At 42.9% G+C, this 511,768-nt stretch overlaps 1 protein-coding gene and 3 non-coding genes across 8 annotated transcripts; 2 read left to right on the forward strand and 2 right to left on the reverse strand.

Moving 5' to 3' along the window:
• Positions 1 to 58,542: 58,542 nt before the first annotated feature.
• LOC124795452 (nocturnin) lies at positions 58,543 to 443,301 on the forward strand. Of its 5 annotated transcripts, XM_047259475.1 has the most exons (7): positions 58,543 to 58,734; positions 268,823 to 269,150; positions 426,762 to 426,943; positions 430,664 to 430,729; positions 430,843 to 430,964; positions 438,098 to 438,304; positions 442,534 to 443,301. In XM_047259475.1, exons 2-7 carry the CDS (start codon positions 268,963 to 268,965, stop codon positions 443,044 to 443,046), a joined length of 1,278 nt encoding a protein of 425 aa, XP_047115431.1. In that variant the 5' UTR covers positions 58,543 to 58,734; positions 268,823 to 268,962; the 3' UTR covers positions 443,047 to 443,301. The 5 variants fall into 5 exon arrangements, with proteins under 5 accessions (XP_047115431.1, XP_047115434.1, XP_047115432.1 ...); XM_047259478.1 differs by lacking the exon at positions 268,823 to 269,150; XM_047259476.1 differs by lacking the exons at positions 58,543 to 58,734; positions 268,823 to 269,150 and adding an exon at positions 288,919 to 289,197.
• On the forward strand, positions 158,118 to 158,191 carry Trnat-cgu. The gene has a single exon. It is a non-coding gene; the product is annotated as a tRNA-Thr (tRNA).
• Positions 166,339 to 166,412, reverse strand: Trnat-ugu. Its single transcript has one exon. It is a non-coding gene; the product is annotated as a tRNA-Thr (tRNA).
• Trnaf-aaa lies at positions 235,604 to 235,675 on the reverse strand. Its single transcript has one exon. It is a non-coding gene; the product is annotated as a tRNA-Phe (tRNA).
• Positions 443,302 to 511,768: the final 68,467 nt, after the last annotated feature.

Consider the following 511,768-nt stretch of genomic DNA (forward strand, 5'->3'; position numbering starts at 1 on the left):
TTTGTAGGATGTAGGTCTGTTCCAATCTGAGTTTTCCCCTAGAGTTTTTACCGTCTACAGTTCCCTGTTGTCTCATCACGTGTCCTATCATCCTGTCCCTTCTTCTCGTCAGCGTTTTGCATACGATGCTCCATTCTTCGCCGCCGATTCTGCAAAGATCTTCTCATTCCTTACCTTATCAGTCGATCTAATTTTGAACATTCTGCTGTAGCTTTACCTCTCAAACGCTCCGATTCTCTTCTGTTCCAAGCGTGCATTCTCAAAGTGATTCCCACTTTTTTGGCCGAGGACACCCTCTTTGCATGTAGTAGTCGACCTTGTCTGTACCTCTTTCTTGGCCCATTCTGCTGTAGCTTTACCTCTCAAACGCTCCGATTCTCTTCTGTTCCAAGCGTGCATTCTCAAAGTGATTCCCACTTTTTTGGCCGAGGACACCCTCTTTGCATGTAGTAGTCGACCTTGTCTGTACCCCTTTCTTGGCCCGCCATGGTTTTTTCTCCTTCCAAGATAGCAGAATTCCTAACTTTACCTGCTCCGTGGTTATCATATTTGATGTTAAGTTTCTCGTTGTTCTCATTCCTGCTATTTTTATTACTTTTGTTTTTCTTCGGTTTTCTCAATCCATACCGTGTATTCCTTACACCGTTTATTCCATTCAACAGATTATGTGAATCTACTTCACCTTCACTGAGGATAGCAAATTTTAACACTGATATCCTTTCAACCGAAATTTTTAACCCACTCGTGAAGCTTTCTTTTATTTCCTCCCTTGCTTCTTCTGTGTGTACATTTCGGGACGTCTAGGCGCTCAGTCCGGAACCGCGCGACTGCTACGGTCGCAGGTTCGAATCCTGCCTCGGGCATGGATGTGTGTGATGTCCTTAGGTTAGTTAGGTTTAAGTAGTTCTAAGTTCTAGGGGACTGATGACTACACATGTTAAGTCCCATAGTGCTCAGAGCCATTTGAACCATTTCGGGACGGAAGACGTTTCACTCCGAGATTTGATTCTTGGTCAACCAGTATTATTGTCCTCTCTTCGCTCTTGTACATATTGTGTGCTATCAGTCGTCCCATGTAAGATAAATGAGCTTAAAAGTTGCTTGCAAGGATCACTGATCATCCAATGACGGAACTTTAAAGTTGTTGCAGATTCTGCGGAAATCATAAATTGCCTCACATCTTTATGTGGTAAGTAGTGGGTGTGACGCGGAGTAGACACCGAGCAGTCCTTGTACCTCATAGGAGCTGAATTTAGATCCATACACAACCGAATTTATATTTGCTGTTTTTTTCCCTTGATATATTCCTAGAGAATTGTGGTATGATACCTGACAGAAACAAGACCACTAGCCTTCACAGTAATTATGTGCTCTGATTGTAATTAATTTCATCCATTACAAACGATGGTTTTCGAATGCGTGTACCTGTACCAGTTTATTCCCATTTTAAAGTGCTGTGGGAATTTGGATTAGTATTTTGTGTCATGCCTGCGTTTCTGTTGTTCTGCTTGTCTTGTCCTGCAGTTATTTTATCGTTTTAAGGTACAGTGCTTACTTCATTACGCAGGTACAGTGGTTGCTTCATTACGCAGAAGTTGACTACCAAGCAAATAGTGAGAGAACTTCAAGAACATAAAATGACGACTGCAGGATATGAGAAGCAGAACAACACGGACGCAGACATTACATACAATACTAACCTAAACTTCCAGAGCACTTGAAAATGGGAATAAATTCCTGAAACGCGTAGTGCCACATACGAAAAAAACGTAAGTGATTACTTTAGTATTTGAATCACTCTGATTATCCACTGTGTCTTTGTGAGTTCGCCTTGAATGTTACTTTTATTTTGAGATTTTGGGTTCGAATTTCCACTACCGCTAACAGTAACCGGCTGCCCCTGGCATAATTTCGGAAACCTGAGCAAGCTTACCTTCAGACAATGTACGCACGCTGCTCTGGCTGTAAACAACTGGTGCCACGTCCTTGGGCGCGTTCGCGCTTCAGTACGATCCCAGGGCGCTGGCAGTAGAGCAGACCGGAAGCGGAAGTGAGTCGCCGGAGCCCGCGGCGCATGCGCAGCTGATTCCCACAAGGCGCTCTTGGTGAGACTGCGTTCCGCACCCAGAGGGAAGGCTGGCGGCAGTTGTGTCCCACTGTGATGTTTACGGAACACGGCGATCTCCGCCAAGGGCCGCTATCAAGGACTCCCGCGGCGGAACCTTTCAACTGCGACTGCCTTGTCTGAGCCAGTCTCGTGCTCCGATTACGTGTAAGTGTAACAACAAAGCTAAAACGAACTTTCAGGAAACATTTATCACACGTACGGGAAGATAGTGTATTACGAGGCGTGTTTCTTAAGAAAGTACCGTTTTGCCATATTGCGGCCGCAGCGCTGCGGTCGACGTTTTGCGCATGCGCACTGGGTACCTACATCTGTTGTCTACGCACTGACGCCATTACAGTCTGATTCTTCCTTGTTTACGTTGTGTACTGAGAGTTTAAGATGCCGACTGTGAAGTAAGGGCTGTTATAAGATTTCTTAGTGCTGAAGGCCTAAAAGCGATCGATATTCATCGTGAGATCTATGCAGATTATAGAGAAAACATTGTGAGTGATGGAATGGTAAGAAAGTGGGTGAGAGCATTTAAAGATGGCCGCACAAATGTGCGTGATGAACAATGGAGTGGGCGTCCTTCGGTCGTTAAGGAAGTGGACAATAAGGTGAGAGAAAATAGACGTTTTACGATTTCCTCCTTGCGGAATGACTTGCCTAATGTTTCTCGTAGTGTTTTGTGTGGCACTGTGACCGAGCACTTGAATTGCCGAAAATTGTGGGCACATTGGGTACTGAAAATGTTGACGGATGTGCACAAAACCAAACGTTTAGACATGGCATTGACTTTCCTTGAGTGGTACCACAACGACGGTGATGATTTCTTAAGCCAAATTGTTATGGGCGATGAACCATGGGTGGCCTACGTCACACCAGAATCTAAGCAACAGTCCATGGAATGGTGGCATTCAGATTCACCCAGAAAAATGAAGTTTAAGTAAACAATATCTGCCCAGAAAATCATGTGTACAGTTTTTTGGGACAGAAAAGGAGTATTGCTTCTGAAATTTCTGCCTTGTAATGAGACAATCAATGCAGCAGCATACTGTAAGACACTGCACAATCTGCGCCGTTCAATTCAGAACAAAAGACGTGGCAAGTTGAGCGAGGGCATCGTTTTGCTGCAAGTCAATGCCCGTCCGCATGTGGGGGATCAGACCAAAGATCTCATCACATTTTTTCGATGGGAAACTCTAGATCATCCTCTGTACAGCCCCGATCTTGCGCCCAGTGACTATCATCTGTTCCTGCACTTGAAAAAACACCTGAGTGGTCAGCGTCTTCAAGACGATGACGAAGTCAAAACAGTGGTGATGCAGTGGTTAACAAGTCAGGGGGCAGACTTCTATGAGGAGGGTATACAAAAGCTGGTACAACGTTATGACAAGTGCCTCAATATTGACGGAAATTATGTAGAAAAGTACATTAAGCTACAGGCTTTCATGTAAAAATAAAATTATTGAGATATTTTAGCAAGTCTTTTTTTAACTTCGAAACGGTAATTACTTAAAAAACACGCCTCGTATATGGAAATGGATTCGATAACGTTTTGTATCTATGTTAGAGTTCAGCTTTGAAACGAAGCCTCATCCATGAAGAGACTATTTGCACTAAAGTGAGGGATGACATGTTGTTATGAACGATTCACAAAAGTGTACTATATTGAGTCAAAAGGTTTTGCCGTACGAAAGTGGTTTACTTCTTGCCTCCACTTTTTACGTGAAGAAACAAAAATAACTAAAGGCATTCTTGTAATATACTGTTTCAATGGTTGTTTGAGCATTCGTATGTAACTTCGTTGTAGAAAACTTGTACGAGGATGGCTTCCTGTTGATAGCCACGCAGCAAAGCAGAGTGAGGGCGACGGCTACAATTAATTCCAAACATCAGCCACCAGCATCGCGACCTGACCGCAACATGGAGCTCCGACAGCCATCCCTTGCAATGACTTTATTATTGTAAAATTACAAAATCGCTACATGTTTGTCTCAATGTATGGTTCATTTAATGATTAACGTTGACAGATAGTCAGCCCCCTCTTGCCTACAGTACAAGGCAGATCGTCTTATTTGGAGGACCTTGGTCGGAAATTACTCGTCTCAGTGCGATAAGTCTAACTGCGCATAGAGACTACAGTCAGCACGTTGTGCGGGTGCACGCTGGATTCCAAGAAACGAAGTTCAGGGTGAAATCAACTGCTATACCCGTAGGACAGGAATACAGTTCAATTTGTGGAAAGGGGCCAAAATGAGTTGCTGTCAGTTTGCACTCGAACATACTATTTTATTCATTTGACAAACATTACAAGAGTAAAGAAAACATTAAAAACAGAGAAAGCCAAACATTAATTTTAGAACTTAATTCTCGGCTAAATGCGCCATTCAATCTCACGCCTTAAAGGCAAAAAAACTTTAATTTAAAACCGGCTGAAGACCAAGACTCAAAAACAAGAATTTGCATTTTAAAAGGCAGAAGGCCCCGTCTTAAAACATTTCTCTAAATTAGGCTGAAGGCCCGAACAATCTCACGCCTTAAGGGCAAAACAACTTTAATTTAAAATCGGCTAGAAGCCGTACATAAACAAACACCAAGGACAAATAAGAAAAGGTAGCACATCAAATGGCGCTCAGAAGTTTCCAAGGGTCGGCCTGGAATTCAAAAATTAACGCTCGTTTAGGTGAGACAGGCAGTAGGCCCAGCAATTTTCGAACCGTCGGCAACCCAACCGACAGACAGTCTACGAATCAAGCAACAGGATAACTTCTGTTCCACCCGACCAGCACATAACAGGGAGTTCAATGGAACAACGGAGAAGGTATCGGCGCCCACAACGAATTACACATTCGGCTGTCAAGCTACAAGCCATGCTGGACAGCCACAACACGACGAGGAAAATACGCTGCCTGAATTTACGTCAACGGCCAGGGCAGGTAACCGAAACGTTACCGGCCACAAGGCAGAAGATTCTGCTGGTGCACTTCAGTTCCAAAATAATCAAGTTAAGTTAAACTCCACAGGAGGGCGGCTAGAATTTCGCCAACTTGAAACACGTTGTTGCTCGCGGAAATGACCCAACAGCCCACAACGAAACTCAAACGACACAATGTGAACAGTTGGGGCTGGTTGGTAGATTAAGTAAAGACTCAACTTTCGTGTCCGAGATCGGTGAGCCTGGGATCTCGTAACAATGGGAACAGCCCCTCACACCATGGCAGCGCATGGACGCCGCCTGCGGCGCCGGCCAGACACTCGCCACGGAGACTTCCTCGCTGCTCCACGCCAACCGACCAACTGCCAGGTCCGGAAACGGTGAACGGACCAAATATACGTCTGCCGGTGAGACGACCAACCGAGCGAACAACCAACGGTCGTCCCGCTCCAATCTCCCTCCGTCGGACAGTTCATGTGTGTCGCCAGCGGTCGGCGAGCACTGGCTGTCCGCGACTCACCGGCGCTCCGCCCCCCTCGCCCCCTCCCCCCCTCCGACTTTACAGCTGCTGCGTCACGACTGTGCACTGTTGATCCGTCCCGAACTAGTTCTCTGACATACGACGATCCGGAAACTCTATCGGTCGCTCCAGAGATGGTACGACAGTGCACTTATCGATACGCGCTGTTGCTGCCGCTCACGGGCAAGTAAGGCAGGCCATGGCGGTGAGCTGTCATACAAAAACTGCCACAGCGTCTACAAAAATGCATCGACAGAAATGGTAATTATGTCGAAAAATAGCTAAATGTTCAAGCTGTAAAGTGATGTAAACCATTGTAGAAATAAACAGGTCTATGTACTTATCACAAAATAGGAGACCTTACTTTTGGGATTACCCTCGTAAATTAGTTACAAACTACGGCGTGGACACATTTTATTTCACATGTAACCGTCACTGAAGGTATTCGGATTTATGTTATGTTCGATACGCCTGCCATCCTTGGCGATGATGCGGCGCAGAGGAATAGCGAAATTCTGCATGACCCGCTTAAGCGTCGGAACATCGATGCTGTCGATGACCTCCTGAATGGCTATTTTCAGCTCATCAATGGTTTTGGGGTTATCGCTGTACATATTGTCTTTAATACTGCCCCCTCAAAAAGGAGTCGCATGTGTTCGGATCTGGAGAATATGGCGGCCAATCGAGTCCCATGCGTGGCCTCAGGGTACCCCAGAGCCGAAGTACAGTCCCCAAAGTGCTCCTCCAAGACATCAAACACTCTCCTGCTTCGATGCGGTCGAGCTCCGTCTTGCATGACCAACATCTTGTCAACATCAGGGTCACTTTGGATAATGGGAATGAAATCACCTTCCAAAGCCTTCACGTACCGTTCGGTAGTCACCGTGCCATCAAGGAATATGGCACCGATTATTCGTCACTGGGCATTCCACACCACACAGTCACTTGTTAGGGGTGAAGAGACTTGTCGATCGCGAAATGGGGATTCTCTGTCTCCCAGATGCGTCAATTTTGCTGTATCGTGACATTTTCACCTGCAAAATGCCGACAACAAGGGACATTCGCATGCCACCATTTCAATTGAGATTACCACCCTCTAAAAGGCATCAACAGTGCGTTGAAAACTTCGACCGTCGTTTTATTATTGTTGTCATCACTTCAGATCTCACCTGAAAACTGGCACTGATCAGTTACCTATTTTGCTTTCCATAATTAATATTTTACTTGTGTGTTTATGTACAACATTTGAATGTTAGTGTGAGTGATGGCAGTACCGATATTTGCAATACACGCCTTAGCTTCCTCTGGGTCGTTCAGTATTATGTCTAATGTTTATAACTAATTACCTCAGCTGGGTGCCTTTTATAACTATTGTTATTGTGATAATTTATGGAGTGCCAACCATAACTGAGTTTTAGTAGCATTAAACCATAACTACCTTTTACTTATATTCTCTTGTATACTTTCAAGTGTTCTCAGAGAATATCTGGCATATAAAAAGCCTTGCGTTATTTAATCGAGTATAATTGGCATCTCCCATTATTTTTATTGCTGTATCTTACTTGCTGTTTAAATTGCTGTTTTAACAACGTAAATGCTCATTTTTAAACTGCGTTTTTTTCTCTTGCTCTCTATTATAGTTTTGTATCATTTGTTATCCTAAATAAATGTTATTACGATTCCAAAGCTACAATTGGCTTGTTGTGCTAAAGTCTGTGAACCTAATTATTTTAGAAGTAAATGTGTAATAGTGCTGAAGTAATTTAATGAATTCAGCTAGTCATTCGAAGGAATTAATTGTTCATTAGTTTCACGAATATTTTATAACAAATGAAATGAGTGAATGTTCTCTTATTAAATACTAAGATCTGTTTTTCAGGAAATTTTATGTTGAGTAATTTTGCAATTTTTGCTGAAGGCCAGCCTAATAAATTTGTTCGAGCAAATTGTGCCTATTCAAGGTCTGGTGCCTTACCACTCAAATCTAGCTGCCAGCTCCCTATAATGACGTTTTCACAGAATTTAAACTTGAACTACGATTTCCGAATAAGAAACCTGTGGTGTAATCTTTCCTTATTAGCAGAACGTGGATGGCGTTCCTCCTACTTACTTGTTGCCGCTGCTCTGGAATATCTATCAATTGCATATCCAAGCATGTATTACACTTCATGCCAATTTTGTTACTTGCCTCCTTCGTGGTGTAGCAAATTTTGATGGCCAGCAGTGCATGCTATGTGTGTTGCAGTTCACCTCGCAGATCTGAAGACCCTAATGGCCAGCAGCGCGCTTTCTTTGATCGGACTTTCTTTATAACGACCCATTGTCGTCTACATTCGTTTTACGAATCCGAGGAGATGTACTGTACATCGTATGTGAGATAAGTAATAAGATTTCTGTTTTGTTCCACGTGTCTTTGAGGTGAATACAAGAAATAAATCTTGGTTTGTCGACTCACTGATCATTAGTTCCTGTGCAAATCTTACATCTTTCTAGTTTCTCTTGCATTCCATTTTATAATGTCTGATCTCGACCAAAGTAGGATTATTTATTTCCCTATGTTCAAAAGTCTGCTGGATCATCAAAAACAAGGCCATGTCGTGACAGTACTTGTCAAAAACTACAGTGTGTATCCAAAATGCACCTAATATTTAATAATTGGTACGACCCGCCAGGTTAGCCGAGGGCGCTAATGCACTGCTTCCTGGACTCGGGTAGGCGCGCTGGCCCCGAATCGAATCCTCCCGGTAGATTACCGACGAAGGCCTGTGTGCCGGCCAGCCTGGATGTGGTTTTTAGGCGGTTTTCCACACCCTACTAGATGAATACTGGACTGGTCCCCACGTCCCGCCTCAGTTACATGACTCGCAGACATCTGAACAATTTCGCACTATTCAAATGGTTCAAATGGCTCTGAGCACTATGGGACTCAACATCTTAGGTCATAAGTCCCCTAGAACTTAGAACTACTTAAACCTAACTAACCTAAGGACACCACACACACCCATGCCCGAGGCAGGATTCGAACCTGCGACCGTAGCAGTCCCGCGGTTCCGGACTGCAGCGCCAGAACCGCTAGACCACCGCGGCCGGCTCGCACTATTCCATGGATAAAACTAGACGCAGACTATTGGGGTGCACTAATTCCATCCCGCGGGGCACGGGGTGGCGGAAGGAAGGGCATATGGCCACCCCTTAAATTAACCTTGTCAGATCCTACCCTAACCAAGTCGACCCTGCGAAACCGCGGGACAAAAGCATAAGCAAAAAGAAAAAAAAGCTTAATAAATAGTTCAAAACATCGAAACAAAATTTTCCACGAATGACATTAGAAGCATATTCGACCTTTTTCTATCGCACATCTGTCACGAAGAGACCGAGGGTGAAATACATTAACAGAGCCAGTAGAGCCCAGCCTCCTATCAGAATGGAGATCAGCAGCGGTAGCAGCTGTATTGTTTATTGTACAGAGTTTGTATAAATTATTTAGTTCAGTAGTGTTCTTACTTCTAAGTAAACTAATGTTTAAGTAATTTAGTCTAAGTTTTTTGCGTAAATTTTAGTGTACATCTGTGTGTGGGGCAACTTTCTCAGGTAACTTTCTACTGCCAGAAGCGCCACATCACGTGACTCCATGCTAGTACACAGCGTATACTTTAGATCAGTGCTTTAGAGTTAGCGTATTTATTTCATGCAGTAGCTTTTGTGTAAGCAGAATTTGTAGTAAAAAGTAACAGTTGATGTATTTTCAGTACAGAAATTTATTTCTATTTTAAGAGTTCGTGGATCTTGCAAATCTTAGACTACAGTGAGAACTCCGGAAAGCAGATTTTACTGTTTATTCTCCTCGTTTACATTTTGTACATATACCAACCTCACCAGCGCCACAGCTGGGTAATTTTCTCTTTTGCAGCGTTTGTACATCCTCGATTACTCCAGACTGCTTTGATTTTATTTCTTGAAATCTTATTCACTTTTCTTATGCAGTGCAATATTGACTGTGCTTGTCGTGAGCGGACACAAAGAGAACTGGCTGCTGTCAAACAACTGGAATCTGCGTTGGCTATGATCGACGGGCTTCTGGCTGCCACTCAAAGCTGCGGCGACACGGGGAGCCAGTGACATGTGGTCCCTTTGGAATTCCATGATGAACTGGTTGTTGCTGCTTCAGTACTCAACATCTGGCCAGTCCATCTTCACTCGAATGTGAGTGGCGGACAGTGATTGGTTCGTGCGTCACCGGTCGGAAGTCGAAAGAGGGAACGGATCGCACGGCTGGCTCCATACGCCTTAGCAACAGGTACAAGGTGCTACCCAATGTTGATAATACTGCCGTACGGAGTGGCCGCGCGATTAGAGGCGCCATGTCACGGATTCCGTGTCCCTGCCACTGGAGGTTCGAGTACTCCCTCGGGCATGAGTGTGTGTGTGTGTGTGTGTGTGTGTGTGTTGTTCTTAGCATAAGTGTAAGTCTAGGGACCGAAGACCTCAGCAGTTTGGTCCCTTAGAGATTCACACACATTTGAACTTTTTTCCTTGTTGATTATACTTCTGAGCCATGGGCCTATTTTCCTGCCCAGTCCGGTCTGTTGCTCCAACGTTAGGCAAGTTATTGACTCCTCCAGGGGAATAGCTTGCAGGGTGGAAAAAAAGGTCAGTGTGCATTCTGTGTGTTTGCCGGGAGGGTCTCGTTCAAGACATGTAGGAGACCCTGGCGGTGGTTTTCGAGCACACTGGGTGTAACCGGCTGCAAACAGTGGCCCATGTCACCAAGAATGACGCAAGAAGTTCAGGTTCTGAGGCCATCCTCAGTTCCTTTCGGGGGATGGATGATTTAGTGAAGGCAACCAGCATCGCACGCGAGGTCCAGGCTAAGCTGACTACCACGTACCCAAACTCGATCGTGGTCTTCCGATTTGCAGCAGAGTGGAATGTCTTAACTAGAGGCTGAGACCACTGAATGACGGTATCGGATGCGTATTTCTCTGCCTCCGCTATCGGGTGGGAAATTCTAGGGTTCCCCTTAATAGGTCGGCGTGCACTACACGCAGTAAGTGGCTACTAGGGTAGAGCACTTGTCCACGAAAGGCAAACGTCGTGTGTTCGAGTTCCGGTCTGGCACACGGTTTTACTCTGCAAGTTGTTTTAATATAATGACATCTCGCAAAACGCTTTAACGATGTATCATGGTTAAGTTACTTAACGGAATGAAACAGGTCACGATACAAATACGATTTCTCAGGCTCAAAATGGCTCAAATGGCTCTGAGCACTATGGGACTTAACATCTATGGTCATCAGTCCCCTAGAACTTAGAACTACTTAAACCTAACTAACCTAAGGACAGCACACAACACCCAGTCATCACGAGGCAGAGAAAATCCCTGACCCCGCCGGGAATCGAACCCGGGAACCCGGGCGTGGGAAGCGAGAACGCTACCGCACGACCACGAGCTGCGGACACGATTTCTCAGGATGTAAAGTCACACGCATAGATTTTCTACTCTTTTAGCACCTAAGCGACGGCAGAAGTAATTTTTCTGTAACATCTAGATGTTGCGGCGATGGCGTGACGACGCAAAAAATAGCAAACAGATCCGAATTCCTTGGATGAAAACGAGAACCGGCAGTTGCCAAGTAGGCCGCGTAGAGTCCCCTTCCCTTTTTCCCATTTTTCCTCCTTGTTTTCAGCCCGCGACACCACTGGCGTCTTCACAGTTAACACCAACTCTGCACCTTGTTCAAGAATATTATGAAACCAGGCAAGCGTCACACAGTACGCAAATACAAGTTATTAACCTACTCTTATATGCGTTAGGAAATACTTTACTGTAATACTAAGCCATGATCAAATTTTTCATATGTGGAACATACCAGCAACAGTCGACGCTACAATAATTACTGCCTTTTAATACGAGTGTATTCGCTGCCGTCGGCTTATGCCGCTTCGCATCTGGTTAAGACGAAATCAATTAGATTACTGTTAAATTCCTGGAGGGGCCCCTAAGGATAAGAGTCTAATTCTCTGGGGTGTTGATCAAGCTTCAGTGTGTCTCCTTAGTGTACGCCTTTTTCAGTAGGATTCAAATTTGAGAAGCACGATCATTATGGCAATCAAGTAATATTCTAATGCCATCACACATCGTCCCCACGAAAGAGGAATAACCTGTAATGGCTGCTGCACACGTTGGAAGAAATGACAAATGTTCTTAACCTACTACGAGAGGGTACTAATAAGGCATTCGGTTTTCCTTCTTAAAATGAATATAGATTAACTATGATTTTTGGTTATAAACAGTGTCCTTTGCATTTTATGTGACAGTAATTGCGTGGTAGTAATAATGGCTTTTCATCTTCTGTGTAGACTTGAAGTGAACATGGTGCAAGAAAATGGAAAATTGATAGTGAAAGAGTCTGGCGAAGTGATAAAGTGTCCTTTTTATATAAAAAAGGAAAACGGTCGAACAAATTTATGATGATATGTCTGGTATATTGGGTGATTACTGCCTTTAGTACTGCCTGTCAACAATTGCGTTGCTGCATTTAAATCAAGGCATTTCAGAACCGAAGATGAAGAGCACCCTGAAAGATCAACTTAACTAGCACTTCCGGAAGCGGGGGATACTGTCTATTCCATGAGCCTGGATGATCGGAATAGAAGTGCTAAAAATATAGCAGAGGCCCTGGGCGTATCTCGAGAACCGTGTGGGTCATATTCTTGGGATTTTGGACATGAGAAAGCTCCCAGCCAAACGGGTTCGCAAATGTCTCAATGAAGACCAAACACATGAACGTGTGGTTGCTTCACAGTCCATTCTGGTCCAGTTTCGCCGGAATCCTGGGAGATTTTTGGATTATATCGTCACCATGGATGAAACATGGATATGAACAAGAGACCCAATAATGGCCCAAAGAATGAAGAGACAGTGGTTCTCCACATCCATAGAAGCTGAAAACTCAAAACTCAACATACTAGTTGGCATGAAGGTGGAAAACTACTTATTGACTATTTATAAACGGTAAAACCATCACTGAAAAGTGCTGTGTTAAACTTCTCGTCAGACTGAAGCAACAATTGCTCTCCAAACGTCGAGTACAGCTGAGAAATGGAATCTTGTCTCTGCAACACACTGCCCGCGTCACAATGCGACCATGACGCATCAAAAACTGGCAGATCTTTACTTTCAAATCATCAAACATCCTCCCTGTTCACCTGACTTGGCTCCCTCAGTCTACTACCTGCTCCCAAACCTCAAGAAACATTTCAAAGGAAAATGGTTTTTGAACCACGAAGAAGCCAGAAAGGCTGCAGACGAGTAGTTTACAGTACAATCGCTCTTTATTAATGGGTTAAAGAAGCTGGGCCGAAGATGTCATCAATGTGTTGAGCTGTGGCGCTAATATGTTGCGAAAGTGAATTTTTCAAACCCATAACGCCATTTTTTCTTTATAAAACAAAGGACGTATCAGCGCCGTCCGAGATGGCCTAGAGGTTCTAGGCGCTACAGTCTGGAACGGCGCGACCGCTACAGTCGCAGGTTCGAATCCTGCCTCGGGCACGGATGTGCGTGATGTCCTTAGGTTAGTTAGGTTTACGTAGTTCTAAGTTCTAGGGTACTGATGACCTTAGAAGTTATGTCCCATAGTGCTCAGAGCCATTTGATCCATTTGAACCACTTTATCAGCATCCTCCAATAAGATGTCATGCAATTTGACTTAGTAAAGTGTTTCTTGTATCTGAAACGGCAAATAAACTTTTTTTTAAGGGTAAAACCACAAAATAATGAGTATAATTCACTGAAAAACCTAGATAGAGTAGTTTTGAAATAAGATACCAGAAACATCGACAACAATGAAGTCTGAATACGATCATTAAAACAAGACAGAAAAAATCATTTATACTTCTGACTCAAGTAATTTTATATCATGCGCAAGAAATCAATTGATATTCGAAATAATGAAACAAATAGACCAGGTGTTCCGAGCAAATGCTTATGTTGCAAAGTGAAAGACATCAAAAATCTATTTCGAAGTTTGCGGATGTCCATCTCTATTCCCAGGGCTAATGTTGGTCTCTATCCATACTATAATTTCGTTTTCACTGTTGAGTGATGTTTCTTGAACAAATTAAGAGTTGGCATTACGGCTTATTTTAGAAGATAGATTTCAGAAAGGCAAATCTACATTTATAGACGTTTCAGATTAAGGAAAAGCTTCCGAAACCTTTGGCTGGAGTAAACTCTCTGAAATTCTGTAATTATCGAGTATAAAACAGAAAGCGAAACGCTACCTGCAACCCACTTCTTCAGCCTGCACCTAGAGCAAGCAGTAAAAGAAACGAAAGCGAGATTTGAAAAGGAAATTAAAGTTCAGGAAGAAGAAATGAAGTTTAAAAATTTTCTGATGACGCTCTATTTATTAAAATTACCAAATATGCAGCAACCAGTCACAAAATCATGTTTTATTTATTATAAAAATGGAAAATGGAAATGGCGTGTGGCTAGGGCCTCCCGTCGGGTAGACCGTTCGCCTGGTGCAGGTCTTTCGATTTGACGCCACTTCGGCGACCTGCGTGTCGATGGGGATGAAATGATGATGATTAGGACAACACAACACCCAGTCCCTGAGCGGAGAAAATTTCCGACCCAGCCGGGAATCGAACCCGGGCCCTTAGGATTGACAGTCTGTCACGCTGACCACTCAGCTACCGGGGCGGACATTATAAAAATAAAAATAAATAAAACATGATTTTGCGACTGGTTGCTGTATATTTGGTAATTTTATGGTTTACGGTCGCTGCACGACTTGGGAACCACATTGAGCCCACCTTTCACTCTATTTCTATCAGAGACAGCAAAACATTTGGAAATTCAGTTACACGGAACTGATAAAGTCTTGTAAAGTGCGTGTAAGATGAAAATCAACAATATTTAAAAAGGGGAAAGGAATGTAATCGAATTAAATGAGGCGATGCTTAGGGAATCGGATTACGAAATAAGACGCTAAAGAAGTAAATGAATTTTGCTGTCTGAGCAGAAAAAACACTTGACAACGGCTGTAGTAGAGAGATCCTATATGAAGACTACGAATAGCATGAAAAAAGTATTTTTGAAAGAGAGAAATATTTTAATGTTAGAAAATATTTTCTGAAAGTATTTATGTGAGTTGTGCCATTAAATGCCAGTGAAAAGTTGCCGATACACAGGAAAAACAAGAGAAGATCAGAAGCTTTTAAATATGGTGTTATGGAAGGGTGCTGAGATTAGATAGGTATCTGTATTAACTAATGAAGGGAAACTGCGCCGAATGTGATAGAAAATAGCTTTGTGGCACAACTTGATCAAGAGAAGGGTTAGGTGATAGGACACATCCAGAGGTTTCAACGCATTTTCAATTTGTCAGTGGAGGAAAGTGTGGTTGCGACTGCGAGGAAGGGTGGGGTTAAAAACTGCAGAGTTAGGCCAAAGCATGGACTAAAGTAAACATGTTCAGATGGATGTAGGTTGCGGTAGTCATGCAGAGATGGAAAGGCTTGCACATGATACAGTAGCACGGAGAGTTGCATAAGCCAACCGGAAGACTACAATGTCAAGCATTCCGCTTTATTCGAGAAGAAGAACGAACACTGATTGGGGTTTAGCGCACCGTAGAAGACGAAGAAAGTAAAAACGGAGCACAATCTATAATTGTAAGAGGATGGCGAATGACAACTGTCTTGAACTTTTGAAAGGAGCCATCCCCACATTCGCCGTACGACGATTTGAGAAATCAAGGAAATTGTAAATCCCGATGGTAGCATGGGGCTTCGAACCCCTTTGTACTTGGCTGATAGCTCAAGGGGTTAACTACTTTTTTTGTCTGTACTCTCTTATGTTACAAATTTTATCACGACTTTTCAGAGAAAGAAAACCTTCTTCCGTCGATGAGGCTCCCTGCACAACGAAAACTCGCATGGAGTCGACGGCCACAACTGAAATGTTGTTCATGCGACAAACACGAGCGATCGCGCATACAGCGCAGTTTCGCAAACTACATGTACATACATACGGTGCATGACGAAGGGTACCTTGTACCACTATTTATCATTCCCTTTCTTGTTCTACTCGCAAAATAGGCGAGGTAAAAAACAACTGCCTAGATGCTTCTGTACTAGCTCTGTTCTCTTACCTGGTCTTCACAATCCTTACGCTATATGTATGTTGGCGGCAACACGATAGTTCTGCACTCGGTCGAAAATGCCGGTTCCCTAAATTTTCTCAATAGTCATTGACAATTTCGTGAAAAGAACGTCTTCTTCCAGGGATTCCCGTTTGAGTCCACTGTGCATTTCCGTATATTCGTATGTTGATCGAACCTAACTAAAAAATCGAGCCCCCGCGATGATACCATTCCTTTCCAGATAATTAGTCCTTACCTAATTAGGACTGACCTGCGTTTCACCGTACGGCATCGGACTTTGCAACGCTAACGATCGCGTGCAGTAGTTAATCATTGAAACTTTTTACCACAGTGAACGTCGTTAAACGGCTGTTCACGCAAACTACCATAAATTTTAAAACACAGAAATTACAACCCAAGATGTATGATCCATGAAACAGGTGTTTGATGCACCACAGCCTCTTGCTGCCTACATGCACCCCTGAACAGTCATGTTCAGTTTGTGTAAGGAGTGCCAAAAATGACTAAATAAGCTGAACTTAAAGTAATATAGATACAACATAATAAAATTTAAAGTCCAAACTCATTGACAACTTAAGGCATTTTGCCAGATTTTGTAACTCACTGGAAGAGTCATTTAGCTGAACATTAAGAAAATCAATATATTGAAAAATATTACACTTTTAATTCAATTTAGAATCACAAATACGAGTCGCAGAGCTAAAATGTTAGAGGAAAATCGCTTACAGATCATTCTGTGCTCCTTTCACGTCTGTATAAACAAAATAAAATGAGATTCAAAGAAAAATTGCTCTACTGAATTAAATATTAATGTTCATGAAGTATGAAAACAATATTCCATTTGAGTCCATAGACGTATCACAGCACTGCACTGAACAGGTATTTGAATGTTTTGCAGAGGCAGTTGAGTTTAGATTCATTAAACTTCTAGTTGTTGTTGTTTATAGGTCCCCTAGCTCTGACTTCAGAGAACTTCTGCTCAAGCTAGAGAGGGTTCTTGGTTCACTTTATAGGAAGTACTAAAAATTAGTTACATATGATGACTTCAATATTAATTTTGTACATCATTGTGCAAGAAAAAGGTCTCCTAAACTCATATGATCTGTTGCAGGCTATGTTTTTTCCAACCAGGGTTCAGGGGAACAGCAGCACAGCCAAAGACAGTATTTATATTCATTCTTCATTACTAGATGGGCATTCTGTTGGTAAAAGGGTGAATGATCTTTCAGACCACGATGCACAAATTTTGACAGTAATAGGCCTTTGTACTCAAACAGATGTTACATATAATTACAGACTGTGTAGGAGAACCAATCCAATGGCAATAGAGAGTTTTTTAAACCTCATTTATGAATAAGAGTGGCTGGATGTTTATAGTGCCAGTAACATACATGACAAATATAACGCATTCCTTAACACATTTCTCATGCTCTTCGAGAGTTTCTTTCCATTAGAACGTTCTAAACGGGGTACTAGCAGTAAAAGGCAGCCTGGGTGGCTGACTAGTGGGACAAGGATATCATGTAAATCAAAGCGGGAATTGTATCAAAATGTTGGAAGTAGTCACAACCAAGTTACAGTAGCCCATTACAAACAGTATTGTAAGGTGCTAAAAATGTTATTAGGAAGGCGAAGAGTATGTGGTACGTGAACAGAATAGATCATTCACAGGATAAAATTAAAACCATATGGTCAGTTGTGAAAGAAGTGTGTGGTCAGCAGCACAAGCTCGACGATATAAAGTCAGTTTGTTGTAAAAATATTTCTGTTGCTGATAAGTCAGATATATGTACGGTATTTAAAAATCATTTGTGGCTGGCGAATTAAATAAAAATTTAGTTTTTACAGGGAATCATAACTCTCTTAGAAAATGCCTTTCCGAGACTGATGTCTGAAATACTGCTCTGTGATACAGACAAGAGGGAGATTGAGTAAATAATTAAATCACCGAAGACTAAGGACTCTCATGGTTATGATGGAGTGCCTAGCAGAATATTAAGGTGCTGTGCTGCACATGTTAGCCCTGTGTTTAGCCAAATTTGTTATTTTTCCTTTAAGAATTGGCAGTTTCTTGAACGATTACAGTACTCAGTAGTAAAGCCGCTTTATAAGAATGGAGAAAGGAATAACGTAGATAATTTTAGACCTATTTCTATGCCATCAGTGTTTGTTAAAGTTATTACAAAGGCTGTGTATGTAAGGATGATTTATCATTTTATAGCATACGATTTGCTATCAGATGTACAATTCGGCATTAGAAGTCGTTTACAACTGAAAATGCTATATTCTCTTTCCTATGTGAGGTGCTGGAGGGATTAAACAAAATGTTTCGAACGCTAGGAATCTTTTTCGATTTAACTAAGGCGTATAATAGTGTTGATCACACAATACTACTCCAGCAGCTGGACCATTAAGGAATATGAGGAGTACCTCACAATTGGTTCACCTCTCACTTTAACAACATACAGAAAAAGGTCGTTAGTCACAACCTTGAGAATGACTGTGATGCGGATTCTGAGTGGAGCATGGTCAAACATGGGGTGCCCCAGGGATCAGTTTTGGGGCCACTCCTGTTCCTTATTTATATAAATGATATGCCTTCTAGTATTACAGGTAGTTCTAAAATATTTCTGTTTGCTGATGACACTAGCTTGATAGTAAAGGATGTTGTGTGCAGTTCACGACGTAAGTTCATGGCTTGTAGAAAACAAACTATGAGCTACATTATTGTTATGCGGTGTAAACAGTGTTTGACCATACCACATTAAATACACTACTGGCCATTAAAATTGCTACAACAAGAAGATGACGTGCTACAGATGCGAAATTTAACTGACAGGAAGAAGATGTTGTGATATGCAAATGATGAGCTTTTCAGAGCATTCACACAAGGTTGGCGCCGGTGGCGACGCCTACAACGTGCTGACATGAGGAAAGTTTCCAACCGATTTCTCATACACAAACAGCAGTTGACCGGCGTTGCCTGGTGAAACGTTGTTGTGATGCCTTGTGTAAGGAGGAGAAATGCGTACCATCACGTTTCCGACTTTAATAAAGGTTGCACTGTAGCCTATCGCGATTGCAGTTTATCGTATCGCGACATTGCTGCTCGCGTTGGTCGAGATCCAATAACTGTTAGCAGAATATGGAATCGGTGGGTTCACGAGGGTTATACGGAACGCCGTGCTGGATCCCAACGGCCTCGTATTACTAGCAGTCGAGATGACAGGCATCTTATCCGCATGGCTGTAACGGATCGTGCAGCCATGTCTCCATCCATGAGTCAACAGATGGGGACGTTTGCAAGACAACAACCATCTGCACGAACAGTTCGACGACGTTTGCAACAGCATGGACTATCAGCTCGGAGACCATGGCTACGGTTACCCCTGACGCTGCATCACAGACAGGAGCTCCTGCGATGGTGTATTCAACGACGAACCTGGGTGCAGGAATGCCAAAACGGCTTTTCTTCGGATTAATCCAGGTTCTGTTTACAGCATCATGATGGTCGCATCTGTGTTTGGTGACATCGTGGTGAACGCACATTGGAAGCGTATATTCGTCATCGCCATACTGGTGTATCACCTGGTATGATGGTATGAGGTGCCATTGGTTACACATCTCGGTCAGCTCTTGTTCGCATTGACGGCACTTTGAACAGTGGACGTTACATTTCAGATGTGTTACGACCCGTGGCTCTACCCTTCATTCGATCCCTGAGAAACTCTACATTTCAGCACGATAATGCACGACCGCATGTTGCAGGTCCTGTACCGTCCTTTCTGGATGCAGAAAATGTTCAACTGCTGCCCTGGCCAGCACATTCTCCAGATATCTCACCAACTGAAAACGTCTGGTCAATGGTGGCCGAGCAACAGGCTCGTCACAATATGCCAGTCACTACTCTTGATGAACTGTGGTATCTTGTTGAAGCTGCATGGGCAGCTGTACCTGTACACGCCATCCAAGCTATGTTTGAGTAAATGCCCAGGCGTATAAGGTCGTTATTACTGCCAGAGGTGGTTGTTCTGGCTACTGATTTCTCAGGGTCTATGCACCCAAATTGCGTGAAAATGTAATCACACGTCAGTTCCAGTATAGTATATTTGTCCAGTGAATACCCCTTTATCATCTGCATTTCTGCTTGCTGTAGCAGTTTTAATGGCCAGTAGTGTATTGTTTTCCGACCATTGGTTCCCTATTTCAATATAATCGGTTGTGGACCCACTATCACCAGTTTCAATTTGACCCAAAAGGCCTGTGACATTCTGCCTATAGAAGGTCGAACAGGCAAGATAAAGGAAGGAAATGTGCCGCATCCATTTGAAAGGAAGCGTCCCTACATTCGCTTTAAGCGGTATGGGGATCAGCGATAAACCTAAAGCTCGGTGACGAGACGGGGATTTGAAGCTCGCCCCTTCCAGACATGTGCCCGATATCTCACCCGAGCGTAAGCTCGGTCAGACCGAGTTCAAGTTCCTTGTAGGCGGCAGCAGCTATCTGCCGGCTCGGTCAGTTCAGGGGCCGCCGGCGGGGGGTTATCAGCTTCACGCAAGCCCCTGATGTGCAAAAGTGTAAGCGATCCTTGAGTGGCAGCGTTCCCACGTGCTATTTGCAGCCAGCACATTACTTAGAAAGCAAGCCATACTTGTCGCCCTGCGCTAAGACCATTACGCAACGAGAGTAGAGTATTGTCAAAAGTCACCACCATTCCGCGTGCTCTGCAGACACATTTCTGCTGCGGTACTGATAACAGGTGCGTCACAGTGTGGGAATGAAACAGTGATCCCTGGATGTAGAAGTCTGGACCTTGAGACTAGAACTGCAGCTTGTCTGCAGATTCATGTGCTCTGCATCGTCTGTCACATTGTAATTTGGCAAACAAATTTCCATCTGTTTGTACGTGACAAAATATTGCATACTGATTTCTTGTTTTGAGCTTAATGTCGACATGTGATGTAATAGACTGATGTGGGAACGGAATTGAAAAGTATTTTCTTTTCATGTTGTAGAGATATTTTCTAGCAACCATGTTGTAGTTTGGCAAAAAACGAAATATGAGCATCTATGGCTGGCACAATTAGACAGCTGAAATTTGGAAATTTTCGGTAAGGTCTTATGGGACCACACTGGTGAGGTCATCGGTCCCTAAACCTACACACTACTTAATCTAACTTAAACTAACTTATGCTATGAACAACACACACACACACATGCCCGAGGGAGGACTCGAACCTCCGACGAGGGCAGCCGCCCGGACCGTGGCAAGGCGCCCTAGACCGCTCGGCTACTCCGCGCGGCAGACAGCTGAAGTTTAACACCAGGCAGTGTAGAGATCACTGGAGTGAAATGACCTGGCTATTGTAAATGTGCTCCAGAGATTAAGTACACGGGATAGTACGATTCTTGTGACCAAATGGTCTAAATTACACACAGAATTGACGTGAAACTCTGGCGTCCTTCTGTAGAGAAATGGCGCTGACAGCGTGACCAAAAGCGCACAGGCGTGGATGATCCTGATACACTATCCAGTCCACATCTTGCAGCATGCACCATCTGTTACGCAAGCGAGAGGTCTTCTAACGATGAATACTTTCATACAGCAGTTCTCGAATGGACCCATCACCAAGGAGTGTAGAACGTTCCAAGTGTTGTTTACAGAGGCTTGATCACTATGCCGAAAAATAGTGTCAAGACTCTGTGTCACTTTGGAGTGCAGTGCAGCATTCAATAAAAGTTACCTGACCTTTATTGATTATGTAGCATAACTTACTTTTTGACGTCCCCTCGCAACAGGAAATTTGGGTCGCACGCTCTGTTACTGACTCGTTCTCTCGGTCGACAAACGCTATCTCAGTGGGCTAAAAAAAACTAGGTTGCTTCGTGGCGATGAGCGTGGGGAGAGCAAGAAGGCTGATGTCTTTACTCTTATTGCCAAGTGTCTGGATTATTTCGTAATTCCAAATATATATTGCCGACGTGTGTACCATTTTCATTACATTCAATATGTTAAACAGCCAATAAATCGGAAATATCTTGAAAGTGCTCTTGTGGTTAATTGTTAACCATTTACAAAATTGTATTAGCTCTATGATTATGATATTCAACTTAATTATAGACATTACATATTTACACATTGTATAAAACATGAAAGAATTATTTAGTGGTGAAGAAAGAGTTGCCGATTAATAAAATTTTCGTCTGTTAGATACTCGAGCGCCGTATCACTGACCAAGTAGTAAAAGATTTTTGTGACCACACTTTTCTATGCGCAGACCTCAAGCTGTGCAATGGACAATGTATTTTATTCTTCCCCTCTGCATTTTTCTAGCTGTGACTGTTGCTTCAAAATAATCTTCAGAATAAAATAAACATATTCTCATGTTGTTACTAGTACAAGCTGCTGCCTAAACAGTTCTCTAGAGATGCGCTGACGACACAGTATCTTTTATCTTTTATCTGATTCTAATCAGTGTATACGTGATTCAGGGGTTACATAAAATATCAGTAACAGTGTCATAACAGTAATCAAAGACTACTTGTCGTACGCTTCGATACTTGGTGTTGGGGTGTCGCATCTTGCCTGCGAAAACTTACTGACTAGTAATGATAGCTGTCAGACCCAAAAGAAACATTAACATATTTCTCTATAGCTGATCTTTGAGATTTCCAAACGGGGCATGAGCTTTAAGGACTATGTTATCGGAGCCACAGTAACGTAAGTGGTCACCATTATTGGTTCGACTGTAGCGACAGCCGGCTTCAAACACGAGAAAAAACATCATCTGGCTAGCGCAACGAGTTAATTGAAAGGGGCAAAAGAGATTTACAAAAAACAAGATGACAGCATACCAAATAACATCTGAAATGAGCACCCATTTGCAGCAAAATATATCATCAGAAACTATCTGACACGAACCGCATACTACAAACATTCGTGGTATAACGATTATTTCAAAACCGTTAACTGCTTGACTGTTAAGACGCCATGGAATAACTTCCATGGTGCTAGAGGGAGCTCTAAGGGAAAAGACTGCAGAGGAAGACGTAGGTTGCAAGTGCTGCTTGTAACGGAGACATCGGTGTAATGAAAAAGTCTTCTGGCTACTAGAATTGTCGTTTACTTATTGAATACTTTTTTTTAATCATCAATCTTCTCACTGAACTGATGCGGCCCGCCACGAATTCCTTTCCTGCACCAACCTTTTCATCCCAGACATCCCAGAGTATCACTTGCAACCTACGTCCTCAATTATTTGGCCGATGTATTCAAATCTCTGTCTTCCTCTACAGTTTTTTTTTTCTCTTAGAACTCCCTCTAGTACCATGGAAGTTATTCCGTGTTGTCGCAATAGACGTCCTCCTATCCTGTCCCTTCTTATTGTCAGTGTTTTCGACGTATTCCGTTTCTCGCCCATTCTCCAGAGAACCCCCTTGATGCACACCTTATCAGTCCACCTAATGTTCATCATTCTTCTGTATCACCGTATCTCAGATGCTTCGATTCTCTTTTGTTTCGGTGTTCCCACAGTCCATGTTTCACTACCATACAATGCTGTGCTCCAAACTTACATTCTCAGATTTTTCTTCCTCAAATTAAGGCCTATGTTTTATACTAGTAGACTTCTCTTGGCCAGGAATACCCTTTTTAGCCAGTGCTAGTCTGCTTTTTATCTCCTTCTTGCTCGGTCCGTCACGGGCTATTTTTCTGCATAGATAGGAGAATTCTTTAACGCCATCCATTCCGTGATCAGCAATCCTGATGTCAAGTTTCTCGCTGTTCTCATTTCTGCTACTTCTCATTACTTTCTTCTTTCTTCGATTTACTCTCGTTCCATATTCTGTACACGTTAAACTGTTCATTCCATTCAGAAGATCCTGCAGTTCCTCTTAACTTTCACTGAGATCAGCAATATCATCAGCGAACCTTATCATTGAAATTATTTCTCCTTACATTTTTAATTCCACTCTTGAACCTTTGTTTTATTTCCCTCATTGTTTCCTCCGTGAACAGATTGAATAGTACTTCTGTACTGCCGATTTCCTCCTCCAAGAACATGACGAGTTTTTCCGTCCCACTTCGGCTAAAAGCTATAATTTATCAAAGAGACGGCCGAAAATCTGACAATAATTATTTCGGAAGTGCTCGGTTTATTTTTGTGCAATACCTATGTTAACTAAAGGAGAATGTCTCTGGGCCACCGGCCACAACTTATGCAAACGAATATCAAAAAGCAGCATAGTTTTGTTTTTTTCTTTTCACAGCTCTTCAGATTATGTTGTCCAATCATTGCACGAGAAATGTATGTAGACAACATCTTGCGTTTTATAGTATCATTTCATTTTTTGTTTTCAAAAATGGTTCAAATTGCTCTGAGCACTATGGGACTTAATGTCTGAGGACATCAGTGCCCTAGAACTTAGAACTACTTAAACCTAACTAACCAAAGGACATCACACACATCCATGCACGAGGCAGGATTCGAACCTGCGACCGTAGCGATAGCGCGGTTCCACACTGAAGCGCCTAAAACCGCTCGGCCACACCGGCCGGCTTTTTGTTTTCACTAAAGATTACTACGATAACTACTCAAGAACTAGAATTGTCACGTGCCAAATTTGTAAGTGCAATCCATTTCCTCCTTAAACCTGCTTCAGTACTGACATGTCCCAGTGTCTACCATATTCCGTGTTTGGAAGGCATTAGGTAAGGTTCTGAATAGTCATCTGCCGAATGAAACAGATGTGCACGGAATTTCAGGACAACTTTATGACTGGTTTGAAGAGTTCCTAGCAAACAGCACACAGCATGTCATTCGTACTATGAAACCGGCTTTGCTTTTATAGGAATCCACCCCAAACCTCGCTGAAGCTTCCTGACGTATTACACATGGTTACAGAGTGCGACTCGGTTGCGAAGATTAGCCTATCGTAAGGAAGACTCTGACATATGAGCCGAGAGGGCTCTCCTCACGTCACTATACAAATCTTTCATTTCTCAAGGCGTCTCTCCTACTTTCAAAGCGCCTTGGAATCCTGAAATTCTAAAAACCGCATCCAGTGCAGGGGGAAGGTTAACCATACTTCTCTCCCGTACTGACATATTTCAAAAAATTTCGTAAGGCGAAGATCAGCCTCGAGAGCACTCACCACTGAGGAAGATCTTGGCAATCTATCTTCGAAAAGAAACGAAACGCTATATTAAAAACCTAGAATTAGACCAGCTTGTGGCATATGACCAAGTAGAGGAGTATTTTTAACTCTCTGCACCTGCAAGCGAGAGTGTTACGCAGAAGTACACTAAAACGAGGAATCTTTTTTTCTTTTTAGGTACTACATTCACTGATAGCGGGGCAAGTGTCTCAGAGATTGTTATAAGACTAATGAAAGATAAAAAAAAGAAGGCGAGTATCTTGTTGTAAGTATAGTGTTATTGCAGGTGACAATGTGATTTTCTGTCTACTTCTTCCAAATAAGTTGCTATTCAAGGAGTGCCTGGAAACGCGGTTTTTCTATCATGGTTATAAAAGTTTTGTCGTCCTCGAAGGGAATGCCTTCTTCACGCTAAGAAGGGTGTAGAAAGGTGCAGTGGTCGTCTCTACGGCATTTCTAGAGACCGAAAATCTCCTCTGTAGGATTCAACATTGCTTCTGGAAACAACGAGCTTGCGAAACCTAGCTTGATCTGTTCGTCCTAGAGACCGGAACGTAGCGGCTCCCGGGGCGATCCCGTGTGTCTTGACTTTCTGAAGGTATTACCTGTCGTCCTGCACTGTCACCTAATGAATAAAATACGAGCGCATGGAATGTCAGGCCTGCTGTCTGACTAGATTAAAGAGTTCCTAGCAAACAGAACACAAAGTTCACACGTAACAGCAACTTCGGCCGTACTCCAAGGGAGATGGCCTGCAGAGTACAGATCTAGATGTGGATCATTGAGAAGTGATTTTGGAACAATGCTTATGTCGACTTGCATAAACATATAAAACAATCAATTCTATATTGAAATCCAACACTCAGTTCTTTCGATGTATGAAAGATCTCACCTACCCAGGAAGACGCGAGCGTAAGCAAGCCTCTTGCGGGATTCGGGGAGGCGCGCTGAGAGGGGGTGGTTACAGGCAGGGCATCAGACCATCATTTACCAGTAACACTGGCAAATCCATAATAGTATGCCGATCCCATAAGGACAAACAGTTGAGGACACCAAAAAGGGCATTCAAATGAAAGTGAGGAAAAAAAGTAAGCTGTTTATTATCTCAAAAGTAATCGCCATAACAGTTAATACATGCGAGACAAGACCGTCAATGCCGTCACGGAAAAATGATTGAACCCAGGCGTGCATCTCTTCGTCCGAAGCAATTCGATGGGCACGAATATCTTTCTTCATGGCTTCAAAAAACGTGGATATCGCGTGGGGAGAGGTCGGAACTGTATGGAAGATATGTAAGAGCTTCCCACCAGAACTTCAGCACCGTAGTAACCTTGGCAACGTGATGGACCGTCTACATGTTGCCAAGGTTGTTTTGACTACAGTGCAGTTTTTGCTGGGAAACTCTTACACACGATCCATACACTCGCTAACTCTCTCCACGCGATCTCCACGTTTTTGAAGCCCTGAAGAAATGCATTCGTGGCTGTCGAATTGCTTCGGACGAAGACATGCACGCCTCTGTACAGTCATGGTTCCATAGGCAACTGTAACCGTTTTGCCAGAAAGGCTTTGGCCATCTTGTCTCGCAGTAGGATAATTGTATTACCAGTTATGGCGATCACTTTTGAAATAATAAACGGGTCACTTACTTCGTTTCCATCTGCCTCGTTTTCATTTGACTGCCCCTTATTCATCTACATCTACATCTGTACGGATACTTTGCAAATTACATTTAAGTATCTGGCAGAGGGTTCATCGAACCATCTTCACAATTCTCAATCATTCCAATCTCGTATAATGCACGGAAAGAACGAACACATATATCTTTTCGTACGAGCTCTGATTTCCCTTATTTTATCATGGTGATCGTTGTTCCCTAAGTACGTCGGCGTCAACAAAATATTTTCGCATTCGGAGGAGAAAGTTGGTGACTGGAATTTCGTGAGAAGATTCATCCGCAATGAGAAACGCCTTTATTTTAACGATGGCCATCCCAAATCATGTATCATTTCAGTGACGCTCTCTTCCCTATTTCGCGATAATACAATACGTGCTGCTCTTCTTTGAACTTTCTCGCTGTACTCCGTCAGTCCTGTCTGGTAAAGATTCAGAATGGTTCAAATGGCTCTGAGCACTGTGGGACGTAACATCTGAGGTCATCAGTCCCCTAGAACTTAGAACTACGTAAACCTAACTAACCTAAGGATATCACACACATCCATGCCCGAGGCAGGATTCGAACCTACGGCCGTAGCGGTCGCGCGGTTCCAGACTGTAGCACCTCGCAGCAGTATTGTAAAAGAGGACGGACAAGCGTAGTGTTGGCAGTCTCCTTAGCTGATCTGTTACATTTCCTAGGGGTCCTGCCAATAAAACGCAGTCTTTGGTTAGCCTTCCCCACACATATTCTATGTGTTCCTTCCAATTTAAGTTGTTCGTAATTATAATTCCTAGATATTTCGTTGAAGAAGAAAAAGAAAAAGAAAAGCAGGAAAGAAGTTGCAGAGTAGAAAATATATGAAGGATGTAACGAAAACTTTGATTTTGAGAAGATGAAACAGAGTTATTGCTAAAATATGCAGCTGTCAAATATTCTCTGGAACTGAACGGCCGAAACCGTCTGTGAAGCTGATGTAAGAAAGCTCTCACAGGGAAACAGGTTAGGGAGACAGACCTTTTTCTTTTGGAAATGCACAAATCGAACTGCAGAAAAAAAAATTTAGTGTCAGATCTAAGTGCCGGTTTATGGTTACATTGCTTTTCCTTATGCTGTGCTGTCACCAGTCTTATGAGATGATATATTAAGGCGTTGTTCTATGTTTGGTGGTTTCTGTTTTCTTTTGCAAACTTCTATAAATAATTTGGAGGTAAAATAGTCCCCCATTCGGATCTCCGGGCGTGCACTACTCAAGAGGATGTCGTTATCAGGAGAAAGAAAACTGGCGTTCTACGGATCGTAGCGTGGAAAGTCAGAGCCCTTAATCGGGCAGGTAGGTTTGAAAATTTAAAAAGGGAAATGGATAGGTTAGAGTTAGATATAGTGGGAATTAATGAAGTTCGGTGGCAGGAGGAACAAGACTTCTGGTCAGGTGACTACAGGGTTATAAACACAAAGTCAAATAGGGGTAATGCAGGAGTAGGTTTAATAATGAATGGGAAAATAGGAATGCGGGTAAGCTACTACAAACAGCATAGTGAACGCATTATTGTGGCCAAGATAGATACGAAGCCCACACCTACTACAGTAGTACAAGTTTATATGCCAACTAGCTCTGCAGATGACGAAGAAATTGAAGAAATGTATGATGAAATAAAAGAAATTATTCAGATAGTGAAGGGAGACAAAAATTTAATAGTGATGGGTGACTGGAATTCGAGTGTAGGAAAAGGGAGAGAAGGAAACGTAGTAGGTGAATATGGATTGGGGCTATGAAATGAAAGAGGAAGCCGCCTGGTAGAATTTTGCACAGAGCACAACTTAATCATAGCTAACACTTGGTTTAAGAATCATGATAGAAGGTTGTATACATGGAAGAACCCTGGAGATACTAAAAGGTATCAGATAGATTATATAATGGTAAGACAGAGATTTAGGAACCAGGTTCTAAATTGTAAGACATTTCCAGGGGCAGATGTGGACTCTGACCACAATCTATTGGTTATGACCTGTAGATTGAAACTGAAGAAACTGCAAAAAGGTGGGAATTTAAGGAGATGGGACCTGGATAAACTGAAAGAAGCAGAGGTTGTACAGAGTTTCAGGGAGAGCATAAGGAAACAATTGACAGGAATGGGGGAAAGAAATACAGTAGAAGAAGAATGGGTAGCTTTGAGGGATGAAGTAGTGAAGGCAGCAAAGGATCAAGTAGGTAAAAAGACGAGGGCTAGTAGAAATCCTTGGGTAACAGAATAAATATTGAATTTAATTGATGAAACGAGAAAATATAAAAATGCAGTAAATGAAGCAGGCAAAAATGAATACAAACGTCTCAAAAATGAGATCGACAGGAAGTGGAAAATGACTAAGCAGGGATGGCTAGAGGACAAATGTAAGGATGTAGAGGCTTATCTCACTAGGGGTAAGATAGATACTGCCTACAGGAAAATTAAAGAGACCTTTGGAGATAGGAGAACCACTTGTATGAACATCAAGAGCTCAGATGCAAACCCAGTTCTAAGCAAAGAAGGGAAAGCAGAAAGGTGGAAGGAGTATATAGAGGGTCTATACAAGGGCGATGTACTTGAGGACAATATTATGGAAATGGAAGAAGATGTAGATGAAGATGAAATTGGAGATACGATAGTGCGTGGAGAGTTTGACAGAGCACTGAAAGACCTGAGTCGAAACAAGGTCCCCGGAGTAGACAACATTCCATTAGAACTACTGACAGCCGTGGGAGAGTCAGTCCTGACAAAATTCTACCATCTGGTGAGCAACATGTATGAGACAGGCTAAATTCCCTCAGATTTCAAAAAGAATGTAGTAATTCCAATCCCAAAGAAAGCAGGTGTTGACAGATGTGAAAATTACCGAACTATCAGTTTAATAAGTCACAGCTGCAAAATACTAAAGCGAATTCTTTACAGACGAATGGAAAAACTAGTAGAAGCCGACCTCGGGCAAGATCAGTTTGGATTCCGTAGAAATACTGGAACACGTGAGGCAATACTGACCTTACGACTTATCTTAGAAAATAGATTAAGGAAAGGCAAACCTACGTTTCTAGCATTTGTAGACTTAGAGAAAGCTTTTGACAGTGTTGACTGGAACACTCTCTTTCAAATTCTAAAGGTGGCAGGGGTAAAATACAGGGAGCGAAAGGCTATTTACAATTTGTACAGAAACCAGATGGCAGTTATAAGAGTCGAGGGACATGAAAGGGAAGCAGTGGTTGGGAAGGGAGTAAGACAGGGTTGTAGCCTCTCCCCGATGTTATTCAATCTGTATATTGAGCAAGCAGTAAAGGAAACAAAAGAAAAATTCGGAGTAGGTATTAAAATCCATGGAGAAGAAATAAAAACTTTGAGGTTCGCCGATGACATTGTAATTCTGTCAGAGACAGCAAAGGGCTTGGAAGAGCAGTTGAACGGAATGGATTATGTCTTGAAGGGAGAATATACGATGAACATCAACAAAAGCAAAACGAGGATAATGGAATGTAGTCGAATTAAGTCGGGTGATGTTGAGGGAATTAGATTAGGAAATGAGACACTTAAAGTAGTAAAGGACTTTTGCTATTTGGGGAGCAAAATAACTGATGATGGTCGAAGTAGAGAGGATACAAAATGTAGGCTGGCAATGGGAAGGAAAGCGTTTCTAAAGAAGAGAAATTTGTTAACATCGAGTATAGATTTAAGTGTCAGGAAGTCATTTCTGAAAGTATTTGTATGGAGTGTAGCCATGTATGGAAGTGAAACATGGACGATAAATAGTTCGGACAGGAAGAGAATAGAAGCTTTAGAAATGTGGTGCTACAGAAGAATGCTGAAGATTAGATGGGTAGATCACATAACTAATGAGGAGGTACTGAATAGGATTGGGGAGAAGAGGAGATTGTGGCACAACTTGACCAGAAGAAGGGGTCGGTTGGTAGGACATGTTCTGAGGCATCAAGGGATCACCAATTTAGAATTGGAGGGCAGCGTGGAGGGTAAAAATCTTAGGGGGAGACCAAGAGATGAATACACTAAACAGATTCAGAAGGATGTAGGTTGCAGTAGGTACTGGGAGATGAAGAAGCTTGCAGAGGATAGAGTAGCATGGAGAGCTACATCAAACCAGTCTCAGGACTGAAGACCACAACAACAACATAAATAATTTACAAAGTTCCGTTCGTACGACTTTTCCTCCAGCCTTAATCCTTTCTTTCAAACTCCGTGACCTCCTGCTGCCTCTCCCTTTTCTTTGTAAGTCAAGTGGCTTTTTACACCTTATGTGGGATTACGCCCGGTATGTCACTGTAAATAATCCTTATTTGATTACGCATTTCCTATAATAATTTTCACTTAGTTGCCTTGTACTATTGTGCTTGGAAGTCGAGCCGTGAAACAAGTACGTTCTCAGTAGCTGTAGATACACTTACCGGATTTGAGACTGTGGACAACAATGCACCGAATACGCGAGCGGCGATAATTGGCCCAGGTTCGAAGTTTATAATGTGCTATTTGTTGATGGTAAAGCAGAATAGTAACACAAGTATAGCAGACATATGGACTCAGGTGCGTTACATTATCAGGGGAAAACGAACTGTTTCACGACCGAGTAAGAGTTTGATTAAAAAAGGTTTCTGGAAATTAGATGTATGCGTATTCTGTATCAAACACTAAGGCCTGACTGGTATTGGAACAAAAGTTTCTTCTGAGTCACTTTAACAGTTATCCACCTTGCTTTGTGTTCTCCATCTTGCTACAATGAAGCAACCGTGGAAGCTTCTGAAAACGTGGCATCGTAGCTTACGAAAGTATAGGGCAAATGTTTGTCCTCTGCTGCAGAAATGGAACTCGCGGACAATGTGTGAGGCTGACTGAAAATTTTATGGTCTTTGCTGAAATAACTCTGCACGTGCCAAGGTTATCTTTCCATTAGGAACGCAGCCGACGGATTACACAGCTAAGGTTGAGTACCACTTGCATTGCACAGCTCCCGAACCCAGTGAAGTATCCAGCGAATAGTATCAGCGAAACTTTAATTGATTATTCATTGCCGGCTCAGTATTTTCTCCTGTCCGCCAGATATTTCAATCAGATACGGTTTCTGTTTTGTAGTTAATGTGTCTACCAGCAGTAACATATTATGGTGATCATTTAATACAACACAGAGAGATCAGCAACAAAACATCAGGCTAACTAAACTCTCGTTTCCACATACATTGTCCCAAAGCTACGTGCATCCAGCCTAATTCAGTGATGAATAAAACTCACCTTAAAAATGTTTGCTGTTATTAATGCGCAACGCATTTCGAACCGTGGAGGGTTGATGATCTTCAGATGCTGCTTATTGCCACACATATTTTGATGTTGGTTGTTTCTGCGCCAGCTCCGAAAGCTTTCTTGATGAGTTTTAATCTCACTTTTAAGATAGTTACTTTCATAGCTGGAAGTATAATAATACGTATAGTTCTGTTCTTATTTATTCACACATCGCTTAAATTATCACACACAGACTTGTTTAACCTAGCGGCTGATAAACACACATAAAATTAGAAAGATGTACAACACAATAAGACACCGCAAAGAGCTGCTGCCTATTTCAGAAACCATATTTTTTTGTTCGCTTGTTACAAGTAATTTTGTATACATCTTGCTGTGCCAAAATCCTTTTGTAAAACTGTTGGAAAATTAATGATTATGAAACACAATTGTTTTTCAGGAAATGTATTCGCGGTTGGAAATACGCACAACCATCAGCTCTTTAATGGAATGACGACAGTGAAAATTTGTGCCGGCACCGGGACACGAACCCGGATTTCCAGCTTTACGCGAGTGGTCACCTTAAACGTTTTTGCTATCCGTACACGGCTCACGGCGTGTAGCATCAGCTTGTCGTGGCATGAGCTCAACATGCCGTTGAAAATACCCTGCAGAAATAATGAGCCATGTTGCCTTTAGGGACGTCCATAAGTGCGAAAATTTTGCCATTGAAGGATGTTGTGCACGAACTGTCCTCTTGGTTACGTCTCACAAATGTTCAACGGCATTCATGGCGGGTCATCTAGATGGTCAAATCATTCGTTCGAATTTTCCAGAATATTCTTCACACCAATCGCGAACAATTCTAGTCCGGTACCATGAAATCGTTGTTAGGAAACCTGAAATCCATGAATGCTCTCCAATAGTAAACGTCACCTCGTTTAATTGTCTCCAAGTAGCTAGATATTACCATTTACAGTCAATGATCGGCTAAGTTGGACCAGAGGACCCAGTCCATTGGATGTAAGCACAGCCCACACCATTACGGAGCTACCTCCAGTTTGCACAGCGCCTTGTTGACAGCTTGGGTCCTTGGGTTCAAGGGATCTGAGCCACACTCGAACCCTACCAACAGCTCTTAGCAACCGAAACAGGCACTCATATAACCAAGCCACTACTTTCCAGTGGTGTAGGGTCCAAGCGATATAATGATTAGCCCAGAAGAGGCACTGCAGGCGATACCGTGTTGGCACTAGCGTCGTTCATCATGACCCACTAACACCAGATTTCGCCCCGCTGTCCTAACTGTTAGGTTCAGCATACGTCCCACATTGATTTCTGCGGTTACTTCACGCACTTTGCTTGTCTGTTAGCACTGACAACTCTACGTAAACGCCACTATTCTCGGTCCTAAATGAAGGCTGTCGGTCACTCCGTTGTCTGTGGTGAGAGGTAATGCTTGGAATCTGGTAGTCTCGTCACACTCTTGACACTGTGGTTTTCGAAATGTCGAATTACCTAACGATTTCCGAAATGGAATGTGCCATGTATCTAGCTCCAACTACTTGATTTCCGTCGTACGCCCGTAATCACGTTGGAAACTTTTTCACATGAATCACCTGAGTGCAAATGACAGCTCCACTAATGCACTGCCCTTTTAAACCTTCCGGACACCGTACTACTGCCATTTGTATATGTGCGTATGGCTGCCCCTTGAATTTGTCACCTCAGTGAACATTTCCGAAATTTTCCATCACAGTCTTGGAGTTAAAATGGTTCAAATGGCTCTGAGCACTACTATTACTACTGCTACTACTACTACTATGTGATCAGGCCCAGTGGACCGCACGCATCTGCAAGTTTCCTCCTCCACTGTATTCTGTCCATTGCTGCTATCCGCCATCCGTTCACATCTATTCACATTTGGTTTAAATCTTCATGGAGTCCATCCCTCCAACGCTTCTTGGGTCTCCCTGGCGGTCTCTTTCCCGTAGGCGTGAAATCCAGGAGCTTCCGAGGCCATCTGTGATCCTCCAACCGGGCCACATGGCCGGCCCACTGCATTCGTTTGGCTTTGACATTTCCTGCTATGTTGGGCTGCTGGTATAGTTCCTCAAGCTCTTGGTTGTATCTGATCCTCCATTCCCCTGTATCTGCATCCAGAACCGGACTGAAGATCTTCCGAAGCACTTTTCTCTCAAAAACAAGGAGCTTATGGAAGTCCTGTTTCCGGATACTCCATGTCTCACAGCCATATAGAACAACAGGCTGGATCAGGCTTTTGTGTAGTCGAATCTTGAACTGTCTGGAAAGATATCTGGACCGAAGCAGTTGTGCTAGGCTGTGGTAAGATCGGTTTCCCGAGGCAGGATTCGAACCTGCGACCGTAGCAGCCGTCGGTTCCGGACTGAAGCGCTTAGAGCCGTTCGGCCACAATGGCCGGCTTCTTGGAGTTAGTTTTATTTATTTTTCCATGCCGGAGCTATGGAAGATTGTAACTATTTAGTATAGATGTGCACAGAATATGGTAAAAATCTAATACTAGTTGCAAATTTCTTTCAGATTGTTCTTACGATTTTGAAAAGAAGTAAGTACATAATAAAAATTGTTTTATTCAGGAAGATGCACTGCATGAATTCTGAGGCTGAGCAGTTTCCGTGGCTTCAGCTGTGTCACTGACTACGTGCGACAGACAAAAGTCACTGCATATAATGCTTCCAGACAGCGAGATAGTGAAGATGTTTTATGGACTACGCGTGAAAGTGAGGGTCATGGCTGTTTAACCAGGAGAAAGGTGCGCAAAGAATAGAATCCGCACTATGTAAACTCTGCAGTAATTCTGTCATTCGTTTTACTGGCCTCATAAGGTTACGCAATGAGTTGCCAACGGCGTTTCTGTTACAGCATGTAGTCGTAATAAGATACAGTGCCTGTAGCAAACTTGTTAAATTATTCAATTAAAAAATACGATGTTATGTCGAGACTACTAGCAAACGTCTGTGCACCTTCCGTAACATGTTGGCTTGTTGACAGGGTCGCAACTAAACTGGGTAGCTATTTTCAAATGAAATCAAATCGCAGCGGTCGCCAGGAAATACTACATTAATTACAAATGAAGTTTAAAAATCAGTTTTTAATTAATCGAATAGTAGCTTCTTATCTGCGTTCGCCAGGGTTCGAGTATGTCACATATATTGGAAAAGTATATACTTGATTATCTGCTATTTTACACCACACGTTTCTAGGGAGTACGTTCGGTTTATCTGTGGTATTCAGCCGTGTGACTTATCTTAGGTCCAGAAACGCGGAGACAAAATAATAGAAGCCCCGCACTGCTCATTCTCGCGAGGTGGTTCGACACAATGACCAGCTCAAATAAGAGACAAATTTCACTTCATACTTTCGAAGTATTCCAAATTAACTAAATACAGGAAAGGAATACCAACAGGTAGTTTCAGAACATTTTTAAATACCACCTTCTCATCTCTTGTCAATCCCCATCCCTACGAGTAGTAAAAAGAAGAAAGAAGAGAAAACTTTCTACCGGATTGGAACTTTGTGCCGGACTGAGATTCAAACCCGGGACCTTTGCCTTTCGCTGGCAGGTGCTCTACCAATTGATCTACTCGCCTAACTTGCAGAACCCAGTTCGAGTCCTGACCTGTCAAACAGTTTTAATTTGTCAGGAATTTTCAAATGAGCGCACAGTCCCCTGCTGCACTGTCCAAGTCCGATACCTGCAACGTGTTGAGAACATTCGTGATCAAATACAACAGCACAAGCAGCAGGTTTGGCTACCATCTATGCTTATATAAAAAAAATGTTCAAATGTGTGTGAAATCTTATGGGAATTAACTGCTAAGGTCATCTGTTCCTACGTGTTTATATCCAAGCATGAATTTCTCGCGTTGTTTCCATATTTTTGGCCAACCCCTGTACGATCAGTATCGTTGATTCATGCAGGATGGGGCAAATAAAAGTGGCCCTGACGACTGGATGCGATTGGACGAGAATGTATGCACATAACCACACTCTGTGACGCCCACACCAAGTGTACACGCCCGCCACGTGATCCACACCGGTTCAAAGAATAGTGCGAGCTGAGTGTGAGTGGAGCATTGCAAAGTGGACGATGATACTCACAGTGGAGGAGCGGGTGTTCGTTGCGGAATGTTACGGAAACGGTGTGGCCAGTTGTTTACTGAGAAGTTTAATAGTGTCAAAGTGCTAGCAAAGAGCGCCCTGCAACGCTTAGTCCGAAAACGGCGTCAGACAGAATCTGATTTGAACAAGTCAAAATACGTTCCGAAACGTGCCCGCACACCGGAAGATGCGGCTGCAGTTCACCAGAAAAATGCTTCAGAGTCCTAGCAAGACAACCTGACGCCTGTTGCAAGACACTGACATATCATATCGATCATGCGGACGAATACCTCACCTGGAACTTCAGTCTGCTCCCGACCCTATCTGGCCATCCAGGTCACCTGATCTGTCAGTCTGCAATTACTTTGTGTGTGGAGCCCTCAGGTCTAAGGTGCATCGCAACAACGCTGACAGTGTTCAAGAAAAGCAGCAGAACATTTCGGTTGAGATTGCAGAAATTCCAGGAGTTCAGCTTCTATCCGCCTTCAGCAGCTTGTTGACCAGGGCCCAAAAGTGTTAGAGTCAGTTTAGTTCTGTATTTCCTCCCGTCGGCTGCATTTCTTTGTGCCCTGGAACTCTGTTCTCCAGGCCACTTTTGTTTGCCCATCCCTTGTGATCGAAGGTTTTTATGGCCATAATCCATTTCATTTACATTCATCTGGGTGTGTGACCCCGTCAGAATGTTCTAAAAGCTACTGACTTATCGCCTATTAGGCAGACGTCACCTGTGTGGCTAATTGCTAGCTTCTGGTTGCAGCGTTAGACAGAGGTATCTTGCTGAAGGGGAACAAAATGCAAGAAACGATCCCTGAGAGCATAAGGAACAAAAAAGTTCATATGCAGATGCATTTCAAGGGTGGTACACCCGCTCCAAAGAGGAGAAAAAAGACCTTTGACAGTGTAGGCTTCAGTGATAGAAAGCGCACATGAGAACATATCAGGCAAGTGGAGTGTTCTGTCTGTGCTATTGCTTTAGCTCCGTACTCAAGAAGGCAGTAAGCTGGAGCACCATCACGTAGTAGCCCAGTAGCCACATTATCCTTCGTACGACGAAAGGTACGTATTGGATCAGCGGAAGGAGAGTCACTCGAGGAAGTGCACATACGCCTCATCTGTTGAGGCACCACGTCACTCTCGACTGGCTGGATAGAGACACAGTATCAATCAAAACCCCCAAATATCACTCCGATGAAGTTTGCTGTGACAAAAGCTGAAATATCGACAGTTTGTATCACATGTGACGTCCACACACCCACAAGAATTGTATTTAAATTGTTACAATGGCTTTTACAGATCATAAGGAGAGTCACATAACTAGCTACTCATCTGTGAACGTGAAATGCACCCCGTCGATGTTCGGCGAACAAATGATATCTTGGTACCATTAGACCAAAGGTAAATATCTCAGCTGTCTTCTTTGGCACTCATAGCACTAACTGCCTATCTAGTTTCAAATAAGTTGTTGTCTGCTATATCAAGATGATGTAAGGTAATTTCAGGTCCTTTTGTTTCCACAGTTATTTCTATGTTACATAAACCATGACTTTTGTATTTTATGTGACATTTTAAAACACTGAAACTTCCTGGCTCATTGAAACTATGTGCTGAACTTGGGACTCGAATCCTGCCTTTCGTTGGTAATGCTTTTACCAACTGAGCTATCTAGATATGGGATTCGTTCTCGAACGCTGCATACATTTTTAACCTATGACAATGTTTAAAAAACAAGAGCACTCCGCTTCAGAATGAAAGATTCGTTGTGAATATTATTCCCTGTTTGTACACTGAAGGAAACATATATCGATGTATACATCCATCCACACTGCATAACTTATAATGGAAGCAGGAATCTGCAGTGGTGACTCTGTACCACCAGTACTGCTCGAAGCACCCCTGAAGAGATCTCCAAACTGAAAAAGAAGGATTACGTATTAACCGAACACACCCAAAACACTTTCGTCTTGCTGGCGGTATTATTCTGTTTGCCTCAATTGCAGATATAAATCAGCATCTAATCTAAAAATATATTAGATCATACAATCAGTACCATAAGTCTAAAATCGAGTGCAGGGAAGTCAAAACAAGTCCAGCCTGTAAAAAATTTAATGCTCCTTTAAGTGCTCAACCCAAACTACACAATCTGCCTTGTGTGCAAATGATGTAAATTGGTTTGCCTATCTTGAGGTGATAATATAAGTTGGGTTACCTCTAGGTGCTTGAAATATTTTCCAATCAAGTTTTATTTCCCAATGTATTCAAAAGGTCAAATAGAAAACTGTTTCACAAAACCAATTAAAGATCTTTATCTATTTAGAGCAACTGAAGACTAGTAGTGCTTCTCATATACTGAACAGACTTTTCAAAACTATTGATCTGTTCAGAAAGATATCATGGGCAACTGCAAAATTTTCTTAATGTTTCCTTCAGCCAGCATTAACCCAAGTTGGCCAGGCCAGCACACCAGTCAGAGAATGTTTTAAACATGTTTTATTTCTCCTACACACACAATAAGAAAATTTTAATTTTCTATTCTTACTGGTGTTGCAGTTTCCGCAGTCAGCAGTGTACTCTGATCGGCTCCAAGAGGTTAGGAGAGACACAGAAGATGAATGAATGGAAACACAACAACAGCAACAACTGATCTACATGATTCAAGAGCGTAAAGCAGGGAGGAGTCTGACGAAAATCTTTATCTAGCAGTGGACGTCGAAGGACGGACTATGATAACGTATTACGAAGATAAGAATTAAATAGGTTTCCAGAATCTGCCAGGAGGTTTCAGTTAAATAGGTTGTTTGCAGTATGGTAATATGTTTATGTAGACTTTGAAAACATGAGGCCCTTTAAGCTGTTAGATATACTCCGTATTGTCTTAAACTAAAGCAAGGCTGGTAGCATTAAGATTGCAATGGGAATTCCACTGCTAAATGCAGAAGAGAGAGACGTTAGGTGGAATGAGAACATTGAAGGCCTCTGCAAGGGGATCCAGTATTAGAATCAGAATTTAAAAGAGCTTTGGAGGTCTTAAGGTCAAATAAGGCAGAAGGAATGGATAACATGAAACAAGAATTTCTAAAATCATTGGGGGAAGTGGCAACCAAACAACTATTCATGTTGATGTGAAGAATATACAGGGTGTTTCAAAAATGACCGGTATATTTGAAACGGCAATACAAACTAAACGAGCAGCGATAGAAATACACCGTTTGTTGCAATATGCTTGGGACAACAGTACATTTTCAGGCAGACAAACTTTCGAAATTACAGTAGTTACAATTGTCAACAACAGATGGCGCTGCGGTCTGGGAAACTCTATAGCACGATATTTTCCACATATCCACCAAGCGTAGCAATAATATGGCGTAGTCTCTGAATGAAATTACCCGAAACCTTTGACAACGTGTCTGGCGGAATGGCTTCACATGCAGATGAGATGTACTGCTTCAGCTGTTCAATTGTTTCTGGATTCTGGGGGTACACCTGGTCTTTCAAGTGTCCCCACAGAAAGAAGTCACAGGGGTTCATGTCTGGCGAATAGGGAGGCCAATCCACGCCGCCTCCTGTATGTTTCGGATAGCCCAAAGTAATCACACGATCATTGAAATATTCATTCAGGAAATTAAAGACGTCGGCCGTGCGATGTGGCCGGGCACCATCTTGCATAAACCACGAGGTGTTCGCAGTGTCGTCTAAGGCAGTTTGTACCGCCACAAATTCACGAAGAATGTCCAGATAGCGTGATGCAGTAATCGTTTCGGATCTGAAAAATGGGCCAATGATTCCTTTTGAAGAAATGGCGGCCCAGACCAGTACTTTTTGAGGATGCAGGGACGATGGGACTGCAACATGGGGCTTTTCAGTTCCCCATATGTGCCAGTTCTGTTTATTGACGAAGCCGTCCAGGTAAAAATAAGCTTCGTCAGTAAACCAAATGCTGCCCACATGCATATCGCCGTCATCAGTCCTGTGCACTATATCGTTAGCGAATGTCTCTCGTGCAGCAATGGTAGCGGCGCTGAGGGGTTGCCGCGTTTGAATTTTGTATGGATAGAGGTGTAAACTCTGGCGCATGAGACGATACGTGGACGTTGGCGTCATTTGGACCGCAGCTGCAACACGGCGAACGGAAACCCGAGGCCGCTGTTGGATCACCTGCTGCACTAGCTGCCCGTTGCCCTCTGTGGTTGCCGTACGCGGTCGCCCTACCTTTCCAGCACGTTCATCCGTCACGTTCCCAGTCCGTTGAAATTTTTCAAACAGATCCTTTATTGTATCGCTTTTCGGTCCTTTGGTTACATTAAACCTCCGTTGAAAACTCCGTCTTGTTGCAACAACACTGTGTTCTAGGCGGTGGAATTCCAACACCAGAAAAATCCTCTGTTCTAAGGAATAAACCATGCTGTCCACAGCACACTTGCACGTTGTGAACAGCACACGCTTACAGCAGAAAGACGACATACAGAATGGCGCACCCACAGACTGCGTTGTCTTCTATATCTTTCACATCACTTGCAGCGCCATCTGTTGTTGAAAATTGTAACTACTGTAATTTCGAAAGTTTGTCCGCCTGAAAATGTACTGTTGTCCCAAGCACATTGCAACAAACGGTGTATTTCTATCGCTGCTCGTCTAGTTTTTATTGCCGTTTCAAAGATACCGGTCATTTTTGAAACACCCTGTATGTGTCTGGTGAGAAAGTACCTCACTTTTGGGAAAACATCACCCATGCTGATCTGAAGATAGCAAGAACTGACAAGTACGAGAATGACGCACAATCAGATTAACAGCTCATGCGTCCAAGTTGCTGACAAGAATAATATACAGGTGAACGGAAAATAAAACTGAGAATGTGTTAGATGACGATAGCTTTGACTTTAGGAAAGGTATAGGAACCAGAGAGGTAGTTCCGACGGTACTGGAAGCAAGACTAAAGAAAAAAGCAATACACATTCGTACAATTTGTCGACTTGGAAAAAGCGTTCGACAGTGCAAAATTGTGCAAGATGTTTGACATTCTGAGAAAAACAGGGGTAAGCTACAGGGAAAGAGGGATATTATTCAGTACGTACAAGAGGCAAGAGGGGACAATAAGAGTACAAGACCAAGATGGAAGTGCTCGGATTAAAAAGCGTGTAAGACAGGGATGCAGACTTTCGCACCTACTGTTCAATCTGTACACCGGAGAAGTAATGATGGAAATAAAACAAAGGTTCGACAGTGGCATTAAAATTCAAGATCAAAGGAGATGAGTGAAAAGATTCGCTAATGACACTTCTATCCTGAGTGGAAGTGAATAAGAAGTGCAGGATCTGCTAAATGGAATGAACAGTCTAATGAGCACAAAATAAGGATTGAGAGTAAATAGAAGAAAGACGAAAGTAATAAGAAGTAGCAGAAACGAGAACAACGAGGAACTTAACATCAGGATTCGTTATTACGAAGTGGATGAAGTTGAAGAATTCTGCTTCCAAGGCAGCAAAATAATCCATGACGGACGGAGCAAGGAGAACATCAAAAGCAGACTAGCACCGGAAAAACATAGGCCTTACTTTGAGGAAGTAATTTCTGAGAACGTACGTTTGTGGCATAGCATCGTATGGTACTGAAACATGGACTGTGGGAACACTTGAACAGAAGAGAATCGAAGCATTTGAGATGTGGTGCCACAGAAGAACTATGAAAATGAGATAGACTGATAAGCTAAGGAATGAGGAGGTTCTCAGAAGAATCGGCGAGGATAGGAATACCTGGAAAACACTGACAAGAAGAAGTGATAGGATGGCAGAACATCAACATTTACGTGGATTCTCCGCAAATCACACTTAAATGCCTGGGAGAGGGTTCATCGAACTACCTTCTCAATAATTCTCTATTATTCCAATCTCGACCAGCGCGCTCAAATAACCAACACCTGTATCTTTCGGTGCTAGCTCTGATTTCCCTTATTATAATATGATGATCGTTTCTCCCTATGTAGGTCGGTGTCAACAAAATATTTTCGCATTCGGAGGAGAAAGTTGGTGATTGAAATTTCGTGAGAAGATTCCGCCGCAATGAAAAACTCCTTTGTTTTAATTATGTCCATACTAAATCCTGTATCATGTCAGTGACACTCTCTCCCATATTTCGCGATAATACAAAACGTGCTGCTCTTCTTTGTACTCCGTTAATCCTATCTGGTAACCCAGACCACGCAGCAGTACTCCAAAAGAGGACGAGCAGGCACATTGTAGGCAGTCTCTTCAGTAGATCTGTTACATTTTCTAAGTGTTCTGCCCATAAAACGCACAACATTTTCCTTGTGTTCTTTCCAATTTAAGTTGTTCGTAATGATAATTCCTATGTATTTATTTGAATTTGTGGCCTTTAGAGTTGACTGATTTATCGTGTAACCGATTTCGTTTTAGCACTCATGTGGATGACCTCACGCTTTTCATTATTTAGGGTCAACGGCCAATTTTCGCAGCAAACAGATGTCTGTTCTAAATCGTTTTACAGTTTGTTTTGATCTTGTGATGACTTTACTAGACAATAAACACCGCGTAATAACTTCCACGTTGCTAGAGGGATCTGTGAAGTGAAAAAAAATTGTAGATGAAGACAGAGATGGGAATACATCGAGCAAATAATTGAGAACTTTTGTTGCAAGTGCTATTCTGAGGTGAAGAGTTTGGCACGGGAGAGAATTCGTGGCAGGCCGCATCAAACCAGTTAGAAAACTGACGACTCAAAAAACAGTTACTAGCTACACGCACGAGGGCGACCAATATAACTACTTCTTTGATATATGGGTTCGTGTCAGTGTAAAACTGTCGCAGTGCATGTCGCACTGTAAGTTACAGAGGCAACGTCCCTAACGCCAGCTTACTCTTTGCCAGCACCGTGGCAACTTGCATTTTTCGCCACGTCGTTTAGTCCTAGGTAATAACATAGTGCAACAAGACGTTCGAAATTGTTAGTTTGGGAGAACTATACAAAGTCAACAAAGTCAAGGTATGACTAAGAAAAGAGGATGCTTTGAAACATAACCTCATTTTAAAAGCTATGTAAGGGAGGGTATTTCGAAGAAGATATAGAGAAATAAAAGAAAATTTTGATAGAAGAATAAACCTTCATTGCTAAGGTTTGCGGGCAACATAGTCCTTATAGTATTCCTTTACTTCCTACCTCTAACGTGTTTACGAGACAAAACAGTAATTTTCATATAAATAAAACTATTAGCAATGAGTAGACACAACTTACGATTACGTAGGCCACAGATCATAACAACAATAACTCATGTGTAGATTCACATGTGTAGGTTTCTTTTATTTCGATTCCTTCTTTCTGAAAACGGAGAGAATGAAGAAAGCTAGACACTTCTAGTGCGCCATTCAAAGATTTAAGATGCTTTCCTCTACTCGTCCACCATTAACAGTAATTTAATTAATGGACGCTATAATTCGCCGTTTCGTGCACGATTACGTCTACAGCAGCATGTGTTAATATTAATATTTAGAAGAAATTATTAATACAGGGTCGTTTACCTCTGAGGGAAGAACCAAAACTAACAATTAAAATTTATTCATTGTCCTCTGTATATTATTAATCGATACTGAGGGTTTTATTCCCAACCTCTTATCCTCAATTATGTAGATTTGTTTATAATGTTCCTCTTCCCAAGCACGTGAAGGAAAATCTATTTGCTCATAAAAGAATAAAAATGTATTAAGACATAGAATTAAAAGAACACCATATAGCGAGAAACAAGGGAGAAACGTTATACCCTTCCAGTCGGATGTAAGGAAGACTCCGAAGACCTGTTAAAAGGGAAGGGCATTCATTACAAGTAATAACTAATACGGCTCGAGGATAAACACATCAAAGAGAAAGATGATGAAGTGCAGCCTAAAGGTGAATAACATCTTGCTGAACAACAAAATTGAAATTGATACAGAGTGAAAAAAGTGCACAAATTCTCGTATCTAGGAAGTAATATCACACAGGTTGGTGGAAACGAGGGAGGTATCAGAAGTAGGTTGATATCGATTAAAATCCCACAGACCCAAACACAATTAATCATATTCTCTCCACACAAAATCGCTCCAAAAAAGTTACAACAGTGGCACAAGACTGTGACGTGAACAGAAATGGTGACATAATCTACAGTCTTTTACGCTCATAACAGCTTAACAGCAAGAAAAACTAAACAGAAGTGCTGGAAAACTACTTGCAACATAATCATTTTATGCCATGGACGTGAATATTACCAGGTTCCTGATAAACGTTGAAATACGAGCAAACCTACATTTGCTGACAAATCTGTGATAAAAGGAGTGTTGGAGAATGAAAATCTCTCTGGTACAGGTGGGACGCAACGCAATCTCTTTTACGTGAAAGCAACATCAGCGATTTGCACCTGCGGTTGCTGACTGCCCCTTTTTAGAAGCTTATCTTAAACTTCGCGAAAAAAATCAGGGTGACAACAACTCAGTTACGAAAAATGCGTTTGGTGCAACAAAACTAAGGAAATGAAAATACAAATTTAATATCAATACATGTAGACTACAAGATACCTACAAAAGATGCTGAAAGTGGTTTCCATGCTGTTCTAAGCAAACATTACAGCTTTTCAACACTGATAGGCAACCAGTGTCGCAAATATTCCGGAATTGTAGGCTTTTAAATTCAGATTGGATTCATATCTTCAAATGAATCTTGACGGAATAAACTTCATTTTTTTAGAATACCCCTCATGAAAAATCCATGAATGTGATATCAATAATATTCCGTCTGCCAATTCCCTGATCAAAGTTTTCATCTAGGAAGTCGATCGCAATAAATCCACAATGCGGGGGTGCCCCACCTTGTTGCCAGGTCCCCTTTTCCTTACCCAGAGGCTGATGTTCAAGAAGTGGAGTATTTTCCAGTTCTAACAAAATTTCTTGAAGCACATCCAAGTAATTTACAGAACTGACAATACTGTTAAAAGAATTAGGCCTCATTAGGCCACCACTAAAAATCCTTGTGCAGCAGTCGCGCCAGAAGAACTTAAGTCTGTCTTCATCGCCATTTGGGCATTCGTAGAAACCCACTAGACAGATGCGTCTGTTCACTCTGCCATTCACCTTTAAAGTCGATTCGTCGCTCCAAAGAATGGTTTTGTAAGCCTTGGGATCGGCTTTTTTTCGGAATGTGTACAACTCTCAGAACACCATACGCCTAACCAGGTCATCTTCATTTAAGTCTTGAACTAAAGTAAGCCTACATGGTCTCAGTTCCATCTTTTTGTGAATCCCTTGTAGGCTTGTTCTCGCTATCCCATACTCCTTGGAGATTTAGCCGGTGACTAAACAAAACATTGACGACAACATTAAGATTCTCTTATGTATTAACAGACTTTGTGAATTGAAGGTTGAGGGGGTGGGGGGAGAAATGAAAGGAATGGGAAGCAACTAATGTAATAAGCTGCCTCAGAAAATTCTGCGGAACCAGCATTGATGAGTGAAAATGTGTGCCAAACGGGGACTCGAACTTGAGATCTCCTGCATACTAAGGCAGTTGCCTTAACCTCTGCGTCACCAGGACACAGTGCTTATCGCAACAGCGCGGACTGTCTCGGCACGCTCCCAGGTCGACTTACATTTTAACCTAGCGTCGTAACCTATCTTCAGTCCCCATTGATGTTCTCCATGATAATTTTAGGCTGGAGGCTGAACTTAAATGTGCACCCGCACTAAAGATGGTGGATTCATTGTCCATCAAGACAAATCAGTTATACGAATGCATGCCGTGAAAGTCCGTGTGGCGCAGTGGTTAATGGAACTGCCTGCTAAGCAGGAGATCCTGTGTTCGAGTTCGAATCCAGCACACACTTTTACTCGTCGCTGCTGGTTCAGCATGAAGTTCCGATGCAGCTGACATTACTCGTTTCTTTCCTTTCCTTTCCTTTCCTTTCCTTTCTTTCCTACCACTCCACCTTCAAGTTGCACAGTATGTATCACAGCTGCGGATTCCGAGTGCTGCCTGTCCTTTCTGGCACGTCATAGTTAACTTTCTCTCCATTGTTTCTCAGATAACAGCAAAAAACATAACCTCAAACTGCTAGTATCAACTGACACATGGGTACTACGCACCAGTCAGGTTCACAACCGACTACCACTAAGATAATAAAAACGAAGTCCAAGGATTGCAAGTGACAAAAGATGTCCGTACTTCCCTTATTTATATTTAACCTTAATTCTGAAGTTTAGCACTATTCCAGATACGGGATACCACTTCCGTCACATCTAATGGACATGGTGGAGCTATTGTACTTCCTGTAGAGAGCAGGCACTGCCTCTATTGGTAAATTCCACAGCGTGCACTGTTGTCTGAAGTCAGCAACAGAATGTAATGAGATTTGACCCTAAAAGATATCTAAAACGCGCAACGGAATCTAAAAAATGGTTCAAATGGCTCTGAGCACTATGGGACTTAACTTCTGAGGTCATCAGTCCCCTAGAACTTAGAACTACTTAAAGCTAACCACCCTAAGGACATCACACACATCAATGCCCGCGACAGGATTCGAACCTGCGACCGTAGTGGTCGCGCGGTTTCATACTGTAGAGCCTAGAACCGCTCGGTCATCCCGGGCGGCACGGAATCTCGCTAAACGCGTTCGGTACTGTGGATAAGGGAAAGAATTTCATTATCAGTCTGAAAATATTTCTCAGGCACGACAGTTATGTTCGTTGGTCAAAGGTGGTGGGGAAGAGTAGTGGCAAGCACGTATGCGAAAAGACTAGCGAACATACTCCATGAAAAAGGGCATTTCATAACACGAAGTATACTTTCATCGAGTTATAGCAATCGTTTATCAAGCAGAAGTCACCTTAATATTATGGCTCCTTACGGGGGTTGATTCTACGAACATTATTCTGTCAACACTGGTCGCGCGATAGGAAAGATGGGACATGGTTGCTCTTACGAACACACTCGGTACAGCACTGGAAAACGTTAGCAGGTAGTTTCAAAAATAATTTCTACGAAAAGCCTGGCTTGTGACCATTCATTGTGATATGAAGAAATTCCGTCTGAGGGTGACGAATGAATAAACAAGTCGTTCTTCTAAAAACTAGGTTGGATAGCCAACAAAATACACTCACAAGAGATTCAGTTTCAATACTCTCTTAACGACTGAATTACTGCGTGGATTAATTACATTATGAAGCGAAACAACTGATTGGATTCTCAACCAAAATGTTTTACCCAAAGTGCGCTCGAGAGTAGCACTTCAAGAGGTGACCTAATGCTCCCAAAAACTTTTTAGAACATTACAGACGCTGAACTTTGGTGCAACCTCCCTGCGCGACCCGCAGCGCTAAAGGCATCGCTTCATCGACACCGTGCTTAAAATACCAGCGCCCGTTGCTCAACCTCCTAACAATATATCGAACAAAAATTCGACAACAGTTCGGTGTAAAACTCCACAATTCGGTCGTTGGCCCGACTGACTAATCGCAAGACGAACTTTTAATAATAACGAGACAAACTGTTGTTTCCAGTCTGGTCACGTACAAGCCAGCTTCGAAAGCTAAAAATTTAATGCATGTTCCCACCCTTCTACAACGAGAATTAATTCTACACTACTCAAAACAATTAAGGGGCGACGCGCGGGGTAGCCGTGCGGTCTGTTGCGTCTTGTCACGGTTCGCGCTGCTCCCCCCGTCGGAAGTTCGAGGCCTCCCTCGGGCAGGGGTGTGTGTGTTGTCCTTAGTGTAAGTTAGTTTAAGTTACATTAAGTAGTGCGTAAGCCTAGGGACCTATGACCTCAGCAGTTTGGTCCCATAGTCATCACCGCAAATTTCCAATTTCCAACTAAGGGGTCACTTGTTCGAAACCGTGCGACGTGCAAGTTTGGAATTTGGCTCAAAGGTGCCTACAGCCTATCTCTGTAATGGTGCAAAAGCGTGACGCCCTGTGACGTCATCCTCGGGACCAAATTTCAACACAAATCTGCCAAACGCCATCTTGGACGTGTCATATGATAATAAGGTCGTCACACATCCTCTCTTTCTGACGCCTCTGCGATGTAGGTCAGACCCGCGACGCCCAGCGCTAAAATCACGTGGTTTACTTATGGGTGGCAGAGGATAATACACAGAGCTTGTTAGCACGTGGTTAGCACACTAGACTCACATTAGAGAGCACGACAACCAGCGTTCTCCCAGCCGTGGTTTCCTTAAATCGCTCAAGGCAAATGCTGGAATGGTTCTTTAGAAAGGGCACGACGTCCTTCTCCATCCTTTCTTAAGCCGAGCATGTGCTCCATCTATAGAGATCCCGTTGTAGACGAAGCGTTAAACACTAATCTGCTCCTCCCCCTCTTCCAGTGGAAGGCAATTACGGATTTCGAAAAAGTAACGCTTTAATTGCGTTGCGTAGAGTACTATCGCACATACAGTCTCAAGTAACCACACATTCATTCACCACAGAGCTAACCGTGATTAGGTTATGGGTAAAGGGTAATACTGAATGTTGATACGAGGTGAAAGGAAATAAGATCAGTCAAGTTGTTTCCCCATACAATCCTTTTCCCAGGTATGGTTACACGATAACCAAATAGCAACAACTCATTCTTCTGGACTAAGTGAAGCCTAGTTTTCCATTAGAAATAATACTTTCATATAATGAGGCTGATTTATGGGCTCCCCGTATTGCACTGAGAAACATTTAGAAATAACTGCGCCTATTCGCGTGATTTGGCACATGAGTAGCGAAATTTTTGCAAAAGTCAGACAAGACTCCAGTGTGGCTGACCCTCGTTAGTACTCGTACAGATTCAGATAAGGATGAAGGGTGTGTACTATAGAACTGGCGAAGTGAACATCGCCGGCCGCTGTGGTCGACCGGTTCTAGGCGCTTCAGTCCGGAACCACGCGGCTGCTACGGTCGCAGGTTCGAAACCTGCCTCGGGCATGGATGTGTGTGATCTCCTTAGGTTAGTTAGGTTTAAGTAGTTCTAAGTCTAGGGGACTGATGACCTCAGATGTTAAGCCCCGTAGTGCTTAGAGCTATTTGAACCATTTGAAGGGAACATCAAGTAAAATATTATGAACACGAAACTGAAAGGACATAAAAATTCCATGGTCTGAAACAGTTGAATTTGATGCTTTCTTTCATGACTAACACAACCAGGAGTCACCCAAAAAGCTTGGTGCCTGGCTGCATATCAGAAGAAAGAAAGACAGTTCTCTGTTCAACTACCTATAAGACTTTTGCTGTTGTATTCTTAGACTGAGGAGGGAAACCAGCCTCACACGAACACAGATAGAAGTTTGGCCTCCAGCGTAATCAAAATAACATCTCTCAGATCAGAACGATATATAAATGTCTAGGCTGAAACGTCTCGTTTCGTTGTGGAAGACATATAAAATTCTATTCAGATTTCATGAACTTATAAATTATCAGATAATTTAACTATAAAAGATGGCTCATCTTGATTTGTTGGCAAAAAAAGTAATGGTGCTTATGTGTCAAATGCCTGTTTTTGTTGTAGGTCTAGACATTGCGCATGAACACGAATAGACGATTGTGGGAAACTGGCTACAAATCATTCAGGTAACTCGTTATGGTTAATAGTTGCGGGATATCGAAAGTTTGTGCCGCTGTAGGGTCAAGAAAGTACTTAGAAAAATACCTAATTGACCATACTACAGTAGAGGATCTTGGTTTTAAATAGAGAATTGAAAATACACTTTTCTTCGATGTACTGTCTTTGAAGTGAATGTACTTTATCCTACGCTTTTCTGCTGAGTAGATTTCATCCCTGAAGTGGGATTCGGAAAGGTCTGAAAAATATCCATCTGCGGCTACCACAACGTCTTCATCCTACTCAAAATGTTTACCAACTGCGAATTTGATTGGATCTGGGAAAAATTGGAAGTGAGAGGGTTTAAATCTCTTAAACAGCGTGGATGGTACAATAATTCGCACATAAAATCACACAGTTCGTTTTTTATGACGAAAGTACCTTCCAGAGCTCGCATATTGTCTTGAAGGATGTTGTTTCGCCTTTTGCTTTCTCAGTCCACATTTCGTCATACGTTTTTATTTATCCATGTTGTCCTGAAAACAGCATTCACCAGTTACTGTCCTAAGCTTTTTATGCTACTCATAAGAGAAATCCACTTATAGTCCAATAACCATTGGTTATAACCTTTCCGGCAGATGAATTAGCCTAACTTTCTGTGTTGGGCCACTGTTGCCATCCCACTGGTAGGATTGCTGTTTCGCACCTCGAGTGAAATGGTGAACCAGTGAAGCATCAAAGATAACAATCATGCACAGTTTTTAAATACTCATACCAGCATTTGATTTTTGTCAATGTTCCATAAATACCCCACTCATCCTGCCCAAACGCTTTCCGTAGTAATGTCTTTCCTCTTATATAAGTGAGGAGGAAGTCGTTGCAAGTACTTTAAAACGGCGATGTTCTAGTGCCATATTGCGCTCTTTGTCGATGAATTTCTGCCTCTACATTTTCGTAACGCCTTTGATGTGGATTATTTACGAGACAAGTTCACTTTTCAATTCAGTCAATAATTTCTCCTCTGGTGAAATGTAGAAGCAGACTCGTTATATAGCTTCACCCCATTTTAGTGAATTTTCTTTAGAGTTAAACTGTCCAAAACCAAGATTTTTGTGAAAGTAGGATACTGCAGTTTATGATACGAAACAATACTACGAGTACATTAAAATTATCTGTAACGGAAATATTTAAAATAACAAAGTGACACTTGGCTTACGTAATTTCACTACACATACCAGCCTAGTAATAGTACAATATTAAAATTTGCCACACAAAATCATGATAAGATCACAAGTCACGCGGTGCGTTACGAGGGGTAAAACATATAAAAACCTTTATAAAGAAGAACGTTAATATTCAACAACGTCAGAAGTTATAACACCGTCGGAATAACGGTCAAGAATATTTATTTCTGTGAATGCAACATGAAGCGCACTTTTTACGCGTATATTCCACCAAACCTGTAGTTTTATCCTTTTTATGTTTTACACATATATAAAATTGGTTGTATGGGCACTGGTTACTTACAGTGACGTGGTATTCAATGTAGCGTAAAAATTACGTCTGTCTTCTGTTCTACAGTATACATAAGCAGCAGTCATTCAGTTCGGCATAGATTGGAACATCCTAGAGGAGCTCGAGACCTCCCCTTTTTAACGAACAAACCCAACAGTGAACAAAAACTATATTAACAACTTTGAGGAAGCTCTTCTCAGTACTTACAGAATTCAGAAAAAAAAGCCAGCCATAGGCTTAACATGCAATAAAAATCAAAATTCATCAAAGATAATAAAATCTGATCTTAGACAATATTCTGACGTAAAAAAAATATGAATGACAGAGCAAAAGAATATAATCGATCATAAATAACGTCATAAACGACGTAAATATATAAAACATATATAGTATAGCTAATATTTACTTATATATATATATATATATATATATATATATATGTGTGTGTGTGTGTGTGTGTGTGAAACTTAAAGACTAAAGTAACATTCCAATGATGTGTCACAGCCAAGTAACAGAACTCGATGGAACTTGGACCATAGAAAGAAATGCTACAGTTTAGTACAGAAGGTAACTGAAAGAAATACGCAATGAGGTGAAGAAAACTGATACTTTTATTGAAAGATGGTGTAAGAGGTCCGAGCAGACGTAATTTCGATGTATTGCTCATGCGCTGCCTGCGATATGCAAGGTCTCTGACCAGAGAGCAGTGTTTGACTGCAGTAGGAACTGTGTAGCTGTAGCAGTAAGTTGTTGCTAGTCTGGAGTCTGCTCTGGTCTGGTATGGTGTATCGTGTTGGCTGGCCCGGTCGCGGTGCAGCGATGTCGGGGCCTGAGTATTATTGTACAAGGTAAAAAGCAGCCTCGCGCATATGTAGTAATGTTATCTCAAGTCGCATGTAAATGTTTTAAAACTCTCATAATAATAATCTCCCTCATAAAAAGTAATTTTTAACAACCATTCATTTCAATTTAAAGAATTTACTAATTTCTCCCATCCATGATCATCCCGATTATTGCAATAGAAAAATCAGTTGCTTCCTTTCATAAATGACAGATAGGTCGGCCAGCATTGCACAGAGCTGTGCCGGAAAAATTTATTGTAGGAGCAGATATATCCGGCGACTTCATTGAGGTAAGAATTTTTCCTTTTTTTATTCAGAATGATCTTTCAGGGCCATGACGCAGCACTGCTGTCGTCCAAAATTTACCAGGTTAAATTCACAGTGAATTATTGAAAAAGTCATAAGTGAGTGACAATTTAATTGAGATGTTAGTTACATTGTTTTATTACCAGGTTACTGAATTTATTTTTTAATTGGGACATTACACTGAAAGTGAACGACATAATTATAATTTTTACTGCTGAGAAGTTTAGGAATTTTTCTGTTTTAAGGTTACGGTAAATGTGAATGAATTTTGAGCTTAGATTAAATGTAAATGAATTTTGTTTTTGAGGTTACACTAAATCAGAATCATTATCCATATTATTTATTTTTAATTTTGTGGGGAGGTTACAATGGTAATTACAGCCCAAGGCATCGCGATTGCTGATGGTCCACTGGACAGTGCAAACAACAGGTGTGTGATCACCACGGATGGATATTCATTCTCTGTAACGAGCTCCCATGCTTGCGACAAGGTTGGTCAGAACTTCTTTTGGTAGGGCGTTCCATTCCTTCACCATCGCAGTTGACAACTGCTGGATGGTCCTTGGTGCATGTTATCGTGCCACAACACGTCTGCCCAACGCATCCCACACGTGGTCGATGGGATTTAAGTCGGAGGGGGCGGGGGGGGGGGGGGAGGGGGGAAGGATGGGCAAGCCAGTGCGCTCTCCAACTTGGATTTCAAATTAAAGCCTCTCTCAGTAACGTGCTATCATTCCATTATTTCACAAGTATCAATAACCAGCGGAACGCTGCTAAACGAAAAGACAGACGAAGCACTTCAGAGATCTTCAGATCGCGCCTAAGTTGGATGGCGGGAGAAGTGGTTCGGCTATGAGATCAGAGCTGGATAAAAAGCCTTAGAGGACAGCCATGTTGTCTGCTGCGATCGGTTGTTAGTTAAGACTTTATTAGCAATGTATGGTTATTTGGAGCATATAGTAGAGAACAGCGTGACAGTAATTACAGAAATACCCAGTTCGTTATTTTGTTGAAGAATAGAAATTATTTGTGACTCAACAGTGGAATGTGATTGTGCAGTTTCTCGTGTTCTGCTAATAAAAAAAGCGAGTGGTATCCCGTATAAACAAACTGATTGGAAATTTAATTATTTCTGAAGTAAAAGTTCCTCGCTAAGAGTTTCTTGTAGCCTCGAGATAACGGATTCACAACCTACGCGCCGTTTTCTGTGCAGGGGACAACAACTGCTGAAGATTGCAGGTTGGTGAACATTTATTAGAACTTATTCATACCACTGGGGGCGGTGAAAGCAAATACGCACCTCGCGCATACTAAAACCTTAGTAAAAATGAGATCAGTGACACGCTATCTGTGGTAACACAGAGTGAAACCTTCCCGTCTATAAGAAATGAAATTTGACTTACTTTCCATCTAATGAAAGAAAGAAAGAGAATTGAACTTTCGGTTTCTTCCAGCTTTCCTGTCGGTACTTGCTTTTGAAAACGAGTCTGATCTGATAGTCTTTAGCGTGCGCAATGTTGTACGCCTTGTGCCTTTATTGATAGCAATTTTAATGTGACTTATCAAAAGGAGATTATTTCGACGTGAACACATAAGCTTGCGCCGTGGCCCTTAGGACTGGTTGTCTATGCAGTGAACCTGAAAACATACATATATATTTTTCTTGCCTTTTATTTTACTGGGTCGACTCTGGATAACGTCATCTGACTGCATGACTGAATATACTCACTCTGATCTATTGTTGACAATTATTTGGGTTGGCATTATTTACTGGGATTGCAAATATGTGAGCTAAAACTGTACTTACTACTCATTTGCTTCTTTTTTATTGTAGTTACTGGTGAAAAATTCAACGTGATTATTAAATAAAAAAATTGAGAAAACTCAACAAAAGTAAGATCTTGTGGTTACTGGGTTCAATGAAAAATAATACTATATTGATTGAGATAAACAGATCTATTCTGAAAATGACCTAATATAAATTTTTAGCTCTTTATAATGATTCAATTTATAAAAAAGTTTGGGGATCATTTACATAAAACAAATTAAAAATGTAGCAACGAACTTACAATATGCAGTTGGCACTTAAATACCTTTGATGTCTTCATGACGTCGATTTTTAATAATTCATAAATAATTACCAATTATATAATTATAGTATTTTTCAAGTAATATATAGCTATGGCGAAGAGGCACACCGCTCTGTCTATCCACAACTTCACTGCACAAAGGTTGACTCAAGAGTGTTCTGTCGACAATCTGCGGGCTTCTCGCCACGCTCCCTATGTATCAATGCGCAGGCTCTCCCGCCAACAAAGAGCTTCATGCCGATACTTCACTGTCACCATCGATATGCAAAGAACTTAAATGAATTTTACAAATCATTTTTCTTAACATTTTTCTTACACACCATAATTGTTATTTACCTATTTCTTAGCTTATAAAATTGTCCGTTGCCTGGTTGATTTTCTATTGACATATTTCAAGAAGAGGTATGAAAGAGAGAAATATTTTTGAGGGAAGAGATTTATTATACGTGCGAATATACGGGGTGATTCACGAAGATACGCAAATATTTTAATATATTATTCTACAAGTAAAACTAAAGAAAAAACTTCATATTAACATAGGCGTTGGCCACATATTAGCGAAGTTGCTAAATTTCAGGCAAAATCTTTTATTGGCTGTAACTCTGTAACTTAACATTTGCAAACTTACGTTTGTATGAAATGAATAAACTAAAGAAAAAACTTCATATTAACATAGGCGTTGGCCACATATTAGCGAAGTTGCTAAATTTCAGGCAAAATCTTTTATTGGCTGTAACTCTGTAACTTAACATTTGCAAACTTACGTTTGTATGAAATTTTTTTTTTAGTTTTACTTGTAGAATAACATATTAAAATACAGTAAAACTTCGTTAACACGAATCCGAAGGGACCGAAAAATCAGTTCGTGTTAAAAAAATTCGTATTAAGTGAAAAACACAGATTTCAATAAGTATACATGTGCAGCAGTACACTAATGTGTAATACACTATCAATCAAAATGATTCAAATGGCTCTGAGCACTATGGGACTTAACTTCTGAGGTCATCAGCCCCCTAGAACTTAGAACTACTTAAACCTTACTAACCTAAGGACATCACACATATCCATGCCCGAGGCAGTATTCGAACCTGCGACCGTAGCGGTCGCACGGTTCCGGACTGTAGCGTCTAGAACCGCTCGGCCACTCTTGTCGGCACTATCAATCACTTTATTGTAGACTTATAACACCATAAAGTGATTGTAAAATCTAAGTACTCAGAACTTATATACATTACTTTCTTGGAAAAAATTCGGTGATGGTTCGCTGACGTTCATGGGAACGATAATATATTGTTATTTCACAACCAATTGTAATGATAGCGTCCGTAAACCCAGCAGTGACGTCGGATGTTGAAGCGAACCGTTCTAAACAGTCCAAGGCTGTTAACATCTCCTGGCGGGTAGGTGGAATGGTACCTGTATTCTCTTCCTCTTCACTTTCTTTTGATGGCCCTTCTTGCGCCTCGTTCACAGTTTTTGGCACATCCGATTCCACAGAAGCACATACGGCAACATCGTCGTCTGCACCAATGAATTCTTCGAAAGTAATCCCAGGGTTCGCAACGTCCTGCAGAACTGTCCATTCATCAGGTGAAGTGGCATCTTCTAACTCGTGGACATCTTCAGTGTTTCTATGTCTCCAAGCTATGTTAAAGCACTTCCCTGTATGACGAGGCGATACTGAATTCCAGGCTGCTGCGATGGCTTTTATTGCGTCAAGCAGATTCCAATTTGGGGTTGCACTATTGCTTTCAGCAGCACGAATTGCAGCTCTTACAAGTCGCTTACAATAAGCTCTCTTTTTGAGAGAGCTTATGCCTTGGTCCAAAGGCTGAAGGCGGCTTGTGGCGTTGGGTGGAAAAAACTGAACCTTTATGTTGGATAGGTTCAGATCATGAACGTTATGGGCAGTACATCTGTCCAATGTAAGAAGAACATGTCTATTTTGAGCAACCATTCGACTGTTGAAACGAAGAAGACGCTTGCGAAATGATGTGCCATCGATCCAAGGTTTCTTGTGGTGAGAGTAGATGCAAGGTAAAGTGTCTATATTTATGTTTTTAAAACAACGTGGTTTCTCGGATTTGCCGATAACCCAGGGACAAAACTTCTCACTGCCGTCAGTATTACAGCACAATACGACAGTCAAAAGTTGTTTGCTTCGTGCTCCACCGTGACACTTATCACCTTTAATCCCCAAGATGTGATTTGGAAAAAGATTGTAGAAAAATCCAGTTTCATCCATGTTAAACACATCACACGAGGAATACTTTTCCCTCACTCGGTTAAATTCATGCAGCCAGCTGTTCGCACTTTCTTCATCAATTTTATTTGCTTCACCACAAATTTGTACAGATGAAATGGAATGTCTCTTTTGGAACCGATACAGCCAACCAGCAGAACAACGGAAGTCTTCGATGTCCATATCTTTAGCAATATCATTTGCTTTTGACTGAATCACAGGGCCAGTTAGAGGTATGTTAGATGCACGCACATGATTGAACCATTCTAGCAGTAACGTCTCGATGCCTTCATACTTGGCGGTACGAAGTCGTTTGGATTTGTTTCCAGAGCCTGATGCCGCAGCATTAATAATTATTTCTCGATTCTTAATAATCGTAGATAAAGTAGATTTAGGTATTCCAAACTGCTCTGCAATTGCTGTTTTCTTGGTACCACGCTCCACTTCATCTAGAATCTTAAGCTTTAACTGTACATTTAGAGCCGTCTATTTCCTCTTTGCCATTTTCGCGTGCTACGGTACTGGTTGTAACTGTAGTTTTTATTCAGTATTCCAACTCGATACGGCTACGACTAACAAAACACCTGTCAAATCTGGCAATGAGTACATTCCTAAATGCTGCTGCACACGTTATTGAATGTCTTACAATGTACAGCATACTCTGATTGTTGAGGTGATAATCGCGGCTACCGACTACAATACGTTAAAAACGAGTCAACAATAAGTATAATTAGCTTTGTAGCTACATTTCCTACATTCATTTCGTGAAAAAATTACGCTTTAGAATACTCTAAGGTCGGAAGTTTGTGTTACAGCGATATTTAATTACGCTAGGAAATGAAACAGAGTTCGTAATTCGCCTTAACCGAAATTCGTGTTAACCGATAAAACATACCATAATGTTTCCAGAATGAGATTTTCACTCTGTAGCGGAGTGTGCGCTGATATGAAACTTCCTGACAGATTAAAACTGTGTGCCGGACCGAGACTCGAACTCGGGACCATTGCCTTTCGCGGGCAAGTGCTCTACCAACTGAGCTACCCAAGCACGCCCAAGCACGCCCCGTCCTCACAGCCTTACTTCTGCCAGTACCTCATCTCCTACCTTACAAACTTTACAGAAGCTCTCCTGCGAGCCTTGCAGAACTAGCCGTCTGGAAAGAAAGGATTTTGCGGAGACATGGCTTAGCCACAGCCTGGGGGATGTTTCCAGAATGAGATTTTCACTCTGTAGCGGAGTGTGCGCTGATATGAAACTTCCTGACAGATTAAAACTGTGTGCCGTACCGAGACTCGAACTCGGGATCATTGCCTTTCGCGGGCAAGTGCTCTACCAACTGAGCTACCCAAGCACGACTCACGCCTCGCAGGAGAGCTTCTGTAAAGTTTGGAAGGTAGGAGACGAGGTACTGGCAGAAGTAAGGCTGTGAGGACGGGGCGTGAGTCGTGCTTGGGTAGCTCAGTTGGTCGCCGGCACGGTACTCAGCGTGTTCGGTCAGAGGGTTAACTGCCCTCTGTAATAAATGGATCAACGAGGAACTGAAACGGGTGTCTTGCAACGTCCGCCCCTAGCAAACAAAACGAACAAAATGAGATCAATTTAAAAAAAAAAAAAAAATTGGTAGAGCACTTGCCCGTGAAAGGCAATGGTCCCGAGTTCGAGTCTCGGTCCGGCACACAGTTTTAATCTGACAGGAAGTTTCATACCATGATGTATTCCTGGTGGGACCAATATTTTTTTTTCGCGCTAACCGCGAGTTCGTCTTATGCGAGTTCGCGCTAACGAGGCTATACTGTATTTGCATATCTTCGTGAACCACCCTGTGTATCACCCTCTCTCCCTCCCACTAACTCTCTTTTTCAACTTGCCGTTCTTCTACAGACTTTTGAAACTGCAACTTTAAATATGGACACCCTGTAGCACCGGCGCACTTAACCCATGCTGCGGAGTCAAAGAGGGCGCGTAAAGAGACGACCGAGACTGAGAGTCCCAAGTCCGCGGCTGTGGCCCGCGGCTTTTATCGCCGGTCGCGTGTCTGTCGCGCGGCGGCAGCAGTAGCGGCGGCAGCGGCTGTTGCTCCGCGCATGTGCGCCGCCGCTCCGGACCGCAGACTCCCCACGCCAGCCGAGCCCGCACTGTGCGACCAGCCGCCTGTCTGAGTGTTCTCCCGCAGGCCACACGACTACTCTGTTCACATCGCGCGTCCGTGTACCACCTGACTCTCGAGCTGCCATGGTGAGTACCTCTTAACTGCTACGCGCGCTGACGCACGCTGCACTGGTCGCTCGGAAGTGGTGGTCGTGTAGGGACCAGCGAAAATCGCTCGCGATGTTATCTACACCTGTACCGCGCAAAACGCTGCGAAGTGCATGGAGGTAGTACTTGGATTGCTTGCCGTTCCCCTACTGAATGGAGCGCGGGAAGAACAACTATTTAAATGTTTCTGCAGGCGCTGTAATTAGTAACAATCTTGTCTTCGTATTCTCTGCGGTAACAATGAATAAGGCATTTAGGGATTGTAGTACAATCCTAAATTCCTCGGGTGAAAACTGTTGTCTCGAAAGATTTGAAATTGCCTTTAGCAGGGCAGTACGCGTCTACTTTTAAGTGTTTGTCAGTCATTGTTTATCAATGTCTTGTGATGCTCTCTTGTAGGTCAAACAAACCTGTCAATAATGCCTCGCCATACGATAAAAAGAACACGTCGACGTTTCGACCTATTTTCAAATATCATCTTCGGGGCTTCTATATTTGCACGATCGTTTCGACACATCGACGATGACCATTGAAATTAGAAACGGTCTTAAAGTAGAGTAAGAGACACTGTTTCAACTTATTCTCAGTAGTATTCTTCGAACGTCAAAACGTGTTCGTCATTAATAAAGACCCGAAGAGAACCGTTAAAAGGTGATCGAAACATCAGCCTATACTCTACTTTTGCTTTACACCGCGTCGTAACACCCAAAAAGATCTTTAACCTGTTTTTTTATGAAAAGAAAAGTTATTTAGGCTAAACTGTAATGTCCTTCATTCTGAGACGTGACAGTATATTTTGATTAGTATTTGCCGTGCAATCGACAACACTGGTGTACCACTGTCTCACCCGAAGAAAAAAAGTGAGAAGGAATTTGCCCGTTATTTACTCACAGAATCGTCTTAGAGTTTGTCACAGAAGCATTGGCACAATTTGGAAATCATAAATCTGGTGTCTTAACTAGATTTCTCCTGACTGAGAGTTCGGTCGCCTTGACCACAGTGCCGGAGAGTCTGCTGAGTTACTTGTTTGCAACCAGCTTCCAGCTGAGGCGCACTGAGGAACCACGTGGTGTAGACCGTTACTACTGACGTTAGGCTCTGCTAAATTCGCCATATTATTACTCTTTAATTCTTGTGACGGACTCCTTACCTTTATCCTAGTGACTGTTTATATATTCCCATCATCCAAAAAAATTTTCAAATACTTTTCATTACTCTGCACCTCGCAAATGTCCTATTAACAAGATTTACTCCAGAGGTGCGGCAGATGTCTCATTTAAACAAAGAAATCCTGCTAGCACAAGACGTCAACGATTTAAACTGTCTACTAGTGTTTCATCGTCACAGTCTTCCAAGGTAAATGTGCAACAGTGTAAAGGACATGTGTGACAACCGTCATCAGCATAAATTGCTTTCCCCAAATATGCTTGCAACGTTCTAAACCCAGAGATATAGCCGGCCGCGGTGGTCTCGCGGTTCTAGGCGCGCAGTCCGGAACCGCGCGACTGGTGCGGTCGCAGGTTCGAATCCTTCCTCGGGCGTGGATTTGTGTGATGTCCTTAGGTTAGTTCGGTTGAAGTAGTTCTAAGTTCTAGGTGACTGATGACCACAGCTGTTAAGTCCCATAGTGCCATTTGAACCATTTTTTAACCAGAAATATACTTTCTTAACGGCGAAATGCAGTTGTTATGAAAAAGAGATACGTTTTCTAGAGATCTGTTTACGGTGCGTTGAGCATATGTCTGTTCACAATGAATCGTGAAGTCTATTTGGCATATTTAGTGCATAGCATACGTTATTCCAGGAGAATTACTGCTGCCGAAAACTTCGGCTGCATGACTACATGCTTATTATCTCTCTAGCGAGTGACTTTATTTCGGCTACCGATAAACCCTAATTCCTTCGACCGTGGAGCCGATCTTTCTTTATCTTCTTTATGGCCCCAGCTGTGCAATCGTTAAACAGCGTTGTAGTTTGTATTGTCTTCAGATTTTTTTCCTGCCCTCCTCAAAACTCTCACGGAAGTCGTAAATGTTGCAGTTAGTGCGTTACACATATCACTCTGTACATTAACGAACCAGCAAATAATCAGGACGATCTGCAAGGGCACTGAAAAGGAAGTTAGCGTTGTATCACTGCGATAACGTATTATCGGCGCTTGTTTAGGTGCAGCCAACTGGGGCTTGGACCAGAAAGATTATTAAGGAAGGAGGAGTTGGGGGGGGGGGGGGGGCAGCGGAGGAATACTGGTGAAAGAGAGGGGAGTGACTCGTGGTTAATTATCGTAACAGTCCCTAGTCCTTCAAAATGGTCAAATGACTCTAAGCACTCTGAGACTTAACATCTGAGATCATCAGTCCGCTAGACTCAGAACTACTTAAACCTAAGTAACCTAAGGACATCAAACACATCCATGCCCGAGGCAGGATTCGAACCTGCGACCTTAGCAGCAGCGCGGTCCCGAACTGAAGCGCCTAGAACCTCTCGGCCACAGCGGCCGGCTCCCTAGTCCTTGGTGTACATGAAGATCAAATGGCTGGGATTGAATAAACGGATCATGTATACTTTTGCAAATCAACGAGAATTTAATTTTAACCCGCCTTGGCTTGAACTACGATAGGTGTCGATCACTGAATTTTATGACGTATCTTTCTGCGGTGTTTGCACGGGAAGACAGACGCGAGGTGAAAGGGCCAGTGGCCGTGTCGGCGCGCGGCGCTCGAAACATCGCAGCTGGCAACCAGCTGTTGGCACGTGAGCGGCGCGTGCCAGCCGAAAAGCCGCCTACCTGCCGCCGCGTGCAACACAACTTCTTTGTTCCTCGCCCCAGTAACAGGATGTCACCGCACGGCCTTCGGCACAGACGCATCCTGCAAGTCAAACAGTGCTTACTAGAAGAGAGTGGCTTTCTTTAGTGCAGTCTGCAAAAAAGATATAGTACTGTGTGGCAGTGCTATAGAAATACAACGTATCCCAGAAATCTCTCCCTGATACAAACATGCGTAAGGCAGAAAATATGGAACATAGACACGTATCTTTTATCTTGCAGTTTTTGTGTACGCACACACACACACACACACACACACACACACACACACACACACACACACACCACAATTCGACGTGTGCTCCTTCCGTTACCCGAAGGATATCCAGATACACTCCAAATCCACCCATGTGTCGGCCATTTTGCGAGTGATAGATGTTATGACGTCAGTAATTCTGCTCTGTAATCATGCAGTATCATTCATTGGTGTTTGGTAAACCTAGTCCGTAACATAACCCGAAAGGAAGAGATCCAGTGGTTTTAATGTCCAGTGGTCGCAGAAGCCAGTTGAACGGACCACCACACCCGATCCATCTTCCCGGAGATTTTGTGTCCAAAGACGCAACATTATTTAACTCCCAATCAGATGACGGACCATTTTGTTGGAAAGTTAAGTCCGGAATGCAATTTTGTCATATGATGACATGGTTGGAGACCGTGGCTGTTATTTGAAGACAAATGTCGATGGTGTTGAGGCAGCAACCAGCCACAAATTTATTTTCAGTTGCTTTATTCAGAGGGTACCGTTACCGGTTTCGAATCGTTATGATTCATCTTCAGACGGTTCTTGCTTTCATTACAACGTTTTTTATACAGATTAATTGTCCTAAAGTATAAATAACAAATAATTATAAGCACGCCACACAGATGGTTGCGTTATAGATTTTCATTGGCTGTGACTTATGTGAAATGTCGGTTTGGAGTGTTTGTTTGAATTACATTCGTCCAAAAGATGTGAATACAGTCCCATTGCATTCTTATCGTTGCAAAGTATAAATAATAATAGTAATAATAGACAAAATCCATAGCAAAATACAGACAAAAAGCACAGATCCACTTCACAGCAATCCACACATCATGCATTCCAAGCCAAATCAGTGTGCCACAGAAGCCAAACTTAAATATGCTACTCTTCCATACATAGGCCCACTATCATACCAAATAGCTAACTTACTTAAATAGAAAAATATCACAATCAGCTTTTCCACAAATAATAAATTACAACAAAAAGCAATCCATGATGTAAATACCTCCAAGGGCCCCTACGGTAAATCAGAAATATACAACCTCAAATGCGATACATGCCCAAAATTCTACATTGGACAGACAGGCAAAAGTTTTGAAGTTAGATACAAAGGGCGCATTGATGCTTTAAGGCTTGGTAACTTGAACAAATCTGCATTTGCAGTTCATATTGCTGAAGAAAACCATTCAGTAAGAAACATTGAGAACAACTTAAAAGTTTTAAATGTAGTAGAAAAAGGACCCGCTGTGAATATACTACAAGAAATTGAAATACACACATACACAAACAGCACCCCAGACTATATCCTTAATGAACAAGCCGAGTTAGCTAACACCCCTTTCCTGAAAAATTTCCAAAAATTATTTTCCACCCTCCAAAGCAAATAATATTCCTACGCCTATCTGCAGATAAAGTAGCAAATTTATATGTTACTACAATTCTCATGATGCTAAATGTAAATAAATAATGTACTATCTTATTATACAGTACTCAAAAAATGGATCAATTTTGTAATTAATGTAACAGTATTCGCTCTAAAGCTCACAAAATCAATGTCTCTCTATACCAGTGTAAAAAGCGTTTCAGTTACATGAGTGAACTTATGATCTTTTTCCAAAGATCTTCATGATGTTACGATATATCATAGCGTCTTTGTCACTCATATGTTTGTAAGCACTTTGTATTGTATCAAAACATGTAGTGTGTGCTAGAAATCTTTTCTGTGACACACCTAAAGTGTTCAGCGCGAAAAATTTTCGTGTGCAACGATAAGAATGCAGTTGGAATGTATTCACATCTGTTGGACGAATGTAGTACAAACAAACACTCCAAACCGACATTTCACATAAGTCACAGCCAATGAAAATCTATAGCGCAACCATCTGTGTGGTGTGTTTATAATTATGTTTTCTTTATATTTTAGGACAATTAACCTGTAAAAAAGTTGTAATGAAAGTATGAACCGTCTGAAGATGAATCATAACAATTCGAAACCGGTAACGGTACCCTCTGAATAAAGGAACTGAAAATAAATTTGTGGCTGGTTGCTGACTCAACACCATCAACATAAGTCCGGAATGTCTTGAATCTATGGCACAACAAATAACTGCAACATATCAAAGTAGCTGTTGGCTGTGATTATCGTTTCACTGAAAAAAAGTGGTCCAATGATTTTATTGTGCATAAGACTACACCACACGTTCAGATTCCGGCTGTCTCTGTCTGTCCTTCTCAGACCACAAGATATTAACACTGTGTCAGCTGACAACACCAGTCAAATGAAATGTGGTGTCATCTGTGAAAAAGGCATGTTCCAGATAGTCATTGTCTTCCCCAACCTCAGCCAGTATGGCAACAGTGAATTCAAATGAACTCTGTATGCCGTTGGTTGGCGAGAGTCCACGATCTGGACTTGGTGTGCACGGAAAAAAGTTGTTTGTGTACGATGCGGTGCACAGATGTCTTCGGAATCTGCAACCCACGTGAGACTCTGTGGACTGACTTCGTGGCACTTCTCACGAAGACGTCTCTCACTGTCTGAGTTGTCTGCGCACTAGGTCCAAATCTGCCTGTTGGGACATCACAGACGCTCCCTGTTTCCTAAACTACGCATGCCACAGCTTGATGCTCATAACATCTGGTGGCTGTTTATGGTATACCGACTAGAATTTTCACTAGACTGTTTTTGGTCACTGTATCTCGTGATTCCAGAGGACTCATTGCCTCCTCCCCTGGTTTAAGTACACGTTGCTTGCAAATGGTGTCCGATTCCGCTGTTGCTACGTCACTATGCCATGTAACAAGTAAAATAACAGTAAGCATGCATGTACACAAAAACTTGATTATGTCACATGCTACACAAGATAAAAAGTATTTGTCTATGTGTCATATTTTTGCCTTACAAATGTTTGTAATGGGGAAAGACTACTGGGACACCCGGTAATGCTGTAAACACGATGTTCTTTGACTTCTGTAATAAAATCACTGTACAGCTTCATTGGAAACGACCTGATTACAATTTATCCTACCATTATATCGATTTCGTTGCATCCATATCCCCATATCTTCCAACTCACTACCAGTACCTCTAAGGCTGTTAAGCACCTCTGTTTACAATGCAGTCGGCCGGTGTGGCTGACCGGTTCTAGGCGCTTAAGTCTGGAACCGCGCGACCGCTACGGTAGCAGGTTCGAATCCTGCATCGGGCATGGATGTGTGTGATGTCTTTAGGTTAGTTAGGTTTAAGTAGGTCTAAGTTCTAAGGGACTGATACCTTAGAAGTTAAGCCCCATAGTGCTCAGAGCCATTTGAACCATGCCGTAAAATGTGTGGCACAATGGTCATTGTCAAGCTTAAAAGATTAAGAGCGACAGACGAATATCTTTACTAACAGAGTGTTAGTAGCAACACTTCTTTGGCCTTTTATCGTACTACTTCAATGTGATGGCTACCTACGTACAGGGTCCCCAAACTATGTATACACTCCTCGAAACTAAAGGTTTTGGTGCCGTATACACTGAAGTATAACTTAAGATGGTACATAGTGGTCTCGCGGTCGCGTTCTCGCTGTTCGAGCAAGAGGTCCGGCGTTCGATTCCCGACGGGGTCAGGGATTTTCACCTGCCTCGAGATGGCTGGGTGTTTGTGTTGTCCTTATCATTTCATCATCATTCATGAAAGTGGCGAGACTGGGCTGAGCAAAGGTCGGGATTTTCTTCGGGCGCTGATATCCGCGCAGTTGAGCGCCCCACAAACCAAACATCATCATCATCGAAATGACCACCTTCGTCCGCAGTGCGTTGTCGATAAAGGCTTGGAACATAGCGACATACTAATCGTATTTTTTCTAACATAACAGCGACGCGTGCTTGCTCTATTTGCTGTATTACATCATCCATTGTTTGCAGCATACCAGTACCCCAATACGAAAGTCTAAAGGTGACCAAGCCGAATTCTCCACAGCACTTCATCTTCATACTATCTGTATCGAAGGGAATATGTAACTGAGAAACTCCGTCACACCAAATAGAAAGCGAGGTAGTGCCACGTCCTGTTGAAAGAAATGATCTTCATTGTAAAATACGCCATTAAGACCTGGAGTTAGTATGTACAACAAACGTCTCTAGATAAGAATCACATGCAACCCTCGCTTTAAAGAAGCACGGTCCTGCTTATCCTCAAGACGAGAGACCTCACCAGGCTGATACTGCAGGTAGATTAAAATTCCTTTCTTTAGTTATGTTTGGATTTTCGTTAGTCCAATACACGCAGTTACGGTGGCTAATTTTTTCGTTAAGCTTAAGGGTGGCTTCATTCGACCAAAGAATTTTATCTTGGAAACGTTCATCTTCTTCATGCATGTTCATGAACCGCGCAGAAAATTCAAATTCTCCTATCGTGATCATCGTCTTTCAAAACGTGGAAAAGTGGAATATAAGGCTTCCAGCCGTAAGTAAGCAAAATTCTGTGAACAGTGTTTCTGCAGATCCCAGTGACGCGAGAGCACTGTCTCACAAACTTTCTCAGGTATTTTGTGTACGCCGGAATCACTGCATTAACATTTCCCTTATCTATCGAACATTTCTTTCTTGTGCTATATTCCTTCTCCACGTTATGGGGTATTCCATCTATTTCACACTGGTTTCGGGCTCCAAATTCAACTCTCCAACGACGCCTAACCGTATTCATATTCTCTCTTTCCAGCAACACTTTGGCATCCAGTTTCGTTCATGAAACGATAACGCCGTGCTTATTTCCAACCCTGCAACAAAAGGAAGCGTTGCCAAGCTTTTCCCTGGTTTTTGAAATATTACCCACAAAAGAATTCTTCGTATTTGCTTTAATTAAAGAGAAATCTACTTTCAATGGGTGTATGTATTATTGTGGGACACCCTGATATCTGTAGGTGAAATATAAACATCTTGAACGATGCTAAACTCAAGTTATTAACAACAAATTCAGGGAAATTGTAATGCCATATTTCCTTAATAGGGAATAACGTTACCGCGTACGAAGACAGTTGTTCAAAATGGTTCAAATAGCTCTGAGCACTATGGCACTTAACATCTGAAGTCATCGGTCCCCTAGACTTAACACTACTTAAACCTAACTAACCTAAGGACATCACACACATCTATGCCCGCGACAGGATTCGAACCTGCGACCGAAGCAGCAGCGCGATTCCAGACTGAAGCGCCTCTGAACGAAGTTCAAAATGGCTCTGAGCCCTATGGGACTTAACATCTATGGTCATCAGTCCCCTAGAACTTAGAACTACTTAAACCTAACTGACCTAAGGACATCACACAACACCCAGTCATCACGAGGCAGAGAAAAACCCTGACCCCGCCGGGAATCTCTGAACGAAGTCAATATTTTCACACCGAAGGCAGTGAGCAGTAAGAAAGTTGCCTATCTGAAAAAAAAGCTGTTCTCCCTAGTTTTCACATTAAATCTTAACTACCTTTTTGTCATTTCACTGTCAAAATATCGCGAAAGCAATGCTTTTCCCAAAAAAGGAACTTCCCATAGCGGACAATTACTCGAACTCAACAGCAGCCGTCTCAGATATTTCTGTATTGCCTAGACGGTGGCTATAATGGAAAGTTTTTAACACATCTGACACTGTTATCCAAATTTATAGTGGCAGTTTCTTTAGTGTAGCCTATACCTCAGCTGTAATTTAGTACAGTACTAGTTCCTGTTACCCCGTAGTACGAGTAAATGCAGTACCTTTCGATCGCTTAAGTACTCGAAGCATTCCAGGAAGTTATGTTCGTATGTCTCCCAATCACCTGCTTATTTCACGTTACCAGTACTTTCCATAGAAGCCGTTCAACGGGAATGATCTTTGCTTTATATATTTAGTGCAATTCTTGTTTACTTGAGGCCCCGTTCCATAAACATTACTTTACAAATGTGATTGACAGTTACACATTCACTAAGTAATAAACAGGCTCTACATGCTAAAGTTATTCCTCTTCGCGTTGATATTCTTTTCTGTTTTCCTCAATCCATTCACTTTTATTGATTCTTACGCTAACGTAACAAGTCATTCACATTCCGAGTCTGTCTTCCTTTTGTGATCATGGTACCTCCACTTCTTTTAAGAAGTAGCTCCGTGTACCTCTTATTAGCATTTCATGAGGAAATTTCACTTAGATTAGTTTTCTTTCTTTCATTTATTTCCTGAAATTTCAAAAAATTGCTTTATTTTGGCTGACAGTAATGCGAAAAATAATTCTTACATACAGATTGCTCTGTTTATACTAGTTAGAGATCAGCGGTCTGAGCATTATTATAACTCCGAAAAAATTTCTGTTTCTTCAATTATTCCTGGAATAGTAAATTATATCCTTAATCTGTTGTCTGCAGCTGTGACAGTAATGCCAACATTATAGCTTCAGTACTTGTACTACTTCGACATTGGCATTGTCAAAGGATCTCCGGCGCGTATCTCTATTCTTATATTCCTTCCTGCATTAAATCCTGACACTCTCGTCATGTGAATGACGATATCATCCTAAAACCAAAAAAGTCTGTCTCGTCACTTTATCATATTATGTACTTCATGTTATGTACATCCTAACGCCATTCTCCTTATTCTGTGTCTAACAATATTTTGCAACATCCGAACATAATAAATGCGATACCGTTTGTCTTGGTTCATTGCGAACCTTGTAGATAAATGCGCCTTGTCATTTTTTTCCGAAACGGCTTACAGATACACTCAAATTATTTTCAGAAAAACCAGAACATACGCTTGCACCGAATAATTGTAGTTTGCTATTTCCTTAACCATATTCTTTATTTTCCCACCTAGCTACTTCATAGTGCTTACAAGTGAAAGTATCCTATTAATTTCCGTCGTCGCTAAATTTGACCAGTTCGGTTATGAAGATTTGATATCACTGCTCACGAACATGCTCGCTGAATCCAACACATTGTAAGCCAGTTTTCCTTATTGTGCCAATCGGAGTAAGCGTTTTTCTTAAGTTATCGATGTCGGTGTAACGTCTGTCATTCATCGGTGACAGACTCTCGTGTCTGACAGGGAAAGTAACCACCACTTCCGGGCTTTAAACAACCAGGCAGTGTCGCTTCTCTGTCGCACGCCATGTTGCAAGTGTTGCTTCTGCTTATGCTATAAATACTCAATGTTTAATCACTGTGCTTCAGTGGGTGCCTATTCAAGGACACTTATTCAGTCAAATCAAAGACTTCACTTCTCTGCGCAATGTATTCTGTCTAAACTGCCCATTCGTTTCTGGACGACACACGCCGAAGGCACAATTGTTTGATTTCTACAAGAAACAATGGTATTCATTTTTCAATGCAATATTTATTTTTCAGTCTAGCGATTATTGAAAATTTAAATACGTAAGTGGGACTCGATATAGTGTTAAAGTATAAATGCAGCTGTTTCAAGCTACTGACTACTTTCATGTTCACGAAATCTTTCCGAAACACCATCGAAGTTTAATATGTTTATACGTTTCCTAATTGAAAGCTTCACTTCCTTTTTTAGACCAAGAAAAGCAGTTAAACGGAAATAGCATCAGATCAATAAATATTGTTGATCATGCATTTCACTTAGTTATCCGTGTTCTTGTTTTAAGTTTATGAGTTTTACGTATACAACGACTTAATCGTAGATCCTCTTACGGGTTTTCTCATTTAAATGAAACACAGAATTCTGGAAATGTAGGAAATGATTGGATTTAACGAATAAGTTTTATTATTAAATGTGGGAACTCTACAAATTTTAAATAAGAAAAACTTTCTTACCTTGTTTCCATTTTCAGTACATTATAGAATTTGTTTTTAAAAACGCATGAATAAATGAAAATGCCCTTACGCTGTGAACGGAATGGGCTATTGTGAAATCGTAAAGGTAACGTTGTGAAGATAGAAACATATGTTTTGCCACTGTTCTCGTACTGTTTTAGTAAAACTTTGTTGCGATGAAGCTACAGATAAGTAGACTGTAAGCAACTAATTGTTGAGTGAAAATATGCCGCAGTGTTCGAAGTCTTGCTCACATAAAGCATTAAAAGACAGCAGTGAGTCTTGTGGCCTAGTTTCGTCGCGGAGTGAGAACAAGAGCGTACCCAGGATCTAAACTAGGGGAGGGTGGGGGGAGGGGGGCGGGACGGAGAGGGAGAGAAGAGACACACCATTCCATCCAATGTAAATTTCCTCCGCCTGAGTATATTTTCTCCACCTGCCTGAATGGCGCCTTTAGCAAACAAGATGCATCACCTCGGGTAATTTTCGATTTACTGCTCCCTTGCCAGCAGCTTGTACCAACGCGTGCGGAGATTCCCCAGTCGACATGACCTCGTTAAATGGTTTGTGCTCCCAGTGGCTTTGTTGATGTATCCGTGCTAATGTGTGTGTTGTGTTACCTGCTCTAAGCAGAGGTTTGCGTCAACGGCTTCTGTAATTCTTAGTGGGAAGGCAAGTCTGAATGATGTGACTGTTGTCCGGTACAGAAATAGCGAACGAATTACTGCGCGGTAGCTCGCTCCCCGCAGTTACACCCCGCGATATTCGACAACGACTCCTGTCAGCAACAGGTTACTCCACACAACACAGCATGTCACTCTGGCAGTTGCGGTTTTCAACGAACGTTGACAGTCAGTAGTTGCCGAGGTATAAGAAAAAAATTTGCTGTTGATAGTAATAATTTGAGTAAGAATGAATATAGCCTGCGTTTAAATTACAGATTAAAGGCTACAATGCAGTAAACAAGTAATGAAATAAAAATGTATTAAGAAAACTCAGCAAGAAACTGGAAGAAGTCAAAAGTAATATCGATATATGAAACAGGAAAAAAAGTGTGAAAACTACAGAGGGAAAGCTCATTTGAGCAAGCACATAAAGTTTATGCAAGAACTTTGAACACAAGACTGAAAGCGATAGCAGAATGTTTACTGGTGGAAGAACAGCCCTGTTTTAGAAAGGAAAGATCAATTACTTAGGCAGCTTTTATTTTTCGACAGCTTGTGAGTTTAACAAAGAGACACAAATTGCTCTTTCAGATTTTGAGGAGGCTTTTCATAATGTGGCTAGAGAAGACTTACGGAGAATAATACAGCAGGAAAGTTAACCTTTACAGCTTAGACCACATCAGCTCTCGAAATTCTGTATAAAGAAACACAAGCAACCTTAGGCATAGAAGTATAAGAAAAAAAATTCCAGTTGATAGTAATAATTTGAGTAAGAATGACTACAACCTGCGTTTAAATTGCAGATAAAAGGCTACAATGTAGTAAACAAACGAAGAAATAAAAATGTATTGAGAAAACTCAGCAAGAAACCAGAAGAAGTCAAAAGTAAACCGATCACGAAAAATTAAATGGAGCGAGTCATGGCTGTAGTTTATGACCTACACCGTTCAGTGTATACACTGTCGATGCAATTCACAGATGTAATTCTAGCATAAACACTGTAGTATAACTAAAAAAGTCGGTAAAGCTAAAATAACTTGCTGATGACCTTACACTGAATTTTTCAAAAGAATATTATTTACAAAAAGTAATTATGAACTAAATAAAATACGTAAGAAACATAACATGAAAATGTCTGCTGAATTTAAGTCAATGACTTTTGTGGAAAACATTCTGTCAGAGCTGAGATCATTTTCAGTCAAACAATAATTGAACAGTTAACATACGATAACTATCGTGAATCTAAAATATGGTATGAATACAAAGAATACATCTGTGGAACAATTAATAAAACTTTACAGCATAAAACATGGAAAGAAACAATACTTAAATTTAATGACAGTTGGGTTGCTAACAGTATAATATGGAAGTGAATCGTAGGTACTGAATAAAATACAAAAACAAATACAAAGAACAGAAATGAGACTTCTTAGAGACATGAAACTATGTAAGAGAGTAAATAGAACACTGAATGATATTGAAAGGAATTGAAAATTTGGAAGGTGAAAACAAAAGGAATGAACATCTACAAACAATGATTGCTGAGCGACTACCATGCAGATAAACAATTTCGGATCAAACGGGAAAATAGTCCCTGCAAACAGAGAAAAAGATTGGAACAGTATCATGCTGCAATTGTCTTAATACGAAAAGTGCACAAGAAGACGAAAAAGAACTCATGGAATTGTCTTGCCGCAGTGACCACATATGCGTGCTCCGAATAATTGTAGTTTGGTATTTCCTTAACCAAAAGTCCTTGTACCTACAGGGGCTCTGAAATGAAGTGACCCATTCGTGGGGCAGACACGATAACAGCGAGATAACATGGCGCTGTTTCTGATCATCCTGCGCTCAGCAGCCGCGTCCCTAGTTAGCACATTGTCTGAGCACATCCCAGTCACGTGACACTCCACACTGCTCCATTCGTCGTAACCACAGAGGTTCTCACTCTGCGGCACGTCTAGAAGAGTAGCACCGGTACCCATTTCCTTGATGCAGTCTGACGTCATTTCTGTCGCAGCACACCGAACTATATTACACTAGGAGAGCACTCGCCATTGTAGAGCTTACTTTAAAGGGACACAAAAGTTGATTCGTTTCCAGGATACCTATTTCCTTTGTCAGCTTCTAACAACAATGTCTTCCCCCACATGTATAAAAACAAAATTACGTACGATATTCGGAAGGTTGAATTACAGGCGTAATCAAAATCGTTGACACATTCTTCACTTAGTATTAATACCAAATTTGGCAAAGTGTGACGTTCGTGCAGCTAAGGAGAGAAAAAAAAACTAAATCTCACATAGAAGAACCATGACAATTATGCTTTGAGGCAATATTTTTTTACACACATGTTTGGTTTGAACCTACATGCACATGTTTTAGCCGTGTTACTTCCCAATTAAACAACCACAGAACAAGTTTCAATTCACAAAAGCCGAGAGTGCGGCGTCGGCGTTAGCGAGTAAACCTAATGATGGAAGGATGACACCAAAACGTCCGTAAGTCATAGCAAAGCAGTCATCAGTAGGGGGCAGCTAGATTCCACTGGCGTGTTACGAGGAAGACGTGTATAGTCTTCATTCGGCGAACGACATGTCCGTGGAACTACGGCCGCTGCATATAATGGCATTCTGGCCTGTTAGTGGCAGAACTAGGTAATTCGCCGGGAGTAGCGAATGTTGTTATTTTCCGGCGCAGAATTAATGTAGTTATCTGCGCGAGATGCAGAAAATGTATTACCACTTTTCACCGTATTTTTAAGTTTATTCTGCTCATAATAACATCTTTGTTAATGTCTACTGCTCCACGTTATTTAAAACAAATGGAGGCAGATGACATTGTACGTAGCTTGCTTACTGCAGGGCTAAGAGTGGTCGCTTACTTCACGCTGCGCGAAGGAGGTATAGTGTCCTTCCAGTGTGGAGTTTTACCTCGCCGAAATTACATTCAAGATCTCCAGCAACTTTTCAGATTCTTTGGATATGAATAAAATTTTTGCAGACAGCAACGAAGTTGGAGGAGAACGTTAAGAATGACTGAAGGGACATGTGGAACTTACTATTTGTCTTAAACAAATACGTATTTGATACTAGTATTGGTTAAAAACAGTCTTGGTGGCCTTATTTAGGCATCTTCAGGTTGATCTTAATTTGGTATTTCTTAGACCGATCTAAAGGATCTAAAGGATCGGTCTAAGAAATACCAAATTAAGATCAACCTGAAGATGCCTAAATAAGGCGAAACGCGTATTTGAAAAATAAAAAACTAAAATTGCAACGAAGACTGTTTTTAACCAATACTGTTAAGCAATGGTTTGCTGTATGCACATATAGATTGGAAGAATTTTTGAATTGATACTTCAACAATTTATTCAGTGTTCTACGTCTTTACTTTTCACATAGGCCCTAACCTAAGTACCTCAGAACCCGTGTGATGGATTTTTTCACCACATATTGTGAAATTTGTTCTTAGCAAAAGGGTTGCTATCAGCTGAAGTTAACGAAGCAGGGCCCGTCAGTTTCATCGACGACTGTCATTGTGTAACTAATTCACACAACGCAATCCATTCCAAACAGCGTTCTCCACTACATCGGATAGAAAAAATTACTTCAGTCTAAAGAAAACTTCAATGGCACTGATCGTCATATATTTAAGGTGGTCATTTGGAGTTACTAGAATGACCTACATTTTTCTCCTGTGGGTGCTAATGAATGGAGTCAATACTTTAGAGCTAACTAATACTAGTTTACACGTTAGTAACAGGATAGTTGAGAGAGTAGAGCCAAAATAAGGCAGTCGCAGCGGTGGTCGACCTTGAAACACGGCCAACTGTGTCCGCTTCCATTGATGGTGCCACCAGCCAGCGAGGGCCGCGTATTTTCACATTCATCCCGTCTGCCTCTCAGAGAACGCCCTTCTAAGACACCCTTCATTATTGGGGAGTGAAGATAAGTCTGCTAAGAAATATATTTGTAGTAGTTCTTGTACATATACACTGACAGCTAATATAGAAGTCGAAGACTGTCCATGTGACCACACGTAGTTTAGTAGCTAACACTAATATTTTCGAGATAGTCCATTGAAAGAAAAGATTAAAATGATGTATGAATCTGAAAAATGAAATCGAAAATGAAATCCCATTCGTCAAATCTCTGTTTCAGGTATGTGTTAACTGTAAAACATATGTGTCATATATGAAAAATAAGTAAAGCTTCTAGCAAGTTTTAAAGAAAACTAAAGAGTAAAACCAAATTAGTTTCCCATTAGACAGTCCTGAAAACAGAACAGGTGGAAAGAAACTTCAGTTACTGGTCGACATTAGCTACTGTCTGGCGCAGTGTGTTATAAAATAAATCAAATTACATCAGAGAGAACCGCGCATCGTTGCTTGATTATCTTTTTAGTACCCAGAAGTGCCAAACGATCAGTTAAATTCAAAACGTAATGTATGAAATGTCGCCATATCCATTTCAGTAAACAATTAAAATGTTTGTAGCTGTAATAGATTGTGACTGTTTAAAAAATGTGAAAAGATTTTTCAGAGACCTAGTCATAAAATTTGTTGACTACTTAAATCATTTAATGAAGTAACTCTTTTTAATTTATTGGCTTTCGAGACGTGCCCGTGCAGCTGTCTCAAAACTGGAAATGTTATATTACAGATTACAGTTTGTTTGGACAATTCGAAGTAGACATTAGTTTAAGTCATAGCTTGATACGAAGTTACGTAGGTTAATAGAGGATTGTTTCTGACGTAAAACAAGTTTCACAACCGCGATACACTGAAATGAGTAAACAAGACGAAAATCGAACGCAGGACACGAAGGGATAGTGTGCTGTAATAATCCTACAGGTAACACAATAAGAAATGATAAATCGCCGTTGGTACACATTCGGGATATTCCCAATTAAGTCCGTGTTAATGACTGTATATCTAAATTAACAATAAAATGCTCTTTTGTATGTCCTGCAAGAACAGTTTCAAAAGCTGCAGATAAAGAGTTAAATATTTGTGCAGGTCTGTAAGTACCATCTGTACAAGGGGAGAACAGTTTACGGGAACCAGATTTGAGTAATATAGCTATACACATAGTTACACCATTATTCAGACACACACACACACACACACACACACACACACACACGTATATATATATATATATATATATATATATATATATATATATATATAGTGACATACATTTAAAGGCTGAGCGTTCCATATTCCGCTGAGTAGCACGCAGGAATGTAGTCAGTTAACTGAGCTTTGGTATTCCCCTGGCATTCTAATTACCAGGAGCATCAGATTAGCAGCCCAGGCAGCAATATTTGATGCTAGCACTGTTAACGAGCTCTTACAGTAGTTTTTTTTATACGTTGCCACATCGTTGGATGAATGAAGCAACATGTTTCGGGGTTTATACATCACAGATGGGACAGTAAGACGAGCAGCAGACATTGCAAGTGACTGACAACACTAGGATCCACACTTTGATAGTTAGGTGCAAGCAACATTTGTTTTGACCGCCATCTTGTTTCGGCTCCACAGTAAAGTTGATAGTGCTGCTGTATTTAAGTGTCCTTCGTAAGTATTAGAACTGTGGTCAATAACATACAAGGTACCATAGGAATTCTGGTAACTGAACACACTGCAAGAAGACACGCATTTCATATGAAAGTAGTGAGTGATCACCAAAAACATTTTATGTGAGCAGCAAACAAACGACGTGAATTTCACTTCATCCATCCCCGATAAGAGGGCTGATAGGACGACAGCCGATATATATTTATATATGTAGCCTACTTGGACCAAGTTTTTATTCTGAAAACACGGTGAGGCTGTGGACCACTTCAAAAATAAAATTTGAAAAATGTACTTACCTTGGTTTCCTTTTCAATACAAATTGGAAATCTTTTTGGAAGTAAGTAATCTGAGTTGTGCTCAGATTGCTTACGAGTGATTAGCTTTGTTAACGCACTCTGGTCCGGATACTGGTTCGCTTTTGCATAATATTTTGTCTGGAAATATAAACTCAACTACTACATTACCGTAGCGGGCTTGATGATGGCGTAATGGAATGCCGAAACCGGTATAAGCTGGAGTAAATCAGAGATAAAAATACGGCTGTCGGTTTATTTATTGCTGGTTATAACGAAGTGAATATTCGCTCATATTAGGTTGTCCTTATCTTTCCCCACAGGAGGCGCGCAGAACATTCCAAGACTGTGCAGAACAACTTTAATATCTATGCGTCCCTCCGTTACTTGGTTTTATATTGCCATTGTAGCCTGACGATGAGGTTTATTCATCTAAACGCGTTGCTTTATTAAATAATTTAAGTAGGCATCAAATTTTGTTACTGGTCGCAATCTCTGAAGAACCTTTAAAACTAATATTATATTTTGTGAGAATTAATTTGATGTGTTTGCACACGACTACGAAATGCCTTCAGAACTGTAAGTGATGTCCCAGTTTATTTTGCAAATATGGTTTCCTTTTTATAATAATTTGTGCCGTTTTTCACAGTCCGTCAATCGGCGGAGGGCTCTTCAACATTTAATTAAAGCAATTGAAATACACAAAATACATGTTGTTACGAATAAAAATTGTGTGTTATGAGTTCGATGAGTTGATGTGTGTGGTCCTCATGAGCTATCAGGGTAACAGATTCTGGGAGTCCTGGGAACATTTTCCATATGAGGAGTTTGCATAATGTTGAGATTGGAAAGGAAGCGTTACGAGAAACGATAAGGGACACGAAGGGTCAAGAGATGGTTATGCGGGTGATGGGCGGCGAGTGAAACTAATTTTGTCAGGAAAAGTGTGGTTTGGAGCTTTTATTTGGAATAAGAGGTAGGGTATGTTGCGCCTGAGAGGATGGGTGGATTTCGGAATATTTCGTGAGCTGGGAGGAAAAGGCGATTGAAATTATCCTGGGAAAGTACATGGATTTGGAAGGTAAGTAGAATACGGGCCTTGATTCTGAAGGATGAAGACATGGGGGTCAGTTTTGCTGCAGAACCGGCCAAATATTGTTCCATGTGCTAGGACATATGAGAAGTTTCATGAAACTTTCTTTACTTTCCACAAGCAGTTGTAAAGTCGTCGACTATTCAGCTAAATATCATGCAAGTTGGTACTGGGGCACAGGTAATCCCAATTAAAAATATTTCGGGTTGGATTTGTAGTTTGAACAGTTGTCTTACAATCGAGGGAAACGTCTTGAAAATCTTGGTCAGAACTAGGGGATAGCATATAATTTTAATTCATTTCTGGAACTGTATGTGCCAGAATAGAAGATGAAACTCTGGTGTATGTACAAGTGTAATTGTGTATGTGTATACACAGCAAAGTGGAAGACTTGTTCGACATGTGAAGCTTACCTACGCCTCTGCATATCGCAGGCAGTGCGATCGAAGCGATTTGTTTGACTCTGCTGTTTCACAAAGTTAGATTTTCACATACACTATTTTTACCAACGGCAATCGGCTGTGCCTCGGCCTCTGTCGTCCAGAAAGGCTCCGCTATTTGCAGTGTTATAAGTTTGCTGCATTTTAGTATAAGCTCTGCATTTTTTGTAATGACGTGAACATGTATAGGTGTCGCACGGGCAGCAGCAGCAGAATTTCTCTTCTGTCGCTGCTGCGATGCGACCTTTAGTGTGTTTGTTGCCGCCGTCCACAAGGTTCCCCATCCGCCCCAAGGTGTCAGTGCACCGGTACTACCACACGCGGCTTCCCTCGCCGCGCGCTCGCTGCGGTTCTCCACAGGTGCAGCCGCGACTCGGCGTGTTGACGGCGTATTTCGGTCGCGACGCGCCGCTCACGCTTGGCGTCGCGCACACCCGTCTGACGAAACACTTTGGCACGGGACGTCGCCCAGCAGCGACGGCTCACAACAACGCACCGCGCGAGGTTATTTCCGTAGTGACCTTAACCTTTCGCCCAACATGCGACTGATGACTCGTAGCTTTACCGCATGCCATTTCACCGCTTCGGGAAATGTCTGGTGATACACTATGCATACTCAGACGTTAGTATGAACCCATGTAAATTTTAGTTGCAACGGGATCCACGGCTGAAATAAATATGTTCGTTTTACTGGTTCTAAAATTTCAGTAGTGAATAAAACCATGTAGAAGAGTATTCCGACACAAGTTACGACTGGCAGTGCGGCAGATAATTTGGAGGAATATTCCGTCTTAATGCGAGACACTGTCATGTTCTAGTCATGTTCCAGCACCTTTTCCACGGCCTTCAGTCAGAAAATTGTTATAATATTTATTTATTTATTTAATCTGGTAAGATTAGGGCCATCAGGCCCTCTCTTTCATCTAACCAGGCATTCTACTTATTTTACATTCATACGCTTAAGTAGGCATGTTAAACTACATCTAGTACAAAAAGTGAAATAAACAATTACAAAGGCACACTTGGAAAAATACATACATATAGAGTCTATATTCGTAGATGATAAGTACTGTTATAATTAGACATTGTGAAAGAGACAGATTTTAGATAGGAGTGCTAGCAGCAGGGAGTATGAGGGAGACTGATGGTGAAGGGAAGAGAAGAGTAGAGACATGGTGAAACATAGTTAAGGAAATATAAAGGGAAAGAAGATTGCGTAGCTAATAGAGGTAGATGAAGAGGAACAAGAGAAAGGAGCAAGATAGGAGACACTAGTTTTGCTATTTGACAGAGGAGAGGATTGGTCTTGTACATTAACTTTGTGGAAAACGTTATGAGGATGCTTCAGCTTCTTCTTAAAAGCAGCAGGTGATTGAATTTTGAGCAAGGCAAGGGACAGTTTGTTCCAGAGGCGGACAGCGGCAACTGAGAAGGAGTTTGCAAAAGTTTTTGTTTTGTGAGTGGGCACAATTAGGATACCAAATAAGAGTGACCTCGTGTTTCGATTATGATGGCATGAAAGGTGTTTAATCTCTGAAGCAAGGTACTGGGGTGCTTGCGCGACGAGGAGTCGATGAAGTAGACATACAGTGTGATATTCACGCAATTTGTCCGGCCGCAGCCACCCTAGTTGGGAGTATGAACATGATAATATCGGCGAATGTTGCAGGTGTAACGCACACAGGCATTCATGGTCAGTTGTAACCGTCTTTTTTTTTCACTACTCATGCCTTGTTGAATTACATCACAATAGTGGATGTTCGAAGAACGAGTGCTTGCACGAGCTTGTATTTCAAGTCCTGTGGAAATACGTTGCGAAACTTTTTGAGAGCATAGAGACAAGCGGACGTCTTCCGGCACACTGCGACTGTATTCTCCGCCCATTTGAGATGCTCACCCAAAATTATACCCAAGTTCTTAACTGTTTTCTGATATGGTATTGGAATACCATCGAGCAGGATAGGAGGCAGTCATTTTCGGAAATCTTAACTTATTAATTTCTGGTGGGCTATTAATATTACTTGCGTCTTTTTTGCATTTCGTTAATATGGTTACTTTTGAATTTCAGCATAAAGATACTGATATACATACAACGGGGTGATAATCAGGCTTCAAATTTTTATATGTTAGATTTTGAATTACAGCTTAAAGTTTCTGATGTACATATAATGGGGCGACAATTAGGCGTCGTATTTTACGTTATTTATATATATAGTTGATGACGTGTGTTAACTAACTCACGTGCAAAATGCTGTATATTTCTTCAATGGTGAAAATTGGACCTAGAATACTAGTATGGAAAATAAATGCTTATATAGTGCTACACACGATTTACACGATGTTAATAAGTTTTGTTTATGCTGGTACCTTTAAAACCACCCACATTATTACAGCCTGTAATCTGCAAACAAACAAAACTGTTTCTACTTCTCCATCTGAAACAGTAGAAAAATGGTTCAAATGGCTCTGAGCACTATGGGACTCAACTGCTGAGGTCATTAGTCCCCTAGAACTTAGAACTAGTTAAACCTAACTAACCTAAGGACATCACAAACATCCATGCCCGAGGCAGGATTCGAACCTGCGACCGTAGCGGTCTTGCGGTTCCAGACTGCAGCGCCTTAACCGCACGGCCACTTCGGCCGGCGAAACAGTAGAAAAACAGATAGATAGGAAGGACTGACGCGCATGGGCTTTGTGCTGCACACTGCTTAGAAATATGTATGGCCGATGTGAGGTTTTCATTGTAGCCCAAATATATGAGTTTAATGGGTTATAGCATGAAAATGTGTACACAGCCGAAAGTATGCATTTGTGAAAAAGACAAAAATAAAAGCATATTCTCTTCAAATTTACGGCAAAGTATTGTCTTTCAGAACATTCACGTATGCGACCTGCACGTTTGACAGCTATAAAAGTCACGAGTAAGACAACTTCTTACCGTTTTCTGCAGACAGAAGAAAAACTGCATATCGCAAATCCTATGGCAGATACAAAAATCTTTGTAGCAAGAGGACAGTCACACTCGGAGAATTTTAAGTTTCTTTTAAAATCAGTATGATTTATAGCAGCAAGACGTCTTGAACGATTACTGTAGCTACTCAAGATTTGAAAAAGTGATGTTCTCAGGTTGCATACGTCATTAGTACAGTAGGGGGTTTGCAGGCTGGACTATACGAGTGTGTTGATTGATTTACCTCCCTACCAATAGTTGTTTACAGTTACTGAAAGTGGAACTGTACCGAAACTGGCTCCTAGATCTGCAGTGGTGGTAAAAGCCATGTTACCTTAAAGAACAGTCTCATGGGACGTAACGTTTTGTTAAATACGGAAAAAAACCTCACATAAAAGGCGCCTCTCCTCTCTTGCGGTAAGGAAAAGGTAACATTGCAGACGTCATACAGCACCAGCTTTGAGGGGGACTGGACTGACGTAACACGTTGCTATACCCTCGTCAGTGCCATTAGTAGAAAAATATTTTTATCACTCTAGTATTTCTGTTGCATGTAAATGACAACAAAGGCCGCTGGAACTTGTTGCAGTAGGTAACGACACTTTGCTGGAGGTGATCAAAGTACTGGCGCTCGTATCTTTGGCGTTACATGGGTCTTGTATCCGATAAAAGTCACCAGTTCCATGTGTCGTATACGGCACGAGGCAAGCGAAGAGCATGTGTAATAGTAAATCTGAGTGATACCCCTTATCTGAATAGTCTACGACAGAATTTTCCAATCCCTATTCAAAAAATTTTACTTTGAATGTTTTTCTTGGAATGTTGATTTGGTTTATAGCCACAGTCATCCTACGCTGAACTTGTAATATTCCACTTACGACAAGATACGAACAAGGCCACATATGTTGTGGGCATGAGGTAATAATTTCAGACCACTGTTTATTTATAAGAACTCCCACCTTCGCAATAGATGCCTGTCTGTGCGATGCTAGCACAGCGCTTACATCTCCTTGCTACTCGAGTTTATCTACCATTAGCAACTGCTACATATCGAAAATGGGTGTCTTTTTTGGTGGCTGTTTCGTATGTTCAGCCCTACTTTCCGTTCTACTTTCCGTTGACAACCCAAGTAACAAAAATAATACAAATAATGATGATCATAATAAAGACGATGATCAGTGACAGGTGTATTGCTGTCATCATTTTTCTGCCCTGATTTTCGAGAGCCGCTCTTAGCTTTGTGGTAACTTCATACACCGGGGCAAAAAAAGAGAGCAAAGATATTCCCCTAGGTTGTTACATCTCTGGTGATCTTAGTGTTAGTTTATTGTTATGTTCAGTGGATTATGAAACTGAGTTGAAACATAAACGTTTTCCCATCACAAGGTGTCGGAAAACGTAACGCAGTATGCGCTGCTTTCTCAGTCTAGGTGCGGTACATGAATTGCAACACTGAGCTGGAACTTTTTTACGTCCTTGGAGTTTATATCGCAGTCACGTGAGAAGCCGAACTATTCCATTCACAGTGACGACAGGAGCGATGTTTCCCCCACACAGCAGCGATGATTACGTAACTAAACTTTTCATGAGCTGACAGATCTCATTATTTACTTAACTGCGATCGATCACTAATCTAGGTGTCCATTTGAATTCAAATTCTAAGCTGAGAGGAGCAGAAATAATATAATCTGCACAAAAATATGACAACCAACTCCTTTCATCTGTAACAGTTCTTTACACCTGAATACCGTTTCCGTAGACTACTCTTGTAAGAGTGTCCCATGTGAGAAGGTAAGAAACTACAACTGCACTTATGCCAATACCATCACGATGTACAGGACGAGCTAGGCAGCAAAAAAAAAAACTGTTCTTTAGCATCGGTTGGCGCAAAATAAAAAACACTAAGAGTCAGTAATCCGCGTCAGTAGTAGGCGGTAACTGAACTCGTGTGGGACTACTTAGTGCTTTTCAGCGAAGAAGCTCATCTCGGATTTGAGAAGCTAAAATCACTTTTCACGGTAAATGTAATATTCAGATTTCTTCTAGAAGTAGTCCGCACCTATGCTGAAGCAAATACCTTCTTCTTTTGCTTTGGTATTACTCCCGTTCTTCTGGCGTCTCCTGTGTAGAGTGTTCGCTTTTGTTTAGGTTAACATTATTCTGCTTCTGCGGGATGGTGTTCACCATTTCTCTCTGTAAAGGCACCACAATCAAAGATCGGAAGAAATGTTTTGCACTACTTTAAGTGTGCTTCAATATGTGAACTGTTAACGTCTCATGTTAGTGTGATGGAGATCCAAAGTCAATACGAAATTTGTCTAGACATGCAGGGGAAATGCTCCTACCAGTCATATCTGGACTGGCCGATGAACGACATGAATGACTGCTATCCCTCTCTGACTCACCTACATCTGGCGACTTAGTGCTGTACGTGACGCGAATATTTGTAGGCTACCTGTCTGCAGGCACAGTAACAGCAGAATGTAACTGTTGTGTCTAGACAAGACAGCCTAGACACAATGAGAGGAAGCCGAAAGGCACGCGCTAAGCTCACGCAGGATGGTGTGAGGTCTGAAACAGGATACGTAATGAATGCTATAAAGAAAAGTACGTAGCTTCTGGAATTCTTAACTTTAATCCATCCTTATGGTAAATCGCTCTTGACGAGACAAGTGAGACTCTTTAGATACAAGCTATGTAAGGCTAATGGCGCCTTGCTAGGTCGTAGCCATTGACTTAGCTGAAGGCTATTCTAACTATCTGCTCTGCAAATGAGCGAGGCTTCGTCAGTGTGCATCGCTAGCTACGTCGTCCGTACAACTGGGCGAGTGCTAGTCAGTCTCTCTAGACCTGCCGTGTGGTGGCGCTCGGTCTGCTATCACTGAAAGTGGCGACACGCAGGTCCGACATGTACTAATGGACCGCGGCCGATTTAAAGCTACCACCTAGCAAGTGTGGTGTCTGGCGGTGACACCACAGTAACTTTTTATTCCTTTCAAGAATGCCAAGCAGAACTGTCCTCGTCGACTTTCAACACCACAGTACATTACTAGGCATGATGTTATTGGAGACGGTAACCTTCACCTGAGCTTTCAAGTTACTTGTTTACGTAGCTGTCGGGGGACCACAATCTGAGACTCAGAATCACGGTGCACCTCGGAATTTTTGACATACGCGAATCATTGACAGAGGTGAAAGGAGTCATAAGCAACAGGGCGGAGACAATATTCTCGTAATGCTAGCTGTATGAGATGAAACAGTCGAGATGTAGAATGACGTCAGTTATTTTGCTCCTGATTATGAGCAGGTGACGAAACGGGTTACTTTTAGGCGTACTTAACTTTGATAAAGGTTATAGTCTATGAATCGACGGTGTGCTGTCCCGTCTCGATAACAATTTCTTGTGGTATTTAACTCTTTATGACGCCACATCATTCATGAAGTGTATGTCTCCAGTTTCGCCTCATTTGAGGAAGAATATGGTAAGAGAGAAAAATTCTTTTCTGTAGTCACTTCTAGAAGACGGAAATCGTAATATTCAGTTGTTGATTTTTTCGTTAACCAGGTAACCAAAGATGATATTTAATCAGGAGCTCAACCAAAACTGGTGAACCTCTGTTTTGCACATTAGCAGGTATACGGTATGATTCAGCTTCCCCTACCGATGACGTTTTATGCAACCCTCAATGTTGTATCCGGCCTTCACAAACCATGTTCGAGATTTGCATTTTCTCTCGCTCGCTACACGCAAACTGTTTGTGCTACAGAAAAAACGAACAGGAGCTTTTGTGGCAAATTTAATGTTGTTAAATTTTTTGCTGGATACTTTTTCGCTAGGGGCCATAGTTTTCGAGTTATTCAAGACAAACGTACAAAAGTGACCTTCAAACGCACCCCCACTCTCATACTCAGCTCCTATCAGTCGGGATTCCTAGTATGTTATTCGCGGCATTCCCTCCTACCACTATACAAAAATTTGCGACTGCACCATTTATTCCCTACGTACGACATTTCTTGCTCTTCATTGATTGGCATTATTACGTCACCGGGTTAATCGAGTACTTATAAATTGTAAAATTGATGTTTTTATACATTTTACCCCACAAATTTGTGAATTTTAACATCACAAAATAAACAATCACATCATTGTATTCGTCAGGCCTCCTGGCTACGAAGCTGCTGCGCTTGTAAGGGTTAAATTTGAGTCGGATTGTCAACGTAATTACTTTTAGTCTAACGTTTAAAACAGCCGTTTTTCTTTCATTTCCATCACGGGCAAGTTTAAATTAATAATATTAACGAAATAGCCCACTATGCTGATGGCGTAATAGCCCAAACAATGGAGACCAAAAAAGGTCGGCCATCTAGAATAGTTTGTGTAGTCGAAACTTTTTATACAGGGTAGGAGGGAGTACCGCAAATAACATACTAGAAATCCTGACTAGCGGGGGAATAGTGTGGGGGTGGAGGTGCATCTGAAAGTCAGTTTTGTAAGATTTTCTTGAATAACTCGAAAACAGTGGTCCCTAGAGAAAACGTATCCCAGTACAAAATTTAATTGTATTAAATTTCCTACAAAAAAATCCTGTTCATTTTTTCTGTAGGACAAACAGTTTGCACATGGCGAGCGAGAGAATATGTTAATGTCGTGCGCGGTTTTTGAAAGCCAGACACAATATTGCAGGTTGCATAAAATGATATCGATAGGAGCAACTGGTATTTAAAATTGAAAGTTTCAAATGGTTCAAATGGCTCTGAGCACTATGGAACTTAACATCTATGGTCATCAGTCCCCTAGAACTTAGAACTACTTAAACCTAACTAACCTAAAGACATCACACAACACCCAGCCATCACGAGGCAGAGAAAATCCCTAACCACGCCAGGAATCGAACCCGGGGACCCGGGCGTGGGAAGCGAGAACGCAAAATTGAAAGTTTTCAACATTCATGTACCCTTTGATTGTTTTCAGGTAATCGGAATGTGTACTCATCATCCACATCGAATTTACAGCTCATGCCAACATTCAACATTTTAATCACGAAAATCATGTTTAAGAAACGCATCTCGGCGATGTATTATAAGGTCAGTGATACCATTTCTGATGTTGATGAACAGAACTTAATGACATTTCAGACGCGTGTTACCAGTTGATTAAAATTTCCACGATAGACACAAGTGAAATAAACTTCTTTGTAGATTCACCATGTGTTGGGTTGGTGCATAAGTTCGTAGCGTTTTCCCATAAGTTTAATAAACACAGCCGGTAGAGATAACAGAGATATCACCGAAGTTAAGCGCTGACGGGTGTGGCCGCACTTGGATGGATGACCATCCGGGCCGCCATGCGCTGTTGCCGTTTTTCGGGGTGCACTCAGCCTCGTGATGCCAATGGAGGAGCTACTCGACCGAATAGTAGCGGCTCCGGTCACAGAAAACCATCGTCATTTATAATATATTCTTCTTTACTGTTTGTAACAATCTGCCAACCCTAGGGTAACATTTAGATTCCGCGACTGTAGAAATCGCGTTATTTTAAGACGAAGAACTCGTCTAAACATGTTCGGGGCTAATTTTCATCCTGAAAGACAGTTGCTTGAAGGCTATTCGATAGAGGGCGGAAAAGGTGGAAATCTGAGGGCAAAACATCAGGTTAGAAAGGTTGGTGCCGAATGACTTCCCTATCCGTCTCTTGTATAGCGTTTTTTGTCAGTCTAGTAGAACATGAGCGGGCATCATCGTGTAGTAGCATCACTTCACTCCGTTTTCCTGGTCGTTGTTCTTGGATTACGTCTGCAAGGTGTCTCAAGTGTTGACTATAAGTTTCAGCAGTAACAGTTACACATCGGGGACGCAATTCGTAGTTCACCACACCGTCGCTGTTCCATCAGATGCACAACATTATCTCATGTGGTTGCGCGCAGGTGTTTGTACAGGTAGTTGCTGCTTCGTTTAGGCTCAACCATTCGTTTCTTTCGCGTATGTTAGTAATGGTACAGGATAGGAACGGTCGGTGTTGCTGATGAGCCAATTGATGGCGAGCAAGCAGAGATGCACACATGGCCACCCGCTGATTTTATGATTTTGGCTTAGAACATGCAATACCCATACATCCAATTTTTGAACCTTTTCCATTGCATGCAAATTCCGCACGATGGTGGAATAATCACAGTTCATGTAATTTGCCGATCAACGGCCTTGCCACAGTGGATACACCGGTTCCCGTCAGATCACCGAAGTTAAGGGCTGTCGGGAGTGGCCGGCACTTGGATGAGTGACCATCCGGGCCGCCATGCGCTGTTGCCGTTTCACGGGGTGCACTCACCCTCGTGATGCCAATGGAGGAGCTACTCGACCGAATAGTAGCGGCTCCGGTCACAGGAAACCATCGTAACGGCCGGGAGAGCAGTGCGCTGACCACACGCCCCTCCCATCAGCATCCTCAACTGAGGATGACACGGCGGTCGGATGGTCCAGATAGGCCACTTGTGGCCTGAAGACGGAGTGCTATATAATTTGCTAGTTCCGTAGTACACTGATATGGATCATCGTGGACTAACGCATTTAAAAGATTTTCATCAAACCCCAAAGTCACTACTGTCACGGTGATTCTCCTTAAAATGAGAAAACCATTTTCTTACCGTGCTCTGTCCCGTGGCATTATCCCCATACACGGCGCAAATGTTTCTGCGTGCCTCCACTGCCGTCACCCTTCTAATGAACTCCAACAGAAGAATAGATTGCAAGTGTTCTGATTTCTCCACGTGAGACTCCATTTTCTAGCTTCCACAGCTCCACACTCACTGTCTCCAAATGACAAAAAGACAATATGTACACTCAACAAGCAACAAAAAATGTTCAAATGTGTGTGAAATCTTGTGGGACTTAACTGCTAAGGTCATCAGTCACTAAGCTTACATACTACTTAACCTAAATTATTCTAAGGATAAACACACACACCCATGCCCGAGGGAGGACTCAAACCTCCGCCGGGATCAGCCGAACAAGCAACAGTGAACTACAAATAAACAATAACAATTGATAAATGAACCCATAACAAACTGAATACCAACATATAAAAGAAAACCTCTACGAATTTATGCAGCAACCTAACAGCAAGCATAACTCTCTGAACACTTCACACGGTATTATTTTCACCACAGACATACAGTGGAAAGCCACTTGATAAAACGTCTTCACTCGTTTCTTAAAAATTTTACTTGATTCTGGTATGGTCAAGAAGAAACTGAATACAATTTTAAAAACATTAATTATGATAAAGTGTGCCGAAGCGTGGAGCAGGGAGCGATGAAGTACTGGCTCCGGAAAAGTGAAGTTATTACACAACTATTTTCTTTTTATTTATAATATGCATTAACAAACAAAATCTGGCACAGTTCAGAAAAGAGCGTCTGCAAGACATCTTGACACAGGTTAACAAACACAACTTGCAAACAAGAATTAGTTAAACTTATCACAGTGAAAGTCAGCTTGAAGACAATTTATCATAGTAACAGACAACCGTCAATTAACCTGTTACCGTTACGAAAGCAGTCTTCAAGGAAATTCAACACAGTTAAAAATAAGGAAACACTGTTCAGTTGAAAGTTAGTTACCTTACCATTTGGAAGATGAATAGACAGAATAAAGTTTAAACGATTGAAAGTAGTAACAGAATTATAATCTGCTTCTCTGTAGCAAGGTCGCTGATTCAGCATGTCAATCAAGGTCGACTGCTTATAGTTGAGAGCGTACAATTTACACATTACGACGGCAACTTGCAGTAATCGGCCACTATGCTAAAAAAAATGCAGTTACATAAAGGTATACTACCAGTCTACGAGTAACTGAAAATGAAATTCGCGCCGAATATACACATGAGCAAGATGTTTCAGACTTACTGAATACCCTCATACTTCAAGAAGAATATGATAATTCCAATTCCAAAGAAAGCAGGTGTTGGCAGGTGTGAAAATTACCAGACTATCATTTTACTAAGTTATGGTTGCAAAGTGCTAACAAAGAGCCAGGTAGTGCAGTGGTTAGCATACTGGACTCACATTCGGGAGGACGACAGTTCAAACCCGCGTCTGGCCATCCTGATTTATGGTTTCCGTGATTTCCCTAAATCGCTTCAGTCAAATACTGGGATGGTTCCTATGAAACGGCACCTTCCCTAATCCAGTGGGACCAATGACGCCGCTGTTTGATCCCCTCTCCCTAATCAGCCAACCTACCAAAGTAATAACACGAATTCCTTACAGAAGAATGGAAACACTGATTGAAGCCGACCTCGGGAAAGATCAGTTTACATTCCGCAGAAATTTAGGAACACACGACACAATGCTGATCCCTCCACTTATCTTCCAAGATAGGTTAAGGAACGGTAAACCTACGTTTACAACATTTCTGGACTTAGAGAAAGCTTTTGACAATGTTGACTGGCATACTCTCCTTCAAATTCTAAAGGTGGCAGGGGTAAAATACATGGTTTCTACAGAAACCAGATGGCAGTTACAAGAGTCGAGGGGCATGAAGAAGAAGCAGTGGTTGAGAAAGCTCTGAGACACAGTCGTAGCCTATCCGCGATGTTATTCAATGTGTACAATGAGCAAACAGTAAAGAAACAAAAGAAAAAATTGGAGTAGTAATTAAAGCCCAGGGAGAAGAAATAAAAACCTGGAGATTTGTCGACGACATTGTAGTTCTGTCAAAGACAGCAAAGAACTTGGAAGGAGTGGGTAGTTGTCTTGAAAGGATGATATAAGATGAACATCAACAAAAGCAAAACTTCGATAATGGAATGTAGTGGAATTAAATCAGGTGACGCTGAGAAAATTAGATTAGGAATTGAGATATTTAAAGTAGTAGATGAGTTTTGCTATTTGGGAAACAAAATAACTGACGATGGTCGATGTAGAGAGGATATAAAATCTAGATTGGCAGTGGAAAGAAAAGCGTTTCCGAAGGAGAAAAATTTGTTAACATCGAGTATAGATTTAAGTGTGAGAAAGACTTTTTTGAAAGTATTCGTATATTTGTATGGAGTGTAGTTCTGTATGTAAGTGAAACATGGACGATAAGCTGTTTAGACATGAAGAGGATAGAAACTTTTGGAATGCAGTGCTACAGAAGAGTGTTGAAGATTCGGTGGGTAGATCACGTAACTAGGGAGGTACTGTATATAAGTAGGGAGAAAAGGAATTTGTGGCTCAGCGTGACTAGAAGAAGGGATCGGTTGGTAGAACATATTCTGTTACATCAAGAGATCACCAATTTATTACTCGATTGAGGCGTGGGTGGTAAAAATCGTACAGTAAGACCAGAAGATGCATACAGTAAGCAGATTCTGAAGGATGTAGGTTGCAGTAGTTTCTCCGAGATGAAGAGGCTTGCACAGGAGAGCATAGTATGAAGAGCTGCACCAAACCAGTCTTGGGACTGAAAACCCCAACAACAATGAATTAATAAATAACAAGAGAAGTTCATATAATACCAATGACGGTGCGTGGCATTAAAACTAATATGCTTCTGGAGAAGTAACCAACTACAAGATAGCTTCACCATATGAAAAATCCCTTATGAAACACGTTGATAGTTCACAGAATGAGATTTTCACTCTGCAGCGGAATGTGTGCTGATATGAAACTTCCTGGCAGATTAAAACTGTGTGCCGGACCGAGACTCGAACTCGACAGATTAAAACTGTGTTAAGTTTGGAAGGTAGGAGACGAGGTACTGGCATAAGTAAAGCTGTGGGGACGGGGCGTGAGTCGTGCTTGGGTAGCTGAGTTGACGCCGGCACGGTAGCTCAGCGTGTTCGGTCGGAGGTTTAGCTGCCCTCTGTAATAAAAAAACTGAGTTAATCGATCAACAACGAACCTAAACGGATGTCTTAACACGTCCGCCCCGAGCAGACGCAACGAACAAAAGCGAACAAAATGAGATTTTAAAAAAAAAGAAAAAAAAGAAAGAAAAAAAAAGTTGGTAGAGCACTTGCCCGCGAAAGGCAAAGGTCCCGAGTTCGAGTCGCGGTCCGGCACACAGTTTTAATCTGCCAGGAAGTCTCTATCACTGTTATTTTAGTTCACCAAAGCACAGCCAAGAACATTACAACAGAATGGGTCTCCAATTAATCAAAACTACTGGTACGGGTTTAACAAACGAAGGATCACCAGATTCAATGTAATCCAGTTACTTGGATGAAATTCCAGTAAAGACGCCTCAGTAATCTGCAGCACCAAAGGTTTTAGAGCCCGTCCTTGCGGGACGGGATGATTACTGGTAAAATGCCGCACTGCCTCATGGTCCTCTACACTCCATCCCACACGAGCAGGAACACTGGATATGATGCCCAGACGGCCGTCGACAATGTGGGCATTGAATCCGGCGGTGTGATAAACTCGTGTCGCACTTAGTACAGAAATTTAGCCTGCAACGCTCGCAAGATCTCCGCGACGTACCGCATTTTATGGGCAATAAGACGCACTTTTTTCATGGAAAAATTGCCTCCTAGATTCAGGTGCATCTTATACTCGAAATTAATATGAAAATGCTCAGCGCTTTATTTAAAATTCCCGCCAATCTTAACAATAGCCATACATTCGATACCGTGGGGAGCTTATCTCTAGCCGGCAATATTGGATTCAACTGGCAACAGCAGTGCACCAAGGAACGAACAAGAACTGCGGGGATTCCCAAGCTTGCTACCACTGTCTTCCTCCCGTCCCGCCATCACAAATCAGAACGCTCTGCAGCCTATGATGCGTCATTGCAGTCTACCGTGCCAGTGAACCTGAACTGAAAGTAGTCTGTGTTAGCTGTAACGTTAGAATATTTTTGTTAGTAGCTAGTTTCGTAGTGGAAAAAAATTAAAGTTATTCATAGGATTCGAGCTATAAATTGAATGGTTCAAACGGCTCTGACCACTATGGGACTTAACATCTGAGGTCATCGGTCCCGTAGAACTTAGAACTACTTAAACCTAACTAACCTAAGGACATCACACATATCCATGCCCGAGGCAGGATTCGAACATGCCACCGTAGCGGTGGCGCGGTTCCAGACTGAAGCGCCTAGAATCGCTTGTTCACAACGGCCGGCTATAAATTGAAAGTAACAGCAAATGCGAAAGAACATGTAAACAGAGCTGTCGAGCGTCATTTCAACCCTCCAGTGACAGAAGAAAACCATTCGCGATTGGCGGGCTAGTAAAGAAGCCCTGAAAACAATGAGGGAGACTACAACAGGGGACTGAATACAACGCGGCCAAAACTAGATGACGGTTTTCAGTTCGGTTTTAGAAACTAAGAAATTTTTAGTCTGGCTTTGCTGTCAGAATGAAAATGGTAAAAATGTTATTTTTTAAAAAAACTGCTTCAAAATTAAGGTGCATCTTATAGTCCGTAAAATACGGTACATGCAAAAAGATGTATGTTTCATGAAACACAATTTTTTTTAAAAAAAAACAACGTCTTTAAATTAATTATATACAGTATCACACATAATTTCGGTGGCAAAGTTCTCGGTGGTACAGCAAAGCATCTGCATCAACTACAAGGACAAAGGTAAACTGTGTTGTCCTCTTATCTACGGCGGATGTAATACCGAGAGAATTCTATTCTTGGATGCTCCCACAAATGACTTGGTTGCTACCACATCTTGATATTTTTGTCACATTATCAGATTTTATGGCATTCAGGAGATTCTGAATGTTTATTTACCGCCAGTATCGGACTGTACACACAACTAGGGCCGGTCTCAATGTTCTCCATTCTGTGAAGTACCATGAACTCTCGATTACATGTCAGACGTCATATAAGTTCTCCCGCTTCGATACCGTTTGGAAAGGCTTTCGTAATGGAACATTACCATTCTATGTTCATGTCAGTGAGCCACTTAATAATGGTAATATATTATGTGGAATCTAGTCCTCCAGTGCTTCCAATTTTACCTTATAGGTCTCTGCCTGCATCTTTCCCTTCACTATTCAAGGCAAGACCGCAACAAAAATGGTTCAAATGGCTCTGAGCTCTATGGGACTTAACTTCTGAGGTCATCAGTCCCCTAGAACTTAGAACTACTTAAACCTAACTAACCTAAGGACATCACACACATCCAAGCCCGAGGCAGGATTCGAACCTGTGATCGTAGCGGTCGCGCGGTTCCAGACTGTAGCGCCTAGAACCGCTCGGCCACCCCGGCCGGCAGACCGCAACAGGGTGACAACAAAATCCGTACTGCTATCTGTCATTACTGGAGGTTCCTTGTTATGAAACTAGAATATGTAGGAAGCAGATTAGACTCGGTAATCCGAAAAAGCGATGTTGTAGTTGTTCCTTCATATCTGTATGCACAAGAGTATTTCTGTAGCTAAAGGATTTATAAGGGGTAGTCAGATGAAAACGAGACACATGGAAAAAAGCAAATAACCTGTTTATTATTTCAAAAGCTATTGCAATACCTGTTAATGCGTTTATCAAACTGTGAAACAAGACGGTCAGTGTCTTCGTGGTAAAATGTTTGCGGTTGCCTAAGAAACCATGGAAACTGGAAATTTGAGGTAAGTTCTATGAGACCAAACTGCTGGGATCATCGGTCCCTAAGCTTACATATTACTTAATCTAACTTAAACTTACTTACGATAAGGACGACACGCAGACCCGTGCCCGAGGGAGGACTCGAACCTTCGACGGGGGGAGCCGCGCGAACCGCGACAAGACGCGGGACTGTATGGAGGATGTGCAAGTGCTTCAGAGCGAAACTTCTGCAGCGTGATTGAAATAACCTTGCCAACATGTGGGCCTGCCCCACTCGATTTCATATTTTTGGAGCCAGTTCATCGATTTGCTTCGGACGAAGAGGAGCACGCCTGAATGCAATCATGGTTCCGCTGGCAACCGCCAACATTTTTGCATGAGGGCACTGACCCTCTTGTCTCGCAGTGGGATAAATGTATTAACAGTTATGATGTTTACTTGGGAAGTAATAAGCTGTTTCCTTACAGTTTTTCCAGCTGTTTCGTTTTCATTTGACTTACCTTCAGGTAATGATTGATATACGTAAGGCAGATCAACAAGAAGAGATTACGAGGGCGAATATTGAAATTCATGACAAAATCAAGGACGTTATATGTAATAGGTGTAGGCATACATTGGAAATAGATAGAGCACGACATTGGACCGGTCGAAAGACTGGTGATTATTTAAAAACATGGTCATAGAAGTTGGAGGGTCGTGCGCTGAGCTGCACTAGTATTGTTTAGTATGCAAGGGACGAAGTGAACACCCATACACTGATTTAGGGGAAATGGAAAGTACGCAAAACATAAATCTGGATGGTCGGACGGGGATTTGAATCATCATCCTCCGGAATACGCGACCAGTTTCTTATCAATGCGCCACTTTGCGCCTCAGTAGCTACATACAATGCAAACTGTCCACAAAAACCGGCCTTAAAAATACACTGAAGAGTCAAAGAAACTGGTAGAGCTGCCTGAAATCGTATAGAGCCCCCACGAGCATGCAGAAGTGCCGCAACACGACGTGCAATGGACTCGACTAATTTCGAGGAAGTAGTTCTGGAGGTAAATAATGACACCATGAATCCTGCAGGGCTCTCCATAAATCCGTAAGAATAGGACTAGATGTAGATCTCTTTCAACAGCACTTTGCGAGGCATCCCAGATATGCTCAGTAATGTTCATGTCTGGGGAGATGGGTGGCCAGCGGAAGTGTTTAAACTCAGAAGAGTGTTCCTAGAGTCACTCTTCAGCAATTCTGGACGTGTGGGGTGTCGTATTGTCCTGCTGGAATTTCTCAAATCCGTTGGAATGCACAATGGACATGAGTGGATGCAGGTGATCGGACAAGATGCTTAGGTACGTGTCACCAGTGAGAGTCATGTCAGGCGTCCCGTATCACTCAAACTGTACACGCCGCACACTATCACAGAGATTCTACCAGCTTGAAGAGCTCTCTGCTGACGCACAGGGTCCATGGATTCATAAGGTTATCTCCGCATCGGTTCACGTCCATCCGCTCGACACAATTTGAGACGAGACTCGTTCGACCGGGCAGCATGTTTCCAGTCATCAACAGTCCAATATCAGTGTCGACGGACTCAGGCGAGGCGGAAAGTTTTGTGTCGTGCCATCATCAAGGGTCACGATGTTTCGCATGCTCAAACTTGTTGATGGTCCCGCATTGAAATATGCACCAATTTGCGGAAGGGTTGCACTTTTGTCACTCTGAACAATTCCCTTCAGTCGTCGTTGGTTCCGTTCTTGCAGGATCTTTTTCTGGCAGCAGCGATGTCCAAGATTTGATGTTTTACCGGATTTCTGATATTCACGGTACACTCGTGAAATGGTCGCACGGGAAAATACCCTCTTCATCGCTACCTCGGAGATGCTGTGTCCCATCGATTATTCGCCGACTATAACAGCACGTTCAGACTCACGTAAATATTGATAACCTACCGTTGTAGCAGTAACCAATCTAACAACTGCGCAGACACTTGTCCTATATAGGCGTTGCCGACGGCAGCGTCGTATTCCGGCTGTTTACATCTCTCTGTATTTGAATACACATGCTTATACTAATTCCTTTGGCGCTTCAGTGTTCATGCATACATGCCCGTGCATGTCAGCTATTGACTTTCCGGCTGAAGCGTTTGGGGAAAAAAGCGTGGAAAAATATAAGTTATTACTGTCGATCGTTTGCTTTCGCATAGAAGTCCAGTGCCCAAAGTGGAGCGTAACCTCTCCCGGTGATTTGAGATAACGTTAGGTGTGGAAAGGAAAGATGAATTATTTTTGTACTATGGCTTTTAGTTGATGGTCAACACCCTTGCCGCATTGGTAACGCCGGTTCCCGTCAGATCACCCGAAGTTAAGCCCTCTCGGGCTTGGCTAGCACTTGAATGGATCACCGTCCAGGTCTGCCGCGTACTGTTGGCAAGTGGGATGCGCTCAGCTCTTGTGAGGGCAATTGGGGAGCTACTTGATTGAGAAGTAGCGATTCCGATCACGAAAACTGACAAACCTCCGGGAGAGCGGCGTGCTGACCACTTGCCCCTTCGTATCTGCACCCGGTGACAGCTTAGGGAAGAGAATGCTACGGCGCCCGATCGTTAGCGTTGGTACTTCAGGGCCTGTTGAGACGATGTTTGTTTGCTTTTTTTTATTTAGTTGATCATCTGCACTTCTGTTTGTCTCCTCCTCCATCTGCACTTCAATGCTTAGGTGCCTATAACTCATCTCGCCGTTCAGCGTCCATAATAAATAAATAAATAAAACCTCCATCTCCTTCTTGGCCGACCTACATCTCTTCCTACTGTAGACTTGTACTTACTTACAGCGACTGGGATTCTGCCTTCATCCATACCCTGTTGTCTCCATTCTTCTTGAACTCCTCAATTTCCTCATTCAAATTATAAATCCTCATTCTCCCTGAATGTCGTCAGTTGTTATGTGGTCCCTACTTGAAGAGCCTTTGACATTTCTTAAAAATCTCATTTCTGCTTACTGTATGTCACTTTTATCTTTTTTGTCTCTCAATCCAGGATTCACTGCCGTAAGGCAGTAAGAGGACTGCCGTTGTTTCATACAGTTCCAATTTTGTGGTTTCGGTAAAATTACTTTTTAAAGTTTTGTTAATAGTTCCATATATATATGTATGCTGAAATTTGTTGCTTTTCTTTTCTATGTCTTTGTCTATCTGCAGATTTGTGTCACTACCTGAATAACTGAGACTGGAGACTTGCTGGAGTACTTTGTCTTCAGTAACAGTCTTAGAGCGAACTGGGAATTTTCTGTAGTGGTCCATAACTTTCCTTTTAGTAGAAGATGTTTTTAGACTGTAATGTTTCATTCGATCTCGTTTTGTTCCCAATTCATGTAACTTACACAGAGTATTCTCTAACACAGTTACATCATCTTCAAACAGCATAGCATTTAACTGGTAGTTTCTCTTCAGTTGCGTACCTTCATGGACTTCCTTCTTCAAGTTTCTTATAGGGTCTTCAGTACAGACGTTAAAAACATCCGTTTCTGTTATTGTTATTGTCTATTTTTGTTACTGTCGTATCTGCTCTTGCAGTTTCTGTAATTATGATTACTTTGGTATGTTCAGATAGGCTTGTCATTATCTGCTTAAGATGCATAGGGTATTCTCTCTTGTCCATTATTGCCAACAGTCTATTTATAATGTCCGTATCAAAGGCTTATTCCAAGTCAATTAAAACAAAATATGATTCTAAACTGACTTCTCTTCGTTCTCTTAAAATTCTCTTTATGCTAAAAGTATTATCTCGAGCGTCGTTTCGTAAACCGATTTTGCTCTTTTCCCAAACACGCATCTGTTACTACTTTCAAACGATTGTTTACTATTTTGGGTTGAATTCATCACCTGTATTCGTAAGAGTTATACGCTTGTAATTGCCACGTGCGTTTCTCTGGGCCTTTTTTAAAAGCAGGCATTACTTAGGGGGTTTTCCAGCCGTCAAGGATTTTGTAGTTTCGCTATAATTCATTAAATAATATTAAGTGTTAGTTCGCACGGCGTCCATCCATACATGATAAGTTCAGCTTTTATTCCATATGGGACAAAACTTTTGTGATTTTTCAAGCTTTGCAGAATCTGTTGAACCTCATCTAGGGTTACTGAATCAAGTGTCTTGTTATAATAGGGTGTTCGTTATCCCTTATGCATTGCAGCGGTTTCTGTTTGCACTGTTCTAATATAAGTTCTGTCAGAAGTTGCCGGCAGGAACCGTTTACGGCCGTTGCCTTGAGAAACTGGGTCGCTGGGTGTGTGGTGACAGCGGAGAGCTCTGCGCTTAGAGGTAGATGAGTCACCGACCGCCAGTTGCCGCTCGTCTGCCTAAAGGAGCAGCAGGTGGCCTCGACGACGTCTCCCAAGGTCCCGAGCGATTACCTTTTGAACCTGCTGGACCGGTCGCGGAAACCCCTGCATCATCCACACAAACAGCCCTAACGTGGGAAATGTGCAGCCGAAAGCGAACGCGCTCCAAGGACCCTTCTTCTCATCCGGTTACGGCTGACTGTCAGGTGCAGGATCAAGCGCGAAGCCGGTCAGGGTCGTTGGCAGGGGCACCGGCTTGCAAATTGTATACCGGCCCAAGCGGAATCCAGAGGAACCTTCCAGCTAGGAAGAGGTGGCGGAAATAGCGGTGGCACTGTGGCGTTTATGCCACATATCAGCCTGCGTTTCGTCATGTTTTATCGTACGAGATCTGAAGGCCCACACTGTTGTAGCTTAAGGCGCGTACACACTAGGCCAACGAAGGCCAGCGAACGACGGAGATTGTATTCGGCCGAACACTGGTCGCCAATGCACTGGCGTTTTGCTTCTCATTCATACCAGTCGAAGGGCCTCGTTCTAAGGCGTCCGGTCACGTGTAATCGCAACTGGCTCTGATAACTAGCCGACGTCGCTCTGGTTTTGTTATTATTAAAAAGTAGCGTTCTAATTACAATTTTACCGGCCGGTATTACGAGGGAAGAAGAGGATTTAGTAGTCGTCGCATGTAGAGCATTTATTTTACTGAAAGAAGTTGATCATCAGAAAAAGGAGAAGAATAAACGACGCATTTAAGAAGTAGGGAAGAGTGTGGTGGGGCGAAATTAATGTCTCACCTTAAAGCTGAATTTAAATGTGGGCTATTTCATAATTTTTCCCCTACATATTTCAAATTCTTATTTAATTATGTAGGCTCTAAAATTTCCAAAAGTAATACCTCTTTTACGAGAGGTGTAGCTACAGCAGAATCTTAATAGTCACTCCCAGTTTTGTTTATTTCTCGACAAAGACATTTGTTTCACATACTGCATATCACGTTCTGATAGCTGTGTTATTTACCTTCAAGCATCTAGTCTTTTGGGTTTGTTTTTATAATCGCAGTTCGTAGGAACCGTGAACACTCCCTTTCACGATAAAACTTTATGAGTTTTAATGCTCTTACCATATTTCACTCCATACTCCAGTATTTTTAAACGCAGTAAATACACACCCTTAGCGACAGGGGAAACAGCGACTGTCCAAATTAACTTTTTCAGGACAAATGGTCCAAATGGCTCTGAGCACTATGGAACTTAACTTATGAGGTCATCAGTCCCCTAGAACTTAGAACTACTTAAACTTACCTTACCTAACGACGTCACACACATCCATGCTCGAGGCAGGATTCGAACCTGCGACCGTAGCGGTCGCGCGGCTCCAGACTGTAGCGCCTAGAATCGCTCGGCCACCTCGGCCGGCTTTTCAGGACAGCCACAAGTCGCATTCAGTATGTTTTATTGACTTGACTGCTTTCGCTCTTTAATTTAACAGCCAACTACTGTATCTCAAACTGTAAATTCCAGAGTTTTTGATGATGTTATAGCTAGATTAAAGAGGCATACCGGTTATTAATTCATCCTAAGTCCGATTTTTGGCTCTCCCGAAAAACTTAAACACATACACACACGTTTTAGAGACACAAAAAGTCGCTACTGAACCAGCGAACATTCGATGCTGCGTCCACAATACGAGAGGGGTCCCAACGCCAATTAAACTCCAATCTTTGATGTTACCACCAGCAGACCGAACAGCCAAAATGGCCAACTGATTCGTTGGCTCCGATATGTAGCCACTACACTCTAAGCAAATCTCAGCCAACGAAGCAGTTGGCAGTCTTTCGGTGGCCTTCGTTGGTCTAGGGTGTACGCACGATCAGTTAAGAACGGTGCACCTATCCATCTCCAACTGGGGCAGACGAGCGAGAAACGTGGGAAAGAAGATGTGAGTAGAAGTAGTTTCGTGCTGGAGCGAATAGAGAGAGAGGTGCTTCACCCTCTAAGCTTTGACAGTTTATATTTACCGTTTAAATATTTCCGCAGAGTTCCAGGTAAGCTGGTGACATTATCCGCACTGATAAGTTTCTACCTATAACTTCAACCAGTCTAAATTGGCACTACAAGCTTAAAGAGTTCAGTCAAGACTGTAAAACACTAGCAGGCTGAATCAACCAATCACAAGCGCCCTCTGAGGAGCAAGACTGTTAGGCTAGCTCACTAGGCAGTTCGTGAGTAGCTCTCATATTGGCAGTATATGTACCTTACAAGTTCTGTTAACATGTACCGAAAAGTGAACAGCAGCCAGTCTTCGACTGGTATTCCGACCGGCAATACGTGCGCGCCTCTTATGGTTCTCAAGTCGCGTAAAGATGAATTAATTCTTAAAGTACCTACGAAAACGTTTGTCTACGGTACTGCACAGTCATTAAAGGGTGTGGAGATATTTTTTGACCTTTGATGGTGCTTGATAAGTTATTGTTAGAATCTGCGATCTCTGACGAATACACTGCGCAATAGTGTTACGAATTACATACGTTTACGTAACACATGTTTGTGAACAGATTATCTGACAGAAGAACATCACTATGTGCATTTGTAGTGGGTTAAGTGGTAGGGAGGGAGGGGGGAGGGAGTGTCTGTGTGAATCTATAAGTGCACATTTCTCCCTCCTTTTAATACTGTAAGAAGTGTAAGAACAGGTTCCGTCATAAGGTTTGCAGCAGGAAGACGTAACTGACCTCAGACTTGGGAGGTTACGATGCTACTTTAATGGCCGTACTTGGCCTCCGCGACCTAGCAACAGGTGGCCACAAGGGCAGCGAGCAACTCTCGGTTGCAGTGCCAGAACGCGTGTGTTTCACCACAGGTAGGACGCGCAGAAAGTACCTAAGGTTTGAAAAATGTTTGTAGTAAGACTGAAGAATGGCGAACCTACTTCACAGCATTTGTAAATTTAAAAATACGAGTAGCTGACTGGACTATGAAATTTTTGAGGTAGCGGGGATAAAACACACGGAGCGGAAGGTTATTTAAAACTTGATCAGAAACCAAACTGCAGTTGTAATAATCAAATTACGTGAAATGGAAGCAATGGTTAAGCAAAGAGTGAAGCAAGGTTGTGGCCTATCCCCCGAAGTTATACAGTTCTACATTAACCAAGCAGCAAAGAAAACCAAAGTATGCAGCTCGTGGTCTTGCGGTAGCGTTCTCGCTTCCCGCGCACGGGTCCCGGCGGGGTCAGGGATTTTCCCTGTCTCGAGATGACTGGGTGTTGTTGTATCGTCTTCATCATCACCATTCATCCTCATTACGGTAGGAGGAAGCCAATGGCAAACCACCTCTGTTAGGACCTTGCCTAGCCGGCGGTGCGGGGACCCGCATCGTGCCCTACGCTCCTCGGAGTATGGGAACTCATCATCAAAGGAAACCAAGGAGAAGATTGGAAAAGGAATTAAAGTTCACAGAGAAGAAATAAAAACTTCGAAGTTTGCCGGTGACAGTGTAATACAGGCAGAGACGTCAAAGGACTTGGAACAGTACTTCAGCGGAATGGATACAGTCTTGAAAAGATGTTATAAGATGAACATCACCAAAGTAAAGTTAGGTAAGGGATTGTAGTCGAATAAAAAGGCGTGATTCTGACTCCTGAGGGACTTAGGCACCAAAAGCAGCAGACGAGTTCTGCTATTTTGACAGTAAAGCAACTAATGATGGCCGAAGTAGGAAGTATAAAAAATGCAGACTGGCAATTCTGAAAGAGGGGAATTCGTTAACATCTATTATACAGGGTGAAAAGTATTTAAACCGACAAACTCTGGAAGGTTGTGGGGGACATCAAAACAAATATTTTTCCCTAATGTCATTTTTTCCTATGAGGTGTATTTAAACCGGTAGAGGAAGATTTCTCTGGCGGCAAATTAATTAAACCAACTAACACTTTTCCATTTTTATGACCAAGAGACGACACATTAAAACAACCCAATTTCAATTACAGTAGACTTTCAAAAATGCCTCCATTGGCACGTAAACATAGTTTACACTGTCGGATCATATTCTGTCTGACACGGGCAAAAACCCCAGGAGTATCCTGAATTGTTCCTGCTGCTGCTGCTGCTGCTATCCGGGCAACCAGATCCTGTTCTGTAGCAACAGGAGTTCCGTAAACGAGGTAGCGCATCTCTCTCCACACAAAAAAGTCCAGAGGGGACATATCTGCGGATCGAGCAGGCCATGGCACAGGACCACCTCTGCCAGTCCACGTTTCTCGGAACCGTCGGTCCAGCAATCGACGCACACGACGACTGAAATGTGCCGGTGCTCCGTCATGTTGGAGCCACATGCGTTGTCTTGTAGGGAGCGGGACGTCTTCCAGCAATTCTGGCAATGCTCTGGCGAGAAAATTGTAATAGTGCCTGCCATTTAATGGCCTAGGTAGCAGATACGACCCAATTAAACAGTCCCCAACAACACCGACCCACACATTAACGAAGAACAGCACTTGACGAGCGCTAGTAACTGTGGCATGTGACGCCGGCCGGGGTGGCCGTGCGGTTATAGGCGCTACAGTTTGGAACCGCGTGACAGCTACGGTCGCAGGTTCGAATCCTGCCTCGGGCATGGATGTGTGTGCTGTCCTTAGGTTAGTTAGGTTTAAGTAGTTCTAAGTTCTAGGGGACTGATGACCTCAGATGTTAAGTCCCATAGTGCTCAGAGCCATTTGAGCCATTTTTGTGACATGTGGGTTATCCTCACTCCAAACATGCAAATTGTGCATTTTGAAGACTCCAACACGCCCGAACGTTACTTCATCGGTAAACAACACAGAGGATGGAAATGTAGGATGAATTTTACACTGTTCCAGGTACCACAGCGGAAACTGTGCTCTGGGTGGGTAATCAACTGGTTCCAGGTTGTGGACAGACTGTAAGTGAAATGGACGTAACAATTGCTCTCGAAGGACTGTTCTTACATTCATCTGATTCGTCCCCATGTTACGTGCAATTGCCCGAGTGCTGATTGAAGGATCCCGCTCCACATGCTGCAAGACATCTTCCTCAAATTGCAACTTTCTTACCGTGTGACGGCATCCCTGTCCAGGTAATCTGCTAAATGACGCGGTCTCACGCAGACGTTGGTACACAGCAGCAAAGGTCGTATCATGCGGGATAAGGCGATTAGGATATTGTTGTTGATAAACCCGCTGTGCAGTTCGTCCGTTGTGGTGCGCTGCGTAGTACGCACGAACCATATCAGTGTACTCACTCCAGGTGTATCGCTCCATTAGTAAACAAATGCACTACTACACTGGTGGACAGCAATTGCCTACAACTGAAGAGCGTAATACGGCCTCCACCGGTTTAAATAATCCTCATAGGAAAAAATGACGTTAGGGAAAAATATTTGTTTTGATGTCCCCTACAATCTTACAGAGTTTGTCGCTTTAAATACTTTTCACCCTGTATATTTAAGAGTTAGGAAGTCTTTTACAAAGGTTTTTTTTCTAAAATGTAGCCTCGTACACAAGTAAAACGTGGACGATAACCAGTTTAGATAAAAACAGAATAGAAACTTTTCAAATGTGGTGATACATTGGAATTATCAACATTAGACAGGTAGACTGAATAACTAAAGAGGAAGTGCTGAGTAGATTTAGGGAGAACAGAAATTTGTGGCACAACTTGACTACCAGAAAGGATCATTGATATAACACATCTTGAGGTACCTACGAATAGGCAGTTTGATAATGAAGGAAGCACTTGGGTTAAAATTGTAACGGGAGAGCAAGAGACGAATACAGGTCGAAAGGGATGTAGGTAGCAGTAGTTATTCAAGAGATGAAGAAGGCGGCACATGGTAGTGTAGCGTGCAAGCTGCATCAAACCAGTCTTTGGACTGCAGACAACAACAACAACAACAACAACACAGTCGAGCATCGAGCTACAGTAGTAACCGACGCTGAAATTTAAATGCTGATTATGTTTAGTAAGAATCACATCTCTAAGTTTAATTAAATACATTTGTTTTCACAAATCAGGGAAAATTTGTGTAAACAGCAATAATATTGGGTTGGCGCATAAGTTCGTAGCGATTTTCAAGTTTAATAAATACAACTGATACTCAGAACAGAAACTTTAGTCATCAATTATGTATTCTCCTTCACTATTTACTACAGCCTGCCAACGCTGGGATAACTTTTAGCTTAGCTATAGAAATCAAGTGGTTCTGAGGCGAAGAACTCGTTGAGCCACGTTCGGAGCGCGTTTCCATCCGGAGAGGAAGTTCCTTGAAAGTTGTTCGATAGAGAGCGGAAAAGGTGAAAATCTGAGGGCACAAGATCAAGCGAATGTGGTGGGCGTTGAATGATTTCCCAATCCTGACACCTGTATAACGTTTTTTGTCAGTCTAGCACTTGCGGACGGGCGTAATTGTGGAGTAAAATTACTTCACGTGGTCTCCCTGATCGCTGTTCTTGGACTGCGTCTGGAAAACGTGTCATTTGTTGACAGTTAATGTCAACAGTGATGGTTCACCTGGAGGAAGCAATTCGTAGCGAACCACACCGTCGCTTTTCCACCAGATGCTTAACATTATCTTTTGTGGATGTTCGCAGGTCTTTGTACGGGAGTTGCTGCTATGTTTGGGTTCAAGCAGTACCTTCTTTTCCTTCAATTAGCTTAAAAGCACCACTTCTCGTCACCTGTAACGAGATATGATATGAATGGTGGTTGCTGTTCACAAGCCAATTTTTGTGATTTTGGTTGGAGCATGCGGTACCAGTACATCCGATATTTGAGCCTTCCCCACTGCAAGCAAATGTCACACATTTGCCAGTTCTCGAGAACACTGACGTGTAACATTGTGGATTAATGCATTTAAACGATCTTCATCAAACCCTGAAGGTCTTCCTGAATATGGAGAGTCACTAATATCAAAACGATTCCTTACAACGAGAAAACCATTTTCTTGCCGTGCTCTATTCAGTGGCATTATCCCCACAAAGGGCTCAAATGCTTCCGACTGCTTCCGCTCTAGTCACCGCTCTACTGAACTCAAACAGAAGAATATGGCGGAAATGTTCCGATTTCTTCATTTGGCACTCCATCTTCTAGGGTCCACAACTTCACTCATCATCTCCAAATGACAGTACATAAAATCAAATAGCAGCAGTGAACTACAAATAAAAATGACAATCGATAAATAAACCCATAGTGACCGGAATATCAACATACAAAACAAAGACCCTACGAACTTGTGCACCAACCTAATACATAAGCAATTGACTGGACAGTTAATTGCTAGCACAATGGTAATGTACGAGGGTGAGTCAAATGAAAACCTTAAATATTTTTTTAAATATTATTTATTGTGCAGAAGTGGTACATAGCTGTATCACTTTCAACATAACCTCCCCCACGCTCAATGCAAGTCCTCCAGCGGTTACAAAGTGCACAAATTCTTTTAGAAAAAAATTCTTTTGGTAGTCGGCGCAGCCACTCATGCACCGCGTGGCGTACCTCTTCATCAGAACGGAACTTCTTTCCTCCCATTGCGTTTTTGAGTGGTCCAAACATATGGAAATCACTTGGGGCAAGGTCTGGTGAGTATGATGGATGAGGAGGATATTCAAAATGCAGGTCTGTGGTTGTTGCAACTGTTGTACGTGCAGTGTGGGACCTTGCATTGTCATGTTGCAAAGGACACCTGCTGACAGCAATCCACGTCGCTTTGATTTAATTGCAGGCCGCAGATGATTTTTTAGGAGATCTGGGCATGATGCACTGATGACAGTTGTTCCTCTAGACATGTAATGCTCCAAAATGAAGCCTTTTTCGTCCCAAAAGAGTCAGCAAAACCTTCCCTGCTGATGGTTCTGTTCGAAACTTCTTTGGTTTTGGTGGTGAGGAATGGCGCCATTCCTTGCTCGCTCTCTTCGTTTCCGGTTGGCGGAAGTGAACCCAGGTTTCTCCCCAGTAACGATTCTCGCAAGGAAGCCATCACCTTCTCTTTCAAAGCGGCGAAGTAGTTCTTCACAAGCATCAACACATCGTTCTCTCATTTCAGGAGTCAGCTGCCGTGGCACCCATCTTGCAGACACTTTGTGAAACTGGCGCACACCATGCATAATGTGGTGTGCTGACCCATGACTAATCTGTAAACGTGCTGAAGTGTCATTCAGTCTCACTCGGCGGTTTTCCTTCTCTGTGGCTTCAACTGCTGCAATGTTGTGTGGAGTCACAACTCGTTGTGCCTGATCTGGACGAGGAGCATCTTCCACTGAAGTCACACCATTTGCGAACTTCCTACTTCATTCGTAGACTTGCTGCTGTGACAAACATGAATCACCATACTGAACCTTCATTCGTCAATGAATTTCAATAGGTTTCACACCTTCACTACGCAAAAACCGAATAACAGAATGCTGTTCTTCCCTGGTGCAAGTCGCAAGTGGGACGGCCATCTTTATACTGATACTGCCAGGGTATGTGTGCATCAGCACCATGCTGCCACCTACAGGCCATTCTGCACGCTGTTTGTAGCACGCTTACCAACTTATAGGACAACGGCGTGAAATTTCGATTTGTTATTACAAATTTAAGGTTTTCATTTGACTCACCCTCGTAGTTCGAGTATAATGACTTTTCTGGAGACTAGAAATTGTAGGAATCAGCATGGGTTTCGAAAAAGACAGTCGTGTGAAACCCAGCTCGCGCTATTCGCCCAAGAGACTCAGAGGGCCATAGACACGGGTTCACAGGTAGATGCCGTGTTTCTTGACTTCCGCAAGGCGTTCAATACAGTTCCCCACAGTCGTTTAATGAACAAAGTAAGAGCATATGGACTATCAGACCAATTGTGTGATTGGATTGAAGAGTTCCTAGATAACAGAACGCAGCATGTTATTCTCAATGGAGAGAAGTCTTCCGAAGTAAGAGTGATTTCAGGTGTGCCGCAGGGGAGTGTCATAGGACCGTTGCCATTCACAATATACATAAATGACCTTGTGGATGACATTGGAAGTTCACTGAGGCTTTTTGCAGATGATGCTGTGGTGTATCGTGAGGTTGTAACAATGGAAAATTGTACTGAAATGCAGAAGGATCTGCAAGGAATTGACGCATGGTGCAGGGAATGGCAATTGAATCTCAATGTAGACATGTGTAATGTGCTGCGAGTACATAGAAAGAAAGATCCCTTATCACTTAGCTACAAAATAGCAGGTCAGCAGCTGGAAGCAGTTAATTCCATAAATTATCTGGGAGTGCGCATTACGAGTGATTTAAAATGGAATGATCATATAAAGTTGATCGTCGGTAAAGCAGATGCCAGACTGAGATTCATTGGAAGAATCCTAATGAAATGCAATCCGAAAACAAAGGAAGTAGGTTACAGTAAGCTTGTTCGCCAACTGCTTGAATACTGCTCAGCAGTGTGGGGTCCGTACCAGATAGGGTTGATAGAGGAGATACAGAAGATTCAACGGAGAGCAGCGCGCTTCGTTACAGGATCATTTAGTAATCGCGAAAGCGTTACGGAGATGATAGATGAACTCCAGTGGAAGACTCTGCAGGAGAGACGCTCAGTATTTCGGTATGGGCTTTTGTTAAAGTTTCGAGAACATACCTTCACCGAAGAGTCAAGCAGTATATTGCTCCCTCCTACGTATATCTCGCGAAGAGACACTGAGGATAAAATCAGAGAGATTAGAGCCCACACAGAAGCATACCGACAATCCTTCTTTCCACGAACAATACGAGACTGGAATAGAAGGAAGAACCAATAGAGGTACTCAAAGTACCCTCCGCCACACACCGTCAGGTGACTTGCGGAGTATGGATGTAGATGTAGATTTATATGTAGTTCAACCACACCTCACCAGAGCTGTGCATTCTCTTTGGGTCGTCTGCATAGTGGCAAACTACACATCAGAGAAAACGACGGTTCACACTGCATGAATGACAGACGACAACTTTCATAGCCAAATGGTCGAATGTAGTCCAGGTATCGTTTACCGGACGAGCGGCGATGCAAAATCATAGGAAGATTGCTGGATTTCAGATGAGGAGCGCAAATGAAAAATTGTGCTGTTTTTTTTTTCCCCTGGACTGCCAACAGTAAATAAACGAAGGATTGCTCTTAATACAAGTAACCAGTGGTATCGAAGAGGTATGACCCTCGGCGATGACCAATTTTGTTGTTCTGCGTTGGAAAGAATTAGTCAGTGATCACTATAACATTCCTTGCCCTTGCAGCCACGACAGCTGTATTTTCACGTAAAGCATCTTACGTTACAGAAACTTAAAATGGAACCCATCACAAATCATATTCGCAACTGTCAAAACAACTGGGCAAACTCTGTAACGAATGAGCTCAAAGACGATTCCAAAATTCATGTTACATTACCACCCCATCGGTGTAAGATCGCTAAGCCCGCCAGTGAACAGATGGCAGTAGTACTTCTCGATGAGACCGTAACAGGCCAAGAGTTCTAATACCTGGAAGGAAGTTCATGGTGATGCATTTTACGTATAATAGCAGTCTTTGACGTCATGCAAAACTACTGATCGGTATCTGCGACCAAGAAAGGGTATCACATGTACGTTTTCACACAGCGTTTAAGTTCGGTGAATTCCTGCTTTTGGCTGACATGGGACCAGTGGAGAGTGTTACACCCTGACTAGCCAGTGAGGTACGGCTTGCACGCAGAAACCCGCAACTTTAACAGTGTAAGTTTGTTAAAGAGGGTATAAAATAGGACTCTGCAAAAGAGCTGACAGTCTCTTTTGAGTGAACTCATTAGGACGTATTTATTAAAATAACGTATCTATAACGTTTGTAAAGTAAAAAAAGACATGAACAGCGTGAATCACTTCGCACATTGTCGAGCTGCTCAAAATGGTTCAAATGGCTCTAAGCACTATGGGACTTAACATCTGAGATCATCAGTCCCCTAGACTTAGAAATACTTAAACCTAACTAACCTAAGGCCGTCACACACATCCATGCCCGAGTCAGGATTCGAACCTGCGACCGTAGCAGCAGCGCGGTTCCAGACTGAAGCGCCTAGAACCGCTCGGTCACAGCAGCCGGCTGTCGGGCTGCCACGAACAATGCTTCAGGAAGTGATCTGGCATGGCATTGTTCGTGGAGTGTGTCCTCGGCCGCAGCAGTTTCTCCATGTCTGCGAGATCAGATATCTATCAGGAAAATTATTTATTCATCGTTGTGCATGAGAGGTATTTGTTATCTAGCGTGTGGAACATAGAGCGTTGATCGTTGTGACCACACGACTTTGTGATTGTAGTTTTGTTGTTTAAACCAACGCTAACGTCATGAATAAAATAATGACATCGCTTGCGTTGAAACTTCCTGGCAGATTAAAACTGTGTGCCCGACCGAGACTCGAACTCGGGACCTTTGCCTTTCGCGGGCAAGTGCTCTACCATCTGAGCTACAGAAGCACGACTCACGCCCGGTACTCACAGCTTTACTTCTGCCAGAATCCTGTCTCCTACCTTCCAAACTTTACAGAAGCTCAGATGGTAGAGCACTTGCCCGCGAAAGGCAAAGGTCAAGAGTTCGAGTCTCGGTCGGGCACACAGTTTTAATCTGCCAGGAAGTTTCATATCAGCGCACACTCCGCTGCAGAGTGAAAATCTCATTCTGGAAACATCCCCCAGGCTGTGGCTAAGCCATGTCTCCGCAATATCCTTTCTTTCAGGAGTGCTAGTTCTACATGGTTTCGCAGAAGAGCTTCTGTAAAGTTTGGAAGGTAGGAGACAGGATACTGGCAGAAGTAAAGCTGTGAGTACCGGGCGTGAGTCGTGCTTCGGTAGCTCGGATGGTAGAGCACTTGCCTGCGAAAGGCAAAGGTCCCGAGTTCGAGTCTCGGTCGGGCACACAGTTTTAATCTGCCAGGAAGTTTCATATCAGCGCACACTCCGCTGCAGAGTGAAAATCTCATTCTGGAAACATCCCCCAGGTTGTGGCTAAGCCATGTCTCAGCAATATCCTTTCTTTCAGGAGTGCTAGTTCTGCATGGTTCGCAGAAGAGCTTCTGTAAAGTTTGGAAGGTAGGAGACAGGATACTGGCTGAAGTAAAGCTGTGAGTACCGGGCGTGAGTCGTGCTTCGGTAGCTCAGATGGTAGAGCACTTGCCCGCGAAAGGCAAAGGTCCCGAGTTCGAGTCTCGGTCGGGCACACAGTTTTAATCTGCCAGGAAGTTTCATATCAGCGCACACTCCGCTGCAGAGTGAAAATCTCATTCTGGATTCAACGCTTGATTTGTTTCGACTACGTCACTTAAGTCTCTCTGTACTTGAAACGCCGAGTCCCATATAGTAGCAAACCATTTCAGACAGCAGTACTTGATCAAGAACGGACTGCTCACCTATCACTATACTGGGACAACTGCGTGGAGTGATGACGCCATGTTTGTACTACTGCAATCGTATTCGATGCGTTATGACGACTGCGACACCCACCGAGTCCTCCCTCGGGTATGGCTGTGTGTGTTTTTTTTTAGCATCAGTTAGTTTAAGTAGTGTGTAAGTCTGGGGACCGATGACCTCAGCAGTTCGGTCACCTAAGAATTCACACACACACACACACACACACACACACGAACACTTCACTTCCCACTGTCAGACTCAGTGAAAACTTCCACGAAAATTTTTCATCTACCCTCAGTCCTAAGAATTTAATATAATCGGTTGCAACAACTGTTTGATCACACTGATGCAGTATAATTTCGCTTTACAGCAGTGCCAGAAACTGTAGGCAATTGCGTTTTATTTGCAGTTATGCGTTAGTTTTTTCTTTGACAGCCACTTGCTTATGTTGCCTACTGACATCTACATTATTTACGTTACATTCCACGTCCTTCAGAATAGAAAATGTGGCATCTGTAAAACGAAAATAAATTGAATCATATGTCATGTCTAGTGGCAAATCGTTGACATCTGTCAATAAAACCCACGGACCAGGACAGGACCATGTGGCACCCCCATTTCACTTGACCCTAGTCAGAGTCAAATCTCTTCCCTACTTGTTGACACTGGAGGACGACCATCTGATCCCTACTTTCCACTGTAAGTGGAATTTCCGAATTATGTAGATTCGAACTGCTACTGCTAGTATTTAATACTTCTATTTACAACAAACTTCGTAAATCATTTGTTTGCAACTGTTTGCGTGATATATTCTGCCCCTGCGTACCAATGCGAGCAAAGAGTGAATTATTTATAAAATATAATTGTGATAAATATTAATTTATTAGTTTCTATTACTTAAATTACTCTCTCATTCTATGTATTTCGATATGTTTGTTTGCCTAACAACTAGAGGTATATTTCCGCTTGCTGGAGGATATTCACGTTTCGGTTTAAAATATGTACGTTCAAACAACTTGTTGCAGGCACTTCATCATTCACACTGAGCATTTGATTCTCTGCCATTATGAGACAACACAATTTCAGCATTCAGATATATCTGAAACTTAAAATGTGATATGACGCACACAGTACAACTTCCCGTTAACTTCTCACATCTACATCGCCAAGAAGAACAAAGATACATACATCAGGGAAATTCTTTTAATGGCAACTAAATTACTTATCCATAACCTTTTCTTTCAAATTATATTTTATAAGCTTATAATTAAGAATTTTAATGTCGATGACTTCAAACCGAAATGAAATTGAATAGATTAACCTCGAAATGAATCCAACATAGGAGAAATAATTAAGCTTCTTGAAAAATAATAAAATTAATATTATATATATTAGATACGTATTTGAACAGGTATTCTGTTTAGTGTCTTGAAAGGAGGATATAAGATGAACATCAACAAAAGCAAAACGAGGATAATAGAATGTAGTCGAATTAAGTCGGGTGATGCTGAGGGAATTAGATTAGGAAATGAGACACTTAAAGTAGTGAAGGAGTTTTGGTATTTGGGGAGCGAAATAACTGATGGTTGGTTGGTTGGTTTGGGGAAGGAGACCAGACAGCGTGGTCATCGGTCTCATCGGAATAGGGAAGGATGTGGAAGGAAGTCGGCCGTGCCCTTTCAGAGGAACCATCCCGGCATTTGCCTGGAGTGATTTAGGGAAATCACGGAAAACCTAAATCAGGATGGCCGGACGCGGGATTGAACCGTCGTCCTTCCGAATGCGAGTCCAGTGTCTAACCACTGCGCCACCTCGCTCGGTGAAATAACTGATGATGGTCGAAGTAGAGAAGATATAAAATGTAGATTGGCAGTGGCAAGGAAAGTGTTTCTGAAGAAGAGAAATTTGTTAACATCGAGTATAGATTAAGTGTCAGGAAATCGTTTCTGAAAGTATTTGTATGTAGTGTAGCCATCCATGGAAGTGAAACATGGACGATAAATAGTTTGGATAAGAAGAGTATAGAAGCTTTCGAAATGTGGTGCTACAGAAGTATGCTGAAGATTAGATGGGTAGATAACATAACTAATGATGAAATATTGAACAGAATTGGGGAGAAGAGGAGTTTGTGGCACAACTTGACAAAAAAAAGGGACCGGTTAGTAGGACAAGTGCTGAGGCATCAAGGGATCACAAATTTAGAACTGGAGGGCAGCGTGGAGGGTAAGAATCGTAGAGGGAGACCAAGAGATGAATACACTAAGCAGATTCAGAAGGATGTAGGTTGCAGTAAGTACTGGGAGATGAAGAAGCTTGCACAGGATAGAGTAGCATGGAGAGCTGCAAGGACTGAAGACCACAACAGCAACAACATTCTGTTTATAAGTGTACAAAACTGTATTATTGGTGTCATCAGAATATACGAATGCGAAATTATAATTTCGAACTTTTGTGTAATGTATAGTAAAATTATGGAGTATATCGAATCATACATTTCTTTTAATGTATAGACATGTGCTATACGTAGCGAAAGATGAAGTACTGACAAGTTCCATTACCAGATGCAGATGCTCTTGCTATCATAATAAAGTTTCATTCGAGTTCTTCCCTCAACTCATACACTAAGAGAGGTATTACGTGCCTGTTAGGCAATATAGAGCCATAATAGTTTTTCCCGCGGCATTCCAGCTGAAACAGCTTTCAGTTGTCGAGGGTAATAAATTCTCTTCAGCGTTCCGCCCCCACCACTGTGACGGACCGCCTAACCGCCCTCAATTATCGATTCAGCGCATCGGGCGGCGCTCTCGACCCGTGCACCTCGCCCCGTTTCCCGCCTCCGGCCTCGGCTGGTGCCCCAGAAACGTTGTCGAGGCCGCGCGACCACGAATAGCTCACCAGCCCGTGGTTAAGGCTTCGAGCACGCGGAACTGTTTTTGTCAAGCCTTACCCTTCATCTGTAAGACAATCTCGACTGATCCAGAAGGTCTCATAAATATGTCTACAGGTTTCTTGTCTTTTGGCGACTGGAGGTTGTTTGACCAAACAGGTTCTGGACCGAAAATGATCTAAACGTTTGAGAGAATCTGCCGCAGTCTTTTACGCTGTCTGCAGGTAGTTTTACACATTCGTTGTACTGAACTTCTTCGTACTCCTAATCTCAGGTATGCACCAAGGCACACTTTCTTTTTTTGTCCTTCAAGGATCTGGTCTGTCAGGAAATTAATACTCAATTGCATCATATTTTGTAGTCTTCCAATGCTAGTCGTGCGACGAGTGGTACTCTGCGTTCTACATGCTTCTCGACTTAATTTTACAGTCCCTAATAGTATCCGTCCATGGTCTGGCTTCGTATTGTTCATTACTCTGTCTGTCCTACCATAACATAAAACATTTCTTAATATTTTCATTTCACATGAAACTTCTTTATTAAATACACTCCTGGAAATGGAAAAAAGAACACATTGACACCGGTGTGTCAGACCCACCATACTTGCTCCGGACACTGCGAGAGGGCTGTACAAGCAATGATCACACGCACGGCACAGCGGACACACCAGGAACCGCGGTGTTGGCCGTCGAATGGCGCTAGCTGCGCAGCATTTGTGCACCGCCGCCGTCAGTGTCAGCCAGTTTGCCGTGGCATACGGAGCTCCATCGCAGTCTTTAACACTGGTAGCATGCCGCGACAGCGTGGACGTGAACCGTATGTGCAGTTGACGGACTTTGAGCGAGGGCGTATAGTGGGCATGCGGGAGGCCGGGTGGACGTACCGCCGAATTGCTCAACACGTGGGGCGTGAGGTCTCCACAGTACATCGATGTTGTCGCCAGTGGTCGGCGGAAGGTGCACGTGCCCGTCGACCTGGGACCGGACCGCAGCGACGCACGGATGCACGCCAAGACCGTAGGATCCTACGCAGTGCCGTAGGGGACCGCACCGCCACTTCCCAGCAAATTAGGGACACTGTTGCTCCTGGGGTATCGGCGAGGACCATTCGCAACCGTCTCCATGAAGCTGGACTACGGTCCCGCACACCGTTAGGCCGTCTTCCGCTCACGCCCCAACATCGTCCAGCCCGCCTCCAGTGGTGTCGCGACAGGCGTGAATGAAGGGACGAATGGGGACGTGTCGTCTTCATCGATGAGAGTCGCTTCTGCCTTGGTGCCAATGATGGTCGTATGCGTGTTTGGCGCCGTGCAGGTGAGCGCCACAATCAGGACTGCATACGACCGAGGCACACAGGGCCAACACCCGGCATCATGGTGTGGGGAGCGATCTCCTACACTGGCCGTACACCACTGGTGATCGTCGAGGGGACACTGAATAGTGCACGGTACATCCAAACCGTCATCGAACCCATCGTTCTACCATTCCTAGACCGGCAAGGGAACTTGCTGTTCCAACAGGACAATGCACGTCCGCATGTATCCCGTGCCACCTAACGTGCTCTAGAAGGTGTAAGTCAACTACCCTGGCCAGCAAGATCTCCGGATCTGTCCCCCATTGAGCATGTTTGGGACTGGATGAAGCGTCGTCTCACGCGGTCTGCACGTCCAGCACGAACGCTGGTCCAACTGAGGCGCCAGGTGGAAATGGCATGGCAAGCCGTTCCACAGGACTACATCCAGCATCTCTACGATCGTCTCCATGGGAGAATAGCAGCCTGCATTGCTGCGAAAGATGGATATACACTGTACTAGTGCCGACATTGTGCATGCTCTGTTGCCTGTGTCTATGTGCCTGTGGTTCTGTCAGTGTGATCATGTGATGTATCTGACCCCAGGAATGTGTCAATAAAGTTTCCCCTTCCTGGGACAATGAATTCACGGTGTTCTTATTTCAATTTCCAGGAGTGTATTTTACTTAAACTGCTGAGTGAAACTGAAAGCAAATGAACCTACTTTCTCTTTAATTATTCTTATCATGTCAAAAATTACCCACAATATACTAGCGCAACGTAATCTGACTGCTCAAAAAAGGATAACCTGACTTCAAATCATTAATTCAAAAGAATGGCCCTGACTAAAAAGAAATCTTAACACTAACCTGGTTTTGGGGAAGGAGACCAGACAGCGAGGTCATCGGTCTCATAGGATTAGGGAAGGATGGGGAAGGAAGTCCGCCGTGCCTATTTTTATTTTATCTCATTTTGTTCGTTTTTGTTCGTTGCATCTGCTCGGGGCGGACGTCGTAAGACATACGTCTAAGTTCGTTGTTGATCGATTAACTCAGTTTTTTTATTGCAGAGGGCAGCTAACCCTCTGACCCAACACGCTGAACCACAGTGCCGGCATGCCCTTTGAAAGCAACCATCCCGGCATTTGCCTGGAGCGATTTAGGGAAATCACGGAAAACCCAAATCAGGATGGCCGGACGCGGGATTGAACCGTCGTCCTCCCGAATGCAAGTCCAGTGTCTAACCACTGCGCCACCTCGCTCGGTAACACTAACCTATACATTTCATTAAGCACTTCACAAAAATCTTCATTACGCGAAGTACTGTAATAGAGCGAGCGTCAATACTGCGAGCTAAATAAAAGATACTAACTACTAAAGCCACTAAGTGCTAATAGGCATGTGGTTAGCAAAGGAAAGATTTTGTTGCAAACCAAATAATGTATTTTTTACCTTAATAATGTGACATCCAGTTCAGACACAAACATAAATCGTCATTGACATCTAGTACAATGGTATATAATCATGAATAATATTCAATCTCCAAGTCGAACATGTACAGATCGTTAGCCTACGCCAACATTTCAGACCTCTACCCTCCATCAATGGTAACTTCTAACATCTAACATCCATCACTGCTGTTCGTTCACCTCCAACTGCCCATCAGTACTTCCATCACTGCTGGAGACCAACTTCCAACTGCCCAACATTATTGGCGATACCGGAGTGGCCGAGTGGTTCTAGGCGCTACAGTCTGGAACTGCGCGACTGCTGCGCTCGCAGGTTCGAATCCTGCCTCGGGCATGGATGTGTGTGATGTCCTTAGGTTAATTAGGTTTAAGTAGTTCTAAGTTCTAGGAGACTGATGACCTCAGCAGTTAAGTCCCATAGTGCTCAGAGCCATTTGAACCATTTTACTGGCGATTAACTTCCAACAACGAGTCCAACCAGTCACAGAGTCTATTACAAAGAAAGCACAGTCAAGAGATCCCGTGCAAAGCCCTACACAGCGCTGCCAACACAGAAGCAGCCCACTTACGCAGCAACACAGAAGCAGCCCACTTACACACTTATCTCCTTTCATTAACATCAGTTCTCTGAAAAGCTCTCACCGCTATCGGTACGTATTTCTGCACTGACAATCTACAGGAAAAAAGTGCTTCAGTAGACTGGTTTCAATAAATTACGTATGTTCTCAATAATTGTAATGTATCGGTAAAAAGAGGCTCACTGACGACTTGTCACTATACCATTTCTGCACAAAACATCCACATTCAAATCGTAGCCACTGTAATCGTCCAGTGTCGTCTTCATACTCCAGAAGAGTCTGACAATATATTACTTCTTCCTATAAACATCTCGTGACAACCATGACGAGAAAAATCAAGAAACTGTAGAATGAAACAGAGCAACCACAAGTATGAAAAGCTTCCGGATGCAGACATTGAGAGTGTCACTAAGATGTTGGACCACGAACAGGTAGCAAGCAAGTCAAACTGCCTCTGTTTTGTCGTTGAAAACTTCTACCCACATTTTTAATTCCAGCCAAAGACTACCAGTACTTGCTGTTACATACAAGAACGAACGAGAGCACAGCCCCGTTCTCTGATGTTGATGAGGGCCCTATAAGTGTCACTTCATCTGGCACTGTGCCCAGAAGGGTGTATGAAGGTGATAAGTGAGTGTGGCGACCACCACGTGTGCACTACACACGTCTCGACGCATCGGCCAGTGTGTTTTCTGCGTAGACACGAACTAATACCCTGGACAGCAAATCAACAGACGACCGTTCTGTTCCATGCGAGCGTCTGTTTGACGTGGAAATTGACAACAAGCGTATTTCGATTAGGTGTGAAGTCGGCACCAGCTGTCACTCGCGCCTTTGGATGAGCTAGTGATGCATGTAGCGTGGTGTATCAATACAAGGTTTTCCATGAGAAGCCGTTGCTGTACATGTATACGAAGAATACACACTTTATGCCTATCTTCGCACAGTAATTGATCATTTTAGCCTACAAAACAACGATGTTCAATCACACAGAACTCATCATAGTGGAAGACATTTACAACATCAAGTATTCCAGCAAATACAGCGGTGAGCGCTATGATCGAAACATAATCAGTGGAACACGTTGTGGATACTCACGGCAAGCATGTTACTACGCTAAGTTCTTCCCCTCGTGTCCATTAGATATCGGGAGAATCTTTGCGAGAAAAATGGTTTTCACCTTCTATGATTGAAGTGAAGCTGCCGTCACCGTCAAGATTGGTTTGAGCACCACAGCGCGTCACTGGGAACGCTTCTGTTGCAGATGGTGTGCCATTTTTTGTGGTAAGTTCCTATGGGACCGAACTGCTGTCATCGGTCCCTAGGCTTGCACACTACTTAATCTAACTTAAACTAACTTACGCTAAGGAGAACACACACACCCATGCCCGAGGAAGGACTCGACCCTCCGACTGGGGGGAACCGCACGAACCGTGGCAAGCCCCCCTAGGCCGCGGAGCTACCCCGCGCATAGTGTGCCATTGCGTTCCTCCAGCTTTTCAGCTGACCACCCAGACAATTATAGGAGACTTACAGTTTAACTTAGTGGTAAGAGACTGGGATCGTTTGAGTGCGTGAACCTGGACCTCTGGATTGGCATTTTCGGTTTTTTCTCCCTCGCTGAGCCGCTAGGCCAATTTCGATGGAATTCTTAAATGTAATCATTAAATTCAGCTCACATCGTTATTTGTAGTGTATTACTTTCCTGGTACACTGATTACATACTGACGTTACCTGTGCGAAAGCCAAATGATACGTCAATTCTGCATCTACATATACGGATACATCTGCATAGATACTCCGCAAATCTGCTGCTCTTCTTTGAGCTTTCTCGTTGTACTCCGTTAATCCTATCTGGTAAGGATCTCAGACCGCGCAGCAGTACTCCAAAAATAGGACGGACGAACATAGTGTAGGCATAGGTCTGTTTCATTTTCTCAGTCCACCTGCTAAGCTGGGTGGTAACAAGCTCGCCTCCCATAGAAGCGGTCCCGAGTTCGATTCCCGGTCGGGTTGGAGATTCTCTCCGCTCGGGGACTGCGTGTTGTGTAGTCCTTTCCTCATTTCATCCTCATCACCGGCGCGCAAGTCGCCAAATGTGGCGCCGACTGAAGTAACACGCACTTGGCGGCCGAACTTCCCCGATGGGGCTACCTGGCCAAAGGTGACTGTCAAAGAGGTTAAAACAACAACCAGCTACAGACTGATAATATAACTAAAACTGTAGAATTTTGTCACTATAGTAGACTGGAAACTGCAATGATCTCTTCATAATAATTTTCTCTGTTAATATTCATCAAATTGCCTCCGACCGAGAAAATTTTCACTGCCTAATGGTTAAGCACATTCGTCGTACAGTGTGGAATTTGAAGTATATTTCTTTGTGAGGATGAGCCCGAAATGCGGCTGTTACTGAATCATAACTTCTGCAACCTGAGCAAGAGTCTAGCAGCAGGAAAGCAAAACGGAAGATAAAGTTGATACACAAAAAATATTAGCTTTTCAATTTCTGTTTTACCAAATGGGTTAAGTTGGTATCTGTCGAATATCTCCATAGTAAGCCACAGAACATTCACTGGTTTTTCCTATCACTTGCGATGTGAGACTGTATATAATATTTTTTGAAACTCGAACTAGGATCAGAAAGATGTGTTTCAATATTGATCAGAAATTAAAATAGGCGCAAAAACTAATATTTGCTTCGCTTTTATTTTTTTTTACAAAATCTTGAACTCGAATTGATCGTCAGTGAAAACTACGGCTACAACACGACGGAAGCAGTCCCCCAATCGTACAACAGCGGCAGGGGTATTCATCTGTTAGTTGCAAGTGCCTTGCACGGGCACAACCATTTTCGGCGCTTTACTTTTTAGGCACCTTCCATTTTATAAGGGCAGCTGAAATTTAGGACGTGGATTTTAACTGACGTTAACTACAAGCTACGGTAGGTTCTGATACGACAAGAATGACCATTCCCTTGCAAATTCGATCAAATTTACCGGGCGAGATGGCGCAGACGGTAAGGCTCGGGACTGGCATTCAGAAGGTACACTACTGGCCATTGAAATTGCTACACCACGAAGATGACGTGCTACAGACAGGAAGAAGATGCTGTGATATCCAAATGATTAGCTTTTCAGAGCATTCACACAAGGTTGGCACCGGTGGCGATACCTACAACGTGTTGACATGAGGAAAGATTCCAACCGATTTCACATACACAGACAAAAGGTGACCGGCGTTGCCTGGTGAAACGTTGTTGTAATGCCTCGTGTAAGGAGGAGAAATGCGTGCCATCACGTTTCCGACTTTCATAAAGGTCGGATTGTAGCCTACCGCGATTGTGGTTTATCGTATCGCGACATTGCTGCTCGCGTTGATCGAGATCCAATGACTGTTAGCAGAATATAGAATCGGTGGGTTCAGGAGGGTATACGGAACGCCGTGCTGGATCCCAGCGGCCTTGTATCATTAGCAGTCGAGATGACAGGCATCTTATCCACATGGCTGTAACGGATCGTGCACACACGTCTCGATCCCTGAGTCAACAGATGGGGAAGTTTGCAAGACAACAGCCATCTGCACCAACAGTTCGACGACGTTTGCAGCAGCATGGACTATCAGCTCGGAGACCATGGCTGCGGTTACCCTTGACGCTGCATCACAGACAGGAGCGCCTGCGATGAGGTACTCAACGACGAACCTGGGTGCACGAATGGCAAAACGTTTTTTTTTTTTTTTTTCGGATGAATCCAGGTTTTGTTTACAGCATCATGATGGTCGCCTCCGTGTTTGGCGACATCGCGCTGAACGCACATTGGAAGCGTGTATTCGTCATCGCCATACTGGCGTATCACCCGGCGTGACGGTATGGGGTGCCATTGGTTACACGTCTCGGTCACCTCTTGTTCGCATTGACGACAATTTGAACAGTGGACGTTACATTTCAGATGTGTTACGACCCGTGGGTCCACCCTTCATTCGATCCCTGCGAAACCCTACATTTCAGCAGGATAATGAACGACCACATTTTGCAGGTCCTGTACGGGCGTTTCTGGATACAGAAAATGTTCGACTGCTGCCCTGGCCAGCACATTCTCCAGGTCTCTCACCAACTGAAAACGTCTGGTCAATGGTGGCCGAGAAACTGGCTCGTCACAATACGCCAGTCACTACTCTTGATGAACTGTGGTATCGTGTTGAAGCTTCATGGCCAGCTCTGCCATCCAAGCTGTGTTTGACTCAATGCCCAGGCGTATCAAGGCTGTCATTGAAGAGGATTGCGACGAAAAATAAGAGGAAGACAGCAGCAAAAGTCACTGCAGAACTGAATGTCGCTCTCACGAACCGTCGCAGCGAAGGAGCTCCATAAGCAGGGACTTGCAGGGCAAGCTGTAATTCAAGAGCCAGTCATCAAATTGGTTCAAATGGCTCTGAGCACTATGGGACTCAACATCTGTGGTCATCAGTCCCCTAGAACTTAGAACTACTTAAACCTAACTAACCTAAGGACATCACACACATCCATGCCCGAGGCAGGATTCGAACCTGCGACCGTAGCGGTCACGCGGTTCCAGACTGACGCGCCTAGAACCGCACGGCCACACCGGCCGGGAAGCCAATCATCACTCCTGTAAATTCCCGTAATAGGGAGACGGTGTGCCGAAGCCATAGAACCTGGAATACGGAACAGTGGAAGGAAGTCATATGGTCGGATGAGTGTTGAAGCACACTGTTTCCAGCTTCTGGCTGAGTTTACATCTCAAGAGTGAAACATGGCGGAGCTTCGGTGATGAACTGGGCAGCCGCATTGTGGTATTCAACGGGCTCAGAGGTATTCTGCAAGGGCGTATTAGTGCTAAGTATTATGTGATCATTTTGGCTGAACAGGTCCATCCCATGGTACAATGTTTGCTCCCCAATGGTGATACTGTATTCCAAGCTAATAGGGCCCCCGTTCACACAGCTCGCATCGTCCTGAACTGGTTTTGTGAGCTCGACGATAAATTTTCGAATCTCCCCCGGCCACCATGGCCACCAGATCTTAATATCATTGAGCCTTTCTAGTCTACTTTGAAGAGAAAGGGGGGGTTGTCACTACAGATCATCAGTCTTACCTAAATTTCCCACTTTTGCAGGAAGAATAGTTTGAAAACGATACAGGTCCTTTTCGAGAGGACAGGAAGCTACTTTGAAAGGTTTTCCTACGCCGTATGTGCTGTATTTTTGGTGTTTCCACATTTTTGTCCAACCCCCGTCAGTCGCTAAATCCTTTCTTCGCTCTTCCTTTTACTTCCACCGAACATAATACCGGCCGGCCGTGGTGGCCGAGCGGTTCTAGGCGCTACAGTCTGGAACCGCGTGACCGCTTCGGTCGCAGGTTCGAATCCTGCCTCGGGCATGGATGTTTGTGGTATCCTTAGGTTAGTTACGTTTAAGTAGTTCTAAGTTCTAGGGGACTGATGACCTCTGAAGTTAAGTGCCATAGTGTTCAGAGACATTTGACCATTTTTTGAATATAATACCTTTGTCAGTGATAACATGTGGCACAAAACAGAAGTATTATCTCCGCTTCAAAAAAAAGGTCATAATTTGATATTGTTGTCTGAAACAGTGATGAGTGCATGTAAAGTGCCCGGAGACAACACATTTCCGCCATGGCACGTGACGTGGACACGACACGCTTTGAAAGGACTGAAATTCTCATTGCTTAGATTTCAGTCCCAAGCAGAGTTGGGACGGTGCTGTCCATAGTTATTAGACTGTGCGGAAGTATCCTTAATTGTAATCTCAAATCTATGTGAACTCCTCGCACATATCGACTAAGGTTTAGGTTACCCGCTCTGAGAAAGATGTTGCATGGGGACGCCATCTTTTCTAGTCATCGTTTAAAGCTTAGTCATTTGTCCAAAGTAGAACATTAACCAGAACGAATTTGCACTCCGCAGCGGAATGTGCGCTGATTTGAAACTTCGTGGGAGGTTAAAATTCTGTGTCGGACAGGGTCTCGTGTTTGAGTCCTGATCCAGCACACAGCTTAAACGTGTCAGGAAGTTTCAAGTACAACCGTCACTCATAGATGTTTGTGTAGATTCAGAAATACTGATTTAGGATCCTCTTCCATTTCTCACTGTGTGGGGTGATAATCTGCGTCATGTAGACGTTTGTTGGTTGTTTGGTTTTGAGAGAGGGGACCAAACAGTGAGGGCATCTGTCCCATCGGATTAGGGAAGGATGGGGAAGGAAGCCAGCCGTGACCTTTCAAAGGAAACATTCCAGAATTTTCCTGAAGTGATTTAGGGAAATTACGGAAAACGTAAATCAGGATGGCCGGACGCAGGTTTGAACCGTCGTCCTCCCGAATGCAAGTACAGTGTGCTAACCACTGCGCCACCTCGCTCGGTAGACGTGTGTGATGACTGCTTGTGGAGAGAAGTGTCTGTGTCCTTAATCGTAGAGAAGAATGAAACGCGACGCCGACACATAGCCCACTCCTCCCTAAAGCACCACGAATGTCACAGAGCACACGGGCACCACTCAATGGAGCGTTCTCCAGAAGCAGCGTCACATGCTGCCACTCGATGAGACGCTTACAAGAAGTTTAGAAATCAATCCAGGACATTGATATTCAGTCTGGCGATCAGTAACTGTCGCCACAACACCTTCTCGAAATCTCACAAATGAAAATTGTGTAGACCACTAGACACGACCTATTTTAGCTTGGTTAAGGTAGCACCGAGCTAGGGTTATTTAGCAACCAGCTATGAAGTGAGGATGGTCGACTTGTAACAAACTGAGTCGGCTCGTAGAACTTGACTTGTCAGGTCGTCACCAGTGCAATCTAGTTTGTTGCGGCTTGCGCTGCGGTTATGTTTTTCTACAGTGCATACGCCCGTTGTGATGCGCGCGAATTTACGATAGGCGACAGTTTTTGAAATTACTCTTGATCATTTACTTTCTTTCATGTTTTGCCCACGGAGAGCAATGTAGCGTACTGAAACTGCTCTAAAGCCGTGACGACAATGACAGTGTCACGGTGATGAATCTGCAGCGTGCGAGACTCGTAAATGTCATATCTGTAAGGTGCGGTGGCCTTAACCACCATCTGAACAACGCTTCATCCTCTATCAACAGAGCACGTAAAACAGAAAAAGTGGACACTTTAAGATCCCTTGGTGAAGTAGTAGAGATTAAAACTAGCGAAAAAGAAATGTCGACGATAGCATGAATAGGACTATGTTCTGTACACAAGTAAATGTTTCAGGATGACGGGAAAGGCTGAGCTGAAAGAAGCCGAGAAGTGTGAGCATAAGAGCCTTCGGCAAAAGATTGGTCCTAAGACACCAGACGAATAGTATAGACTTCGAGGTAGAGAAGATTTATACAGTAGTAATGAAAGGTTGGTGGGGTCAGTAAGGAAACGATGACTATAGTTCTACGGACGTTTGCACAGTATGGATGCAAATCGATTACCCGGACACACTGAACAACAGTTCTAAGGTCTCCGACGTATGGTTCAAGGAAGCAAGGAAGAAACTCAAGGGCACTGGACAATCTGGAAGATATCTGTAATCAATCAAAGTACAGATCTCTGATCAATAAGGGCTTACACAAAGGACAGAAACAGCACAGCGGCTGGATAGAGGAAAGAAGACAGGCGGCCAGAGGAAGAATGAAACGCATTTGGCACACTTAAAAGGCTTACGGAAATGCTTATAGTTACTTGACATGATCTGCAAAGACCCTAAGCGGAAAAACAACAAAAAAATCTGTGAAGATACTTCGTATGATCACAAATTAGCTGAATACCCAACGTTGCTAGGGTATGTATTTATTCCAGTCTTCTATTATTCTATCTCCTCCTTGCTTCTCTCTATGTCCGTCTACTTCCCCATCTCTGCGAATCTCCTCGACCCTTCACCTCCTCCACCTCCACAACTCCACTCTCTGTGCTTCTCCTCCTGCCCCAATCCATCTCCTCCTTCCTCTGTCTCTGTATATCTACTCCTCCCTCTTCTCTCTCTGTCCATCTGCTCCTCCCCCTTCTGTCCATTTGCTCCATCCCCCTCGGACCGCCGGCCGGAGTGGCCGTGCTGTTCTGGGCGCTACAGTCTGGAACCGAGCGACCGCTGCGGTCGCAGGTTCGAGTCCTGCCTCGGGCGTGGGTGTGTGTGATGTCCTTAGGTTAGTTAGGTTTAATTAGTTCTAAGTTCTAGGCGACTGATGACCTCAGAAGTTAAGTCGCCTAGTGCTCAGAGCCATTTGAACCCCTCGGACCATGTGCTCCTCTCTCCCTCTAATTCCATCTCCTTCTCCCCCTCTTTCTGCCCACTTCCTCCTCCTCCTCCTCCTCTCTCTCTCTCTCTCTCTATACATCTCCTCCTCCCCACATCCCTGTCTATATTCTTCTCCCCATTCTCGCTCTCCATTTCCTCCAGCCTCCACTCTATGTTCATTTCCTCCTCTCCCCTCTCCTGTCCATCTCATCCTCTTTCCTTTTTCTATTTTCTCCTCTCCCTCTATTTGCCCATCTCCTCCTCTCCCCTCTCTCTGTCCATCTCCTCCTCTTCCCTTTTTCTATTTTCTCCTCTCCCTCTATTTTTCCATCTCCTCCTCTCCCCTCTCTCTGCCCATCTCCTCCTCTTCCCTTTTTCTATTTTCCCCTCTCCCTCTATTTGTCCATTTCCTCCTCTCCCTCTCTCTGCATATCACCCCCTTCCCAATAGAAAGATGGTGATTCTGAACCCACAACGTTTCTTTCCAAACTGTAACTAATATGTTTACCGAATTTGGCTGAAATCATTCCAGGGGTTTACGATGAGCTTTTTACCCGTGGATATGACCGCGTACGCTCATTTCAAATATATTTCACCTACATTTAACATATTTCACACACATTTTTGCGCATATTTCAAGTGTGTCTCTAGCTGAGTACGTCCTGTAGTTTCATTTTCACGGTGCTCAATGTTTATGAGGTCGTATCTCCTGAACTACATGTCGTACAATGATAAAATTTTTTAGGTTCACCATGTGGTCTATGTGGCTACTGTTTGCGAAACATGTTGTGAATAGAGTCAGTAGTGAAGTAGTAATAAACTATAACGTTAAGCATGATGTGGTAGTTTTTCACGCAGTTCAGTGTTTCTGACGTCATACTTCTTGAACTATGTGTCATGCGATGATTTAATGGTGTATATTGGCTCTGCGCACTATGGGACTTAGCTTCTGAGGTCATCAGTCCCCTGGAACTCCTTAAACCTAACCAATCTAAAGACATCACAAACATCCACGTCCGAGGCATGATTCGAACCTGCGACCGTAGTGGTCGTGCGGTTCCAGACTCTAGCGCCTAATGGTGTATATGAATACTACCTGCAAAATGTGTCACGAATAAAGTAGCAAAGAAGTAATGAACTAAAACGCCATGCTTCATGCACCAGTTTCACTCCACGAACAGCGAAAATGTTCTAAGTGATAAACTTTTTTCTTTCATCGTTTTGTGGATACTGTGAGCGAGAAAAAGTTTCGTAAGGGTTTGAAATTATGTGTAAAGTGTATTGCACGTCACTAAATGCTCTCATTCTCACATAATCGATGAATAAAGTTTGGTTTTTCACTCGTCATGGACTGCAATGCTTTTGCAACACCCATCCCAACCACTTCGATAGGTAGGAGGTGATGCTTACAGCGATTCTTTCCAGACAATAAGTGACGTGTGTACCACGTTTGGTTGAAACTGGTCCACTGGTTTATGGAGGGATGTGGAACATACATACATACACAGGGTGGTCCATTGATAGTGACCGGGCCAAATATCTCACGAAATAAGCGTCAAACGAAAAAACTAAAAAGAACGAAACTCGTCTAGCTTGAAAGGCGAAACCAGATGGAGCTATGGTTGGCCCGCTAGATGGCGCTGCCATAGGTCAGACAGATATCAACTGCGTTTTTTTTTTTAAATACGAACCCCCATTTCTTATTACATATTCGTGTAGTACGTAAAGAAATATGAAGGTTTCAGTTGGACCACGTTTTTCGCTTTGTGATAGATGACGCTGTAATAGTCACAAAAGTATAAGTACGTGGTATCACATAACATTCCGCCAGTGCGGACGCTACTTGCTTCGTGATACATTACCCGTATTAAAATGGACCGTTTGCCAATTGCGGAAAAGGTCGATATCGTGTTGATGTATGGCTATTGTGATCAAAATGCCCAACGGGCGTGTGCAATGTATGCTGCTCGGTATTCTGGACGACATCATCCAAGTATCCGGACCGTTCGCCGGATAGTTACGTTATTTAAGGAAACAGGAAGTGTTCAGCCACATGTGAAACGTCAACCATGACCTGCAACAAATGATGATGCCCAAGTAGGTGCTTTAGCTGCTGTCGCGGCTAATCCGCACATCAATAGCGGACAAATTGCGCGAGAATCGGGAATCTCAAAAACGTCGGTGTTCAGATTGCTATATCAACATCGATTGCATCCGTACCATATTTCTATGCACCAGGAATTGCATGGCGATGAGTTTGAACGTCGTGTACAGTTCTGCCACTGGGCACAAGAGAAATTACGGGACAATGACACATTTTTTGCACGCGCTCTATTTAGCGACGAAGCGTCATTCATCAAGAGCGGTAACGTAAACCGGCATAATATAGACTATTGGGCAACGAAAAATCCACGATGGCTGCGAGAACTGGAACATCAGGGACCTGGGCGGATTAATGTATGGTGCAGCATTACGGGAGGAAGGATAATTGGCCCCCATTTTATCGATGGCAATCTAAATGGTGCAATGCATGCTGATTTCCTATGTAATGTTCTACCGATGTTATTACAAAATGTTTCACTGCATGACAGCATGGCGATGTACTTACAACATGATGGATGTCCGGCACATAGCTCGTTTGCGCTTCAAGCGGTATTTAATAGCATATTTCATGACAGGTGGATTGGTCGTCGAAGCACGTTCACCGGATCTGACGTCCCGGGATTTCTTTTTGTGGGGCAGTTGAAGGATATTTGCTATCGTGATCCACCGACAACGCCTGACAACATACGTCAGCGCATTGTCAATGCATGCGCGAACATTACGGAAGGTGAACTACTCGCTGTTGAGAGGAATGTCGTTACACGTATTGCCAGATGCATTGAGATTGATGGACATCATTTTGAGCATTTATTGCATTAATGTGGTATTTACAGGTAATCACGCTGTAAACATCATGCGTTCTCAGAAATGATAAGTTTACAAAGGTACATGTATCACACTGGAACAACCGAAATAAAATGATAAAACGTACCTACGTTCTGTATTTTAATTTATAAAACCTACCTGTTACCAACTGTTCGTCTAAAATTGTGAGCCATATGTTTGTGACTATTACAGCGCCATCTATCACAAAGCGAAAAAAGTGGTCCAACTAAAACATTCATATTTCTTTACGTACTACAAGAATATGTAATAAAAATGGGGGTTCCTAGTTTTAAAAAACGCAGTTGATATCCGTTTGACCTATGGCAGCGCCAACTAGTGGGCTAACCGTGGCGGCATCTGGTGTCCCCCTTCAAGCTAGATGAATTTCGTTCTTTGTAGTTTTTTCGTTTGATGCTTATTTCGTGAGATATTTGGCCCGGTCACGATCAATGAACCACCCTGCGTATACACACATATAAAGGACCTCCGTTTTTATAAAATGTTTAGTTTAGTAGATCATACGGCGCAAAATCAAGCGAACTTAGGAAACCTAGAAAAACCATTCCAACGACCATGATTAGCCACCTACTTTTAGGTCCAGCGTAGTCTAGTACCGAGGAGCAACCGTTAAGAAATGAGATCGACTTGTGGATCTAGGTAGAACTCGAATGGCAGATTAGCTTCCGGCCTACGAGTCACGTGCGCCGCTCGGCCGCACGTGAGGCGGTCTGCGTCGCCGCTACTCTCTCTGCCGCGTTCCGGATGGCTCCGCCGGCCGGCGAACCCTTTATCGCGGCGCCCCGCACTCTGTTCCTTGTACCAAGCGGCGCGCTCCTGCTGACGTAAAGCTGCCCTGCGTTACATCACAGCTGGCGGGAGGCCGGGCCACGTCGCCCCTGAACTTCCCTATCTTCTGAAGTAGAGTATCAGGAGCGCCGTGGAAGAAGTGATTCGCTGCAGCCTATCGGGAACAATGTGAGCCGCTTCATAACTGGGCACAGTGAGATATGTAACCAAGGACTACGATCTCATCCTAAGACCCATTCTATTAACAGCACATGGGCTATGAAAGCTCTAAAATGCAGGGAACCTCCCGTTCTGACCGCAAGAAGATGCGATATTATTCTACAAGGAGTCCTTAAATCATCTGCATGGAGTTAATACCGTCTATTCTTTCTGCTGTTGTAGTCACTGCTGCGGGTGGTGCTATATGTATTGAAATTATTAAACGGGTGGCAATAGATTTACTGTGGTGGGAAGGATTATCAATGTCATTATGAATACTTACAACAGTGGTTGAAATTACTGTTTATCGCTTTACCGATTGAAATATGTTCCCGTCGGCCTCCGTCAAGCAACAGACAATGCCCATCGTAAATGACATTCAGGAAAGTGTTGGGTCCGAGAGCCGACACGCTTATGTCTGTTTGTCACCAACATAATAACAATCGTAACAGCTTACAATACAAGCTACTAGCCGTCCTGTGTGTTGCCTGAGCGTGTGCGGTGACTGGCGACCCAACACTTCCCCGGAGTTGTTTGATACAGGCCGACAGGAAAATATTTTAATCGGTAAAGAGGCGACAGTTCGTTATTTTAACAAAGGCTGGACATTCATCATTGATGTTGATTTGTATCAACTGAGGAGGGCTGAAAACTTTGCCTATCCTCACCAACTGTTATTCTGAGGCATTGTGTAACTACTTGCATGATACGACACAGCATTTATAAACACTAACTTAAAAGTTGCGAAAACGGTTGTGTGGTTCTTTAAACGACTTACATAAAGAAACGTACAGCGTACTATTGAACTTTTCATTCATTTCTTTATTTTATTAACTTTGTCGTCTGTATGTAAACACCTGTTGTGCTGTATGAATTGTCAACCAATTATGCTAATCTGGTCATTTGTTCGCGTGCTGCTGTCTTAAGCACCCACGAAAAGTTGTTCAAGGATGGTGGGACAACATCATAATTCACCAACATATCTTCTGGATCCAGTATGATTACTTTAAGGTGTCCACAATAATTTCGCACGTCGTATATATGTGGTTTGTCATATTCTACATCTACATCTACATTGGTACTCCGCAAGCCACCCAACGGTGTGTGGCGGAGGGCACTTTACGTGCCACTGTCATTACCTCCCTTTCCTGTTCCAGTCGCGTATGGTTCGCGGGAAGAACGACTGTCTGAAAGCCTCCGTGCGCGCTCTAATCTCTCTAATTTTACATTCGTGATCTCCTCGGGAGGTATAAGTAGGGGGAAGCAATATATTCGATACCTCATCCAGAAACGCACCCTCCCGAAACCTGGCGAGCAAGCTACACCGCGATGCAGAGCGCCTCTCTTGCAGAGTCTGCCACTTAAGTTTATTAAACATCTCCGTAACGCTATCACGGTTACCAAATAACCCTGTGACGAAACGCGCCGCTCTTCTTTGGATCTTCTCTATCTCCTCCGTCAGACCGATCTGGTACGGATCCCACACTGATGAGCAATACTCAAGTATAGGTCGAACGAGTGTTTTGTGAGCCACCTCCTTTGTTGATGGACTACATTTTCTAAGCACTCTCCCAATGAATCTCAACCTGGTACCCGCCTTACCAAAAATTAATTTTATATGATCATTCCACTTCAAATCGTTCCGCACGCATACTCCCAGATATTTTACAGAAGTAACTGCTACCAGTGTTTGTTCCGCTATCATATAATCATACAATAAAGGATCCTTCTTTCTATGTATTCGCAATACATTACATTTGTCTATGTTAAGGGTCAGTTGCCACTCCCTGCACCAAGTGCCTATCCGCTGCAGATCTTCCTGAATTTCGCTACAATTTTCTAATGCTGCAACTTCTCTGTATACTACAGCATCATCCGCGAAAAGCCGCATGGAACTTCCGACACTATCTACTAGGTCATTTATAGATATTGTGAAAAGCAATGGTCCCATAACACTCCCCTGTGGCACGCCAGAGGTTACTTTAACGTCTGTAGACGTCTCTCCATTGATAACAACATGCTGTGTTCCGTTTGCTAAAAACTCTTCAATCCAGCCACACAGCTGGTCTGATATTCCGTAGGCTCTTACTTTGTTTATCAGGCGACAGTGCGGAACTGTATCGAACGCCTTCCGGAAGTCAAGAAAAATAGCATCTACCTGGGAGCCTGTATCTAATATTTTCTGGGTCTCATGAACAAATAAAGCGAGTTGGGTCTCACACGATCGCTGTTTCCGGAATCCATGTTGATTCCTACATAGTAGATTCTGGGTTTCCAGAAATGACATGATACGCGAGCAAAAAACATGTTCTAAAATTCTACAAGAGATCGACGTCAGAGATATAGGTCTATAGTTTTGCGCATCTGCTCGACGACCCTTCTTGAAGACTGGGACTATCTGTGCTCTTTTCCAATCATTTGGAACCCTCCGTTCCTCTAGAGACTTGCGGTAGACGGCTGTTAGAAGGGGGGGCGAGTTCTTTCGCGTACTCTGTGTAGAATCGAATTGGTATCCCGTCAGGTCCAGTGGACTTTCCTCGATTGAGTGATTCCAGTTGCTTTTCTATTCCTTGGACACTTATTTCGATGTCAGCCATTTTTTCGTTTGTGCAAGGATTTAGAGAAGGAACTGCAGTGCGGTCTTCCTCTGTGAAACAGCTTTGGAAAAAGGTGTTTAGTATTTCAGCTTTACGCGTGTCATCCTCTATTTCAATGCCATCATCATCCCGTAGTGTCTGGATATGCTGTTTCGAGCCACTTACTGATTTAACGTAAGACCAGAACTTCCTAGGATTTTCTGTCAAGTCAGTACATAGAATTTTACTTTCGAATTCAATGAACGCTTCACGCATAGCCCTCCTTACGCTAACTGTGACATCGTTTAGCTTCTGTTTGTCTGAGAGGTTTTGGCTGCGTTTAAACTTGGAGTGGAGCTCTCTTTACTTTCGCAGTAGTTTCCTAACTTTGTTGTTGTACCACGGTGGGTTTTTCCCGCCCCTCACAGTTTTACTCGGCACGTACCTGTCTAAAACGCATTTCACGATTGCCTTGAACTTTTTCCATAAACACTCAACATTGTCAGTGTCGGAACAGAAATTTTCGTTTTGATCTGTTAGGTAGTCTGAAATCTGCCTTCTATTACTCTTGCTAAACAGATAAACCTTCCTCCCTTTTTTTATATTCCTATTAACTTCCATATTCAGGGATGCTGCAACGGCCTTATGATCACTGATTCCCTGTTCTGTACATACAGAGTCGAAAAGTTCGGGTCTGTTTGTTATCAGTAGGTCCAAGATGTTATCTCCACGAGTCGGTTCTCTGTTTAATTGCTCGAGGTAATTTTCGGATAGAGCACTCAGTATAATGTCACTCGATGCTCTGTCCCTACCACCCGTCCTAAACATCTGAGTGTCCCAGTCTATATCTGGTAAATTGAAATCTCCACCTAAGACTATAACATGCTGAGAAAATTTATGTGAAATGTATTCCAAATTTTCTCTCAGTTGTTCTGCCACTAATGCTGCTGAGTCGGGAGGTCGGTAAAAGGAGCCAATTATTAACCTAGTTCGGTTGTTTAGTGTAACCTCCACCCATAATAATTCACAGGAACTATCCACTTCTACTTCACTACAGGATAAACTACTACTAACAGCGACGAACACTCCACCACCAGTTGCATGCAATCTATCCTTTCTAAACACCGTCTGTACCTTTGTAAAAATTTCGGCAGAATTTATCTCTGGCTTAAGCCAGCTTTCTGTACCTATAACTATTTCAGCTTCGGTGCTTTCTATCAGCGCTTGAAGTTCCGGTACTTTACCAACGCAGCTTCGACAGTTGACAATTACAATTCCGATTGCTGCTTGGTCCCCGCATGTCCTGACTTTGCCCCGCACCCGTTGAGGCTGTTGCCCTTTCTGTACTTGCCCAAGGCCATCTAACCTAAAAAACCGCCCAGCCCACGCCACACAACCCCTGCTACCCGTGTAGCCTTGCAAATATGGATATCTTACGTCGGCCAAACCCAGTTCTCTCTCTCTCTGTGCGTTGGACTGAACATATTCGCAACTTAAGACTCGGGCAGAGAAATCAGTCTTCAGTGGGCGAGCACAGCTTAACAGAAAGTACATTTTCGATTTCGAAAAGACGTCTGCCATCTTCTCAGCTAATGATCTCTGGGATAGCATTATTAAAGTAGACAATCGAGATAAGAGCGTTTGCGAATCGTTTTAATCGAGATAAGCATTTTCCTTCAGCGTCGCCTTGGCAACGCTCTTTGAAGCAGTAAGAGGAGAGAAGGTAAACTGTGTTCTGCTAAATTTTGATCTGAGTCTATATCTGGTTCTCGGTACGTCTTACAATCTAGTATCTGATTTCGGAATCGTAAACATGTTCTTGAACAGAGTATTCGCTATTACTAGCTGAAATTCATTGCAGATCTCAATTAATCTTCCTACTCTCTCACTCCTAAGCCCATATTCTACTGCAACTCTTTCTTCTACTGCTTCCCATACAACCGCATTCCAGTCCTCCATGAGTATTAGATTTTCATCTCCCTTTACGTACTAAATTACCCGTTCAGTATCCTCATATACTTTATCTATCTCTTCATCTTCAGCTAGCGATATCGGCACGTATACCTGAACTACCGTTGTCGGTGTTGGCTTGCTGTCGATTATGATGGGAACAACCGCGTCACTGAACTCACACTCTCGGCCCTACCTTCGCATTCATGACAGTCCTTATTAAGAGTAAAATAAAGAGCCTTCCTTATCTTCCACAACACAGAAAGTCCAGCCACAAACTTTGCAGTATTTCACTACGATCTCTCCCTCTCTCTCTCTCTCTCTCTCTCTCTCTCTCTCTCTCTCACACACACACACACACACACACACACACACACACACACACGCACACACACACAAACACACACACACAAGAAAACACTGGCTCTTAACTACAAGATGAAAAGAGAGAGAAGTCTTCCCATGTGGCTCGCTCACACTGCGATCTTATGCGGCAAGAAACTCGTGAGAATTTTATTCTTGGTCACCTGTTGGTTGCTTTATATCAGTGGTTCTCAACCTGCTGACAGGTAAAATGAAATTTTCTGAAGGGTGAAAGCCATTCGATTCTGTTTCACCAACGAAGCTAAATTATTTTCAGAAGATCATTATTTTTATCGCAATACTTTAAGACTCTTAGTATTGATTATGTAAGTTATCAATCTTTATTTTTTTCTCAATTCTTAGCACTAATGCGTTGGAGGTTACAGGTTCCTCACATAACCCACCCACCACACACATAGTTGTCCTTCGTCCCGTACATCGCTGATGACAAAAGTGAAACATATACGTAACAAATGCTAAATATCTCAAGAAAATGTCTTCTCCAAGTTATGGATAGTACGTGCAATAGTCCAGAATCTGCTTCACTACTAGCTTCGAAACAGATAAATGAATTAATTGACAGTAAGACGCAGCAGTAACTTCATAAAAATTGCTATAGTGCACTACACAGTAGTATTATTATCATTACTCACAAAGCATTAACAGCCAGTTCATAAGTAAGGAGTGCAGCAATCAAGTGGTTTACAAACAGTAAGTACGGTGAAACATTTTAACTTGGTTGATTTTTAATGGGGTTGCAGTACGTGGTCAAGCTACTGCCTCAACGAAGAGGAGTAATGCAAGGGAAGCACGTTTCGTAACAAATGTCTACCCTCACTGTGGACAGTCAGCTTTCTTATCTGAGAAGGAGTCATCGGTTGCACTTGCAATGCACCACGGATTCCTTTGTCATTCATTCTAACCACCTGCACCCCCCCCCCCTCCCACCCAACACACACACACACACACACACACACACACACACACACACACACACACACACACATACACACACGAAAACTCAATATCATTGATCTTTTATCATTTTAAAAACAAAAGTGTTCCAACATAAGGCTTTCATTCTACCGTTTAATTAGATGCTAAAGTTGGCGATAATGTGGGGGAGGGGTGGGAGGGGGTAACAGGTTGCAGAGGGAAGGGGAGGGCGGAGGTGCTAGCTAATGTCTGATTGCACTCAGCAGTAATGATCTAAGAAAGGTTGGGAACCACTGCTTTATGTGAACCAGCGCAGGTACATCATTAAATAATAGGTACCCGTGTCGTCCGCCTATGTAAACATGGGCACCATTAAATCCCATGGTAACACCTCATAGACGAGAATACCTGACCATCTACCTGAAAGGTGGCTTCTCGACATGCGGGATGTTCTGCCTCGTGTGGTTTGTCACGTACTCGCAATGTGCTATCGGTGTTTGTCTAAATAAAATCTTAATAGTTATCAAGGTTTGAACAGTAGATAATAGAAGCAAAAATGTCTTTCTTAATAAGCAAAACTCAAGGAGAACCTCAGGTATAACACCAGGGTGAAATCTCCCATTTGACGAGCGCGTAATAATTGATAATGGCTCAAAAATGGTTCAAATGGCTCTAAGCACTATGGGACTTAGCATCTGAGGTCATCAGTCCCATAGACTTAGAACTACATATACCTAACTAACCTAAGGATATCACACACATCCATGCCCGAGGCAGGATTCGAACCTGCGACCGTAGCACCAGCGCGGTTACTGACTGAAGCCCCTAGAACCGCTCGGCTGCAGCGGCCGGCTGATAATGGCTGGTTGCATGAAATGTGCTGTTTCATTTAATGTGTGACGGCTGTGTCATTGGTTCAGAAAACATATCGAATCGGCAAGAGAAAGCTGCTGCCAAATGCCGAGGACTTTCCGGTTTCATTCATCATGCGGTGCACCTTGATGTCTTCCTGCAACCGACAGCGGAGCAGATAAGGCGTGCAGAGTGCAGGCAGGTGAAGGCCCACCCGCTGCCTCGGCAGTGGTGTGTGCAAAATACCGACAATACGAGTACAATATACCCTCACCGAGGGCAGCGTAATGAAAGACGACGTTTCCGCCTCCGCCATATCCTACCTCAACCTCCCAAATATGTTTCCTTTGTTTTACTCGACGAAACACTAATGGTAGCACGTGATAATTACCGAACCATAATATGATGTTATCAAATTGTACACTGAGCTGTCCGCCTGCGTAGCGCAGCGGTAGCGTTACTGCCTACAACGCAAGGGGTCCGGGTTCGAGTCCCGGAAGTGACTGCGTGGTGTGTGTCTTACATCATTATTGACACGCAACTCGCCGAGGTGGCGTCAACTACAAAATACTTGCAACACGGCGGCCGAACCCCGAAGGGGATATCCCGGCCAATATGTGCCATTCGATCATTTCATTTTTTTGTACACTGAGCTGATGAAAGTCAACGGGTAGTGATGTGCACACATACAAATGGGGGTAGTATCGCGTACACAAGGTATAAAAGGGCAGTGCACTAGCGGAGATGTCATTTGCACTCGGGTGATTCATATGAAAAGGTTTCCAACGTGATTAAGGACGCACAACGGGAATCAACAGACATTTAACGTAGGATGGTAGTTGGAGTTAGATGCACGGGACATTCCATTTCAGAAATCATTAGGAAATTCAATATTTTGAGATCCACAGTGTCAAAAGCGCCGAGAATACCAAATTTCAGACATTACCTCTCACCACGGACAATGCATTGACAGACCGCCTTCACTTAACGGGCGAGAGCAATGGAGTTTGCGTAGAGTTGTCAGTGCTAACTGACAAGCAACACTGCGTGCGATGAACTTATTTGTTAGGACAATGCGAGGAAATTTGGCGTTAATGGGCTATCAGCAGGACATCGCCTGCAACGCATCTCCTGGGCTCGTGACCATTTCGGTTGGATCAAGACGACTGGGAAACCGTGGCCAGGGCAGACGAGTCCCGATTTCAGTAGGTGAGAGCTGATGATCGTGTTCAAGTGTGGTGCAGCCCCGACGAAGCCATTGACCCAAGTTGTCAACAATGTTTTTTTTTCGGGCCAGCCGCTGTGACCGATCGTTTCTAGGCGCTTCAGTCCGGAACCGCGCGACTGCTACGGTCGCATGTTCGAATCCTGCCTCGGGCATGGATGTGTGTGATGTCCTTAGGTTAGTTAGGTTTAAGTAGTTCTAATCTCTAAGAGACTGATGACCTCAGATGTTAAGTCCCATAGTGCTTAGAGCCATTTGAACCATTTTAGAGCGAAGGCTCGACGGCAGCACAGTTTGCAAATCTGTTCATTGGGTTGCCTATTCCACACCTGCGAACTAGTTCGACAATACGGAGCAGAGGGTTATCAATGAAATTTGAAGACAGTACAACCGATAGGTGCAATCTGTAATCATAATATGTCTGCAAAACCATTAGCAACTTTACCTAACCAGTGGGACATTGATACATGGCAATAGCATACAGCATATTCCCGCTGATAACTTGTCTGGGAACATATACGTCCACATGGTAGTTAAAGTCTTAAAGAACTTGTACTTCTTCGATGTTCGTCATTTACAGTTTTCAGTGAAAGTAACTGTCCTGCTGCTTATACTGTTTTTTTGGCAAGAGCTTAAATGTACACTGATGAAAAGATTTCCGATGTTACTGTGGCCACAAGACGGGAATTAACAGACTTTGATCACAGAATAGTAGTTGAAGCTACACGCATGGGTCATTCCATTTCGAAAATCGTTAGGGAATTCAATGTTCCGAGATCCACAGTGTGAAGAGTGTGCCGAGAATACCAAATTTCGGGCATTACCTCTCACCGCTGACAACGTATTGAGCGACGGCCTTAACGCAACGACCGAAAGCAGAGGCATTTGCGTTGAGTTGTCACTGTTAAGAGACAAGCAGCAGTAAATGCAATAACAGAAGAAATCAAAGTCGGCAGTACGGCGAACGTATTCGTTAGGACAGTGAGGCGAAATTTGGTGTTCAGGGGTTGTGCTAATGGACGACCGACGCGAATGCCTTTGCTAACTGCACGATATCACTTGCTGCACCTCTCTCGGGGTCGCCACCATATCTGTTGGACCCTCGATGACTTCAAAACCGTGGCCTGGTCAGATGATTCTCTATTTCAGTTGGTAATACCTGTGCAGAACAGACCCCACGAATCCATGGACCAAAGTTGTCAAGCAGGCACTGCGCAAGCTCGTGGTAGCTCCATAACTCAAAAATGGTTCAAATGGCTCTGAGCACTATGAGACTGAACTTCTGAGGTCATCAGTCCCCTAGAACATAGAACTACTTAAACCTGACTAACCTAAGGACATCACACACATCCATGCCCGAGGCAGGATTCGAACCTGCGACCGTAGCGGTAGCGCGGTTCCAGACTGTAGCGCCTAGAACCACTCGGCCACTCTAGCCGGCTAGCCCCATAACTGTGCAGGCTGTGTTTGCATGGAATGGACTGGGTCCTCTGCTCCAACTAAACCGATCATTGACTGGAAATGGCTGTTTTCGGCAACTATGAGACCATTTACAGCCATTCATGGACTTCAAGTTCCCAAACAACGATGGAATTTTTATGAATAACAACACACCATTTCTCCAGGGCACATTTGTTGTGATTGGTTCGAAGAACATTTTGGACAATTCGAACGAATGATTTGGCCACCAGTGTCGCCCAATACGAATCTCATCGAACATTTATGAGACATAATCGAGAGGTCAGTGCGTGCACAAAATCCTGCTCTGGCGCCACTTTCTCAGTTATGGACGGCAGCATGACCTCCAACGTCTTGTTGAGACCATGCTACTTCGACGTGCTGCACTACGCCGGGAAAAAGGAGGCAGACACGATATTAGGAGATATCCCATTACAATTGTGACCTCAGCGTATATGTTCCTCATGTAAATAACTGAGGTCACATCCTCGCCTGGGACCGAACTTGCACTCGCTTTTGCTCCCGCGTTGTTACGTTCTCGTTTTCCTCCTGCTTGTGCTAGGTTAGTGTTAATGGGTCATCTCCTGTAAATTTTCGGACTCTGGCCCCACCCCAGGCCTTAAGGTCTGGGGTGCGATAAGCTACAAAAATTCAAATGCCTCTAAGCACTATGGGATTTAACATCTGAGGTCATCAGTTCCCTAGAACTTAGAACTACTTAAACCTAACTAACCTAAGGACATCACACACATCCATGCCCGAGGCAGGATTCGAACCTGCGACCGTAGCGGTCGCGCAGTTCCAAGCTGAAGCGCCTAGAACCGCTCGGCCACAGGGGCCGGCAATAAGCTACAAACTTCGTTCACTTTTGTTGTTTCTAGAGGGGACACTAACCATCGTTCGGTACGTGCAGAATGCTGTTAGATTCATTGTTTTGCCGTTTTTGCAACAGGAAGGCAATGCGTTGTTCCAACAGCACAATGGTCACCCATACACTGAAAACTCAACGTACTCTGCAAGATGCGCTTAACATTCCGTGGCCAGCTCAATCTCTGGGCTTGTCTCTCATGTAGCACGTGTGGATTATGATGGGATGAGAAGTGATTCGTGTGACTCCACAACTCTTCCATAACTGCTTGAACAGGTCGGGCTGGCGTGGAATAACCTGTCCAGGACAGATGCGCCATCTGAATGATGGACTGGATGCCGCCCGTGCAGACTACACTATAGACTAATATGGGTGTTTCAGCATGGTTCGATAACTTGTTCCTCAGAACTGCTTGTGCTATTTATATGTAAATATCGTCATTTCATGTACTCCACATGCACTGTTGCAACAATAAATCTTGAGTGAACTGGAAGCTTCTTAGAGAGTGTATTAATTTTTTTTCCGGCAATGTAGTTACGGGAAACGTATGTGTTCTTGTGATTCCCTTTTGTAGCGTACATAAGAGTCGATCAAAAAGTTTCCATTTGAGGGCATTTCTGCAGAGTGTATGCAACGTAGCGTGACTCTGACGCAGGTATATAAGCAGGGGATTAGTGTGGCGTTTGTGTCTTTCCGACATGTGTGCCGTACATATGGAAACGTGAATTATGGCGACACAGATCATCAGCCCACACGCTGAGAAAAGGAGAAGGATCCTAAACCAGTATTTCTGAATCTATCCAAGCATCTGTGAGTGACGGTTGTATTTGAAACTTTCTGGCAGGTTTAAGCTGTGTGCTGGATCAGGACTCAAACACGAGACCCGGTTCAATACGTAATTTTAACCTCCCACGAGGTTTCAACCCAGCGCACATTCAGTTGCGGAGTGAAAATTCGTTCTGGATAATGTTCTGCTTTGGACAAATGACTAAGCTTTAAACGGTGACTAGTAAAGATGACGTCCCCATCAACGTTTCGCTCACGGGGGGCTAACCAAAACCTTAATCGATAGGTACGAGTAGTTCACATAGATTTGAGATTAAACTCAGGGTATTTCCGCACAGTGACCTTAAACAGTACAGTCCCAACTCTGTTTGGCATCGAAATCTCAGAGCTGAGACTTTCATTCGCCGGCCGCTGTGATCGAGCGATTCTAGGCGCTTCAATCCGGAACCACTAGGCTGCTACGGTCGCAGGTTCGAATCCTGCCTCGGGCATTGATGTGTGTGATGTCATTATGTCAGTTAGGTTTAAGTAGTTCTAAGTTCTAGGTTTTAGTTCTAAGTTTAGGGACTGATGACCTCAGATGTTAAGTCCCATAGTGCTTGGATCCATTTGAACTACCAATGGGTCCAAACAGAAGCAACACACTGTTATTCTTTTCATGGCTCCCGAAGGACAAATCCAGGTAGACATCCATCGGAGAATGAAGAATATTTATCGGCCAGCAGGTCTGTCGAAAACCACCTTTGCGGATGGTTCCTTTCTGCTTCGTGATAAGGGACGTCCCTGCATACAGAAATGTCGTAAGGCAGAAGTTACGCACACTCAAGTAGGAGACACTTCAGCACCCGCCCTATAGTCCTGAGTTCTCCCATGCAATTACCAACCCTTCGGCCCCTTTGAAATGCTTTTAAGGGTCGACGACTCTTTTCGGAAGAGGATATGCAGCTGGTAGTTACGGACGTCTCCACGCAGCAGGACACGATTTTTTACCAAACATGTATCTTCAACCTGGTGCGTCTGTGGGATGATTGCCTGAATGCTCACGGCGATTTTGCTCGAATGGCATATCGATCCTGGACTGTACGGCCTTCAAACGGTAACTTTTTCATCACCCCTTTTAAAAACACAGACAAAGTTGTTTCACACCTGCTACGTCCACTTCACAGTGGCCTCCAATGACACCAAAACCGGTTGCGACTTGTCAACAAGTAAATTAATTGCAAGTGAAGTTGCGCGTAAGATCAGTAGCTTCCGGGTCAAGTAGTAACTCGCCACTTTCCACCAAGGAGCAGCTGACCCTTAGTTTTCTTTTTTTTTTTCTAGTCGAGTATTCCTCTACAGATGTGGGGGAAAAAAGACGTGAATAAATTAGTTTGAAGCTCTAATCTAGATGGCAGGGAAATAAGCAATTGCTCATGGTTGAGCCAGTCACTGTTCTGAAACTGCACTTCCTTGCCGGGTGAGTGATGGTAACGGTGCGAATGACGGACTTCCTTGCCCCAGCGGGCGCTCTGAGAGACAATGGACTCGTGGGGTGCCCTAGAGACGCGGCGGACAGGCAGTCTTCCTTGGACGGTGGCAACCTCCCATGCTGCCTCTGGACCGGCCGGTGTTCGAGGCCTCCGCAGTCGCTCCCGTTTCTCTTTCGACCGTGGCCCACATTGCGCTCCACTCGCGTAACCATGGCTACCCCCCGTGTGAGGCTCGCTACACGTGAGACGGCGAAGCGTGCACGTGGCGGCAGTGAACCAATCAAACAGCGCAAGCAACGCCAGCTACGCGCCTACCGATCTCTACCTACGAGTAGGGAGTGAAGCATCGTAACTAATACGAGGGTCACTCCAAAAGAAATGCACACTATCTTTTTCTAAATCCATCTTTTATTCTACATATTTGAAAGTTTTACAGTGTGTAGATACATCCTTTAGGAACAATATTCTCATTTCTCCACATAATTTCCATCCCTCTCAACTGCCTTACGCCATCTTGGAACCAGCGCCTGTATACCCGCACGGTAAAATTCTGGACCAACCTGTTGAAGCCACTGTTTGGCAGCGTGCACAAGGGAGTCATCATCTCCAAACCTTGTTCCATGAAGAGGGTCTTTCAGTTTACCAAAGACATGATAGTCACATGGAGCCAGGTCAGGACTGTAAGGCGGCTGTTACAGTGTTGTCCATCCGAGTTTTGTGATCGCTTGTGGCCGTGCATTGTCGTACAACGGCAAAACACCCTGCTTTTGCCGATGAAGTCGAACACGACTCAATCGAGCTTGAAGCTTCTTCAATGTCGTCACATATGCATCAGAATTGTGGATGTTTCCCACTGTCTCGTTTTCACAGTACAGGAATTCTATGACAGCACGTTGCTTCTGACGAACGTCAAGTGCAGCAGCCATCTTGAAGACATACTGTGACGGCGCCACTCACGGGAACAGGCTGAACTAAGTTTGAAAACAAGAGGGAAAGATGTATCTACACACTGTAAAACTTTCACACCTGCAGAATGAAAACCCAACCGAACCCTTTAATTCTGTTGTGCGGAGTGAACTGCTTACACACACGTGTATAAGTATACACGTTTTAACCTACCTACTGTATTTAAGCCTTGCTCTTCCTCTACATTTTTTACCCCTCACACTTCCACCCATTACCAAACTATTCCTCGAGTCTCAGGATTTATTCTTTCAAACTACCTCTTCCTTTAGTAAAGCTGTGCCATAAAACTATTTTCTCCCCTGTTGGATTTACTCTTCATTAGTCACTCGATCTACTCATGTAATCTTTAACATTTCACAAGTGACGGAGTGTACTATTTGTTGTCCCATTCACTTAATCGTAGCCGGCCAGAGTGGCCGAGTGGTTCTAGGCGCTACAGTCTGGAACCGCGCTAGCGCTACGGTCGCAGGTTCGAATCCTGCCGCGGGCATGGATGTGTGTGATGTCCTTGGGTTAGTTAGGTTTAAGTAGTTTTAAGCTCTAGGGGACTGATGACAGCTGTTAAGTCCCATAGTGCTCAGAGCCGTTTGAACCATTTGAACTTAATCGTAATGGCTAATGCTCTGATTAGCTATCATTCCTCTCTTCTCCCAGTTATCGATTATGCTAAACAGTTCTATTAGAATATCTTTCTTTGGTTGAAATGTAAATAGTTAAAGCAGAAAACCTGTTTTAAATATTCCCAAACCCGTAGATTCCGGTTAGTTTGGTCCGAGCTGCATAATAATGAACAGTTCTACAACAGTTAATTTGCTCGCTGGTATAGGGGATTAAATATGAAAAACAAAATTGAAGTACTGTGTTCCTACACCGAGAAACAAGGGTGAATTACACTGGCCAGCGAGAACATTGGTTCAAATGGCTCTGAGCACTATGGGACTCAACTTCTAAGGTCATCAGTCCCCTAGAACTTAGAACTACTTAAACCTAACTAACCTAAGGACATCACACACATCCATGCCCGAGGCAGGATTCGAATCTGCGACCGTAGCGGTCACGCGGTTCCAGACTGAAGCGCCTTTAACCGCACGGCCACACCGGCCGGCAGCGAGAACATTATGACGACTTACCTGATAGCCGGTATGTCATCCATTGGCGCGGATAACAGCAGCTACGCGTCCTGGCATGGAAGCAATGAAACCTTGGTAGGTCAGTGGAGGGATTTGGCACCAGTCCTGCACTCAAAAGTCACCTGATTCCCGCACATTCCGGGGAGGGGGGCGATGAGCTCTGACGCAACATTCAGTCACATCCTAGATGTGTTCGATATGGTTCAGATATGACGAGGTGAGGGGCCATCACATCAATTGGAACTCGCCATTGTGTTCCTTGAACCACACCATCACACTCCTGACTTTGTGACATGGCGCATTATCTTATTGAAAAATGCCACTGTCGCCGGGAAACATGATCATCATGAAGGGGTGTACTTGGTCTACAGCCAGTGCACGATACTCCTTTGTCACATGGCACCTTGCACGAACTCCACTGGACCCTTGGATGCCCACGTGATTGTTCCCCAGAGCATAATGGAGCCGCCGCCAGCTTGTCTCCGTCCCGCAGTACAGAGGTTCCACTGGAAAATGACACCCTCCTATCGGCATGATGAAGGTTTCGGGATTCATCAGACCATCCAATGCGCTCCCGTTGCGCCAACGTCCAGTGCCGATGGCGACGAGCCCATTTCAGTCGCAGTTGCCGATGTCGTGGTGTTAACATTGGCACATGCATGGTTATTCGGCTGCGGAGGCCCATCGTTAGGAGTGTTCGGTACACTGTGTGTTCAGACACAATTGTACTCTGCTCATAAGTGAAGTTTGGTGTTAGTTCGCCGCCTATACTGTTTTACCAGTCTGCCCAGCGTACGACGTCCGACATCTGTAATAAAGGGTGGCCACCCAACCCCACGACGTTTGGAGCTGGTTTCACCTTGGTTTCGCCACGTGTTGAAGATACTCATCGGAGCACTCTTCGAACACCAGCAAGGCGTACAGTTTCCGAAATGTTCGTGGCGAGCCTCAAAACATTACGCTCACTGATACTGCATGCACCGTGCGTGCGTCTGACTAGCAGTCATTCCTCGCAAGGTGATGCTACTATGGGCTGAACGGGTTTATATCGATATCAAATCGGTGGTCATAATGTTCTGACTGATCAGTGTAAGCTGGACTGTTAACGGGGTGTAGCTATGTTACGAAGGAAGCAGTTTTGTTAAAAACTCACACTTCCGTTCTGATTTATTTTCTGTAATTTAGTTAAATGTATGTATACCTATAGTATCAAAAAATTCTTTTAATATTTTGAGTATTCACGGGAAGAATGTCCAGTAAATAAATAACAGACACATCAGCTACTGAAATATTCGTTGTTGACGAGATTATACACTTCCTGTTAGCATTTAATGCAAGTACAAACGGAACACCTGATAAGGTCCGGCATTGGACACGCTCTTATTTAATCGATATTCGAATGCAGTGATCTCATAAACAAGGAAGAACGATGCTTAAAACGATAATTTTGTCGTGCCAGCTAGCTACAAATTAAACATCTTAACTCTGTGGGCGATATTAAGTCAGAGCTCCGGGACATAACACGGTGAATCTTCAATGAGACGCGTCCCTGCAGGAACACCGTAATTTGCAGCGCATTACTTAATGCAATTTCCACCGCGTTACTTAATCCATTAAATTACTCGTGCGGAAATTTCATCCGAGGTCTTAACGCCCTTCACGGTAAAAATGTCCTTGGATGAAACTTTCTTGTAAACCATCCTGTAGAATAGCACACAGTGCACCGTCTACAAACTTTCTTTAAATATGTAACGAACTTTCAATGCCCGTAATATAGATTACGTGGTTGACCAGTTTTACATATAAAAAATCGAAATGGTAATTTTATTCTAGAGGGAGTGGCTCTATCGATATGACGTAAGCTGTGGCTGCTTGTACTGCCCTGTGAACAACAGTCTCCGTTTGAATCCGGGTGTGTATGTGTTAAAGTCGAACAACAACAGTTATCACAAACTCGACGAATCTATGTGACTCGGTTTAAAGGGTACGTTACTACTACAGTTCAGTGTGGTTTTTTATTTTTATTTTACCTTTCAGTTACTGATTCTTGTATGTTTCTCGTATTTTAACACTGAGGATAACTGCTCAACAGTCCATCTCCTCCGCTCCCTCTCTCTGTCCTCCACTTCAACCCACACTCTCAGCCCGTCACCTCCTGCCCATCTCTCTGTCCACCTCCCACTACATCCCTCTCTGCCCAACTCCTCCTGCCCCTCTACCTTTCCATCTGCTCCTACCCCATCTTTCTATCCATCAGCACGTCCCCAATCTGTCCATCACCTGCCCCTCCCCCTCTTTCCATCTCCTTCTCCTCCCATTTAAATAGCTCCCCTCCACTCCCCCTCACTGTCCACCTCCTCCTGATCCTTTCTTCGTACATATCCCTCCCCCTCTCTCTATCTCCATCTCACCCCTCTCTCTGTCCGTCTCTTCCACCACTCTGCCTCTGTCCATCTCATCCTCTTTCCTGTCTCTGTCCATATCCTCCTCTCCCCAATCTGTGTCAATCTTCTCTTTCACCTCTCTCTCTTTCCATCTCCTACTTCCCCATTTTCTCTCCATATCATCGCCCTTACCCCAACAGGAGGCTGGTGGTTGTTATCCCCACAATACGGCTTTCCAGATCGTAACTAACATACGTACCAAATTTGGTTGAAAGTGTTCCATAGTTCTAGGAAGGGCTTTCTACCCATGGCTTTGCTCACGTATGCACGTGTCAAATATATTTCACTAATATTTAACATATCTCTACCCTTATTTCACCAGTATGTCTATCGAACTTGGCCCTCTGTTTCATTTTCACGTATTTCAATGTTTATGATGTCGTATCTCCTGAACTATGTGTCGTACAGTGATATAATTCTGCAGTTACATTCAATGGTATATGTGAATACTGACTGAAAAATTTGTCGCCAATACGGGTACTGGTAAAACAGTAATAAATTAAAACGTCATGCCCGATGCGGCAGTTTTAATACTTGAACTGTGTCTGGGATGGAAGCGAGAAGAAGTTTCGTAAACGTCTGAAATTATGTGTAAAGTTGGTTGCAAGTTGCTAGATGCGTTCATTCTCAAATACTGGATGAGTAATGTATTGGTATTCGCGCGTCTTGGGCTACACTGCTTTTTCACCCCAGCCTCTTTGATAGGCAGGTGGTCTTTACCACCACAGCGATTCTTTTCATTAACTGATATGTTTGCCAAGTTTGGTTGAAATCGGTCCCATAGTTTAGGAGGAGATGTGTAACATTTATATGTACATAAATACATATGTGACTCCATTTTTATAATATGCATTGGCATGGGTTTGACTGTCCATAACTGCATCTGGTGCCTCATTTCCTGAATACAAACTGCTAATGTGTTAAATCATAGGTTTAGGCAACTTGTCATATGATCCTTGACTAATAGAAGTAGAATTCCATACTCAGGTGCATATTTCATTAACATAAATTTGGTAGATGGGTTGAAGAATATCTCATTCGGCAAACATCTGAGGATAAATCTAGAAGGCTAGTAACCAACTAAGGCAGCAAATGGTTTCCACATCTGCCTTCTAACCAAAAGACGTGCGTTCAAGTCCCAGCTGTGGTGCGAATTTTAATTCACTACTTCAGCTTCCATCCTTACGGAGGAGCTAGTTTCAGTTGTTGATGCCTTTCTTTTTGCCAAGGTTGTTCCTCCTTCAAAACTGATACGGATGCCACAACAGTATGGTCATTGGACGCCCGCCCGGTTAGCCGTGCGGTCTAACGCACGGCTTTCCGGGCGGGAAGGACCGCCGGTCCCCGGCACGAATCCGCCCGGCGGATTTGTGTCGAGGTCCGGTGTGCTGGCCAGTCTGTGGATAGTTTTTAGGCGGTTTTCCATCTGCTTCAGCAAATGCGGGCTGCTTCCCCTTATTCCCCCTCAGCTACGCTATGTCGGCGATTGCTGCGCAAACAAGTTCTCCACGTACGCGTACACCACCATTACTCTACCATGCAAACATAGGTGTTACACTCGTCTGGTGTGAGATGTTCCCTGGGGTGTCCACCGGGTGCCGAACCGCACAATATCCTGGGTTCGGTGTGGGGCGGCAGAGGGGTGAAGTGGACTGCGGTAGTCGTCGTGGGATTGCGGACCACAGCGGCTGCGGCGGGGACGGAGCCTCTCCGTCGTTTCTAGGTCCCCGGTTAACATAACATTACATGGTCATTGGAAAGATTTCTGACCACCACAATCAGTTGATAAAACTGCAAGAGATGTATAGCTACAACAACAAGGCATAGACATTAAAAGCTGGTGAGCATGACGAGGCCAGATAGCAAGGCCATAGCAGGATGGCAGTTGGAAACTGTTGTGTTGCTGATATCTTCGTACCCACCTGTTGTCGGTCAGACGAGGCTCAGCAAGTCAGAAATTCAACCTGGTTCCTTCAAACCACAAATTGATTGCCTTGACCAATTCATTAGTCTGCTTGGCGAAACATGCCGTTTAGGAATTGGTGTATGTGTAGAATGAAGTGACTGTCTTGTTCATCTAACAATTATTGAAAAGATTTTACAAAAAGCTCGGCAGTTTCTCTTAGTACCTAAATCGTATTCATCACAGTAAAATCCTCAGGGCTTCCTTTTGATTCTTTCGTATCATATTTAAGAAACTAATCGAGTTTGAGAAAAGTCTTTTTTTTCAGAGATAAATGAGGAAAGTAACGTCATAGTGAAACGCATAGTGTTAACTGGTAATTAAAACGTGTCAGACACTTCTGGGAAAATGAAAGGGAGCTCCCGATTGGTTTTAGAACCTAATCTCCCCCTTTTCGTAGGCAATACACTTGCAGCTGATCGCTTGAATCACAGTTATACATTACTGTATCATTCATTCTCAAATCAGTAACGACATCCTATAGAATCGTAACACAACGACCTGTTTCGCTACTGCTTAAAGTTTCTAAGAACTGTAATTGAAGCTAGACCGACACCTCATCGAACTTTGTCATTATGTCTTATTCATTACATTCAGCTGCACATCCGAATCCATTTGGAAATTATCCCCACTTCGTTTAATCTTTCCACATAATAAGACAAGATTATAATAGTAATTTCATTTCATGTAACAGTCGTGGGTTCTTATAGTTTAAATGTGAACCTCATCGTAAATATTTCCTTGCTTCTTGTAGCGAAACCGTGTGACTATACGTGTGACATACCATGTCTTTACCGACGGAGGTTCTGTGCTAGTTCGACTACTTCGATCTTTTCATTTAAAGTTATCAGGTCACGAATAGGTACAACGATGTATCATTATCACCGTCATCAAAACAGCGCTTTAAGATTATGACGCAACCCATTCCTAATTGGTTTCCACATCTTTGTTTTATTAAGGAGACCGAACATATGATTGTGACTGATCTATAGCGATAAGAGTCTCTACACGTTATCTTGGGTAAAGGGACCTCATCTATTCCTTGCTAGTTCCACAAGTAGCCTTTAGACGCACAGGCTGTTCCACCACATCTCAGTATGTCGAAGTGCGCAGTTGCGACGGTACTGCGCACGACTGTGATCTCTAGCAGATGATTCTGGAACTCTACAGATAAACTGCTGTTCACATTCGCATCAGGCGATGCGGCACGTAGTTTTAGCGAAGATTTGTTTGTTCGAACCCAAACACTTTTCTTGTCAGCGCAGTAAATGTGTTTGTGAAAAGACGAGCCAAGGCACAAAGTATAGGCAAGGCAGTGAAGCAAGTGGGTAGAGCTATCTGCAACAAACTCAGAATTATTTTAATCTACTCACGCTTCCAGAAGGCTTTTGCCGTGGTTGTAAAATATTCCATTTACACTAATGCTACAACTCATAAAAAAATAAATCGTATATAATTTTGTGTAGTATGCAGAAAAAAGGAAGGAAAAGGATGGAATATAATCATAGCAACAACGTTATTAAGACTGACTTACATGCTGCCACTTATTATCTGTTGGCATTGCTGATAACTCACAAGTAATGTTTGTTTTAATACTAGTTAAAGAAATTAGAAAAGAAACAATACTGCAATTAAGAAAACGAATCAAAACAGTTACAGCCATTTCCAATAGTACCACTATTACTTCTAATTCTTATCAGTACACTTTCTAGTAGGAGCAGTTGCAAACGCCTAATATTACCACTCTTGAAAAATGAACACATTTTCCTTGTTGATATAATTTATAATGAATATCATTACAAAACCTTGAATGAATTTGTCACTCTGCAACGGAATTTGCGCTGATATGAAACTTCCTGGCAGATTACAACTGTATGTCAGACCGAGTCTCGAACTCGGGACCTTCGCCCTTCGCGGGCAGGTGCTCAATGATTGACATACCCAAACACAATTGGCAACACCTCTTAAGCTCTTTACTTCTGACAGTACCTCATCTCCTACCTTCTAAAATAGCCTGTGAAAGGCAAAGGTCCTGAGTTCTTTGTCTGGCACACAGTTTAAATCTGCCAAGAAGTTTCGTATCTGTGCACACTTCGCTGCGGAGTGAAAAATGCAGTCAGGAATCATCGCCCAGGCCGTGGCTGAGACATGTTTCCGCAATATTCTTTCTTCCAGGAGTGGAGAAGGTCTGTGAAGTTTGAAAGGTGGGAAATGTGTGTTTTTTTCTTTTTTAAACTCTTGACTTCGTGGTTTAATAAAACACCTACAAAAACTAAACATAATTTATATTTCGTAATTTTAGGAATAAAACTATTTAAACAAGAAATTTCGTTTTCATTTTAACATTTTATTAGCAGCTTAAGTTGGTGATGGTGGAGACATGGAAGATGAGGTCTAGGAGACAATTACTGGTTAGCATCTGATTGCACTCACTGAGCAGTCGTCTCAGAAAGGTTGGGAACCGCTGACGTATGTCCTGCTTTCACCGTGTCCCAGGCTGACGATCAATAGTTTACATAACGTGACAGTTATTGAACTATATCAAATAAAATCGTCATAACTTCTGAACGGTTTGCGCTAGGACGTTCAAACTGCCCGGTTGGTCGCGGGGCATGATGGGAATTAGTACGGTTTGGTTCAGCGACGAAACCCATTTTCATTTGGTAGGGTTTTGCAATAAGCAAAACTGCCGCATTTAGGGGATTGAGAATCCGCATTTCGCGATCGAGAAGTCTCTTCACCCTCAACGGGTGACTGTGTGGTGTGCAATGTGTAGTGTGCAGTGTCCAGTCATGGAATAATCGGTGCGATATTCCTTGATGGCACGGCGACTACCGCACGGTACTTGTAGGTTTTGAAGACGACTACATCCCCATTATCCAAAGTGACCCTGGTTTCGACAAGATATGGTTCACACAAGACGGAGCTCGACTCCATCGAAGAAGGAGAGTGTTTGATGTCCCCACTGGCATGGGCTTCGATTGGCCGCCATATTCTCCGGATCTGAACACATGCGATTCCGTTTGTGGGGCTAGACAAGGTGTACAGCAATAACCCTAAAACCATCGTTGAGCTGAAAACAGCCATTCAGGAGGTTATTGACAGCATCTCTGTTCTTATACTTCAGCGGGTCATGCAGAATTTCGCTATTGGTCTGCACCACGTCATCGCCAATGATGGCAAGCATATCGAACATGTCATAACCTGAATCTGAATATCCGTAGTGATGTTTACATGTCGAATAAAGTGTGTACATGCCGTAGTTTGTAACTAATTTACGTTTTGTTTTCATATAGTTCAACAATTGTCACCCCGTATCTTCATCATCATCACCAAGGGCAATAGCAGTAATGTCCTGCTACGTTAAGGGGTCCTTGCGTCTGCGTTTCAGGCGGTCCATCGCTTCCTCCTTAATGCATTGTCGTCCAGCAAATAGTCCAGTATCTGAAATATCTTCTTCCATTGCCTCCCCTTCGCTTCGCCATATCCTTCTAAGACTGGTTTATAAGCGCCTGCTTCTTTTTGACACTCTATACGGTTTCGTTTCCGTCCTTTTATCACAGTAATGTTTTCTCTTCTCTCCGAATCTCAGTAAGCCCTATCCATGCAACTATGTTTTACATCTTCCGCCACGTCCACATCAAAAATGCCACAAGCTTTCTTTTATCTTCCTTCCTCATTGTCCACATTGCAGCACCAACACGAGTACAATCCTCTCTTTCCCTCAAATCTTTATCCACACGGCTGCAAAAAACTGCCTCTTTCGATATTGGCATCCTTGTTTTAATTTATGCACAGCACTTTCATTCGATTGCTATGCTGCTTCCAAGGTGATTAAAAACTTCCACATTTTTTTTCTCCATTCAGCATTATGTTTTTCCTTTATCACTAGTGGGCAATGCTCACTCATGTTCCTTACGAAAAAACTGAAAAGGTTAGGAAACAAGCAACAGCCTATGTTTCTTTTCCTAAATCAGTCCGTCTCATATCTTCTTCCCTCACTCTCACTGCCGTGTTTTGAACGAGTTTATTTACGTTGCCTTATTTCTAGTTTAGTGTTTCTTCCCTCCTTGTAGTTGCAAGTTTATCCCAAGTCTTTTCCACTTCTACAAAACACCCTTCTCAATAGATATCTCTCACAAAACTCACAAGATTCCTGTTGCATGTCTTGTGCCTGTATTCTTCCTAAACCCAAACTGCTCCTCAGCCAATTTACCCCCATTACCTTTTCCATCCTGGACATAACATTGGCTGCAAGTGAAGTGAGGCTGATTGTCCTGGGCTCCCTGCGTTTCTTTGTTTCCCGTTTCTTTGGTATTTCTGTCGTTGTCACAATGAAATTCTCCACTGGTCATTCGCCACTTTCAAGTTGTTGCATAACTTCAATATTTCTGTTATTCCTAATTGGTACAAAAACTTAACTATTTCTTCTGGTATTTTATCTGTACCTGTTTGCAATCCCAATTTTCACTACAGTTTTTGCGATCTTTACCTCATTTACGTTGGGGTACGAATTTATAGGTACAGTTCCTTGATTAATTTTCAAACTATCTGCATGTTATCGCCTAAAATGTTGGAGAGTTTTATAATTTCCTGCTCAGTGTTGGCTTCTGTTCTTAACCCTCTGATAAATTGCTCCTCAAGTTGTTTTTTGTGGCCATTTTCCGCAGCAAGTATAATAGATATTCGTGGGTTTAGTCTGGAAAAATACTATTTTTACTCACACTTGTGGTTTCTAAGCAGTTAACACCATAAAATTTAAATGAATAAAATGTTACAGCTATCTTTCTGTCTGACAAAAATACGCCTTTCGTCTCATCTGGTCACATTTGAAAGAGCTCTTTTTCACTACATTTTCAAAAATCGTTATACGGGATGGTCAGAAACACTCTGAAAAGCTTGTAAGGGTGTTGCAGGGTAAGTTGCGCTGAGAAATAATAGTTAAGAAAAAATTCGACACGTTGCGCCATTTTCGAGTTAATTAGTATGTAGTTAGCCAGTCAGACTGTCGGGAGTGCAAATTCAAATAGCCCACCACAAACAATTAGTTTCAGTTGTTATCTTAGCGTAGATGATAACGCACGAGACTGCTCAGCCGCTGGTGTGGATTCGATGCTCACTGACGTCCCACCTCCAATTTCGTATCGCTCTCTTGTTCGGTTTTGGGAAATCAAAGTAAACGCACGTTCGGCGACACCATCTTTGGTCGGTTGCTTGAATCTGCGTGCATACGACTCTACAATCATTGACACTAGTCAATATAGTTATCCGTCTTGATCGCTATTTTTACTTTTTATTTTATTTTTTTAAATACTGACCTTAACATGTTGAGGCACAGTCATCTTAAGAATCACTTTCAAAACCACGGTACACTGTATATTGTCAGTTAGCTAGCCTATTGTACACGCACATATGGGAACAGGCAGGATATAGTGTATCGAGATGTTGAAAGGGATTCTGAAGACAGCTGCGGGCTACACAAGTTAAGGTGTACATAAAAAAAATGACGATCAAGGAATGTTAGCAGTATGTTAGCGGCAAGAAACAATCAATGCGTTCTGTGCGCGATAGCAATGGAGATACTATCGAAGACAGTGCTGCCAAAGCAGAGTTACTAAACACAGCCTTCCGAAATGCCTTCACAAAAAAAGACGAACTAAATATTAAGGAATTCCAATCGAGAACAGCTGCCATAAATATCCTCAGAGTAGTGAAGTAACTTAAATCACTTAATAAAAGCAAGTCTTCTGGTCCAGACTATATCCCAAGTAGGTTCCTTTCGGAGTATGCTGATGCATTAGCTCCATACTTAACAATCATATACAACCGTTCGCTCAACGAAAGATCCGTACCCAAAGACTGGAAAGTTGCACTGGTCACACCAATATTCAAGAAAGATATTAGGAGTAATCCACTAAATTACAGACCCATATCGTTAACGTCGATATGCAGCAGGATTTTAGAACATATATTGTGTTCGAACATTATAAATTACCTCGAAGAAAACGGTCTGTTGACACACAGTCAACATGGTTTTAGAAAACATCGTTCCTGTGAAACACAACTAGCTCTTAATTCACGTGAAATATTGAGTGCTATTGACAAGGGATTTCAAATCGATTCCGTATTTCTGGATTTCCGGAAGGCTTTTGACACTTTACCACACAAGCGGCTTGTAGTGAAATTGCGTGCTTATGGGATATCGTCTCAGTTATGTGACTGGATTCGTAATTTCCTGTTAGAGAGGTAAGTAATGGAAAGTCATCGAGTAAAACAGAAATGATTTCTGGCGTTCCCCACAGTAATGTTATAGGCCCTTTGCTGATCCTTATCTATATTAACGATTTTGCAGACAATCTAAGCAGCCGTCTTCGGATGTTTGCAAATGACGCTGTCGTTCAACGACTAATAAAGCCATCAGAAGATCAAAACAAACTGCAAAACTATTTAGAAGAGGTATCTGAATGGTGCGAAAAGTGGCAGTTGACTCTAAATAACGAAAAGTGTCTGGTCATCCACATGAGTACTAAAAGGAACTCGTTAAATTTCGGTTACACGATAAATCAGTCTATTCTAAAAGCCTTAAATTCAACTAAATACCTAGGCATTACAATTACGAACAACTTAACTTGGAAGGGACACACAGAAAATGTTGTGAGGAAGGCTAACCAAAGACTGCGTTTTATGGGCAGGAGACTTGGAAAATGTAACAGGTCTACTAAGGAGACTGCCTACAGTACGCTTTTCCGTCCTCTTTTAGAATACTGCTGCGCGGTGTGGGATTCTTACCAGATAGGACTGACGGAGCACATCGAAAAAGTTCAAAGAAAGGCAGCATGTTTTGTATTATCACGAAATATGGGAGGGAGTGATGCAGGATTTGGGCTAGAAATCATTAAAAGAAAGGAGTTTTACGCTGCGACGGAATCTTCTCACGAAAGTCCAATCACCAACTTTGTCCTCCGAATGCGAAAATATTTTGTTGACAACGACCTACGTAGGGAAGAACGATCACCACGATAAAATAAGGGAAATCAGAGCTCGTACAGAATGATATAGGTGTTCATTCTTTCCCCGTGCTATACGAGACTGGAATAACAGAGAATTGTGAAGGTGGTTCCATGAACCCTCTGCCAGGCACTTGAATGTAATTTGCAGAGTATCCATGTAGGTTTTTATTGATTATTAATACGGATAGAATGTACGTCAGGGAAAGGGTGGAGAGTGGGGAGATGTCTAGTTGTTTAGTGGATTGGATTCATTCGTCTGGAAGTCCAAAAATGGCTCTGAGCACTATGGGACTCAACTGCTGAGGTCATTAGTCCCCTAGAACTTAGAACTAGTTAAACCTAACTAACCTAAGGACATCACAAACATCCATGCCCGAGGCAGGATTCGAACCTGCGAGCTGGCCGCGGTGGTCTAGCGGTTCAGGCGCTCAGTCCGGAACCGCGCGACTGCTACGGTCGCAGGTGTAAGTAGGCTGTTTATGTTTTCTCTATGTAAGTAGGCTGTTTAGGTTTTTTTATTGATAACGCCACCTCTGTATGACAATCACTGGCTGTGCTGTGTGCAGTCTGTGGCTGCTTTGCATTGTTGTAATACTCGCCATTGTAGTGTTAGGCAGCTGGCTGTGAACAGCGCGTAGCGTTGCGCAGTTGGAGGTGAGCCGCCAGCAGTGGTGGATGTGGGGAATAATATGTTATTTTCTTTGTAAAGTTGTTTACAATTCTGTTCTGTTTCAATGTTCATGTGTGAAATTAATGTTTCGAAAACTATTCTCATTATTTTATGTATGTACTTATGTCACTATTTTTGTAACACTGATGTATATGTTTATTTCTATTCTTTTGTAACGCCTGTTTTACTACAAATGTTATCTGTATTGTTATGTTTTTAATGATGTATTTTGTACCTTTGTAATTCTATTCTTATGTTATAAAATTGTAATTGTCACCAGTTCATGACATTATTAACTTGTTAGTTACATTTCACTGCACACGTTTCTGTTGGTCATAGTATATGGACAATATGTGAGAAGTAGGGACTGATAGTGTTTGCACGTGTGTTGGTAATTCAGCAAGGGACTGGATAACAGCATTGCTGGATCTAAGGACAATTCCAGAAACTTTGTGAGTGCACAAGTAGGACTGCAGTGGGTCTGCACCTCTGGTGGCCCACCAATACCACAATCTCTACCAGGACTACAGTGGGTCTGCTCTGTGATGACCTACCTAACAATATTCTTCAAAACGTCGAATGAACTCTGCTGTGGGTTTGCTCTGTTGTGGCCCATTACCTGCATGCATGTTGAGAGTCAGCGCTGTCTTTCCATTGGAAGGACAACGCTACTTCTTCAAGACTGCATGGAAATCCACTACTTCTGTGTGCATTTTCTTTTACTGCTCAGACTTTGAGAAAAACACTGCTATTCTCCTGTTATGTACGATTAGGACTGTCTTTATGGACTGTGAGAAAATTTGAGCTTTTGACCAACATAATATCAATAAGTGTGTGCATTTGATTTCTTTGTTATTGTAATTACGATGGTGAAAAAATTTAATCAAATCATTATTGGCCACTGCCCAAAAATATTTTATAAAATTTTTTGTGGGGAGCATGGGGGCTATGTAAGTAGGCTGTTTATGTTTTCTCTATGTAAGTAGGCTGTTTAGGTTTTTTTATTGGTAACGCCACCTCTGTATGACAATCACTGGCTGTGCTGTGTGCAGTCTGTGGCTGCTTTGCATTGTTGTAATACTCGCCATTGTAGTGTTAGGCAGCTGGCTGTGAACAGCGCGTAGCGTTGCGCAGTTGGAGGTGAGCCGCCAGCAGTGGTGGATGTTGGGAGAGAGATGGCGGAGTTTTGTAATTTGTCATGAACTGATATATATATTATGACTTGTGATGATATTAAGGTAAATACATTGTTTGTTCTCTATTAATATCTTTCATTTGCTAACTATCCCTATCAGTAGTTAGTGCCTTCCATAGTTTGAATCTTTTATTTAGCTGGCAGTAGTGGCGCTCGCTGTATTGCAGTAGCTTGAGCAGCGAAGATTTTTGTGAGGTAAGTGATTTGTGAAAGGTATAGGTTAATGTTAGTCAGGGCCCATTCTTTTGTAGGGAATTTTGAAAGTCAGATTGCGTTGCGCTAACAAAATATTGTGTGTCAGTTTAAGCACAGTCCTGTATAAATTGTTCAAAGGGTACGTTTCACAGGTTCGAATCCTGCCTCGGGCATGGATGTGTGTGATGTCCTTAGGTTAGTTAGGTTTAAGTAGTCCTAAGTTCTAGGGGACTGATGACCACAGATGTTAAGTCCCATAGTGCTCAGAGCCATTCGAACCTGCGACCGTAGCGGTCTTGCGGTTCCAGACTGCAGCGGCTTTAACCGCACGGCCACTTCGGCCGGCTCGTCTGGAAGTCATTCGGATGCAGTCAGGGAAGCAATTAGAACCGTCCGCCCCACGTTCTCTGATCTGTGTGCTTTGCCTCCCCGTCCGATTGGGAAACATGATTTTTATCCGCGTTATGTAGTCCTACGGGACGTCTAAAAGGAGCTGAACATTGAGCGAGGTCAGTTAATCTGCCGGAAAAGCGATCCCGCGGCCTGAATGCAGGTCGAGGCCGGAGACGCAAGTCGGGCGGCCTTGGGCGGGTCCAGGCGGACAGCGCCCGCATCCGTCTCGCTGCTGCATTTCCCTGACAGCGCGTCTGCGCAGCAACGCATTAGCAGTGCTGAGCTGCCTTCACACGCGCCTCCGCCGCCGCGAGCTGGCCCACGTCCGAATCTGGGTCGCTCGCGCAAGCCGCTTGCCCGTATGCTGCGGATCTCAACTCGACTGGAATGGTAATGACGGCCTGCGACACGGAATCGCCGAGTACAGTTGCTGCCGCTCCGCTCCGTAGCCCCATTATCTACAGGCAAGAGTTCCAGGTACTCTCCTTGCGAAATGACTGGTGTTCTCACCGCTACGATCAGAGACTTGCGCTCCATGGCTACCCAGTGGCGAGACGAAACAACGAGGAGCCAGATTCTGATTCTTTCGCTCATACTATTACGCGAAAGCGACAGATGTCGGAAACAAATGGCGGTGCATATGGGATGATTAAACCTAATATCCCGAAATTAAGAACGATGGTGAGACAATACACTACCGTTTGTAAAAACTAAAACATTCAGAAGTAATGGTCTGCAGCACGCCACTATAAGGGGACGTGTTGAACAGCGGAATCATAAGTGATTTAAATGACAGAGTGATGGCGTGCACGCAGGATCAACAGCGCCCTCTTTTGTGTGAACGAAGAGGTCAGTGTTATGCAATGCTCAGTCCGAAAGAACAGATGCTACTGGTGACTGTGCAGCTCTCTAGAATGAAATTACAATTAAATCAATACCGATAGCTGCTGACGGGCGTTGATATACATCAACGGGGAAAGCTTAAAATGTGTGCCCCGATCGGGACTCGAACCCGGGCTCTCCTGCTTACATGGCAGACGCTTTATCCATCTGAGCGACTTGTCCCTTGCACGCTTCCCGTGAGACCCACATTCTCAACTCTCCACTATCTACATACGTAATGTTCCAATTAGGTATCTGCCCATCCACTGATTACTCGCGCACACTAAGGTGACGATTCCAGTAAGAGTTCGGGCAACCTGTGCGCATTCGCGCAGATGAATGTCAATGGGCAAATATCTATTAGGAACATTACGTATGTAGATAGTGGAGCGTTGAAAATGTGGGTCTAACGGGAAGCGTGCAAGGCATAAGTCGCTGCAGTCACCCTTTTCATCTGTGTCCTCGGTGGCTCAGATGGGTAAAGCGTCTGCCACGTAAGCAGGAGATCCCGGGTTCGAGTCCCGGTCGGGGCACACATTTTCAGCTGTCTCCATCGAGGTATATCAACAACACCTCTCGGCAGCTGAGGGTTTCAATTAACTATCATTTAGTACGTTAGAGTACCATAATTTTATGTGTTCGTTGTTTTATAGTTGTTTAGTCTTCAAATATTGGCATCGTGTTATTGTTCTGTGGTAAAGAGGAGCAGAGGATGGCGGTAATGTGTCGCCGAAACTAGTCGTGTGATAGAATAAATACATTCTCAAGATACAGCTGTGGTGTTACTTTTCCTCATATATAGATGGCTGGACTGCGTCACTAACGGGGACCGATGGGAAGATGTGGTCCACAGACACTGGCGCTTCGTTCACGTGTTGCTGTTGCTGCTAGTATGGCGGGGAAAAACCTCTCATTATGATCCCAGTCACAGCGTCACACCAGCAAACTGCTCAGTTCCAGTACGGAACTTTTGCTCTTCTTCCATATTTACTTTTTTCCTGGAGTGACAAGACGAGATTTCAGAGCACAGATTATTCGTTGTCTGAGTTGCTGTCCTAATGTTCAGGAGCTCCACGCCTGGCTGACTACGTACGCCCTCACTTTGGATTTCAAGTGTCCTTTCTTAGAAGATCATCATTTTTCTAGAACTAAACTTACACTCTGTACTGGAAACTGTACTGTAATGAAATGTCATTAAAATTAAAACTCCATACTATACCTTTTGTAACGTACTTTTGATACAACCACAGAAGGAGATTTTACACATCACCACCCTCAAGCATTTATAGTGCGCTGAGGGAAACACTATGAGAGGAGAAACTGGAACACTGTTAATGATTAGTGACAAGAACATACACATTTTATTGACGAATACTCAACTTTGTACAAATCGGCCCAGGCAGCAGATCCTGAAGTTCAACTACTATCCAGAAGCTAAGGCTGGATAGTAAACAGTTCTTGTCCCACTAGAACGTTCGCTGAAGAAGGGCTGGCGTGGATTCTGTAGAAGCAGACGATGCAGTGAGAAGTACTCAAGTAGAAGGCGGTCCTCTAGGTAGTCGGGCCGATCTGGAACCGCCCACTCTGCTGTGGCGCCGGCGTATACCACTTCTCTGGCGGCGCCACCGCTGCGACTGCGGCAATCGCTGTGTTATACGCCGCCTATCGAGTAGGTTGTCGACCTATCGACGCCTGTGTTGCTGCTTGATGATGCATTCCGTGCTTACGACACCACAATATCGGTAATTGAAAAAAAAAAACAGTAGCAGAGTACATGCTTAATTTCTCAAATGTTTGAGTATAAAGTGTGTTCTGGTACAGAATGATAGTTTCATTCGGGAAAATATCTCTCAGTCTGTGGGTAAGCCGTTCTCTGGAATATCCTTTTCTCCAAGGGGGGCAGTCTGGGTTGTTATATATCTATTGGCTACCACAAATGAACTGTAAATGTTAAAATTTCTTGCTCCAGAATATAATAACTTAAAATAGCATACACCCGTTAGTAAAATAGTATGCAGCTTTATTTGTAACATGTTACCTGTCATTCAACACTTCCGAACATCTTTCAACAGTCAAGTCAAACCCAAACCCGTAATCAACGATCGTTGTGTAGAAAGAAGTAGTTTCTCACAGTTATGATGGGTTCTAATCGTGTTCAACCGACTAGTTAATCATGTACCAACAGCAGCAAGCAAAAAGGAATGAGAATTATTCAAACAACATTTTACATTGACAGAACATTAACAAAGTTGCATCACCTTCAAAATAGCGTCGATTGGAACTAATGTAATACTCCCAGTTTTTGTCCCATCGGTTTTTGAAGTAAGCTGAAGATTTACCGCACGGTACCGTAACAGATTTCTCTACTTCTGGAAGTGTTTGCCTTCCACGTCCTTTCTCTTTTTAGGGGACAATAAAAAGTCATAAGGAGCCAGACACGTTGATTAGTGGAGAGCACGGGCGACGTGACGCGTTGGTAAGACACTGATATCTTATTCAGGAGGATGGCGGTTCAAATTCATAACTGAAAATCCACATTTAGGTTTTCCGTAATTTCTCTAAGTCGTTTAAGACAAATGCTAGGAAGATCCTCTTCTTCCCCATTTGTCCTCCATCCGAGTTTGTCCTCAGGAATGTTAAACCCTAATGTTCTTCCTTCTTTCATTTTTTCTTTATTTCATTCCTTCCTTCTCCTAGTCTGATATAAGATTATTAGTCTTAGTCAGTGCCAAAGCCTACAAAGTTGTTTATGAAAACGTTGAGATCAATGGTGAGCTTTCTGCCGGAGAAAACGTCTCTAGTATTCTGTCTTCCGGATGGAGCATATGATAGGATTGGATAACGACGATGAAGGAAATACGTCTTCAATGATAAAACCCGATACAGTCGTCTAATTATTTATTTCTAAAAAGGAAAGCACAACCTGGTTTCAGAACATGTATCCTAACTGCAGGTGCATCTGAAAAATTATAAATCAATAATAATATCTACCCACATGGATAAGAATGTCAAAGCTAAACGGAACCAACAGAAATTCATAAAAATCCTATTTTAATATATTTTAGTCTCAGTTATGGATCATTTGTCGACACACACGTATAGGCGGTTTTTTTTCTAATCATTTATGTTGGTTCTGTTTAGCTTTGATTTTCTTAACCACGTGGACAGGTACTATTATTGATTTATATTTTTGCGACCCACCTGAAGATGGGATACATGTTCTGAAACCGAGTTGTGCTTTCCTTTTCAGAAAGAAATAATTTATACAACTTCAGCAGAATTTGTCATTGATGATGAATAACAGTTTTTGATGTCCCGTAAAGAGAAAGGTGTGTAATATGTCTTCTCAGAGAGATATTAGCGGCACAAACTATTTACGGAAACCACGGAATACCTAAATCAGAAAGACCGGACTGGAGTTTGAATTCCGGTTCTTCCGAATCTGAGTCCATTGGCCTAACTACTGCATCACCTCGCATAGCCGCAGGTGTTTGGAATATGATGTTTCGTGTATTACGAAGATAACAAGACTGTGCGCAAAATCATGGGCCACTGCATCCCGGGTGGAAGAAATGCAAATGAATATGCGGGGCAACCCTGCTCAAAGGACCGACCTTAACTTCATCTACCATCTAATCTAGGGGGGTCTAGAATTACGTGATTGAAACGATCAGCAGATGGGGATTAAATTGAAAGCAGATTTGTGGGTAGATTTGTGCTAACTACGACAATATGTCAGCCGCGGCTCGTAATCACATTATCCCGCATACTGTTCGTTTTAAGGCCTCTTGTTTGCTTCTCTCATCATACACTTTCAGCCACACACCTAAAAACCACCAGCGTTAACGCTCCGCTTCCGGGATTCGGGGAGGCAAGCCTGCCTCGGACCGAATGCACCTCCTGGGTTAACGACAAGGGCTGTTGACCGGCGAACCTTGACGTGGTTTTTAGGCGGTTCCCCACATCCAACTAGGTAAATAACGGGCTTGTACCCATTTCTAGCCTCAGTACACGCTACGCAAACACTTATAAAACTTCCTTACACTGGAATAGGAGATTTTCTCTAGAAGCAGACTGTTGGTGTACACAGAAACCGTCCCAGTTTGGGGAGGAGAGAGAGTGGGGGGGGGGGGGGGAGGGGAGCGGAGGAAGGGAGTGTTGATGTCAGGAAGGGCATCCAGCCACAAACCATCACAAACATTGCCGAACTCCGTATAACAAGTATCGTATACTTTCAGCCGCCGCAGTTTTCGCTTATATTTATGATTCAATCTGTCAATCTGTAGAGCGACCACACCCATTCTGACGAAAAGCTATCTCAAGGAATTTCCTGTAAAACTAATTGTCATATTAATGACTTATCTGACTATTCTCACCACAGCACCACATAACGGGTGTAGTTGCATCAGCAGTTTGTACTAAGCACTATTCATGCTCTTCCGTCTACGTATTGATTGATCAGATGATGGTCACCTCATCAAAACCAGTTTACAATAAAGTCCTATCCGTATATCCGCTTTATGGTGTTTTCATGTTGACATTTTTAAAATACAGAAATGATTTTCCCAAAATCTCATTTTTTCCTGGCACAAGTTTTTTGGGTACACCAACCACTGATCCTTGGTAGAAAGCAGTGTCACCACGGAGAGGTCTCCTGAGGTGGCGTGGTACCACCTCGGAGGCGCGGCTTGGCAAGCGGCCTAAGCCAGCAGCTGGCCGGGATATTCTGGGCCTGTAAACAGGCGCACGCTTGGCGCTGCAGCTCGGAAATGCTGTGTGAGAGACTTGCCCTTATTTCTGTATTTCACAAGAAACCACTCATACCAGGCTAGCAGTGGAGCCAAACACTGACTTGACAGCGGCAGAACAATGACGGCTGCTGATCGAGTTCGCGTCCTGCAGAATCTGGCAGTCTAATGCTTTCGACACCAGGCGTCTAACCAGCGAGGCAGAACAGTGGTTAGATACAGAAACCGCATTCGAGAGGACCCCTAGATTTAGATCTTCAGTCCTTTCCCTAAGTCGCTTAAGGCGAATGCCAGGTTGGTTCCGTTTAAAAAACACTGCTCGCTTCCTTTCCCATATTTCTTCACCCCGAGCTTGAAATCCATCTCTAATGAAGCCCACGATGCAGTGCCCAGGTATTGCTATGTACGGTGACTTTTTGGCGTATAAATAAAAGTGAATAACATAAAAATAATGTTGAAAAGAATCGAAAAGTTGTGTATCATTTTACAAAGAAATCAATATTTACAGAGCTATTGCTACTATTGTATAGCTAAAAAACAAGAAGGAGGAAAATCCGTGAGTAAAATGACCACATGATGGAAGGTTTAAGGAACTGTCAATCTAAACGACGCTCGTTTGTTGTAAAATGTTCAAAGTGTTTGAGCAGTGGACCGAGTGGGAACACTGTGCCTCCTCTGGGCTTGGCCGGACAGCTCTGCTTGTTGAAAGAAGTCGAGCGAATGCGGCACAGTTTGCGTTGAATGTTTGCTTCGCGCGTGCTTCTTCCGGCACCAGCGCATTGCTGTCTGTTCCGGCCACAGGCTGTTTCCGAAGATCGTTCCTACATACAAAATCTGACTTTAGTTATTACGTAAACAACTAGACAAGCAACAAAAATGGAAGAGGATTTCTCATTCGCAAATCTGTTTTCTTAATTCATGTGATGTTTCCACCCTGTATAAAACATAACGCAGACATGTGGTTGTGTGGTTTTTTGCCGATGAAGTCATTAAAGAGATATCTGTAGGCTGCAAATTAAGGTGCTCAGAAAAGCTTGTAAGGTTGTGGCTGTGACCTGAATTTGGATTTCGTATCTGTGAAAGCAAATCCAAATATGCCCTGATTTAAAAGTTATATCGTATCATATAGCAAATTTCCACCCACGAATTATATTTAAGAATGTAATCTTCCTCCAAAAAGCTCATAGAAAATTACCTAGGAATTAACACTTACTTTCTTGGTGGAACGATGTATAGTGGGCATAGCAAACCGAAAAGTGAATTTATGTTATGTTATGTGAGAAATTATAGCCGGCCGGAGTGGTCGAGTGGTTGAGTGATTCTAGGCGCTACAGTCTGGAACCGCGCGACCGCTACGGTCGAAGGTTCGAATCCTGCCTCGGGCATGGATGTGTATGATGTCCTTAGGTTAGCTAGGTTTAAGTAGTTCTAAGTTTCTAGGGGACGGATGACCTCAGAAGTTAAGTCACATAGTGCTCAGAGCCATTTGAACCTATTTTTTTATTTTATTTTTTTTTTTTTGAAATTATTTCCGATATCACACCAATCATAAAAGTGTTTAAATAGTGTGGCTTGTAGCAACTTGCAGTGTAATGGGGATGTGCTCCAGTTTGTTGGAGTAATACACGAAACATGATGCATCAAACAAAGACCATTTTTGTAGAACAGAGCGCTGCGTCTCTGTAACCTTGTGTCAGCACCAAAACCCACCTTTTCTGCTGAAAACACGCACACAAATGTGAAGTATAATAGTCCTTCTGATTACTACTATTGCTGACGTGAATTACAAGGGGAAAATCGGAAAATTCCACCACTTGAGATTGCCAAGTAACACGTTTCAGATTAAGTTATCGTGTACTAACTGTTGAGTACTCGTACAAATCGGTTTAATTCGCTTAAACAGGAAACTGCATGGCAAGGAGAATGATTATAAAGAATGTTTAAATGTAAATTCGTAAAACTAATCGCAGAAAAGTGAGTAAGTCACAACGATACAGGTATTAGTTGTGTCCAGAGGCTACGTAGCACGCTGATAGCCGAAATTCAAAACAATGAAACAGTGCATGGTTTAATATAAATTGCGAAACGCATACAAAGGTTAACTAATGGGGAGTATGAGTAGACTGACTATATCATTATTCAAATGAGTTAATAGCGAGCAGATTCTGTATTGAGCCTCGAAACATTCTCTTCTCACAAAGCCGCGCGGGGTAGCCGCGCGGTCTTCGGCGTCTTGTTACGATCCGCGCGGCTCCTGAACAACCATATTTGCTGCATAGACCACTGCGACACGTGTAGGAAGAGACTCAGTGAGGCTCTGGAAGCCACCAACAGGGATGTGGAGCCACGATGACTCCAGTGCAGTAGCCATCTGCGGTACGTTTCTCGGTTGAGGATCCGTCAAGCGAACGGCCCGATCGAGGTGGTCCCAAAGATTCTCGATTCGGTTTAAATGCGGAGAGTATGGTTGGAAAGCGAAGTATGGTAAACTCATCCTGGTGCTCTTCGAAACCCGCACGTACATTAAGAGCTGTCTAACACATTGCACTGTTCTGCTGGTTGATGCCGTAATGACGAGGAAAACCGAACTGTGATATGGTCCCGAAGGATAGATACTTAATTGTGTTGGTCCACTGTGCCTCCAAAAATGACGAGAACACCCAGGAACTGCCCTCCGGCATGGACTCTACCGACGATTGTTCCTGGGTATTTGCTTTCAGACGTTTCACACCGTACACACCAACATGAAACGTGATTAATCTGAAAAGGTCACCTTTCCCCTCTCAGTGTATGTCCAGTTCCGTCCGCAGCTCGTGGTCTAGTGGCTAGCGTTGCTGCCTCTGGATCATGGAGTCCCGGGTTCGATTCCCGACTGGGTTGGGGTTTTTCTCTGCCAGAAGACAGGGTGTTTGTGTTGTTCTCATCATTTCATCATGATCGTTCGTAACATTGGCTCGATTGGAATGTGTAAAAAATTGGAATGTGAAAAAAAATAGGGCCTTTGTATGGGTGCTGATGACCACGCAGTTGAGCGCCCCAAAAACCAAACATCATCATCATCACGTCCAGTTGCGGTATTGGCGTGCAAATACCAGCCTTCGTCGTCGATGAACAGCAATCAGCATGGGTGGTTGAACCAAGCGCCTGCTGTGAAGACCTATACGCAGCAACGTTCACTGAACAGTCGTTGAGGAGACACTGTTGATACCAATCCGGTTCGTCTGGGCAGCCACTTGCTTAACAGCCGTAGCTATTTGCCTGCATACATCGTTGTTGCCATCGTTCGCCCCCGTTGTCAGGGACCGTGGTACACCACAATTACTTTGGCGCCGCTTTTGGATAGCGTCATTTTGCCATGGTGTACTCTAATCATGACGTGTCACAAACAATTCAGTTTACTAAATTAGCCATTTCGGAAATTCTTCCAGCCTTGTCACTAAAGTCAATGATCATGCGCTTATGGATGTCAGATAAGTCGCTGCGTTTTCCGCAATATGACGACTACACTCCTTCCGGCGGTCTCCCTACACGCCTTATATACCCTCCATTGTTAGTGTTGCCACCTGCCGTCTGTTTGTTGTTATTGCACGTTGACGCCGAACGTAGGGGTCCTCGCATTAGTGCGACTGCATCTTCAACGTAACATACAAGCTATTTAACAGACACCATCAGCAGCACCATAAAATTGATGACTGATGATGCTCTTGTGTTCAAGAAGTATCGTCGTTGGACGATCATAAGGAATTGCACAAAGACTTTAACAAAATGTAAATTTATGCTTATATGGATATGGTGTCTGTTCTTTCGGACATGTCCGAAAGAACAGAAACCATTGATGACCTGCAGTCATCTAGAACCAAATTAGAATTAATTTAATACCTTCAGCTGCTGACGGGCGTTGATATGTATCAACCGGGACAGGTAAACATGTGTGCCTCGACCGGGACTCGAACCCGGATCTCCTGCTTACACGGCAGACGCTCTATCCATCTGAACCACCGAGTGCACAGAGGATAGTGCAACTGCAGGGACTATCTCGCGCACGCCTCCCGCGAGACCCACATTCTCACCTTGTATGTCCACACATTACATTCGTAGTGTCCCACCCCAACACCCTCATTACTCGTGGAAAACATTCTTACCAAGTCCCGTAAGACCCATATTCATAAAAGTATATAGTTCTGGCAATACCAGCCATGACCTTCTTCTTCTGTGCGGATGCACATATATTCCCCGAACTCTTACGGAACTTGGTAAGAATGTCTTCCACGAGTAACGAGTGTGTTGGGGTGGGACAGTACGAATGTAGTGTGTGGACATACAAGGTGAGAATGTGGGTCTCGCGGGAGGCGTGCGCGAGATAGTCCCTGCAGTTGCACTATCCTCTGTGCACTCCGTGGTTCAGGTGGATAGAGCGTCTGCCATGTAAGCAGTAGATCCCGGGTTCGAGTCCCGGTCGGGGCACACATTTTCACCTGTCCCCGTTGATATATATCAACACCCGTCAGTAGCTGAAGGTATTAAATTAATTCTAAAACGTAAACTTGTTGTAATGAATGGTAGCTCTCACTATATGTGAAAAAATTAAGATAATGTCAATAGCAAAGAGAAAGAAGCCGATAGTATCGAATTACAAGTCGATACATAACATTTTGTACGAGTATAGGATGTAGACACACGGTTGACGACATATGGAAATTTGGGTCTGGCCGTGAGTCGCGCTGGGAAAGCCAAATGTTAAGGCGACCGCTCGTGGTAAGCGGAATATCCGGGTTCGTGTCCAGGTCCGGCACAAAATTTCATTGTCGTCATTCCATTAAACAGCTGAATACTGCGAATACATTGAATGTACTTTTTGGATGAGTTAGAACATCCGCTTCACTCCAGACCCCTGCGTCCAACATCACTACCTCATCTGGTAGAAGAAGAATGGGGTGGCGTTGCTGCAGACATTCAGACAGCTCACTGAAGTTTCCCCAGCAGAGTTCAAGCTGTCACAATGGTCACGGGTGGACACACTCCATCCTAATTTCCACTAATATTTGTCCGGTTACTTTTGATCACATAGTGTACGTAGAAGATAAATACAGACGAAACAGAAATCACCAAGGATGTAACACAGTTAGCGTGTCCCGCAAGCAGTCTGACAGCTCGAACTCGCTTTGGGACTAATTTGGAATCATACGTTTTCCTGGCGGCCATCGACACGGTGAACGGGTCTTTAATGTGTATGGAGGGCAGTGAGACACAAACAAAGCGTGGGCGACAGCGAAGTAAGGACGTGCCGGCCGCCACGTCGCGCGTGCGATGTAAGCGGCTAATTAAAATAACAAGTTCTACGTTTGGGCGCACCTCGCAGGCTACAGACTCTTCCACTGTTGACGGCTCTGCGTGCGGGTATTCCCTCATTAATTGCTCGTCTTCGTAAATAACAACACACTCCAAACGTGACAGCAATTTACAGTAATAACTGCGGGGGCAACAGGACCGCACCACTGCCGGCAAGTGGCAGTGGGTGCCTCATTAACTTGCGCAGCTCCCAGCCCCCGGACGGAACTGATGCCAAATTAGGCTTACCATTACTGTCTCGCAATGTACAATTATCCTTACTTTTCCGTCCAGTAAGGGCCACAAAGCGTACTGTGAACGAAATACATGTGATGATAACGAGGGTTAGTCAAATGAAAACTTTAAATATTTTTTTAAATATTATTTATTGTGCAGAAGTGGTACAAAGCTGATCACTTTTAAGCATAATCTCCCCCACGCTCAATGTAAGTCCTCCAGCGCTTACAAAGTGCATTAATTCGTTTAGAAAAAAATTCTTTTGGTAGTCCGCGCAACCACTCATGCACCGCGTGGTGTACCTTTTCATTTCCTCCCATTGCGTCTCTGAGTGGTCCAAACATATGGAAATCACTTGGGGCAAGGTCTGGTGAGTATGGTGGATGAGGAAGACACTCAAAATGCAGGTCTGTGATTGTTGCAACTGTTGTACGGGCAGTGTGGGGCCTTGGATTGTCATGTTTCAAAAGGACACCTGCTGACACCAATCCACGTCGCTCTGATTTGATTGCAGGCCACAGATGATTTTTTAGGAGATCTGTGTATGATGCGCTGGTGACAGTGGTCCCTCTAAGCATGTAATGCTCCAAAATGACGCCTTTTTCCTCCCAAAAGAGAGTCAGCATAACCTTCCCTTCTGATGGTCCTGTTCGAAACTTCTTTGGTTTTGGTGATGAGGAATGGCGCCATCCCTTGCTCGCTCTCTTCATTTCCGGTTGGTGGAAGTGAACCCAGGTTTCGTCCCCAGTAACGATTCCTGCAAGGAAGCCATCACCTTCTCTGTCAAAGTTCTTCACAAGCAACAACACGTCGTTCTCTCATTTCAGGAGTCAGCTGCCGTGGTACCCATTTTGCAGACACTTTGTGAAGCTGGAGCACATCATGCACAATGTGATGTGCTGACCCATGACTAATCTGCACACATGCTGCAATGTCATTCAGTGTCACTCGGCGGTTTTCCTTCGCTGTGGCTTCAACTGCTGCAATGTTGTGTGGAGTCACAACTCGTTGTGCCTGATCTGGACGAGGAGCATCTTCCACTGAAGTCACACCATTTGCGAACTTCCTACTCCATTAGTATACTTGCTGCTGTGACAAATATGCATCACCGTACTGAACCTTCATTCGTCGATGAATTTCAATACCTTTCACACCTTCACTACGCAAAAACCGAATAACAGAACGCTGTTCTTCCCTGGTGCAAGTCGCTACTGGGGCGGCCATCTTTATACTGATACTGCGACTGTATGTGTGCATCTGCACTATGCTGCCACCTACAGGCCATTCTGCACGCTGTTTGTAGCACGGCTACCAACTTACAGGATAACGGCGCGAAATTTCGATTTGTTATTACAAATTTAAGGTTTCATTTGACTCACCCTCGTAGTTTTATCCGTCCAGTAAAAATACTACATTTAAAGACGTAATCATAAAGTTTTAATTATAATCTCGCAAAGGTACTACCATCTAGCAAAAGCGTAGCTGGAAGAGACCAAGGCAGACTGGTCACAGAGGCACGATGGCCATTTGGTATTATTCCGTTAAACTGCAGTTAGATACGTCTCCGAGCATGGAAGTTGGTGGCAACAATACCGTCAGCTTTCCACAAACACGTCGGTGCAGTTAGACTGTCGAGCGAGCAGGGACCCCAATTTGATATTTCCTTGACAGTGAAAGTAACTCTTGCTTACCTAAGATACTTTGTTGTGCACTCCGAGACAACGCTCTTAGTAACCAACCAAGTAAAAAGATTAAAATCTACAAAATAACGCTTATTTTGACGCTGTGTATGACAATAATATTTGCAACATTTACGTAAACGAACGAAAATAATTTCATATGGTGACGGCGCACAATGGTCCACTTTAAGTAGGGGCTCATTGGCCCATATGGCCAAACTGTCTCATTGTCTTTTTCTAAGGAAGCAATTCCATTAACTTTAATAGGTCAAACGTAGTCAAAGTCTAGACCACATACAATGGAATTTTTACGTAAGCAAATTGCGTCCTGCATTCAGCTATACATTTGAAAAAGACGTAAATTTTCAAGTATTAAATCTGCTTCGAAAGAAATCAAATTTTTATTCGTCGTCATTCTGCTCAAAAATGGTTCAAATGGCTCTGAGTGCTAAGGGACTTAACATCTGAGGCCATCAGTCCCCTATACTTAGAGCTATTTACACCTAACTAACCTAAGGACAGCACACGTATCCATGCCCGAGGCAGGATTCGAACCTGCGACCGTAGCAGCAGCGCGGTTCCTTACTGAAGCGCCGAGAACAGCTCGGCCACAACGGCCGGCTGTCATTCTGCCGTTTTGTGTTTAGGATCGTTCGAAATTATGAAAAGGAAACTGAGAGAGACAGTATTTCTGAAGCAGCTTTGAGATTACCATTGACACAACGTGAACAACTCTCACAGAAGAGAAAGTAAATGCTTTAAACACAATTATGAAAGTTCTAAGTACAAACATACTTTATAAAGAACATTGGCTGTTTCAAGCTAATTAACGCGATAAAATTCAAATAAAGCGTAGAAAGAAAGTAGACTTTCGTAAGAGGGTTCTTCAAGATGAAGAAGATGAGGATGAAGATGTCATGTGACTGAGGTGTCTTAAACAATTTTCTTACAGAAAACTAGGTGATGAATGGATTCAATGTATGAGATGTAAGCGGTGGGGACATCTATTATGTGTTAAAAAGGCTAAAAGGACTTTTTTATATGTGAAGGTCGTATTGGCCTTTCAAATGAAGACTGAGAAAAGTTTTGGATATCCTTTTCCGTCAAACTTACTATAACAGTATAACATAATTTGTGTTAAGATAAACCGTGAGTATTAAATTCGACATGTTTCCAAGTAAATAACCAATGCTGTAAATGATAAAATCACGTAGGACAACTACTCCGTGGGTGAGGTAGGTAGACTCAGGTGCTATTACCGTACTATTATTTCCAAAACAAACAGTGAGAAGTTTTAATTAGTTAGCTGTAAATGTGCCAAAAAACGGTACCAAAGTTTCCACATTAAAATATCAATGGAAACATTTAAAATGAACGCTGAAAAAAAATTAAGAAAAGTGGGTCAACCTGCCCTGGTCTCCCCTACAGGATCAATTTTTAGTTTATATCGAATTTCATGCCTTCAGTCCTTCATACACTGAAATCGCTGTGCCACATTATCACAGCACGCTAGTAGAGTAGCAAAAACAAAATGATAAAGAGGAGCATTACCGGCTAATTCATTTTCTGCCTACAAATGTGAACAACGTTGCAAGATCCATGCTGAGTTGGTGGAACTGTATAGCAGTAACGCATCGTGATACTCATCGTCCGACGCAGTAGTTACGTACGCTTCCAGCGTGGACAAACAAGTCTCAATGGCGAAGATAGAAGTGAGGGATCATGTCTCTGTGAAGAATCAGGGTGTCACAAGAGACGTGGAAGCCTCGGTGCTCTAACATTACAGTATCACAATCGAGGCAACAGTAGGAAAAATAATATCAGTCAAGGCTCAGTTTTCCAAATCTTTTATGAGATCGTAGTTTTTTCGCGGCGACAATTTTGAATAAATTCTTCACAGAGTTCCTGAAACAATAGATTCGTCAGTCTCTAGCTTTCCACGACTCCTATGTTCTCTGTGGACATTTCCGCACTCTAACGAAATCAGGATCTGTACCAATATTCTTCAGTCACAGACATCGACTTAATCTCTGGTGGCATATGGAAGTTCCTGGACTTCGTGAAGTTTCCGTGACATAATGCAGCCAACTAAAGTTCCTAACGGTCTACTGAAATCTACTCTCCTGATAATAACGATAGTGGAAGTCATCGAAAGCTCGAGATTGTCAAATGTAATGTGAAGAGAACTCCGTGAAGAATTTATGCGATCTTTCATAACATTTTGAATGCGACGAAAGTCACCGGCAGCTGTGTTCTGTGAATGCTCATACTCATTCAAAAATCCCACTGAATCGAGACAGCGGTAGAAATGCTGCAGCTATGTCAGACCAGTCCATATGACTAATCACCATCGACGAGTGTTGGGTTTATGAATATTCCTCTGAGACAAACTGCAAAGCAAGCGGTTGAAACACGCGGACTCACCGCCGACGAAAAAGTGAAGCTCGGGCGATTTGGTGAGTATTTTTGGGACTGCCATGATGTGCTGATAACAGATTATTCTCGTAAGGGACAAATCGTCATAAGGGCATACTACCGAAATCTTATAAGGAGTCTTCGGTGGGCTGTCAAGATGAAGAGTCGTAATCCAGATATGAGAATAATGCATTTACACAGCACTAGACACCTATTTGCTCCTCGACAACTACCCATCTTATCCCAAATAGGAAACAGTCAACACAGGCTACTTCTGTAGGCTATTAAATTTTGCCGCACCTCCTGCATTCTCCTGGCATGACACACAGTGAATTTTTCCTCTTTGATTGGATTTTCAGAATAACGAACAGGCGATTTTCGATGCTGAATGTTTCCCCAAGAGCCAAAACGCAGACTTCTGCTGAGGACGTTTCCTCTAAGTCATCTAATATTTCGAAAAATATGTCGGATTGAAAGACAAATATGTAGACGATTAACATCATCAACTAGTTTCGTGGTGGTGGCTTCATGTTTGCGAGGTGATAATTAAAACATTAAGACTACTGTATTGCTCACTATTTTTACTTAATTGCGCCTTTATTCTATGTCAGAGGATTAGGATTACTACGTTGGGTCATACACCTAACAAGCATACTTAGAGATTATGTTTACAGTTAACATTGAATTGCATAGGAGTTCTACATAATAATAATAATAAAACTATTTGTAGTACAGGAATTCCGTTCCTAATATTATTACATTGACTTCATTTTTCATAATACTTACACATTCCCTATTGCGTGAACTTCAATTTGAAATGCTTTTAAAGTTTGCAAAATGACACTACGCCTCGAAATCTGGTAGAAAACCCAAAAAGATTCTGGTCATATGTAAAGTACTCCAGCGGCAAGATGCAACCAATACCTTCAATGGTCGATAGGAATAGTAATGGTTTTGATGACAATTCCACTGAAACAGAGTTACTAAACACCGTTTTCTGACATTCGTTCACCAAGGAAGACGAAGTAAATATTCCAGAATCAAGAACCGCTGACAAAATGAGTAACTCATATGTAGATATCCTCGGTGCAGCGTAGAGGCTTAAATAAATAAATGAAGAAAAGGCCTCCGGTCCAGATTATATACCAGATAGATTCCTTTCAGAGTAAGCTGATACTACAGCTTCATACCTAGCAGTCATATAAAACCACTCTCTCGTCGAAAGAACCGTATATAAAGACTGGAAAGTTACACAGATCATACCAATACTCAAAAAAGAAAACACTAGTAATCCGTTGAATTATAGATCCATATCTCCAACGTTGATATGCAGCAGGATTTTGGAACATATACTGTGTTCGAACCTTATGAACATCCTGAAAAGAACTATTTTCATGGAGATATGTTCCGTCTTTGCAACGTAATGAAAGGAATTTGTGTTTTTCCATATTCGTTTCGCTTATTTTATTTATGATGTATCTTCTGTCGCCTGCCTCACAGGTTTGTTTATATATATATAATAAACGTTACAAATTATAAGTATGATACTACTTTACTTTTTATCAGGTTTGTTTTCTAGGTTAGAACAAATTTTTGTAGCACAAATTTCGGGAAGTTAAATTATCGATGGTGTTACTTACGATTTCCAATGTTGCTAGTCCATGTGTGTGGTTCTGGAGATGCGTTTACTCGGTCCCCATACTCCAAATAACCGATTTCCGGCGTTTTTTCACCGACATTTATTACAACAGCTGACTTGCACTCATTATGTGTTGGAAGTGTCCGTTTATACATTGTAACGATAGCTTAACCTGACGAAACTTGCGCTGCAAAAGTTGTTTATAACCTGGAAAACCGACCGCTGTGGCCGAGTGTAAGGCGCTTCAGTCTGGAACCGCGCGACCGCTACGGTCGCAAGTTCTAATCCTGCTTCGGGCATGGACGTGTGTGATGTCCTTAGATTAGTTAGGTGTAAGTAGTTCTAAGTTCTAGGGGATTGATGACCTCATATGTTAAGTCCCATAGTGCTCAGAGCCATTTGAACCATTTTTTAACCTGGAAAGCGAAACGCATATGGCAAAAAATAAACTGAAATAAACTGCCTTTCATTTAGTTGCAAAGACGGCACATACCTCCCTGAATTTTCAAGCAATTAAGGAACAAAGGAAAACGGAAAAAATGACGATAACTATTTACTGAAAAAAATAGGCTACATCGATTAAGAAGATATTATTCTCACGAAGTGATGATGCTATCCATAAGGGCAAACAAATTGATTCCATATTTTTAGATTTCCAGAAGGCTTCTGACACCGTTCTTGCCAAGTGATTTGTAATCAAATTGTGTGCCTATGGAGTATCATCTCAGTTTTGCGACAGGTCTCGTGATTTCCTGTCAGAAAGGTCACAGTCCGTAGTAATTGATGGAAAGTCATCGAGTAAAACAGAAGTAATATCTGGCGTTCCCCAAGGAAGCGTCCGAGGCCGGCTGCTGTTCCTAATGTATATAAACGACTCAGGAGACAACAAGAACGACTGTTTGCGGATGATGCTGTCATTTACCGTCTTTTAAAGTCAACACAAGACAAAAACCAATTGCAAAATGATTTTTATGGTGCGAAAAGTGGCTATTGACTCTAAATAATGGAAAGTGCGAAGACATTATGATGTATCTTTTGCATTTCTTGCTTTTATGTTTTCGTTGTCTTCTAAGGCAAAGAGACAGCATATCATCCACATCTGTGCAGAAAGAAATCCGCTAAATTTCTCTTACAGGGATAAGTCACACATATCTAAAGGATGTCAATTCAGCTAAATACTCAGGGATTACAATTACGAATAACTTAAACTGTAAAGATCATATAGACAATTTTATGGGGAAAGTGAACCAAAGACTACGAATTTTTGGCAGAATACCTAGAAAATGCGACGGGTGTATTAGAGACCCTGCCTACGCTACGTTTCGCCGTCCTCTTCCGGAGTGTTGTGCGGTGTAGGATTCGAACCAGACTGGACTGATGGCGGATATCGAAAGGTTCAATGAAGAGCAGTTCGTTTTGTATTAAAGCGAAACAGGGAGGTGGGGATATAAGATAGGAATTGGGTGGCAATAATTAAAACAATGGCTTTTGTGGTTGAGAATGGATCTTCTCATGAAATATCAACCACCAACTTTCTTCTCCGAATTCGAAAATATTTTGTTGGTGCCCATCTACACAGGGAGATGTACTCATCATAATACAGTAAGAGAAATCAGAATACGCTCGGATAGGTTCAAGTATTCGTTTGGTCGTGCGCTATTCGAAGGTGGAATGGAAGAGAAATACCTTTAAGGTGGTTCGATGAACCCTCTGCCATGCACTTAACTATACATTGCAAATTAATCATGTAGATGTAGATAATAGGAGACTATGTCATACTAACAGTGTGACAAATCAAATCTGGAGAAGAGATTAACTTATACAGAGAAGAGGGACAAATAATAGAGTAAAACTACATAAGTGTCTGAAATGGAAAAAGGAAATAGAAAGTGATGACGAAAACTAGGACAGTATTGATATTGTGACTGATATAGTGGCTCATTGTTGAACATGAGGAAACATTTCGATCCTACCACAAGAGAAACTACACCCTCATCCACTATGTGATCAAAAGTATCCGGACACCCCAAAAAACATACATTTTTCATATTAGGTGCATTGTGGTGCCTCCTACTGCCAGGTACCCCGCATCAGCCACCTCAGTAAACATTAGACGTAGTGAGAAAGCCGAATGAGGCGCTCAGCAGAACTCACGGACTTCGAACGTGGTCAGGTAACTGGGTGTCACTTGTGTCACACGTCTGCACGCGAGATTTCCACACACTTAAATATCCCTGGGTCCACTGTTTCCGATGTGATAGTGAAGTGGAAACGTGAAGAGACACTTACAGCACAAAAGCGTACAGGCCGACCTCGTTTGTTGACTGACAGATGGTTCAAATGGCTCTGAGCACTATGGGACTTAACTTCTGAGGTCATCAGTCCCCTAGAACCTTAGAACTACTTAAACCTACCTAACCTAAGGACATCACACACATCCATGCCCGAGGCAGGATTCGAACCTGCAGCCGTAGCGGTCGCGCGGGTCCAGACTGTAGTGCCTAGAACCGCTCGGCCACACAGTCCTGCTGACTGACAGAGACAGCCGAGAGTTGAAGAGGATCGTAATGTGTAGTAGGCAGACATCTATCCAGACCATCACACAGGAATTCCAAACTGCATCAGAATCCACTGCGAGTACTGTGATAGTTAGGCGGGAGGTGACAAAAATTTGGATTTCATGGTTGAGCGGCTGATTATAAGCCACACATCACGCCGGTAAATGCCAAACGACGCCTTACTTGGTGTAAGGAGCGTAAACATTGGATGATTGAATAGTGGAAAAATTTTGTGTGGAGTGACGAATCACGGTACACAATGTGGCGATCCGGTGGCAGGGTGTGGGTATGGCGAATGCCCGGTGAACGTCATCTGCCAACGTGTTTAATGCCACCAGTAAAATTCGGTGGCGGTGGTGTTATGGTGTAGTCGTGTTTTTCATTGAGGGGGCTTGCACCTCTCGTTGTTTTGCATGGCACTATCACAACACAGGCTCACATTGCTGTTTTAAGCACCTTCTTGCTTCCCACTGTTGAAGAGAAATTCGGTGATGGCGATTGCATCTTTCAACACTATCAAACACCTGTTTATAATGCACGGCCTGTGGCGGAGTGGTTACACGACAATAACATCCCTGTAATGGACTGGCCTGCACAGAGTCCTCACCTGAATCCTACGGAACACCTTTGGTATGTTTTGGAACGCCAACTTCGTGCTATGCCTCACCAACCGACATCGATACCTCTCCTCAGTGCAGCACTCCGTGAAGAATGGGATGACATTCCTCAAGAAACCTTCCAGCACCTGATTGAACGTATGCCTGCGAGAGTGGAAGCTGTCATCAACGCGAAGGGTGGGCGAACACGATATTGAATTCCAGCATTAGCGATGGAGGGCGCCACGAACTTGTAAGTCATTGTCAGCCATATGTCCGGATACATTTGATTACATAGTGTAGATAAAGCTTTACTCTCCTCTTGGATGCAGCGTGGTAGTAGAAGAGGCACGTTAGTGAATACGTTGTCCCATATGTTTGCATGATTTGGAGAAGGAGCTGAAGAAAGCTACGCAGTTGTACATAGGTACTGCTAAAATGCTGTCCGTATCAGATTTTACGTTGCTGTTACTAAATGATTGCAGGTAAATGACGCGCGACGATAGGTGCAGAGGGCTAAGAAACCGATGAAGAACGGATCGTATGAAAATCGTGTAGCCTATACTGTCGTCTCGATTCCAAGTAAGTAGGACTGAAGTGATCAAACAACCGATAGTCGTACACGTATCTTAAGCAAACACTCACGGCTAGACCGAACCATCTTGAGATTTAGCTATTTGTGTCGTGCTGTTCAGCGCCACTGTAGTAACGATTCCCTAGGGCTAAAGATGTACTAGTCTTTGCTTTTATTTTTAGATGGCAAAATTTTTCCAAAATGTTGGCTTTCGTACAGGCAAGAGAGAAATATTCTGCATTCCCTGACAGTTCGTTTTTCGCAATTTAGACTCTCATCCAAGAATCTTTTGGAATATTTTACTGTTGCTCACTTTGGTACTACAACTATATTGGAGTTCATATTTCAATTTACCTCCTTACTAACGTTCTTCCGCTACTTAACTTCACTTCGGTGGCGAAACCACTTTCGCAATGCAGATACAATATTGAGACATGTACACTACATAGGACACCTATAAACTTAATAAAATAGTATCTTAAATTGTAGTATTAGATGTCGTTAATCAATTTACTGCAGATTACAAAACCTTCTTTAGAGTGTCGTCATCTACGAGGCATCGTGGCAGTTAATAACTCTAATTTTTCTTTAATATTAATTTCGCTTGTGAGTTTGCTTCTAACTCTTTACGTAAGAGACGGAAGTTTCTAAATTTTATTTTGATTATTACTTTGTACACGCGACACTGTTTTGTTCGCTTTTACTCGTAATGCTTCTCGATGCCCAAAGATATACGCAAAGAAGTCTCTCCTACGTGGGGATGATGCAGTCTCTGAATCCCTTCCTTCGCTGATTTTGCTAAGATGGCATGGCGCCTTCCTGGATTTCATGTGAATTTGCACGAAAATGATCATTAACGCTCTTGTGCGACAAACTGGCTTGAATGAAACAGCGTTGCTGTAAAGCATAAATAAATTAGAAGCAGTATATGAAGATATATTCAGAATGGACAAATTTTTCAACTGACACACAACCGCCGAATTTCAGTCACACTTGATCGCAACGCCCGATAAGTAACTGCAGGGGTGCGATCCTCTGTAAAGCAGAAAAGTTGGAATTGTAGTAATTAGAAGTGCTATGCCTTCACAAGAAATGTGATGTAGTAAACAATCATCCCTCACCGTGATTCAGTAAAAGCTACATTCTTCCGTCATTTATAGCTTACACACTAGCGCCTCTATGATCATAAATCGCTAGCAGAATCCCAACAGATTTAATCACTTGGACTCACACGTTCTTTTCTCCACCTGTATTCGCCCTTCTCACTAACTACTCTTTTTCGTACGTTCTACACCATAAAATCTCACGTCGACATCTTTTTTTCCTCGCTTCTCCTACCGCCTTTCTTCAAGTTTCGGCACCTCCGATTTTACGCAGATGCTAATCTTCTGGGTATAACACCCATAAAATAAAAATATACATGCACAACACTTACATACGTACAAATTCACGAATTGCAAGTAACATAAAACAGTAATATTAAATAAAGAAAGCAAAATGTAAATAAACTCCCCACGTAAATTCCGTCATAACAATAGCAACGGACGTGGGAGGAACTAGTCCACGTAAATGTATAACCTTCTTCGGGTGTGATATGAGGATCACCCGTGATTGCTTTCGGTTGAGTTTGGGATATTGGTCATGTGCCAATTTCGATTCTTGCCAGAGGTCACCTTCCACGCCTAATATATCAGAAAAGATACTTTTAGGACTATTGCTTCGATGTGACTGGATGCTATGAATGTAAGATAGTTGCAAGGATACAGATAAAATATAATCGATACACGTAGACAAAAGGAACGGACCTCAGAGACTCAAAAGAGCACGTTACTCAATGATACCTTCTTCGACCCACAGGCAACTGTTTGAAATGGTTGCCAGTTAGCTGTCGAACAACATGTGTGCATTGTTTAAGAAATACAGGGTAATTCAAAAAGAATACCACAACTTTAGGAATTTAAAACTCTACAACGACAAAAGACAGAGCTAAGCACTATCTGTCGGCGAATTAAGGGAGCTATAAAGTTTCATTTAGTTGTACATTTGTTCGCCATTTCAGCCAATAAAGTTTTTGGTCCCTTTTTCTTCGAAGGTGCTACTGTAACTGGACTACAGTATCTGGAGATGTTAGAGAATTGGCTGTTCCCTCAGCTCGAACAAGAAGCACAACAATTCATATTTCAGCAGGATGGAGCGCCACCACATTGGCACTTATCTGTCCGTAACTACCTGAACGTCAACTACCCGAGGCGATGGATCGGCCGCCAGGCAGCCCGTGACAGAGCACGTCATCACTGGCCTCCAAGAAGCCCTGATCTTACCCCCTGCGATTTTTTCTTATGGGGGTATGTTAAGGATATGGTGTTTCGGCCACCTCTCCCAGCCACCATTGATGATTTGAAACGAGAAATAACAGCAGCTATCCAAACTCTTACGCCTGATATGCTACAGAGAGTGTGGAACGAGTTGGAGTATCGGGTTGATATTGCTCGTGTGTCTGGAGGGGGCCATATTGAACAGCTCTGAACTTGTTTTTGAGTGAAAAAAAACCTTTTTAAATACTCTTTGTAATGATGTATAACAGAAGGTTATATTATGTTTCTTTCATTAAATACACATTTTTAAAGTTGTGGTATTCTTTTTGGATCACCCTGTACAATAGTTTCATTTTCAAAAGTGTGTATGATCTCCTTACACGGATTTATTTTTTTTCTTCACGTACTGTGCTGACGATACTGAACCATCTCTGTTACGAATGTAACGTACGAGTAGCAATATACTCCCGACTGAACTGTTAGAAGATTAGGTCGCTGTTCAATGTCATTCTTTAATTGACGCATCTCATATCAGTAAGAACATAATACACCAGTTATGTATATAGAAACCATGCGTATGCATTCATTTACTAATTAAAGGAGCTTTACCAAAACTTAATGGAGCTATTGTGGCAGCTGTAGGCCAGGAGGAAGATAAAGATGTTGTGTTTAAATTAAGTAATGTTGGGGGAAACGTGCTGCGTGCACTGGGAAGTAGCAGTTAGTGTCGATGGCTGATTTACTGTGAAGCATCGGTTCAAATACTATCTCCCTGAATTCAGTATTTGACACTTTTAAAACAAGTTTTAGAAATTTTTTATATTTGCTACGTTTGTATACTCTGGAGTATTCGGTGTTTGTATAAACAGTAGCACTCTCCTTTCAGTAGGCAGTTCTGATCTGTCTGAACATTAATCTACATAATAAACGTGATTATATTAGTTATCCCACGAGCATACTTCCATCCAGAAGTAGACGTATGATACAAACAAAGCCCAATATACACTCCTGGAAATGGAAAAAAGAACACATTGACACCGGTGTGTCAGACCCACCATACTTGCTCCGGACACTGCGAGAGGGCTGTACAAGCAATGATCACACGCATGGCACAGCGGACACACCAGGAACCGCGGTGTTGGCCGTCGAATGGCGCTAGCTGCGCAGCATTTGTGCACCGCCGCCGTCAGTGTCAGCCAGTTTGCCGTGGCATACGGAGCTCCATCGCAGTCTTTAACACTGGTAGCATGCCGCGACAGCGTGGACGTGAACCGTATGTGCAGTTGACGGACTTTGAGCGAGGGCGTATAGTGGGCATGCGGGAGGCCGGGTGGACGTACCGCCGAATTGCTCAACACGTGGGGCGTGAGGTCTCCACAGTACATCGATGTTGTCGCCAGTGGTCGGCGGAAGGTGCACGTGCCCGTCGACCTGGGACCGGACCGCAGCGACGCACGGATGCACGCCAAGACCGTAGGATCCTACGCAGTGCCGTAGGGGACCGCACCGCCACTTCCCAGCAAATTAGGGACACTGTTGCTCCTGGGGTATCGGCGAGGACCATTCGCAACCGTCTCCATGAAGCTAGGCTACGGTCCCGCACACCGTTAGGCCGTCTTCCGCTCACGCCCCAACATCGTGCAGCCCGCCTCCAGTGGTGTCGCGACAGGCGTGAATGGAGGGACAAATGGAGACGTGTCGTCTTCAGCGATGAGAGTCGCTTCTGCCTTGGTGCCAATGATGGTCGTATGCGTGTTTGGCGCCGTGCAGGTGAGCGCCACAATCAGGACTGCATACGACCGAGGCACACAGGGCCAACACCCGGCATCATGGTGTGGGGAGCGATCTCCTACACTGGCCGTACACCACTGGTGATCGTCGAGGGGACACTGAATAGTGCACGGTACATCCAAACCGTCATCGAACCCATCGTTCTACCATTCCTAGACCGGCAAGGGAACTTGCTGTTCCAACAGGACAATGCACGTCCGCATGTATCCCGTGCCACCCAACGTGCTCTAGAAGGTGTAAGTCAACTACCCTGGCCAGCAAGATCTCCGGATCTGTCCCCCATTGAGCAAGTTTGGGACTGGATGAAGCGTCGTCTCACGCGGTCTGCACGTCCAGCACGAACGCTGGTCCAACTGAGGCGCCAGGTGGAAATGGCATGGCAAGCCGTTGCACAGGACTACATCCAGCATCTCTACGATCGTCTCCATGGGAGAATAGCAGCCTGCATTGCTGCGAAAGGTGGATATACACTGTACTAGTGCCGACATTGTGCATGCTCTGTTGCCTGTGTCTATGTGCCTGTGGTTCTGTCAGTGTGATCATGTGATGTATCTGACCCCAGCAGTGTGTCAATAAAGTTTCCCCTTCCTGGGACAATGAATTCACGGTGTTCTTATTTCAATTTCCAGGAGTGTATTATGAAAAGTGAACTCAGTAATAATGTGTCCATTAAAAAGAAAAGGATGGGTTTGGTCATTTGTCTTTACGGGCAAGCACCTTGTAGTCGTTGATTTCTTATACGAGGAAAACTAAGAGACGGACAGGACCAATGAACTGGTACTATCGTCTCGAGAATGAAAAGTTACACCATAGCTCTAGCTATTGAACTCATTGTTTACAAATACTTTAGTGATGATCAGTGAACATTACTTGAAATGGAACCATGTTGCAAGATGAAGTAGTAGATGCTGGATGGGGACTGTCACTTAAAGCCTGGTAATCTGTCGTTTGATGTTTCGCGGTTGACATTTGCAATATAAGCGTCAATTTATATTTTAATTTACTTTCACCCTTTTCTTTGCTAATCTGTCTTTTCAACGAACTACGCAAAATCTTCCTATGTAAATGATTAGGACTTAAATCACGCTTCTCTAAGCTGCGAGTCCAGTGTCTTCCATTGTGCCAAGTTGCCTGTTGTCAGGGAATAGATTCGAATTCTGAACTATAAGCGCGGATCACTGGAAACCATCTGTTTACATCTGGATTGCAATCACGTAAGTTTTTCATGTGGTGAAAGACTGCACTGAGGTGACAAAAGTCCTGGTATAGCGGTTTGTACACATGCAGATGACGGTAGTATCACATACACAAGGCATAAAAGGGCAGTGTGTTGGCGGAGCTGTTATTTGTACTTGGGTGATTCATGAGAAAGGGTTTCTGACGTGATTATGACTACACAACGGGGATTAACAGACCTTGAATGCGGAATGGTAGATACGAGGATTATTTGGAAATTAAGGAACGATCGGTCGCGAAATGGAAACCACAGTGAAAATCCGATGAAGTTTGTACAGGTGTGGTGGGCAGTGTCTCTAGTATGCCTGTCGATCACATTACGTCGTTCGTTTTAGTTCTGACGACACAGGGAGCACATAAAGATACCTAGAACAATAGTTACTCCCGCCAATTACGAGGGCCAGGTGAGAAATTTCGCCTGAAGCTATGCAGCCAACATTACATAACTGTCGTGCGTTCTTCAAGACACTTCTCAGCCGCATTCTGCAGGGGCAATGAAGATGCTCCTGCATCGTTTTCAATTGGAAATGTTTGATTACCCACAATACAGCCCGTAATTGTCTCCCTCTGAGTTTCATCTCTGCTCACATAAACCGCTGGCTATGAAGAGAACATTTTGGCACAGACAATGAGCTGTAGAAAATTGGCGAAAAGCACTGGCGGCTGCCTTCTATAACGAGGGTATTGGAAAGTTTGTACAACGCTACGACAAACGTCCAAGTCGGATCGTGACTGTGGAGAAAAATAGCTGGAAGTTGTAGCTAACTGTTGCAAATCAAACAGTTTTCACTGTGGTTTCCATTTCCTATCGTTCCTTACTTTCCGAATAGCTCTCGTAGATCTAGACACATGGGACATCCCATTTAGAAAATCGTTAGGGAAGTGAATATTCCGAGATCCGCAGTGTCATGAGTGTGCCGAGAACACCAATTTTCAGGCATCGCTGATAACACAGTGGCTGACGGCCTTCACTTAACGACCGAGACCAGCGGCGTTGGCGTAGAGTTGTCAGTGCTAACAGACAAGCAACATTGTGTGACATAACCACATAAATCAATGTGGGACCTATGACAAACGTATCCATTAGGACAGTGCGGTGACATTTTACGTGCAGCAGATGACCGACCCGAGTGCCTTTGCTGACAGCACATCGCTGCAGCGCCGCTCCTGGGCTCGCGACCACATCGGTTGGACCCTAGACGACTGGAAAACTGTGCCTGGTCAGATGAGTCCTGATTTCAGATAATAAGAGCTGATGGTAAGATTCGAGTGTGGCGCAGACTTCACGAAGCCATGGACTCAAGCTGTCAAAACGGCACAGTGCAAGGTCGTGGTGGCTCCATAGTGGTAGGGGCTGTGTTTACATTAAAGGTACTGGGTCCTACACTCCAACTGAACCGATCATTGACTGGAAATGGTTATTTTTCGTTACTTGGGGACCATTTTCAGCCATTCATGGACTTCATGGTCCCAAGTAACGATTTCAAGTCATTGGGCCACATTTGTTCGTAATTGGTTTGAAGAACTTTCTGGACAAATCGAGGGAGTGATTTGGCCACCTAGATCGGTTGATATGAATCCCATATAGCATTTACGGGACATAAATGGGAGATCAGTTCATGGCAGCAACATCGCAGTTATAGACTAGGCAGCATGGCTCAATATTTCTGCAGGGCACTTCCAGCGACTTGTTGATGCCAGGCAAAAGGAGGTCCAACGCGACATTTAGAGGAATCCCATGCCGTATGTCACCTTACTGCATTGCTACATCAACACTGACTGCTAAGTCGGTACTGTTGTCCTTTGGAGGGACAAGTGGAATTGTTGCATAATTGCAGAAACTTTACTGAGCTGACTGCAGCCACTGAACTGTATTGACTGCAGGATCTGAACTGAGAGTGTCCATGGTACATCGACTTTTCCTCCCGTTGGAAGAAGTATTTACACCTCCACCAGCACTAGGCGGAAGCAACGTCATTTCTGGTTGACAGTGCTCTCTTTGGGAGCTAGCAACTCTACTAGTGGACGAGAACGACGCTCTGATGGGCATGGCGGGAAGCAGGAAGAGGTCCATGTTTGTGAGCGTCATCTGGAGGCCGGTGCCCGAAACTAAGAGGCGCCAGGCGAGTGGTTGTGCTTGTGTGGTGGCAGCCTCTCGTGGTGTTTGTTGTGTAACCCTTGAGTCTGATACACAACAAATAGGACAACTCACATCGAGATGCAGATGCAGTAGCGCAATTCGCCGTTTGTGATATAAGACAACTGCTGTGTCCAGCTTTCCTAGAACATTTATTTATTCTGACGATCTGACCCTCTCTACCCAGCATAAGACATTTGTAGGCATTGAAAAACAACTTTCGTCTGCTGTTGACAACTTGGGAAAGCATTACGAGGCCAACGGCTTGAAGCCAGATCCAAGCAAAACAGTGGTCATCACTTACCGTTTCCGTAATAAATATACTAACCTCAGGTTAAAATCTCGTAGCTGGGAACTCCTTTCAGTCACAGGCCTTGATAGGAATGTCACTTTCAACGAACATGGTGATAGTGTCAGAACGAAGTTCGCTGGACGAAACAATGTCCTAAAGTCCATATGTGCTTCGGTTGTCGGCTCTAACCTGTGCTACCCGGCAGGAGAATATGCTTCCCCGTTGTGGTACCAATCCTGCCACTCGCAACAGGTTGATGTCGCACTTTAATAAACTTGTCACGTGACAGGATGCCTGAAACCACCCTAGTCGAGAAGATACAGGTTCTGGCCGGAATAGCTCCACACGATGTCATGCGGATATTAGCAGCGAAATCCGAAAGAAGCAAAGTCGATACTGATGACACAATTACTGCGCATGAACCTGTTCCTCGAAGTCTTTGGAGCAGGAAAATCTTGACCTCACCCTTAGTAGAGTCAAAGGTGGAAGAGGAGCTTCAACGGTGTCAGTACCAAATTGAAAGTGATTGGGTACCACCAAATGAGCAGCTACCCCCAGGGAAACAGCCTTTCACGTCCAACATGGGGATCACTTAAATGTCTTCACGTGGGCACTAGCCGAAGTAAAACTGCCATTCTAAATTAGGACTCTGCGATGTCCAGGATGTGTCCTGTGCTTGTGGTGTTGAACAGGCGATGATTCATTTCCTTCACTGCCCTGTTTACATCATCTCCTCAACCATCGCGACGTAAGAGGATTTGCCATCAGAAAGCCGAAAAGCGGTGCACCTTGCTGAAGCACTACACGTCATTTAAATGGTTGTCATTGACACCCTAAGAATAAGATAACTAATATGTGTGGATGAACGATAGGAGTTCACCCTTACAGTCCACCACGAATCTATAAGGGATAGAGCGCACGATCGGTTTGGATACGAACGACAGAAAACTGATGGGGTCGCCAGATGAAACATTTCTATCCCCTCGTCAGCGAAGTTACCGTGATGTCGACAGTAGTATCACTCGCGGCTGCAGTTAGAATCAACGCACTCTTAGCGAAGGGTGGGGTGCGAAGTAAATTACGTGACCTATTACTTTGCATGTTTCCTTAAAAACGGTCTTTGTTGACTCGGATTAAATCTATTCATTGTAAAATTATTACAGCGTTCTAAGTAAAGTTTGGTTTGTCCAGGAAGACAGGATTAAAATTGTCACTACTCACATACATAGTGTCGAGGCTAAGGATATACACAAGCAAATACTTATAAGGAATGAACTCGCCATTCATGTATTGTTGGGTAACTACGCAATTGATAGAGACCACTACTAGTGCATGCTATGGTTAGCACAGTTACGATCTGTAACACGTGTCCAACGGTATGCAAGAAGAGAATGGAACGTGGATTTTTCCATACGTAAATCCATTTACCAGTGACACAGAACTCTTTGAGAAACGTGAAGTTTGATTTCAAATGCTAGAAAACATCCTAAAGCGCATGTGAATTAAGAGACTCTGGAACGGGACGCGCGAGCGAAGCTAAGAGACCCGGGAACGTGTGCGCGTAGCATGCGCTAAGAGCCCGTGCAAATCCATTAGCCAAGCTAGCAAGGCTAGCCGTCCTCGTCTTCGACGGTGTACGACATTGTGCAGATACCTCTCCGGTTGCATGCTTACAAGCTCAAAGTCTTACATCACAGTAAGCCTGAGGATTACCGCAAACGATGTGATTGAAGTGATGCATGGTACAGACGAAAACAACAATAAAATCAATGCAGTGCTGTTCAGCTACTTTCCACCTCTGTGGCAGAGTTAATCTTCATAACTACGGGATACGGTGAAGTGGGACTCCAGAGGAAGTGACGGTACCTGAGGGACACACCAAAAGTTAATGTACAGTTGGGGCTTACGTAAACGTGGTGTCATCGGTCCATTGTTTTTTATGGAGTCTAAAGTGACAGGGAGCACCTATCTGGACGTGATAGTGCCTCATCGCACTGTCTCCAAGAGACGTTTCCTAAGCTCTGGATCGGGAGGGAGGGCCTCTCCCGATCTGACTCCGTTAGATCTCAGTGCATGGGAGTTTATCAAGCACATTGTTTACAGAACAAATGCTCGAGATCTGGTAGATTTGAAACAACGGCTATACGCCGCAGTAGAGGCCACAACACCTGTCATACTCACGAACGCATGGAGAGAAGTGGAGTACCATTGTCCCCGTTGAACTGTATCAACATGCATAAAATGTTTGAGCTTCTGTGTACAGTGTTGGACAAATAAAGCTATAAACCTTAACAGGTACTGAAATATAAACAAATGTTTTTCTATATGTCTAGCCTATACGCCGTGTACTACTAACAAATGTTCTGCAGCAATTTTCGTTCAGTAACATCTAGAAGTGCACTGCAATGGAAAATCTATACTGTAAACCGTTGACACACTCCCTACCTCGCTTCTAGAAACTTCTGCCAATATTCTTCACAAATACGAAACAGGATCGTAGTTCAAAGTCAAGAGGTTAAATTCACACAAAAAATACACGCTTCAAATTTCCAAGGAAAGAAATGTAATTTATGGACGTCAATTAACCCTCATCAAGTTTGTCGTGTTTATATAACACCATTTCCCACCTAACTACTAGTTCGGCGATATAATAAGAAGCCTCTGCCTAAAAATTACACGCACGCAACACTCATCTTAGAAAACTATATTTATTTAACTAGAATTCCACATCCATCCTAGGGAATGCACCTTCCATTCTTGTAGTCTTTCCACATTTGAAGACCATTTCAGCTGGTCGCGAAGGATCACTAATTCCCAACTTCAAAATGTTAAACAGTTTAAAGCGCATGCTCCATCCCAGAGGGTACACAACTTGCTTCATACATCCACGAGGGTTGCCGGAAAAAGCTTCGTTTTACGAGCTGCAAGCAGCTCTACGAAATTTGTTTTAATATTTAGTTCTTTCATTCAGACTGTTTCATGAACTGAGTTCCGATATTTCCATTGGCTACTTTATGCTTCCACCAATAGCACTCTTCAGCAAAGAGCTCTTTCTGTCATGGTTTTCCAAAGTTTTATCTCCAACAGGTACTGAAATACAGCTCCCATCACGAGAAAATCGCTAGCAAACGGTTCAAATGGCTCTGAGCACTATGGGACTTAACATATGAGGTCATTAGTCCACTAGACCTTAGAACTACTTAAACCTAACCAACCTAAAGACATCACACACATCCATGCCCGAGGAATGATTCGAACCTGCCACCGTAGCAGTCGCGCGGTTCCGGACTGGAACACCTAGAACCGCTCGGCCACCGAGGCCGGCTAAAATCGCTAGCTTTTAGGCCAATACAGCAAGCTCCGAACACAATCGCTTTAGAAGGATTATGGGAAGTCTGACCCACCAACTCTAGACTAGATGAAGCCCTTCTGCTCGATACCAGAAATTGGCTGCAGCGTCCACAATAAGGCAAAGTGAAGAGTCGATAACATCTGTTCCTTCGGTGAAGTCATTGCCATACTACAACAAGACGTGCGAGATTCTTGGTAAAATTTGTCGTAGGATTTTATTCGTCACCTGTATTGTCAGATACCTGCAAAACAAGAAACCTGGGCTGCTGACCTATAGAGGAACATTTTTTATTACTATAAATATTGGAATACATCACAGCGTAGGGAAGGATTGGCAAGCATGAAGACAAGCAGCAGAAACTCTCGCCGTGTGCGAGCGGACTTTGTCTTACTGCAGCGTAAGCCCGGGATGGATTTCATGGAGGGTAACAAAACCGGGGGTAGAATATCGTCGACGTACCGCTGTGCCGAAAGACTGCCGTGGATGACACCAGAGGGGTCCTGCAATGTAATGAACTTGCAACCCCAGACCATTACTCCTGGCTGTCGAGCCGTATAGCGAGTGACAGTCAGGTCGGCATCCCACCGTGTGTGGGGCTTCTCCAGACACGTCTTTTCTGGTCGTCGGGCCTGGAATCTCATAGACTGGAGCAGAATTGTCTTCAACGATTACTCGAGCTACTGAGCCCCGATAAATAGCGAACACGTGTCTGGAGACATTCCGGATAGTGGTGGCACACCATCCTGAATGTCGCCCATCATAAGGCCCCAAAACTAGGAGTGATGGTCTTGGGTACCATTCCATTTTATAGCAGTTGTCTTCCGCGGCACCCTTACGGTACGTAGACGATATTCCACGCTCCGTTTTGTTGCCCTTATGGCCACCTATCCTGGGCTTACATTCCAGCAAGCCATCACACGGCGAGAGTTCATACTGCCTGTTTTCGTGCTGCCAAACCCTACCGTGGCCAGAAATGTCGCCGGATCTCTTCCCAATTTTGAAAGTTTGGAGCATTATCGGTAGGGCCTTCCAACTATCTCTGGATTTTGACGATCTAACATGGCGATTAGACGTAATTTGACTCGATATCCCTCAGGAGGACATTCAACAACTGTATCAATCAACGCTAAGTCGACAACTGGTTGTATAAGAGCCAGATGTGGACCAACGCGTTGTTGACTTGCTCAATTTGTGAAGCTCTTTCTCCTGAATAAATAACCCACTTTTTCTAAAACTGTTATAGTTTTTCTGCCTGTACATGTGCGTCACATCTACTGATTTCCGTCCAGTTTGAATAATTTCTTCGTGGTGTGTCTCTTTTTAAATCTTAGAGTACAAAGTGAAATGCATTTTCACAAGCTGGGACATTGTTGCGAAAAAACAGTGACCCGTATATGTAATCAGTTACCTTTAATTTACGTCTATGGTCACAAACTTTTTGTTAACAGATTACCGGTTTCGGCCTTTTATGACCATCATCAGATCTGCAGCAAAAATGGGAAAAACATAAATACACTCGCAAACTGTCTACAGCTTAAGAACAATACATAGACCATAATGAAAAGTAGTACTGATAAAATTTACATTTGTGCGCTTTAAATATAAAGAGGCCTGGTTGTGAGAACACCTCTCTGCCTTGAGCTAATGAAACGAAAGAACATTGACTCATCTTTTATAACACTAAAAGCGTACATCCTGTATTGTTCTGTGATGACATCGAAGTCAGTCACGGAAAATGGTATGTCAAGGATAAATAGTCATGTCACACGGCCATCTCAGGTTGAGCTTCCGTGGTTTTCCTAAACCTTTTTCACTTCTCTATTGCTTTTAATGGCGTCATGGATAAACAGAAAAACTCTAACCTTCTTTTTCACGTAATAATGAGCTTATCTGTAGAAAAATAGAAAGATGTATGAAATGTGGACTTTGGTGATCAGATTATTTGCAGAAATGTTGCATCCCTTTTGAAAACATCTCCCGTAACTCGGAAACAATTTCATTCATATTCGAGTCCCTCCTCCTCATCTTATCAACCCTCTAAAGAGCACACAGTAACCAAGTGAAACAAAAAGACAGAAGAATTATGCCTCCCTAATAATATTTGCCAACTATATTCTGAACCCCTTTGGGTCTAGTCAGCAACAGGTACCTTACGTTGTAACAGGACTCCTCTACAACATAGACATTGTGCTGTATTAATTTTTAAACTCTTTCTATGATTTCTCTCTCTGCTGGTCTTACCTCCAGTATGATCTAGTTTATTTATAAATGTGTCAGTGTTAAAGACATTACCGATGACATTTATTGAATCTCATATATCATTAAAGTTCATTAATAGAACTTCTGTGATATACTGTACGTAGAGAAAGATACCCAAAAGTTCATGAATAATGAATAACCGGTCTTTCGCAGTAGCGAAAAAGGGACGACATTACAAGAGCTACTTCATTTTCGTTATATAATTGGGGACAAAATGGAAAGTTAGGGTTTAACGCCTCTTCGATGAAGAGCTCTCAGAAACACTTCTTCTCATAGTTGGCACCTTTCTGTGGAACAAGTAATCAGAATTAACCTTTTTTTTCATCTCAAACTTCATGTATTGCCTCTGTTTCCTTTCAGGCAATGGATTCCACGTAAGGCATTTTCAGCGACATCTAAAACGTAGAGACAGTCCACTCACACGTGATTATTTCCTTTAAACAATCACTGCTGTTACGTAGCCGTAGCGCATCATAAGAGATTAGCAGTTTGCAGACGCTTCTCATGTCCATTGATAACATTACCTATGAAACTCGCAGCATCATTATGTATCTCTTGTCACGAAGCGGCAGTTAATAAGACAAAATGTGCTTATTTTCCAGTGTCAGTTGGTGACAGTGGATATAGCTAATGGATATAGCGAGAGTCGTTCTGTGAATATTTTCTGTCCTGTGGTTTTTTTTGCGTCAGAAACTCCTTTTGCCCCTGAAGTGTATAAGAACCGAAAGCAAAGCAATTGTTCCTTCTTGAATTTTATTAGACGTCTTCACTTCCAAATGAAGACATATTTTCCCATTTTCTGATAATGTCTAAGTTAAGATATTGATCACCAAGAAGAATTTCTAGAACAACTACGATCGTCTTTCAATAGAGAGTTAGCAAAGGGCACATTTTAGGTTTCGCTGTCCCCGATCGTAAACTTCCCCTTCTGATCTAACGGTCTGAAACCAACAGTCGCAAGTGGAACGGGTGTTTCATCGCGTCGTTCTGCGATGATATCCGCTGGGTTTATTTATAACGTTGTTTCCGTCCTGGAATTTGGCAGAGCAGTTTATGTTACGTGTGGTGGCGGCAGTCTGGTGTTATGCTTCTAGGCCGACAACACACGCATTTAGAAACAGCCTAAAGCTGTAGGAACAAAGTTTGAGCTATCCTTAGTAAATAAAGAATTGTTGTTTGACATTCAGCTCCTTATCATTGAACGAACTCATATTTACCGACGGAAGATAATCCATGTAATTTTTTCTTAGTTTCCCTAAGTCTAACTGTTCAAGTTATCTGATTTGATCCACAGATATAGCTTGTGAAAGCTTGCTACTGTGAAAACTATGGCTCTGTTTACAGATAACTTTTCTGCTACCAGTCACGATTTTCTGTTATTTACATTTTATAGGATGCCTTTCGGGAAAGGGTTCTCATTTTCAGCTGAGTACACCGAGAAAAAGGCACTTGAAAATGAGAATCATTACTCGAAACGTGTCTTCTACAATAAAAATAAAAGAAAATCGTGGCTGGTAGCAAAAATTTATTTGTAAATAAACCCATTGTTTACTTTATCATTTGCAGTAAAAGCTGCTTTTTCTACTATAATAGATATTAGTTTACTAAGAAGAGCTGTAATTACGCTCAGTACACCGATTTGTGCAAAACCATCTACAGCTGAGTGACTGTTACAATGTTGAATCAATCCAGGCCTGTCTTCCTTTAATCTGCCAGAACACATATCATCATACAACTTAGAGAAGACATTACCATTAGTTTTTATTGAACTGTTATCATTTGAAATCTTTTCTGGCGGATGACAATTTAAGAAGGCTGCAGGTGCGAATTTAACCTAAAATAACAGATAATATTATGACTGCATATGTCTCAGACGTTTCAGATTATCTACGGAGAGACTTGTTCTGACAGGGTAGGAGAAACAGAGTCGAACTGGACTAGATAAATGTTAACGCTCTTCAGAGCATCAAAGCTCTTCCAGACATTTTACAACCAGCGGACATGTCATGTTTTCAACAAACATGAATTCATTTGACCCGTATATTCTCATGTGATGTCTAACAAAATCCCAGGCAAATGATCGCGGACATTATGAGACTCTTGTTTCTCTGTTTGTATAATCCGTACAGATAAAATAAAACAAGTGCAATGGCCCAGAGATTAAATTATTTTAACGTACGGTACATAGTTGGCCAAGATCAAAGAAATTTGCATAAAGAGAAGCAAAGAAACTTCTTTATTACTACACAGCAGATGTACATATACACGGCATATGACCATACAAATGTCGTCACACTGCGACAAATAATCATTATAAAGGGAACATTACATACAACTATAAGTAAAAACTACTAATGTGGTTTAATATACAAATGGATAACAATTGAGAAATTTGTTTAAACGTAGATAAAATAAACACAAAGTTAGAGGCTATCATATAACTTTAAAAAATACAGGGTGAGTCACTACTGCCGCCTGGAATAACTCTGAAAATATGATACTAGCTGAAAAGCTTGTGGGAAAAATGTTGCTTGGGTCAACGGGGGCCATAATATGACGTTTTTTTGTTGCTAGATGGGGTCGCATCAGACATATGAAAGTCAACATTGTTTCTTTAAAGGGGATGCTATAGTTTGGTACTTATTTTCTGATAGCGGTTATCGAGAAGATTCCAATATGTGTAACAGTAAGGTCTTTGAACGTCAACGAAGGTCAAAAAGGTGGCATGAACGTCCATTTACAGAAGGTGTTTGATGTAATGACCACTGGTATCAATGCAGTGCTGCAATCTTCTTATCATGGATTGAGTGGTATTCCTTATCACTTCGGCACTTATCGAAGTACACTCTCTGACAATTCTCTCTCGTATATCGTGCAAATAGTAAATATTCGCCGAATACGGCATATCCATCTAACGTGCCATTGAGATGCAAACGCCATTCGACGGTTTTGCAATACAACACTAATAGAAACGGTAAGACTAATATCGTCAAATCAAGCGAATGTGAATAATGTTTTCCTTCGAAGAACAAGTCGATATGCTTCTCATTTCCGGAGATTGCCAACGGAATGCAGTGAGAGCTAAAGACTTAAACGCTGAAAGATATCCTCAACTAACGCACCCTACACATAGTACATTTAAATATGTATATGATAAATTGAGAACAACTGGATCTTTAACGCATCGAAAATATATCGACAAAGGAAAGTTACTAACAAGGAAACGGAAAGTGGTACTCTTGCCACTGTGGTTCGAGATCCTTGTGTTAGTTCGCGTCAAATCGCAAGGGAATCTGGCATGAGCTAGAGTAGTGTTGTTCGTGTTCTCCACCACCATAAATATCGTCCTTATCACATCAGTCTCCACCAGGAATTAACTGTAATTGATTGTATGCGTCGCACTGAACTCTGCCGATGGGCTCAACTGCAGATTCAGAGGGGTGACACATGTATTAAGTTGACTTTATTTACTGACGAGGCTTCATTCACGAACCATGGAAATGTTATTTTTCATAATATGCATTATCGGGCAACTGAAAATCCTTGTTGGCTGCGGCAATTTGCACACCAAAAACGGGGTCGGTGAATTTATGGTGTAGGATTCTGGAGGACAGAATTATAGGCCACTATTTCATCGAAGGAAATCTTAATGGTAGGAAGTACACCGCATTCCTACATGAAACATTAGCTCTGTTATTGGAAGAAATACCTTTAGAAACAAGGAACAGAATGTGGTATCGACACGATGGGTCTCCGGCACATTTTTCGCTGATGGCCAGAAGTGAGCTGCAAAGACAATTCCCAAATCATTGGATTGGGCGTGGGGATGTGTCGTGGCCGGCTCGTTCGGCAGGCTTGACACCTCATGCGAGAGAGAATTGTCAGAGCATATACTTCGATAAGTGCCGGTGTGATACGGATTACCACTCAGTCCATGATAAGAAGATTGCAGCACTGCATTGATACCAATGGTCATCACTTCGAACACTTTCTGTAAATGGACGGTCGTGCCACATTTTGAACTTCGTTGACCTTCAACGACCTTACTGTTACACATCACTGGATTCGTCTCGATAGCTGCTATCAGAAAATAAGTACCAAACTATAGCATCAAATTTAAAAAAACAAAGTTGACCTTCATATTTTTGAAGCGACCCCACCTAGCAATAAAACCCAACGTCATATTATGGCCCCCGTTGTACCATGCGATTTTTGTCCCACAAACTTCTCATCTTCCTGCATGTGAGTGCATTGGTCACTTGCCTTTTATTTCGTACCGTGGCACCACCTAGTGACCATTCCGTTGTACCCCCCTGCACTCACCATCAGAATTCTGTCAGTATGCTCATGTTCGTTTCAAGTCAACCATGTAACTATTATATCTGAACCAGTCTGGAATTCTTTTGTAAAATTATTGATGTTTCTAGTCTGCATGTACAGTATGATCCCATTTTGCTACAGGCGTCTTATCTGCAACTATTTTCGTACCTTCCGTTTGCTGTATGCTAGCCCTAAGTGTCTCCATACATTTGTGTTACATATGTATCCACATCTTAAACAGAGATTCTGACGACGGCTAGCACCGAAACGCATAAAAATAGATCAATAAATGGAAGAATGCTGGTTTCTAGTCTGCTTTCTATTTTTTTCTGCAGTATAATTCCTTCATCTGCGACCATTTCAGCAAATTACAGACTACACAAAATATTGTACATATCCACTTCGCTACATAGTAGCTTTCACTAACGCGATCGATATATTAGCAATCTTTAATTTTTCTGTGGCTATATACAGCTCTCTCCTGTCAATACTCTCGTAACCTGAACTGAAGTCTATAAAGAGGTGATGTGTATTAGCCCATAACTATTTACATTTTTCTAGTATTTGCCCTTTCGTGAAGCTCTGTTCAACAGCGGATCTTCCTTAATGAAATGCAGTTTGATAGTCACCAATAGCGGTTTCAACATATTGGAAGCCTACTAAAGAGGATGCAACAGAATTTTTTTTTTTGCGTGGGTAGTAGCGGGACTACCCTATAATTAGAGCACACTGTGATACCACTTTTCTTGTGTATTGGGCATATGATACACGTGATCCACTCATCAGTAACATTTTCATCTATTCAAATCTTAATTACAACCTTGTGTAAATGTTTGACAAATTTTTTCCTGAATTTTTAATCAATACTGCTTATATTTCATACGTTTATGGGGCCTTATTATTCTTAAGACCCTCAGGGTGGACGATATAGCTTCAGAATTTTTGTTCAAACTATGACAAAAGTATTCCACCTGGCGTGCTAGATATATGAAACAGGTGTTATATCCTCAGTCTTCAAGAAGTGAGGTGGCGAATGATCTGAATACTACGGTACCGAACTATGGGTTTAATGATGTCATGGTTGCAAAATATTGACACGAATTATTTACAGAAGAATGGAGTAGCTGTTATAAGCTGATTTCGGAAAAATACAAATTTCGGTTCCGGACAAATGTAGGAGCACACGAGGCAATACTGATCTTACGGTCTACCTTAAAAAATGGATACAGGTTGAAGTAGGAGGCGGGCTGTTACATTTTTTACCGGTAGTTTCAAACAACACGTAAGTGTTATGGAGATGCTTCGGGAACTCAAATGGGAATCCTTGGAGGGAAGACGACTTTGTTTTCGAGAAATAGTACAGAAAAGATATAGGGAACCGGCATTTAAAGCTGACTGCCGAACGATTCTACTGCCGCGAACATACATTGCGCAAAAGGACCACGAAGATAAGATTCGAGAAATTAGGGCTCGTACTGAGACATATATATATATAGTCGTTTTTCCCTCCCTCTCTTTGTGAGTGGAACAGGAAAGGAAATGACTAGGAGTGGTTCAGGGTACTCTCCGTGACGTAATATGTATGTAGATGTAAATGTAGATGTAGATATAGATGTAGTTATGCAGAGACGACGAGACTTGTAGAGGACAGACTAGTGTGGCGAGCTGCATCAGAAACGTTTTATAACTGAAGACCACAACTACAACAAAGCAGTAACAAGAAACAGTTATGGAAACAGTCCTTCGCGAATACTACCCTTCGCGAATACTATAGGAGAGCAAAAGTGGTGGAGAGAACCGACCTCAACTCCAACACCAAAATTGTTGCTATAAGATCACTGGATGCTCCTGTAATTGAATGCTGCGTCCATCTGTTAGACTGGGCCCAATAAAACATTTTATTTGCTGATCGTAAGTCAAGTAATGTGCTTACTGTGTGTGGCGTGGCTCATCCCAGAGGTGACATCCGCAGACTTCAGGTATCACGTAAGGAAAGAGTGGCAGGTCAGAAATATAGAGGCAGCACATTATAGTGAATAGTTGGACAATGTACTATCTGGCTCATTTTATTGGCATTGTATGTTCTGACACATTTTGTCTACATCATGTGAACTATTGATGACATCATGAATCAACCAATTTATGTATGACGTTGTCGTTGTGAGGTCTCAAGTCCCACCCATTTTCCAATGACATCATCAAGATAGAGGGAATTTAATATTAAAAGAAAACTGAGAAGTTATCAGGAAATAAAAAATAAATAAAGTTGGCGGTTCACAGTAAATTCGCACACACACAAATTACATAATGTAATACCTCCCTCCCCCCTGTCAACGTCTAGTATTTTAACCACCATTAAAATGAAATAACACAGCAAAGCTGTGCTCAAAAGTATCCAAACGACTTGAATTATATTTCAAAAGTATGTTACATACTTTAAAAAGTGTCTCAGTTGCCTAAAATGATGGAAATGTCCAGGTAAACTTATTAGGGAATATGAGAAAGACCACAAAACTATTTCTCCATAAATAGTTAAAAACTAATATTTACATATGTAATGTAATTAACGAAATAGTAATATCCAATTGTCAAATATATAGTTTTCTTTAAATACTACTCTGTTCAGTTTCAAAAACGAGAAATTAAATCGACTACAGGTTCATCTTTCTAGCAGCTCTTTCAAGACTTGTAAAGGCTTCGCTAACTGTTCGTAGTATCCTTGCAGTTATATCAATATCATATCATGCTCCTATTGCTTGCCTTCATGAACAGGTGGTGGCGATCGTATTTCGATCTCAGTACCACACCTGATTTAAGAGAACATTGATGGAAGAGCATCTGTCAATAAAATTACCCGCGTAAAACGCAATATGGCGGTGGAACAGGACAGTGTATTTTCGAACGAATGCAGAAATCATTTAAGTCTCATACTTTCCCTCTCTCTCTCTCTCTCTCTCTCTCTCTCTCTCTCTCCCCATCTCTCTCTCCCCATCTCTCTCTCTCTCTCTCTCTCTCTCTCTCTCTCTCTCTCTCACACACACACACACACACACACACACACACTTGCAAATAAAATAAATACTCTTTAGACTAGTGACTGTGCGCATTATAAAATTTGTGGATCCATTACCGTTACTGCACCATTTCGGGCAGACTTAACTGATACCAATTTTGTTGGAATCTGCCTCTGTTCCGGGTGAACGTATCTCTCCTTCTATTTATGTCTTACCCCGCTTACAAAGTAGTTGAAAGGGTTCAAATGGCACTGAGCACTATCAGACTTAACTTCTGAGGTCATCAGTCCCCTAGAACTTAGAACTGCGTAAACCTAACTAACACAAGGACATCACACACAGCCAAGCCGAGGCAGGATTCGAACCTGCGACCGCAGTGGTCGCGCGGTTCCAGACTGTAGCGCCTAGAACCGCTCGGTTACAAAGTGGTTCTGCTATTCTGGAACTGAATTCTAGTGTGTCATTTTGTTTATTACGGGTAATTTTGAAACTGTCACAGTCCCTCTCTGCAGGTGGTACGCAAGCCTTGAAGTCTCCATTCGTATTTCGTTGAAGATAAAACCTCAGGCACCTATCACCAACGAAATAAAAGCTTCAGAGTATTAGAAATTATTTAGAATTTCCAAACCACAAAAAGAAAGAGAACTGTAACCAGTGAAAACAGTGTTGAGGTCGGATGTTCATATGAATTACAGGAAACTCTAGTTTATTAGGTGTATTTATACGTAAATAATTAACACTACTGGGTACTTAAGTATTGTCGTGCTAGAAATCAACTGCTTTCAGTTCGCTTGGTTTCTTCTCTTGCATGTACCGACACAAAGGCGCAAATATGCGTATTTACACAAACGGTACTTTTCTAACTGACTTACACGTGCAATTAGTATTTAGCATCAAAACGTGAATTACGTCGCTTCCCATGTACTATAGAACAAACAATTTTCAGAAGTAACTTGTCTCTGAATCTAGCTGTAATTGTCCAAAAAATAACTTCTCGTGTGCGTGTAGTGAAGAAATGTGCGAACAGCAAGTAGCTCTAGAAGTGCTCAGAACACTCAGGAGATGGAATCACTTGTCGGAGGTGTTGGCAGCTTCGTTTACAATCTAGACCTACCGTCACTAGCACTCAAAAACAATTAACCTTTCATTATTTTTGATACTACGAGAATTCACGATGCGTAGCATTAAGGGGGTTAACATTACAGTATGCATAGTACACGGACAATAAAATTATAATAAAAGTAATAATAATAATAGGCATACTATTGAGCACTGAAAGACCAAGGTCGAAAAAAGACCTCTTGGAGCAGGCAACTATCATCATCATCATCATCACCATCATCATCATTTGTATTACAGCCCTTTGCGAGTCTTGGGCTTCTACAGAAGATTATTCCATTCTTTCCAATTCAGTGTCAAACAACGCCAAATCTGAACTCCAATTTTCCTGATGTCCTCTCTAACACCTTCCTTCCATTCTAACTTTTGTCTACTAAATCACCTGCTTCCTTCGCCACTGCGTTAATTATCTTCTAAATCATTTCATCGTTAGCTATCAGTACATATCTCGCCCATTCCAGCATTTAAAGCAATTGACACTAACATTCCGTTATATAAATTATGCAACTAATAATTGAATCTCCTCCTCCAGGCACTATACTCTTCCACTGGTCCAAAAATTTGCCTCAAGATCTTTCTTTCAAATGCTTACTTTTAATCGAGTTTCGTTACACCAGCTTAGATTTCAGATGTTTTCTGAGGCGGACAGTACTCATTATTGGACCTCAGTTTACTTATGAGTCAAGGTAAGTGAAACTACACACGACATCATATTTATTTCAACCAATTTCAAGAACTGGAATGTAGTAGGACAGTCTTTCTCAATTGCAGGCAGATATTTGGCTTTCCCGTCATTTATCTGTAGGTTCATCTTTCTAGCAGCTGTTTCAAGACTTGTAAAGGCTTCGCTAACTGTTCGTAGTATCCTTGCAGTTATATCAATATCATCTCCATATGCCAATTCCGGAACTAATTTGTACAGGATATTTCTCCTTATACACTCCTGGAAATGGAAAAAAGAACACATTGACACCGGTGTGTCAGACCCACCATACTTGCTCCGGACACTGCGAGAGGGCTGTACAAGCAATGATCACACGCACGGCACAGCGGACACACCAGGAACCGCGGTGTTGGCCGTCGAATGGCGCTAGCTGCGCAGCATTTGTGCACCGCCGCCGTCAGTGTCAGCCAGTTTGCCGTGGCATACGGAGCTCCATCGCAGTCTTTAACACTGGTAGCATGCCGCGACAGCGTGGACGTGAACCGTATGTGCAGTTGACGGACTTTGAGCGAGGGCGTATAGTGGGCATGCGGGAGGCCGGGTGGACGTACCGCCGAATTGCTCAACACGTGGGGCGTGAGGTCTCCACAGTACATCGATGTTGTCGCCAGTGGTCGGCGGAAGGTGCACGTGCCCGTCGACCTGGGACCGGACCGCAGCGACGCACGGATGCACGCCAAGACCGTAGGATCCTACGCAGTGCCGTAGGGGACCGCACCGCCACTTCCCAGCAAATTAGGGACACTGTTGCTCCTGGGGTATCGGCGAGGACCATTCGCAACCGTCTCCATGAAGCTGGGCTACGGTCCCGCACACCGTTAGGCCGTCTTCCGCTCACGCCCCAACATCGTGCAGCCCGCCTCCAGTGGTGTCGCGACAGGCGTGAATGGAGGGACGAATGGAGACGTGTCGTCTTCAGCGATGAGAGTCGCTTCTGCCTTGGTGCCAATGATGGTCGTATGCGTGTTTGGCGCCGTGCAGGTGAGCGCCACAATCAGGACTGCATACGACCGAGGCACACAGGGCCAACACCCGGCATCATGGTGTGGGGAGCGATCTCCTACACTGGCCGTACACCACTGGTGATCGTCGAGGGGACACTGAATAGTGCACGGTACATCCAAACCGTCATCGAACCCATCGTTCTACCATTCCTAGACCGGCAAGGGAACTTGCTGTTCCAACAGGACAATGCTCGTCCGCATGTATCCCGTGCCACCCAACGTGCTCTAGAAGGTGTAAGTCAACTACCCTGGCCAGCAAGATCTCCGGATCTGTCCCCCATTGAGCATGTTTGGGACTGGATGAAGCGTCGTCTCACGCGGTCTGCACGTCCAGCACGAACGCTGGTCCAACTGAGGCGCCAGTTGGAAATGGCATGGCAAGCCGTTCCACAGGACTACATCCAGCATCTCTACGATCGTCTCCATGGGGGAATAGCAGCCTGCATTGCTGCGAAAGGTGGATATACACTGTACTAGTGCCGACATTGTGCATGCTCTGTTGCCTGTGTCTATGTGCCTGTGGTTCTGTCAGTGTGATCATGTGATGTATCTGACCCCAGGAATGTGTCAATAAAGTTTCCCCTTCCTGGGACAATGAATTCACGGTGTTCTTATTTCAATTTCCAGGAGTGTATTTATCGCTGGATCTCTTATAATCTTTTTCAAGGCTATATTAAACGGAACGCAGGATACCAGTAAGTCATTGACCTCAGGTTACAAACACAATACCGAACTATAAAGGACAGATAGTATTTACGTGTAGTAAGTGTAACGAGGGGGTAAACTGTTTGCGAGAATTTCACGAATAAGGCTGTATTGTATTGTACAGGGTGAACGTTAATAAAACCGACAAACTGCAGGGACGAGTTCCTGACTGGAAATGGAGAAAAGGTCCTACGACCATGTGTCCCGAAATGCGTTGTTGCCACGGTAGATGGCGCTGACGAATGAAAGTTCCTGTGACCATGTGCCGTGTGTTCCTCGTGTGTTGCAGGCTGTATGATTTTGCAGCGTATTGCAAGCAGCAGATTGGTCTGCTATTCATGTAGGGAGCAGGCCGAGATGGCGTTTGTGTACTGCCAAGCAGATAATAATAATGGCGTGTGACTAGGGCCTCCCGTCAGGTAGATCGCTCGCCTGGTGCAAGTCTTTCGATTTGAAGCCACTTCGGCGACTTGGGCGTCGATGGGGATGAAATGACGATAATTAGGACAACACAACACCCAGTACCCGAGCGGAGTAAATCTCTGACCCAGCCGGGAATCGAACCCATGCCCTTAGGATTGACATTCCGTCGTGGTGACCACTCAGATACCGGGGGCGGACGCCAAGCAGATGATAACGGTCGAGAGACAGCACGGCTATACTGTGAGAAGTACCCTCACAGACACCAACCACACAACATTTCAAGCCCTTTTCGGCCGTTTGTGTGCTCATGGGTCCTTTCCGACAGGCGAACGTGCAGGGCAGGGAGGCAGCGGATTGTGCATACACCAGATTTGGAGCACCGGGTTCTACTTGTATTGAAACGAACGGTAGTACAAGTTCCAGGCGAGAGCCCGCCTACAAAGTGTAAGCCAGAGTATGATTATGTGTATCCTGCATAACAACTGCTACTATCCCTATTACCTGCAACAAGTGCAAGGATTATTAGCAGCGGATTTCCCTCTACTGGAAGGATTTTGTGGATGGATTTTGCATCAGACCATTACAATAATGGGATTTCCTCATCAGTCCGCTTTCCCTACGAAGCAACTTTTACCAGAACTGGCATCATCAATCTGCATAATAGTCATCTGTGTCCGGCCGCTGTGGCCGAGCAGTTCTAGGCGCTTCAGTCTGGAACCACGCGACCGCTACCGTCGCAGGTTCTAATCCTGCCTCGGGCATGGATGTGTTTGATGTCCTTTGGTTAGCTAGGTTTAAGTAGTTCTAAGTCTAGGGGACTGATGACCTCAGATGTTAAGTCCCATAGTGCTTAGAGCCATTTGAACCAATAGTCATCTGTGAGCTAGAAACAATCCTCGGGGAATGGTTGAGGCGCCTCATTAGCATCGGTTCAGCATCAATTTGTGGCCAGGACCGGTTATTACTCCACTTTGCCTCGACGGAGAAACGAACGTGGACTTTCTGCGGCGTACTCTGCCTGGGCTACTTGAGAATGTGTCTTTGGCGATACGGTAGGTTATGTGGTTTCTGCATGAAGGAGCACCAGCACACTTCCGCATTACAGTTCGCCGGCACTTCGAGAACGTCTTCCGCATACTTTGTATAGGACCCGGAGGCCCGTAGCATGGCCTGTTACATCACTAGACTTAAACCCCCTGGATTTTCGCCTCTGGGGGGATCTGGAAATCGTTGTGTATGCTGAACCAGTTCCTGGTGTGCAGACCCTTCATCAACGTGCTCACAACGCCTGTGACGTTATTCGAAGAGAGGCTGGAACGCGCGAAAGAGTGTGGCAGTACACGATGCGACGTGTGAACATTGCATCCTGCGGAAGCCACTTTGAACAAAAAAAATGGTTCAAATGGCTCTGAGCACTATGGGACTTAACTTCTGAGGTTCTGAGGTCATTAGTCCCCTAGAACTTAGAACTACTTAAACCTAACTAACCTAAGAACATCACACACATCCATTCCCGAGGCAGGATTCGAACCTGCGACCGTAGCGGTCGCGCGGTTCCAGACTGTAGTGCCTAGAACCGCTCTGCCATCCCGTCCGGCTGACCCATGTTCATAGGACCTTTGTTCTTCCGTTTCCAGTCAGGAATCCGTCCTGCAGTTTGTCGATTTTATTAATGTTCATAAAAAACCTAACTCCGCCCGAACAGACCATGAAGGCCGCCGTGTCATCCTCAGCCCACAGGCCTCAGTGGATGCGCATATGGAGGGGCATGTGGTCAGCACACCGCTCTCCCAGCCGTACATCAGTTTACAAGACCGGAGCCGCTACTTCTCAATCAAGTTTGCCTCACAAGGGCTGAGTGCACCCCGCTTGCAACAGCGCTCGGCAGACCGGATGGTGACCTATCCAACTGCTAGCCCAGCCCGACAGCGTTTAACTTCGGTGATCTGACGAGAAGCGGTGTTACGACTGAGTCATGGCCGTTGGCTATTAATGTTCATACTGTATACAATTATTTAGAATTTATGCCACGACGTCGCCACATTGTCGGTGCTGAATTTCTCAAATGCCTGTTGTTGTAAATAGGCGATTTCCTCCTGAGATGAATAACATATTTAAGATTTGAACTTATGTAGTCCGTAACACTTCTACATCTATCTACATCTACATCTACATGGATACTCTGCAAATCACATTTAAGTGCCTGGCAGAGGGGTTCATCGAACCACCTTCACAATTCTCTATTATTCCAATCTCGTATAGCGTGCGGGAAGAATGAACACCTATATCTTTCCATACGAGCTCTGATTTCCCTTATTTTATCTTTGTGATCGTTCCTCCCTATGTAAGTCGGTGTCAACAAAATATTTTCGCATTCGTAGGGGAAAGTTGGTGATAGGAATTTCGTGAGAAGATTCCGTCGCAACGAAAAACGCCTCTCTTTTAATGATGTCCATCCCAAATCCTGTATCATTTCTGTGACACTCTCTCCCATATTTCGCGATAATACAAAACGTGCTGCCTTTCTTTGAACTTTTTCGATGTACTCAATCAGTCCTATCTGGTAAGGATCCCACACCGCGCAACAGTATTCTAAAAGAGGACGGACAAGCGTAGTGTAGGCAGTCTCTTTAGTAGGTCTGTTACATTTTCTAAGTGTCCTGCCAATGAAACGCAGTCTTTGGTTAGCCTTCCCCACAACATTTTCTATGTGTTCCTTCCAATTTAAATTGTTCGTAATTGTAATTCCTAGGTATTTAGTGTGGTGTCACCGCCAGACACCACACTTGCTAGGTGGTAGCCTTTAAATCGGCCGCGGTCCGTTAGTATACGTCGGACCCGCGTGTCGCCACTATCAGTGATTGCAGACCGAGCGCCGCCACACGGCAAGTCTAGTCTAGAGAGACTCCCTAGCACTCGCCCCAGTTGTACAGCCGACTTTGCTAGCGATGGTTCACTGTCTACATACGCTCTCATTTGCAGAGACGACAGGCAGTAGCCTTCAGCTACGTCATTTGCTACCACCTAGCAAGGCGCCATATTCAGTTACTATAATTACTTCAAGAATGTATGGATTAAACTTAAGTATCAAACTAATTACGTCCGCTTTCTGAATTCTCATTCCTTGTCATGTTCCAGACCTCACGTCAGTATAGTTCTTCCCTCCTCGCGCTAGCCTGCTTGAGCTAAACGCGTGCATTTCGGCCTCTACTCGTAACACGGTGTTGGCTCTTCTGATAACACAAAATTTAGTTGAATTTACGGCTTTTAGATTAGACTGATTTATCGTGTAACCGAAGTTTAACGCGTTCTTTTTAGCACTCATGTGGATGACCTCACACTTTTCGTTAGTTAAGGTCAACGCCACTTTTCGCCCCATTTCGATATTTCTTCTACATCGTTTTGCAGTTTGTTTTGATCTTCTGATGACTTTATTAGTCGATAAACGACTTCATGCAATTCGTTGCAAAGTACGATTTTTACTTTTCTTTCAAGTAGAAATTTATTCAAATATTAGGGAATTAATAAGGATGTCTGATGCCAGAGAAGGTCTGATCGCCTTAGTCTTGCCTGGTAAAGCCGGCCGCGGTGGCCGAGCGGTTTTAGGCGCTTCAGTCCGGAACCGCGCGACTGCTACGGTCGCAGGTTCGAATCCTGCCTTGGGCATGGATGTGTGTGATGTTCTTAGGTTAGTAAGGTTTAAATAGTTCTGAGGGACTGATGACCTCAGATGTTAAGTCCCACAGAGCTCAGAGACATCTGAACCATTATCATGTGCCAGGTAAGACCAATACATAAATTGTTGATATTTATTTAAATATCATCAGTCACAGACTTTTCCGCACGGCCCCACGTTGTGTAAAATAGCGTCCTGTTTTGGCCCGTGCTTAACGGACGACTTGAGGTTGCGTCCACTAATTCCTGCGCTGGACGCGGTGGGTCGGATGACAGGAAAACTCCGCGTGCTTAATTACCGCCGGGACACCACCTGTCAGCGGGTGCGTGTCCACGCAGACGCGGCCGCCGGGCCGGCGTGGCGTGGCGTCAGCTAACGAGCGGCGAGCCTGCGAGGCCTCGAGGGCGCCCCACTCCGGCGGCTCGCGCTGCCGCCCGGCCCTACAAATACTCAACGCCGCTCGCCTGCGCCACACTTGTCACCGAACCGCCGCGCCAGACCGGCTCTCTGCTCTGCTCGACTCCAGCGCTCGAGCCCCACGTGTTTGCCGCGACTTGCTTCCGCGAGTGACGCATTCTCGACGCGACGCGTCTGTCTCTGCCTATACCCGCCCTCGCGAGTGCCGTTGTCTTCGCGCGTTACGCGCTCCCGCGAAGAGAAAGTGCGTGCGACCCTCGAGCCGCTAACGGATGGTGCAGTACCGCGTGGCGTGTGGAGCCACTTCAGACCAGTTGGTGCCGTCTACGGACCGAGGAGGACCACCCGACGCGGTTCTCTGGACAATAGTCGCCCTCCCACGGGGACGTAAAGTACAGCAAGTAATTCCGTTTTAGCTACCCTTCTTACGACGACCAGGATTGCACGATCTCGACAGCTGTGTTCTCGACATACCACGCCAAAGAAGACACACACCAGTGGGTATTTCATAACTGACCCATACAACGGTCTTTATCTGGTCTCGAAGGCTGTTGAACAATCTGTGAGCGTGTCTGCAGACAGAGTGAATGGCTAGAGATTCAGCAGGAGCTTCTCCTTAGAATTTTGAAGTATTTTCACTGGCCAGTCCTTCAGTGTCTGCCGCTGAAGATTAACTCTGCAGAAGAGGACATCCACTTGCGAACAATCTACCTGTTCACAACACTGTCGTTATAACAGATGTGCCCCAGCTGCGGCTTTCGTAAACATAAGAAGGATGGTGAACGGCGCATCACAATTTATTAACATAGCTCCCAGAATTAATTAGCGTAATCTCTTAAGTGCTGAAACTGTTCGAAGTCAACACAAAGAACGTTGCTAATGTACGAGTAATATCGAAGCAGCACCCTGATGCAGTCGTAGATGGTCTTAAGAGCAGCGTTTTGGCCTAATTGTGGACGACCGTCAGTTCCAATACACAGACGGAGCATCATCGCAGAAGGATTGCAAGGAAACAAGAATCTTCAGCCAAAGGCGAAGCTTTATGAACTTGCATAGCAAATAAGAACAATCTAAATCTGGAGGATTTAACAGAAGACAAAAGTGACTGCACCAGAATCAGTATATCTTTTCAAAGGAAAAATTTTCTGAGCTACAGAAGTACGCAACCACCGAATAGCCACAATCGCCACTGCTGGTGCAGGAAACACGTTCAATTGGAAAACAGAAGAATAAAAATTAATGCCCTGTGTGGCAGCCTGAAATCTTCATCGTCGACGAACAAGCCCCAGGAATACGCGGAGACTAGCCGGAGGAAGAAAGCCTAAATTGGATAAAACTGAGACAACAGTCTAAATTGGACCCCCCCGAAGGTGCCGCGTCGGCCAGATCATCAGCGAAGCCCCGCCGCCGGGAAAAATACTGGTCCGGCGCTGCCCCGGCTTGTGCCAGAGCGTCTCCGCCAGAATGGCCGTCGCCGCTGAATCGGAGGCGATGTCGCAGACGCCGCAGTCGATGCGCGAGGCCCTCGAGCTCGCCGAGCGGCTGGCCAGCGCCAGCCTGCTGACGTCACCGAGTGCCAAGCGCCGGCTGGCGGCGCGCAAGCTCGAGCTGGACGGCGTCGGCGCCACCGACGACGAGGGCTGCTTCGTGCCGCCGAGACACCTGCTGCTCTACCTCGTCAGGTAAACGCCACCGTCTTCTGTGCCAAAATCTCTTTCTTAGCAACTGCACTGGACACTGTTCCTACCAAAGAGGCTGGGCAGACGCCGAATCTTTTGTTGCTACGTGTGGAAAGAAGTGTCCATTCCTCAGGTTCCCTCCACCAGATAGATTTCCTCAAAGTGTGAGTACTTAGCCAATGCGAAACTGACGCCTGCGCTAGGTTTCAGTGGAGGCTCACGCAGCTGTTCTTCACCTTTGGTGATTTTTGGTGTATGGGTAATAGGTTGTGGTCTATGTCACGTTTCTGTGCATAAGGTTTCGTGCCCTAACGCTTGGAAGATATAAAAGTGCAGTTAGCACTTTCAAACATAACCCAGCAAGCCACGTTGTTGACATGTGTCCTCGATGTGGTCAGGTCCTGACGTCATCAGAGCGAGCCCTAAGATCTCTGTTGACCTGGTGTCTCTGTTGATCCATTGTGGACAAGGGACAGCCACCAGTCAAATATTGTCAAGGAAAATCTCCAGAACAGCCATATGTTTTGAGAAGTTGTTTTGTTTAGACAATCAGTTTCGGCTTCTCAGTAATGCCATCTTCAGGCCCCTACGCACTCCACTTATTTACAATCTGACACATCGATACTTGCGTAACTGGAACCCTCAGTATCTGGATTCCGTGAATTCGTTTTTGGAGTGTTTACTTCGAAAACTTGACGATAACTATCAAGTCTTCGAAGTAAACACTCCAAAAACGAATTCACGGAATCCAAATATTGAGGGCTCCAGTTATGGAAGTATTTATATATCTGTTCGTCTATACGTGGAGTACATATGGGCCTGAAGATGGTATTAATGAGATGCCGAAACTGGTTGTCTGAATTAAAACAACTTCTCAAAACATACGGCTGTTTTGTGGATTCTCTTTGGTAAACGCCCCTAAAATCGCTGTGCGACGTTCATAAACAGTGCTCTGAGATACACAATCGCAGACCGTCACAACTGGATTCAGACACCTTGCACTTGATACATGACTTCACAATTATGTGAAATGAAACGTTATAAGTAGCTTCACCGTCCTAATGAATGGTGCCTACAATAGCACGCGAAACGTCATTTTTCAACTGATATAATGATACAGTCTAATACCTAGGAATATTTTACTGAGCGCTCAGAAAGTTATTTAGGATTAACAACTAAATGTGTATACTGCACGAAATAATATAAAACAACTGTCTCTTGCAAGAGACAGGTCTGTGCCTCTGAATAAGATCAACACTTTGACATCATAGCCTGTTTTCGTGTGCCCCATCTAAAATAAACTATTAGGTAAATATTAAGGATGGAAGAACGATATTAACATCGCAACCTCTAAGTCCTAGCGACTTTCCCTTCTGTGTTCCTTGTCATTTACCCATGAACTATATGAAATATTTGTTCCTGGGAAAGTGGACTCCTATTTTGATCGCAGCTGTCGATAGGTTAGAAGGAGTCGACACGTTTATAAGTACCCGATTCAGGACCAGCTGAGCCATAGTTGTCACAGCAACACTTCACCTTGAACAAATTAATAAAACCTCCCCAGAAATACATTGTACCGCGCCAGTGGCGGTGCCTACAGCACAGACTGATTCTGATGTAATAGAAACAGTTATGTGACATATAAACCAGAAAAAAGTAGTACCAGGCCTAGTCCACCGCTCAGTAATTACTAGCTTCAAAATCTTCATAGTGTGAAAGACTCAGGAAAGTTTTTGTTTCTGATTCTACGCCTTACATTGCTCTTACTGGTGCTGTCGTTTCGTAGGGTTTCGTTTGCTGGGGATGTTTTTGTGTATGGTGAGTTCTACACAATCTTGTAATTTGAACCGTGCAGGCGCTATGACTACTCTCAGAGAAGAACTATTGTGGAGTGTTTTCTGGCTCCAGCCTCCAGCTAGGCATGACATCCATATCTTCTCTTCCTCCTTATTGTTCGGACGCAAAAACTACATCTTTTCATGACCACCTCGACTGGCCAATGGTATGGAATTCCGACTGGAACGCGCTCAGTTGTATACCGTCTACCAGAACACAGGCCTTCGTTTTCAGTTTAATTCTCCTATTTGAAAAGCGCTCTCTTCAGGTGCCCACATCCTCGTTCATCCCGACCAGGGCCCTCTTACACCACTACATATCGATAGAATTCAGGGAAAACACCGCTAAAGTCGTGACAGTTAAAATAGTTCACAAAAAAGCGATGGTGTGGCGCTTAAATGCGAACCACTGAAACAAAGGAATCCTTATCCTCGTGAAAACCAGTTGGGTAAATTTGGGGAAAATGTATTCTAGTAAGACTGAGCAACAGTTCTGCTGCTTCTGCCATACATCACGTGTAAGAGTTTTGAATATAAGAGAGTGTAGAATGTGAACCGGGGCATACGGACAGTCATATTCTCACGTTCACCACGTGAATCGACAAGGACAGAAAAGCGCTAGAGTTGGCACGAAGTACCCTCCGTCGAGTACAGTACAGTGGTTTATGACGTACAAGTGTGGATGTAGACTTAGACAATTCGAAGCATTATCTGTCCATGTAACGACTGGATAATTCGCTGACGTAACCGTAAATTACAATTAACTACAGTTGTTAAATGCCATTATTCGTATCATTTGAGATCGTTATGGCCATCCACCTTTGAGCACTAGTAACAAGACAAAAGATGAGGAGTAAAGAGCCTTTTTTCAGACAAGTAGTTTCTTACTTTGTCAGCAATGCCCTAGTGATCGGTTCAACATTTCCCTTCTTAACATCTAGCCACTGAATTACCTACGCAGAATTGTATTTATTTTGTCTGTCAGACATGCAGCTTTATTCACAAATTTTCTGACTGTATTTTGTAGATATATCAGAGTTAACTCGTTTCGACACTTGTGAGTCATCATCACATAAAAATTTAAAATCACTATTGAATACAGACAGTTGTGCTTCCGTCTTTTCTAGGCTTTTAGATCAGGTGTGACTCATTGGAGTCGATGCGAATTAACTGTGATAAAACCATTAAAAGTGATCAAGATATTTGGCAATGAACGAGTATTCTTTAATAATGTCGCGTGCTCCATTGTGACGTCAAATATCGTTTGATCTAACATAGATTTTACTCAATACATGCAAGTGTACGCGTATATGAATGACGCCGCAGAGCGGCTTCTTTCTGACACCCGCGTTTTGTCGTTGATAATGTGTATTTTTATGTCTGGCAATGGCACTAAACAAACAGACAATTTTACATAAACCTACTCTTCACTGTGCAGTGAATAATGCGGGCAAATATGCGTTTTATCTGTCTCACTACAGTCTTAATGGGATACCTGGCTATCTGTAGTTTACCAACAACAGCATCACGTTAAATGAAAAGAAATCTCATAAAAATGTAGTTACGTATATCTCAGCTGAACGATTTCACTGGTTTTTATAATTTCATATCTGAACAAAACAGTTTTTTTTACTCTAAGCGCTAGTTATAAGCTTAGGGAGATCTAGTGCTTGAAAATAATAACGAAGATTTGCTAGTAATGGACAACTTCAAAGTTCGTGCTCAGAAAACTTTAATGTCAACTTTAAAGCAAATTAAATACTGCGCATCGCTAACATTATGAGCACATTTGACACCACGGACAAATTTATTGGTGAAAATGCATACGACGTTTCGCAGCTACCATTTTCTCTTGAAAAAGAGTCAGATACTTTCGTTGCGAACTGCTCGCCGCAGATTTAATCACCATCGACGAGCTGCGGACAGTTTTTTCATGAGCAGGAATATAAAAAACATACGTATGAACCAACTTCCGGGCGCATAACTCGTTTATGCTAAAGCTCACATATAATATTATAGTTAACCATTCACAACACATACAGACGCTTGATTACCGGTCGTCGAACCAGTTTCCTTTCGTCTCGTCTCGTACACAAGCACACAAGATACGCAAACTCCTGCACGAAGGATAGACAGGAGAATCACCTACCTATTTACAATGTTCCAACTACCACAATGCCTCTGATTGGTTGTACCTGCGATATACCCGAATGGTTAAGACACTCGACTTACAGTTAGCAAGATGGTGGTTGAAACCTCCATCTGATCATTCAGATTTAGTTTTTCCGTCATTGTCCTAAATCTTTCAAGGCAAATTCTGGGATTATTCCATTGTAAACGCCACAGTCGGCATTTCTCCCCATCCTTACACAAACTGAGCATGTGCTTCGTCGCTGATGATGGGACTTCAAACTCTCATTTCCTTCCCTATTAACAGACGTGACTGGTATGACTCTGTCACAGTTCACTGACTGAGGTTCACCACCTGTTTAAAAGCTATTATGCGCATTAAAAAAGTGGACGACAGTAGGAAATAAAGTTACAGGATCAGTTTACTACGAGATTTCTTGAATAATTACCGCTGGTTTGTTTGATACTACGATGTACTTTTCTCAACAAAAACACATTTATTCGTTTAATAAAGTAATAACCATTGTTTCATGTAACTGTTAAAATGCGTTGTACGAACATCAGTGCGAAGTGTGGCTGCAACATCCTCGCCTAACGAAATGAACGCCAACAGATTAGCCTGATGCACCGGACTACATGACTGTAACCTCACCACCTTTTTCGGAACGCACTTCAGCGCACAGGGGGACATTCCTCCATTTCCACTTCGATGTTACAATACATAGCATATTAAACACGAAGACACAAATTACAGAGTCCAGATATTACGGTGTACTCAATCTTACCTCCATTCTTACTTTAAAGGTCCAGCTACATTGACAACAAGGCATTCAGCTTCAAATTTAGAACGGATCTGATCTCAGAAGCGGGTCCTCATCAAACACGATATAGGTAATGAACAGATATCAACTTAGTTAATGAAAAGCTTAGAGTTAAGTATTGTCCAGTACAGCATACAGATACTTGGAAATTATAACTTTGGCATGACACTAAATTGTCTTACAGCCTTATAATTCAAAGGCTCTCCTAACCCAAATTTTTCACTAACAGGAGGAAGTAAAACAATTTACCAATTACGTAAAAAAGCTTCGTATGTGAAATTAATGAAAAATTCGTAATAGAAACTATATAACCCGATTCACTGCTCTTGAGAGCAATAACTTCGAGCACTTTAATCACAGAGATTTCCTCAAACACAAATGTTACAGCTATTGCGCAGAATACTTCAAGGACTAGTTACGAAAGAAATGGTAAACAAGTGTAAAATCAGGAGACTGCGGAGGAACTTCTGTGTCCGTGATGGCAAGTGGCGGCGTGTTTCTTTAGTCATGTATTCGGCAACAAATAATTAGTGATCATACCGCTAAGTGACAAAAACCAAACATGACAGTTACAAAATATTTACTTTCAGTGAAGTTGTTTTAGATGCTGTCTGGTAAATAAATTGCTTAAACGTTTGTCTGCATGGTGCTACAAGTGTTGCTGACACCAAACTTGCCGACAGCTAGCAAAATAATCCTTGCATCATCCAGAACTGAGCAGAAAATTACCTTCAGTTATAAACAGTAAACGGCGTCAGAGTCTTCAGGAGCTTAAGAGCAAAAACTGCAATTTAAATTATGAACGAGGTAACGTTTTTACTTGTACTCATCGACGTTTCTAGGATTAAAAAAGGAAAGAAAAAAAACAAAAACAAAAAATAGTTGTTCTCAATCTCTGAGTATTCACGACAAAGAATAAAGAAAACCATGTGGTAAAACACACAGTCTTTTCAGTTCTACCATGTGCTAATTAATAGCTTTAGACGATGAGAAGCCTAAAAATAAAGTGTCGACCATAAGAGCAAGGAATACAGTGCGTTACAGTAGAAGAAGGAGTTTAGAATTAAACTTTCGGCTATCGCCGATCTCGTTAGTGAATACCAGCTCTGTTGGGAAAGTGTCAGGATTTATTCAATTAGATTTCTGTATCAGTTGTATAAAGTCATATCATACGTCATATAACGTAATTTATTTAGAAAAACGTCCAGAACAATAAAACACAGAGTTACGAAATTTCCAGTTGAAAATAATGAATATGATGATAATAATAATTACTATTATGAACATATGTCACAAGATTTTATTTCATTTTAAGTGGCTAATTAAGCGTAGAAGAAAGTTGGTGTCGTCCGTGGACTCTAGGTAGTAACCATTTCGGACTTCGGAATTCCATGTTGGAAAAAGTGCGGGAAATAGAAACCTGAACGTGGTACACAGCTCTACAGTCCCCTTATATTATTACTTTTTTATATTTTCAGGTCATAGATCGCTTGCCTGTTTAGTGTTCCCTGAAAGCTTCCATAAGAAAAGTTGGTGTTGTCAACGACAAATCTCACAACCGAGTGAAGTGATGTCAGTGATAGAATCCCAAGCGCTATATCCAAAAGTCTGCATGATTTCGCGAATTAATATCACACACGGAACGGATTGCACGATTTTGGGTTGACAATATTATTTCTCCCTAAACTGAACTGACTAAAAATAGCATCCTATTTGAAGTCAAGAAATCAAAGAAGACTGAGTAAACACCATTTACTGGAATGAACCATCCGTGCTGTCTCATTAGACTGTTCAAGGAAATAAATCCGTAAACAAAAATGGTCTACATGGTAAAAATAATTTCAGTAGCCAAGACAGCGTAAATTAGCCTTCATTTTGATAGACGGTTTAGACAATTGTAACTGACATCTTCTGGTCATAATTTCTTTTTTTATAAAACGTGTCCCATTGAAGGTGGATCCACCAGAATATAACATGTCACGCAAAAAAAAAACATATGTACAAATGCGCATTTTGCTGTATATTGTGCAGTTTAAGAATTAACAAGCCTCTGTGAGCGCTACGTATTCTAACATGCCCTTGTGCGCATGGTGCTTTTTAACTGTAAATGCTTTTTTTTTTTGACAAACCTATGTGCACTGTGCTGCATTTTGACTATCATAATGACAAAATGGCATGAGGTACGAACTTACAGTGGAACACGTTATATAACAAAAAAAATTTGGATACCAAAAGATGACTATAGAAACCGGCTGACAGTCAACAAAAAACACTAATTTATGCGATCTTGTCTATTGAGCTTTTTTCCGAAGTAAAACATAGATCGCTCCTCGTAAGTTCTCGATATGAGAAAATTCAGTCAAAAATGGCCTAGTAGTATTCTGAATCGTGTTCCTCAGACGAGTAACTGCTGCGCCAACTCTGTCGATAACTGAATATGGGTTCGCAAAGAAAAAGGAAAACCTGAAATAGAAATACAAAAACGAATGCCTAACAGAAGCTTCATCCATTTCCAACTCGCTTTAGAAGTAAGTCGTCCTGCCTCGTACAAGGTCTGCCAGGAAACTAAACCCATTTCAAGGAGGAACGTGGGGTTAAGTGTCCTGTTGATTCCAAAGTTGTTGGACACGACCTAAATTCAGAGTAGAAAAGGGCTGGGTGGGCAGTCGTCCTTGGTTAGTCCAAATGAACAGTCCTGTTAAGTATTTTAGCTGATTTAGATAAATCGCGGAAATTTTGAATCTGGTTAGCTGGATGGGTATTCGTGTCTTGAACCTTTATACAACAATTTCAATAGCTTACCATCGAGCCAACGTTCTCTGCATCCCCTGAGCAGGGATAATAGCTGCGCAGGTGTTGATTTGGGTTTGGCTAATGCCGCCGGCCGAAATGGCCGTGCGGTTAAAGGCGCTGCAGTCTGGAACCGCAAGACCGCTACGGTCGCAGGTTCGAATCCTGCCTCGGGCATGGTTGTTTGTGATGTCCGTAGGTTAGTTAGGTTTAACTAGTTCTAAGTTCTAGGGGACTAATGACCTCAGCAGTTGAGTCCCATAGTGCTCAGAGCCATTTGAACCATTTTTTCGGCTAATGCCTATAGGTCTTTATCTACCGTCACGTCTAATGGCAACAATGAAGTACAGAAGATATGGTGTTAAGGACTCCACTGACAGACACTAGAATTAGGAACGGAGGTTAGGATTTAAGATTCCGTCGATTAGGAGGTCGTTAGTTAAGGGGCAAAAGCTCAAATACAACGATACTGAGAAAAGAAAATCCGAAAGCTTCTCCTCGACATTCGCAATAGCCGATTTAGCTAAGTCATGGAAAAATAGGAATAGTATTTGACCTCAAATTCTCCTAACTTAATGACTATACACATTCAATGAATAACTATATTTTGTGTTAAACGTTAACTTTAAATTATTGTACTAAGAAAGAGCAGGACATAGGAACAACGCATTATTCTTTACATACACTATCCAGTCAAAAAATATCCAGGCACCGTTATGTAATGGGGAATTGACCGCTAGATGTCAGGAGAGACGGACCTGACAATGTAAAAGGAGGCAGGGGTCGTTTAGATAAGCATTACCAGCAGAATGAGTCGATGAGGAGAGGTCAGTGATTACGAACGTGCACTTCGATGTCACCTGAGTAGCAAAAGCAAATCCATCAAAGACATTTCAACCCTTCTAAAGCCGATCAAGTCGACTGTCGGTGACGTTATTGTGAAGCGTAAACGCCAAAGAACTACGACAGCTAAACCAGGACCAGGCGCACCTTAAGTGCTGACGGACAAGAATTGTCGAGCAATGTGACTGTAAAAAAGTTGCATGAAATCATCGAAGGAATTACTCTTTAGTTCCATAGTGCTACCAGACGTCCAGCTAACACAACGAGGGCTACAATAGTCGAACAGCTCTTCATACGCCACATATTTTTTGTAATCAATGATAATCGCAGCTTGCCGTGATGTAAAGAGGGATCCCACGGCACAGTGGATGGCTGGAAACGAGACTTGTAAGTTATGAATCACGCTATACCCTCTGACAATCCAATGGAAGGATTTGGGTTTGGCGAATGCCTAGAGATCGTTACCTACCGTCGTGTCTAGTGCCACCAATGAAGTACAGAAGCCGGCCGCGGTGGTCTCGCGGTTAAGGCGCTCAGTCCGGAACCGTGCGACTGCTACGGTCGCAGGTTCGAATCCTGCCTGGGACATGGAAGTGCGTGATTTCCTTAGGTTAGTTAGGTTTAAGTAGTTCTAAGTTCTAGGGGACTGATGACCACAGATGTTAAGTCCCATAGTGCTCAGAGCCATTTGAAGTACAGAAGAGGTGGTGTTACGGGACGCCACTGGACAGTGGAAGGCTGGAAACGTGACTTGCAAGTGATGAATCACGCTATACCCTCTGACAATCCAATGGAAGGGTTTGGCGAATGCCTATAGATCCTTACCTACCGTCGTGTCTAGTGCCAACAATGAAGTACAGAAGAGGTGGTGTTACGGGACGCCACTGGACAGTGGAAGGCTGGAATCGTGACTTGCAAGTGATGAATCACGCTATACCCTCCGACAATCCAATGGAGGAGTTTGCGATTGGCGAATGCATACAGATCGTTACCTGCCGTCATGTCTGGCGCCAACAACGAAGTACAGAAGAGGTCGTGTTGCAGGACGCTTTTGGACAGCGGATGGCTAGAAAAGAGGGTTGTAAGTGATGAGTCACGCTATACCCTCTGACAATCCAGTGGAAGGAGTTGGGTTTGGCGAATGCCTAGAGATCGTTACCTACCTTCATTTCTACTACCAACAATGAAGTACAGAAGAGGTACTGTTGCAGTATGGGGAGGAGGGGGGTGGTTTTCCTGCTTGTGATGTGGTCCTCTTATTGAGATTAAGAAAATACCAAATGTGGAAGGACGTGAATACATTTTACAGCTTTCTGTGCTGCGTACAGTAGAGGAACAGTTCGTAGATGGTGGTTGTTTGTATCAGGATGACAATGCACCCTGTCATAAAGCATCTTCTGTGAGGCAATGGTATGTGGACAATGACATTTTTGAAATAGACTGGACTGCCCAGAATCCCAACCTGATTCAAATGGAACACCTTTCTGATGAACAACACTTCGACTTCGCTCCAGACCAAACTTCCTACATCACTACCTTCTCTGGTGTCTCCTCTTGAGGAATAATGGTCTGCTAGTCCTCCACAGACATTCAGACATCTCACTGAAATTGTCCCCAGCAGAGCTGAAGCCATCATAAAGGCAATATTTGGTCGCACCTCATATTGATGTCCACTAATAGGTGTTCTGAGACTTTTGATAATGTGATATATATGTTGACACAGGACACAAAACTGATGATAACTGATATACATAGGAAATTCTGGATGTAGAATCAGCCGTCATTCATAACCGAAAAGCCTTTACCAAAACTACTCTAAAAATTAATTGTTTCGTGAGCAAATTGTACAAGATCGAAGTACGTCTCCAGGCATCATTGGATTTGTCTCACTGAATGGAAAATCTACGTCACCATAGTTGGAAGATTCCATTAGAGTTGCAGTAAGTGACGATTTCGTAAGTATCCTCCTTTAAATGCCTTGGGGAGATAACACTACAATTAGAATGTGATAGCTGCGTCAAATTAGAAACAGCCCTCAAATTTCGTAACACAGACTTGGTAAATTACAATCACTACAATAGAATGTGAAAGTACAACATTACGTTACTTGATTCACTGGAAGGTCTGTATACATCAGAAACCACATTTATTGGAACTCACTCCTAATTATGCCCTAACAGATAAGTTCATTGAAACAGTGTGCAGTGCCGAAAACATGCTTGAAAGTTTATGGGCATGTTTACCTAATTAACAACAGCTGACTCAGTACAATAGTATTTAAGAGTACCGTTTCAATGGTTATGATTCAATGGCTGCTAGAACCAAAAGAAGATTTTGAATAAATGTACATCACAGAGAGCTTTGTAAGGTATCTTGGGAACACTAGCAAAGGTTAAAATAGCGGATAAACTACGCAATGCTGTTGCCTGAACGAGAAAATTGAGTTCTATTCCGCTTCTTAGAAAACTGATACGTTATGCTCAAGGATCTACCTTGTTACTGTTACGTCAGAAATAACAGTTGCTTACAGTACACTTACTTATTTTACGACCTGCTGTCTGTATATGTCTTCTGAAACCTCGGGCAGACGTACCAGTAAGGTAATAAAACGCACTGCTGCCGTCGCGTACATCCCGGATCTCAGGTTACGCTTTTTATGCGAAATGAGGTTCGTCTGTTGAAGGTCGAACGTTTTTCATGAACGATTTCTTTTAAAATTCATTTAAGGTGAGCCGTGTAGTAGACATATAACATTTTCGTACATAACATCTGTAGCGTGGTTATCCTCGGTGACCAGGAAGTGAATTCAGCCTACTCACAAAGAATGGGACTCGTTTTTGCTCCTCATAAATAAAGCGCAGATATCTCGTTAGATCGCTATGCAGTTAATATAAGAATTTTGCTTCTCACAAACATCCTTCGTGGCCTGTACTATCATGTATACAAGTTTTGGAAACGTGCAAAGACTATGTAGAAGGCTGAGAAGATGTAGCGATTCGACTGGGAAACTGTCATTGTTTACGATGGTCGATTTCTCAAGTCTGTGGAGTTTTGAACCAATTTTCCCAAATTTTAGCCCAAAGTACACAAAATCGGATTCTTACTATTTAGACATAATAGAGCTCAAGTTAATGTACCGAGAAGATTTCTTTTTAAATATCATAATGCACATGTTAGCATTCAGAAGGGATGCACTAATTCTTTGGTGTGGTCGGTGATTTTTTCATTCTTTTCAGTTCGAAGGGCTTGTCCTGTTAATTATTATTTTTCGATCTATGTTGGTATTACGTCATTCAGATGTTAAGAAAACCGCATTAAATTCGGAAAATTGATGGTTCGCTTATGGAAATGCCGTGTGGCTAGGGCCTCCCGTCGGGTAGACCGCCCGCCTGGTGCAAGTCTCTCGAGTTGACGCCACTTTGGCGACTTGCGTGTCGATGGGGATGAAATGATGAGAATAAGGACAACACAACACCCAGTCCCTGGGCGGAGAAAATCTCCGATTAGCTATGACATGCCGCCGCCCTAATCACTCAGCTACCAGGGGCGGACGGATCGCTTATAGAATGAGAGCACGACTGAAGATTAACAACATGAAGACAAAAATGGTGCAGTACCAACATCTTGAATGGAATGCTGTAAAAATTAGCCAATGACAACACTTAAAAAGTTAACGAATTCGTAGACCTGAATTAAATTAAAACTGCGAGTGGGTGAACACTGAAAGAATGAAACGGATGATTAAAAATATAACACATTTATTTTGTGAAGCTGAATGATTCACTGAAAAGTAAATTGACGGTTCTATAAGCCGGCCTATACTGAGCCAAAGCTGGAAAATATGGACATTAAATTATATGATTGACCACATGGGATAATACTTTAGTACCTTGTAAGTAAAAATTTGAAGTTATGTTAACAAAACGCCCCCCCCCCCCCTCCTATAGTCGTAACTTGTTTCTAATAATACAACAGAGTATGATAAACGGGCCTTTAAGAATGAAAGATAATCGTGAAAACTTGATAGCACTACCTCACACGTGGCTAGCTTACATATGTCTAGGCTCCGGCCAATGAGTGTGTTTACACATATGCATTTCCCCTGCCCAAAGACCTATAGCATGACGGAGCAAAATGGTTCGAATGGCTCTGAGGACTATGGGACTTAACTTCTGAGGTCACCAGTCCGCTAGAACTTAGAACTACTTAAACCTAACTAACCTAAGGACATCACACAAATCCATGCCCGAGGCAGGATTTGAACCTGCGACGTAGCGGTCGCGCGGTTCCAGACTGTAGCGCCTAGAACCGCTCGGCCACTCCGGCCGGCATCACGGAGCAAATAAAAATAGAAATAGTGGTAAGGACGCCAACATGGGCACAACATGGGTACCTCTCAAAGCGCTGTTTGTAAAGGCTGCTTGGTGATCTCAGTTCTGGTTCCAAGGATTTCACGTTAACACAAGGTCCGGGCTGAGCGCCTTCTGAAGATTTGACATCGCGCTTTAGGTAAAATTTATGGAAGGCCACCTTACCGCAGAGTTAACGATGGTCGGATTGCGTTTGACCGCAGTAAGTGCTTTCATCCAGCACATAAACAACTGAACTGACGTACCCGGCCCGGCCCGGAGCACAACAGATGCTCACAGATCGGTCTCGGAGCAGACTGATGTCTGCAGATATAGCGAGGTGTGCAGTCAGAGCCAGCGGGAGCGCGCGGGCGCTGCCAGCTTCCGGTGCTCGCAACAGCCAGAGGACGCGTGGGCGTGGCACGCGGTCCCACCTGCCGCAGCCGGTCGGCCTTCCCGGTGCCTCTCACCGCGCACCCAGTGGTGGCCACCGGGTCAAGAACACGCCGCGCCGCGCCGTGGTCCAGCCGCGGACGCCAGTCCTTCCGCCGACGACCTCGCACACGAGCGCCGCACTGAGCCCAGCACACCAAACATACGAGACTCCGGGCCACTGCACGGTCGGCTCATCTACCTGTTAGGCAACTTCCTGACTTATATGATCGGCGTTCATTAAGTAATCCAACACTTTTTTTCTCATCCAACTTCGGTTGACAAGATGCGGAACTTGTTGTGTAACGTGGTGGAATACTCCCGCTTCATTCCCTATAGTTTCATGAAGTTCCTATAGATAGCGTCGCTGTACGTAGCCTTCAAAATGGCACCTGTAACGGTGGTCCGTTCCAAGCAGAGAGCTGCCACTGACTTTCTTTTGGCGGGAAACCACAGCACCGGAAATATTCATAGGCGCTTGTAGAATGTCTACGGAGATCTGGCAGTGAACAAAAGCACGGTGAGTCGTGGGGCGAGGCGTCTGTCATCATCGAAACAAGGTCGCGCAAACCTGTTTTTTTTTACCTCATTTTGTTCTATATTGTTCGTTGACTTTGTTCGTGGTGGACGTCCGATGACACTCGTTCAGGTTGTTCGTTGATCCGTTCACTCAGTTTTTCTTTATTACAGAGAGTAGCTAAACCCTCTGACCGAACACACTGAGCTACCATGCCGGCATTAAGAATAACACCCGCCAGGTTTTTTCGAGATTCGAACCCGTGTTTTCCGATTCCCAGCCAGTTACCTTGGCCGTTGCGCTATTTTTTTAATCTCATTTCGTTCGCTTTTGTTCGTTGCATCTGGCTAGGGCGGACGTCGTAAGACATCCGTTTAAGTTCGTTGTTGATCGATTAACACAGTTTTTTTACTACAGAGAGCAGCTAACCCTCTGACCGAACACGCTGAGCTACCGTACCGGCTATTTTTCGTTCGTTGCTTCTGCTCGGGGTGGCCCTCGTAAGACATCCGTTTTAAGTTCATCATTGATCCATTAACTCAGTTTTTTTTTTATTACAGAGGGCAGCTAACCCTCTGACCGAACACGCTGAGCTACCGTGCCGGCTTGATCTTCCGCGTGCTGCCGGCCGCATACAGCTGTGACTCCTGCAGTGTTGGAACGTGCGGACACACTCATTCGAGGTGACCGTCGGATCACATCTGGGTGCTCAAATGGACGTCTCTGTTATTAGTGCTGACACATTCATCGATCAGTTGGGGTACTCAAAGGTCTCTGCCCGCTAGATTCCTTGCCGGCTAACAGAAGACCATAAAGAGCAACGAAGGATCATCTGCGCGGAATTTCTTGTGCGTTACGAGGCTAATCGTGACAATGTTTTGTCGAATATCGTCACAGGCGATCAAACATGGGTTCATCACTGTGAATCGGAAAGAAGGAGGGAAGATTGGGTTTAACGTCCCGTAGGCGATGATTGTGACAAGTTTTTGTCGAACATCGTTGAAATGGTTCAGATGGCTCTAGGCACTATGGGACTTAACATCTAAGGTCATTAGTCCCCTAGACTTAGAACTACATAAACCTAACTAACCTAAGGACATCACACACATGCATGCCCGAGGCAGGATTCGAACCTGCGACTGTAGCGGTCGCGCGGTTCCAGACTGAAGTGCCTAGAACCGCTCGTCCACCAAGGCCGGCTTTGCCGCTGAAGATTGTTGTTGAAAATGATAAGTTCCGTTCTGTTTGCTAGAAGCTCTTCAGTACAGTCACACAGCTAGTCTGATATTCCGGACGCTCGTATGTTGTTCATTAGGCGGCAGTGCGGATCTGTATCGAAGGCCTTCCACAAGTCAACGAACGCAGCACCTGCGTGGGCGCCTGCATCTACTTCTCTCTGTCAGCTGGTTTTCATATGATCGGGTTGTTTTCGAACTCCATGTTGATTTCCACACAGGAGATTTTCGGTCTCCAGAAATGCCCTAATACGCGTGCACAAAACATGTTCTAAAATTCTTCATTCTGTGAGTTATTGTTTTTTAACTGTTTATACATCATATTTTTCAGGCTCTGATTGAGGACCAGCTCAATTTTTGCCTAAACGAGCGTGGAAAACCGCCTAAAATCACATTCGTGCAAGGCGATGTACCAGACCAACAGTCGTTAATCCCCTATGTGAATTCGATACGGTTCTGATTCGCTTCCCCACCTCCCAAACTATCGTGCTGCGCCTTACGGTACTCGAGCAGTAGTTTCAGTCGCTAATTTGTGTGTTTATTGTACTGAAACATGAGTATACTGTTTTTAGTTCCTGGCTACTCAGATATTTTTTTCTTATATTACTCATTATTAGATGTAAATGAGAATGCGTTACACAGACATGAATTGTTATGAGATAAAATAAGTACATGCGTGATCCACTCTCCAATAGTCACTCTTCCAGCTGTTAACAATAGATAAAATTAGCATGTAAAGTTCTATCCAGAAGCATGCCGTGCCGGATGGGGAGACCCTGACACCTTACAGATCTAAGCTACAATTCTGAGGTCTCTCTCATTTTTTACTTTCAGGTAAAGAATGCTTAGTGGTTATTGTTTCGAAGCTGGAATGTAATTTCTCTCGTTTTGAACATTATTTGTGCCAATGAAAGTCAAGCGTGACATACTGCACACTTTTGCGCCTTTCTGACGGTACGCTCAGATGCTGCAGTTTTTTGTGTAATTTGAAGTGCGATGCTCTGACGTTAGACTCAAGAAAATTTATTCAGTAAGTTCCGATTGTGCTCGAGCCAACGGCTGAACTTGTTTCACATTTAACGCTCGTTCCAGATTTCCGCAGCTCAGGAAAGCGACGGACTATGCTCCTTGCCTCTTGAACTATTATTCTCCATCCAGTACGTAAGTGGGAAATGAGGACATGGGCAGCAAACGTTACGTAATTTCAGTGTAGTGGATTCTGTCTTCCACAGCGATCTCTCGTCTAGAAGAAGACTGATGGGCAGCGCTAAGGAGGTCGTGGCTGAACAAACTCACAAATCACTATTGTAGCAGCGTTCCTGACATAGTGATCGCACTGACACGTGGTCTCTGGATGGATCTGTCATAGATCTGGAGCAGTGAGCGTGCCAGTCACAACTGGGTTAACTACTACTTCCATTCCGTTTCTTATACTAACAGACAACAAACGATTTTAAAGGCTTCTGTTCCTACGATAATTCATTATTGGTTGGCAGTTAACTTGTCCTAGCATTCACACAGATAGGGAGATGTTTTGTTCTTTTCTAAATTACCTGCACAGTCTACTATGCGATTTTCAGTTTTCTTCACTAGTCAGGGCTTTCTTTGACATTACGACACACTAGAAAGTTTATGGACAAATCATGGAAGTAGATAAAACTCCGAAAACCATTTGTCAATTATCTTTAACTGGAAGGGACATAATACTGCCAAACCATTGTTTAGAACTCCTTTTATAACACAGAGTGGATAAAAATATTTGATGATTTCGGTAGTACATATTTTCACTAAGAATGAACATAAATACATTATCTTACTACTACTGTGTCAAAGGCGGAAGTTTTAAATTTTTTCCACACACTGCTATTTGAAACGAAAGATACGTCCAAATGTTAAACACGTTTCTGCCGAGAGCTCTAATCACTAAGAAAGTATTTGCAACAGCCAGTTATTATTTTGATTTTCTAAATTATGTTATTAATACGTACCGTCTGGGTATTTCCATATCCATCTATGGAAGGAACATACTTGTAGACAGAATATAAAGCTAATAAGAGCCCTCACGATTGGTCACAATACTCGAAAATGTTTCTTTCTTCTGATTAGTAAGGTTAACAAATGATTTTGGTAGCCACATTAGTAAAAGGAAACACACTATGTGATCAAAAGTATCCGGAAATACGCCAAAACATATGTTTTCCATATTAGATTTATTTTTCTGCCACCTACTCCCAGGTACTCCATATAACCGACCTCAGTAGTCATTAGACATCGTGCGATAGCAGAATGGGGCGCTCCGCTGAACTCACGGACTTCGAACGTGGTCAGGCGATTGGGTGTCGCTTGTGTCATACGTCTGCACGCGAGATTTTCACACTCCTAAACATCCCTAGATCCACTCTATTCGATGTGAAAGTGAAGTGGAAGCGTGAAGGGACACGTACAACACAAAAGCGTACAGGTCGACCTCGTCTGTTGACTGACAGAGACCGCCGACAGTTGAAGAGGGTCTTAATGTGTAATAGGCAGACATCTATCCAGACCATCACACAGGAATTCCAAACTGCATCAGGATCCACTGCAAGTATTATGACAGTTGGGCGGGAGGTGAGAAAACTTGAATTTCATGGTCGAGATTTCTTGGTCGAGCGGCTGCTCGTAAGCCACACATCACGTCGGTAAATGCCAAACGACGCCTCACTTGGTGTAAGGAGCGTAAACATTGGACGATCGAATAGTGTAAAAACGTTGAGTGGAGTGACGAGTCACGGTACGCAGTGTGGCGATACGATGGCAAGATATGAGTATGGCCAATGCCCGGTGAACGTCATCTGCTAGCGCGTGTAGTGCCAACAGTAAAATTCGGAGGCGGTGGTTTTATGGTGTGGTCGTGTTTTTCATGGAGGAGGCTTGCACCCATTGTTGTTTTGCGTGGCACTATCACAGCACAGGCCTACATTGATGTTTTTTTGAAGAGCATTTCGGGGATGGCGATTGCATCTTTCAACACGATCGAGCATCTGTTCATAAAGCACGGCCTGTGGCAGAGTGGTTACACGACAGTAACATCCCTGTAATGGACTGGCCTACATAGAGTCCTGACCTGAATCCTATAGAACACCTTTGATATGTATTGGAACGCCGACTTCGTGCCACCGACCGACATCGATACCTCTCTTCAGTGCAGCACTCCGTGCATAAAGGGCTGCCATTCCCCAAGAAACCTTCCAGCACCTGATTGAACGTATGCCTGCGAGAGTGGAAGCAGTCATCAACGCTAAGGGTGGGTCAACATCTTATTGAGTTCCAGCATTACCAATGGAGGGCGCCACGAACTTTTAAGTCATTTTCAGCCGATGTCCGGTTACTTTTGATCAGAAGGAGTAGGAAGATGCGGTGGCATTATAACAACGCTTGGAAGTGTAGGATATTAGCAAAACAGCTCTGGGAGACACAGTCAGTCACCATGCTAGTTGCAGACCGAATTTGGAGCAAGAAATGGCCTGAAAAGATGGGTTACAATGTGCTTTGCGGAATTCCGTTGAGATTTGGCAGTTCATGAACGTTTAGTCTATGCAGTTACCCTGCACATCAGAAGCTTCCAATGTTGCTGTCGAGTGTACTTCATTTCATTTAGATTATTATACTATGATGTAATAATAATACAACAATAAATGTAAAAATCTGTACTCATTTTCGTGCGATTATTTCAGTAAATACTCATGGTAGAAGCTTCTGCACACTTCTTTAGTGATCAAGAAACAGTACGTTTGAGACCTGTGGGTAATCAAAGTTTATGTGGTATACGCTACGTCTAAGATGTTCCGTATAAAATGGTTCAAATGGCTCTCACCACTATGGGACTTAACATCTGAGGTCATCAGTCCCCTAGAACTTAGAACTACTTAAATCTAACAAACCTAAGTAAATGACACACATCCAAACCCGAGGCAGGATTCGAACCTGCGACCGTAGCGGTCGCGCTAGAACAGCTCGGCCACACGTTACGTTCGTTATGACTTACGTATGACTTACACGACCAGTAGCAGTAGTCTATATGACTAAAGCAACATTTATTACATACGTTTTCTCTGTTAATGTGTGAGAATGAACTTGAGCTCTCTTCGTTATTTTAGATTAGCTCTAACAGAAGCCGATCACAGTAATTCATATGATTTCTAACAGGTAGTCACAGTGAGTCCCAGAGCAACACGACGCATGATCATAGCCACATCAGTTAAAGATGACGTCGATCTACCTCTTTGCTCTGTAGCTGCCCTCTGATAACTTAGACTTGAGCCGCTTTGTGCTCTAGCTACAGATCGCCCCCACACACCAAGCAGTCAGCTTTCCTCTCCGTCTTTCCATAAATGGTAACTTCCATTGTAATCTCCACATCCAATCATCAGAGACATTCCAATTTGTTCGTGTCCCTCAAGAAAAATTAAAAAGTCCTTTTTTTTCCTGCATGTGAGCGGTATCGCGACCAACAAATCACTTGCGATTCACAGTAAGGAAGCTGAAACACCAGTATCCCACACGTATGTCACTCTGCTCGCATTATAAAATACAACCTGTTACAAGATCATTCCGGACATGTCTTGCAACCCACACATGCAACTGAGTGCGTCCTCCCATGGAGAGCTTCCAGTGCACTAACGCACAGATTGTCTGGCGGAAGTGCCATATCTACGTATTGTTTAATCATTGTCTGCTGAAAGCCATCGTATAACCAGAAGATATTAAGCAATTCCATATTAGAACAAATTACCCTATTTGTACAATTCCTCACCTCTGATTTCTCAAAAATCTAAAAGAATTGTATTTGATGCCAGTTACCACGTAATTCTACTAAGATCCATTATCAGCATTATGCGCACTTTGCTTCCTTACTCACAAGTTTTTAAAATCAGATGTACCATCTTTGTAACAATATGGTCACTCAACGGTATTGGCACCAACCGCCAATAAAATACTGATTTACTCTATTGACAACCTTGAGACTAATTTAAAGTGAACAGGTTATCGTCTTGACCAACTGGCTTCAACGAGGCCAGTGACTTTTGGATCACCAGACTGCCCAAACCCTGCTTGCATTTTTCCCTTCACTATCGACGACTAAAGTTCGTCTCATTGCAGCTCAGGACTCGAGTAAGTCAATTACTTGTTTCACATATTATCGCCTATACTCTTTATCGAAAAATTGCAAAATGTATATCATGTCAGCTATTTTCTTTGAGAGTAGGTTTTGTTTCGAACATGTTCCGCCTTGAGCACACACAAACTCTTCTTTCTTTTCTATTAATATATTTTTCGCTGAAGTTACATCATCGTCACTGACATTCTTATTTTCTTTCTTTTTGACACGTGCTGTGGTTTCTTTCGTTTTCTGTACTTTGCGTTATAGATGCTTTCCTTTTATAGTTCGTCATCTGCAACCACAGAGATCTTAACATAGAAAACTTACTTACATCGAAAATTTACGACTGTGAATGTTAGGCTGCTGTGGTTAATATTACTTTATTCTATTATCTTTCCCATTTAAAGCGAAATCATGTTAACCACAACAAGCTAATATTCCCAGTCGTAAATTTTCGATGTAAGTAAATTTTCTTTTTCAAGTTTTCTGCACACAAGAGTACAGAAAGTAGCAGAAACCACAGAATGTGTTAAAAAGAAAGAAAATAAAAAAGTCACTAATGATGCTTTGACCTAAGCGGAACGTGTCTCAGTAGAAAAGAAGAAACTGTTTTTGCTCTAGGAGGAACTCGTGAAAACGAATTTATTTGTAAGCGAACAGTGACATAGGAGTGAGCTATAACCTCTAGAGGACGTGGGTTACGCCTGCCGTGGCTACGTAAAACTAGAATAAGAAACGCAAGTGGTCATTTGTAAGCGGTTACAGTGGTTAATTATCACTGTGAAACGCATGTAGGGAGATTAACTCGCGGCGTCAGATAGTCCTGATCTACAGCATCGGCATTAGTGTTCATCTGATTGGCCTCAATTTGGTTATGACAGAATGCATAGGTATACATTACGATCTTCGCTAGGACGTGTGAGGTTACTATGCATGTGGCTGCATCTAATAATGAATGACAATGTGTCGTGCTATAGTTACGAGAGCGAGCTGAAAGGTAATGCCTTCGAATTTTTGATGTGAAACTCTTAAAGCTTATTATATAAAACAAACATTATTAATATTCACCATCTTTTTACTCTTCATGTCTACATATTTATTTCTAAACATAGTCAACCTAATGAAGAACACATTTATTGCCGGCCACTGTGGTCGAGCGGTTCTAGGCGCTTCAGTCTGGAACCGCGTGACCGCTACGGTCGTAGGTTCGAATCCTGCCTCGGGCAGGGATGTGTGTGATGTCCTTAGGTTAGTTAGGTTTAAGTAGTTCTAAGTTCAAGGGGAATGATGACCTCAGATGTTAAGTCCAATAGTGCTCAGAGCTATTTGAACCATTTGAACACATTATCCCAACTAGAGACTAGTTGGTTGATACCGTCACCGTAGAATGTTTGTTGACAGAACCAGAACCTCACGTCTGCTTTTACCGCCTCATCACTATCAAAGTGAAGTCGTCGAAGGTGTTCTGGAAGTTTTGAAAACAGATGAAAATCGAATGGCCAAGTCGGGACTGTTTGGAGGTTGTTCAGAATGTTGCAGATGTTGCGGCGCTCGTGTGTGCTCTGGCATTCTCATGCTGAAGCAGAGGGTAATCCATGTGTGGACGAACTTTGGGTTGCTTCAAATGGCTCTGAGCACAATGGGATTTAACTTATGAGGTCATCAGTCCCCAAGAACTTAGTACTACTTAAAGCTAACTAACCTAAGGACATCAGACACATCCATGCCCGAGGCAGGATTCGAACCTGCGACCGTAGCGGTCGCGCGGTTCCAGACCGTAGCGCCTAGAACTTTGGGAATTCGAAACTCAAGTATAGCATGCTGTTTCTAACGCACCGACATAGTTATGTTACCCGCCGCCATGTTATATGCTGAGTTCGGAGACCTCTAGCGACAGAGAGCTACATATATGTAGACGTAAAGAATAAAGATGTAAAAAGTTAGTAACGTTTGTTTTATTTAATAGGCTTTAAGAATTTTCACATAAGAAATTCGGAGACATTACTTTTCAGGACGCTCTAGTACAACTACAGCTCTTGACAGTCAAGATAACGTCCGCAGCTGTAATGCACAAGTTTATCTGTAGTTAGATAATGGTATCTCTTCTCAAGTATGTAAAAATGTAGTTAATGTGCGTTAACAAAAGAAAGGTAGCGACAGTATCGACTAAAGGATTCATGGTAAAATTTAGGTGCCTGTCACATAGTTTAAATACGAAGAGCTGACCCTAATCTTCCTCTGTACTGTGCAGACTTCTGTGAAGTGCATGGCAGAGTGTACGTAGCATTGTACCATTTGTGAAGGCTTTCTCCAAATCCTTGCACGCATGGATCGCGGAAAGAATGATTGCTTTAATTGCTCTAACCTTTTCTTCATGATCTGTATGGGAGCGATGCAGAGGGAGGTGTAACATTCTCAGATTTTTCACTTAACGTTAGTTCTAGAAACTTTGAAAGTGGGTTTTCATGTGATAATTTGCGTCTGTCTTCAGGTGTCTGTCAGTTCAGTGACACGAAGTAGTACAAACAAATATGAAAGATGAATGGAAGTTTCTGTTTACTAGGAGAATTTTGAAACAATCAGCACGTTAAGTACACTGCATTAAATATGCTAGTTAGTGCTGCCTGCCTGTTGCTGAATACAGCGCCGGGCGTCCTTAGCAACGCGTGAAGGAAGACGACAAAGGAATTATGGGAACACGGTGCTAGGGTCGAAGCATATTGGTAAAGCTGATACAAAATTTCCCAAGGACCATCTGGGTGAAAGGCGAAGTAGTATTCCGAAAATTTACAGACTGTGTAACTGAGATGGACTTTGTAATATTCAGTGGTGCAAAAAAGTAACGCACCACGAAGGAATTATGCAACTTGGACGGAAATCGGTATATGCGATGTACATACACAGACAAATTGTTACAAGTTCACAAAAATTGAATGATTTATTGAAGAGAAAGAGCTTCACAAATTGGGCAATTCAGTAACACGTTGGTCCATCTCTGGCCCCTAATCAAGTAGCTATTTGGTTTGGCATGATTGACAAGAATTGTCGGATGTCCTCATGTGGGATATCGTCGCAAATTCTGCCCAAATGGCGCCTTAGATCATCAGAATCCCAAAATGTTTGGAGGGCACTATCCATAACGCTCCGAACGTTCTCACTTGGAGAGAGATGAGGCTACGTTGTTGGCCAAGGTAGGGTTTGGCAAGTATGAAGGCAAGTAGTAGAAACTGTCGCCGTCTACGGGCGGGCATTATCTTGCAGAAATGTAAACCCAGTAAGGCTTGCCATGAAGGGCAACAGGACGCGTCGTAAAATAGGTCGACGTACTGCTGTGCTGTAAACGTGTCACGGATGTCAACCAATGGGGGTCTGCTATGAAAATAAATGGCGCCCCAGTCCACCATTCATGGTTGTCTTGCCGTTTGGCGGGCGACCGTTACGTTGTTATCCCAACGCTGTCCGGGGCGTCTCCAGAAATGTCTTCGGCCTGGAATCTGAGTGAATGTAGCAGAACTGTCTTCAGTGACGAGTCCCGCTTCGAACTGAGTCTCGATGACCAGCAAAGACGTGCATGGAGCCGGCCCGAACAGCGGCAGGATACCAGGCAATCTATCCGACATCCAGGAGTGATGCACTAGGGTGCCATTGCTTTGTAATCATTTGTTTGTCTGTACATGTACATCAGGTCTACCGATCGAGTGGCTATTGCTGCTAGAAATTAGCTTTCAGCGTACGCTGCACGGTTGCTAATGGAATTTACATGCAGAAATAGACGGCGCCAATATCACGAATAGATTTTAGAGTACAGAATGCAGCGTACGTCCTGCAAGTAATGGGGGAGGTGTTTAACTATCTCTAATTACTCTCTGTACTCTCCCAGTACTGTACACAACAGAAGCGGTCTTCATTACGATTTACACAGCGCCTCAAGAATAAATCGTAAACTCACTTATCGTGAACACGAGTTTCCACTCACTGCTGCCAGCGTCGGCTGTACAGACCTGCGCCTTCAGTGATAGATAACAGAACCTATTTGTTGGGAAGAATTGGCTAAACTGCCTGAGAGATAAATAAGACTCAGTAACTTGTCATACTATCATCTGTATTGCCACTTATGCAAACAGCCTTCCCCGACATTAACGACTCAAAGACACGAAAATCTTTCGTACGGAGGTAAATTTCTTGAAAAACGGAAAGCGTATCATGTCACAAATTACAGCAGCTACTGCTGCTGAGCAAGCTTTATGATCACTTAGTTCAGCAACCTCGTCCTACATACTCTGGGAACCAAAATATTTTGACATCGGTGTCTTGGCGGCCGGTAGTAGCGACCGCTGCCAAATTTCGCAACTGCCTAAGAGATGGACCTTAAAAACATTTTCAGAACCGCAGGGTGTTTCAGAAGGGAAGGTGCTTGCAGTGGAGGCCGGTAGTGAGAGAAGAACATAACACATACATATGGGGTTACGGTATGCGAGAAAGTTTGCCTGAACGGGATCTCCCAGCTGAAAATGAAGTAAGCGGTCGGGAGATGTAGCTGTCGTTAGCTGTCTTCAAGGTCAACAAAATCGCCGAAAATACTACAAAAAATGGTTCAAATGGCTCTGAGCACTATGGGACTTAACAGAACTGAGAACTACTTAAACCTAACTAACCTAAGGACATCACACACACCCATGCCCGAGGCAGGATTCGAACCTGCGACCGTAGCAGTCGCACGGCTCCGGACTGCGCGCCTAGAACCGCGAGACCACCGCGGCCGGCGAAAATACTACAGTGTACTGCACAGTAAACTCTGTGTTGCAGTGCGGCCACAGGCATAAAATGTCTTGAAATTTGCTTTTTGCATCCAGCCTGACGGAGGTTTTACACAAGATACGTTGCAGCCGTCTGAAAGGAGTCAAAGTTTCCTTGTCTTACCGTACTGATTTCTCGACAATGGCGCGTCTTTTTTTCTCAGGTAAATTCCGTTTTATGAAGAGTTTCGGCGTACGTTTTGTAGCAAACCTAAAACTGTCTCACATATGCTGTAGACTTCAAAATTTCTAAGTGGGAATATGGTACAGAATCAGTGTTTTTATACTTTCCATGTACTTCAAAGCCAGACGATTGTCACTATTTACACACCGTAACTTCATCGATCAGCCATAAGAGTACTTATCAAAAAATTGTTTACCCTGAACGAAGCTCTCAAAACTAAACGGTTTGTTATTAGGTACGTTTCATTTTGTATTTTGTTGATTTATTCATTATTATAATCATTGTGGAAATATGCCGTGTTCTATTGTCCATAGAATGCAAAATACATTGACACTGAATTCAACAATCCTGCCTGGAGTAAACCATTTTTTTTAGGAGGGGGGGGGGGGGTTGTGTTGCTCACTTGCTTAACACAATGTATTTCGAAGTTACAATTCCTCATACCCAAGAATTTCATTATCAAAGAAGACACCGAGCGTCAGCGATATTTCCCTTCTGCATATTTCTCCCAAAGAGAGACCAGTTTGTTGATAACGTCATTGCAGAACGTTTGACTTTGTTGATGGAGCCACAACCGCACCGCAGCTTGCACGGCTTCATCACTGTCAAAGTCAAGTCCTCCAAGGTGTTCTATAAGTTTTGAGAAACAGGTGAAACTGTATGGGGGATGATGGATGCCAGAGAACCCAAGGCGTCGAATTGTTGCAGATGTCGCAGCGCTCGTGTGTGATCCGGCGTTGTCATGCTGAAGGAGAGAGTGTTCCATGTGTGGACGAACTCTTCGAATTCGAAATTCGATAACAGCATGCTGTTTCTCATTCACCGGCGAAGTTACGTGACAGTCCGAATGTTACACGGCCTTCTAGTGTCGGATGGCAGCAAGTATGTAGGCAGGAAGACTAAGGAAGTAGAATGTTAATAACGTTTGTTAGAGCTAAGGAGGTTCACGGGCGTCGCGTCGGATTATGTTGTGGAAGCTGCATAATATTTCAACGAGACAGCTATTCGTTATCTTCTCACTAAGATGACGAGCAGCTGTCTCATTGAAATATCCACAACATTATCCGACGCGACGCCCGTGAAACAATGAAACAGTTACTACGTCGCGAAAGCCTCAAATAACAAATGTTTGCTATATTTAAAAAAAGCTTTTAGAGTTTTCACATAAATAATGGGCAGGCATTACTTTTAAGCACGTTCTAGTACAATTCTTGTATTGAATGACACGCGCGCCTAAAATCCACTTTCTGATTAAGGTAACTGTACATATTTCTACCATGTTTCTTAATAAAACTATGCCGCAAGCAAGTATCAAAAATTCTGCAATTCGTGATCTGGAAAAGTCTGAATCCATTGGAACATTTGAAGTTTTGAATCATTATATCAAAAATGTTTTCCGATGTCCTCCTGGAACAACTTAAATGATAGTTAAAGTGACACTTTCGATTACCTAAACTGGATAAGGTCTCATCATGTTTGTTGTAAGAAGGAATATCTTGTACGGCTATAAATAGCCGGCCGGTGTGGCCGAGTGGTTGCTAGGCACTTCAGTCTGGAACCGCTGGCATGGCATGGATGTGTGTGATGTCCTTAGGTTAGCTAGGTTTAACTAGTTCTAAGTTCTAGGGGACTGATGACCTCAGTGCTCAGAGCCACTTGAACCATTTGAAGCTATAAATAACGTACGGAAGTTTCAGAGCCCAGCAGGGTATAAGGCAAGAGAATGATTAGAGTTTAACGTGCCGTCGACGACGAGGTCATTAGAGACGGTCTAGCAGCGTAGTTTGCTGGAACGTCCAACGCGCCGCTTCGAAGAGTTTTGCGTAACTTTGAATAGGTATCAGCCGTCCAATCGTTGTCACGTCTCGGTTATGTGTAAACCGACCACAGGCTCTTGGTCGCAAAGTTTCGTCTGGTCAATGTAAGACTGAAAGTTACTGGCCGATTAAACTGTGTGCCAGACCGGGACTCGAATCCCGAACCTGGCCTTTCGTGGGCAGTGTCTGATCTATCACGGTACGATTCATCATCCTGCTTCACAGCGATGCTATTGCCATTAGTCCCCTGCAAACTTCCAAATGTTCTCGAAGCCTTACGGGACTCCCGGAAGAGGGGATACTGTGGAAAAATGGCTTAGCCCCAGCATAGTGGACTGTTTTCAGAATGAATCTTTCACTCTGCAGCGGAGTAGAGCTGCTACGACTGGTCGTGAGCCGCGCCTGGATGGCTCAGTCGGTAACACAATTGCTGTTTACATGCTGACTGAAGCGATTAATGAAAATGTGTACCAAGGTCGAGATTCGAAACCGGGTCTCTTGCTCACTAGGCAGAAGCACTAATCACTACATGACCCTGGCGCAGCAGCTTTGTACAACTGGACGAACTACCCTAGCACTCATCCCTCTTCAATCGAAATTCCTGTTCAAGCCTCAGCCCATTTGGTATTCCCCTAAACTTGAACAGCATTGCAGAGGCTCTCCAATTGTACTGGAACATCTCAGCATCGAACGAAACGGGGGATGCTGTCTGAAACCCTGGTGCTTTAATCAAATGAAACTATATTGTTCCAGAGAGCTTTTCATGTCTCAAAAGTCTATGATGTATATTTGCAGCCTGAAGCGACGAATGAAAATTTGTACCAAGGCTGGGATTCGAACCCAGTTCTTCCGCTCTTTAGGCAGATGCACTAACCACTACGCCACCCTGGCACACTGGCTGTGCACAATTGCACCGACTACCCTAGTGAGGCATGAATGGGAACTGGGATTGAGGAGGGAGGCGTCCTAGTGTGGCCCGTGCAGGGTGGTGTAGTGGTCAGCGCATCTGCCTGGTGAGCGGGGCACCCTGTTTCGAATCCCAGCCTTCGTACAAATTTTCATTCGTCGCTTCAGTCTGCATCGATGTATCATAGGTGTTTGAGACGACGGACTCCTGGTAGAGGCAGCAGAGTGTTACAGCACAGAGAGCTCGGTCACGCTGAACTGCTGAGTGAGGGAACACGGCGGCTGGACCCCATCCCACTGACGCTCGAGATGCAGCCGCGGCCTCGGCCTCGCAGCTAAGCGGCGAGTCACGAAGGAGAGGCTTCGGGTCAAGGGCGGTGCGGGCAACAGCTTGCGAGGTGCTCGCTCCCCGGCCCCTGTGGTGGGAGGGACACCCGGCACTACCGCCTCCCACCGGGTATCACCGAGCAAATTCTTGTCGTCTCGGACTCAGAGCACTTCGTTTTAATACGAACAGCATGCCTAGGGCTAAAACTAACACAGGTGCACAAGGGGCGCTCAGAAGGTGCAAGGCCTCACAAAAAGTGCTCAACCTGACGCAAGGATACGAGGAGGACGAGGTCAGTATTTAGCGTTCCGTCGACAACGAGGTCGTTAGAGATGGATTAGAGAAGACGAAGAAGGAAAGTGGTCGTGCCCTTTCGAAGGAACCGTCTCAGCATTTGCCTTAAGCGATTTAGCGAAATCGCGGAAAGCCTAAATCAGGTTGGCTGGACGCGGGTTTGAATCGACAGAGCGCGGTGTCTCAGTGGTTCGCACATTGGAGTCGCATTCGGGATGCACTGTGCGACCATAAAGATATGGATTTACCGTAGTTTCCGTAAAGTGATCAAGTGTTATGTCGGGATGGTTCCTTCCCCATTGTTGCGCAGTCCCAGCTTTTGATCCGTATTTAGTGATCTCATTGTCGACTTGACGCTACACCCTAATCTTCCCTCTTTCAAATATTCAGATGCGTGTGAATTCCTAAGGGACCAAACTGCTGAGGTCATCGGTCCCTAGGCTTACACACTACTTAAACTATCTTATGCTAAGAACAACACACACACCCATGCCCGAGATAGGACTCGAACCTCCGGCGGGAGGGGCCGCGCAGTCCGTTACATTGCGCCTCAAACCACACGGCCACTTCGCGCGGCCTTCCTTCTTTCCTTTGGGCAGTGTAGCACTAACCATACCTCAGTAACTGTTAGATCACTGCACGCATTGACACATGTACTGAGCTAGTCTCTGCTTAGACTGGCAAGGTGGGGTGGCTGTCGCTAGACACTTGACGCCTCCGCTAACATCTAAAAGTGGTCGGCAGTGGCAAACGACACGCCACTCACGTGGACAGATCTGCAGGCCTTGAGTACCCTTACGGAGGAGCTGAGCAAACGCCGGCAGTGTCCAGCACGGGCAGAAGAGTGCGGCGAGATGAGCGTCCGTGGCACAGATCGGCCGCCGCCCGCGACCCAGATCGCGACAAAGGCGCCTCTGTGGCCTCTCTCTCTCTCTCTCTCTCTCTCTCTCTCTCTCTCTCACACACACACACACACACACACACACACACACACACACACACACACACACACGGCAGACGGCGCTCCATCCCAGGAGACAGCGACATCTCAGCCGCGTTTCAGGTTCGTAGCGGCTTTCCATCTTGTCGTATTCCTCACCCAAAAAATGGTTGACTCCACCCTTTGAAACTGAGCTCTCTTTCTTGATTACTTACTCCCGTCACAGCCGCAAGACAGTTCCGAAGAGAATATTTGGCGTTCACCCTCTAGTAATTTTTGGAAGTTAAAATGTAGGGTCAGCAACACATTAGGCAAAATCAGAAATTTTATGCGTTTCGAAGGCACATGCGTTCGTCGTCAGAAACATCTAGACATAAGAACCTTTACGAAAGCGTTCATCCACCCAAAGCGCTCACAGTAGTGTCAGGGTATGAAAATCCCAACGCCATGAAATACACACTGAGGTGACTAAAGTCATGGTCTACTGTAGGTAGGCTGTTTAGGTTTTTATGTTGGTAACGCCACGTAGCGCTCTGTATGAAAATCACTGACTGTGATGTGTGCAGTCTGTGGCTGGTTTGTATTGTTGGAATTTTTGCTATTGTAGTGTTGTGCAGTTGGATGTGAACAGCGCGTAGCGTTGCGCCATGGGAGGTGAGCCGCCAGCAGTGGTGGATGTGAGGAGAGAGATGGCAGAATTTTGAGAGCGGACGATCTGGACGGGTGTCCATCAGAAAGAGTAAATTTGTAAAACTGGATATCATCAACTGATATATACCGGGTGAACAAACAGTCAGCATAAATTTGTAAACTTAATAAACCGGGAATAATGTAGATAGAGAGGTAAAAATTGACAGACATGCTTAGAATGACATGGGCTTTTATTAGAACCAGGCGCTCCACCCCAAATTGCTAGACGCGTGAAAGATCTCTTGCGCGCGTCGTTTGGTGATGATCGTGTGCTCAGCCGCCACTTTCGTCACGCTTGGCCTCCCGGGTCCCCAGACCTCAGTCCGTGCGATTATTGGCTTTGGGGTTACCTGAAGTCGCAAGTGTACCGTGATCGACCGACATCTCTAGCGATGATGAAATACAACATCCGACGCCATTGCCTCACCATAAATCCGGACATGCTTTGCAGTGCTGTTCACAACATTATTCCTCGACTACAGCTATTGTTGAGGAATGATGGTGGACATATTGAGCATTTCCTGTAATGAACATCATCTTTGCCTTGTCTTACTTTGTTATGGTAATTACTGCTATTCTGGTCAGATGAAGCGCCAACTGTCGGACATTTTTTGAACTTTTGTATTTTTTTGGTTCTAATAAAACCCCATGTCATTCCAAGCATGTGTGTCAATTTGTAGCTCTCTATCCACATTATTCCGTGATTCATTCAGTTTTCAAATTTATACTGACTTTTTCATCACCCGGTATACGATGACTTTTGAACATTATTAAGGTAAATACATTGTTTGTTCTCTATCAAAATCTTTCATTTGCTAACTATGAGTATCACTAGTTAGTGCCTTCACAGGTTAGAATCTTTTATTTAGCTGGCAGTATTGGCGCTCGCTGTACTGCAGTAGTTCGAGTAACGAAGATTTTTGTGATTCATGAAAGGTATAGGTTATTGTTAGTCAGGGCCATTCTTTTGTAGGGATTATTGAAAGTCAGACTGCGTTGCGCTAAAAATACTGCGTGTCAGTTTAGTGTTGATCAGAATAAGTAAAGAGAGAAATGTCTGAGTACGTTCAGTTCTGCTCAGCTGTCTGAAAATCAAATAACGTAAGAGGTTTATCAGCACAGTAATTCATTAATTTATCTAAGGGGATGTTTCAATACCTCCTAATATTGAGTCAGTCTTCATTTTGCCTGGAGTAGTGATGAACTCGACGTTGCATGCACTCAAAAAGTCGTTGGAAGTACCATGCAGAAATACTGAACCATGCTCCCTCTCTACCCGTCCATAATTGCGAAAAGTGTTGCTGGTGCAGGAGTTTCTGCACGAGCCGACCTCTTGATTAGGTTCCATAGATGTTCCATGGGAGTCATGCCGGCCGATCTGGCTGGTCAAACCATTTGCTCGAATTGTCCAGAATGTTTTTCAAAACAGTCTCGAAGAACTGTGACCCAGTGGTATGGCGCATTGTCATCAACAAAATTTCTATCGTTGTTTGGGAACGTGACATCCTAGACGGAAATGGTTTACATGTAGCTGAACATCCACAGGACCCGTCTGTTGTCTGCTACCATATCGCACTAACACCAAATTTCGCCGCGCTATCCTAAAGGACAGTTCCTCGTACGCCCCGATTGATTTCCGCGGTTATTTCCCGCATTGATGCTCGTCTGTTAGCACTGACAAACCTACGGAAACGCCTCTGCTCTCTGTCATTAAGTGAAGGCTATTGGCAATTGCGTTGTCCGTGGTAAGACATAATGCCTGACATTTTGTATTCTCTGCACACTTTTTACACTATGGTCTCGAAATATTGAATTCCCTAAAGATTCCCGAAATGGAATGTCCAATGTGTCATGCTCCACCTGCCATTCCGTGTTCAAAGTCTGTTATTCCCGTCGTGCGGTCATAATCACGAAGGAAACCTTTTCACATGAATACCCTGAGTACAAATGACCGCTCCACTAATGCACTGCCCTTTTATTCGTTCTGTACGCGATACTACCGCCATCAACATATGTGCATACCGCTATCAAATGTCGTTTGTCACCTCAGAGTATGTCAATGATATTTCGTCGGTTCTGTAAATATCGTTTCTAGCGACTTAAGCTAAACGAAGAAAAGAAAAAAGATCACAAGTAATCTTAGTATCCCATTGGAAATTAATGTCAGAATTCAATTTTCTGCTGAGATAGCCTCTTGTATTCAGTGAATCGAATCTACTCAATTCAGTGGCCTGGGCAGGAACATCTGCATAAAGGTTTTTGATATCCAGAGATACGATACATGATGTATCAGAAATATGTTTATCTTTAAAATCATTAATCAAAGTAGACTGTGTTTTTATACAAAGGACTGTTTCTAGAAATAACCATAGGTCCAATCGGATGCTTGTCTTTGCTGTTTGTTGTTGTGGTTTTCAGTCTAAAGGCTGGTTCTGATGCAACCCACAGTGATAGCCAATCCTGTGCAAGCAAGATATCCCAACCTATGTGCATCTGAAACTGTTTATGCATTCAAACCTTGGCGTCTTTAGCTCCCACAAGTCCCTCCAGCACTAAGCTGGCAATTCCTTGACGCCTCTAAATGTATCTAATCAATTGATCCCTTCTTTTAATCTTTGACATAGCTTCTTTTAGCGGTGTTTTGTTTTGGCGGACAACGAATGTTGTGTAAAAAGATTCCGAGCTATTCCGCTCTAACATTTTAATCATACATGATGATGTAGCTTTCAGTGCCACGAAGCCGGTAATGATCCACTAATAAAGGATAAAATAGTGTTGAAGCGGCCATTAATCCACAAGGTCCTTTAATTAAGATGTGCCTTAAATTTATTTTCTCCCTAATTTGATTCAGCACCTCCTCACCAGTTACGCGATCTACCCATCTCGTCTTCAGCAATCATTTATAGCACTAAGCTTTTCTTTTGGATTTTTTATTGGGACCTAAGTTGCAGAGTGCTGTGCGTTGTACCTCATTTTGAAGGACCTTCTAGTTCGATATACTTCGCATCGCAAGTGTTATCTAACTTTATATTCAGAAAGCAATCTTACATCGCAGTGTTGCAGAAAGATACGATCGAGTTGTTCAGTTTTTCACGTACGGAAATTTTTGGAAACGTAAAATTCTACCTGATAACATCACAAATCTCGTCCCGCTCTGCATTAATACTCGCACTGGCGTCCTTTTATAAGGACGGAGCAACTTCCTTGAGATTCGCGTTCCTCGCTATAATCCAGCGGCTTCGTGCACGTGCGCCCGGCGTGCAGTGATCCGCGGACCGCCCGTTGGCCGGGGCCCAGGCGAGGTCCGGACACTGCTGGGCTGGGAGAGAGGTTAGAGAGGTTCCAGGGAGGCGCTGGAATGCGGCGGCTACAGGCGCCGGCGCCACGCCGCCACCGGGAGACCACTTTCACGACAGCCGCTGCCTGCTGTTGCCGAGCAACGAGTCCTCCCGTACCACTGCGTGGCCGGCGTCGTCACGGCCTCGTACAGCACCTCACCACCTTACTTCATCCAAAAATAGAAGGCAGAACTGTAAGCTGATTACGAGAGAGTTTGACTTCAGGAGAAAACGGATTCTCTCTGTTTTTCCTGGTGTTTAACCCGCCATATGGGATTCGTAGTTTTTTCATGATGTGGCGTTTTTACTTCCCTAGTTTTAAGTTTCGCGGCCGGATGCCCTCCCCGTTACCACAGTTGGCAGAAACCCTTAGGGAGGGAAATTTGTGTGGCGTCTACCTGTGTATCGTCAAGTTCGTTCCGCGTGTCATCGTATTTTCTCATGCGGAGACTAGGGACCAGCCTAACAGTAGCCTAAAATTGCGCGCAAAATCGCCTAAAAGGCACTTTCAGGGTAAGCGGTCTATCAGACCAACGGTCGTTAATCGGTCGCTGGTGTTGACACGGGTCTGACTCGGTCCCGTGCCTCCTAAGATCGGTTCTACGCATTACGCCTAAGAGCAGCAGCTTAGGTTTGCAATCGGCGCGAGCGACTACATTCCGATTATAGCTGTGGGAATGTGCTGTTCACCATATGGTAAACAGTCATCGCGACCACCTCTTTTTGTCACCTCGATTGCTGCCCATGTTTTTAGGATGCTAAGATCCTCTGCACGTGAATTCACCTCCCTTCAGCGCTATTAATTCCAGGAGTCGTTGAAGTTCTGTTGATCTGTTGAATTTAGATACACTGATTATTATACAGGGTTATTACAAATGATTGAAGCGATTTCACAGCTCTACAATAACTTTATTATTTGAGATATTTTCACAATGCTTTCCACACACATACAAAAACTCAAAAAGTTATTTTAGGCATTCACAAATGTTCGGTATGTGCCCCTTTAGTGATTCGGCAGACATCAAGCCGATAATCAAGTTCCTCCACACTCGACGCAGCATGTCCCCATCAATGAGTTCGAAAGCATTGTTGATGCGAGCTCGCAGTTCTGGCACGTTTCTTGGTAGAGGAGGTTTAAACACTGAATCTTTCACATCACTATGCGTGAAACTTGCCCGCACGCGTTCAACCGTTTCTTCGCTCGCTGCAGGCCGACCCATTGATTTCCCCTTACAGAGGCATCCAGAAGCTTTAAACTGCGCATGCCATCGCCGAATGGTGTTAGCAGTTGGTGGATCTTTGTTGAACTTCGTCCTGAAGTGTCGTTGCACTGTTATGACTGACTCATGTGAGTGCATTTCAAGCACGACATACGCTTTCTCGGCTCCTGTCGCCATTTTGTCCCACTGCGCTCTCGAGCGCTCTGGCGGCAGAAACCTGAAGTGCGGCTTCAGCCTAACAAAACTTTATGAGTTTTTCTACGTATCTGTAGTGTGTCGTGACCATATTTCAATTAATGGAGCTACAGTGAATTTATGAAATCGCTTCAATCATTTGTAATAGCCCTGTATTTGTATGTATGCTCTCAGCTATATGTGTATCAGTCCTAAGAGAACATATATCATTGTTAAGCTTCAATCTGGTTTAATTCGAACTGTACCCATTTCCGGTTTTTTCAGTCTTCTAATTAATTGATACCCCCTGTAAGAAGGAACAGTGTTGGTTGCCTTCGACAGTTCATAAATCTTCGTCCCAAGAGGCAGAGCCAGTTGCTACGGTCAGAGAACCCTGTGGCGAGCCGTTTACTATCGACTCGGCCTTTAGAGGAAACAACACGAGGGGGTTTACAATTAGATGCAATGGATACTCAGTATTAACGCAAGGCAAACGGGAATTTGTCAAAACAACTGTTAACATTAAAAATTATAAACCGTTAGATCAGGAGAAGTTTCTTGAAAAGTTATAATAGGAGAGTAGTCGCGTATGGCTGCAACAAGTTAAGTGAAGAAGGAATTGGAAAAAATAACTGGTCTTTGATATGTCGTGTTGCTAGACACTGTTGAAGATCAGTTGGATTGATCGAGTAAGGAATGAAGACGTCTGACAACCAGTTAACAAAAAAAAATGTAACGAGGAAAAAGGCTAATATCTGAATGAATGGAAAAGGCAGAAAGGTTGGTCGCATACTACGACATGTGTCACTGCTGAAAATTGTAGCTGCAGTGATTGTAGACGTAAGGAATCGCATGGGCAGGGCTCGAAATGAGTGCATAAGGTAGTAGCATGCAACGACTGTTCTTAAATGAAGGGAATATCAGCCCAGCCACATGGCTGGAAAACGGCATTAAACCTGGAATGAGATTTTCACTCTGCAGCGGAGTGTGCGCTGATATGAAACTCCTTGGCAGATTAAAACTGTGTGCCGGACCGAGACTCGAACTCGGGACCTTTGCCTTTCGCGGGCAAGCGCTCTACCATCTGAGCTACCCAAGCACGACTCACGCCCCGTATTCACAGCTTTACTTCTGCCAAAACCCGTCTCCTGCCTTCCAAACTTTACAGAAGCTCTCCTGCAAACCTTGCAGAACTAGCACTCCTGAAAGAAAGGAGTTCGAGTCTCGGTCCGGCACACAGTTTTAATCTGCCAGGAAGTTTCGGCATTAAACCTGCCTTAGAACTGGTCCTAAGTACCTGCCCTAAATACCGTAGATGGAAAAAATACAATGTTACAACCAAAACGAAGGCCATCCACGTACTGATGCATCAGTTTTCCCACATAGGTACCTGAAAACTTTCTATGACTGCTGAGAGTGATATGGATCCCGCTTGCTCGAATACTCTTTCAATTCTATATTTTACGCAAACATAAACGAAATAAATAAAAGAACTCTCGTATCTGTCGATAGGTTTGACGTCGTTCTGACTTTTATTTTCCACTACTTCTCCCGTCACCAAGTTGTATGCCTCGGTCCATGTTCCGTTAACTAAGCTTATTATCGATAGGCGTCATCCACACCCAACACGTGCAGACCTTCTTCATTTCATGCTTCATCCGCCGGCTTGATCTTTGACATACACTGTCTTAACAAAAGTTGCGAACAGCCCTAAGTAACGAGGAATTGGCCACTAGATGTTATGTGAGGCGCACTCGCCAGTTTAAAAGGAGTCTGGGAATACTGTGTTGCCAGTAGAGAAGCAGTTCAAAAAATGGCTCTGAGCACTATGGGACTTAACATCTGAGGTCATCAGTCCCCTAGAACTTAGAACTACTTAAACCTAACTAACCTAAGGACATCATACACATCCATGCCCGAGGCAGGATTCGAACCTGCGACCGGAGCAGTCGCGCAGGTCCAAACTGTAGCGCCTAGAACCGCTCGGTCACACTGGCCGGCAGAGAAGCAGTAACCTCAGTATAGGTCGATCAGGGGAGCTCATGTCACTTGAGTAAGAAATTCGTTATGGACATTTCAATCCTTTTAAAGCTGCCTAAGTCGATTGTTGGTGATGTGATTCTGAAGTGGAAACGCGGAGGAACATCTACAGCTAAATCATGACCAGGCAGACCGCAGGTAACGTCGGACAGGGACAGTCGAGCATTGCGGATGGTGGTTGTAAAACATCACATTAAATCAGCGGATGGAATCACTCGTGAGTTCCGAAGTACTACCAGCAGTCCAGCTATCAGACAGGCTGTGCGTAGGGAGTTAAGAATAGTGGTGCACAGTGGTCTAACTGCTCCCCATAAGCCACACATTTTTCTAGTCAACGCTAAGTGTCGCTTGAGGGATTTTTTCACCTGCCTCGAGATGACTAGGTGTTTGTGTTGTCCTCATCATTTCATCATCATTCCTGAAAGTGGCGTGATTGGGCTGAGCAAAGGTTGGGAATTTGTACGGGCGCTGATAACCGCGCAGTTGAGCGCAGTTGAGCCCCCCATCATCATCATCATCATCATCATCATTATCATCATAAGTGTCGCTTGAGATGTAAAAAGTTACGCACCCGGACACTCGACGACTGTAAACGAATTATTCGGAGTAATATATCACCCTACGTGCTGTGGCAGTCCGTTGGAACGGATTGGGTTTGGTGGATGCCTCGAGAACATCACCTGCCATCACGTGCAGTTGCAGCACCGAAGTACAGAGGAGGTCGTGTTACGCTACGGACGTGTTTTCCTGGTTACGGAGCTGTTCACTTATTGTGCCTAAGAAAACGCTAGATGCAGAAGGATACGAATACATTTTACTGTATTGTGTACTGGGTACAGTAGAGGAACCGTCTGGAGACGATACTGTATCAGCATGATAGCCCACCATGTCATAAAGCAGCATCTCTGAGAGGCCGGCCGGAGTGGCCGAGCGGTTCTAGGCGCTTAAGTCTGGAACCGCGCGACCGCTACGGTCGCAGGTTCGAATCCTGCCTCGGGCATGGATGTGTGTGATGTCCCTAGGTTATCAAAAAAATGTTCAAATGTGTGTGAAATCTTATCGGACTTAACTGCTAAGTTCATCAGTTCCTAAGCTTACACACTACTTAACCTAAAGTATCTTAAGGACAAACACACACATCCATGCCCGAGGGAGGACTCGAACCTCCGCCGGGACCAGCCGCACAGTCCACGACTGCAGCGCCTGAGACCGCTCGGCTAATCCCACGTGGCGTCCTTAGGTTAGTTAGGTTTAAGTAGTTCTGAGTTCTAGGGGACTGATGACCTCAGAAGTTAAGCCCCAAACTGCTCAGAGCCATCTCTGAGACAACTGTTTATGTACAATTTCCTGAAATGGACTAGCCTGCCCAGAGTCCCGACCTGAACCTAGTAGAACACCTTTGCGATGAGTTACAACATTTACTCGCTCTAGACCACAGTGTCCAGCATCACTGCCTTCTCTGATCCAGCTCTTGAAGCAGAATAGGCTGCCGTTCCTCTACAGACATCCAGACGCCCCACTGTCCCCAGCGCAGTTCAAGGCATCTTAGAGGCGGAGGCTACACACACACATCCCATGTTAGTGTCCACTGATAGGTGTCCGGATACCAATAGCCAGATAGCGTACTTTAGTGACACTGTGTATCAAGTTGTTTAGAGTCAGCACGAGACGACGCTGTAAGATTTGTTTGTCGGCGACACAAGTCCATTCTCTAGATGAGGAGACAGTGGTATATCAGAAGATCTACTGTCTCTCTGGGGAGAAGCGCCCGCCGTAAAGTGCAGCGACGGCGCGACTTTGACATTCGCGCGACCTCGCCATTCAGGGATCCACCTTGAGGAGACAAGGTCGCCGCCGGCCGTAGTCGCCAGGGGAAAGGCTGCGTGGTCGGCCCGACACGTGACCCTGTCCGATTACCGTAGCAGTCCCATTCCACCGAGCAAACTCTGCACTCTCTCTTTCTCTCCCTCTCTCTGTCTCTCTCTCTCTCTCTCTCTCTCTCTCTCTCTCTCTCTCACTCTCTCTGTCCGGTAGCTACGTGACGACTACTTGTAGTTGGGATGATCAAAATATGGAAGCGCCTTTGTACCAGGTTAGTTAAAAATGAACGATTCTCCCAAAGACTTGCCTCGGGCATGGATGTGTGTGCTGTCCTTAGGTTAGTTAGATTTAAGTAGTTCTAAGTTCTACGGGACTGATGACCACAGCAGTTGAGTCCCATAGTGCTCAGAGCCATTTGAACCATCTCAAAGGCTCAAAATAGTTTCTGGAAAAATAATAATGTAAATGTCGTGTGACTTGGGCCTATCGCCGGGTAGACTGTTCGCCGGGTGCAAGTCTTTCGATTTGACACCACTTCGGCGACTTGCGCGTCGATGGGGATGAAATGATGATGATTAGGACAAGACAACACCCAGTCCTTGAGCGGAGAAAATCTCCGACTCAGCCGGGAATCGAACCCGGGCCCTTAGGATTGGCATTCTGTCGCGCTGAACACTATTTTTTTTTTTTCGGTATTGTTCGTTGCGTTTGGTCTAGGCGGACGTCACAAGAAATTCGTTCAAGTTGATCGTTGATTCCTCTACTCAGTTTTTTTATTACAGAGGGCGAGCAGCCCTCTGAACGAACACGCTGAGTTACCGTGCCAGCTCTCAGCTACCGGGGGCGGACTCTGGAAAAATCATTCGTGTATAGTAGAGCTTCCTTTATTCGTACTCCGCATCTTGGAAAGTTGCAAGTGGATAGGTATATTTCGTCTTTCTAGATCGTCGAATAGCGTCCTATACTGAAGCATTTGATCAACTACTAGCCATGGTAAGGTCATATGTAATAGGTTCGGACGGAGATGACTGGCCTGATGAATATTTCACTACTGAAACGCAGTGCGTTATATTCAACGCCGAATATTCTACAGAAATGAAAGTCAAATCGGATGTGCGCTAGAGGACCTCTAATGTTCTCAATAGATTGTCAGTATCAGCTGTTAGGATACCTTACTGTTGGCTATTGGTTGTTGACCATCACAGTGACTCTTGACTCCCGTATGGAGGACATATAAATAAGTATCCCTGTACTTGGCATTCGCGAGGACGACGGTTCAATATCTTGTCCGGCCATCCTGATTTAGGTTTTCCGTGATTTCCCTAAATCGCTCCAGGCAAATGCCGGGATGGTTCCTTTGATAGGACACGGCCGGCATCCTTCCCCGTCCTTCCCTAATCCGATGAGACCGATGACCTCGCAGTTTGGTCTCTTCCCCCAAACAACCCCACCCAACCCTGGACTTGATAAGGAAATGAAAAGTTCATAACAAATAAGTCGCCAAGACTGGGTGGAACCCCAGTTCGGCTTTACAAAGAGTACTTTTCGCCAGTGGCCCCTTGTATTTACCTCTTGCCACCGTGAAGTCCCAAGCGATTCGAAAAAAGTGCAGGTGGTTGCTGTATATTAGAAAGGGTAAAAGAATGGACCACCAAAATTACATACGAGTATCCTTAACATTGGTTTACTGCTGGATTGTTGGGCATATTAAAGATCGAATGCAATAATTTTTCTTGCGACAGAAAAGCTTGTACCCGCAAATCAATCACGGGTTTAGAAAGCATCGCTCATTTGATGCTCAACTTGATCTTTCTCACACGACATGCCACAAAGCAAGCGTGAAGGTCAACGGGCAGATTCCCTATTTCTAGATTTCCGGAAAGTGTTTGGCATGGTGCCCTTCTGTACACTGTTGACGAAAGTAGGAGCATACGGAATGGGTTCCCAGTTATTTGAGTGGTTCGAAGACTTAGTAAGCAATACAACACAGTGCATTATCCTGGACGGTGAATGTTCTTCAGAGAGGGGTCTCGTCGAGGGTGTCGAGGGAAGTGTGATAGAACCGCCCGTCTTCTCTAAATACATAAACAATCTTACGGCAAGGTGAGCATTAATCTGCGATCGTTTGCTGATGTCACTTTAGTATTCGGAAAACTATCGTTGTTGAGTGAATGTAGAGGGATACAGGATGACTCAGAATTTCTATTTGTTGTGATGAGTGACAGCTTGCCCTAAATGCAGAAGAATATATGCTGATGCAGATAAGCAGGAAAGATAATCATGTAACATTCGAATACAGTAGTAATGATATACTGTTGTGATATACAAAATTACTAGCGAAAGTCTGCTGCCAATTATTACTAAAGACGGCACTGTCTCGTTAGGTGTATATCAGTGTCACCAACGATGCCCCTGTCGACACAAAAATCTCTGAACGTTTGTACGTCACGTCTTAGCAAATCCTAAAAACAATCTTCCAGCTATGTTACAATGTTTTCATTCATTGAGAATTGGGAGAACAAAAAATGTCCGAAAGTACAGATACTAGTCATATAAATATCATTGATATATTCTGCCACATAATCAGCTCGCCACAAACTGTGGAATTCTCACGGGTGAAGCTCGATTCATATTCCACAATGTGCTCACTACGTACATTGTAAACTACACTTAATTACTACTAAGGACGTCAGGTTGGTTGCTGCTTTTGACAACAGCAAGTGGGCTCAGACATGCCCCTCGGACACTTCTGACTTGTCGTTTAATACGTTGGCACGTTCATTTCTTAAAGCGCAAAATAATTGTCTTGCTCTATATTTGAGAACGGCCAACCTTTTCCCTCTAATTGCAATATACTCAAGCTGCCCATACCGGAGTATATGAAACAAAAAGTCAATATTCTTAGATGAAGCATGTCGGCCAGATAGAAAGAAAATATAAAATAGGATTCAAAGAATATAATAATAAAGGGAATGGTTCATCGGCGGTAGCGAAGCATCTTAAGAGTGAGCAGCAGCCTCCAGGAAGAATCAAGGACAGGTTCTCCGCATACTAGCTGGGCCCAACGATCGCGTCTGAAACTGGTAAAATTTTCTTGAAATTTTTAAAGATTTCTGATAAGTTTTGATCCCAGAAACTGTTATCAGACATTATGTCTCTCGATTCAGGATTCCTCTAGTTTAATCACTTCTGGCAATGATCCCCGCTACATACCTGCAGTCACGACCGTGAGGTTTAATTCTATCTCCCATACTTAACTGTCAGCGTTTCGCAACAGTATCATTCTGGGCTTAGCTTGCGTCATGTTCTAATGGTGAAGGTCGCCCCTTAAAATTGGTGTGCAAGACAACAGAGTTGCTGCAATAGCGCTGAAGTGCAAACACATAAATCATTTAAATCTTAATTATGTTTGAAACAACATGAATGATTGGCTTTGCGATCTAAACCCGGGTAACTAGCACTTTATTTTTGACACGTGATTATTTTTGAAGACGAAACCTCTATAGCTGCATTACGACCGTAGTTTTGTTGATTACAAACTGCAGTTACAATAATCATATTTGATTGAAAGCATCTTATGACTTCCGTGCTTAAATGGCTGTTTTCGTCCATAACACTGACGCTAGTCTAGAGGTGTACGCCCTCTCGAATTCTTTCACTTCTCAGGTACCTTTGTTTACAGCTAATTTTCTTGTAAGTAGTAGCAGTTGTTTGATCTCTCTACGCAGCAATATTATTTTGTTATTCGCTGCTTGTTCATCTCTCACTAGCCCACGAGTTAACTACAGTTTCTAGATTGTGGGCTTACTTCGTAGTACAATTTGGCGATCAATGCTTGCGGTAATAATATGAAGTACAGCTATCCCAAAATTTACTCCCGGAAATAGTTCGACCATAAACAAATTGTAAAGTATTACACAGCAAGTTTACAGACTGCATCGCCTGTCAGATTGTCCATTCATAAAAAGAGTCACGAGAGTAGAGATATTCTGCCTTTAAATTATTGCGAATTTCTGCTCTACATTACATATATAACGATCCAACGACTGACATAATATGTGCAAAATGTCAAGCTGCAGTATTGTTTAGATGCCACTGCAAGCCCCCTAATGACTTGCTAGGTAAGTCAGTTCAAAGCTATGAGGAAGGCATGAACGAACCAATAAGACCAGGGTTGGTAAATCACTGTGCTAAAAACTAACCTCTCGGTTGACAGGCATGAATCCAGAGAACTATTTAGGGGAGGGGTCAATTTGTTATAGTTTCCTCAAAGCCTCAACCCCGAAATCTAGCTTCTTATGGTCACCACCACTTTCAAATTGCCACATACGTCTACGATTATATCAATAATAACAGTTAAATATTTTAATATAATAATAATTTGTTTACATCAGTGACTTAATTCATTCATAGATTTGAGAAATACATGTGCCACACAATCGATTTAAGAACTATACTTCGAGGGGTTCTCGAAAAGTAACGAACGATCGATCGCGAAATGGAAACCACAGTGAAAATCAGAAATGTTTTATTTACGACAGTGAGCTGCACCTTCCAGCTACTTCTCTACATAGTTGCCGCTCCGACTTACACATTTGTCGTACCACTGTACCAACTTTCCAATATCATTGTCATAGAAGGCAGCCGCCAGTGCTTTTGGACAACTTTCTATGTTAGACTGCTGCTTGTTGTCTGCGCCTAAATCTTGTCCTCGTAGCCAGTGGTTCATTTGAGCAGAGATGAATATCAGAAGGAGCCAAGTCCGGGCTGTATGATGGATGACCAAACACTTCCCATCGAAAACGCTACAGGAGCATCCTTATTGCACTCTCAGAGTGCGGCCTAGAATTGTTATGAAAAAGGAAATGCATGATGGCTATGTTATGTGGGCTGCGTGAAATCAGGCGAAATCTCTCACCAGGCCCCCATACTTGGAGGGAGACACTATCTTCTAGGTATTTTCACGTACTCACTGTGCGCTCATAAGTGAAAACAGCGATGTGACGCGATCTACAGGCATACTAGAAACACTGCCCAAAACATCAGTGCAAATTTTCGTCAGATTTTCTCTGTGGTTCCCATTTCGCGCCCAATAGGATCTTATATTGCGAATGCAGTTGTTCGGTCTACCCTCGCAAAAATTTCATTTTGCTGATCGCTGCATATTAATCTCGCATTAGCCTACATACCTTTTTGCAGCCGCTGTTCACCTTTCTGGGTTGTTGGCTTACTTTCCACAATTTTCATTCTTGATGCAGCGTCTTCATATCGCAATTTGGCTATCAATGTCTGTAGTAAGAAAATGAATTACAGTTATTCCAAAAATCTCCTCCCTAAACAAACAGCAAATTATTAGCAACAAGTTTACAGACTGCATCGCCTATCAGATTGTCCATTTAATAAAAGCCACGAAAGAGATGATATACTGCCTTTAAATTATTGCGAATTTCTCTCCCACACTGCAGAGATAAGGATCCATGGTTAAATACTCAGTGAGTCCTAAACGTTTTTCAGCTATTACTTCTTTCGCCTACAGCAGTGACTGGCATAATGTGCAAAGTGCCAAGTTGCACTATGGTTCGGATGTGACTGCAAGCCTCCTTAAAGCTTGTTGGGTAAGTCAGTTCAAAACTAAGAGGAAGGCAAGAACGAAGGAGTAGGACCATGGCTGATGGACCACTCTGTGTTAAAACTAATCTCCTGGTTGCCAGGCGTGAATTCAGAGATTGGTTTGCGAGATAGGGTCACAGTTTTCCCGAACCCTGAACGCCGGAATCTAGCTTTTTATGATCACCACCACTTTTAATTTGCCACAGATGTCTACTATTATACTAACGATAATAGTTAAATATTTTAACATGGTAATAAGTTGTTTGGATCAGTGAGATAATACGACCAAAATTTTGAGAAATAAGCGTTCTATACAACTGATTTTAGAACTATGATAGCAAACGTCTCACAACTGTGACCGCATCAAAATATAAAAATGTATAATCAAAGTGTTCATCCGCCATTACGAACATTTCACTTATCTTTACAATTACGAACACAGATCTACAGAATGTTATAATGCAAGCGATTGAATGAAGGGAATGCTGCCTCATTCAACCATTTGCACCTACTTTCGAGAAGTCGGCCTTCCAGTAACATTTTTTCTTGGTGGCGTTCTTCCCTTTCTGTCTCAGCTTGCTCACCTTTCTGTTGTTTACCCGTTCTGCTAGTGGATTCTCGAACCTTGTCGGATTTGGCGTCAGCAGCAAGTACGGTCAGTCTGTGAATGGGCACTTTTACCTTGCTGGGATGTTCCCCACAGGCAGTCACGACGCCGCCCCACCCACCTGGACAAGAACTTGGAATATAGAATTTATTCGAGCTCCTTACCAGTTTCCAGACTCTTAATATTTATGATCCAAAACTCTCTGAAAATTAACTGAGGATCTTGGAAATTTACACTACTGGCCATTAAAATTGCTACACCATGAAGAAATGCAGATGATAAACGGGTATTCATTGGACAAACATATTATACTAGAACTGACATGTGATTACATTTTCACGCAATTTGGGTGCATAGATCCTGAGAAATCAGTACCCAGAACAACCACCTCCACGCCTGGGCATTGAGTCAAACAGAGCTTGGATGGCGTGTACAAGTACAGCTGCCCATGCAGCTTCAACACGGTACCGCAGTTCATCAAGAGTATTGTGACGAGCCAGTTGCTCGACAACCATTGACCAGACGTTTTCAATTGTTGAGAGATCTGGAGAATGCGCTGGCCAGGGCAGCAGTCGAACAATTTCTGTATCCAGAAAGGCCCGTACGAGACCTGCAACATGCGGTCGTGCATTATCCTGCTGAAATGTAGGGTTTCGCAGGGATCGAATGAAGGGTAGAGCCACGGGTCGTAACACATCTGAAATGTAACGTCCACTGTTCAAAGTGCCGTCATTGCGAACAAGAGGTGACCGAGACGTGTAACCAATGGCACCCCATACCATAACGCCGGGTGATGCGCCAGTATGCCGATGACGAATACGCGCTTCCAATGTGCGTTCACCGCGATGTCGCCAAACACGGATGTGACCATCATGATTCTGTAAACAGAATCTGGATTCATCCGAAAAAATGACGTTTTGCCATTCGTGCACCCAGGTTCGTAGTTGAGTACACCATCGCAGGCGCTCCTGTCTGTGATCCAGCGTCGAGGGTAACTGCAGCCATTGTCTCCGAGCTGATAGTCCATGCTGCTATAAACGTCGTCGAACTGTTCGTGCAGATGGTTGTTGTCTTGCAAACGTCCCCATCTGTTGACTCAGGGATCGAGACGTGGCTGCATGATCTGTTACAGCCATGCGGATAAGATGCCTGTCGTCTCGACTGCTAGTAATACGAGTCCGTTGGAATCCAGCACGGCCTTCTGTATTACCCTCCTGAACCCACCGATTCCATATTCTGCTAACAGTCATTGATCTCGACCAACGCGAGTAGGAATGTCGCGATACGATAAACTACAATCGCGATAGGCTACAATCCGACCTTTATCAAAGTCGGAAACGTGATGGTACGCATTTCTCCTCCTTACACGACGCATCACAACAACGTTTCATCAGGCAACGCCGGTCAACTGCTGCTTGTGTATGAGAAATCGGTTGGAAACTTTCCTCATGTCAGCAAGTTGTAGATGTTGCCACCGGCTCCAACCTTGTGTGAATGCTCTGAAAAGCTAATCATTTGCATATCACAGCATCTTCTTCCTGTCGGTTAAAATTCGCGTTTGTAGCACGTCATCTTCGTGGTGTAGCAATTTTAATGGCCAGTAGTGTGTGAAAAATATAAGCACTTTAGGTAAATTTTTTGTTGGGAAGGGGATCATTCCCGCATGACCGCTCATCCTCTGTCTCTTGGATTCCCACCTGCTGGTTGAGGATAGCCCATTTACTTAACTTTACGCTGCCACAGAGCGCAGTCCGGCGTACGCCTGAGCAGCGCTGGGTAGATAACCCGCGATGCATCGGGTGACCTTGCCGGGGACGCGCCGTACCGTTATCTCGCATGCTGTATGGCTGGGAGGGGGCGGCACGCCATTGGGCGCTGCCGGAAGGCGCCGGCCGCCGTCTCTTTCGTGTTGCGTTGTGATCAGCAGGTATCCCGCCATTGCCGGTCGCAGCGACCACGTACAAGAGAAACATGAAGATGGATGTTACGATAAACGGCGGAATCACCAGAGTACCGTGAAATTCATTTGGGGAGTAACTGCTATCCGTGTAAATAGATGTTTGGATGGTTAGTTATTTGCATGAAAATTCGTGGCCGATTAAAACTTTGTGTCAAACCAGGCCTCGAACCCGGAACTCTACCTTTAACGGTCAGTGCTCTTACCTACTGGGTATCCAGAACGTAAGCAAGAAGTTATGGCGGTCGAGTGTGAGTCCTCCTAGATGATTCACTGGTTAAGAGTACTGCCGGCAAAAGGTACTGTTCCACAATTGGTTCTTCATCCAGCACACAGTTTTAATGTACCAGGGAATTTCAAAATCGAACAACTCAGTTAAAGAGTGAAAGAATATGTCTAGTTACTTGCGTGCTTGATCTCTCGCTATGGTGTGTAACGAGTCACTCAGTTTACGATTTTTACACGTTTTCTCGGTAACGAATTAGCAACATTCTGATCAGAATGAGATTTTCACTTTTCAGCGTAGTGTTGCAGCTCAAAACTGTCTGGCAGTCCGAGATTCTAATTCGGGACCATTGCTTTTCGTGGGCAATTATTCTTTCAACTCAGTTACGCAAGCAGGACTCACGACCCTCCTTCACAGCCTTACTTCCGCCAGTACCTCGCATTCTGCCTTCCGAACTTAACATGCTGACTACTTACATGACTATCATTGACATTAATAATAAGCTACCATTTTTATATATGATAATTTGCAGTTAGTTCTATGTCCGTTCTCCCTATCCCCCCCCCCTCTCTCTCTCTCTCTCTCTCTCTCCACCTCCCTCTCAACAAACACACACACACACACACAAATATGTGACGTAAAATCAATCTTTTATGACATTCAAATTACAAAAAACTATCAGGTACTTGGCGAAGGTTAGAACAGTGCTGTTTTTAAGCTTGTGCTCCTCATCATGTACAGTTTACATATACGCTCTATAGCGATGGTAAAATGTCGCATATCTTCTAGAAGAAACAATGTACAATCTACATCTACGTGATTACTCTGCTATTCACAATAAAGTACCTGGCAGAGGGTTCAATGAACCACCTTCGTGTTGTCTCTCTACCGCTCCACTCTCGAATGGCACGCGGGAAAAACGAGCACTTAAATTTTTCCGTGAGAGCCCTGATTTCTCTTATTTTATCGTGATGATCATTTCTCCGTATGTAGGTGGGTGCCAACAGAATGTTTTCGCAATCGGAGGAGAATACTGGTGATTGAAATTTCACGAAAAGATCCCGTCGCAACAAAAAACGCCTTTGTTTTAATGATTGCCACTCCAATTCACGTATCATGTCTGTGACACTATCTCCCCCATTTCGCGATAATACAAAACGAGCTGCCCTTCTTTGTACTTTTTAGATGTCATCCGTCAGTCCCACCTGATGCGGATCCCACACCGCACAGCAATACTCCAGAATAGTGCGGACAAGCGTAGTGTAAGCAGTCTCTTTGGTAGATCTGTTGCACCTTCTAAGTGTTCTGCCAATGAAACGCAGTCTTTGGTTTGCTCTACCCACAATATTATCTACGTGATCGTTCCAATGTAGGTTATTTGTAATTGTAATCCGTAAGTATTTAGTTGAATTTACAGCCCTCAGATTTGTGTGACGTATCGTGTAATCGAAATTTAGCTGATTTCTTTTAGTACTCATGTGAATAATTTCGCGCTTTTCTTTATTCAATGAGGATACTACTATCGACCAGCAGGAAACTCAGCTTTTTTAAGCCCTCGATTCTTACTAGCGTCGTGCACCACACTTCAGCAGTTCTTCCACGTATCGCACGTTCTGGAACCACACCAACGTCTTTAAGTTTTAAAGTGCGCTTAAGGCGTTGTCGTTATTGCATACTCGCATCTGTACCTAATTACTAGGGGAATGCTTCGTCCCACACACCTGCTGTTGCTCAACGCTGATTATGAGTGTGACGCGCTAGTTTCTGATAGCTCCATATGCTGTTAAAATCCAACGTAGCTTACGGCCCACACGACTCGTAAGTTCTACGATGGTATTCGTGACATGGCAGAAAGATGTTTACCTGAATCAGTATACTCGTAATACCGGGTGATCAAAAAGTCAGTATAAATTTGAAAATTTAATAAACCACGGAATAATGTAGATAGAGAGGTAAAAATTGACACAAATGCTTGGAATGACATGGGGTTTTATTAGAACCAAAAAAAATATTGCTAGACGCGTGAAAGATCTCTTCCGCGCGTAGTTTGGTGATGATCGTGTGCTCAGCCGCCACTTTCGTCATGCTTGGCCTCCCAGGTCCCCAGACCTCAGTCCGTGCGATTGTTAGCTTTGGGGTTACCTGAAGTCGTAAATGTATCGTGATCGACCGACATCTCTAGGGATGCTGAAAGAACCCATCCGACGCCAATGCCTCACCATAACTCCGGACATGCTTTACAGTGCTGTTCACAACATTATTCCTCGACTACAGCTATTGTTGAGGAATGATGGTGGACATATTGAGCATTTCCTGTAAAGAACATCATCTTTGCTTTGTCTTACTTTTTTATGCTAATTATTGCTATTCTGATCAGATGAAGCGCCATCTGTCAGACATTTTTTGAACGTTTGTATTTTTTTGTTCTAATAAAACCCTCTCTATCTACATTATTCCGTGATTTATTCAGTTTTCAAATTTATACTGACTTCTTGATCACCCTGTAGTTTAAGCCGATGTTGTTGAATGAAGACCTGAAATTGGACAGTTTCGAAGACAAAATGATTATCCATCTGGATTCAAAGATTTCACTGTGATCAAACGCTCAGAGATATTTTTTTTCCTCTTTTTTTTAAATGTATTGGCTTCTGTCTTATTGTTCCAACAGCTATTAGCTCAAAGTTACCACCCATAATGTCGTTACAGTCGTTTCACTGTATCCACAACGGGCCAAAAATTAACCGTATCCAGAAACTTAACCCTAACACAGTGTATCACCGCCTCCAATCTTTATAATGGGCTCAATTCTGCGAGGAAGAGAGCCCACAAGTACCATCAGGTATGTCACATCCAGCTGAAGCCACTTGTTGAAGGCTACATCTAATAGGGCTAACACACAGCGTCGATGCTGATTGCTGCGTTTACCCACTGTTCCAAATACTTCCAGACATTTCTTATGGGATTATGGTCCAGTTATTTAGCGGGTCAGTGTGATATGGTGTCTGAGTATCATCGAAGACGGGAGTTTCCGTAGCGTAATAATGAAGATATAGAAGAAAGTGTAGCACTTGCTGAGAATGCTGAAATAAACACCTTAGCCCCTGTTCACGGTCACTTGAATGAGCTGCACCAAGTGTGGTACGAAAAGCATCCCAAAAACATCACAGAACTAACCACGGCTCAGTTAGCATCCACCATATACTGTGGGTTAAATGCCCCATTGGGCCGTCTGTGCATTCGACGTCTTGCATCATTTGGAAAAAGAAGCGAAATCGCCACATTTCTGACAAAACTACACGCCTGCAGTCAGCTACTTCCCAGTGTCTGTGTTGTTTCACCCGCTGCAGACGTGCAGCTTTACGTACCGCTGTTATCCACGAAGTTTGGAGAGGCAAGCCACTCGAAACTTTCATTGCACGCAATAAGCTTCATGCTCTTCGCTCGGAAAGTAACTGAGATGGCTCTGCATTCACTAACAGCAACAATTCTTTTCTTGTTTGAAGTGCATTGCCGTTGACAAAGCGTTACACTCTTCAGCGGTCCTTCTCGGTTAGGATATATTTACGATCAGTGTTGCCGGCCGAAGTGGCCGTGCGGTTAAAGGCGCTGCAGTCTGGAACCGCGAGACCGCTTCGGTCGCAGGTTCGAATCCTGCCTCGGGCATGGATGTTTGTGATGTCCTTAGGTTGGTTAGGTTTAACTAGTTCTAAGTTCTAGGGGACTAATGACCTCAGCAGTTGAGTCCCATAGTGCTCAGAGCCATTTGAACCATTTTGAGCGATCAGTGTTGTTACGCCGTACTGCCTCAGTCCGAGTTGTACATCACTCAAGATACGTTGGACACTCCGCGTTGATAGAACAAGCCCGGAAAGTGCATTACTGCCGTTTTGTCCGTCTTTGGACCACAAGCAGTTTCTGAAAGTCATGCACATTTTAGAAAAACTTTCATTTTAATTGTTGACTAGACCATTGTCCAGAGCAATAGATGGATGAGGGATTATAGCACACGATTAATTGGACAAAACCGAACTGTTAGACATACCGAAACACGTTTGATTACCGGGCAAACTTCTGCGTTGTCGTCGCTGACTGGCTGTCGCTTGCGGCCATACCTCCATAAGGGTGCTTGTATAACATATAGCTATTCATAAAAACTGACCCGCCAGGGCAGCCGAGAGCGCTGATGCGCTGCTTCGTGGACTCGGGTAGGGGCGGGGTCGGCGCCACGGCAGATGCGACGCGGAGATTGCGGCTGCCGGCCCTGTGTGGCGGGGTGGGGCGGAGCGGGCGCGGTGTGAGGCGAGTGCCCTCTCAGCCGGCAATCGGCAGTCGCGTCAGGTGCAGCGGGCAGCAGCAGCGGCTACGGGCTGGCAGGGGCGGCTTGCCAGCCGCACAGCACAGCACGTCTGCGGAAGGGAAGGGGACAGAAGGCCGTCCAAGGCCGGCGCGGCGCCCGTCGTAGCAGGGCGCACTGGACAAGATTACTAACAATGCTGGCGCAGCTGGCCCCCTCCCACCCAGGAGCAGATCCAACGGGGAGGTGCGGGGTCTGACACCAACCTCAAACTTTTTTTTTATCTAAAAGCGTTTATTTGTTACTATGCAGTGTGGTCAGAAACATTCTGAAAACACCACTGAAGTCAGCCAGTCAGGCAATTCGCGAGCAAATTCAGGCGGACAGCAAGAGACGGTGTCGCCAAAAGTGTTTCTCGTTGGGTTTCCTAACACTGAAAAAGAGAGCGATACAAAAATTGTACATGCTACGGTAGTAACGATCTAACCTGAGCCAAAAGCTGAGCAGTCTCGTGCGCTATCATCTACGCTGTGTTAACAAATGGCACTAATTGTTAATGATGATGTTTGTTGTGTGGGAGCACAACTGCGCGGTCATGAGCGCCCGTTCAAAGTTCCATTTTGTACACAGTCAAATCTAGCCACACTCACGAATGATGATGATGATGATGAAATGATGAGCACAACATAAACACCCTGTCCCCGGGCAGAGAAAATCCCCAACCTGGCCGAGAATCGAATCCGGGACCCCGTGATCCAGAGGCAGCAAAGCTACCCACTAGACACTAATTGTATATGACGGGCCGCTTGAAACTGCGCTCCCAACAACCTGATTGGCACGCATTAACGCTAATTAACGTGGCGCAGCGTCTAGATTTTTTTCTTGATAATTATTTGTTAGTACAACCTACCCTGCAATACCTTTATAAGATTTTAAGACTCTGCATATCTATTTCCAAATTTCAGACCCAAGGTTCCGACAATTAAGTTGCATGTAAGAGTCCCGCAAATGGCAAAGAATACTAGAGTATTACAAACTACGTTTAACACAAGACACTCATCACTTTCTTGCGCACCGGCTTGCTAATGGTGTTCGCCTTGCGGTCTCACCCAACAGGATAAGCCCCGTATCGGGGCGTGCTGTGTGAGAAGTTTGAACTTGCTACGGAAGTTACAAAATGTGGAAAGGAAAATGCAGAGGCTCAATCCAGATATGGTCGGGATCGGCGGAGTGGAAAGGATAGAAGACAAGATTTCTGGTCAGAGAAGTATACTATAATATCAACAGCAGCAGAAACTCGTACAACGCAAGTAGGATTCAAAAAAAATGGTTCAAATGGCTCTGAGCACTATGGGACTTAACATCTATGGTCATCAGTCCCCTAGAACTTAGAACTACTTAAACCTGACTAACCTAAGGACACCACACACATCCATGCCCGAGGCAGGATTCGAACCTGCGACCGTAGCAGTCGCGCGGTTCCGGACTGAGCGCCTAGAGCCGCGAGACCACCGCGGACGGCAAGTAGGATTCATTATGAGTAGGAAGATAACCAGAGAGTGAGTTACTGTGAACAGTTCAGAGACCGGGTTGCCATCATCAAAATCTACAGCAAACTAACACCGAGAACAATAGCTCAAGTATACATGCCGATGTCACAGCCAGAAGATGAGGAGACAGAGAAAGAATATGAGGATTTTGTACGTGTAATTCAATACGTTAAAGAAGATGGAAATCTAATACTTACGAGGGACTGCAAAGCGATTGCACGGGAAGGAGTAGAAGAAAGGATCACGGGAGAATATAAACTTGACACTAGTAATGAGAAAAGAGAAAGACCGAGTTCTGTAATAAATTTCAGCTAGTAATATGGAATACCCTGTTCAAGAATCACAAGAGGAAGAGGTATACTTGGAAAAGGAAGATATGACTTAGATTACATCATGGTCAGGCATAGATTCAGAAGCCACATATTGGATTGTAAGGCGTGCACATACAGACTCATATCACAGTTTGGTAATGATGAAGAGTAGGCTGAAGTTAAAAGACTAATCAGGAAGAATCAGTGTGCAAATAAGTGGGATACTGAAGTGTTAAGGAATGAAGAGATACGCTTGAGGGTCTCTGAGCCTATAGATACTGCGATGTTAAATAGCTCAGTAGGCAATTCAGTTGAAGAGGAATAGATATCTCTTTAAAGGGAACTCACAGAAGTTGGAAAGAAAACGGTAGGTACAAGGAAGGTAACTTACAAGAAAACATGGCTAACAGAAGAAATATTTCAGTTGATTGACGAAAGAAGGAACTACAAAAATGTTCAGAGTTCAGTATTACAGAAATACAAGTCATTTAGGAACAAAGTACCTAAGAAGTGCAGGAAAGATAAAGCAAAATGGCAGCGTCAAAAGAAATGTAAATTAGTCAAAAAAGAAATGATTGTTGGAATGACGAATTCAGCATACAGAAAAATCAAAACAATCTCCGATGAAATTAAAAGCAGTGGCGGTAACATTAAGGCTGCAATGGGAATTCCACTGTTAAATGCAAAGGTGAGAACGGGTAGGTGGAAAGAGTACACAGAAGGCCTCTACGAGGGTGAAAGACTTACCTGGCGACGTGATAGAAACAACAGTTGATAGGAAAGAGATAATTTATCCAGTAGCAGAATCAGAGTTTAAAAGAGCTTTGGGCGACTGAAGACCAAGTACAGCAGAACGGATACATAACATTCAGTCGGAATTTCTAAATTCATTGGGGAAAATGGCAACAAAACGATTATTCACCTCGGTATGTAGAATGTATGAGTCTGGCGATATACCACCTGACTTTCGGAAAACATTACCCACACAATTCTGTAGATAGCAAGAGCCAAAAAGTGCGAGAATTATGGCACAATCAGCTTAACTGCTCAAGCTTCCAAGTTGCTGACAAGAATAATATACAGAAGAATGGAAAAGAAAATTGAGGATGTGTTAGATGACGATCAGCTTGGCTTTAGAAGAGGTAAAGGCACCAGAAAGGCAGTTCTGACTTTGCCATTGATAATAGAGGCAAGACTCAAGAAAAATCAAGACACGTCCATTGGATTTGTTGATTTGGAAAAAGGCTTAGGCAGTGTAAAATGATACGAGGTGATCAAAATTTCGAGAAAAATTGGGATAAGCTAACGGTAAAGATGGGTAATATGCAATACGTACAAGAACCATGAGGGAAGAATAAACTGAAAGACAAAGAACGAAATACTCAGATTAAAAAGAGTGTAAGACAGGGGAGTACTCTTTCAACACTATTGTTCAGTCTATACATCGAAAAAGCAGTGAAGGAAATAAAAGAAAGATTCAAAAGTTGTATTAAAATTCAGGGTGAAAGGATATGAATGATAAGATACGCTGGTGACATTGCTATCCTCAGCGAAAGTGGAGAAGAACTACAGGATCTGCTGAACTGAATGAAGAGTCTAATGAGTGTAGAATATGGATTAAGAGTAGATCGATGACAGACGAAAGTAATGAGAAGTAGCAGATATGAGAGCAGCGAGGAACTTAACATTACAATTGGTGATGACGAAGTTAAGGAATTCTGCTATCTAGACAGCAAAATAATCCATAACGGCCGGAGCAAGGAGGACATAAAAAGCAGACTAGCACTGGCGAAAAAGGTACACCTGGACAAGATAAGTCTGCTAATATCAAACACAGGTCTTAACTTGAGGAATAAATTTCTGAGAATGCATGTTGGGAACACAGCGCTGTATGGCAGTGAGACATGGAATGTAAGAAGACCAGAATAGAAGAGAATCGAATCCTTTGAGAGGTGGTGCTACAGAAGTATGTTGAAAATTAGGTGGACAGGTAAGGTAAGGAATGATGAGGTTCTCCGCATAATCGGAGAGGAAAAGAACGAGCTGTAGAGGTTAAAAACTGTAGAGGAAGATAGAGATTGGAATACTTCCAGCAAATAACTGAGAACGTATGTTCCAAGTGCTACTCAGAGATGAAAATGTTGGCACAGGAGACGAATTTGCGGTGGGACGCATCAAAAATCAGTCAGAAGACTGAATACTCGTAAAAAAAAAGGCGTCATAACCACACCCTAATCTACCAGCTGATAACAAATCTGGTATGTCTCGTGAATCCACAGGCGAAGGGCACACTATTAACAAGAGGGAAAGCTGACTTCGCGAACGTAGCGGAAACGGCTCAAATAAACAGCGTACCGCTCTTTACACGCTCGTATAGCCATAGTATACAATCGTAGTGCTTAGTGGAAGACTGGTAGTTGTGAGCGCCCATTTCAGTTTTATTTTGTGCAAATTGTAGCGTATTGTAGTTGTCAGAGTTTGTTGCTGTTACATTTCTTAAATTCAGTGCGTAACAGTGGTACTACTCAACTTTCCGGACGTACAGTATGCTTTTCAAACGCCATTTTTAAACTGCAATTTCTTGGACATTATGCTAAAGCAATGTACTGCTGATTGACATAAACAAATTATTATTGTCACATTAACATATTTGGTATACTTTTTAAGTACTTAAACACATTTTTATTTATTTATTTAACCACTAGCTTAGGCCTGCTTCTTCACTGACTTAGACTGTACGGTCTGCACAGATTTGTTTTGTTTTTCTCTAATTGAACTTTTATGTTGTCCACAAGTTGCAACACCGTCTAAACTTTTCATAGTAGTTAAGACCATAGAAGCATGGTTTTTTCCGAATGTACTTCTGACCAACAAGCGAATCTGATAGCTGGAGTCTAAGGCATTAAAAATGCCTTTTGCGTGCTTGTGGCGATATAGCCATAAAAAAACTTTCATCTCCTAACAATTCTCCTTTACATTTAACCGAGAAGTGAAATACCAGTTTTCATATATTCAGCTTTTTTTAATATAACGAAATATTTGCTTAAAAATTTTCATCCCCTAATTCATCTCCTTGGGGGCTGAATTTCCAAAAACAGTGAAACACGTAATTTTCTATTTTTAACAGAGAAGCCAAACACAAATCTTATATTTAGCTTTGGCAATGCTTTCATAATGAAATTATTTCATAAAACTTTTCATCCCCAGTTTCTCCACCTTAGCAGTGAAATTTCGAATAATCCCTTCGTAAACGGTGCCTACAGTATAAGATCAACACCGTCTCCTAGTTTCAAGTTTCTATCCTTAGCAGTTTGGGCTGGGTGATAATTGCCCCAGTTCACATCCTTGTGTGTTGAATTTCCAAAAACTGTGAAACAAGAATTTTTTTCATTTCTAACCGAGAAGCCAAATACTAATTTTCAAAGATTTAGCTTTAAAAATGTTTTCACAATGAAACATCTTCATAACACGTTTCATCCCCTATTTCACCCCCTTAGGGGTTGAATTTCCAAAACAGAGAAATGCATTTTTTTTATTTCTAACAGAGAAGTCAAATAAAAATTTGCATAGATTTAGCTTCAAAAATGTTTGCATAATGACATATTTTCATAAAAATTTCCAACCCTTATTTCACCTCCATAGGGGTTCAATTTCTAAAAACTGTGAAACACATATATTTTTTTATCTATAACCGAGGGATTCAAACACCACTTTACGTAGATGTAGCTTTAAAAATACTTCATTAGTTCTTTATTAATGATTTATTTTCAAAGAAGCTTTCACCCACTATTTTGCCATCATAGGGGCTAAATTTTCAAAAATTCTGAAGAACGTATTTCTTTAGCTCTAACCGAGACATCAAATAACGATTTCCATAGTTCTAGCTTCAAAATTATCTTGATAGCAACATTTTTAAAAACTTTTCATCTCCTATTTTTCCCCTAAAAACTAAAACTAAACTCCGCTCGAATAGTCCATGTAGACCCAACTGTACCGACCTGCCGCCGTGTCATCCTCAGCCCGCAGGCGTCACTGGATGCGGATATGGAGGGGCGTGTGGTCAGCACACCGCTCTTCCTGCCGTATGTTAGTTTACGAGACCGGAGCGGCGACTCAGTCAAGTAGCTCCTCAGTTTGCCTCACAAGGGCTGAGTACACTCGTCTTGCCATCAGCGCTTAGCAGACCGGATGGTCACCCATCCAAGTGATAGCCCAGCCCGACAGCACTTAACTTCGGTGTTCTGACAGGAACCGGTTATTTCTCCCCTTAGAAGTTGGATTTTTAGAAATACCGACCTACGGCTTTTTATGTCTGACCTAGAAACCAAATACCAATTTTCGTAGTTCTAGCTTCGAAGTGGCCTTACTAGCGACATAGCAGATACTGCAAGACGTGTTACGGTATATAGACAAAGAGTCATTCGAAACTAATAACTCCCATTTATTTTCAGGGAATCTACAACAAATACAGAAAGCACAGCATGACAGTTCAGTATGGTAAGATTTTAACTAGCTACATGCTATTATTTCTCCACATTGTCACCATAATGTGCTATGCACTTTTGCCGACGATGAACAAGGCGACCCTGCATGCCGCGCTCGCGAAAATCTGAACCAGTTGTGGCTAGCCACTGCCACACAGCTTCGGCAGCATCTAAGTTTCACAAGTTATTCATCTTTCTTAGGCCCAAACAGATGGAAGTCCATAGGTGCAAATCAGGGCTTTGTTGTAGAGGTGATAGGATAGTCCAGCCAAAGGCAAAGTGTTTCATAGTCGAAAAACTGTTGTGGTGCCTGTTATTGTCGTATTGCAAGTGGAATTTGTCTTCTTCACAGGACTGACTGACTAGACAACTGGAAATTCAGCCTAGTCCTTGACGTCTTGTAGCGTTCTGAATTGACAGTTGCTTTAAATTTCAAAACATCCAAAAGCACGACACTCTACCCATTCCAGAACTGTGTTTACATTTGGCCTGTACGTGATGGTGTCTTTGAGTTCTTTCTTGAAGGTGTCTGCGAGTTCTTTCTCAATGTACTGTCCTTTGGATTCCGGCTCGTAGTGGTGACTGCATGCGTCATCTCTGGCGATATTGAAGTTCGGAAAATTATTACTTTCAACCTCTTACTGGTGCAGCAAGACCCAACAAATTTCCATTCGAAGATTTGTTTTGGTTTTGTGTAAGAGTAACCACTCACATAAACCGAAATATTCATGAAATCTTTTTGGACTATCGTCCAAGTTATGGTGTCGTTTTGTCGCAACAGTTCGACGAGTTTCCTATTTAAGATTTCGCCTACAGATTAAGGGTACGAAACTTTGCGAAATGTTCCGACTCGGCTGACAACATGAGAAGGTTGCGTCAAAAAAAATCGCCGACAAAGCATGCGTTCCGAATCGAAATATTATAGACAGAAATGTTCTGGATCAATGGCATCGGTCCTATTATGTTTGCAAGGTGAGCAGCAGTATTGTGATTCTGGAATGATACCAGAGCTGCAAGATAAGTAAGGATAGCAACACATAGTCTGTTATCTAAGGTCGTCATTCAAGAGAATTAATTGATACATTGAGCCCGGTAAAAACTGCATTTATTCTTAATGTATTTCGAATCACATGCTATGATGATTTAAAATATACTGATTCCATTGAATATGAAATAAAACGGTGGAACAACTGTGCAATAGTTTAGCTACACACGGGCTGTTTACCTGCATAAAGCAACGTGGTGTGCTGCAGCAACAGTGGCCGTGGCGCGGCGCGAGTGCTGTTGAACTGTTAAATGCCAGAAAATATGCATGGCAGTTTTCTGAATCTTTGAGAAAACACCAGTAACTTTTTCGCGATGATGTCACGATTAAATTTAATAAGCCTTCACGCAAAGGCTTGTCTTCCATGTCATGACTCGTTTGGTCTCTAACACGACCCACCTAGAAGTGACTCCTCGTTCGACTGCGAAAACCGTTGGTCTAATCGATGTTTGGCTGGGGAGAATCTCCTGCAACCGCTGCTCCGATGTTGCCAACCCATTTATCTTGCAGACACGCTCTGTCTTCACGGAAGAGAGAAGAATTTGGCTCTGTTAAGCTTCCTGGCAACGTTAAGCGCGAGGCCTGTGACTGACATTATTTTTGTCTTCTCTACCTAGTTGTAACTTAACAGCCTTGTTCGCACTTCCTGTCTAACGAAGTGGCCATTGTCCAAAATCCCCTCGACGCGGAACCAAGGGCCACGTGTTGCCAAATATGCTCCATGGTGTTACCTCCCTCGCCTACGTCATAGTTTCGAAACTGGAGCTATAAATACAGTACATTACCGTACGTACGACTGTTCTGAAACGAGTGAGGATGTTTGTATCAATACAAGGTGCTGGGTGAAGTAACATTCTAAACAAACTGATATGCTTACAGTGCTTATGGTACTAAACAATATAAGAACTGACATTACACACTTATCTGCCCTATAGCACCAACCGCTGCCAGTCTACCCCATGTAGGGCTCTCCCCTTCCAACTTCTCTAAACCTCTTTCTATCATATCATGACCCGGCTAATTCACAAATCGATAAATCGATCCAATCGTACAATCCCCTCCTCCCATCCCTCCTCCTCCGGACACCATTTACCGTCATCTACTACTGAGCCGTTTTTTTTATGTATATACTCTACGGCGTTAATGAATCTTTAACCTTTCCTCATCCAGCTAACCTTTCCGAGTGCAGATCCGTCAACTGCAAATGAATACGTTTTTCCTCAAAGGACATCCCGTTTATACACAATCTTCCTTGCATTTTCCATATTACTTTTAAAATAAAACCGGTAGCAGTTCTTTTCTTCGAGTAGGCATCATCAACAAGTTTAAACTTTCAAACAATTCTAAAAACACACGTAAGTTTTTCTCTTTTATACATGTATTTTATCGAGTTATCAACTAAAACCATTAGGTTGATGAACAAAAAGTCAAACTAAGCGAGGGGTATGACACAATAACAAAAGAAATTCAGTGAATCTCAGTTATTTTCTGGGTCTACCGGTCGCTGAAGGTGTGATTCAATAATCACCCATGTTACAAAACCGCTAGAATTAAATAATCGTTTCAAGAATTTCAGGAGCTTTTCAGGAAACGACGGTAGGCAAAAGGGCAGATATTTCGATACTTAGTTGTAAACGAAATGTTTTCTCTAGCAACGTACTGGCGCTAGAGTGAATACAAATAGAACACGTACAGAGATAACTGCAACTCAGTTATGAAATATTTGCTCTTTTGCATAAATTAGTTTTCAATCCTTTTCAGACTGATATTCCGATATGATACGCAGAAGTTACTCAGCTACTGACGCTAAATATTTTTTTCTATCGTAGATGGAATGAAATACTTGTTCCAATGAAAACGCTGTCCGTAAGTTTTATAAGGTGGATACGTCTGTAAAGAGATGCTTTGATAGGACCGAATGCCGCAGCCAGTTGGGAGTGGCTGCTGGAAGCTGAACCTGATTTCTCTGTTAGGACTACTACGATGGTGGTGCAAGTGAAACGAAAACTGGAGTACAGTTGCTGATCACTTTATTTCTCTATCGAAAATGCGCACATCCTGTCGCTAACGGCTGGAATACGACCGAATACAATTCCTCTTCACGTGTTGCCTAAAAACTTTGACACTTTGCGCGGAAACGAACCTCGTGGACGGCTTGAGTGAGTGCTGGGATGGAGGTTTATAGTTGGTCGGGTGCTGACAGGTAAGGCAGCCACCCGCGCTCGTGTCCAGCGACTTCCAGTGGAGCATGCGCATCAGCTTCGACTCTCCGCGGTTCGCCGCCCCCTTCTTGTGACCCGCCGCCTCCACTTCCACCGCCTCCGCCGCCCCCACCTGTCAGCCATGAGCCTGCTGCTGCAAGCCAGGCCCGCCTGCGCGCTGGCTGCCCGCTGGGTGCCGGCCGCCGTCGCCGCCCCCGCAGCCGCCGCCCCCACAGCATCCATAGCCGCCACCTGCTCCTGCAGTTGCCGCAGAGCCGTCACCACCGCCGCCAACGCCGCCCCCGCACAGGCGCCGCTCGCCCTGCCCAGGTGAGCCCGTCGTCACTATGGCAGCATACGAGGATGTCTCCTTCTGGTTCACTGGCGACGTGACGATACTCATCACTGTCTTGAAATAACTACTGGCGACCATTGCGCTGGTTACGCTGAATGATCATATTTTTTGTTGACACTCATTTGTTTTGATTAGGTATTACACAAATGTTTAATACACAATGAATTGAGAACGTCTTGGACCCAAATTAATTTATTGACGCTTTCTGATACACCATCATCAGAGACGGCTGTGTGTAAGAAAAAAGAAATTCCATAAGAAAACGATTATTCAGAATATACGTGGACTGTGGACAGCAGCTCCATCAATATTTACAATGAACTACAAGAGTATACAACACAAAAGTGAGCAGATAAGGTTCTGAAAATACAGCTCTCATGTAAGTGGACCCAGGTGCCAAACTGACCGTAAATCTAGGACGTAGTAGTAAGGAAAACAGTTGCTGTCAATAGATGGCTTTAGCAGCCATACAGACAATAGTTGGATATTAAAGAGCGTAATCACTAGGAAAGGGTACAAAAACATCGATTGTGTACTATACGAAACTGAAAGTAATGGAGGAACCGCGGAGGCCTAAAACTACAGGATGCTCTAAAATTCCTCTAACAAACTTCTGGCACCTGTAGGGGGGGGGGAGGGGGGGGAGGGGGATTGAGTAGATAGTATTTTGAATTGAATCCCTTTTGAGGAAACGTACAATTTCCATGCTACAACCATTTGAAAACATATTGGTAACGCGACCACTTTTACAAGTAATTTATAATGCTTGACCCAGTACATCACTTGTCTTACAATTCCACTCATTAATAACCGAAGTATTAAAAAGGAAGCTAATCGGTTGTCACAAACACTGTTATTTACCTTTAAACTTAACCGTTTCTGTCCTTTTAGAAGGATGGTTAGCATTCTTATCCTCTACAACTAAGGTTCTATATGGCGACCACCAAGTTCGGTGCACTCATTGTACCTACGAATGATGTCGTGGTGCACACGCATTATCATACCTCGTGTCTCTGTAGTTTGTCCTGCAGCGACCACAATTCGAGCTATCAGATCCTCTTTTCTCTATATGGGAGTCTCAGAAACCGAACTCTTCATTCGACCCCAGAGGGAAAAGTCCAATGGAATCAAAACCGATGATCGTGGAGACCAAGCGACTGGACCACCTCGGCCTATCCATCTGTATCCGAATCATTAGTCCAAATGTTCCCGAACGTGACGTGAAAAGTGAGCGGATGTGCCGTCATGCTGTAACCACATGTCCTGACGGACATTCACTGGCACGGCATCAAGCGTGACGTGCAATTCTTTTTGTAGGAAGGAGAAATAGATGGGGCCCATGAGCTTCGATGGGAGCATGTAAGGTCCAATCACATGACCATCCAGAATACCTGCCTACACTTTGAACCAAATCTGTATTGGAATCCCTGGATATGCGTGGCATGTGGGTTTTTTTCGGGCCAGACATGGCTACTTAGAAAATTGAGAGCACAATCCCTTACAAATTTACATTCGCCTGTGAAGAGTAAGCGGCTTAGAAATACTATGGTCTCGTTGATGCAGCAGCGCAGAAAACATGCAAAAAACTCAATGAGAGGTGCAAAATCGGCTGGCATTAGTGACTGTATTCTTTTCAGGTGATATGGATGGAATTGTTGGTCATGCAGAACATACCAGACAGTGCTGGAAGCAACAACCATTGTAAGTGCAATTGCTCATGTACTCGTTGACGAGTTCCCTTCAACGTGACACAGTACGGTTTTTTCCAACTCGGGTGTGCGGGCGTCTCCTTCGGACATCACAGTCACGCCTGCTGTCAGTGAAGGTACCGTTTCTCGAATCCGTTGCACAGTTTTGACGAAATCGGTATGCGATGGGGTACGACGTTGTGGAGAACGATCTTGGTAAAGGCGACGAGCAGCTCTTCCATTACAGTGAGCTTCGTCATTCAGAAGGATCATGTCGGTGTATTCTGCAAACGTGTACCCAATTACGTCGTTCTAACACTTACAGAAACCTGAACGAGGATGGAACCAGGTCAGAGATGGAGGATAGACATCAAATGACATCATCCGATCCGACGTAATCACCCCCCACAAGACTACCCTGTTGCGTACCTACCTAACAAACATGTCTTCAAACGGCTGTAGCACGAAATCTGTACGTTTGCGGTCGTCGGTTCCTATTCAAAATATGTGTACTCAATCCCCTCTACAAGTCCTAGAAGTTGAATGGGAATTTCCGAATACCCTGTTTATGCACTGTGCATAGCAGTTTCCATCAATACTTACAATGAAACACAGAAAGAAGCTACACGAAAGCGGTCACAAAAGGAAAGGAAAATATAGCTCTTGTGAATGTGGAGCCAGGTGCCCAAGTGACCGTAAACCGCATACGTAGTGATAATTGCCGTCAACAGATGACGTTAGCAACCATACAGGCAATAGTTGGCTATCAAAGAGCGTAACCTCTAGGAAAGCATACAAAGAGTATATCGATTGTGTACCATATGAAGTTGAAAGTAATGGAGGAACCATGGAGGCGTAAAACTACAGAAGCGCAGATTATTTAATGCACAGATTGGAAATAAATAAACACAATCAAGATACAGACTTCATGCAGGATGTTAGCTGTCAAAAATTACGAAACGAGAGGAATTATTAAATGAAACACACATTAAAATGGAGTGTAAGATATAAATGCAGGACGTTTATGACATTGTTTCATGAACGAGTGGAAAACATATGACGTAGTTACGCAAGCAAGTGCAGTATAGGCATTGATAACGTAATTTTTTAACCCAACGATATACAGCAGTAAAATGGAAAACAAATACATTCGTATCATAAAAGCACGTAACGTAACGACGTTAAAACGTAAAATAAAGTCAAAATTGATTATATAGCTTCATGAAAACTTACAAGCAAGCTATGAACAAGTTTTATTTAGTAATTCCTCTCATTCTTTAATTTTTAACATCTAATATCCTCCATGATTTCAGTATATACATTACAAATCGGTATTTTTATAGTTTTACGACTCTATGGCTTTCAGGATCATACAGCACAGAATTGATATATTCTTTGTACCCTTCCCAAGTGGTTGCGCTCCTTGATAGCCAAACTACTATGTACAGTTGCAAACCTCATCTGTTAACGGAGATTGTTTTCCGTAGCACTAAGTTCCCGATTTACGATCTGTTTGACACCTGCATACAGTTAAATGAGAGCTATATTTTCAGTACGTTATCTGTAAGTTCTCATGCCCATAGTACATACATTTTCCTAAGACATCATTTTTCAAGGTTGCTGTTGTTGTGGTCTTCAGTCCTGAGACTGGTTTGATGCAGCTCTTCATGCTACTCTATGCTGTGCAAGCTTATTCATCTCCCAGTACCTACTGCAACCTACATCCTTCTGAATCTGTTTAGTGTATTCGTCTCTTGGTCTCCCTCTACGATTTTTTCCCTCCGCGCTGCCCTCCAATACTAAATTGGTGATCCCTTGATGCCTCAGAATATTTCCTACCAACCGATCCCTTCTTCTAGTCAAGTTGTGCCACAAATTTCTCTTCTCTCCAATTCTATTCAATACCTCCTCATTAGTTATGCGATCTACCCATCTAACCTTCAGCATTCTTCTGTAGCACCACATCTCGAAAGCTTCTATTCTCTTCTTGTCCAAACTATTTATCGTCCATGTTTCACTTCCATACATGGCTACGCTCCATACAAATATTTTCAGAAACAACTTCCTGACACTTAGATCTATACTCGATGTTAACAAATTTCTCTTCTTCAGAATCGCTTTCCTTCCCATTGCCAGTCTCCATTTTATATCCTCTCTACTTGGACCATTATTAATTATTTTGCTCCCCAAATAACAAAGCACCTTTACTACTTTAAGTGTCTCATTTCCTAATCTAATTCCCTCAGCATCACCCGTTTTAATTCGACTACATTGCATTATCCTCGTTTTGCTTTTGTTGATATTCATCTTATATCGTCCTTTCAAGACACTGTCCATTCCGTTCAGCTGCTCTTCCAGGTCCTTTGCTGTCTCTGACACAATTACAATGGCATCGGCGAACCTCAAATTTTTTATTTCTTCTCCATGGATTTTATTTCCTACTCCGAATTTTTCTTTTGTTTCCTTTATTGCTTGCTCAATATACAGACTGAATAACATCGGGGATAGGCTACAACCCTGTCTCACTCCCTTCCCAACCACTGCTTCCCTTTCATGCCTCTCGACTCTTATAGCTGCCATCTGGTTTCTGTACAAATTGTAATCAGCCTCTCGCTCCCTGTATTTTACACCCACCACCTTCAGAATTTGAAAGAGAGTATTCGAGTCAACATTTTCAAAAGCTTTCTCTAAGTCTACAAATGCTAGAAACGTAGGTTTGCCTTTCCTTAATCTAGCTTCTAAAATAAGTCGTAGGGTCACTATTGCCTCACGTGTTCCCATATTTCTACGGAATCCAAACTGATCTTCCCCGAAGTCGGTTTCTACCAGTTTTTCCATTTGTCTGTAAAGAACTCGCGTTAGTATTTTGCAGCCGTGACTTATTAAACTGATAGTTCGGTAATTTGCACATCTGTCAACGCCTGTGTTCTTTGGGATTGGAATTATTATATTCTTCTTGAAGTCTGAGGGTATTTCGCCTGTCTCATACATTTTGCTCACCAGATGGTAGAGTTTTGTCAGGGCTGGCTCTCCCAAGGCTGTCAGTAGTTCTAATGGAATGTTGTCTACTTCCAGGGCCTTGTTTCGACTTAGGTCTTTAAGTGCTCTATTACTCTTCACGCAGTGTCATATCTCCCATTTCATCTTCATCTACGTCCTCTTCCATTTCTATAACATTGCCCTCAAGTACATCGCCCTTGTATAGACCCTCTATATACCCCTTCTACCTTTCTGTTTTCCCTTCTTTGCTTAGAACTAGGTTACCATCTGAGCCCTTGATATTCACACAAGTAGTTCTCTTTTCTCCAAAGGTCTCTTTAATTTTCCTGTAGGCAGTATCTATCTTAGCCCTAGTGAGATAAGCCTCTACATCCTTATATTTGTTCTCTAGCCATACCTACTTAGCCATTTTGCACTTTCTTTCGATCTCAAGATCATACGGCAGAGAACTGATATATTCTTTGTACCCTTCCCAAGTGGTTGCGCTCTTTGATAGCCAAATTACTCTGTACGGTTGCAAACGTCATCTGTTGACGGAGATTGTTTTCCGTAGCACTATGTTCTCGATTTACGATCTGTTTGGCACCTGCCTACAGTTATGTGAGAGCTATATTTTCAGTAACCTATCTGTAAGTTCTCATGCCTATAGTACATACATTTTCCTGAGACATCATTTTTCAAGGAATTTCTTTGTTGTTATCACCAAGACCTTTCACAATTCATTATATGTCTATTCTGAACTGTCAGCTGCCTCCTAGAAACGAACATTTCCCTATCAAGTTAGGAAAGAACACAGATGTTTGCCACACCACAGGTTAGTAACACATAACGAGTAGACAAATGATGTCAGATGTTCGTGAGGTCCCCGTTTTGGAAAGGTAAAGAATTGCAAGAGAAATGTGTAGGTGTTCGCTTGCTGCATTATCAAGAAGGTGTAGCTGCCAGAGTTTTTCTGTTACAACGTGAAACCCTTAGGTTCACTGGAGTTTGTTCCTGCCCCCCCCCCCCCCCCCCTCTCCTCTCGCCGGTCCCTCACTCACCAAGGGCGACGGCCACGGCCCTGGCGCTGGCTGCGGGCCACCAGGTCGTCGGCCGCTCCCGCCGCCTCAGGGGCCGGTGCGCGACCTTGCCAGGACTGCTGCGCCTGCGGCCGCCCGCATAGGCCGGCAGCGCACGCCGGCCGCTGCGCTCGCCAACTCTGCGGGAGGCCCGCTGTCTTCCTGGTCCGCACAGGGCACTTTGTCTCACGTCCCTTTGTCGCTGTGCTAGCCGTCCAATGGAGCATAAACCTCACTTTACAATTACGGAGCTCATCCAGACAGTCGGAATACATAGTGTCACACGTCCCTCAGGAAGGTAGTATTGGTCAAAACTACCATGAGCAAAATAATTAAAACATCACTTTTTTGAGAATCGTCTCCCAATGCGACGCAGAAGTATGAAAAAAAAAATGGTGCAAATGGCTCTGAGCACTATGGGACTTAACATCTGAGGTCATCAGTCGCCTAGAACTTAGAACTAATTAACCCTAACTAACCTAAGGACACCACACACATCCATGCCGGAGGCAGGATTCGAACCTGCGATCGTAGCAGTCGCGCGGTTCCAGAATGAAGCGCCTAGAAACGCTCGGCCACTACGGCCGGCAGAAGTATGAAGTCTGACTCTGAGGTGCCGACAGCCTTCCTCTGTAATGGTGCCAAAGTGTGGCGCCGTGCGACTCACCCACGGACTCGGTAACACTTCAGACAACAAGGTGTCGACACATGCGAAAGAAAGGTCGGCACTCAGAAGTTCATGAGAGGTGTAAAGCGAATTAATGATGTCAAACTGGCACAAAATTGCACTACAATTCAACCCATCCCCAACATTTGAACGTGTTTCATGTTGGGAAGGTCGTCAAACCCCACCTTGCTCACAATCCACACCTTCTTTCGACACCTCTGCGGTGGAGGTCTGAACCGCGATACCCAGTGTTCATATCACGCTGGTTTCATATGGGTGGCCGAGGAAAGCTATGCAGACACATCACCGCTCAGAATCGACAGAAAAAGGCCTCAGACGATGTCATACAGAACGTCAGTCAATCCACCCCTTCACTTTGGGGTTTGACCCCTATACATTCGGCGGTCGAAAGCTACAGTTTGCAACGCGATGAGCAACACAATGACATTCTTCACAAACTATGACGCTGCTGACACACTCCGGACGATACAACCCTTCTCTAAGAACATCGTGGGGTTGCAAGCCAACTGAACGCGGTCGCATACCTTTCGAATGTACTAGTGTGAGCTGTTCTGATATACAGAGTGCAACCACTGGGGACTCATCAAAACTGTTCGATGAAATCTGAATGTGATCCGGAGCAGCAAACGGTGTTTACGCTCTTTTAGCTTTCCTTTCTCGGGCCCTCGTGTGGCGTGATTACAAGGAATGTGACATTGACACATATAGCAACAAAACGGCAAACGTTCCCTCTGAGACCAACCCGCCCTCCCCCCAACCACTTCGACCATGCATTTAGAGCACGTATGTTAAGCACTTCAAAAATATGCCGCATGCGAACTCTAAAGGTTGTGGAAAGGGACGCCGTCACGCCGGTTCCTAATACTCAGTCACTGGCTATCTCTGCACAGGTACATTTTCATAAACTGCGCATTAGTGCGTGGGTGGCACCAAGATTGTTTGCGAACTGAGGTGGGGGGGGGGGGGCGCTAGGTTGCTGTGTTCTTAGAGGATCCTTTACCGTTTTATTCACTCATGTGTCAATGTCGCACTCCCCTGTATGCACGCTATAGCAAGTTGTGGAACAGAAGGTCTGACAAAGCATAAACACCGTTTGCTGCTTCTGCTTCCGATCACGTTCAGATTTTTTCGTATCGTTTAAAAACATCCCAAGTGGTTTTAAGTGGTTTTATCCTAAGTTCAAAAGAAAACGCGGTGATGGCACTACATCCTAAAGGGGCGAACCACGTTCAGTGGGATAGTAGGACCAAGATGTCCTTAGAGAAGGGTTATATCGACCAGAGGATTTCAGCAGTGTCAAGTATTGTGGAGAATGATGTCCTGTTGCTCACTGCATTGAAAAGTGTCTCTTTCGACAGCGAAATGTGTTAGAATCAACGCCACAGCGCAAGATGTATTTTTATTCACGCCCTTTATGCCACCCTGTGAAGCATGTTAGTGTCGACACTGAGCGTGGTGTGTCTGCAATGTTTACCACGCCCACCCACAAAAGAATACTATACTCCACCCGAACAGGCCTCGAAGGTCAAAGGGCACTGACCGACCGCCGTGTCATCCTCAACCCACAGGCGTCTATGGAGCGGATATGGAGGTGGACGTAGTCAGCACACCACCCTCCTGACCATTGTCGATTTTCGTGACCGGAGCCGCTACTTTTCAGTCAAGTAGCTCCTCAATTTGTCTTACAAGAGTTGAGTGCACTCTGCTTGCCAACAGCGCTCGACAGACCGGACGGTCACCCATCCAAGTGCTAGCCAAGCCCGATAGCGCTTAACGTCGGTGATCTGACGGGAACCGATGTTACCACTGCGACTAGGCTGTTGGCCCACAGAAAAATAAAACTGTCATTTCATCGCTCGGCATCGCGGTTCCGACATTCATCACAGAGACATCAAAAGAAAATGTGAAATGACAGTAGGAGAGGATGTGACGACCTTTCCACCGTGTGATACGATCGCTGTGACGTTGGACAGAGCTGTGGTGAAACTTGGTGGCAATGTGACCTAATTAACCCACCTTATACCTCACATGAAGTTCTGAGCTGTGGTCTTTTTTGTAGCATGTGTCGACACCTCGCCGTTTGAAGCGTCACAGAGCGCGTGGGTAACGTCGCAAGGGCGCCACATTTATGCACAATTACAGAGGAATGTTGTCGGTAACTTCGAACCTAATTTCAAACTCTTGCGGCGCAATGTGGGACGATTAAGGGGCTTCCAAATCCTGAGGCGTTAATTGGTTTGTCCAATGCAGAAGAAAAATTTCCAATGCTGACATGTCCGCAAACCAATACTGTTCTGGTATGGGCGGTTGAAGATTCGCAGGTCACAGCTTGTATTGTACGTACAGATGGAGCAGGATTCACAACAGGCTCGTGTGGTCAGGTGCAAATCCGCGAACAGTCGTGGAGGTGTCGCATCAGAATCGCTTCAGTATCAGTGTATGGATAGTGAATGTCGGCGACAGTGTCGTAGGACCGCAACTTGAACAAAGAGATTAACAGGTCAAAGAGATTAACAGGTCCCGTATATTACCGATTTCTGAGCGATGAATTGCCAGCTCTATTGAAGAACGTTACCCTTGCAGAAAGAAAATGCATGCAGTTTATGCACGACGGTGCACCACCCCGTTTTTTACGGATCGTGCGATAATTCCTCACGGCAATGTTTCATGAGCAATGGATTGGTCGAAAGGACCAGTAGAATGACTCCCCGTTCATCGGACCCGAATCCGTTGCATCTCTGGTCATGGGAACATATAAAGGCTTTTATGTATGCCCAACCCATCGACGATGTCCAGATGTTACTGGCGTGTGTAATCAATGCATGTTCCACAATCCGAATGGAGCCATTTGAAAGGCTGCGTGTTTCACTGCGAAGAAGGGCTGAAGGATTTGTCAGGATGTATGGTAACTACAGGCAGGATTGCCTGCTGTGTGTACTTCTACGTAGCAGACTGTTGGGAATGAGAAGACAGATTGGCCCAGACGTTAGTAGATACTGGTTTCTGGACATATCATTAGAGTAAGTTTTCTTCCAGTTTGAACCAGTACTACCTTCTGTAGGGATATACGACACTTTTGTCAAAACACCTCCATTTTTCACTCAACTGATGCGGTCCGTGCTGTCATCAGCACTAGCACAGTCGAATTTGAGATGTCCAGGAGCCTTCATAGAAATAAAGAGCGTCCATTTAGTGTGGAAAAAATAGCAACATACTGTACATTTACTATCATTCGACGCATTTTACATTCCGCGATTTGTGATACGGAGAATACCCTCCATACACAATAGCTATAGCTAGAGGGAGCAAAAATTTCTAAAACATCGATAAAGCGTGTTATATCGAAAAAGGTGTTACGATAAAAATTCTTTTAATAGAGATCTTTCATAATTGATTTATATATGTTTCTTTTTCAAGAAATTTATTTACCTTTTACAGAAAACATATTTTGCTATTTTTATTGTTCTCAAATTCAATAAAATCTATAGATCTGATCAGTTACACTATCCTTATATTAACACAGATAAAGAGAAAACAGTTCGCAAAACTTGGTTACATTGAAGAACAGGTTGACAGAAGATATCTAGAGGTGTCAAGGTATTGTTAATTTGATAAGGGAGAGTAATGCTGTGGGAAAATTTATTGTATGAGAGTTTGCTTTCAATGACGACATTAGAACAGGACAGAAAAGAGCGGACAGCTCCATCAAAAAGTCGTCATAATGAAGACAGAGACAAAAACAAAATTTAAAAAGACGAGTGAAAAATAATGATTATTTACATCCATTACGCAGTAGAAATACCGCATATAGAAAGTGGAATTATGAATGCTCGACATAAAAAACGGAAAAATTCGGTGACATTGTCGATATATCGACTATGTGTCATATGGTTCAAATGGCTCTGAGCACTATGGGACTTAACTTCTGTGGTCATCAGTCCCCTAGAACTTAGAACTACTTAAACCTAACTAACCTAAGGACATCACACACATCCATGCCCGAGGCAGGATTCGAACCTGCGACCGTAGCAGTCGCGCGGTTCCGGACTGAGCGCCTTAACCGCGAGACCACCGCGGCCGGCTATATGCCATATATTTGTATAAATTCAATAGTACCAGTATGAAATATAAATATATCCTATACACTGATTTAACGCCATTTCTGAATAGCTTGTGTATTACATGTGGCATCAGGTGTACAACAGCGTGGGAAATATATCCTTCCCCTTGCACGTGGTAACCCAACCGGTTTAGGTGGAGTATAGATTAAATCATTGCGTCCAGAGGAAATATGTAACTGAAATAAAATGAAATGCAGAAAAACTAATCAGTGACACGACCTGTCATAGGCTGAAAGATGAGCAACTTCCTGCCGTATTTTCATTTTGCCATTTTTCAGAGCGTTTTAGTTCGTCCCGCACAGTGCCAAAGAGTCCGTTGTCGATTGGATCCTTCTGGCAGCCGGTCATCAGTCACTCCATCGTTGGCCAACTTTTCACTTCAAGAAATTCTATTAATATCGCTTAACTGAGAAGCGAAGTTTCTTAAATGCTGTATTCTAACAGAAATCGCTTCCACAAACAACGTCACTAAAACGCGCTGGTGCAGCCGTGCCTGTTCCGGTGGCAGCCTATTCGACTCCTGGTTTCGGTGAATTAATTTTCATCGTCAGTATTTAGCCAGCAACAGTGGTGAAGGGTGGTGTCCTCCAGCTTGTGGCCAACACAGTGTAAGATCGTTTCGCAACGCTTCGTCTAATTATTTAATGAAGTCGTTCTGTCCTTCAAATGGTGACGTTAAGGCAAATGGCTCCCCTGATGCTATTTATGAGGAGTAGGGTGTGGTTTTGATTCTATGTCTCCGTTTCACTACTGCAGTCATCTACGTAAATACTGCGTTGCACAAGGACTGCACAGTCATAAAATGTCCTGTAGCATATAGAGCTTGATGTTCATTTATCTAATTATTGACTCATTTCGAGATTTGAATGTATCTGCCAATCGCCCAGCACAGTCAGCTCTCCAAGTAAGGCGTAGTACGGTTCTCAACAGGTCCCCAAACAGCCGCCTAGTTGTCAAACCAACCGAAACATTTCCTCTCGCTGTTCCGGCGGGGTTTACCAGAGCGTGGCTCGATTATAGACTGTAGAACGCACGCTCCAATAATTCGCAAATCCAGTTTCGGCGCTCGTCGCTCTTATTTCGAAAATTTCCTGTCCCCTTGCCCGATTTCCAAAGTTGTACCCGCTCACTGATACCGCACTTGCAGCAGTCACTGCATTGCGTAAGACTCGCTAAAAGTGAACCAAAACGTGATACTTAGCAGCTGTTTGCTCTTAACGTTCTGTATGGAGCACTAAGTCTTTTACTTTCATTTATTTGCTGAATATCGGATCTGAGATAATAACCTTACAAGCCATGGGAAAGTATCTACAAGTCAAGCACATGGAGTAATTGAATTACTGGAACTCACCCTATCACAAAACTATTTCGAATTTGAGAACAAAATTTTCAAACAATTAGACTGAGTGGCAATGGGCAATTGCATAGCAGACAAAATTGATGCTCTATGTATTAACACACTAGAAGAAAAATTTTGCAGTTCAAACTGGCCCATTAAAAAAAAATTATACGACAGATAAGTAAGCGACACCCTAATGCTTGTAAATTTTAATAGAAATGACATAGAAATGAACCACCAAAAATTAAACACCCTAAAATAATTTTCACAATAGGAGTTGTACAAAACAAATCAGTTGACTTTCTGAACCCCGAAATAATCAATAATAACTACTGCCGTAGGTAGGGTATGTAGGAAATCTGCCGCGACAGACACTGTTATTGACAATCATTCTTGTAATCCAAAATTACATAAACTTGCATTCTTTAAATCAATTATCAACCGAATCACGAAATTACAGCCTGACACTGATGCAACACAGAAGGAAATAGAAACATTACTATACATATCACAACAGAATGCTTTTAAGCCAGCAGTAGTAACGAGACTATATGATCAATGCACAGAAGAAAAAGCACGAAACATAAATACAGCAATAACGCTGATGAGAGAAGAAAAATCACGAAAAACGTACTTGTGTAAAAATAGGCCAAATTCCTAGAAAACTCAATAAAATATTTAAAGGGACGAATGTGCAAATGGCGTTCTATACCAGTAACACCACTTTAGAAACGAAAATACAATCAGGAAAAAGGAAATTCCCAGTTTTCCAGAACACAGGAGTTTATAAAATATCGTGCGATCATTATAACCAGTCTTACATTGGGCACGCAGGTAGGAATTTCTGAGTTAAATTTAAACAACACACGCGAAATTGTGAAAGTAATCAGTCCGCATTTTACATACACTTACGCGACCATAAACGCTAAGTGGAATAAATAAAAAATGCAATGAAAATTCTACATCGGGTACCTAAAGGAATCGTAGTGAATAATCTGGAAGAACTTGAAATTTATATCCACACAGACGCGAATCCAGACAAAATTTTAACGAACAAACGAACTAAAGCACAAATAATATTTAGAACACTTTAGTGACTTTCTAAAAGACAAAGGAAAATTTTTTTCTGCTCACGATGCCACAAAGTAGATAAAAACTGTTGAACTCTCAAGACAAAATAATATCTCTGCACGGTACATGAAAGCATAGAATAATACGATCTTTGTATGTAACTATTATAGCTAAAGTTCCAAGAATGTGAAATGTAAATTCATAGCAAACATATATGTGTCAGTGGAGTGGATTGTGCTATCAAACTAACACAAGTGCAAATAAAATGAGTGTATGGAATCCATAAATTTCTAAGAATCGTCAACTGCACGGAAACTACGACACAATCTCAACAGACATTCCAAAACTGTATTATGTCGCACAAAAAGGTAATTATCTACAGAAAGATACGTAAGTCATCTAACTTATATTTTATAATTTTATTCGAAATAAACTGTACATTGCTTATTCCAGGATAAGTTGAAAATAGTAAACTGCCGAAACGAGATTCGCCGTTTATGTACAGAATAAACTAATAAAACCATTGTGCAGCACCAAACAGGAAAATATTTAATATTTCGTTCTCTGACTTAACGCATGCTTCCTGAAAAGAAATTTCGTACAACATTGTGGTGTTTAAAGTGACTTCCTATAAGAGATTGCTCTTTAAATGCGACATATGAGAAACTCCAAGAGTTTTCCATCATTGGAGCAACTTTCTACCTTTAATGATTAAACACTTCCTTATTTTTTGTTTAGAAATTGGCCGCGCGGAGTGGCCGCGCGGTTTGAGGTGTCATGTCACGGATTGAGCGGCCTCTCCAGCCGGAGGTTCAAGTCCTCTCTCGGGTATGGGTGTGTGTGTTGTTCTTAGTATTAGTTAGTTTAAGTAGTGTGTACGTCTAGGGACCAATGACTTCAGCAGTTTGGTCCCTTAGGAATTCACACACATTTGAATATTTTTTGTTTAGAAATTCCATATGTCACTTCGGATGAGCGGAACATTGATATCAGAAAGGCATGCAGTAGAACGACAAATGTTTCACAGAAATGACACTCGAGGATATGAAGCTCTAACATATAATACTAGAGCTGAACTGAATTAAATATTATTTACATTAAAGAGGAATTTTTATTAGGATTGTTTCACAGCCCTAAGAAAACGGTACTGTGAACAATAAGTCAATAAAGGAATAACAGTTAAGTATCATAAGCAAAATGTAACGAAAAATACGGAAGGCGTATTTTCGGGAAAGGAGCTCTCTTCGTAACACGGACGAACGAACGGAGTGACTGCTGCAACCAGTATTGACCCACATATCGGAAAGGATGTTGCTCAAGCAACTTTTCCGGCCTTTCACGCTTACTTTCGGTGAACATTTAGAGGGGATAAGTTCGGGAAATTCACTCAAGGCGACCAGCTGAGAGAACAAAGTGTCAGATTCTGGCTGCATTGTCTTTGAAGAACTGATTTGTGTAACGAGCTCCCGATTGATTGCATTTTGGCGTTAGTGCCCTCATTTCAGTCACTATGAAGCAATACGAATGAGGAAAAACAGCCTGTTCTACCACGTCAGCAGTAGTACGAAAACTTTGGAAACATATTCAGAAAAGAGAAGAGATGACCTAGACCGAAAGGCAGCTGATTATCCCCAGATTTGCAAACGGTCGGCATAGCTGTAACTATGATTCATGCTACCGAAACTGAGATTCCTTACACCATAGACGTAACTTAAACATTTTTCAACCAACTTAGTCCTAATCGGTGGTTCATTAAATTATAGTCATCAGGTACTGATTTATAAAGTGTTGTAAAATCCTTTGATAAACTAAAGTACTTCACGAGGAATCTGAAGACAAAATTACTATATGTCACAAATGTAAGATAAGGTGTCGGAGATTCAGATTCGTAGGTACTTCGAAACATTCAGTGATGGTTGCGCTGCAAATAACACTAACTAATACATTGGCAATATTATGCCTGAAGAGTGCTCGCATTCAGTTTTCTTTATTGTGAAATCACATTTTCAGTGTCAGACACTGCTAAATTCAAGATCGATGGTACCAACAATGATGAATAGCTTGTTTGTCCGTCTTTGGAACGAAATATATCACTGATTCTGCGTATCAGGGATCCGAAAGTTTGCTGGTAGTTTTGTGGAGGTACGTGGCATTAGATGTCTACGCACAGGTCATGTCACTCGCGTAAATAACAGAGCGCTGATTTGCGTACGCGGTGATGGCGCACGATAGCGACCCAGATGGCTTGCATTGGATTTACATCAGGCGACTTTGTTCGCCGAGACTTCAACGTGAGTTCACTATAACGCTCCTCAAACCACTGTAGCACCGTTCTGTCTCTGAGACACGGACGATTATACTGCTAAAATATGACGTCGCCGTCGGGGAAGACATCAAGCATGAAAGGATACAGGCGGTTCGCAGCTGTCAGTGTGCCTTCGATTACTACCGCATGCCCCATGCAAACGCAGGAGGATGTCTCCCATAGCAAAATACTGCTCCCACCAGCTTGCGTCCGTGGCGCGCTGCACGTTTCGAGCCGCCGTTCACCTCGATGACGGTGTTTGTGGAGACGACCATCGACCTAGTGTACCAAAAATGTGATTCACCCGAAGATCGGATGCGTTTCCAATGATCGACGGTCTAATCACGATGGTTCCGAGCCCACTGCAATCGTAATTGACGATGTCGCTGGGTCAACATGTGAACACGCAGGCGTGGTCTGCTGTCGAGCTCCGTGTTCAACAATGTGCGATGAACGGTGAACTCCAAGGCACTTGTTCGTACACCAGCATTGCACTCTTTCGGCAGAGATGTCACAGATCATCATCTATCCTACTTTAGAGATCACAGAAGCCTCCGAACCCCACGTTCTGTGAACAGTCGTTGACGTCCAGCCATTTAGCACCTAATGGTAGTTTCACTGTTCTTCTACCTCTTTCCGTATATACTCACGACAGTAACACGTGAACATTCGACCAACTTAGCTGTTTTCGAGACACTCGTTGACACGCACTGCGTAATAATAATCTGCCCCTTGCCAAAGTCGCTTATCTCAAGGATTTCCCCATTGGCAGCCCGTATCTTCTCTAGGGTCATCCCTCGTCCGTGTCTGCTCCGCTTACACACTTTTGTTACAGCGTCACTTGCCCGCAACGCCACCAAACGGCATCAAACGTCACGTAGGCAGTGGCCATAATGTTTTGACTTACCAGAGTATGTGCTATCGACATATCTATCTTTTGCACAAGGTAATGGGCAGGCAAACTTTCATCTGGCAAGGCGGCAAGTGCCGAGTGGCTACAGTCTATCGCATGCAAATCTGTGTTGTCTTGCAGCAACCGTTGGTCCGAAGAGAAGATGGTAAACTGGTCCACGGAAACAGAGGTCTCACGATTTAGACTTCAGAAAGTCTGCACGCCGGTGAGCTTCCAAGCTTAACAAATAGGGATAGTACCAAATGCTGGAAGGGACAGTGGTCAATGGTTGCCTGTTGGGACTTAGGGAACGGACAAGGTCTTTTGTCTGCAGAGACTTCCCGTCCTAGATTGACTCCAGTGCATCGAAACACAGTCGTTTTTGTAGCACTGCGCCTCCTCTAGGAAGAAAATGAGCCGTTTGAATTTTTGTCTGACTTTAACATTTGCCGCCATATTGAGTTATAAACAAATACTCTCACAATGATTGCATCCGAATTTAGATTCCAGAAGACTGTTCCTCAGTATTTCAGGAACCTCTCTGTTGTGGTCTCTCTTATATCTGAATACTTAATCAGGGGCAAATTTCCATTTAATGTTTGGAGAACTCCGAAATAAAATTGACAATTCGTTAACTGGTTCACCAGTGAATCAGTCATTACAAATGTGTCCGTAATCTGCAATGATGTGTACTAGATCTTACCTACCTGCAATTTCTTTCTTTGTTAGTCGCCTCTCTCAATCACACTGGAGCGTGATCCGACAAGGGACGAGCCGCGCTTGGATGGTGGCATTATAGCTCGAATACTGCTCCCCTTGGCACCACGTTCTTCATTCTATAATTCGTACATCAACTTTAAACTGCTGTAAGCCTGATCATCATCTTCTTCCTTGTGACGATCCCTTACTTCTCATCTTTCAATAAAGTTACTGGATTCTGGCTCGTCATCTAGAATAGCCAACATTTCAGTGTTGCCACCCATCTATTTCTAAACACGTTCATCACGTAATACTTATCATAATCAACACCATCATTATCACCACCATCATTCTCATGATTATTACCACAAATTTGACATCCGCCGCTGTATGAACACATTCTTCAGACTCCATCCATCACAGTCTTCATGCGCCCATTTACTCCCGCATGTCTTCTAATGTCATCAACCCGTCTTTCATTTTGGCAAGCGCTAAATTTTGGAAGAGCGTTGGTGCATCTGAATCTCAGAATCTTTCATAAACGCGACCAGCTTGCACAATGATCAAGAGAAGCAGAGTTTCCTCGTTTGGCAGTGAGTCTTTATATCACTCTAGTCTAGAACATCTCAGGCACTGATTCAACGCACTGATTCCAGTACATGTAACTGAGTAGCGGTTCCACATTTGTTCACCCGAAGCGCCCCATCAAGCTGATTACATAATGGATACCAACAGCTGCATGATGCGAATGTTCTGACTGGATATTGGTAGATAACTTTCCTTGTTTGCACTGCCAGGTAACAACAATACTATTTTGATCTGGAAGATAGACTGTCTGATAAAAAGGATCTGTACACATATTAGTAGACATTAATATGGGGTTTGTTCACCCTCCGTCTTTTATGACGACATGAACTCTGATGAGGAAACTTTCAGTGACGTTTTTTGCATGTTTGTGGACGAATGGCAGCCCATTCTGCCCCAAGCTCTGAAATGAGAGACGGTAGTGATGTTGGACGCTGGGGTCTCGAAGTAATTCTGTATTCTAATTCATCCCAAAGCTGTTACATTGGGTTCAGGAATTTCATTGGTCACAAAACATTGCCTCACACATGCTACTTTATGACACGGTGTATTGTGCTGCTGATACAAACAATCATAGTCTCGGAACTCTTCCTCTACTAGACGCAGTACCCAATGCTGTAAAATGTGTTCATATTCATACTTCCTGAAGTGCAATAAGGGAACCACAGCCCCAAGTCATAACACCACCTCCTCGTCCTTCACTGTTGGCACCACTCATGCACTCCGTCTTTAGGCCACGAGTGGCCTACCGGGACCATCCGACCGCCGTGTCATCCTCGGTGGAGGATGTGGGTAGGAGGGGCGTGGGGTCAGCACACCGCTCTCCCGGTCGTTATGATGGTTTTCTTGACCGAAGCCGCTACTACTCGGTCGATTAGCTCCCCAATTGGCATCACGAGGCTGAGTGCACCCCAAAAAATGGCAACAGCGCATGGCGGCCCGGATGGTCACCCAGCCAAGTGCCGACCACGTCTGACAGCGCTTAACTTAGGTGATCTCACGGGAACCGGTATATCCACTGCGGCAAGGCCGTTGCCCGGCGCTACTCATGACGAAAGGTAATGTTCTTGAAGTATTCGCCAAACCCAAGGCCTTCCATCGGTTTGCCACAGAAAACAGCGTGATTTATCATTTCAGATCATTTGTTTCCAGTCAGCCATTGTCAAATTACGTCGCTCGTTACACCACCTCAAGCGTCGCTTAGTACTTACTACAGAAATGTTTGGCTTTAGATAGTCTCTCGACCGTTTTACCCCATTTTTTTAACTCTCTACGGACTGTCATTGTGCTAGCTAGACTGTTAGTAGGACTTTGAAAGCCACGAGTGATTCCTTCAGCCGATTTCATGCAATTTTTTACAGCCACTTTCCGCAACTCTCAATGGTTCTTGTCTGTCAGTAAGCGAGATCTGCTTGGTCTTTAGCTGTGGTAGTTCCTTTGCGTTTCCATTCGATTGTCACATCACCAAGAATCGACTTGGGCAGCTATTGTAGGACTGAAATGTCTCTGATGGATCTGTTACACCCAATGACTAGCCCACATTAGAAGTCAAAAAATGGTTCAAATGGCTCAGAGCACTATGGGACTTAACTGCTAAGGTCATCAGTCCCCTAGAACTTAGAACTACTTAAACCTAACTAACCTAAGGACATCACACACATCCACGCCCGAGGCAGGATTCGAACCTGCGAATGTAGCTCCTAGAACCGCTCGGCCACCCTGGCCGGCGTTAGAAGTCAGTAAGCCTTCCTGACCGAGGCATTTTGCTGATAACACAATACTAGTCCGCCTCCTTTTATACTGGTGGTTCTCTTGTGACATTTGCATAGGGGTGTCCGAATCCTTCGACCAGATAGTACACCCGTACTTTTGAAACATGCTTGGTTATCACAATTGTTTACAGTCAGAAGAACAATGGCCCAGTGGCCTCTCTGGGGGAATCCCTAGGGCACCCCGAAGGAACGGCGACCTTCGTTTCTGTTATTGAAATGAGGCAGCCGCCAGGCGCCGACTCGACACGCGCCAGGAGACGTTATCTCATGTAAACAAAGATGCGGCCACCAGGTCGCACGTGGAGCCGAGATGGCGGCACAGATGAGCCGCGGGGTTTTGTGCTTCCGCGGCGGTCCGTGACCTCCCGCAAGCGGGGCAGCGGTGTGGGTCAGGGGTCGCGCCGAGCCATTGTCGCGGTCTCCCAACACAGACAGTGAAAGCGGCGGCCAGGGGGAGCCGCCGACAGCCGCCGTAGCGTATAAAACGGCGAGGGCGGCCACGCCCGGGCCAACTGCGCATGCGCCGCGAGTCTCAACAGTCTGCTCGGTTGGCCAGCCGAGCGTGAACCGTGCGCGGCTCACTTTCCCGCTTTGCTTTCGCGCCGCACATACCCCTACGGACGGTGTCGGCGCGAGCGGATCAGCTGTCAGTCGTCGCTGTAGGCGTGACGGAAGCTCGCAGCGCAGAGAAAGTGACGCCATGTCCGTGAGCGAAGTGCTCAGCGGCGCTGGCGGCGACAGTGTTGCCAACACCGGCGCCGACAAGCGGAAGAGGCACCCGCTGCAGAGAATTATCTTGGCGCGGTAAGTGGTCGACGCTTCCGCATGTGTCTGCTGCCAGTCGGTGCTCGCACGCACTCGTATTTCTCTCCTATCTGGCAGGTCATTGCCACTCTGCCCAGCTTAATGCATCTAAAATTGTGACTATTTGTTTGTTTGTTAATCTTCTCTGTATTCCTACTCCATTCATCCGGTTACAATGAAGTTTTGGTGAGCTGTTGTGCGTATGTCCGCGAAGATTTCTGAGGGAGTAAGAACCACCGACCAATTTGGTGCGGGTGAAAAAATCGGATGACATATCTGGGTAACTCAGGAACGTCTGGAGCAATTTCAATCAAATTTTGTACATACATGACCTGTTATTTGCTTAATTAAGTGTCCCCTAGGGGTGAATGTGAGGCGAGAAGTTGTGACATGTAAAAACATACGATAACGATCGATATTAGTATCGAATCCATCGTTTTCGTGGTTGCTTGGCACATACGTGACACTTCTGATAAATTTGCGCCCTTAGGAGAGGGGTTGTGGGTTCAAAAAATGGCTCTGAGCACTATGGGACTTAACATCTGAGGTCATCAGTCCCCTAGAACTTAGAACTACTTAAACCTAACTAACCTAAGGACATCACACACATCCATGCCCGAGGCAGGATTCGAACCTGCGACCGTAGCAGTCGTGGGGTTCTGGACTGAAGCGCCCAGAACCGCACGGCCACCGCGGCCGGCTGGGGTTGTGGGGGTTGCAAAGACAGTGACATATCAGCATATCTCCGTAACGACTGAAACAATTTCTTGGTACATGTATCACTGGAAAAAATTACTGTGACAGCAAGACATCCCTATCATCCCTTTGGCTGAGGGCGGGGATGAAAACGGGTGACATAAAAGCGTAATTCAGGAACGCCTGTAGCAATTTCAACCAAAGTTCGTATATACGTGAATCATTTACCTGAAGTCCGCCCCCGGTAGCTGAGTGATCAGCGAGACAGACTCTCAATCCTAAGGGCCCGGGTTCGATTCCCGGCTGGGTCGGAGGTTTTCTCCGCTCAGGGACTGGGTGTTGTGTTGTCGTAATCACCACCACCATTTCATCCCCGTCGACGCGCAAGTCGCCGAAGAGGCGTCAAATCGAGAGACTCGCACCAGGCGAACGGTCTATCAGACAGGAGGCCCTAGTCACACGACATTTATATTTCTTTACATAAAATACTATGGGAATGAAATAACCCAATTTTCTTAGGGGTGGGCCGGGGAAGAGAGTGAGTCACATTTACAAATGTTGGAAAATGACCAGTTGGTATTTCTTTCACGTGTACAGTTGGCCGGAATATCTTGTAATTGTGACATAAAGTCACGCAGGAAGAATGTGACCATATTGCAAATCAACAGGAGTACTGTACAATAGTTATATTGCTTACGGAATAAGAAGCCCACCGGCTGCTAAACTAATGACTTTATCTGACGCGTTTCAGCTTTGTTACATGCTGTCTTCATACATCTGATCAGCAAGATGTTCATGACGGACTGATAATGGGTTCTACCCGAAACGCGCCCATAAAGTGATTAGTTTATCAGCTGTTGGCTTCTTATTCCGTGACCAATACAGCAGTTCTGCAGAACTGCTTTTTATTGACCGGAATACTTTAAAATAATTAAGCCTGCATGTCTTATTTGTGTTGCTCAGTGTGTCCACCAGGTGACACGAAAGAGCACTGAAGCGAGCCAATGATTTTGTCAGCCTGCGAAGCCGCAGGCAAAAAGGTAGTCGAAAATTAAAACTTCTCACTATCTATGAAGGAGAGGAGGAAAGTTCTCTGCCTGGCAGTGGATGTTTTTTTCTTGTCGAGAACGTTTTAAGTTACGCTGTTTACGACAACACAGTTTGTCCAACTTTTTCTTTTAATTAAATAATTTTCGGCAGACCGGTATCTTCATTGGACACAAAACTTACTCCGGCCACGAATTTGTTTAGATCTGGAAATAGGTGAAATTCAGAGAATGTCAAATCTTGTGAATGGAATGCGTCATCCAACAATTACCGTCATCCAACAATTACTACATACTTCAAAACCCACCGTTTAAAAACTGCTAATACGTCGTTCTCGTGGAGGATTATGTTCTTCTCTCGCAGTCGAGGCCTCATCTCAGTATATTTCCATGCATTCGATGCAGAACACTTGCACATTGTTCCCCCGTTTCTGGTTTAGCGTTTGTTTCGTAAACCATAGGAATAATCCCTTTTTGTATCCCCTACAATGCCGGCCATAACCTTTCCGGCAGGTGAAACCAACGTCCTCCGCTTCGGTACGGAACCACCGATTTACTACCAGTGCTTTGGCTCTTGTTTCGCTCATTACGTGGAATGATGGACTCAGGTCTCATCCACGATGCAAACTACACCACAAAAGCACTTGGAGTCCCTTTAAAGCGATATGAAGATTGCTGGTTAATTTGTTTTCGTTTATGGTCACTGCTCAGCATGTAATTTCCGACACCCATCTCGTATATCGCTTTCTCAAGTTAACAAATGGGTCAAATGGCTCTGAGCACTATGTGACTTAACTTCTGAGGTCATCAGTCGCCTAGAGCTTAGAACTAATTAAACCTAACTAATCTAAGGACATCACACACATCTATGCCCGAGGCAGGATTCGAACCTGCGACCGTAGCGGTCGCTCGGTTCCAGACTGCAGCGCCTAGAACCGCTCGGCCACCCTGGCCGGCTCAACTTAACACCGCACATAAAACGTGGCATAGTCTTTATTCCGAAAGGCATATAGCGTCATCTTCCTTTAACAGTGTGAATTTTGTCGAGATTTCCATTTGTTTAAAAATTTCACATTTAGTTTATGGCTGTATAATTTTTTATTCTGCTTCTGAAATTTCGGCGTTACGCCATTGTCAAGCATAAATAATTAGTTGGTGACATGTCATGGCACAATCGTAAGTTACATGCAAGGACATCCTTGTAGGGTTGTCTTTCACTTTACATCAATGAAGACAACAGCTGTCGTCGCTGATACAAGTAACATAATTGTTAAGCTTGTGCTTTTCACAGTTGTGTAGGTACCTGCACAAGTTTAGGCATTGTGTTACTTACCAGAAGCCAGAGCTGTTACCGCCATTGCTGCAAAGTAGAATACAACCCTTCTACGATTATCCGTGCTTAAAGCTTATATTTGAGCCGTGACATAGCACTCATTATTTTCGCCTAACGATGACGTAACGCCCAAATTGCAATAGAAGAATAAATAATTATAATTATAAAGCCAAAAGCGGAATATGACGTCCTTTAAACACAACTGATATAAGCTGCGGAACCACGCTACAAGAAGTTTTCATCTGTTGTTTCAGATTCGAAACGTCTTTCAAAAGAAGATGGGTGCGTTTGACTTCAGGCACACTCTTGTTAACTGTTGCAAAAAGGAGAATAGTTCTTACAAAATTTCACATATTTGGGATGATTTATTGTTGATGATAAACCGCCCTAAGGAAAGTATTTTATGACACCAGCAATACCAATCCGTAACTAGTCACTAAAACATCTGTTTGTTTGTTACGATATGTTTATGAACTGTTCTGAGAGCTTTATCGTTTAGTTTAGAAGCATTATGGCGGTGTCGGTTTTTCTGGACCGTTGCGCCCCAAGTGATGAAGTAGAGAGTGTATAATGTAGACAGGTGATATTATACTTCCTGCCAGGTCACTTTAGAAATGCAGTGGAAGAAAAAGGATTCAGGGCTGTCACTGAATATCCTCGGTCATGCCAGGTTCTCTGTGAAATGTCGACTTGGAAACTGTATAGCATTTGTACAAATAACCTATAAAATTAATCAGTTCGTTACACTCAGACAATTAAAACTTAAAATATACAAAGGCTTACTTAAAAGCATGATTCAGAGCACATCGATACGTCTCATTGGTGACTGGTCTTTGTTAGTATTGTGACATCGTTTAACTGAAATTGTCATCATCGCCTGCACACTTGCTTTGGAGCAACTAGCGTGAAATTGTTAAGCTGGCGTCTCCTGTGTAGTTGAAAAGGAATGACTGTCCGCCTTTCTTTCCGTAGAGTTTATAATCTTGTCGTAAACAAAAAATAAAAAGATCAGAATCAGGGTCTGACTCAGCACGTTCAGAATTTCGTGGTATCGATCATGGATTTGCAGGTTGGGTAATCCCTTTGCCCGAGGCGATTTACAGAACCGATGAAATACATATAAAGTAGTGTTTTCGACTGTCTTGTTAACAACGCGTTATTACTTCTTCTCTGGCTTCTTCCTCTTCAGAGCTTCCAAGATATTTTAGGCCCATGACATGTTCTGTCTCCCATCATTTCCGCTCTTCCGTTACCCCTTAGACCCAATCCCTTGTAGCTGCATACTATTTTTACTATCCAACTTTTTCCAATTTAAATCTTCCCTGCAATTCCTGCACCTGTCTTTCGTTTTATCATTGATACTAACAACCTTAAGACTTCCTGACTACATTATTTCTTATGCTAACCAGTAATATATACCCTTTGATTGACCTATGGAATTTTATCTCTGCTGCTGTCAAATCACTCTCTTGCCTACAAGTCGTAGCCCTTGGGCAATGCACTCATGTCGAGTGCGGCAGAAGCGAAAGGGTGTGAGATGAGATTCCGGAGTTTCTGGTGCCTTAAAACTGGAACTCTTCGGTTAAAGGAAACTTCCTCACAGGAAATCAGTCAGTTTTGAAGGTGTTGAGTTGGCAGTCCCACCTCCCGGCTACCACATCAAAATGACAGTCGACTGTTGGGGACGAGTAAATAAAAAAAAAAACGCTTACAAACATCCAAAACTGCCTCGGAACAGGACGGGATTCACAGACGACGCCCTGGGCAAGAAACGGCATTAAAGATTTGAAATTTCAGTAGAGCTACATCTCACTGCAGAAAAAAAATCGTAGTATACTTAATATCTTCAATGAAAAACAGTAATATCATAAATTGAGTCCGCCTTGATGCAAAACACTTTTGTTATTCGTTTATTTCTTTATACTCCCAAAGCCGGCCGGAGCGGCCGTGCGGTTCTAGGCGCTACAGTCTGGAACCGAGCGACCGCTACGGTCGCAGGTTCGAATCCTGCCTCGGGCATGGATGTGTGTGATGTCCTTAGGTTAGTTAGGTTTAATTAGTTCTAAGTTCTAGGCGACTGATGACCTCAGAAGTTAAGTCGCATAGTGCTCAGAGCCATTTGAACCATTTTTATTCTCCCAAAATAGTTTCGGCGACAAGTGTCACCATCATCACTGGTTTTTTTTAATCTTATTTATTGTATGTTACAGCATGTTTTAAGCCATTATTGTCGCTGTTTGCGACATATTTTCTGTGCGCTTTTCTTCCGTTGCCGTTTTTTACTTAGCGAACATCATGTCATCTGCAACCATGTGAGCGGGATGGTTGGATGGTATGTAGCTGCTTTATGCACAGAAAAACGGAACTTTCGCACTTTATTTCTGATCCCGAATATTACGCCACATTGCTGTCAGCAAGATTCTAACATTCTACGAATCACGTGTATTGTAGTAGTAATTCGAACTGCTATGTTACGTTGTGTCTGGTTTTTACGACATTCGGCAAGAAGGACATGTCACTGCTGCGCAATTAAGCCCCGTTGCCACAAGGTCTAAGCAAATGCCGAGGCAATGCTTTAACAGCATTGCTTCCCCAAAGCAAGGAATACGAAGTACGGACATTTACCTTTATCTCTTGCAAATTGTAGACAACACACTGTGTTCGAAGTTAATCACCAGTGAAGTCGTCTGTGTTTTTCCGGGTAATGCTCCTGGGCTACTTGTCAAGGTGGCGTCTACTCTGCGCACGTACGAAGGACGCGGCTTTTGGCGGCCTACCAGTCACGTCTCTTCCGGGCGCCGCCGTCCCACGAGAGGTCGTTGGTTCCGCAGCACAGATTCACGGGTAGAGACGCCTTTCCGTTTTAAATTGCGGCACTGAATAGTGTTCGAAAATACACTCCTGGAAATGGAAAAAAGAACACATTGACACCGGTGTGTCAGACCCACCATACTTGCTCCGGACACTGCGAGAGGGCTGTACAAGCAATGATCACACGCACGGCACAGCGGACACACCAGGAACCGCGGTGTTGGCCGTCGAATGGCGCTAGCTGCGCAGCATTTGTGCACCGCCGCCGTCAGTGTCAGCCAGTTTGCCGTGGCATACGGAGCTCCTTCGCAGTCTTTAACACTGGTAGCATGCCGCGACAGCGTGGACGTGAACCGTATGTGCAGTTGACGGACTTTGAGCGAGGGCGTATAGTGGGCATGCGGGAGGCCGGGTGGACGTACCGCCGAATTGCTCAACACGTGGGGCGTGAGGTCTCCACAGTACATCGATGTTGTCGCCAGTGGTCGGCGGAAGGTGCACGTGCCCGTCGACCTGGGACCGGACCGCAGCGACGCACGGATGCACGCCAAGACCGTAGGATCCTACGCAGTGCCGTAGGGGACCGCACCGCCCCTTCCCAGCAAATTAGGGACACTGTTGCTCCTGGGGTATCGGCGAGGACCATTCGCAACCGTCTCCATGAAGCTGGGCTACGGTCCCGCACACCGTTAGGGCGTCTTCCGCTCACGCCCCAACATCGTGCAGCCCGCCTCCAGTGGTGTCGCGACAGGCGTGAATGGAGGGACGAATGGAGACGTGTCGTCTTGAGCGATGAGAGTCGCTTCTGCCTTGGTGCCAATGATGGTCGTATGCGTGTTTGGCGCCGTGCAGGTGAGCGCCACAATCAGGACTGCATACGACCGAGGCACACAGGGCCAACACCCGGCATCATGGTGTGGGGAGCGATCTCCTACACTGGCCGTACACCACTGGTGATCGTCGAGGGGACACTGAATAGTGCACGGTACATTCAAACCGTCATCGAACCCATCGTTCTACCATTCCTAGACCGGCAAGGGAACTTGCTGTTCCAACAGGACAATGCACGTCCACATGTATCCCGTGCCACCCAACGTGCTCTAGAAGGTGTAAGTCAACTACCCTGGCCAGCAAGATCTCCGGATCTGTCCCCCATTGAGCATGTTTGGGACTGGATGAAGCGTCGTCTCACGCGGTCTGCACGTCCAGCACGAACGCTGGTCCAACTGAGGCACCAGGTGGAAATGGCATGGCAAGCCGTTCCACAGGACTACATCCAGCATCTCTATGATCGTCTCCATGGGAGAATAGCAGCCTGCATTGCTGCGAAAGGTGGATATACACTGTACTAGTGCCGACATTGTGCATGCTCTGTTGCCTGTGTCTATGTGCCTGTGGTTCTGTCAGTGTGATCATGTGATGTATCTGACCCCAGGAATGTGTCAATAAAGTTTCCCCTTCCTGGGACAATGAATTCACGGTGTTCTTATTTCAATTTCCAGGAGTGTAGTTCGCCATATGCTGTTTCGTAACACTGTTCGGCTGACCCTTTTACTCACACTCATGACACCAACAGCATCATTCTGCACAGACTGACGAGTCATCTTATTAAATACTAAAATGTACCGACGTTTTGCCAGAGTCGCAACTCCCTTTCTCACGGCATAGACTTTGCAACTGTTGTGATCTGAGGTCACGCATCCGATATTACGTGGGGTGTTCAATAAGTAACGCAACGCATTTTTTTTAAGCATGAAGGTTTTATTCAGGATTACAATACACTGTCTTAGTCCCCACTCTTTTGGCTATAAAACCGTGTATTTCAACACTATCTGCACTCAATGCGACGACCTTACGCTAGCTTACTGTGAGGGCCTGTATGCCCGCATACTGCCACTCTACTGGTCGAAGACGGAGCCAACGTCTTGCTGCATTATGGGGAGGTTTACTATCTTCGGCCCGAAAAAAGAATGTTCTTTGAGAATTTTTTCTCGGCATGTGTTATAAATAACAATGTCAAATTTGCTCAAAATGTTTATTGATATTTCCTCTACGAACTGGAAATTTTTCGACCGGAACTGTAGAAGAGCAATGGTGGAAGTGCCGTCGGAACGTAACAAAATTTCGATGTAGACCTCCACGCGCGGTATGCCACAGGTCAGCCGGCTCGTCTGAAATCAAAATTGAGGTGACGTTAGCGAGGTATATAAGATTCTCTACGAGTTGCACCTCGCTTAAGTTATTAGCACCATAGGAAACAAAATGGCGGCCATTTCAAAAAATAGGGTTTTTTTTCATCGATTTTTCGACTTCGTCGGCCAAGTAAAAATATTTATAGCTGATGCATTGGAATAAAAATGGTACAACTCCTAGACAATTTAGTTAGCTTCGTCGGAAACAAAGAATCATGCCCATCGCTTCTGTAGATTTGAAGTTACCAAACTGCGCGATAAAAAAAAGTCATTTCGAGAAAAACGCGTTTGAAATTTTGACTACATATAAATGCAATATTATGCAACTTACGTTCAATCTACTATTCCGCGTCCATAAACTAGTCCTTCCTCTTCCTCATAGAGGGCGTTCTGCTCGATCTGGGCCATCCTGCGCTGCTCCAGAGCCGCTCGTAGAGCCGGTGACAAGCGGTTTTCGGCCACTTGAATCCGGTGGTCGTCCAAATGCTTGGCGTCATGGTCTTCAGAACTACTGAATACCCTTCGTTGAATCTGCTCACTGCCAGGAAAGTCGCAATCTCCACAGTCTTCGCGCCAGAATGCAAATGCTTGGGGACTAAGTTCCAAACACACGCGTTCAAACTTTCATTTGAATTTTGTGTGTTTCCTCCCAAGCACCGGTACAATAACTCGTCCTCCGAAAGAAAAAAACTGGTGCGTGAAAAAGGCCGAGTTCAGGCAGGTGCATTTTTTGTTCAAACGCGAATAACAAACATTTCCGTTTCGTATTCGGAAAAACCGTTTCAGGGGTGGATTCTAAACACTTTTATGGATCCAAAGATTCAATTTTAAAAAATCGATTTTTTGAACCAAAAGATAGTAAACCTCTATATCAGCCACATACTGCTTCTCGCAGAGTGATTCCTTCATTGTGCCAAGCAAATGGAAGTCGGAAGGTGCGGGATCCGGGCTATAGGGTGGATGAGGAAGAATAGTCTAATGAAGTTCTGTGAATTCCTCTCGGGTGCGCAGGCTTCGGCGAGGCCTTGCGTTGTCATGGATAAGTCTTTGGTTCAACTTCCTGTGGGAAGCACAATACACTTCCGAGTTGATCGTTGAACTATGAAGGAGGGTTCAAATGGTTCAAATGGCTCTAAGCACTATGGGACATAACATCTGAGGTCATCAGTCCCCTAGTCTTAGAACTACACTACTGGCCATTAATATTGCTACACCAACAAGAAATGCAGATGATAAACAAATATATTATACTAGAACTGAAATGTGATTACATTTTCACGCAATTCGGGTGCATAGATCCTGAGAAATCAGTACACAGAACAACCACCTCTGGTCGTAATAAAGGCCTTGATACGCCTGGGCATTGGGTCAAACAGAGCTTGGGTGGCGTGTACAGGTAGAGCTGCCCATGCAGCTTCAACACGATACCACAGTTCATGAAGAGTAGTGACTGGCGTATTGTGACGAGCCAGTTGCTCGGTCACCATTGACCAGACGTTTACAGTTGGTGAGAGATCTGGAGAATGTGCTGGCCAGGGCAGCAGTCGAATAGTTTCTGTGTCCAGAAAGGCCCGTACAGGACCTGCAACATGCGCCCGTACATTATCCTGCTGAAATGTAGGATTTCGAAGCGATCGAATGAAGGGTAGAGCCACGGGTCGTAACACATCTGAAATGTAACGTCCAGTGCTCAAAGTGTCGTCAATGTGAACAAGAGGTGACCGAGACATGTAACCAATGGCACCCCATACCATCACGCCGGGTGATACGTCATTATGGCGATGACGAATACACGCTTCCAATGTGCGTTCACCGCGATGTCGCCAAACACGGATGCGACCATCATGATTCTGTAAACAGAACCTTGATTCATCCGAAAAAATGACGTTTTTCCATTCGTGAACCCAGGTTCTTCGTTGAGCACACCATCGCCGGCGCTCCTGTCTGTGATGCAGCGTCAAGGGTAACCGCAGCCATGGTCTCCGAGCTGATCATGCTGCTGCAAACGTCGTCGAACTGTTCGTGCAGATGGTTGTCGTGTTGCAAACGTCCCCAACTGTTGACTCAGGGATCGAGACGTGGCTGCACGATCTGTTACAGCCATGCGGATAAGATGCCTGTCATCTCGACTGCTAGTGATACGAAGCTGTTGGGATCCAGCACGGCGTTCCGTATTACCCTCCTGAACCCACCGATTCCATATTCTGCTAAAAATCATTGGATCTCGACCAACGGGAGCAGCAATGTCGCGATACGATAAACCGCAATCGCGATAGGCTACAATCAGACGTTTATTAAAGTCGGAAACGTGATGGCACGCATTTCTCCTCCTTACACGAGGCATCACAACAACGTTTCACCAGGCAACGCCGGTCAACTGCTGTTTGTGTATGAGAAATCGGTGGGAAACTTTCCTCGTGTCAGCACGTTTCAGGTGTCGCCACCGGCGCCAACCTTGTGTGAATGCTCTGAAAAGCTAATCATTTGCCTATCACAGAATCTTCTTCCTGTCGGTTAAATTTCGCGTCTGTAGTACGTCATCTTCGTGGTGTAGCAATTTTAATGGCCAGTAGTGTAAATTACGTCTGAAGTTTGGTGCAATAGCTAAGTGCTCTCATTCTCAAATACTGGATGAGTGTAGTCTAAGTAACTTGCATATTGTGGGTTACGCTGCTTCAACACATGTACAGGATGTAACATATGGAGATATTTCTGTTGGTGACTGAGGACAATGTACTGAACAACATTATATCAGTATTTACGCCATTTACAGACTATTAATTACACACACATCAAAAAAAGCTTTGCATCACCTCGGTTCCTATAGTTCCGGAACCTGTACAGAAAATTGGAATAGAGATCGACATAAACATCGTTTTCGCCATTTTTATTGCTCATGAAAACCACACATTGCATGTTGTACCACCATACAGCGAGACCTTCAGAAGTGGTGGCCCAGACTGCTGTACACACCGATACCTCTAATACCCAGTAGCACGTTCTCTTGCGTTGACGCATGCCTGTGTTCGTCGTGGCATACTATCCACATGTTCTTCAAGGCACTGTTGGTCCAGATTGCCCCACTCCTCAACGGCAATCGGCGTAGGCCCCTCAGAGTGGTTGGTGGGTCACGTCGTCCATAAATGGCCCTTTCCAGTCCATCCCAGGCATGTCCGGTAGGGTTCATGTCTGGAGAACATGCTGGCCACTCTAGTCGAGCGATGTTGTTATCCTGAAGGAAGTCATTCACAAGATGTGCACGATGGGAGCACTAATTGACGTCCATGAAAACGAATGCCTCGCCAATATGCTGCCGATATGGTTGTACTATCGGTGCAGGATGTTATTGACGTATTGTACACCCGTTACGGCGTCTTCCATGACCACCAGCGGCGAACGTCGGTCCCACATATTGGCACCCCAAAACAGCAGGGAACCTCCACCTTGCCGCACCTGCTGGACAGTGCGTCTAAGGTGTTCAGCCTGACCGGATTGCCTCCAAACACATCTCCGACGATTGTCTGGTTAATGGCATGTGCGACCCTCATCGGTGAATAGAACTTGATGCCAGTCCAGAGCGGTCCACTCGGCATGTTGGTGGACCCACCCGTACCGCGCTGCATGGTGTGGTTGCAAAGATGGACCCCGCCATGGACGTCGGGTGTGAAGTTGCGCATGATGCAGCCTATTGCACACAGTTTAAGTCGTAACACGACGTCCTGTGGCTGCACGAAAAGCATTATTCAACATAGTGGCGTTGCTGTCCGGGTTCCTCCGAGCCATAATCCGTAGGTAGCGGTCATTCACTGCAGTAGTTGCCTTTGAGCGGCCTGAGCGAGGCATGTCATCGACAGTTCCTGTCTCTCTGTATCTCTTCCATGTCCGAACAACATCGCTTTGGTTCACTCCGAAACGCCTGGACACCTCCCTTGTTGAGAGCACCGTGGTATTGACCGTCTAGCATTGGTTGGACTACAGACAACACGAGCCGTGTACCTCCTTCCTGGTGGAATGACTGGCACTGATCGGCTGTCGGACCCGCTCCGTCTAATAGGCATTGCTCATGCATGGTTGTTTACATCTTTGGGCGGGTTTAGTGACATCTCTGAACAGCCGAAGGCACTGTATCTGTGATACAATATCCACAGTCAACGTCTGCTTTCAGGAGTTCTGGGAACTGACGTGATGCAAAACTTTTTTTGATGTGTGTAGCTATTACAAGTCGTGTGCTTTCCGGTTGATTAGTACCCCCAGCTATGTGTGGCAGAACAAACCATTAATGCTCATTTTCCCCTGGGCAGCATGTCAGGCGTAGATGTATGGACATGTGGGTGGAAAGCATTTAGTCTAAGTGACAGGTATAGTCCACTTGTTGGTGAGGTATTGACGATGCAGTAAACATCATGTCGTAAAGTTTGTGATGTATTTGTGGGAAGATTGTTCGACACGTACATATTAATGTACGACATACAAAAATATCTGCACTTATAGCCGTAATTTGTACATCTACATCTACATGGATACTCTGCAAATCACACTTACGTGCTTGGCAGAGGGTTCATCGAACCATCTGCACAATAATTCTTTATTATTCCAGTCTCGAACAGTCCTCGGAAAAATGTACACCTGTATCTTTCCTAGCGAGCTCTGATTTCCATGATTTTATTACGATAATCGTTTCTCTCTATGTCAACAAAACATTTTCGCTTTCGGAGGAGGAATTTGGTGCCTTTGTGTTAGTGATGTCCACCCCAAATCCTGTGTCATGACAGTGACACTCTCTCCCCTATTTCGCGATAGTACAAATGTGCTGCACTTCTTTGAACTTCCTGGATGTATACTGTTAATGCTACCTGGTAAGAATCCCAGACTGCGGAGAGGTACCCCAAAAGAGGACGGACAAGGGTAGTGTAGGCAGTCTCTTTAGTAGATCTGTTACATTTTCTAATGTTTTGCGAATAAAACTCAGTCTCTGATTTGCCTTCCCCACAACATTCTCTTTCTGTTCTTTCCAACTGAAGTTGTCCGTAATTGTAGTTCGTAGGTATTAGTTGAATTTATGGCCTTTAGATTTGACTGTTTTCTCGTGTAACCGAAGTTTAACGGATTTTTTTTTTAACATTCATGTCGATGACCTCACAATTTTCATTATTTAGAGTCAACTGTCAATATTCGCACCATACAGATATCTTGTCCAAATCATTTTGCAGTTTGTTTTGATCTTCTGATGGCTCAGCTAGACATACAGTTTGTAAATGTAATACTTGTTTTACTATGTTAAATGTTAACATAAGATTATATCTCTTGCAGAGTAGATTATAACAGCATTTTAAATTTTTAATTTTGGCCAGTAATTATTTTAATTATTGAAAAATCAAAGTTTTGTTCCCCTTGAAAGTCGTGAGTTAAGCAAACGGCTACTGCAACTGTGTGAGAGGGCCCAAGGTTAGTTGTTTAGGTAATATGGATTCCTCCGTCATAACTTAATTCAAAGCAAGGACAGCACACTTCAATGGCTAGTGTCTTCGGAGAGTATGAAACGCGTATTTGGTGACTTTGACCACACTGTATATTTTTAATTTTAGTTTATTGAGTCATGGACATTAGTGGGAAGTTAAAGAACAAGTCTATTTAACTGACGATATTTAATGCACATAGATGCGTTAACTGCCTCTTTATCTACATTTATGGTACACACTAGCGCCACACCCCAGCTTCTCATGGGAAGCACTGAGTACCTCCTGTCAGACGGCTTGTCTGGCGTAGCAATGATAAATTGTACACGCAGATCTTCCTCGTGAATCAGTTTGTCCATCCGTGAAATCCGTATCAAAATCCTCAAATTTTGTTCCTGTGATTATGGTATACAGACAGACAGAAGAATGTGGCGAGGGACTTTTAATTCATCGTAGTGGAGCCAGTTCGCATGAAATATTTATAAATTAAGCCCACAAACCTTCGTTGCTAATCAGCCTATCTTTCAGCAAAACCGTATCAGAATCCCTAAAAAAGTGTCTCATATTAGCTTTCACATATAGCCGGAAAAATGCGGCGTGTTATTTTTGTGTATAACGTGCAGCGATTATTGCGTTAGTGCGTCTGGAACTCAAAGGCCTCTTGAGATTTATTTAATAAAAAGTTTTGTGAGCATTGAACTCCTTAGATCCAGAGCTCCACAACAAGTACACAAGAAAGGGAGAGGTAAAGGATCGTGGCGTTGTGTGTGTGTGTGTGTGTGTGTGTTTTAAGAACTCCCCATTATATTTGCTGTTATTGATTCGAAGACCACCAAACAACCTGATTGCGAGCTATCATACAGATATATCGGGTGTTCCTACTGAGAGTCATCAGGTACATTTTCTCTCGAGTTTCGACAAATATCCGCAATTTCGTTTTTACAATATGTAGCTGGGGTCAGTTCAAACGACTACCGTCCATCACGTCATTCATGCGACGCCCAGCGTCGACGGGAGATGTCTCTATGTTTCCCATTATAGTCAAAATTATTTTTAAAGAGGAATTTTCGTGCCCATTCGACAGAGTGATGCCAAATTAGTCTAGTGCTGTAACTCTTTTGTCGACATGTATTAATTGGGACAGTAAAACACGAAAGATAGCCAGAACTCCAGCGGTGACTGAGCAGCGCTGTTGTGTGGCGCGAGCATCCAGCTGGGGCGGTGCTCTCGTTGCTACAGTCCTGATTATTCTTCGTGTTTTACTGTCCCTGTTGATATCATATCGATAAAGCGAATATTGCGCTAGACTAATTTGACACTACTCTGTCGAACTGGCACGTAAAATAATGGTTTCAAAATCATTTTGTTTGTAACAGGAAACAAACCACCGCGCATGAAGCATGTGATGAGCAATATTTGTTTGATAGCCATCTTGATGTTGAAGCTCTTTTGTCTGTGTTTGCTTTAACAATAACATATGTTTTTGATTGGGGTCCGCTTTTAGCAAAACACAATTTTGTATTCTGTCCCAGACATGTTTCACTGCAGTTGCAACGTCATCAGTGGTTTTTTTTTTATTGTGAAACATGTCTAGGACAAAAAGGAAATTGTGTTTTGCTGAAGGCGGACCCCACTCAAAAACATATGTTAATGTTTGTTTGGTTAACTCCAACTACACGTTGCACAAACGAAATGGCAAACATCTGCCGAAATTAGAGAGAAAATGCGCTGTGAGTGTTTGGAGCCTCGCCATCGAGGAATTTGTAGGTAAATTACCGCATGAAACTAGGCTCTCAACATAATTCGTCTGGACGTTTGGACACCGAGGATTTTGTTGTCAGAAGTAAAACTAAAGCCAGTACTGTGCAAACAGTTTTACATTTTCCTCCCCACCTACACGAAAAAAGAGAAAACCACCGTATCCGAGAAGCATGTAAGAAGTACAATTTGTGGCGTACGATGCATTTTACTTCCACGAATATCTGTCTATCGGTAAAGGTAATAGTTATGATTAAGTTTTAATCGCTTAAACGAATAGTTGTATTCATTCTGAGACTATATTCATCTAAGGTATGGTTCAGTTTTCATAAAAATCTGACAACACATTATTGCAGAAGGGACCTTGTTTCAGGACCTAACACAAAATTTTTTAAGTGCTCACAAATTTAAAGCTCACATTCGAAACTAGACGAAATGATAGCACTATATATGGCTCATTACAATAGCTTCGTGATGTTAAACGTTTATAATACATTCCCCTTCTTGTCGTAACAACGCTTCAGTATCTATTATGTGTGAGATCGGCATGATGAATAAAAGCGGATGTCATTTCAGACACTATTATTAAAATACATTTAGCACGTATTTTCGAGGAATCGTTTGAAAACCAAATGCATTTTCATTTCAAGCTGATGCGTTGTTATCCAGCCCCGTGTAACTGTCGAAGAGAATGTAGTGAAAAAGGGAAACTGACCGAAGGACTCTTAGCGCTTGTAAATAGCTGGTCCAGAAATGATTACAAATACAATGTTTCAAAAAAATTGTTTTAACGCTTAAAATCGCATTAATATGGGAGAATTTTGCAGAAATTACACAATATAACTCTAGGTAATGCTAATTAGACTGTTGTTCAAATCAGGCCCGGCCGATCTTTGAAGACAGGCGGTCTCATCCACATACTGAAGCTCTTTGGCCGCCTCGTCACAGAACACGACAGCAGCGCTCCTTGTGCATAAAGTCAAAACTAGAGCGTCCGTGATGTTAACGATAATGCTGTAACGCACCGATATGAATGGCACCGACACGCGACGCAAACAAATTATGCCATAAAACACACGTTTTATTCATTTTACATCCATCCTATTTTCAGATGTTTGCATTTATTTACTGGCCGTGAGCAACTTCTGTTGCAAATTTCCGCAACTCCATTAGTAAGGAAACGATGTTCACGACACGTAAATAAATGTAAACTTCTGAAGATGTGACGCCAGATATCCTGCAATGACATTATGGAAAAATTAAAGCCTGTAAAAGCAACTGGTTGCTGTTAATTCTTTATAAATTACCTTCAGTTTTAATAGTTGCAGTGTTCTTATACGTCCATAATCAAGAACGATTATTTACTACTATTAATGCGAGAAAGATCATAAAAACAAAATAAGGCAGTGAGCCAGGTAATGCCCAGTCGACAGACAATTAGGAGTACCTTTGCGATTCCTGGCCACAGGCAGGCCATTAGCGTGTTTGAAGTTCAAATGTGTGTGAATTCCTAAGGGACCAACTGCTGAGGTCATCGGTCCCTAGACTTACATACTACTTAAACTAACTTAATGTAACTTATGCTAAGAACAATATACACACCCATGCCCGGGAGAGGACTCGAACCTCCGGCGAAAGGGGCCGCGCAATCCGTGACATAGCGCCTCTAACCGCACGGCCACTCCGTGCGGCAGCGTGTTTGAAATTTAAGGTGTTAATATCCACAAACACTATTAGCAAGTATTTTTTTAAATATTTGTCCAAAAATGCTTTTGATGACTGATCGCATTGGCATTGTTTCTGCAACGCTAAATAAATTAATCATCATTTCAAAAAAAATGTGTGTGTGATATCTTATGGGACTTAACTGCTAAGGTCATCAGCCCCTAAGCTTACACACTACTTAGCCTAAATTATCCTAAGGACAACACACACACCCATGCCGAGGGAGGACTCGAACCTCCGCCGGGACGAGCAGCACAGTCCATGACTGTAGCGCCTTAGACCGCTTTTTTTTTTTTTTGTCTCTCTCATTTTGTTCTATATTGCTCGTTGAATTTGTTCGGGGCGGACGTCCGAAGACACCCGTTTAGGTTCTTAATTGATCCGTTCACTCTTTTTTTTTTATTACGGAGGGTAGCTTACTCTCTGACCGAAGACGCTGAGCTACCGCGCCATCAACTCGGCTAATCGCGCGCGGCAATCACCATTTCTTTCTTTTTTCAGTTTAGAAAGTTTAAAAGTCTAAATCGCTTTAACTTAGCGTATGTCAGCTGTATTCTACAGAACCCTAAATGGAATAATGCGAGCAACAGATGGCGAATATCCGAAAATCCATCCCGGACAGAATTCGATGGGAGCGCCTTGCCCTCCCACGAATTTCCTCCGCGGCCAGGCGGTTGCCCACCCGTGGCTTAAATCAGTGTCTTATTGCAGCTATAAGAGAAAAAGTGAGAATATCGGCTCCGCAAATTCGTTACGACAGGGTTTCACTCTTTTCCACCCGTTACATGGCTCTCAAGTTGGTTTCAAAACTCTGCGCTGCAAGGATAGGATTTTTGTTTAATTTCTAGTGGGCTGTTCGAGTAGTGGCCCATCGTAGAGCGAGGCACTTTTCCGCGAAACGCCTGGCAGGGCTCAAAGGTGCCGGAAGTCCCAATTGGGGACATATGGAAGAAGATTTCCAGTTCCAAAATTTGCATTACAGCCAAGGGGAACATCTCGAAAACCGTGGCCAGATTCACAGGATGGGAACGAAGTTCAACCAGGGGACTCGTACGAAACTTACGTACTTTTATAGCTTTGAATACTGACACTGTTTTGAGTAACTGTAGTCGTTGGGATAAGGGTAGTTGTGCAAATGAAGAGAAAACAACCTTAAAACTGAACCAAACGACTTGAAGTAACTATCCTGAATTTACAATACATCCTTGTATATACATTTCCCTTTGTCCAAAAATGTATTTTATATTCGGAATGTTTGTCCCAACTTGTACTACAGACAGAGATCGGGAACTGTCAGTAGTGCCACATAACCTATAACATCAATTCGACAAACATTTTCAATTACAGTAAGCACGTTAGGCCGTAGTAGTAACACATAAATCCCAATTCAGGGCGACAATGACAAATGCGTTTGTCGCTTCGGAAAGTATATTCTGTAGGGAAGTCACCTTGCACAACAGGCAGAGGTTATGCAACACCCCAGTGGTCACAGTTATTATCTATGAGAATGCTGATATAAAGTACCCAATTAATCGACCTTAAGTTCTTTACAATAAATAAAATCATACTTGTAATAAGATAATATTAAAAAGGGCTCTCTCTTTCGTGATTACTAAGTTAGCTTCGTAAAATATAGGTATGAAGCTTGGCATCCACGATTTACATTTGCCGATGATAAAAAAATGGCTCTGAGCACTATGGGACTTAACTCCTGTGGTCATCAGTCCCCTAGAACTTAGAACTACTTAAACCTAACTAACCTAAGGACATCACACACATCCATGCCCGAGGCAGGATTCGAACCTGCGACCGTAGAGGTCACGCAGTTCCAGACTGAAGCGCCTTTAACCGCACGGCCACACCGGCCGGCTGCCGATGATAGTTAAAAGTCTCATTAACGTTAAAATTTTCCGCAAACAGTAAGTTTTAGCGAAAAAACTGTCATACGCCACTTAAAAACCCTTTCTAACGCTATCTCATGCATCCCACTGCGATTACTATGTGTTGGGAACAATTTTTCACTTGAGAAATAACGTACTGGATTTAATTGTGGGACACTACTTCCTGAGGAAAAGATAATTATGAAATCCTTCTGCATGTGTACGTGTGCTTGTCTGTAGAGTGCCATAAAGTCTTCCAATGAGCATTTCAGATTCCGGGAACCCAGGGCTCAAGAAAAGGTATGCAAGGTTTGGAAGTATGACGTTATAAGAAGGCCTAGACATCGGCAGGAATGGAGGGGGAGGGGGGGGGGGAATTGGGGAGAGGGTTCAACTCACCAACTCATGTAGACCACCCCCCCCCCCCCATCCAAATGAACAAATTTTTGTGCGTTCCAGTGTAAGAAGGAGATGCAATAACTAAAGCCTGATTTCCAAAAATCAGTCATGGAATCACCTGAGCGAATTACTGCCCCATCTGTTTACTCCCTGGAACGCACTTTTTGAATAACATTCTCAGTCACAGCGCAAAGACTGCATCGCGTCACACAAGGAAAAAAGAAAGTTAGCTTCGAAATAGAAAAGAAGTTTAAAGGCGGCTGTAGAGGGTATCTCGTTCTCACCCCTTCATATTTCAAATTGTAACGAACAAGAAGATCACATGCTATGAAATCTCGCATGCAATCCCAAATGACAAAATACTGCGTTGTCTCCCGTCAAAGGAGATTGTGTTGCGCGCCTCATACCATATCAGACACGATCAAATTCTTTGAGACAATGACTGAATCTGGACTCATGTTTGTAATCAGCGAAAATAAAATACATCAATAACTTTCGTCAGGTACCTTTGTTTTTACAGGTCGATGACTTTCGGTATATGTACACAACTGATAAGAACCATGTTAATTTAGCATGTATTCAGTATTATTTGAAGAAAGCGATATAGAGGTGCAGATTGTATAGTTTCGGCAGCACAGAGTGACACCTAGAGTTCATTCGAGTGTTTCGAGATGAATGTTCATCGTGGATGAGTATGTTTGACCATTCACCCAAATGAGAGCGAAGTGGTAGATACAGTTGTGCAATGCTTTGAAGGGTACATTGTCAGCACAATACAGGTAAAGCAGACTGTGGAATCCATGAGCATTGATCATGTTCGGCACACGATCAAAACTTTATTGGCGTTGTCTCGTTCCAAGCAGACTGCTAAAGTTGTACTATTATCTAAATAAAATGGGCTTGGATGGAAGCTGAACTACTTCTTACATTTTCTGCAGTATCGTATTGTGATAATTAACGTATCGTTGTGTTTGTGTCTTGCTGTACGTTTCAGGGTATGGTTTTTTTGTGTTTATCTTCCGTAAAGTTAAGTTGTAAAACACAGTTCTCTCTTTTTTTCTCTTTTTCTATCTCTTTATCGAACTTATGATTGCTAAGCTTAACGGATTTTCTGTTGTTCATTATTTGCTCTTCTTCTTCTCGTTGTGTCTCGTTAATTATCCTATAGGTTTTGAATGAAGGCATCTCATAGTTACTTGGGTACAAACTTAAAATAAATAGTTAGTCGGCATCACAACATCGTATCTTGCTAAATGTACTTTGCAATGCATCTCTACCTGTTATGCACAGAACATAACAGATCTAAATCTACCATCACTCTCCATTTTGAAGCACGACTTTCGTGTAGCAGAACAGCAAATTCAGGCTCTGATGATGATTTGAGACCGAAAGCAAAACGTGTATGGTGTAAATAGACATCGTAATAATTAGCTGCACAACATATGGTAACACAAGCCGAACGAATTATTGTACAGACAGATGAAGATAACACAAGTCAAAACTACGTGGAAAAAGATGGGTTTGTTGTTTAGTTTTCGTAACTCATCAGTGCACTATAGTCCGATTCACGAACGATGGCCGTTCGCGCTGGTCGAGGAACGGACGGGAATTGTTTTCTTGCCGGTTTCAAACGACAGTTGCGGTAAGCGCTTACACGTGCTTTGTTTGTGCTTGAAGAAAATGCGTTTCCTGCATATTATGTCTCTCGCTAGCTTAAGTTAAATTTCCAGAATGAGATTTTCACTCTGCAGCGGAGTGTGCGCTGATATGAAACTTCCTGGCAGATTAAAACTGTGTGCCCGACCGAGACTCGAAGGCAAAGGTCCCGAGTTCGAGTCTCGGTCGGGCACACAGTTTTAATCTGCCAGGAAGTTTAAGTTAAATTTATACCTTATCATGAATATTTGCGATGACAATTCGCAACAAATGGAATAAAAAATCACCAAATAATTCTCTATGATCACTGTATACGACATTCGCAACAGAACGCTCAGATCACTACTGATTAGACTTGGCCACTGTTTCTATGTTTCGATACAGTGTATCGATACGTGGAACTGTTTCAGTGTTTCGGAACGGCTCTGGTTCACTGTTTCGAAACAGTGGTGTTTCATTCCGCCCCTGTCTCGGATAACCGGACCAGATTCGATCTCGAGCCAGACACAGAAACTGTATCGTTGTTTCAAAATAAGGCTGTTTCAGGCCACCTGTGCTTGGAACGGACTAATTGTATCGAAACAGTGATTTTTCATTCCGCTCTGTGTCGGACGAGATTCGGGCTCGGCACAGGTACTGAAACACAACATACCACTTCGTGAAACACTTTCAAGAGTGTCGAAATCTTTTTGACAAGCAATAGCATCAAGCTTAAGATATCCGAAAACAAAGCTTCGTTTCTAGCTGACTGTCCTATTCCGAAATGGCGTAACAAATGGTTCAAATGGCTGTGAGCACTATGGGACTTAACTACTGTGGTCATCAGTCCCCTAGAACTTAGAACTACTTAAACCTAACTAACCTAAGGACATCACACACATCCATGCCCGAGGCAGGATTCGAACCTGCGACGCAGCAGACGCGCGGTTCCGGACTGCGCGCCTAGAACCGCTAGACCACCGCGGTCGGCGAAATGGCGTAACATCTGCTTTATAAACACTAACCAAACAATAAAATAAAGCATACTGTTCACATTCAAAATAATAAATATGTGAAAATCATTCAGTTAAATTACACTTTTTGATTACGTGGGCTTCTCTGTTCTTGTACAGTAATAATATTAAGAAACGCAAGTAAGCCTACAATATTGTGAAAAAAAAAGGCGTAGAGTGACAAGTTATTGCAGGCCGGAGTGGCTGTGCGGTTCTAGGCGCTACAGTCTGGTGCCGAGCGACCGCTACGGTCGCAGGTTCGAATCCTGCCTCGGGCATGGATGTGTGTGATGTCCGTAGGTTAGTTAAGTTTAAGTAGTTCTAAGTTCTAGGCGACTGATGACCTCCGAATTTAAGTCGCATAGTGCTCAGAGCCATTTGAGCCAGTGACAGTTACTAGACATATACACAAATTTGATGTAGGTATAATTGCAAGCAATCTGTTTGACATATCACTAATAGTCTAATGGTGAGCGGGAAGGGCTGGGAAGCATGGTGAATTTATAGTAAATGTTCGAAACACCTTGAAAGACAAAATTTTTTTCTGTTATATTTTGTTATTTACTCGAATTGTTTGGCATTATTTGTGAGTCTATAGTCACTGTGCCTATTATCCACAATGATTCCCTTTGTGTGCATGGAAATTAGCAGGATGCGTATATTACCCATACTAACGGAATGTGGGAATCCCAGTAGCATATCCGTTGTTTCTGCAGTTTGCTCCCGCCTCCAGTTCTGTTCGTGGTGGTTCTTCTGTCTTCTGCTATGGCTGTCCTCAGCCAAATGAAAAGTATGAAAGTCACACGACACGAAAGCAGCGCATTTGCTGCAGGAAATACGAAACTGCCAAAACGGCTAAGTGATAGTTTCATACTTTCTGCGATATGATAAGCGCAATCGCACCTCATTTGTGTTTATATGGACATACTTATACAGCAGACATTCAAGATGATAAAATGTGTAGGTTTATTAGATTACAAAACACAAACTGTTTCACTGTTTCGAAACAGCGTATCGAAACATTACATTGTACTGTTTCATTTGTTTCGAAACAGTTACGTGTTTCAGTTTGCCCATCTCTACTACTGATTACTGAAACAGCACTGGCTGTTGCGAACTGCGTGACATAGGAGCGCAGACCCAGCTGAAGATCGACCGCCATCTTTCTCCAACTAGATATTATTTTCATTCCAAGTATGGATAAAAATTTTACCTGCGGCATACCTCTTCATATCACATTTGCTTCTTTTACGTTTATTCAAATTTTAATTTAGAATAGACATTTTCATTAGCTGATTTCATATTATATATCCCTTTAATATGGGTCGAATCAATCTTAGATATCGACGTTCATACGATGTATGTGCCGTGGCAAGAATCGACGTTGGTACAAGGATGTAGTTTCCCTAACCGTCAGTAGGTGGCAGAAGCGACTGAGCTTAGATAGTAGCGCACCTGGCGGCGAAGTGACTAGTGAGCTTGCGAACAGCTGCTTGTAGTGTAATGTCGGCGGTTCGGTAACAGCAGTTGTTTCGTACGTCACGGACGAATGCAAGGTTAGTGTTTGCGCAAGAGAGTGTCTGAGAGAACATTTCGTATTTTTAGGCTGAAGTCGACGTTTGTGCCAAAAAATTCTGTTCATTCTATCCGCACAGAATGTAATGTGTTCTTCTGGGAGAAAGCTTCACACATACCTGTTATTTTGGAGACGAAAATTGGAAAGGTCTTGGTTCTACTTCATATATGCTTTATAGCTTGTTCTGTACAGCACGCGAATATGATAAAATGCACTTTTTGAAATAGCAAGCACTGATACAAAGCATGCTTTTTTTTCACGATCCTCTGAAATGAAAATCATCTTGCACTTTGGTCATTGTACTTCCTACTTATAAAGTGTATATTATAAATAATTCATCGGTGCCCCAAAAATGCAGAAAACAAAACAGTATTCTACAAAAGTATACAGTATAAAATATATGTACAAGCTTACACCCTTGTCTAATTATATCTGATAAGTACTGGTGCGAAATTTTAATGGGCCATTATTTAGATGAAGAATGACTTCATATATGACGGTCTGTAAAATGTGATTTTATAGTTAAACAACCAGAAACGGTGTGGACATAAAGCTACTTTTCAATACTTTGTACGGATTGACGTGGTGACTGAGGGAATTATTGGGGTTGTCGGTTACATCAGCAGTTTAGGCTGCTTACTCCCATTTGTAAAAAAACAAATATTATAATTTTACCATTAAAGCGCCTGTCTACAAGCCAGCGTAATATCTAGTTGGAAAAGATTTATGAATCCATTTAGGTCTTTTGAAAGACCATAAGAATTTATTTTGTAAGTGGATTCAAACATTTGGTACTGCTAAAACAAAATAAATCAAACATACAAAATATTTATGGCATGAGAATGACACCATATGGTCTTTAAGTCTCCATGAGCCAGTATAACAATCGGAACAGGAAATCAAAACTCGTTACACTGACGTGAAGGATAGGAAAGGAAGCTCAGAAAATTGTATCAGCAGCCATTGATGAAACAGGCGGTACAAAGATTAGAACCAAGATGAAAGGGGAAAAGAATACCGATTGAATAGCGAACAAGGGAACGCTTACTTCTTCGCCACAGGACTTCAAGTCATACACTTGTAATAGTTTTCCTTGACCGCCATATGGATCGTAAAAACTACCCTTAGTCAGCGCAGATAAAAATAATTAATACGTCCACACCAAGTGATCTAGAGACATTTCTTAAAAATTATCTGAAACGGGAAATTGTGAAATTACGAGCAGGTTATTTGAAAGACTAAGGCATCGCTACCAAGATATCTGAATACTTCCAGTTTGCCAATGATATTATATTCTGTCATTTATAGGACGTTACATTTCGGCGACTTTCTTACTTGTGTGACTTACATTTACTAATCGATGCAGGCAGGTTTATAACTGACCACGGATGGGAGAGCAAGATGTTGGAGGGTGGCCAGGTGCCGTGGCCACTGGCTCAGCTGGGCCATCATTCAGCGGTCGCCAGCCGGCACGTGTGCGGCACTGCAATCGACCAGGGCTCGCTCGTAAGCGTTTCCTGTCCCGCCAGCTTTTGTCGTGTGGCGCCGTGACTGGACTCCACGACTGCCCCGAGAACCCGTTCGTTCGCACGGCGCCAGATCTATTCACTTCTGTGGGCGTCCACAAAATTTTATGCAGGAGGGGACAAGATTCCAGACTTGCCATTTGTTATAGGCCCTACCGGTATCAGAAAACTTGTGGAATTCTTGTTGATTATTACAAAAACAACCAGTAACACTTGTTGATTATTACAAAAACAACCAGTAACACTCCCCCGATTAACACGTCCGAATGTGAAGAAAGAGGAAACAAACATTAAACACGCTTTTTCGATTAAGGAACTTTAGTTTGCTTGAAAAACTTTATATCTGATCACGTTAATGAATTTATTGTATTATTTTCATGTCTTCCATTTTTTAAGTTGACTCACATAATTAATAATAAAACGTGTTTTGGAAGCTACGTTTTTCGGTTGTTTGTGTAAAATGTAATCTGGACCAGCACTCGACGAGGTGAATTTTGGGAACCTTCCAAAACAGTCACAATTTCCGCAGTACAATCTACTCTTAACACCCTAGGAATCAACCACGACGACTTTCGTCGCACAACTTGATACAGTATTGTACTATTAACAACCGGACTACTGATTTCATAGCTTTATGTCTACTTGTTGTATTGGGTTCTATTCCCATGGGAGTTGAGAAGGTTCCATTTCTTGAAGTGAAGATCTTTTCGACCTTCACGTTTCTAATCCCCCCTCCCCCTTCTAGCACAAAAAATGATATTTTTCTCTTTTTGTTGTTGCATTTCGGTCCATAGATGAGTTACAGATGAACACACCAGCAAGTGGCAATACTGTGATGTTCAGAGACTACTACAAGCGTTCTGTGATTATACAACTGAATGTGGTATGAGCAAGTCGTGACGGGTCTTCCTCGACCACAGACAAACGGTAAACTACTGTTGTGATTAAGTTGTGCGGTAGGAGAAGTCGTCATCTTTGTGGGAACTGGAGACAAATTTGGGCATGTATATTGCAGGCATGTTAATTTTATGCTGGGAATAGTCGCCGGAATTCGCGCCCCAGTATTTTGGAATGGCGTCTTTGTGGAGCCCAGCAAAGACAATGTGAGGAAGGAACAGAACAGTTTGAGGACTATTTTGGAAATGCTCTGTACATCTTGACAGTCACCTGGAGTGCAGGACAACGCTGAAATCACCCCCGCGCCGATGAATAGACATACTTTCCCATGAACTGCCTGTGTAAAAATTCGGTACCCGAGATTCCAGGAGGGGCAAGCGCCCCTTCTTGCCTCCCTTTGAGGACGCATATGTTCACTAACATCGATGATCCCGCAGATATGCTCCTTCGTCATTATTGACGAAGAGCAATCAGACTGAGCTGAAACACTTTATCTACAGAGTGGTTTTTTCCACCGTGTACGAAGTTGTACCGTTCCCATACGTCATGCTCTAGCGCGCTCTCGCTGTAATCGGTAATGTTGTGTCTGGTTCGCTTCTTTTGCTGACTCACGTTGTACTCAAATGGTTCAAATGGCTCTGAGCACTATGGGACTTAACATCTGAGATCATCAGTCCCCTAGAACTTAGAATTACTTAAACCTAACTAACCTAAGAACATCACACACATCCATACACGAGGCAGGATTCGAACCTGCGACCGTAGCGGTCGCGCGGTTCCAGACTGAAGTGCCTAGAACCGCTCGTCCACAGCGGCCGGCCACGTTGTACTGGAAGTGCTTCAGCGTATACACAATGGTTCCGTATTCCAATCGAGAGCTTGCCGACATGGTGTCTAGTTACGGAAAGGCAAATGGCAACGGGCAGCTGGCAGCAAGGTAGTATCAGGAGATCTATCCCCGCCGACAACAACCGCAGCATTCAGTCTTTGCAACAGTGTTTCGCTGTTTGTCTGAGACAGGGTTGTTTCAAGAAGCAGGAAATCATGTTCGGACATCAAACTTACAGGAAAACGTGATTTAACACCGTGGAAGGCGACCGCTGTGTCAGTACCACGCAGTTGGTCCGCCAGTACAAAGTAAGTCAGACAGTGTGGAACATTCTCCACGGCGATTGTTACTACTCTTATCACTTACAGAGTGTGCAGTGCTTACTAGCGACAGACTTTCACACCGGGAGCAGTTTTGTCACTGGTTTCTTCACAACCACGATTCTAGGATTTGTGTCATCCATCTTACTCACAAACGAGGCCACCTTTTCGCTGAGTGGTATTTTCAGTTTTTATAAGAGTCGTCTGTGGGATAGCATGCCGAACCGCCAAGGTATGGAGACAGCGAATCATCAGCTTCGGTGCAGTGGGAATGTGTGGGCCGGGATAATAGGCGACCATATTTTGGGACCAGTCTTCCTCCCACGTCGCCTAAGAGGCCCGAACCATCGGTGTTTCTTGCAAATGACTGCCTCCCTTACTGGAAGAAGTGCCACTGATGATTCGAAGGATTATGTGGCTGTTACATGATGGTGCTCCAGTCCACTTCGCCGCTTAAGTTCAGACGCATCTAAATCGTGTCTCCTCTGGACGATGGATTGGACGAGAGGGTCCAATTGCATGGCCTGCTCATTCACCGAATCTCAACCCATGCGATTCCTGGTTATTGGGCCATCTTGAAAGTATCGTGTATGCAGAGTCCATTCCAGATGTGGAGACACTGGAACAGCGAATTCATGCTGCCTGTGACACTGTTCGGATGTATGACTGAATAAATGGTCTCTAGCAAGGAACCCATGCACTTCCGGACAAAGTTCATTAGACGTTTGTTGTTCCGTACCCTGTCATCCATCAATCCCTAGAGGTTGTACACGATGAAAAAAAACACCATGTATAAAGGTAATTTTTAATTACTTATATTCGTAGTACCTTTCCTCATCTGTATGCTCCTGTGTTGCTGAAACACATGCAGAAAGACGGAACCTGTTTTTGACGATTCACACTCGCATTTTGCACAAGTCAATAAATGCTGATGGAACGACGGGGGCTAAACGTGTTTGCTCATTAAAAAGAATAGTTTATTGCATGTGGATCTGAACTTCCGTAACCAAGACACTGAGGTCCCGCATCTTTTCGTCTCGTGCAAAGCTGTTACCCAGATGACCTCTGTAAGGGCTGAGCCACGAACTATCCTGAACTGTTCCTTTCGCCGATCAGACAGAAGCATTCTGTGCAACATTCCAGCTGTCACCCATATAATTTGTTTGACTTAGAGTTATTAGTTAGTAAACAGGGGAAGGCGGAATTAGTGCAGAGCTTGCAAAATATGGTGACATGTTCCTGAAGTTTAGGGTGCTGTATTTCTATATATCATGTGCCGATTACAGAAGAAAATCTCAGATGAATGAGGAATGCCATTCTTACATCTCTCTTCAAAATACGAAATAGAAATGAATGTGCAAGTTTAAGAGATACAAGTGAAGTAGATACAGAATACAGATTGATCTATAAGAGAATACAAATAATAAAAGAAGCACATTTTTCAAAGAAGCAGAACCATTTTAGAAAACACATGATGATTAAAAGAAGAGAGTGTAATAACCAAATCCACATAGCATGCATAGACTATATGAACGCGTTTTATCGAATAAATTGAGTCCTCAGAGGCATAATGCAAGTACGAGGATTCGCCAGGTATATCATTCTCGTACTGGAAGACTTACCTGTATATAAAAATACAACAATAAAGATAAAACTGGCTCAAAAATATCTGATAAAATCCAAGTAAATGAGGAATTCACACAGGGTCACGTCCGCTTTTTAATACCCATGAAACGCCGTTTTGAGAAAGTGCAAATTTTTGGTTCGATCTGTTTTAAAAATGTCATACGTTACACGAGTAACTAATTACAAATTCGCTGATGATCAGTTAACTACATACGATGGCTAACGTAAACTGCAAACTGCTCTCAATAAGCTGAGCTAACTGTGCGAAGAATATACTTTGACAATCTCTACAAATTAGACAAAAGTGATGCCTTCTAGAGAAGTCAGTTATATAAGATCGAAAATTGTCATTTGTGACTAGATAATAAAGTAATTAAAACTATCTTGGAAATCAAATAGGTTATCTGTAAGACCAAAACAATGTAAAAGAAAAGCCTCGAAAAACTCCAATTTATGTATGGCACCGTAAACAGAACTTGAGAACATAAGATGATGAAAGAAACTAAAATTAAATTTTATAAAACTGTGGCGGTTACTATAACCCTACACGACAGTGAGACATGACCACAATCAAACAACAGAGGAATTTATTGAAGCATCTTAAATAAGATGTCTAGGACCACTAGATGTGGCGACAGCGGACCCACCAGTATAAAAGGAGGCGTGGAGTATTGTGTCGTCAATAGAGAAACAGGAACAGCAATGGGTGGGTCAGCACAGCTCAGTGACTTGGAACGTGGACTAGTTGCTGAATGTCATCTAAGTAATAAATCCATAAGGGACATATCGAGCCTTCTAAAGCTGCCAAGTCGACTGTTGGAGACGTCATAGAATTGGGTCCAGTGGTCGAGCAGACGGATAGTGGATGACTGGAAACGATAGATTTTGACGGATGAATCACACTATATCCTGTGGCAATTTGATGAGTACCTGGAGAACATTAGCTGCCATCTTTTATAATGCCAGCAGTGAAGTACAGGGGGAAGTGGTGTACTCCGCTTATTGTGATTAAGGGAACACTAAATGCAGGAAGACGTGGACGCATCTTACGGCAGTGTATACTGCTTATAGTAGAGGAAAAGTGGTTTTTTCTATCAGCACGACATACGCACTCTGTCACAAAGCAGCATCTGTGAGGCTATTGTCTCTGGAGAACAACATTCCTGAAATGAACTGGTCTTCCCAGAGTCCCAACCTGAACCCAAATGGAACATCTTTGGGATGATGTATAGACACTGGTGGGGAAAATCAGCTGCTAAATGATCGTTGAAATTCATGGTGAAAACCTTCAGCTGTCTTTCATTTTGCTTGGTGCTACTAGTTTCGGTCATGGACCATTTTCAAGCTTAGCAGGAATAAATGGCAGGAATGTCACACCATGATGTAAACGATTACAAGTTGCTGTAGCAGGTCAACTACAGTCGGTATATCGCTGACAATTTTATTGACTATGGTTGGCCTGCAACAGTAGTTTGTAATTGTTTACATCATGGCTATAACAAGTAGCACTGTGCAAAATAAAATGGCGTATGACCGAAACTAGTAGCATTGTGCAAAATAAAAGACAGCTGAAGGTTTTCACAATTAATTTCAACCTTCGGCATGAGTTAGACCGCCGACTTCACTCCAGACCACAGCATCCATCACCACTGAGGAATAATGGTCTGCTATTCTCCACAGCTGTTCAGGCACCCAATGATAGTGTCCGCAGCAGAGATGGAGCAGTCAGAAAGGCGAAAGGCGGACGCACCGACATTAATGACCAGTAACAGGTGACCAGATACTTTTGATCAGATAATGAACAGGTAAACGAAGAGGTAATATGGAAACGGTGCCAGAGCGGTGGTTAACACAACAAGCCACGAAACACGTATCACGTGGGAAAATAACTCTCGAGAGCCCTAAGAAGGGATGACTTGAGTAAGGCCGAGCCACGAAGACGGAACAGGCGTCGAGCCAAGTCCATGAAAGTAAAGATATGGTGACATGATGATAACGATCATCCGCAAGGTCAAAACTGTAATGGTAATCAGTATATTCGGGGATATACATTTAGATGACGAAAGTCATGATCTTACTTTTAATGTCGTGCCGGACCTGCTTTTGGTTGGCGTAGTGCAGCCATGGCAGAGGCTCGACAAATCTTTCGAAGTACCCTCCAAAAATATTGAGCCATGCTGTCTCTATAGCTGTCAATAATTGCGAAACTGTTGTCGGTGCAGGATATTGTACACGAATTGATATCTCGATTATATACCCTAAATGTTCGATAGGATTCATGTTGGCTGATCAGGGTCGCCAAATCATTCGCTCGAATTGTCCAAGGTGTTCTTCAGATCAGTCATGGACGATTGTGGGCTGGTCACATGGTGCATTGTTATCCATAAAAATTCCATCGTTGTTTCGGAATACAAACGGTCTACAAGTAGCCGAACAAAACCGTATTCAGTCAACGATACATGTTAAAACACCCCGCACCATTATAGAGGCACCACCGGCTTGCACAGCGCTTCATTGACAACTTGGATCCATGGCTTCGTGGAGTCATCACCACACTCGAACCCCACCATTAGTTCTCACCAACTGCAATAGGGACTCATCTGACCAGACCAACTTTTCCAGTCGTCTAGAGTCCCACCGATATGGTCGCAAGCTCGGGAGAGGCGCTACAAGCGATGTCGTGGTGATAGCAAAGGCACCCGCGGCGTTCGTCCGCTGGCATATAGCCCATTAACGCCAAATTTCGCAGCACTGTCCTAATGGATAGGTTCGTCGTACGTTTCACGTTGATTTCGAAGGTTATTTCAGGCAGTTTTGCTTGTTTGCTGGAACTATCAAATCCAATATAAAGAGCTCTGATGGAAACCCAGTTCTAAGCAAAGAAGGGAAAGCAGAAAGTTGGAAGGATTATATAGAGGGTCTATACAAGGGCGATGTACTTGAGGACAATATTTTGGGAATGAAAGAGGATGTAGCTGAAGATGAAATGGGAGATATGATATTGCGTGAAGAGTTTGACACAGCACTGAAAGACCTGAGTCGAAACAAGGCCCCCGGAGTAGACAACATTCCATTAGAACTACTGACAGCCTTGGGAGAGCCACTCCTGACAAAACTCTACCATCTGGTGAGCAAGATGTATGAGACAGGCGAAATACCCTCAGACTTCAAGAAGAATATAACAATTCCAATCCCAAAGAAAGCAGGTGTTGACAGATGTGAAAATTACCGAACTATCAGTTTAATAAGTCACAGCTGCAAAATACTAACACGAATTCTTTACAGACGAATGGAAAAACTGGTAGAAGCCGACCTCGGGGAAGATCAGTTTGGATTCCGTAGAAATATTGGAACACGGGAGGCAATGCTGACCCTACGACTTATCTTAGAAGAAAGATTACAGAAAGGCAAACCTAAGTTTCTAGCATTTGTAGACTTAGAGAAAGCTTTTGACAATGTTGATTGGAATGCTCTCTTTCAAATTCTGAAGGTGGCAGGGGTAAAATACAGAGAGCGAAAGGCTATTTACAATTTGTACAGAAAGCAGATGGCAGTTATAAGAGTCGAGGGGCATGAAAGGGAAGTAGTGGTTGGGAAGGGTGTGAGACAGGGTTGTAGCCTCTCCCCGATGTTATTTAAACTGTATATTGAGCAAGCAATAAAGGAAACAAAAGAAAAGTTCGGAGTAGGTATTAAAATCCATGAAGAAGAAATAAAAACTTTGAGGTTCGCCGATGACATTGTCATTCTGTCAGAGACAGCAAAGGACTTGGAAGAGCAGTTGAACGGGATGGACAGTGTCTTGAACGAAGGGTATAAGATGAACATCAACAAAAGCAAAACGAGGATAATGGAATGTAGTCGAATTAAGTCGAGTGATGCTGAGGGAATTAGATTAGGAAATGAGACACTTAAAGTAGTAAAGGAGGTTTGCTATTTGGGGAGCAAAATAACTGGTGATGGTCGAAGTAGAGAGGATATAAAATGTAGACTGGCAATGGCAAGGAAAGCGTTTCTGAAGAAGAAAAATTTGTTAACATCGAGAATAGATTTAAATGTCAGGAAGTCGTTTCTGAAAGTATTTGTATGGAGTGTAGCCATGTATGGAAGTGAAACGTGGACGATAAATAGCTTAGACAAGAAGAGAATAGAAGCTTTCGAAATGTGGTGCTACAGAAGAATGCTGAAAATTAGATGGGTAGATCACATAGCTAATGAGGAGGTATTGAATAGAATTGGGGAGAAGAGTAGCTTGTGGCACAACTTGACTAGAAGAAGGGATCGGTTGGTAGGACATGTTCTGAGTCATCGAGGGATCACCAGTTTAGTATTGGAGGGCAGCGTGGAGGGTAAAAATCGTAGAAGGAGACCAAGAGATGAATACACTAAGCAAATTCAGAAGGATGTAGGCTGCAGTAGGTACTGGGAGATGAAGAAGCTTGCACAGGATAGAGTAGCATGGAGAGCTGCATCCAACCAGTCTCTAGACTGAAAACCACAACAACAACATCAAATCCACGCAAACTCCGCTGCTGCCGGTCGTTAAGAGAAGGGCGTCGGCCACTGCGTTGTCCGAGATGAGAGATAACGCCTGAAATTTGGCATTCTCAGCACACTCTTGACACTGTGACTCCCGGAATAATGCATTCCCTAACGTTTCCCGAAATGGAATGTCCCATGCTCCAACTACCATTCCGCGCTCACAGTCCCCGTCGTGTGGCTACGATCGCGTCGGAAACCTTTACGCATGGATCATCTGAGTACAAATGACAGCTCCGCCAAAGCAGTGTCCTTTCATGTTTCCATGACCTTTTTCGCCCCAGTATACTCGTATATTTTAATAGTGAAATAGTAGGGGATAATTGTGCAGGAAGCTAGTTTTTCTCGGACAATAGCGTACCGCTTGCGTGGAGCCGTTGGCCGCCAAAGGGAGAGTGTTGCACGGGTCTGGGCGCGGTCCGCGAAGGCCAAGCTCGTCGGACAAGGAGAACCAGTGCCGGTACGCATGCACCGGTTCAGTTACGTCAGCGCGCGCTCCCAGCGGACCAGCCGCTATAGCGGTAGCGTCGGCGTTCCCCCTCTCTTTCTCCTGCTAACAGCGGTGTAACAAAAGAGCGAATGCTTATTCGTATGCGCAAGGTGGAGGAGAACTGCGTGAGCAACAGACCCAATGTCCTTTCAGAACACAGCGAAGACCCAAATTACGGAGGCCCGTCTAGAAATCGAAATTCGCCCTACTACACGCACACCAGTTGAAGCCGCAGAGGCTTCTAGGTATGTCAATTGTCGCCAGCGCTGCAGCATGATCTGCCAACATTGGCCCACTTACCACGCTAACAAGGAGATGGCTGATGTTTGCCGCTGGGACTTGGGTACTGTACTTTGTTCATCGTAAGATGAGAGAAACGCGTGCGTGTTATACTGTTAAATGTGGCGACGAACAGGTTACGCTTGATGTTTGTCGCAAGTTTACAGAGAAAAATCAGCTTTGAAGCTTTCTGAGTAACTATATTTACTGACTTTAGGATATTTGTTTACGGGACGCGTAGTTCAGTTTACAAACGTAAACGCGATGACTGGTCAGCAGTCGTAGCACATATACAGTGGTGTCCCTAAGCTCTTGGAAGTAGGTCCCACTTATGTATTACATATCTTATTACTGTCTTACTACAAATTAAACCTTAAGATATTCTACTGTAATAACAGCTATCCACATGAATTCTAAAATTTTCCCGCCGAATTGAATGTTCAAACAAATTTCAGGCTCGCAGCTTGTCGCCGTATAATTAATCGCACGGTATTTCTACTGAGTACCTACCAGCCATCTTCAGGTGAGCCATCGAAGGCTTGTTCACCTGAAGATGGCTGGCAGGTGTCCAGTCGAAATACTGTGGGATGAATTAAACGACGACCGGCTGCAAGCCCAAAATTTGATTGAACGGCCATCAACATTTCTTTTTTCTTAATGATACTTCAGCTATGTTGTTTTTATTCCCAAAATCGTGTACAGTCGTAGTCTCTGTACTGTTGTGCTCTGATTGTCGCGCTGTTAATACGTGGTGTGAAAATGGCTGACGCTGCTTCCTGCTCGGTAGAGGAACACGTGCCTGGAACACTGTTAAATCTGCCGAGTCACAGGTTGCTCTTGATGTTTTTCACAAGTTTACAGAGAAAAATCAGCTTTGAAGTTTTCTGAGGAACTATATTTACTGAATTTAGGATATTTGGTTACGGGACGCATAGTTCAATCGTTAGCGCCGTAGAATGGTAAACAGTTACGAAGCGTAAATTGATGACTCGAATCTTGCTATGTTTTTTTTTTCATTTAATTTGTAATACCTTCATCTTTCAAATGCAAAATTCGACAAATATATGCTAAGCAGCTCTTAGCTAATTACCATTATTAATGAAAAATACATGCCTTTTTGTTTGTAATCAAATACTTCATGCAAAACTCCAGTTTTCATTGCAAATATAAATTATTACTCATTGATATTTTATAAAAGATTGTTAGTAAACATTGTTAGGAAACATAAGAAATCAAATTTTTAGGGAAAAAGAAAAATCAAACACTGGTTTGGTTTTTGGGGTTGATTATTTGAACTATGTTCCTTGTTTTACACCACAGATGTGGTCTCTAAAAAGATGGTTCAAATGGCTCTGAGCACTATGGGACTTAACATCTGTGGTCATCAGTCGATGTGGTCTCTCACGAGCCACAAAGACAAACGTCGTGCAAACATGGAAAGCTATTTTCACAACATCGAGCACACCATACAAATTCTGCAATTTTACAGATGCCGCCGTACCATTGCAATATGAGCCCGAAAGAACTGATCTCGAGCCAGGTATTTGTCGCGAGAAATAACTAGGCGTTTAAGCTGGCGGGGTTTGCAAAACGGCACGTCATAAAAGGAGGAAATGTGGCGCTTGAATGGCTTCATGGATTCTGTTGTTGATTGACTCGTTATCAGTGTAAAAGATGACAGTTCCAGTACCGGAATTTATTTTTCGATTCGGATGTGTAAGGAGTTCGGAGAATATCAGACGACTGACTTTCAGCAATACCTTCAGTGGCTTCAATCTCTGCAATACGCTTTTGCGTCACACACATCCTACAGAAGGAAAAAAATTTACGAATTAAGAAGTTTCATCACTCTTGTTTCTAATTACAATATTATGTTAGCTAAGAACGAGAGCGTGTTATGCTTTCCGTCAGTTCCCCATGAAACGTGCCTTATTGCTGAAGTTTTACGGGATATTATTTAATTTTTTTGTAAAACTTAACTTATATTGGAAGCTATATTGTTTCTTTGATCGGCTCTTTTTACGTCGTAACTGGAACTGACTACATCACTGAATGTTAGATGGTCCAGGTACGTAGCTAGCCAATGCCGTTCAAGTTAACCCTTAAATGCATGTTTTATTTCAAGCTGTAAAAAATACCACGTTTAGTTTATAGTGCCTACATTACGAAAAAATATTGAAAAAAAATTTTAGTTAAATTAACAAAGCATTATTGTTGACAATCGCTGCAAACACAAAAACAGACCTCATTTCAAATCTATCGTAAACACACGTGAATTAACTGTCTACACCATATCTACTTACGTTTTCAAAATAAAAAAGTAAATTTCAAACCCACAAGTCAGTGCACAAACACCAAAAAAACGTCTCTTCTTTCCGCCAACACACGTGCGGCAGTACATCCACACAGCTGATTGTCGAACTGGTTCAGTTCATCCTGCCATTCACGATTACTATGAAGAACTAGTAGTAGCTTAGCAGCTGCAGTAGAATGTATACACTTAACTGCATAACGACTTTGTTACAAAATGTTGCTCAGTATAGGATACATCGAAGAAATGTAGTCTGTAGCTGATCAGCTACACTATGCATTAAAGGGTTAATGCGCCGGTAGAACTGTTGTCCTTTATTGTCGCTCAGTCGATGTGTGCGTAACGCACGCCATTGACTACACTCCAAATAGCTTGACTTCCGCTCCACGTGAAACGAAATCCAATGAGATCCCCGCAAACGCAGCAAACAGGGCGTACAATACGTCCGGGAACACTTTCAATTATTTATTGCACAACAACCAAACATTGATAGATATCATACATACGTCATTTTGAAGAGAAACCTTGAAAGTTTCTTTTTTTTCGTGTATACCGCCACAGCGTAGTTTGGTAATTTCCCAATAGTCAGTGCTAGTCGCGAGTTAAGGTGCGGAGCGAGCTGTTTCATGAAATGGCCTCCCCGATCACCAGATCTCGCTCCGTGTGACTTTTTCCCTGTGGGGACACATTGAAGATCTGGTGTATGTACCGCTTCTACCACGTGATGTAGCAGAGCTCCGGGAGAGAATACGGGAAGCGACTGCCACAGTCGACGATGCCATGCTGGGACGGCTATGGCAAGAATTCGATTACCGTATTGACGTCTGCCGGGTCACTCATGGTTCGTGTATCGAATGTTTGTAAAAAAATAAATAAATAAAAAACTTTCACAGTTTCTCTTCAAAATGCAATATGTATGACATCTGTACAATGTTTAGTTCTTGTGCAATAAATAATTGAAAGTATTTGCGGACTTAATGTACACCCTGTATTTACAGTAGGTATTCTTATGATGAACGCAGTATAGTGTTGCGCATGCGCACATTGCACTTTCTTCTTACCACGCCCGTCCTCGTACTGTCAGTTGACATCTCATATAGCGACCAACGTACCAGAGACATCTTATAGATTCTTGATTAGCCATGCGTGTGATTGTTTTTGCTACTGAATCGACAAACAGAAAGGCCACTGTTGGAGCGATTACTTTCAAGAGAACACAACTAATTTCCTTCCCAATCCAAAAAAAAGTTTGTATTCCAACGGCTTAGTCATCAACAGTACATTAAACCCTAGTCTTCATTCCTTCTTTTCTTTCTTCTGCCCTTACAACGTTATTCTTTTTTTACTGCCCAAACACACTTTCTTCTTTTAATTATCTGCCCTGTAGTCGAGATAGTGCTTCAAGCTGGGTCTTGTGGGAAACGAGAAGCAAAATATTAGTCATTCGCAATTACTATTAGATACATCTGGCTGAAATGTTATGCTTAGGCCTACCCATAGTTGTGTTCATTGCAGAAGTAGCGGCTTACAGTTTTTGATGAAGGAATTTAAAGTTCAGAGTTTAATCTCAAACCTTTCCGGAAAGCCATTAACTGGAGCCACTTGACGTTTTTAATGGTGATTGATCCCTTGGAGTAAGACATTAACACTTATAGGTTTCTGACGGAAGTAAACCTTATGCCTCTAAATACATTCCAAATTCGTTTCCTTTCACCACGATATTCGACTAGGACACCAAACTATTACAGTAATTTAAAACTTGTCATCCGTCGAAGCTCCTTCACCAAAGATTTCCCTAACACATTCCGTAAAGTTGTTTTTGTCAAAACAGACATAGATAAAAATACGGAAAACTGCAAGCAGTTAGTTTTTTTTGAAATAGTTGTTTAGTCTTTAAATAGGTTTTCGAAACTGTACAGGCTCGTCTTGATATGGTGCACAGGAGGTTGCATGACTATTACATAGCGTAAAAGCTGGGTGCTGACTCTGTGACAAGAAAACGGAACATGCTGTAATGTATCGTCATGAGTGTTGTTTATATGGAAATTTGGCTCAAAAGACGTGTCCTGTGCTTACTGAGAAAATGGGTTCGTTGTTAATATCCATCTGTCAGCTTCCATTGTGATAGGCACTCACGTTCCACAAGATATGTTTGTATATTTATCGTAGTTACGAAACTTTGCCACCGTCCAGCAAGTGCTGTATAACTGTTGCTTGTTACCAATATCTTAATACAAAGATATTATATAGATCTAAAAAAAATGGCACTAAGCACTATGGGACTTAACATCTGAGATCATCAGTCCCCTAGAACTTAGAACTACTTAAACCTAACTAACCTAAGGACATCACACACATCCATGTCCGAGGCAGGATTCGAACCTGCGACCGTAGCGTACATAGTTCTACTTTACTCAGAAACATTATTTGTTTTTGTTTGCTTGAAATTAAGTCGATGTATGGTCAAGTTCTTTAATCAAAACTAGCGTTAACGTGAATGGCGAAAAATAAAATAAATTAATAAATTACTACAAGAACGAACTTCAAACTATCTGGCGTCTTATTTCTATTCTTACATTAGCAGACACTGATGAGCCAAAACATTATGAGCAGCTGCTTAATAGCTTGTTTGTTCTTTTGTGGAACGAAATACATCACTGATTCTGCGTATCAGATATCCGACAGTTTGTTGGTAGGTTTGTGGAGGTATGTGGCATCAGGTGTCTACGCAAAGGTCATGTATTTCGCGCAAATAACGGGCCGCTGATTTGCGTCAAACTAGACCAATGTCATATCTTCGTATTAAGATGTTTGTAACAACAGTTGTACGGCACATGTTGGATGGAGGAAAAGTTTCTTAACTACAGTATAGATATATATTTACCCTGTGAAAAGTGAGTGATGAGTTACCAACTGTCCACCACAATGGAAGTTGATTGATGGATATTAACAACAAAGCCGCCCATAACTTCGCAGTAAGTATTAGAATTCGTTTTAGGATCCAAGTCGCTATATAAACAGTACTCACGGGAATGCATTATAGTATGTTTCATCTTCGTGTCACAGAGCCTGCACCCAGCATTTCGCTTTGAAACAGCCATGCAATTCCTGTGCACCATCTGGTAATGAGCCTGAAACGGTTCGAAAACCGGTTTATGGAAAAAAAGTAACTATTTCAGAAAAAGTGACTGGTTGCAGTGTTCAGTATTTATACTGAATAGACAGTCGTTGGTTCTTAAACATCTGTAAATGGTAATTTTAATAAATGTAGATATTTTGGAGTCGATACTTACAAGTGTTCCGTCGCAGTAAAAGTGACATCCATTTGAAACTTGGTTTCAGTACGATACTGCTTTAATAATCATGGTCTTGTTGGAGGTAATGTGTCTGTGGACTTCTTCAGCCTTTGAACTACTATATGTGGAATCGAAATCACGTTATAATTTGGGATCTTACAGTACAGACAGAATTGCCGGAAGTGAAAGAAAATTAATGCAAAAGAAAGCCTTAGAGCGACAACGAGTTAAATGCTGAACCATGATATTAATATGCTAATGGTTGCACACACGTCCACACCTTTATTTTTGTATAAAGATTTTTGTATAGAGTGGCGGTCTTACGTTACTACACGAGTACAACAAGAATTTTTGTGAGATGCACATATCGGTTTCAAAATTCAGATTTTACCCTACTACCACCATTCCAGCAACAATAACGTGGCTGTTTTATTTAATGTTTTGCAAGAGAGCATACGCAAGCAGAAGCAACTACTAGTCGCTCATGTGAAACGCGAGTCGACTACAGAAGACTGAGACCAATCGCATAGTTTTCTGGACCATCCTTAGTACATGTTTCTCAGTCACAGAATGACTATGCCTCTGCAATTTCAAAGTATGAATTTCCCGTAATTTACTACGATTTGTGATCAATTTAATACGCTCGCATATCATAGCCTTAAATGATACGTCTGTACAACCTTCCGTAAAAAAAAAAAATAAAATAAAATCTTAACTCCGTTCGAACAGGCCCAACGGTACTGACTGACCGCCATTTTATCCTCACCCCGTAGGCGTCACTGGATGCGAATATGGAGGAGCATGTGGTCAGCACATCGTTTCTCGGCCGTTGTCAGTATTCGTGACCGTTCCAACCTTCTGCTGGTTCACTAAATCCTGTGGAACACCAGTCTTTCAGAAACGGATTGTAAATCATTTCAAGCGAAAAACATTATCGTGGGCGAATGCGTCCGTATTTTCGTAATTTCCCAGCTGTCACTGCAAACCTGATGTCCACGATATCGACGAAACATTAACATATTTTTTGTCCTTGACGGAGAGGACTGAGCAAACAATCGCACGTAACGGTATTCCTTGGCCATCCCCACTGGAATATTTTCGTAAGCTCCGTACGCCTTGTTCAAAGTTATTAAATCAGTTTCTGGCTGAATATCGTTTCACATATGCCTACGCATTATATCTTAACAACACCAGTGCGTAAGACGTCACACACTTCCTATACGTGCTGCTGTAATCGCGGTTAGCCGAGTGAAGTTGAGACCTCTCTGACGTCCGCTGTGATTTCGCAAGGCGACCTGCAAGACGGGACCAGTTTCGCAGCGGCTGCGCCTTTCTGTGCTAGCCATCAGATACGTTCCTGATTTAGGGGTGTTGGTTTTCTTTTGAACACTCTTATTTGGCGAATTTCCGTAGTAGGTGAAGTAACTGTGCCTCGTTTTAGTTTGTGATCTTCACTTTAGCTAAAAATAAAATGAGTATACTGCACCAACACCCGGCTTCTTAATCGCGATGTGTAATTCACAACGATGCTAGGACCTTCGACTCAAAGATAAGTAGATAAGTATTTCAATTATTGATGGTCGATGCGATTGTGACAGCCAGTAATTGACTGAGAAGAGGAGGGAAGTTGATAACGTAAGATTCCTGATCATTTCACAGCGCGCTAATGACCTGCGCTAAATCCCGAACCATTCTTCTTAGGGAGCGCAGGCGCATTTCTTATTCACAGAACAATCTATTGGATTCTTCGTGAAACAATATAAACATTCGTTCTTCACATCTGCTTTTATCCAGCATTCCGTAAATGTGGCAGCTATCTTGCAAAAAGTTTTCGAGTAGACAATCCTTCGTGTAAAGTCCAGCATACTCTTTCTTCTGATGTATCTAAGGCGTCTGCTGCTTCACACACATCTGCTGCTTTACGCGCTTTCAACAACTGATCGTTTCACATCGCATCCTGCTTTTTCTCATATGTTGTAACACGTTTCGAACGTTCTTGACGTGTATCAGCAAGCAAAGTACAGCCACACTTAAATCAGGCGCTAAGTTCACGTCTGTAAAAAGTGAATGAGTAGTTTTCTTATAGAACATCACCAACTTTCGATTATTTTTCCATAAACAATAAACAAAAACGATATGGTGTTCAAGATCATTCATGTCAAGATTGTAGGAACACAGACAAATTGCACAAAATGTACCAATTTAAAAAGTCATTGATATTTACGCCATGTATGTGTCAAACTGAGAATTTCTCAACGTCCCCTTTTAGCGCACCTTGTAGTGTTCTCTTCGTGCCATCACGGAAAGCTACATTAATGCTCGGTCCACGACGAAGTCGTTAGGAAATGTAGGTTACAGATAAATGTCCCTTGGTCGTAGAATTCATTAGAGCCTGCCACCCTTTACGATGTTCTAGAAAGATATTCAAAAACAACAACACTACACTGCACAAAGACTCATGAGGTATCCACAAGATAACGATACACGTGCGTTACTACTATAATGTGAGAACAATAGACTTCGCCTTTAGTGTCCTAGTCAAAGGCAAAGTTTAGAGCAGGCGTGGGCAACCTTTGGCGTCCAGCGGACCCGGGTCATATACTGACTTAGCTCGCGGAACACCTCACCACGTGACACGACGGCAGGGCTCCTAGCACATCAAATCAAAAACTGTAGCGTCCGTGACGTTCATGTTTATGGGGTTTCACATCGATGTGAGTGGCACACCTGTGCCGTTATGCCACGCCAACAAGTTATGTCTCAGACACATTTTTTATGTTCACCCGTTCTTAAGATGTTTATATTTATTTACGCGTCGTGAACATTGTGTATTTACTTACGACGTTTTATAACAGCTGTCTTAAAACCTTTCGTTGCAATATTCTTCATCGCCATTCGTAAAAAAAGTTTACCACGCTTACATACACATAAACATCTGAAGACAGGCTGTGAGACATCTAGAAATCACATCACAAAAAAAAAACGCCTATAAAAGCAACTGGCTGCCGCTAATTCATTATAAATTACCTTCAGTTTCAACAATGACAATGTTCTGACATGTCTACAACGGACGAGAAGTATTTACTAATGTTAATACGACGAAAATAGAAAAAAACAAATATGGCAATGAGACAAGTGATCCCAATCGACAAGCAATTAGAAGTAATTTTGCGTTTTTTGGCCACAGGGAAGTCATTCGAGTGCTTGTAGTTTAGTGTGTTAGTATTTATAAACACTATTAGCTGCCGTTTTTGAAATATTTGTCAAAAAAATTCAAAAATACTTTTGATGACTAAACGCATAGACATGAGTTGTTTCTGTGCCATTTCTTTGTTAATTTTAAAGAGTTTACTAGCTTAAATCGCTTAAACTTAACGCATTTCGGTTGTATTATACAAAAGCCAAATTGGAAAATGCGAACTACAGAACGGCCGACATCCGGAGACGTGTCCCGGGTGGAGTTCAATAGATCGCCTCGCTCCCTCTCCCACGAATTTGTTCCACGGCCCGGGTTGGAACCAATCGCGAGCCGGTTCTCCGAATCTGAAAGCATAAAGGAAATATCAGAAACTACATCCATATCCGACGGACGGATCACTTTGCAACATCTTCACACTGAATCGATAAACCACTGAAGACAGATCTGAATCTTTGAACTAAGACAGTGACAGACATTAAGGCGTCCAGGAATTTGTGTCGCCACCGTTATATGTTTTGTGACGTAAAGTTTTTCGATGCAGCGGTGTTCGTAAAGACCGCCACGTGGTCTGACGACTGCTTGCTACAAAAACTTAGCAATCCCGATCGCGGATGTGGTGTGAAAAGAGATTAATTCGCACTGAGAAAATACACTGCTGAGCCAAAACATTGTGATCACTGCCCTGTGCGAGAACAAATGCCGCCTGTTGGCAGTGCCGACGCGTGACGCGGTAAGGAAAGTGTGTAAGCAGAGCAGAGACTGTCGGAGAATCATTCGAGCGACGATGTGGGTCGCAGATGGGGAACTCTACTGACATACGCGACTGCGACAAAGGGAAGTGTGTTGTGACCTGTGTCTGGGAAGGAGAATCTCGGAAGCGACGAAGCTCGTCGGCTGTTCGCGAGATACAGTATTGAGCATATGGGAAGTGGCGGAAGAAACCACGAACAGCCGACAACGTGTTGGAAGCCCACGCCTCTTCTTAGGAAGTGGAAGTCGGAGGCTCGACGGCCATCTGTTGTACAACTGACGACAGTGTACAATGCTGCTGCAGGCATAGGAGTTTCGGAGCCCACCGTTCAGCGCTCGTAGCTGATCCTGAGTCTTCGCAGCAGACGACCACTACGCGTTCCCATGCTGACCCCAACAGATCCTCAAAATTCGATGGCAGAGTGCACCATATTATCGACATTGTACTGTGGATTGGTAGAAAGTGCCATTTGGATGAAAGAATCGGCTTTCTTGTTACACCATGCCGAAGGTCCACTACGTTTTCCCATGTTGACCGAAACCCATCGTCAGTTTCAATTGCAGTGGGAACGACCTCATCGAGACTGGACCGTGGATCAATGAAACGTGCCACCCGGTCGAATGAATCACGTTCCTTGTTATAACAGGTCCAAAGTCGTGCCCGGATACGCCGTCATCCAGGCTAACGGCATCTACCAGCAGGATAATTTTGTGGACGAAGTTCAGGAATTTTTTAAACCGTTCCTCTGGAAACCCACCATAGATTTGTCGAATCCATGCAACAAAGGATCGCTAAGGTACTGCGTTCCAAAGATGGATCAGCACGCTATGAATCGTGTATCATAATCTGTCGGTTATCTATTAGGTACTTTTCGAGTAAGTGGTTGCCGTGCACTATAAATGTAAAGGTAATTTTAGATGACAAATCGAAAAACGCAACGACAACGATTAACGTTAGAATCATAAATCGGAGTCACTGAAGTTGAATCGAGCGAATTCCACCCTCATTTAGGTCTTTCTTGCCGGGGAATCCCCGAATCACTGCGTTTGACAACAGATTTCTTCAGCGTCTCGAGAGCCGATTCGTTCTGCGGTCACTGACAAATGTCAGCTATTACTTTTTCCTGACGGCTTCACGATCGACAGAGCATTAAACCATGACAAAGAAATAGCCTATCGTGTTTCCACAGCAGAGGAATAGTTCTAAAGGCACACTACAAGCACAGGTGAAAAATTATCCACCCAACACAGAAACGGCCTTGATATCAACAATATGTTGGTGCTACGATGGTGAAATAAGTCAAGCGTCAATTTGACCGATATAATTGTTATGTTTATGGCGCTGTTAAGGAGGATGAGTTATGTGTTTATCGTTCAGATAGTTACAGGAGATTATTACCAAATAATATTTCACTTCTTGTAGCTGGGCTTCACAGACATAAAAAACATTTTGAAGGACATCACCTTTACGCCATACGCCACTGACTGTTATAAGTTTTTATTACACACTATTCCAATTTCGGCCTTAGGCCATTATCAAGTGATATTACAGCTTTAACCTATGTCAACGTAATGTAAGCTGACACATTTGTATGTCGTTGTCAATCTTGTTAAATACATTCGTGTCGTTGTTACACAGTGCGAGCACACGTATTCAAACATCATAAAACAACATAATCTGTAAATGCACATGTTCGTTAACTCATCACTAGTCACACATGCATTAGACCACAACGCACTGTGTAACAACGACACGAATGTATTTAACAGGATTGACAACGACATACAAATGCATTACGTTGACATGGCTTAAAGCCGTAATATCACTTGATAATGGCCTAAGACCGAAATCGCAATAGTGTGTAATAAAAACTTATAGCAGTCACTGGCGTAAAGATGATGTCCTTCAAATAATATCACATCGTCGAAAAATGGAAAGCCTTTCAGAGTTCATGAATGCTAATGAGATTCTGCTCGTAGCCGTACTTCTCTTGAACATATATCAAGTCAATATCGTCTCACGGATATAGTCTCGTGAAATCGGGTCGACCTTCTTGAAGCAGCCTGTACGTCTAATTGGCTGTTAGTAACTGGAGAAGAAAATGGCTGCATGACGTGACACAATATTATTTTCATATTTCCAGGTCGCAAATCTTGCAAATGCCGAAGTCATTAATTATGTGACGCGTAAGCTTGGAGAAGAATATAAGAAATGGGTCTCTCACATAACTGTAGGTTAAGAAAAGGATAAGGGACATCTGATGAAAGTGGAGGTCGTATAACTACTACACTCTAAGGCAAAAAAAGGCGCACCTTAAAGGAATTATGGAATGGGACGGAAGTCGGTAGATGTGATGTATGAGGGTCACTCCAAAAGAAATGCACACTATTTTTGTAAAAATACAGTTTTCATTCTGCATGTGTGAAAGTTTTACAGTGTGTAGATACATCCTTCCCGCTTGTTTTCAAACGTAGTTCAACCTGTTTCCGAGAGTGTCGCCGTCACAGCATGTCTTCAAGATGGCTTCTACACTTGACGTTCGTCAGAAGGAACGTGCTGTCATAGAATTCCTGTGCTGTGAAAACGAGACAGTGGGAAACATCCACAAGAGGTTGAAAAAGGTGTATGGAGATGCTGCTGTCGATCGCAGTACAGTTAATCGATGGGCAAGCAGGTTACGTGATGAAAGCGGGCACGGCAATATTGTGCATTGTCCTCGCAGCGGCAGACCTCGTACTGCACACATTCCAGACAATGTGCAGAATGTTAACGAATTGGTGACTGCTGACAGACGCATCACAGTGGACGAATTGTCACGCTACGTTGGGATAGGGGAAGGAACTGTTTGCAGAATACTGTAAGTGTTGGCGTAGCCGGCCGGTGTGGCCTTGCGGTTCTAAGCGCTTCAGTTTGGAACCGCGTGACCGCTACGGTCGCAGGTTCGAATCCTGCCTCGGGCATGGATGTGTGTGATGTCCTTAGGTTAGTTAGGTTTAAATAGTTCTAAGTTCTAGGGGACTAATGACCTCAGTAGTTAAGTCCCATAGTGCTCAGAGCCATTTGAACCATTTTTTTTGTTGGCGTTAAAAAAGGTTTGTGCCAGATGGGTTCCCAGGATGTTTACAGTGGCTCACAAAGAAACAAGAAAAACATGTGACACAGCATGTGAAAGTTGCTGGATTTGGACGGGTTACTCCTGTAACTGAAATATCAGATCTGAAGATGGTTCTGAATGAACCGAAACCGGTCATATGAATAAAAAAATTTTGCAATCAAGACGGATTATAAGTAACATTGTACAATCACTGATTGCTGCTAACCCATCAGACGTTATGTCTGCTTTTGCAAAATACAAGGAGCCATGGACGGAAGACATCTGAGGTAAAAAATGGTTCAAATGGCTCTGAGCACTATGGGACTCAACTGCTGAGGTCATTAGTCCCCTAGAACTTAGAACTAGTTAAACCTAACTAACCTAAGGACGTCACAAACATCCATGCCCGAGGCAGGATTCGAACCTGCGACCGTAGCGGTCTTGCGGTTCCAGACTGCAGCGCCTTTAACCGCACGGCCACTGCAGCCGGCCATCTGAGGTAAACCGATGTACGTAGACATGCACTCGATGCAAGAAATGCCGAATGAAAGATCCTGAAAAAGTATGGATCGATTTCATAGTAACAAAATATATAACATTACCGCAAATTGCCTATTGCATTTGAAAATTGCCTCGATTTTGCATAAAACTCAACGAGCGAGGTGGCGTAGTGGTTAGCACACTAGACACACATTCGGGAAGTCGACAGTTCAAATCCCGCGTCCGACCATCCGGATTTGGGTTTTGCGTGATTCCCTAAATCAGTCCATGCCAAAGTCGGGATGGCTCCTTTGAAAGGGCGCGACCGATTTCATTGCCCACATTTGAAACAATCTGAGCTTGTACTCCATCTCTAATCAGCTCATTGTCGGCTGGACGTTAAACCTTAATCTTTCTTACTTCCTTCTTCAATGAATTTCATTTTTTGATACAGGAGGAGATAAGCAGTCCGCAACTGTGCTAAGAATACATAGGAAACCTCACAGCAGCAGTGGAGATCACGGCTACGCGTCCTTACAAGGAAACATTCCTGACTTCGCTGAAACACTCTGCCCACGGCCTTTTTTCCCCTTGACTCCAGCGCTATGCGCACACTGTCTGCCGTTTTTAGAGTCACTTTCGTCAGCCGTGACTATCAACGCAAGTACGTCCCGTTAACATGGAATCTGGCGCAACGCTGCTGGGAAATTGTGTACGTGACGCCTTAGAGATCCATGCAGCGTTACCGCTATGTAAGGACTTGATGCGTGTGGTTGGCACTGAGGAAACACAACATGGCAAACGGCATTTTTCCAGCGGCTCAATGTCTCGGCTGCCGAGTGGCTATTAATAGTTGCGTTCTTGAGAAACGAGAATGCGGAAGATGTTCTCAGTATTACGTTCCCAGCTGCACGTTCAAGTAATCCTGATGAGTGTTACTGAAATAAATCTGAGAACAAGTGGTCAGTTAAGGGGAAACGTATGAAACAGTTCAGGAACACATCTCACATGTAACCTCACGTAGCACTTCGCTCGAAGACGCGAATTACTTTAACTGGACGCGTAGTTTATGTGACTGTGAAGAAAGGAGGATTCGGTTTAACGTCTCGTCGACAACAACATCATTACTGACGGAACACAAGCTCGTACAAAGAAAGGATAGGGAAAGAAACAGGCTGTGTCGTGTTCAGAGACATTGTTCTGGAATCTTCAGTATTCCCATCGTTGCTGACAGTTTTGTGGGACACGAAACCGTAATTTTATGTTATCTCATTTAACTGGCTTCTCAGACTGCGCTGTACTACAATTAATTTTGTTTCGCATTTTGATTTCTGTAAACTCTGTTACATCTTCAGATGTTTCTGAAAACGAGTACATCAACGGAAAATAAGGCCTACCTACTTGGTTCTAGATCCTGTCGTTAAGTATGAAACATTCTAATAAATGAAAAGCACCAGTTTGCTTTTGTTCTACAATATTACGTTTATTGTTAACCGGTTTTCGGCTTGCAAGGCCATTTTCAGACATTTATTGAGTATTATCACCAAAGAAGTTACAATGTTTGCAAACAACATTGGAAGAGAAGTAACATGTCTAGACTGCAGTAGAAACATACAGTAAGTAATATCTTTGACAGTGTGGCGGTAATGCAATGAAAAAATAAAAATTGAACAGTAAATAAATAAAAATGGAGTAGACAGGAAAACCTTTAACACAAAATATGAATAGCATGCCTACATAACAGATTCTATTAATAAACAAAACTAATAAAATAAAATAAAATTAGTACTAGACAAAGGTGCATCAAGAGGTATGAAACATGGAGAGTGATAACCAAACAAATTAAAAGAAGAGACAATTATCAATGTAACTACAGAATACATAAGGAACTTAAGCAATATCAATAAGATAAACAGGACTAAATAAATGCAGGAAAATGGAGGCGTTTGAGGGAACCTACAGTAAATGCAATCTTTGAAAGTGTGGTGGTACTGCATTTTAACATTAACATTATAATCCAAACGGTGGCTGTATAGTTTGGTTTAATTAAATGAACAAAGTAAAATATGAACAATATTCGATGAGACAACTACAAGGGGTGTTAAACATGGACGGTAATACAAGTGCCAGCTAAAAGAAAGCCTTAACTATTGAAACTACAGTCTATATGGAATATAAAGACGACTTCAACGAAAGAAAAGAACTTAATGAATACAGGAAAATGGGAAGATGTTACTTACTGTGTTTCTACTTCAGTCTAAACATGTTACTTCTCTTCCAATGTTGCTTGCAGACATTGTGACTTCTTTGGTGATAATATTCAGTAAATGTCTGAAGATGGCCTTGTAAGCCGAAAACCGCTTAACAATAAAAGTAATATTGTAGAACAAAAGCAAACTGGTGCTTTTCATTTATTATAATGTTGTTCTACCAAGAACCGACGGAAGATTCTGTTAATATGAAACATTCCTTCGTTACATGTGACTGGGAGACGGAAATAAATATCTGTGATGATTTATACTACTTTAATAAAGCACTCTAGATCGCTGATATAATATATTAATCGATATACAGGGTGAATCAAAGAAACGTTTACAAACTTACATGGCAATCGGGGATACAAAATGGATAAGTAATCACAAAGGCCATCCCGAGCAACAAAACAGCCTTGCAAATATTTCGTCACATGCTACAAATGGACGCCCACTACACGAGATGCCCCTGGCATCGACGCTACATTGAACGGCGCACCTTCACAAAGACACCTGGTGTATCTCGAAGATATCCTGTTGCTGCGGCAACAGTACTGCCCACTAGGTCCTCTACCGATGTAACAGGTGTTTTATACACGAGGCCCTTCAGATACCGCCACAGGAAAAAATAGATTGGTGACAGATCGGGACAGTGGTAGCCAAGCGACAGACCCGCCGCGACCAATCCTGCGGCCGGGAAAGTTTCCCTGCAGATGTGCCCTCACTTGTCCGCTGAAATGCGCGAGGGCTCCGTCGTGCTGAAATCGAATGCTACGTTGAAAAGGCGTAGAACTTCTTTAAGCATGTACGCCATGACCTCTCGTAGGAATACCAGATACGTGCGACCGTCAAGTCGGCCCGGGAGAATGTACGGTCCAATTAAACAGTCTCCGACAACGCCAGACGCGACCTCTGCTGGCGCTTGCGACCCCCGATTTCTATGTGCCACATCAAATTGTACACGCTTTTTTTACTCACTCTGTATACAGCTTCATTCTCAAAATAGCTGCAATGATCGTAGACATTCTGAAAATTTATCTCTTGTATTAATTTGTACTACGACCAAGTGTGAGGACACACAAAATCTATATCATTCTACCATGATGATAATCGGATGCGTCTTTGTTAAGAAACACACAATCGTGTCTTTTTGCCGGCCGTTGAAATCTTCTGTACATTTTCTTTTACATTCCAATTGAGCCACTGTGGACTACGAGTTAGCTCTTTGCTTTGATGTCCTTCCAGTAACTCTTTAGCGCATTACTCAGTCCGGTCTTCTGACATATAATCCCTTAGTCTTTTGAGTTATTTTACCAGCATAAAATCCCGCTAGCTCCTTACCATTCGTCTGTGTTCATTATTATCCATAATTGTGCTCTCTGAGTTACTGACTTCTGCTTTAGGTCTTTATCACATTTTTTGAACCACCATAATGTTTTTGCCTTTGGCCTTATGAAATTTCGCCGGCTGGAGTGGCCGAGCGGTTCTAGGCGCTACAGTCTGGAACAGCGCGACCGCTAAGGTCGCATGTTTGAATCGTGCCTCGGGCATGGATGTGTGTGATGTCCTTAGGTTAGTTAGGTTTAAGTAGTTCTAAGTTCTAGGGGACTGATGACCTCAGAAGTTAAATCCCATTAGTGCTCAGAGCCATTTTGAACCTCATGAAATTTCAGATTTTCTTTGTCAGACAATCATCGGACTTTCTGAAGATGTGCCCGCAGAAAAACGACCCTTTCCTTTTAACTGATGGTGTTACTAGTTCTATCTTTATGTAGACTTCCTCGTTTGATCTCGAAACATATGCACCCATGAACCCATCCGTTGCCTAAAATCTTCCTTAATATCCTGCGTTCTCGTTTGACTAATATATTGTCTAGTCCTAGTCTGTTCAAAGTCAAAGCCTCATCCTGCCGATTTGACAGAAGCGCCATAGTGTCATAACTTAGCTCCAATGTTCAGCGACTTCTTATTGTAGAAATTTTTCGTCGGGTAATATGCTCGGTCCAATTTGCAGCTCCTGAGATACATCGTTCCTGTTCTAAGCCATTCCGTTGGATTAAGTCACATAAGTATCTAAATTTCTTCACAGTATTAATCTTCCCCGTGGTTTAAAATTGTCTATTCTGGTATATCACTGATGTCTGTCATGTGTTCTGTCTTCTCAGAGGAGACCTGTAATGCTACTTTTTCAGCAATCCCTGCAAGTCGATCAATTTTTACGATTGCTGCTGATGACTAGGTCATCTGCAAAGGCCAAGCAATCAACATTTACCTCTTTCGGTTTGGGCGATATCCTGAACCGTTTTTCAATCCCCTCTTCTTGGTTCAGAGTCTTCCTCCATTATCTTGTGGCTTTTTCCAAAACACAGTTACAAAGATGTGGGGGGTCCATTACTTTGTCTGACGCTAGTTCTGATTTCAAAGCGGTTCTAGATTTCGACAGTGATTTCCATTGATTGTTTGGAGAGATTATGTTCGGATGGCTCCTTCTCGATAGTAATTGCAAGCCCCGGAGCTTCAAGATAATTTCTCCGTTTAATGCATCTTGAAAACCGTGGCTGTCTTCACCCGTAACCCTGGCAAGGGTCGCTTACAAAGTATATGACGTTGGCCAGCAGGACCAATGTTGTTTTTTTGAGACGTGGGACTATTCTATCACCCGCCCATTATCCACGTTTGTGACAGGCAGAGCCTCGATTCTCAATATTGACGCGTTGCTATTCATTATTAATGATCCGCTAAAAATGTTTGTTGTACATTTTGTAACCTCATCTAGCCGTAAGAGGTGTAGTATGCGTTGTTATTCTACAAATGGTCGAGCATTTCTCAACATACTAACAAGCACTGCTTTCTGCCTTCAATAAAAGCTGAGTCTTTATTTTTGTATCCTCTAAAAAAATATTTTTAAATTTTTGTGGCTAACTTAAAGAGACGTTTTAACATGTGACCAAGTTGTATGTATTTATTGATTTGTGACCCGTGAGATGATTTCCTCACAAAACTGCGCGAGTTTCTATTGCACTGAGCAATTTTCAGTGGAGAAACGAACATCGGTTTTGTTTCGATCCATCCATTGACCGGGAACTCTTGGATTACCAGAGTCCTTTAGTAGCTATTTTCTTGTGTAATCAGAGCCTATAGAAACAGTCTACGCTGTTGGCAATTTCATTTACTCCATTTTGCAAGTCATTAAACTTAAATTTATCTGCGATTATAGATTAATTTCTGGAAAGACGTACACCTCTTGTACTACATTCAGATGGAGAAATTGTTACAGCAGGTATCTACATTGGAAACCTGGAAAGCAGCCATTTTTGAATTCGGGAGAACACGATTAGGAAAGTTGGCGTACCATAGGGAGACCTTCCGCTGGTTGACGCAGACATTCATATTGCAACGGCACAGGTCGTGTCCCGTTGACTACGACAGTAGGCCTAAGTGATATATAGTTTTAGCTGAGTAGGCCATTTTCAGTTGACTTGCTTGCTTGTTACCGTTGCATGTAATACTTCAGAAGCAAGTGTGGAAACGAAATGCGTAAAAGGCTGACTTTGTGCCAGTATTGTGTTTGGCCATGGCGCTGCGCTTTTCCGCCAGTTTCCTAATTAGCATTCTGAGCGCTGGCCTGTGTCCAGACACGTACGGGAAGTCCTCTCTAGTGGCTGCTTTTCGACTCGCATGTGTTGCGGCTTTTCAGACCGCATAGTGACCTGAAAACCGATTGTTGAGCGATGCAAATGAGAGGATGACAGCACCGTAGCGGCTAACCCGCAGAACAAATTCCATCGAATGGAAAACTGTATGATTCACTGCTTCCTCGGCGATTTGCGTCTCATGGGTATTGCATATTTATGATGCAGGTGTTCTGTTGGCCTCGCTCCAGGACGTATCTTGTTAGGAGAATCTAATGGTCCTGCTGATCGGAGCTAGGATATCTGCGTCGACTGCCAGTTACAGCAATTACTATGCGATGGAGACTGTCTAATGGAATGATAGAACCCGGTTGTACATATGTATACCACGCATTCCGTGCTAGGTGTTGATACCCGTCCGTTATTCAATTGTGACTGTATTACGTCACTGGTAAAGTATGTCATCCGGTGGCGATGCTCCTTTTTTTTTAACCTTGCGGGACATTCTGCATGTTCTACCCGAGTACGTTTGTTTGAGAATGGGTAAATGATTGAAACCAGCTAAACCCGAAAGTTATGGTAAATGAAATACATCCTAAGCAGGGAAACAATGTTCTCCTAAAGCAAAATTCATTTCGGCGTCGCACGCAAATATACCAAAGACTCGCATGTGTGTTACGACGTGATCGTTCGGACTGCGGCCTCTCTCTTTTGCAATCATTGCAGTAACTTTATAAGAAAGTATGCTTACTTTATTCGTGGCACCCAAGCGGCTGCTGGACCGTACCGAGGTTGTTACAATTAGTCACAAGCCAAGCAATTACACACAACACGTCATATTTTTGTCCAGATACTATCGTACCAAAAGCAAATTAAAACTTGTTGCAGTCCCCAGATGTGACCAAGGTGTCTCGGAAATATTCGTTGGTTATCGAGCACGTGAGTAATTGATAATATGCTCCCGTTTGGGTACCTCCTTTGTCACGCACACAGCTTGCTAGGATTAGGCTGAAAAATAAAATTTAAAAAAACTTGACGATTGTCCGTATAGCACTTTCGGTAGGTACGGATAAAAAAGACACCATACTCCCATTCTACCATAAACTTTGTAGTTCATAGCAATTGTTAGTAATAGAATTTGAAAACAAGGAGTAAGGGATACTGCCGTGCGTTGGAAAACCACTAGAAGGGACTGGTTTAGTTGATTGACATGTAGCTACATAAAGACCGTAACATATGAAAACAATTTGTAAAGCTCATCCTTGCCTTTATGGGCGCACTGGGTTGTTTTGAGGTATGTTCTTTTCAGCCAAATCCCAGTGAGGCCGAGAGACTGCCAGTTCGGAACATAGGAAAGCAATTTTCAGTTCCAGCATTAACCTCACAACCAAAAGAACATACAAAAAATCTTGTCTAGAAGAAGAGGACTGATATTATTTTTAATTTGCTTGTGATATACTATGTCACAGACAAAAATAAATCTTAGTTTCCGCATGTGTCCCTAGTCGTGCGTGACTTCATGCCTTGCTGGACACACATGTGTATTTGTCGTGGAATAATTGTTATTTGTTTACTTTATGTTATCTAGGCCGACTAGTAGAGTGTCTGTGTGAGATATGGATAGAGTTGTTTATTGATATCTGTTAAAAACCATTTCAGGACACAGAATAGTTAAAATTTAGGCAGTATATGAACAACCTAAGAAGACAACTCGACGTAAAACGACAGTATTTACCATCATTATCAACAACGTTTTGTGATTCATGGTGAGTATTTTCAGTGGGCATGCAAGATCTTTCTGGGAGCATGTTCTCTCAGGAGTCACAAGGGTCAGTTTTGGGCCCACTATTGTTCTTGAATGTCAGTGATATCTCGTCGGTTCTGCCCTCCTGTAAATATCATTTATTTCTTTTCCGACTGCCTCCAGCTTTACCTAACGCCCAAACCTCCATATGCCAGACACTTAGATCGGTACCAAACCTTGTTGTGTTGATTGAGTAACAACCAAAACACCGACTTAGTTCGTGCTAAGTCCTGTCGTCCAGTAGAACATGCGTAAACGGTAATTGAAAGTAACAGCAGAACTAGGGAGCACAGGAAAGGCGTATCTGTGGGTGACAGTTTTGTAGATCTCGCGTAGGTGAGTTGGTAGAGCGTGAGGTCGTCGCAGCAAAGATCCCGCGTTCAGACCCCACTGATGACAATTTGTTTTCATTGTAATCGCGTGAAACTGTTATATGGGAAAATATTTTCCTAGCATATAAAAGGACTTTTCGAAGTTTGTAGCAATGTTCTTTTGGCAGCTTGCTTTCACTTCGTTAGTTGAAAGTAGCAAACGTATAGAGTACATCTGTATAGACAGGTGTGGTGTTGTACCGCACATGTGCGACAGAACAGACAACATTCGTGATGAAGCAGCTATTGCATTAGTAGTTTCACTGAATAAACATAAAAAATCGCCCGCGTCTCGTGGTCGTGCGGTAGCGTTCTCGCTTCCCACGCCCGGGTTCCCGGGTTCGATTCCCGGCGGGGTCAGGGATTTTCTCTGCCTCGTGATGGCTGGGTGTTGTGTGCTGTCCTTAGGTTAGTTAGGTTTAAGTAGTTCTAAGTTCTAGGGGACTGATGACCATAGCTGTTAAGTCCCATAGTGCTCAGAGCGACCCCCCCACCCCCCATAAAAAATCGGAACAGTAGAATGAAGAAACAATTACACCACACGTGCAGAAGTATTAATAGTCCCATGCAACACATTCACTTATAACACAGTAAAAGAAATTGTTACCCTTGGTACGACGATCTAAAGCCCTACCCACTTCCCTCGGAAGCTGTATGTAGTAGTTGCTTTACGTGTGTTCCATAGTTCTGGTGTTACTTTTAATTAACATTTACGCCCGTTCTGCTGGACGACAGCACGTAGAACGAACTAAATGGGAGTTCTGGTTGATTCTCTATCGCCGTACAACGTTTGGTACCGATCTGAGTGTCTGGCATGTGGAGGTTTGGGTGTAAGTGCCACCAGACCCGTAAATGGAAAAATCAGATCATCGATCGTCCGGATGAATAGTGACTTATTTTCATTACTCCGATGGGCGCAAAAATTGGGTCTTAGAAAAAGTCTCAAGTAATTTTAGAGTCCTATCAGACATTAATAAGCTCCGAAATCCGTGGGCCGAGAGCTCATATTCTTCGTGAAGGTGTACAACATTTGGTACGACTGATCAAGACGTATTCAAAGTGAGTAGCCAGCACAAAAACGAAATGTTATCTCATTCTTTTAAGAATTAAATCACATTAAGTTATAGTCGTATATAAGGTTTTCCAAATACACTCCTGGAAATGGAAAAAAGAACACATTGACACCGGTGTGTCAGACCCACCATACTTGCTCCGGATACTGCGAGAGGGCTGTACAAGCAATGATCAAACGCACGGCACAGCGGACACACCAGGAACCGCGGTGTTGGCCGTCGAATGGCGCTAGCTGCGCAGCATTTGTGCACCGCCGCCGTCAGTGTCAGCCAGTTTGCCGTGGCATACGGAGCTCCATCGCAGTCTTTAACACTGGTAGCATACCGCGACAGCGTGGACGTGAACCGTATGTGCAGTTGACGGACTTTGAGCGAGGGCGTATAGTGGGCATGGGGGAGGCCGGGTGGACGTACCGCCGAATTGCTCAACACGTGGGGCGTGAGGTCTCCACAGTACATCGATGTTGTCGCCAGTGGTCGGCGGAAGGTGCACGTGCCCGTCGACCTGGGACCGGACCGCAGCGACGCACGGATGCACGCCAAGACCGTAGGATCCTACGCAGTGCCGTAGGGGACCGCACCGCCACTTCCCAGCAAATTAGGGACACTGTTGCTCCTGGGGTATCGGCGAGGACCATTCGCAACCGTCTCCATGAAGCTGGGCTACGGTCCCGCACACCGTTAGGGCGTCTTCCGCTCACGCCCCAACATCGTGCAGCCCGCCTCCAGTGGTGTCGCGACAGGCGTGAATGGAAGGACGAATGGAGACGTGTCGTCTTCAGCGATGAGAGTCGCTTCTGCCTTGGTGCCAATGATGGTCGTATGCGTGTTTGGCGCCGTGCAGGTGAGCGCCACAATCAGGACTGCATACGACCGAGGCACACAGGGCCAACACCCGGCATCATGGTGTGGGGTGCGATCTCCTACACTGGCCGTACACCACTGGTGATCGTCGAGGGGACACTGAATAGTGCACGGTACATCCAAACCGTCATCGAACCCATCGTTCTACCATTCCTAGACCGGCAAGGGAACTTGCTGTTCCAACAGGACAATGCACGTCCGCATGTATCCCGTGCCACCCAACGTGCTCTAGAAGGTGTAAGTCAACTACCCTGGCCAGCAAGATCTCCGGATCTGTCCCCCATTGAGCATGTTTGGGACTGGATGAAGCGTCGTCTCACGCGGTCTGCACGTCCAGCACGAACGCTGGTCCAACTGAGGCGCCAGGTGGAAATGGCATGGCAAGCCGTTCCACAGGACTACATCCAGCATCTCTAGGATCGTCTCCATGGGAGAATAGCAGCCTGCATTGCTGCGAAAGGTGGATATACACTGTACTAGTGCCGACATTGTGCATGCTCTGTTGCCTGTGTCTATGTGCCTGTGGTTCTGTCAGTGTGATCATGTGATGTATCTGACCCCAGGAATGTGTCAATAAAGTTTCCCCTTCCTGGGACAATGAATTCACGGTGTTCTTATTTCAATTTCCAGGAGTGTATGATGGCTCTCAGGTTCTGTCTACAACATTGCTTTTTCGCCACATTATGTACTTTTTTCAAGAAACAAAGATAAATACATTAAATAATAAGGTACAAAAGAAAACAGCCAGATAAACTGAAAAAAACTGAGTCGTAGTTGGTAATTGCTTTCAAATGGTTCAAATGGCATTGAGCACTATGGGGCTTAACATCTGAGGTCATCAGTACCCTAGAATGTAGAACTATTTAAACCTAACTAACCTAAGGACATCACACACATCCATGCCCGAGGCAGGATTCGAACCAGCGACCGTAGCGAGTAATTTATTTAAAGGTAATGTTAAATCAGATGTAATGTATAGTGCCTCCTCTTTGTAATGATGTAATCTTCAGAGTTATTGCTTTGTATTATTAGCTATGCGTTGGAATTTCTTTTAGTTTTCTAAAACTGCTACATTTCTTAAGTTATATTGTTACACTTTTTCAAGAGGGTGAACAATACAATTCCAAGACAGAATTTTATTTGAAAGCCATTAAATAGGGAGCAACACGTCCTGTGATCAGAATGAGATTTTCACTCCGCTGCAGAGTGAAAATCTCATTCTGGAAACATCCCCCAGGCTGTGGCTAAGCCATGTCTCCGCAATATCCTTTCTTTCAGGAGTGCTAGTTCTGCCAGGTTCGCCGCGCGGGATTTGCCGAGCGGTCTAGGGCGCTGCAGTTATGGGCTGTGCGGTTGGTCCCGGCGGAGGTTCGAGTCCTCCCTCGGGCATGGGTGTGTGTGTTTGTCCTTAGGATAATTTAGGTTAAGTAGTGTGTAAGCTTAGGGACTGATAACCTTAGTAGTTAAGTCCCATAAGATTTCACACAAAAATCAAATCAAATGTGCCAGGTTCGCAGGAGAGCTTCTGTAAAGTTTGGATGGTAGGAGACGAGGTACTGGCAGAAGTAAAGCTGTGAGGACGGGGCGTGAGTCGTGCTTGGGTAGCTCAGTTGGCAAGCACTTGCCCGCGAAAGGCAAAGGGCCCCAGTTCGAGTCTCGGTCCGGCACACAGTTTTAATCTGCCAGGAAGTTTCACGTCTTGTGATATTAGTACGGGACTCGCTTCGAGCATGGAATCGTCTGTTTCATTTTTTTTTTTAATTCAAGACAGTTGCATTAGCTAGCTTTTGCTACCCCCCTCCCTCCTTTCTCTCTCTACAAACATTTCCTGGGATTCAAACAAAATCGTGTCATGTCTGAAGGATAAAGCAGCAGCGCAGAAAAGTTTCCAGAAATGATTTCCTAGAGGAAGATTCCTCGCTGATAATGCGGCTCGCTAGTACTGCGAATCCGCGTGGGCTGAGGTGAATGGGGAAAAGCACGTGACACCGAAGGGCTAGTCCGCGTTGGGCGATGAGACACCTGCGGGAAGCGGCGAGGCCACGAGACGGCCTGTCGCCGGGTGAGTCACCATCGGATGAGAAAATCGCCACGGCGTGTCGCGAGCTGTCATGGCGGCCGGATACACAACTTACGGGTTTCGGCCGGCTGGTCTACCACCGCCGTTGGAACAGAACGTTACTTTCAGATATTCATGAGGTCATCGTTCGTTCTCGACCTTCGTTTGATGTGAATTACACGGAGGAATAAAATACCATGAAACTATGCTACCTTGTCGATAACTGTCATGTTGAGATCTTAGCTGTGCAAAGATACACATAAAGTAAAGACAAAAGTAAAACAGAAACCAGACACTGTTAGTAATACTATTTATTATAAACGAATAGTGTCGTTACTGGTTTCGGGCTGTAAACTTCATGATCAGACGTCTATTCTATTGCTTGAGCCTTGTCCTGCAGTTACGCAGGGTCAGCCATCGTTAATCGGATTTGTCATGTTAATGGTTAAGGGGTGGCCGGATGCCCTTCCTGCTGCCACCTCGTAACCGACTTCGAGAGATGTTTGCGAGCATTCTTCATGTCTACACGTTTTGCAGCCCTCTGCCGCTAAACGGCTCCGATGTAGCGCGTAACAGGCAGTGTGTAACGTAACTGGTCAGTGTGTAACGTAACTGCGTGCTGTAATGGAGTTTCGAATTCGAATAGTTCGTCCACACATGAGCATCCTCTCCATCAACATGAGAGCCAGACCACGTACGAGCGCTGCGTTATCGGTAACATTCCTACGCCTTGTGTTCACTGTCATCGATCATCCTCCATATAGTCCCGAATTGTTCCCCATCCGATTATCATCTTTTCCAGAACTTAAAGAAACCCTTCGAGGACTTCACTTTGATAGTGATGGAGTGGTGCATGCAGAGGTGAATTTGTAACTCCGTCAACAAAGTCAGACATTCTGGAGTGACGGTATCAACTAACTGGTCTCTTATGCAGAGAACTGGAAAACAATAGGCAACCTGATATTATATTTTGGTGTATAAGCTTATTTCGACTTTATTGCCTCCATCAGTACAAGTCCTAACGTTATAGGTGGACAAATGTCAACTTGAGTAAATGATTATTGCTGTCTGTAGCTGTTGGTTGCAACATTATTTTCTGCAACGTTTTAAAGCTGTTCAGTAATCTGCTGTTGCACTTATATTACAAAACGTTTTTCACTATCTGACAGTTGTAGAAATTCAAGGTTTACAGCTAGTTGTTTGACCTTTGAGTAAGCAAGATCTTGAATTTTTACAGCTGTCAGATAGTAAAAAAGGCATTATAACATACGTGCTAATGACTCACCATGTGCATCAGGAGGGCGACAGAAAATGAGTGTCCGGGAGGAGCAGAGATCAACCTTCTATGGGCTGTATGTATTTCTCCACAAAATGGACATCGTCGACACTCGAGAAATGTTCAAAACAAAACATTAATTCTTACCGTGAACACAGGATAAAAATGGCGCGTCACAGTGATCACAAAGGTTCGCTTCATCAAAATCGAAGGCGAACTCCTTGGGAGTTAAAAACCATGCAGGACATTCAGCTAGGTATCCACTCTTAAAGAATGCATACAGAATCGTATTAGTTTAACGGGGTGATAAGAAGTGAAGGAATATGATGGCATGCAATCAAATGCGAAACAGTCTGTAACGGAACCTGTCTTGAAACCGAGTATTCTTTAACGCCTAGCTGTGGATAGTGCCATGATATGTTTTACGGACAAGAAAAAAGAAAACATCCACAGGCTGCATTTGTCTAGTGCTTCTAGGTGATACGAACTGCACTATCACACACTTTTCACGAGGGATAGTTTACTGTAAAGGACTATGATTTTTATACGCAGGTCAGGACTCAAGCAAAAAAAGGCTGTGCTCATACCATAATTGTAGTTATCTTACGCCCAGTTTCCCATTCTTGCTTTCTGTGACGTAAATATTCCCTACTGCCCTTCCAAGATCACGCACACGAGAAAGAATCTTAGGGGGAAGAGCACACCTAACTTCTCGCAGCACAATAAATAGCTTTCTAGCATAATTGTACACGAACGCGGTCAGGCACTGATGGCTAATCTTGATACATCTCTGTTGGTTTCGTTAATTTCCACGGTTCCTTTTATATGCATTTCTTCTCTTGTCCTTTACTACGTTTCACTGGAGACAGGATTTGTGGCTCCTTGTCCGACAAGGATGATGAAATACTTGGTTTTACACCCGTTTCAGTATCATTTTCACTTGTTACGCACGTATCGTCAGCATTGTACTTCTCGTGTACACTGTCCGCACAGTCGAGCGTATACGACACCACACATTCCACAGATTCATCTTGCAGAAACGCTAATAAGTCATTTGCCACTTCTTTCTCACTCTGCGAAAATCCTTGTGTTCCCTTCTGACGAAAAGTCAACTTCGACACCCGTTGTTGTGGATATAACACAATGTTTTCTTTGTTTCTCGTTGCCATTGTTCTACTTTGTATTAAAATCTCTAGCACGGTAGCGAGTTAGTCGTCGACTAAGCAGTTCAACTACGCTCGATGACCTCGTACTGTGCTCATAATTGATACCTCCAGTCCCGTCCCCTGTTTAGCAGCCCATATTATCGTTGCATAGTTCACAATATGTGGGGCGTCGAATGCTGTAAAAATCATTGGCCATCTGCGACCTCACACTCAAGGGGTTCATTGTCAGACAGTGGCGTTTAAAATGAACACACTTCTAATAAAGCGAATATTCAGAAAAATAAACAAGTAAGACTTTAAAAAAGCATATGACAGTATAGACCGAGAATCCCTTTTTGAAGTATTAGAAGAATTTGGACTAGATCAAAAGACAACAAACATCATTAAAGAAACACTCAAGGAGACCAAATCCAAAGTAAAATTTATGGGAGAATTGAGCATAGAATTTGAAATAGACACAGGAGTACGACATGGGGATGTACTGTCCCCAGTGCTCTTCAGTTGTGCTCTTGAAAAAGTTGTTGGAGAATGGAGAAAAGCAGGTGCACCAGCACACAGACTGGGACCAGAACGTAAGGCCATAGAATTAGACTGTTTAGCGTTTGCTGATGACATGGCACTGATCGCACAAGACATTACCGATGCACAGAAACAGCTAGAATTATTACAAGAGCAGGCAGCAAAAATAGGATTATAAAATTCCTTTGAAAAAAAATTATGACTGACATCAAAGATGCACCTTCTGATCTCAAAATTGGTAATAACTACATCTCTCGAGTAAAAGAATTTAAATATTTAGGTGAATGGATTGCAGAAAATTGTAATGAAAAGAAATCTGTCAGATCAAGAGTCCAGAAAATGGAGACGGCGTTTCAGTTAACAAAAAACGTTTACAACAAAAAGAGTCTCTCGTGGAACTGCAAAATACGACACTACACAACAGTAATTAAACCCGAAGCTCTCTACGCATCTGAGACACTAAACCTTCAACACAGATCACTAAACGGGGAATTAGAAGTGAAAGAACGTAAAATAATGAGGAAAATCCTAGGAACAAGAACTAAAGATGGTGTGCATTATACAAAACCCAATGCAGAAATATATAAAAATATCTCCAAAATAACAGACACAATGCGCATGAGAAGAATCCAGTTCATGGGGCATTTAGAAAGAATGGACTCAAACAGGTTAACGCACAAAATCCATACGTTTTTAAAGAACAAAACTACAAGACCGAACTGGTACAAACAGACTGAAAAAGACCTGAGAGAATTAGGGTCTCCAAATCTACATGACAGAAATGAAATCAGAAAAATCACAAACACAAGGGGTTTTGAGGAAGAGGAGAAAAAAACTAACCGACATACGTGGTCTACGCAACGAAAGCTAGCCCATTCGTTGACTATGAAGGAATACTGGGCGAAAAAGTAAGGCCAACAAATGTTGATTAGACGTGGTCCTAAGTGATCCATCCGCGAAGAAGAAAAGAAGAAAAACAAGTAAGAAAGGTTGTAGTATTTTTTTTCTGTGGTATGCAGCTCATTGGCGACGGAGCACATGCTCGTACCGAGCAGAGGTGGAGAAGGAAACGGCCATCCTGGAATTCTTGTCAAGTGATTTAGGAAAACGGGGTTCTGCATCGCTCAGTCCGGGTCTGAAACCTGACCATCCAGCGTGTTAACCTCTGCGTCACATTGCAATTGACTTTATTATTACGCGGAAAACGACGATGCCGAGGAGGCGAAACTGCGCACTGTTGTTTGAGAAACCAGCAGTGTTTATGCCTGGCCATTGTCTCGGCCACTCGGTGTGTCAGTTCCTTCCAGGAAGGCAGCGAGTGGAGTGGCGCGCTCAGTGATCGTAGCAGATTCGTATCTCCCCCCAGATGACGGCGTGCGCGGCGCAGCAGTATTGCATAAAGGCCTTTCGGGAAGCGACGGGCGATTCACTTCGAAACAATTCGCGACATTCAGTAGGTTTTCGTCGATAATATCTTACGTGTTGCGCAAAGAGGCGCCGCACTGAGTCACACACATACGCACGCACACACACACACACACACACACACACACACAGCCACCTGAACAACATTGATCGGATGAGTCAAACAATATTATAGCCGTAGCTTGACAGTCCTCGAGGTTCTTAGCATTAGAATAACCACACATCCATGAACATTACGGTGAGCTACTCACAAATGCTTTGTGCGAGATGCTTACAAGAAGATAATAATAAAAATACCCTGGAAGTCACAAGAGAAACTAGAGATCGTTGGAGCGTATTTGCTGAACAGCTTAGCGACTGTCTGTGTCTCTCAATGAGGACAAGACACTATTGTTCTCAATCATAAGTCAATGTGCAATTGTCCCTGTGCAACCAATTTACTCTCTCATAGGCGGGAAGTATTACGATTACGTGAGTTTATGGCAAACCTGCACTGAAGCGCCAAAGAAACTGGTATAGGCATGCGTATTCAAACACAGAGATATGTAAACAGGCAGAAAACGGCTCTGCCGTTGGCAACGCTTACATAAGACAACAAGTGTCTGAGTAGTTGTTAGATCGGTTATTGCTTGTGCAATGACAGGTTATCAAGATTGAATTGAGTTTCAACGTGGTGTTATGGTCGGCGCACGAGCAATGCGACACAGCATCTCCGAGGTAGCGATGAAGTGGAGGTTTTCCTGTTCGACCATTTCACGAGTGTACCGTGAACATCAGCAATCTGGTAAAACATCAAATCTCCGATATCGCTGCAGTCGGAAAACGATCCTGCAAGAACGGGACTAACGACGACTGCAGAGAATCGTTCAACGTGACGGAAGTCTAACTGTGCCGCAAATTGCTGCAGATTTCAAAGCTGGGACGTCAGCAAGTATAAGCGTGCGAAACATCATCGATGTGGGTTTTCTAAGCTGAAGGTCCACTTGTGTACGCTTGATGACCGCACGACACAAAGCTTTACGCCTTGCCTGGGCCCGTCAGCACCGAGATTGGACTGTTGATGACTCGAAACATGTTTCCTGATTGGACGACTCATTTCAAATTGTTCAAATGGTTCAAATGGCTCTGAGCACTTGGAAACTTAACATCTGAGGTCATCAGTCCCCTAGAACTTAGAACTACTTAAACCTAAGTAACCTAAGGACATCACACACATCCATGCCCGAGGCAGGATTCGAACCTGCGACCGTAGCGGCCGCGCGGTTCCAGACTGAAGTGCCTAGAACCGCTCTGCCACACCGGCCGGCTTTCAAATTGTACTGAGCAGATGGACGTATACGGGTGTGGAGACTGCCTCATGAATCCATGGACTCTGTATGTCAGCAGAGGACTGTTCAAGCTGGTGGAGGCTCTGTAGTGGTGTGGGGAGTGTGCAGTTGGAGAGACATGGGACCCATGATACGTCTAGATACGTCTCCGACAGGTGACACGTACGTAAGCATCCTGTCTGATCACCTGCATCCATTCAAGTCCACTGTGCGTTCCTACGGATGCGGCACCCCACATGTTAAGAACTGTTAGAGAGTGGCCCCTGGAACGCTCTTCTGAATTTAAACACTTCCGCTGGCCACCAAACTCCCCAGACACGAACATTATTGACCATGTCTGGGATGCCTTGCAACGTGTTGCTCGTAAGAGATCTCGACCCCCTCGTACTCTTACGGATTTATGGACAAAACTGCAGGATTCAAAGTTTCCTCCAGCACTACTTCAGACATGCGTCGAGACTATGCCACGTCGTGACGTCGTGTTGCGGCACTTCTGCGTGCTCGCGGGGGCCCTTCACGATATTAGGCAGGTGTACCAGTTTCTTTGGTTCTTCAGTATATATACGAAGCTGTAAGATAGGATCTCATACGTGGCCTGTTGATGTCCCTGATTCTTCGTTATTTGTGGCTGTTGAAACTAAAATACGCTTTGAAAACTAAAATACACTGAATCTTCGTGGCTATATTTCTCAGATCAAGCGTCTGTAGCCTTTACCGTGATAATGTTGTGCTCTTCAGCGTGTTCATCTCTGCTTAAAAACCTTTTTACGCGTGCTCACAGTAGCCCTTCCATCTGGAGTATTTTGAAAGTTTATGGTACTCATAGTGGTAAAGGCAAATAATATGCAAGGTAATGAGAAGGCAGACCAGGCAGTAAAATGAGCGGTATATGAAGCGCAAACTGGCTATAATAAAAACCCAAAATTCCATTTGTCACACTCAGAACAAAGAATCACAGAAAACTCGCCAGAAAAATGGCAGACGCAAATTCTAAACAAAGGACGGTACCTGCAAGCAGAGATCCTACGACACCAATGGTACTCTACAGTGAGAAGTCTAGAAAATTTTGGATAGCTGTATCGAGACCTCCGTCATGGACATTATATGAAACATTTGTTCGGAGCAGGTACGGCAGGTAGGCCCAATTTGTGCGGTAAACAAGAAGAAAATATAAACCACATCTGGTTTGGGTGTACAAATTTATTGAAAGAAATCAGTAAATTCACACATGTGAACTTGAGTGGTGAACTACCAGCTTGCTATTTCGAGAAACGGAAGTGTATACAGAACAATGTACAATCATTTAACTAGCACTGGAATTAATTTACGAAGAAGAATATTTTTGTTTATTTCTTATAAGCTACTGAAACTTCGTAATGTAACTCACAACAAAAGAATGTACAGTGTTTCCACTTTGGCTATCGTCACAGTCTCGTTGTATTCATATAATGACAACATTTTAGCCATATGAAGATCAGACGCTCCATTTGATATTTCTGTATACATACATGAGTATTAACGATGTACAATATTTAGCAAACTGTTGTTCCGTTCTTGTTCGTGATGCATGCCGAAACCGTTTGGAATAAACCGAATATCGCACAGCCGTCTAGTGAAAAGTTGTCATTTGATAATGTACAGCCGGCCGGAGTGGCCAAGCGGTTCTAGGCACTACAGTCTGGAACCTCGCGACCGCTGCGGTCGCAGGTTCGAATCCTGCCTCGGGTATGGATGTGTGTGATGTCCTTAGGTTAGTTACGTTTAAGTAGTTCTAAGTTCTCATAAGTTAAGTTCCATAGTGCTCCGAGCCATTTGAACCATTTTTGATAATCGACATTGTGAGATAATATACAGCTGAAAATTAGCTAGCGTGTATGTGCATCCTTTTATAAGTTTTTATAATAATAATCGTAACAGTAATAATAGCAGTAAACTTTTTGAGTTGGTGTTGTGCTGATAATTGTCGCGTCACGTCCATATATGTGCAATAGAATGGCATGAAGTTATCATTCCATATGCGTTCCGCCTTTATTTTCTGAAAGGCATTATCAGAGGCAAGGTTTTCAGCTGCTGCTCTATATGAGTGCTGGCTTTAGCAGAGCAACAGCTATAAACCTTGCAGAAAGCTCTTTCAGGATTATATGTTTTGACTATTGTTTCACAGTATATTTTATTCCATCGCGAAGTTTGTTGTACATAGTGCACTAAAGTTCAAAAGAAATAATTATGTGCATAATTACGACACCAGTAGAAAAAATGACATCAATTACTCCAAAGTTTTAGCGCCAAAGGGGTGCGTAATGCCACTACCAAAATTTTTGATCACCTACTCAATGATATAAAATGCCTGCAGGCAGCTAAGTTAAATTTGAAAACAAACGAAAAAATTTCTCGTTGACACTCCTTCTGTTCTGTGGATGACTTCATATTTCCGTAATGCATAAAAGGTGGTGGGTAAGAATTACCCACTACAGAATTTAAAAAAAAATGTTGTAAATGGCCAGCATGTAGCTATATTTACATATGAATGTGTAATGTCAATGTAAAATGACTAGTTCCGCATCATTACGATTAATCGTACTAATGGTTCATTTAACATTAAACCAAGTAACTAACTGATGATACCTTTCAAACAATGAAGTCGGTTTTACTCTTTTTCACATTGACGGAGCTAACGTGACGTGACAATTACAGTATTACATGCAACTCATGCCTACAATATAGATGTATTCTGAGTGGATTTATGAACTTTGTTTCCTGTGCTAAATAAATACAAAAAATAGGAGGAGCGCCAATAGAAACAGTCTGTCGAACAGATTACATATTTATAAGTGGTATTGTATGTATGCAAGCGAATGACATTGTCCTCCAAATTATTTCGCCAGAAACAGTGATTTCGGAAACTGTTAACATCCCGCGGGATGTTTTCCTCACGAAGACTTTCCAAATATTTTTACGGTTCTGCAGTGATTTTTCAGTTTTTTTCTCTTTTTTCGCCTAAGCTAGAGTGACAAGCAGAAGCGCTGAAGGGCGAAGTAGCCATTCGACCGAGAAACGCTCGTCAGCACAGTGGCCATTAAGAAATCCGGGTGTAGCATTTTTGTCATTCTTCGATCCCCCAGCACAAAAAGAACAAACGAATAAAAGATTTTGCTGCAGTCGTTTCTCGGGGACACCAACCTGGCATGCATTCCAGGGCGTATTCAGGGGACTTCATTCACCCACGAAATTGGTTGCCTGTGGCACTGTGGCAGGCAGTTCCGCGATGGACGTCGATCAGGCTCCGCGCTGGTGCGGAGCGAACCAACCGGAGGATTGGCTGCGACCAAGGACGCTGGCTGCAGAGGCAGGGCTTGCTGCGTCAGCCCAACTGCGCGGGAAACAAGTCGTCAAGAGCCTTTCTCACATTCGCCTCGAGAATCAACATATAGGTAGACTACCTGTACGATGAGCCCAAGCACGGTTTCTAAGAGAACCAGCAACTGTGCTGTCTCCATCGTGTGTTTGTGGAAATAAGAATAGAGTTCCCGTTATTTAGCAAGGAAACTGTAATATACGAGGGACGGTCAATAATTAATGCAACACTTTTCATTTTTCTGAGGGCAGCTTGGTTTTATTCAGGAGCCCAGTACACCATATTATTCCTCACTCTTTTGGCTACAGAATCCGATTTTCAACATAATATCTAGTATAGATTTAAGTCTCAGGAAGTCATTTCTGAAAGTATTTGTATGGAGTGTAGCCATGTATGGAAGTGAAACATGGACCATAAATAGTTTGGACAAGAAGAGAATAGAAGCTTTCGAAATGTGGTGCTACAGAAGAAATTTGAAGATTAGCTGGGTAGATCACATAACTAATGAGGAGCTATTGAATAGGATCGAGGAGAAGAGGCGTTTGTGGCACAACTTGATTAAAAGAAGGGATCGTTTGGTAGGATATGTTCTGAGACATCAAGGGATCACCAATTTAGCACTGGAGAGCAGCGTTGAGGGTAAAAATCGTAGAGGGAGACCAAGAGAGGACTACACTAAGCAGATTCAGAAGGATGTAGGTTGCAGTAGGTACTGGGAGATGAAGAAGCTTGCACAGGATAAAGTAGCATGGAGAGCCGCAGCAAACCAGTCTCAGGACCGAAGACCACAACAACAACAACAATCCGTTCAATATGACAGCCTTACGCCATCTTACTGGCAGGGTCTGTATGCCCCCACGGTGCCACTCTACTTGTTGACGTCGGAGCCAACATCCTGCTGCAGCAAAATAACCTCCCATCATCCATGTACCTACCGCGGAGTGGATCCTTCATTAGGCCTAACAGATGGAAGTCGGAAGGCGCGAGATCTGGGCTGCAGGGCGGATGAGAAGAAACAATCCAGTGAAGTTCTGTGAGCTTCTCTCGGGTGCGCAGATTTGTGTGAGGCCTAGCGTTGTCATGGAGAAGGTGAAGTTTGTTTACATTTTTGTGGCGACGAACACGCTGAAGTTGTTTCTTTAATTTCCTGAGGCTGTGTGCGGCCGACTGGCAGTCGGGTAATCAAAAATGGTTCAAATGGCTCTGAGCACTATGGAACTTAACTTCTAAGGTCATCAGTCCCCTAGAACTTAGAACTACTTAAACCTAACTAACCTAAGGACATCACACACATCCATGCCCGAGGCAGGATTCGAAGCTGCGACCGTAGCGGTCGCACGGTTCCGGACTGTAGCGCTTAGAACCGCTCGACCACCAAGGCCGGCTAGTCGGGTAATATGACAGGTTTGCACGACCGTGTTGTATTGATGACAGTTGCCTCTCCCAACGACTCACCGTGCTTTTGTTCAGTGGCAGGTATCCGTAGACATTCTACAAACGCCTACAAATATTTGCGATGCTCTGATTTTACGCCAAAAGAAGCTGAATGAAAGCTCCTTGTTTGGAACGCACCCCCGTTTCAGACGCCATTTTGAAGGCAACGTATAGCTCCGCCAGCTATCGAAACTTCATAAACTATACGAGCTGAAGCGGAAATGTTCCACGACGTCCCACAACAAATTCCGCGTTTCTTCAACCGAAATCGGCCTCGAAAAAAAGTGTTGCCTTACTTAATGAACGCCCTTCGTAGGACTAGATGATACCACTAGAATGAAATTTTCACTCTGCAGCAAAGTGTGCGCTGATATGAAACTTCCTGTTAGATTAAAACTGTCTGCCGGACCAAGACTCGAACTCGGAACCTTTCCTTTTCGCGGGGAAGTCCTCTAGAGCATAATTTTTTTTCCTTCTAGGCTCGCACTACTGCTGCAGTAGACACCGAGTAGTTTTACGAGCTGACCCAACTAGCCCTTGAGACGGATTTCACAGCAGCAGGTTGCTTTCAAGTGAACTGTATACTATATACTTCGGAAATGTCCGAAAGAACAGACACCATATCCATATAAGTATATACTCGTAGTTTTGGCAATACCGGCCATGACCTCCTTCTTCTGTGCGGATGCACACATATGACCCGAATTCTTACGGGTCTTGGTAAGAATGTCTTCCACGAGTAATGAATGTGGTTGGGTAGGGACTCTTCGAATGTAGTGTGTGTGCATACAAGGTGAGAATGAGGGTCTCGCGGGAGGCGTGCGCGTCATAGTCCGTGCAGTGGAACTATCCTCTGTGCCCTCGGTGGCTCAGATGGATAGTTCGTCTGCCATGCAAGCAGGAGATCCCGGGTTCGAGTCCCTATCGGGGCACAGATTTTCACCTGTCCCCGTTGATATATATCAACGCTCGTCAGCAGCTGAAGGTATTCATATAAAATTCTAATTTCATTCTAGACGGCTGCAGGTCATCAATGGTGTCTGCTCTTTCGAACATGTCCGAAAGAACAGACACCACATCCATATAAGTATACTATCACGTGCAGTCATGTTGTTAATTCGATAGTATAGCGATCTCCGTCAGGTTTAGGCCTCGTAGGATGGACAGTATGTCGTCATACGTCAAAAAACAAATTAGTTGCAACTGGAGATGTCGTGTTCATTGCTACATTTTACATTTACATATAAACTCGCAATTTCTTAATAATGAAGAAACTGACCCCGTAGATGCTTGACGTTGTAATCACCATCTTTCCCGAAAGGGCGGTTGTCGTGTCCGAGACTTCCGCTATTGCAAGTACAGTAACTCTGATACTCAAGCATCGACAGAGAAGAAGATGTATTAAAAATCTTAAAAAATTAAAAATGAAGGAGTGAGAAAGAAAATAGATCGCTCGCCGCAATACGCTTCAAATCTCAGCTGCTAGATCAACACCCCAGACTGGCAGAGGGAGGTACCAAAGTTCCTGTCCGCAGCCCGTGGTCTAGTGGCTAGCGTTGCTTCCTTTGGATCACTGGGTTCCGGGTTCGATTCCGGCCAGGTTGGGCATTTTTCTCTGCGCGGGGACTGTGTGTTTGTGATGTCCTCATCTTTTCATCATTATCCTCATCATTCGTGACAGTGGCTAAATTGGACTGCGAAAAAATTGGGACTATGTACGGGCACTGATGACCGCGCAGTTGAGCGCCGCACAAGCCAAATATCACCCAAGATCCTGTCTGGCGCTTAGGATCTAACATGTCAGAAATATAGGGCTAAATTAGAGATTTTTAAAAATTTGAACATAGCTGCCGTTCAGCAACGTTGAAATTAGAAGAATGTTTTGAGAAAACCAGCCAACCAGTTGCAGGTATACAATTTATTAAAATCCCTTGACAATTGTTTCAACAATTATAAAATTGTCTTCTTCTGAAGTACATCGACACGTGAAATCATATATTGGCGACGACAGATTTTAGAGCAAAGCTCGGATTCGGGAGGACGACGGTTCAATCCCGCGTCCGGCCATCCTGATTTAGGTTTTCCGTGATTTCCCTAAATCACTCCAGGCAAATGCCGGGATGGTTCCTCTGAAAGGGCACGGCCGACTTCCTTCCCCATCCTTCCCTAATACGATGAGACCGATGACCACGCTGTCTGGTCTCCTTCCCCAACCAACCAACCAACCAACCAGAGCAAAGCAGCTCGTGTTAAATAGCATGGTATGTGTGACCACCAGTAAAACCAAATAAAATCCAATAGAATTGTAAAGACGTTTAGGGTTAACCCTGCTCAAACGGGAATGTTTTTAATGGATTTTATTTGGGTTTATTGATTGTCACAATACCGTGTTATATGACGTGACCTCCTTCGCTCTGAAATCTGTCGTCGCCAATAATGTGATTTTACGTGTCCCTTCACTTCTGAACCAGAAAATATTACGATTGGTGAAACCATGGTGAAGGATTGTTAATAAACCTTCTTACCGGCAACTAGTTGGCTGATTTTCTCAAATCATTAAGAGATTTTTTCAAGTCTGGAAAGGAAATGTATTGTACAGTTCGGACAGTTCGGACTAAAAGACGCGACACAACTAAAAGCTTGCTTAAGCCATGTAAATGGTAACTTGTAAACAATTTTCACGCGGCTACTTAACGATGCGTACGCAGTGCTCGTAACACTTCTACAGAACCGGCCGTCCTATGTACTCAGAAATCCGACACGCGGTTGCGCGTGTCACACACTTTGTTACGTAAAACCTGCGGGGGAATGCGGCTTCTTTGCGGCGTGTGCCCTTCACCTCGTCGCGCCGCTTCGCGTTCCGAACACGTTGTCGACCGTGACCACAGACCGGGGGCACCCGGCGAGCGCTCGACCCCGCCTCACTGTTTTCCTGGTTCCCTCTCTCTGCTCTTTCCTGGCTCCCTCTCTCCGCTGCTCTTTCCATTCTTGGCGAGCGTTGGAGAAGAATAATATATACCTCAGTGTGAAGTAAGAACGAGGATAGTTTCGTAACACTGGTAGGTTGCTATGAAAGAGCCGAGAAATTTTACTGCGCCTCACTAATAATCATGAGCCTTGTAAGGCCGTCGGCACAGGGACCGTGCTTTCGAACGTCCACGTTGAGCGTGCCGAGTTCACCGTGTTACTGAACGCTCAGAAGCGATGCGACTTGCACATATCGAACGCGTGTCTCAATGTGGTATACACGGTCGCAGCACACTCCAGCAGCATTTGTCGGTAGCAACTGGCTCGCAAATCACGCTGTTTGCGAAATGAACAGGCGTAATATGCCTACGTCAACTCTATTAATATGCACGTTTCCTCCCTTGTCCGCCGGCCGGAGTGGCCGAGCGGTTCTGGGCGCTACAGTCTGGAACCGCGCGACCGCTACGGTCGCAGGTTCGAATCCTGCCTCGCGCATGGATGTGTGATGTCCTTAGGTTAGTTAGGTTTAAGTAGTTCTAAGTTCTAGGGGACTTATGACCACAGCAGTTGAGTCCCATAGTGCTCAGAGCCATTTGAACCTCCCTTGTCCAAACGCTTCTCATGTTCTATCAGTAGTAAACAGAAATAAAAATTTCAGTATCCATGAACATAGTATAAGACAAAAACAAAAATGCCATGTCCAGTCAATATGGACATTGGCTTATAACAGTTCCATTACAAATATTCTATGCAAATATATAAATCATTTCATCATTTTCACATTTCAGTGAAACCATAACGTCATTCTCAAAATGGCTCTGAGCACTATGGGACTTAACTTCTGAGGTCATCAGTCCCCTAGAACTCAGAACTACTTAAACCTAACTAATTTAAGGACATCACACACATCCATGCCCGAGGCAGGATTCGAACCTGCGACCGTAGAGGTCGCACGGTTCCAGACTGTAGCGCCTAGAACTGCTCGGCCACACAAGCCGGCATAACGTCATTCTAAGACGATCTCTGTTACTGTTTACTGTCGCTATTTACAACATGTGAAACGCAGAACTTGAAACAAGAAAGTGCAGAATACCTTACTGCAAGTAGTGCAAGCTGTTTTGTAGATAGCCGCGCTGGGTAACCGCGCGGTCTAGGGCGCCTTGCCACGGTTCGCGCGGCTCCCCCCGTCGGACGTCAAAGTCCTCCCTCGGGCATGCGTGTGTGTATTGTCCTTAACGTAAGTTAGTTTAAGTTATGTTAAGTAGCGTGTAAACCTAGGAACCGACTACGTCAGCAGTTTGGTCCCATAAGAACTTACCACAAATTCCCTAAAATTTTTCTTGTAGTTAAAGCCAGCCGAACAAACTCACTCCTTAGAAAGACCGCACTGATATTTACATAAGATCGACTGTTATAGAATATTCTTCTATTAAACGAATAATAAAGTATCAGAACCTATTAGAAACGTGAAGGGTAGTAAAATATAATCGGATAAAGTGGAATGCGAACCAGCAACACATCATATTGTCCCATTTCATGTTTGTGTCTCTACTTTGCATTTCACCGTCTTCTGCAAGCCTTAATTGTACATATGTTATTAGCTAATCTTTAATTATTAGCAAGAACAATGCGTTTTTGATGGATCCTCAATATTCCGTCGTCTTGAATCGGCATACTTTCATAATAGGTACACATGTTACAATAATTCTTTAACCACAAAAATGACGTTTCCAGTCATTCTTTTAGAACAAATCATATAATTAACGGTGGGTTTCGAGAGATGCGCAATGTTTTGGAGCTTAGAAACGGCATATAGCCGGCCGCGGTGGCCGTGCAATTCTGGCGCTGCAGTCCGGAACCACGGGACTGCTACGGTCGCAGGTTCGAATCCTGCCTCGGCCATGGGTGTGTGTGATGTCCTTAGGTTAGTTAGGTTTAAGTAGTTCTAGGTTCTAGGGGACTTATGACGTAAGATGTTGAGTCCCATAGTGCTCAGAGCCATTTGAACCATTTGAAACGGCATATATGCATTCAGGCTTCAATTGAAAGCCAAAATGTCGCGTCTCTGTACTGTACAGAGAGGGCGTCATTTGATGTAGGTGGCGTTCTTCCTTCTCATTGGTCTAAGTTCAAAAGCACGTTCAGAGTATCTGACAAGCCAAGTATTAACTGCACTTTCGGAAAGACTTCCCAACGTGTTTACTCCACGCTATAACGTTAGAAGCTCGGCACACTCAACAATCACCGTTCGAATGCGCGGTCAGTGTGCCGGCGGATGAAGGCTTTTGTTTGGTAAGCTTTAAACGGACAAGTTATTTGCCGGCGGCTAGCTGTAGTGTTCAGTGGTGCTACATTGCTCAGAATGTGTGTGTGTGTGTGTGTGTGTGTGTGTGTGTGTGTGTGTGTGTGTGTGTGTGTGTTTACGCGCCGCTCTTACTTTGATGCTTCTCCTCGTATTAATCCTAATTAATTAAGAAGGTTATCTTCTCGTGTCAGCCAAAGATACCTTTAGTTCCTGGGACACATCTTGAGAAGGAAAGGGGATAATTTAGAGAAGACCATCGTGTAGGGAAAAACTGAGAGCAGGAGACCACGTTGGAGAGCAAACGGATGGTTGGATCAAGCGAAGAAGATGACCAGCCTGCCTCTTCACATCATGTTAGGAAAGGCCGAAGATCGCTGTGAATGGAGACATCTGTCTGCAGTTTCAACTGCGTAAGAATGAATGAGGAAATGAGGTCACGACACTCAGCAATGACTAAAACGACTAATGATGATGATTAATCCTACATAGTGAGGACACCCAACCGCTTTAAAAATACTCAAGAAACGGTCGAAAAAATGTTTTGCATGCCATTTCTTTCGTGGATGTATTAAATTTCGTTAAGTTGATTTTCGTGCTATTTATTTTATGTGACCTTTCCACTTAAGGGCATTTGAAGCGGTTAGTCCAAAGTATTTTACGGTAGTTACTGTTTGGAGTGATTTGCCCCCAGTAGTGTAGACGAACTGCATTGGATCTCTTTGCCTGTTTGCCGGAAGTTGTGGCCGAGCGGTTCTAGGCGCTTCAGTCTGGAACCGCGCGACCGCTACGTCGCAGGTTCGAATCCTGCCTCGGGCATGGACGTGTGCGATGTCCTTAAGTTAGTTAGGTTTAAGTAGTTCTAAGTTCAAGAGGGCTGATGACCTGAGATGTTACGTCCCATAGTGCTCAGAGCCATTTGAACCATTTCTTCGTGGCCTGTTTATGTACAACAGGCCCCACCTATCCACATCCAAAGTCAACTGGCAAACCCTGTATTAGACGCCGATCCTCTGCAGGCCTTCCTGCATATCGCTACAGTCTTCTCGTGCTTCTACCTTCCTATAGGAAACACCATCATCTGGGAACACCCTCACGGAGCTTCTGCTAGACCGTTAAATGTAAACTGCAAATTTTATGTACCCCTCCCCCCCCTCCTCAACCTCCCCCCGCCACCGCCTTCCCTCTGCAGGGTTTGGTAAAAGTGAATAAGCGATATTGACATGCGCAAATATCTTAAAATATCAATTGACACTCACTGACAAAAAAGTCTGGTAACCTCTAGCCTACAAACAAAGATATTTTATTTGTCTGAAGTTCAAACTGGACGTTTTCATACAAATATTAGCATTCAAAAACTACGTTAGTAAATAAGAGGGACTGAATACATTTGATTATAATTCTTTATTACACTGTCCAGTCACATTAATGCACCGAGCGAGGTGGCGCAGTGGTTAGCACACTGGACTCGCATTCGGGCGGACGACGGTTCAAACCCGCATCCGGCCATCCTGATTTAGGTTTTCCGTGATTTCCCTAAATCGCTCCAGGCAAATGCCGGGATGATTCCTTTGAAAGGGCACGGCCGACTTCCTTCCCCATCCTTCCATAATTCGATGAGACCGATGACCTCACTGTTTGGTCACTTCCCCCAAACAAAAATGGCTCTGAGCACTATGGGACTTAACTTCTGAGGTCATCGGTCCCCTAGAACTTATAACTACTTAAACGTAACTAACCTAAGGACACCACACACACATCCATGCCCGAGGCAGGATTCGAACCTGCGACCGTAGCGGTCGCGCAGTTCCATACTGTAAATCGACCACCTGTCAAAAGCCTGATGAACCACATTTTGTAGCGCGAACTTCTGCTAGACGAGCAAGAAGAGACTGAATGATGTTCTGGATGTTACCGAAAGGGATGTGGATCCAGGCGGACTCCACATACGTGACCAGCTGCGCTAGGCTTCTCGATTGAGGATTCGTGGCCCGAAAAGCCCGATCGAGATGGTCCTACAGATCCCTGATTGGATTTAAATCTGATGAGTTTGATGGTCAGGGGAGTACGGTGCTCTCCGAGCCATGGACGTACACTGCGAGCTGTGCATTGTCCTAATGGTACATGCTATCGTACTGAGGGAAAATAAAGGGCACGTAGGGGTGGACATGGTCCCCAAGGTTAGATACATACTTGTGTTGACCCATTGTGTCTTCCAGAATGAGGAGATCCCACAGAGAACGCCAGAAAACATTCTCCAGATCGTGACACACTTTCCTCCGGCCGACGATTGTTGCCGAGTGTTTGCTTTCAACGTTTCCCGCCGCACACGCCCACCTGGCCGATGGAGCATAAAACGCGGCCGGCCAGAGTGGCCGTGCGGGTCTAGGCGCTACAGTCTGGAGCCGAGCGACCGCTACGGTCGCAGGTTCGAATCCTGCCTCGGGCTTGGATGTGTGTGATGTCCTTAGGTTAGTTAGGGTTAATTAGTTCTAAGTTCTAGGTGACTGATGACCTCAGAAGTAAAGTCGCATAGTGCTCAGAGCCATTTGAACCATAAAACGCGGTACATCTGGAAAGGCCACCTTTCGCCACTCAGTGGATGTCCAGTTGCGCTATTGGCGTGCAAATTCCAGCCTTCGTCGCCGATGAACAACAGTCAGCAAGGGTGCATGAACCACACGCCTGCTGCGGAGGCCCATACGCAGCAACGTTCGCTGAATAGTCGTTGAAGACACACTGTTGATAGCCCCTTGGTTCATCTGACGCTCAGTTGGTCAACAGTTCAACGCCTGTTCCCCCGTACTCACATCCGCAGCCGTTGTTCACCCCTGTCAAGTGTGGTGCGCCACAGATACCTCGGCGCCAGTTTTCGATAGCGCCATTTTTCCACGCACGGTATACTTTAACCATAGCGGCACGCGAACAGTTTAGGAAATGCTTCTACCCTTGCCCTGAGAGCCATTGATATGTGTTGTGGACTGGCAAGACAGCCAATCCACTAGGAGGAAGCCGAAAGGCACGCGTTTATGCTCACGCAGGCTGGCGTGAGGTCTGGAACAGGACAAGGAATTTATAGTAGCAAAGAACGTACGTAGCTACTGGAATACTTAACTTTAATTCATAATTGGTGAACATCGCTCTTGACGGTACATGTTTTACAGCATCAATAGTAACTGGTAATGGCGTCTTGCTAGGTCGTAGCAAATGACGTAGCTGAAGGCTATGCTAACTATCGTCTCGGCAAATGAGAGCGTAATTTGTCAGTGAACCATCGCTAGCAAAGTCGGCTTTGCAACTGGGGCGAGTGCTAAGAAGTCTCTCTAGACCTTCCGTGTGGCGGCGCTCGGTCTGCAATCACTGATAGTGGCGACACGCGGGTCCGACGTATACTAGCGGACCGCGGCCGATTTAAAGGCTACCACCTAGCAAGTGTGGTGTCTGGCGGTGACACCACAATATGCCCTTTAGGACGTCAGATAAATCGCTCCATTTCAACATTACAACTATCGCACTGTTTTCCTCGTCGCCCCCAACCCTCCACTGCTAGTGCTGCCACATGCCGTCTGTGAGTGGTTGTTGCACGTTGACATCGAACATAGGCGGTGGTCACGTTATGTGACCGCACCGTGTGTGGCAGGTTCTGGTGGTGAAACTTTTAACTACTGTGCTGTGTGTCCTGTGATACGACTTTATGACGGATTCAAAAAGACTGCCGCACCGATACACGAACCTTGCATGGTTTGTTCTATCCTCATCATCTGCATTCCAGTGCTACCAGCGTCCAAGCTCCAGTCTACTAGTGAGTTTCTTCAAATCTTCCAAATTTATGAAAGAAGGGACTTAGGGGATCTAGCTATCGTTTCTGCCAGCAGTACTCTTCTAGTTCCGAAACTTTTTCGTTTCTTGCGAATACGTTTCTTTGTATTCCTTCGCCGATTCCTCTTCAGTCATACATGTGAAGGGAATTCCATCGTAGTTTCCATCCGGTTTAGTTAACGGGGAGAAGTGAGTGTACAACTTTCTCTGGAGACAGGAACAAACGCAGTGAGCCAGAAGGGTCCGGGTATCTTCGTGGAAGCCAGTTAGAGTATCGCTTTTAACTGCCTCTTCTCATACTGGTGGGGGAATTAGAGGCAACAACCTCTCCTAGTCCGGGAGCCAAATGTTCATCCGATTCACGAATTTAAGACCAGAGCACATTTTTAAATAAAACAACTTAATATCAAATTAACGCAGTTAATTTACAATATAGCGATACGATACTGTTGTTCACAAGTGTATGATGTTATGATTAGGACTGTATGAGAACTAAAGGATCGTATTAAATTACTCGTCCATTTACCAAGAAACTGCGACTCCTTGCATATACCGTTTTGTACATAACCGCAGACTTCCAGAATTTAAATGTACCCCGTCAGTCATGAAATTTTCGAAACTGGAATACTAAAAAGCAGAGCAAATTTAAGATTGTGGTTTTAATGATCAGGTGCCCTACGCACAGTCTCCTCATATGAGTACAATGCACGTAACATTCATAGAATCATCTGAAATTGTTAGAAAAGTTATTTTTTGGGATGATGTTCATCACATTGACTTGAATATGGGCTCCATCGTCAAAGTGTTGACCTTCATGTGAATTTATGCCCTTTGTCGTTTTTTGGAAGGTTTGTATTGATAAAGTCAAGTCTTGACACCCATGTTTATTATATAAAAGAATTGTCCGCATTTAGCGTTTCAATCAAATCATGGCAGGCGTTCAGGCGTCGTTGTTTTTGTTCGGGAATCAAGGAGTGCACGTTTCTCTTCTTCAAAACATTCTGGAGAATGTCTTGATAGGAGCTGGCGTCTCTTTGAAACGAATGCCATCTTTGCTGTGTTAGTCTGCGTTTTATGTCCTTCTTGCATCGTCCGTCATGAGTTTTTTTTGCTTCCTAGGTAGCTCAATCCCTTAATTTCGTCTACCTCAAGATCACCAATTTTGATTTTAATTTTCTCGCTGTTCTCACTTCTGCTACTTTTCATTACTCTTGTCTTTTTCCGGTTTATTCTCAATCCATATTCTTTATATTAGACTGTTCATTCCATTCAGTAGATCTTTTATATATACAGGGTGGTTCATTGATAGTGACCGGGCCAAATATCTCACGAAGTAAGCATCAAACGAAAAAACTACAAAGAACGAAACTCGTCTAGCTTGGAGGGGGAAACCAGATGGCACTATGGTTGGCCCGCTAGATGACGCTGCCATGGGTCAAACGGATATCAACTGCGGTTTTTTTTAAATAGGAACCCCCATTTTTATTACATATTCGTATAGTACGTAAAGAAATATGAATGTTTTAGTTGGACCACTTTTTTCGCTTTGTGATAGATGGCGCTGTAATAGTCACAAACATAAGGCTCACAATTTTAGACGAAAGTTGGTAACAGGTAGGTTTTTTAAATTAAAATATGCAGAACGTAGGCACGTTTGAACATTTTATTTCGGTTGTTTCAATGTGATACATGCCTGTGCATGTGCATAAGATGTGTGCTGCGCAGTGCTTGGCGTTCTGCAGTGTCTGGTCACAACATGTCCATCTGGATAAACAGCCAGCTTATTAAAATTACCGAAAACATTTTAAAATATATTAAATAAAATATAGTAGTGGCTCGAACGAAATGCTGCCATCTGTCATGTAGTTAACAGAAACATTAGGGCGGTTTTAGGTTGACATAGTAACTGGCACGGAAGCCCTTTCTGTTGAGGAACTAATATATGACGCAGGACACAAATAGTATCCATGGAAACGTAAATAAGCTAGTGTTTTCGTTTTGCTGTTGTGTCCGCCATCTCGACTCGATGCAAATTGGGTAATGAACGAGCGAATGAGTCAGCTGCAGTAAGGAGCCCTGTCGGCGACGACATCAACCAAAAATTTACCAAGTGGCGCCAGGGTAAAGTTCTAGATTCGAAGCGTAAGACGAAAATTACCGCTAGTTTCTACACTGCTGGAAAAAGATTGCAACATACTCAAGAACTGTGTTCAGTGGCACATGGCATACTATCTGCGTATTAAAGGATTGTAGAGGTAGTGTTTCACGTGTCACGACGCTCATGGGGCCTTTCTGTGAGCCCTGCATTTGACTCTGCCGGATGTAGCTGTGCTGAGTTTGGTCGTGAACACTGATTGCGACATTTGTTCTAGGATACAACCACGTCCCACCAACGAGTACGTACGCCTATTGAGCAACTAGGGCATTTGAACAGCGTCGCATTATGCGGGAAACTCGATGGACGAATCGACGGATTGCTACACATGTTAGGCACAGTGTACTAGTGGTGCGGCGATGCATACAGCAGTGGTACCACACCCAAAGACAAGGTTCTGGACATCCGCGTACTTCAGGCGCACATCAAGAACGACAAATTTTGCGCGAAGCGGAGGCGGACCGAACAACATCCAGGGAAGAAATCTGGGCGCGTCTTACACATGATGTGTCACGAAGGACCACGGGGGCCACTGGGAATCGTGTGCTTACAGCATCACTAAGAGCAAGTGTGCTCCTGGCCAGCTAGACACAGCCAAGCACAGTTACTTTCCTGTCGTGAAGTAGTTGACTGGAAAGTGGAATGGCCCTCTGATGTCTTCAGTGATGAGAGTGGATTCTGTCTGTATGCGAGTGATGGACGTACACATTTACCACCTAGAACTGATGAGTGCCCAATTCTTACAGGTCCCACCTCAGGCTTTATAGTGTGGAGACGACCAGGTACGACTCGCGGACGCATCAGATGTTTCTACAGGGTAAAGTAGCTAGTGTCTGTTACATTTCACAGTTCCTTCTGCCTTTTCTTCGACAGCAAGATACTGTGCGTTTTGAGTAGGTCAGCACACGTCCGCATACGGCAACTCTGACGCAGCGTGCTCATCGTGGTGTACAAGAACTGCCCTGGCCAACAAGATCATCAGATCTCTCGCCAGTTGAACACGTATGGGAAATGATGCAGCAGGAACTCATTCGTTCTCCAGAGCCTGCAAGAACTGCTACAAAACAGTCAAGATGTTTGGGACAATCTATCGCAGGATGCCATTTGGCACCTTTACGATCTTTGGCGTGCGGGAATACACAGATGCATTGCAGCCAGATGGGAGTGAGAGGGGGGTAGTAAGATTACACTGTGAATCGATGCGACTGTCTGGACATCCTTCACTGTGACGTGTATGTTTCATACGGTCTGAACTTGTTATTATACACTGAAGCGCCAAAGAAACTGGTATAGGCATGCTTATTCAAATACAGAGATATGTAAAAAGGCAGAATATGGCGCTGCGTTTGGCAACGCCTATATAAGACAACAAGTGTGTGGCGCAGTTGTTGGATCAGTTACTGCCGCTACAGTGGCGGGTTATCAAGATTCAAGTGAGTCAGAACGTGGTGCTATAGTCGGGGCACGACAAATGGGACACAGCATCTCCGAGGTAACAAGGAAGTAGGGATTTTCCCGTGCGACCATTTCACCAGTGTGCCATGAATGTCAGGAATTCGGTAAAACATCAAATCTCCGACATCGCTGCGACCGGGAAAAGACCCTGTAAGAACGGGACCAACGACGGCTGAAGAGGATCGTTCAACGTGACAGAAGTGCAAGCTACCCGCAAATTGCTGCAGATTTCAATGCTGGGCCAGCAACATGTGTGAGCGTGCGAACCATGCAACGAAACATCATCGATATGGGCTTTCAGAGCCGAAGCCCCACTCGTGTACCCTTCATGACTGCACGACACAAAACTTTACGCCTCGCCTGGACCTGTCAACACCAACATTGGACTGTTGAGGACTGGAAACATGTTGCCTGGTCGGGCGAGTATCGTTTCAAATTGTATCGAGCTGATGGACTTGTACGGCTGTGGAGACAACCTCATGAATCCATGGAGCAGGGGACCGTTCAAGCTGTTGGAGGCTCTGTAATGGTGTGGTGCGTGTGCAGTAGGAGTGTTACGCGACTCCTGATACGTCTAGATACGACACTGACAGGTGACGCGTACGTAAGCGTCCAGTCTGATCATCTGCATCCATTCACGTCCATTGTGCATTCCTACGAACTTGGGCAATTCCAGCAGGACAATGCGATACCTCACACGTTTATTACTGGTCCAGGAACACTTTTCTGAGTATAAACACTTCCACTGGCCACCAAACTGCGCAGCCATTAATATTATTGAGCATATCTGTGATGCCTTGCAGCGTGCTGCTCAAAAGAGATCATAACCTGGTCGTACTCTAACGGATTTATGGACAGCTCTGCAGGGTTCATGGTGTCAATTCTCTCCATCACTACTTCAGACATTAGTCGAGTCCATGCCACGTCGTGTTGCGGCACTTCTGCGCGCTCGCGGGGGCCCTACAGGATATTAGGCAGGTTTCTTTGGCTCTTAAGTGTAATGCTCCTACAGTGATGTACTACCTGTTACGTCACGTGATCTTACCCTCTTGTTGCACTTTTTTCGGGCAGTGTATATTAATTCATGTGAAAAGTAAAGTCTTATAAAATCGGCCGAATCTTATTACAAAATTCTGCATTTTTTCAGAATAATTATTCATTGATATTTCGGTATGGCGATAAGCATTGTTGAGCATAACTTGTGGACTATGTACCTAAACTAGGTGCCATAACTTTTGGTACGCGTCGCTTCTGTTTAGCCATATCTGGTCCGCACAACTGCGTTGTCCGTCAGCGCTGACTGGCTGCAGCGTGATAGTTCATCTGCATTTCACGCACGCCTTTGACACCCGGCGCGCCTCCGAACAATAGCTGTCGATAGACAGATAGCTGCGAATTGTGCGCCGCGGCCGGTGACGCTGCGAATACTGCGCCCGCCGCGGTGGCGAAGAGTTGTACCTGCCACCGCGCCGTCAGCATGTTCGGCCGAGTCTCGGCGCACGGAATCGGTTGGCTGGCATTCGCTGCACGTAGGCGGAACTGGCGCACCGTCGGCTTGCTGGTGGCACGGCGCCCCGAAGACGCCGGGCGGAGGGTCTTCGGAGCAGCCGCCAACAGGTGATGGCTCTGCTCGTGCTTCTCGCTCATTATAACACTGCACCTATTAACGTCGTTACTGTGTGTTATTACTTTTAACTGACACAGTTTAATCTCATTATTCAGTTATGCTAAGCATTTCTGTGTCAATATCTCAGCTACAAACGTATAATAACTTCATCTTACACGATACGTTTCCACTTCCAGCTGAAGCATCCCCAACTCCTTTTTCTTTCCTTTATTGAATTTCGATTCCCTCCCGAAGGGGGGCGAGCTGGCAGCACCTTAGTATGCTGCTCTACAGCCTACAGACTTTTTTAAAACGTAAGAAGAGAAGAAACAATAAAAGCAGGTGATAAAACGGTGACTTAAATTGTAAAACGGCGGAAAATTGTGGAAAGTTAAAACATAAAGCAAAGGGGTTGGCAACGCTAATATAATACACAGGAATCAGACAGGAAACATAGTAGACACACAATTAAAAAACATGGCGACAGTCTGGTTTCTGTTCGCAACGGATAAAAAAATCACACCCAGCGACAGTACGATGTCCGTTCGCAACACTTCCCAAAAGACACACAACACTGAACACTCACTGTAAAACACTGCACGAAAATTTTGGCACAAAGATGACACTCCCTAGCAGATGGGGGGGGGAGGGGACCTGGACAGATGTGGGGGAAAACAAGGAGGGAGGAGAGGGGAAAAAAACGAAAGGGCGGGTACCAAAGGAGGGAGAGGACTCATAAGGGGGGAGAGGGGCAGGGCAAACGTGAGAGGGAATGGGAAAAGGCAGAGGAGGGAAATGCAAAAGGACTCGGTGGAGAGAAGGGGGGCAGAGAGAGGGGAGGTGAGGGAAAAAGAGGATGGGAGGGGGGGAGAGGGAGCCCAAGAAAAGGATGGAGGAAAGGAGGGGGGGGTGAGGATCAGAGTTGATAGGAGGAATAAATGGAGGGAGAGAGGGCATCATCTGGGAGGGGGAACTGACGGAAGCCACCTTGGGAAAGGGGATGAAGGGTGTAGAGATGGAGGGTAGGGGGGACACAACAGTGAAGACGTGGCAGGGGGTGGGGATGGGAGAGGAGAGGAACAACCAGGGGGTGAGGGCGCCCCAACTCTCTTTTGGTTCCCTTTCTAGGTACTCCACGTCGACGTCTGCTTGTAGATACGTATCGTCAGTAGGTTTTCCGGCTTTGCTTCCCGACGTGACAGCGACGACTCTCCGATGAGGTGTGGGCCTTGTGTTTTGCTATTACTGCGAGTCTTGTAAATATCGCTTTTATTTATTAGTTCGCCCGGCTAACGCTCTCCCCTTTTATGATTAAGACAGCCTGCGCCACCTTTCAGAGGGAGTGGGGACGTCAAAGAGTCACAAAAGTTCATATTAAGCAGTCCGCAAAACACGTAAACGTTCACTTCAGTTAGCGTGTTAGTTAATGCCTACGCTTTCCGCTAGATGGTGCTGACTTACTGCTGAATAGCTTTGGTTCCGTAAAACCTTCACTGATTAGTACTTGGTAAATGAAATAAGTACAACACTCTTGTATTTCACTTTCACTCTATATTCAAGGATTAAGATGGTGATGGTTGAAGGCCTATTTAAAAGGTTCCTAGCCTGGAGAAATCTAAATAGTCCGCAAATGCCGATATGCACCCGCTCTACGTCCAGATTCGCAACTAACGGCACACGACACTTTCAAAAGTCCACACGTTAATATCTGAATACCGGTACCTCTGAATTCACTCGTATCAGCAGATAATTTGTATTTCTGTCGTCTATACGTCCGTAAAGATCCAATCTAGCACTAAAGCCCTAAAATCGCCTTAATACTCCGTTGCTACCAATAGTCAGAGATCGTGCACTACATCACTTTTAATCTCCGTAATATTCTAACAGTTTATCGTGAATCTTAACACGATAAAGTCCAATCTAATTATTGTCTCGTTGACTGACACGGTTTCGCCGCCCTTTAACGAAACAATCAAGGAAAAAAGGCGGCAATAATGACGATCAGGCCTTTTTATAGGTTTTTCATCACAAGAGTTTAACGTCACTGCATTCTCCATGACGGAGCTTCCGTGGCTTTGCTGTACTTAGACGTTAAACTACTTGCTGATATACTATAATTTTGATCTGCAATTACCGAACTCTGATTTACACTATTTTCCCCTCTAAAAATTCTGTTCTTAATTTTAAATTATTATTTCTATAGCTTTTATCACTGTAAACTGAAACGAGGTGTTACACAGCCTTTATTCCGTTTCGGTGGCGTCATTAATCTCTTCTTACCTTGAGCAGATTTTTCCATTAATAAATATCTATGATGCACGATGCCCTCGACATCTTACTTTTTTACTGGCTTTATGGCATTCAGGCAGGTCAACTTGCATAACATCATAGCCACGCCCGCGATCTATTCTGGCACCGTTTCACCAGGTGACGCAACAGTTAATACGAGCTAATTAACCCTGCAATCTCCACTCTGCCATACAGTGACATTATCCTGAGGCTAAGGTGGCTGATTTACACAAATGCTAACCTCCCAAAGCGAAGTTTCCTGTTCAATGTTTCACTAACATGTCTCTTTTTTTCTGGTAATGGTTATCTGTACACTCACATCCTCGCCTACTCTTTCCAATATATGTTCATTTCCTAACTCATTGCTTACTTAACTTTTTAAGCCTTGTAGTAACACAGTTCAGATACTTTCACTGTCTTAATCTCCGGTCTTCTCGCAGTCCTCCTCTTAAAGATAACAAAAGTTTCGCTTTCGTAATTTACGTGCTACAGTACACTGAGGCGACAAAAGTCATGGGTTAGCGGTATGTACATATACAGATAGCGGTAGTATCGCGTACACAAGGTAAAAAAGGGCAGTGTATTGGCAGAGCTGTAATTTGTACTCACAAGGGAACCTCCCCATCGCACCCCCCTGAGATTTAGTTATATGTTGGCACAGTGGATAGGCCTTGAAAAACTGAACACAGATCTATCTAGAAAACAGGAAGAAGTTGTGTGGAGCTATGAAAAAAATAAGCAAAATATGCAAACTAAGTAGTCCATGCGCAAGATAGGCAACGTCTAGGATAGTGCGAACTCAGGAGCGCCGTGGTCCCGTGGTTAGCGTGAGCAGCTGCGGAACGAGAGGTCGTTGGTTCAAATCTTCCCTCGAGTGAAAAGTTTACTTTCTTTATTTTCGCAAAGCTATGATCGGTCCGTTCGTTCATTGACGTCTATGTTTACTGTAATAAGTTTAGTGTCTATGTTTTGCGACCGCACCGCAAAACCGTGCGATTAGTAGACGAAAGGACGTGCCTCCCCAACGGGAACCGAAAACATTTAATCGCAAGTTCATAGGTCAAACGATTCCTCCACAGGAAAACACGTCTGATATATTCTATATGACAGTATTGACGGCTTGTGCGTCACATGACAGGAATATGTTGTCGACCCACCTAACTTGTACACCGAGCGAGGTGGCGCAGTGGTTAGACACTGGACTCGCATTCGGGAGGACGACGGTTCAATCCCGCGTCCGGCCATCCAGATCTAGGTTTTCCGTGATTTCCCTAAATCACTCCAGGCAAATGCCGGGATGGTTCCTCTGAAAGGGCACGGCTGACTTCCTTCCCTAATCCAATGAGACCGATGACCACGCTGTCTGGTCTCCTTCCCCAAACAACCAAACAACCTAACTTGTACACTTGGCGAATGGGTAAAAAGATTCTTCTACCTTGCCCGAATTAGGTTTCCTTGTGGATGTGATAATCACTCCCAAAAAAGTGATGGAAACATAAGAGGTTGTCACATAAACTGCAACAAATGAATGCAACAGTTTGACAGTCGCACAGTTTTCCCTGTGCTCTGTCAAAACATACTTTTTTTAACGTTTTCAATTTTTTCCGTGTGTAGACCGTCAAATCCTGCATATGTCCAAACAAATCTGAACATGTCTTGGAATTTTGGAGAGCGAAGTTGATTATGCGTGAGTGCCTGAACTTTGATAATTGACACACTGCTCTGTGTACCTGTGCAGCTTCGCAAACTCATAGAATCTTTTCACAAAGTATTTCACTTGCCGAAAACCAAACACATCTAACGGTTGCACAAGAGGTGTACAACCTGGAGGAATGGTAATCACGTCTACTCCCACACTAAAATTGTACAATGCCTGATCCTTATGTCCTGTATAGCTGTCAAGGAGATAATAATTGTCTGAAAATAAAAAAAAAAATATTTAGTCAAGGGAAGACTTGAACCAAGGACCTCTCTTCCCATAGCTGCTCACGCTAACCACGGGACCACGTCACTCCTTAGCTTATCCTAACCTTGATGTTGCCTATCTTGCGCATGGACTACTCAGTTTGTATATTTTGCTTATTTTTTCATAGTTCCACACAACTTCTTCCTGTTTTCTCGATTGATCTGTGTTCAGTTTTTCAAGGCCTATCTACTGTGCAACTTATAACTAAATCTGAGGGGGGGGGGGGGGCGATGGGGAGGTTCCCTTGTCAGGTGTTTCAATTTCCTACGTGATTATGACCGCACGACGGAAATGAACAGACTTCGAACGCGGAATGGTAGCTACAGCTAGCTGCATGGGACAGTCCATTTCGGAAATCTTTTGGGAATTCAGTATGCCGAGATCCAGAGTGTCAAGAGTGTGCCCAGAATATTAAATTTCGGGCATTACCTCTCACCACGAACAATGCAGTAGCCGGTGGCCCTCACTAAACGACCGAGAGCAGAATAGTCAATGCTAACAAACGAGCAACACTGCATTAAATAGTCGTAGAAATCACAGTGGGACGTACGACGAACTATCCTTTAGGACAGTGTGGTGTAATTAGGCGTTACTGGGCTATGGCAGCAGACGACCAACGAGTTTACCTTTGCTGACATCGCGCGCAGCGCCTCTGCTGGGTTCGTGACCCTACCGGTTGGACCCTAGACGATTGGAAAACGGTGGTCTGGTCAAATGAGTTCCGATTTCAGATGGTGAAAGCTTATGATAGGGTTCGAGTGTGGCGCAAGCCCCACGAAGCCATGGATTCAATTCGTCAACAAGGAACTGTGCGAGCTGGTGGTGGCTCTGTAATGGCGTGGGCTGTGTTTAGATGGAATGGACTGGCTCTTCTCACCAAACTGAACCGATCGTTGACTGGAAATGGTTATGTTTGGCTACTTGGAGGCCATTTGCAGCCATTCGTGGATTTCAGGTTCCCAAACAACGATGGAATTTCTATGGATGGCAATGCGCCGGGTCGCCAGGCCACAACTGTTCGCAGTTGGTTTTAAGAACGCTCTGGACAATTCGAGCGAATGATTTGGCCATCAATCGAACATGTATGGGACAGAATCGAGAGATCAGTTCGTGCACAAAATCTTGCACCGGCAATACTTTCGCAGTTATGGACGGCTAAGCGGCAGCACGGCTCAATATTTCTGCAGCAGACCTCCAACGACTTGTCCAATCCATGCCAAGGCGAGTTGCTGCACTAGGTTGGGCAACAGCAGGTCCGACACGATATTAGGAGGTATCCTCCTAGTTTTATTCACACTGATTGTCGCTGAGCATCACTGGTTTATTGTCTTCGTTCCACATGTACTCTCACTGTCCCGCACTGACACCTTACCGTTGTTCATTCATGCGTATGTCCTATGTGTGCCCATCAACATTCGCTGTCAGTGCTATACATTCTTACCGCAGATATCCAGAACGTATACTGTCGTACATTTGCAGACACGAGCGAGAAGACATGAAGCCAGCAGTTGAACTAATCTTTGAACTGATCACCTTTAAGAAGAACACACTTTTTCGTAAGACAACATGGCAAACCAAAACAAACAAATAAACAACATCGACCTCTGGCGATCGGCTGATCAAAGTACAACCGATTTATCTTGTGTGTCTTCGTAACATCTTATCACAAATAACAAAGTTCAGACGGGGCTGTACCGAAACTGAATGGTTAATATACGCTATCTGAAAAAAATTATTACTTTCACATTTCTTCAAAATTACCCGACATCTAGCATTAGTGAAATCTGCGATTTCGTTGTCTATTACTTTTTCGTTTACACAGTCGAAACCGGTTATAACAACATCGAAGGGATAGGTGGTTTACGGTCGTTACAGCCAATAGTCGCACAAACCAGGCTTTTGCTTTCTTTTTGACAAAAATTTCGTATCTCTAAATTTTAGGCTGCCACAAAGTTAACACTTCAAAAACTACTAGAAATTCAGTACACCTACAGTACTAGCAATACAGTATTTGTGGAAAGGGAATTTAGAAGAATTTTGCTTATTTTTATGCAGTACGTACAACAATAAATGCCAGCAAAATATAGAAACGTTCAATAAGTGAAGAAAGAAGTAGCAACAATATCAATTGTTCGATAATTTTCAATACGTTTTTGGATAATGAATGGGAGATAAAATGTTGGGCATGTTTAAAACTTACTGTAACTTCATTCCAGTTACTATATTTCAAAAATTAATCAACAGTAGCAAAATAATTAGACAGTATTCTATACATAAATTACACGAAGGCTTACACTTTATCCCACGTTTGTCTTTACAATGTTGTCCAAATATGATGTACTGTATATAATATTTTGAAAATATCAACACACACAACCACTAATCATCAATAGCGAATATACTATTATTCCATTTCTGTTCTTTGAAAAAATAATACATATTGGAATTTAATTTTTTACAGTCACGGCAAAGACAGTGTTGTCTGTTTTTTAAACAGTTTTTTTAACTTTAAAGTGAAATATAGTAACGCGTACCAAAGTACAGAGTCCTACTTAAGGTAATCAGCTATCTTTGCATATGCATTTTCCATTTGACGATGCATTCATTATTCTGCATAAAATGAGAGACAAAGCGTTAATTTGTTGTTAATTATCCCCAATTACGTAAGAAACAAAAATGAACCTTGGACTTTATAGCCGATGTACTTCTCCGAAAATGTAATAAAAAAACGTCGTTTTATATTATAAGTCACAACGACTGATGTTGTGCTAAGCGATTTTTTTAAAAATATAACGTTTACATAGGATTTGGACGGAACCGTTAGATTTCGCTGTTATAACCAATACGTCGTTAAAAGCGATGTCGCTATAAACGGTATCGAATGTACTTATTTTTCCCAAGATGTCCAGTCTTATGTAGCACATTCAAGCAGCAGACTTAGACGATTCTATTAGTATGCGTTGTAATGTTGGAAAATGATGACAGACACTTTCCTGTGCATTTGGCTGTGCAAGTGTATAACAGTGCAAGTTGTTCTATAACCAGAAAATTAGATCTTTATACAGGTGCAGAACGACAAAGAGTAAATTAAAGGCTATATCTTCAGTTATTTGCTCATTTAATTACATTTTTCAGCTGTGAAATGCAACAGGTACAATTAAATACATTAACCAACAGTAATAAAACAGCTAATTTAAAACTCAACTTTGGTCTTACTATAGGAACATATAATTTAATGATGCTGGAATTAGTACTAATGAGCCACTTACGAAACAAGTTTCGTACAGGGCTATGAACTTAGTGTAACAGCAGAGACATTTGCTGAGAAAATGGTCTAATATTGTCAAATGATAAAAGTAGCTAGTCACGAGCAGGTTGTGAACAAAACACAACTTACTGCAACTAAAACCATTGTCATTTATACTTGAGTGTCACTTGTCCTGCAGCTACCCTATAAATTGAACCCTATCTGTTTGTTTAATGTTCATACATAAGGCGCCATAGTTTAACCTGTCGACCTTAGCAGTGTAGTGGTAAATCTAGACTATATACTATCTTCTACGCTTAACTTATTACTAACTGCTTTTCGACTGTCGAAATTAAATGCTGTGGCGTGACGCTGAGAATCTTTCGCCACGTAACTTAAAACGAATGCAAATCACATTTTATTATTTGTTTCATTTGATACATGAATTTTGCAAATGAATTCTAATGTTAGGAATTATGCGGTAAAGAGGTGTTCTTAATCTTTTGAAAGCATACTTAAACGTCTACTTGGAAGTGGTCCAGCAGTTTGCATAAGGCCGAAGAACGACATATTTTAAGTACATCTTTTTTTTTATTGCACCGTGTGTTCATTTACTCGTAGTGATACGCATGAAACACGTCAAACCAGTTAAGACGTACGCATGACAATGGCAAATAGCTGAAACGAGTATCACTACGAGTAAATAAATACACAGTACAGCAAAAAACTTATGCTTAAAATAAAAGTTTACAATGTTTTTCCGTAAATATTTGTCGTCCGTCTCAAGGTTCTTTCGCCAGGTTTCAATTCACTTGGCAGCCGCAGAATTACTGCATTGCAGGGCTGGTCATGCCGTGGTCTGTGTTGGCGAACGCTTTGTCATGCGAGACCAATCCTACAGCTCTTACAGAGATCCCATGGAGCTGGGAGTGGGGGAGTGGAAAAAACGGGCTGCGTTACAACAACCAAGGGAAAACTCTACATAAAAAAAGGTGGTCGCTAACAAGGATTTGGAACTTTTGTAAATTGTTGACCAGACAAAATTTTGCCACTCAAAAATACGAGGGTCTTTCAGTAAATAATGTTCCATCATTACTTGTATAGACAGCATTATTATCATACGTTGCACACAAACTTTTATAGATGTTCTTCATGGTTTCTTTTTCCGTAACCAAGAATTCCAGTAGGGGACGTATCTCATAACGAGTGCGTTGTTTAGACGCCATTTTGATGTTGGCCAACTGTCGGAACTGTTCGAAACTTCGCCCACGTGCAGAAGAAACATCAAACTGGAATTCTGAAGAGGACTGGGTCCACAGCCACAACGTAATTACTGAATGAAGTTATTACGCGTATGTCTTTTAAAAAGATTTATTGCAACTGCAGTTTCAACATTTTGCCGTTGTCAAGGACGGAGTGATTTTAAAACCCACTTAACACTTGACGTTGTAGAGTGTGCTTTTACAGCCCGCAATGCTTGACAAGAAGTCGAAACTGCAATCGCAATTTTTTTTCAACAGCCAAATGGGAAACGAATTCACTCAGTAATCGGATTTGAAGTACCTGTTAGGATATTTTACTACATATATTAAATGGACATAAAAATTGGCGCATTATTTATTACACGACCATCATAGGTAAACTGAACTTGTCATTTACTGTAGTATAGATATGTGCCAGAATCATTACTTGCCATGAGTAACATTTGAGCAAGAAGATTTGTATCCTAGGTGCACACAAATGTCGCGAAATTTGCTACGGGCGCCACACAAAGGATGTCGTTTTTAGTAGGTGTGCAAACGGTCTTTGACTAATGTTGACCGCAGCAGAGTCATGTTCACCACAGTCGAGTGAAAGAGAAGACGGAACGCAGTGAAAGCTTTACTAAATCGATTAAATATTTTATTCATGGCTGTCAGTCAGCAGCTGTGAAGCACATTTTAGGAACAGAAATAATCAGTCGTCAGCTGCACAGGGTTTTATTGTTCTGGTTACGGAAAAAAAACCATGATGAACACCCACAAAAGCTTGTGTGCAGCGTTTGGTGGTCATGCTGTTGACAGGAGTACTGTTGGGCGATGCTTAAAGACAGTTGAAACGTGTAGCTGACGACTGATTACTTCTGTTCCTAAAATCGACTAAATGTGTTACCACTTAGCTGTTTGAGCAAAGAGTTATGACGGCACATTCTGTGATAAGGTTATGAGTAAGCAGGGAATTGTAAAATTGTATAGGATGGCAGCATTCCATTTATTTTGTAATATGAAATACTTAAAAAAAAAACGAAGTCTCATGTCGCCATCCACAGCTTGTGCTTTTTGCTTATTTATTGCCTTCATTAAATTTCCATAATTTTGCTACAGGCAGTACAGGCAAATTAAAATGTAATAGAAGTATAAGATTTAATATTTATTAAGGTTTCCACTATCGAAATTTCACTGACAATAGCACATATATCGGAATTTGTGTGCCGATGATAATAATATTTATAGTTCCACAGGATATTTCTGAAAGGCAAGCACGGGTGTATGAGATAATATTGTTAGAGGTCGTCCTCTGATTATCTCCCATACAGTATACGGCAAGGAAACGGGTAATGATATAACTGAAATAAATGAAAGGACTGTTGCTTGAAACTGTTACAAAACAAGTAAAAGAGAGCTGCGCTTATTGTGCGCTCCGAAGTCGTAAAAGGCTGTACTTTGTGATTGTCTGTCAACAAATGACTGACTTGAGAGAATAAGTCGTTGAGAACTAAGTTCAGAGTAATTGAATATGTATTGTAATTACACTGGTAGGTGCCGAAATGTATTAATCGTTACGAATTTGAAAGAAATTGGAGGAGGATGGGGTGCAACCATGTGGACACGCCTTAAAATGCGACTAAGTAGCGCAAACAGAGATTTAGCTGAGAAAATTAAGAGCTCAACTAATTACCATGTGGAAGAGGGATTATCACTGAAATTCTCGAACGTGGACGAAGAGGAATGATACCAACTGCGTGAAGAAATATTACAAGTTCTGAGTCGCACTGAGAGTTGTGCGATGTGTAGAGGAAGATTTTCTCCTGTATTCGGTAATGTGCGGCCCCGCTCCAGTTGTTTAAGGAGACGAATTAGAGGATTTGGAATGCTGTTCGATCACAGAAGATTGGGGAAGAATGTGGAAGCAAATCCACCGTGCCATTGTCAAAGGTACCATCCCGACATTTTCCCTAAACAGTTCAGGTAAACTACGGAAAATCTAAATCTTGATGATAGGATGGCTAATTGAACCGCCGTCCTCCCAAATGGGAGGCCAATGTACTTACTAATCAATGTACCGCCTCTCCGTACAGAAATTAACATCCGTGTCATCAAGTAGTTGGGCTTCTGTTGCAATGGAAATGTTTCTAAAGATAAAATAGAAAAAATAGCTAATTGATTTTCTGCTAAATATATCCATATTCTTTTAAAGCTAATCTGTCGTTAATATCAGTATTACTTTTTTGCGTTTAGTGTAGCCATTATGTACCAGAGTGATAAAGCTTACATACCTCGATTTATCGTTTACTAATTTATAAGAGATGGGAAGTTGACCATTAAAGTAACGGACTACCGAAACAAACTGTAGGGATTGAAAAAGAAAATCTTAGAAAAGGTTGAAGCACATTTGCACACTTCATTACTGGAGATGTCACAGCTGGTTTAGCTGTCTGCAGGTCTCTGTCATCTTATTAGCAGTGCTGAGCGGTGTGAAATGCCTGACGTAACTAGCACGTGTAGACATCATGGCCACACTGAAGCAAGTATTCGGGATCAACAAAGACCAAAGTGATGGCGACGCATAGGAAACAGATCAGCGGTTTGAATAACGATTAAAACACCAGGAGACGCTGGGGAAGCAGTGAAGGGATTCACTTATTTAGGATGAAATACGAATAAGACTACTCAGAAAAGACGCCGGCACTGGTTTGAATTAGGTGATTAAAACTTTTTGTGCAATGAAATGTACTGACAGAATTGTGGACGCCTGTAGCACAGGGATATATGGAAGTGAAGGTAGAAAGAAATGGACGGAATCGATCGCGGGAATGAGCGACAGTGACCGTATGTGAGAAATTATTCTTATTCTGGACAGAGAGTACCCTCATAAATGCAGTCAGAATAGCCGGGTTGCAGCCAATACGCGATAAATCTACTCGAGGTACTTGAATGTCGTAGTGTGTTTCACGTTGTGCGGGTGGATCGCTAAGATGTCGTGGAAGGCCAGACGGCATCGTCCTCAGGTAGTGCGTCTCGTACAGACCTTGACATTTGCTTCATTCTTTTGAGCTAACAGTGAAGGGCCCACAACCTTGATGCCCTTGGCTATGGTGTCGATTACTTGGAGACGGTATACACTCTTCACTATTGACGCGAACGATTGGAGAAGTCGACGATGGCCCTATATACTGCGCAGTAATATAAAATGGTTCAAATGGCTCTGAGCACTACGGGACTTAACATCTGAGGTCATCAGTCCCCTAAAACTTAGAACTACTTAAACCTAACTAACCTAAGGACATCATACACATCCATGCCCGAGGCAGGATTCGAACCTGCGACCGTAGCGGTCGCGCGGTTCCAGACTGAAGCGCCTAGAACTGCTCGGCCCCATCGGCCGGCGCAGTAATATAGTCGACTGATAATCATATAAGGAATAGAAAAGCGACCTAAACGCTGTTGTCGAAATCAGACTGAAATTAGAACCTCGTACATGGCATAGTACTGCTTCTAGAGACCCTGTACACCCGCTCTGATCTGTCACTCAATATTGTATTGGCTCTTTTTATGGCACTGACTGTTGTAAGCTGTACGATAACCTGTTGTGGAACAAATATATCCTGATGGCTAGCTGCTGAACGAAAAAGTACAGAGACAGTTACGTGAAGGTTATACATATAAACTTCCTACATCTACATCTGAATCTACATACCTCCATTCGATACGTGGTGGAGGGTACCTTGTACCACTAGGAGTCATTCTCTTTCTCGTTCCACTCCAAAATGGAGCGAGGGAAAAACGACTGTCGTTATACCTCCGTACGAGCCCTAATTCCTCTTTTATCGTCTCCGCAGCCCTTGCGCGGAAAGTGCAACGGTGGGAGTAGAACTTTTCTGCAGTTAGCCACAAATACCAGTTCTCTAAAGTTTCTCAATAACGTTTCGTGGAAACCTCATCTTCCCTCCAGAGACTCCCATCTGAGTTCACGGAGCGTTTCCGTAATACTAGCGTGTTGATCCAACTAATTACAAGTCTAGCGACGCGCCTCTGAATTGCTTCGATGTCTTCCTTTAATCCGACCTGGCGGGGATACCGAACACTCGAGCATTACTCATTAATGTGTCGTGTAAGTATTCTATATGCGACCCTCTTCATAAATGAGCTATACTTTCCTATAATTCTCTCAATAAACCGAAGAATACCACTGGCGTTCCCCCTACCGTAGGTGCTCGTTCCATTTCATATCGCTATGCAACATTAGACCTAAGTATCTAATCGACATGATTAACTTACATTTGCCTGCATTTAAAGCATGCTACCATTCATGACACCAAATACGAATTGCGTCTAATTCTGTACCCTTCTACAGCCAGTAAATGACCACATCTCCCTGGATACTAAAATGTCAGCAAACCAGCAAACAAAGTCACAGATTGCTGCTTATTCTCACTGTCATATCGTCTATGTATGTAGAGAACAAGAGCGATTTATAACACTTTCCTGGTCCACTCCTGACCATACCCTAGTCTATGATAAACACTTGCCGTCCAGGAAAACGCTCTAGGTTCTATTACTTAAGAAGTCTTCGAGCCATTCGCATATCTGAGAACCTATGCCGTATGGAAATGATTATTAGGAGTACAGGGTACCCTCCTCCACTCACTTTACGGTGACTTGTGGGGTATCTATGTAAATACAGATTTAGATGCTCGGACTTTCGTTAAAACTCTGCAGAGGATACTGTGTCAAAGTCCGCAGTTCGTGGTCGTGCGGTAGCAAAAAATGGTTCAAATGGCTCTGAGCACTATGGGACTTAACACCTATGGTCATCAGTCCCCGAGAACTTAGAACTACTTAAACCTAACTAACCTTAGGACAGCACACAACATCCAGGCATCACGAGGCAGAGAAAATACCTGACCCCGCCGGGAATCGAACCCGGGAACCCGGGCGTGGGAAGCGAGAACGCTACCACACGACCACGAGCTGCGGACCGTGCGGTAGCGATCTCGCTTCCCGCGCCCGGGTTCCCGGGTTCGATTCCCGGCGGGGTCAGGGATTTTCTCTGCCTCGTGATGATTGGGTTTTGTGAGATGTCCTTAGGTTAGTTAGGTTTAAGTAGTTCTAAGTTCTAGGGGACTGGCGACCATAGATGTTAAGTCCCATAGTGCTCAGAGCCATTTGAACCATTTTACTGTGTCAAATGTTATTCGGAAATGTAGGATTCATCTGCGCTTTATACAAGTCGCCTGGAACTTTGAATTGGACAAGAGCTTACTACCAAATACGTTACTACCTTCTTACCAAACACTTTGCTGCCAACTGTTTGGCGTACCACATAAACTAGAGTGAACACCTCATAAACTGGTGGTTCATGGTGACTAAACTCGTCTACATATAAACGCGTAATTCGCCAGTCACTACGCAGTGGGAGGCGAGTAGTATTTCATATCCGTATTGATGGTTTCTTGTTATACGCCGTTCGCATATTGAGCGAGAAAAAAATGACTTATGGCTCGGTACGGGCCCCACTTTCTCGTATCTTGTTCTGGTTATCCCTGCGCGAGATACACGATGACATCAACAGCATTCTCGAACAATCTATGGCGAACACCGATTCTCTAAATTTACCCAACAGTGTTGTCACGATAACAACGTCACCCTTCTTCCAAAGATCGCCATTTACGTTCCCTGAGTTCTCTGTCACACTTCCGTATGGGTTATACCAACCGGATGAGAAGCTGGTAGCACGGCCCTGAATTCGTTCGATATAGGCTGTTATACGTACTGACAACGACTCCAAACACTAGAGCAATAATCTAGAATTGTTGGCACTAGCGTCTTGTACGCGATTTCGTGCACATATTCACTGAACACCATCCAACAAATCTAAGGCTGCGTTCACACAGGGCCAAGTTTTTACGTTCGCCTCCCCTAACGCTGACCTTATGTACTCGTCCCATTTAATTACGCGTCATGTGTTAGACCGAAAAATTTAAACGGTGACACAGAATACAGTGATTTATCAGTAATCTTGTAAAAGAATAAATTGGTATTAACCAGATGCACGTGTCGTCAAACATCACGAAGGGGACTCCCTACCACCGAGTAGTTGCTGTAACCAGGTGTCTTGCTTGAACGCAGCTTCAGTACAGTTTAGTCACAGGGCCGTGTAGGGTTAGGCAACAGCTATGGCAAATTATTTATTTGTTGAAACTTTCTGGCAGATTAAAACTGTGTGCCGGACCGTGACTTGAACTCGGAACCTTTGCCTTTCACGGGCAAGTGCTCTTGTGCCTTTTCTTCCGTTATAGTTCGCTGCATTTGTTCGGGGCGGACGTCGCATGACACGCGTTCATCGTGTTGATTCATTCACTAGCCTTTTTATTATTATATTGTTATTATTAATACAGAGGGCAACTAACCCTCTGACCGAACACGCTGAGCTACCGTGCCGGCATCAACTGAGACACCGAAGCACGAGTCACGACCCGTCCTCAACAGCGTTACTTCCGCCAGTAGCTCATCTCCCACCTTAATCTGCCAGGAATTTCCGTATCAGTGCGCATTCCGCTGCAGAGCGAAAATTTCATTCTATTTATTTATCGTTTGGCTTATCCTCATATAAGGCAGATGTTTATACTGGAACATTTCACTCATAAGATACAAGCAAATGAGATGTCACAAATATAATACAGGCGTTAAACTATTTATCCTATCTAAATGTTCTGCCTACTCTGTTGTTGCTGAGGATAGTTTGAAAGATTCACCATGTCCGTTTGACAGGCTCGTTTTTGGCACTCTTGAATAAAATAGAAGACTGTCTGGCACTTTGCTTCACAGTCGCAATGGAGTACAGGCCGCTTACCCCATTTAAACAGTAAATCCGCACTTCTGCCAAACCCTGTCCGTATTCTGTTGACAGTTTTCCAGACGATACGCGGCAAGTCAAACGCACAAGGTTTATTAGCCATGTTGACATGGCTGTTAATAGTTATTAGCACGGTACTGTTGTAAACATTCCCAATTCCCCCTCCCCCCCCCCCCCCCCCACGTTGTACGTTAAAATTGGTAGAGTGCAGATCCTCAGCTAACCTGATTGTAGGCTGCACTAGCAATGGCTTCGTGGGCGGGCAGTAGCGGGTCACTATTAATCTTCTTCTATTCACGTACCAAGACTTCATGCTGGCAAAGTTGCGGAGAAGAAATGTTGCTGAACTATGGCAAAAATAGATGGCAATACAGATTAAGAACAATTTACAAAAAAGTTTTACGACACTTACCTGGAGTACGAAGGTTGTGCATGGCAGCAAAGTGCACTGTTCACTTGCATAGATATGTCTACAAATCGTGGTATGATCTTAGAGCCAATAAACTACGGTTAACATCACTTAAACAATGTCTAGTTGACTGTTCTTGGCGGCGACTGTAGATGAGTCCTGATACAAAGGAGAAAATGCGGATGAGTAAAAGAAACAAACCCATAGCCGCGCGGGGCAGCCGCGCGGTCTGAGGCGCTTTCTCACAGTCCGTGTGGCTCCTCCCGTCGGAGGTTCGAATCCTCCCTCGGGCATGGGTGTGTGTGTTGTCCTTAGCGTAAGTTAGTTTAAGTTAGATTAAGTAGTGTGTAATTGTAGGGGGATGACCTCAGCATTTTGGTCCCATAGGAACTTACCAGAAATTTCCAACAAACCCATAATGTTCGGATACAGCACTAGTAGCGTCCTGCTTGACACAGTCAAGTCGTTTAAATATTTGTGCATAACGTTGCAAAGCGATATGAAATGGAACAAGCACGTGAGGATTGTGGTAGTGAAGGAGAATGGTCGACTTCGGTTTACTGGGAGAATTTTAGGGAAATGTGGCTGATGTGTAAAGGGGACCGCGTATAGGACGCTCCTGTGACCTATTCTTGAGTGCTGCTTGAGTATTTGGGATCCGTACCAGGTCGGATTAAAGGAGGATATCGAAGCTATTCGGGGGGGGGGGGGGGGGGGGCGGGCTGCTAGATTTGTTGCCAGTAGGTTCGAACAACACGCAACTGTTATGGAGATGCTTTAGGAACTCAAAGGGTAATCCCTGGTGGGAAGGCGACGTTCTGTTGGAGGAACACTACTGAGAAAATTTAGAGATCTGGCATTTGAAGCTGACTGCAGTATGATTCTATTGCCTCCAGTAAACATTGTGTCTAAGGACCACGAAGAAAAGATACGAGAAACGAGAGCTCACACGGCAGCATATAGATAGTCCTTTTCCCCTCGCTCTTTTTGCGCGAGGAACAGAAAAGGAAGTGACTAATAGCAGTACAAGGTAGCCTCCGCCACGCAACGTACAGTGGCTTGCGGAGTATCTAAGTAGATGTCTTGAGGCACTGCCCTGTGGTAATGACTGAGTGGATGCATCTGTCTGCTTTTGTGCACGTTTATCAGATATATGTCCATTTGGGAACTGTTTGTGTGCATAACATAGCACTTGACGTGTGTGCTCTCTTTGTAGCTTAGCCTTAACTAAGTTGCGCCTAACTCGTAGGCAGCGCGACACTCTTCTATTTAGGCTGTGTCCCGTATCTTCAGGAGGACATAGCAGATACTACAGAATTATTTGTTTTTTACTATGATTGTTACCTTACATTTATTCACTTGTAAATAGGTCCTCCATTCATTGCACCAAATGAGAAGTTATCCAAGTCTTTCTACAGCATTCTCAGCATACGATCTGTCAGAGCTGGAAGAGGAGGAGATCAGTGTTTAACGTCCCGTTGACAACGAGGTCATTAGAGAAGGAGTACAAACTGGATAGGGGAAGGATTGTGAAGGAAATCGGGCTTGCCATTTCAAAGGAACCATCTCGGCATTTCCCTTAAAGGATTTAGAGAAATCACGGAAAACCTAAATCTGGGTGGCCGGACGCGGGTTTGAACCCGTCGTCCTCCCGAACGCAAGTCTAAAGTGCAACCTCTCTCAGTCCGTTAGAAGACCACGTTAACCCGTTGCGTACATGTCGGTGCTTATATATCAGCATCGGAATCGCACTGGGTTGCATATAAGCTGCATCAACGCGCCTCGAAAGGAACCCTTTTAATCGCCCCTCGTAAGTGGAATAACTGCCTAAGTTCGACGAAATTGGAGCAGCACGTATATAAACTAATCCCATCAGTTCGATTCGAAGCGATAGTCAGGAGCACGGGAATTAACAGAGTAACATCGGCTTCAGAGCTTCCTCTCTCTCTCTCTTTCTCTCACGTAACTAAAATCGGAAACACTGGTCGTGGGAGTACTGAATGAACGCGCTATTGTCAAAAACAGTTGAGCAAGGGGTAAATCGCGCACTGGGTGACCTTTCGCGAGCAGCCTTAAAGGTCAGCGCCTACTGCCTGTATCCCTGCCTGCCACCTGCACTCATCCAGAGCACAGTTATTTCTACTGCCAGGAACACCACACTGTCAGCCACATGACTATCCTTCCCACACAACGTCAAACATCCTCGCGAAAGAGGAAGTCACGAGTTGAGCTTTGCTCTGTGACTTCATAGGTGACACATTTCAGTGTAACTGCCTCGATATAAGGGGAGGGGGAGGAGGGGGGGGACTCTCAAATATGGACTGAGGAGGTGACGCATGGAGCACTCGCTAGTGGGGGAGTTCAAATTTTGATTTATATTTTCCGTTGTTTCCCTAAATGATTTTTAACCCGTGGATGCTTCGAAAGTCCATACACTCCGTTTCTTCCCGCTACCCTGTCCATTCTGGGCTTAAATTCGTAGCAGTCCACTTAGTACCGCACTTTTCAGCGCCCCAGTAAAGCTAAGTTCATCGGATAAGATGCAGTGCAAGCATCGATGACAAGCTGTCATATAGCACTCAAAAAATGAGGTACCGAAACTAACACAGCACTAAATATGGTGGCAGTAATCCACGTTTCAGTTAGATTTCATCATCCAGACGACAGAGGAAGACATTGGCAAAATATCGCCACTGAGGCCTAACCTAGATACCCAGTGCGCAATACTCATGACGATAATGACGAAAACTTCAGTAATTCCAATCGGTAGTGCAACGAAATTCCACATTTTGTACATCACTTTTCGCCATGTGCACAGTGCATCTACATCTACATCCATACTCCGCAAGTCACCTGACGGTGTATGGCGGAGGGTACTTTGAGTGCCTCTATCGGTTCTCCCTTCTATTCCAGTGTCGTATTGTTCGTGGAAAGAAAGATTGTCGGTATGCCTCTGTGTGGGCTCTAATCTCTCTGATTTTATCCTCATGGTCTCTTCGCGAGATATACGTAGAAGGGAGCAATATACTGCTTGACTCCTCGGTGAAGATATGTTCTCGAAACTTCAACAAAAGCCCGTACCGAGCTACTGAGCGTCTCTCTTGCAGAGTCTTCCACTGGAGTTTATCTGTCATCTCCGTAACGCTTTCGCGATTACTAAATGATCCTGTAACGAAGCGCGCTGCTCTCCGTTGGATTTTCTCTATCTCTTCTATCAACCCTATCTGGTACGGATCCCACACAGGCGAGCAATATTCAACCAGTTGGCGAACAAGTGTGCTGTAACCTACTTCCTTTGTTTTCGGATTGCGTTTCCTTAGGATTCTTCCAATGAATCTGTCTGGCATCTGCTTTACCGACGATCAACTTTATATGATCATTCCATTTTAAATCACTCATAATGCCTACTCCCAGATAATTTATGGAATTAACTGCTTCCAGTTGCTGACCTGCTATATTGTAGCTAAATGATAAATGATCTTTCTTTCTGTGTATTCGCAGCACATTACACTTGTCTACATTGAGATTCAATTGCCATTCCCTGCACCATGCGTCAATTCGTTGCAGATCCTCCTGCATTTCAGTACAATTTTCTATTGTTACAACCTCTCGATATACCACAGCATCATCCGCAAAAAGCCTCAGTGAACTTCCGGTGTTATCCACAAGAATCTTGTAACTCAGCCCCACCATTGTCTGGTCGGAACAGATTATATCTAAAATAAAATTCGACCATTGCTGCAAGATTTTCAGGTTGCTAAGTACGTGTGTTTGCGATGAGCCTTTGCACATTCCAGCCGTACGATGACATATTAGCGAAACGCTGTACGCCCATACGAATGCTCGAGCAGTGCTGCGGTGCTCTAGGCACTGGACTCGCTATCTACATCTACGCTGTCTACATCTGCAGCTACATCTAGAGCTTCATCTATACTCCGTAAACAGCCTCGCGGTGAGTGGCAGAGGGTACCTTGTGTACCACTGTCACTCCTCCCTTTTTCTATTCCAGTCCCGAATGGTTCGCGGGAAGAACGATTGATGATAGCCCTTTGCGTGGGCTCGAATCTCATTTGTTTCATTCTACGACTGCTAAACAAGCTTGCTTTGTTTCGCTCTAATGGGTAGTAATTCCGCGGTCTCTCAGTGGCTGCTGCCACCGTTCACAAAGGCGCACTGTCGCCGTACCGTTGTGGAAGTAAAGGCTTCCGTCTGGCGCGGAGTCATTGTCTGGCGCGCTCATCCCGCATGTGTGCTGTGTGTGTTTCTGAGCGCGAACAAAGGAGTCCTCGCGGCGACACACTATTGTTTGCCGCAGGCGCCTCTAGCCTTGTCCTCCGAGCCATGCAGGCACTGCGAGAGACTCCTTCCTGTTCTCTGTTTTGTCTAGTAGAACCAAGTACCCAAGAACACTCATAAAAAAAACGAGCTCTTATCGTATTATTCTTCTGAGTTCACCGTCATATTTCCGCAAGCGGCTGTGAGTTCAGGTGATTGCGACAGAATTCTTTTTCTTTGTTGTTCCCATCAACACAGAGGTCACCAGGCAATGAGAATTTGCTGCAACTTTCTTCTGATATTGGTGATAGCAAAGCTACAGACAACCTAAATACCAACTGCCGCGCGGAGTAGCCGCGAGGTTTGAGGTGCCATGTCACGGACTGCGCGGCCCTCCCGCCGGAGATTCGTGTCCTCCCTCGTTCATAGGTGTGTGTGTCGTTCTTAGCATAAGTTGGTTTAAGTAGTTTGCAAGTATAGGGACCGATGACCTCAGCAGTTTGGTCTCTTAGGAATTCACACACATTTGAACTTTTAAATACCAACATCTAGAAAGGAACATGAACTTTTCTCCCCCTGGATAGATGCTCAGTCACTGTTCCACCTCAGTAGTCCTTTGCTATTGGCTGAACAAGAGATTAAAATTTGGCTTTGTTTTGTGTACACACTATCTGATAAAAAGTATCCGTACACAGCTGTGTAATTCGGAAATCACCACTAATGTCCCGAGAGACAGACCTACCACTGTAAAAACACGCGTGAAGAATTGTGCTGGCAGTACAATGGGTCGGTCATGAAAGCTGCCTCCTGGCCCAATGCATTATTTCACTACTGACTATTAAAACTGCTACACCAAGAAGAAATGCAGATGATAAACGGGTATTCATCGGACAAATATATTATACTAGAACTGACATGTGATTACATTTTCACGCAATTTGGGTGCATAGATCCTGCGAAATCAGTACCCAGAACAACCACCTCTATCCGTAATAACGGCCTTGATACGCCTGGGCATTGAGTCAAACAGAGTTTAGATGGCGTGTACAGGTACAGCACCTGCAACATGCGTTCGTGCATTATCCTGCTGAAATGTAGGGTTTCTCAGGGATCGAATGAAGGGTAGAGCCACGGGTCGTAACACATCTGAAATGTAACGTCCACTGTTCAAAGTGCCGTCAATGCGAACAAGAGGTGACCGAGACGTGTAACCAATGGCACCGCATACCATCATGCCGGGTGATACGCCAGTAGCCGGCCGGTGTGGCCGAGCGGTTCTAGGCGCTTCAGTCCGGAACCGCGCTGCTGCTACGGTCGCAGGTTCGAATCCTGCCTCGGACATGGATGTGTGTGATGTCCTTAGGTTTAAGTAGTTCTAAGTCTAGGCGACTGATGACCTCAGAAGTTAAGTCGCATAGTGCTCAGAGCCATTTGAAACCAATTGCACTGTTTGTCCGAAAACGCTATTAAAATGTTCCTCCCTTATTTTAATCCAGATGAGATAGGTCTCTGCCTTTAATGATCTCAATGATAAGCTGGGCGTCCTTTCCAGCCGATGCACTACTGAGCACTAATTGCTCACCTCTTTCCTCCACCTACATTCGGTCTCTCTCTTTTTACGGTACATCCCAGTCCGTAATTTATGACGCATTGTAACATTTTAGCATCGCGCTGTCCACTTTAGCACCATCTTTTACAAATAATATTCTTTCCACGGCTGCTGTGCTACTCATCGTTGTACTTCGGCAAGGAGTACGCCGCCATTATCTCCTGCTCCTGTTGTAATAGGAGCTGGCGTATTGTGACTTCTCTTGAGACCGAACAACGTATGGATCAATATGGTTTCCACAGGCAACGGCAGTGAGAAAAGCTGCTTGTTATGTTTGTTGGTGACATCGTAAGGCAGTGGTTAGCAGAGCTTAAGTTGAGGCCGTGTTGCTTAACTTCCGGGAAGCCTTCGATTCAGATCCGCTCCGTCGCATAGTAAACAAAATACGCTCTTGTGGAATATCTGAAGAGAAACACTACTGGCCTGAGTGTTTGCTAGCACACAGAACCTGTTTCAAAAATGGTTCAAATGGCTCTGAGCACTATGGGACTTAACTTCTAAGGTCATCAGTCCTCCTAGAACTTAGAACTACTTAAACCTAACCAACCTAAGGACATCACACACATCCATGCCCGAGGCAGGATTCGAACCTGCGACCATAGCAGCCATGTGGTTCCGGACTGTAGCGCCTAGAACCGCTCGGCCACTCCGGCACGGCCAGAACCTAGTATGCCGTGGTTAGTAGTCAAAAGGATTGGTAGCGTCCGGCATGCCCCAAGGTACCGTGATAGGGCCGTCATTGTTCTTGGTAAACATGAACGACTGGCAGATAGCGACTGTAAGCTTATCACATTCTCCTTAGACCAAGCAATTGTTTAAAGGGCGGTAACAGGGTTAGAAACTAGCTACGAAATGCAGAAAGAGTTGGGAATGATCACCAACCATTGCTACCCTTAAGAAAACGCTAAATGACGAAGGATATGAGCACATTTTGGGAGCCGGCCGATGTGGCCGTGCGGGTCTAGGCGCTACAGTCTGGAACCGCGTGACCGCTACGGTCGCAGGTTCGAATCCTGCCTCGGGCATGGATGTGTGTGCTGTCCTTAGGTTAGTTAGGTTTAAGTAGTTCTACGTTCTAGGGGACTGATGACCACAGATGTTAAGTCCTATAGTGCTCAGAGCCAGCCACATTTTGGGGCATTGTGTACTGCGTACAGTAGAGGAACAGCTCGGAGACTATGAGTGCTTGTACCAGCATGACAATGCACTCTGTCAGAAAACAGTGTCCATAGGACAATGGTTTCTGGATAATAACGTTCCTGAAATGAACTGGCCTCCCAGAGTTCCGACATGAACCCAGTGGAAAACGTTTGGGATAACTTAGAATGTCGACTTCGCTCTAGACCCTATTATGCAACATCACTACCTTCTCTGGTTTCCGGTCTTGAGGAAGAGCGGACTGCCGTTACTCCAGACACCTAATTGAACGTGTCTCCAGCAGAATTCAAGCCACCATAAAGGCGAAGGATGGACATACCTCAGCCCCCATCTTATTCCGTTACTCGCTCCTGTGAACGGAAACGTGTTATGCAGATCTTGGTGTCACTCGCGTCCATCTAGATAAGTTTTTATTGAGTTTAACGAAGGCGATGTTGGCCTGATATATTCGACGATGCCCTTTGGCTACACTGACTAAAGGATCCTTCTAGGAAATACCTCTCGCTTCCCACGCCCGGGTTCCCGGGTTCGATTCCCGGCGGGGTCAGGGATGTTCTCTGCCTCGTGATGACTGGGTGTTGTGTGATGTCCTTAGGTTAGTTAGGTTTAAGTAGTTCTAAGTTCCAGGGGACTGATGATCATAGATGTTAAGTCCCATAGTGCTCAGAGCCATTTGACCTTTTTTTTTAAGAAATACCAAATTAAGATAACCTGAAGATGCCTAAATAAGGCGAAACGCATCGTTGAAAAATAAAAGAACTAAAATTGCAACCAAGACTGTTTTTAACCAATACGGTTAAGAAAGGATAGAAAACGTGACTTTGAGGAAGTTTTGACGTGCAGTATGGCGAGTCCTGCGTTGGTGTCACTAGAGACGAACACGGGCAGCCTCCAGAAATAGGAGAGAGCGTTCCAGAGCGCGATACGGTGCGCGACCGGTGCCGCGCTGGAGCCGTCCAGGAATAGCGTGGGTAGCTGGCTGGCTGGAGCTACGTCAGCCACGGCGCGTGTCCGTGCGGCGGCCGCTTTCATCCGGTGCGCCGGCCGCTGACGACAACAGGACGCTCCGCTGCCCACCGCACCGGCCTTGTTAGCAGCTCAATGGCAGCATGCTTCCTCACGCTCAATGACGGATGACGTCACAATAACGAGATGCCACTTTGTTTATCGATTTCACAGTGTGACGTGGCGCAGCACCTGTTGTCTGCACGAGGGACCTGCTATACACTCCAGAGTTTCGTCACCCCTCAGTCAGTACCGTGTAAAATGCTATGCTTCACTAGTCATACTTATTTGGCAACCAGTTTTCCGTAATACGCTAGTAGCACCACTATAAGGATGCAAATCAGGTTTGCTTTAAATACGTGCTGTAACGGTCATGAGCGTTAGTAATCTTTAGACTGGATGTCGTGAGATGATTTTTGAACGTGGTCATGTAATAGGGCTATGAGAATCTGAATGTTCCTTCTGCGACACTGCAGAGAGACTTGGCAGAAATGTAGTCATTTTACATAACTGTTGGCAGCAGTGGTCACGAGAATGTAGGGTCACAAGAAGACCGGGCTCCGGACTGCCAAACGGCACTACCGAAAGGGAAGACCATCGTATTCCGTATATGACTCTGGAGCATCGCACTGCATCTGCAGCAGCAATCTGAGCAGTAGTTGACACCACAGTGACACAACGAACGGTTAACTCAAGGACAACTGCGAGCCACACGCCCTGTAGTGTGCATTCCACTGATCCCGAACCACCAATATTTGCGACCTCAATGTTGTCAAGCGAGAGCTCAATCGAGGCAGGGTGGAGGTCTATTGTGTTTCTGATGAAGCTGACTGTGCCTCGGTGCCATGTGCCTCGGTGCCAGTGATGGCCGTGTGTTGGTTAGAAGGAGGCGAGAAGGGGGCCTGCAACCAACCTGTTCAAATGGTTCAAATGGCTCTGAGCACTATGGGACTTAACATCTATGGTCATCAGTCCCCTAGAACTTAGAACTACTTAAACCTAACTAACCTAAGGCTATCACACAACACCCAGTCATCACGAGGCAGAGAAAATCCCTGACCCCGCCGGGAATCGAACCCGGGAACCCGGGCGTGGGAACCAACCTGTCTTCAGTGTATTGTATTGAACCGGGGACCTAGAAACGATGGAGAGGCTTCGTCCCCGCCGTAGCCCTCAGTGATTCTCAATGCCACAACAGGCTACAGCAGTCCACTCGCCCCACCGCCGTCCCACATCGAACCCAGGATTACTGTGCAGTTCGGCCCCCAGTGGACCCCTCCGGGAACATGTCACACCAGACGAGTGTAACCCCAATATGTGCGTGGTAGAGTAATTATTGTGTACGCATATGTGGAGAAAGTGTTTGTGCAGCAATCGCCGACGTATTGTAACTGAGGCGGAATAAGGGGAACCAGCCCGCATTCGCCAAGGTAGATGGAAAACCGCCTTAAAATCCACCCACAGACTTGCCGGCACACCGGACTTCGACACTAATCCGCCGGGCGAATTCGTGCCGGGGACTGGCACGCCTTCCCGCCCGGAAAGCGGGAGACCGCTCGGCTAACAGGGAGGGCACGTGTCTTCATGCTAGACACGCTGGACGTACAACTGGAGTTACGGTCTGGGGTGTGATTTCGTATTACAGCAGGCGTACTATCGTGGTTATTCCACAGACCCTAGCTACAAATTTGTACGTCAGTCTTGTGATTCGATCTGTCGTGCTGCCAGCCATAAACAGCATTCCAGGGGGTGTTTTCCAGTAGGATAACCCTCGCGCATATACCGTTGTTGTTACCCAACAAGCTCTACGGAGTGTCGTCGACATGTTGCCTTGGCCTGCTCAGTCAGCAGATCTGTCCCCAACCGAACACATATGAGACATCATCGGACAACTCACACATCCTAGAATTTGGTGTTTGAAAAAGACAGTTTACTGTGCAATGTGTAGCAGAACAACATTCTCAACAGCCTTTGACACAGCAATTGTTGTTATGGTATACAGGATGGAACCACAAGAAACCATTCAGAAGTATTCGACAAAATCTGAGTGTGGTCTGAAGCAGCAAAGGATGTTTCATGCCTCCTTTACCTGATCATGACGGACATGTGGGGTATGTAATTGACACGTGCATGAATAAAACAGCAAAGGGTATCTCTTATATTCTCAGTTCGGCAACACGTTCAGTGTCACTGGTGCAACTTTGTTGAGGACTTTGAAAATGTACCGGCACGGAGGCAACTTTGTTGAGGACTTTGAAAATGTACCGGCACGGAGGCAACCCTTGACCGATTCCTAGTCGCCTGAGGGTAGGCAACGCTTTCAACACCCCTTAGATTCTGCGTGCCACTGCAGCAGCACCCGCGCGTTATTCTTGTCGATATCGAGCGGCGGTGTGCCTGAAATGTTTGCCTCGGTCACCCTTAAGAAAACCGCGTGATTTAAACGCTGGGCGTTGCAGTAAAATCTGACGGCCTCCTCACCATGCGACACATCCAAGGTGGCTTGGGCAGATTTGTAGTGAAATTTTTTGCTAATATGACATCATTAGCCAAATCTCATAAACTTCTGTGCTCTGGCCCCTATGTTACATGTATCAATATCTTGCTGTCTGAAGTGTCGCCGAACCCGGGGGTGACGATGCAGGACGCCACGCTTTTGCGCCATTGCAGAGGAAACTTGTACACTCCTTTGACTCAGATTTCAGTTTCTGTCCAGCATTGGGAGACAATTACGAGGTTTCAAAAAAGTGACCCTTTAATTGTGTGGCGCAGTGTATTAACGTAAACTATATTAAAATCGCTACGGTAGATCCTGAGATTAGCTCCCACACAGACAGAATAACGCGGCGATGGACTTACAATTAGTAAACTGTATAAACCATACATACTGTGTTTCTGGAGGAACAGTACCTATTTCACAGGTGTCACTAGCATCTTTTGTGTGGCTTCCTTTACAGATATATCACATGCTTTCACGTGTATCCCATGAGCGCAACGATATGCGTTTTTTCGTAAATCTCGTCTCTGTGAATGAACACTTGAGATACCGCATGAGATAAAAGTAGCTCAATCTTTACAATCACATCTTTAAAATTAATGCAATTTAAGATACAGAACGAGACTCACACATAGGCGTCCAAACATGTTTGCGTGAAAATTGAAAGAATAAATAGTTTGCAGAATGAGGTGTTTATAAAAAGAAAATAACTTACTTCACAAACACGGAAAAGTTTCAAACGGAGGTTCCAGCCCCAACAAGATGATAATGATATGTATAACCATAAATAGACCATTCCTAAAAACATACCTTGTATAGCTGCCTCTACGAACAAATAAAAACTATTTTTTGATAGCGCGATCGCAATTTCTTGATGTAAAGACTCCATACTATCCAGTGGCATATCGCAAAAAATGTCCTTTGGATCACGCCAAATGTACTTTGACAGATTTCAAACAAAACGCTGATAATTTACTCACATTCTTTAATTAATACTGGAAAATAAAATACAGATACGTTATACTAGTAAAAAATGTAAAAAATATTTACTCGTATTATACATTGTTTCCTTATTTCCTTAAGAGCAGTATCGCCACAAGCGCGACAAAGTTTGTAGTGACGAGTCTTAGGAGTGTCACATTTACTGTGGTTTCACAGTATACGTAATCGAAATAAATTCTATCAAGTGGAGGCCGGCGACGAAAACTTCCTTTTCATAACTTATGGCTTGTGATATCATTTCATTTAATATCATTAATTTCTCTGGTTTTGGCCACGATCAGGCAACACCACGGGAGACGAACGTTGTGGCAACGTCCCTCTACCACGCAATATGACTACATGAAAGTAAAGGACGTGTCCACTGTGGCGTTCAGGTCTGAATTGGTTTGTCCTTTATGAACAAAATTTCGACTATTACTATTCACCTATATACGAAAGATCTAATAAAACGGATGTCTCACAATTTGCGTAGGCGGTTAAAAAGAATGGGGTAAGATGGATGAGCACCCCTCACAAGCCACGTATTTATGCAGTCAGTGCTGAGCTGCGCTTGAACTGGTGTAAAGTGCGACGCCACTAGAGCGAGAAATCGCGCTTTACATACGATGAATGGTTTGGGTGTGGCGAATGCCTGGAGAACGTTACCTGCTCTGACGTGTAGTGCCAACAGTGGAGTACGAAGAAGCCGATCTCGGCTGTGTGGGCAGGGGGGGGGGGGGGGGGAGGGGGGAGTTTCTCATGGTTAGGAAGTGGTCCCCTTACGGCGCTTAAGGAAACGCTAAATTTGGGCGGATATGAACACATGCAGTATGTGCTGCATACAGTACAGGAACAGTTCAGAGACGATCACTGTATGAGCATAACAGTGCATCCTGTCATAAAGCAGCAGCTGAGAGGCAATAGTTTGTGGACAACAACATTCTTGAAAACGTCTAACCTGCCCCGAGTCCCCACCAGTAGAACACCGGTGTTAGATTGTCGATTTCGCTACAACACCACTGTCTTCTTTGGTTTCGCCTTTTGAGTAATGAGCTGTTAGTGGTTCACAGACATTTAAACACCTCTAAAGCGTCCTCCACAGAGGGTAGGCCGTCATAGAACCGAAGGGTGGACACACCCTATATTAAAGTCCACTAATAGGTGTCTGGATACTTTTGATCAAATCGTCTACACTACATTTGAGAATAACTATACAGCGAAAAGAACGTAGTAGTGAAGAGTATAAAATGAAAGGATGGTTTAACCGCAACAGCTAGTGTGGCAGATTCATATAACTTCAGAAATGCAGTGTGGTCTTGTTAAAGACCCCCTGCCCAGCAAATCTTTACGATCTTCTGGAATGGTTTTGTTTATAAACGACTTTTCTGCTACCAGTCACGACTTTTTTATTTATATTTCACACGGCTCGTTTCGGGAAATGATTCCCATTTTCAAGCGTGTTTTTCTGTGACATACACCATTTTTACGTAATGTTTTTGATGTGTGAGGTTCTGCTTTGTTCTGTTTACTTTACTGCAATGAATAAAAACCGCGCAATTTTGAGTTGGTTATCGATCTTTATATGTAGTTAGCGGCGAAAAAAATGATTCAAATGGCTCTGAGCACTATGGGACTTAACTGCTGAGGTCTTCAGTCCCCTAGAACTTAGAACTACTTAAACCAAACTAACCTAAGGACATCACACTACACCCACTCATCACGAGGCAGAGAAAATCCCTGACCCCGCCGGGAATCGAACCCGGGGACCCAGGGCGTGGGAAGCGAGAACGCTACCGCACGACCACGAGCTGCGGACAATTATGATCTGGATTCTTAAGACAAATGCCGTGTGTACAAAAGTATGTTGTACTCTGTGGAAGACCTATAACATTATCTCTGTCGTCTGCACCTAAAAACATCTTTTTAACTTTGTGCTGATCTGGGCCCACTGCGTCGTGAATGTCATATAGGCACATTATGTATTACGCTATGAGAACAAGACGCTGCTACGTTCGAGTATATCTTTTATTGCAGTAGGCCTATTTCAGCGTGATTGCCATTTTCAGGATAGCTGTGGAAACTGTTTATGTAAGTTATTTTAGTTGTATACCGTGAACAGAAAATTGTGTGTGATATTTAACGTATGTGAGACTCTGCACGAACGGACCGTAAGAAAACTGTAAGCACGGGTATTTCCAAATTTCGCCACAAACTACATATAAAGATCGATAACCAAATATAAATTTCGCGTTTTTTATGAATTCCTGTATAGTCAATAGAACAAAGCAGAATTCCACACTCAAAAACATTATCTAAAACACAGAATCGTTTTCCGAAACCCACAGTGCGAAAAATAAGTAAAAGAAAATCATGACTGGTAGCAGAAAAGTTATTTATGAACTAACCCACTTTTGTCACAGTCCCATGCTTTCACAGATTTTCTGGAAGTTCTTTGAAATGACGCAAGATAACAATAATTATTATTTTTATGTCGAGCATAAACAGGGTTCCTTGCTCGTGCTAAAGTGTAAAGTAACACTCGCCGATATCACTGCTGTACTTTGCGAAACTCAGTACTACGCTCTTCGGACGCGCGTGTGTGTTTACGCGAGTCGCTGGTAGCGGTCACGTTGCCGCACTCCGCGAGGGGTCCGCGCAGTGGAGGGGGTTAGGCGGCAGCGAGTGACGTGCTGTGACGTCACGAGCGCGCTCGTCCGGCAGGTAGTAAAAGCGCGCGCCGGCGCCCGCGGGGCAGTCTGCTAGCGGCCGCCGACCAGCCAGGTTCATGGGCATGCTCGACGTCGACTCGCACGTGGCGGCGCCGCCCGCGCCCGCCTCCGCGCCCTCGGCCGCCGCCCTCTGCTGCCAGTTCCTCAGCGCCGGGTAAGCTCTCTTCCGTGGAGCAACCGCTCACTGCTGACAAGGCAGTCGGGATGGCTGCAGAGCCTTGCAAATCACTGATGATGAAATGCGGTGTATTAAGTCACGTTTTAGGCGCATATCTCTCGTTGCTGATGTATTTTGAGCAGGTGGTGCCCCACGGCTCGTAAATATTTGAGAGAAAAAAAAAGATACTCAGAATCACCAAGACCTGTTGATGAAGTAAACATGCATTAACTATTAGTTTCGATCGGCCAGTCATCATCAGGTAACATAAAATTATGTACGTCACCCCGTTTTCTCGCATACGCAAGGCACTGTGATCCATAATGTTCTAAAGCAACAGTAGTTTACGTGAAAACACTTTTTTGCTTGCAGCACATGACATTATTATTTTATTTATGGAACCAGACACGTTTTTGTCCTTTTTAATTAGGTATCTTCAATAGGTGTCCTGGAATATTAGACAACTTCACGTTTTTACAAATAAAAAGCCATGTAGTATTCGAGGACACCTACTGAAGATGCCTTGTTAAAAACAGTACACGAGCATTAGTAAAACAAAAATTTCGTGTGCAGCAAGCAAAAAAGTGTTTTTCTGTGAACTGCTGCAATTGATATATAACTGCTATGTAAAATTGCTGCCAGCCGGAGGGGCCGAGCGGTTCTAGGTGCTTCAGTCCGGAACCGCGCTGCTGCTACGGTCGCAGTTTCGAATCCAGCCTCAGGCATGAATGTGTGTGATGTCCTTAGGTTAGTTAGGTTTAAGTAGTTCTAAGTTCTAGGGGACTGATGACCTCAGAAGTTAAGTCCCATAGTGCTCAGAGCCATTTGAACCGTTTGTAAAATTGCTAGCCCAAGAAACAAGTCGTATTTTTCTTTTTTTTTTTTTTTGTTGTTGTTCCAAACAGATATTTTGCATAGCACACCGGCACAGTGACATAGCTTCGAACAGTCTACACCACTGATTCTGATCCATATCACCTATTTCTAAATATATACATTGGTTTTAAATCAGAGTTGTCTTTTGTGTGCTTCGTATAAAACATTGTCTCACCTATTATCAGGAAGCAAACCTCTCGAGTGCAATAAAAGTGGAAAGCTTTCCTCGTACTTAACATGCAAAAAATGTAAGATCAGTAAATGGAAAAAAATATTAAAAATAAAATAATTAAAGAAATAGTAATATTGCCAATACCAGACGAAACCATTCAGTCCATTTTTTTACTACAAAAGAAAATGTAAAATTCGCTCAAGTTTCTTTTATTTAGTTTTCTGTTCTGTGCTTTTGCATACAGACTGCTTGTTGCCTACAGCGCACAGGATATACCGTTTTACTGTTTGTTGTCCGTCATAGTCGCAATAGCAGTGACAGTTTTCTGCTGAAATTATATGTTATTGTATCGGACAATAAATCATTTAAAAAGAAGTATTTCAACAATAACTGAAGTGAAACTTCTTGGTAGATTAAAACTGTGTTCTGGACCACTCTGCCACACAGTTTCAGTCTGCCTGGAGTTTCAAATCAGGATACACCCTCCTGCAGAGAGCAAATTCATCCTACAGTTCCTGACATCTCCTTCACAACCAATTTTTTTTTTTTTTCCTCTTCCAATACATGCCGCTCCAATTTACCCGTCAACCCCCCTTGCACAGACAGGCTGATCATCTTAACCACAATGCCAAAAGTGAACATCTTTCATTTCCATAAAATGAAAGAAAAAAGCAATTGTCGAGACAAATTTCCCCCTCAGTCAACACACCGATCTCCCCCAACTTGTAGCTTACAGTAGTAGTCTCTCGTTTCATTCACGAGTAGAGTATGGTAAGAGTGATTGCTTAGCTACGTCTAATGTAACTTCTACGACCTCTGGAAATATTCTATGGTTGTAAGGTATTTAATATTGCTGGTTTCGCTCTCTCAGGCAGCATTCAAGTACATGTCGTGTAAGACTTCCGTCGCTGTGTTTCGTATACATTTCGCTTTGGCAACACCTGTTCAATCATATCGATAAAGCAAAGCCTCTCTCCTGATGTACTGTGACAATTAATTTGATCAGTTAATTTCGAATCAGCATCGTCATCGTTACACAAATATTATGTACGTTCTCAGTGGAAGTTATGGCTCACTCCGACCTTTTTTCCCCATGATATCAAGGCAGCTTCAGTCGCTTACATACAGCCAGAAGTATGAAGGAATGTATAGAGTTTAACGTCCTATCGACTTCTAGGTCGTTAGGGACAGGGCATTAGGGAAGGTCGAAGGAGAGATCGGCCTTGAACTTGCTTAAGAAATGATTCTGGCCTCGAGAAATGACGCGTGGTAAGTGAAACATGTTATACGTCGTAATATATCCTATCTGAGGTTGGCTGTCATATTTGCTTCCAGTCCAAAAAAAATTGTTTGTATATGTGTATTTTAGCGGAAATACAGCTCTATGCTGTACGCTAAATAAATTTCGCCAGTTTCATCCAACCTTCGAAGAAACATGTGCCGTACTTCCTACTTTAATAATTAAAATGTAAGCTAAATTTAATAGTCAAGCTGTTCACAACATATGAATATACTGCGAGTTATCTGCAATTATATAAGAGAAAAGGAAGACAGATTATTTAGCATCAGAACGAGTTGGAACAAATACTGCAATACCACAGCTGTAGTTAACGACAAATATGCCTTTCGCTCCTTATCTGAAACACTTTCACGCTGGTATAGATCTGTAGGCTTTAACGCCCGCCACTATGCAACATAAGACTTCAGATCTGTTAGCCCCTTCCTCCAGTCTTCAAATCTTGTCCACCTTAGTGGTGCAGTTCTCCTGTGAGCTGAACTTCACGCTCTCCCTTAGAGCTTCAGTGTGTAAGGAGGGGCACTGCGGAATAATATCGCTGCAGCATTGAGCAGAACATCTCCGAGTATTCCTTTGTCATCTCACACTTGTTGCTTTGATGGCAAGGAAGAGTACTTGAACAAATAAAAAGCTGATGTAATATCTTCAGCTTTATTGCGTGGTGCAAACCATCACTACCAAACTTACGTTCGGCTAGCGAGTTATTCATGAAGCCGGACTACTGCGTACCGAACTTTACTGCTGAGTCGTTATCGCGTGTTGGCCGTTGCACATACGGCAACCGTTAGCCAGTAACTTCGGACTTAATAGCTGCCATCAAAGCCAATCATGACGCTATTGCTGAACGGACTCCCAGTAACTACGCTGTAGAAGCTGGAAAAATTTTCTGCGATATCATGTACAGAGCAGTGTACAAAACAGCGACGCAAAGAATACGTAATCGTGAGACCTACTGTTCGTGATCCGGCTTCGTCGTCCTCTACATTTTGCACACCAGCTTCGAAAATTTCAGACAAAAACTCGTAATAGAATAATCATCATTTCCCTAGGTATCAGTCCCACAGAAATCTAGGCGATACAATAGGCAAACAACAGCTCGCACAGAGGCCGAGAAGTTCTTCTCGCTCTCCATCCGTCAGTGGAAACAGAAAACAACTTTAGTACGTGGTACAATAAGAACCACACTATGTCAGGTAGTGGTTTGTAGAGTATAGAAGTCAATATAAGAACTCTGCGCCGGTACTAGCAGTGGATCAATGTGTTATGTAACCTCATTGTTAACGGGCTGTTAATACTTACACACACACACACACACACACACACACACACAAACACACACACTCACACTCAAAAACAGACATTCCGTGCAATGTGCAGTGCTTCTAATCTGTGTGCTTTCTTTTGAGACAGTTGTTTCCCCAGCTTCTTCCACGCAATGCTGTACAACAAGGGATCCGTAAAGCACTCCCCCCCCCCCCCCCCCTCCGCTCCAGTTCTGCTGTGCATTATCTCCCGAACTTCCCACGTTGTAACCCATTACACCTGTGATATCATCAGTCCATCTCATCGCATACCGTCCTCTTCTCCTCATGCCTTCGATCATACCCACCATTAAGGTCTTTTCCCGTGTGTCTTCTGATGATGTGCGCAGTAGATCAGTTTTTGTTTCAGTGTCAGACCTTGCAAGGAGAAGCCTGGTTTTATTTGCCTTAATATGGACCTATTTGTTTTCCTCACAGTCCACGCAACTCTTAAGAAGTTTCCTCCAATACCATAATTCAAAGGAGTATATTCTCTGACGTTAAGGCTTTGTAATTGCTCAGGTCTCATATCCGTACAACACTACTGGAAAGAAATTTGTTCTTAAGCGCTCGTTTTGCTACTCATTTGCGACACTCGAGAAGCAAGCTCGTTTTTCATAACACGAGCGGACGCGCGGCGTGTTTTGTATACGCGTAAAGAATAACAATATTTTATTTTATCAAGGTAAACATGTTTGATCTAAATCACAGTTTACTCTCAATTTAAACAACAATAAAATAAACTTACGTTAAATGAGCAAAAGCACTGTTTAATTTAATAATAATAAAATAAAATTCATTATATCACTCTGTTCCCACATACAAGTGATATCCCACGGTAATGACCCACTGGAAGCATTAAAGAGCGCGGTGCATCAGATCCAAGCCAACCACTTATTCGATTGCTGATTATCTCTTAGATAACTGCCTCTTTGTGGGACTGTGCTTCTAGCTCGTAACCTGTGTCATTTTCTTGTACTGATCGTAATTTTTTCCCACCTAGCTCGCTGTTTGTTTTATAATACTGATGCTCACTAGGACGTATAACAACACAATTTATCACAGTGTTAGTTGAGCGAATATAGAAGAAATAGGTACGGGTAATTGTAAAACAGCAGCTCCAGGAAGACGTCTACACAACACTACTCCTACACTTTCTGGGACAAAAATACAAGTGGAAACAATTCGGGGCCTAACAGGATTACCATCCTGCTATTTACAGTCACCCGATGATAAGTCCATATCTGAAAGTTCTTTCTTGCTCTGTGGCACTTGTCATAGACGGGATGTGGTTGCGTGGTCCTCTGTCCTTACTTCGGCGTTATTTCCGGGTAGAGCAAGAAGCCAAGAGCTTTCACGCACGTGTCCTGGTTAGAACGTAGATGCGCCCCACTGCTGTTACCCACGGTGACTGTTGGGGACTTTTTCTGGTTCAGAGAGAACCCCGTGCCTCTGGCTTGCGTAAGATCTTTCAGAGTTTCCATCGCGTGTTAAGTAGATAGCCCTAGCTCTCAATCCTTGCGCATTTAGAGCGAGAAGATATGTTTGTTTAGCCTCCAAAGAGCTCAAGAAGATGTATTCGAGGGTTTCTGCTCAGGGGCGGCCGCTGCTGACGATCTGGTAAAGCTCTCAATGGGGCCTATGAACTCGAGGTTCATCTCTTTGCAAAATTCCTGCCGTTCTTGATAAGGCAGACTGGCAGATAACGTGTTACGTCAAGTAAGCTCTCGGCAACCGCTGGCCCCGCGCTGACGTCACTGCGGCTGTTGTTGCCAGCTGCGAATCCGCCCAGTCTGAAAGATATGGAGGGGTGAGCGCGATATATTCGTCCGTACGGCAGGCCCCCCTGCTGGCTCTGATACAGCAGCGAGGGCTGCTGTTTCGTTCATCTGACGTCATCCTTGGCTGCCGTTGCGACGTTGGTCTGCTCATTTCCGCATAGCGGGATATTAGTTACATTGCGCTGTTTAGATCTCGCGATTGTTTTGATGCGCGTACTTCAATACTTTACCAAGATCGCCAGTTATGAGATGCAAACAAATGGATAATATTGTCTTGTGTGTCAGTGATCTATTCGAATGAAATTTATGGCCTGGAGGTATTCAGGGCGGCACAGTATTTCTTATGGGCTTACCGGCCTATTGCAATCCTTGCAGCGCTTCAATGAATTCATTTGATATCTAATGCTATGCCTACTAGATAAGGAAACCATATGGTGGTGCAGTGCTCTTTAGTCGGTTGCTCTTGCTTCTTGTACGAGATTTCCTGCATAGATGCAGTGCACTTTCCGAAAATAGTTTCAACAAATTCTTTCAACTGCCTTACTTATTACAGATTTGAAATGTTCATGCTGTTTCTAAATATTAAGCGATGTTATGCACACAAGATATTCATCATGAAATTTGCAATTAGTCAGTAATTCGTCGAAATGAAAGTTTATGGTTCGAGATACCTTTTCAAGTCTCAAAAAATCTGTTATGATTGTATGCAGACTAAATCCATAATGAGGTTCGCCGAATCGGCAGAGAGGTTCCCCCATTTTGTTGGATGCTAAGGTGCTATTCCAACACATGGAGAGCCTCTACAATGCCGTTCGAATTTATGGGAAATAAGAAGTGGACTGAGGCCTGAATGGGAATTTGGATTGAGGAGGGAGGCATGCTAGGGTAGTCTGTGCAGCTGTGCATAGCCACTGTGCTAGGGTGGTGTAGTGGTTATTGCATCTGCTTAGTGAGCAGTAGATTCGGGTTCGAATCCCGAACTTGGCACAAAATTTCATTCGGATCTTCAGTCTGCATATATACCCCAGTAATTTGTCGACTGAATCGCATTTCTTCGTAGATATTCCATACGATCGCATTTTAATTACTAGCCGACATGTGGTACAGTGTCGACCGTCTTTTGGAAATGCAGGAAGGTGGAACGAGCACGTAAGATCGGTAGTAGCAGAGAAGGTGAATGGTGGCCTTCGGTTTATTGGGAGAATTTTAGGAAAGTGTAGCTCATCTGTGAAGGAGACCGCATATAGAATATTAGTGTGACCCATTCTTTAGTACTGTTATAGTGTGTGAATCCACACCAGATCGGATTAATGAAAGATATCGAAGCAATTCAGAGGCGTGCTGCTAGATTTACTTGTGGTACGTTCGATCAGCATGCAAGTATTATGGAGATGCTTTGCGAACTCAAATGGGAATTCCTGGAGCGAAGACACTCTCTTCGCAAAGCACTATTGAGAAAATTTGGGGAATCAGTATTTGAGGCTGGCTGCAGAACGATTCTACCGCCGCCGACGTACATTTCACGTGAGAATCACGAAGATAAGAGAAATTAGGGTTCATTGGTGACATATCGATAGTGGTTTTTCCCTCGCCCCATTTGCGGATGGAACAGGAGAGAAATGACTATTAGTGGTTCAAAGTAGCCTCCTCAATGCACCATGCGGTGGCCTGCGGCATATGTGTGAAGATATAGATGTAGAGGGAAGCTACCTGTTCACTTGCTTCTACTGTAGCTGCTGCTTGCGTGAATAGCGCGAGCAATGTATATGACGATAATTTTACACGAATCAGTGCTGTTTCTTTGAGATAAGCATCGAATATGCTCTAGAATCCTGCAGCACATAGACTTTACCAGTATATTCTATAATTCTGAACATCCATTCATTTACACTTTTGTAAACTGGAGTGACCTGCCAGCTGTGAAAACTAGTTCATTCAGAGGCACAAAGATGGTCACGCTCCACATTAACGGTATTATCTATCAGTTGATAAACCTGTTCTTCTTCCTTCTACAAGTGTTAGTCGTTTATCTGCTACCCAATCGAAGCCCGTTATGGAAACTGTGTTTTGTGAAATCCAATAAATACTTCTGCGAACACTGTAAGACATGTCACTTTACGCTGGTCGCCTGGGAGAGTCAGTATGTGGATCACAAAAAAGTGGAATTTCATTTCCTATTGTGTAGCATGATGAGAACGAGAGAAACCTTCTAAAGACAAGTCATTTTCTGCTTGAGCAGCACAGACAGCAGTTCAGTCTGTCGGGAAAATCCCTGTTTTACCTGTAGGGATGATACGGACGCTAATGGGTCCCCACTGCTGAATAGCGTGCTCTCAGTGGGGAGATTACGGTTGAGTGTCACACACAGGAAGCACTCCTCTGATAGCACGCCCTACTTCGCGATAGAGAATTAAACGTTGCCTCCGATGGAGGTACCACAGGATATGCTGTGGATGTATGTAGAAACGTAAGTCCGTGAATTACGGGGAACGACAGAAAGTTCTGAAGATGTTCAAGCCAGCTGTTTCACCGTTAATATCAACGGCATCGTGGAAATTCCACACACTCATACTGGGAGAGCGTTTAAGATACTGACCTTGTATTTGGGAAGAATGGGGCTAAAGTCACCGCTTAGCCTAACAATTTACCCACGATTGGTTCCTCTCTATGTCGTTTCAGGTGACTGTCGTGATAGTTCCTTAAAAATGGCATGCGCCCTTTCTTCGCCCTAACCTTCTCCAACGGACGTAGTGCGGTGTTTCTAACAACTTCGCATGCATGGAATTTTCAATTTTTACCTCATATAGAGGATATGTGATGGTGACAAGGCAGTAACTACGCATCTGAGAGGTGTGCTGCAAATGTCAGGATATAATGGGCTCACTCCAAGGGGACTGCAGCAGGAGAACCGGTTTGGAAAATGGATACGTAATGCACTTTTATGCAACATGCTTGTGCTTTTGTGACATAACTGGAACAGTGCTCATGATGGTTAGTAGGCGTAACATACGACAGTAAATAAACGTGTTCAGTAGTACTTTCTCGCTGTTCGGCACTGGAGTCCTATTCGGGAAAGCTTATTTTGAATTCTGCCCAGTGCATCCTTATCTGCCTGTCATGCCTCCTTTGAGTCACAAAACGTGAATTGCAGACTGATTCCTCCAAGCCTCATCCTCGTACCCCCCAACGCCAGTAATCCCAACTGATCATTCTACCCATCACATCTAATAATTGTTGTAGTCTTGAAAGACACGTGAATATGCATCAAGTACTGTGTCTAGTTCGCTAACCCTTTCATGTGGTTCGACAGTTGTCAGGCGTCTGAGGTTAGATACCAACAGCGACTTGCACTTCTCAGCTTATAGCCTGACAGATTGCCTTAGCGAAGGGGTCAGACCCTCATAAGGACAACGAGCTATAAAATTGTCAACTGATGCTCACAGGTTCACTCAAAGGTGTCACTGAAGCAGTCAAACAGTCAGTGTGGATCTAAGCTCTGAGTTGGCCAGCCCTATCAATCGTCAAATCTAGATTAGTCTTCGGTAGCTGAACATCAGAAACTTGGTAGCAAACAGTCGTGTTCACTCGAGCCCATCCCAGGTGGCATGCAGCGGAGCAGGTTGCACGCTTCATGCTGCCAACAGATCTCAGATCCCACTGACTTACGCCACCTACTAACAGATGTCAACTGGACATTGGATAGGCAGGGGAATTGTCTGTCCCCGTCAACTCCATAACTGGGATGCTGAATTTGGGTATCAGAGATAGGCTTCACTGCCAACCTCCTGGGGTCCCCATTATCCAGGGCCACTTATTTGGACGTCATCGCCCTTCTCAAAGTTACCCTCCTTCAAAGCGGCCTCCTCCCAAATGCCAACAGGAGACCGATTTGATACCGCGAGCCTAACGTCCCCTTTGGGTCCTCGGCTGCATGGTTTTACTCTGATGACAAGAAGTCAGAACACATGTCGAAGACGCCTCAGGACGCCGTTAGAGCCTCTACTACTTTGAAGAAACACCAGCGCTTGCGTCAGCAGCTGTTGTCTCAAAAATTCTGTTGCTGTTATCACATGACGCAACTGTACAGCAACCAAATCCGTTTATGCCGTTGTTTGCGAGCACTGTGGAATTTTTTCCTGGTGCTTTAGTACATTTGTCCTGTAACTGAAAAAGTGTAGATACTAGTTTCGAGAATCTCTTTATCTGAAAACATTGAGCTTTGAACGTGGCATCTGAAAGATTTTATAAGTTTACTATCTACCATGCCGTTCGCAATTTTTATGTAAGAACCTGATCACCTGTCACATGTCGTATATAACAAGAAGACAGCAGTTCTTAGTTGTTAATCTGTACCATCAACATTCCTGCGATAAGATACAGCAAGACAAGAATGATGATGATGTGCTTTCTCTCCAACAAACTGGAAGAGCTGACAGAAATAACGCAAATTACTTCTTTGCTAATTGAGTGGTCCCAGGGATGCTGATGTAAACGCAGTTATCTTTCGAAGAATTCCATTGAAGATGACGGCTGAATAGCTAGTAAAGTTTTATATTTTTACGTCGCATTATCTGAAACTTCTCGTAACAACTTGTACTTATTGCAACCTCTTTTACCTCGTGCGTATGGGGGAAAATAGAGGCTGTATCATAACGGATAGCGAAAACTGACGCGTGTATCAATATACGATGGTTGATGCATAAACTTTGTTCCAGTACATTTGTCCACAAACGAAGCGTTTCCGAAATAATTGCAAACGTATGTAAAAATGGCTAATGGAATGTAGTTTAATTAAATCGGGCGATGCTACGGTAATTAAATTAAAAAAACGAAACATTTACAGTAGTTGACGAGTTTTGCTATTTGGCCAGCAAATTGACTGATGATGGCCGAAGTAGAGAGGATATAAAATGTAGACTGGTAATAGCACAAAAAGCGTTTGTGAAGACGAGAAATTTGCTAGCGTCGAAAATAGATTTAAGTGTCGGGAACTCTTTTCTGAAAGTATTTGTCTGGAATGCAGTCTTGTACGGCAGTGAAACTTGGACGATAAGCAGTTCAGATAGGAAGAGAACAGAAGCTTTTGAAACGTAATGGTGCTGATGAAATGGGCATATCGCGTAACTAGTGAGGAGCAGGTACCGAATGGAACTGGGGAGAAAGCGAATTTGTAGCACACGTAACAAAAAGAGGGGATTAGTTGATTGGCAGTTTGGTACTGGAGGGAAATGAGTGGGTAAAAATTGTGGAAGACGACTGTGGGATGAATATCGTAAGCAGGTTCAGATGGATGTAGTTTGCAGTAGCTATTCAGAGACGAAGAGGCTTGCACAGGATGGACCAGCGCAGAGAGCTGCATCACAGCAGTCTTCGGACTGGAGACCATAAAAACGACGCGTACAAGCTGCCACTGACTTCAGTTTGAAATATTGCCCTACTTAGGGTAAATGAGTGTGAAATATAAATTCTCCGTTTAATTGCGCTCTTCAAATTTCATCCACAGCCTTTTTTGACAAGAAATACGAAACTACTTCAGCGCGCTACAGGGTGTCCCAGGAGGAATGGTCAGTATTTAGGGATATGATAGTGACGATCAATCGAAGCAAAAAGAATTCTCGTAAACGTACACTCTAAAATGCATAACTTTAGAGCTATGAGCACTTACTCATCTTCGCTACGGTGAAACATATCTCTTGTACTGAACAAGTTCTCATATCTCTTAAGTCATGTATTTTAGGGCACATGTTTGTCGACAATTTTTCCTTGTTTGGTCCATACTACCTCCCTCCAAAATATGGAAAGCAAAGAGCTCGCAGTAAAAGATTCGTTTCACACCAGCGAAGGTGAAGAAAATGAGCCCTTTTTTATTATACTTTTTCGTTTCGAATAATCGTTCCTGTCATATCCATGAATTGTGACCATTCCTCCATGACCTTTTTTGTTACAAAGTACCGCACACTCGTTCCTGTTGAAAGAGAAGTTCTAAGAGTCTGCTTCGCATTTGTATGCAATACTGCACTCATCTATGCGATGACTTACGAATTCTTTCAAACACCGCCGGATCTTCTTATAAACTTTGGCAGGATTATAGAATTCGCTGCTCCATTTCTTCAGTCTAATTAGCAGGAGTAAGTATCACTTCTGAGACGATCAGGTGCTCTAGGAGACATCCCTGGACCTATCCATCTCGGACCACACTGGTGCCTTAGATGTCGTCTTTCATCAGCAGCAAAATATAGCCGTGTACAAAATGGCAAGTGCCACATTCCCCAACCATTGTCTGTAGTGAATTTGAACACTGCTAGAGAAGATCCTGGTCGAAATACATTTCTGCTATCTGGAACACCACTTCTGTGGTGGCTCTTATCCTCACTTCGGCAGTTACCTCGCAAACACCTCGTTTACTGACTGTTGTTCACTGGTATGTCTTTGCTTTTATTACAACACTAACGAACGTGGCGTAGCTTCGCAGTTGTTAAATGTGTATTGGAATTGTATACGTGCTAATCTCCTTTTCCCTCTCCCCCTCTCTCCCTCCCTCCCCCCCCCCTCCCTCTGTCTCTCTCTTTCTTTCTCCCCCGTCCATTTCCTTCTCCCACTCTGTCCACTTCCTCTCCGCCCCCCTCTGTCTGAACTTCACGCTTCTTTATTGTTATTACAAGCGAAGTCGCTTAACATGAGTCGGTGAATCGGTTGGTATTAGTTGTGAATGCGGTGTGAGACGGACCTTTCGAGCTGCTGGATTTGTGAGAATAGTAGCTTCAATGACAATGCTTCGCATAATTTCAATATGCGAACGGGAAGCAGTACAAAGTGCAACACGACTCAGATTCTGTAGTAGTATTTTAGTCATAAGCCAGTGGGCAACTTACCTGTTTCTTGAGCTGGTCACTGTGGGTGGTTTTGGGTCTCGGGGTGATGTGCTTGGGTTGGTTGTGTTTGGGTGGTTCTAGATCTCGGGGACTGATGACCTCAGATGACTTAGAGCCATTTGAACCATTTGAACCATTTGAACCTGTTCTTTGTTAAAACCGACTGCGAAAAAGAAAAGGAAACAGCACGTTATTGCTTATCCAACTATTGTGTAGATTTATATATGAGGAGTAAGAATACAGATGTGTGAATCAATTCATCACATTGTTTAAATGACCTGATATCGTACTTAAAACTGACCGCGAGAAATAAAATTAAACCAAACGTTTTCACAGCACAGCATTTTCTTTCCCACAGTTGCGTTTCAACAGAAAACCGGTTCACTTTCGTTAAAAAAAAAGAAAAGAAATATATCCTATGCCCGCCCGAATACTGAGCAGAACATCGTGTAAAACATTGGGGTAAACATTAGAGCATCATGTAAAAATTAGAAGAAAAACAGTCAAGAACTTTTCGAGACTACTGGAAACAAGGTTAAGCAACATCTTGTTTTTACTTCGATACTTTCATTCGCGCCACAGTTCTCGAATAATGATGATACATCCTGTACATAAACATCCACACGATGCTACAGATGCTACATTAAAGTGTAGATTCCTCTGTAAGTGAGGCAGGAGAGCTGCTTTGCAGGTCAGTGAGTGGGAGATAAGGGCAGATCACCTCCATCAAGGCTACGCTAAAACGAAATTATATTCAGATTTATCTCCTCGTTGACCGTAAATTATTGCTCTTGAAACTTGTCCATCAGTCTTCCCTGCGAGAGGTTAGGTACAACGCGTCCGCTAAGGATTAAAAGATAAGCCGACACGGGGAAATCTGGGCTGGCTCAACTTAGCTAAAGTGGAGGGTGGCCAAGACTGCATACAGGTCACACAGTCCGCAAATACACAATCGGGTCACGGACGTGAAGCTGCGGGCAGCGTGCGAGGAGAATCGAATAGCAGACAACAGCGTTCCAGCTTTATTCCGTTGTTTACATCTTTATTCATGGGAACAAACCAGGTGGTAGGGCTCGATCATAGTGCCTGCGTTTCAGACCTGCCAAAGTTACACCGTTTATCTTGAGTCCGCCTTGCACTTTACATCGTTCGCTCGTGGTCGATTAAAGGATATTAGGACAGAATTATGACTATGTCATTAAGCGTTCTTATGTGAGAAGAGACCCGTCCCTTCATGGCGAAATAAAATCGTTCAGTTGTGCCACCTTCGTTTGTTTAGTAGAGAGTTAATACTTTGTATCAGCTGCAAAAGCAAGATGGATTAATTAATAAATTTCAGTAAGTAAATCCACAGAAAGTACGTTATTCTAGACGCACTTAGAATTATTTCTAGTAAGATAATGCTGTTGGTAACATATTCTCTCATCATTATATTTAATTGACTCGTAATGTACGTGACGTATATCCTCTGTCGACATCGATCAATGAATTCATTGTAAGTCTTCCGTATAAGGAAGCACTATGGGGTAGCACATTCAAACCTCCAATTTTTGTTTTTCCTTTAATTTGCTTCGAACGAATACTGGTATCACTCCTTTAGTAAAGACATCTTTACACATTTGAGCTCCTGCTCCATCTACTAATGATTTTGGTGACAAGTAGACACTGAATTCGAAGAATCCTTCTTTTTTCTGTTACTGCGATAAACTCCGTTAAGTTATATTGGGTTTCATAAATTTTTACGATAACATGAGACTGTTGTTAAAGGCTTAACTGTTGTGATCTGTTATTGCTGTCTTGATGCACTGAAATTTATAGAAAATTTCTGTGTACAGTACGAGGAATTTTTCTTGTTGTTCTTGACACATTTTTTCCAAGTTATGCTCCTGAAAAACTAAATCGTTGTACATTAATTAGTAAACCATCTTTGCATACCATAATATTTTGTTCGTTGACAATCAATGCAACAGTGTATTCCGTTTCAATCGCTGAAGACAGCTACCGGTCTCTTTTCTCTACATCCCTCCTGTTCTCCAGGAGCGCGTAACGCATGCACCAATTAGACATAATGAGCGAAAACGCTGCACAATTTAAGACAATTATGTGCCAGAAATAATAAAATGCAACTGTTTTACAAGAAACGTGAGCATAATGGTGTAAATCGTTACCGAAATAATTTACATTATGTATAGATCAGACAATTTTAATATTAATAATTCAGTTGGCAAAAAGCAGTTGATAGTGCAATTTCAGATTTTTTAATGAGTGTTATCCTTACTTTGTAATTTTCAGTCCTCCTGGTTACATGGTTGTGTTAGTTTCCTGAACATGTATATATAGTTGTTGTTTTCGATGGCAAGTTGTTTTATAAATTGTTTTATCAGAAACTGGTGAGAGAGATGCACATTTTTTAAAACTACTCGTAGAGTGACTAAGATAGAGCGCAGATTTCTTATAAAGTAAATCTCTGAATGTCGTTCTATCGTCCGTTAAGGAATCACCTATCATCTACAATAGCATAGATATTCCATGTAATTAACTCGAGCAAAATATGCGTTCGAATAATGTGATGAAATATTTTGTAATTTTTCTATGATTTTTTTATTTTTTCTTTGAATGTAGGAACTTACAGGCGCTCAACGTCGAGGCTATCAGCGTCCTCCTTTAAACGTAGTCCAGACACTACCTTGCCGACAGATGCCAGTGATTACATGATTCCCGACGGTATACTGTTAATAAATACTAATCGCCATTTCAGCGTCCAATTCAGAGAGCAGCATCATATTGTTTTTAATATTACGGTACTTATTTTTAGTAGGGAAGGCTGATGCAGAAGCCAGAACTTTTATATTCCCAGTTTTCCAATCAGTGAGAAAATATTCGTACGTAGCTGCCCTGCAGATTGTGCAGAGAAAAAGGATACGTTCGCCTTGACGTTTAGTACACGACCCCGCTAACGAGCATCAATTGACAAGGTGAAGCTACCAGACTTCATCATTACGTCAAGAGTAAACCGTTGTTTCATCCTGCCGATTAACCTCTGCGCAATGTATCAGCGTAAGACATTCGCGGGTGGATGTTTACTGCGGCAGTTTTAAAGAAACATAAACTAGAAGACGAACCAGTAAACTGTGCCGTTGCTGCAAGACGGTCTGCCTATTTTTGGACACTCCTTCTGGCCGTCGATCAAATTGGAAAGCAGTAGGGTAATGTACTGGTTACTCCACCAGTTGAAAAGAAGTCATTTCTATCCAGTTTACTGTGATTGACCGAAGGAGCGGTCAGCAAATTGTCAGAACGTGTCGCTGAAGGATTACTGATGGGCGAGCTGGCGTCAGGAATTTGCTGCATCTTCGACTGACGTTTTGATTCGGTCACTGTTTTTCGTACTCAAACTATTTTCATCCGAGCAGAGAAAAGCTCGGTGGCTCAACTGTTTCCGTTCTGCCTCTGTAATTCATTTCATATTTTTTTCAAATCCCTTCTCGTTGAGTACCTGTTGTGGAAGTGGCATTAACAATAATAAATCTCAGGATAATCGATGTATCCTCGCCAGGAATAAAGGAGCTACATAGACAAACAAATAATGTAGTCCCTATAACGGGCAGTTGTTGCTAATAGGGTTCTAATTTGTATAATTAAATTCACTCCCGAAGTATACAGTCACTGACTTGAATGTCTCCTACTGCAGAATCACCCGACGCCCTATAAAAATGTTGTGGCCTACTGAATAGCCTTAATACAGCTATAATTTCTGTTCACGGGCAATGACAATCACCATCAGCGCTCTATTGTCAGATATAGTAACGGTCTAAGCTTTACTGCTAGTGACACTTACATGCTGTCTTCGACATTGTCCTGCACGCACTGGTGCCCTCTCGGGACAATCCTCTGTTGTAGAGAATAAATCATCTATGGCTGCTCAACTAGCAAAAATTCGACTTTTTCCGCACTAACATGATTTGGGTAGTAGCGTTTGAAAGCTACGTCTGCCCTTCTGATTAAAGCAACAACACAGTCTTAGTGACGACTGGGAATCAGAATAGAAACAATTCGGAAGTTATGCAATCGATACAGAATTCACATTATTTCCGGCAGGGACCGGAAATGTAGTTTGCCAGTCCGTTCGTGACTCACGCGATAACACGGGGACTAGAACGGACAGGAAATCTGTTGCAGGATGTATAAAGTTGGTCGTCCACTTCAAGCAAGAAGCCCATATTTTTTACTTTCACGGCCATTACTTTGCATGTTGTTGCGTCAGTAAATGAACACAATAACTGGCATTGTTTTTAATACCAAACTTGTTTTATTCTGCGAAATCACCAACTGATAACAAGAAATATTTGTATCTCGCTCTCAAAACGTTCCCATCTACCTGTTCGGTATTTGGTTCGAAATTCAGTGTTCCGATACAAGTGCCGAGTAGAGGTAACTGTTAACACCAGACAGATGCCTACGTGTGTGTATTCCGTTCTGCTGTGCATAATGTAGGAAGGTGTCACGTAATCGCCACAAACACTTAACGTACTTGCACCAGAGACGTACGTTTATTCGCCATGAATGCGAACACAGCAACATGTCATTTTTGGCTAACAATAAAGTTAGAGTATTTAGGAACGTGACTTAGCTGGAATAAATTTTGGGACTCTCAGAGAAATTAGTTTTTCTTTATTATCAGGACTAATAGACGTAAATAGTAAATATGAGCCAAACCTTCCAGTTCAAGAACCTTCAACATCGCAGCGCGTCAGCACTCGTTGGTTAATATATTAAAAAACTAAAAACCCGCCTCGATTGTGAAAAAAGCACCTAGTGTTGTTAACTCAGGTTTCGGCATAGATAACTACTTTGTCAATGATTAAAAGGACACCATAGCTATACATTTATAAACGAAAAAAGAAAAGGAAAACACACAATACATATGTACAAAGTCAAAACCACTACTTAATGGTGTACGCTCCACTTCACACCGGCCTTTGTTCGATGGGCCATGACCCGCCATAAACTGCCAACTTTATTGTTGTTTTGAAGAAGGTGTAGTTATCTACGTCGAAACCTGTGTTAACACTTAACACTAGGTGCTTTTTCTCGCAATCGAGGCGGGTTTTTAGTTTTTTAATACCTTCCAGTTCATATTGGTCTACCTAAATTATCCTTTACGTCGTTGGGCCTTCGCACGCACCACGAAGCATTAGCTTGTGCTCATGTGTGTATATATATATATATATATATATATATATATATATATATATATATATATATATGTGTGTGTGTGTGTGTGTGTGTGTGTGTGTGAGAGAGAGAGAGAGAGAGAGAGAGAGAGAGAGACGTACAGAATTCTCTCCATAGTTTTGATCCCTCTCAGTACGTGATTTGTGAGATCTTCCGGGTAGTTGAATGTTCTGCAGCAATTTAGAATTGTTTGCTCCGTAAAGCCTACTTAGTGAGCACCTGCCTTGATGATTTGGCCGCCGTTGTTTTCGGTAAAGCAAGTCAAACGTATTCGAAGTTTCGTTTCGCAGCGTAGTGTACGTTAGCCTGAAACTTATTAGATTAAAGAGTGTACGTGGCAGGGATTCGAACCCGGACTCCGGCTTTTCATGTGTAACACTCGTACCAAATCGATAAGGCCTTACTGCCCCACTCAGCTCCTGAGTGTGAAGGTACTTCTCCTACTCTCACAAACGTTAACAAGCTTACCTAACTGGATTAGAGCTCGTGGCAGAAGGAATGAGCTGAAGAATGGTTCCGCAGTAACCTATGGTTTTTTCCGAGAATGAACCGTTATCTCTGAAGCACTCGACGACTGCTAGCATAACAAGTTGAGCAGGTAGGTTTCTGATGAATTTGGGAGAACGAAAGACAGGTAAGGTCAGATTGAAGAACTGAGTCGGGCAGTAAAATGTGTTCAGATTGTGTGAGGATTTTGCAGGGTCGATTCGACACACGTGCACGAGCACACTTTCTTGTTGTGAACAAACTGTCTTCTGCATATGATAACGATTTCCATCAAGCGGAGCCAGTGTTGTGTTTTTGCCAGTGTGAGTGAAGTGCCAGGGGGGAGTAGCGGAGCCAGTGTTGTGTTTTTGCCAGTGAGAGTGAAGTACCATGGCGGCGGGGGGGGGGGGGGGGGGGGGTGTATCAGAAAGAAAAATGCACGTACCCCTTTACTCCTGGTTTCAACTCAGACGTAATCTGTTGGCACTTTTCTGTCATTTCGGTACAGCATTACGTGACTCATACATGAATCTGACAAGTGAGGCAATAAATGACAATTAGTTGAAACCCTCAGCTGCCGAGAGGTGTTGTTGCAAGGGATAAGTCCCTGCAGTCGCGCTGTTCATCTGTGTCCTCGGTGGCTCAGATGGACGCCGGCACGGTAGCTCAGCGTGTTCGGTCAGAGCGCCGGTTGACCTCTGTAATAAAAAACATGTAAGCAGGAGATCCCGGGTTCGAGTCCCGGTCGGGGCACACATTTTTATCTGTCCCCATAGAGGTATATCAACAACACCTGTCTGCTGCTGAGGGTTTCAATTAATTACCATTTATTCTAGAGAAGCTGCACGGTCATCAGTGGTATCTGTTCTTTCGAGAGCAGTTGCTATCTTCATATAATGTGAGGCAATATTTGTTTCTAGGAGCAGTGAAATGTTGTGAAATACCTCGTGAGATGACTGGTCATTGAGTCAATATGCTCTCGTGGACGGCAGCAGTTCCTGCTCACTTCCGATGAAATTTCGTGTTGAGAGTGGCGTGATGCACGTCACTCAGTTTTGTGAAAGGCAGCTAGCGGGAAGACTTGCCTAGCATCGCTGATGCAGCGGAGGAGACCCGTTTCACTGTTCCCGGAACGCTCGTGCTGCGTGGACCGCTCCCGGCGAACGCCATCTTGGGCGAGCGCCGAAGATGGTTATCCAGCTGCATAGCTGCGCGGGGTCAATTTCAACGTTACGGGAACAGTTACCCAGCGGCATTCCTTTGCTATATTAGCGGTACTGCCTGAGATAATCAAGTGCATTTACAAAAATTAACAGAAACAGAAAAATCAGTACCTGTGTGTTGAACGGATATTTTATTAATAATTTTTGATATCGTAGCGGAACGAGAGCGATCGTATAAAACAGTTCAGCATAAAAACAGTCCAGATTGCAAAAAATATTTATTTAGTAACTCCAGTAACTTATTTCGGTCCAAGCGACCATCGGCGGACTGGAAGCTCTGAAACGTATAATGAAATAGTAAATAAATAATTTTTACGATCTGGACTGTTTCCTATTATACTGATATTTGATTGATAAGTGACTTATTATGAAGGTAATGAAATTGACTCCTGGTAGTGGAATTTCATGACGATTATTTGGTACAAGTGGCCACTTCGGCCTGTTAAATCCCAAAACTCTGCCACAGTGTCTTGTAGAGTGAGATAATGCTACACTGTGACGCTTTCATAGGACGGGAACGTTGAACTCAGCAAAGTTATGGGTGTTGTTCGAAAGAAGCTGTACCTCTATTCATACACACAATCATTCGCAATGACACACACAACGCTAACTTGTAAAAAGTCTTAATCATTCACATTATAAAAGTAGGTTGATACTAAGTAAAGGACAGGAACCGTACCTCGGTGTTTCGGTGCGCGACGAAAGGGGTCGAAACGTTTCAAAATGGTTCAAATGGCTCTGAGCACTATGAGGCTTAACAGCTGAGGTCATCAGTCCCCTAGAACTTACAACTACTTAAACCTAACTAACCTAAGGACATCATACATATCCATGCCCTAGGCAGGATTCGAAACTGCGACCGTAGCAGTCGCACGGTTCCGGACTAGAACCGCAGGGCATCCGCGGCTGGAAACGTTTCTTTGACCCAGTGAAGAGACAGGATTTAGGATACTCGGTTACAGGTTTGTGATGTACGCCCACTTCGTACTGTACAGTTGCGAACAAACAACCCAAAACGAACGAAATGTCTTACCCTAGCTAAACTGGAAAGCTGTGACACTAAAAACACGCGCCATACCACTAGTACAACCCAGACAACGCTTTTCCTAGAGCAGTGATCGTTCATTCCGTTGCCCGGACATCCCCCATGAATAGATTCAAAGTTAATTTCCATCTCCGTCCTTAACCAGTCAGACCGTACGGACTGTGTCCAACGATGATTCAGTAAAGATGCATTCTTTCAATTTCCACGGCACAACATTTCTGACCTGCTGGTTTTGTATCGGCACGATTTTACCTCCGAATCTACCAACAACTGTGCTTAAACCATTATTTCCCCTGTATCCCTTTCCAGAGGGGTGCTAGCCTCGTAGGATTGTGAGAGGAAACTCTGGAAGTAAAGAGGCCTATATTGAAAAATTTAGGCTTTCACTCTGCTGGAACTGTTGTAAATAGGCTGCTTGGGTTTTTATGTTGGTAACGCCACGTAGTGCTCTGTATGAAAATCGCTGACTGCTCTGTGTGCAGCCTGTGGCTGGTTGCACTCATTGTTGGAATATTCGCTAGTGTAGTGTTGAGCAGTTGGAGGTGAGCCGCCAGCAGTGTGACTTTTGAACACCTTAAAGGTAGATACATTGTTCTCTATCAAAATCTTTCATTTGCTAACTATGCCTATCAGTAGTTAATCCTTCAATAGTTAGAATCTTTTATTTAGCTGGCATATTGGCGCTCGCTGTATTGCAGTAGTTCGAGTAACAAAAGATTTTTGTGAGGTAAGTGATTCATGAAAGGTATAGGTTATTCTCAGTCAGGGACGTTCTTTTGGAGGGATTATTGAAAGTCAGATTGCGTTGTGCTAAAAATATTGTGTATCAGTTTAGTGATAATCAGAATGAGTAAAGAGAGATCTGTGTGAGTACGTTCAGTTTTGCTCAGCTGTTTGAAAATCAAATAACGTAAGAGCTTTTCCAGCACTGTCATTCCTAATTTTCTATGGGAAAGTTTCACTGTGTTGCTGTTATCTTTAACTGAACGGAAACCCTAGTCAAAAGTTTTGTGCAGGTTAACAGCTCGCCGCAGAAACAAAATCTTCTAACTGGCTGCGGTTACATAAATGATGAACGCTGTGAAACACGGCAAGTCCTTGTGTAAAGCCGAGGTCCGTCGTAATATTATGAGAAATCCAGAAAGCTACAAACGCCAAATGTAGTCCGATTTCGCGGCACAGGTCATTAACTAAATACTTCTTTTCCCAAAATGTTTTTCTTGCTAATGCTTCTCTGGATATTATATCCTCTCTGCTTCAGCCATCATCAGTATTTAGAGGCCCAAATACCAAAACTCGTGGACTGCTTTTAGAGTCTCATTTCTTAAGCTAATTCTGTGAACAGCACCTGATTTAATTCGACTACATTGTATTACCCTTTCTTTACTATTGTTGATGTTCGTCCTATTCCCTCTCGAAATTACTCCTTCGCTTCGTTTTCTGCTTTCTCACCATACAAATTGAATAAAATCCGTTCTCAACTACGGCTTCCGTTTCATGTCCTTCGACTCATAACTGTAGTCTGGTGTCCGTAAAAGGTGTCGTCGTTGAATGACTGGGAGAATACAGGATGATGTCGACAAAATTTCTGCTTGGTATGATGAATGGCAGCTAGTTCTAAACATAGAAAATTTAACTTAATGCAGATGATTGGGAAAACAAACTCTGTGTTCGAATACAGTATAAGTAGTGTGCTACTTGACACAGCCAGGTTAAATATCTAGACGCAACGTTGCAAAGCGATATGAAGTGGAACCAGCGTGTGAGGACTACACTGGGGAAGGCGAATGGTCGATTTCTGTATATTGGGAGACTCAGGAAAACGAGGCTCCACTGTAAAGACACCACATATAGAAAGCTAGTGCGATGCATTCTTCATTACTGTTCGAGTGTTCGTAATCCTTAAAAGATCGGGTTAAAGGAAGTCACCGAAGCAGTTCACAGGCGGGCTGCTAGATTTTGTTACCGGTAGGTTCGATCAGCACGCAGCTACTACGAAGGTGCTTCGTGAACTCAAATGGGAATCGCTGGAGGCAGGGCAACCTTCCTTTTCGAGGAACGCTATTGAGAAAATTTCGAAGTCCGGCTTTTGAAACTGACCGCAGAGCGATTCTGCTGTCGCCGAGGTACATTTCCCGTAAAGAACACGAAAATAAGAGAAATTAGTATTTGTACGGAGGCATAGAGACAGTCGTATTTCACCGAGCGAGGTGGCGCAGTGGACTCGCATTCGGGAGGACGACGGTTCAATCTCTCGTCCGGGCATCCTGATTTCGGATTTCCGTGATTTCCCTAAATCGCTCCGGGTAAATGCCGGGATGGTTCCTCTGAAAGGGCACGGCCGACTTCCTTCCCCGTTCATCCCTTATCGGACGAGACCGATGACTCCGCAGTTTGGTCTCTTCCCACAAACAACCCAACCCAACTAACGGTCGTTTTTCCGTCACTGTCGCCAGGAAGGTGATGGGTACCCTCCACCATGCACCGTACGGTGGGTTTCAGAGTATGTATGTAGATGTAGATGACGGTTCAAATCCTCTCGCGATTTGTGGCCCCAGGCAAATGCCAGGATGGTTTCCTTGGGAGGTCACGAACGACTTCCTTCCCCATCCTTGAAACATTCAGAGCTTGTGCACCGTCTCTAATGACCTCGATGTCGACGGGATTTAAAACACTAATCTTCCTACCTTCCTTTTGTCTGAGTTTACTGATTTCAGCTAAACAGCTTTCTTGATCTGGTGCGTGTGGTCTGATGATTTCTTCGACTTCCTTCGATCAGTCCTCGCCGTGAGCTAACGCCTTCTTCCCTGTCTGTTGCAGGATGGGCAGCTTCACATCGGCGCCGAAGATCCTGAACGAGGACACGCAGGACAGCGACGTGCAGCTGCCGGAGCGGCTGCCTCGCGAGGAGCTGCTGGAGCGCTGCCGCCAGCAGGTGGCGCCGCTGCCCGCTCTGCTCAAGAGGCGCTTCCGCCGTCTCGGCTGGAGCCCCGACCCGCAAGGTAAGCGAGCACACTGCTGTCGCTCTCTCGCCCCTCCGGCGTACACTCCAGTGCAGGCCTGTTCAGGAGGCCTGGGTGGTGAGCGCTCGTTGTCAGACGTCATTATGCAGTGCAGGGGCAGTGCAAACTGTGCGCTGTCTTCAGAGGAATGGCTATGTGTTAAAAAGTTTATATTGGTCTTAGACGCAAGCGTATGTGCTTACACTGAGATAAAAAAGGTGGGATACTTCATAATGTCGTGCTGGATCCCTTTGCCCCGGCATAGTGCAGCAACTCTGTGGCATGGACTCAGCAAGTCGCGGGCAGTCCCCTGCGGAAACATTGAGCCATGGTGTCTCTATAGCTGTCCATAATAGAGGAAGTGTTGCCGGTGCAGGATTTTGTGCCTGAACTGACCTCTCGATTATGTCCCACGAATGTTCGGTGGGTTTCATTTCGGGTGATCTGGGTGGCCAGATCATTCGCTCGAATTGTCCACAATGTTCTCGAAACCAATCCTGGACAATTGTGGCCCAGTGGCATGGTGCATAGTCATTCACGAAAATTCCGTCGTTGTTTGGGATCATGAAGTCCATGGCTGGCTACAAATAGTCTCCAAGCAGCCTAACATTACCACAGGACCTAGTCTATGTAAACACAGCACACACCATTATGGAGCCACCAGCAGCTTGCACAGTGCCTTGGTGTCAACTTGGATCCAAGGTTCAAAAATGGCTCTGAGCACTATGGGACTTAACTTCTGAGGTCATCAGTCCCCTAGAACTTAGAACTACTTAAACCTAACTAACTTAAGGACAGCACACACATCCATGCCCGAGGCAGCATTCGAACCTGCGACCGTAGCGGTCGCGTGGTTCCAGACTGATGCGCCTAGAACCGCTCGGCCACTACGGCCGCCGGCGTGATGGATCCAAGGCTTCGTGGGGTCTGCGCCACACTCGAACCCTATGATCAGATCTTACCAACTGAAATCGGGACTCACCTGACCAGGCCACGGTTTTCCAGTCGTCCAGGCCCCAACCGTTATGGTCCCAAGCCCAGAAGAGGTGCTGCAGCCGGCCGCTGTGGCAGAGCGGTTCTAGGCGCTTCGGTCCGGAACCGCGCTGCTACTGCGGTCGCAGGTTCTAATCCTGCCTCGGGCATGGATGTGTGTGATGTCCTTAAGTTAGTTAGGTTTAAGTAGTCCTAAGTCTAGGGGACTGATGACCTCAGATGTTAAGTCCCATAGTGCTTAGAGCCATTTGAACCATTTGAACCTTCAAGACTCCGTCTTTCGCATATAATGTGGAGATGAGACAGCTTATCCATTCCACCAACAGACACAAAAATACCTCAACTCAGAACCCTGGGCCGAGATGTGGTCATACCTATTGAGGTATGGATGAGCTGTGGTAGACTTTCGGATGTGCTGCTCATCGATTCTCGCATCATGGACGTGAAAGTGGAGCTTTCTGGATTCTAAATCGGTCGCATTTGAAATGGAATGCAATAAATATAGCTGTTTGGAAACAGGAATAAATAAGGCCTATATACCATTTATTTTTTGCCGTGGTTAGTCATCTAAATGTTCAAAAGTTTGTGAATTCCTAATGGACCAAACCGCTGAGGTCATCGATCCCTAGACTTACACACTACTTCAACTAACTTACGCGAAGAACTACACACACACACACACACACACACACACACACACACACACACTCATGCCCGAGGGAGGACTCGAACCTCCGGCGGGAGGGGCAGCGCAATCCGTGACATGGCGCCTCAAACCGCGTGGTTAGGCGTCTGAGACCTCCTCTGTACAAGAATAATTAAAAAAAAAATTGTGTGTGGACAGTTCGGGCCATGCCCAAGGCTTTTCGTGAAGACGTCGTGATAAAATCATGAAAAGTGCTTCGTACTTTTTGTATCCCTCCTGGAAGGAGGCGCGTAGGTCTACTCCTGAAAACTGAAGAGTAAGTCGAATGTAGGAAGCTAGGAGGAGCAGGTGAAGGTGAAGTACTTCGGCACTGCGTGTAAATTTAAATCACATTTACTATAGGAAGAATATGATTACATAACTTTGCACTGAGGAGCACGTAGGTGCGAAGTCGGATGTCTCAAAGCTCACAGAAGTTACACAGGCAAAATCTGTATTGGCTCGCCCACTATGAAATAGAAACAATGTTACTTGGTCGCCTACTCGGAATCAAATGGGCTGAATCTGGAGCGGCGCTCGTAGAGCTGCACAGCGCCGGCTAGAGGGCGCTGCCGGCGGTGTGTGTCGTAGTGCCAACCTAAGAACTTGCACCTACGCCGTGGCATCGTAGCTAACGATACCACAGTAGTTCAATCGTCAAAGCCTTTAATACGATGGTTACACATAATAGTACGATCGTTGCACAATAGACAAATCACAGTTCACAGACCGCGGTTCACCCGTTCATTTCACTGAACTTGATGGGGCAGGCCGACCGCAGCTAGTCTGTTTCGCTTAGTCCTTGTATCATAGCCGGCGGCAAACAAGGTCACATTCTCGACAATGAGCGGCAAACGAATGAAACGGCCCACTCGGCGTGGCAACTTGCGAAAGAGGCCGCCTCATAACGACCAAGAAAATGAATCATCTAAAATGCGTCTGAAGACTACTGTTCGTACGTCTACTGTGTCTGTATTAAAGCTAAGTGCGAAGCTACACTCCATAAAACACTTCGCCACCTTTTTTCCTAACTTTCGTATCCAACGGTCAACAGAAAATATTGTTGTTAAAAATAATATTTTTTTCAGATTAGAATTACTGACGATCTGAATATTTTAGCGTGGCAACGAAATTTTAAAATTATCAAATTTTATAATTTTTAAGTAGTTCCATTCCGAAGGGCAGATATCTGAGGGACATAGCGTCAGGAAACAGAAAGAGAACATCAGTTCAACTGCATTTGATAAATCTGACTGGAAATAGTTTTGATTCTTTTTTCCCCTCCACAGTAACGGACGTTTTGCAGTTTATTTCACCTACTTTTCTCCGAAACCAATGACTTTTTGGTGGAAGTTCGGTTTTGGCAAAACATTATTTTCATCTCTTTGCTTGACATGTCTTGCCATTACACTGGTCTCGTCGATGTACACATTTTTCTTTAAATTATACCCTATTAAGTAAATGTGTTTATCTGCGCAATGTGTGCATAAGCTTCGTAATAACAAAAAAGAAGAGTTTCTACAAACACTCTTTTTTATTATTGTAATTATGATTAACTAGCTATACATCATAGTGACATATTTCAATAGTCAAAATAACGAAGAGAGTAGATAAGAAACCCCGTAATCACACAGTAATGACTAGGATTTTTTTTTCCTTTTTGGTGGGATGGGAGGTGGGTAAGCGCAAAGGAAATTGTTTTTCTTCAAGGAGAACGATGTCAGCATGTGTAATGTCCTGCAAAAGAATAAACAGAAAGAGTAAATGTAGAATTTCGACGATACTTAATAATGAGATGAGTTGGGCACTATAAGTGAAAAAAATTGTATGGTTCTAAATTATAGAACATTCGCAGTTTATTTTCATTTGTAAGAAATATTTCTTGGATTTAGCAACTGAAGAGTCGATTAACGTCATTTTGAACTGGCAGTGATAATTCCAGCAGATTATTTTGTCCCTGTTTCATGCCTCGTGTATATAGTTATAGGGCCTACTACTAGTTATGAAATATATAGTAGCTAATTTTTGTTTTTGTTTCGCAGCTTTCGAGGAACCTGTCAACAACCCAGACTGCATAAGAGTCTTCCAGTGGAACGTCTTGTCTCAATGTGAGTAGTAACTGCCATACGAAGTTAACATTACACATATTGCAAGATAAATAATTACCCGATGCACTTGAATATTGCACCTGTTACTGAAAATATCCGTCCTCAATTTTCAGCTCTTGGACAGACGAACGACAACTTCGTTTGCTGTCCCGACGACGCACTGGAGTGGCATAGGCGGAGATACCACATCGCTGAGGAGATCGTGCAGTATTGTCCAGACGTCATCTGCTTGCAGGTTCGTTTCTCTTCTCTGAGTGGTTACTAAGCTAATCGATAACTATTTCCTCTGTACTGCCAATCACTGCAGACTCCTTAAGACACAATGCAGTTTCCATTGGCTCGTAGGAAAGGTCGAAGTCTTGCAGAACAAGATAAATTTGGCGCGGGGGCAGTTATTTCCGTTTATCGTATTATGTGACTAGCCATAATCGTTGTTTTAAGCATCACTGAAACGGGTCACAGATGACATAGAACTGAGGCGTGACGTAACAAGCGACAACTAAAGCCTTCAAGCTTTCTTGTCAGCGGTAACATGGGTGTTAAAGCTTGTGAATTTCAGCAGACTCATATGCTTGTAGGTCTGCCTCACACAACTCTTGAAATCTACACTGGTGTGAATGATCTTTACCGATTTATAATGTCGATAGAGTGTATATGCAATTACGGAAATGGCTGTATTGTCATTCATCTAGTGGCTTCAATTTCCGAATATGTGGTGTGCTTCTGTCAACACTGGACACATCACTATAAACACAGCTAAATGCTTTATAGGCACGTCGTTTGGGAGCTACTGGATTCTTGAATTTGGTCGCGCGGGATTAGCCGAGCGGTCTTAGGCGCTGCAGTCAGGTACTGTACGGCTGGTTCCGGCGGAGGTTCGAGTCCTCCCCCGGGCATGGGTGTGTCTGTTTGTCCTTAGAATAATTTAGGTTAAGTAGTGTGTAAGCTTAGGGACTGATGACCTTAGCAGTTAAGTCCCATAAGATTTCACACACATTCACACACTTAAATTTGATCCGAAGCACTCGAACCATAATCAGTGGAAAATGTGCACATAAAAAGTTTTTGATCGTGAACACTTTTCAGTGCAGCTATTAGAGACATATCAAAATTTTACCATGTGCGCTAAGACTTGTCTTGAAGTCAGTCTTACCAACGAAAAAGATCATTGGGTCGAAACTACGGAGTATATAGATTTTTTGTTTTCTCTTTTGCAATATACTTCCCGGTTTCACTTAACTCAGAGGGAAACATTATTTTACTTAGTTAATACACAAGTTGAATATTTTTGATAAAATTACATACTAGCAGAGTTGTATGATGGCTAGCGCCCAAAGGAAAGAATCATTTTTGTACTGACTACCAACAAAACAAAGGTGGCAGGGGTAAAATACAGGGAGCGAAAGGCTATTTACAATTTGTACAGAAACCAGATGGCAGTTATAAGAGTCGAGGGACATGAAAGGGAAGCAGTGGTTGGGAAGGGAGTAAGACAGGGTTGTAGCCTCTCCCCGATGTTGTTCAATCTGTATATTGAGCAAGCAGTAAAGGAAACAAAAGAAAAATTCGGAGTAGGTATTAAAATTCATGGAGAGGAAATAAAAACCTTGAGGTTCGCCGATGACATTGTAATTCTGTCAGAGACAGCAAAGGACTTGGAAGAGCAATTGAATGGAATGGACAGTGTCTTGAAAGGAGGATATAAGATGAACATCAACAAAAGCAAAACAAGGATAATGGAATGTAGTCTAATTAAGACGGGTGATGCTGAGGGAATTAGATTAGGAAATGAGGCACTTAAAGTAGTAAAGGAGTTTTGCTATTTGGGGAGCAAAATAACTGATGATGGTCGAAGTAGAGAGGATATAAAATGTAAGCTGGCAATGGCAAGGAAAGCGTTTCTGAAGAAGAGAAATTTGTTAACATCCAGTATTGATTTAAGTGTCAGGAAGTCATTTCTGAAAGTATTCGTATGGAGTGTAGCCATGTATGGAAGTGAAACATGGACGATAAATAGTTTGGACAAGAAGAGAATAGAAGCTTTCGAAATGTGGTGCTACAGAAGAATGCTGAAGATTAGATGGGTAGATCACATAACTAATGAGGAAGTATTGAATAGGATTGGGGAGAAGAGAAGTTTGTGGCACAACTTGACCAGAAGAAGGGATCGGTTGGTAGGACATGTTCTGAGGCATCAAGGGATCACCAGTTTAGTATTGGAGGGCAGCGTGGAGGTTAAAAATTGTAGAGGGAGACCAAGAGATGAATACACTAAGCAGATTCAGAAGGATGTAGGTTGCAGTAGGTACTGGGAGATGAAGAAGCTTTCACAGGATAGAGTAGCATGAAGAGCTGCATCAAACCAGTCTCAGGACTGAAGACCACAACAACAACAACCAACAAAACACATTTACTTCTTTTTTACATCTACATACATACCTCGCAAGTCAGCGTATGTTGTATGGCGGTAGTATTTATCTTTTCTGTTCCACAAGCGAGTGGAACAAGCGATAAACGACTGTCTATATGCCTCCGAACGAGCTCTAATTTCTCTTATCTTGTCTTCGTGGTTCTTACGCGAAATGTGCGTTGGTCAGCCGGCCGGGGTGGCGGAGCGGTTCTAGGCGCTACAGTCCGGAACCGCGCGACCCTACGGTCGCAGGTTCGAATCCTGCCTCGGGCATGGATATGTGTGATGTCCTTAGGTTAGTTAGGTTTAAGTAGTTCTAAGTTCTAGGGGACTGATGACCTCAGCAGTTAAGTCCCATAGTGCTCAGAGCCATTTGAACCATTTGAACTACAACGTTATCAGTAAACAGCGCAAATTTCTGCTCACTCTGTCTGTCAATCTATTTATGTATACAGAAAACGGTGGTTCTATCACATCTCCCTAGGGCGTTCTTGACGATACCCTTGTCTCTGATAAGCATCTGCCGTCTCGGACAACGTATTGATGTCTATTGTTTGAGAAGCTTCGAGCCACTCACATACCTGGCACCCCACTCCGTATTTCGGACCTTCATTAACAGTCTCCAGTGGGGCACCGTATCAAACGATTTCCAGAAATCTAGGGATATGTTGCTTCTCATCCATGACAGCTGAATTTCTCCCGAAAGTTGAATTTTCAAATCCATGCTGATTTGTGGACAGACGCTCTTCTTTCCCGAGGAAATTTGTTATATTCGAACTTAGAATATATTCAAGAAATCTACAGGAAACCGATTTTAAGGACGTTGGCCGGTAATTTTTCGGGTCCGTTCTTTTAGTTAACAGCTATCATGAACATGTTCAATGACAGGGTGCGGATATTGCGGTTCTCGAATCCAAACATTATGGCAATTAACCGCTTCTGATATATTAAAGGTTGTCTCATCTGAGAATAAACATCTTTACTGGAAGCTGGAATTCATGTAAATACCCGGCAGCATATCCGTGGCAAATTGCCGGCTGCATGGTTTGTCGTTCGGCTTCAGACGCTGCAGAATTTCCTCGTTTTAAGCAAACAAACGAAGGCGCTGGTGTACTACACGATGCAGTGTTGCTCAGGGTACATTAAGTTGCCTAGACACCTGCTGATGCCGTCCACTGTCTATTAGAAACACTACGTCGTGCACCGCCACAATGTTTCAGAACACTTCCAGGTACCAAAAACTTATCATACCATAGCTCAATTGTTTTCACATCAACTGAATCACATCCATACAAACTACGATAATTTCTTTGCACAGTAATCGGTGATTTTGTTCCTGTAAACCGCGTTATGCTATCGTACGCTGCTTCGGAATCGCCATTTTCACTTCATGAGATCTTGCTCCACTCTGGCGACAATAGGTGGCAGTTCTGACGCGGGAATATAAATTCCTTGAGGTGCTCTAGCACGTGGTGCAATTTCATTATCATGTCTACCGTGGTTTTTTTCCCTGGGCCTTTGAAATGTGGGAGTTCTGATAGGGACACCCCTGTTTTACTCTTCTCATTTCAGATAGAATATTTATGAAATCTGCTGAACTTCTGTGGTTCTCTTTGAAGCGACTCTCTCTCTCTCTCTCTCTCTCTCTCTCTCTCTCTCTGTCTGTCTGTCTGTCTGTGTGTGTGTGTGTGTGTGTGTGTGTGTGTGTGTGTGTGTGAGAGAGAGAGAGAGAGAGAGAGAGAGAGAGAGAGAGAAAATTTATAGTGCATGGGAAGATTCTGGGAGATTGTTATTATTCTTACTTAAAGATACACGCAAGAAATGACGAGAAATAATCGGCAATTCTATCTCAGAGTGGCTCGATTTAGTGATATTCAAATAAGTAACGAAAGAAGTCTTTCTACCCTCGAACAATTCGTCATATATCCTTTCTGTACTGGCTGTGAACAGAAAGACATAAATATTTACTCACGATAATAGTTGTTATCACAAGAACCAGTGAGGTGTGCTTTTCTAAATAAACTCGATACACTGGAGTTGAGTATCATGTATTTAACCAAATGCAGAGGTACATAGAAGCATATTCTTACAGGCTGGCGACATTAAATGAAGTACATAATCATCGCTTGTTTCTTTACCGATACTATACGTTGTTCACTTCCGCTTGGCTTTCTTAGTAAATGTGTCTGGCCAAATGATACCATCATGACTTTAATTACAAAACAACAGAAAACATTGCTATAAATTACAGTATTAATACATTTCTATAAATTCGGTTTTGAAATCACTTTGGGGACAAGGCGTTAAGGGGATACGGAATCGGATTTTGGGTTAAAAAATGGAATTTTTTTTTATTGGCGTATTATATTCTGCCATGTTTCCTCTTTAAAATGACGTATCATACATAGCTCTACTACAATTATAACTATTTTATTTTTATATATTTGTGAGATCGGGTATTGCGCTTTAGTTATACACGTCTCTCGTGGCTGACCATGAACTTTTTGGCAGTACCTTTAAAGTGACATGAATTCAAATATCCCGGTTTCCAGCGACTATTTATACACTAGTTGCCCGAAAATGTTTCTCTCTGGTTTCCTCAAGTTACTCTTTGACTTTGTGGCGGGACTGTTTTGTAAACAGTGTGATATAAGAAAGTAGTTGTTGTTGAGTTATTTCGTATTTAGTGCTTCATTTTTCGCAGTGAAAATGCCTAGAGCTAAAGCAAAAGTATTTAAAAAGCGTGTGAACTGGCAAAAGAAAAGAAATAATGATTCATTAGCAAAGCAAAGCAGTTCATCATCATCACTGTTGGAAAATGTGAATCCACTTATTACTGATTTGCCGAACGAACTTACACCAAATGAAAACAGTGCTTCTCATAAAAAACTAAGAGATTTGGAAGAGAAATATAATTTACTTGATAGAGGGAATGAAGTTTTTGAACTCATTGATACGAATATATTGTGTGAAGCTCTTGAAAACAGTTTGTGCTGCAAAAAATGTCATGGAAACGTTTCTCTGAAAGTAGAATCCCATGTTGGCCTGGCTGCCCAGTTTAATTTAATATGCAGTGTTTGTAAATACAGCTGTAAGTTTCCAAGTTCGGTTTCAGTAACTGTAAATAATGGATACAAGAAAACTGAACTTTATAGTGTAAATATTAGGTTAGTTTATGGATTGCGAGCAATTGGTAAGGGCAAAGCAGCTGGTGATATGCTATGTGGTGTTCTAAATCTTCCAAGTGCACCTTCAAAGTTTGAAGCTTACAATTATGTACTAGGATCTGCAGTTGAAGATGTAGCACAGAAGTCAATGCAGGTTGCTGTGGAAGAAGCAGTGGAAGAAAATGACGGCAGTCGTGACCTCACAGTGGCGTTTGATGGCACGTGGCAGAAAAGGGGCCACACCTCCAACAATGGTGTTGTAACAGCAACTAGTGTTGATACTGGCAAGGTTATTGATGTTGCAATAATGTCTAAATACTGTAGGTGCACAGGCAGGCTGAAAAATGAACACAGTGATGACTGTATTGCTAATTATTATGGTAGTAGTGGTGGCATGGAGGTTGCTTGGGTGAAGAAAATTTTTCATCGCTCTTCACAGTGGTATAATGTTCGCTATGTCAAATATCTGGGAGATGGTGACTCTAAAGCATTCAAAGAAGTTTTGGAAAGCAAACCATATGAGAACAGTGTAAATATAAGCAAACTTGAATGTATAGGACATGTGCAGAAGAGAATGGGTGCCAGGCTGAGAAGGTTAAAATCAGTTATGAAAGGGAAAAAACTAGATGATGGGAAAACCTTGGATGGCAGAGGAAGATTGACTGATTCCATAATAGACCACATTCAGAACTGCTATGGCCTTGCAATCAGGCAAAATACAGGCAATCTTGAAGAAATGAGGAGAGCTATATGGGCTTTATATTTCCACACCGCATCCACGGATGAGCATCCACAACATGGTTTGTGCCCCAAAGGTGAAAACAGCTGGTGTAAATACAATAGGGGACTAACAACAGGAGAGAAATACATTCACCACCACAGTCTACCATCAGCCATCATGGCAGAAATAAAGCCCATTTTCAGAGATCTGGCTGACAGAAGTCTTCTGATGAAATGTCTTCACGGAAAAACGCAGAACCGCAACGAGTGCTTGAATAGTGTGATATGGCATCGTCTCCCAAAAACAGTGTTTGTCGGAATTAATACACTACATTTTGGTGTGTATGATGCTGTGGCAACCTTCAATCTTGGAAATATAACTAAATGCCAGGTCCTTCAAAAGTTGGGTATGTGTGTTGGTTCCCGTACGGTACGTGCTATGTTCTTTTTAGATCAGCACAGACTAAGGCATGCTGATAATATAATCAAGACATTAGTGAAAAAAGCAAGACAGGTGCAGAGGGGTGCCAAAAGAAGACTTGAAGATGATTATGAAGACTGTGAAGGGGGTATTAGCTACGGATCAGGAATATTTTAATCTTCTTTCTCCGTTTCCCGTAAGTTTACTTTTTACTTCATCTAGGAACATTATCTCAGGTACTGGTCAACCTAGAAGTCTGAAATTTTTATGACGTAGTGACATAGGTCCCTATTACATACTGAAACAACGATTTTTTAATTACTTGATTTACAAAAGACTTAGGGGTGATAATCTAGTAAAAAGCGATGGAAAAAATTTACTTAAAAATAAATGTACAATATCTCTGTAAGAAAATACTTTGACAATAAACTGTTGTTTCAGTATTGTTGTAACATATGAATGCACATACAGTAAAATTTTTACCTCTCTGTCTCCAGTAGTTTGTGAGAAAATGTTCCCTATAGTAGGCATATATTAACATTGCGGGGATAGGTGATTCCGTATCCCCTTAATGTCTTTGTAAATAATGATCATATATATTGTTTTATCTTCTACGCGTACTGACGGTTTCGGGCTTGTGTGTGTTGCAGGAGGTGGACCACTTCAGCTTCCTGACGAAGGTGCTGGGCTCGCAAGGCTACAGCGGCATCTTCTACCCAAAGCCCGACTCCCCGTGCCTCTACATCAAGGGCAACAACGGGCCCGACGGCTGCGCCATCTTCTACAGGCGCGACAAGTTCGAGCTGCTGCAGTCTGACTCGCGCATCCTCGAGGTGTGGCGCGTCCAGAGCAACCAGGTGAGGCGGCTGCGCAACCACTGAACGGTTCCGTCTGTAGGCTGCAACACCACCAGAGCAGGAGCGCCGCTCCATATTCAAAAGGTGTCTTGTGGCATACACTGAGGAGACAAAGGTCATGGAATAGCGATGTACACATATACAGATGGCGGTAGTATCGTGTACACAATGTGCAAGAGGGCAGTGCATTGGCTGAGCTGTCATTTGTACTCAGTCGATTCATGCGAAAAGGTTCTCTACGTGGTTATGGCCGCACGACCGGAATCGACAGACCTTGAACGTGGAATGGCGGTTGGAGCTAGGCGCTTGGAGTATTCCATTTAAAGTCGTTGGGATATTGAATATCCTGAGATCCACATGTCAATACGACATTTCATGACCTAGTAGACAGTGTCAGAAGTTCCATGCGGCTTTTTGCGGATGATGCTGTAGTATACAGAGAAGTTGCAGCATTAGAAAATTGCAGAGAAATGCAGGAAGATCTGCAGCGGATAGGCATTTGGTGCAGGGAGTGGCAACTGACCCTTAACATAAACAAATGTAATGTATTGCGAATACGTAAAATGAAGGATCCTTTACTGTATGATTATATGATAGCGGAACAAACACTGGTAGCAGTTACTTCTGTAAAATATCTGGGAGTATGTGTACGGAACGATTTGAAGTGGAATGATCATATAAAATTAATTGTTGGTAAGGCGCAAGGTGAGATTCATTGGGAGATTCCTTAGAAAATGTAGTCCATCGACAAAGGAGGTGGCTTACAAAACACTCGTTCGACCTACACTTGAGTATTGCTCATCAGTGTTGTATCCGTACCAGTTCGGGTTGACGGAGGAGATAGAGAAGTTCCAAAGAAGAGCGGCGCGTTTCGTCACAGGGTTATTTGGTAAGCGTGATAGCGTTACGGAGATGTATAGCAAACCCAAGTGGCAGACTCTGCAAGAGAGGCGCTCTGCATCGCGGTGTAGCTTGGTGTCCAGGTTTCGAGAGGGTGCGTTTCTGGATGAGGTATCGAATATATTGCTTCCCCCTACTTATGTCTCCCGAGGAGATCATGAAGGTAAAATTAGAGAGATTCGAGCGTGCACGGAGGCTTTCCGGCAGTCGTTCTTCCCGCGAACCATACGCGACTGGAAAGGAAAGGGAGGTAATGACAGTCGCAGGTAAAGTGCCCTCCGCCACACACCGTTGGGTGCCTTGCGGAGTATAAATGTTAATGTAAATGTAAATGAACAACGCAGTGGCGGACGGCCTTCACTTAACGATCAGGAGCAGCGGCGTTTGCGTAGAGTTGTCAAACTGAACTTCCCCGAGGTTGGCGTCTACCAATTTTTCCATTCGTCTGTAAAGAATTCGTGTTAGTATTTTGTAGCCGTTATTTCCACATCTGTCAACACCTGCTTGTTTTGGAATTGCAATTATTATATTCTTCTTGAAGTCTAAGGGTATTTCACGTGTCTCATCCATTTTGCTCACCAGATGGTAGAGTCTTGTCAGGGCTGGCTTTCCCAAGGCTGTCAGTAGTTCTAATGGAATGTTGTCTACTCCCGGGGCCTTGTTTCGACTTAGATCTTTCAGTGCTCTGTCAAACTCTTCACGCAGTATCATATCTCCCATTTCATCTTCATCTACACCACTGGCCATTAGAATTGCTACACAAAGAAGAAATGTAGATGATAAACGGGTATTCATTGGACAAATATATTATACTAGAACTGACATGTGATTACATTTTCACGCAATTTGGGTGCATAGATCCTGAGAAATCAGTACCCTGAACAACCACCTCTGGCCGGCCGGCCGCGGTAGCCGTGCGGTTCTGGCGCTGCAGTCCGGAACCGCGGGACTGCTACGGTCGCAGGTTCGAATCCAGCCTCGGGCATGGGTGTGTGTGATGTCCTTAGGTTAGTTAGGTTTAAGTAGTTCTAAGTTCTAGGGGACTTATGACCTAAGTTGTTGAGTCCCATAGTGCTCAGAGCCATTTTGAACCTCTGGCCGTAATAACGGCCATGATACGCCTGGGCATTGAGTCAAACACGGCTTGGATGGCGTGTACAGGTACAGCTGCCCATGCAGCTTCAACACGATACTACAGTTCATCAAGAGTAGTGACTGGTGTATTGTGACGAGCCAGTGGCTCGGCCACCATTGACCAGACGTTTTCGGTTGGTGAGACATCTGGAGAATGTGCTGGTCAGGGCAGCAGTCGAACATTTTCTGTATGCAGAAAGGCTCGTACAGGACCTGCAACATGCGGTCGTGCATTATCCTGCTGAAATGTAGAGTTTCGCAGGGATCGAATGTAGGGTAGAGCCACGGGTCGTAACACATCTGAAATGTAACGTCCACTGTTCAAAGTGCCGTCAATGCGAACAAGAAGTGAACGAGACGCCAGTATGGCGATGACGAATACACGCTTCCAATGTGCGTTCACCACGATATCGCCAAACACGGATGCGACCATCATGATGCTGTAAACGGAACCTGGATTCATCCGAAAAAATGACGTTTTGACATTCGTGCACCCAGGTTCGTCGTTCAGTACACCATCGCGGGCGCTCCTATCTGCGATGCTGCGTCAAGAGTAACCGGAGCCATGGGCTCCTAGATGATAGTTCATGCTGCTGCAAACGTCGTCGAACTGGCCGTGCAGATGGTTGTTGTCTTGCAAACGTCCCCATCTGTTGACTCAGGGATCGAGACGTGGCTGCACGATCCGTTACAGCCATGCGGATAAGATGCCTGTATCTCGACTGCTAGTGATACGAGGCCGTTGGGATCCAGCACGGCGTCCATATTACCCTCCTGAACCCACCGTTTCCATATTCTGCTAACAGTCATTGGATCTTGACCAATGCGAGCAGCAATGTCGCCATACGATAAACCGCAATTGCGATAGGCTACATTCCGACCTTTATCAAAGACGGAAACGTGATGGTACGCATTTCTCCTCCTTACACGAGGCATCACAACAACGTTTCAACCAGGCAACGCCGGTCAACTGCTGTTTGTGTATGAGAAATCGGTTGGAAACTTTCCTCATGTCAGGACGTTGTAGCCGTCGCGTCCGTTTGAAAAGTTAATCATGTTCATATCACAGCATCTTCTTCCCGTCGGTTAAATTTCGCGTCTGTAGGACGTCATCTTCGTGGTGTAGCAATTTTAATGGCCAGTAGTGTATTTTGCAGCCGTGGCTTATTAACTGATAGTTCGGTAATTATCACATCTGTCAACACCTGATTTCTTTGGGATTGGAATTATTATATTCTTCTTGAATTCTGAGGGTATTTCGCCTGTCTCATACATCTTGCTCACCATATGGTAGAGTTTTCAGGACTGGCTCTCCCAAGGCTGTCAGTAGTTCTAATGGAATGGTGTCCACTCCCGGGGCCTTGTTTCGACTTAGATCTTTCAGTGCTCTGTCAAACTCTTCACGCAGTATCATATCCAGTGCTGTTTTTCTGGGGGAACGCTGGGGGATGCGTACCCCTAAACTTTTTCGTCAACAAACTAATTTTTCTACGATGTCGAGAACTTGGAAGAGTGCCAAAGATTTATTTCACGGACGTAAAGTTTTTACTTCATGTTTTCGTGTTGGTAATTGCAATACGAGCGATACCAGTGCAGTTGTCGGTGGGGAAAATCTATGTCATTGACTGTTTCAAGTATTTCGAAGCTGCGGCAACCGTTGTCGACAACTGAATCGCTGGCAGCCAGTTCGACGAGCATGTAGTGTCTTCGCCCGCTAATAGTGGGCGATGGTAGTGCTAAACGGATATGCATATGCTCAAATCGCATGCTACATTTGAGATGATGTAATCTGAAGTGTTCGATACCGCTTCCTCTTGTATTTTTGTATGTTTCTCGGTATTGCCTGGTTCAGTTGAACTGTAAAGTCAACTGAAGAGTCCGATACCATTTTTAATGTAGTACGACGTGCTGATGACGTCATGGCTAAAAGGAGACGGATGGTATCCTATGCTTCGGTTATAACTAATTTTCGGTGCATTATCCCATCTTGGAGTACCCTCAAACTTATTTTTAGAAAAAAAAGCACTGCTCATATCTCCCATTTCATCTTCATCTACATCCTGTTCCATTTCCATAGTATTGTCCTCAAGTACATCACCCTTGTACGGACCCTCTGTATACTCCTTCCAACTTTTGGTAGAAAAGTTATTCGTGTTCAAACGTTAAAGGAGTGTGTGTTTGTTGTTGCGGTGCAGGTGGCGGTGGCGGTGGTTCTGCGCGTGCGCGAGACGGGCCGCGAGGTGTGCGTGGCGACGACGCACCTGAAGGCCCGCCAGGGCGCTCTGCTGTCGACGCTCCGTAACGAGCAGGGCCGCGACCTGGTGCAGTTCGTGCGCGCGCGCGCCGCCGGCCGGCCCGTGCTGCTCTGCGGCGACTTCAACGCCGAGCCGAGCGAGCCCGTGTACGCGACCGTGCGCTCCTGCCCGCACATGCGGCTCGCCAGCGCCTACGCCGACGGCGCGGAGGACGGCCGCGAGCCCGCCTACACCACGTGGAAGGTGCGCGAGGAGGGCGAGGTGTGCCACACCATCGACTACGTCTTCTACAGCAGCGACGCGCTGCGCGTCGAGGCGCTGCTCGACTTCCCCAGCGGCGACGAGATCGGCGAGGGCCGCGTGCCGTCCTTCGCCTACCCCTCCGACCACTTCTCCCTCGTCTGCGACTTCCGCTTCGCGCACGCCGACGCCGGCGCGGCTGCCGAGTCGTAGTCGCAGCGGCGGCCTCTCACCTCGGCAGCCAGACAGTGCTCGTTTATTTATTTTTTTAAAAATGTGTTGTTGTGCACCCACTATTTATATATTTTTCACTAGGTTAGGCTGAACGAGCGTGGACGGTTTTATTGCACTCGGGACTGCTTTCACGGCAGCGAACGGCAGTGTGCGACGTGAGTGGTATAAGTTGAAGTCGAAACGGCACATGTATAACATTATAAAAATGTCTTTCAATAAAATATTTTGTACATACACTAGTGTCATTTCTTCTTAAAGACCTCACAGTCCTACTCTCATAGCACCCTTCAATTGAGTAGCCACAAGACCGAACCGACAAAGCCTTCTAAGACTGGTGAATACTCAGTATTGTAGAACACTCAGTATAATGTAGTTTATTGAATCTGAAATACACTTCTCGAACAATCCCTATATACACACAAAAACAAATAACTTGTAGACGACCATTCATCAAGAGCGTCGGTGAGGTCCGTCGGAGCTGGTCCTAGCTCGGCGAGGCACTGACTGTACTGGTGCTGCGCTGGCCTTATAAAGCCGGCGGAGTACTCCAACTTTCCCTGTATATGTGAGGTGACCTCTGCAGAAAAAGGTTCGCATTAGTCTGTAGCAAGTTCTGTTTGTTTTGAAGAATTGTTTTCCTCTTGGTTGCGCCTGCAAGTGCTTGTTTGGTATATGGTACACACGGGTGTCTCGAGTGTAGTCTGCCTGGCAGGGGCCGTTTGTGGCAGATGTAACAACGACAAAACAGTGAATTATTTTTTTAAAAACGGAAGTTTTCTCTATTTTATGTGGCACTTCTTAGTGATAATTGAAAAATAAATGTGGATAAGGGGAATTAACTGGAGTGCCATTAATTAAAAAAGCAGCCAAGTAAAAAAAATTATAAGCTTAAATTATCACACGCCACAAATAAATTTACCACTGAAAGAGAAACATTAATAATTCAAGATTTTGTCTAACCTGGAGTGGACTGACCGCACACATCGTTTGTTGGCTATATGCCGATCATTAATATTATGCGTTATGCACAGAAGTGCTGCCTGGAAACTGCGTTTACGGATCGGCTTAAGGGGACCACACCCTGCCTATCTAACCCATGTTAATTTAATCAAGTATTTGACCCATTTCTGAAAAAAACTATTTGATGCAGCACCTTAATATTTTTACTGTATGTTACATGATGCTAATAGTCAACTGTACTAAAATATACTTTATCCATTTTATAGTTTTAAGAAAAACTTTTTTAAATTTATTAACATAAAATATTAAGTTTTTTCTGTAGAAAATATTTTTTGTGAACTTCCTAATGGGCGAATATTAAAGAATGTAGTACCAGAGGTGGCTTTTTATGTTTTGCAGACTCTCTGAAAATTTCATTCATTTATCCATGAAAGTTTCTGATATAATGGGGCATACATACTCAAAATTTTAGTCTGCAGGAAATTGACTTCAAAGAAAAAACTTTTGAAATTTGTTACTTACAGTTAATTAAATCTGTCCTACTGCATTTGATGGCACTTATTTGGCCTCTAGCAGGTCTTCCAGCTTCTTTTTCATCTCCCTGGATGTTTGTCTTGCTTTCTTGGCCATATTAGATGCTGAACTCTCTGCATCGGCTATCCTCATTTTATCGCAATGTTGCAGCCCAGTTATATTTCCACCAGGATTAATTCCCAGCTTTTTCGGTACCCAACACTTTCCAGTATTACCACAACTGAATGTAATAACAGCATCATGAACTCCTAGTTTCATTGTATGCATGCCTACAAATACAGTTTTAGGAAGGTGGTTCAAAATTATGTTGTTGAAACATTCATTTGGGTTCTGTGACTGCCCATGCAAACATTTCCTTAGAAGGTCAGGATTAGCCAAGTCTCTGAAAATAGGTTTAATTGCTGTAATAATAGCAGCAGGATGAGAATGCTGGTGAAAATAATATTCTCCACTTGCCTGAGCTCTATTGTATTTGCACCACAAATTTTCTCATGATGGACACAATCCATGACATGGCTTATCATCAGTAGAAGACTTACAGAAGAATATGGCCCAAACAGCTCTCTTCATTGCCTCCAGATTTTCTTTATTTGTCCTAATTGCCTGCAAGTTTTCTATTTCAGTTTTTGTTAACCGACTCTGTCCGCTCAACAATTTTTCATCTTCTAATTTTTTTCCTCTCATATCAACCATTAGTTTTCTCAGTCTTGTTCCCAAACGTTTTTGAACATGGCCTACATATTCTGTTTTGCTAATAATGGCATCTCCATATGGCTTAGAATTCACCACATCATTGTATGCCTTACTGTCACCATTGCCCAAATATTTGGTGTACCGTATGCCTCTTGTTTCTACAGAGTGATGAAATATTTGTTGTACTCCACGAACTTCCATACCACCACTTGTTCCTCTAAAATTAGCTACACAGTTCTGTTCTTTATGTTCATTAACTTTACTACATTTGCAATATTTAGACATTATCTCCACATCTAACACTTTACTGGTGTCTACACTCGTGGCGGTCACTACTCCATTCAGAGAAGTATGTCCTCTTTTCTGCCAACTTCCATAAAGTGCAACTGCAATATCCAAACATCCATCATTTTCTTCCACTGCTTCTATAGCAGCCAGTTTCATGCTTTCCTTACAACTATCTCCAACATTGCTGTCAGTTTCTCAAAATGTTCTCGCTGCAGCCATGCCCTTGCCAATGGATCATAAGGCATAAACTAATCTAGTATTGATATCATAAGGGCCACTTGCCTCTGTTTTTAAGAACTCATAAATGAAATCACAGCTGAGCATTTAGCGCAAATTGAATCCAAAGCAATTGCTAGGCCTTTTCTCCCATTGGCACTCTCACAAATTTTCACACTCTGTGATTCACCACACTGTCTACATTGTTCAAATTTAGAAATTACATCTGATAATATTCTCAAATTTATAATAATGTTACTGCACCCCTTGTCACTTACAGTAAATTCGTTGTAACTCTCTTGAAATGGTGAGAGCTTCTTTGATGATGCACTTGTTCAAGAATCACAATTAGAAACATCGTTGCCAGGCGACATAACTTCTTGCACAGAAAGCTTTCTAAACTTGCTTCCTCTAAATTGTCGTTTCTAGTAAATGCCTTTACGTTTCGTCGTCTTCAATAAACACAACAAAACATACGTAAACAAGCACTGTAGACGTAAGTGTAACAACTACTAGCAATCACAGTTGAACAAAACTAACTGCGTGTTTGAAAGTGTGTTGTTTACAAACAGCAGTAACAAAAGAATACCGACCGTTGCATTCAAGGATGGCCAACACACACGGTAGTAGAACAAAAATCCCTAACGTGCAATGTAGGGGATATAAAGATCTAAAATATATGGAGAAAAGTGGGTGACAGAAAAGTGGGCGTGGCACATAAACACACGTGGTAGGAAAATGCTCTTTAAATGCTCGAAAAAAAATTTTTTTAAGCAAAATCCTTTTCAGAGTACTTGAATAAAACCTTAATCTATCGAAATATGATGTAAACCGAAAATCGATTTTTTTCGAGCTGAACTACAATGTGGTCCCCTTAACAGATCTCAGCGAAGCACGAGTGACTGCTACAAATTCGAACATCAGTAATTTTAGGCAGTGGCCAGCAAACGATATGTCTGCAGGTATGCAGTTCTCCTAGCTGAAACAGAAAAATTGGCAGGCAAATTTAATGTTTTTGAAATGAAACACTGGTAAACAATAACAATTACTCATACATGTATATTGACAATACTTTTACATAGATAAATACTTTACACACCTTGAAAATATCTTTCTAGTACAAAATCTTTCGAGAGAGCAATCATTAAGAAAGCGATCGACAAGAGCGGAGTCATCAGTAGAGAGAGAGAGGCAGACGCTGGTCGTGTCTATAGATGAGTAAACAACTGAAGACCACTTAACTGCCATTATTCCTCAGTCTCTTCCTGTTCTGGAAGCCTCTTCAGTGCAAAAATGTTCGAGAGACTTCGCTGCTCTCCTTTCCGGCTCGGCTGATCGCATACAACTTGACTGTTGGCGCCGCTCGCGCGGCATCTGATGCATTATTTGCCAATTAAAAAATACAGTTCGTGTCTCACATGTAAGAATTAATTACAGTTCCACATTATAAGACAAAGAGAATACACGGAATTAATACAAAAATACAGCGTTTCTTACGTAGGTTTGGATAAATTGTTTTAGTTTTGGGGCTTATATTTATTTACATGTAAAGAGAAGCGTTTCAAGTGCCTCGATAAATGTTAGACATCGTGAAAGCAATATGTCATATATAAATGATCAGTCGGATTGCTAAAGTAAGACAGCCAGTTACTCACAGATACTTGGACTTTGTTGTGTGTTAACTTCTGAAATCAATAGTTTTTTATTCATTACTCGATATTTCAAGGGGAAGGTTTTCTGTTCCTCTATTTATGTATATTTGTTAGTGCCAGTTACTGAGAATGAGACGTTATGTTTAAATTAAATCCCTCCTGCAGTCAAATTTAAAACGTTGACTCAAGCAGCTACCTCCAACGAAAAAATACTAAAGTTTTCGCGTTTCCAAGATCAAGTCTTCTTTATCAGAATTGTTACGCAAAGGGCTTTGACTTGTTAGAGCGGCATGTATGTAGGAGGGGAGGATATGAAGAGTATATAACCTTCTGTCTCAGTTTTGGTTTGGTTTGGTTTGGTTGTTTGGGGAAGGAGACCAGACAGCGTGGTCATCGGTCTCATCGGATTAGGGAAGGAAGGGGAAGGAAGTCGGCCGTGCCCTTTCAGAGGAACCATCCCGGCATTTGCCTGGAGTGATTTAGGGAAATCACGGAAAACCTAAATCAGGATGGCCAGACGCGGGATTGAACCGTCGTCCTCTCCGTTTTTTTCGATATATTCGTTTATTTTCGTTATCTATTCTTATATCAGGGATTGGAATCCATTAAACTCAAATTTACTATGGATGGACAAATAATTGAACAATTTACGGCAATTTAGAAATGTCCCAAGTCAGATGAGGTAGAAGTAAAATTTGCGAGATTCGGACATTTTTCGGAAACCATACAACGTACTTTAAAGCACAAGGTGCAGGAAAAACACATTAACTAAACTTTACAGAGTAATAGCATTTCCTTTGCTGCTGTGTAGTAGCGAATGATGATCCGTAACATCTGATCAATTACGACGGGTCGAATATTCAGAGATGAAGTTACTGCGCTTTGTAGAGTGATACTCACTACTGGATTATCAAAGAAACAACAATATTAGACTAGAACTAAATGTTGAACACATTACAACTACAATCAAGAATACAGATTCAACTGGAAAGACCATGTCCAACGTTTACCTAATTATAGGACAACAAAAACTGCTATGCTATATAACCCACAAGGAAAAAGAAACATCTGATGTCTATTAAAGAAATGTCGCCAATAATTTGAGGCAGAACTGGCCTAAGGCCCAAACCTGGCGGCGGCGACGACGACGACGACGACGACGACGATGATCTCATAAGGATGCTCAAGTGAGTTATTTTCATGGAAACTACAACAAACATAGAAAGTACAATACTATAGTTAAATAAATCAAAATTTGAGCTACATATTGTCATTTTTCCTCATACTCATAGGCAATCTTTACACACTGTTGCTGACCTCGTAAAAGTGTCAGTCATCTGAACCGCTATAGTAAGGATTTAATGACCATCTGCATCTGGAAAATGGTGGCCACTTACTCCATGCTTCACAGGTCCAAAGAGATGGAAGTCTAAAGCTGACAAATCGGGATTCTGACAATGAGTTCCGTGATCATAAAACTATTGTGGGACTTCTCGTTACCATGTTGAAGTGGAAGTTCATCTTCTTATTACGCCTGACCTTGCGAATTTGTACTTTCAGCTTAGTCTTGTAGCTTTCTGAACTGAAAACTGCTTTACGCTCGACCTCATCCAGAGAAACCACACCCTGTCTATTCCGGAAGACAGTGTAAATCACTTTGCCTGTAGGTGGCTGTATCTTGAACTTTTTTTGTTGTTGTAGAACTCGCATGTCGCTACTCCATGGTCTCTTATCTTTACTGTTCATAGTGGTGACACCACATCTCATAACAGGCGATGAAGATGTTCAGAAAATTTCCATCTTCAGCTCCATATTTTCCAGTAGGACCCAACAAATTTCCATTCGATGATTTTTCTTGTCTTTTGTAAGCATCTGCGTGACCCATCTCGCACTCACTTCGCGATTATCAAGGTTTGCGTAACCTCTTGCCTAAGTCACTACAGCCGATATTCAGCCACGCACACAACTCCTTGGTTGTAATCTGCTGATCTTCAGAGGTACCTCGATCGAGACACTGTTGATTATCAGCAGCTGAGCAAGGTCGACCAGGGCGTGTCTTGTCGTGTACATCCTTCCTCTGCTTCAGTACGTTCATTAGAGCCTATTACTGAGATTGAGACGTTAAGTTTAAAGTTAAATCCCTCCTACCGTAAAAGTTAAAATGTTGGCTCAACCACCTATTTACAGTGCAAAAAATATTAAAATTTACACGTTTTCAAGATCAAGTCTTATTCATCAGAAGTGTTATACGAGGGTTGGAACTTTAATAGTGGCAACTATTTATTTACAGCTCGTACAAAATAGATACGTGTTTCAAAGTTTTACTGACCTTCAACGTAGTCACCAGCATTGTGTCTAACCCGTTGGCAGCGATGTGGAAGTCGTAGGATACTCTTAGCAGTGCCAGTTGTGTTGACAGTTCGAGCGGCGTGGTCTGTTGCCCGACGAATTTGTAGCAGTTCTGAAGCGAATGCTGTCAAGTGTTTCTTTCAGTTTAGAAATCGTGTTGAACTCACAAGGGCTTAAGTCAGAGGAGTGCAGTAGGTGGTAAAGCACTTAGCAGCCCCATCAGTCAAACAAATCAGTAACAGCTTGCACTGTACGTTCTTGAGCATTGTCCCGCAAAATGCTGGTCAGGTCCCGCAGAAGGTGTCATCACTTATGTCTCTAAGCTGGTCGTAGGTTGTTTCCGACAATGCTCAAGCACGTACAGTGCAAGCTATTACTGATTTGTTTGACTGATGGGGCTGTTAAGTGCTATACCACCTACTGCACTCCCCTGACTTAAGCCCTTGTGAGTTCGACTCGATTTCTGGGAGAAGGACAGAGGAAATATCACAAGGAAATATTTGGGACCAGATCACCAGTTGGGGTAATTTCCTTACAGATCGGAAAACTAGCCGAAATATACACTAAGTTAATTCCTAGTCTCTATATTTTTGTCTGGCTCTATAAGTGAGTATAAATAGAGCAGATAACTTACTGACATTTTCTCGACGTCCCGCCCAAAGTTGCAACATTACCACCCACCCAGCCAGGAGAGCAAAACCGATCGTGATGCTACCTGATAGATTGCTGTGGGCAATGCATGACCTCAATCTTTACAACGTGGCTAGCTTGAGGACAATAGGGAGCTGTCATTCATCGTCACTGTTAAGCACAAATCATAAACAAGGAAGTAATCATCAAGTCTCTTCATAGCAGAAAGGCTAGTTAGCGAAATCGAAAATATATAATAAATACAATATCTTCCTTGTAGAACAAATGGTTTGAAATCTCTTAGGATAGTGATGTGAACTAAACCAAATTGTTTAAAGCTCAAGCCGTATGTTTATTCAATAAATATGCACACAAATATACGAATGGTGGCCTTACACAGATTTGAAAATTCGTGTAAAAATAATTAATTAAGCAATGAAGATGTAGTCATTTAGTACAAACAGAACTGTTAAATAGATCAATCATCATGCGCAAATAAAGTTCATGCAGCAGCACATTAACACTCGAAAATCATCAGCAAAATTTTAAACTTCGTCAGCGCGAAAATTTCAGTAACAGTCACTACGAAACCTCAAATTCATTAATTACCATTACTATCGCAACAAGTATCCAGCAAGTTTGTCACATTATTACCAAGTGTTAAATGCAGCGAAATACAATACTTCATACAGTTATGTTACAGTTCCCATGGTTACACCAATATTTCTGAGTCTCGACGGAAGCTGGCCGGCCGCCAATATCACTCATCAATCTTGCACCATGAATGCTCACTAACAAAAGACTATGTGTGCCCCTATGAAGGCTCCTTTAAGCTTTTAATCACGTCATGACTGTTAAATTCATGTTACATATTTACAAATACTTGTTACAGATTCATGTTACATATTTACCTCGGAGAAGATCACTTTGGATTTCTGAGAAATGTAGGAATATGCGGAGCAATACTGACCCTACGACTTATATTAGAAGATACGTTGAGGAAAGGCAAACCTACGTTTATAGCATTTGTAGACTTAGGGAAGGCTTTTGACAATGTTGAATTGAATACTCTCTTTGAAATTCTGAAGACAGCAGGGTAAAATACAGGGAGGAAAAAGCTATTTACAGCTTGTACAGAAACCACACGGCAGTTACAAGAATGGACGGTCATGAAAGGGAAGTAGTGCTTGAAAAGGGAGTGAGACAGGGTTGTAGCCTATCTCTGATGTTATTCAATCTGTACATTGAGCAAGCAGTAAAGGAAACAAAAACTTGGAGTAGGATGAAAGTTCAGGGAGAATAAATAAAAACTTTAGTTTACCGATGACGTTGTAATTCCGTCAGAGACAGCAAAGGAATTGGAAGAGCAGTTGAACAGAACGGACAGTACCTTGAAAGAAGAAAATAAGATGAACGTCAACAAAAACAAAAGAAAGATAATGGAATGTAGTCGAATTAAATCAGGTGATGATGGGGAAATTAAATTAGCAAACGAGACATTTAAAGTAGCAGATAAAATGTAGACTAGCAATGGCAAGAAAAGCATTTCTGAAGAAAAGAAATTTGTTAACACTGAATATAGATTTAAGTGTTAGGAAGTCTTTTCTGAAAGTATCTGTATGGAGAGTAGCCATGTATGAAAGGGAAACATAAACGATAAACTATTTAAACAAGAAGAGAACAGAAACTTCTGGGCCGAGCGGTTCTAGGCGCTACAGTCTGGAACCGAGCGACCGCTAAGGTCGCAGGCTCGAATCCTGCCTCGGGCATGGATGTGTGTGATGTCCTTAGGTTAGTTATGTTTAGGTAGTTCTAAGATCTAGGGCACTGATGACCTCAGAAGTTAAGTCCCATAGTGCTCAGAGCCATTTGAACCATTTTTGAAGAAACTTCTGATGTGTGGCACAACAGAGAACGCTGAAGATTAGGTGGATAGAACACGTAATGAGGAGGGTACTGAACAGAACTGGGGAGAAAAGAAATTTGTGGAACAACTTGACTAGAAGACGGGATCGGTTGATAGGACACGTACTGAGACGTCAAGGGATCACCAATTTAGCATTGGAGGGAAGTGTATGTATGTGTGTGTGTGGGGGGGGGGGGGGCGGGGGGGGGGGGAGGTAAGAATTGTAAAGGGAGACTAAGAGATGGATACAGTAAGAAGATTCAGGAGGATGTAAACTGCAGCAGTTATTCGAAGACAAAGAGGCTTACACAGGATGGAGTAGCATGGAGAGCTGCATCAAACCAGCCTTCGGACTACAACTACAACATGTGCAAACGACCGCCACTCAATTGTAAAAAACATTTACACGTTATACAACTTAAAAGTGTACAGAGGAAAATCTCAAGGTCAGTTTACGAGCACTCATTGAAGTATTTGTACGTATTTACCGTAGTTGTGAATAAAATACACTAACACCTTGCCACATCTAGTACCGCAACATGTTCAAACATCAGCTAAAAGTACACATATCTCTCAAATAATCAATGCTCGTATGCCAGGATTTGCTGGCTAATGGTTTGAAATACTCTTGCTGACGCCATGCTGGGTTTGTTCGTGAAGAATTGGTAGTATTGGCACAATCTGCACATAAATTTATTAAATAGTTTATATAAATGCCTAAATGTAAAAGTAACGTGTTGTGGTTGTTGTTGATGTCATCAGCTTCTGTATGTTAATGTGATCATAAGTGCGAATTGCTTGACTGGGTCATTTGGTAACTATTTTAGTTAAAATATTTATAACTTCTAAAGTTTTTGATTTAGGATCTAGATTAAAGTGCAATGTGCCCGTATCATCTTCATGATTTCTTTGATGCATCTCGTTTTCCCATCTGTCTGGCGTGCTATGCTAACAACTGTGTGTTATGTTTTTTTCGTAAAAAAAAACATTATTCTCCTCCTTATTTCGCATTATTGGAGTGTCTATCTTGTCGCGTCCGGTATGTGACCAGCCCCGTTCCAGCGCTTGCATTTCCCCAGCTACAGCTGAGATCAGGCAGAGTCCCTCAGTGTGCCAAGCATATCCGCTTCTTCACCCCATCAGAACAACTGCATTCAACATACTCACAACTAGTCACAGCTACATCAGAATTCCTACTGCCCACTTCTCAAAAAACACTCTCCATGACGACTTCTCGACAAGCACTGCCAGTGGAGGCGGCTGAATAATACTCTCTGGCGCAATCTCTGGCGCTGTGACCCAGTGTAGCCACCTTTCATATGCCCCTCCTCCACGGGCTAGAATTTGATGGTATTTTTGCCAGCATTGGTGGTGAAAATACCACCAAATTCGTCCAAAAAAATACAGACAAAAATTAAAAAGTAATATTAATAAGTGAATATCGCATAACTAAATAACTTTTGTCTTTGCACTGACCCTTCAATAACCTAATATATAAAATACAGTAAGGAATACAAATGCTTGCATACATACGATTTTACATAATAGTTTACACAAGTATCATGTGGTTAAACAATTCAATCAATAGCGTCAGCAATGACGAATAGGTGCAGGTAAAAGTCTCATAAACAGTAAACACACAAAAAATCAGTTTATACAAATATTCACATAAAATCCTTTCAGTAGTTCAATAAACAAGTAGAACTCCTCAGAGTAGTTGACAGTTCCAACAGTAGCACCCAGCAATGATCAACAGGTGCAAATAGCAGTCTCATAACATTTCGTCAGAGTATTTAAACAGCTTCAACAGTGGTACCCAAAAATGGCGAGCAGGCGCAGACACCAACAAGTGACATTATCTCAGTAGAAGCAGTCCATTAGTGGCACCCAGTAATGTTGAACAGGTGCAGACACCAACAAGTGACATCATTTCAGCAGAAGCAGTCCCTCAGTGGCACCCAGCATTGTTGAACAGGTGCAAACACCAACAAGTGACATTATCTCAGTAGAAGCAGCCCATCAGTGGCACCCAGTAATGTTGAACAGGTGCAGACACCAACAAGTGACATCATTTCAGTAGAAGCAGTCCATCAGTGGCACCTAGCAATGTTGAACAGGTGCAGACACAAACTCATTTCAGTAGAAGCAGTTCCATCAGTGGCACCCAGTAATGTTGAGCAGGTGCAGACACCAACAAGTGACATTATCTCAGTAGAAGCAGTCCATCAGTGGCACCCAGTAATGTTGAACAGGTGCAGACACCAACAAGTGACATTATTTCAGTAGAAGCAGTTCCACCAGTGGCACCCAGTAATGTTGAGCAGGTGCAGACACCAACAAGTGACATCATCAGTAGAAGCAGTCCACCAGTGGCACCCAGTAATGTTGAGCAGGTGCAGACACCAACAAGTGACATCATTTCAGTAGAAGCAGTCCATTAGTGGCACCCAGTAATGTTGAGCAGGTGCAGGTAACAGTCCATAATATTCACTATCTCTAATTAGACAGTTCATCAGAGTTTATCAGCAGAAATTAAACATTTCCAAGTGGCACCCAGCAATGTTGAATAGGTGCAGGCACGAACAACAGTTTGAATGCACACACAATTGCTTTTACAAAATTATCATCAATTCTCTTACACTAAACATACAAATTATAATAAACACACAAATGATATCAGATAATTGTTATATTAAATATTACAAATACACAAATATCAGTAAACCTACAATACTTGTGGGTGTCACTGCAAGCCACAACAAACAAGTAAATAGTATTTAGGAGATAGGTCGGTACCAATTATTTGGGATTAGGAAAGGAAAACACACAAAACACACTCACTCATCTTTCATCCACATTACGTACTACTGTGTACTTGAATAGTGTTAACTGTGTAAATGCAGTTCTGTCCAAAATTTTATGTTCAATTTGTGTATCAAGTAGTAGTGGCAGCAATGTATAACAATCAATAATAGTTAGTCAACGTCGTAGTCATCATGTCAAGACCAATGTTTGCCAAGCCAAATCAAAATGTACGGTTGCTGAACAACTGTCAGTGTGCCAAGATATGCAAATGCTTCCTCTCTCCAATACATACATATATATATATATATATATATATATATATATATATATATATATATATATATATATATATATATACTGCTTATTGATTTAACAAAGTGTGTGTGTAGACAATCTTCCTTCCACTTGAGTGTTCTAGTCTGCTATCTTCATCCTCCTTGTTCCATATAGACCAACAAACAAACAAAAAATGCTCCTCACTTACTTCATCTCTTATCCACCAAAACTCCAATAATCATTATCATCACATAATCTTAATACTTCAATCATACCTCTTACGTCGATACATATAAACCTTATCATCAATATCATTTACTTTACCTCTTGTCCACCAAAACTCCAATAATCATCAACTTCACACAATCTCAATACCTCAATAATACCTCTTCAATACGTCGATACATATAAACTTTATTACCAATATCATTTCAATTCCATAACAACTCTTTCCTCTAGTCAGTCTCCCCGAATAAGTACAGACAGAATCCTAGTGCAAACTTCAATTTATCATCCCATGCAATCCGAAGACACAATGTCCACACACAACCTCTGTGTAGTCCACCTGAGCCAAATCTTCTACTCATTATGAATTATAAAATACATTTTGGTTACCTTGTCCACCATAAAATAAAAGAAATGCATATATGATCTCTAACAGACTTCAATTTAAATAACTTTCAGTAAGTAGGTGCGAGTACGTAGTATGAAAGATCACATAAGACTTTGAATGAATAAATCGTAATATTTCACAGTGTGTACACCACTTCAAGAATCATAGCAAAACAGAAGCAAACATGTGGAGTATTTCTTGTGTCAAGTGTGACTTACTATTTCAATTGCTCACGAAGAATGCAGTGTAGTAACTGTAAATGGTCTAAACCTAGTGTTGGTATGTCATGTCGTTAGCTTCCTTCCTATTAGCATAAATTTATACAGCTTCCATAAAACCTCCAGCTCATGGCAGTTCATTTTCTTATCTTAAAATATAAGGCACTAAGCGTAAGCAAAACATGCAATAGCGAGTAAATATACCAGTAGAGAACAGAATGTCAAGCACAATCCCTACAGCGAGCTTATGCCAAGCGAACAATCTATAATTAATACCATAGTGTGACCTAAACTCCATGTTCGTACACCGTATATCAGCATTTCTATATACCAAATTAAAAGGTAGTTATGACAACAAAACAGAAATGTATAAATGTGCAATCCATACGCAAAGCAGCAAATATATATCTTACACAATAAACAGGTCATTAGCATCATATCAGCATAAGCAAATAAATGTTCGTATGCAATCTTAATAAGAAACACGAAGGCGCAGGCAGATAAATCACAAAGTATAACTTACATACATAACCACAGTCAGCACAATTAATCGGGTGACAATTATAATTTAAATAAATAAGCACAGCAGGCACATAATAAAAAAAAAATGTGACATCAGTGAAAAAGCATAGCAGCCAAGCGATGCATAATATACACAAGTAACAACCCTGTTCATTAATAAAACATTGTCAAAATCAGCAAATGTACGCAAGCACGTCGCTTCACAAGTAAATTCATAGAACATGAAATTTAGCACAAAGTATAAATCACGTAATCGCGAGCAGCAAATTACGTCTAAAGTACGTACCTAAGCGGAAATATGTTTCCTGAAAAATAAACTCAATTAATAGTTACCTTTTTAGTTTATTAGTTTCTTCTTCGAAATTACATTCTTCCTCAAAATTTCTCGATAGCAAGTCCTCTTAATGTCGGACACACACAGAATTTACCTGAAGTTCTTAAATATTTTATACAACCGTATCCTGAAAAATACTGAACGTTAATAACATAATTTTTCAAGTCACTATAGCTTTACACTGAATTTAATCAGAGAAATTCGACTGTGTATTTGTTTACGGCTGTCAGTGCATTCGCTCAAACAGCTGTAGGTACGCGTGACGTAGGAAGTAATTGTTTACGGTCAACGACTGCCTTGTGCGGCGCGCAGACTTGACTGTTGCTTTGAATATGTGCCGCCAGAACACGGCGCGGTATCCTTGTACTCTCTACGTGTTTACGTATAACTGTTAGTTTCTCAAAAGTATGTCATTCCATAAAAATTTTAATGTTCGATATGTGATGTATTCCCTTAGAGCGCCGAGATTTAAGAGTTTCTACTTCGACAGTGTTATCATGAATAATTTTGCGAACTCTATATGGACCGTTATAAAGCAGAAAAAATTTGCGACACAAGCCTTTTCCTTTGTGAGACAAACGATGAGACTTCATTAACACCTTTTGACCAACTGACAAGGTTTTTAAACGACCAGGACGTTTAGCTGATTTCTCTCTTCTAGCAGCCGCAGATGCAATATTTTGCAGAGCCAGATTCACAACTTCAGAATGCCGCAGTTTCCGTGTAGGCGGAAAAGGAACGATTTGTCGGTGCTTTATTTTTTAATATCAATATAGACGGTAAAGAAGTTGAATCATTAGGGAGTTCATTCAGAATGTTTTGAAAAATATGAAGATACTGATCCCACTTTCTATGATTCTGATGACAGTAAAGACGACACAATTTATTGATTTCCTTCATCCATCTCTCTGAAGCGTTAGATTGAGGGTGAAAAAGTGAAATGAAAATCGGTTTAATCTTACGACGCCATAGAGTACGAAGCCAAATTTTAGTACGAAACTGTGATCCATTATCTGATATAACTTTATCAACATGACCCACTTCTTTAAGAAAACTTTTGATGAAAGCTGTAACCTCCCCACCGTAATTTTTAAAGAAAGAAAATGGACAATACTTAATAGAAATGGGGAGCCAAGTGTAACCTCCCCACAAAATTTTTAAAGAAAGGACGATGCTAATTAGAAATGCTGATGGACATTGCTCTAAGCGTAACCTGCCCACAATGAAATGTACTGACAATGGCAACAAAAATGTGAAATACGCAATCTGACTCAAATATAAATCCTTCAAAAAATTAAAGTCCATTCAGTGACAAGAAAATTCAATTAAACCGAAATATCGGTCTTTGGCCCTGTGTAAAACAATCAGAATTAAAGCCTTACCTCAGAGTAAATCAATGTCACATATCTGCTGTTGTTGTTGCGCACCGCTTGGAGGAACTGCATTGCAAATAATAATATTCTCTTTTTTTTTTTGTGATTTTACTGGAATTTTTCTTCAAAAGAAGTGGAATGAAATGGGAAGTGCAACGAAATCTTGAGTTCAATAAAAAATTAAATTTTTGAGAAAATGCTTTTGAAATAAAAAATTATTATTGGGAGACTTGTTGGAGAATAATTACAATAAATAAAATTTTTCATTATCTAATGATTATATTAATTAACAGTATACCTTATTCCTCATCTTGACCAGTGTTGCCGACCGCCTACATCACACAACCGCACTGGGCTGCTACTACTGACCGACCGCTCTGCATGACGACTACAGACTGAGTACTGCTCTCAACTAGACAGAGCTACAGACTCGCAACGACTGAACTGACAGACTCGCAACGACTGCTGACAGACTCGCAACGACAGACTGTACTGCACTGGCCTACAGCTACTAACAGACTGAGCAACGACTACTACTGACTGAGAACCGCTCGCAACACTCGCGCGGTCAAGCGCATACTCTCTGGTCACAGATGCTACAATGCCTCGCCATCGCTGCTATGTTACATACGTGTTTCATAACCCTCCACTGGGGGGGCAAAAATTTGGCAGCGATGGTGAGTCATTTGGACTTGCCAAGCGCGGCAAAATTTTTCTTTAATTAACAAAATTCTACAACTTACAGAATATTTAAATGTTGTGCACACGCACTAAGTACAAAATATATCAGACAAAGACAAAATGTGAGTACTAAACATAGTAGCAAATCAGAAAAGTATATACAAATTATTTGACAGATAACAAAGTGCACAGGCACTGAAAATTCTTTAGCATATTCAGAACAAATAAACAGACTGGCAAAAAATATTATGTTGACAAGTGTACATGCACTGAAAAATGTCTTTAGCATTTTCACAACAAATAAACATAATGGCAAAAAAAAATCATGTCCAAAGTGCACATGCACTGAAAAATGTCTTTAGCATTTTCACAACAAATAAACATAATGGCAAGCATCATGTCGACCAATGACATAAGTATACTCGCACTGGAGTTCAACAAATCGAAAAAATGTATAACCTATGAACATAAATGATGTTACCAAAAAATTTTTTCTTTATGTGACAAGAATCAGGATAGGGAAGGGAAGGATTGCATCATGGTTGTAGCACTTTAGATTGCACACAGCTGCTCTGAAAGTCCATATCTTTCCACAGAAGTACAACACCAAGTGACACAACTTGAAGTTCTTTTCCCATCAGAATTTATCAGTGTAGCAAAGACACTGAACTGTCGTAGTAATGTTCCATGTTTTCATTTCGGCAGTACATTAGGTACACCAAACAGTGGGACCATAATAATGTCTTCATCGCTCATGGTGGTGGACAGCATGTCGTGTCAACACCACACTCTTACAAGGCACACCAACGTAGAATTAGTGCAAAACCAAATATAGTGCTCCATGATCACTGGGATAAACAGGACAAATGGACATTGCAGTAATTCAGGGTAGTCAGCTTATGAGGTGAAGGACATCAAGTCACATAAAATTGATAATTACAGACTTAATTAGTAGTTTGTGGCATTCATAGCCCAGTTATTGAACATTTCTGTACCAAGTATGTAGTATTACAGAAAAATGTTCATTGATTGTTTTACATAGAATCAGTAGCCTTCTTTTCCTGGTTACAAAGCATTATTAAATAATCGCATTCTTTTCCAGTTACAGAGTATAATTAAGAATCATTAGCCTTTTCCTAATTACAGTTAATTAATCATTTGTCATTAATTAATCATTTCTCTAATTACAGTTAATTAATCATTTGTATAATTACAGTTAATTAATCATTTGTCGTTAATTAATCATTTGTCTAATTACAGTTAATTAATTAATCATTTGTCATTTCAATATAGTAAGAATTATTAATTACAAAGCATTATTAAACAGTACCATAGTTAATTAATTATGTGTCATTCCAATCTATTAAGAATCATTAGTCTTTTCCTAATTACAAAGCATTATGAAACAGTCACATTCATTTCCAACAACAAAGTATCAACATTGGAAACAAGAGCTAATCAATGGCATAATTAATAACAATTCGTGGAGTGACATTAATTATTGGCACTCAGTGGCCAGCAAGTATTGAATAGAATCATCATTCAGTATTATTCAGATTATTACGAAGTCATTATTAAAAATCAGTTAATTACAGTCAAATCATTAATAATCACAGGCATTATAAGTGGTAACATTACAATAAACAGTGTTCCTCCTTCAGTAGTATTCAGACCATTACAAAGTCATTATTGAAATCAGTTAATCACAGTCAAATCATTAATAATCACAGGCATTATAAGTGGTATCATTACAATAAACAGTGGCAGTTATTAGCTAGTGACAAAGCATCATTTTGAATATAGTCTCATTAAGAGGTCATTAATCAAGTGACATGCTATTCAGAGTTGATCAGTATTATTCAGAATTATCATAAACTAGTGACATTATGTGGGACTGGTAGTACATTTTTTTGGTAGCAATGCATTGCGTTGGGATCGATAATTAATTGCTGAGGCATAATACTTTTTGTTTTTGACCTATTGCTGCAAATGAGGATAGGTAACGTCATTCGTCATGAGTCAGCTGTAGCAAGGTTATGTAACAAGGCAGTACATGTGATCACATTTATAAGCGATAGACACAAATGGGTAAAAAATAAAAATGCAAGTACTAGAACAGGTATAATAACTAACAGGTTTAGTAAGTATCATGAAAGGCTTCTCCTGGAAAAAATACAAAAACGGATTATTGACCTGAAAGAAGAAACGCACACTATGCTGAAAAGTAGTGAACTTCGAATTAACAGGCAGTGAAGTGTGTATAAAAATGTATTCCATAGCTGTCCTTTCCAAAACTTTCAGTCATCCTACTATGCAATGTAACACCTGCTGTCAAAGCAAACTGCAACAAATACTTAAATAACTACGTAGCATAAATACATTACTTCAACATTATCCTCATCTGTAAAGAAAAAAAACTTCATTATCCATATCATCATAACTTCACCATTATCATCACCTGTAAAGAAAAACTTCATTATTCATAATACCATTTCCTTCATCATTATTCATCAGTATTCACTATCATCTGCAAAAAATCACTTCATTACTCATTACATAACTATTCCTTATCTCTAGCATATTTCATCACTAAAACTAAGATGTGTAGTTCTCTCTGACAGCCTGCATCAATCACCTTGTATTCTGAAAGAAAAAATTAGTTAAGACTGCTATTCTTCGATGAGTATAGTATATTCTTGTTAATGTTTGTTAATCCTGATCCCTTTACTCTTCCTCATAAAGTTATTGCATCTCCTTTCGTTTATTCCGTAGGTGAAATTCCCATTTATGTTAAATTTATTTCTTAGAATCATCATTCCTTTCTGAAATTGATGAACAAAGATTAATGTCCTGCATTTAAATCATATACCCACTAGATAATGACTGGTTTATGGTAACATAATTAACCCTACAGCATAACATGACAGAAAACGTAATATGTCAAAAACATTGACAGTGTTCAAAAACAAAAATATACACAGAATAATACAATGCAGCAGCAAAAAAAATGTGAAACAGTCACGATGTTGAGATGTCATAAGGCAAAAAAATGTCAAAGTCGACTGGTGTGTGTTATATCTTAACTATTTCATAGTCCATACAAACAAAACTGGAGTACAGTCACATACACAAAAAAATGGAAAATGTGCACGGTCTGATGTGTAACGACAAGAAAAGCGACCTGCTAACCTTACCTTGCCGGGCACTTGCCAAGAAAAAACACGATAATCATCAATAAGTAGTCACATAAATATAATTGCAAAAATAGTCATAAATGTGTAAATTCATCTGGAAAAATATGCACGGTCTGATGTGTAACGACAAGAAAAGCGACCTGCTAACCTTACCTTGCCGGGCACTTGCCAAGAAAAAATACGATAATCATCAGTAATTAGTCACGTGAATTAATTGCATTAGTAAATGACATCATAGTGTGTTGAATCATACAGTGGTTTCATTCAATAAACGGTTTAATGTTTGATATATGGTGATTGCCTTTCGATTTTCTGGTTCTCAAAGTTTCGACGTGTACAACATTGGGGTGAGGGATGCTGCGAATCCGATATGGACCTGCGTATAGAAGTTCAAATTTACTGCACTTACCTTTTAATTTGCTGGATAAATAGTGTGTACGCACTAATATTTTCTGTCCAACGTGAAAGACGCGGCGTGTACAAACCTGTTTTTGCTGTCTTCTCCGGCGCTCTGCGGCACGTTTGATGTTGTTCAGCGCAATGTCAATTATTTCGTGGTGTCGTAGGCGACGACTTTTGGGAAATTCTATTAATTCTTTAATTTTGTTCGGTGGTTCAACGTTTTTCAGTATAACAGTCGGAGATAGCATAGTGGATTCATTTGGAATGGAATTAATTACATCTTGGAATGAGAGTATGTGTGTATCCCAATCAATATGTCTTTTGTGGCAGTATATTCTACACAGTTTACCAATTTCCTTCATTAATCTTTCACAGGGGTTCGAAGAAGCATGGTACTTGGATATATAAATCGGAGAAATGTTTCTGGCTCGTAACATGCGTGTCCATACGCTACTACGAAATTGAGATCCATTGTCAGAAATTACTTTCATTACATGCCCTACATGAGATAGAAAATGTTTTACAAATGCTTTCGAAACAGTTTTAGCAGTAGCTTTGCGTAACGGAGTGAAAGTAACAAATTTTGAAGTGAGCTCAACAGCGACAAAGATGTAGCAAAAACCTCTGTTAGTTCTGGGGATCGGACCAAAAATATCTACTGCGGCCATGTGTCTTAATTTAACAGGTATAATGGGATATAAAGGAGGAATATGTGAAGTGGTGTCTGATTTAGCTTTCTGGCAAATTTTACAAGACGCTAAAACTCGTCGTATACGTTTCTCCATGTTGGCAAAATAATAGTTCTGTCTCAGTATAAGAAAACATTTTCGTGCTCCGTAATGTGCGTAACTTAAATGAGTGTACCAAATTAATTTGTTAACCAGTTCGTCAGGAATGCATAATAACCAATTGTTGCTGTCAGGATGAGAGCGGCGAAACAGAATGTCATTGCGTACAGTGTAGTGGTTTCTAATCGTAACATTATTCTTATCTTGCCAAAGCTGTTTAATTTCTTTCCACACATTGTCTTTGTTTTGTTCTTGTGCTATGTCCTGCAATGACGATGAAATAAAATTTTCAAATGCAACTTGCTGAATGTACATGACACTGAAATTTGTTTTACAGAAGTTGGTTGCTACGTCTTGCTGATTGTTGCTCAGAGAACGCGATAGTGCGTCTGCTATAACATTTTGTGTGCCGGGAATGTGAACTATTGTAAAATTAAATTCCTGTAAATATAGTTTCCATCTACTTAATCTATCGTGAGTGAATTTGGCCGAAAGTAAAAATTGTATCGCTCTGTGGTCTGTGTAAACGGTGGTATGTCTGCCATAAAGAAAGTGCCGAAATCTCGTAAAAGCCCATACAACACATAATGTTTCAAGTTCTGTAACGGAGTAATTTCGCTCAGCAGGTGACAAAATGCGGCTTGCAAATGCGACGTTTTTGATTACTATTGAACCATCTTCTTCAATTTCCTGAAAAATGTACGCCTAAAGCGGTGTTGGAACTGTCGGTGGCAATGGAAAAAATTCTAGTAAGATCTGTGTGCGATAAAAGTGGTGCATTCAACAGAGCATGTTTCAAATAACATTCTCGTGAGCAAAATTCTGCGTGTCAAAAGTAATGTTTGCGTTACTGTAATATGCAATCTGTGCTGTATCTGGTTAAATTCTGTCGTACGTGCTATTATTTACGGGAGAATGTTGTGGCATATCCACTATATGAACTGTTCTGTTATTTCTTACTGATGTATTACGCTATCGATGACACCTATTGTCTGTTTCATTCATCATAATATGTTGTTGCTGATGTTGTTGTTGCTCATAAGATCGACTGTTATTAAATGTACGCTGAAAATTGTGCTCGTTATTTTTACGTCTGTCATGATAGTAATTTCTATACGGCGCATTGCGATACGAGTTGAAATAGTGTGTTGTCTGTACGTGGTTATTTCTTTGCTGCCATGCGTTACTATTTGCTGGGGCTGGGACTATACGTGCACGCGGCGAAACATTCAAGTTTGGTTGACCTTGTAGACTGCATTGTTGGTTAGGTATGCTAAGCGGTTGACTTTCATGCTATTGTGGTGAAAAAACATCTATTGTTACCAAAAATGTGGTTGCGACTGCCGAAAATTTTGTACATACTGATGATTACGATTTTATCTGTTATTAACGTTCTCGTGATTCTGGACTGCCTAATAAAATTGTCACATTCGGTAAAAATTTGTCTTATCGGGTTTTCATTACATATTCTTAATCCTAGGTAGAGCAATAGTTAAAGAGCACTTTTGATAGATATAAAGGATAGTAGAAGAGAAGGCAGCAGTGCAGAAAACTAAAGATGAAACAGCACTACTACAGCTCGGGGCCCTATGCTCGCTACGGCACATATTCATTAAAGCGTAATGAATCCCCTGAGGTCATTTACGCACTGCAAATAAATTTTAGTTTTTGCGTTACAGGCAATTGCGGTGTAAATTCAAAAGCAAATAGTTGTATCCAAGTTAATTCTAGTTCCTTCATTATAGGCAATGCTGTTGTAAATACAAAAATAAATTGTCGCATCTGCTTCAAAGCTAGTTTCTTCATTACACGCAATAGCGGTGAAAGCATAAAAACAAATTGTCGTATACAGCGCAAATCGTGTATCTGTGTTCTGCCATTATTAACTTCCTTACATTTTCTTACAAATGCAAATTGCTTGAAATCTACGTTCTCGTCACTCAGTTTGATAACACGTTCAGGTTTGTGTGTGAATCTGTTCGTCTGTGTCATTTCGGATTTCAAGTTGCGTAGCTTTTCAGATTTTAAGTCGCGTGGCTTTCCGGATTTTAATTCGCGTATTCTCTGTAAATTGTTCGCATTATACACGCTGCGTGAGTCAGACAAATGTTCGCAAACTGGCGGATTCTGTGACGTATTGGTGACTGGAGTAGTTTTCAACTCTGTTACTGTAACACTTTCGTCAATTTGGTTGATCTGTCGTGCAAATTTCTCGTCAACTTCCGTATTCGGAGTGTGTGAAACTTCCACTGACTCTAAATTAACCTCGTCGCGAATCTGTACTGCGTTTTTACGGCATTGTTCGGTGACTGCAATAATCTCGTCTTTATGTGATTCTGTTGTGTCTACACGTGTGCTACTTAATTCTTGTGCAAAAGTGCCAACTTCTTTATTACTGTTTTTAGCACAACCCTCAGTATCCTCACGTAATTGTTCTTTATTGTCCTGACATTGAACGGTAACAGCTGTAATCTGTTCACTAACTTGTTTCTTCTGTTCATTAACGTTGTCGTGTTTTTCGTTCTGCTGTTTAAAATTTTCAGAAAATTGTTTGTTCCGTTCTATAAATTCTTTGTGCTGCTCATCAAATTTTTCACAAATTTGGTCAAGTCGTTGCAACACTAGTGCCAAAAATCGATCAAAGCCAAAATTAGCGTTTATACTCTCTGTGCTGTTTAGTGGTGGATCTGGAATTCTCTCGCTTTCTGCAACCATTTGGTTATTCTGAGATTTACAAAAAGGTTTGCCAGACGAATGTACACTGTCGGTCATTATTTCTGAATTAAATGGATCCGTCGTACTTTCAGAACACTTTCCATTTTCGTTAGACAAATTTGTCTGTTCCTCACGTGAATTTATTAAACCAGTTGTGTTAAGCTGGGCAGTGCTCATTACAATAGTGCGTTCCGCGTCATCGATTGTCGACAAATCAACAGAGGACATAACCGAGTTCGTTTGTTCGTCATTAAGACAAAAATCATCATTAGTGGTTGGAATGCACTGATTGTCAGTGAAAGCAGGATTGTCATCATTACACTGCGTGTCACATGTCCTATCGGTAAAATTGTTTAAATCGGTAGTTTCGTTCGTAATACCTCGCGATACACTATTCATAGTCTTTCGCGGCATTTTTGCAATGGTCACAATTATTCACAAAACAAATGAGCACAATGCAAAAGCAACACACAAATACAACAAAGCAACAAATTGCCGTTGACCTGTAGAGAGAAAGTCACAAGATTAATAAAAGCGTAGCGCCAAATCCTAATTATATCTAAGCAAACAAGAGCAGATATCTGACTGTTGTTCAAAAGACTCTCAACGAAATACGATCCTGGACTGGGTGTCGCCAAGTGTAACCTCCCCACCGTAATTTTTAAAGAAAGAAAATGGACAATACTTAATAGAAATGGGGAGCCAAGTGTAACCTCCCCACAAAATTTTTAAAGAAAGGACGATGCTAATTAGAAATGCTGATGGACATTGCTCTAAGCGTAACCTGCCCACAATGAAATGTACTGACAATGGCAACAAAAATGTGAAATACGCAATCTGACTCAAATATAAATCCTTCAAAAAATTAAAGTCCATTCAGTGACAAGAAAATTCAATTAAACCGAAATATCGGTCTTTGGCCCTGTGTAAAACAATCAGAATTAAAGCCTTACCTCAGAGTAAATCAATGTCACATATCTGCTGTTGTTGTTGCGCACCGCTTGGAGGAACTGCATTGCAAATAATAATATTCTCTTTTTTTTTTGTGATTTTACTGGAATTTTTCTTCAAAAGAAGTGGAATGAAATGGGAAGTGCAACGAAATCTTGAGTTCAATAAAAAATTAAATTTTTGAGAAAATGCTTTTGAAATAAAAAATTATTATTGGGAGACTTGTTGGAGAATAATTACAATAAATAAAATTTTTCATTATCTAATGATTATATTAATTAACAGTATACCTTATTCCTCATCTTGACCAGTGTTGCCGACCGCCTACATCACACAACCGCACTGGGCTGCTACTACTGACCGACCGCTCTGCATGACGACTACAGACTGAGTACTGCTCTCAACTAGACAGAGCTACAGACTCGCAACGACTGAACTGACAGACTCGCAACGACTGCTGACAGACTCGCAACGACAGACTGTACTGCACTGGCCTACAGCTACTAACAGACTGAGCAACGACTACTACTGACTGAGAACCGCTCGCAACACTCGCGCGGTCAAGCGCATACTCTCTGGTCACAGATGCTACAATGCCTCGCCATCGCTGCTATGTTACATACGTGTTTCAAAGCATTAGATAATGAACGAGCTGTTGCTTTGCGTAAAGGTGTAAAACACACATATTTTGATGTCAATTCCACTGCTACCAAAATGTACGCAAAACCATTAGTAGAACGAACCACTGGACCGAACAAATCTACTGCAGCAATGTCCTTTTCGCTGGAATGATAGGAAACAACGGTGTTCTGTGAGAAATAGTTGGCGGCTTAGCCTTTTGACATAATTTGCATTTGGCAAGAACAGATCGAATACGTTTTTCCATGTTACTGAAGTAGCAATTTTCTCGTAATTTATGAAAGCATTTTCTGGGACCAAAGTGTGCATAACTGAAATGTGGATACCAAATCAATTTATTAACCCACTCATCAGGAATACAAGCTAACCAAACAGAGTTGTCGACCGATTTTCGTTTAAAAAGAATATCATTACGAACTAAATAATACTGTCTAATCGCTACGCTTTCCTTTCTCCTCCACTTCTCCTTAATGTCCTTCCAGATTGGATCCTTGTTTTGCTCCTTAGCGATGTCCTGGAGCGAAGACGAAATAAAATTTTCAAACGCAACACCTTGAATATACATCAAACAATAATTGTTTTCTTTGCAGTCCTCTTCAGCACTTTGTTTCAAACCCATAGGTGCACGTGATAAAGCATCAGCAATAATATTTGAAGATCCCTGTATGTAAACAATACTAAAATCAAATTCCTGTAGACACAGCGCCCATCGTGACAATCTTCCATGTGTTAATTTTGTTGACATAAGACATTCCAGAGCTCGATGATCGGTGTAAACCTTAGTATGTCTGAATACAAAAATATGCGAAATTTTGTGAAAGCCCATACAACAGCCAAGGCTTCAACTTCCGTAATCGAATAATTCTTTTGTAATTTAGAGAGGACACGACTTCCAAATGCAATAGTCTTCTGTACTACAACGCCGTTTTCTTCTATCTCTTGAAATAAATGTGCAAAAAAATGGCTCTGAGCACTATGGGACTCAACTGCTGAGGTCATTAGTCCCCTAGAACTTAGAACTAGTTAAACCTAACTAACCTAAGGACATCACAAACATCCATGCCCGAGGCAGGATTCGAACCTGCGACCGCAGCGGTCTTGCGGTTCCAGACTGCAGCGCCTTTAACCGCACGGCCACTTCGGCCGGCAATAAATGTGCACCTAGGCCTTTGTATGATGAGTCCGTCGCCAAACAAAAATCTTTAGATAAATCCGGATGTGAAAGAAGTGGAGCAGCAACTAAAGCATCACGAAGTTGTTCAAATTCTGATTGAGCTTCCTCATCCCAACACCAATTAGAAATTTTTTCCAGATATGTCACATAAACGAGGTGTGGCCAAATCGTCCAATCTAACAAAGCGTCTAAGAAAATTACAGACACCAAGGAAACTACGAACATCACGTTTTGTGGTAGGAACAGCATAATTACGAATAACGTCTAGCTTCTTTGGATCAGGAAGAATACCTTCTGTAGAAATAATATGACCAAGAAATTTCACCTGAGAACGATCAAATTCAGATTTTTCCAAGTTCACTGTAATGCCAACTCTTGCAAAAATACGTAATAATGAATCCAAAATTTTGTTATGCTCACTCCAAGAACGTTTAGCAATAAGAATATCCTCAACATATGAAGTAATATTGTTACGAAGATAAACAGGTAAAATTTTGTTTAAACTATGAATGACTGCTGCTGAAGATACAGTAAGTCCAAACAGTAATTTCCGAAATTGCTTTTGGGTAAAATAGTCATATCCGGTTATTCTTTACCGACTCTCTAGATAGATTGATAGTTGGAGAGTTGTTTTGATAGATACAAAGAATAGTAAAAGAGTAGGCAGCAGTGCAGAAAACTAAAAGGGAAACCACTACTACAGCTCGGGTCCCTGTGCACGCTACGGCACATATTCACTTAGTGTAGTGAATCCCCTGAGGACTTTTACATCTTCCAGCTAAAGCAATGTGTCTTATCGATTGTGGCAGCTTAATTAAACAAATGCGAATTAATTCAGTCGGGCTATAAGGGTTGGACAGGAAGGGATTCTTTCGAATCATGTCTTCAAAGTATTCTGCCGGCGTGCGGAACTCAGACTGTTTAAAATTACGCTGCATAATAAGACTATGTTTGACTCTGTCTTGCGTGTTTTCTGACCAATATGCCAATAGAAATGCATGATAAAAATCATTTAGATTATTACAATCTCTAATAAGTGCGCGCATGCGCGTCGCCAGTTCGTTTTCTAAATATCCACACATAAATTCCAGTTTGTGACTTAGTGGCCAATTTGGTGGAAGTGTGTACATAAATTGATCTAACCATGAACATGGATGTATGTCATTCTTAGAATTGCGAAAGATCTTAAATTTCCGAACAGTTAAGAAGTGTTTATAGTCAAAGTTTTCTCCTAGTGGCGACAAAGACCCACCGCGTCTGTCCCAGTCCCAATGTCGATTATTGTCAAGTTCGCGCGCCTGGTGCTCTCTTGTTGCATCTCGTAAATGAAACAAATTATTTTCTTCAAACCCCTCTGCTATCTGTGATTTTAAATTTCTTCTGCTGTCTTTTCCTACGATTTCGCCTTCAATTTGTTTGACTTGCTTTCGTAATGCCTCAAATTCCCTTTTAACGCGTTCATTAAATTTTCCCTGATTTTCAACATGCTTATTTATGTTCTGGTACTCTTCGGTTTCTGCAAATGGCATTGGAGCTGTATCATCTGAATCTCTGTCCCCATTTAAACTAAGACTTGTCAATTTATCTGTAATCTCCTCAACTCTTTCCGATAAGTCGCCTATTTGTTCTTTCTGTTTATTTACGTCTTCCGTAAGTGTCGAGACTCGGGTTTCAGTATTGACGCATTTAGTAGTTAACTGTTCATACTGTTGTGTTAGGTTATTTATTCTGTCATTTGGTACGGATTCCTCGATTCTTTCAAGTATTTCTTCCTTATCGTGTGCACCTTGTAAATTTAACTCTGAAAATTTTTGTACTATCACGCGATCTCTTTCTTACTGTTCTCTATCCTGTTCCTTTTGTCTGATTTCTATTGAAATTAATGTATTATTGTGAGCATTCAAAATCGGTTGTACTTCTTCTCTAATTTCTTTCTTTAATTCATCTTTCATGTTTTTGAAACATGTCCCTATTCGTGAGTCTAACCGTGTTTCCATTGTTCCCATATCAGTTTCTAACCGTGTTGCCAAAGTTCCCATCTCTGTTTTTAATTCAGATCCTAACTGTGATCCCAGTGAGTCTAACCATGTTTCCATTGTTTCCATCTCCGTTTTAATTGTTCCTATTTGTGAGTCTAACCGAGATCCCAAATTTAATATTGCACTCATCAACTGCTCCATGTTAACTTGTTCGAAATTCTTTTCGCCCCTAACATTTCCCATAAAACTAACTTCCTTCGATATAGCTGTAAAGCTATCTGTGTTCGATACTATTCCAGAATCTTCTGTCATTAATCTCATATTCTGAAAATTTTTTGATTGTGAAAAATTTTGAATTGGTTCCGGACTATTTTCCCGGTTCACTAAATTGCTTTCTACTTCATTATTCATCATACTATTCTCCTGTGTTGGCGAGTTTGCCATGTTAACAATTTCGTCATTCTCACTATTCATCATTTTTGCCTTTTTCATCGATCGCGTAATCATTTACAAAACATACAAAACTCGTCACTATACGAAAATTACACACAATGACACTTTATCTCCAACAATACCATTCACACGAAATGCTTCCCGACAAACACGATTAACGAACAATTGAAATCTTCATAATTGCACAAAATTGTCAAACCCGTATACAAGACATCAAAAATTAAATTCTGCAAAAATACCATTAGAAGAAAGACAAGACAGCTACAAATGTTCATTACCAAATCTACACATGCAATATACACTACAATTACTAAACTACAAATTACTACAACAATACTACTGTCTGCTATTTTTACTATCAAAAGTATTCCAAGGGACGATCCGAAGCAGCGGTCGCCACGTGCATAGGGGCTTAATTATATATAATGCAAATAATTTTTTAATTTTAGTAGCTGACTGTCCGGTTACGCAGCCTCGTAACCGGTTGGCCCTGACCAGTATTAGTACGCAATCTGACTGCATAGAATAACAACAAAGAATGAAACAAAACTTCCGTTAACACAATTAATTGATTAAGTCCCCAGCAACTATAAAAGCTACGAAACAACGAAGCACAAATGTAACTGTTCTGTGTGTGGAAGTGTGATTCAACGTACACATCTGGCACGGTTCTTCCTCAATAAGACAAGATGCTTTAAACGCCATTTACACTGAAGTAATTAAAAAATACAGTAATACTATAATTGCACGTACAAACCAGAATTACACTCTAATACATGAACACAAGCCAGATGCTTTGTTGACTGAACCTGTGACCAAGAGACATTGTTAGTTAGGACATTCGAAATAAAAAAATTTTCTTTACCTTCATATATATTGACGAAACATACACTCTGATCATTACAACATCCGCAATCGAACAGCATCGGCTGTCTAGCCCATCAGAACAACTGCATTCAACATGCTCACAACTAGTCACGGCTACATCAGAACTCCTACTGCCCACTTCTCAAAAAACACTCTCCATGACGACTTCTCGACAAGCACTGCCAGTGGAGGCGGCTGAATAATACTCTCTGGCGCAATCTCTGGCGCTGTGACTCAGTGTAGCCACCTTTCAAAGTGTGGGCGTAACTTTGTGATATCCTGCTAACTGCTAACAAATCCTGGGTGAAAGAGTTGTTCCACTGAATTTTGTGTATTGCTCTGAGAGCCGACTGCACCCCACATGCCGATGCTTCTTTGGTAAGAGTAATGTATACCACCGCCCTTTGCATTCGAATCTCATTCACCTTCATGGTCAAACGATGTCACCCCTCCATCGAGCTGTTTCCCACAGTTTTTACCAATGGAAATGGAAATGAGCGTTTGGGTCATTGGCCGGGAGGCCCCTTAGGGGGGCAGGTCCGGCCGCCTTGCTGCAGGACTTTTACGTTCGACGCCGGATGGGGATGAAATGATCATGAAGACAACACCCAGTCCCTGAGCCGAGAAAATCCCTGACCCAGCCGGGAATTTAACCCGGGCCCGTAGGACGACAATCCGTCACGCTGAACACTCACCTATCGGGGTGGACAGTTTTTACCAATTAGAACACCTTACGGGCTCGACAAACTTTTTATTAATCTTTCGTAATCTTCTTTTATAAGTTCGTAATCTGTAGAGGGCAGGCGATTACTACGGACAACCCCGCATCGTGGAGATGTGCTGTTCCACTCTGTTAAGGCTGCCTCGCCTTTCATTTGTGTTTACCATTCAATAAACACAAAAATTTGTTGACTTTCTGATACTCTGTTACTCATTTGTGTCCTTCCCCCTGTCCCTAATTCTGCAACACCTTCCGACTGAAATACCTCCAGTAGGTTCCGTTGTCCGATGCTGCTGTGTTCAAGGAGACAACATGATCTTTCAGGTAAGCTATCGTTTATTTGGAGACAGCAGAAGGAAGTTACACTTAGAGCAGCCCGTCCGATAGACACCATTAGTAGTATTCCAGCACTTCATTTGGCTATCTCTTCGACGTGATTCAATTGAGACTAATGTACTTATCATTAATTTAACACTCGCCTCGCGTTGCCGAACCACTTACGAATTGCCCAAGGCTACGCATCAAAAATAATAATAATAAAACAAACAGAGCCAGCCACAACTTGTAGTACCGTACCGTAGCAGTTTTAAACGATACGTTGTGTACAGTAATGGCAGTCCTTGATTAACAACTGTATCACCATTACTTTTTTGTTGTGGTTGAATGTAGGCGTAACGTTACCCAGGCAGATTAAGTCTACTGAGAAAGATATCGTGACAGGAATCCATCTTCCCGCCGGATGTTTTCTGGTCTTCTTATGACGCTGCAGGAAACGGGAAGTTTCAACTCAAGGCAACACAGTCGTCATAGACTAGCACAGAAGAAGCCGCTGAAGTTACTTCTCTCGCTTCTGTTGCAATGAATACACATTTGAGCACAAGCCAACTCGAACAGGCGTTTGGTATTCCTAAAATCAGTGTACATAGCATTCTAGAGTTTCACCAGTTCCATCCTTACCATGCACACGTATACCAAGAATTCTTTGTGACTGAATTACAGAATCGTGTTCAGTTCTCTCGGTGGACACAACAGTAAATCCTCGTCCACCATAACCTCTTCTCCGATGTTCTTTTTACCAATGAATGTGCCTTCTCAAAAAAAGGACTGTTAAATACAAAGAATACGCATTACTGGTGCAGCGAAAACCCACGATGATTTAAACAGGGTGAGCATCAGCGTCAACGGACAGTTAAGATCTGGTGTGGGATGCTTGGTATTACAATTATTGGCTCGTATTTTGGATGAAACGCCGCTGAAAAGCAGAATGCTTATATGGTACCAAAATGTTCAAATGTGTGTGAAATCTTATGGGACTTAACTGCTAAGGTCATCAATCCCTAAGCTTACACACTACTTAACCTAAATTATCCTAAGGACAAACACATACACCCATGCCGGAGGGAGGACTCGAACCTCCGCCGGGATCAGCCGCACAGTCTATGACTGCAGCGTCCCAGACCGCTCGGCTACTCCCGCGCGGCTCTATATGGTACCAACACTATGGATATCCAGTATATAGTCCAAGACGGGCACGTCGTGTTCTCAACCGAAGGTATCCTGCCATATTGATTAGTCGGGAGGAACAGTGGTTTGGTCCGTTCGATGTCCTGAATTAACTACTCCGGACTTTTTTCTTTAGAGATGCATAAAAGACATTGTCCATCTTGATATACCACAACTCCAGAGAACATCTTGTTTGCTTGTTATTCACTTCAGCAGGCAACACTGGAAGCAGCGATGAATTCTTTCATCGAACGTGTGGTCTAGTGTATCGCTTTCAATGGTCATCACTTTGAGCACCTTTGAATGTTTTACGCATTTTTGTGCCCACAGTGGATTACAGCACTACTGATGATCTCTACAAAGGATTACAGCACTACATAAGACCCCCGTTTCTTAATAATCTGAACGTACATTTACACTGAAGAGTCAAAGAAACTGGTACACCTGCCTAACATTGTGTAGGGCCCCCGAGAGCACGCAAAAGTGCCGTAACACGACGTGGCATGCACTTGACTAATGTCTGAAGTAGTGTTGTAGGGAACTGACACCATAAATACTGCGGGGCTGTCAATAAATCCGTAAGATTACGAGGGGGTGGAGATCTCTTCTGCACAGCACGTTGCAAGGCATCCCAGATGTGCTCAATAATGTTCATGTCTGGGGAGTTTAATGGCTAGTGGAAGTGTTTAAACACACAAGAGTGTTCCTGGTGCCACTCTGTAGCAATTCTGGACGTGTGGGGAGTTGCATTGTCCTGCTGGAATTGCCTAAGTTTGTCGGAATCCTTAATGGACATGAATGGATGCAGCTAGTCTGATAGGATGCTTACGTACGTGTCACCTGTCAAAGTCATATGTCGACGTATCAGGGGTCCCATATCACTCCAACTGCACACGCCCCCCCTCCCCCCTCCCCCCCCCCATTACAGAGCTACAACCAGCTTAACAGTCCCCTGTTGACATGCAAGGTCCATGGATTCATGAGGTTGTCTCCATACCAGTACACGTCCTTCCCTCGATCGAATTTGAAACGAGACTCTTCCGACCAGACAACATGTTTCCAGTCATCAACAGTCCAGTGTCAGTGCTGACGGGCCCAGACGAGGTGTAAAGATTTGTGTCGTGCAGTCATCAAGGGTACACGAGTGGCTCTTCAGCTTTCGGCTCCTAAAGACCATATCGACGATGTTTCGTTGAATAGTTCTCACGCTGACACTTGTTGCTGGCCCATTATTGAAATCTGCAGCAATTTGCAGAAGGGTTGCATTTCTGTCACGTTGAACGATTCTCTTCAGTTGACATTGGTGCCGTTCTTGCAGGATCTTTTTCCGGCCGCAGCGATGTCAGAGATTAGATTCCTGAAATCGTCGTACGAGAAAATCCCCACTTCATCGCTACATCGGAGATGCTGCGGCACTTCATCCGTGTGCAGACTATAACACCACATTCAAACTCACTTAAATCTTGATAAACTGCCGTTGTAGCAGCAGTAACAGATCTAACAACTGCGCCAACTTATACTGTCGTTGCCGACCGCAGCGCCGTATTGTGCCTGTTCACATATCTCTGTATTTGAATACGCATGCCTCTACCAATTTCTTTAGAAACTCAGTTTATGTGAATGGTGATAGGTTTATTAACAGGTCTGGAGGAAAGAAAGGGGATAACGACTAAAATATATAGGGTACTATTTAGAAAAGACTTACCGCTGTTCGTGTCTTTGTAACGAACGAAGTTATAAGAAAGACAATCATGCTATTTAATTCCTCCTGACAGCTAGATATATGCTTGTTACATTTTTTATTTTTCTTCTGGATGAAAAGGTATTTGCCATGGCCAAAATAAATGGCACATCCGGTACAGTAAACACTCACCTTATCCATACATCTGATTCTGTCTGACCACAAAAAAGGCGAATGTGCTCCTGTTTAAGAGACTCTGACGCTTAAGTGGGGAACCTGCTGCCTCAAACCTCATTCCAACTTACTCATAAAATTTTAGGATGCGAAAATATTCGCGTTTTTTTAACGCAGAACATTCCAAATCCTTTTACCCAGTCTCTCTTTGTAGTACAGCCTTCAGACTCAGCATTTCCCTATCAAGCCCACTGTATATATATGTCGCTCTCTCCCTGTCCCCTATTTCTCCGTCACTGTCTCTCTGCTACTGTCTTTCAGCACAAAAACGCGCAAACGTGTTGGTATGCCAAAATTTTTGCGACGAAGGTGGAATTGCGGTAGAGGCAGCTGATTCTCCATTTTTCTGTCAAGAGTCTTTTAAAGAGCAGCGTATTCGCTGTTTTTTTTGCTCCGACATGTGCATCTTTCAGCTGGTTCCCATCTTTTCCTTGTTACATGGGATATGCAGCTTACATCAAACGATATCAGTAGGTCAATAAAGTATTGACTCTTTATTTATATACTTCGACACATTTACATACTTTCAAACACTCACGCAAACGCAACTCACACACACGACGCGCGCGCGCACGTGTGTGTGTGTGTGTGTGTGTGTGTGTGTGTGTGTGTGTGTGCGTGTTTGTGCGTGTTGTGTGTGTGTGTGTGTGTGTGTGTGTGTGTGTGTGTGTGCGTATGTGCATCTATTGTTGACGAAGGCCCTAATGGCCGAAAGCTTTACTTGTGAGAGTCTTTTTGTTGTGCCTATCTGCGACTCATCATCTCTGCTATATGGTGAACAGCTACATTTATGTACTTTCACGCATATAAACAACAAATAACTAAGCAAAACAAAAGGTTAACACAAAATCCTCTCCCATATAATGCAAGTTCACCTTACACTACTTTACATAAAAATGCACGACATTTTCAGGCTACATATACAGCATATCAAAAAATGAAGTGTCTGATTTGTAGGTATAAAGAATTTCGTATGACAAAATAATTTTTTCTAAGATGCTTATGCATTGAGTGCCAAATAGGAGGAACAAAGTTAGAACAGGTGGACGGTTTCGAGTACTTAGGATGCATATTCTCACAGGATGGCAACATAGTGAAAGAACTGGAAGCGAGGTGTAGCAAAGCTAATGCAGTGAGCGCTCAGCTACGATCTACTCTCTTCTGCAAGAAGGAAGTCAGTACCAAGACTAAGTTATCTGTGCACTGTTCAATCTTTCGACCAACTTTGTTGTATGGGAGCGAAAGCTGGGTGGATTCAGGTTACCTTATCAACAAGGTTGAGGTTACGGGTATGAAAGTAGCTAGGATGATTGCAGGTACTAGTAGATGGGACCAATGGCAGAAGGGTGTCCACAATGAGGAAATCAAAGAAAAACTGGGAATGAACTCTATAGATGTAGCAGTCAGGGCGAACAGGCTTAGATGGTGGGGTCATGTTACACGCATGGGAGAAACAAGGTTACCCAAGAGACTCATGGGCTCAGCAGTAGAGGGTAGGAGGAGTCGGGGCAGATCAAGGAGAAGTACCTGGATTCGGTTAAGAATGATTTTGAAGTAATAGGTTTAACATCAGAAGAGGCACCAATGTTAGCACTGAATAGGGGTTCATGGAGGAATTTTATAAGGGGGGCTATGCTCCAGACTGAACGCTGAAAGGCATAATCAGTCTTAAATGATGATGATGATGATGATGATGCTTATGCCGCTATCGAATAATTTGCTGATCAGGGCAGTACAGGTGCGAAGTGCCATTACACAGAAAGAGCGCTTCATAAAGTTTTAATCACGCAAAGTGGTGACTAAAAACATAGTTTGGTGACCTCACAACCCTTCCAATGATCCCATGTCTTCACTACATCGATTATAACTACATTTACGCCTCAGGCAGGATATTACACATATTTTATGTGAGTAAGTACGGTAATTTAAACCTCTGGATCTCGGTAACAACAATGATACCGAAAAAAGTTACAAGGTTCCCTGAGAACATCATCTTGGGGACATTTGGTAAAAATTTCTCCGATTTGCCATGAATATGTATTTAACAGGATTGACAACGACACGCAAATGTGTCAGCTTACATTACACTGACATGAATTAAAGCCATAATATGTAAGTAACATGGATACATAGTTAAATGTTTTGTATAATCGGCATAACGTCGAGATACATAATGAATCTGTAAAATAATTTTCTTAAACAATCTGTATTTATCAGCAGCACTTGATAATGGTTAAGGCCTAAATTGAAGTAGTGTAATAAAAACTTATAACAGTCACTGGCGTAAAGATGATATCCTTCAAAATATTTTTTGTGACTGTGAATCCCAGCTACAACAAGCGTATAAATTACGGAAGTGGGCATCCTCGCAATTTGTACTTCTGGTAGAAAAAAAACGCTTTTTTCGGGTATTTATTGATAATGGACAAAGGTTTTCGAAAATGGGGAAAGTAGCATTTGTTGATAAATGTCTAAATAATCTTCTGTTAAAATTTGATTCATTTGAAATGGTTAGTTGTTTAGATAAGTGCGGCTCACGCTGCAAAGAGGGCTAAGACCCGGCTTTTCCAGTTTTCTTCGTAAATACGGTAACTTTGAACCTCTGGATCTCGGCAACGGATAATGATATCGAAAAAAGCTTCAAAGTTGCCCGAGAATATTGTCTTAAACATCGATGATAAAAATTTCTACGGTCTGCAGTATACAGAAATTATAGAATTTGCTATCCCCACAGGTGATACTGTCATTCCCAAAAATCATGGTTTTTCGGCGTTTTTCAGGAATCACCCATAAACAAATGTTACCTTTATAAGCCACCTAAGGCCCATCCTAGACCACACCTAACGCAAAAGAACCAACCGATTTGCCTGGGCTGGAGGAAGTGTGTAAATTTGAAATTTTGACCCTATACTGTAGGATAGCCACAGTACGACCCTTCTTCCGATAGGTATACAAATGGTCACTAGGCCAAGGGCTGTCCAAAACACTTGGTTGAAATGGCTCTGAGCACTATGGGACTTAACTTCTGAGGTCATCAGTCCCCTAGAACTTAGAACTACTTAAACCTAACTAACCTAAGGACATCACACACACCCATGCACGAGGCAGGATTCGAACCTGCGACCGTAGTGGTCGCGCGGTTCCAGACTGAAGCGCCTAGAACCGTTCGGCCACCGCGGCCGGCCCAAAACACTTGACCCCTTATCTCTGTGATCAATAGAACCTGAGACCAATACCAATACGTCCTGCCGGTACACATCCCTACCTAAGAGTAACCATGCTTGTTGTCTGATGGCACCCAGATCGGCTCGGATGTTCAATGTCTCTGATGTTTCCTATTAGACCTACTTCCTAACATTAAAGTTCTCTAATGGGATAGGTCAAAATAGCACCTTTGAGGAGTCAGACTTTACCTCAACTCCAATTATGTTAATATCAATGGAAACATTTACTCCAATGAAACCAATTCATTTATCCATTTATGGCAGCATTTTTAACCTACGGTAACAAATGAAAATTTCCCACATACCCCATGGATGAAACTCTGAATGTAATGTTTGTATATAGCAGAAGGGTGATATCAGTGATTTTGAAGTATTAAGTCGGTACTGGAGGCGTCTTCAGTAGGCCTAAACGATGAAGGTGACCCTTCGCGACAGCCAGGAGATTGTGTTTGAACCCCAGCTCATTAGCAACGGCATATTCATTACCGCATAATTATTTTCACACGTTTCCCTGTGTTTGAGACAGAGAGCTACAAACGTATGAAATGTCGACGTAGCATTAAGGAAAACCTTTCTGGACTGTAAAAATGGAGCATAATATCCAGAGTAAGCTTAACAGAAAAGGAGACAAGTTAGTAGGATGTCTGCAAAAGTGATCAAGAGATAACTATGGAAGGAGAGATAGAAGAGGAACGGGGCAGGGGGAATGTTGAGACAGAAAAAGATTGCTTCATGTGAAAGAAATTAATCAATGGTGTCTGTTGTATTGAATACGGAGGAATTAAACGGTTAGCACAAGATAGAAAGAGACAGATTGTATTACCAAACAAATCGAGAGAAGTAGGTACATATATTTGATGTAATTCACTATTCTTTCTTTTTTGTTCAACTACACTCAGTTGTACCGATAATTGTAGCTGTATTCTACACACATACTAACAGACTTCAATCAGTCAGGCAACAGACCTGAAAAAGAAGTCTATTGACAGATCTTTGGTAGTTGTTGTTCACAGAGTACCAGTCTCAATACATCTGTTGTGATTGCAGTGCAGTAGTTTTGTAAGGAGTACTGCTATCTTTGATGTAACGTATCGATATTGTACATCTTGCTTATCGCTGGCTGCTGGGACTTTCGGAGCCGAGGGCGCCTTTTCTCTGAGGGAGTATTGTCTTGCGGCATAATGATAACAATGCCCCACGGCTAGCTGTCAAGCACTGTGGTAGCACGTGCAGAAAGCGAATCACTGTGTTGGGCTCTCACGCGGAGCGGTCGCCGGCAGCCATGTCGCGGGTAAGTAGTAGGAAGAATTTTGTAGAAAGTGGTATTAATTGTTGGAAGTGTTACGTCGATTTTCAGAATGATTTTATTTCGCGGAAAGGGGTGCTTGAATAATTAAGGGATTTATGGTTGATACAGTGTCGTGTTTGAGAATCAGTGACTGTCATGGAAAGGCATATTGATAGCAGAACGTAAATTGAAAAGGCTTCCGTGATCAGTGATTACCTGTTTAATTAATGCGGAAACGTAATGTAGCAATGGTTACTTCAGTGTGAACGTGAAACAAACATTACTGTTAACCCTTAACTTACGATGAGTAGTCTCTCAGGCCGCGCGAAAATTTTCGAATCGGCTCGCCAAGGTCCGTTCTGGCGGGATGTTTCTACGCCCCGCTCTATACAACTTCTTAAATTGCCCGTCCTACTATGCTTTGTTTTCGGTTGCAGTATCACCTTCTCTGTTTGCTGTTGACACGTGTTGTTGACACATATTAGGGTCTCCTAGACAGCACATCGCGAGCTACGTACCTGTTTCCTTCATTATCGTACAAAATGTAGTTGCAGAAATGTGTCAGGTTTAACGATCATACGTTTGATTAAAGTTTTACTCGGTGCATGGAGGAAAATATCAGCGATATAGATCAACAAATCTATGAAAACGACGACCATTTTACAAGAGCGAGTGATCACAGTTCTGCTAGTGAGCACAATTTGCTGCCAAACTAGAGGATCATTCGCGGTACGAATTTTTAGGCAGCTGTGATGGGGACCTTTCTGTTTCTCCTTCAAAATACGTAAACTGTAGGTAAAAATCGAATGTGGTTTGAATGATGATAAAGAAATTGTAGGTCCCAGCACAGAAAGTCAATTTTGCGAACTTTCTTTTTGTACTTGTCGAGTGCAGTTTTTATGTAAAAGTTTAAACTCTGGAATTTAGTTCCATGTGAAAATTTACTTGCTACAGTGATACTTTCTAACATTTCCCCCATGAGTACCACTTAAAAAATCGCACAAAATATTTGATTCTATGTGATAAAAAGGAAAATAGTGCAACAAAGTCAACAAGCAGTGTTCAAACAACACATTCATAACTGTAAAAATAAATGATATATAATTTAAATTAAGATTTTCAAATGATTTGTGCCATAAATATCGGTTTTAAACACAGGCGTCCCAAAGACCCCACCTAAAGTAATACGTTACAGAAAAATGAGACTGGATGAGCCTTGGTATTGTTAGGGAAGTATCTTACGTGAAAAAGGGACAACAAAAAAAGTAATTTGACTCGTACTGTCATTATTTCAAAGTGACATTTTCCATCCTTTAACTGAGTAACTTTAACATTTGAAAAACCAAAAGAGACACGTGCTCATATTAAGTACATGGTCAGGTTTATTTCTTGATGAAGAGTGTTCTCTATGTCAAGTTCCCATAGGCTATTTGAGTCTGATAACCCCAAAAATCAATCCAAAAAATAAACAAAGAAAAGACATCATTAAGAAGACGAGGAGCTTTACAGTCTCTTGTCTGCTACAACAACCAGATCACCTCTACTCGCCCTTAGCTTATCCTTTCGATACACACATTCATCCCAAAAATCTCACCGCTGTAAATTTCAGATTTTAGCCATCTTTCTGTACTTACTATTTTGGGAACTCCACTACTTTTTATGATTGCTTCAAATTCTGGGACTTTATTGCAAATGCTTCAGCAGTTGATCACCAGGGTTTTAGTAATCTCATCTCTGGGAGTGAGGGGTATGGCATTTATTTTCGTCTTACCCAAATACTTTGAAGCCTCCACAGCTGTCATCATCTGGACTGGATAGAGAGTCGCCTACTGTATAAGGAATTACTGCAGCACATCCCACACACAGTCAGCTAACTAGGTAGCCAGTACACTTCTGACACATTTAGGGGGACCCTACAGTTCTCAACCCCAAGTAGTTGCAGCCTAGGTTGTCACAGTCCATCGAAGTCAGTGGTTCAAGCCATCCAGTTGACTCAGAACCAGGGGGCAAGGGCGGGGGCTGGGGATACGATCACTTCTGCACTTCTGAGAGATTCGATGGAACTCCATGAGCAAGGCCGGTGTTCTATGCATTGTCTATCAATCACTGGAATAATCCAACTGTGACCTCTGAGCTCAGACCACAGGCATCATTTGTTTCAATGTGAGCCACAATATGCAACTGGTTTCACGCTGTTCCCTCAATAATTCCTGGAAAACTGCGCTTCAGCATGTTGAAAGAAGCCACCAGGCCTTTTACATGATCCTCCCTTCCCTTCCTGCTACTTCCATAAGAGGTAGTATTATTAGCGTTACGCTCGAACTGCAGATGATTAATAGTCCCCAACCATTTTTCACTTGCTTCCCCCAGACACAGAACACAACATGCTTCCCATCAGGTGAAGCATTTAGCATTAGGTCAGTTTCAGTTACAGTGGCAGACAGAATCTAAAACTTGCAGGTAAGTGTATGAGAGTAGTATCACGAGTTCCCTCTGTGCAGGGCACCTAGACCTGCCACCGATTAGCCACTCACAGTCAAGTTGACGAGTAGTAATAGCTTGTATCTGTCCTGGAGAGGAGACAGCATCTACGGGAGAGGATACCGGTAGTGTTGGAGGTACGTTTTATATGTCTGGTAAGTGACTCTCTGAAGCTCACCCAAAACACTGATCCATAGCAGCTTCCAACTGCTTGACAGCAGTGAAGGCTATTTCCGACAAGTAACTCAACCCATGCCGAGAGAGTAAGACTGTGTAAATAACTTAGACGTACGCTGAAGAAGCGGTTCCCTGAAGTTGATTTTGAAAAAAGTTAAGCTCATCCCTGTTGTTTGTTTAGGAATGCCACGATTAAGTTGAAACGAAGATTGGCCATACGCAGTTCGTCTTGATGTTTTTGCTGTACCTTGGAAAGGATGATCAGTGTTTCATATGCCACAAACACCGCGATCATTACACATGACAACCATCATAGCATTCACATTAAATGATTTACAGAAACTACGTGAGACCAAGATCGGATGTTTCGACACTGACACGAGTTCTGTTCATAGCAAACACCAATAGAAGTTCTTAACTACTTCAAAATTTCGCTCTGTCATACTACGAACATATCTTATCCAACAGTTCATACAAAGGTGAAACGCGATTGAAAGTGAACTGTTGTCATCTTCAGTATAAGCCAACTGCCTCAACAATCAGTTCAAGCGAATCGTACATTTACTTAGCTCAGATTTGCAACAAAGGGTTTTCATTTATTTTATGTCTGGCAGAGTGGGCTCACATTCTGCACGCTTAATTTAAGAGAAAAATATAAATAAAATTACATATTTTTCTCCTATGAATGATCAGGGATACAACAGACAAAGATGCAGAACTGTGAAACGTTGCTGAAATAGTGTTTTACACTTGACCGTAAACGTCGGACCAGTTCTTGAAGAAAATGTTAACAGCATGAGCTACTGTCAGCTCCCGGTTATGACGATTCTGCACTAAACGTTTGTCTAATGTCTAAGGCAGTCAACGTTTAATAGTCTCACCATACTATCGGTTCCGTCTTACAGCTTACATTAGAAAGCGCTTTGTGTTGCCGATCCATCATACTTAACAGATTACATTAGTAAGCGCATTGTATTGACCCCCCCCCCCCCCTACTCATCCACTGTTTTAGTGTCACAGCTGCAGTAATCCAGATAGCAAATGGCAGCAACAGTTAACTGAGAGTACGGCGTATAAGAAAGCAAGAAGGATAGTGTGCTAATGTCAGCCCCTTGTTTATGACGACTGTGCGCTGAAAATTTGTCGTCTAATGCAATCAGTGTTTAATAATCCCGCCACACTATCGTTACCGACTTGCAGTTTAGATGCGAAAGCGCTTCGTATTGCAATCCCATTTCCCGTTTTAGTGTCGCAGCAGTCGTAATGCATGTAGCAAATGACAACAACAATTAACTGAGAGTACTGCATGGCAGTAAAGAGAATAACAGAGCAAGAAGTATAAGTTTTACGTTTATGGGTGAACGCATATGTCTTATCGAGTCAGAATAACGTGTATTACGAAAGTATACCCGGTATGTCACTTTAGAAGTCTTCATGTATCTGAGAGGAAAATGTAACAATTATTAGACTGTTCCTGCATAGTTCACTACATCAGGCGTGGACTAGCTTATGCCAAAACTTGCAGTGGATCGTTCCTGGCAGTGGCGGCGAATCATGTGTGACACACAGGGGACTACCACAGCAGAGCCGACATTCCGAAACTACATACGGGGTGGTGTACCTTAGGATCCCAAGTATCACACTCTGCAGTCCTGGTGGGCTCTCGTTTCGACAAAAACGAATTTCAGAATTTCTGGCGATGCACCAGAAGCCTTGAAATATAATTGATTTCACAACAGCACCGTAGTCTTAGGTTAAATGCTCTTGGAATCTGCAGATAAACAATTGACAAGGAGTGAAAAAGAGATCAGAAGCGCTCACGAGAAATGCGGAAGCAAACTACATTAACTACACTACTATGACCAAGTACAAAACTTCACTAAAAAAAAAAAACAGTGATGTGGCTACAGGGGGATTACATGATCTATGTAGTCATTAGATGTGGCACTAACAACAGATAGAATCCCAAGTGTAAATTGAGACAGCATTTTGGCAAACAAAAACAATATGATTATCTGAAAACTTATTTCTCTGACATATAGAAATTGCATTTAAGAAAGATGGAAAAGGATAGCGAGAGGAAGGCAAATTAGTTTTTGCGGAGATAACGTTTCTTTTTCTCTAAATGTGTCAGCTTCTAACTTTCGTAAATTATTTCATTTGCATCCTAATTTCGATTTATTAACTAAATATGTAAAGAAACCATAATAAGGCAATAAAAATATGAGTTAAGAAAGCGGTTAATTTATATGGCCGGTTGTAGGTTTGAGTCTATATGGGCGTTATCTTTTTTTTACATCTTTATTGAAAGGACTTTGACCGTTATTTTTACTCAATTAATTTGTTAAAACGTAATTTTTGTTTCGTTTCTAACACTTTGCAACACCATTTTAATCGTCATTTTAACTTTTTTATTTGCTCTCATTTTTTACTTCCTTTTTCATTCTTTTTCCCATTTGGGATGATTGTCCAGTTGATTTTAATTATATGTCTATCGTAATATGTAAACTTTTAAAAAATACCGGTCTCTCAGTTAAAAACAAAAAACAAAATAATCTATATTGGCTGTGTAATTGGTCAAAAATGCATTTTATGTTACAAAATGTACATATTTTTAGGATGATAATCTCCTTAGAAACATTTAAAACATAAATTCTTCTCACACCATGGACAAAAAAAATGCAGATGAAGATTTAAAGGACAGAAGGTTTTATAAGAAAACGAAATTCAAGTAAAACACCTATTACAAATAACGATTGGAAAAGCAAGAAAAAATGTAAAATGATGGAAAGGAAAAAAGTAAATCGAAGTATATACGTAAAATTATAAACATGGGCAAATTAAAGAAAGGATAAATGGGAGGAAAAATGACAGTAAATAAGGAGTAAGTGCAGTTCTAGGAAGAGTTGAACAATTATTTGAATAAAATTGATGATTGCAGTCTTTTCAATAAAGATGCAAAATGGGCGAAATTGCACCCATCATGATTCGAACCCGCATCCTTGAGCATATCAGTCGATAACTTAACCACTTTTTTTTTTTTTTAATTTCAGAGGGTAGCTAACCCTCTGACCGAACACGCTGAGCTACCGTGCCGGCACCACTAGGCTACATTGTTACTGACAACAATTTCAAAGCTCTAGTGAATTAGAAGAAATTTTGAAATTATTTTTTGTCGATCACATGTGAGGGACCACCAGGGTGAATGGATATATGGTGTGATACCTCGAACCGCAAGCTACATCATCATACAGGTGATTTCAAAATGTCGCTCCCATCCCTGCGGACTTTGTGAGAAGAAACAACGTGTAGCACCTCTGCTGTGATCATTTTGTGTTTTTATGAGTAAGTTGACAACTGTTGTTTCCTACTGGTCTAAGTGCTGCAGTGATTAAGGCACTGGGTTCGAGAAGAGCTTGGCTAAAATCCCACCCAATCTTCCAGATTTAGCTTTTCAGTGGTTTTCACACATCGTTTAAGCCTAAAGGGATATGCTGATATGATGCTTTGAAAATTACGTGCTTGGTTTCCTTCTTTATCATGAGCTTCTACCTAATTCCTAATGACCTCATCATTTTTATGATTCATTGGAGCCTTTGCATAACGTTAAATCCAAATCATCCTTCCTTTTTTTTTATTTGCTTCAAAATATTACCCACCTTCTTTTACTGACTTGTATTAATTCCCCATTGAATATACATCTTCAAAACCTAGCTTTGTCTGTTTTCCTACAGTTTTTATTTTCCTTAATCTTATGTCGTCCTTGTTGGAATGCGGTTTCATATACCAAATAATGTTAACAAGTGCTGATTATACCTTATTTGCAGTAAATGAAACACAAAACACACAACTGACTGTATCCAGCAAACAAATATGTAATGCAATCCACTGATCCACCTGATGATAATGGTGCAAGTCCTCGAAACGCCTCGTGAGAGAAAATAAAAACAGACTTATACAGACAGTTGTTTTGGCGTCACGAAAATTCCGAGGAGCCGCCAGCACCAGCGAAAGGGAAAAAAATCTGAGGATGGCTTGTAGATAAGCCGGAACTGGTAAATAAATAAATATTATTGCAATCTCGACTGTTTATTTTTAAATGTTTTAATTTATCTTTGATTATCCTTTGTTTTGTTTCTAACCATCAGTACTATCAGTAATTCGAGTGTGTCAACGTATGTCTTCATGAAGGTTTTCAAAATTGTAAACAGCTTCGACAGTTGTAAGGGTGAAGATTAACGTTACCCTTTTGTTTATCCATATATAATATGCCGTGGGTAATACTGTGTAGGAATAAGTAAATAACGAAGAGGATAATTGGCGAATAAGTAGCCACATCCTTCTTTCCTTAACTTAAACCCAATTCAGTGTTCGACAGTACTGATCGCTGGGAATTGATTTTGTCCAATTGTTAATGTCCCACCAAGAATAGTGTATTCTATCGTCAAGTTGCATGCCATTGTCATTGAAACACCAAACAAACTGACAACGTCGATACATGTACACTAAGCAACTCTGTTCTTTCAAATTCAAAGTACCAGTTAGTTATAATTAAAGTGCTACTACTCGCAGAGGTCCATTATCGTATGGCAGAGAAGCCAGATATTTAGGAATAATTCTTGGCTCCCAAATAAATATTTCAGAAACACGTGGAATATGTCTTTAATCGAGGTCATGAACTACGTTATCGAAGGCACTCCTCCGTTAAAGGCAATGGACTTCCAATGAAGATGAAAATCGGACTGTTTCAAACGTTCATTCCACCAGTCACCATATTCGGAGTCTGGATCTGGCTGCAGATAAAAATATCAGGAAGATACAGGAAATGCAAAACGCATTTTTCGGAAGGGTATGGTCGCATCCCACTTCCTTCCAAGCACTCGTATTTGCAATCAGTCCAACATTCAGAAAACACCCTAAATCATTCAGCAAAAATCCAAAATTTTCTACAATTCAACTTCTAAATTTCAGTAGGCAAAATCGGACTCATAAATTCATCATAATTACAAATTCTAATTTCAAACGATCGTAACCATCATCCGTAAACTACAGCTCTGACACAAGGAAAGTGACAAGCAAGCCACGGGTCTGGATATACAGGGGTTTGCTACCCGTCAGAACAAGCGGTGGGTGTAGTCAGTAGAGAAGTAGTAACAGCTAGGTGAGTCGGCCCGAGACTTCATTGATTTCGAATGTTGACAAGTCACTGGATGACACCTGAGTAACAAATCCATCAGGGACTTTCAACCCTTCTAAATCTGGACATGTTGACTGCTGGTGATGTCTTCAGTTGAAACTTCCGGGCTGAGAGGCCGTGTTCGATGTATAAAATTTTCACCTAACGTTTCGTCTCCATCTGCTGGAGACACCGTCTGAGGTCATCCGGCTACTGCCAGGTACTCTCGCATTTATAGAGCGCATAGAGGGCGAATGTTGGTGCCCTCTACGCGTTCTGTAAATGCGAGAGTACCTGGAGCCTCAGTGGCAGTAGCCGGACGACCTCAGAAGATGTCTCCCGCAGATGGAGACTAAACGTTAGGTGGAAATTTTATACATCGACCACGGCCTCTCGGCCCGGAAGTTTCAACTGAAGACAACACCGGCCGTGAAAGCCTACACTGCTAGTGATGTGTTTGTAGAGTGGATACATGAAGGAATAACCATAACTAAACCAAGACAAAGCAGGACTCATGTAATGACGGACAGGGACCAACGAGCGGAGAGTCGTTGTAAAAAATTGCATGGATCATTAATGAGTGCCAGAGTGCTATGAAGTAGTCCTGCTAGCGTCAGGGGTTAAAAAGAATGAGGTATAATTGTCGCGTAGCTCCTGGTACATTTCTGTAGTCGGTGCTATACGACGCTTGAGGTGGTAAAAGCGACGCCGCTGGACAGTAGATGATTGGCACCTAGTGATTTGGAGTGATGTAGCACGCTGTACCTTGTGGCAGTCCGATGGATGGGCTTGCGTTTGACGAATGCCTGAAGCAGCTACCTGCCGCCTTGTGTACTGTGAACGGTGAAGTACGGAGAAGCTGCTGTTATGGTATGAGGACGTTTTTCGTGGTTAGAGTATGATCCTCTTACTGCGCTTAAGAAAATGCTAAATGCGAAAGGATTTCAACACATTTTACAATATTGTGCACTGCGTACAACCGTGGAAGAGATTGAAAACGACGACTGTTCGTGTCAGTACGATAGTACACTCTGTCATCAAGCTGCATCTGTTAGTCAATGGTTTGTGAACAATAACATTCCTGAAATGGACTAGCCTGCGCAGAGTCCCGACCTGAACCTAACAGAACATCACTGGGATGAGTTATAACGTCAATTTCATCCCAAACCTCAGCGTCCAACATTACCACCGTCTCTGGTTGGGGCTCTTAAGAAAGAAGAAGCTACAATTCCTCTCCAAGCATTCTGATGTCTCATTGACTGCCAGTCCTTCATAGACATTAAGACCCCAGCAGAATACAAGCAGTTATAAAAGCGAAGGGTTGACACGCTCCATATTAATGTCCACTAGAAGGTGTCCAGATACTTTTGATCTGATAGTGCATTTTTCCAAAATTATATGGAATTGGCGTGTCTGATACCATGTGAAAACTACGTTTACAGTAAAAAAATGTAAGTTAATTGCGAAACAACAACTTACAAGGAAACGGTGTATTACCTATTGAAATTCACACAAAAATTTTGCTAAATATAAGGTAGAATCCCGCCTGCTTAGCTGGGTAGTAACGTGCTTGCTTCCCTTGCAATAAGCCCGGGTTCGATTCCCGGCCGGGTTCGAGATATTCTCCACTCAGGGACTGGGTGTTGTGTTGTCCTCATCATCATTTCATCCTCATCACAGGCCACAAGTCGCCCGATGTGGCGCCGACTGAAATAACACTTGCACTTGGCGGCCGAACCCGAATGGGACATCCCGACCAACAATGCCATACGAGCATTTCATTTTTTTCATCTCATATTCTAACAATTACATAAATTTTCTGTAGGAGGATTTCTACAGACTGATTTAACCCAATGAATTACTCACAGTTAAAGCAACACACAAATATTCAGTGTTATCAACACTTGCTGTTCTGTGCTCTGTAACAAAGATGTTGCCGCTGTTTTGATAAGCATCGAGCGTTGCGTGAAAATCTTTCATTCGGTAACAACACGAAAACAATGCTTGCCACTACCACATTCGATAGCACCAAATACTCATTTGCCTCCAACAGGTTTCCCTTTGTCATATTTCCTTTTTCCAAGGACTGATTCGTCTGTTTCCATAGTAACACTTCCACTGCCTAACTTTTCATTTTTGTGTCAACAGCGCTATCAATTTCAAAAACCCGAAAACCGGTGCCCACACGAATTCCACTGAAGGTGCATGGTTTGGAATAAAACTGTCGTTGCATCGGACTCAAGTTTCATCAGAGTACTTCGATTCTTAACTGTTCGAATACATGTGGAGAAAAGAACAGGAAGTGGAAAAAGACTTGGCCATGAATTTCATTAAAAGTGTTGTGAGTTTGTACAATCCAGCACATTAACTTTTTGTATTTTTTCGTTCAATTAAATTGTTCGTATGTTTAGAGACTTTCTTTTAATATCTCGAACTGCTGGTATTACTTTTGCACTGTGAGCCATTCGAGTGTTCCTCATCACCTTTCTAGTAAGACTATTTATTATTTATTTCAAATGAAGATAGTTTTGGCAGACTGCAAGTTAAGTAATAAAAAAAAACAATGAAAATAATGCAACAAAACAAAGATACTGGAAGTACAGCCCAGGGTCAAAGAAGACTATATAAAGCAGAGAACAACGCACGTTTGGTAACGAACATCTGCAAATCAGTAGGAGAAACTGGGGAGGTATGACCCAATTTTTACAAAACATGTTGTAAATCTGTTCGTTTTTCGATGATTTCTGTCTACTAATGGATTATAATTTCTGAATATTTACAGTATCTACCTGTTTCATAAAAATGTTCTTCATCCTACACAAGTAACTTTAGATCAGAACATATGGATCAAATCTCCCTGCCTATGGGATGCTTGACCTGTGGTGAGGGATGTTTGAACCAGTGAGGCAGAAATGGTAAAATAAACTACAGAGACACAAATAAACAAGCAAAAACTGAAATACAGTGTTTTAATTATGTCAAGCTGAACATTCGGGTACAAAACATACAAGGTGTATTGTTCTAACATACATAAAGTGTTGAAAATTTCACAGGAAGCATTATCTTAGAGGCAAGACATTGTGTTCCCCCAGTTAAAACTGGACTGGGTAATTTTTTAGCATATCTTAACATAACAACACTAGTGTCATCAATGTTAGGAAAATGTAAATACTTTGATTTGGGTGTCACTCTTCTCAAAAACTGCGATTTTACTTCATCACTGTTTACAAATTTAATATTTTACCAGCATAAAAGCATCCCTCACTCTTCCTCGCATCAAATTTCACAAGAACATAATCTCCATCTTGTGTGGGCTCTTGTTGTGACAGATCAATGAAGTCTGGAAACTCTTCAAAATCATCCTCATCTTCAGATGTTACGAGGGTTCTTTCACTATTTATGCAACATTCTTCTCATTTCTTCTCCTTAGATGTTCAGCATGCTCCTCTTCAATGGCTCTTTTGATGTGTGTGTCAGTCAAAATTCTACTAATACATCTTTTCCTAGCACCTTTAGTGTTCTTTCTTGGACCTGCTTTAGGAAATGGTCTGCCCTCCTCTGGAGGTAGGCAGACTGTGTTCTTAGTTGTATGAAAAGATATTTTTTTAGCACTCTGGCTAGATTTCCCCGATTTTTCAACAAAAGATTTAGATGCGGAATCTACTGCTTAGTCCCCAAAACACGTTGCTGCTGCTGCTGTGGTCTTCAGTCCTGAGACTGGTTTGATGCAGCTCTCCATGCTACTCTATCCTGTGCAAGCTTCTTCATCTCCCAGTACCTACTGCAGCCTACATCCTTGTGAATCTGCTTAGTGTATTCATCTCTTGGTCTCCCTCTATGATTTTTACACTCCACGCTGCCCTCCAATACTAAATTGGTGATCCCTCAATGTCTCAGAACATGTCCTACCAACCGATCCCTTCTTCTAGTCAAGTTGTGCCACAAGCTCCTCTTCTCCCCAGTTCTATTCAATACATCCTCATTAGTTATGTGATCTACCCATCTAATCTTCAGCATTCTTCTGTAGCACCAAATTTCGAAAGCTTTTATTCTCTTCTTGTCTAAGCTATTTATCGTCCACGTTTCACTTCCATACATGGTTACACTCCATACAAATACTTTCAGAAACGACTTCCTGACATTTAAATCTATATTCGATGTTAACGAATTTTTCTTCTTCAGAAATGCTTTCCTTGCCATTGCCAGTCTACATTTTATATCCTCTCTACTTCAACCATCATCAGTTATTTTGCTCCCCAAATAGCAAAACTCATTTACTACTTTAAGTGTCTCATTTCCTAATCTAATTCCCTCAGCATCACCCGAGTTAATTCGACTACATTCCATTATCCTCGTTTTGCTTTTGTTCATGTTCATCTTATACCCTCCTTACAATACACTGTCCATTCCATTCAACTGCTCTTCCAAGTCCTTTGCTGTCTCTGACAGAATTACAATGTCATCGGCGAACCTCAAAGTTTTTATTTCTTCTCCATGGATTTTAATACCTACTCCGAACTTTTCTTTTGTTTCCTTTCTTGCTCGCTCAATATACAGATTGAATAACTTTGGGCATAGGCTACAACCCTGTCTCACTCCCTTCCCAACCACTGCTCCCCTTTCATGTCCCTCGACTCTTAAAACTGCCGTCTGGTTTCTGTACAAATTGTAAATAGCCTTTCGCTCTCTGTATTTTACCCCTGCCATCTACAGAATTTGAAAGAGAGTATTCCAATCAACATTGTCAAAAGCTTTCTCTAAGTCTACAAATGCTAGAAATGTAGGTTTGCCTTTCCTTAATCTTTCTTCTAAGATAAGTCTTAGGGTCAGTATTGCCTCACGTGTTCCAACATTTCTACGGAATCCAAACTGATCTTCCCTGAGGTCAGCTTCTATCAGTTTTTCCATTCGTCTGTAAAGAATTCATGTTAGTATTTTTCAGCTGTGACTTATTAAACTGATAGTTCGGTAATTTTCACATCTGTCAACACCTGCTTTCTTTGGGATTGGGATTATTATATTCTTCTTGAAGACTGAGGGTATTTTGCCTGTCTCATACATCTTGCTCACCAGATGGTAGAGTTTTGTCAGGACTGGCTCTCCCAAGGCTGTCAGTAGTTCTAATGGAATGTTGTCTACTCCGGGGGCCTTGTTTTGACTCAGGTCTTTCAGTGCTCTGTCGAACTCTTAACGCAATATAATATCTCCATTTAAACTTCATCTACATCCTCTTCCATTTCCATAATATTGTCCTCAAGTACATTGCCCTTGTATAGACCCTCTATATACTCCTTCCACCTTTCTGCTTTCCCTTCTTTGCTTAGAACTGGGTTTCCATCAAAGTTCTTGATATTCATGCAAGTGGTTCTCCTTTCTCCAAAGGTGTCTTTAATTTTCCTGTAGGCAGTATCTATCTTACCCCTAGTGAGATAAGCCTCTACATCCTTACATTTGTCCTCTAGCCATCCCTGCTTAGCCATTTTGCACTTCCTGTCGATCTTATTTTTGAGACGCTTATATTCCATTTTGCCTGCTTCATTTATTGCATTTTTGTATTTTCTCCTTTCATCAATTAAATTCAATATTTCTTCTGTTACCCAAGGATTTCTACAAGCCCTCGTCTTTTTACCTACTTGATCCTCTGCTGCCTTCACTATTTCATCCCTCAAAGCTACCCATTCTTCTTCTACAGTATTTCTTTCCCCATTCCTGTCAATTGTTCCCTTATGCTCTCCCTGAAACTCTCTACAACCTCTGGTTTAGTCAGTTTATCCAGGCCCCATCTCCTTAAATTCCCACCTTTTTGCAGTTTCTTTAGTTTTAATCTACAGTTCATAACCAATAGATTGTGGTCAGAGTCTACATCTGCCCCTGGAAATGTCTTGCAATTTAAAACCTGGTTCCTAAATCTCTGTCTTACCATTATATAATCTATCTGATACCTTTTAGTATCTCCAGGATTCTTCCATGTACACAACCTTCTTTCATGATTCTTAAACCAAGTGTTAGCTATGATTAAGTTATGCTCTGCGCAAAATTCTACCAGGCGGCTTCCTCTTTCATTTCTTAGCCCCAATCCATATTCACCTAGTATGTTTCCTTCTCTCCCTTTTCCTACTCTCGAATTCCGGTCTCCCATGACTATTAAATTTTTGTCTCCCTTCACTGCCTGAATAATTTCTTTTATCTCATCATACATTTCATCAATTTCTTCATCGTCTGTAGAGCTAGTTGGCATATAAACTTGTACTACTGTAGTAGGTGTGGACTTTGTGTCTGTCTTGGCCACAACAATGCGTTCACTATGCTGTTTGTAGTAGCTTACCCGCACTCCTATTTTTTTATTCATTATTAAACCTACTCCTGCATTACCCCTATTTGATTTTGTATTTATAACCCTGTATTCACCTGACCAAAAGTCTTGTTCCTCCTGCCACCGAACTTCACTAATTCCCACTATATCTAACTTTAACCTATCCATTTCCCTTTTTAAATTTCCTAACCTACCTGCCCGATTAAGGGATCTGACATTCCACGCTCCGATCCGTAAAACGCCAGTTTTCTTTCTCCTGATAACGACATCCTCTTGAGTAGTCCCCGCCCGGAGATCCAAATGGGGGTCTATTTTACCTCCAGAATATTTTATCCAAGAGGACGCCATCATCATTTAACCATACAGTAAAGCTGCATGCCCTCGGGAAAAATTACGGCTGTAGTTTCCCCTTGCTTTCAGCCGTTCGCAGTACCAGCACAGCAAGGCCGTTTTGGTTATTGTTACAGGGCCATATCAGTCAATCATCCAGACTGTTGCCGCTGCAACTACTGAAAAGGCTGCTGGCCCTCTTCAGGAACCACACGTTTGTCTGGCCTCTCAACAGATACCTCTCCGTTGTGGTTGCACCTACGGTATGGCCATCTGTATCGCTGAGGTACGCCAGCCTCCCCACCAACGGCAAGGTCCATGATTCCTATTACTAGTACTTTGTTTTATTTTTACTGCCAATGAAGAATAAAATTACACGCATATAAAGACTGCACAAATACATACAAAAATGAGCAATTTAAATTATGGTAAAATTATAAGTAGGTACATTGAGAATTTATGGTTACAGAATTTCTCCAGAGTATAAAAAAAATTCTGAATTAGCAAATTCTTGGCAGTGTCTTTAAATTTTTTCTGCTCCATTACCTTAATTGAATTTGATAGTTTGTCGAACACCATAACGGATGTGATCTTAAAACTGTTTTGAATTTTAGAATCAAAACAGTATTCTTTTTACATTGTTACATTGCCTTGTGTTATAGCTATGTACACCAGAATTTACAATAAAATTGGAAAAGTTCTACTTGATGTCTAAAAGACACAGAAATGTATATACGTGGTAATGTCATAACATTAGTGAAATGATAATTAAATTGAAATCCTTAGCTGCCGACAGATGTTGTTGGTATACATCAATAGCGACAGCTGAAAATGTGTACCCTGACTGGGACTCGAACCCGGGATCTCCGGCTTACATGGCAGATGCTCTATCCATCTGACTCACTGAGGGCACAGAGGATAGTGCGACTGCAGGGACTTATCCCTTGCATGCTTCCCGTGAGACCCACATTTCGAACTGTCCACAACCTACATTTGTAGTGTTCCTAATAGATATTTGCCCATTCACTCGTTACTTGCGCCAGACTAAGCTGACGAGTCCTGTAGGAGTTCGGGCAAAGTGTGCACATTTGCACAGAAGAAGGTCAGTGGTCAGGTAGCCTTTAACTATATGAAGATGGTATCTGTTCCCAGAAGAACAGATACCATTGATAGCTGTGCAGCTTCTCTAGAACGAAATGATAATTAAATTGAAACCCTTACCTGCCGACAGGTGTTGCTGATATACATCAATGGGGACAGCTGGAAATGTGTGCCCCGATCGGGACTCAAATCCGGGATTTCCTGCTTACACGGCACATGCTCTATCCATCTGAGCCACTGAGGGCACAGAGCATAGTGCAACTGCAGGGACTTATCTCTTGCACGCCTCCCGTGAGACCCACATTCCCAACTATCCACAACCTACATTCGTAGTGTTCCTAATAGATATTTGCCCATTCACTCATTACTCGCGCCGACTAAGCCGACAGGTCCCGTAAGAGTTCGGGCAAAGCATGCGCATCGCACAGAAGAAGGCAATGACCAGGTAGCCTTTAACTATATGAAGATGGTATCTGTTCTCAAAAAACAGATACCATTGATGACCGTGCAGCTTCTCTAGAATGAAATGATGATTAAATCAAAACCCTTAGCTGCCGACAGGCGTTGTTGATATACATCAATGGGAACAGCTGAAAATGTGTGCCCCAACTGGGACGCGAACCCAGGATCTCCCGCTTATGTGCTTGGTACGAAGGACGCAGCATGTTATCTTGAATGTCAGATGCCAGGTGTGGAAGTAACTTCAGGTGTGTCCCAGAGAAGTGTTTTGGGACCCTTGCTGTTCGTGTTGTATATCAATGACCTTGCAGATGATGTTAATAGCAACAGACTTTTTTTGCAGATGATTCTGTTATCTATGATGAAGTAATGTCTGAAAGAAACTGCTTAATTATTCTGTCAGATCTTGATGAGATTTCAAAGTGGTGCAAGTATTGATAAACTGCTTTAAATGTTCAGAAATGTAAAATTGTGAACTTCACAAAATGAAAAAAAAGTAGTATCCTATGACTATATTATCAGTGAGTCACTGCTGGGATCAGTCAACTCATACAAATACCTGGGTGTAATGCTTTTGAGGGATATGAAATTGTGAGTAAAGCAAGTGGTCGACTTTGGGGTAAGGGCACCCTATCTACGGAGGAGATTACTTACAAATCACTCGTGCAACCAGTTCTAGAATATTGCCCAATCGTGGGAGTCCATACCAAATAGGACTGACAGGGGATATTGAATTTATACAGTCGTGGGAGTCCATACCAAATAAGACTAACAGGGGATATTGAATTTATACAATTGTGGGAATCCATACCAAATAGGAGTAACAGGGGATATTGAATTTATACAGAGAAGGGCAGCACAAATGTTCACTGGTTTGTTTAATCTGTAGGAGAGTATCACAGAGATTTTGAAGGAACTGAAAGGGCAGACTCTTGAAGATAGACATAAGCTATCCCAAGAAAGTCTGGGAACAAAGTTTCAAGAATCAGCTTTAAATGATGACTCTAGGAATATTCTGCAGTGTCCTAAATATCACAGAGTATCACGAGCATAAGATTAGAATAATTACTGCAGGCACAGAGATGTTCAAACAATCATTTATCCCACGCTCCATACGTCAATGGAACAGGAAGAAACCCTTGTAACTGGTAAAGTGGGAGATACCCTCTGCCACACACCTCACAGTGGTTGGCAGAGTATAGATGGAGATGTAGATCTGGATTGTCTAATAAAAGTCTTAAAGTAGTGTTTTGTCAATATCCATTCTGTTTTGCAGTTGGTGCAGTTATTACTGCTAACACTCCTATAAATAACCCAGGAAGCTGGTGTTTTAAAATTATCCTATGAATGTCTGAGATTTATCCCATTTCATGTGGTAATTTCCAGACACCTTTTTACCCTTTACTTAGTGGCTTAGGTGAGATAACAGTATGAAATTTTCACCAGACAATGGTTAATCATGTGGCATAGCATACAAAGAAAGTGTTAAAACCAGAATTGTAGTAAAAGTTACACACACGTCTCAAAATCACCCCAGGCTACACCCTTGATCGCTTTTAGTTTTTCATATAGAGTCCTAGACCATACCTATGCCACTCCCTCTCTCTACTTCTTGCCACAGGGATCATATTACTGTGGAAGACCCAGGTCCAAGACCTGACCAGTTAGCTTATCCAGCACATCCTACCCCAATCCTGTTACAGGCTTATCCTCCACCATCAGATGCCAGGCCACCTGTGAAAGCACCACATAAAATAAGATCTCCACTGCAAACACTGCACAGCTTTCTATGTTGATGGGACTGCCATCCAGCTGTTCACCAGGATGAATGGTCACTGCCAAATTGTGGCCAAGATCAGAGTTGGCCACTCAGAACCACAACATGTGGCTAAGGAGAACTTGCTCTATTTCGATGGCTGCTTCACAACCCAGTCCACTAACAACTTCTCTGAACTACACAGATGGGAGTTTTTCTCCACTCCCATGCTCACCCTGGTCTCTGTCTCCAGTAATCCACGGCCCCCACACCCTCCACCCAACAGTTTCCCCTTCCTCCGTCCTACCACTCTCTCCTGATTCACGTCCCTACACCATCTTCTGTGTCCACTGCTCCTCACTGGCTCTGGCACTAGTGCGTAACTTGCCTAGCCCATGTGCCTGCCACTTCTTGCTCCTACATTCCTAGCTGGCAAACTGGCTGCTTCCCCCTGAGCGGTAGCCACCCACCAGCAATCCCTGTTCCTTTCTCCTGCCTTGTTCTCCCTGTACCCACTCATCTCAACACAGTGCCCTCATCAGTCTAGTCAACCTGCCAAACAGCAGCACTGGCACTGTGAATCCAACCAGCACTGTGAAAAATTTCCTCCAAAAGCTATCAAGTTTTCTTATTTTTTGTGTACGCCTGTTAATGACTCAATGCTTATGCTTTTTGGTGAACTGTCTCCTTTATTCCTGAAGTATTTACATTACATCAAAACATTTGTGTCACAAGTTGTTGATTCTATGACAGTGTTACAACAAGTTCTTGTTATAATACCAGACTTCGGAACTAAGTGGAAGAGATGTGGCCCAGATCTTGCAGGAAAAATTAGGTGACAGGTACCAGGTCACAAGTTTTTTTGAGCCCAGTGCCTGTCTTAACCAAGTGATAGAGGATGTTGGATCACTGTGCAAGGGTTTTACAAAGCAGGATCATGTTGTGATAGTGAGTGGAGCAGAAAACAGGGATCAGGGCTACAGTATTGAGTGCGGCCTGGTAAAAATACGTAGAATCTGCAGTGAACCATACAAATGTTGGCTTGGTTTGTGCTTACATGCAGTATGATCAGCCCCATTTGAGCAGCTCTGTCTAGAGGGTCAATATGGAGTTATATTAGCTGCTTTCAGTGCATACTTTGTCAGACTTGGATTTGGTTCCTGTTGATTGGTAGGTACCTCACAAGGTACAGGCTGCAACTCAATAGGAGAGGGAACGGTAAATTGGCTGGGATGACAGTAAAATCTTTAAGAGAGGGCGCTGAAACTCATGGGAGTACCTCTTTTTTTCACTAAGATCAGTGTTCAGCAATTCAACATTGAATGAAATTAAGCTTAATGAGAAGCTCAGACAGGTGGATACTACAGATGTTAAAATATCATAATACTCTCATCTCATAGGAGCACAGTGAAAAATAACGTTAGTGTATCACAAGATTATCATGAAAGAAGAGTGAAAAATAACGTTAGTTTAATGCATCAGAATATCAGGGATTTAAAAACAAAGTAGATGAGCTTCTTATTTGTTTAGAAGATTTAGAAACTAGGGGTGGAACAGATTAGTCACAGATATGGAAAAGGTAAATGTAGGTGGGTATCAGCTTCCAGCACATATGAGTAGAGACATTATGGTGAGAGGAGTTGGTGTATATGTTAAAATTTATCTTAATGTGAAGAATTTAGAAACTAAAAAAATTCATGTAGAGCAACACACACACACATCAAAAAAAGTTTTTCTCACCCTGGTTCCCAGAACTCCTGAAGACAGACATTGACTGTGGATATTGTATCACAGACACAGTGCCTTTGACTGTTCAGAGATGTTACTAAACCCACCCAAAGATGTAAACAACCATGCATGAGCAGCACCTATTAGACGGAGGGGGTCCGACAGCCAATCAGTTCCAATCATTCCACCAGGAAGGAGGTAGACGGCTTGTGTTATCTGTAGTCCAACCATGCCTAGATGGTCAGTACCATGGTTCAATCATGTCCACATTGTTACTTTGTGTCAGGAAGGGCTCTCAACAAGGGAAGTGTCCATGCGTTCTGGAGTGAACCAAAGCGAAGTTGTTCGGACATGGACGAGATACAGAGAGAGAGGAACTGTCGATGACATGCCTCGCTCAGGCTGCACAAGGGCTACTACTGCAGTGGATGACCACTACGTACGGATTATGGCTTGGAGGAAACCTGACACCAATGTCACAGTGTTGAATAATGATTTTTGTGCAGGCTCAGGATGTCGTGTTACAACTCAAACTGTGAGCAATAGGCTGCATGATATGCAACTTCGTTCCATGCTGTTTTGGGGTGGCATTATGTGGGACTGACGTACGCCACTGTTGGTCATGGAAGGTGCCATAACAGCTGTACAATACGTGAATGCCATCCTCCAACCAATAGTACAACCACATCAGCAGCCTATTGGCGAGGCATTTGTCTTCATGGACAACAATTCACAACACCCCCTTCCCCCATCGTGCACATCTTGTGAATGACTTCCTTCAGGATAATGATACTGCTCGACTAGAGTGGCCAACATGTTCTTCAGACATGAACCCTACCAAAAATGCCTGGGATAGATTGAAAAGCACTATTTATGGACGATGTGACCCACCAACCACTCTGAGGGATCCACACTGAATCGCCATTGAGGAGTGGGATAACATGTACCAACAGTGCCTTGATGAACTTGTGGCTAGTATGCCACAATGAATACAGGCTTGCATCAATGCAAGAGCATGTGCTACTGGCTATTAGAGGTACTGGTGTGTACAGCAATCTGGACAACCACCTCTGAAAGTGTCACTATATGGTGGTACAACATGCAATGTGTGGTTTTCATGAGCAATAAAAAGGATGGAAATCGAGGTGATGCAAAACTTTTTTTGATGTGTGGAACCTTTTGCCAGTGAGCTTACACTAAATAATGGTACTTTTATAACTGTAGACATTTATAGGTCCCCCTTGGGAAATTATCATTTATTTCTGAAAAACTTGGATTCTTTGTTGTGCTATCTATCAGACAGAGGGAAGCAAATTAATGTTTGCAAGGATTTCAGTGTATATTTTCTGAAAGAGTCTATTAGAAAGAATGACCTTGAATTATTTCTTGGTTCTTTCAATTTGACATATTTATTTTCCTATTCGGGTAGTACAGGAAACTAGCACACTGGTAAATAATGTCTTAATAGACCAAGATAAATTTAATCAAACAAAAGCTTTTCATCTTAAGAATGGTCTTTCTGATCATGAAGCAAGCTAGTTATAATATATGACATAGCTCCATGCAGTAGTGCAAAACCGTCCTCTAATATCGTGGATACAATTAACAATTTAACAGTTGCAAATTTGGAAGGAAAGCTTACAACAGTTAGACTGGGATGAGGTGCACAGGGCACCTGACACTAAGTTAAAATTTAACTTATTTCATGATACTGTTAAGAGTATATTTGAAAACACTTTCACTAAGAAAACAGTGAAATCTAAGTGTAAGAAACCATCTAAAAAGCTGTGCCTTACTAAAGGGACAGAAATATGACCCAGAAACAGTCAAACATTATAAAAACTACTGCACTGTATTAAGAAAAGTTACTTAAAAGTCGAGAAGAATGTGCTTATATCTGAAATTAGTATCTCTGATAATAAAATTAAAACAATTTGGAATATTGTTAAAATGAAAACAATGCAACCAAGAGCACAGGAAGAATGTATTTCTCATATCTCTAGCAAACTCAGTGAAAAGTTTGTTAACAAAAAGTCAAAAGTAGAAAATATTTTTAATAATCATTTTTTAAGTGTTGTATAGAACATGGAATCAAGTTGTTCATCAGAAAATGTGAGTCTATGTATGGAACAGGCAATATGTATGCAATTTGATAAAACTGAAGTTCAACCCACCTCTGCTACTGAAATTAGGAAAACAATAAATTCACTTAAAAGTAAAAGCTTGTATGGAATTGATGGCACTTCCAACAGAGTACTAAATGCTTCTTCCCAGCAGATAAATAGTAGCTCACTGGAACAGGACATTTTTCCAGATAGACTGAAATATGCTATTTAAACCATCATATAAAAAGGGGGATAGGTCTGATGCTAACAACTACTGCCCAATCTCACTTGTGATAGCTTTGATCCTAATTCTTGAAAAAGTAATGTATTCAAGAGTAGGTTCACTTTGTAGGGATACGAAATGCAATTATCACATAGGATCAGTTGTGGGTAAAGCAGGTGGTAGACTTCCGTTTATTGGTAGAATACTGGGGAAATGCAATCAATCTACAGAGGAGATTGCTTGCAAATCACTCTTGTGACTGGTTCTGGAATAACGCTCAAGTGTGTGGAACCCATACCAGATAGGGCTAACTGGGTATATTGAACATATACAGAGAAGGGCAGCACAAATGGTCACTGGTTTGTTTAATCCATGGAAGAGTGTCGCAGAGATTCTGAAGGAACTGAATTGGAAGACTCTTGAAGATAAACTGCTTCAAGAGAGTCTATTAACAAAGTTTCAAGATCTGGCTTTAAATGATTACTCTAGGGATATATTACAAGCTGCCATGTATTTCTCACATAGGGATCATGAGGCTAAGATTAGAATAATTACTGCACGCACAGACGCACACAAACAATCACCCTTCCTGCACTCCATATGTGAATGGAACAGAAGAAAGCCTATCAGTTGGTACAATGGGACATACCCTCTTGCAGAGTATAGATGTAGATATAGATTTGTAAAAATGAAGTACTAACAAAATGTCAGTTTGATTTTCAGAATAGCCTTTCAACATAGAATGTTATATACGCTTTCACTGATCAAAGTCAGTTTGATTTTCAGAATAGCTTTTCAACGTAGAATGTTATATACACTTTCACTGATCAAATATTAAATGCCCTGATTGACCAGACATCACCCATTGGGAGTCTGAAGAGAACAACACTGTCACTGAACTGTTCAAACACATTCTCTGCCCTACTTTCCTGTTCACAATGAATCCTACTCCCATTGTATAATTTTATGCTTCTGTGCCCTTAACTATACAATATGTTAATGCAAAAAAATAAACTGAGCAGAGTGTTCAGCAAGCTCTGTTAAGAAGATGATGTGAGTGTACTTCACAAACCAGATGATGCTGTTGAACAAAGTGAGTGAAAGAGCAGTTATGGTGTCAGCAGATTATAAAAGACATGAACATGTCGGTAATCATCAGAATGAATCATTTCATTTGTAGTAATTTAGGCTCTTGCCTAACCACAACCACAAGAATTATACGTTAAGAGAACAGAATGAAGCAATTGTGGCAAGCAGGACTATGCATATCACAGTAATGTAAGTTACGTAATTAGCTTCCTGCATAACCACACACAAAAAATTGCCACATGTTGCAGTTTCTAATTTTTTCATACTGTAAAAAAATCTGATTTCAGCCTATGTGAAGTAACTATCAGCATTGTAGTAACTATCAGCATTGTAGTTGCTTGAGACACTCTAAATGAACTTCCACACAAGTTGATAGTGTTCGTTTTACTTGCAGTAATTCGAGTTGTGTTATTAGATTACTGCATAACCACAACCTTGAATATCATCATGTATTCTTTTCAAACACCAAAGCATTTGTGACAAACAAGACTGAAAGTATGACTGCTGTTCGTTTCACTTGCAGTAATTTAAGCTGTACTATTAGGTTCCTGCCCAACCACAACCTCAAAAATTGTCATATATTCTTAGAAAATGGTAAAGTATTTTTTGTGAGCAAGACTTTTTTTTTTTTTTTTTTTTTTTTTTTTTTTTTTTTTTTTTTTTTTTACAAGAAAATTGTTCTATAAAGTCCCAGCCTAACCACAGACTGTGACATCTTAAGAAATTGCAACAGGTTTACATGGTGGGATTATAAGCTCTTTTCATAGTTTCAAGGTATGCCATAAACATTTCACTCTCTTGGCTACTATGTCTACTTCACATGTACTTGAATAAATAAGACTCAGAAGTGTTCTTACACTTATTCCGATTACAGAAAGATCATTTGTTGAGACTCTACATGCCCTCAATACTATTGGTGTGCAACTTATCTCTGAGCCTTTGAAGCACAGGCTATGGTTCACCAAGAAACAAACAAAATCTTCATTGCAAAGGTAGTTATATGAAGAAAATTAGTCAGAAATAACAGTACTTCCTGGAAATATATACTCCTTCAAAATCTTGAGAAGAATATGTTTCATTCTCCTTGGTACTATTTCAAAGAAGCACTTATTGCTGCCTCTTTCCACTTCCCCAAAGACCCACCTTTCAACAACATGCTTGCCTCTATGAAATTTTTCTCTTCCCAAATTTGGATTCGTCAATCTCGATGACTTTCTCTTCACCACTAAGAAGGTTTCCATGACAAACACAGTCCAAAACGCACATCTCTCTATAAAAACTCCTTCAGTCTACCTCAGTGGATTCCACCACATGTAGTTTTGAAGCTATGAAAGTACTGGAATGCTTGCTGACCCACATAAATACCAGCTTCAAAATATTGCCAACTGATAACAACTACTAGGAAACCAACTACATTTGCGTGTACCGAGACGAGAGATAAGTAAGCCCTCTCTTAGACAACACCATTGAATACCACCTGAATGATCGTTTCTGCTTATAAGGAGCATTTCAGTAGTAAATTTTTTGCATAAGTTTTGTACCTAGCAGCAATGCTGAAAAAACCAACTGTACTACTTCAACCTGCAAATTAAACTGAAAACAGTATGGATGGCCATCAATCACAAAAATTCCTAGCATAAGGCCACAAATAAACAACACAGTGAAATATAAGTAAATAACTGACCAACCTCATAATTCACAGTAACCGTCTTCGCTAACTGCACATAATATAAGTTCTAAATGCCTACACAAAAACAAAATTATTAACTAACTTCATTTACAAAAGCTAAAAAGGTGAAAAAGTTGGTTTCATCACAACAAAAATTAAATATAAGTTAGATTCATTTACAAAATGAAGAAAATAAAGACAACATTCTTATTCGTTACCTGCATCTGACTCATGATTGGCTGTCTCATTGCCACACTATTACCAACATTAAAGCATGGTGCAGAAACTCCTGACACTGTAACTTCATTTTAATCAGAATGTGAGCAAATAACTACTGAGCCTGTGGTCAGTAGTCATCTGAAAACAAATATTCAGTGTGTGGAATTGTTTATCCATTTCATCTGACACTATCAGAATCTGTATATCACAAGACGGCAAAGGTAACTTTGTCTCAGCACCATCCCAATAATATTAACTGGCCAATAAACTGGTACTACTGTTACGTTTGGTGATCTAAACGTGATATGAATAGTAGCATCAGTGTCAGCACTGAGAAGAGCACCAACAACAACAATAACAACAACAAAAGCACTAATGGAGATAGGGGTCTAAAGAGTTGGCAGAAACATTGTTAACATTGTAATGAACAAATGAAGCATAAATTTAAAAAAATGAGGTGTCCTAGCCATGGGGTGCTCGTTGTATTTCAGTTCTTCACCAGAATATTAAATTTTATGGAACAAAATGCAGCAACTACAAGTGGAACTGCAGCCTTAGCTCACTTCATTCCATTACAGAACATTCGTACAGAAGATCTGAAATAAAACATTTCAAAGTCATATATTATAACACACCATAATAGTCCATCAACTATAAAACACCAAGTATACATGTCAAGAAAGGGTTTATCAATGAAGTTAAAGGTGATATTGTTTCATTGAGTGAAACATATGGCGCTGTCGGTTATAGATAAAAGAACATCAGTCACAAAGTATGTTCCGAAGACTCAGAGCAGACTTCGAGCTTATCAGACATTAGACAGATAGCAAAATATGTATAATTACAAATCACGTATGTATCATAAAAAATGGGTCAAAAAATTAGCAAATTTTGCAAACAAATACTTCAACAGCCTTGTGACCAAAATACAACAGGAATTTGCAACAATATGTCCTTTAAAAACAATGAACCACATTTTGAACTCTTTGTTGTAGCAAGCCACTGCTTTGGAGGAACACTGCAGTGAAATGCACAACATAAAAAATAAAACACCAGATGGTTTAAGAGAGCCTGTGTGCTTATTGTAGGAGTGTATAACAGTATAAAAGACCCCCTAGTGTATAACCTGTATGAGTCTTTCATCGCAGGTTTCCTCCCAGAGCTCCCAAACCATACCAATGTCCTACCTTTCTATAAGAAAAGCGACACAGAAAATATGGAAAATTATCTGTTCATCTCATCATTCTCACCGTTCTCTAAAACAATAGATTCCAACATGAAAACTAATTTCCTGGGATACGTAAGAGGTGTGTTTTCTGTCTTTCTATGGCCTTAAGAAAGCTACTGTTTTGTTATGAAACAAAATTATTAAAATTATGCCCTTCTTCTAGATGCAACTGTAAAACTTTTATTTTGTAGTGGAAGGTGTGTGGGTAAACATTAACTGTGTCGCTGAGGTACTGAGTGTTTAACATGTACATAATCAAGGCTGAAGTTGTTGCTTAGTCTTTGAAGTAACAAAAACACACTTACAAATGTACTTTATCTCATCCAGTTATATTGTCCCAGCAGTGGGCTTTCTGTCTTTCAAAGCTTCCACTATACAGTGAGTGCTTACCTTTACTAGTTCCCTTCTTACAACTTTCCAGTAGTGGGTAATTTCTTAACTCATGAGGGATGGTTTGGAATAGAAGAGCACTATAACTTAGCTGCAAGCTAAACAGCAGTAAAATGTAAAATTCCCCTTATTTCTATACCTCTCTACCTGTGTACAATGACAATTTTTACTTTAACTCTTGGATCTGATCACCACGTAACACCTGATCATGTCATCATACATACCCATAATACAGGTCTTGGCTGCTGTTGCATTTATTTTAAACAATTTTTGGCCTTGGTGCAGCTGTGTTGTCATCATAAAAGTCAATAATTTGTTAACAGAAGTGTAAGATGCTGTCTAACATAAGTTATTTCTACATTATTATTTTCAGAATTAGAATAAATTATTAAACAAGAAACAGCTTTTATTGATTCAGTAGATTGTAGTCATCTGAATGAGTGACTCAAAACAGCAGTTCTTAAAACTCACTGTTGAGGAGGTGCCTCAATATCTCTAGGTCTCAGTTTTCTGTTATTCTGTTTTCTGCTTATTTTTCCGCAAAATTGTCCCATTCATAATGCATGATACAATCTTCAAGACTTATCTATTACTTCATTCGCATAAACTGGACAGAAAACTAAGTGAAAAAACAAAAACACCTGCAGCCATCCTTATTTTATTTTATTTTGTCGCTACCAGTTTCGACACTTCACTGCGTCATCTTCAGGCTGTTTTGATGCAGTACAGGTTGATACAATACCCATGCACAAACCATCAGTTGCCAGTTGATGGTTGGAGTTCCGACACATTATCTGCGAATCCAGTAATGCTGGCAACTGATGGGTTATGCATGGGGATCATATCGACCTGTACCACATCAAAACAGCCTGAAGATGACACAATGAAGCATCAAAAGTGGTGGCGACAAAATAAAATAAAATCATAAGGACAGCTGTAGGTGTTTTTATTTTTTTTCTTGACAGTAAACGGCTATCGTCCCAGAGACACCCTGCTAATAGGACGGACATACAAAAGAAAACTATGTGGACAAAGAATGTTTATGTTCTTTCAGATGTTAACCTTTATTCACTGAGTTTTGGCACACAGATCAAATTATTATAGAGAACCTGCAGGAAAGTGAATAAGTCAAGGTCTACATCAACAAAAGGTAAAGATGGTACATTAAGTTGCAGATAGGTACAATGGAAAGACTGTTACATATTGAGTTTTTGGCCAAGGCCTTCTTCTGAAGAGGAAACACACACATTCATATAAGCAGACACTCCTCACACACATACGATCACTATCTCCGGGTGCTGCAGCCAGAATGTCTGTGTGATGTGTACCTGCTTGTGTGAATGTGTGTGTGTTTTGTCTTCTTGCTGTATCCTGCTAATAGTGTACGTGATTGTGAGTGCACCAAGGGTAGTGACACTGCATGTGTGAACTTAAATCAACTGCCAACTGTATCAGCGTGAGCCAGCCATTAGGTGCTGCCTGTAGGAAGTGTGCACACAGCATGGTCTCAGCCCCACCGTCTTCCGGCAAATTATGCCTATATAGGTGCAGAGCTGTGGCGACTCACTCTACTATTTTCTTTTAGTTTGTACTGCTCACATCAGTTGTAATGTGTATGACTTCTATTGCATCTTCTGTATGATTATTTTGTCTTGTTATTTGTGGAGACACAAATGGCTTGTTTCCATTAGTGTTCAGAGGTTTATGAATAAAGCTACAATTGTGTTACTTGGATTGGTTTCACGTATTACTTGGTTACTACACTTCTGATGAAGGCTTTGCCCAAAAGCTCAATGTGTAACAATCTTTTTGTTGTGCCTGTCTGCAGCTCACCATGAGTAGCAATCCATTCTTTTCACAATACTGTTGATATTCCAACCTGGATTTTCCATTGTTTTAGCAAAAGGTAAGTAGATCTTCAAAGTATATCTGTCCATTTTGTTACATTGAACTACAATTCCACTGCTATGTACTACATTCAAGAGCAACTGATTTAGTCTCACCTACTTATAAGCATGCACCACTAACTTTTGCCTTTATGACAATGGCAGTGCATCATGAAATGGACTCTATGAAACACAAACAACATTAAGGAGTTATCCAGGTCCATGAATGCATAACTATTGCCTCCAATTCAGAGATATTGATCAGAGTTGGACACATTGGGCTTAATATGTTACAGATGTGCAGTAGGATGGTGTTCAAGTAACGACAGGCGTGAGGAGGAGGGGGAGTAGGGGGGGAGATGGCACAACCTCATGCCTGTAAACTGTTCCTCAGAAAATTTACAGAATTCAGGAGTGACGAGGATATGCATTGTCTCGTTGATGGTACAGATCCCCTGTGGGATGCTATAAGTAAACAAACTAGTACATTTGATCAGATAGTAGATTCCTGTATCATTTGATGGTGAAGGGCAATTGCAGAATTAACAGGGAATCAATTTTATCCTATGTGTACATCTCCACAGAAGAATACCTCTAACTCCAGCCTCAACAGTGCTTCAGTTTTGGCAAGGATGTCTTTATCCATGCTCCGAGCATTCAGTGGCAGTGATCCTGCATTCATGCTAATCCCTTAGCCTTGAGATGTACAGTAGAGAGCTGCAAGGAATGGAGAACTGTGAAGGAATTAGCATAATTAAGTAACTGTTTTGAGCCCATGTGATGTGTTGTTTCCCTCAGTTACACTGCACACAGAGGAAAACCCACTCAGATAAGGATAGAAATTGTGAACTTAGGCACCAAGCGTGCTGTTATAGTAGTGAGGGACAGAATACAAAAATTCAATAAAAATCATCTTTCTTTTCATAATGAAAGCCAAATGCACTGTCATAATTGCACCATGAGACACTTAAAGCAGTGTGACACCATCACTATTCATGACTGCATGGCTGCTATCCGCAACTCATGAAGATTATATGTATACGGACTGAAGGGATAAATGAAAATTTGTGTGGACTTCCCTCCTCAGTTCAAATTCTCATGCATGTCTCAGCCCACTTTACATTCTCCCTAAACTCAAACAGCATTGCAGAGGCTCTCCAACTGTGTTGGAGTAGCAACTCAGCATCAGACGAAACAAAGTTTAGGGGGAATACTAAGTGGGGTGAGGTGTGAATGGTGAGAATGGTCAGCACATCTGCGTAGTGAGCAGGTGGCCCAGATATGATTACCAGCTTTGGTACAAATTTTCATTCGTCACTTCTGTCTGTATAATTATACATAATAGATTTTAATACTGGAAAAGGTCTCTGGAATCATACAGTTTCATTTCATGAAGACTGGTGAGAAATAGAAGATAGGTGTGCAAATTTGCTCAGTGATCTTCCAATGTGCTCACGTGGACTGAGGTCATGTGATTTGGGAGAGAAAACTTCCCAATCCATTCACATATAATTAATTCCATGCTTTAGTGGGAATGAAACTCAAAAATTAAATTTCATAGGTGATGACGAAAATAAAGCATAGGGTAAAGGTGTATTCCTGTATTTACTGAATTATAAAATTGTTTTAAAAAGGCAGTTGCAATATATCAGATGGAGATTCCCTTCGGTTAACACCCAATACTCTCCAACAGTGAAGCATTCAATCCCTGATGACAGATATGAAAATTTTAACAACTACAGTTACCATTTCGTCATTGGTTATTTAATATTATACGTACAAAATTTCGTTAAACTTAAAAGTATAACTATTTTGATGTCACAGCACAGCTAAAGTCATGCACATTTAATGTTTCAAAACCTAGGTAACGTTCATTATGTTTCATAGTATATTCCATTATGTAATAAGAAATTAGCCAACTGGAATTGTACAGTTCCTACATGAGATCTTCCAGAAATAATTTTGTAATTGTACAAAATTTAATGTTATTTGTAACTAACAGTTTGAAATACCATATTTATTGAAATTTGTATAAATAAATTTCTACAAAACTTTGGTTACATCAAATATTTTTCTTCCTTTGTAAAACGCAATATTGTACTCAAGGTTTTGTCACACGGTAACTTTTAATTACAAGTCTAATGAGATATGAATTGAAACAGTGTCATGAAATAACTCCATTGTTATAAATATCATATATATGGCTGTACTATCTACCACAGTTCTGCTTTCTTCAGCTCTTTTTAGTTCTTTACAGTTTTGTTATATGTGTTTGAGTTCCGTCTATAATGAAGAAAAATTGCTCAGTCAAACTGAAATGTTATTATTAATGAAAACTGCATTAATCATTCAATAAAGCACTCGAAGGAGATCCTATATGCCAATAAAAATTGCAGGCCTGTATTTCTTTAAATGCAGGAAAGAGATCATCATCAAATCAACAATCAAAAGCTAAGTATCGGTACTGTGACTTTCTGCTACAATTCTGTTGAGGTCTGCAACAAGCTT

This window comes from Schistocerca piceifrons, chromosome 4, assembly GCF_021461385.2.
Source record: "Schistocerca piceifrons isolate TAMUIC-IGC-003096 chromosome 4, iqSchPice1.1, whole genome shotgun sequence".
In the NCBI taxonomy this organism is placed as follows: domain Eukaryota; kingdom Metazoa; phylum Arthropoda; class Insecta; order Orthoptera; family Acrididae; genus Schistocerca; species Schistocerca piceifrons.

Excerpts from the sequence above, each read along its gene's own strand:
- LOC124795452 (XM_047259475.1), top strand. The coding sequence starts at position 268,963 with ATGAGCCTGCTGCTGCAAGCCAGGCCCGCCTGCGCGCTGGCTGCCCGC. Across the intron at positions 430,965-438,097 it reads CAGACGTCATCTGCTTGCAG|GAGGTGGACCACTTCAGCTT; the intron begins GTTCGTTTCTCT and ends TGTGTGTTGCAG. Across the intron at positions 438,305-442,533 it reads GGCGCGTCCAGAGCAACCAG|GTGGCGGTGGCGGTGGTTCT; the intron begins GTGAGGCGGCTG and ends GTTGCGGTGCAG.